Raw genomic sequence first — 518,614 nt, forward strand, 5'->3', positions numbered from 1 at the left:
CAGTTGTTACCTGTGGCGGGGGGCGGGGCAGTTGTTACCTCAGGCGCGGGGCAGGGGGGGCGTTGTTACCTGAGGGGCGTGGCGGGGGGCGGGTCAGTTGTTAGCTCAGGCGCGGGGGGCGGGGCGGAGGGGGCGTTGTTAGCTCAGGCGCGTGGCGGGTTCCGTGTGTCAGCCACGCGTGGGCCCGGCGGGAGCAGGGGATGGGCCGGGCCCGGCGGGAGCAGGGGGACCCCTGCCTCAGGGCCGGCCGGCTGTTCTCGGGAAGGGCCCCGCGGCACGGGCAGGGGCTGTGCCTGGGGCTCCTCCCCGGGGCACGGACAGCTCTTAAAGGGGGTCGGGCGGCCCCGGGCCGGGCGCGCTCACTCTGCCCGCGCCCATGGCCGCGCTCCGCTGGCGGCTGCTGCTGCTGCTGGCCGCCCCGCTGGGGGAGCCGCGGACGCCCCCGGCGCTGCCCTGCCCGGCGCGCTGCGAGCCGGCGCGCTGCCCCCTGCCGGAGCCCGAGCCCTGCCTGGCCGCCGGCGGGTTGCTCCAGCCCGACCGCTGCGGCTGCTGCTGGCGGTGCGCTCCCGGCGAGGGGCGGCCCTGCGCCGCCGGCGGGCTCTGCGCGCACGGGCTGCGCTGCCAGCGGCCTGCGGGGGGCCGGGGCCAGGACCGGGGGGGCACCTGCCTCTGCGCCGAGTCCCCCCTGCCGGTGTGCGGCAGCGACGGCCGCACCTACCGCAGCCTCTGCCAGCTGCGGGCCGAGAACCGGCGGGGGCGGCTGCGGAAGGCGCCCCCGGCCATTGCCGTGCAGCGGGGCGGCTGCGGGGATCCAGGTAAGCGAGGTGCTGAGCCGGGCTCCCCGCCCCACGCAGCTCCCCACAGATACTTTCCGCCCCCCTCGACCCCATCCCCGTGCCGAAGGGCGGCTGCTGGGAGCTGGGGCAGGAAGACGCCAACTCCGGCCAGCTGCCCAAAGCAATCGGCTTCCTTCTCCCCATACCTGGCCTGGTACCTTACCAGCTAACCCGCCCCCTACCCCGCAACCAGCCCAGGACCTGCCGCCGAACCACCCCCGTAGCCATCTACCCACCCGCCGACCCTGCTCCCTAGCCTGGCTCTCTGTTGCCAGCTGACTTCTCTCCCCCTTTCCCTTCCTTTCTCTCCTGCACGCCCTGGCTACTAGTTTCCTTCTCTCTCCTTTCCTCCCCCTAGTTATCACTCTCTTCCAGTCTCCCACTTCTCCGCTGTGAGATCATGTTTCTTTCTCCTTTCCTTTTAGGCTTCCTTCACGGTGAGGCAGGGATCACGGAGCTAGTTTTTGAATGAATGAATGGATGGATGGATGAGGTTTCACAGCTGGTGTTAAAGTGTCATTTCGCCCTAAAGTTCTGACTGGCCAGGTCCAGAGTAAAGGATCCAGCCAGGTCAGAGGCTTGAGTTTATCAGTATGGGGTTTTGAGCCCCTCAGTGGGGTTGGCCAGAGGCTGCCTTTGTTTCTTAGGGCTAGTCTATATTTGGATACTTAAAGAAACAGCTATTCTGGAAGAAGTGTGCCCACATGGGCTCTTATAGTTAAATAATTGTTCCAGAATAGCTATGTCAGTAAAGTTCCAAGTGTAGACAAGCCTTTACGTTGAACTGTGTGAAGGACTGCCCATTTAACCTGTAAGTGCAGGGTTTGTTAAAAGCCGAACATGGTGCTGATTAAACTAGCGGGATGGAAAACAGTTTCCTGCCTCTTCGGCAGTTAGCTCTTGTATGGTAAATAAGGAAAGCCAGTTTTAACTGAACAGTTTGGGGTCTAGTCTCTCCTCAGCCCCATTTTGCTAAGTAAACGAAGACGAAGTCATGCTTAAAAAAAGAACTTGCAGTCTGATTTGTAATTCGGTTTGAAAATGAGCAGATAGAGCTTTATATAGTGGGAGTTTGAGAAGCACTTCAGTGGCTGTGCTTTTTACTGTAATGATCTGCATGTGTAGTGGAAAATGATAAACAGGGATTAAAACCTTTGCCCCTAGGCTCCTTCTATCCTGACAGCCTGAGGTACAAGTTTAATTTTATTGCTGATGTTGTGGAGAAGATTGCTCCAGCTGTTGTCCATCTTGAGCTCTTTCGCAGGTAGGGATGCCTGATTAAGGCTGTTGATTTTAAACTGTTTTATAATGAATGTGCTGGTAGAGGTGTCTGGGAGCACTTGTTTCACAGAGGTTTGGCAAAATGGTATAGAAGCAGTGGAGAAGTAGCTCATTCATGAACATTTTAATAAATAGATCACTGTGTGGAGGAAGAAGTCTCTAAAATTGTCTTCCTCTGGATGTGTCTGAGATTGGCACCTGGCATTCCCATCAGGATTAATTACAGTTAGGCATGTAAACACCATTTACATTGAGAAGGGAGTAGACTGTTCTGGGCTGCTGCTGTGGCCAGTAAAACAACCCTATAGAAACTTAGAAATGTCACCCGGGAGGCTCCAAATGAACGCTCAGAGGGCCTGACGCTTGTAAGCAATGCCATTTTGTTTGCCATGGAGTAATAGGGACGCTCGTGTCAAATCTGGCCCAAAAGTTAGGTTTTGTATAAACAAACATTTGCAAAACCTAAGACTAATATACATGTTTCTGTGACTTTAAAAAACAAAACGATGCCCCTGCAGCGTCTCCAGTCCAAATGTTGGGTCAGGGCGTGTGAACCAGAAAGTAATATTGATAAGAAATGGACTTTTAAAAAGTGCTGTTGACTAGTTTCATCGACCAAGGCGAGGGTGATGGAAAAACTACAAAGAAATAGCATAACAGGTGAAAAATACATATGATTTTAAAACTTTTTCCATTTTAGTAATCTGATGTAACACAGAATTTTTGCTCCCCCAGGATCCTGGCTGAACAAGGGCCATTCGGGCAACTTGTGCTGTAGCTTTTAAGACATTCTCAGTCCGGTTCCTTCAGGGAGGGGGGTTAAGAGGAAGTTTAACATTATGCTAGTATTGTGAGGTTTATAATCAGAAAGACTCCTCTTCAGGGAGCAATTTGGTACATATTCAGACTTGCAGCAACAACATAACTGTTTCATTGCACAGGGTGCCCTACTCAAGCCAAGACGTTCTTGTGTCCAGTGGCTCCGGATTCATAGTGTCAGAGGAAGGACTGATTGTCACCAATGCACACGTCCTCACCAATAAGCAGAAAATCAAAGTGGAGCTCAAGAGCGGGGAGCAGTACGAAGCTAAAATCAAAGATGTCGACCACAAGTTGGACATAGCCCTGATCAAAATATATCCTGACGTGAGTATGACTGAGTTTGCTAGAGAGGATCTTCAGATAAGGAAGCAGAAAATAAACTGAGATTTAAACTCAAAGCTGGTACATTTATGCGGTAGGTAGGTAGTGGTCTTTCCTCCATAAGGCTTAGTGGGGCAGGCTGCTGTGATGGTGGTTTGGGGGGGACAGCATAGCTAAAACCTTTTTGGGCCAGGGTTTAAGAGCTGCCGCACTGCACAGAGGTTGGTCTTGCCCAGTCAGTGTACATGACCTATATTTCTGTCTACAAGCGACCCTCACTTAGTAGCAGCAAGAAGATATTGTTGATTTTTTTTTTTCAAATAACTTTTAGTTATGCTAATAAAGGAATTAGTTCTATTCTAAATACATATTTAATAAAAACCATAACACTCCAAACCTTCCACCTTCTTAGAGTAAACTGTCTCTTTTGCTGCCCAGTTCATATCTCTGTGCGAGGTGTGTGGCTGTAAGGGATTTTGGGTCTCCCTGTGGCAATTAGTTGGGAATGATCTGGGTGTTCTTTAATTAATTAATAAATAAATAAATAGAAACTACCTTCTTTGTAAAGCCACAGGAGGAAAGTAACTAAATATAATAGAAGATTCAGCTTCCAAAGAGGGAAGGTAAATATACCCACAGAAATTGTTCTTGTTATTTTCATAAGAGAATCATTTTTGGCGCTGTATTTAAAAATTCCTGAACCCTAGTGGTTGGCTGCTTTGTCAATAAAAGACCCATACTGTGACACTGATTTTTTTTTTTTTTTTTTTTTTTTTAAGATGAACTTCCCATTGAATTGAAAGGAAAGTCTACTTAAAAATGAGTGCAGTAGTATGGTCATGGCATATCACACTGAAATACTGGTGTAAAGCGAAGAAGAGAGGTGATGCATGCAGGGCAGAGGTTCTTTCCAAACTGTGAAAGGAAAAGAATGGCTAATGTTTCCGATTGGGGCATGGGCGGCAGTAAACAGCTCTTGTTGTGTATTTTAAATATTAAAGAGAAGTTGAGTGTCAGATGCCACGAACTTTATTCCATCATATGACAAGACAAGCCACAATGTGACCAAGTGAGGAATCTGTCACTCTCACTATGGAGGATTAGGAAATTCTGTCAGAGACTTCCCACTAACAAAATATGTGAGGCGGGGGTTTGATGGAAGAAGTTGCTGTGTTGAAATGGGGCAAACGGTTATTTAAAAAAAAAATTATCCACAGAATGTCTCTTTATACATCAAAACCTACATTTGTACTCACAAACTGAGTAGATGTGCATCTGATCCATGCTGTCATACTGGTGCACGTGCAATGTGTATTTCCATGTTGTTAGCGAAAAGGCTAGTGTTTGGCTGAAATTTTTCTCTTGACATCCTGGTATCTAATCACTATTTGCTGCCTCCTATACTCTCCTGTGCCAGGAGCAATTAGCCCTTGGATAACATGTCCTCAAGGATTCAAAGTATGTGCTGATCTGAATGGACCCAGCCGTATGAAGACATCTTCTTCTTCACTTCAGCATTCAGTGATTAAACCCAGGAATCCTAAATTTCAGATTGTGTAATAATACTTGAGCACCTGCTCTGCTGCCTACAGAATAGCTCCCTCTCCTAGAGTCTGCCTAAGGAAACAGGGTTTAGCAGTAGGTGATTGACATCATGGTTCTGCCTCCTCCTTTCCAGGTTGCCCTCCCTGGGCTACTGCTGGGAAGATCCTCTGACCTGCGGCCTGGGGAGTTTGTAGTGGCGCTGGGCAGCCCCTTCTCTTTACAAAACACAGTAACAACAGGAATCGTCAGCAGCACTCAGAGAGGCGGCAAGGAGCTTGGCCTCAAGGACTCTGATATGGAGTACATTCAAACAGATGCCATCATCAATGTACGTGCTGAGTCTAGAGACTTCCCCTAGGAGAGGGGGGGACTGTAGGCCTGTCTACAGCAGCACAGGTTTCTTCCATTAGATTTAACTGGGATTCCTGAGAGAATGTTGCACAAAAAGTACCCAAACTTCTCAGTGTGTGAACCACACTATACATAACAGAGATGGTCTCAGGAATGCCTCTCCCATTTGCATTCACCGCACATCTGTGTGGCACCCACAATGATGGCTTATGAGGGAGAGTAACATAAGGGAAGCAATGAATGTGCTTTAGTTTCTCTCACTGCAGTTAAGGGGCTGGAAATAGAGGAATCCCAGCCACCCCACTGCTGTAATACACCCAGACTCCATTACAGCTATAAATGTGTCTTGGAGCCATATTCTTTTCCTCTTACTGTGGGGTGGCTCATGAGTGACGGAGAGTTAGATGCAGCCATCTCTGTGCAGCAAGGTTTGACCAAATCTCTCCCATAGCCTGTTAGTTCTGTGAGATATTTTCAGCAATAAATGGCCTTTACCTGCACAGTGACCTTGCTAAAGGGTCTGAGGCCTTCAGTCCTGGTTCCCCATTGATAAGGACTGGCAAGGACACCCAGGGCTTTTGGCCTGACCATCCCTGTGTGCAGCTGCAAAGGGGGAGTTGTTTCTTGGAAAAAGGGAAGGCTCATAAACTATTCTGCACCCTTATACATTGGGTTTTTTGTCACTGATGCTTAGTACTCCCTTTCATTACCCACCAGCAAATTATGGGCCTTGGGGTTATTTCAATACAAAGATGCCTTCCTCAGACTCCAGCAAATTTTGTCAGGGAGGGGTGGTCTCAGTGTAACTGTAATGTCCTCCAATTATATTCTCTTGCAGTATGGAAATTCAGGTGGGCCCTTGGTGAACTTGGTAAGTTTCCCTCTTCACTGCCAGTCTTTGCCTATTTCTTAAGTTTCTCTCAATTTCCTTTTAATGTATTGACAAGCATCCTGTGTGGGCTTTATTTTCTTTATTGTAGCTGCTGATAGAATAAAGGTATTTAAATGATGGCATCATCATGTGAAGTTAAGCCCTGTGTCTTTAATCCTGTGAAGACTAAATTCTCTTTTCACTTACAGTTAGACCTGGTGTAACATTTTTTTAATGGAAAGTTTGGACAAAAACAAAAAGCTATTACTTTTCATCAAAATGTTCCACAGAAATTTCTGAATTTTAACTGTAAAATTGGAAACCAAAATAATAATTGGAAAGATTTTTCTACAGAAAACAGACTCTTCTGTGAAAAACCTTTGTTTCATTGAAAACCAACTTTCTGTTGAAAAACAGTTTCATCCGAAAAACTTTCCCACCAGCTCTGCCTACGATGTCATAAATCAGGAATAGCTCCAGTGAATCCAGTGGGATTACATGGTAAGCGAGAAGAGAATCAGGTCTTATCTTTCCCCCACACATGCACTTGAATTTAAATTCTCCTTAGATTCTAAATGTATTTAGTGTTTTGTTTTACAATCTAACACACATGGTGTGTCTGTTTCATCCTGGAATTAAATGACCTGAACTGAGTTGCTGCTGCTCCAAACATTGGGAAAACCCTTATCTTAATCTGGGAATGCTTTTGAAAATGTAGCTACCTATCTCAGACATTATTCTATCCTGGGGATACTGTCTGCATCTAAACTCCGGGAGCACCTGTGACAGCAGAAGGACAGAAGAGTGTGAGAAAGTAAAATTCCAGTACTGTGGCTCAATCATTCCATTTTTATTTTAACAAGCTTTCCAGAGGGATAGCCTGGGGATGCCCGATGTCCGTATTTATACTACAGAGCAGACACTGTACAATAAAGCCAGACTTGCTAAAGAGCCCAGTACCCGGCAGTGACCATTGTGACAGCTATGGCCATGTGCTGAGCTGTGTAGAAAATCTGGCCCTGAATGTACTTAATCCATAGAATCATAGAAGATGAGGGTTGGAAGGGACTTTAGGAGGTCATCTAGTCCCGCCCCTGCTCAAAGCAGGACCAACCCCAACTAAACCATCCCAGCCAGCTGATAGACTGCACCCTCTGAAGCATGGCTGCCTCTGCGGGGTGTGTTACTTACAAACTTTCCACTTCAGATACTGCCAGTTTCTTGGTTTGTACAAGCAATGGGCAGGATGCTGCTGGGGCTGCCAGGAGCTGAGCACCCACAATTCCCATTAATTTGACTAAGAGTAGAACTTGTCTGCCATGCTGCAGGATGAGGCTTGCTAAAAAGGCAGAAAGAATGGCTCTCCGGTAACTGGCAGGTTGAAGACATGGAAAGGTTTAACACTGCACTGTACTATTACTGCTGGCATGTGGATTGCAAGTGGTAGATTCCAGCTAGGCTGCATCAAACACTTTGCTGGGAATCTGGTCTCTGCTTATACCATTCTGAACTTGCTAATACCATGGCTTCCACTTGCCCTAACAAGCTCTACTCAGACCTCCCAAAGCCCAGTGTTTAGGTGTGCTGGGATACTCCGCAGATCTAAGTCTCTCCTCACTTCATTGTCAAGCAGGAGTCTTTACAATTATAAATGTGTATTCACCAATTGGAATTAAAGGGTGGGGGAGATTTAGTTACTCTTCCCTTGTACTATAGCATTTGTATTACTGTATGTAGTGTTAACAAACGCAGCAGTGTAGATAGCCTTACCCTGGTCCCTTTACATGTCCCTATGGTCATATGATCAACTAATTTTCCAAATCCCCTCTGGCCAGGACTGGGTCAGTTTTGCTGTGGAAGTGCTTTCCACCTCAGTAACAAGGTACATTGTTGGCTGTTCTTCCAAACCTTGCACCAAAAGTGTCCTTGGAAGAGGTGTTGTGTAAGCCAGCTCTGGTTACTCTTGCTACATTCTCTATAACAGAATGGTGAAGTTGTAGGAATAAATACACTGAAGGTAACGGCTGGCATCTCCTTCGCAATCCCCTCTGACCGAATCCGTCAGTTCCTAGAAGAATCTCACGAACGGCAGGTGAAAGGTAGGAGCATTGTGTTCAGCAGATGAGACCTTTTGTGATGCTGTTTAATCTCTTATCCATACTTTTCCTCTGGCGTGGGTGTGGAGGGGAGGTATGGCTGTGAGACAACTACAATGAATGCCTTGAAATACTCTAACCTGGGAAGATGTCTCCCATGTCCTGCGCACCGACTAAAAATACCATTTTCGTATTCATCAGTCGTCATCTCCAACATTACTAGTCATAATGACAGAGCATTATCTTACCAGCTTGCCAGTTAGTTCTGATTAACTAACCTTTGTGTGGAAGTGATTGGAATGTGGCTTTGTTAGATATGAAATTTCTCTGTAGCATATTATGGGGTGAACCCATATCATGCGATAAGATGTTAAGAATGCAGCCCTGGTGGGGACTTGCATCCAAACATGTTTCCTGTGCTCCAGCAGTTGTTAGAGCAACAGTTTCCAGCTGTCCCAGACAGGCAGTTGTGCCATTGGCATGGTGGTGTTGGACCTGCAGCTGAGGTGCACTCACTGTCTGATGGGAGTTGTGGTTTCTTGTTGGTACCGAGATTCCCCTGGGCATGGAGACCTTGGAATAAATGCACACAGGTCACAGTTCGCTCTCCTAAAACAAACCTGTGAAGTTATGTTGCGAGTCTAGTTGCATGGGGTGGAATGACAGGCCAGCCCAAGGGTCAGGATAGCCTGCTGCGTGCCACTGGGAAAGCTGAGCTTCTAGCTCAGCCTGGCACTTGACACAATATATTGAGGGGCACAGGAGTTTGGGTACCTCCCTTCTCAGCAGCCTGAGAGCACTGATCGACAACACATTGTGCCCTAGGGGGTGGGGGCAGGAAGGAAACCCCTCTCTTCACAGTCTGTGTTCAGCATTGGCAGTGGTAGTGAGGAGTCAGGTGCATTGGGGAATAAAGGAGGGGGCTAAATGAGGACTCTCTTTGGAGAGACTGGTGTGCAGGAGGTCTGTGGAAAATGGGGATAAAGGCAAAATTGCAACCCCCTCCTGCCTGGTGGATGCACTCTGTGCTGTAGTGAGGTATCCTGCTCTTTTGGTGGCTGGTGTTTAACCTGGCCCTCATTCTAGTAGATCTTGGTATCTTTGCATGCTGTATTCTGCATGTTCCTCTCAAAGATGTTAGTTTAGAAGTCACCAAGCCACTCCCTCTGCATCTCTGTCCCATCCTCGAGGAGTTTCCATCTCATGTAACATAGGAAGTGCATCCTCATTGCTGGTTCTAGGGTTTATATTTTTTATTAGCTCATTGACTGATCTGTATGAATAAAACTTTTCACCAGATGTCTGCATCACAGCGGGAACTGCTAGAGACCTCCTTCCGTCAGTCCATCCAAAGGTGGAGAGTGGCAGGCTTCACTTGTAAAGAGCTGTCAGAATCCCACCCCCTGCTTCCCACCCCTGTAAACTGCCTCTACTACTGTGCATTTCTTGTGACCTACACAGTCATGCATGTCCAGTCACAGCCCTACTCCCGCAGCCCCGTCAGGGTGAGGTTTGCTGTTGAAGGGTCTGATCCAAAGCCCGTTGAAGTCAGTGGAAGAACATAGCTGTTCTGCATTCTGACTTCACTGGGCCCATAGTTCCATCTTCTGATGTAAACATTTTAGTAAGCTTAAACTGTACCATAAATGTGGCAATTTCTAGTCAACATTATCATCCTAAAAGTTACTCATAAAATGACAAAATAGCATTTGAAATTGGAGCTGTTTTGTCAGCTCCTAAAAAACCCTTTTCCCCTTAGACATTCCAAGCAAATTCCTGATGTTTCTGGTTCTGCTGTGTCTTATTTGATGTCATGAATGTTGACTCTGTCCTCCTAGGGATGATTCGGCCCAAGAAGAAATACATGGGATTCCGAATGCTTCCCCTCACTTTTAAGTAAGCTTTGTTTTCTGCACTCACGTCCAGCTTTCATGTCGTCTCTCACACGATGGGTGGAGCTGGGGTGTGACTCCCAGCTCAAGGAGACGTACCGGCACTAGCTGTGATTGAGCCAACACGATAAAAATAGAATGGAGCTTTGGTGACACAAGCAGCAGGATTGGCTAACTGCCCTGAACCTGTGCCTTGCATTTTGGACAGCTGCATACTCGTGGCAGCTGGCCCCTCCCACTCCCCATGCCACCACAACTGGACACTATGTTTAGCGTGCTAGCTTGATCAAAAGTAGTGCAAGTATATCACCCTGCTCCCCCTCACCCTAGCTCAAAGTATAGACAGCCTCTCACTGTAAGGACAGAGAGCTCAAGACAGTCTAGCAGGGAATCCATAAGTAGTTTTAGCCAAAAACTCTCTTCTTGGAGCTGTAGAGAGATTCTCTTACATGTACAGAACTTCCACTAACAGCGTGGAATTGTGCCGTTCATGCTCCAGGCATCTCCAAGTACTCAACAAAGTAAGATCGTTAACCATAGGGCAGGCTGGGGGCAAGCTGACATGTCATCATCTACTATGATAAAATAGAGAGATTTGCTTTTATTTTTATGTATATGCATTGATGATGACCCACACCCCTTGTCACTTAGTTGGCAAGCTCTTTGGAGCGGGGATTGTCCTTGCATACATCTGTACAGTGCCAAGGATGAGGCCATGATTTAGATTGGAGCCTCTGAGTTCTACAGCAGTATAAATAATAATAATGGATATTATGCGGGTGATTAGGGATGCCAGAGGAATACCAAGGGTCCTAAAGAACTTAAAAATGTCAGCAGGAAATAGCATGAGATTCAGTTTAGAAAATTGCAAACCTACATCAGAGGGGAAAGTGGCACCAAATAATAAAGTTTCCTGGTTGTTATTAAAACACCTTTTTAAAACAGTATGTTTTAAAGAGCTTAAAAAAAGCTGCTTAGAGCATGAGTCCAGTTGTTACTGTAAATATTTGCGTCTAGAACTTTGCGTTGAAATTTGCTCCCAATGAACCATAACATAAATTAATTATGCTTTTGAAAAATAGGGCCGAATGTTGACCACCTTTTTTGCAGGAGGGATTTTTTTAAGTGTCTGCATTTCTGGACATACTGGAATGTTTGTGCATTTGTAGATATGCAGCTTTTAAGATGTGTGGGGTCTTCTAGTCCTGACACCAAGACAGAGTGGTACTGATCCATTTCTGAATTTGTAATATTAAGAAAGATACTGTTTTTGCTAGGCCTCCTGCAAGGAATTAGGCAGTTATGGGCCCATGAGGCATTTCACATGAAGAATTTTACCATCATGATTTCTTTTTCAGTCTCATCCGTGAACTGAAAATCCATGATAAAGATTTCCCAGATCTGAACTCTGGAGTCTATGTTTTTGAAGTGATTCAAGGAACTGCTGCTGCAAGGTAAGAACCTCAAAATGAAGGCTGCACCATCTGCCTCTTCACTGGCATTGCAGAGAGCTCTTAAGTGTTCCTGTTGCAGTGTTCATGCAGGAGCTCTATGTAACTTCCTTTAATGCTATAATCTCTGCATGGAGGCTGATATCTTGCTCCCTCACAGAGTCCACACCAGGATGGCTTTCTCTGAACAGTCATCGCAACAAGCACAACATCAGTTCAAGTTGGAATCCAATTCCCCCCGACCCCCGGTGTTCTAAAAATACATAGAGCATCTCCAGATGTGAAAGACCCAATGATTTTGGAATGTTTGGGATGAAAGGGCCTGTTGTGCTATCTGTACATGGGCAAAAACTGACTGTTGTCAAGGGGAGACCTGCCTGAGTAGAGGATTGTGCCTTAAGTCAGGCCAGAATTTATCAAATGTGTTGTGTTCTTGTATTTTTACTAGAAGTACTGAGACTTGTGTAACAACCTATGAAGATGGTAACTTTTAGTGTTCTTTGGTAGAAGGGTTGATGACTTTATAGTTTAATTCTTCATAACTGTCTTCATCCTCGTAGCCTCCTACAGACTGATTCTCTTTGCCCTAAGAGTTGTTTCCATGACAACCGTTCTCCCTCTTCTCTTGCATGCAGAAGTGGATGACTATGTTGCAGTTTCACAGTGATAATTTGTGTGTAATTCTAATAACTAGATTATCTGAACTAATTCAGAGCAATGGACTGACAAATTGCCCTTGTTGAATTTTGAAGTCGTTAGTCATGTTTGCCCTAGCTGCATTCAACATCTATTTTGAGGTGTAACTATACACAGACAGCACTTGCCTTTTACACAGATTTCAGCAGTATGACAGGCAGCAAATGACTGGATTCTGGACCTTACGCCCTACTTTATCATCTGATCACAAGTCTCTGGTTTCTTTGTCGTAGCTCTGGCATGAGAGATGGCGATGTGATTATCAGCATTAATGGGAAAACAGTCACCTCGACGGAGGATGTAAGTGAAGCTGTTAAAAACAGTGATGTTCTTTCAATTGTGGTTCGTCGAGGAAATGAAGATGTGATCTTGAATGTAATTCCAGACGAAATCGATTGAAGGCTGACTTCCATCAGAAATATTTTTATTAAACTAACTCAGACCTGCACTGTGTCTTAAGATAAAGCTTATGCTGTGTATGTTTTTTTTCCTAGTATAATGTAGGGAAAAATCCATCACAGGTGGTCCCGAAAGCAATATTTAGACATTCTTAGGATTTTTTTAATTCTAAGAGAAATCAAACTGACATTTTCCCAGTGTATTTTATGTCACACTTTTGAAAGTGACTATTGAAGTACTTGATAGAAAAAGAATTAATGCATCATCTGATTTATTTTTCCCTTTCCATATTTAAAGGAATTTAAAGCTAGTCAAAACATACTGGTTGTAGCCCAGAATGCGGACAAAGCACCTTCAATAGTATTTCAAATTTGGATAATAGAAGTAATGTGCAGCTCTCCTGTTACTGACAACATGGGGCCTAGTCAAATTTTGATTGAAGTCAAAGGGACTTGAGTTAATTTGAATTCTTTTACTGAAAGCTAGCTATCATTTGTTCTATATTTGCTTTTATGTAACGTTTTATAGATATAAAAAACTGACTTTAGAAAAATAGCATTTTCTAGTTAAGTTTTCTACATGTATAGTGTAAACAGCTAAACTCTTAGCTAATGATACTTGTTTCTAAAGCTTTACCATTGAGAAGAGATTTTTAGGTGCTTTAAATTGTGAGTACTCAGACACCTTGAACAGCCTGATTTTCAGAAAGTGCTGAGCACACCCTCCCTGAAAGTCAGGTCCCTTCACTATAGACAAAAACAGAGGGAATCCAGCATTAATAATCACTCTTGAAAATTGTCACTGTGATCACTTGGAAGAGTATTAAGAAAAATGTTTAACTCCAAGGTGGGAATAGAAGACTTAAAATGTCAGTTGCTCAGCAATGTAAATTCATAATGGTGGACTACTTGCTGTAAAGTTAGATGTGGGAATGCTGTGCGGAGACTAGAACAGTGGTTCCTGTAGTATTAAAATGCCTATTTACATACTCGTTAATGCTGCCTCATGTCTGCCTCACTCCTTTTTGTGGTCTTCGTTTCTGCTGTGGTGTCCTTCACCATCCCATGCCTTCCAGTTACTCCTCCACCAGTTTTACCCTCCTCCCCCTTCCTCCTTAAAGGTACATTTGCAACTGTGGTATATTTCTGTGTTACACTGCTATGAAACTAACAGACTGCATGCTTTTAACTAAGCAGACAGGTTGCTAGAGATACTGCTGTTTAGAACAGAGTTACAGGTGCAGAAGATGTCTTACAAATAGCCTGAACAGAACCCTGAAGTTTGCCATTAAGTGTACTGACCCTAGTGTATTCCTCCCTGTCCAGCAATCCTGGAAAATGAGTGGAAGTCTACTGCTGTCTTCAGAGAATGCCTACTTGCCCAGAAAACCCTTCCCCTAGAAATCGGTGCCAAAACTTCCTGTTGCCAGTGCAGTTGGTGAATCTGAGCTAGTCAAAACTTACAAGTCAGTGCTGATAATTGTGCAGTGGATTTCTATATCTTATCTTAGTAGTTCCACTTCACCCTCAACTTGTTTAGCATAAAAGTAAAAAATATAGCAACTCATACATACACCAATGACCTAAATTCCTCCCTTTAATTCCAGTAACTTTAATAATTGTCACTTTCAATCCAGCTAAAAACTACATAGACATGTAGGTGTACTTTGCAAAGCCAGAATATATTTATACAAAATTAAAAAAAAAAATGCAGAAAAGCAGGCTGTTTTGCTTCTACAGAACCAATGCAGAAATCTGTCTCCAGTTGTCCAGGGACACATGCCACATTCACTTTTTGTGGTATCAGTTCTCAGATAGACTTTGTTCTGCTCAGTAAGTGGTGCACCAGTTGCTGCCATCACTAGGCATCAGCCCTCCAGTGATAAGGAGAATAAGGTCAACAAACCACCAGATCCCAAGTCCTCCAAGAGTTAGTAGTTTTCCCACTGCTGTCCCCGTATGGCCCAGACAGAATCGATCCACTCCAAAACAACCGAGGAAGAAGGAGTAGAGCAAAGTGGTTATAAAGTAGTGTCCAGTATACCTACAGTAAAAGAAGAATGAATTAAAACCTCAAATACAGTTTTGCTTGAGGAAAAGACACACTCATAACCTTGAGTCTTTGCTGTATCACCTGGCACATATTTTACAGTGTAGCTCCCTCTAATGGACTTTAGAGAAGTTACATATTAAAACCTTTATGACAATATGGACCAAAAAACAATGCAATCCCATAAAGCAGTTCCCACTGTGGCCTGAGGCAGGCACCAAATCCATTAAGTAAAGGAAGGATAAAAATACATACAAAGTTACAGCAACCCAGCTCAGAACTGGAGCAGCAAATTACAATGACATCTTAGCTACCTGCTCAATCTTTCAAAATGTAAATATTCCTGGAGGAAATAAATCTTACTTTATACACGGTTTATTCCCTCGTAGAAAAGTCCGAGGTTTTGCACACTCAATACCCTCTAGGGCTTTGCACTGCACTGGAGTGTGGTCTACATCACTGTAGGCTTGGCCTCCAAACTGTGAGAGGGAAACAAATCACACACAGAGCTGATAAATTATTTACTTGGCAGAAGGAAAAGGACAGTTAAAAGGAGAGCAGGGCCCTCCCATTTTAAAAGGACAGTTATCACCAAGTAAAAGGGAGTGGGCCTTCCAGTACTAAGTGTTTAATATTTATTGTTGGTTCTGTATATACCTACAGTCTTGTATATTATTTTCAAGCCTCACTGGTGTTTGTGACTCCTCCAAATTTACTATGATCCATAAGTTTCATAAACATACACTCTATGCTCCTCACCACACATTATTATGTCTCTATGAATTCTTGGTCAGTGGACATATTTCAATGTGCCCTACTGGTCAATAGTCCACAACAGTTCTTAACTTGTGCCAGGGCTAGCTGTGTCAGTTTTTAAAGTACAAAAATTGCTTGAGCCCTGGCACCTCTTTCATTACAAATTAAGCACTGGTCCACAATACATCACCTTTTACATCAGCTAGTTGAACAATCTTAAGCACTTCAATCCTATTGCTTACTCCAGGGGAAACACAGCAGACTGCTGTGGAGGGATGAGAAAGAACACTGTAGTTTTCACCCTCACAAAACTGGTTGTCGGTTAGAAAAGTGAACCCTGCACCTTTACCTCTTCCCTACGAGGCCATGATCAGGAAGAGCAAGGGCTTTGGAAACCTTTTCCTTTCACTTCCTGAATATTGCTTCTGCCAGGAGAGGGGCAATTCCACAATGCAGAAACTTCTACAGGTGCAGGAGAAACACATCCCCAAAATCCCCTGGCTGCAGAGCTACTGCAGAGGTTCTTGGGGGAAGTACTCTATTCCCTTATGCTGGTATACCACATAGCATTCTTGGTGTGCAATTATAACAAGCCACCCCCTGCTTCTAAGGAGAAGTCCCACACAAGTAAAGGGTCCATGGATATCCAAGACAACCCCTGTTGTGAATACCCTTTGAAAAGTTACAAAACCATCTTTTTTCCAGCCCACCTTAACACACCCGTAACCTAATTCTCGCTGTGCAGTAGTATTTCCAGCATGGTCTACTGGATCCTCACATTCGATGAACTCCTCTGGCCTGTGAACAAAACCCATCACATTCACAGTTAAATTGGGGTGCGGGTGGAATACATTAACATCAGGGAAAACACCATGTTGCGCTCCCCATGCCATCATGACTCTTGTTATCTTCCCCTTTGCTCACGTGCCATTGCTAGCCTCATTGTCACCCGTTCGTGTTCCCTTCCTGTATACGCCCCATCTCCTGTACCACAGCTGTCACAGCCTGTCACCTGGCTTTCCTGCAGACAGCCCTCTGTCAGCCCCCGGTGAAGGGCCCTTTCTGTTGGCCACTATGCAGCTGTCTCTTTGCCCAATATAAACCTGGTCTTAGCACCAGCTCCTCGCGTGGCCCTGTCCCCTGTGTCCTCTCCCTGCTGCACCACTCCATCACTTCCCCAGCCCCCCTCACCCTCCCATTACCCCCAGCCTCTCTGCCTCACACCCCATCACTTCCCCAGCCCCCCTCACCTTCCCATTCTCCCCCACCACTCCCACATCACTCCCAGCCTCTCTGCATCCCAGCCCCCCGGTGCCCCCAGCCTCTCCCGCTCACAGGTAGGCGCAGAGCACGAGCGGCGCCTGCGGGTCTCCGTAGTCACAGGCCGGAGCCGGGGCCGGGCTGCCCGCGGACTGGGCGGTCTCGGTCTCCCCGCGGTCCCCGGTCGCGTTGTGCTGGTGGCTCCGGGACACGCCCTGCAGCAGGAGCAGGTTCCCCAGCAGCAGCGCCGCTTGCCCGCACAGCAGCACGTAACTCACCGGCCACCCGACCCCCGGCACCATGGTGCGCTGCGCTGCGGTGCGGTGCCCCCAGGCGTCCCCACCCGGCCTGCGCTGCTAGGACCCACCGCCCCCTAGCCGGCTAGGCCGCATCGGAGCGAGCGCAACCTACCTTCTCCGTCCCAACCAATGAGAGCGTGACTATTTCCGGGGAGGCGGGACAAACAGCCCAATTCACCAATAGAGCCGCACAATTCCGGCCAATCCGCGACAGGCCAGGAGCAAGATGGGTTGGCCGGCGGAGCTACCGCAGGCGTTAACAGGATTGGCTCCTACCCTGGCCTTGGCGCCCAATGGGTGAAGAGGGAGCCGGGAGAGACCACAGGGCAGAATGGGGTGGTAGCTGCTTTAGCTGCTGAGTGTAGACTGGGCAGTGACTCCCCCCCCCATCTTCCATCCACACACACAGCAGCCTGGGCCATTGCTTAGGGTTTGAGACGGGAGGCTCCTGCTCTAAGACCAGTAACCAGGCTGTTACCTGCCGTAGTCAAGCATTAAAGGGACAGGAGCAACTTGAGAGCCAGTCAAAGTGTGGGTTAAAAGTAGATTCAGATCCTAAACCCGCCTGTAGGAAGCCCTGCCGAGGGTCGTGGCTTTACCAGGCACGCATATGGTACTATGGGGATAGCAATATGCATACATTGAGAGGTAACTGAGAGCTTGAGTCTCCACTCCATTCAAGACTGATGTAATGTGTACGTGGAAAAAAGTGGACCATAAAAGCTCATCCAGTGATTTTCTCTCTCCTGTCACGGTGTGAAAGGCCATACAAAAAGGAAGGGAGAGGATGCAGGGGAAACAGTGAAAGTAATTGTTCATTAGGTGCTGTCAATTCCACAAAGTAAACAAGTGAAAAAGTAACACACACCCCTCCAAAATCCATCTAATCCACTTTGGTTAGAGCGATAATCAGTGAAATAACAAACAACAGTAAATGATAACATACCTTCAGACACAGGTCTGATCTTTCTGCGTGCCGTGTCCCCTCGTTTAATTAACTCCTCCCCCCCCCCCCAATCATATTCTGCCCATTTTACAGACAGCACAGCGCGGACAAGCAAGTTTTCTGGGCACCTGGGTGCCGGCCCCGTACCCCTGGCTGAAGCTCTCTGACTGGCCCCAGCTCCCTGAAATGTCCCTGGGTGCCTGCCCCGCACCCCTGGCTCTCCTGAGTCCCCTTACCCCAGCTCCTTGCGTCCGATCCCCTGACGCTCTGCTCGTGCGCCTTCCGGGCCGGCAGGCCCTGGGCTGTCAGTCAGTCTGTCACGTGTCCTAGCTCCACCCCCCCCAGGGGGGCGGTGGCGCCGGCTCCGCCCCCGGGGGCGGGGCTTCCATTGGCTGACCAGGCGGAGGCTGAGCCGCGCAGGCTCGGACGCGCGCGCCGGTGCCTCAGAGCGGCCCGCTGCCCTCAGTTCGGCCAGCCGCCGCCCGCCTCGCGTCGAGCTGGAGCCACGGGAGCCGGGGACGGGGATGGCCTGGGCCCGGGCGGCGGGGAGCTGCCTCTTCCTCCTGCTCCTCGCGGGGCCGGGCCTGCCGGCGGAGCGGCCGGGTGAGTGCGGCTCCCGGGAAGGACCCACCGTGGGTCCCAGCCCCAGTCCGGGGGGGTCCCAGCCCCCAGCCTGTGGAAGGGGCAGTGCTGAGGGTCCGGGGGGGTCCCAGCCCCCAGCCTGTGGAAGGGGCAGTGCTGAGGGTCCGGGGGGGTCCCGGGTCCGGGGGTCCCAGCCCCCAGCCTGTGGAAGGGGCAGTGCTGAGGGGCAGGGGGTCCCGGGTCCTAGCCCCCAGCCTGTGTAGGGAGCCGTGCTGGGGGGCAGGAGGTCCTAGCTCTCGTACCCCAAACTGCAGGTAGGGGAAGTGCCCTGTACAGGACCCCCCAGAGCCCCTGGGCCCCAGATCCTCGTGCAAGGGGCAGTGCCGTGTGACGGGAGGGTGCCCCCACCTTTCCAGCCCGTAATGGAGGTCCCGGGTGCAGGGCGTGCCCGGCATGCAGGTCCCTGCAGCCTTCGGTGTGGGCCCTCCGGGAAGCCGTGCCGCACGCCCAGAGAGCTCTGGGCATAAACGTGGGGGCCCGAGGAGCCTGGACAAAGGGGAGATAGCCAGCAAGACGGTCGAGCTGTGATGCCTGGTTTTAAGTTTGGCCTTTTGGTTTTCCACTTTGAAGATGGCCCTTGTTTTTTAACCGAGTTTGAATGAGTTTCCAGGATCTCATTTCTGTGAAGCATGTACTCAGCTACGGTTTCAGACTGTGGAAACGGGTCTCTTTCAAGGCAGATCCGGCAAAGATCTTTCTCGTCTTTGTGTTTTGCCCATGCCAATCTGGAGTGTTGGAAGATCTACCTCATGATCTTCTGGATTGTAGCGTTTTCTGGCTGCTGAGGGCATGCTGGATTTTACCTCTTCAGTAGGAAAAAGAGTCTCTCTTCTCAAAAGAGAATGTTTTTAGTATTTTCAGTCCCTGTTAATTAAATTGGTGGCAGTTTTTGCCCTTTGAGCATCATACTGAAGAAGAGACTTTTTATTGAGTTCTGATTGATGTTTTAATGTGTTACATAGATGTCACTGTTTTACTGTGTATGTTTTTCTTATTTTGTAGTCACATGATGTCTTTTATGATCTAATAAAATTGAACTGAATTGATATAGTCACACTCCCCAGCCTGGAGGTGCTTTGGGCAGGCAGACTTCAGGCAAAGGGGAGATCTCAGTGAGAGGTGCTCCCCTCTTCAGGGAAGCCCAGACCTCTAAAACCTCAGCTGGGGGAGCACTCTATCAGAACACCCCAATCCCAGAGTAGGCATCCCCAAATCTCTGGCTAGGGGAGCATCCCCGAACCCTATGTAGACACCTAAAACTTTGGTCAAGGGGGAGCTTTCTGGGATAGAAGCACCCCTACCATGGGGACTCTGGGGGCACAACTGCTCAGAAACCCTGAGCAAGGGGAGCACTTTCTATGGGGATGCCCTCTTCTCCCCTCCCTGCATCCCTGAAAGTCTCACATAAGGGGATATACACAATGCAGCAGCCCCCAAATCAGACTCACTCTTGCAACCCATTGGGCTCCCAGACTGCCAATCTCAAAATCCTCTGGCAGGATTCAGTTAGAGATGTCTTTCCAGACTCAGGCTGGCTGTGGCTGTGCAGATTTCCCGTTACATCTAAACTCCCCTCTCTCTGGGTAGGGAGCTGGTGTTCTGTTCTGACATCCCCTGTTCAGTGTGCTCCTATTATGCTGATTCTCATGTTGGGCACATGCTATGGGCTGAAATGTCTGAAGTCTGTCATCTGTTGTCTCCCTCTCATGGAAGGGCATTACCCTGCCCTGCCCTTTCTCTTAGATCCCTCAATTTATCATCTGTGGAGTGCTTCCTAGCTAGAGCTTCCTGGCATGTGTATTGAGGGGTGTTATCTGAAGCTGTGACACTGATGCTGTATACAGAGAAATCACATTTTAATTAATGATTTGTATTATCATAGTGCCTAGGATCCCTAGTCATGGACTAGGATCCCATTGTATTAGGCGCTGTAGAAACATAAAATAAAAAGATGGCTCCTGCCCGGAGTAGAGATACTTCTACAATATAAGACAATAGACAGAATATGGATACAGATAGATGGGGATGTCCAGGAAACAGTGAGACAGTATTAGTCAGCTTGATAGGCAGTGGGCTCAGCATACTGGCAACCTAACTAGTCAAGTTTTTGTAGGCATCCCAGCAAAGGAGTTTTCAGATGGATAATGAGTTAGTTTTGCAGATATTTATAAACACCTCATTCAAGCATGAGTGGCAGCATGGCAGAAAGCACAGAGATGGGCATGATCCCCTTTTGGGTGAGTGAGATAGGAAGATGGCTTAAAGGCAGAAAGAAGAGGCAGTTCAAACGTAAAAGCCCTAAATGTTGAGGTGTTCTTTCAGGCTATAGCAAGGTGGGGAACAGAAGGATGCTGTGAGGTGGAGAGGGGTTTGGAGTTGTAGGCTAATGGGAAGAAGGAGACTTCAATGGTAGAGATGTAGAGGCAATGGCTCAGACGTGGAGAATTTTGAACAGACTGGGCAGCACCAGTAAAAGAGCAACCAGGAACAGTATTAAATGATGTGTCTTTTGGGTTTTAGATATTTGTTTCTAATGTTAGAATTGTCAGTTCTTGTTGTGAGGGCTAACAACTCAGTTCCTGCCTGCAGTTGTGGAAGATCCTGTCAAACACAGAAGTTTTTCTAGCAAGGATTTTTGTGAACACTATTTATCTTCTAAGAGTTCAGTTCAATTAGTCGTCATCTAGGTGTCAACAGAAGAAAATAGCAGCTTTCCTGTGGCTCAGACTTAATTATAAATAAGAAGGGAGGAAACATTGAAGACTTCAGGGGAAATTGGAAGCCAGGAGCTACTTATTTTATTACACCAAGTCATTATGAGTGGTTTCTTCATCCTGGAATGTAACTATTTTGAACACACCCCAATAAATAGGCATAGGAGACGGAAGTCAGAGCGTCACTCGGAAACTAATAAGTTACTGAGGAAATCATTATCACAAAAAATGTATATTAGTAAATGACATCAGTTATGTATGTTGGAGATTATTTTCCCTCTTGTACCCCTGTAAAGATCAAGCATTTGCTCTTATGTGGTATTAAAATGATCTAACATTGCCTGGGAAAGAGCTATGCCTCGTGCTTACTAGAGTTTTTGGCTTTCAGTGTTTAGGGTTTTTTCCCTGATATTTGGTGTCTTATACCAATTATGACTTTCTAACAACATATTTTATCAATTTAAAAAGTTATTTTTAAAGCACATTTCAACATTTATGGTCTGAATTTTCCTGGCAATTGCAATCTTCAGTTCTGAGAATTCTCTTATTTAACATGTGGAAGCTGCTGAGCCACCTTAGAGAGCTTCCTCTGTCTCAGCAACATATTTGGGGACAGAACCGAGCAGAAAAGTCAGGGGATGGGAAGTTTTCCCCTGTAGTGGAGTAAAAGGAGGAAGAAGAAACTTAAAAATTTCTAAAATTGGTTCTTTCCGTGCTTATTTAAAAAAAAAAACAAAAAAAACTGAAAATTACTTGATGGTAACGTGATACTGGAAAAACGTAACTTCTGGCTTTACCTGAGCTTAATGGGATCTTGAGTGATGTGATTAATGTTCTAGAGGGGTAGCCATGTTAGTCTGTATACAGCAAAAACAACGAGAGTCTTATAGCACCTTAAAGACTAACAAATTTCTGCGGGCATAAGCTTTCGTGGGCTGCAACCCACTTCGTCAGATGCATGTGTAACGTTAAATATCTTGGTGTATACTCTCTCATGGTTCAACTTGTACAAAGTCTAGTTTGTTGTGGTAACGAGAAGTGGCCACTGTACTTAAGTTGTTTTAGAGATACTGGTATGATGGGGGTAGGGGGAGATGAAAGTCTTAAGGTTAGATGAACTTGGAGAGTGATTGGCAAAGGGGTCAGACTCCAGACAGTGACATATCTGGTATTGGTATGTTATGAAAACCAGGAAGAAAACTTGGACTGTAGACGTTTCCTTATGGATGTTTCTCAGTTATCATAAACTACAAGAATTGCAATGTAGTTTTGGAGATAAATTATTACAGGGAATAGAAATATTTCCATCCCCTCTTGTTTGTTAGATTTTAAAGCTAGTAATCTTCTGGTGAGGTCATTGATTCCATTGTTATGTGTCAGTAAAATCTGTTGCACTTAAAATCCTTTGTAGCTCCCATCCCCATCTTTCCAAGGGGAGTGGCTATTGGCTTAAGCACAGACACCGAGGTTTTTTGGCTGATCATAAACCCACATGTGCTACCTTATTTTATAGAGTAAATGCATTAGAAGCATTTGCTTCCACAACTGATATAATGGATTCTCCTTAAACAATTCAGTTGTCCAACTGTCCTTATCAGGAAGCATCTGCATCATGTTGCTGGGGTGCCTGTATAAATCCTGTATATAACAACAATATTCTCTAAGGATGGAGATTCTATCTAGCATAGGTTTTTAAGGCCCGGCTTGGCAAAGCCTTGGCTGGGATGGCTTAGTTGTGGTTGGCCCTGCTTTGAGCAGGGGGTTGGACTAGATACCTACTGAGGTCCCTTCCAACCCTCATCTTCTATGATTCTGTGAATCTCTCCTGAAAGAGTTTACGTCTTCATTCTGTGTCGCATGCATTCAGTTTAACTAGTTAAATCGATTACTATTTTATGGGAGTTCTTAAAATGCATACTGTGCTGTAAAAGCTTTTAACATGTAAAAGCTTTGACTGGCATATGCTGTGATTAGAGCACGTTGCTGAGTTCTGTAGGACTTGCTGGCTGGGTTTGCTGCTGCTGCACCATATGGAGGGGAAAAGTAGCTTTTAGGAGTCTCTCTCATATAATTTAGGGAGGCAGTGTGGCCTAGTGGATAGACCACTAGACTTAGATTTGGGAGACTTGGGTTCCATTCCCAGTTCTGCTACGGTGTTACCTTGGGCAAATTCCTTCCCCTCTCTGAGCTTCATTTTCCCCATATGTCATAATGGGGATAATGATGCTAACTCCTCTGTAAAGCACTTTGAAACCTGATGTAAGGTGTTGTTTGTATTTTAAAAGACTATCAGATTGTGAATGAGCTTCTAATTTGAGGCAGTCTGGCTAACTTAGTTTATTACTCTCCACTTCTCAGATGGGCACCGTATTTTGTGGCAGTGCGTATTTGTAAGGCATTTTGTGACTGGCAGTTTTTATACGTGTGCTCCCCTGCACTTGTCAGAAGCACCCTTTTTAGGAGGGGGTTGAGTTCTTTAAATATATGCTGCTGTCTTGGGAGTATGGTACTTTCCACAAACAATAGGCTGCTTGTCTTCCTCTAGTCAGGTCATTGAATGGTCAGTATAAGCTTCTTAGTTTGTCCCGCTCTGATGCATGAGGTTGGATAGTATCCTGTGCTTGTATGAAGAAGGTATGATACCTGATATTTCAGTATGCTTTCAGTTGTTGATGCTTGCTTTTTGGATCAGTATAAAACTAGTGTCTTAGATAGAAAGCCAGATAACAGAGTCAGTGTGCTTCCAGATTTATCATAGCTACTCCTATGGCTCCCATTACTGTAGTATCTGAGCACCTAACAATGTGTCTGTCCTCACAACACCCTCGTAAGGCAGGGCAGTGCTGTTGTCCTAATGCTGCAGATAGATAACAGAGGCACAGAGTGGCTCGGTGACTTGCACTAGGTTACCCACAGAGTGTGTGCTAGAGCAAGGAATTGAATCTGGGTCTCTCATATCCCAAACTAGCATCTTAATCATTGGCCCATAATCCTTCCAAGGAGAAATTGTCTCAGTGCTCTGGCATGGTCTGTTCGTTTTAGTTTCTTAGTGACATGCTTAGTGGCATCATTTGCTTTTTCTTTTCTAGGTTTCCAGCAGATCTCTCACCTGTCTTCCTATGAAATTATACATCCACAGAGGTTAACAAGAGAGCGGCGAGTGGCCTCCAATTCCTCCTCACTACAGGTACTTGGAAGTGTTTAAAATCAGTCTCTGCTTCTGAATCAACTCCATCTACAGCGGCCCTAAACTCAGTCAGGCTATCTTCTCTACCCCCCCACCCCACCCCACCCCCACCCCCGGCGCGCGCCCACAACATAAGCAAGACCTGCTGGCTTTCAGTTGATGGTGGTTAGTGCATCATTGACCCATCAAGCCAGGTAACTTCCCCACGGTAGGACAGAGTCTGTGCACTTTAAGGCAGTCAAGGCTTAAACTGACTGTCATCTTGTCAGGATTAACAGGATTTCTGTGACCAGGGCATGATGCTGTTAGCACAGATGCCTTGCAGTTGACTGTAGTGGTAAGCCAGTGCTCATGCTGTGATAATTAATGTAGTCGCCAGTCAGTTCAAACTGTCCCCTTAAATAAACTCATCCCAACCTACTGTGTCCCATTGGGCTAGTACTGGGCAGTGGAGAGAATAGGACCAGTGCATAAAGGCTGAAGGATGCAGTAATAAAAACAGCATTGTCCTTCCCCAGCTGAAGAGATGACATGAAAAATACTAAGCTTCTTTCCAGGGGACTTAGGAACATGTTGTTAATGGAATAATTAAATGCAGAAAGCTAGTTTTGAAATAACTTTCTAAGTGTGAGTTAAAACCACGTGGGAGAAGGTGCTGGGATTTGAGGCTGGAGCGTAATGTGATGTTTTGGGATCACCCCTATTTTGTTTATGCCTGCAGTCTGAAATCAGCAAAATGTTTAAGAATGGGAGTTTCTTTATTAGCTCAGTCTCTTGGGTTTTGTAGGTGTAGAAATGACCAAGACAGGTAGTAATTTGCCTAATGGGTGTGTGGGAATTGTACAAGTATGTGAATTGAGAATGAATGTGCATAGTGAGGGCCTTAAGTAAACCCTCATGGCTGAGTTATACCAATATAAGGCTTTCCTTAGTGGCAGGGTGGATGGAGGTGACAGTAGTGGTTTGAGTGGAGTATTTGGGCATATGGGTGCTGTTTGCTCCAGGGTTTTGGATGATGGTGGAGAGAACATTTTTGTTACTACAATGTGTAAGTGTTCTCTTTTCTGTGCTCAGGACAAGGTGTCATATTTCATTCATGTAGAGGGGAGGAAACACCTCATTCACCTAGAAAAGAACAAGTAAGTGACTCATCTTTCATTCTGGCTTCTGGTAAATCTGTCCTGGGATGATTCACTGTCTATCAATGGCATTAGATTTATAAATTGACAGGTATCATGCTGTTTCCAGTCCTGGCGGTGATGTGTCAGAAGTTTAAACCCATACAGGAAAACAGTTGAAAGTGGACTAACCCTCCCTCCCTCAGACCCCCAGCAATAGGGTACCAACTAAACATTTTTCTGAGCTGTCCTGATAATATGGTGATCAGCCTCAAGTACAGGAAGTGACTATCGCCCAAAAGGGATCTGGGCAGGGATTAAAAGGACACCATCTCACTTAAAACAAACAGGCAAACAAACAAAACACTTTTTTTTAGCTGCTGGCTTGTGACTTCTACAGTTTTATTTTTAAATTCTCTCCCTTGTTGCTGTGGTAAAGATACCCACAAATGAGGAAACTGGCTATGCACACAGTGCTATAATGTCCAGAGTGTAAACACACAGAAAATAGAGAGATCTTTCTCTAGTCCTTGTATAGTGATTTTAAGGGTTACTTGTAACAACAATAGGTTAAAATCCATCAGAAGTGGGGGTTTTTAAATTAATGTTCTTCATAATCATCATGTTGTAATAATAAACAAGAGAGACGATGTCAAACTTACTAGGCTCTGCGATCTGTAGCTGTCATTCATCAGGTCTCTGGTCCTCAAAAACATGAAATTTGGCTTCTCTGCTTTCTGCTGGTTGGCCATCACTGAATCAGAACTGGGTCACCCTTTTTTAAATAGGAGCCTTTCCCAATGTGCTTTCCTCAATCTGCCTCTGACTGCTGCAGTCTTCTACTCCCTTGCCTTCCAGCTTGAGAGCATTTAGCTCCATTTTGATGTTTTCTCTTGCCTTTTTGTGTTTCATTTCTGAGGAGGTGGTAGATGCTTGCATTAAACATCCTGGCCCAGTACCTGGAGTTTTGCATAGTATAGTTATGTAGAGGAATCAGTCCTCTGAATAATTCCTCAGTTGTTCATGGGTTTTTTTAATCAGTTTCCTTATTTCAATGCAGATTTTTCAGTACTGCTAATATTGATCAGGATCTGTTTTCTTGTTGCATCAACATTTTTGTGGCATTTTCTTTTTTTCCCTTTTTCAGAGAATTTTTACCCAAAGATTTCACAGTATATACCTACAGTGAGGAAGGGAAGTTGCAGTCTGAAAATCTAGACATGCAGGTGGGTTTCCTTTCTTTTGTATCCTTATTGAAGCAGGGTGATTAGAACGCCATACACCTGCATTATTAAAGAGTAATGTATTAAGAAATTGACTAGAGCATCTTCTAAAGGGCTAGGTTCTAATCTGCAATGCACAACACATTTCACTTCTTGTCTGTGAAGATGCCTTGGGATCTAAGATGGAAATTTGTCCCTTGGCACCTAACACTAGAGAAATCCCACTTTTCTGTGGTGGGCGGAAGGGTGTGCACTCATGGTTTTTTGGTTTTGTTTTTAACTGGGTTTTTCCTGTTTGTGTGGGTGAGTGTTTTAAAATCTTAATTTTTTTAATTGAAAAAGGAAATACTTTTCTTGATTAGCCATTGAATGTCTTCTTTCTGTTTGTCCTTGTTATACCGGTGTTTGTGCATTGTAAGTGCAAGAGCAATGTAATGTTTCTATTATTTGCTGAACCCCTTGAAGGGCATTGGTCCTGTACTTGACTGACTGTCAGATACTACTCTTTATGGCACTTGGTGAAGCAGTATAAGGACAGACAGAGAACAGAATGACTTTCATAGACAGTATCCTTCTTACCCATGCTCCTCCCCCTCACTGCTTGGATCATAAAATGTCTGTGATCGTATAGCACTAGTGCTCCATGGGTTATAGTCAGAACTACTTCACTAGGAAAAATGTGTACAGCTCTTCTCCCCATATGAGCAAGCTGCTGCTGCTGTGACTGCTTCCACACACCCCATTTCTTCACCAGGTGGCCATGAGACGTTAAATTTTCACAGACTGATTAACTGGTTTCATGGAACAAACACAAATGGTGCCTCATGTCAAAACATATATATGGGCATTTTACTCCCCCTCCGCCACTCACTCGCCAACATTGCTCTTTAAAATAAGTCTGCTCTGTTATTTCTGTGTGGGGTGTGATACACAGTGTCTCTTGCTTTCAAATGGAGCGGTTAAGGGTTTGGTTTTTTCCTTGCCTTTCTATGAAAAGGCAGGTACTTGAATCAGAGGAGGAACACAGTTTCTGCTTGATAGTGAGGCTTTAGTTCAGGCAGAGGCCATGACAAGCTTTGTTGCTCTGAGGGATTATTACATGCTTTAAGAACTTTGTAAGGCACGAGGCCAAAGAACAAATGGTTTCAGCTGCCTGACAAGTACAATGGTCTCCAAAAATAAGTTGACTAGAGAACCTTAGAGCTCCTGCTGTAATGCAGGGACTATTCTGCATGGCACAGAATGAAATGTATTTGCTTTGTGATTGCCCCCTAGGCCAATTTACAAAACAGGGTCAGGTGGAGTACAGAGCATGTTGGGCATGCTCCTGTATGGGTTTCTGTGACGGGTGTGTGATGTAAATATTGTTGGGTATTTAGCAGGCTGTGAAACCACATGTTTCGCTCCCAGGGGATGGAATTGCTGCACTAGACTGGATTGTTGTGGGTCTTGTGCTGAGATCCTATTGGACGTCAAGCTCGAGTGGATAATGGCTTTCATCTGGCATTGTTCTATTTTCCCAATGATGTCTCTTCAGGGCTGGTCAGGGGTGTACTTAGGCAGCAACGATTGTCTGTCCACTGGCAACAATAGCAGATGTGACCACCTCTCTGGCTAGAGCGAGGTAGCACACAAGCCAAAGGGCATATCATCCAAAATCCATTCCTGGAAGGCTGAATGCTTCACTGGCTCAGCCCAACAGGGCTGAGTTTACAATATTTATTGGGGCTGGGGTGGGGAGGTGACAACAAACAACTTGATAGTTGGACAGCTCAGCTTCAAGTCCAGAGACAGTTTGCAGATGGTGTTTTGGAGCCCGGTGGCTGAATATTAGAACAGCTGTTAGGAGAGTAGACGTCAGTGTAGACATATCTATAAAATCTTCAAATGCTACAGCAGCACAGCTGTGCCACTGCAGTTGCACCCCTGAAGCTACTGAGGCTAACGGGAGGGATTCTCCTGTCTGTGTAGGTAATCCACCCCCCTTAGATGTGGTATCTAAGTTGACAGAAGAATTCTCCCATCAACCTTGCACTGTCTACACAGGAACCTAGGTTGGCTTAACTATGCCACTTAGGGGTGTGGGTTTTTCACACTGTGGGTGATGTAGTTATGCTGACCTAACTTTCTAGTCTAGACCAGGCCTAAGAGTATATTTGCTACTGGGCAGGTAAGGGAGCTAATTGGGTGGTGTAGAATTTAGGCCTGTTGTGCATTAGAAAACTAGGTTGGCATAACGATGTCACTTGGGTGTGAAAAATCCACACCCAATGAGTGTTGTATTTAAGCCAACCTAGGCCCTGTGTAGACAGCACTAGGTGAATGGAAGAATTCTTCCGTCAACCTAACTGCCACCTTTTGGGGAGGTGGATTACCTGTGCTGACAGAATTGTATGTAGTGTTTTACGTGTAGATATACCCTTAGACAATTCAGCAGTGCTGAATTGCTGGTCCTCTTGGGCTGTGAAATGGACCTGCATTTATGGTACAAGGAGATTGGCTTTCATGGTGTTTAATAATAATAACACAAGAGTCCTCGAACATCTGGTATTTTAATGAATAACTCCCACATGTTTATCTGTGTGGAGGATGAACATCTGTATGGTATTCTCCTGTGCATGTGTTTCTTTAGCCTGGGGAAGGAGATACCATCCTGCCATTAGTGCAGTAAGGTGAACAATAGCAGCAGCAGCAGTAGTAGTCTGTTGCATTGTATATGTATAGAAATAATGAATAATAAATTTCTTTTTTCCCCTTAGGATCACTGCCATTACCAGGGATATGTGAATGGGATACCAGATTCCATTGTTGCTGTCAGCACTTGCTTTGGACTCAGGTAACAGAACTCTTCTTGTGTATATAGTTATCATAACTGTACATTGTTATAATCCGATTCTCTGGAACCGAATCCCACTCTCCTGTTGACTTACTTAGTTTTGAACCACACATTAATCATCTGTTGGTGCTGGGCTGCATGAGTGTTATGTTTAATACCATCATGTTTTTGTAGTCCTTTGTTGATGCAAAACTCACAAATATTTTGATTAAGACAAAATTATTTGATGGGTGTGACTACCATTTGTCCTCAAATTCCAGTTCAGAATTCCTCCACACCCCGCACAACAACTGACTTCACTGTTCAGCCATTAGTGAATCTGACAGAAATAGTTGCATCTGTTTAGTATTTTTACAATCGTGTATAGAAGGTTAATTTAAAGGATCATTTTTGCATTGGATACAATTATTCTCTACTGTTAGGGAGTTTTTAAATAAAATTTTGATCAGCAGTTTCACTGAGACTTCACACATAAAAGTGTTTTATGATCACCTTTAATTTGAAAAATCTTTGATCTGAGGTAATTTCAGCACCCTTTAGAATTACCTTGATTTGTCTATTGTTGACATTCATATCACTGTTCTTTATTGCTTTCCTGTCGCAGAAATGTAAATGGCAACATTAACTGAACTGAAATATTTGTTTTCAGTGTCTGTGATTAAGGGCCTGATGCTGCAGACTCTTATGAGTATGCTTAACATGACACGCATGGGTTGCATGGTGGTAATGTGTGTTAATCCAATTGTTAGGGGATTGCTGCAAGTGGAAAACATCACGTATGGAATTGAGCCAATGGATTCCTCCTCTGATCTCAAACACATCATATATCGAATGGAGAATGTGAAGAAGGAGTCCATGATGTGTGGAGTTAACAACACAGAGACTGAAAGAGAACACACAGAGGATGAGCATCCTTCCACCATGACTCAGTTCCTGCGAGTGAGTAGGCTAGTGTCCTCTCTACACTGCAGTGTGGAATTGCTTTTATGACTGTTCAGCTAATAACATGGAAATGGTGTATCAGGGCTTAACACAGTTAAGGATTCTGACTCAGGCATTTTTCTACCTGCTGTAAAAACTCCGTGGGTATATCATATTTGAACAAAATGGTTACACTTCCCTCGACATTGCATTAGTACAAACACAGTTGCAAGGTTGCTGATGTGTGTTAACAGTACTGCATGAGGAGATGATGAAGGCAGGAATGTTGCCCTCAGGATGGCGGCTCATCAGCAGGATTCTGGGTCAGGAGCCAGCACGCCACACACCTTGCTGAAACTGGGACTGTTGCACCATTCTCAGAACCATCAAAGTAACAGAGTTTGTTTGGGTTTCATTCAAAGTTTAAATTTAAACTAGAAAGATGGGAGCAGTAAAATGTGTGAGGTATGTGAAAAACCCATGCATGGCTATCCTCTTTACAGCATTTGTTAGCAGCTGCTTACATTTGATATTTATCACAGCTACTACTTCATCTACAGGGAGGTACACGTTGCCTTTCTAAAGAAACATGAATGGGAATTAAGAAAATAAATCCCTTACTTTCGAAATGTAGAAGTTTTTAGTAATTATTTGGCCAGTTTTTAGTTAAAAACACATGCAGAGGAATTATTACTTTGCATAGCTTTTTAATATTTGGCTTTTTCTTTTGGGTGTGTTTCTTATACTCATAAAGCACGTGTTTTACTGAGTGAAATATGAGCATGGATTAGGATGAGCTCACTTGTTTATACAGTTGAACTTGGTAAACTTGTAGTTAACTACAAAGAAAATGTGTGGGATTGTTGTTTTTTGTTTTTGTTTCCTGTTTGCAGAGGAAAAGAGCTATACTTCCCCAGACAAGATATGTGGAGCTGTTCATAGTTGTGGACAAAGAAAGGGTAGGATTTATATATTCATTTTTCTTTATCTCTTGCTTATGGTGGAGGGAGATGTAACTTAAACAGCCTCTGCCCTCAATAACTGTGAACCTTTTAAGGCAGGGTAGTAGTGTTCCTTTCTGTACTAAAACATTCCTTCAGCCCTCATTATTACAAACGGGTTTATTAAAAGCCAGTACGAGGCATTGCCTAGAAAATGCAGATATGTGCAATGAGTTACAACCATAGAAAATTAGGATATTTTAATAAAATTTCAGAGGGTCAGTGCTTTACATTCAAGGATTCTAACGGTCAAAGGAGAATACTTCCCTTCCTGTTCTGTCTCTTGTGACCTGTCTGTGCCAAGGGTAGACCACCTGAAAATGCCAAGATCAGGGCAGGCTGCAAAAGGAGAGCAGATTCTTCCAGCACTGGTGGGTGACACTCAAGTCAGACTTTCCAACCAACCACAAACAGTGCTTCTGATTCCCCACACTGATTATCAAGAAGCTAACCCAAAAATATACACAGCCCCCTTTACTGCATTTCAGTCTCTGGCTCCGAATTGGCCACTAGGTCCAGTAAAGAGATCAGTTATTTAAAACTCTATGCTCTTTACCAAAGAGGTTCTCCTGACCCCAAAGGGTCAGCCACATCACCAGATGAATATAAGTTTGGATCTTACCCAAAATACCACGCTGCCAGCCAATCCTTTAGTAACTAAAACTAAAGGTTTATTGTAAAAGGAAAGAAACGAACTATAAGAGAAATGTTAAAGGATTAAAACAATCACATACATACAAATGATTTGAAAGTCCATGTGTGTGTGTGTGTGTGTGTGTATATATATATATATATATATATATATATATATATATATATATATCAGGTTTCCAGTAGAATTGTGGTGGTTGCAGGCTTGTATAGTCCCTCTGGCATACATCCAGTACCTGGATGGGTCTCAGTTCTTTGAATCACAGTTTCAGTTGTAGATGAGTTGATCCAGAGGTAGGCTGAAGACTGAAGACAAAATGGATGTGGTGTAGCTGCCTTTTATGTCCCTTGGCCTTTTCCATGCTGCTTGTGGAAATTTACAGGAATAAGATGGAGTCCAGAGTCACATGAGTAAGTCCAGGTGACTAATCAGGTGTATCCCTGGCTTCTTCCCCTGGGCCCATTGTACCTTTTGAATTCCCTTAATGGACCATCAAGCGGGCTAGTGCTGCAGCCATTCTGTCTGGCGTGTCACCCAGAAACACAGCACAAGTTGAAATACAGATACATCAAACGTACCCATAACTTCCAACATAAATATGACACATGCACACAAACAATATCATCATACTTAGCAAATTATAACCTTTCTAATGGTACCTGACATGGCATATCTCATATGAATTATTGTAATTTTGACATTGATGTTAAATAGTATCATAAATGGTCCCACTAATCCAACCAGCATCACACCTCTCTTGAACAGATGATGATCTGACTGCATCTATAAAAGTACTGTGTACTAGTTTGGCCTCTTCTATTGCTTTTATTCTGGCGGCAGTTCCAGGCCGTATCTTCCAAGCGTCAGAGTTGGAGCCTGGCAATAATACTTAAAAGATTTTGTTGTTCCTCCTGTGTCTTATAATCATATTGATCACATCTCATTTCTATTAACAAACTTCTTTGTCTTGCAGTATGAGTTGTTGGGTAAGAATGAAACTGCTGTGAGAGAAGAGATGGTGCATCTAGCAAATTACCTGGATAGTGTAAGTTGAAGCTATGCTGTGTGTAAATTGGCAAGAATATTGAATGTTGTAGCCTTGCAACCTCAGGGCTTAAGTTTATAAACTTACCACCTTGGTCCGTTATCTTGTCAGAATCCCGCTAAGCAGGGCCAGTAAATGGATGAAGAAGGGAAATCCAATGTCCTATTGGAAGTGATGTTGATGGTTCAATGGGAAGCACTCCTCCCTTGGAGTTACCGTTGAACCAACATCTCACTGTGGAGCTAGAAGTTGCTGTAAGGTGGTGGTAGTATTTATTGACCAGGGAGTGGGGTGGAGCTCCCATCACTGCAAATCTTTTAAATCAAGATTTTGTTTTATAAAAGATATTCTCGAGTTCAACCATAATGATTAGATTTGAAGCAGGAATTAATTCAGGGAAGTCATGTGATCTGTGTTATGCAGGTGGGGGTCAGACTAGATGATCAGTTGTCTCTTCTGGCCTGATAAACGATGAATCTGTTATGCTCTGTTTTAATTTGACTTTAGTTTGCTGGGGACACTATTGGTTTGTATTCAGGATTCTTTCTATTTGTCTATCTTGGGTTTTTCTATAGCACCTATCACTATGATATATAGGCACTAGTCCTTTAGCCCACTAAAGTTTAATAGCAGGACATATAAAATTTGGGAAGCTGACATCTTTACTGCTTAGGAAAACAAAAATTAGATTTTTGGCTTGTGTGATTTATATATAATTTTTTTATCCTTCTGGCATGCTCCTATCTGGCCACTCTGTTTCACTCTGCATTTCCCTTTTCTTTGCCTTTCCAGATGTACATTATGCTGAATATTCGCATTGTGCTGGTTGGCTTGGAGATCTGGAAGTACAAAAACTTGATTAGCACAGATGGAAGTGCTGGTGATGTGCTGGGGAACTTTGTACAGTGGCGAGAGAAGAATCTTGTCACGCGTCGACGACACGACAGTGCCCAATTTGTTCTGTAAGTGCTAGGAATCTTTTTCCCTGTCGAGAAATGATTTTAGGAAAGGGCTTTGCTAGTAGAGTCTCCTTATTACTTAAATCATAAAGGTTCCATTCAATGAAGATTCCAGGGTAATGGCTCTGTTTCTGGGTGCTCTGGTAGTAATCTGCGTCACATGCTATTTATTGTAGCAGTGTGAATATTCAGAGCCAACTTGTTGCATCTTTAAGAAGCTCCCTTTGCCATCCCCAGAAAGCAAACCTCTAGTTCCTGACAAATGGAGATATTACTAAAATTAGAACAATTTTTGGGTTGTTCCTAAAATGATGCTGCTTAATATCTCTTATTATAAAACTCTCAACTGTGGGTGACTTCACGGATAAACTTTTGTCACATCATTTATTGGATAGACTTGTAGATTTAGGGCTTTTCCCTCGAAGGCCATAACTATTTCAGCTACAGTGTGTTGAATGTTATGGTTTAATGGACCACAAGCTGTTTCTGTAATCAATATCCAGAAGCTGGCTGCTTGATTTGAACCTCACTGTGTAGGATTAGCTTGTCTTTGTCCAGATCACCAGCACATTCGCATCATTGCACTATTAGCACCGCTTTCTTAAGCTGGAGTTTGTTTAATATTTGGAAGCCACGTGTGGGACATTCTTGTTGCTCAAGTACTCTGTAGCGTATTGTGGGCTTGGTGACTTACAATGTGTCATAAGACAGCTTGGCAGGTAGCTCCTTCCAGCAAATGTATTTAAAAAAAAAAAAAGACATTCCCCCCCGCACCCCAACCCACACTTCATAAATGTTTGATATTAAATCTTATCTTCACTGTACGTCTAGCCTGTTATGCAACCTGCTGTACTAGTACACTCAAGCTTTCTGTAAGAACATCAGACACAAAATTTAAAGACTTAAAAGGGAAGCAGGGAAAAGAGAAGTTAGTGGAATAAAAAAGCAGCCACCTGCAATACAAACTTTAAGAAAAAAGAGGTTGGTATGTGACTTAGGCTTTTATTTTGGGGTGAGGATTGACTCTCTCTGAACTATATGGTCCCTGTCTTAAAAAACAAACCACTGTCTAAGTAAAAGCATGATATTAATGCCAGCACATACTTTCTTAGCACTGTACTTCCTTTTGGATTCTGCTTGCAAAGCAGAAGTAGTGTCGCCGCTGCTTTTGTGTGGCACAGAGATGCACTGAAATGTTGCACAGCTGGTCATTATATTTTAGGCTGTCGTGCCTCCGGCACAGTTAAGTTGACTCATTAATTTTTTCTTTCTAATGCGCTCTAGGAAGAAGGGGTTTGGTGGAACTGCAGGAATGGCCTATGTTGGAACAGTATGCTCCACAAGCCATGCAGGAGGGATTAATGTGGTAGGATATCTTTCATACCTCTTTCCATTTAACTTTAATGTGAAGTCTGTATCTTTTAAAATCAAAGACAGTATTAAGGATCCAACTTAACCCCTCAAAGCAAGAAAATTCTTAATAGCTGCTGCTTTCTGTCTCCTGTCTCTCTCCTCTTTTGTGTATATACTGCAGCTCAGAGTCCCAGATTTGGTCATGTTCAAAGGCCCTAGGTGCTGTCAATACCGTTCCTCCACAGGCGGCATTGAGTATCTCTCTTTTCTGAGAGGCACTGAGTTGAAGTCAATGGGAGCTATGGATTGCTGTGGTGATTGGACCTACAAATTTACCCTCATTGGGAGCTCAACTATGAAAAGTGAAAGTTCAGAAAATGTCACAAGAACTTGTACTAGCAAATGTTGATGGGGGGAAAAAGGTGAAAAAAAGAGACACACTGAATTAGTCCAAACAAAAAGGTCTTCTGATATAATTCAAGGACTGTGCTAAGATCATGTCTGGTAAACCAGAACCGTATGAGACCCGAAATCAATTAGCCAAAATTGGTGTGTTGGAAACCAGACCTAATTGGTGGGGGCCTTTTTTTTAAATAATTAGAGAGAGATTGAGAGGCATCTAGGGAAATCTGGCTAGCACAGTGCTGGCTGACAGAAAGATGAGCAAAGGGGAAGGAATGAGCTTTGCCATCCCCACCGTATCCTGGGATCCCAGACCTCCTCCTTCCCAATCCTGAAAGATGTCGTGGCCAGACTGGGCCAGAGAGAGGTAACCAGATAATTTGGCCACCTCCAGTAGCTCTGGTTGAATCCCTACCACCACCTGGGATGTGAGAATTTGTCATTGACCCCTCCCCTCTGTGTGTTCTTTTCCGTTCCCACCTTATGTCTTTTCTTTTCTATCTCTTTCCTTTTGTCTTCTGTTTAAGTCTGGCCAAGGCTATGTTTTGCAATACTGCTGTAAACATGTAACCAGAAAGAGGCAGCTAAAAGCAGTGCCCAGACAGCTTAATGCTGGTACAAATTTGCCAGGTCTCAGAGTGACTAATAAAATGGAGTGCTGGGCCTGTGTTTTTTCCAGCAGTAAAGTTGCAAGTGAAAGTCAACACTAAAGACAAAAACTGCATTTTCTATCTGTTGTTGTTCTTTTCTCTCCCTTTGTTGTGTGTGTGTGTCTTGTTTTGCCTCCTAGGAAATGGGATCAGACTTTAACAGCAGCAGCAAAAATGACCGCTCCAACCCATGTCAACGAACTTCTCCTCTTTTCTCTCAAAAAGGACAGTTATTACCATCTTAAATACTATCTAAAAGGCTGTCAAACAAGGGTTTTTTTTCTCTTTCTAAAAACTATCCAGCTTAGGGAGGAGAAAAAAAAGAATGGTATAAAAGTGAACACCTTATTTAATACTTTACATTTCAAGTGCTTTAACTGTTTTTCCTTCCTTTCTGTATCTTTAATGAAAGGTGTGTGCCATGGTCCTGAGCAGACTGAGGTCTCTGTGTACCAAACTCTGAACCTTGTTTAACGCTGTTTTAATGTTGGACAGTGAATGGGTTATGTTAACACCTTTGACTCTTTGGACCCATATATTCCATCTAAATTAATACAACAGAGTCCTTCTCTAGAAATCTCCCCCCAAGTGTATGCATGATCTTTGGGTTCACAAAGGGCACTCCCAAATCAGCAGGCGAGGATTTAGACAGACAACTATCCTGTTGTGTGAAACAGCCAAGTGACTTCAGTATCACTGCTGTGCAATGGAGAGATTCACAGCACCATGACTGGGAGAAACTACAGGGATATGCAACTGGGGCTGTTCAAACACTCCACAGGCAGCGGCAGCAGATTTGAATAAGGAGTCAATTAACAGAACTCCAGCACCCAAATCATCACTGTGCAGTCTCACTTCCTTGGAATAGTTACTGAAGACTTGCACCAGAGATACTCCAATTGCAGCTTGCATGGATATGGAAGAAGGTGTGGATTGGTCTGGGGATGAAGAAAGGACACTTGTTTAGTTCCTGGGCTAGTACTGCAGTGGCTGATGATCTGTCTAATTCTGCGTGGGTGGGTTTGATGCCACTGGTGTAAACAAAAATGCCCAGTGCTCTGGAACATGAGCTGTGCACTTGTGTAGATGCGGTGGCAGATGGATACCACATGTTTTTAGTCTAGCTGGTGTCACGCCTGGATTTATGGAACAGCCTCGCAGCTGCAGTAGTATTCAGTTCCTCCATTGTTGCTCCTGTACAATTAATCGCTGTGATCTCTGGATTCACATAGCTTCTCTGCTAACTAGAGTGTCCCTTAGTGCCAAGTGTGATTTGAGGTTTTTGTTGTGTGGATACCTGGCCAGTGGGAATTGAACTGGGATCTCCCAATTTATTTCAGTAGGCAATTAAATTAGCCATAGTTGTCTTTGAAACTGTTGACTTGGAGCAGAAACTCTCAAACATTCCCATAATGTGCACCATATTTAACAGTGAAGGTCTCATGGGCCGCTCCCCTCATCCATGATCACATGACATGTCTGGCAATGGTGTATATGGAAAAGTAATAGTAAGAAATTATTTGACATAGTTTAGCTTCTGTAATGTTGTTTTGCAGCTAGAAACAGAAAGGAGACACCATGTGACAAGCAAGTAGGTGCTCCACAGGCCACCAGTGGTTCTGGACCAGAGTTGGAGAACTATTAACCTAGAGATGCAAGGCTATATATCCTATTACCAATCTACTGATCAATTCAGTACTCATACAAGCTGGAAAGCATAAACCGTCTAGGTTACCTGACTCTGAAGATCACGTTAACACAGTGACTAAACCTAGCGCTAAGTTTCTGAAGGGGCTAGGGGAACATTGGCTTCTTCCTAGGACAGACACTATAGTATTTAACTTTTTTTTTTTTTTTTTTTTGGTCTTGTGTAGTTTGGACAAATCAGTGTACAGATGTTTGCATCAATTATTGCTCATGAGCTGGGTCATAACCTGGGAATGAACCATGATGATGAAAGAGTTTGTGACTGTGGAGCAGACAACTGTATTATGAACTCTGGAGCATCGTAAGTAACGTTTTTATGCCACACTGACAGGTATGTCCATAGATGGTGAACAAAGCAACAATCTTTGTTTGTATTTAGCATTTATGTGACACTGTTAATATTCAAAGCATTCTTACAAACAGCTAATTAATTTTTGCAACATGCTCAGGAGGAAGGCAAATATTAGGGCTTATCTACATGTGAAATTAATGTGGAATAGAATAGGGTGTCCACTTAAACCGAACTAAGCTTAACTGCACAAAGGCACTTTCAGTGCAGAATAAGAAATGTCCACCAGGGTCTAGTGTGGAATAGCTATTGCACTTTAAATCCACAACCTAGCTCAGTGGTTCCCAATGTTTTTGGCTCGAGGATCACAGATATAATTTTTAGAGCCCTGAAGGGCCACCAGTCTCCACCAGCAGGCCACCTCCACACTGCAGGCAGCCGGAAGGAATTCAGCAAGGAGGCTGCCTCCTCACTGATCTCCCATCTCCCTGGCTACAGCAGGGAAACCGTCCATGTCCTGTAGCCCTGTGCACTCCACCTGGGTCACTAGGCTGTGGCTCCCTTCTGCAAGTAGGGGGATGGAAGATCAGTGCTCCCCTCCCTCTAGCTCCAGTAGGGACCCCAGCACCTAGGGACCCAGGCCGAGTGCTTTGCCGTGCTCCCTGCTACAGCGGGGGGAGGGGAGCGCTGATCTCCTGTCCCCTTGGCTGCAGCAAGGAGGCTGCACCAGTCTTTTAGACCTCCGGCAACGCGCTCCGCATGTGTCCTTAGGCAGTGGCTCTCTTCTGCAGCCAGCAGAAAGGGAGCCGTGGGCTACTTTGAAAATCTCTGTGGGCCACAGGTTGGGAACCACTGCCCTAGCTTATTTTCACTAGCTTGCTATGTAGAGAACCCTATATTGTCCTGGTTTTTTGGGAACTGAAAGGTTGCATGACTTAATTCAGGGGTCTGTGGCTCCCAGTCCTTTGTTTAGATTACACCTATTCCCTTGTATTATTTTTCTGATTGCGGCCCTGTTTGTTTTTTGTCATCAGAAGGTTATATAGTTAAACTCCTGGTGCTATTTAAATATTTAATTAAGGGGTGGCCAATTTTCTTTTAAGTAAAGATTTTTGCTTTACAAATGTAACAGAAAATGTGTTCTCATTCCGCATTCAGAGGTATTTTATTATATTGTCCTTGTCTTTCTCTAGCAGTTGGCTCTAATTTTTGCTAGACTGATTCTTTGTTGCACAAAAATGCTGGTCCAGAGGAGCTCATAAGTAGACGTGGTGTAAGGAACTAATTATATTTTCTGTTGCAGAGGGTCCAGAAACTTCAGCAGCTGTAGTGCAGAAGACTTTGAGAAGTTAACTCTCAACAAAGGCGGAAGCTGTCTGCTCAATGTTCCCAATCCTGATGAAACTTACAGCATCCCCTATTGTGGCAACAAGTTGGTGGATGCTGGGGAGGAGTGTGACTGTGGTTCACCAAAGGTCAGTACAAGTGACAGTCGCTCACGTGACTCTTTGTTAAATGCAGTCTGTCTGCATTTCCACATTGGTGAAGATATGATTCTTTCTCCTTCACTGAATTGCTCTTCATGTTTCAATTGACAGGAATGTGAAAGCGATCCTTGCTGTGAATCAAATACTTGTAAACTCCGAGCCGGGGCTGAATGTGCTTATGGTGACTGCTGTAAAAAATGTCGGGTAAGAGACCCCGGGATAGTGTTGGAAGAATCTCATGTCTTAGAACATTCTCCTCTGATTCTGAGGAAAAAGGAGTGCAGGGCTTGATTAGTGGGTCCAGGAGGGAAGTGGTATGTGCTGAGCTGGGAAGGTTTTTTCATGTTTACAGCACAAAAGGGTGACTTCAGCGGGTGCATGTTCCGTCTGTTAGGCCTTTTTTGGATTTATGTACAGAATGTATGTGATGTATGGCTTTTTTACATCTTCTCTTGTGCTTTCTTTTTTTCTCCTCTTCCAGTTCCTCCCAGGAGGCAGTGAGTGCCGGGCAAGTACCAATGAATGTGACCTCCCAGAGTACTGCAATGGGACCTCCCAGTTCTGTCAGCAGGATGTCACTCTTCAGAATGGGTACCCATGCCAGAACAATGAAGCCTATTGTTACAATGGAGTTTGCCAGTACTATGATGCACAGTGTCAGGCTATCTTCGGCTCAAGTAAGGATGATGATGATTGTAATGTTTCAGAGGGCCGTGGCTGAAAGAGAAATCATCCAATTTGTTCAACGAATATGGATTTTTAGGTTTTTTAGACTATAAGAAAAGACCAGCTGGCAAAGGATTGGCAGATGATTTTAAACCGTTTCTGGTATTTATGACGAATTAACCTTTATTGTCCCATAAAATTCATTTCTGAGTTATGGACTCAAGTACTACTAATTTCCTTGCTATGATACACTCACGTTGTCAGATTCTATTTATAGGGCTAAATATATTCCTCAAGACTTAATGTCCAGCTAATAATAATTCTTTCTAAGTGACTGTATTTTCTGTCAGTCCTGTTAGCTTGGAACCTGTCTGGACTAAGAGTTTTACCCCTTTTGTATATTTTGGTCAAGCTTTTCAATTAGTCATGCTGCAGACAAACTCGTGGTGCGACATGGGTTCTGGGGCTAGAGAGAAGTATGTGCACAGTGTGAGATACTTCTGTAACTCTCTGTTAGCTGACCTAGTTCCCCCTCTGTGTTTGCAGGAGCAAAGGCTGCCCCTAACATTTGTTTTGCTGAAGTGAATTCCAAAGGTGACAGGTTTGGCAACTGTGGTTACCATGGCCATGATTACAAAAAATGCTCCAGCTGGTGAGTTGAGTTTAACATGGCAGGGAATGCATAGCAGGTATTAAGAAAGTCTCTAAAAATCCACATTCAGATGCTTTAGAATTAGTCAGCTATCAAATCTTTATACATAGCACAACTTTGTAATAGAGATTTGTCACAGACATACACTGCCCCTCACTGATGCTGTGTGTCATTCAGAAACCAAAATAAAGTGGCTTAGAAAAGTTCTTTTAAAGCCTTAAAAGAATTAGGGTTTGAATTAGCGTTTGAATTAGGGTTATTGGAGCTTAGGTTACAAATACATAAAAGTACAAAAAATCTACATTGCTTCATAATTCTGTTACAATATTAGTCTATCTAAATGGGCGTGAATGTGCAAACAATTCTTGCTGTAAAGTTTAATGTATAAAAAGAGGCATCTTGGACATAAAGAGCCTGCATTTTATTGTTCTTTTTTTTTTTTTGTCCTGCCCTAAGCACTATGCACAATGACGTTATGTAGACATGCTCTTTAGCTGATTATTTTTTCTATTAGCTACATAGAGATGCGTTGCACGAATGTGTTTAAGATTTGGGTTACTATGAGAGAGTTTGTTCTAATTCTTTATTGATTTATTCTTAGCCGAAAGATAAGGTGTGTGTACACGCTGAAGAGAGTTGTGCAGGGTTGTATTTGCTTTTGTTTGAGGATCACAAAATGTTGCCACCAGCAGGGATAAATCCATGTCCTCATTATAGTTTTAGACAGATGCCCAGCTCACGCTTGTTTTGCACTTCATTTCAGTGTGATGTTAGTTTTTGGGAGTGTATCTTATCTGATCTTTAGTAATCCTCCAGTAGGAAATGAAGGCCAGAAGAAAGCCAAGTGTACGTTGATCCTTTCCCCGATATGAATTAAACACCAGAACCATAACAATCCTTAAATTATACTGTTGTTGTAGGAATGCCATGTGTGGGAAGCTGCAGTGTGAAAATGTGAAAACCATGCCTATTTTTGGGATTCCACCTGCATTTATTCAAACCCCCCTCAGAGACAGCACATGTTGGGGTGTGGATTTCAAGCTAGGGTCAGATGTTCCAGATCCTGGAATGGTGAATGAAGGCACAAAATGTGATACTGGAAAAGTAAGCAGTAACCAATTAATAACTTCAAAATATTCCTGGGATAAAACCCAGATGAGTTGTTGGGGGGGGAGGTGTGTGTGTGTGTGTGTGTGTTTAAAGCTCCACTTTTACATATTAATTCACCTTAATGTTGGTGCATGCAATGTAATGTAATGCAAAACTTTAACAGTTATTTACTTCCCCATCTCCTCCTTCCCCCCACACTAAATGAGTAGCACGCTTCCTAGAAATGAACTATGTGAATAAATTCTTCTAAAGGGAAGTTGTTTATGGAAGGAAAAAAAAGCAAGTGTTAAGTTCAGTTAAGACTATGATCTCTGGAAATCAGTGATCAAGAAGAACTAGCTTTACAAAAACTGCCTTTCAGGCAACTTGTGGAAATTCAGGTCAGTGTCTATACACTGTAATTATCAAGTTGTCTGAAAAGGAGACTCAGCTAGTTTCTGCTATACTTTAGCATGGGGGTTGCACCTAACTTTTCCCCCGCAATGGTCTGAGACCTTGCTATCCATACATTTGTACCATGGATGATTCTCATACTACTGGTGTGTATTAAGACCTTGTGTGAAGGGTTTAAGATGAAAATGCAGCTCGCTTGCAACACACTTTATGAATTCCTTATTACAGCAAACAAGTTGATATCAGAGTTAAAGTTTCCGGGGTGGAAAAGGGTGTGCATTCTCTAAGTGGTGTGAGACTTGCGATGGTAGTAGTGCAGGCAGTGAACTCATATGCTGAGCAAGAGTCCAGGGTGAAACAGATGTTGGAGAACAGGGGAAGGGAGGAAGGGTAGAGGTGGTAAAAATAGTCCAAAACTATCTTATTGAGACTTGTGTCTTTTTACCTCTCTAGATCTGTAGGCACTTCCAGTGTGTAAGTGTCTCTGTTCTGAACTATGACTGTGATGTGGAGAAAAAATGTCACGGACATGGGGTAAGTCAGGCAGAAACTTGCCTTTCTGTTCTGATCCAGCATTCTCTGAGTGTTTTTCTTGGGTACTTCTCGTACTTCTCAGGCAATATTGTTTTCTAGGGATGCTCTTCAGAAAGAGAACTCAGATTCGTAGGTTTTTAAGGTCTGAACAGACCACTCTATCATCTAGTCTGACTTTGTTTTACAGAATTTCACTTACCGACCCCTGTATTGAGCCCGGTAACTTGTGTTTAATAATTAGCTGTTTGTGAGTGCTCCAAAGCCTTTATTGATCTCTACCTAAAGAGTGTAACTAACAGAAACCTGGTTCATTTAGAAACACCTGCTTTTTGTTTGAAAGCCCTAAAGAATGGGCTTCATTATGAGAAGTTGCTTTTGTGTGCAGTTAACATGAAAGTCACCTTGAGGTTCCATCTTCACTGGCTATTAAATCATGTGAGTTGAACAGGTTTTAAAAACTGTTTGAGTATAATGTTTTGCCTGGCTAGTGTAACCCAAGCATTACTGTTACAAAAATGTTTTTTTTTTTTAAATACAACTGTTTATAGGTTGCCTAGTCAGAAATGGTTTTGTTTAAAATAAAATTTTAAGATTATTTATATTTGGCAAATAATCCAATTAATAACCCAATTAAATACAGGCAAACCAGTGTTTAAACATATCTCAAACCCAGTCTGGCTAGCATAGTTGGATTATTATTGTGGATGGACCCTGAAGGAAAATAAGATGCGCATTTTTAACAATGAAGTAATTAACCATTGGAACAACTTCCTAAGGGATGTAGTGGATTTTCCAGCATGTGAAGTCTTTTAGAAAGATGCTCAATCTTGATTTTAAAAAGTGTTCTCGCTCACTGACAAGTTATTGGGCTGAATGCAAGAATTAATGGGTGAAATTCTTTGGCCTATGTTATGTATGAGATCAAACTAGATGATCACAGAAGTCCCATTTGGCCTTAAAATCTATGAAAACCTCAGAGACTACTTGTTACACCTTAGATACACTTCCTGAACAAAGATAAATGTATGTGTTAAAACAAATATTATTATGAACTTTTAAACAGTTTCTAGAAATGCCTGCCACTCTCTCACTAGGTCTGTAACTATAAACCTTGTGATATGACACAGAAATGGAAGCTGCCTTTGTATTGATAAAGCATTGCCCTTCCTGCTGAAAGTGCAGTTGTGCGGTTCAGAATAGGCATCGGAATGCAGAACTGATGAGAATGGATGGGGAATCAGGGCCTTTCACACTGTTAGAAGAGAAGTTCTACCACTCTGGTTTACTATAACAGTGGCTAAAGCATCCGAAGGGCATAGGTTGTTTTTTAAATTTTTTTACAATTAAAACTCCTCCTCTTTTTCATACATTCCAACTGTTTCTGCCTTCCGAATCCTCTATTTAGTCAGACTCAAGATGGTGGCTTCCTGACTGACTCTTATGTTTAAAGTGACTTAAAGTTGTAGATATTTAATCTTTGTGATGAGATTTAACAATTACACTCTCTTACTATGTTGCAATTTACTTAACAGTTTTTGTTTTCCCCACCCCCCCCGTTCTAGTTTCGTTTGTTTTTTTTATTTCTTCCCCACGCTGGACTAATAGAAATGTTGGCTTGTCAGCAAACAGTCCTAGTGCTTCACAAATGTATAGCAAAGCAATAATCTGTGTTTATAACTTGGCCAATTATCTCACAGCCTTCCTTTTGCTACAGTGTCATGTGCTGCTGGAATGACAATCTTGGAGCGGGTGGTTTAAGGGGAGTGGGAGCATTTCACAACCTACTGCCGCACCAAGGTCAGCTTTCAGTCCAGTACAACTGCTCTGGTTTTAAGACCATGTTGAGTAGGTTGTGGGGAAAAACTCTAGATGCTGTGTACAGAAATGAAGTATTAGTTCTTCAAGTGATGGTCCCTATGTGTATTCCACTGTGGGGCACAAAAGCACTCTGCACCTGAGACCAAACATGTCTTGCTAGCAGTGTGCGTTGGTCCGTGTCTGTGCCTCCTTGTGCTCCAAATCAAGGGCATTAGGGGGTGCCCTCCAGGTTCTTTCTACTACTCATGGCCTGGGACTAAACTCCTTAGAGTCCGCAGTTTCCCTAACATTCCTGCTAAAATGTTAGCTTCCATTTTGTAAATAGTTTTTCTTCGATAGCTAGTTTTAGTGTTTAGTAGTTAGCTAGTGTTTTGGAGTCCAGGGTTTTTTTCTCCATCCTCATCACCCCCCTCCCACCCATAACATTTGCGGTTCTTCGCTTTCCTAAGATCACAGGCTTCAAATCCAGTGTGGTCTGCCTCTGGATCTTCCCAGGAGTGAGCGTCATGATTCCTGTTGATATTGCCTTGGAGAATCCCAATAAATTGCCATTCATTTCCATTTCAAACTTGGCAATCCCACAAGTTTTGGCTTCGTAGGCACCCAATGGAGTGGTTGACGAGCTCTCAATCTGGTTGTCAGACGACCAGTTTTTCCTCACCTTGATAATAACTGGCTGCTCACAGGCCAGTCATGTCAGGAAGGGCGATTGTCAGTCCTCTCCCTGTGCAGCTTCTCGCGAACCTTCCAACTTCTAGTAAACCTAGAAAAGTCCATTTTAGTTCTAGCACCAGGTATAGAATTTATCAACACAACTCTGAGTTCAATTTCAGCCGTAGCCTACCTACCTGAGGACAGATTCCACATCATGTGAAATCAGCATTTCAGCACTGTTCAGTTTAGTACTACATCACTGGCCCTGAGTAGGTCCAGACGCAGGACCTACCATCCCAACCAAGCATCCCTTTATCTCACAGCCTGGTATTTGGATGGATAATGAACTTAGAGAGTCTGTTCCAAGGAGGTACAATCCATCCTCAGTGATAGCAGAAAACTCTCTATGAGATGATGCTATGCAGTTAAATGGAGGAGATTATTTGTGTGGTGTGAACTTCATCACATACTCCAGAGGATTTGGACATCCCTACCATCTCAGACTACCTTCTTTCCCTGAAAAAGTCAGGCCTATCTCTCTTCTGCATGTGCATGTGGCTGTGACTAAAGCCCTTCTATCAGCTGGTGACAGCTATTTGGTCTTTGCCCACCCTATGAAAGGCCTGACTGGAATCTTTCCCTGGTACAGACACCAACACTAGCTTGGGGCCTCAACCTTGTTTTGTCAACACTCATGAATCGTCCCTGTGAACCATTGGCCTCCTACTCCCTTCACCAGTCTATGAAGGTGTCCTTTCTGACTACAATCACCACTGCCAGAATGGGTGAGCTCAGGGCCCTAATGGCGGACCTTCTCCATATGGTGTTGCCCAGAGGGCAAGGTCTCCTTGAGGATACAGCCCAAGTTCATTCCAAGTGTTCCCTTTGAATTCCCCTTTAACCAATTCATAAATACAGCTTCCTGTCTTCTACCCAGAACCTCACGCCACCAAAGAAGACAGGAAGCTCCATTCTCTGGACCTCTGTCAAGCTTTAGCTTTCCACCTGCAAAGGACGAAACCCTTCCAGAAATCTCCAAGATCTTGTTTCCATTGCTGAGCAAATGAAAGGAGAAGCAACTTCCTCACAGACTTTTTCCAAATGGATTTCTGGTTGCATGTGTCTTTCCTATGATCTTGCAGGGACTATCTCCTCCGAGCCTGAGGGCTCACTTGACCAAAGTCCCATCTGCTTCCATGGCTTCCTGAAGGGTGTTCCACTCCTGGAGATCCATAGAGCGGCAACATGGGGCTCTGTGCACACCTTTACTAGACATTACACCCTGGTACAAGCCTCATCTGCAGACAGCTCCTTCAGTAGAGCAGTCCTGCACTTGATGATGCAGCACAGTTCCTCACACCCTCTTTGCTGAATATTGCTTGGAAGATACCTACAGTGGAATACCTATAGGGATCATCACTTGGGAAGAAAGTTTATTTACCTTAGTGTAATAGGAGTTCTTTGTGTGGTCCTTGTGGGTATTTCACTACCCGCCCTCCTTCTCCTCTGCTTCGGATCCTTTCCTAGAGTGATTTGCAATAGAGAAGGAAATGGAAAGGTGGACAGTCCGTGCCTCCTCATATGCCCTCTGTTTGGAGCACGAGGACGCACAGGGTGCAGGGGCAGATCAGTGAATACTGCTACCAAGAATTTTCCAGTCTGACACATGAAGCCCATGTGGATCCCACAGTGCAATACATGTAGTGACCCCGGATCTCAAAAAACTCCAATTTCGGTACAGTGAGTATCCTTTCTTTTTGATGCAGTAGCTGTTTTTCAGTCAGTCGTTGCCGTTTCTTTTGGAACCTTCTGTTTCAGAAGTTGGGCTGTAGCCTTTGAAGACACCTTGCAACATTTCTCTGTCGCCTCCTCCAGTTGGTGGGTCAGTCTTATGCGGCGCTGCAGTCGCAATGACAGTAATATGTGGGGTTTGTTTTGTTTTCAATTTAAAGGTGTGCAATACCAACAAGAACTGTCACTGTGACTCAGGCTGGGCCCCTCCCTACTGTGACACAAAAGGATACGGAGGAAGCATGGACAGTGGACCTCCTTATAATGGCAAGTAGTGATGTGGTGACTTCAGGGCGGCATGCATGCCCTTCTTGCTGTTGGTGCTATGTGGACAGAGTGTGCAAATACAGGGCCCAGTTGTCTGGAATGCTGGCTGTCCTGAGAAATGAGATTGGCTGACGTGCTTGTGGCTGAATCTGCAGTGAGTTTTATTTTCAAGCACAAGAAGTCAGACTTTGGGTCTCATCGTGCTAGAGACTTCTGCCCTCTGGAATGTTGGAAACCTTGCAATTTTCCAGCTGTTTTTTAGGTGACTTCTGTCACCTGGGTCAAAATCTTTCAAGAACAGATATGTCCACACTGGAAATGGGGACCCATTCCAGTTTTGAATCCTAGAACTAAAATTTGTAAGGAGGGGCAGATTTGAATCTGTCGATTCCAGTCTATACCTTCAAAACGTGAAGGCCTGTTTCTAGAAATAATGGTAGATGGAAATAGCTGTTTTATTTACATGACTGTGCATCCACAGTCTGAGTTAAACACTCATAAAACTTGGGTGTTTTTTTAGTGTTTTCTTCCTTGCAGGCATTTACACCTGTAATGCAGATGTGTGACTTATGTCTGGTGAAGGGGATTAAGGTACCATGCATGGCATATTACCAGATTACCATTTAACTAGCATTTATTATGAGTGCAGACTGTTGTACTAAACACGGATATAAAGCAGTCCGTGCCCCAAAGATCTTATGGTATAGAAGAGGAGGCACAAATCAAAGAAACTGGGAGACAGAGGTTGGTGTCAATTTAGTACGTTTTTTTGGTTGTTTTGTGAACTCTCCTGGAGAAGGTGTTAGACATGGATTAGTGTCTGGAGCTGGCAGAAAAAGTGTGTCGTCTTAGGAGGGATATGGATGATGAGAGATGAGAGACTGGTGCGCACTGGGGCTGGGAGGGTATTCCATGTGTAAAAGAGACTGTGGGGAAAGGAATTGAAGGGAGCTGTGAAGCTTGCTTGCATGAGTGGGCAAGGGGAAGGCGATATGAAACAGGATACAAGTTGTAGCCTGGGGCAGAGTGGTACGGTGCCTTCAAGGCAAGGAGAGACTTGATATGGTAAGCACTAGGGAGCCAGCAGAGAGAGAGATGAGGACACAGGAGTGACATGGTTTGCAGTGGATGAGGAGGATAATGTTGACAGCTCTCCTCTATGAAGTAATAGGGGTCTAGGGCAAACCAGCTGTAGTTAACTGAGTTGAAAAATCACTCTCTAGAATCTGAAAAAGTGTCTGAACCATCAGGAGAGAAGGGAAGGGGCATAATGCCTCTGTGCAGGGGGATGGACTAATGACCTCTTTGAGATCCCTTTCAGCCCTATATTTCTATGATCCTATGACTTTTCATACATATGTTATGGAGAAAGATGCCTCAAGCCTTGGGAACGGTCTGGATGAGTGGAGAAGGAGAGGGTGACTTTAAGACTGTGAACCTGAGCTAAGGGAGGATGGTGGTGGTGCCTTCAATCAAGAAGGGAGGATGTGAAGAGGATTGCGGGGTCGGGGAAGGAGCTCTGCTTTGGCCCCGTTTTACTTGAGCTGGTGACAGGCCTTTCAGGATGATGCATCGGAAGGCGTCTGTTGTTACTATATTACTGTGCTACAGGGATATTGGAGAACATGTGCTCTACTCTTCTTGGACATGCACCCTGCAGTTATACTCAACATTAGCTTTTCTTTTACACAGAATGGAGGAGAATTGTAGAATCAGTCCTATCAAAACTGAGCACCATTGCAAAGCTTTGTATTGGTTGTACTGTGAAAATTCATTCTGTCTGCTTTTCTTTCTCTTCCCTCTTCCCACCAGACAAAGACACCTCCTTAAGAGATGGGTTGCTGGTATTCTTTTTCCTGGTCCTTCCGCTCCTTGTAGCTGCTCTTCTGGCATTTGCAAAGAGAAATAAGCTGATGCAATGCTTCAGGAGAACGATATCACGCTGTCATCGGTAAGTAGATTTTCTACACCCATCCTGTGACCCGTCCGTGCCTAGGGCAGCCACCTGAAAATGCCAAGGTCAGGGCAGGCTGCAAAAGTAGAGCAGATTTTCCTAACACTGATGGGTGACACTGAAGTCAGACTTCCCAACCAGCCACAAACAATACTTCTGATTCCCCACAGTGGTTATCAAGAAGTTAAAATAAAAATATACACAGCCCCCTTTACTGCATTTCAGTCTCTGGCTCCCAATCGGCCACTAGGTCCAGTAAAGAGATCAGTTATTTAAAACTCTCTGCTCTTTACCAGAAAGGTTTCTCCTGACCCCAAAGGGTCAGCCACAGTACCAGATCAATATAAATTTGGATCTTATCCAAAATACCCCACTGCCAGCCAATTCTTTAGTAACTAAAACTAAAGGTTTATTATAAAAGGAAAGAAACAAACCATAAGAAAAATGTTAAATGATTAAAGCAAACAGACATATACAATTGATTTGAAAATTCATATATATTAGGCATCTAATAGAATTGTGAAGTTTGCAGGCTTGTATAGTCCCTCTGGTGTTGTACATCCAGTACCTGGATGGGTCTCAGTCCTTTGTTTCACAGTTTAAATTCAGTTGTAGATGAGTTAATCCAGAGGTAGATGAAGACTGAAGACAGAAGACAAAATGGATGTGGTGCAGCTGCCTTTTATGTCCTTTGGCCTTTTCCAGGCTGCTTGTGGAAATTTACAGGAATAAGATGGAGTCCAGGGTAACATGAGTAAGTCCTGGTGACTCATCAGGTATATCCCTTGGCCCCATTGTACCTGTGAGTTTCCTTAATGGGCCATTAAGCAGGCTAGTGCGGCAGCCATCCTGTCTGGGGTATCGCCCAGAAACACAGCACAAGTTGAAATACAGATACAAACATATTCATAACTTCCATTACACTCATAACAGGTGAACATAAATATCATCATCTTACTTAGCACATTATAGCCTTTCTGATGGTACCTGACATGGCATATCTCCCATGAATTATTATGATTTTGACATATTGATGTTAAATAATATCATAAATGTCCCCCCCAATCCAGCCAGCATCACACACCCCTTTTGCTGATACATCATAAATTGACTATGGACTCTTTCATCTACAGAAGATGATCCCAAAGAATCGAGTATCAGCAGTCCTGAGATGTAGAGCTGAGCATGTTTATCCCATGCATTTGCAGTATGTAGGCAGGTGATCAGACATCAGTGGACTTCAGGCCATTCGTTTTGGTGTCATTTTATGTTGTCTCTGTTTTCTGGGCACATTCTTTGGGACAAAGTGTCATTATTTATATATTCGTAGGAGGAGAAAGGCTCACAAGATGTCTGGACATATGGCACCTGTAAAGAGTGATGCACATTTTACTAATGAATTTAGGGGTAAAATAATAGTTCTTAACCACTCACTCAAATCCAGCCAGTATGTATCTATAAGAATTGTCATAACATGTTGCCAAAGTTTTTTATGATTCTACTGAATTTTATAGTAAGATGCTTGACCGATCAATGTGGTCAATACAAATCTAATTCCAGATCACATACAAGCGTGCCAAATCCTCCTCCTCACACAGAGACAGACCCAGGAAACTTCCCGCAGAACATGCCTTATACTTCAAGGAGTGTACCCATGGTAGGCGAGATCTGCTTTTTCTCACTTCAGTCTTGTAGAGCAATTATTGTACCTTTTGAAAGTAACAAACTGGGTGGAGGGTTGAATATTAAATGGCTAATAAGAGTGAGAATTACTCCAAAACTATTACTACTTATTTTTGGTTGGTGGGTTTTTAGTATTTTTAAAAATGAAAATCTAGTTTCTCATCTCTTCCCCTTTCCCCCTTGTGTAATATACATCTGTAAGACATACTAATGACTACACTTGCTGTAGGACATAAAATTTTACAGTAATAGCCTATAAATTATATATATGCTATGGATGGTGAATCTTTCTTACTTGTCTATACTCCTTATGGTGCCATCTAAAGAACCAATAATATTAATGAGGAAAATAGTCTCTGAAGCCCAAAAGTTTTCAAAAAAGAAAATACGCTATACTTGGAATTACTTATATATTATTGATGTTGCAAAGCTGTAGTAAAAATACCAGCTTGGAAGTCCAACTGAGACCTTGCAGTCTTATTACATTTTAAAATCTGTATATAAAACGTGCTTTAAGACATAGATGGTACATCTTGTCTAGATTTTTCAATTGACCTGTAATGTACTCCTAAACCTAATCCTGCCAGATTATTAAAGGTGAGACTGCAAAATCTTAAATTAAAATAGAGTAGTGTTTTTCCCTTTTTGTTACATACCACATCAGACTGTTGCTAGGAAATTAGATTATTTTAATCAGGAGGCTTTTTATTTTAAACAAAGTAGAAGGTTTTTTGGTGGGTGGCAAGTACTAGAGTTAGAGGATTTAGTTTTATCCATTAAACATTTTTCAAGCAGCAACCTTCTAATGCACATCAGGATTTGCCATTTTGTAATACCAATAGGTAGGCCAACTACATAACGAATGTAGTAACTTACCATCTTTAGTAAAAAGGGTTGTTGCCAGTGAGGAAAGGGATTATTTTCTTAACTTCTTACTAGTTAAACATAAGGGAGGGAGAATGGGACTCCGATGGTTTATGTTGCTTAAACTGTCTTTTGATAGCTAACTGCCAGTGTAGTCTCTGAACCATAAGCAGCTTAGAAAGTTCTCAGGTCCTGCTTGTATGATGATTTTTTATTAATTTTTTTTCTTTCTGAATAGCTGATGGTTTTTATTGTTCATTTCCTCATAGGATATGCCAGCAAACAGATTCCCTGTGCCATCTTATGCAGATCATCATCATCATCAACTAGCTTATCATCAGCCTTACAATTATCCTCAGCCACACCAGGAGCAGCAGAAGTATAAGATACCCTCAAGGTCTGTAATGACAATTTTGCTATAAGGGAAAATTTTTTATAATACATACCAGTGCAAATGTAAAGTTGAGAACTTGAGCACACAATTTGGGGAAACTCATAGCTTGTCATTCTGACTCTAATGCTGCCTTTGTGTTTATATATGTACGGGTTTTTCTCATATCTCACATCATGTATACACCAAATAATAAAGCTACACATGTGAATGAAAGGTCCATAGTAAAAGAAAAGGGGTGCAATGAAATTTATAAAACATGTATGTTCTCTGATGACACGTCTCACATTCTTAATGGTAGGTACATTATTATAAAAAGTGTTGGGTGCTTTCTATCAACTTTGAGCATCCAGTGTTATCTTCGTATTTAGTTTCACTCTAAAACATAAAAAATACAGATAAAACTTTTTTGGCACAAAAAAGCCTGACATCTTTGTCCTCCTTACAGGCCACCTCCTCCACAACAGAAAAATGTACCTCATGGACATTATTTTCCTTCTCGACCTGCACCTTTGCCTCCCATGTAGTTTTTTTGTTTCTCTTTTACCCTCTCACAAGCTGACCTGTTCACTGAAGCCAAGCTGAAATTCTGCTTATCCTTCTTGCAACAAATGGCCCATGATCACCCAGAAACCTTTCTTCTGCAGCACTGGATAAGGAAAAGGAGATGGAAAATCAAGGAATGTAAGATATTAAACAAAAATACCTCTATGAAAGCCACAGGAACTGAATACATCAAGTCTGTTCTTGGGCTCTGTGTGTGAGTATTGTGGCTTTGCAAACTGAAGTTGGGCTATCCAGTTGGAAGTGGATCCGTCTGCAGTAAAATAATCTTTAAAGTACAGCATTTGGGAGTTCTTACGATGAGACATACTCATGAAATATTCCGTGTGATTTATTGTCTTTTTTAAATATATATAATGAAGAGTAAAAAAAACTGTTATCTATGCAGGTGTTAAAAATGGAACTGAAAATTAGGCCAATTGATTTAACAAAAATACCGTTTACATGTTCTTGTTTTGCCTGGATTAGAAACCATTATTCCTGTATACATAGCTAAGGGCACAAGTGAAATAAGATGTTAGTATACTTTGAGAGGAAGATATAATATCCTGTAAACACGTTTGTGCATATGTTTTTATTGGTGTGTTTAATATAAACACGCTTTTTAAACAACAAAGAAAATCTTAACTTCATGCTGACTGACACTGAGCTATAGACAATAAAAGACTTTAGGGAGGTTAATTTAAATGTTTTAAAATAGACAATTTTAAGTAGTTAAACCAGAAACCTCTACTAATTTAACACGAATACGTTAAATGGGCTATTAAAATAAAGGTACGAAAAATTGTAGCCTTTTCTTGGTTTAGGAAAGGAGTACTCTTGAGTTTTAATTTAATTATATGCAGTATGACAGCAAGAGACTTATTGCAAAATATTAGGAGGAATTGTGTTTTGTTTATCTAGGCCTTTTGAGAATTTTATGAGCACTTTAAACCCTACGTTCCACTGACCCGAATGTACATAATTTTTTCTTACTTTTCAAACTTTAATTGTAGTGTCAGTCAGGATGTTGACACTGGCTAAAGCATGTTATTTTTAAAATTCAATTTAAATCTATCTGAAAAAAGATGCTCTTTGATGTCAGTTGAGGTGTGTCAGCTGAGATGAAGGGATGTTCCATTTGGATTATGTTGACACAGCATGGTAGGTGCATGACTGCCACGATGGTGTGTCTGTTACACAAATTACAGAAGATGAAACAATTACTGTTAAAAATAATGGTAAGCTTTCTCATTTTGTCCTAGCCACTTAGCACAAACTTATTTTGTAAATGTCCCCATATTTGCCAAAAGTCCGTGTGTGTGTGTGTGTATATATATATATATAAATATATATAAAGTTTGCATTTGTAGTAGTAAAATACTTGAACTACTGTGGTTTCCCATAAACTTAAATAATGCAATTTAAATACTATTAAAATATGTATAACTTCACAAATATATCAGAAGATGGATTATCACTTGCTTGTTTCTCCTACTTTTTTAGGGGTTGCCTAAAGCTATTCAGCCTCTCTCAATAAGGCACACTTCTTTCAAGGTCTTTTGTAGGCGGTTCGTGACATGAATGACTGACTCAGAGTAGGGGGTGAGTGGAATCTAAATGGCGAAAATATCTTCAGCCAAAGGCCTGCTTAATTTTATTTAAACTTGTGAATGTGTATGCTAAAATTGTGCTAAATTGTGTGCCTTTAATATGAATAGAGTTTTCACCTTCCAGTGTACCTATTAGCAATATTATGTACAGACTAGGGCAATAATGCAATAAAAGTCAGTCTGAGATCACTATTTCTATGGAACTAAAGTAGTTGATGGTGAATACTGAAGATGACTACTGATTTTATTTTTATGTAGAACACTTAGCCCTATTGTCTAAATATTATTTGAACAATCAGAACCTCTGAGTGTTTTCTGTTTTGTCTAAATCTTTGCACTCCAGCCAATTGTGTCCCGGCTTACTTTGTCTCTAAGAGAGAAAACGCTAACGCCACTTTTCTAAGGGTTGGGATGTAATAAAGGGGCTGCTCTTGACTCTGTTTTGTTTGTTTTTTAAATAAGTAATAATTAAAGATGCCACTTTTGTAAAATCTCTGCCTGGCCTTGTTGTGCCTCTCTCCGGGCTGTGCACGGAGCGCTGCCCAGGGCGCTGGGGTGGAGGTGCAGGGGCGGTGCTGGGTGGCCAGATGTTGTGATGTTCTAGGGACAGGCTGGATGTGTGGGAGTTTGTCTTGGTATGCAGGTGCCTGTTACCCTTCACCCCATCCCCATGGCCACGTGCTGGACGCCCTGGGCAGGTCACCCGGGCTTGCCTGGGCAGAGGGCCTCTGGGCGCTTCCCTGAGCCAAGAGAGCAGATTTCCCAAGGGCCCTGCGGCGCGCGCCAGGCTCGCCTATACGCGCGTGTTGGATGCGCGGATAGGAGCAGCCGCCGCATGGACCCGCCCGCGAGTCTCGCTCCGCAGCGCCCCCTGCCGGCACCAGCCCGCCCTTGCAGGGCCCAGCCCCCGCGCGCTGGCGGTGGGTTCGCTGCCTCGCGCTCCCGTCACCCTCCACGGGCCCATCCCCTCCCCCCTGCTGGGCCGTTACCCGCCGCCGTGCGCGCGCGGACTGGAGCCGCCCGCCCGCGAGCCGCGGCAGCATGGGGCAGGGGCTGCGCCTGGCGCTGCTGGCCGGCCTCTTGGCCGGGCTCGGTGCGTGACGGCCCGCGGGCCAGGGAGACCCTGGTCACCCCCGCATTGACACCCCCCCGTGCCACGCAGCTGGGACCCCCCCCGTCACTCCCAGCCAGGGGAAATGCCCCCGCGTAACTCCCCACAGGAGAGACCCCCCCCCAGCCAGGAAACACCCCGACCCCCCCCCCCCATCCATTTCATTGACCCCTCTCCACAGCCACCCGCCACGGGACCCTCTCAGCCCGGGAGAGATCCCCACCCCCTCTATTGCTAAGGATGGGTCTCTGTTCAGCCACCTGCTGCCTTTACCCCTTCCCTCCCCAATTAACACCCCCCCACACCCCCCTCCGAGGGTGAGTTGGGTGCAGAGCTGGAGCAGAGAGGGAGGGAGGACTGGCCTCAGTGGAGACTTAACCAGGCTAGGAGTTGGCTGTTGCATTTGGAAATGGAGAGGAAGCCCGTGAGCGAGGAGGCAGGATGTGAAGGGATTCTGATGGTGTAAATCTTACCGCACCCTGCATCTTCTGAAATGGCCACCTGTGTCTGCTTTTCCCACAACTCTCTGGCCATGTTCCCAGCCATCCTGGATGACCGCTGACCTGTCTGTAAAGCTGCTGTCTTCTGATGCAGCATCTATACGAAATCAACTTAACTAATGATAACTGAAGTGAGGGGCAGTGGAGGCTAGATAACTGTTTACTGATTTGTACATGCATATTTTGAAAGCAAATGTATTTACATGTTGGATATATTTGAATGTATCCCTTCCTCATCCATAGTGTATCTTCCTAGGCCTTGATCCCACAAAGACTTAACACACATCCTTAATTTTAATTAAAGTTAAACATGCATGTAAATCTTTGCAGGATGATAAATTCCTTCGTGCAGGAACCTGTTTGTTTCTCTGTGCTTGGTGCAGTGGAGCTTTGATTCTTATTCAAGTGTGATTGTAATATCATTATTACATACAAATAATTAACATATTTTTCCCTTCTAGATTCTCAAATATTTTTGCATATCACAGATCCACAGAAGATATCCTCAAATGTAACTGGAGATCTGGTACTTGTACATAAGGAATAAAATGGTTCCCTATATATAATTATATATTAAATGATATAATAAATATGTATAGATGGCGGTACAATGAGAATTTGTTAAAACCCTTTAATTGCTACAATCCTTGTAGCACATTTGTGCTATAGTATGTAAGGTGTTGCAGTGAAAAATCGTACAGTCCCTCGTTGGGCCAATGAATCTTTGAGAAGGGAGGTATTTGTGGCAAAGTGCTTTGGCACTCAAACCAGTAAAAGTAGGACTACAGATGTTTGATTTAGCAATCCAGTTATTTTATCAATAATAAAAGCATGTGTAAACTCAAAATTACAAATGAAAGGGCAAGTTATTTATTAATAAACAAATTTACAATTTAAGATCCCACTCTTGCAAAGACTTAAACGTGTGTAACTTTTTGCACATGAGTAGTAGGCATGGGTCTGATCTAAAACCTATTGAAGTCAATGGGAGTCTCTTCACTTACTTGCTTTAGATCAGGCTTCACATGTGTAACTATTGGCAGGATTGAGGGCTACAGAAGGTTTGAAAATAGTTTTTTCTTCAAGTTTGTTTTTGTTCAAGTTTGTGGGTTTCTTTGTCTTCCCTGCGATGAGTGACTACATGACAGACATTATACCTGCTGGTCAGAGCAGAAGACAGGGTAGAATGCCCAGATTCTATTTCTGGCTCTAAACTGTCTCATTGTATTGTCTATTTTGGGACAATTCATGTTAGCTTTGTGCTTCAGTTTGTCTATTTGAATTTTTATAAAGTGTTATGAGATCCTGGGATGAAAGGTTCTATTGATATACAAAAGTTTATTTGTATTAAATAACAACAGAGAGTGGCAATGGAAACTTATATTTGCATACATGTCTTGGAGATTAAGGAATCATGTTTGACTTTAACAATCTTCAGTAATTCTCCCCCAAATTAACAAAAGTCCCAAAAGATTCAAGTGTCAACTTGTTCCACAAAAGTAAGAAGTAGCATCTGATTCTAAACCGATTAATTCCTTTGTGAGACTTCTGAATGATGCTTTTCTGAATTATGTGAAATGTGTTATTTCTACTTCCATCCTATTTATCCGCTAGATTAATGACATGTGCCGGAGTTATAGGTTCCAGCTGTCTGTAATGCTTTTTAGCAAATTCTCTGGCCAGTTGAGACTATAACTTTTCAGATCCTATTTTATTCACTGCAACTTCCTTCAACAGATCACTATCACTGGCATTTTTTTGCTTTTGCACATCTGAATATCTTGAGATGGAATTGGCTATTGGATTGTTTCTCCTGTGTGTTTTGCATGAAACATAGAAACACATCTTGAACACATGGAATACAGTATATGACAGTTAAGGATTGAGTGGTGGATCAGCATTTTTAGGCTGAATCATTTCAGACTGAATCATTTCACAGAGTATTGGAAGGATACAAGACAGTTGTTTTGGTAGCTGTCAGAACTGCACTGATCACCAGGTTTATGTCTGTCCATTTACCATTAAGAAATATTTGTGGTGGATTTTTAATTTGTTAATGTTTAATAGATGCAGAATTACTGTGCTTTTCAAAATGCTGTGTTACTGAATTCTTTTTTTCCTGTCATTCTGGATGGTTTAGCACATTTTGTCTTATGTCATTACAATAGAAAGGATGCCATATACTCTTCACCTGAAGCAACAGTAAGTGCTTGAATTCGTTTCTCACCCTTTGGCTGGTATCCGTTATAAGCCAGTCATGTGGCTCAAAAAAGGTTCTAGTAAGGCCTCTCAAATATTGGATAATTTGTCTTCTACTTCCCCCTTTTTCCCCAATCATTGGTTGTAATTTTCTGTCTGTAACAGTCCCAGGTTGACATTTTTCTTTTTTGTTGCTGTAGCTTTAGTTATTCCTAGTATTTTGCAATGACAATAGGAGAATCTAAGAGTCTCTAATAAGAAGTATTTTCATAGATCTGTGTATTTTTGCATTTCAAGACTTAAGCAGGAGATTGAGAAAAAGCAAAAGAACTTGGAATCCTCAGAAGGGTTTGTAGCTGTGTGACCTGAGGCCACTCGACTAGCAATTTTCCAGTCTGAAAGAAGCCATAAAACATTAAATTGTAACCTATGAAACAGAACTAAAGAATGGGGAAAGTTATTGTAGCATGTTGAAATCAGTGTGAGTACTCTTTAAATTTGCAGGTATGTGTAATCTTTATTTTTTAATTCAAACATTTTTTCTTTTTTTTATAGACTATTTTTACCTGATGATTTCAGAGTTTATACTTACAGCAAAGGGGGATCTGTTTATTCTGATTTTCCACGTATTAGGGTAAGATTTAATTACTTTTGCTTCTTAGCTTTTTCAGAACAGAGTTGCTTGCTGGTAGAAATACTTTCTGGGGATTTTACATTTTTAAGTATCAGAATATCTTTCCCTATCTTTACTTACTTATTGTTGACATTCTACTAATCCTGTCATGAGATTCTTCAAGGAAACATTCTCCAGTGAAAATTAACAATAAGATTAATTATTTCAAGTTTCTTTTGGTTTGCTAATTAACAACTCTTTCAAGAAAGCAACTAGTTAGACCCAAATTTGCTTACAGTAGTTCACTTGTAAGAATGGACACTGAAAGAGCAAACATATCATTTTTGCTTAAACTCAAAGGGGATGGCCAGGACAGGAAAATTGTGAATTTTGTACATCCTGGACATCACTTTAAATAATGTTTAATTTAGATCCTCCATCACAAAATGTCCCCCATAGATTCCCTACTCCAGGATTTAGCTGAGGCTGCTGTTTCCTTAGAGCAGATGCTACCTTCTGAAAAGTAATGTTCCCTAAGCTTTTCTCCTAATGTAACCCATTGCCTAACTCTATTTGGATTTCTTCATACAAGCTAATGTGCTTTTTCTGAAGACAATAGGAGTTGAGGAAGTGCAGCATCTTTCAGGATGGGGCCCTTAATTTCTCCCCTAAGACTGCTTTATTGTGGTCTCCAGGGCAGATCTGTGAAAGGATCCCAAGAGATAGAAAAGTGGGTCACTAGTTACTCTCCCACTGGGTCATCTCCACCTAGTTGCACACCCTTTCTTTAATTTTTGAAGTGTTTAATCTTTTTCCTTTCTCTTCAAGACTCTTTTGTTTACTGGATTGGCCTCTCTCCAAAGCTTCTTATTCTCCTTCCCTTTCTGTTCTTTCATTACTGCTCTTTTCCTGGCTTTTCTCCTTGCCTCGTGATTTCATCCTCTTTCCTCTGTTTTCTCTTTTAATCACTATCCATTTCCTCTGCCTCACCCAGGGAAAAGGTTGCCTCAGATGCACGTGGTAACCCCCTTTTAACTTAATGTAGGTAGTGTATGATGTTTGGCTGTTCCTTCTGCAAAGTATAAGAGAACTGTGAAGAGTTCCAACAGTCATAGGGCCTTTGCTATGAATACCACTTAGGAATTAGTGCTCAGCTTTTGTCTGAGGGCAGGAAAAGAGAGCCAAGCATTGCTTAGCAGTACAGCAGACATAGGTTGTACTGTACATATGTTGTAGGAGAATCTCAGAGTAAGGGCAAGCCAGGCTTGACCCTTTGTAGCAACCCTGCCTTTGTGATGGCATTGATCTTGAGAAACCAACTTTCCAAATTTGGAAGTCTACCTGGGAGCATAGAGCTTAGTATCTCTAAGGAATTATCTTGAAACTATCACTGCCTTCTCCCTTCTAGGCCATTTTATATCTCTCTGATACAAGTATGTACATGTCAAAGTGGGGGCGAGGATGCGATCATAAGGGCATATCTAGTCTTTACCACCACAGAAACAGTATCTCTGTGCATTGGTATTGGCATTTGTGGAAGAGATCAGGTGTGTGGACATTAGGGGGCTGCACAGGACATGGCTGGGTCCTCTGTCACTGAACTCTTCTACATGTGAGCCCCCTATGCATCAGTGTTGAAAGGTGGCGAGGAGGCAAGAGTGAGTATGAACATGCTGGGGAGTGGTCTGGGGAGTCTGCAGCACAGATCTTCCCAACTCTTCTCCTGTCCTACAGTGAAAACATGTAAAGGCCTTGCATAGACTACTTTATCCATTAGGATGAAGTATCCTGTGCAGAACAGCTGTGGAACCACTCTGCAGCCTTGGGGAAACGTTCCTCTTATACTCCCTCACTCATCTCTCCAGCTCCCTGCCTAGTTACTGTGGCAGGCATTGACCTCAAGTTTTGAGCCATAATACTGAGATGTGTTTCACCTCAACATTTCTATTTTGAGATGCCTTCAAGTTCCATGTAAATGTCAGTGGAAGCTCCAAAATGTATGGAAAAGTGGAGATGACCTGGTTGGAGAACTATACTTACTGATAAGTAAGCTATTCATTTTCCTTTGATTTAAAAAAAAAAAAAAAATGTAGGATGATTGCTACTACCAAGGATATGTTGCAGGTTTCCCCAGTTCACTCGTGACACTCAGCACCTGCTCTGGGCTCAGGTAAAGAAATTATATTTTATTACAATAGTAATTAATTATAATACCACCTCTAGTAAAATTCAATATCCCAGATACTACTGTGTAGTAACAGTTGGAAAACACGGACTTTTTAATGATGCCCACTGTACTGAATGTCTAACATACAACGGTCTCAAGCTGATGTCAGATTAATTGAGATCATTTTATAACTTTATGTAACCTGCACACAATTGCTTTTCAGAGGGCTATTGCAGTTTGAGAATGCCAGCTATGGAATTGAACCCTTGGATTCTTCACCTGGGTTTGAGCACATCATTTATCAGATAAAGAATGAAAACACAGAGAGTCCACTTTTTGCAAACAATTTCACTGATATAGGGAGAGAAAATGTGACAGGAAAGGTGTCTTACAAGCTGCATACAGATATTGAAGTGAGTGCTGCTTTTTATCTTAATAGTAGAGATTATGTTATCTGTATGCAAAAATACTTCATTAAGTAATTTTGTCTAACCTGAAATCTAGGGCACAGGAAATTCACTATGATGGTCTTGAATCTGGATTTAATTAATATGTCCATGATATGCAGAAACTGAGCAACTCATCTGTGTTATGAATAAAAATATACCATGGCATTTGGGAGCCATGTCTTTGGTAGAAAACAATGATATTAGGAATAAGTTACTCTTAAAGAAATATGATCCATTGCCTGAACATGATGCTCTGTGTCACCATTGTACCTACAGACACAATGTTACCAATGCTATCCTATATTCAGGGGAATATTTCTATCTCAGCAGGGGAAAGCGTTAACCACACATGCACAGCTAATACCTCATGTGTTTGAATGAGGATAACTCCTGTAAATCTTCCCCATGGAGTCTTACTGTCAGCATTTAAACTGCAGGTCTAATTTCTATTTGCAAATGTAGACAGTCCTTCCTCATTTTTGGCTCCCTACTTCTACTTTAGCCATTCCTTCTTGATGCCCTTCCACCATGGCCTGATTAGAAGAAGGATTTTCAACTCTGGCTTTCTAGAGAGGAAAATCCCTCTCCTAGGACTTCATGTGTAGATCCTGTTTGCTGGGCCAAAGAAGGTATTGAGGACCATAGAGACAACAGACAAGATGTTGCTGGTGCCAGTGTCTGAGGGTGGAGACTGACTGGAGGGACATTTAACTATCTCACCAGAGAACTGTTGGCCTTTCAAAGGACAAAAATAAGACCCAAGTGGCATAGGAGGCATGAAGTTCTCCAGAGTTGTTTGGGACTTAAAGCCTGCATCCCCCAGAAGCTTCCATTGGACAAGGGGAGACCAATTCATAGGGTGGAGTGGGAGGGAAATATTTTTTGACTGAGACTAAAATTTCACATTGGAATGTTCGATTTGTCACTTTTAAGGAATCTGGATAGTGATGGCATTTGGCCGGTTTGGATAGCTATGCATTTTCCTTCTATGGCTCAAGGTTTTGCTAATAGTGAAGAATGAGTGTCATTATCAAAGGGTTCTCAGCTGTGTAGTCAGTTTTCTTGTTTTCTATTCATCTCTAGTTTCTTAATGTTGTGGTTCAGAAATTAAGACCAAATTATCCTGAAGATTTTAGAATCTTTTGTTGTTGTTTGTATTATCAAATCATTTAGTCTTACAAATAAAGTACTATAGGTTTATAAACTTATGATTGTTTTCAGAACTATGTAAGTCTTTTCATGAAAGAATGATGGTGTTTTTGAGCAGCACAGCTATGCATAGGTATAAATCTAATGTTTAATAATGTACCTCATATTCACAGTGTTAATAAGGGATACAAAAGGTGAAATACTGAAGTAATTACTAAATGTTGAAGGGTTTTTTTTCAGTCAATGTCAGATGTCGCTAAAACTCCCAGATATCTGGAAATGTATGTCATTCTGGACAAGGCTTTGGTAAGTCTGTATCAGTCAAATTTGCTTTATTTCATATATTTCCATTAGTTTTTAAAATGTCATAAAAATGTATTATTTTAAGACTGCACTTCTAAAGGTGTGGAGTGTATTAATCAATTATCATACATCTATAGTATATGTATATAATAGCTATTTTGTCCAAGGATCAATGCATATTTTATTTATGGAATTGGAAGGAAACTGAAAATTAAAATATTTAGACACATTTAAATGCTTAGCCTTTGAGGCTCATGTCAACATTCTACTGCTTCATCTGGGAAATGACATGTTCGAAGAAATGTTGTACTGTAATGATTTTTAGCGGTTACTTAAAGAATTGTGTTATTTTCCAGTACAACTATATGGGTTCAGACAAGGATGTTATAACACAGAAAATAGTCCAGCTTCTTGGCTTTGTCAACAGTGTAAGTTACTACCTTTTTTGTTTCATATTAAAATGAAATTTGGATGTTTTACTTTGATGTTATTAAAGGTCAAAGATTTTCTAGATTTTCTCTTGGGAATTGTTTAGTCTTGATTTCAACTCTTGGCGCTCAGATTTTTGGCTCATGACAGGCAGGAGAAATTCATAACAATTAGAGAAAAAAACATTTAATTGCTTCACCTCAAGCTTGTGATTGTATTTCTTTGATGCCTTGTCTAGACTCGGTAAAAAGATGGCTTTTTTTTTTAAACTCGTTGCCTAAGACAGATATGTTACCTAACATGTTTAAATTCAGTGCTTTTTAAAAACAGATTATTTCACCTAGAGTGGGCAGGTTTAACATCTTTCACAATGTCAGCTGATCATAATCAATCCTAGATTCCATCCACCAACTCTGATGCTTTCAGCCATCTGACAATGTAGGAACTCTGCAGCATATCATCCCTTGTTTTTGACCGTTTGTCTCACTCAGAAAAGTGAAAATTTGTCTCTGTCTGTCTACATGGGGAAGTTATACCAGTGTAACCCCCCCATGTGGACACTCTTATTCTGGTGTAAGAGTTCCTTTTTCTAGTTTAGTTTACAAGCAGTTTAAGCTAATCTGAAAAAAGCCATTCTTATTCCAGGATATGAGTGTCCACACAGGGGTATTACACTGTTAACTGTAGAAGTATAATTATAGCGCTATAACTGGAAAAATTTCCCGTGTAGGCAAGCCACAATTGATTTATTCCTCTCTTAGCATTTGTTTTGATTCTTGATTCTTTTGTTTTTGCTTTCTAATTTGTATTTTACTTTTTTAGAATTGTTTGTCTAGCTTTCTTATCTTTTTTCTGTTTGCCATAAATAATTTTGATTCTAGGTTTCTACTTTTCTCCAGAGATACAAACAATAGCATCCCCACTCTGTTGCAGAGCCCTGATATTTCTAAACCTGTTGACACCGGCAAGGGTTTCTCCTTAGTGCTTCCAACTTTCTCTTCCTTATGTCTCATGAAGGAGGAGGAGCTTTGAACAGATTGTTGTATTGCTGCATCTCTAGGCTCATTAAACAGTTGCCAATCAGAAAGGACTTTTTTTTCTGTCAAAAAATGTCTATTCTCATTCAGCCCATTGTACTTAAACATTTTTAAAATGAAAAAAAATTGTTTCTCTCAGAACTTAGTGTTGTGGGCATGCCCAGGGTCAGGGCTTATAGCCCTTCCTCTTAAAACCACTGTGTTTGGTCTGCTGTTTTGTTTGCATTTTTCTCTGCCCAGGCCCCTTTTAGTTTTACAGATATTGGAGAGAAGTACCCCAGCAGCCAAATGCTGTTGTGTGATATCCATTTTTGCTAAGTTGGGCCTTTAGGTTATTGTTTATAACATTAAAATACTTCTGTGCATAAAACATATTTGAATATCTGTTTCTTCTGTTGTATTTTCAGATGTTTATCCCCCTAAATATGACAATTGTGCTGTCTTCCTTGGAGTTTTGGACAGATGATAATAAAATTCATACAACAGGGGAAGTCGATGAGATATTGCGAAGATTTTTACAATGGAAGAAATCTTACCTTGTTTTACGGCCACATGACATGGCATTTTTATTTGTGTAAGAAGAACATTTCTCTATTATTAAAAAGGCACACTGGAAATCTTTTAGACTGTCCTAGCATGGACCATCACGGTTCCACATGACCAACAAACATCTCTTGTAAAAATAAAAGGACAGACACTATGAATTATTATAAATATAATTATAGATATACTGTGTTTACAAAATATTTTCAAACTTCTCAGAGTGTTTATTTTGTAAACAGAAAGTAAAAGTTAAACTATAACAATCAATATTTTAAACACTGCTACCAAGAACATAGTTATGTTCAAGAGTCTGTTTTTGTGTTTCAGTTACAGGGACCACCCTAATTATGTAGGGGCAACATTTGCAGGAAGGATGTGTCTCAGAAATTATGCTGGGGGAGTGGCTCTGGTATAGTATTATTAGATCTACATTACCAGCGAACATTGTAACACTAGCTTCAGAAGGGGCAGTGGTGCTCAGCATTTGTGACAAACAGAACATTTGTATTTATGTATGCCTGAAATATGCATTTGAATGCTAGACTTGGCTAGAAAAATTTGGCCTAAAGTGCATAAGTATATCTTGGTGTAGGAGTTTGAATTTTAGGGCTTTACTTGCTCTATTGTCTCTTCTTAGCCCTGTAAAGTAATTTAGAGCTTTACTTGCAAGGTGCTGAGTACTCTGGCACTGATCCATGAAAGCACTTAAGCATACTTAAGTATACATCTGTAAGCATGCATCTGTAAGCATGCGAGTAGTCCCATTCATTTGGGACTGTTCATGAATTAAGGTTAAATATTTTGCTACATCAAGGCTAGAATTTAGCATCTTGCAGGATTGAATCTTAAGAATAGTTACCATTTGGTATACAGTATTCATTTCTTTTACATATGGCATGTCAAGTTTTGGACTGTTTTTCACATCCTGGAGATCCTCCTTGCTTTCATTCAAGTTTTTCAGCATGTAAGTCAGCGTGCACTTTGGCCTTGTATTGAAGACAACCATCCTGAGGTACTTTACATAAAAGTACAGAAAATGGTATAAAATACGACATGACTACATTGGGCAGGAAACAAAGATTTAGAATTTTATCATTGTTTTTGTTTCCTCAACTGAGTTACTTTGATAACAGTTTTAATTTCTTTCTCTTACTTAGTATCAAAGGGAGGTAACACTGGAGACATTTTCAGTCATCATTGCACAGCTGCTGGGGCTTAGTCTGGGAATAGAATATGATGATTCTAGGGACTGTCAGTGTTCTGGATCCATCTGTATTATGAACACCAAAGCAGTGTAAGATTTTTTTGTTTATATGCCTCACATAACATTGCATTATTATTATTATTTAGAACTTTTCCTGTGGTATATAAATTCTATCATTAGAAATGACCATAGATTAGGATTTAAATGGCTGTGTGAGGTGCTGAGTGCCTCCTGTGAAGTGTGAGCACCTTTAAATTAGCCTGATGTCAATGGAAGTTTAGGATGCTAGTTCTGTATGCCACAAATTAACTAATTTATAAAGAACAGATCTGAAAATAATCTTTCACATCTGTATGCAAATATATGTCATTCATGTTTGTATTGCAAGGTTCATAGTAGGCTTTGATTTTTGTTACATTTTCCTTGTATTAATGAGAGGAGAATGGAACAGAATTCCCTGTTGGTTTATTCAGATTTTTTGTAATTTTTGGTTTAATTTGTTTTCTGTTTGTGTGATGCTCCATGGAAAGGGTTAATTTTCAAAGTCTTGCCATGACCATTACAGTTACTGACAGTCATGTGCTTAAAATCCTTTAGACCTTTGAAAGTGTGGTGGGAAGAGTCTAAAATCTGTTAGAGCAAAATCTGCTCCTAACAATAAGAGAGCAACCTAAGTGAAATCTGTGGGGTTGCATCAATGTAATAATGCAAAATTTGGCCCATGGCATTTACCGGCATTACTTTGCTCTTGTCCCAGGATAGTGCTTTTAATTTTTTTGATAAAACATACAGGATTATATGACTAAGCCTCAAATTGTATTTTCAATAACATTTTACCAGATAACATTATTTACATACAGTCAATTCAGATCAAATCAAGTCAAGCTAAAAATGAGGTATATGGTAGAGCCCCAGGAACCTTCTGAAAGTGTTCACAAACCAAAAAATTAACCAGTGGCTCAGAGGATTGCCAATAGATCATTTAATCCTGCTGTAAATCAGTCAAATCCAGCCAAGGGCCCTAATTCTGTAGAAACTGATGCATATGACTAACTCAGTGAGACTTTTCACACACTTAAGTATTTTCAGTATTGGAACCTAGGTCAGTTGTGACCAATAATCATTACTAGCTAGTGGCAATTAATTAATTTATGTGAAATGAGTTCATAGATTTTAAAAGGGATTATATTATACTCATCTGTTCTGGTGTTTTGCATAACACAGGCCATAGAACCTCACTTAGTAATTTTTTCATCGACTCAATAATTTCTGTTTGAGCTATAGCATATCTTTTCTAGTTTCTAATGGACAGATGTTCGTGACACAAAAACCATAATCAGAATCTAGCTCTACAATAAATTGTTCAACTTCAGTTTATTTTTCTCAGGTACAGGAAGATTTGATCTGTGTATTGGATAAAATGGCGCAGGATATTGTAACACTTTATAATGTATTGAATGTTTTATGTATACACGATGTAAAGGAAAATAAGGCCATTATAAATAATCCAGAAATGTGATTTTGTTAATCTTTCACATAAAGTTTTATTTTATAAGAAAATAAATTTCTAATAAAGGAATATTAAGATCTTTCTCAATAATAAAACAAAAGTATGATATTGCAATTACTATTTTCTGCCAATTTTTATTATTAAGACATTATTTGAATGCAGTTTTACAAAATGAACTGAAAGACCCTCAGCTGAATACTTTGGAAAGTAGAATTAATTATACTAAGTACTCCAAGATCTTTAAATATCTTAAGTTGATATAATTTTTCATTTATAATTTATTTTTTAGACGTTCCAGTGGGGCTAAAGCCTTTAGCAGCTGCAGCATTAGAGACTTCAAAAGTTTTATTAAACATAGGGGAGGAGACTGCCTTTCTAATAGACCCTACCTGAATCTGTCCTCCAAGAAGGATTCAGTCTGTGGCAACCATATTGTGGAAAGAGGAGAGCAGTGTGACTGTGGCCCAGCTCAGGTTAGTCCTAAACGCCAGAAATCCTAAGTAATATAAAATTCCACTGTTCTCAGTTTAGAAGAATGGTTCCTTGAGAGTCAGTACCCAACTGAAATTTGGGAAAATAATTGAAGATCTTACATACATTTATAAATAATTTCCATGTTGGTATTGACCTTGTTGTAGCTTTACAGTCATTTTTTTGGGAATCTTTCAAGTTTTTCTTAAGGAATGAGAATCTCGGACAGAAAGACTCTTTAGAGAAGGAAAAGTTTAGAATAGCTAATGATTCTATGGTTTATTTTTCAGGAATGTTCAAAAGGTAAATGCTGCACCAACAAATGTAGACTTCAACCAAGAGCAACGTGTGTTGCTGGTTTATGTTGCCATAACTGTAAGGTAAGGTGTATAGTCAGGATTATCAGAAGTTTAACACAGTTTCTAAATTTTGGATAAACACTGATCACTCCTTAGTTAAAGGTGAAAACTAGCTTTCCATTTGTGTGCACCCATACCCACACTTTCTGAAAGCTGTCCTTCCTACTTGACATTTTCAGGAGTGGTCTTTGGCCAAAGAGAGCATTTTAATAAACGTTTTTAATTTGAATCAGAACACTTTTCTGATACGGATGTTAGCGGGAAAATATTATTTTGAAAATTCTTCTATTTATTTTTAGTAAAAAAAAAATGTCTTGGCCTAGAAACTTTCTGGTGAAGTTTAGCAACTTTGTCAAAGCTCAGAAAATCCACAGGTTTGGTAGAATTTAAGTGCCACAGTGGGCTCCACTGGAGCTCCTGAGTACTGCATGGGCTGGCCTCATGATATGCTATAAACCAGTCAGAGCCAGGATTACAACACAAGTCTTCTAAATCAGTCTCCTGCATGAATCACTCCATAATCCTGCATTCTTTGAAAATGTGAAGTGCTATGTGAATGTTTTTACAACTTAAAGCTTAAGTGAACTGTGCTGCATAAGGGAGAACAAAAATCTACCTTTATCTTAGTTATACAGCTTTCTGCATTGGTGCTAGGCTCTGCAAAAAACCCCATAATTGATGACAATCTCTGCCCCATAAAGTTTACAAACTAAATAGATAACACAGACAAAGATTGGGAGAGGGAAGCATTATTATCACCATGTTACAACTGTGGAAACAAAGCACAGAAAGATTAAGTAACTTGCCCAGGATCGCATACTCTGCTTGTGGTAGAGATGATAATTGAACCTATCTCTCCTGAATTCCAGTGCCTTAATTATAGTCTGTCCTTCTACTCAGTTCCCTTACTTCACCCACATAAGGTTTCCCCTTAGCACTAGGGTTTGATTATCTCTTCCTTTCTTTGACGTTCAGATTGGTATATGTCTCACCTCTGCTCCTTCTAGTAGGACAAGTTCCCCAGGCAGGGTCAACAGGACTACTCACGTGTAAAATTAAGCATGTGCATAATTTTGCAGGATTAGGGCTTTAAAATGAAATATTTCTGAGATTAAGGATCATACCTTTACATTTCATCCAAAAGCTGACACCACTAACAGTATGATATCTCCTAGCAGCATGGTGGGACATTTTTTCTGTACTGCCTTAGGGCAAGAGTGCCACTAAATCACCAGGACCACTCTGACAGAGAATTTGGGGGTCTGTCAATTTGTTTCGTGGCAAGGTGAAAATGATTTAAAAGACTGACTGAGAGTGACTGAAAAGGTGACTGAGAGTCATACACATAGTTCATAAGAACTTCACAAAGAATTCCCACATTCAGCACAGTGGGTGACAACCACATTAAGCTGCACATATGTGGTGGTCTTATTTTCTTATTCACTGTAAGTATCTTTCCTTGTACTTTGTATAAATGCAGTTATTTAAACATTATAGACCATAATCTGTGTATACCATGCACAGTCAATTTATTCCTACTTTTTTCTAGTTTAAGGCAAAGAATGAAAAATGTAGACCCATGGCTGATAGTCAATGTGATCTCAGTGAGTACTGCAATGGGTCATCTGCACTCTGTCCAGCTGATCTTTATGTCCAGAATGGGCACAGATGCGAACACAATACTGGCTATTGTTACAAAGGACATTGCCAGTCTGCTGATATAGAGTGTGAGAGGATCTATGGAAAAGGTAATGGGGACAATTATGTTCTTCTTTGTTCTAAAATTCAGTTCCACTAAATGCTATAATAATAATAATAATAAATAGTTATATAGTCCCTTCATCAATAGATTCAAAATGCTTTACAGCAGTGAGCAAGCATCTTTTTTCCTTTTTATTGATGGAGGGAAAATGAGGCACAGAGTGGCAAAATTACTGGTCTAAAGTAACCCAGTGATATTGAACATTTATACAAAGGCATGGAACTTATCCAGGAGTTCAGATTTTATAGAAATAAAGTAAAAATGAAGTTGGGATTGTAAATTAAAATTCATTTGTCAGATGTGTCTGCTCTTTTGTTAACTAAATAGCAGAATAGAAAAACAATTCTGGACAGATCTCACTGTTTTCTGTGGAGTAGATTTATTTAAATCATTATTCAAATCAGATATTAGGCAATCTTGATTTAAATAATCAAATTTAATCTTGTTTTGCATTTGTATTTTTTCATTATTTTCCTAGAGAAGGGTTGCTTCTCACTGATTGGTAACCATTACAACATGTTGAATTGCAACTAAATATAGCCTTTACACTGAAGTTTGGTACTACCTGTTGCTAACCAGGAGGATACGCTATATCTATACTTTTATTTAAGCAGTTATGAAGCTTAATATACATTTATTCAGATTCTTCTTTTTTGCTTTTTTGTTGTTACAAAATATTGAATGATTCATTTCATTTTTTAAATAAATGGTGATTTTTTTTATTTCTGATTTGTATCAAGCTCTATTTGGATGAAAATCGGAATTTGATTAAAACTGCACAAAATCAACATTTACAATTTTTTAAAATTAGTTAAATAAATTATCCTAAATGTACTGGATACATAAGAACATTTGTCAAAACATGTTTTAAATGCAAAACTAACTGATTTATTAAACAAAGAAAATATTTTAGTGAATTGAACTGATTTGTTTCCGGTCACCATTTCCTTTGGGATTTTAGAACTAGTAGATCTTATCCTCTCACACCTAGTTTTTATTCTTAGTTTGAAAGAGGAGAACAAGCTTTCCTGCTTTTTCATCTCCCAATTGGTTTCTCAACTTTGAATGAACTAGTTATTGAACTGAACTAGTTGAATAAACTCAAATGAATAAATTATTCTCTTTGCACTTGAAGAAGAGGCTACTGCTGTCAAAAGCTGGTTTAATACTTCAACAAAATCTTTTTTCCAGGTGCTTAGTCAGTGACTTCCACCAGTTGAGTGGTTTGACTTTCTTTAAAACTTCGGCAGCAAATGTATTGCTTGATGATATTTAATTTAATTATATATTAATTTATATTAATTTAAATGCTTAATTTAATTAAAATGATTAGCAGATGATAGCAATTGTAAAAAGATAGGTTGTTACAATTTCAAATTTAATTTTCAAGTAAGTTTATTTTTACAAAGAAAAATGTATTTAATTTAAATAAAAAATACAATTTGAACAAAATGAGAGCTGATTTTTTTTTTTTTAAATACAGATTTTTATTCTTCCTGGTTTTCTCTAATCCACATATAGCACCTAGGTACTGCAATGATAGGCACTTTTTAGAAGTGCTGATAGATTAATAAATGATTTTCTGTTTCTTTTAATTATACTCAATCTTATCTCAAAACTTTTACAGGTTCTAAAAATGCTCCTGTTGCATGTTATGAAGAAATCAATAGTCAAACGGATAGGTTTGGACACTGTGGGAATGAGCCGAAGAAAGGATTTAAAACCTGTAGTTGGATGTATGTTTTAAAGAAATGAAAATAACTTTACTGAAAAAGCGTATTTAATTTTTGCTTTCCTTTACGGTATGGTGCAAATGTTTACTGTCTGTTCAGTAGTAAGGTTGCTTTAATTTCTTCATAAAGTTTCCTTTTAGTCTTAGATGTTCTATATTCATTATCCTTAGCCATTCCCAAAGAATGTGCAGTTGTTGAGCATCTAGACTTTGAGCCTGCAGCATGGAATGCAAGTATTAACAGAAGCTGTGCTTGGACCCAAGTAAGGTCATGGACTAGGTGTAGTGCTCCACACTAGACAGAATAGGTCTCAGATGCCTCGCACACCTGCTTCCTCTTCCATCTGAAGAACACATGGTACATAAAGGTTTAACTGTGGGCAGTGGATGAACAGAACTGAAAAAACATGACTTTGAATGTAATCCTTAGCATGTCCATGAACCACATAGCTATGTATGCCTCTCTGTCACCTCATTTCCATTCGCAGGCGAGAGTAATCTGGTGGATGTGCATCAGTGCTCCCCTTATTTCAAAGATCAGAGTCTTCTGCCCTCCTGCTCATGATCTTTATCTTGATCTTATATGTTCAACACCCCACTCGTGTTCTGCAGTTTAATTTCTCTAATGTTTTGAGCAATCAGATGTCTCTTGTATAATTTTATTTTCCTCGGCTATTGAATTTTATAGGGATGTCAAATGTGGAAAGTTAGTTTGTACATATCCAAGTCGCATTCCATTCACTAAAGAAAAAGCTGCTATCATATATGCACAAGTGCGAGAGCATCTATGTATATCTTTAGATTATATGAAGCCACCCACAGAGAACGACCCTCTATTGGTTAAAGAAGGCACAAAGTGTGGGCCTGATAAGGTAAGGAAATATTTTATAAAGCATCTAAAATTTCAGTATGTGAATTTGTAAACTTGATTAAGTTTTTGAAATATTTACACATTGGCAACATAGTTCAAGGTTTTTCATTACTGATGTTTCATTCACTTACTCACTTAACACCAGAGGTAAATTTTCATTGGGGAGTGACTGTGTGAGATTATTGAAGACCTTTAGCATTAGTCATATGACTAAATCCCTGTGCCTTGCTTTAATTCACTATGGTTTTTTTAACCATGTTAGAGAATGATTTTATTATTACTTAGTCATCATTATTATTTGTATTGCAGTAGTGTAATCTGTCTTAAAAGGATTAGAGAGTAGCAAATGCTGTTTTTAAAAGAGTCTGGGGTGGATCCAGGAAATTACAGACCAGTAAACTTTACATCTGTATAAGGTAAATTGGCTGAAATTATAATTAAGAACAGAATAGTAAAATATCTGGAAGATCGTGAGAGGATAGACTAACACTGTTTCTGCAAAGGAAAATCATGTCTCACCAATCTGTTAGAATTCTTTGAATGTGTCAGTCAAGTAGTGGATAAAGGAGAACTAACTGATATAATTTATTTAGACTTTGAAAAGGTCTTTGACAAACTCCTCCCCAAGAGGCTACTAAAGAAAATAAATAGTTATGAGGTTTGAGACAAAGTGTTATTATGGATCAGAAGTTTGACTATGGCCAGGTCTACATTTGGAAGGCTTTGCTAGTATAGTTGTACTGGTATACTAAACTAGTAGAACGCTCCTAGTGTAGAAACTGCTTATACCAGCAAAAGTCTGCTTTTTCTGGCATAGCTTATTCCAACCCTCCCGAGCAAAATAGGCTTTAGTGGCAAAAGTAAACTGGCACAATTTTGCCAATAAAACTGCATCTACAGTAGGGGCTTTTGCTGGCACAGGTATGTAAGTCACAAATCACTCTCCTGAACAATAGAGCTATGCCAAAAAACATGTAGTGTAGATCTGGCCTAAGAGACAGGAACCAAAAAGCAGTTTTCATCATAGCAAAGGTTAACAGTGAGATGCCTCTTAGTTCTGTATTAGGTTCAGTGTTGTTTAATATATTTATTAATGATATGGGTGAGCAGTGAAGTAATAAATTTGCATCTGACACGAAGTGATTTAGGGTAGTCAGGACCAGAGAAGACTGAGAAGAACTTCAGAAAGACATAACCAAGCTATGTGAGTGGGCAACATGATGGCAAATAAAGTTCAGTGTTGGCAAATGCAAAATAAATCATATTGGCAGGGGAAATTTGTACTTCTGATACTTTGCTGGGTTCTAAATTAACTGTATCAGCTCAGGAAGGGACCTTGGCATCATTGTGGACAACTAATTGAAGACTTCTGCTTAATGTGCGGCTGCAGTCAAAAAAATAAACAAGATGTTAGGATGTATAAAGAACAGGATGGAAAATATTATAAAGCCATTATATGGACTGATGGTACACCTTTATTTAGAATATTATGTGAAGTACTAGTCACCCTATCTCAAAAAGGATATTACAGAATTAGAGGGATTTCAGAGAGGGATGACGAGAGTAATTAGAGACAAGAAAAATCTCTCATATGAAGAGAGATTGAAAAGATTAGAATTGTTTACTTTAAAAAGGAAATTAATAAGGGGACACGATAAAAGAATAGAAAATATTGAATGGTCTAGAGAAGGTAGAAATTGCCCACAGTCCAGAACAAGGAGTGGTGCAGAGCTATGCCCAGGGGAATCTCAGAATCCGAATACTTCAAGCTCACCGAGTGCACATGGGAGCTGCCTGCTACTGTACTCCTTTATGGGGTGCAGCATATTCTTGCCCTGTGCACTGGTCTCTCCACAGATCAGTGCAGAGGTGATATGAGGCCATGGTCCTGCTTTCTCTCCATTTTGGGGTGGATTGTACCCCTGTGTTGCAAGGAAGAGGCGGTCCCTGAACTCTGACTCCCTCCCCCAACCTGGCATTGCAGGCAACTGCAGTTGTGGGTGGCCCATACTTGAGCTGCACAACAGAACAAGAAAAGCTCCTTGCTTTCTTTCCTCACACGTCTCATGTACCCCTTTAAGGGCAAGGCAAAAAGTGGCTGTTAGCAATGGACTCAGCAGCCAATAGGATATAAACTACATCAGAGAGGGGGGAAAGAACACCAGTTACAGAAGTAAGTATGTGTAGTTCTCAGCTTGGGAAAACATATATATTGACCATTCAAAATGCTTTTGCCTTGTTTTTAAAAATATAAACACGTATTTGTAGATGTGGTTATTAACAGTATCTTTTCTTTCATTGCAGTTTTTCCTGAGCATCCCTTCCTAATCTGCAACTCCTATAGAATGCAGGCAGCAACAGTGAAATTGTCTTCACTTTGCATTGCCAGTTACCTTTTGGCAAGCATTAGAGTATTTCCATAAAGCTGTAATATTTATGGCCCTTCAATCCTAAGCTTGTTTTCGGAGCATGCAGCCAGTATACTGAGTGCTAAGATTGTCAGACTCATTTGAATTGGAATTTTATGCTGTTGGTTTGTTTGTTTGTTTAGGTTTGTATAAACCACACATGCCATTTTTATGCAGTGCTAGGATATGATTGTAATCCACAAGTAAAATGCAATGGACATGGAGTAAGTAACAATAATCTTATTTTGGTGTTACTGCTTCTATTAATATTGTTCAGGAAGAAGGTGTCTACTTTATAAAATTCCATTTTGAAGTGTCTGTGGATTGGATGAAAAAACCCTTTTGAGCTGACACTTGGGGGTCCAAAGTCATTATGCCACTGCCAGTTATTTAGGGGAATAATTAAATAAAATAATTTACACCATTTTTCTGTCTTAAAACCAGCAACAAAATTAGAATGTGAGAAAGAGATTGTTATGAACAAATAACTATGAAATGATGAATTGCTTGGGCAGATCAGGGAAAAAAATCAAATAAGGATCAAGATCTGTATGTTTAAACAGGAGGGAGCTGCACATGACCAAATTAGAGTAAATTTATAAAAATTTTAACATGGCCGCAGACAGTGGGTGGAACCATGCTGGTGTAGTGGATTGAGGACAGGAGGGAAAATTAGGAAGTCCTTGAGTTCTAATTTCAGTTTTGCCATTAACTTGCTGTTGACCTTGGGCAAGTCACTCCACGTCTCTGGTGCAAGGAACAATTCAAAATAAAGTACAGCATACTTGCCTCAGAGGGAGTTTGTGCTTTATACTTATACAGCTTTTTGAGGGGGTTAGATGTTATGTCTTATTGTCAGCTCATTATCTGGTGTATTTTCAGAAGTGTCAGACTATCCAGTAATATTTGGGGCCTCACCCTATCTCACTAAAGTCAATGCAAAACCCACATTGACATCAGTTGGAGCAGGATTGGTCCTTGGTCTAGCTAGAACAGGGAGATTGTCAAGAAAAGTGTTATCTTAGAGCACTGGTTTTCAACTTGGGGTCTGGGGACCCTTGGGGAGCCGCAGACTAAGGATACATCCACACTGATGGCGGCAAAGTCACCGCTGTCAGATTGACGTATCTGGATTGATTGAGAGATCAGTGAAGACCCGCTCAGTTGATCCAAAAGTCGACGCTATTAATCCACCCCCTCAAGTGGCATAGCGCTGCGTCGATGGGAATGTGGTTCCCGTCGGTGCAGTGCAGTGAAGATGATGTGCAGAAGAGAAGCACAGCAGTTGACGGGAGTTACACAAGCTCTCTGCGTAGTTTGCATAACTCCTGTCGACTGCTGCCGAATTGCCCAAGCCTGAGATCGCCCAAGCTTGGTGTAGACCAAGCCTAAGATTTCCAAAGGGGTCTGTGGCTCCATTTGAAATTTTGTAGGGGTCCGCAAATGAAAAAATGTTGAAAACCATTGTCTTATGAGGTACCTAACAGTACTCCTCATCTCTGAGGAAAACTGAGTAATTTTGCTATATTCCCCTGTGTTTTCAGGTATGCAACAATAAGAAACATTGTCATTGTGATCCTGGTTGGAAACCTCCAGATTGCAAAACCAAAGGCTCTCCAGTGGGGGGAAGTATTGACAGTGGGCTTCGATTTTTGGACTCTGGTTAGTAATACAAGCAAATCTGGTAAAGCAAATGAGTCTCACTGACTTGAATTTAGAGACTCTTCTCTAACTGAAAAATAGTGGTGATCCGATACTCTAGTAGTGGGCATCTTAGATAAGCATATCGTAATAATATCCAGAAAATCACACCACTTAGTGATAGGGTAGCTAAGAGGAAAACTTGTAAACTGAAAATTCTATATTTTTCTGAAAAGAGAACATTTTTAATACAGGAAGTGAGGAATTTGGTTTATTGTTTTGTGCTGTGTGGTTACTGAGTTAGAGTGTCCAAATAGGTTGTTAGTTTTTTTTATAAATACAAATAAATAAATACTACTACTAGACTTCATTTGATTAATTACATAGCATCAGATTCTGGTCTCAGTTAATAATAAGAATAGTGTCTGTGTCAAGAAAATGCTAAAGTATTGTATTATCTTATAAACAGACATGCAGCCTCTGTTGACAGATAGATGGTGCACTGGGCTAATACATCAGGCTTTGAACCACATCTAAACAAACTACCAGTTTCTCTAATTCAAGACATTTGAGGAGGAGACTACATGGAAAAGCTTTCATAATCCCTGCCTGCACTCTTCACTTTAGTTAGCACTATCAGTTTCTCTTTTTCTTCATTGTTAAAATTGGTTCCTAAGTATTTAAAATACAAATATTCACTTAGTTTTGAAAAGTTAATTTAAGAAAAACAATCCATGACTTTAACTTCAAAACTGTTATGTCTAAGGAAAGTAAGAAGAAATACATCGGGGAATACAATCATGTAGAATTAAAACTTGCAGCAAAAACTGAACCAGTTTGTGCCTCAAAAGCTGGGTAAAAAAATTTCAATGTTTGTAAGGAAGGCCTGCAATATCCAACTTTACTGGGTTATCTCCCATTTTACAGATTTTCTTTGATTTTTTTTTTTTTTTTTTTTTTTTTGTTAACCATTGTCAACGGGCTCAACCCTGTACAATGTACATGAATAAAGATAATCTCTACATCAGAGAGCTTTCAGTCTAGGAGGAGAAACTGGTGCTGCTGTGATTCCAAAACTTTTACCAAAAATGATTATTGAATTCTACCCAAACCACAACATTATTATAATGACAGTATTTTTCTAAACCCTATATTCGCAAATAGGGAGTCAAAATTTCACAAGCTCCAATGTCAAAGGTGACCTGCAAAAGTAAAAAAATAAAAAAAAATAAATAAAAAGGGGTGGTGGGTGGGGGGTTGTGCCTTTTATTCTACTTTATGATGTATAAAGAAGGCATGGAATTGTATGTTTGTGTATGGTGGGTCTTTGTTTTGGTTTTTTCCTTTCAATTCATTATGCCAAAAAATCAGATTTTGCCTGCCTTGTTTTTCCTAGAACTCTATTGATGACCAAATAACTAGTAAACTTGACATCACCGATGCCAGGGAAGTGAAATATGACTAACTGATTAGAAGTGATTTTATTCAAACTATTTAAAACTTTACTTCAAACACCGAACAAACGTTTTTGTTAGTGATTCAACATCCTCCTGAGCTCCTAAATCCATTGCTCCAGGTCTTCCAAGTGAAACTCCAGCAAACACAAGGGAGAGGGACAGAAGACTTTATATTCCTGATAAATCATGATTAAACAAAAAAAAGCAAGGGAAACATATTTCAGGCCTTTTGAAAGATGAGCTACTTTCTTGAGTTGGGAATTAGGTCATGTGTCCCTTTTGGGAGAGCAGTATTGCAATCTCTAGTCAGTTGATCCACCGCAGAACCCTTTTAATAGGGTAGTAACTGCATATTAATCTTCTGACAGCAAGAATGTGCCTATGCAATGTCATGAACAAGAAAGGAAGATGACTGAAATTCCTCTGCACATCCACACTTGTGCACCTTACTTTGATGGAGTTTGCAATCAGGCTTACAGTGGATGACTGAAACTAAGGGATGATTGAGTCTGTCAACTTTCAGTAAATTCAGTCCTGAATGCTAGGTCCTGAAGATGGTTGTGTGTGGTCCAATAATTTTACTGCTTTAAATGTTTATGCCATAGACTGGAAGTGCAGAGGAAATATACTCAGAGAATTTAATTCCAGTAAGTAACCCTCATTTATTATTAAGCCATGACTATAAATGAGATTCAGGAAATGAGTAAACTTGTACACAAAGTTATTGCAAATTTCATTTTTTAATCAAATAAAAATATTTCATTTTAGAAAGGATTATATGCTTTTATAATCTCAAACAACCCTCTCTTTTCTCTTAAGACAACCACAGACTGCTGGGAGTTGAGCAGTTTGGACTTGTAAAATCTGTTGTGTTTTTCCTTTCTAGATATGGTTTTAGAAAGAGCTTCTCAAGACACTTTGAAGAATTGGGTGCTGCTCAGTTTCTGTCTTTTTCTGCCTGTCCTTGTTGGTTCTATCATCATGATTGTAAAATGGAATGAATTGAGTAGATTCTGCTCAAAGGAGGACTCACAAGCTGATGAGTAAATAATTTTGTTCACCTAATGAACTAATTCCAAGCCTTCATTTACAGGTCTGGGACCCCTCCCTAGGCAATGGTGGAAGTGATGAGTTCATGAGCAAGATCATATGAATAGATGGTTGAGTGGACAGTCAATGGGGTGCATTGGGAACTGTATACTTTTAAACTGCTGAGATGGTTTCATGAGCATACATAAATGGAGCTAGGCAGTAATGGACATACTATGTTAAAATATGCTGTTGCAGTAGAAAGGACAGTAACAGATAAAATTGATTTCAGAAAGTCAGACTTGTAGCTGTGAAAAGGAGTTAAAAGAAAATTGGTTTGAATTCAGTAATACCTGGGAAAATCATAATAGAAAAGGGAAAAATTCAATATTTAAGATACAACTGTGGCTACAAATCCTAGTGAAAACTAAAAAAGCTTGAAAGGCAAGCCTAAGTGGAAATGTGAAGAGCAGTGAGAGAGACAAACTAAGGGTATTTAGATTGTATGAAGAAAGAGAGAGATCTGCAAATTAGTTTTAGAAAGATGGAGCCAAACTGTGAATCAGAATCTACTATAATGAGCCCTTATGTCTGTGCCCCGTCTCCAGTCCCATGTAAATAGGCTTGGAAGGATTAGATTTTCATTGGTGTCGGTAGATGTCAGTTTCACTATACACACAATTTTACAACAACAAATTTCCATCCATAATAATCACAATTTGCAGATAGTCAAAGTAAGGAAAATGATGACTGAGAACTTATTAGAGTTTGATATAAGGGTATTTGCGTTGGATATTTTGACCTGTGATGTTGACAATTCATTTTAACAGTCATAAACCTTTAATTTTTTGAATCTCAATGTCTACTGTCATTAAATAATTATTGTCTGACCCACCATAACTTTCCACAGTTTGAAAATGTAAATGAATACCGATTGAAAAAATGCTTAATGTTGCACAACTGTGTAAATTTTTATCGATAAAAATGAACATTGATATTATCCATCAGAGTTATAAACAAATAACAGTTAATTTCTGCCAAGGCTACATGTAAATTGCGGGCACAGGGATTTGCACCAATGGACCCTGATGCAGGACAAGGACCATAATAAATACTTTTCTACAGAAATGGCACTTCAAACATTTTTCTGTCCTGCAGGAAAATGTTATATTTTACAGGAACTCTGTATTCTTCAATAGAATTCACCTTTAATAGCAAGAAATTCTCTTCTGAATTGCTGGAATTTTAAAGGTTGAGATCTTGAATACACATTAGTTTTGAGACTATGCGAAAAGTTTAATTCATTTTAAATAAACTTCTCTCTCATTTAAAAAAATCTAAATCTAGATCAGAAGACTTGAGCCTGTCGGACAATCACAGGTAAGTTTCAAATACGTAATGCGTGTGCGCACACATGCTCACTTTACCATTTATATTTTATTTATTATTTGTATTAAATTAGTGCTGCAAGGCCCCAATCAGGATCAGGTCCTATTGTGTTAGGCACTGTTCAGTAAAGAGGATAAAGACAGACTGTTAAAGCAGATCAGAAGTTCTGTAGTTTCAATACATATAGGATTAATTTTCAAAATGTTATCTACTCATTATACAGTAGGATTACAGCCATCTACCAAGATAGGCAACAACTGCTGACTACAATGGTACCCCTGGCTAACTAATTTTGTGCATGAAACAATCCACTGCTGCTCTAAACTGATAAAAAAGCCGCCCAGAGTCTTCATCATTCTACATCATTTGCAAATTTAAAGTATCTGGTGCCTGAACTTTTGTATAGATTCCTTAAATCATGGGTATGCAGCAAAATTATGGTCATTGGGTTTTTCTAAACATCTGTTGTGTAATATCCATAATTATATTTATATTGGTGAAAAATATAAACCCCATAATACTATGTTATAGTTGCATAGTTTTTCCAAAATAACCAGTTGCATGCAAGTCCATTTTGTTAAAGCTAATGTTGCTTCTAGTGCCAAACTATACACATTAAGAAACGCATAAACATAACCAACAAATATAAATCCCCTTTGAAGAGTCTGGTCTGGTGGTTCTGTTGAATGAATTGTTGCTGTGTGCAGTGATACCTCTGTTTCCTTCCCCTCCCTTTTCTTTCACAGTATAGAGCTAACAGCAACAGCCAGCAAGACTGAAGACTGAAATGGACCAGGCAATACACAGAAGCTAGGCAGAGAAGGCGGAGACTAGCTTATAGCTGCTCTGATGTGTTTTATAAACCGTTGTGCTTCTGGTGAATAAAATGTAGCTTGTCCATAAAGTGCAGCGTGGTTAGTGCCTTCGGCTAGCTCCAGGAGAGCTCTCCTCCCCACAGGCGCTGCACACAGGATGGAGAGAATCTGACAGATTTCATAACTGCGAGACCTGCGTGAGTTAGCGCTTGGCGTCCCAGCACAGACACCGCGACGCATGCTGCCTGCCCGCGCTGCGGCTGGCGGTGGTCCCGGAACACCTGGCCGGCCCGGCTCGAGGCTGGCTCGGGGGCGGGGCTCGGGCTCGCGCTGCGATCGGGCTCGAGGCCGCAAGCGGCCGTTTCACCGCCAGAACCTGACAGTTCCCGGCTCCAACCGCCGCAGCCTGCGGCCGACCCGCACCATGATGGGACCCGTCCTGACGCTGCTCCTGGCTCGCCTCCTCCCCGCGCTGGGTGAGACCCCCAACGCTGCCCCTCCCCCCCCGTCGGTGCCCCCCTCCCCGGGACAGCCCCCCCTCCGTCACTGCCCCCCCTACCTAGGAGAGCCCCCTTCTCCCCCCAGGAAGACCCCTCTTGTCAGTGCCCCCTAGTGTGAGTGGATAACAAGTATGAACAGTGGGGACGGGTGGGGGTAATAGGCACCTATATAAGACAGCCTGAATATCAGGACGGTTCCTATACAATTGGAACACCCGGTCACCCTACTGCCTCCCTCCCCCCCAGGAAAGAGCCTTCCTTGTCACTGCCCCCAGCAGCTCCTCTCTCCGGGGAGACATGCTCACCAGTGAGAGACCCCTCTATGCTGCCACTGCCTCCCCATCCCATTACTGCCCCCTGGGAGAGATCCCCCCATAACTCACTGCTCTCTAGAGAGACTCCCCACGTCATTGCCCCCTGCCAGGAAGACACCCTCATCACTGACCCCTTGGGAGAGACGCTCCTATGCTTCTGACACTTCCCTCACTGCCTCCCATGTCACTGCTCCTCCCCCTCCGAGGAGAGAGGCTCCCTGCCATGCCAGTGCTCGCCTATTCCTGGGGAAAGAGACCTCCCCTATGTCATTGCCCTGTCCTTCCAGGGAGAGATCCCCCATTTCATTATATGGTTTTCAGACAACTGCCCCCCTTCCCTTCTCCAGAGATAGATGTACCCCATGTCATTCCGTGTGGGTGGATGGGGCGAGAGCTCTCCTGCTGTCACTGGCCCCCTGGATTCCTGGAGACAGACATCTCCATGTCACTTCATCCCTCCAGAGACATCAACTCTGTCTCCATGTCACTGGGAGAGGCCTGATGGAGAGCCAGGCCTGCGGGGTAAATTAAACAGGGAGTTGAGTCCTGTGAGTATCAGGACCCTGGCAGATTTTGCTCTCTCACCCAGCGTTCACCATTGTGTGTGTCAGGAAAGATCTTTTGTGTTGCATATCTCCAAGCACTGTAGAGCAACAGGCTCTGGGGGAGGTGGTGATGTAGAACTGGGGATAGCGAGGTGGCATGATAGGCCAAGGGCCTGCAGAAAGGTGGAGAGAGCTAGAAATCAGGTCATTGATAAAGCAGTTTCACATTGGTACACACACATTCAAGGATGGGAGGAAAGACATTTAGCTCTGTTTCTAGGCTAAAGTGAAGAGGAAAGTTTTAAGCTTACATTTGAAGAAGAAACTTGATTGGCTCAGAGGAAGAATGTGCACGGTAAAGAGGCAGGACAAACAAAAGAGCCTAAAACCTTCCCTCAGTTTGGTGAATGAAGGGAACAGAAAGAAAGCCAAGATTAGGGGAGTAGTGTGCATTTATAGAGGGAATGAGGTGGATATGGAAACAGTGCAGATTGAGAGTCAGTCAAGCATGCTAAACACCAGGAGGACAGTTTTATATTGAATTCGGAAATGGAGAGGAAGCTACAGTTGGTGATTGAAATGGAAGGCTGGATAGGAAGGAATAGCTGGGAAGTTAGTGAAGGGTGATGTATGATAGGGATGATGATAAATATAGCTAGTGAAGATTTTTTCTTCTCTAGGTTCTCAACGAACATTTCTGCAAATCATGGTTCCATGGTCAATACCATCAAATCAAAATGGAAATCTGGTACCACTGCTTATAATTCAGACATTTAATTATTAAAAAATTGTGAACTAGAATATAATAATTTTGCTTAGCTGAAGGTACAACGGGAAATTCTTCCATGCCACACTCTTGTGGCTTTTATAATTTCTGTGTACTATCATGAAATACAGTACAGTCAACCATCTTGACATACTGAGCTAGATGTGGCAAAGTGATTCAGCATTTAAACTTTTAGACTTAAAGGGGAGCTGCAAAGCTCTTGAAACATTTTTTAAAAAGTTTAAGAGTCCAAAATCTTAGTGATATGGACTTGAAATTTACTGCCAGTTTTAGTCTTGTCAAATGCAAGGTAATGCCCAATGAAGGAATAATTTAAACTATTGGCATGTATTGCAGTGTTTTAAATTGATGTAATGTCTGAAGAGAAAGACCCCTCCATCGTTCATTGTAAACACCTCACTGAAATCATTTATTTATAGTGCAGCACCAGTCAAAAAAGCAAATAAAATGTATATAAATAATGGGATAGAAATAATACTGAAAACATTATGCCATTACACAGATTGATAGCACACTCTCACCTGGAATGTTCTGCTCATTTCTAGACACCGTTTCATTGAAAAATGTTACAGAAATAGAAGAGGTCTAGAGTTGGGCAACAAAACAATTTGATGTAAGGGAAAATTTCTGTCTGAGGAGAGATTAGGAGAGTTCATTTGAGAAAGAAAATGAACAAGCGGGGACATGATGACAATATTCAAAATAAGAGCAAGAACAATTAAATCGTCAATGGAAATGAATGGCAACATATTTGTGACTGCTAAAAGGAAATACTTTTTTACACCACCCATAAGTAATGTGTGGAACTCCGTGCCACAACATATCAAGGACAAGAGCTTAGTAGAGTTCAAAAAAAGGATTAGACGTTTATATATTATATTAGACTATAATTAGTATAGCCACACTTTTATTGAATAACAATTTTTTATAAGGGATATAAACCCTCCTTATTCAGGCTAGAATCCTAACACTAACAAAAGGGGGTTAGGAATACATTTACTTTATGAGCAGATTATTCCATAATGGTCCATTATACTTCTTGCATCTGCCTTTTGACATATTTGGTACTGGCTATTGTGGAAATAGATAATAGACCAGACTACAACTGGTTGAACCATTATGACAATTCCTATGTAAATAATCTGCACATAATGTTACTTGTCATTTAAAGTCTAATAATTTTATTGATGATTGTATTTAATTATTTAAAAATATGATAGCTGTACATCATGATATTATGAATCTTGGTACGTTTGTGCTCACCTACACAGTCGTCATAATTATTCGGCTCCCATGAAAATAACTCTCAATACTGTATCACTTTATATAGAAATTATATTGCCCCATAAAATATTCCTGCAAATTATGTGGTGTGCCCTGATATTTGACTTTGTCCTCTGTGGTAATTGGAACAGAATTTCACATTGTTTATTGATTGTAACTATATATTTTGAATTGTTAATTGTTTTATCTTTTAATATTTTCTCCTCCTCCTTAGCTGTGGTTGCTAATAGACCAGGATCTTTTGAAAGGAACATATGATTCCACTTACAGAAATAAAAGATTATATCACTCTGTATGGCACAAAGCTTTGGGAGGGTACCACACAATGTGTTTTGGTAGCTGTCAAGAGGAGCCAACCCTGGTCTGGCATATTTTAATCTCAATTTGCCCATTTCCCTTTAAGAAACACTTGCAGTGTACTTCATCGAGAATTTTAATTTATAATCATGTTTAGTAGATGCAGAATTATTGAGCTATTTAAAATACTGTGTTAGTAAATCTCTTTTTCTCTGTCATTCTGGATGCTTTAGGACCAGTTGACCTATGTTATTACAATAGAAGGGATGCCATATACCCTTCACCTGAAGCAACAGTAAGTGATTGACTTTGTTCCTCACCCTTTGTCTGGGTATCTGTGTGATCTGTTATAATAAATGTTTCTAATAAACCCTGTCAGGTGTTGGTTGACTTGTTTTTAACTTCCCCTTGTTTTCCATCTTTGATTATTATTTTTTGTCTGTAAGAATCCAGACTTACACTTTTCTATCTTGTTGCTTTAGCCTGTTATTCTTAGGGCTTGTCTTCACTTACCTCAGAGATTTGACGGCAGTCGACTGGAGTTACACAAGCTACACAAAAAACTTGCGTAACTCCATCGACTTCTCTGCTTCTGTTCTGCATGCCATCTTCACTGCATTGTGCCGACAGGAGCTGTGTTCCAGTTGATGCAGCGCTATGCCACTTGAGAAGGTGATCTTAATATGTCGATTTCTGGATCAACTGAGCGGGTCTTCACTGACCGCTCACTCGATCCGGAAAAGTTGATCTGATGTCGGCGAATTTGCTGCTGTCAGTGAAGACATAGCCTTAGTATTATGTACCAACAATAGATCAATCTAAGATCCTTCAGGAGGACGTACTCTCACGGATCCATGTATTATTCAGTTTCAAGACTTTAGCAGAAGGTTGAGAAGCTGACTGGCAAACAGCAAAAGAACTTGGAATCCTCAGAAGGGTTTGTAACTATGTACCTTGAAGGCTGATCATTACTGTCAGCACATCTAACTCAGCAATTTTCCAGTCTGAAACAAACCATAAAATATTAAATTATGACTCAGGAAACTGAACTAAAGGGTGAAAAAAATCATTGCAGCATGATGAAATAAGTGTGAGTGTTCTTTACATTTTCAGGAATGTAAAATATTTTGGAATTTGAACTTTTTTCTTTTCTTTTTTAAAAATAGAGTATTTTTACCCAGTAATTTCAGGGTGTATACTTACAGCCAAGAGGGGTCTGTTCATTCTGATTTCCCTCATATTAAGGTAAGATTTATGTACTTATTTGTCTTGCAGGTTTAGCTTTTTCAAAATAGAATTGCTGTTAGAAAGACTCTGGGGATTTACTTATATTTTTAAGTATTAAAATGACTCTCCTGTTGGAATGTACTTTTCTTATTTATTGCTGACATTTCACTGGTCCTGGCATGAACTTCTTCACTGAAAGATACAAATATCCATTAAAATTACTAAGAGTAAAAATGACTATTTTCAAATTTAGAACTGTATTATATTAACAGCCTTATCAAGAAAGCATCTGTGGTTAAAGGCACCATAACAGAGTTTTAGGATGGGATTTTCTAAAGCTGTTAGTGTTGACCTAACTTTGCTCCCATTAAAGTTAGTTGGAGTGGAGTTATGTCAAAGCTGTATGTTTTTGAAACTCATAAAATTAACCCCATAATTGTGATGATTTCAATTGTATGTAAAATAAAAAAAAAAATAGAAGTAAAATAAATATGGGTTTCATACAATCCTGAGCATTTCATTGTAGATAATATTAGCTAATTGTTCATAAACTGTTCTCCCCAGATCTCCAAAGCAGGATTCAATCTGGAGTTAATGGGAATGGCAGATACTAGTTTCAGAAGAGTGATACACCCAAAGCTTTTCTCTTAATATTATCAACAGTCTAACAGCACCTTCTCAAAGTACATGAACATAGTCTTGGAGTATTGGAGAGGAAGGATAGTCCAATGATTAGGGCACTAGCCTAGGACTTGGCAGATCCAGTTTCAAGTCCTGCCTCACCACAGACTTTGTGTGGTCTCGCACAGGTTACTTAGCCTCTCTGTGCCTCAGTTCTCCACCTGTAAAATGAAGATAAAAGAACTTCCTTACCTCACATGAGTGTTGTGAAGATAAATCCATCGAGGTGCTCAGATACCTTACCTAGAATAAATAGTAATCTCCAAAGAGTGCAATTCTGTTAGAAGGTTTACAAAAACAGAGAAAAGTGGTCCATTTGGAGTTTTCCAGTTCACTCATTTCTACTCATGTATAACGACTGCGGTCCCCTTCTCTCCATATATTTTGAATCCTTCTATTGGGAGCATGTCCTTTAAAATTAGTGACAACACCACCTAAATAATTATGGATGTGCTCTGGCTCAGCATTTCAATTCTGAAATGATTTCCAGCTCTTGGGTGGTGAACTCCCCTTACTGATAAGTAAGCCATTAATTTTTCTTTAATTATATTTTCTAGCGTGATTGTTTCTACAAAGGATATATTGCTGGTTTTCCGGATTCAGTTGTGACACTCAGCACCTGTTCTGGACTTAGGTAATGGCATCATCTTTATTTAAATACAGAAATTAAATAATTCAGAAGTTTTTTTGCACTTACAGTATCTATTGCCTTTCAGACCGACTATGGTTTCATTCATTTGTTTATAGCTTCACATAATTTTGAATTTTTCAGAGGGATTTTGCAGTTAAAGAATGTCAGCTATGGAATTGAACCTTTAGACTCTATACCTGGATTTCAACACCTAGTTTATCAAACCTGGAATGAAAATTTAGAGAATCGGCTTTTTGTAGAAAATGATTCTGTTATATGGAGTGAAGGGATGACACGAAAGCTGGATACAGGAATAAAAGTGAGTGCTGGTTGGTTTGTTTGCTTTGATGAGAAAATGTTTAATATATTAGTATCTGCTCTATTTTAAAATTACTATACTAAGTATTCTGAGCCAATTTTTTTTCTCAGTTACACTTGTACATCCTCACTGAAGTTTGTGGGATTGCGTGGGTGTTACTGAGGGCAAAATTTGTCCCTTTGTATTTAATCTGAAAGATAGGGCAAAGCCACTACACTGTGGTAATTTTGTCTGATACTTAGACACTGGGCAGCTCAGCTGTGGTAAGAACAATCGTTGACCTCTTCTGAGCAGATGTTGTGATAACACACTTTACCTCTCTGGGCCCTGGGTTGAGGAACAAGGCTGCTACATGGCAAGTAGAAGCATTACTTTACTAGGAAAGAATGTAGCAGGCAAGCAGTGATTCTTGGATGCATGTGGGAATGTGATCCAGTGCATTGAGCTGTTTGAGAGAGCATGATGTCCTATGTTACCATAGATATAATAGTAATAAAGAGGTCATTCCCAGGTAGATGGGGAGGGCTTTAGGCGCACAAGCCCAATAACAACAGTGGGGACAGTATAGCTGAGGCCTCACATATTGGGCTCAGAGTTACACCCCAAAATCTCCATGGATCCTCACTCTAATATTCAGCACCAGACAGCTCTGGGCACCTGAAAAGTAGTTGTTCAATATTTAAATTGAGTCTAATTTACACACATAGTACCTATGTAGACTGTCTCCCTTTGCTATTTTTGGATCTCTGCCTCCCACTTTCACTACTGAACATCAATGCCACTACACAACTGGCTACGTTAGGAGAAAGGTTTTTAGCCATGTCCTCTACAGAGACCAATATAGCTTTGGCACATCAGACTTTACGTGCTGATCCAATAGGTCAAATTGGTAACTAAGGTGAGAAATTAAGTGGTGCTGCTGTCAGTGACTTGACAGTTCAGTGTGCATGGCAGGACACTTAACTATCCCACCAGAGAATTGTGGCAGCATTCAAAGCACAAAGTAGGGCCTAGGCCAGCTGGGATGTGTGGATTCCGTACAGATGTTTAGTGTTTAAGGCCTTGACCTCACATAGTTTTTCCATTGGGCAGGGGAGACCAGTTCAAATAATCTTTGACTCAACAAATTTGGCACCAAAATGTTAAGATTTTTCACTTTTCTAGAATCTGGAATGTGATGGAGCTTAGCTGGTGTGAACCAGCTCTACATGTTGCTTCCACAGCTTTGGTTCAGAGGTTTTGCTAATAGTGAAGAGTGAATGTTGTTATCAAAGGGATTCTCAACTGTGAAAGCACTTATTAATTAAATTTTTTCATTATTATTCTCCTTTTAAAAATTCCTGGTAACTAAATGAAGTCCAATTTTCTTGGTGATTTTAGAATCTTATAGATTTCTTAATTTGTGACTTCTCAGAAATCTAGGGCTATTTCCATAGATCAATTTAATTGTTTCTGAATTGCACTAATTAAGCATGGACACTAGCAGTATCTTGTTTTGTGACTTCTGCTCTCTGTGTTTTTTTCACACTGCTAGTAATGAGCACAAGAGGTATAATGTAGAAGTAATTCCTTAATATACTCTTTTCCTTAAGTCAAAACAAAGTTCCATGAGGTACTCCAGATATCTGGAAATGCATGTGATTTTGGACAAGGCTCTGGTAAGTCTAAACTAATTAATCATTTATATTTTCTTATAGTTTTCTTTTAATTTTTATTGCAAAAGCTGATTCCAGCTCTAGAAACTTCTCCTGTGTCTTTACAGCATATAGTAGCACCATGCACACTTTACAAAATTTAGAAGTGGCTTCTCCCTTACCCCCAATGATGTCTTAACCCTTTTGATTAATCCTATGGCAGATTAAAAAACTGATGCATATTTATGACTGTCTAGGGTTAATATCCCAAGGTTGACCCCTTGAGGTGAGAGCAGGCACCTTACTTAATTCCTACATTGTTCTCTGGCAGCTCCAGCCCCATGTTCTGATTCTGGGGTATGGGTGCAGACTTCCAGCTGTGCCTTTTATTGAGTCCACCCCCTTTCAGAGGACATAAAACAATCCAAACAAAAGGAAAATACTTCCCTGCCCCACTTCCTTGTGCAAGGGAGAGGAAAGCAGTCGCTCACGCTCTGCAGGCAGTCTCAGTTCCCACTCCTCAGTGTGAGTAAAGGTCGGGACTTAATCCTGGAGGGATTTCAACAAAGAAAGTCAGTCCAATCTGTCTCCTTTCTTAGAGGGCTTAGGTAGATGGCATTTGCAAGCTATTGGTCAGTTAGTATCGTAGGGCCTCCAGTCTGGGAGCTGGAGCTAGAGCCAGGGCCTGCTTGCTTCTAAGTGTACTGCAACTGCTCTGAGTTCCTCTCTTTTAAGGGCTTGTCTCCAGGCTTGACAAGCCTTACAGGTGCAGAAGGATTGTGACCACAGGAGTTCCTTAACTCTTGCCTGGCTGCTGGCCGGGGGCTGTGTGTGTCATCTGCCCTACCACAATGCCACAATATTTTTATCCCCAGCAACAAACATTTAATGTAGCCCTCATCAATCTATCAGAATTCTTGAGTGAGTCAGAAAGCATGTGATCATGGGTGATCTAGTTGTTATAGTGTACTCGGACTTTCAGAAAGCCTTTGACAAGGTCCCTCACAAAAGGCTCTTAAACAAAATAGGCTGTCATGGGATAAGAGGGAGGGTCCTCTGATGGATCAGTAATTGGTTAAAAGATAGGAAACAGTGGGTAGGAATGAATGGTCAGTTTTCACAGTGGAGAGAGGTAAACAGTGTGGTCCCCCAAGAATCTGTGCTGGTAACAGTGCTGTTCAGCATAGTCATAAATGATCTGGAAAAGGGGGTAAACCACGAGGTGGCAAAGTTTGCAGATGATACAAAATTATTAAAGCTAGTTAAGTCCAAAGCTGACTGTGAAGACTTGCAAATGAATCTCACAAAACTAGGGTGCTGGGCAGCAAAATGGCAGAAGAAATTCAATGTTGATAAATACAAAGTAATGCACATTAGAAGACATCATCCTAACTACACATACAAAATGATGGCATCTAACTATGTTAGCTGTTACCACTGAAGAAAGAGATCTTGGAGTCATTGTTGATAGTTTTCTGATAATGTCTGTTCGATGTGCAGCAGCAGACAAAAAAGCTAACAGAATGTTAGGAACCATAGAAAAGGGATAGAAAATATCATAATGCCACCATATAAATCCATGGTACGCCCACATCTTGAATATTGTGTGCAGTTCTGGTCACCCTGTCTCAAAAAAGATATATTAGAATTGGAAAAAGTACAGAGAAAGGCAACAAAGATTATTAGGGGTATGGAACAGTTTCCATATGAGGAGAAAGTGAGAACGGCCATACTGGGTCAGACTAATGGTCCATCTGGCCCAGTATCCTGTCAGCAACCATACACCCTGCAAGAAGGCCAATCCAGGAACCTATCCCTGCAACAAACCCCATTGCCAGCTCTGCCCACACATCGACTCTAGTGACAGCATCACTGGTCCTAACCACATCAATCACACCATGAGGGGCTCATTCACCTGCACATCTACTAATGTTATATATGCCATCATGTGCCAGGAATGCCCCTCTGCCATGTACATTGGCCAAACTGGACTGTCACTATGCAAAAGGATAAATTGACGCAAATCAGACATAAAAAATAACATCCATAACCTGTCAGAGAACACTTCAATCTCCCAGGACGTTCTGTCACTGACTTGAAAGTTGCTATTCTATTACAAAAAAAACTTCAAAAACCGATTTCAAAGAGAAACTGCTGAGCTTGAAATCATCTGCAAACTTGACACAATCAAACTGGGTCTGAACAGGGACTTGGAATAGTTATCTCATTACAAGAAGTAATTGCCTCTGATCACGCATTCTCACCTCCTACTCAATGGTTGTGATTAGGCCTCAAGTATTCTACTGAATGGACCTTGCTTTCATCCTCCTCCCCCCATTGTTGTTACTTCCCTTACATATGTGTATATATGCCTATTTGCTTTCTATTCCTCACATCTGATGAAGTGGGTTACAGCCCACAAAAGCTTATACCTGCAGAAAATAAATTTGTTAGTCTTTAAAGTGCTACAGAACTCTCGTTGTCTTCTGACAGTGGCCAATGCCAGATGCTTCAGAGGGAATGAACAAAACAGGTAGTCATCAAGTGATCCATCCTGTCAGCCATTCCCAGCCTCTGGCAAACAGCAATACCCACCTATCCTGGCTAATAGCCATTGATAGACCTATCCTCAATTAAGGAGGCTAGACTGGGACTCTTCAGCTTGGAAAAGAGACTACTGAGGGGAGATATGTTAGCGGTCTATAAAATCATGACTGGTGTGGAGAAAATAAATAAGGAAGTGTTATTTACCCCTTCACATAACAGAAGAACCAGGTGTCACCCAATAAAATTAATAGGAAGCCTGTTTAAAACAAACATTTGGAAGTACTTCACACAATGCAATAAATCTAGGGAATTCATTGTGAGGGGATGTTGTGCGGGCCAAAAGTATAACCGGTTCAATAAAGAATTAGATACATTCCTGGAGAATAGATCCATCAGTAGCATTAGCCAAAGTGGTCAGTGATGCAACCCCTTGCTCTGGGTGTTCCTAAATCTCTAACTGCCAGAAGTGGGGACTGGAAAATGGGGGAAGGATCACTTGATAAATTGCCCTGATCTGTTCATTTCCTCTGAAGCATCTGGCACTGCCCACTGTCAAATTACAGAATACTGGGCTAGATGGACCATTGGTCTGACTCAGTATGGTCATTCTTATGTTCTTATAATGGCTGCTATGTCCATTCCATCAAATGATCTAGGAGAAGGTAGGCTATATTATGACATGAAGGAAGAAAGACAGCTGAAGTCTCTCTGAGGCGTGGGTGATAATATTTTAAGGAAGGGACCACAATCTGGAAATGGCACAAATAGAAAGAACTCATTTGGACACTACATCAGTTCCTCAGAGAAATGTTATGTTCAAAGAAATGTTGCACTGCTGTGATGTATTGTTGTAATCTAAAAAGTTGTGTTATTTTTCAGTATGACTATATGGGTTCAGACAAGGTTGTTGTAACAGAGAAAATAGTCCAGCTTATTGGCTTTGTCAATAGTGTAAGTTACTGCCTTTTTCTGTTCAATATTCATATGGGAAATGTGGATGTTTTGATTTATTTTGCTGGTAGATGTAGTCTAGCAGTTGGGGGGGAGGGGGCTGGGATCAGGACTCCTGGGTTCTATTCTTGATTCTGCCACTGACCTGCTGTGTGACTTTGCTATGTCGCCTCACATTTCTATGTCCTTTTCTTCTGTCAATTGGATTCTGTCAATACTTAACTGTTCTACATCACAGGAGTTATGTCAGATTTGGATGAAAGATGCAGTAGGAGCAGAAAATATTATAACCACATGAAGTCCAGATACTTTATAGATATTATTCTCTGTTGGTGATTATTTAAGATCAGTTTTCACCCTCAGGATAGTCAGTCTGCAGCAGTTGGATTAAAAACCATTTTATCTACCTCATCACCAGGGTTAGATCATTTATCTCTGAGTGACATCAGTCACCTCCGGTGCTTTTAGCCATCTGAAAATAAAGGGACTTGCAGTGTTCCCCCTTTAGAACTTTTTTATTGTAACTCTACTCTGACCACCAAAACAGTGGGCACTTGTTATTGTTGTTATGACATCTGTGAATCTTTTTCTGTCTTAAATTTCCTCAGGTTATCTTTGATTGTGTTTACAGTATTGGTAGAATGATGATCCTCAATCTTGGCACCAGGATCCCCCAAATGTGCAATTTTCCAAACTTGGCTTTTAACTTGGGTTAGCAGTGCAGTTGAAAGTATATAGGCTGACTTGGGGTTGAACTCAGGCTTCTAACCTGAGTTAAAAGCTGAGTTGCTGTGTTTGCACAGATATTTTAACCTGAGTTAGTTAATCTGAGTTAAGAATGCACCTGGGGTTTTTTGCCATGTAGATGTAAGATTAGTTATTTTAAAATAACTTGGTCATAAAAATAACTTTATGCAGCATTGTTGTAACCTTGTTGGTCCCGGGATATTAGAGGGACATGGTGGGTGAGGTAATATCCTTTACTGAACCAACTCCTGGTGGTGAGCAAGACAAGCTTTTGAGCTCTCACAGAGCTCTGTGTAAGCTCATCTCTCTTACCAGCAGAAGTTGGTCCCATAAATGATATCACCTTACCCACCATGTCTCTAATAGAAAGAACTGACAGTTATGATGCACTAACTGAGAATTTATTTTGATTGATTGGGTTGAAAAGGACTGATATGGGCTAAGATGTTGGATCTTAGGATCTTTAACATAGCTTACAACTTTTTATTATGGGGACATCTGTGACTCTACACTGTGTGACAATCCAACCTATGCTTTGCAACATTGGTCCTTTATGATCATTGCTGATAGATCTTACAATACTACAGTACATATAATGTAATTGAACTTTTATTTCCTCTGTTACATTTTCAGATGTTTACTCCTCTTAATATGACAATCGTACTGTCTTCATTAGAGTTCTGGGCAGATAGTAACAAAATTCCTACAACAGGGGAAGCTGATGAGTTATTACGAAGGTTTTTACAGTGGAAAAATATCCATCTTATTCTACGGCCACATGACATAGCGTATTTATTTGTGTAAGAAGAACATAACTTTATTATTAAAGAAGATGCACTAGAAATCTTTTAGACTGTCATTGCTTTTAGAAAGAATATATTTATGATCAAGAGTCTATTTTTGTGCTTTAGTTACAGAGACCAACCAAATTATGTAGGGGCATCTTTTGCAGGAAAGCTGTGTCTGAGAAACTATTCTGGAGGGGTTGCTCTGGTATGATATAATAGAATCTGCTTATGTGTACAATTAACATACTGTATCAGTTACTTACAGTTCTGACCTTTGCTTGTATGGGCAAGTCTTGCACCCACCTCTACAACTAAGAAGAATCCCCTGGCAACAGAATCAGTGCAGCTCTGCTGTGCACAGGAAGGCAGAATTTAGCAGAGCCATGCAGAAGTTAAACACCATTAGAAGAGGAGCCCTGTTCCACATACTGTGGAGTAACATGCAGGGGATGATGACATAGGAATGGGGCCACAGGATCTCCTGGTCTGGGAGTCTGCTGGTCATCTGCTCTGGGCAGGGGCTTCTAAATGGCATCACAGATTATTTGAGCCATTGCCACTCCACAGCATTAGATGAACAGATTCTTGTCCCTGCACTTCTGTTCTCCACTCATCCTGTCTACTTAGACTAGGCACTGCACAGATGATTCAGCCTCCAGTCCAGTGAATAAGTACATTAATGAGTGTCTGAATTCAGGATTACACATGTTCTTTGTAACTTCCTTCTAGTCCTTGAAGGGGACAGAGCAGTTGCCTGACAATGCAGTATGCATTCCATTCATATGCTTTGTCTAATACAAATATATTTGTGTATTTTAGACAGGGCAGGAGACAGAAAGATTTAGATTTTTATTACAGTTTGTTTCCACAATTGAATGAACTTTTAGTGCTTTCTTTTTTATTATGTTAGTATCAAAGAACAATAACACTGGAGACATTTTCAGTCATCATTGCACAGCTGCTGGGGGTTAGTCTGGGCATAGCATATGGTGATTCTAGGGACTGTCAGTGTTCAAGATCCACCTGCATAATGCACACCAAAGCAATGTAAGTGTTTTTTAATTATTATGTATTTATTTACCTCACATAGCATTGTATTATTTATTATATTTAGAACCATTTTTAATATGCATATAAGTTTTATCATTCTAAATAATGCCTCATTAGGATGTACGTGGACTTTTGTACCTATATATCAGTGAGTGAGTGAGAGAGAGGACTGTGATCTATGGATGGATATCTGTATAGCTACAGATCACAGTCCTACTCTTCAGTGGTATGTTTGCATATAACCAGCTATACCAACACAAATGTCATCAGCTGGCAATGTCTGCAGAGGAGCCAAGAGACTGACTGACTTTCTCATCCCAGAGATGGTCCCACAAGGTTTAAAGCAGATTAGTGACATAGTGCAGAAAAGTTTGCACTGTTGCTGCTTGTCATGTGCATAAACAGAGTAATTTAGTCTTGGGCTGCCTGTCAATCAGGTACTTGCCATGAGCACTACGTTGACTTAAAAATCTAAAATAAATAAATAGTACTTTCAGAGACCAGCAGTTACAGGACATATTTCTCTTTTCATTCAGAAAGTACAAAATCTCTCTCCCACCCTCATCTTTTAAGCCCTGTTTCTTTGTCTAAGCATTTGCTGGTAACAGTATGACTGACTGTTAATTTCTATGTTCCCACTGAGCTACAATCTTGAAATTAAATACATTAATTCATTTTGGGCCACTGAATACAGGAAAAATCCTAACGTGGACCTTCAGAAATTATCAATCTTTATTATCAAATTTCACATGTTCAGTCACTCTTAGTTTAAAGCAAGTTTTAAGCTTACCAGTTTATGCCATATACAGGTATTTACTTACTATGAGCCCAATAATGCAAACTCTTATACATGTAAGTAATTTTACTCACATTATTACTTCCATTAAGTAACATTACTCAAGGACCTAAATGTTTGTAATATTAGTATATATTATAATCTGTCATTAAAATATAATGTAATGAGTTCCATCTTCTTGTGAGATGCTATTTTGTCAGAGATGAAAAGAGGAGGGAAAGGGGGGATAATTGTACCATCCCCATAAGCTTAGGGCTCCCACAAAATGTGTATCACTGGAGTGTATGGAACTGGAGTGAAAGGGGAGCGGGAGCCCCAGCAAACATGATATGCTGGGGCTCCAAATTTCTCTCGGTGGGCTTGTATGTTGTGATATACTAAATTCAGTATAAACTGCTGATAACAGGAAAGAAAAAAACTGATATTTATTTCATAGATCTCCAAATAGTTATCAATCTTAACAATTTACAGAAATTATATTTATTCCTTCATTGAGGCAGATATGCTGAGTATGAGGCCTCCAGTTTGAAGAAATTATGGTAATTTGAGGTTGCCAGTTCAGTTTAATTTATTTTAGCCAAGAAGAATGTTGAAGGAGGCAAGTGAATTAAGTTGCCAAGTTAATTGCCACATTCACCCACAAGGCAGATAATTGTCATATATAAAAAAACATATCCTTAGTTTTGAAACCAAAGTCATTTTTGCTTTATTGGAGCATTTCAGTGGCATGAAAGAATATATGTTTTAGAAAGCACGGAGAATATTTTAACAGTGACATTGTACTTTATGTTTTAGACATTCCAGTGGTACAAAGGCCTTTAGCAGCTGCAGTATAGGAGACTTTCAGAGTTTCATTGCAAATGGAGAAGGAGAATGCCTTTTGAACAGACCGTATTTGAATGCATCCTATAGGGCTCCTGTCTGTGGCAACAAAATAGTGGAGGAGGGAGAGGACTGTGACTGTGGCACAAAAAAGGTTAGGAAATAAATCCCTGAAATTTAATATGATTAAATAATTCACAGTTCCACATCTTGAGACTGAAGAGAACATTAAAAAAAAAAAAAAAAGAAACCTTTTGAGTCCAAGAGGTGCTCGCAAGACCTCTCAAAGAAGGGCCAGCTGGAGCCCATTAGAAAAACCATTCAACATTTGAATGCTACAGAAGTGTTTGTTCTCAACCTCATAGTCAGGGTTGTTTTCTGAAATGGGCTTTAAAATAGGACATAAATGTCTGTTTTTCTCTACATGTAGATAGATGTTTAGTGTGAAATTTCCCTTTGAATTTCAAATGTAGCTTTATTTGATTTCTTTTAGTAAATTTATAATAGGAAGCATTTGAAATTGGACTGTCGTTGAAATTTGTCTATAGCATTCTGACTTTCTAGTTGTCGATTGATACCTTAAAAATCAATAGATAAACTTGAAGAAAACTCCTGCAACAGGTAGTTCAAAAAATAACATCGTGTTAACAGTTATTTGCTTTAACTGACAGTTTATTCACAAAAAGGTAGCTGACAGATAAAACCTCCATCAGAAACTACACTTTTATGCCATATTTTATCCCATAACACAGTATGTTATATGTGCAGCTCCTGATGGATAAAAGCTTTTTTGGCAACTATACGGTTCCGTGGCACAACTCCAGGAACCCTCCCACAAGCATACCCCTCTTCACTCAGCTGTCTCCTCTCTGAAATGTTAAGGCAAATGTCAATCTCAATGTTATCTACAAGGTACTGTGCACTCTAGGTCCAGTCCAGGGAAGCACTTAAGCATGTGCTTAACTTTAAACATATAAAAAAGTCAATGAGACTACTCATGTAATTGAAGTTAAACACTTGCTTAAGTACTTCGCTGGCTCAGATCACGGAGCTCAGCACCTTGCAGGATCAAGCCCCATAAAAGCTGTAGGAAATGAACATACAAAAAAATTTCATTGTGAAAACAGTTAAGAATGCTACATTCCTGCTTTCCATTGTGCCCTCACCAATCTACTCCCTCCTAACAAAACATTCGTCCATCCCAAGCACACACCCTCATACTACCACAACTAGTATACACCAGAGACCATCTACCACAATGTTATCTGCCCCTTCTAAGGATGACAGCCTTCCACTACCTACAATATTAATCTGCTCCTCCGAACACAAAAATATACATTACACATTCACAACTAATAGCATTGGGATGGGGAAATTTGGTAAAAGGATGTGCACAAAAGAAGAGGTTGAGGTGGCAGAGTTAAGGATGTGGTCCATGATCTGTGGTTTATGGCACATACATCTGTGGTGTATGTGGTAAAGATTAAAATATGTGTCTGTGGGTAGAAGAGTAGAGGATATGCGCTGTAAGGTGACTTGACTTTTAATTGCCTTGCTTTTGTGGTTTTGTGTTAGGTATATTATGTGTGTGTAGCATCCTAACTGTTTTTATGTACTAATAGTATTTGGTTTGATATGGGTAGGTCAGCAAATGTTCTCCAGTACTAAAATTTTAAAACTGTGCACTAACTTACTGCTTATTTTAGAGAGAGGAGCCTCTGAAGTTAAGGTTGAAGCTACTACACCATTCTATTGTAAGCCCCTCCTAACTTCACCAAAACTAAACGAATTTAGCTGGACTTGCTCAGTAAACTGGATGCAAGCAAACAATATGTGTTTTAATATTGCCGGATTTAAACATATACATCAAGGAAAAAAGAATGTAAGCCATATTTATAGTATGGGAAACTCTGTCCTGAGAAGCAGTGACTCTGAAAATGATTTGGGGGCCTGTTGGATAATTAGCTGAACATGAACTCCCAGTGCAATGCTGTGGCCGAAAGGGCTAATGCAAAAATACTTGAATGCATAAATAGGAATCTCGAGTAGGAGTTGAGAGTTTATTTTACCTTTGTATTTGGCACTGGTATGACCACTATTGGAATACTGTATCCAGTTATGGTGTCCATAACTCAAGAAGGATGTAGATAATTGGAGAGGTTTCAGAGAAGAGCCAAGAGAATGATTAAAGGATTAGAAAACCTGCCTTATAATGATAGTCTCAAGGAGCTCCATCTATTTAGTTTAACAAAGAGAAGGTTAAGGGGTTATTTGATCTCAGCCTATAAAGTACCCACATGGATAATAAATATTTAATAATGGGCTTTTCAAGCTGGCAGATAAGGGTCTGGATCCAATGGCTGTAAGTTGGAGCCAGATAAATTCAGATTGGAAATAAGGCATGTATTTTGAACAATTAGGATAATTAACCATTCGAATAATTTACCAAAAGTGGTGGTGGATTCTCTTATCGCTGACCATTTTAAAATCAAGATTGGATGTTTTTCTAAAAGGTTTGCTCTAGTTCAAACAGGAAATATTTTGGCAATTTCTGTAGCCTATGTTATGCAGGAAGCGTTGTAATAATTGGGCCTACAAATTCAAACTTACCTTGATTGCAAACTCAATTGTGAGAAGTGAAAGTTCATAAAATGTAATAATACACTATAACAACACATATTGTTGGAAAAATGATAAAATGGAGACAGAATGACTAAATTAATGCAGACAAAAAAGGCTATTGAAGGACTGCCAAGATCATGTCTGATAAACAAGAGACATGTGAGACTGGAAAGTAATGAACAAAAGTTGGAGTGTCAGACATTAGGCCTAATTGGTGGGCAGAATAAAGAGAAGATCACTCCCTTTTGGGGTCCCTCAAAGAAGAGACTTCAGTTGGAGAATCAAGCTATTTGACAACTAATGCTGGCTGGCAGATGGGAGAACTGGAAGGCACAAGCTTCACCATTAGAGGTGCTGCCCCCGCCTTTTCCTGGGACCCCAGACTCTACTGTAACACTGTTGGGCCTTCACTGTCCTGATTCTGAGTGATGATCTCTCTGGTCCAGCCTCATCAGAGGGACCCAGATGACATCACCAGCTTCGGCTAAATCACAGTCACCATTTGGGATATGAGACTTTGTTTCTCCCCAGCCCCTTGTGTGTCCTTTTTTCCAACCACCTTTTCCCCCTCCCCTCCCAATTCCCCTGGCTTCTTGTATAATAAGAGTCTGGTTTAGCTGCCCAAGAATGTTTATTTTGCAATACTGATGAAAGCTGTGACGAAAGAGACAATGAAAAGCAATGCCCTAAATAGCCAGACACTGGTGCAAGTTTGCCAGGCATTGGAGTGGCTAATAAGACCATGTGCTGTGTCTGTGTTGCTTCAATAGTGAGGTTGCAAGTAAGAGTCAACTGCAAAGACAGACACTGCATGTTCTTTCTTTGCTGTTTTTTTCCTCTCCTCTTTTGTGAGCATTTGTCTTGTTTAACAACAGCTTCAGACCATTTTAATTAATTTTTTTGTCTTTACCCCAACAAGTACAATTACTGACAGCACATATGGAATGCCTCTAGCCACTCCAAGTCTGCCTGTAAGAGGCTCCAGGTTTCTGACCTATATAGCAATACAAGTAGTCCATAGATTTGATAAATCCTGAACTTTGTCTGGGCACAATGACATTTTTGCATCCATAAGTGAGATGTGGATTTCATATAGAAGGTGGCAAGATCTATTTGTTAAAGAACGTCTGCTTTGCTACGACCGTTTGAACTCTGCTTGCAGTCAAGATTGATGAACTCATCACCACTTTCCATGTTGCATGCTGTTCAGTGCAGGGATTAAAATATCCCTATGGCCTCAGTGCAGACATTAAAATGTCCACATCAACAGCATGCAACTACTGGTACTTCCAGAGGCCTTCTGCCAAAGCTTAGTTACCTCAGACAACTAGGTCTTTGGCATTATTCAGTAAGCAACAAGCTGAGGCTTTGGAAACTTCCTCCAAACTGCCGTCTTTAGAATGGCTTTTGAAATGCCCTCCGTCAGAAAGGGACTTTTAATTAATTTCTTTCCTTGGAAAAAAGGAGATTTCAGTTTCCAGGGCCACCAAACTGGTATCTTTTGCCAAGACTAAAATGTGGTATATTATATTCTATAATCTATAATGTTCCTATTGTTTGTTTTCAGGAATGTAGATGGAATAGCTGTTGCCAACACACCTGTAAATTTAGACGAGACATCAAATGTGTCAGTGGAGATTGTTGTTGGGCATGTAGGGTAAGCTATAAATTCTGAGTAATCCGAACCTAACACATTTTCTAACTATAACCCACATATCTAACAAACATGCTTAACTTCAAGTATGTGAATAATACAGCTCATTACTTAGAAGTATTTAGGATTGAGGCAATTATGCATACTATAATTTATTGCTTGTTAATGTATAGGAAGAACCAGAGAGCAAGTAATATATACTGTTGACATATCAAACTACCTAAAATATTGTCAAAATGATATTGATCATTCAAGGCAATATTGTAAATGAGACTTGACTAAAGCAATTGTATAAACACATACATACTACTGTGTCCGAGCAGCACCAATAAGACGCACGTGCCATAGGATTTAAGCAGAAGCCAATGACTCAAATGACCAAAAAGGGATCTGGTCTTTATTTTGTTCCATGGGATCAGCTTTTTGTTTTTCAAGTCATCAAAGCAAAAACTTGTTTTTTAAAACAAAAAGCTGGAAGGTTTAGCTTTCCTATATTTAAAAAAAAGTGTTTCTAGGTTTTTGGTTTTTCTGTTATGTTGAAAAATCAGTGTAAATATTAAGTATTTTGATTTAGATAAATTCTGTAATTAGAGATGACTGGAAAAATGTCAATGAAACCATTTTCTGTCAGAGAATGCAATTCTGTCAAAATCTTAATGCTTTGATTTTGCCTAAATTTAAAGAGAAAATAAGGGGAAAGAATTCTGACAATATAACTTCAATTCTTTGTCTTCAATTTTTTTACTTGATATTCTATAATATTAAAATTAAAAATGGTGAAATCAAAATGAAACATTTAGATCAACTTCAAATGATCCCCACCCCTGCAATTTTCTTTCAGAGAGAATTTTGAAATGTAGGAGTGTTGTTCCTAATTAGAAGACAGGTATCACAATCTGGAAATCCTTTGCAAATTTCCATCCTCCACACGGCTCTAGTTATAACTGTTCTATATATTATGCACAGACCCTCTATTTCTGCTTCTTTCTACTAGTTCGTGCGAAATGGTACATTATGTAGAAGCACTAGTGAAGACGAGTGTGATCTAATAGAGTACTGCAATGGTTCCTCAGCACACTGCACACCTGACTTCTGGGTCATGGATGGGCACCCATGCAACCATAATACAGCCTATTGTTACAAAGGAGTGTGCCGTACTGCTGATAAACAGTGTAAAAAACTCTTTGGTAAAGGTAAAGGTGACAGTTATTCTTTTCAAAATCTAATTCTAGTGAATGTTATCAGGTTTTCACCTGTGGTTCTCAAAGTACCTTATGAAGGTGGATAACTATTATTTGTCATAGATGGCATAACTAAGCACAGATACTTGAGACAGTTTGTGGAGACACTGTAGTCTGCTGGATAAGACTTGGGTCTGTGGCATTAAAGATTGGGTTTTGTTCACAGCTCAGCAATAAACTTCCTAGGTAACTTTGAGTATTTCCCTTAATCTCCTTATGCCGCAGTAACCGCATGGGTAAAATATGGATAATTATATTATATATTTTTGGTGGTGCTGTGAAGCCTCCCGACATAAAATACATTTATGTAATGCACAGATTTATTAAGAGCAGTCAGTGTAAAAAGTGGGATTAGAACTCATGACTACCTGAGTCCCAGCAGCCTGCATAGTCCCCTAAATCCAGAAGATGTTTTGGTTGGGGGGAGTGGAGAGGAGATAATGACATGGTATTTTGGTGGGAAGAGTTTTTGTTTTTTTTAACCATATTTTGGGCTTGCTAAAATCATCTGTGAAGTTGCTTTGGCTGATTTGGCACAATTAGAAGGCCTGTGTAATTCACTGTGAAGCTAATTTCGCTTCAGAAACGTGCTGTGCATGCTCCAGGTTAGCCTGTAGATTAGAATTTAGCAACATTTCCTTCTATGCATGTGACTGAACAGGATTTCTAATGGCCAGAACTCTGTTATCTTATACCCACGTTTTCTGAAGATTAGAAAAATGCACACGGCACATTAAGGCTATTATGGAAAGTGTTTTGCAACCATAACACTAGCAGTTGCAGTAACCATTATGATATTAGTAAGTCTAATGAGATGGTCTGCTGGATCTTTGCCATCCTTGTCCAGGCTGGTCTGGTTCAGAAAATGCTGCCAACCTGCAGCTACAAGGCCCCCTACTCCATCAGGGACAGGTTATTTACTCCTGATGTATGGAAAAAGAGCTGCTTCATGCTGACTGTGGTGATACTCTGATTTCCTGGAGGGCTCCAATTGTTATCTCCTTGGCCCTAACTAGAACACATCACAGGTTCCACATGTGGACCTCCATATCTTCTGTTTACTAGTAAAGCTCCATTCCTATTTCCTTAACTCCAGAAACACCTACACAAGTTCTAGACACATTTCCAATAGCTGTCAACCACTCTCACTACTACATATGACACACATACCTTCTTATGTGGCTGCTATGGTAGAGCACTGGACTAGCTTTAGAGGTTTTGCTGATCTAGGTATATAGCCAAACAGATACCTCTACCAGTCAATAGTCAACCAAATAAACAATTACTGGACATTTTCTACCACTCATTTTTGCTGCTCCAGGCAACTGCCTTTTCTGCCTGTAGTTTAGAGTCAGCCTTTACAGAGCATTTTGGACTAGTGGAAAGGAGAAGGTTGCACACTTGTTCTAGGAGGCCATAACTGAATAGCTGTGAAGGAAGCCCGAGTTTGGCTTGAACCCACCTTGCGTCTACAACCTGCTAAGTAGACTGCACAATGCACCTGCAGGCATTGCAGAGAACAATTCTGCACTGGCATGTAATAGATGTTCTAACAAAGCATTTCCCACCTGACTGCTATAAGTCTGTGACAATTCTAATCAATGTTATGTATTTGCAGCTTCAAAAAGTGGCTCTCTCGCTTGTTATGAAGAAATTAATAGTCAAAAGGATAGGATGGGACACTGCGGCTCCACTCGGGCGGGTTACCAGACTTGCGCATGGAAGTATGTTTTGAGAAATAGAAATGTCTTCCTATAGGAGGAGTAGTACAAGATGGAGCATGACGTCTTGGCTGATTGTGTAGAAAGTAACTTGGATTTTAAAAATTTTTAGCTAGTTTGTTTCTGAGCTCTGCTGTTGCTTCCGTACACCAGAGTTCAAAAACAAAGTGGTTAAAAAATAAAAGTAAGTTTACTGTGTTAGTGTTTGGTAATGGTCTTTAAATTGCCTACTTTCCTTTGGCATATTGGTACTGGACTGTGACATGCTGGAATGCGGGTATATTTCATTTGACAAATTAGGTAGCAGTGAAATTACTGGATGATATTACTATAATCAGAGAAATCCTGATACAAGTATCTTGATCAAAATGTTCTCTACTGACTTCTTACCCAACCAGCATACCATCATATGGAGCTGTCCAGAATAATTAGGCAGGGTGGAGGAATTTGCCTGCAGCTTGATTGCCTGTTGACATTCCACCACTACTGCCCAGAAAGAGCATGCAGTAACCTGCTTTCCCACTGGCAGAATACCAGTATGCTGATTTAGGCTTCTTGGCCCAGCTCCTCAAAGGTATTTAGGTACCTAATGGCCATTGTTTTCAGTGCCTACATACCTTTGAGGATCTGTATCGGCTTCTACACTGAGAGACATTATTGAATTGAAAACCATGAAATCTTTTAAGTATATGTAAGCAGCTGCTGGCCTATTTCCCCAGCTCAGGAAGAACTCACTGCCATGCCCAAGTCTCTTTTGGGACACATCCTTATTCTTCAACAGAAAACTCAGGCAAAGTGTCAAAACAAAACAGTTTCTCTGCCCACCATGGGCTACAGCTCCCAGAGGCTCTTTCCCCACTTGGTTCTCTCAATACTGAAAGGAGGACTCAACACTCACTTCAATCCCAACTGCTTCAGGATCTACTGTAGGAGCCTCTCTCCCACCTGCAGCTCCTCTTCAACTGAGTCATGTGCTGGTTTTATAATCACTTGCTCCCTTCCAGCAGGGTCTGATAATTGAACAGGGTTAGCCAGCCCCAGGCTCCTTGGCCCTTAATGGGGCAGGCAATCCTGTTGCACGGTATACTTCTGTTTCATCACTCTCCCTGACCTAATCTGTCTGTCCACAGGGTGTATACCTAGGTATACCTAGAATCTCATCTGACAAAGGCTAAGCAGATGGAGAACTAAGATGACTGCTTATTATGCAAAATGTCCTTGTTTTGCTGTTAGCTCCTCCTCCCTGTTTGCGTCAGCAGAAATCGAGATTGTGATTCCTTTAGGGCAGATATTATCTTTTAAACTTGTTTGTACAATAGGTTTCTGATTCCCAAATACAAAATAGTAAATAATAACAATCCCATTGATTATCACCCCACCATGGTTGAGAAATTCCTGTTTTGTCTAGATTTTCTTCACTTGCCAGCCATTTCCGTTCACCTATTTTTGTCTTTAAGATAAATGATTTGGTATACAAACATTTGTAGTCTATATACTTTAAACTTTACATTTCCTCTTGCCCTACAGAAATTAAAATTGAAGAGAAACCCATTAATTTAAAATTGGAATGTTTTTATTATTAAGTACTTTTAAAATCTGCTTCTGAATTAATTTTGATGGGATCTGAGGGGTGCAATTTATTTTAATGTAAAAATTATATACCCAATATCTAATACTGTGGGCAAATAAAATAAACAAACAAATTAATCAGACAACTGGCTGCATTAAAAAAAAAATCATAAATTGACCATTAACTCAATACCATGATAAAAGGCAAGGAAGTGAAAAACGTCATTTCTAACCCATGACCCAAAGAGGCCTTGCAAATGTAACCATTTTATTGAAGATGGAAGCCTGAGTAGATTGATGGACTTTGCAGCATGCCCTGAAGACTAGCAAACTCAGGCTTCAGTGGACCAGCACAGGAAACAAATTCCAGAGTGGTGGTCCCTCTACTAAGAACAGCTTGGTCCAATCCAATGATACATAAATTGAGACTTCTGGCACCAAAATGACAGCTGGTATTGTGTGGGAAGAAGTGTTCTCTCAGGTGTCCCCCTGGTTCTGCCACAGTAATGGGATGTTTTGGGAAGGTGCTTCACGTGGAGGAGGAGTCTAGACACTAATTTTTTAAAAACTATTTTTACTGTTCTTGGAATAATTCACAAGTGCAACAGTCTGTTTGTCTGTGTTTTATATATATCATAGCAGTACTTCTTTAAGTAATACATGGAGAACGCAAATTTAATAATGGGCTCTTCAGTCTAGCACACAAAGGTGTAACATGGTCCAATGGCTGGACGTTGAAACTAGATGAATTCTGATTGGAAATATGGCACACATTTTTAACAGTAAGGATAATTAATCATTGGAACAACTTACCAAGGCTTGAGGTTGATTCTCCATCACTGGTGACTTTTAATAAAGATTAGATGTATTTCTAAAAGCTATACTCTAGATCAGGGGTGGCCAACCCGCGGCTCGCAAGCCGCATGCAGCTCTTTACGCCAACAAATGCAGGCTAGGGAGAAGAGGGGGAGTGAAATTGATGAACTGCCTGAGGGCAAGGTAACTGTGGCTCTTTGTCTCTCACTGGTTGGCTACCCCTGCTCTAGATCAAGCAGGAGTTAGTTAGGGGAAGCCCTATGGCCTGTATTATACAGGAGGGCAAACTAGATGATCACAGTGGTCCCATCTGGCTTTATAATCTATGAATCTCCTGGATGTGATAAAATGGTACATATTTTCCCCAAGGTAATTCCCAAGTGCACCCTAACACTTGTTACTTATATACTGCAGTTTTGTTCATGTAGTTGTAACTTTCCTATATTGCGTGATGTAGAGCTCTAAATATTCAGTACTGATGTAAGGGGTATGTTTCGAACCAGATGCCCAAAAATGGAGGCACCCAAATCAGGGGTCACTTTTGAAAATGTGGATGTGGATATCTTTATAGTTAGCTTGGCTAAGCACTCAGTAAGGCAGAACATTCATGTCTAAGGGCCAAATTAAGTCCTGGAGTAAATGGAGCCCACATGAACGAGGTCTGAATTAGGCACTACTGATATTTGAAGAGCGTAAATTCCAAAGAAACATAATGATTATGACTAAGGGGAACTTTAGGCTGCATATCAGTATTAAATTTCTGGCAATAAAGCCTGTTAGATTGTGGAATAATTTCCCAAGGGGAAGTAATGTAAACTCCATTGATTTGTTTATTTTGGTTTGATAAAACACTAGATTTGAATTGTAAGGAACGATCTTGCTGTGATGTAAGACTAAAAGACCTATAATGTTTTTCATCTCTAATTATTATAAGTGATATTGGTTTAATTCTTTTTTTAACAACTTATTCTTTTATGGGTTAGTTCATCTGGCATGGCTCAGTTGCACTACATGAAGAAACGGAGAGTGGAAGGACAAAAGAGGCTTTAAGACAGCCACCTTTACACTTCCCCAATCCTGTGGCAAGCCCAGTCCCCAGCAGTCCCTGGGTTACTCTAACTAGCTTCTCCTGGCCTTAAGGTACAATTCTGACAGCCTTTCTGGGTTGTTGGGATATGCCGGCCAATCTCTTCTCTTGACTAGGCCCCCTATGCCTGGAGTTAGGGATCGCCTTTAAGCCCTGGGACCAGATATGCTGGGTGTAAACCTGTTTTGCACCAAGGGATCAGCACAAAGCAAACCTAAGGGATCCCAAAATTGGGCCTTCTGTACAGAGTAACGTTATCCCTTCTCACAGAAATTGCGGAATGCTTGAATATCTAATATTTTGAACTGTCAAATGCCAAATATATAATTTTAATTTTCTTCTAATGTGTTTGTAGGGATCTCCAATGTGGGAAGTTAGTTTGTGAATATCCAAGTAATAAACCATTCATTAAGGAAAAGGCTGCTGTCATTTATGCTAGGGTGCAGAATTCCTTATGTATAACTTTAGATTATATGAAGGGGCCTCAAGTGAAAGATCCAATGTTGGTGAATGATGGTACTGTCTGTGGTAAGCAAAAGGTAACAAATCTTTTTTTAAACTTTTTGCAATGTAAATGTTTTCCATGTAAACATACATTTTTTAGAACTTGTTATTAATGTTTGGAGCAATGATGAGCTGCACTGTCTTATTGAGTTATAAGATCAACTACTTTTTCTCCTGATTTACTCCAAACTAGCCAAGAACTGCTTCCAAATATTTTGGGGGGAAAACAGGATTTGGTAAACAACTTCCTGCTCTTTCATCAGCCTGAAAAGGACCCTCAAATCTAGAGAATTTTTTTCTGTGCTTTCTGTTGACCTGGAACTGTATGTATGTTTGGCTTTTAGATTTGTATGAACCAGAAATGTGTAGATGCAGCTGTCCTGAAATATAAGTGTGACATAAAGCAAAAATGCAATGACCGTGGAGTAAGTAACAGCAACATTATTATTATAATGATACTGTTTGTATTAATAATGATTTGGATTTGCAAATATTTTCCTTATAAATTCCCAACTGAAAAAGCAATTTTTGGCTGACACTTAGCATGCAAAGTCTTTGTGCTATGGCTGATTGGTTTGTTTTGATTTTTCCTGATACTTAGAGCCATGTTCTTGGTTTTCTTTATAGGTAATAGTTTGTGATACTTTACATTTGATGTGTTTTCTGAAACAGATTGTTGATTAGTTAAGAACTGAGAATTTTGTTCTTAAGAAGAGAGATCTGGAAGTGAAAGTTGTTTCCTAAAAGCAGGTGTAATGGGATTTCCAATATTTTGAGAATTCCAACCACAAAGTATAAAAGGTAATTAAACAGGATTTCCACCCTCTTATTTCAGGTATGCAACAACAGAGGAAATTGTCACTGTAGGTCTGGCTGGTTGCCACCAGATTGCAAAACTTCATCAAAAGGATATGGAGGGAGTATTGACAGCACTTTCAAAAGTGGTTAGTTACCTTGGCAAATCTATACCTTATGTTGTTTTTTTCCCAGAACAACATTTAAGAGCATAAGAATGGCCATACTGGGTCAGACCAATCACCCAGGTAGCCCAGTTATCCTGTCATCCAACAGTGGCTGGTGCCAGGTGCTTCAGAGGGAGTGAACAGAATAGGGCAATTTATCTAGTGATCCATCCCTTGTCGTCCAGTGAGTCCCAGCGTCTGATAATCAGAAGTTTATGGACACCCAGAACATGGGGTTGCATCACTGACCATCTTGGCTAATAGCCATTGATGGACCTATCCTCCAGAAACATATCTAATTTTTTTTTGAACCCAATTATATGAGTTCCCCAGGTTGGATGTACATTGTGTGAAGAAGTACTTCCTTATATTTGTTTTAAACCTGGTGCTTATTAATTTCATTGGGTGACCCCAGGTCGTGTGTTATATGAAGGGGTGAATAACACTTCCTTCTTCAATTTCTCCACACCATTCATGATTTTATAGACTCTGTCTTATCCCTCGTAGACATCTCTTTTCTAAGCTGAACAATCCCAATCTTTTTAATCTCTCCTCATGTGGAAGCTGTTCCATACCCTGAATAATTTTTATTGCCTTTCTCTGTACTTTTCCTTCACTGAAAAAGAAAACAAAATCTGAAATGTATACCATGGACCAGTTAAGAGTTTGAGTCATAAGGGGAAATATATAAATTGAGATTCTTAAATGTGAAAAGGAATTGAAAAGTTTAATGCCATTCTTTCTTTTTTATTATATTAATTTAATAGTAGTTAACAGCATTTTAATAACAGCAAATTGCTACTCTATTGTATTGTATTATCTTGTTTACATATAGTCAACTGGCTGTTATATAGTAACAATGTAGACTCTAAGGCTTTTAAAATGACAGAGCTGATTTAAAATCTAACCTATGTTACATGTTAAGTGATTTTATTGATGACAGCTGTGCCAATACATTTCAGTCCTGAAATGGAACAATGTGTTGTTCTGGTCCTGAACCACTTTTGAATATCAACTGGCAATTGTACCATGTTTTGAATATTGGTTCCAATAATTCCTTATGAAATTATCTCACTTGTTCAAAGCAGCTTTTTTTCAAGTGTGACAATTTTGGAAATCCCATGGTTACAGGTTTCAGGTGTGTCTGCTTTTTTCACATTTTTATTCCATTCCTTTCTATCATTAACAGGTAGATAAAGGATAATATCTCCTCTGGTTGGAGACCCCACTTCTCAGTTCATAAAGATTTGTGATATTTCTTTTCTTCCTAGATACAATCATTGACAGACTTCACTGGGACACCTTGAAGAACTGGCTTCTGCTAAGTTTCTGTCTCTTTCTGCCTGTTCTTGTTTGTTCTATCATCATGATTATAAAACGAAATGAATTGAATAGATGCTTCACTAAGGAAGAATCAAAAGCTGATGAGTAAGTTTATTTTGTTCACCTGTCTAATTTTAACCATTCTTTTAGGGATCTGGAATCTTCCCAGGCAGTGGGAAAGGTGGTGAGTTCATGAGCAAGACCATACGAGTGGAATAGTTGTAGTGCTGCAATATGCTCACTTGTTGTGATACCTCCTCATGGCCAACCCCTGGGGCACTCTGCTTGTGACCGGCTGCCAGCTAGACATGGAGCCATTGATCTCTACCCGTTGAGCCCAATGATCTAGCCATCTCTTTATCCATTTTATAGTCCATTCATCCAACCCATACTTCTTTAACTTACTGATAAGAATACTGTGGGAGACTGTATCTGAAGCTTTGCTAAAGTCAAGGCATTTCACGTCCACCATTTTCCCCACATCCACAGAGCCAGTCACCTCTTCATAGAAAGCAATCAGGTTGGTCAGGCATGACTTGCCCTTGGTGAATCCATGCTGACTGTGCCTGATCACCTTTCTCTTTTCCAAGTGCCTTAAAATGGATTCCTTGAGGGACCTGCTCCATGATTTTTCCAGGGATTGAGGTGAGGCTGACCAGTCTGTAGTTCCCTGTATCCTCTTTCTTCCCTTTCTTGAAAACGGGCACTATATTTGCCTTTTTCCAATCATCGGGGACCTTCCACAATTGCCGCGAGCTTTCAAAGTTAATAGCCAATGACTCTGAAATCACATCAGCCAACTCCCTCAGCACCCTCGGATGCATTGCACCTGGCCCCATGGACTTGTGTATGTCCAATCTTTCTAAATAGTCCTGGATCTGTTCCTTCAGCACTGAGGGACGATCACCTCCTGCCCATTCTGTGCCACCCAGTGCAGTAGTCTGGGAGCTGGCCTTGTCTGTGAAGACAGAGGCAAAAAAGGCATTGAGTACCTCAGCTTTCTCCACATCCTCTGTCACTAGGTTGCCTCCCTCATTCTGTAAGGGGCCCACACTTTCCCTAATCTTCCTCTTGTTGGTCACATACCTATAGAAACCCTTCTTGTTCCTCTTCACATCCCTTGCTAGCTGCAACTCCAATTGCGCTTTGGCCTTCCTGATTTCATTCCTGCATGCTCGAGCAGTATTTTTATAATCCTCTCTAGTCATCTGACCAAGCTTCCACTTCTTGTAAACTTCTTTTTTGTGTTTAATCTCACCAAAGACTTCATTGTTAAGCCAAGCTGGGCGCCTACCACATTTGCTATTCTTTCTGCACATCGGGATGGTTTGTCCCTGTGCCCTCAATAAAGTTTCTTTAAAATACAGCCAGCTCTCTTCGATTTTTTTCCCTTCATATTAGCCTCCCAGTGGATCCTGCCCATCAGCTCCCAGAGGGGGTCAAAGTTTGCTTTTCTGAAGTCCATGGTCCGTATCCTGCTGTTCTCCTTTCTTCTTTTTGTCAGGATCCTGAACTTGACCATCTCATGGTCACTGCTGCCCAGGTTGCCACCAACTTTTACTTCCCCTACCAAATCTTCCCTCTTTGTGAGCAGCAGGTCAAGAGGAGCACGGCCCCTAGTTGGTTGCTCCAGCACTTGCACCAGGAAGTTGTTCGCAACACTCTCCAAAAACTTCCTGGATTGTCTGTGCTCTGCTGTATAAAACCAGCAAAAAAAAATGTAGGAACAAGTGAAAGAAGGAAAGCTTACATGTGCTTGCTACAAATAGTAGTAATATATATGGATTAGAATTGTGTTTTCAGGAAGTATGATGTAACCAGAATGATAACCAGAGACTTGGTTAAACCAAAGCATTCTGTTGGGAGATGAAATTCATAGTAAATAAAGTTTACTGAAGGGACTTTACAGATGGACATGCTGTACAACCCTGCTAAATGGAAGCTCAGTTATATTCTTGAGATTTTCAAAGTTGGATGGGATACTTTTACTTTACTACATTCCAGGGCCAACCCCCCATTTATTTTAGTGTCTCCGCATCCATTAGGATCAATAGATTTATTCTTGATTGGTGTTTTGATTACATAGCCCTGGCCAGTTGGATTGAAAACAAAGATAAAAATGGATGATCCTTGGTTGTTCTCTAGATTTCTTGGTGAAGTTAGATGGGAGAGCAGCAAGTGTTTCTACAGATAATCCAGACCTTGTAAAACCAATGCTGTTGTGAAGAAGGGTTATCTTTTATTCACTGATGCACACCCCCCCTTCCCCACCCAGTCCTGCAATGGGTCAAACCTCACATTAACTTCAGTGATAGAGGATCCAGGCCTATATAATTAATGCCACCACTTCTTATTCAAAATGACTCTTTATCTCAAAGAGGCTTATTTCTTTTCCCAACTGGGAAAATAATCATGAGAAAACTAAGGAAGGATGCATATTTACAGAGTTGGGACAGGATTGTTTCTTTGCATGAGGCCTAATGCTGCAAACACTAATATACATTAGTAACAAAACTAACATAAGTATTCCAATTGACATCAGTGGAATTATTTGGAACATTACTCTTACACACAATATTTGCAAGATTGGGACTATAATGCATTAATAGCAAACAAGTTCAGAGGCTATCCTGAATCTCTACGAGTTGAACCAGATAAATAAGGTAGTAGTAGTCCTTTCAAGATGGAATCAATCGTAATTTCATCAGGTGGTAAATTCTGATGAGTTTCTATACAAAGGACTGTAACAGAAAAATACTGGATTTCAGAAAATAAAACTCTCAGAGAATGCAAAAGGAGTTAAAGAAAATTGTTTGAATTCAATAATAACTGGGAAAAGCACATTGGGAAAGTAAAAATGATACTCAAGATACAAATGAAGAGACTACATGTTCCAATAAAAAATGAAACAGCGTGAAAGGCAACCAAAACCCACAAGACTAAATGGGAAGGTAAAAAGAAGCATGGAAGAAATGTCAGGACATTTTAGCACTGTAGAAAAAGAGAGGGTGATCCACTTGTAAAAGAGAGAGACAAACTACCTGGGTAAAAGTAATCGTCACAATAAATAATTATATGCTGTAGAGCTATGAGACTAATGTGTATGATATGCTTAATTTTAAATACTCATAGAACTCTATTTTATCATCTAAATCTAGATTAGAAAACATGGATCAGTCAGAAAGTCCAAGGTAAATTTCACATCTGTCAGTGCGCAGAGCATGTATCTAATTTTCTTTTATTTAGAAAATGCTTAGTATTTACTTGCCAAAATCTGCATTTATTTGATAGTTACAATGTGACTTTGAAGCACATTTGAACGTTTCATTCCCAACTAGGTTTTAAAGTATAGTTTGAAAGAAAAACAATATGAGTCTCAAATTTCATGCACTGATACCTTGGGTAGCTCAAATCATGTTCTTTAAATTTACCAACTGTAATTAAGAAAGCAAAATTTCTTCCCCACATTATTTAGAGAAGTGGCAGTCTCTGTAAATATTGCCTCTACCATATTATAGTATGGTGTTGTTGGGCCAGATTTTTTAAGGTGCTTAGGTGCCTAAAGATGCAGCTGGCACCTTGTGGGATTTTCAAAAGTGCCTAGGCTTCCACAAATACCTTTAAAAATCTGGCACATCTCTTTTATATATATATATATATAAAAAATATAAAATATAAAATATAAAATAAAATATTAAATAATATATACAAAGGACATGATAATATATATTATTTATCTTGAGCTTTGTGAAGAAAAGCCTCTCAGTACTCTCTGGAGAGAAGCATCAAAAGCTGTGTGAAATTGCGTAACTATTGGGAGAAGTATCAGTAGTTGTGTGGAGATTAGCAGTCAAGGTACCACACTCATGGGAGTTTAAAAAATGCCTAGATAGCTAGGTAATTCATTAGTATATGCTGCCAGTGGAGCTTCTCCAGCTCCTGGAATTCTTATGACACATGGCCCACAAGCAGCAAGTCTCTGAGCGGTTAATTCTAATTGAAGCAGGGTATGGATCCTCTTATATTTGCACATTCAGAGGGGAGGGACTAAAGCTTGGTCTACACACACACAAATGGCACCAATTTTAGTATACTAAATTTATTTAGTTAATTTGGTGCAAATCCTTGTGTGGGCAGTCTTAAATCAGTTTGCAACAACAGGTGGCTCAGGAGGCAGACATGTTTGGGGGGAACATTCAGCAATGGAAATGAGTTGGACAAATAGGAATGCAGAGCAGGGTGAATGTGTGGGGGAATGAACGAACAGGCGTGTAAGAGGTCGAATATTCATGCTGAATCATTAACATCTTGACCTTTTTAAAGTAATACATTGGGCTGAAAAAGTTGGACACCACTGTTTTAACTGGCTAGAAGTCTCATACTTTTCCCCCTTCAAGACTGGAGCAAGGTGTTCACAGTATTCTCAAACCCTGTCAGTCTGGGGGTTATTGTCTCCATACCTATCATTAAACTAATAATCTATCCTGTTTCTTGAATTTTTTTATGAAGATATTTACCAAACTGTTTCAAAATTAATCTGATCATCAGTATTGGTCATCTGTAGCTGTATTTTAGTCCTGAACTGTATCCTGTTCCAAGTGAACCACCGTGTATCTTTTTTATTCAGCCATAATAAGCCCGTTTGTTATCCGTCAGAGGGCAGACTCAAGCCCACTTCCATCATAATGTATCTTTCACTACTACCAGTCTTGCCTCAAACTCCAAACTATATTTGCTCCATTAATTACAACAGCAAATATTCCCAGCTAAATAATTTGCTTAGGTTGCTATGTTTTATTTATTCTTGTTGATTCTGTTAACAGCAATGTGTTTTTCCTTTATTCTGTCTGCCACAGTGTATAGCTGAAAATTATAAAAGCAGTCAATTTAAATCAGATGGCGAAGTACTTCCAGCATGGAACCTCTGAAAGGACAGTGCAACATAAGCAGCTTTTGATTTGGAGTTGCTTTTTTAATTATTCAGGTTAACTATTTCCCTCCCTCCATAAAGATTTACAGTGAGCTTTTTTATGGGAAAAAAGTAATTGTACTGTAAAGCAAAGACTGAACTTAAATTTGTTATATATGTACTTTTCCCTGTACATAGCCATTAAACATATTTAATGATTTATATCTAGTGTTATAAATTAATTCCAGCCATAGGGCTTGAAAATTGCACTTTCCTATTTGCTAGTGATGAGTTTGAAGCTTTTGGTGGTACATGTCCTCCCTGCCGCCTTGCTCTTGTCACTGGGCAGATGAGCGGGTGGGGAATCTGATCGTGGTGGCGAGGGATAATGAGACGCTGGCCAGAATCCGCTCCCCAGCTGCAGAAGCAAGTGATGGCGACGTGGGCCACCCCTGCCAACCGGGTTGTCGCAACAGTGCTGAGCAACCGGGCTCTGTGGGGCAAGTGGTAAGGGGCAGAGCAAGCGGTGGCTGTAGTGCTGCGTGAGCGAGGCCAACTCCACGTGTGCTTTACACCCACCAGCAGGACGCAGGGGGACATGGGCACGGCCGTTCTGGAGCAGCCGAAGGTGCTTTGCAAACCACATGCTGCCAATTGCAGCCAGCTCTGGGGCGGGGGAAGGAGACACGGGGAGAACCCCTCTCAAAGGGTATGTCTGACCTATAGTGCCCCCTTCTGGCTAAATCTGCCTCAGGTTCCCCTTCACTCAGGCTCCCGTAGAAAGCGCACACAGTTCAGATATTCAAAGCATGCCCTTTGCTGGGGTCCAGTGTATTAAAAGTCCTGCACAAAATCTTTCAAAATAGAACTCAATCCCAGGGCCAAACTGGGCAGCCCCTCCATGCAGAACATCTGCCTTCCTTCCACCATCTCGGGCCTGGAGTCTGGTGTCTTCTCCAGGATCTCCAGGGACCTTTTTATTCCCTGCAGTGTCTGCAGACATCTGCCCCCTCTCCTGCAGCTGTCTCCCCCTTAATAAGACCCAGGTGCCTTCCTTAAGCCTGGTTGGGCAGCAGGGAATCAGTCTAGGTGCAGTCTTTTCTTGCAGGGCCAGTCACCCTGTGAGAAACACCTTCTGCCACCGCAAACCCTGACAGGCCATGTGAGCAGGGGTTGGGGAGCTCAGGAAGGGCCCTCCCCCAGCCTGGCGAAGCCATTAGCCCCTTGAAAGGAGAAGTGCAGTCCCTGTAATCCTGCCCCTGTAATCCTGCCTGCAGGAAGCAGAGTCTCCGGATGCTGGTCGAGAAGATCATGCTGATCCGGGAGAAGCTGAAGGAGAAGCTGCGGATCCTGGGCACTCCGGGCAGCTGGGAGCACCTCACGGCCCAGGCAGGGACGCGCAGCTTCATGGGGCTGTTCCGTAAGTACACGTCCTGTCCCTCCTCTGGGCCGCGCCTGGAGAATCTGCATCCTGGGCGACAGCATGAAGCTTGCAAACACACCCCCGGCTCCTCCACTCCCTGCTGTGGCAGAGAGCGAGGGCCCTGGGGGAGGCTGAGCAGCAGACTGGCCTTGCTCCTGATGGGTCACTGGTAATGCAAGGAGGCTCTGGAGAGGGGAGCGACTGGGGGCTTTATCCAGCAGAATGCAGAGCAGGTGCTGAGGGAATAGACCCTGGCTTTTCTTTCACTGCCCAGAGACGAATGCCCGTGATCTCACTGCAGACCCCTTCCCTTATAGGGCTGACCCTGAGAGCCGCAGACCTCCCTCCGCTCCCAGTAACTGCAGCGGGGGCCGGGAGAGCTCAGCGCCTCTCAGGACTGGCTCCCCTGTGTGCATGTCTTCAGTGGCGCTGCTCAGTCGGGCATCACAAGCTGGCCCTTCTATTTCGAGTGATTGCTCATGTCCATTCCAATATAGGTAGGGTTGGCTCAGGTGCCCCCTGGAGCCCCACGCTCATGCCATGGTATGTGAGGTGCCGCCGACCCTAGGGCCACTCAGTCCCTTCTTTCTGCCAACTCTGGCAGCGGGGATGGGGAGGGGGTGTGTGGAATGGACATGAGCAACACATCTAGAAGTACAGCAGTTACTGGTAAGCAATAGCTGTTTGCACGGACAGGGCAGTTGGAGGGCGGCTGTTCGTTAGCATGGACCGGGCAGTTGGAAGGGGGCAGTTTGCATGGATGGGGCCTGTGAAGGGTGGTAGTTTGCACGGATGGGGCAGTTGGAGGGGGGCTGTTTGCATGAGGCACGTGAAGGGTGGCAGTTGGAGGGTAGCTGTTTGCACGGACGGGGCACGTGAAGGGTGGCTGTTTGCACGGATGGGGCAGTTGGGAGGGGGCTGTTTGCACGGATGGGGCAGTTGGAGGGTGGCAGCTTGCACGGATGGGGCAGTTGGAGGGGGCTGTTTGCAGATGGAGCGTGGTTGTTTGCACGGATGGGGCAGGTGGAGCTGATCGAATGGGACAGTTGTTCTGAGGCTACGCTTGCTGTGGCAGTCGTGCCCAGAGGCCAGGCGCTGTGCTGTCCCAGGTGAGCAGCCTGTGCCAGTGCGGGGCAGCTGGGCAGTGCTGGTTTGAACTGGGACTGCCAGGGGCTAGGGTCCAGCTCTGTCCCCCAAATCCCGAGTGGCCCCGCCCCTTTCCCCGCTCGCCCCTCCCACTCCCCCAGGGGAGCTCTGCCCCGCCCCCGCTACTCCCACCCCCGCCCCTTTGCTCCGCTCTCGCGAGATTTGCCGCGAGCGCTTGCGCCCGGCTGGCCCCGCGCGCCCGGCCGTTGAGTCCCCTCAGTCAGAGCGAGGCTCGCTCGCTCGGTCGGTCAGTCAGCCAGCCAGCGGGCGGTGCCGGGATGTCGCAGCTCACCGTGCTGCACCGGGCCCTGCTCGGCCTCGACAAGTTCCTGGGGCGGGCCGAGATCAGCCTGGCCGCGCTGCAGGAGGAGGGCGGCCGCCGCGCCACCCGGTGAGTCTCGGGCGGGCGGGCTGTGAGCCGGGCTCTGCGGGACTGGCGGGGCGGGGCGGGGTGTCCGGGTGCTGGGGCGGGGGGCGCCGAGCCCCGGGGCGGGGTGGGAGCCGGTGGTGCTGAACGTGTGTGTGTGTCTCGGTGTGTCTGTGTGTGGGGGGGGGCGGGAGTGAGGGTGTGTCTCTGTGTGTGTGTGTGTGTCTGTGTCTCTGTGTGTGTGTGTGTGTGTGTCTCTGTGTGTGTGTGTGTGTGGGGGGGGGGGGTGATATTTTTCTGACTCTGGGTCCTGCAGAATCAAACTGGGATTCCTTCTTGTCCATGTTCACCAGCGGAGAAGATGCTGCAGGTCAGATCATGCCATTAGTTAAACACCTCACTGCAAAACAAAGAGTGCTGTACATTAATGTTTGCAATATCATTTGCTTTCCTCGCGAGCGGACACAGGGTCTTTGTGTCCCTTTTCGTTTGAGTGCCCAACACAGTTTGGATCCTATGGGCTGGATCATACAGACATATTTGCAGGAGGGGAAATGGGAGGATGAACTCTGGAGTTCACAGTGGGAGTGAAGATTAAATAAGCTGATGTTTGTGAAATGCTTTGAAGATGACAGTGCATTTTAGGTTATATATGCTTATTACGTTATATGTGCTCTATGAAAGGTGGCGTGTTGTTCTGATTTTAGTGTCTTTGGTTTTATACACTCTGTTAAAGCCTCAGTGCTTCAAAGAAGTTATTGGCGTCCGCGTTTGCAAGCTCTATTAAGAACTATGCACTGACTTCTTGGAAGAGGTTTTAGTGGGTCAAGTGTATTAAAGATGAGCTAAAAGGTGTGTTTATTGCCACAGTTGTAGTAAAATGAGAACTTATTTACATGTGACTAATATTTGGGTCACAACCAAAAATTCTGGTCAAATGAGTTTGATATCTTCACTTGCCACTCTTGTACCCTTCTGCTACTGGGATGGAAATGTCATTAGAAATAAGCCAACTTCAAGATGACTGTGACCATTATCTTTTATGTGTTTCATAGTAGTGAAAATAAAACACTCGGATGTAAAAATATGAACTTGCATTTCAACGTCTAGAGCAGGAAAGCACAACTTTGACAAAAATGCAGGCAATGGGAACCTATTTTATCAGACATTGGCTTATTTTTAAACTGTACCAGCTACACCTGTTCTTGCTGATTTCAGCATGGAGGGATGGTTTTCTCCTCTTATGGAAAATATAGTAATCTTAAATATATTTTTAATTTTTTTTGGATTTATAAACACATATATACAGAATCTTTGAAAACCCTAACAGTAATTAAACTTATAATAACTATACCTGCCCATCGGCATTAAAAACCAATGTGCAAAATTCAATGAATGAGTCATTTAAGATCAGTTTGTTCAAATGTAGTTTTCCTAGGGGGATGACTTGTTATGCTATAATTTTGAGAATACTACTTGTTTTGATTTGTCTTGACGTATGATGGCTGAACTAATGACAATCTGTGTATGGTAATTCAAATAAAGAGGTTTTTTAAGGATTGTATCTACATTCCTTTTGAGGAGAAAATCATTGACAAGGTCATCTAGGTAGATAATCTTTAAGACTTAAAAAAAAAATTAAAACTTAGAATCTTGATAGTCTTTACCATAGTTCCTGTGAAAAATATTTCAGTACAGGCAAACTTAAGTTCTCTGGTGCTCTTGTACATGTGTTTGAGTCAAAAAAGCGGGTTCACAGAAGCTGTGTTGGTTACCTCTAGTAAAGCCTGACTACAGTACTTGTGTTAGAAGAATCCTTTTCCTTTGGAAAGATGAAACAGTCTTGTTGATTCAGTGTTGGGGGTCAGTCTTTTTTCTGGCCATCTCTGGAGGAGACTAAGAATGACTAAACTGTCAAATCCAATGTACATGGTTTTGCCTTTTTTCTGTTGTGGAGGCAGTAATGGCTTGGAGTAGGATATGGATTAGAAGGAAGATTTCAATGTTTACGTCAAACAGCTTTGCGATAGATACACTTGAGGTTTTTGTGTAAAAGAAACAGTAACAGTTCAAGCTGAGAACAATGAAGTTACTCAAGAATACTTAATGTGTTTGTAAAGCCTCTTGTTTAGGTGAAGAATGAAAGTACTGTACAATGCAAGTCACAAACACTCTTGTTCTTAATAAATACATGCCCTTAAAAGACATAATCTCCTGGAAAAGTAGCTAATTAACTGAAGTATTAGTTTCTGTTAAGAGTGGAATGGAAATTGTATGAAGTTAAACACTTTTCCTGCTAGCTTTGTACAACTAGATCAACATTGCTTTCTCGAATTTGCCATTTTAATGTAAATGTTCTTGGCTGCCATGAAGTGAGTAAGATTATGGTTTCTACTGTGAAACTATTCTTAAACTGGAATAAGTGTGTGTGACTAATATACACTCAAACCATGTTATAAGCTAATGCTTTTCAGTGGCTGTTTTCCTCTTTTACCTCACCTGGGTAGATCAGCTAAGTGATCTCATGAGGTCCTGTTGGGCCTTTACCTTCGCAAAAGTTATAGATTTGGCAGCATTTGCTTCTTGTAAATTGATAGTGCCCATATAAAGTCTCCTCCTAAAGGACTGACAACCATGAGTGCAGAGTTTGATATGGACCTATTTTTCTGCCAGGTCTAATTTTTTTTTTTAAAAGAACTAGCTCTGGGCTGAAATCAGGCATACAGGATCGTTGGCATTAGCTCTCAAACACAAAGGTTGAATGAAAAATGTGCCTGTTTTTTGAAATGCATTGGAAAAGATGCCACATGGCAGATATTTATAGCCTGTTACAGGAAACATGTCAAGTTTTTAAAATTTATTATTTTGGACTTCCAAGCATCCCTCAAGGTTCAGTATGCAGAAAATTTACCCTGTTAGATAGTGGTCTGTAGGATTCCTCCATGTTTGCTTTTGAACAAAGATCTGAAGAAAATTAAGGAAAAACCTAGTCATGTGTCTTGGAAAACTTTTTTTTCAATAACTGTTTTCATAGCTTCTTTCCTAAGTTGAAACTTCCTTGTCGTGGGGCTGTTGGCTGCTGGATTTATTTTAAATTTTTTGAAGAGACTATAATGAAATAAACTTCAAATGAAAATAGTGGGTTTTCTTCTAACACTTCCACTTAGTTACAATGTGCAAAATACATACAATCTTGGCACCGACTGCTGGCATGATTATTGTTCACTAATTAAATCTGTGAGGAAGGTGCCTACAGTTTGTTGCCAAATATTGCAGAGATGGAGTTGCTGACAGTAAATAACTATTACTTGCGCAACAACTTTTCTTAGAAATGATGGCTGTACTTAAGTTGTTAACTGCATTCCTTGAATATTTAAAGCTTTGTTTGACCTTCTTCCATGAAACCTTTCAAATGGGACCATTTTATTAAAAGGGCTATGCAAAATTTACAGGATAAGCTTACTGATGTACATTTGAACCAGAAAATATATAAAATTCCTTAAACACACTTTTACATCACAAAAATGGCCAGTGGGTTTTTACAGTTAAATGCAAATCATATTGATTCTTTATTGTTTAAGACTCGATGAATGGAACTTATTCAACTGGCATCCTTTGATACTCCAATGAGAACAGTCAGCATTTCCAATGTAGGTTTCATCTTTAGGGATTTTATAGCTTAGTTGTCAGTCAGGGTAGACTAACATTTGGAAGACAATTGCTTTAGTAGAAAACTCGAGTTCAGGTTTTCTCACCTCTTTGTCTTGAATGCGTGTCTTCAAAGAGGGCTTTTTATATATCAAAGTGGAAACCCATTTTAGGGTCAGCTGTCAACTAATTCTGAAACAAACTGCTGGACCCATGATTTCTGTTCACCCCCAACATGTGGCAGTGCAAAACCAGGCAGTGAGGCGTTTCATGCCTTTCATTCCTGTTGTGATTAAATAGTTCTACTTGTTTGCTTTAACTTAGTAGTTAAGCTCTGAGGGTCAACCCCAGCTCCTTTCAGAACAGCTTTTCCTATCAGTTCTGTGGGGTCAGGAGATCTACAGCTCCTAGTGATTGGCAAGAAACTATGCAGTGGTACGCGATGTCAGTAAATACCTACTCTTTGTACCAAGGAGATTGAAATGTCAGCAAGTAGTACACCTTGCCTGGTCATTGTACAAGTTTAATAAACTAACATAAAAAGCTGTCAGTGTTTAAAACTCGATTATTTTGAATGCTTTGTCTGTTTCTGAAATAAGTGTTCAGAATATAAGTGTAGTGCAAATGGCAGAAGTCCTGTCTCTAAAGAATGTGGGGTTTTTTGGTACTTTGATTCTGAATTAATATTGTATTAACAGACTAGGGTAAATAGAAACATCTAACAATGATGAGGTGCTTGATTCTGAAGAGGAAATTATGGGAGTTTTCCCTCTGTTTAGAAGCTTCTATATTTGAACAGTAATGAAATAGTTAATGAACAGAGAGAATTGGAATGAAAGGTACGGGGTGTGTAGAGAATGCCTTCACTGAACTATTTCAGGTATTAGTGTGTAACTCATCGGTATAGACGACGAGAGTTCTCTGGCATTTTAAAGACTAACAAATTTGGCAATTGGTTCATGGTTCTACTTTTTGTCGGTTTCCCTTTTGATTTTCAGGTAATTGAAAAGTTCTTGATGGAATTTTCTTTCTCTGTTTCCTTTGCGTTGGGTACTTTGCAGTTGCGCTTTTAACATCGTTGCTTGAGAAACTGCCTGCTCTCGTGAACTCCTTTATCCCTTAGATGTTCTTCCCATGGGACCTTACCTACCAGTTCTCTGAGTTTGTTTAAAGTCTTCTCTTTTGAAGTCCATTTTCCTTCTTGTTCTGCTGCTCACTACTTCCCTTCCTTAGAATCATGACATCTATCATTTCTTGGTCACTTTCACCTAACTGCCTTCTACGGTCAGATTCACAACCAATTCCTCCCAGTTGGTCAGAATCGAGTCTAAAAGGGCTGACCCCCTGGTAACTTCCTTCACTTTGTGAAACAACAAATTGCTCCCAAAACATTCCAAAAATTAATCTGGACATTTTGTGTTTTGTATATATTCTTGATGTATAATGTAGCACCTCCTCCCTTATTACCCTGCCTGTCCTTCCTGAAGAAGCTGTACCCCTCTATACCCGTATTCCAGTCCTGAGCTTTCTCCCACCAAGTGTCTGATGCCAGTTAAATCGTGATACATGAAGAAAATTATTTTGTAGTGGGGATGCCAAGGATATGCCCTTATCTCTGTACACAGTAAGCTCTCTGATCCTTGTGCTAATCATGAAGTAGTTTCCCAGCTAGGGAGTCTGTTTTCTCCTTTTTTCCTCTACCATATTTTTATGTGGCTTGGATTATTGTTTACTAAATACATCTAAGTGACGAACATCATTCTGCCTTTTTGGATCTCTTATAGGTTCTCCCGTGCTGGAAACTCTATTAAATAGAAAACAAACACCCTGTAATTGGTTTAAACTACTTTTGCTTACCCAGAGTGTTTTCAAGGGTTGTCTAAAATTTTGTCTTGCTTTTGCAGGTGGTATACGCTTCACTCCAAACCAGGAAAGAAGGAAAAAGAGAGAGGCGAGATTGAAGTGGATATTCAATTCATGAGGAGCAATATGACAGCCAGCATGTTTGATTTATCCATGAAAGACAAGTCCCGGTCTCTATTTGGCAAGCTGAAAGGCAAACTCAAAGGAAAGCGGGCCAGTGGGCTGCCTGACACAGCATCAGCCATCATTCCCACCATAACTCACTCACCAGCTGATAGTGAAGAAGAATCGTTTGAGAAAGAAAAGAAGAAAAAATCCAAGATCAAAACCCTCTTTTCCAAACCTGGTTTGCAGAAAACCTCCCTCTCCCAGTCCATGTCCGTTTTACCTGCTTTTCAGCCTGTCACTGAAAAAGTTAGGCTTAAACCTGGTGATTTTCAATCAAAGTGGGGGGATGATGAAGATGAGTCCCTTTCTACAAATTCAGAAAGTGAGTATTCCCTCTAGCAATAGTGATATACTTTTAGTATCTTAAATCTTTGTTGAAAAGATTGATTGATTGATTGATTTGTTACGGTAGATCTATGTATTGACAGAATATTAGCAAAGATTTCACCCACTTTTCTTACGAAAAAGAATGTGACAAAGTATTAGAAGATGTTGGCTAAAGTAAGCATTAAAGCACTATTGGCAGAACATTTTTAGGTGGGTGATTCGATGCAATATTCTTTTATTGTATAGGTTTTGTTTAAAATTATAAAACAGTAGAGCTGGTTGGCAATTTTCTGATGAAATGCTCTGCCTGATTTGGAGTGGGTTCTTGAACCAGGGTGTCTCACGTCCTAGGTGAGTGCCCTAACTACCAGGCTATTGGCTAGTCTGCTGCTATGGGTGCATGTCTCTTTTTGCACCACAGAAGAACCTTGTTTTTGTGCTGATGCAGCATGAAGCCAAATATCAAGCCTTTAATTTTTTGTGAAATGGAATTCTTGTTTTCTGGCCAATGCTACAAAACAGGACTATGGTAATGGTATATTCACAGTTCCATTGAAGACATTTAAGAATTGTTTGTCCAAGACCATTCTTTGTATTGCTGGAGCGGTTTTCTATGAAATGGGATACTGCTTCTTTGTGATCTACCACTTACTGTATGATTGTCACAGAAAATTGCCCCCTTGAGCACATGATTCCCCCCCACACACACATTCCCCAAAAAACCTGTACAGGGTGTTACTCCTGCTTTAGAGAACAGATTTTTTTGTATCTCTAAACACAATTTTCCCATTGTCATACATAATCAGTCTCTCTCTCAACACTTAGACTGTAATATTGACTGTTCTAAGGAAATATGTTTTCATAGCTCTAATGTCTCACCATTTTTATTTTTATTTATTTATTTATTTATTTATTTTTGCAGAGGCCTTTGGAAACCAAGCTGAAGATAACTCACTTCATGCTCCTGGAGTCATGGCTCATAAGAGAACCGCAAGTGCAGACAACAAGCAACTCAACCAAATAACCTCCAGCAACGCCAAGAAAGAAGGGCTCTCCTTATTCAGTGGCCTTAAATTCAGAAATGATCCCACATCCCGATCCAATGTTTGTATCAATGGCAGTCATGTTTATATGAAGAAAGGAGAAACAAAAAGGGAAACCATGTCAAAGGACAACACTCCTCCTTCTTCCCCTCAAACATTCAGGAAAAATCAGCTCTCCGAATCAGGCAAAAACTTATCTTCCAAATCCACTATGGAACATGAAAAGACAGGAAGAATGTCTCCTAGCAGCGGTTTATCTGGGTCTCCCTCACTGGAGACTTTTAAATCTATGACTGTACCATCATACAAACTGCTTAGTAGTGGAGATTTACTGGAAAACAGTGCTCCTCTGAGTTTAGAAACCGCAAAAGAAGAAACTAAAGAGGACAAAAAAACAGAACAAGAAGTCTGCTTTGTAGTCGCTAGTCACAGGAAGAAAGGAAATAGTGAAAAACTATGTAGAAAACATGTCTGACAGGACTTCGAAGGAGAGCGAAGCCAAACTCTTGAAGAAAAGAAGGAAGAAGAGGCAAAACCTGCTGAAGGTCCCTATGGATTTGAAACAAGAAAGTATTTCTGAAAACAGCAACAGGGCAGATGTCCGCAGAAACAAGAAATCACATAACCCTTTGGACGAAGAGCTCATGGAAGAACAGAAAGCAGAAAAGTCTGCAGCCTCCGCAAGGACAATCCAAAGCAAAGCTGTCAAGCCCAGGTTAGTCTTGTTTTATTTCAGTTTCAAATTCTGATATAAAGCACAGCAGACATACTGTAAGGCTAGACCACTTCCTGCCACAAGGTAATATTTTTATCTCTCTTGTGGGGGAGTCATTTGTGATTCACTCACTGGATGAACATTTAACCAGTTACACACGTATTATGTTTCTTGGTATAAATATCAACTTCGATTTCCATTTTTAATCAATTTAACTTCATATCACAAGTGAGGATGCAATAATGTATTTTAGTGCATGTATCTTTTCAGATAGTGTGGAGTTATTTATTCCATGTTGCTCTGTTAACCCAAACAAAAACGAATAATATTCCCCTACCTGACTGTCGAAGTTTGGAAGCATGCTGAAGGGCTGAAATATCATTTCTAACCAAGCCTACTTCTTGCTGTGGCCTGCGGAATGACAAATCTTGGAACACACCTGCTTTTGGCATCCTTCACAGTTTCATGAAATAGATTTCTGTGGTCCTGTGTGAGACTTCCTCCCTCACTCCTTGAGAAGTTCCCACTGGGAGATCATTGGATGAGACGACAATTTGGTGCCGTAACTCAGATCCTCAAGCACTGGTATTGTCCGGAAGGGACCGCGGATCGCTCCCTGCTGAACCCCAGGCACCACTCAAAAAGGTAAGAGACCTTTTAAATCTCTATTTGGGGTTTCGGAGGAGGGCTTGCCCGTAGGCTTCCTAGTTGAGAAACAGCCAAGCAAGATTCAAACTTTAAGGATTGAGGTAAGCTTTAAAACTGTCTGTCTGTTTTTGGTCTGGTAAAAGCGCGCTAATAGGGAGAGTCTGAGAACTGACTGTCTAACCTGCAGCCTTGGTCAAAAGCAGCAGGCCTGTGGCAAGTTGCAGGAAGCTTTGCACCCAGCAGCACATTAAGGAGTGCAAAGATGAATGAGTGAGCCCTGAATGCTTGTGTTTGATAAAATGAGCCGTTGACCAGGTCTTGGACTAAGGCAAGTTCCAGCCGCCCCGATTCCTCCGCGAGCCTTGTTGGCGATTACCGGTGTGAGTCGACAGCAAGGGGGGCTTGCCCGAACCCAGTGACCCAACGGACAGGCGGAGTGTTTGCAGCCACAAGGTTCTCTCTTCCTCTTCTCTGGATTATGAACCTCCTTAAATCTGTTGTCCAGAGACACCTTAGCCTCGCTCAATGTATGGGCCTAGGACTCCTGTGACTTTGGAGGACCCCCCCCTTTGTGTCTTGTCTCCTTCCCAACCCCCTCCCGCTAAATAAGCGTTCCGTTATCGGATTCATTCACCTCGGCAGTATTGCGGGCTGAATTGAATCGGTGCGGACCCCTCAGTAAGCCATTCCTGCGTCTTGTGTGAGTGAAAATGGGAACAGGACAGTCTAAGCAAGTGCCAGTCCCTTTTAAAGGAACCCCAGCTGGTTATATGTATGCACATTATTCTCCCAAGACTTGCAAGTTTCTGAGTAAATGGCACTTTATCACTAGAGATGATCCCAGCAAACAATTCCCTGAGGTAGGAACATTTGATCTAGACAAAATAATGCATTTGAGAGGTGCATTGGAGTCACTTGAATCCAAAGTATCCCAGATACTGGGATACATTTTTAACTGGTATGATGAAGCTTCAAAAAGACACACTAAGTCACAAACTCGGAGTCTTAAGGACTCCCAAGAAAAATTGAAAGTTCAAATAAAGGAACTAAAAGACCTAATGTAAACCTGGCCAGGCTTGTCCACCTAGCGCTCCCCATGTTCCTTTGTATTAAGAAAGAAATGGCCAAAAATATAGTAGATTCTTGTAGTGCTTTTTCTCCACCCCCACTGCCATATGAGCTAAGCAACCCCGGGGCACCCCCACCACTACAATGTTTAGTCCAGGTAGAAACTTCGCCTGGCAGTTTCGAAGGAAAGGCTTTGGATCAGACTTTAAACACCATAAGCCCAAAAGGTCCAGCCTAGCACAGACTAAGGTAGCTATATTAAAAATATTGTATTTGGTGGCTCAAGTTGTACAATTACAATACGCCACCTTAAGAATGCAGCTCAGTGGCTGATAAATACAGTAAAAAAATGAAGGGTTTACTATCACAAAGCTATGTTGCCAGTAAAATGTTCAAGCTATGGCAGCAAAGAATGATATAATAAAGCTAAAATATGTTTGTTTGAATGCAAAAGTGAGCAATTAAAAAAAAGGAAAGTTAAAGGTAGCTTTTGTAAAAAATAATGCCATAAGAGTTAAGGACAATTAAACAGTTAACAGTTGTGGAATTGTTGAAGGGTAATGTTATGAAAATGGTATAAAAGTAATAGTGTTAAAATAATTTGGTTTAATAATGTTTAATAAAGTAAATATATGTATAATTTGGCACAGTCACATTGTGTGGAAACCTAATGGTTAAACAAATTGCACAAAGGGGTCAGGTAGTGGCTACTACCATGTTTTTGTCCCTAGGAGCCTTTACAGCTAATTTGAAGGAAAATGGGCCCTTTTCCCAAAGGAATGGTCTGTGAATAATCCTGACTGAAATCATTTAGTTTAAATCATTAACTGAAAAAAGAGGTTTCCATCTGAACTTAACTGCCTCCAAATACATAAAAGGGAATGTAATTTGTGTACAGCTGAGTGCAAATAATTAGAGCAGTGCAAAAAAAAAAAAAAAAAGGTGTTTGCAAATATTTTATATAAATCTGTATGGTTTTAAGGACCTAAACCAACAGTCTTGGTTTGTAAAAACCCTGTTTGTAGGTTTCAGATGAATTGATTTGGTTAGCATTTAGCCCTTTGGGTACTTCCATGATTTATGAAATTCAATATCTTTTAAAAGACAAAGGTATATGGAAAAATCAGCCAAACACAGAGAAATAGGAAGATAATTCCTCTGTTTGCTTGTAATCAGCAAGATGATTTGTAAAAGAAAAAGATATTTTAAGCAATAATTTGCCACTCCCTCACCCCCCCCCTCAAAGGGGGTAGAAAAGTGTTCTTTTTATCTTTCAGAAGTACGGGAAAAGCTGGTGCCCAGCAAAACAGCTTAAAAACAAAACCATGGATCTACTGTTGCAACAAAGGTTGTGTTTTGTGTTGTTCTGTTACTAACATTGTTATGTATGGTATTGGTTTTAAAAAAAAATAATCGGGAGGTACTGCATGAAGCAGAAAAAAATCAAGAAGCACTGTAACTGTATTTACAAAAACATCCTCTATCAGGTAGAAGAAAGGAAAAAGAAAGGGTAATCAAGATCAATAAATTTGGAAGGAAAAGGGGTCCTGAAAATAGATGTTTTTGTAATATTATAGTGATTAGGGGGATGTAATTTTGAATTTCAAGTTCCTGAACTTAGATAGATATAACCAATTAAAAGTGATGTATGCTTTTTATTCTGCTGTAAAACCTGTACTACTTGAAATGAATTTAACTGTTTTACAAAAGTGTTTGTACATCCTAATTTGTAGAAGTAGCTGCTCTGCCAAACAGGAAGGGCGCAGAGTCGTGATTATTGTGCCTCAGAATGTCAAAATAGGTAATTGCAAAAATTGCCCACCAGCAATCTATGGAGGTAAAATTATGGAAGGGAGCAAAAGTAACCCAGTTCCTGCAGCAAACCAAGCAAGATGCTGGAAAAAAGGACTATTCAAATTTCACATTCTAATGGGGAAATGATTAAAATTGCTAAAGCAGGGGAAAAAAAAAACAAAACAAACAGCTTAGTGCATGTTATGGTATGATGTTTTTACTGGATGGTCCCCCACCTCTACAGGGATGTCTGTTATATTACATGCATGGTTAATTGTTTTGGTGTTAACTTGTATTTGTTTAATTAGTATGTGTGCCATGTGGTGTTGGATAAAAAGAATGCATGCTAAGTTAGGGCCACAAGGCCCCATTCCAATGTCAGTTAGCTAGCTTTTATAAGGAAATTCGTTATATATGTCATGAGCTTCGTTTTGATGGGAAAGCATATCCTTCACTGGCACAGGCGGAAGCCTTAGCTGTCATTTGTTTTTGTCAGCTTCCGGGATATGGAATTCAATTAATAAGATATGAGTATTACACCCATTGAACGAAATAACATGTGTTACGCCAAACAACTGTAAGGATGCAGAATTCATATCCAACGAAATAGGAATATTTGAGTTAGTTCAAGTAGGCTTGCAAGTACAAACAGAATCTCGATTGTGGACATCTAGGGAAATTGAGGGATTAATAGTGTTATGTGAAGGTGGATGGTGGCTTAGCAATAATGGCACAAACATCACTGGCACCTTCCTGCCTCCAGGAACATATCAGCTAAACAGAACCAAATGTAGAAATTTTACAGGCATTTTTGACAAAGAAGGCTAGAGATGGCGTGGGCTTGATCAGTTTAGGTATAAAACAAGCAAAGTTATTCAATATGTAGATAGCTTTGGTATATGGAGCAAGGAACATCACATACACGTTAGGGTCTCCACAAGAGGGGCTGAAACATATGCAGCAGTAATAGAAACAGGAAGAATATTTGGGAAGTTTGCAACACTCACAACATACCAGTTCTTAAAAACTGAGGAAAAGTTAGCAGAACTTTACAAAAACATCTCAGCCTTATAAAACAAAAAGGCTAAAAATCAGGCATGGGAAAATTTCAAGAAACGTTTGAATGGGATGCATCAAGGCGCAGCTGGAACCGCTAACTGGATTGTGGATCAAGCACACAGAGCTCTTGAAACAATAATGGAACCGTTTTGGCTCATAGTAATAACAGCTACCATAGGGGGCATGGTAGTTCTCGCAGTGTTATTGATCTTAAGCTACTGTCACTTAGCAAGGAATCAATATCAACCCCTGAAAAATGAGGACTGGTAATGATAATGTTGAATTTGAATGTCATTGTTGCTTTAGTAATCTATATGTAATTTATACTGAACCATGTTTCTCAGATTCTGAACAAGAGTTTTATTGTTAAATCTAAGATTTAAGTTGTTGTGCAGTATAAGCCATCACGTACACTAATTCAAGGATTTGATTGCTTTGTTCCAACAACTGCATTACAGAAGTTGAAATATGATTACCAAATCTCTTTCTGGAGTGCAAGTTGCCTTATTCTAAAAAAAAGTCAATGCCTTTAAAACATGCTGTAAAATTGGATGGCATTTAAATCTGCAGGAAGATGTGATGGTGTCTGCCCTATTGAAGTGTCCACATCTCATTTTGGGAAGGGAAGCGCAAAGCCTGCATAAACCTAGTGGTAAAGACTTTCAAAGCAGTGCTCTGAGCAGGCTCTTACGGCTGCTTGAATACAGCAAAAATCAGGCAAAGATCTAATTGCCATTCTACTACGTGATTAAAGAACGGTCGCACATTTTAGACTGAAATGGGAGCTGTTTTGTTTCATAGCTGTTATATTCCTGATTTGAAGGTTCTTCTTCAAACTGGGGGGCACACAACTCTACACGGTTTACTCTGTATCCTGTATAAACACCTAGGCACCTGTTTCCCTCGTGGTACACGTGCTTAGTTTGTTTTTATGGCTATGCACAGCAAGTCATGTGACGAATTTTCTATTTACCGCTTTAAATCATAGATTTTTTTTAAACGTGCCGTATTTGGGAAACTAGGACCTACAGTATGGAACGACTGTCTAAGGTGATGCATATGAAACATCTAAATTGTGTTTGTTTATAGGCGTATAAAATAAAAGGCGGATGTGACCTGGTTCTCTTAGTGAAGGAGCATTCAGATGGTGGTTTTAAAAGATGTGATAAGGCTTGTGGTGGCGAATGTTAGAAGAGGTTTTATTTTGAATGTAATCAGAAGACGTTGTGCTGCTATTTTGCAAGACGATCCGATACCTCTGTCTCTTGCCTTAATCTGCTGTAACTGTGCGGTTTGCCATTTATATCTGATAGCAAACAGCGAGACGCTAGCAAACAATCATTTTCGCAGGCCTACTTTAAATCATTCTTTGTGTGGATAGGAATCTTCAGTGAAATTCAGCACTCTGATGGAAAGTTGTGGTTGGATTCAACATTCATTTACATCCACATTTAATGTTGGGGCTGATTTGTGGCACGCTCTTGAAAAATCTTAACATCTGTGTGCTCAAAGCTCTCAAATTGGGCTCTTGAAGGCAGAGGGGGGGTCAGCGATACAACATCGAAGTACTTTGAATAATTTGTTTGAACGTCTAGCGTGTGTTGTGAAGGGGAAAAAACCCAAAACCAAACCAAACTCTACCCCTTTATCAGGGTGAAAGGATCCATTTAATCTCTTCTGAAGTTGAGTGATAATTTAATGTATAGTTTAGGAGGGGACAGCTTGTTATCGTATTCCTGACGTTAGAGCACTTTAATGAGAGGTGAGACTAGTTGAATTTCCTATTAGCCTTTAATAGTCTATGGCCTCACGTTTAATATTTTGACAAAACACTGGAGACCACTATAAACTTCTCTGATCCTGTATTTTTGCAATGAAGCGTAATGTAATGTATTTACATACAAGAAATCAATGTTTACTGGAAATGTATCTAAATAGATCTGCTGTTCTGTGCATGTGTTACTGTATGGACCGATGGGTGATTACAGAAGCAGAGGGCAGGTAGGTTTTGCCTATCGTACGGCTTTCGGTCAAGGGAAGCCATAAATAAAAGGTTTAAGGTTGGTAAAGTTCCTTTCTAGAACTTCAGATGCACAGGAGCAATGAGTGTCTGAGCAGACGACTTCATTTTACTGCCCCCAGATCCCACGAATGGCTTATGCTGAATGTTTTTAGCAGGGTCTGTAAATCTTGTCTCTTTTTTTAATTTGCATGAAACTAGCTACGTTCCCCTGAAAATGACTGACCGCTTGTTGTGCCTTGAGGTAGCGAGGGAGACGAAACATTAATTTCAGCTGCCTCTGTGCTCCTTGATGGCTCTAGGGGGAGGAATTGTTGCCTGTACATCATAACATAAATTTGCCTTCAGGACTTGATTTCATAGCTTGCGACAGGTTTCTAGTTGTATGAGAACTGTGAGCTCTCTCTTCTTTAGTGCCTTTGAGCAGCAGCTAAACAGTCTGTATTTGAAACTGGCGCTATTGTAACGGTTGTGGACTTGCTTTTATACTCGGAACTAATCTAAAGGACGGCGGGGATGGATTTTTCACGTGCCTCACTTTAAAGGGCTGCACTTGGCCTCTGGCAGACTTGCAGCAGCTGAGCCGAGAGACGCGATCTCCGCGGTGATGGAGGGGCCTGTTACACGGAAAATGGAGCTTTAGCCTTTCGCCAGGAACCTTCCCCTCCCTCCAGTACGGTGTGATGCGTAGGTGGAGAAACGGAGGCAGAGCTGCCGTGATCTAGGCCGAGCGCTATACTCTACGGAGCCAGGGCTGGAAGCCAAGAGTTCAATAGCGGCCAGGCTCGTCCGTGGCTGCCTACCAGGAGCTGGAGTTTATAGCCCTAGTCTAGGGGCGGGAGGAGGCTCAGCCGGGAACGCGCCGCCTTCCCCCGTCTCGACCGTGGGGTTAAGTCCTGTCTCGGTGCCTGGCTCCGCGAAGACCCCACCGAGCAGGGCGCGGAACGGATTTGCCGGGGCGCTGCCTCCACTCGGAAATTTTGCCGGGTTTTACTTCCGGACCAAAAAGGGCGGGGCGTGGGGGAGGGTGCGGTCGCTCATTGGATGCTGCCGGCCATAATACCGGAAGCGGCCTCGCGCAGGGAGCGGCGGCTGCTGCTGCATCCGGAGCAAGGGAAGGAGGGAGCGGCGGCCAGTCCCGGAGCCGCGCGGGCGGCAGGCCGGGGGCGCGGTAGGTGAACGGCTCTTAGGGCGCTGCTAGGCCGGGGCTGCGGTTGGGGGGGGGGTGCAGGGGGGGGGCCGGTGCTGCAGCAGCAGCTCGTGCCTGGCGAGCCTGAGGCCAAGGTGCGCTCCCCGGCGCCGCGAGCTTAGTCTCCGTTTTCAACCCTGATGCTAGGTTCCCGGGACGGCTGGCCGGGTGCAGACAACCACGGAACATTTCTAAGGTAAGTTTCGCTGTCCCCACACTGTGTGTCGTCCCCCCCCCAATGGTCTCTCTTCTGTTTGTTTGTTTCTGTCTTTCCACCTCTGTCTGTTTCTTTCTTGTGTTTGTCTCTGTTTCCCCCTTTGTGTGTCTCTGTTCCTGTCTGTTTCCCCTTCTGGTGTCTCTGTTTCCTTCCCCTCTGTGTGTTTGTGTTTCTCTTCTGGTGTCTGTGTCTCTGTGTGTTTGTCTCCCTGTCTCTGTGGCCCCCTCTGTGTGTTTCTCTTTTGGTGTGTGTTTCTCTCCCTGTTTCTCCGGTGTTTGTGTCTCTGTTTCTCTTCTGGTGTCTCTGTCGTCTCCCTCCCCTCTGTCTCTCTGGTGTCTCCCTCCCCCTCTGTGTGTTTCTCTTCTGGTGTCGGTGTCTCCCCCTCTGTCTCTCTGTGTGTTTGTGTCGGTGTCTCCCTCCCCCTCTGTGTGTTTCTCTTCTGGTGTTTGTGTTTCTTTCCCTGTTTCTCCGGTGTTTGTGTCTCTGTTTCTCTTCTGTCGTCTCCCTCCCCCTCTGTGTGTTTCTCTTCTGGTGTCTCCCCCTCCCCCTCTGTGTGTTTCTCTTCTGGTGTTTGTGTTTCTTTCCCTGTTTCTCCGGTGTTTGTGTCTCTGTTTCTCTTCTGGTGTCTCCCTCCCCCTCTGTGTGTTTCTCTTCTGGTGTTTGTGTTTCTTTCCCTGTTTCTCCGGTGTTTGTGTCTCTGTTTCTCTTCTGGTGTCTCCCTCCCCCTCTGTGTGTTTCTCTTCTGGTGTCGGTGTCTCCCCCTCTGTGTGTTTGTGTCGGTGTCTCCCTCCCCCTCTGTGTGTTTCTCTTCTGGTGTCGGTGTCTCCCTCTCTGTCTCTCTGTGTGTTTGTGTCTCTGTCTCCCTCTCTTTTGGTGTCTCTGGTGTTTGTGTCTCCCTCCCCTCTGTGTGTTTCTCTTTTGGTGTCTGTGTCTCCCTTCCCTCTGTGTGTTTCTCTTTTGGTGTCTGTGTCTCCCTCCCCTCTGTGTGTTTGTGTTTCTCTTCTGGTGTCTGTGTCTCCCTTCCCTCTGTGTGTTTGTGTTTCTCTTCTCTCTGTGTGTTTCTCTTCTGGTGTCTCTGTGTCTCCCTCCCCTCTGTGTGTGTGTGTTTCTCTTCTGGTGTCTCTCCCCTCTGTGTGCATGTGTGTTTCTCTTCTGGTGTCGGTGTCTCCGTCTCCCTCCCCTCTGTGTGTTTCTCTTCTGGTGTTGGTGTCTCCCTCCCCTCTGTGTGTTTCTCTTCTGGTGTTGGTGTCTCTGTCTCCCTTCCCTCTGTGTGTTTGTGTTTCTCGTCTGGTGTCTGTGTCTCCCTCCCCTCTGTGTGTTTGTGTTTCTCGTCTGGTGTCTCTGTCTCCCTCCCCTCTGTGTGTTTCTCTTCTGGTATCTGTGTCTCCCTCCCGTCTGTGTGTCTCTGGTGTCTGTGTCTCCCTCCCTCTGTGTGTTTCTCTTTTGGTGTCTGTGTCTCCCTCCCCTCTGTGTGTTTGTGTTTCTGTCTCCCTCCCCTCTGTGTGTTTCTCGTCTGGTGTCTCTGTCTCCCTCCCCTCTGTGTGTTTCTCGTCTGGTGTTGGTGTCTCTGTCTCCCTCCCCTCTGTGTGTTTCTCGTCTGGTGTTGGTGTCTCCCTCCCTCTGTGTGTCTCTGGTGTCGGTGTCTCCCTCCCCTCTGTGTGTTTCTCTTCTGGTGTTGGTGTCTGTGTCTCCCTCCCCTCTGTGTGTTTGTGTTTCTCTTCTGGTGTTGGTGTCTGTGTCTCCCTCCCCTCTGTGTGTTTCTCTTCTGGTGTCTCTGTCTCCCTCCCCTCTGTGTGTTTCTCGTCTGGTGTTGGTGTCTCTGTCTCCCTCCCCTCTGGTGTCTCTGTCTCCCTCCCCTCTGTGTGTTTCTCGTCTGGTGTTGGTGTCTCTGTCTCCCTCCCCTCTGTGTGTTTCTCTTCTGGTGTCTGTGTCTCCCTTCCCTCTGTGTGTCTCTGGTGTCGGTGTCTCCCTCCCCTCTGTGTGTTTCTCTTCTGGTGTTGGTGTCTGTGTCTCCCTCCCCTCTGTGTGTTTGTGTTTCTCTTCTGGTGTTGGTGTCTGTGTCTCCCTCCCCTCTGTGTGTTTCTCTTCTGGTGTTGGTGTCTGTGTCTCCCTCCCCTCTGTGTGTTTCTCTTCTGGTGTTGGTGTTTGTGTCTCCCTCCCCTCTGTGTGTTTCTCTTCTGGTGTCTGTGTCTCCCTCCCCTCTGTGTGTTTCTCTTCTGGTGTCTCTGTCTCCCTCCCCTCTGTGTGTGTGTGTGTTTCTCTTCTGGTGTTGGTGTTTGTGTCTCCCTCCCTCTGTGTGTTTCTCTTCTGGTGTCTCTGTCTCCCTCCCCTCTGTGTGTGTGTGTGTTTCTCTTCTGGTGTTGGTGTTTGTGTCTCCCTCCCCTCTGTGTGTTTCTCTTCTGGTGTCTCTGTCTCCCTCCCCTCTGTGTGTTTCTCTTCTGGTGTCTGTGTCTCCCTCCCTCTGTGTGTTTCTCTTCTGGTGTCTGTGTCTCTGTCTCCCTCCCCTCTGTGTGTTTCCCTTCTGGTGTCTGTGTCTCCCTTCCCTCTGTGTGTTTCTCTTCTGGTGTCGGTGTCTCTGTCTCCCTCCCCTCTGTGTGTTTCCCTTCTGGTGTCTGTGTCTCCCTCCCTCTGTGTGTTTCTCTTCTGGTGTCGGTGTCTCTGTCTCCCTCCCCTCTGTGTGTGTGTCTCCCTTCCCTCTGTGTGTCTGGTGTCTCTGTCTCCCTCCCCTCTGTGTGTCTCTGGTGTTTCTGTCTCCCTCCCGTCTGTGTGTTTCTCTTTTGGTGTCTGTGTCTCCCTTCCCTCTGTGTGTCTCTGGTGTCGGTGTCTCCCTCCCCTCTGTGTGTTTGTGTTTCTCTTCTGGTGTTGGTGTCTGTGTCTCCCTCCCTCTGTGTGTGTGTTTCTCTTCTGGTGTTGGTGTCTGTGTCTCCCTCCCTCTGTGTGTTTCTCTTCTGGTGTCTCTGTCTCCCTCCCCTCTGTGTGTTTCTCGTCTGGTGTTGGTGTCTCTGTCTCCCTCCCCTCTGTGTGTTTCTCTTCTGGTGTCTGTGTCTCCCTTCCCTCTGTGTGTCTCTGGTGTCGGTGTCTCCCTCCCTCTGTGTGTTTCTCTTCTGGTGTTGGTGTCTGTGTCTCCCTCCCCTCTGTGTGTTTGTGTTTCTCTTCTGGTGTTGGTGTCTGTGTCTCCCTCCCTCTGTGTGTTTCTCTTCTGGTGTTGGTGTTTGTGTCTCCCTCCCCTCTGGTGTCTCTGTCTCCCACCCCTCTGTGTGTTTCTCGTCTGGTGTTGGTGTCTCTGTCTCCCTCCCCTCTGTGTGTTTCTCTTCTGGTGTCTGTGTCTCCCTCCCTCTGTGTGTCTCTGGTGTGTGTCTCCCTCCCCTCTGTGTGTTTCTCGTCTGGTGTTGGTGTCTGTGTCTCCCTCCCCTCTGTGTGTTTGTGTTTCTCTTCTGGTGTTGGTGTCTGTGTCTCCCTCCCCTCTGTGTGTTTCTCTTCTGGTGTCTGTGTCTCCCTCCCCTCTGTGTGTCTCTGGTGTCGGTGTCTCCCTCCCTCTGTGTGTTTCTCTTCTGGTGTTGGTGTCTGTGTCTCCCTCCCCTCTGTGTGTTTGTGTTTCTCTTCTGGTGTTGGTGTCTGTGTCTCCCTCCCTCTGTGTGTTTCTCTTCTGGTGTTGGTGTTTGTGTCTCCCTCCCCTCTGTGTGTTTCTCTTCTGGTGTCTGTGTCTCCCTCCCCTCTGTGTGTGTGTGTGTTTCTCTTCTGGTGTTGGTGTCTCTGTCTCCCTCCCCTCTGTGTTTCTCTTCTGGTGTCTGTGTCTCCCTCCCCTCTGTGTGTTTCTCTTCTGGTGTCTGTGTCTCCCTCCCCTCTGTGTGTTTCTCTTCTGGTGTCTGTGTCTCTGTCTCCCTCCCCTCTGTGTGTTTCCCTTCTGGTGTCTGTGTCTCCCTTCCCTCTGTGTGTTTCTCTTCTGGTGTCGGTGTCTCTGTCTCCCTCCCCTCTGTGTGTTTGTGTCTCCCTTCCCTCTGTGTGTTTCTCTTCTGGTGTCTCTGTCTCCCTCCCCTCTGTGTGTCTCTGGTGTTTCTGTCTCCCTCCCGTCTGTGTGTTTCTCTTTTGGTGTCTGTGTCTCCCTCCCCTCTGTGTGTTTCTCGTCTGGTGTTGGTGTCGGTGTCTCCCTCCCCTCTGTGTGTTTCTCTTCTGGTGTCTGTGTCTCTGTCTCCCTCCCCTCTGTGTGTGTGTGTGTTTCTCTTCTGGTGTCTCTGTCTCCCTCCCCTCTGTGTGTTTGTGTCTCCCTCCCCTCTGTGTGTTTCTCTCTTCTGGTGTCGGTGTCTCTGTCTCCCTCCCGTCTGTGTGTCTCTGGTGTCTGTGTCTCCCTCCCCTCTGTGTGTTTCTCTTTTGGTGTCTGTGTCTCCCTCCCCTCTGTGTGTTTGTGTTTCTGTCTCCCTCCCCTCTGTGTGTTTCTCGTCTGGTGTCTCTGTCTCCCTCCCCTCTGTGTGTTTCTCGTCTGGTGTTGGTGTCTCTGTCTCCCTCCCTCTGGTGTCTCTGTCTCCCTCCCTCTGTGTGTTTCTCGTCTGGTGTTGGTGTCTCTGTCTCCCTCCCCTCTGTGTGTTTCTCTTCTGGTGTCTGTGTCTCCCTCCCTCTGTGTGTCTCTGGTGTCGTGTGTCTCCCTCCCCTCTGTGTGTTTCTCTTCTGGTGTTGGTGTCTGTGTCTCCCTCCCCTCTGTGTTTCTGTCTCCCTCCCCTCTGTGTGTTTCTCGTCTGGTGTTGGTGTCTCTGTCTCCCTCCCCTCTGGTGTCTCTGTCTCCCTCCCCTCTGTGTGTTTCTCGTCTGGTGTTGGTGTCTCTGTCTCCCTCCCCTCTGTGTGTTTCTCTTGTGGTGTTGGTGTCTGTGTCTCCCTCCCTCTGTGTGTTTGTGTTTCTCTGTGTGTGTGTCTGTGTCTCCCTCCCTCTGTGTGTTTCTCTTCTGGTGTCTGTGTCTCCCTCCCCTCTGTGTGTCTCTGGTGTGTGTCTCCCTCCCCTCTGTGTGTTTCTCTTCTGGTGTTGGTGTCTGTGTCTCCCTCCCTCTGTGTGTTTGTGTTTCTCTTCTGGTGTTGGTGTCTGTGTCTCCCTCCCCTCTGTGTGTTTCTCTTCTGGTGTTGGTGTCTGTGTCTCCCTCCCCTCTGTGTGTGTCTGTGTCTCCCTCCCCTCTGTGTGTGTGTGTGTTTCTCTTCTGGTGTTGGTGTCTCTGTCTCCCTCCCCTCTGTGTTTCTCTTCTGGTGTCTGTGTCTCCCTCCCCTCTGTGTGTTTCTCTTCTGGTGTCTGTGTCTCCCTCCCCTCTGTGTGTTTCTCTTCTGGTGTCTGTGTCTCTGTCTCCCTCCCCTCTGTGTGTTTCCCTTCTGGTGTCTCTCCCCTCCCTCTGTGTGTTTCTCTTCTGGTGTCGGTGTCTCTGTCTCCCTCCCTCTGTGTGTTTGTGTCTCCTTCCCTCTGTGTGTCTGGTGTCTCTGTCTCCCTCCCCTCTGTGTGTGTGTTTCTGTCTCCCTCCCGTCTGTGTGTTTCTCTTTTGGTGTCTGTGTCTCCCTCCCCTCTGTGTGTTTCTCGTCTGGTGTTGGTGTCGGTGTCTCCCTCCCCTCTGTGTGTTTCTCTTCTGGTGTGTGTCTCTGTCTCCCTCCCCTCTGTGTGTGTGTGTGTTTCTCTTCTGGTGTCTCTGTCTCCCTCCCCTCTGTGTGTTTGTGTCTCCCTCCCTCTGTGTGTTCTCTCTTCTGGTGTCGGTGTCTCTGTCTCCCTCCCGTCTGTGTGTCTCTGGTGTCTGTGTCTCCCTCCCCTCTGTGTGTTTCTCTTTTGGTGTCTGTGTCTCCCTCCCCTCTGTGTGTTCTGGTGTCTCTGTCTCCCTCCCCTCTGTGTGTTTCTCTCTGTGTCTCTGTCTCCCTCCCCTCTGTGTGTCTGGTGTTGGTGTCTCTGTCTCCCTCCCTCTGTGTGTTTCTCTTGTGTGTGTGTCTCCCTCTCTGTGTGTCTCTGGTGTCGGTGTCTCCCTCCTCTGTGTGTTTCTCTTCTGGTGTTGGTGTCTGTGTCTCCCTCCCCTCTGTGTGTCCCTCCCTCTGTGTGTTTCTCGTCTGTGTCTCTGTCTGGTGTCTCTGTCTCCCTCCCCTCTGTGTGTCTGGTGTGGTGTCTCTGTCTCCCTCCCCTCTGTGTGTTTCTCTTCTGGTGTCTGTGTCTGTGTGTCTTGTGTCTCCCTCCCCTCTGTGTGTTTCTCTTCTGGTGTTGGTGTCTGTGTCTCCCTCCCCTCTGTGTGTGTGTTTCTCTTCTGGTGTTGGTGTCTGTGTCTCCCTCCCCCTCTGTGTGTTTCTCTCTGGTGTCTCTGTCTCCCTCCCCTCTGTGTGTTTGTGTCTGTGTGTTGGTGTCTCTGTCTCCCTCTCCCTCTGTGTGTTTCTCGTCTGGTGTTGGTGTCTCCTCCCTCCCCTCTGTGTGTGTCCCTCCCCTCTGTGTGTTCTGGTGTCTGTGTCTTCCCCTCTGTGTGTCTCTGGTGTCGGTGTCTCCCTCCCTCTGTGTGTGGTGTTGGTGTTGTGTCTCCCTCCCCTCTGTGTGTCTCTGGTGTGTGTCTCCCTCTCTCTTCTGGTGTTGGTGTCTGTGTCTCCCTCCCCTCTGTGTGTGTGTTTCTCTTCTGGTGTTGGTGTGTCTCTCCCCTCTGTGTGTTTCTCTTCTGGTCTCTGTCTCCCTCCCTCTGTGTGTGTGTGTCTGGTGTCTCTGTCTCCCTCCCCTCTGTGTGTCTGTGTGTGTTCTGTGTGTTGGTGTCTCTGTCTCCCTCCCCTCTGTGTGTTTCTCTTCTCTGTGTGTGTGTGTGTGTGTTTCTCTTCTGGTGTTGGTGTCTCTGTCTCCCTCCCTCTGTGTGTGTGTTTCTCTTCTGGTGTCTCTGTCTCCCTCCCCTCTGTGTGTGTGTCTGTGTCTCCCTCCCCTGTGTGTGTTTCTCTTCTGGTGTGTGTCTCCCTCCCTCTGTGTGTGTTTCTCTGGTTCTGTCTCCCTTCCCTCTGTGTGTTTGTGTCTGTGTCTCCCTCTCCCTCTGTGTGTTGTGTGTTTCTCTTTTGGTTCTGGTGTTGTGTGTCTCTGTCTCCCCCTCTGTGTGTTTCTCTTCTGTGTGTGTCTGTGTCTCCCTGTGTGTGTGTGTTTCTCTCTGTGTGTTTCTCTCCCTCTGGTCCCTCCCCTCTGTGTCTGTGTGTCTCTGTCTCCCTCCCCTCTGTGTGTGTGTTGTGTCTCTGTCTCCCTCCCTCTGTGTGTGTGTGTGTTCCTCTCTGTGTGTGTGTGTCTGGTGTCTCCCTCCCTCTCTGTGTGTGTTGTCTCTCTCTGTGTGTGTGTGTTGGTGTCTCCCTCCCCCTCCCTCTGTGTGTGTGTGTCTCTCTCTCTGTGTTGGTGTCTCTGTCTCCCTCCCTCTGTGTGTGTGTGTGTTTCTCTCTGGTGTTGGTTCTGGTGTCTCCCTCCCCCTCTGTGTGTTTCTCTTCTGGTGTCTGTGTCTCCCTTCCCTCTGTGTGTTTCTCTTCTGGTGTCTGTGTCTCTGTCTCCCTCCCCTCTGTGTGTTTCCCTTCTGGTGTCTGTGTCTCCCTTCCCTCTGTGTGTTTCTCTTCTGGTGTCGGTGTCTCTGTCTCCCTCCCTCTGTGTGTTTGTGTCTCCCTTCCCTCTGTGTGTGTTTCTCTTCTGGTGTCTCTGTCTCCCTCCCTCTGTGTGTCTCTGGTGTTTCTGTCTCCCTCCCGTCTGTGTGTTTCTCTTTTGGTGTCTGTGTCTCCCTCCCCTCTGTGTGTTTCTCGTCTGGTGTTGGTGTCGGTGTCTCCCTCCCTCTGTGTGTTTCTCTTCTGGTGTCTGTGTCTCTGTCTCCCTCCCCTCTGTGTGTGTGTGTGTGTTTCTCTTCTGGTGTCTCTGTCTCCCTCCCCTCTGTGTGTTTGTGTCTCCCTCCCTCTGTGTGTTTCTCTCTTCTGGTGTCGGTGTCTCTGTCTCCCTCCCTCTGTGTGTCTCTGGTGTCTGTGTCTCCCTCCCCTCTGTGTGTTTCTCTTTTGGTGTCTGTGTCTCCCTCCCCTCTGTGTGTGTGTGTGTTTCTCTTCTGGTGTTGGTGTCTGTGTCTCCCTCCCCTCTGTGTGTCTGTGTCTCCCTCCCCTCTGTGTTTCTCTTCTGGTGTTGGTGTCTCTGTCTCCCTCCCCTCTGTGTGTCTGTGTCTCCCTCCCCTCTGTGTTTCTCTTCTGGTGTCTGTGTCTCCCTCCCCTCTGTGTGTTTCTCTTCTGGTGTCGGTGTCTCAGTCTCCCTCCCCTCTGTGTGTTTCTCTTCTGGTGTCTGTGTCTCCCTTCCCTCTGTGTGTTTCTCTTCTGGTGTCGGTGTCTCTGTCTCCCTCCCCTCTGTGTGTTTGTGTCTCCCTTCCCTCTGTGTGTTTCTCTTCTGGTGTCTCTGTCTCCCTCCCCTCTGTGTGTCTCTCTTCTGGTGTCGGTGTCTCTGTCTCCCTCCCTCTGTGTGTCTCTGGTGTTTCTGTCTCCCTCCCCTCTGTGTGTTTCTCTTCTGGTGTCTGTGTCTCCCTCCCGTCTGTGTGTCTCTCTTCTGGTGTCTGTGTCTCTGTCTCCCTCCCTCTGTGTGTTTCTCTTCTGGTGTCGGTGTCTCTGTCTCCCTCCCCTCTGTGTGTCTCTGGTGTTTCTGTCTCCCTCCCGTCTGTGTGTCTCTCTTCTGGTGTCTGTGTCTCCCTCCCGTCTGTGTGTTTCTCTTCTGGTGTTGGTGTCTCTGTCTCCCTCCCCTCTGTGTGTTTGTGTCTCCCGTCACTCTGTGTGTGGCTCTTCTGGTGTCTCTGTCTCCCTCCCCTCTGTGTGTCTCTCTTCTGGTGTCGGTGTCTCTGTCTCCCTCCCCTCTGTGTGTCTCTGGTGTTTCTGTCTCCCTCCCCTCTGTGTGTTTCTCTTCTGGTGTCTGTGTCTCCCTCCCGTCTGTGTGTCTCTCTTCTGGTGTCTGTGTCTCTGTCTCCCTCCCCTCTGTGTGTTTCTCTTCTGGTGTCGGTGTCTCTGTCTCCCTCCCCTCTGTGTGTCTCTGGTGTTTCTGTCTCCCTCCCGTCTGTGTGTCTCTCTTCTGGTGTCTGTGTCTCCCTCCCGTCTGTGTGTTTCTCTTCTGGTGTTGGTGTCTCTGTCTCCCTCCCCTCTGTGTGTTTGTGTCTCCCTCCCCTCTGTGTGTCTCTGGTGTCGGTGTCTCCCTCCCCTCTGTGTGTTTCTCTTCTGGTGTTGGTGTCTCCCTCCCCTTTGTGTGTGTTTCTCTTCTGGTGTTGGTGTCTCCCTCCCCTCTGTGTGTTTCTCTTCTGGTGTGTTTGTGTCTCCCTCCCCTCTGTGTGTTTCTCTTCTGGTGTTGGTGTCTCCCTCCCCTTTGTGTGTGTTTCTCTTCTGGTGTTGGTGTTTGTGTCTCCCTCCCCTCTGTGTGTTTCTCTTCTGGTGTCTGTGTCTCCCTCCCCTCTGTGTGTTTGTGTTTCTCTTCTGGTGTTGGTGTCTCTGTCTCCCTCCCCTCTGTGTGTGTGTGTGTTTCTCTTCTGGTGTTGGTGTCTCTGTCTCCCTCCCCTCTGTGTGTTTGTGTGTTTCTCTTCTGGTGTTGGTGTCTCTGTCTCCCTCCCCTCTGGGTGTTGGTGTCTCCCTTCCCTCTGTGTGTTTCTCTTCTGGTATCTGTGTGTTTCTCTTCTGGTGTGTTTGTGTCTCTGTCTCCCTCCCCTCTGTGTGTTTGTGTTTCTCTTCTGGTGTTGGTGTCTCTGTCTCCCTCCCCTCTGTGTGTTTGTGTCTCCCTTCCCTCTGTGTGTTTCTCTTCTGGTATCTGTGTGTTTCTCTTCTGGTGTGTTTGTGTCTCTGTCTCCCTCCCCTCTGTGTGTGTGTGTGTTCCTCTTCTGGTGTCGGTGTCTCCCTCCCCTCTGTGTGTTTCTCTTCTGGTGTTGGTGTCTCCCTCCCCTCTGTGTGTTTGTGTGTTCCTCTTTTGGTGTCTCTGTCTCCCTCCCCTCTGTGTGTTTGGGTTCCTCTTCTGGTGTCTCCCTCCCCCTCTGTGTGTTTCTCTTTTGGTGTCTCTGTTTCCCTCCCCTCTGTGTGTTTCTCTGGTGTTGTCTATGTCTTCCCCTCTGTGTGTTTCCTCTTCGGTGTTTGTGTTTCCCTTCTGGTGTCTCGGGTGTGTGTGTCTCTGTTTCCTTCCCCTCTGTGTGTTTGGGTTTCTCTTCTGGTGTCTCTGTTTCCTTCCCCTCTGTGTGTTTCTTTCCCTGTCTCTCTGGTGTTTGTGTCTCTGTTTCCCCCCCCCCCCAGGGTCTGTGTTTCTCTTCTGGTGTGTGTGTTTCTCTCCCTGTCTCCCCCTCTGTGTGTCTGTGTCTCTCTAGTGTTTCTCTTCTGGTGTGTCTGTCTCCCCCTCTGTGTGTTTGTGTTTCTCTCTAGTGTTCTTGTCTCTCTTCCCTCCCCAACCACACTGTGTGTTAGACGAGAAAGGGAGAGAAACACACACAGGAGGGGGGGAAGAGACAGTTTGTTTCTTGCTCTGTTTGCGCCCCACTCTGATGCACTGACATTTGTGCATCTCAGTTATAAAGTAGGGGACACACAGAAGAGAAGACAGGGGGGTGACAGAGTGGGGGACAACAGAAGGAGCAGAAGAGATGAGTAGGGGACAGAGAGAAGCAAGACTGGGGGGGACGCAGATGGGAAGACAGCATAGGAAACAGAGGGAGAGAAGAGATGGAGGTAAACTGTCTTCTCTTCTGCGTCCCTCACTCTGAGTGGGGGAAGGAGGAGAAGATGGGGGACACACAGAAGACAGAGAGGGAGGAGAATAGACAGGGGGGATGGAAGGAAGATAGAGTAGGGCACAGAGAGAAGAAAGTGGGGGATGCAGAAGGGAAGACAAGAAAGAGGGAGGTAAACAGGGATGCAGAGAGTACACAGAGTGGGAGACGGAGAAGAGATAGAGGGAGGTAAACAGAGTGGGGGACACAGAAGAGAGGAGAACAGACGGGGGGACGGAAGGAGGAGTAGGGGACAGAGAAGACAAGACAGAGTGGGGGACACAGAAGGGAAGACAGAGTGGCGATGAAACAGAGAGGTAAACAGAGTGGGGGACACAGAAGGGAAGACGGGGGGGGGATGAAGAGGAGGAGAAGAAACAGGGAGGTAAACAGAGTGGGGGACGCAGGGGGGAGATTGGGGGACCGAGAGAGGAGAAGACACAGAGTGGGGGGGGAGAGGTAAATGGGGATGCAGAGAAGAAGAAAAAGTGGGGGACACAGAAGAGAGAGGGAGACAGAAGGAGGTAAACAGAGGCAGGGGGACAGAAGGAAGATAGAGTAGGGCACAGAGAGAAGAGAAGAAACAGAGAAGAGATGGAGGTAAACAGAGTGGGGGACGCAGGCAAACGGGGACACAGAAGAGAAGAAACAGGGAGGTAAACAGAGTGGGGGACACAGGAAGATTGGGGGACAGAGAGAGAGGTAAACAGAGTGGGGGACGCAGAAGGAAGAGAAGACGAAATGGAGGTAAACAGAGTGGGGGACACAGAAGAGAAGACACAGAGGAGAAGAAACGGAGGTAAACAGTGGGGGACACAAGAAGAGAGAGTGGGAGACAGAAGGAGGAGAAGAAACAGAGAGAGAGAAGAGATGGAGGTAAACAGAGTGGGGGGATAGAAGGAGGGAGGTAAACGGGGATGCAGAGAAGAAGAACCAGGGAGGTAAACAGAGTGGGGGACGCAGAGAGGAGAAGAGATAGAGGGAGGTAAACAGAGTGGGGGACACAGAAGAGAAAACAGAGTGGGAGACAAAACAGAGGGAGGTAAACAGAAGAGAGGACATTGGGGCGACAGAGGAAGGGACGCAGAAGAGAAGAGAGAGTGGGGGACAGAAGGAGGAGAAGAGATAGATGGAGGTAAACAGAGTGGGGGACACAGAGGGAGGGAGGTAAACGGATGCAGAGAAGAAGAGAGAGTGGGGGACAAAGAGGAGAAGACAGAGTGGGGGATGGAAGGAAGATAGAGGAGAAGGAAGAGTGGGGGACGCGGAAAGGATGCAGAAGAGAAGACAGAGGGGGGGACACAGAGGAGAAGAAACAGGTAAACAGGGGGGGACACGGGGAGATTGGGGGACAGAGGTAAACAGTGGGGGACGCAGAAGAGGACAGTGGGGTGACAGGAAGGGATGCAGAAGAGAAGAGAGGGGGACACAGGAGAAGAAAGGGAGGTAAACAGAGTGGGGGACACAGAAGAGAAGAGACAGAGTGGGGGACAGAGGCAGGAGAACGGACAGAAGATAGAGTAGGGCACAGAGAGAAGAGAAGAAAGAGTGGGGGACGCAGAAGGGAAGACACGGAGTGGGAGACAGAAGGAGGAGAAGAGATGGAGGTAAACAGAGGGAGGGACGCAGAAGAGAAGACAGAGGGGGGGACACAGAGGAGAAGAAACGGAGGTAAACAGAGTGGGGGACATGGGGAGATTGGGGGACAGAGAGAGAGAGGAGAAGAGATAGAGGGAGGTAAACAGAGTGGGGGACACAGAAGAGAAGACAGGGGGGGAACAGAGGGAGGGAGGTAAATGGGGATGCAGAGAAGAAGAGAGTGGGGGACAGAAGAGAGGATGAAGAGAGAAGAGAAGAGACAGAGTGGGGGACAGAAGGAGGAGAAGAAATGGAGAGAAGGGATAGAGGGAGGTAAACAGAGTGGGAGACAGAGAGGGAGAAGATGGGACAGAGTAGGGGATGCGGAAGAGAAGAAACGGAGAGAAAAGATAGGGTGGGGGGTCAGTAACAAAGAAAGCTGGGGTAGAGAGGCGGCAATGGGGGGAAGTGTCACCTAGTAAGAGCTGGGACTCAGCCAGGAAGGAATGGGGGATTTGACAAAGCAGAGGGGAGGGTCACTTATTAAGAGCTGGGGGGGACTCAACTATGGAGAGAGGCAGCAAGAAGAGGGGAGCTGGAAGAGCACTTTCCCAGGGAAGCAGCCCATGAAGAAAATCAGGATAGACCATTGTGCAAGGCACAACTGAGATGGGACAGCCCAGGCAACAAAGAAAGTGACATGGCCTGCGGCTGCACAGTCTGAGGGGCTGTGGAGCAATGGGGCTCAGGGACAGGCCATGATGAAAACAGCGTTTGGGGTGAGGAGCCATGAACAGTCTGAGGGATAGCCCACACAGTGAAGACATAATGACAGCCTAGGGCAGCAGAACAAAGACATGGGGGCACTGCTGCTGCATGGGACCAGGCACAGAAAACAGCTGGACAGCCAACCAAGAAAGTGGGAGTGGCAATGGATGACCAGGGCCTGGCAGAACAGACCAGAGAACAAAAAGAGTCAGAGAGGGGGGGACAAAGGGCAATGTAAAACACAGCATAGGATGGCCCAGGGAGGATGCTGGGCAATGAAGAACACTCAGGGATAGTGAACAAAGCAAAGGGTGGGGGTGTGATGGCAATGGAGAGCAAGTCAGGCAACATGCGAATGCGGGGCAAAACACGGGGGGGCAAGGATGGGCAACAAAAGAGAAGTTGGGGTGGGGAGGGCGCAACAAAGACATGGCTGGTCCAAGCACAGGCAAGCAAGAGTTGGGGGCAACGGAGAGAACTCAGCAGGACGGCCCAGGGACAGGTGACAAATAGTTGGAGGCAACGGGTGCCAAAGAGGGGGACTGCCCATGGGGAGGATAGCTCAGGGACAGGTAAAAGGGTGGGGCAACAAAGAAGAACATGGGGAGGGGGGGTAGCCAACAAAGAAAAACAGGCAGGGGATGAAGACCATGCATTCCCACAGTGAGGACACCTACTGGATACTTACATCTGGATGCTTGCACTCACCTGTCAGAGGATCCCCAAGCACGCATGCTAATGGAAACTTCGTGTTTTGAAAAGACAGGATATGCCTGCAATTGTATACGTGGCTCAGTGTGTGTTGCCACACAGAGCGGTGGGGATACGTTGGTACTGTCCTCTAGAGCCGGGTGTACACCCTTCCAACCCATATTACCAAGGCAGTGTCAATACTTCAAGATGTATATACACATCATGGAAGAGTTTAAGCTGTTTGTTGGAGCAGACTGGAATGGAAATCCTAGCACCTTGCAGTTTGCGCTATGCTGCTTTGCAACATGTTATTTGAAGTGCACTGTCAGACACACGGTGTGCTATGTTACACCCCCACGCTGTTGCTAACATAGCACAGGCGCTTGTGCTGTATGTACATCCATGTGCAGTCATTTTCGTGAGATTATACCTGTAGCCTTAACTAAGCTGTCATCTTTGTGTGGTGAAGCCATTTTCAATTGTGATTGTCTGTCTCGCCAAAAAATTCATTTCTTTACTGCTGCTGTCCTGTTCAGATGCCCACTACAGCACTTGTCATGGACTATCTTTTTAGAGCCTACAGAAGAAGCGCAATGGTACTGTGAGCTCTCTCAGTTCTATGGAAGAGAAAGGCTCTCTCAGAACCAGCAACCTCAGCATTGTTAATGTCATCACCACCAGCGCCTGCACTTACATCTGTTAGAAGCATGAAACTAAAATACATAGTGCTGATTTCAATACTCAAAGTATCAGAGAACTTCGCCCATCACTACATAAATGCTTAGTACAGTGATATAAGCAACCCTTTTCAAAGGCCATAAGCCGAGAGTGGATTTTTTTTTGCCTTAATCATACTGACTGTCATGAGCAGGTGCTCACACCTCCCCCACAGAGGCCATGCACCCTGCCTTGCAGTCAGAAGTAATTCACAGCCAGCGTGGAAAACAACTTTATTAGTTCTCAGGAACACTGCGTAGACTAGACTTTATTAGCAGATGAAACCAAGTTACAGCAACAACAGCAGGGGAAGTTCCAGAGCCCCATTCTTGGGCTTTGCCCCCCAGGAATCCCTCACGGGGTCTGACTCTTCCAGCCAGCCCACCCCATATGTGCTTTTCCCCCCTTCCCTTGCCTTTGTCCATTTCCCCTAGACAAGGAAATCACCAGACCATTCCCTCTGCAACACCTTCCAAGGGGATAGGCTCCAGCCATTGTCTGTGCACAGGTAGCTAAAAGCAGCCATGTCTGCCCTCTAGGTGTTGCATTGTGATCTTTGTCCAAGACTTCTCTTCTGATGCATCCTTCGGGGCAGCAGTTCTACAAGCAGCTATACTCATCTGCATCCTTGCTCCCTCCTCCTCCTCAGGTACTGCCAGCCAGTCACCCACAGCGGAACACATATTGGAAACTTATTTATCTTACTGTACCAGGAGTTCTTCTAGATGCATAGTTCCTTTCTTTTATGAGTGCTGGTCCCCAAGTTTCCTTTGAGGAAATTTCCATCAAAAACATCAGAGTAGAGACACTGGTTATGTCCCAGTAAGTGGCCTCCAGAAGTATCCCATGATGCTAATCTTAACCACTCTAGCCATCTTTTTGAACTCCGCTGCTCTGCAGCCACCCACCTCTCCCCCTTTCAAGTCCTGGGAAGTTTTGAAAATTTGTATTCCACTTCCTGCTTGGTCAGGCGTGGAGAGTTTGCATCTCATCTTCCCCGCTGACCATGGTGGCTCCACACACCAAATGCTCTGCTTAGAGCACACCAGAGCTACTGGACTTGATCAGCATTTGAGGAGAGTCTGCCATGCAGTCGCAGCTTTGCTTAAGCCAAAGGAACTTTGATACCTACAGCCAGATTTCTCAGGCCATGGCAGGGAAGGGCTATGTGTGGGACATGCTGCAGTGCCAAATGAAAATCAAAGTTGCTCCAGCAGAGCTGCCAGGGAGGCAAACTGTTGCTCTGGTGTGGAGCCAATGAGCTGCTGCTTCCACAAAAAGAGCTGGAAGGCAAGGGTCTGGAGGGTCCCCAGCCTGTCTGGCCCCCAGCTGTACTGAGGCAGAGCCACAGTGACCTATGCTTTCCACGCTCTCCCAGGAGAGCCCCTCCCAGTCAGCCCCTCCCACCTCACTTCCACAGTTTACAAGCACTTACCTGTTCTCATACACTGCTTCACCCCCCAGCACTTTCCTACCACAACCACCCAGGGACTGGGCTTGCACTCTGGTCCCTTGGAGTGCGGGGGCTGCCAGGCAGGGAGCGTGTGCTTCACTGCTCTCAGAGCTGCTTGGCCCAGTAGCCCTCAGCTCCAGTGTGCGGGACCCACACCCCACAAAGACCAGGCACAAGCTGGGCTCCTGTGCCTTTGGTGAGTGGGTCTCGGGACCCCTCTGCCATCCACTCGCACCTCTTGTGGGAGAGGGCTAAGTGGACGCGGGGACTGGGACAGTCACAGAACAGATGCCCTCCCTGAAGGCAGGAGTTATGTGCCATCCGTGGTTTTAAACAGTCCTTGTTTCTTCACCTTTCACCTGGACCAAGTTTTTAGAAGGAAAAGCCCCAACCTTAACAGTCCTTTTTGAGGAAAAGACTGTCATCATCTTTTAATACCATGTGGAAGAAGTTAGTTGTGATGGGCAAGAGCTGTTTAGTACAGATTCCATTTCCTAAAAAGAAACCACTGAGAGCTCATGTGCAATGCTGCCTGGGTTGCCGGAATATTTATAATGTTATTTAGTATCAGTATTGCAAAATTACAATAATTTGTACAGGATTGCACATAAACGTATTTAGCAAATCAATCTTTCCAATGGTTATTTGCATCTAACATCTGTGTATCTGAAGTTAGATAAGACTGTCCATCTGGATTTCAAATATGTTTGCACCTAGAGTAATTGTTTGTATCCAGTCTAACTTATTTGTGAATGAACAATGTCCCATCAAAGGATACTTAGCTTTCATAATGGGTATAAAAGGAGTTAGTTCCCACCTGGTGAGCCTGCTTGTGGACCATTTAGCCACGGAAAATGGAATGGCTTCGCTGGCTCACCATTCTGCAGTTTGGAGGGGAAGGGACGGGGGGGAAGAAGAGGAGAGAAAAAAGAGAGAACAAAGCATGCAAGAACAGATGACTTACTCATGTGACCCTGAACTTCATCACGTTTCTGTACTTTTCCATGAACAGCATGGCATCCATGTTGTCTTCAGTCTTCATTCCTACCTCTGTTTCACAGCTTCAGTTGCAGATGAGTTGATCCAAAGGACTGAGACCCATCCAGCTACCGGATGTACACCAGAGGGACTGTATAAGAAAACCTGATAGATACATACAAATGATTTGAAAGTCCATATCTGACTGTTTTAATCAGATAACACCTCACCTTGTTTCTTTCCTTTAGTATGTAAAGCTAACGATTTATTACAAAAGGATTGGCTGGCAGCTTGGTAAGATTCAAACTCATATTGATCTGGTACAGTGGCTGACCGTTTGGGGGCAGGAGAACTTTAAAGAGCAGAGAGTTTTAATAATTTCTCTTTACTGGACCTAGTGGCTGATTGGGAGACAGACTGAAATACTGGGAAGCAGGAAGCAACTTCTGCTGCAGTGGCCAGGAATTACAGTGGGAGAGGCCAGCGTGTCTCCTGGTGGGGGGAGGTGGGAGGCTGGCTCCTGCCCACCATACGGAAAGGAAATGGCCCATCACCAAGAGAGCGGTCCCTGATGTGAGCTGCTGGACAAGGGCAGGTATCACTCTGCAGTGCATGGAGGACTGGGCCCCAGAGAGGAATCCAGAGAAGGAAGCTAGGGAAGAACTAGTGGGAGTGCAGGAACTTCTCATCACTTGGGAAGAAACACCCAGAATAGAGTGGCTGATTCAGGGTCTCCGCACCCAGATACTCTGCCTGGTGCTGAGATTTTGAGCTGGAGTTGTGTGGCTGGCTTTCCGGAAGGCAGTAGACATGATTGTCCCCTCAGGTATAAAAGAGGAGGTGAGAGAGTGCCCAAACACCTGTCTCAAGTTTTCAGGACGCTAACCGTGATGTGCTGGTGAAAGTGTATTCTGCTTCGTTAGGATCCAGTTTCCACTGCAGAAAGAGGTGACTGTGTGCATTTGAATCAGCTTGCTGGCAGGAGGAAGGGGAGGTGGACTCACTCAGTTGACTAGAGAGCGCTCTCCGATCAACTGAACGGGTCTACACACACCCCGCTCAAAAATCAATGCCACAAAAATCAATGCCGCTGCCACAGTGGCAGTGCAGACATAGCCTAAGTCTGCAACAGAGCTGCTTTTCAAAGCCTTACATGAAAGGACCTGTTCACACAGGCAGAAGTGAGGAAAGCTTGGCAAGACATCTGCTACTCAAGAAAGCATTTAAATAGGATTCATGACTCAGACCAAATCTGATTGGGTAGCACGCACCTTCCAGGTGCTGCCGCCAATTGCAGGGTGGCTCAGATACTTGGCAGTAACTCAGCAAAAGCACCTGCATCGTAGGCATGCAGGTGCTGGAGGTGCCATCCTAGTAAATAAAAGCAGGGTCCAGGAATTCTGCTCTTCTTAATTCCCCCCTCTCTCTCACACACACACACATTTCCTGCCCAATCTTTTATATTGTGTTGCTGCATCCTATTTAAGAGTTGCCATATCCCATTTCAGAAACAAGTGCTCTTCGGAGATGGTGACTTAACAGACTTTGGTCTGTAAAGTTTGATAAACTCATCCTTCAGGAGGACAGGCACAAAGACAAAACAGTATGTTTGTGTAGTTAAATTAATTTATCGCATGAGACACACAAAAGGGACCCATTTCCCAACAAATTGGCTTGGTCCCAGTCACATGGCATTTGTTCCTTAGGTCAGGGTTAATTTGCATCTAAAGACACACACTTGGTATAAGATGGATTCAGCTCTTTGACTTCCCAAACCTCATTCACGAAGAAGCACTAAGGGGAAGCAGTGATACTATTTTAATTTGCTGTCGACAGAACAGAAAACAGAACAAGCCATCAGGTGATTCTGACTGGGGAACAAGAAAATTCCCCATAGAATACAGCCAGTTTAAACAGAGAGCAGGTAAGTAAATGAAAGGATAGGGCAATGTCTACTCCTAATGTAATGATACTTTCCCCATTGCTTAGAGGCTGACTGGCACGCAGATAAGCAGCTAGATCATAGGCATGGAACAGAAAGATAAATGTGAGAGTTTACAGAACCTGGAGGAGTTTCATGTTTCAGAAGAATGCGGGTTTATTCTCCCAGACCCACTGGTAAGCATTTTAGTGGCAAGTTAAAATTTTACCCAGCACGTCTGCTTGGTCTGCTAAACCAATATACACTTACTGCTGCTTACTAATTCTGTCTATCTTGGGGCTGTCAATTAATCAGTTAACTCAAGCAATTAACTCGATTTAAAAAACTGCAGTTTTAAATTGCACTGTTGATAATAGATACCAAGTTCAATTTATTATAAATATTTTAAAATATATTGATTGCAATTACCACACAATACAAAGTGCACAGGGCTCTTTTTTTTTTAATTTTATTTTATTTATTTATTTTTATAAAAACAGGGCAAATGTTTGTAAATAAAAGTACTTGTATGTCCTCTGAAATGGTGGCCGAAGCACAAAGGGGCATACAAATGTTTAGCATATGGCACATAATTACCTTGCAACAGTGGCTACAACAGTGCCATGCAGACGCCTGTTCTCACTTTCAGGTGACATTGTAAGTAAAAAGCAGGCAACATTATCTCCCATAAATGCAAACAAACTTGTTTGTCTCAGTGATTGGCTGAACAAGAAGTAGGACAGAGCGGACTTGTAGGCTCTAAAGTTTTATATTGTTTTGAGTGCAGTTATGTAACAAAAACCCCTACATTTGTAAGTTGCACTTTCACAATAGAGATTGCACTACAGAACTTTATGAGGTGAACTGAAAAATACTATTTCTTTGGTTTATATTATTTTTATTACAAATATTTGCACTGTAGAAAGTTAAAGTGAGCACTGTGCATTTTGTATTCTGTGTTGTAATTGAAATAAATCTGAAAATGTAGAAAACATCAAAAAATATTTAAATAATGGTATTCCATTATTGGTTAACAGTGAGATTAATCTTTTTAATAATTTGACAGCCCTAGTATATATGTATATATATATTAGCATTTACATATCTACACTAATAAACTGGTATATAAAAATAGCAAATTATTGTAAGGAATCGTGTGTGTATATATTGGCAACTATAAACGAGCACCTAACATTTTATAAGAGCAATTATTGTGTAATTGCTATTTGTAATATATATTTGCTCTTCTATATTTTATCTATGCAATAATCTTCCAGAAAAATCGCTTTCTGTGTCACACTGAAACTTAAAATGTCTGTTGAGTCACTGTGCAGCTACAAGCATGGCTGTGAGCTTTTTGTTCAAGATATCACCATGTTGAATGATCAATGGGTTTTGCAGTCTGTTACTGCCCAATGTTTAAATCATTAGCACTTTCAACATTACGATTTGCATCTATGGGTATACAACTATGGTAAGGCATGAATCTGTGTCATGCCAAGAATCCTCAACCATTGTGGTATCAGAAGTAACAAAAAATCATCCCATTTACTCTTCAGCTAATTTTCATACAGCAATTGTGTTATTTGTACAAGGGATACTATGCTGACAGTGGATTTCTCAGTCCAGCTGCCAAATCTATGCAACACGTATCTCAAATGCACGGAGCCCCTCACCACAGCACACGCCCCTTATTCACCATCCATGCAACAACCCAGGCACATACAATAACCCCGGAACGTCACTCTGAATCCTAGAATGTCTGTCTGTTGAGTCAGTGTGACATGATGGAAGCAGTCACAAGCATGGTTGAGCACTCTCTCTTAAGAATATCACCGGGTTCAGTCATCACTGGCATTCACCATCTGTTAGCAAGTTTATACCTTAAACCAGTCGCTGGAAGTCTGTCCTGTCATTGAATGTGATTTGGGAAGTTAGGTGTGTACTAAAAAAAGTCAAATAATGGTTGAGAACGTAAACCAATTGCAAGTGTGTTGCTGTTAGCATCTAGGTTTTAAAGAGACTTGATGGATCAACTATTCATGAAAAACTCTATTCATTTAGTGTAGCAGGCACCTAGATCATTTATTTTCAAAAGCGCCATTCACTTTTAATGAGACCTAAGGGCAACATTTTCAGAAATGTCTAATCATTTCATGTTTTCTTAGTTTCAGAGAGTTTAAGGCCAGATGGGACCAAAGAGATCTAATCTGACTTCCTGTATAACACAGACCATTAATTTTTACCCACATAGCCCAATGTTAACCACAAAAATTTAAAGCATTTCAGTGATCAGGAGACTCATCTGACTAACAGTGGCAAAAAGCATGATCTCTTCAGGGGCCCTGAGGCTGGATGCCACCCTATTGAACAGGGTTATCAATATAAGGAGGCAAATGAAAGGCAGGGGCTGACCGAGCCCAGGGTTCACAGTCCCCCACTGTGCCCCAATCTGCAGGCGGATCCAACCCTTCTGGCCAAATTTCTCCTTGTTAGGAGCAGAGTTTATCCCAACATGGTGCATCCCCCCAGGCTCTCCTCTGTTTCACTGCCTTCTGCCTTCACTGCCACTGCCTTCACAGCCTTCTGCTGTTATTTAACATACTTGTTTACCCTAGATCCTACCCAGTGTGCTTGCGGTGCCGTACTGTACGATCTCAGAGCTTCTTAACCACCCATCCTAGTCTATGCAGATTGTGTTTTGGCAAACTGGAAGAAGGGAGACCCTCATGGGTACACAGAGCAGAGAGCCCCGGGACAACTTGTGTCAGACATCACAGCACTTTGCATACAATAGCAACATTCTACACTAAACTTGTAGGTCATGCCAGATCTGATTACTTAGCTGCACAAAATAACGTATTAGAGTGAATCCAATCAGTGTGATCAGACAGGTGCTGTCCGGACACTTTCACCTACTGGAACCAATTAACTGACCCCAGCATCCTGTCTAGTGCAAATCTCCTCATAGGACATTTCAGCTACTGAGCACTTAGGACGCTTGGGGTTACACAGAGCTCTGGCAGGGGCAGGATGAAACCCTGAGCAGGGGCTGCTCTCTTCCCACAGCTGAGCCCCCCTCGGTGATTGGGAGCTGAACACACCATGGTCTCTGCAGCCCCAGTTAGGATTCTCTCATGGAGGGACACAACCTAGCCAGCCACCCCCGTCTAACCCAGAAAACCTGTGTCTTTGCCACACAACAGCCCTGGACTGTCTTAACGTAGCAGTGAGGAGGACAGATTTTAAAGCTGCTTTTTTTTTTTGGTGGGTCTTCCTTTCATTGCTCTTCTGCCCTGGATGGACTGGAGACCCCTGAATATTGAGTAAGTAAGATCTTGTTTATCTTGGAGAATGACAGGATCACTGTGCTACTGTGACACAAGAGCTCTGTCTACCCTTTGAGCTGGGGGTGCAATTCCCACTCGAGTCATTCCCAGCACACTAAACAGTGTGTAGCCACCACACCTGCGGTGGGAGGGGCTAGCCACCCCAAGTACATTACTAACGTCTTGGACAGGTCTGTACTTAGGTGCACCCTCCTTCTCCTCCACACACACCCCCACCACCCCGCCACCATGGCTACATTTGGTTTTTAGCATGCTAGCACTGGCTCTCTCTCCACGAGCTGGAAATCCCACCTCCAGCAGGAAGTGTATGCAAAAGTACCAGCTTAGTATAAACTAGCCTGCAGAATTAGCCTGCATACATATTTGGAGTTCACACATGCACACCCCTTTACACAAGTGAATTCAGAGCCATTTCTATATATTAGCCTCAATGTGTTTTGAGGCCTAATTAAGATTTCTACATGCACTTCATCTGAAGAGCTCGTTGTGTAACTTGGTGCACACAAAAGCCATTGCACGTTTCCCTTTGGATTCCACACTTACTTCTGCTTAATGTTATTTTTACATTGTATCAGATCTTCAGAAACTATATCCAAGGCAAACTATGCAAATCGTTATAGCAGGGGAGTCATTTTGCTGACCTAGCCTTGGGGAATGTATCTTTTCTCCTTTAGGAACCTCGACATCCCGTTTTCATTCCCCGGAGGGGACAGCAGCAAAGGTTTCTTCCTAGTGTCTCTTCTTGTTGAAGCAGCAGCTGCAGGTGGAATCAAGGTAGAGTCCTAATGGAACAGCTGAGTGAGCTTGCTCGTTTACAACAGGACTGAAGTGCTGCTTAAAACATCAATGACGACATTTACTTCACAAGAACGCCGTGTTCTGCCCAGTAGATTCCATGGCAACTTAACATGATCAAATGCCCCTGGGACATGACAGCCAAGTCCAAGTGTAGATTTTTCCAGCAGCCATTGAAACCTTGTGTTGTAGAAGAATTTTGCATCCTTCACCCAGCATAGACTGAAATCAGTTCTCTTTATTTGCCCACAGACAGAATTCCCCCCTCCCCCCCCCCCAAATCATAAATAAGAGCAAGTTGGTCTGAAACCTCAGTCTGCAGCTAGCTGTGTTATTTTTCACCCTTCCCTGATGCTGCTGGCCACTGGAGTAGCTTGAGCCTCTCCGCAGTGTCCCAGCTGCAGAGCTGGCGCGAAGGGGCTTGGACACCATCTCTTTAAGAGGATGGCACTATTTACGGCCACCACTGTAAGTCAGTCCCTGCCAAGGAGGCACCTGAGCTAAGAGCAGAGATTCATTGCCCACCAATGCTGGTGAGGACATGCAGTAGCTTCTCTTTTCCTGTTTTTGGAACTAGTTGGAAGGACAATTCCTTGATGCCAGAAGGGCTGGTGTATGAGGGGGTGTGGGACAGCCCCAGGCAGTTCTCCGGCGGCAGTGCAGCAGAGCTCTACATTACAGTGCTTTGATGTACTGCTAGGAATCCAGGACAGCCCAGCACAGGGTAAGTGGAAATATCAGTGGTACAAAACCAGTGGTTGGAAGCTGCAATTATTCTGGGACTAGTACATAAGCTTTCATCAAGAGATTAAGATTCTGCAACTACTAGACTATTATTTAGCAGGTTAGTCCAGAAGACTCCTGCCAGAGTGTGGGGTCAGGGACATGGACACACCTACACCCCCCCCCTCCTGGCCCAGATAACTCAGATAGGTAGAATTTTACTAGAGCCCATTCCTTCCCTAGCTTTCAGAGGAAAACAGTACTTCAGCAATAGTGTAGTCACTTCCCAAGGCAGGCGATGGGGTAACAGGTTAGAGCAGGGCATTGGAATTAGGAATGTGAGTGTCAGTCATCCCTGTGGCCAAGGATTTACATTAGGTTTGGTAACTCACTCATCAGAAGAGCGATATTTGCACTCTTCCACTTCACAGCGAATGCAGAGCAAGGCTGTGCTGGGTAATCACCACTGCTGTTTTGGCCCAGCACATTCTTTGGGAAACGCACTGCCCCTCACTGAACTCATGCTCTTGCCTTGCTGTTGCAGGCTTCTTAGCAGAGTATCTCAGTTGCATGAGGGATTACATGCCAGCAGCTCACAGGGCCTTCATCCAGACCATAGCTTCTGGCCCCTCCCTCCGCCACTTGGTCCTGGCAACAGGAGACGCAGACTATCTTTTGCTACAGCACAGGAAATGACAAGGACCCTAATGCAATTTCATTTAAAAAAAAGACATGGGTCTTCTCTGATGGGTTTAATTGAAATTAAACGAATAGGGCTTGATAGGTATCACTCTAAAACTCCACAGAATTTAACAGAGCAGGGGAGGGGGAGATTTTTTAATAAGTTTCTCCAGTCAGTCTATAACTTATTAAATATTCCATAGGAGCATCTAGAACACACCAACACACACCCCTTCACAGAGACTAAGAACTTTTCTGTATGATTTTTCCATAAGGGGATGTTGATTAAAGGTTGCTGATAAGGCTGTATGTGGAGCAAACTCTAATCTAAACCATGTTTACTCAGACCCACTGGCCATTGGACAGTGAGGATTCTACACCCAGGACAAAGGTATGATACCTCTGGGTTCCTGGGAAAATGCTTCAAAATAAGCACACTTGTTATATGCTGATTAAGCTAAGTTTCCTATGGCCAGACCTGCACCCAGGCAGACAGCCTGAACCTTCTCTCCCCCAGACTGAGTTCAGCTGTCTAATGGAGAGTAATCATGAAAACGAGGCGAAACCACTGCTTTTTACTTTAACAAGATTTCATCTCTGTGAAGATTATGGCTTCCTTCTTCCAAATCCTCTGGTAGGGACACTCAGACATTCATGTCAGGGGAAATGCAACACCTTCAAACGGGTTTGTGGGCAATTTTATTATTTTATCAATAATTTGTATGATTTATTTATACACAACTGAATCCATTTAATTGCATTTTTTGCTTAAATATTTAACAGAGGACAAGATTCTAATTCTTAAAAAGCAACAAAAGTGGCAGGGACAAGCAGCAAGGAGAGGGGAAATGAAGCCTTCAACAGACACTAAAAATTGTCATGTATTTATAGATTTTCCAGTGAGTGAGTAAAGAGGGAGAGTTTTAGAATACAGACTTGCAGATTTTTTTTTTTTTTAGGATTAAAAGTAACAGCACAATTACTAACAGCACTCCTTGAGCAGAAGGTTGCAGGGATGCATATAAATTGAAGATTATGCAAGTAAAATGTTGAGTAAACACATGAAACAGACAGGGAAGTTAAACACAAGCTAGTGGATATTAAACTAAACTACACATTTGTTTAAAATCACAGAGCCAGTAGTTAAGTGTTAAGAAATGGCCCACTCCTACAAAATCCTACATCCTTAAAGCCGTTGATGTGTGTATTCTGTATTCACAGTCACTGAGCTGGTAACGGACATTGCAGTCCCTTCCAAAATGGCAAGGGACCATGTGCTGCAGATACTGAAGTGCCAGAACAGCAGGACTGATTGCCTTCTGCATGCACTGAGATATTGGAAAAGATGGGGACAAACTGGAGAGAAAAGCAACAGAAATTATAAAAAGTTTAGAAAAATCTGACGTATGAGGAAAACGTTAAACTAGGCATGTTTAGTTTTGGGAAAAGGTGGCAGCAGCGGGAAAACAGTCTTCAATTGTGTTAAGGGCTGTTATACAGAGGATGGGGACCAAATGTTCTTCATGGCTGCCAAAGAAAGGATGAGAAGTAGTGGGCTTAAACTGCAGCAGGAGAGATGTAGGTTAGATATTAGAAATAGCCAAACTACTAGGGTAGTTAAGATCTTGGATAGGCCTCCCAAGGGAGATTGTAGAATCCCCGTTATTTCAGAACTGGTTAGACAAACACCTGTCAGTGATGGTTTAGGTTTACTTGGTCATGCCTCAGGCCAGGTGACTTCAAGGTCCCTTCCAACTTCGAGGTTTCTATGAACACCCACACTCCTTTGCACTCACTCAGATGAGCTGTGTACTGTAACCAAAGAGAGTTCTTGTGGGATCCATAGTGATGCAGTTTAGTTGGATCCAGAGTCAGATTACCACTGTGTTGCCAACTCATGATTTTGTCACAATTCTCACAAAATTCAGTATTGTTCCTAAAATCCCAGGATCACAGTTGTGGCTAGCTACACCTCTCCCCTTCCTGCTCTGAGTACACCCCCTCACGTGTCAGCCTCATGCCTCTCTCCCACTCTTAGAGGCGGCCCTGGGTGAGATGCTTAGCGTACCAACCTTGCTTACCCCGCAGATCTGACTGGGTTTGATGCATGCAGTTGTTCCCCGTGGGAGTCTGTGCCCAGTGGTGATGACAAACAGCCTTCTGAAAAGCACAGTGTTCATTTTGCAGCCAGAACAATGCGTTTAGAGAAGATTAAAAAAAAAGTTCTAAGTTTATACCAGACTATTGTACCAAAAGGCTTACTATCCCCTGATGGTAACTGAAACAGGCCTAACTTCTTCAGGCACATCAAACAGGTTCTATGTATCAGTCTGGTTTCCCCCCCCCCCCCAAAACCACCACTCCCCTTCTCAGAGGGAGGGAATTCCCTTTTTAAAAACTGCCACAGGCCTTCTGATCTACTGGTTTCCAGGCTTTGGTCCTGCTCATCAAAGCCAGTTTGTAAGATGCCTGGAGCCAGGATGCACAATCTCCAAAGTTAAGAGTTTTTGAGAAACAATGGCCAAACTATTAAGTGTTTATCAAGGGATGGCATATCTTGAGCCATTCTGTTTCCTTACAGCCCTTAAACTAAGCCAACATAGGGATTAGTACTATCCCAACACCTAAGTCAACATACAGTGTTCACCAATTGTTACAGAGCAGCTCCACTTTCCTCACTTGCTGCTCCTGGAGACAGACATGTTACAAGAATCTCACCTGTCCTTAAAAAAACAGAAGTTTTGCAGAGCAGTCTGAACACGTGACCCCTAAAAGCTTACAAAAATAAAACCAGAGGCCAAAGAAGAAGAACCCTCCAATGTTTTAAGAAATGTCATGGTTTAGTTAACTGGGGCTCGATTCAGCTTTTGAATGCTTGGGGTTGTCAATAATGTGTTTGGCTGGGTTACGTTCAGTGCCTCAGCTAACAGCTCCCAGCACAGGAATTGCTGGGTGCTTGGGTCTGTCCTTTGTCTACATCTCATGGAGAAGGACTTTTCTAGAGCCACAGCTACTGTGTGCTGCTATGGTAATACAATCCTAATAATTAGGTGTGTAATCACTAACTCTACTGGGGAAGGGGCTGCATGTGTTAGTTTAGAAAATGCTCAGCAACACCAATTCACTTCAAGCCAGACCTCCTGCCCCATCTGCTCATTGCAGGCCTCTAAACATCACAAGAGCACTTTCAGCTGCAGCTCATTTTCTCCCTGAGTGAGCAAACTGCCACTACACAGAAAAGAAAATGTAAAAGTTTCACACCCATCCCACAGTAAGACATCCTGAATGCCTCCTGCACTGTGATGGCTGGACAGACATGCCAGAGAGGTTAGATTTGGCAGGGAGCACAGCTGTGCCCAGGAGTAGTTTTCAGAAACTGGCCAATCTCAGCTCAGTAGTGCAGCCAGATCGCTACCCAATTCTTCCTGCAAGTCTCTTTGCTATTCCAGAACAAAGCCTTGCTCCAAGGAGCGAGAAACTCAAATTTGTGCTACAAAGAAAGTCTCAGTACTAATTTCTTTAATGGAGATAGAAGGGACCGACCTTTGGGAACTCTAAAACAGACCTATACTTCCCCCAGTGGCACCATGGGGCACACACCCTTCCCTGCCCCTGCCCCCTCACAAACATGCTAGGAACCTCACAATGCATTCCTTGCTTTGCATCTGCGTGTTTTCAATGCCAGCAACCATCTTTGAAAGAAGGGGGAAAGTCAGTTTAAACTGAGTCAGCTAGTCCCATGCTGCCTGCACAGAAAAGAGAAATACCTCAGAATCTGGGGAAAGCAGAAATAATGGGAGCGACATTCAATGTCAGGGAACAAGCCTGTCCTCTCCTCACCTTGCCTGCCATCATCACAGGCAAAGGGTGAGAGAACAAGCGGTGTAGTTCACATCCATTTAATCACCCTCTGACAAATAGCATTTTTCAAAAGCAGAAAAAACTCCATTAAACTTTTGTCCCATTTAGATCCCAAACAATTAGGCACTTTTACATTGATCTCAGATAAAATATAAAAGCCACGTGTTCCTGAAAGGAATTTTTCCACAAAGAATATCAGTGAATACAAAATACAGTGGAAGAATCAGGTTCCTCCACGCGAAAAGCAGCTTTATATAGTTTCCCCCCCAAAATAGGATACACACGCACACCCTACCTCACTGCTCTTTTTGAGCACTACAGCATTTTAAAAAAAATGGAGGACACACTAGTCCGATATTGCATGGGGAGGCACTGTGCAAGTGTCCAAAACAATTTCTCAGATACACCTCCATCCCCATTACACTCCCCAAACACTTCCATCATTCCAGTCACTCCTAACCTGCAGTCCCACCTGCTATTCCAGGCATGCACCCTGATCTCTGCTGATGCCCCTCATTCCAGCCCTCTAGCATCCATCATTACTCCAATCATGGACTTGTCCATCAAATTAGGGGTCAGTGAGGAGATACAGCCAATGACTTTTTACTGTATGAGCCTGTGCTAGTTCCTAACAGACTTGCTTGATGATTTAAGGCCTTTTGTCTTTAGAGAGAACTCCCTGCTCCCTATGGGCCTTGGATGGAGATTGCCAACAACCTGCCACACCTGATTGAGAGTCATCAGCTCCGCTCACAAGTTTACAAGGTGCCTATTTAATCCTCTGCTTGAATTCTAGGTTCTTGGGGATTAACCTCAAACTAACATGGAGGCCACTGCATATGCAGAACTGGAGCCTGATCTTCCCCAAATGTTCGTGTAGCTTCATTTGAACAGATCCTCATGGATAGGCATTAAAAAACCAAAAGGGAGAAAAGAAAAAGTAACAAAGCAGCTTCTCCTGTACAGTGTGTAAAACTAGAGAATTCCTTCAGGTATCACTCAAGGGAAAGCACCAAAGTGGGCCAGATCTCAGTCATTTCAGCTAGAAAGTAAATCGGGTTTGGAGTTATTCATAATTTGAAACTATTCCAGATTCTGGCATATAGAACTTTGCTACAGCACCTTTAATCCCAAAAGTAGCTCAGTGATATTTTTTAAGACCAGATGTGATCAGGAGGAACACATTTCTGCAAAGCTTCTCTAAAGACCAGGGGTTTATACCAGAAAGATGCACTACAAATGAAACAGTTCCATCAGTGCAATAAAATCTATTATAAGGCAAAGAGGGAGAAGGCTGATCGGAAGAGAGAAACTGTGTGCGCTGAAGATGGCAGGCAGATTTCACAGATAGAGCACAGGGCTGGGCATCTGGGTACCTGAATCCCATTCTGTCCCAAAACAAGTCAAAGCCTGAGCTCAATGGCAACATTACTTTGCTTCTGGGCCTCAGTTTATGGGAGGAGAACCTCTCCCAAGGGCATTGGCAGCTGGCCAAACACACGGAGATCCTTGCTGGTGTTAACTTTTACTGCTACAAAATGCCTTATTCACAAGTTTCTTCTGACAGATGCCCCAGCTGAGTAGTCAGCATCTCAAAGGGCACCGAGAGCTGCACTTGGCCCACCTAGCACTTAGCTTCATCACGATGGGGTTCGTCTGGCAGGAAGGCGAAAAGGAGACCGTCAAGGTAAAAGCTGCACCAAAACGGGTTATTTGATCTTTGAGGCCAAGAAGAATTTGTTCTTTTCCTATAAAGGTGCCAGAATAGGCAGAGGGACTAAAATGGCACCCTTTTGGTAAAATACTCTGTACCTGCAGAGGGCTGGAGAGTCAATGCCAATCTGGGAAATCTAGACTGTTGGCAGATACAAAGATGCGAGCTTGCCTGACGTTAGGCTGCATCACTAGCAAAGAGCAGACTGACGGTTTGTCCACAACAGAGAAAAAGGTCTCTTCTTACCCTGGGTTAAATAGCATTAAAGACATGGCAAAAAATCGGCTCAACTCAGATTGAACCTTGAGTTCAACCCCCAGTTTCCCTGGAGGCTTAAACTTTAAGCCAAGTTTCTGTGTTTCCATTGCTACTTAAACCAGAAGTTAACACTTTTTGCAGTGTAGACGTACTCCTGGTATTTGAGTGTGCCTAAACAGCCCGGCTCCTGGCAGATAAGGAGCCTGCTGCATTTAATATTTCAACTGGCTCATTTTCAGAAGAAAATGAGCACAAGTTTGTGTCTTCCAGCTTCTGCCACGAAACCTTGCTGTTCCCTACTGGGAGATCTCAAAGGTGCTGGGGCTGCCTCCTATCCTGGTCCATGCAGATTTTGTGCTAGCGAACTGGAAGAAAAAGAATCTTAATGGGTAAATGTAAGAAGAATGAAATCTATGTCTGGACAGACAAATAGAGTTGAAATTGAATGCGACCACTAAACAAGGCAACACAAGTGACACCACTGGTCAATCTAGAAGGAAGGTTTGAGACCATTTTTGTCCATTTAGTTTAACAGATATTTTGATAATCCTTTAAAATATTCATGGTCCTACTCGGTTCTCAGCCTGGCTGGAATGAAAGATAAATATTCCTTAGCAGGATCTTCTCAGGTTTGGAGGGAGAGTTCAGTTCTTTGTAAGTGGAGGGTCTGTGCATGTTGTGACGAAGTCCCACAGGAACAGTGCCCTGGAACCACTTGAGTCGAAACCAGCCAGGACTCTAGTGCTTGGAGTCTGCACCCCACCCGCCTCGGGTCTCCCCACACCTTCTGAATCTGGTCTCAGAGCATTCAGCCCCCCCCCCCCCCCCCGCCTGAGCTCCCCAAGAGTCCTGCTGGACAGGGCTCTGGGGAGCTCCTACATGCTCCCTAAAGGGGCTGTGCACCCCGCCTTGCAGTCAGGAGCAATTCACAGCCAGCGAGGAAATCAAAGGTTTATTAGTTCTCATGAGCACAGCACCGAGAGACTTAGATAGCAGATTAAGAAGTTACAGCAGCAACCAACTAGGGAGGCTTAGAGCCCATTCTCAGGCCCTGCTCCCCAGCCCCCTTACGCGGGACTGGCTCTTACAGCCAGCCACCCTACCACCCCTGAGCCCGTCCCCTTGCCCTTCCCCAGTCCTTTGTCTCCTTCCAGAGAAGGTGTCTACCCCCTCCTCTCTGCCTACCACAACCTGTTACAGCCTTTTGCAGCTGGTTCACCCAGGGCAGGGGGTCCTGGCCATTGTTTGTGTATGTATGGCTCAGGAAGGCCCATCCGCCTTCTAGTGGCCTTTGCAATGATCACAGACCCGAGTCCCATCACCAAAATACATGAGTAACGTATGGGGGAAAACAGGCACGCGCACACACAGCACTCAGAAAACCAAGAGTATCTCCACTTCCTCTCACACGTGCACACGGAAAAACAGGTGTCAACTCCACATTACTGTTGACATCAGTGTTAGGACGAAATCTCATTCTGAAGCAAGGACACATTTTTATTGCTGGTAATAGATTCCATTTCTAAATTGATTTGTTATTCCCGTTTCCTTTTCTTGCACATTCGCTGCCAATACCTGAAACTCCTATAGACCTTTGGAAATTGAGTAAGTATTTCATATGCTTTTTTTTTTTTTTTTTTTTTTTGAACTGTATTAATTGAATTCAAACAAAGCTATTTATGCCAACGTCTCAGGGCTCTTTTTAGTTTAAGTCTGTCTCCTGCTACATAAATGCAACAAAACAGCTCAGTCTTTGGCAGAGGAATTCCATTGCAACCATAGCAGCAGTTGGGTGGCTGATATGACCCACAGACTTCTGTAAGCCAGCCTACAGCTCTGATCTTTCACAGGTTGGTATGGACTGTGAAGACAAAGGGCTCAGCACACTGAGTGCATGTGGGGTGCGGAGCTCTTGAATATCTGACTCTACTTGTCCCAGTATGCCTTGCCCCATTTTTCCCTGCGTGCCTAGCAGCGGGACCTACAGGCCATCTGCAATTCACACGGGATGCGGGGGCTGCTATCTGCAGGACAGATGTTTTCTATTCTGAATGCTCAAAAGCTTGAAAAATTCAGGTTGGTTCTCAGTGTGTGGCACCTTCTCCCAAATCCTGATGTGGTGGCTGGGGAAGGAGATGAGGAGGAGGAAGGTGTTTTATATCCTTACACTGCTACTTTACCCAGCAGCAACATTTGTGTATACTAAATCCTGAGCAAAACACTTGTGCTGCAGGTTCTGGCTAGAACCTTGCTGAATGCACATTTAGGAGCAGCAAAGTCGAGAGAGCATGAAGGGCTAGTTACACAAATTCTAGGAATGAGACTGTTTTAATCTCCACATGTTCTGTGATTTCAAAATCATCCTTAAAGGAATCTGGACATCATCTTTTCACTGCCTGGAGGAGACAGTTTGAGAGGATTCATTCTAGTTACCTTCCTTGTTGAGAAGGCAGCAGCGCCTGGGGTTAAGGTATGATACAATTCACACAGCGCCATCCTGGGCAGACAAACATATCCCTCTTAATGCTTTATGACTCCAGATGCAATTCACTCTGATCTGCAGACACAGGTTAAGAGTAACAAGGTCAAAAGAGTGGACTATTGTTGAAAGAGTCTATTGAAAAAAAGGTGGTGATCCCGACCACAATCAACTCCGAGTCATATTGGTTAGCAATTGAGGATACAATAAAAATGAAGGGTCAGATGTTCCCCAGCCTGGCCCAGATCTGTAGTGCCCCAGACTGACAAGTGGCTGTTCAGCTGGAAGAGGAGGGAGTGGAAGACATAGGCCTCTTAACAGTCTTGGCAAAGAACTGAATAGGATACGTAGCGTGGCCATCCCTAGCAGGATACTTGCACTGCTACTGCCCACGCTCCCCCTGTGCTGTTGAATACAGAGAATGTCAGCAGCACAGCCATGGCAACCAATGCCTGCCACTAGCAGTGAAGTCACTTAATGTCTAGAAACAGGATTGAAACATTATTGTGCAATCCTGTACTGGGGGCACCGATGGGCCCAAAACCATGACCTTTTGGTTTGGGATCCCGTCCCAACAACTGCCAGTGTTTCAGAACAATCTCTACCCCATACCATGACGGCAGTTTGGTTAGGTTTCTAGGTAAGGTGAGAAAGCCCTGCAAGGTGAGCTCATAAGCCAAGAAGATAAATAGTCAGCCATTAGTTCGTATCACCTGTGAACAGAGTCTGGAGACTCATGTGGAAAACGGGGGGCAGTGTGCCCAGCAGCGCATCTAGGGCACACAAACCCAAGTGTCTCCAGCACTTCATGGCTCTTCCACTTCTCTTGCAGGCCGTTGTTCAGGCTGTTAATGCCATCATGCAGCCTGAAAAGGAAGCCCTGCATGAGGCCCTGCAAGAGCTGGTCATGGCCATTAAAGAGATGACTGATGCTTTGAAAAAGATGCACGGTAATAATAATACTTAGATGGAGCATTATGTCTTTAGATCACTGCACAAACATTAATTCATTTGGATGCATGAGTGGAAATATTTGCAATCAGAGTATAAAGATTCTAGACATGGATAGGGCTGCAGGTATCATGGCTTGGAGAAAAATCAAATGCAAGACAAATATTCCCAGGACAATGTGTGGTGCGTGCGCATGCACATGTCCCCCCCTCAGCAAGTCCATAGAAATCAAGTGAGCCTTATGAGAGAGGGAACCAGGGCAGCAACACCGAAAAGCCCTTGCTCCCCAGAGAAAGGAAGTTCAGCAGCCTGTGACTGCTCAACTGCTCTCTGATTCCAGAGCAGTTGTGACCAGCCTTGCTTAGCTGGAGTGAAGGGTTAGCCTGGTGTCTGTCCTCAGGTGTGGAAATAAGCATTCACTGCTCAGGAATTCCCTAACAACGTAGATGTGGAGAAGTTGGAGAGAGTCCAGCGAAGGGCAACAAAAATGATGAGGGGGCTGGAGCACAAGACTCATGAGGAGAGGCTATGGGAACTAGGCTTGTTTAGTCTGCAAAAGAGAAGAATGAGGGCGGATTTGATAGCAGCCTTCAACTACCTGAAAGGGGGTTCTAAGGAGGATGGAGCTAGGCTGTTCTCAGTGGTAGTAAATGACAGAACAAGGAGCAATGGTCTCAAATTGCAGCGGGGGAGGTCTCGGCTGGATATTAGGAAAAAGATGTTCACTAGGAGAGTGGTGAAGCACTGGAATGGGTTACCTAGGGAGGGGATGGAATCTCCATCTTTAGAGGTTTTTAAGCTGCGGCTTGACAAAGCCCTGTGTAGGATGATTTATCAGAGGTTAGTCTGGCTTTGAGCAGGGGGTTGGACTAGATACCTCCTGAGGTCCCTTCCAACCCTGATTGTCTATGATTCTAACTGATGTTACCTTGACGTGCTGAGGTGGGGAGAGCACGTTCCCTGCATGAAGCACGTCTGAAATATGCTCAGGCAGCCATGGTGATAGACTGCACAACTAAATGGTCTATGAGGGGAAACCTGCCCAGGGGAGCAATTCCAGCTCTGAGCCGGTGGGGGCCAAGTCGAGGGATGGTACTGAGATGTTAGAGGGAGGCAGAGCCAGCATCACAGCACTCAAGGAAGAATCCATAGAGCAATCTGAGCTGCTGAGGGCTTGGCCAGAGACAGCTTAATTCTGCTGCACCAGCCAGACAGGTGTTGCAGTAGCTCATAGTACCTGGAGTTCCATAATTCCAGCACAAGCTCATGGGAACTTTAAAGGGGCTAGGTCACATTTCAGAGGTGAGTGTGGCAGCCTCCTCCTGCAAGTTGTTTGTTTTTCTAAAGATTCAGGTCATGTCTCAGCTCAGACAGAGGGAAGTGATGGGAGAGAGGGCAGCTGATGCAGATGTAACTAGTGTCTTTTTCCTGGAGCAACATTGTTAACTGATTTCTTTCCTAGATTATGTGGATCCAGCAATATTTTATGGTGTGATCCGGATCTTTCTGTCTGGGTAAGTACGAGGTGCAACTGCTGCTCCCTCAAGGCCCCCCTTGCCCACACCTCTTGGGGGAGGCGACCAAGCTCGGGACGGAGCTGGAGAGGTTTAGCCTCCCCAAACCTATTGTAACTATTGCCCATGGCAATTTCCAAGGGTAGCAAGGAGGCTGTTGGAGGAAGGAGCCTTAACCTAGGTACATTGGGTGCCATGGGCTCTCGTGTGGCAGGGGATAGCTTCGGGCAATAGGAAGTTACCTCCCTGTGCATAGGCACAAGGAAAAAGAGCCCTCTCCTATGGAAAGGAAGGTTTTGTTTGCTTCATACCATGCGTTTGGCTGGTCCAGCGTGGATAAAGACCAAGACGTCAAGGCGAGCCTGGATCAGTAAGAGATCACAGCCCAATGGCTCGTCCAAATTTCTCTTCTGCCTTACATGTCACTCTGTCCCTGCCTTTCAGGATACCAGCCCTCCCTCCCAGATGTTCTCTGCACCATAGCTAGTTAGTATCCATCATATGGAAATGGATCACTAAAAGTTCTTGACCCAGCTTGCAACCCTGGAGATGGGTGATTTTTGTTGGATGCACAGTCATTTGTATTCCTGTACTGCCCGAGAGTTGTAGCATGGACCAGAGCCCCATTGTGCCGGGTGCTGTTCAAACAAAATGTTCCTTGCCCCAAAGAGATTACAACCTGAGTACTTTTGACTCTCTTCCTAACCTTGTGTTATATAGGCCATCACTAGGACGGACCATCAGTAGGTCTCTTCTGCTAAATGCTGTTTTCCATGGAATCACAAATAAATTATCTTGCCCCTATTTCAACAGGATGCCACTCATTCGCAAACAAAACCACCCCATCACAACTTGGGTATGCAAAGCAGAAAAATGATTTCAGGAATAACTGAAGTCTTGTTCAGAATGTGTTTGTCATGCCAGAGCCTCACTTGGAGAGCTCAGGGGTTCTTTTGGGGGGTTTCTAATTTTAAATTTTGTAACTGATTTCAGTGTTCGAGTGTAAAGGCCTTTCAAGGCATTTTAAATTTTTTTCAGTTTTCCATCTAAGCTGACCATGTCTTGAATTGAAGAGTGTCAGCCTGCGACACCAGTGTGCCTTTTTAACTCTTCAGTTATAAACTTCACAGTACTTGATGTTACTATAAATACATTTCTGGGAGAGCTAAAAGTAACTGAAAGTTTGATAAAACTATTTTCTTTGTTAGATTTGTACAACAGCTGCTCCTATCAGTTAATGTAGGAAGGGGGAGCAGTCCCAGAAGTTTAATTGAAACCCCCAAAATTGTATATATTTAGCTTTTTATACTACTGAAAAGTGGGATTCTTCAGAATGCCAGGAGATCGTTTCATGGCAGGGCAGTGTTATTTCCAGAATCCGGATCCCCTCCCCCCCTTTCCCATTCATTCAGAGCTTTTAACCAGTTGCCCTTTGTATCTTTTACTATTTCCCCCTTGAAGTCTAGTCTAACAGGCATGGCATTTAATATTTAATGCTGAGGTAGAGTCGTTTAGGAAATGTTAGCTCATAGCAAAGTTCTAAGTTCTGCACTGTAAGTTAAAAGGAGAATTTGGAGAGATACCAGGGAGAGAGGTTGGTTTGAAAGCCATGGACTGGATTGATCACTATTATGCAGCAGTCCGGTGGGCTGCTACAATGAGCCAGGAAAGATAATGAAGGCTGCATTTTAGGACCACTGCAGTGTTATTTCAGAGTAACAGCCATAGAAGTAATGAGAATTGAGTGCCCAGTCCTTGCATGTTACCTTGAGCACTTGCAATTACACTGTCTGTTGCTGACGTTCGAAAGGTGCACACAGTCGTACCTTCCCCCCTAAAGAATTATGAAGGATGGAATTAAAATCCCAGAAGCCAAGAGTTTCTCTTGCGAAAAATGTTTTAACACCATACTGGTTACTGTCAAAATAGAAACCCTTCCCCCTGCACACTGGCTCTGAGCAAGTTTTATGCTGTATTCCATGCAGCCAAGAAAATCTGAGCTACCCTCCTTCTGCTTCATGCCATCGTTAACAAAGGGCTTAAAATAGGCATTGCTGATCTCTTGAGCGTTTCCAACATCTGGTTACTGAAGGTTTTAAACGATGGTGTATGAACAAGTGCACAGCATGAGCATCATTAGACACGCACACAATGCTCTTCTACCCAGAACACATTTCCTGCAGCACTTAACCCTATAGGTATGACACTGGTCTGAATGGTGTACAAAGATTATGCAGCTGTCTTTGATAGGTGATGGTACTGGGGATGAGCTATTTCAACAGATGAGGATTCTTGACCTGGGATGGATGGGTTATATTTTAATCTTTAAAAAAAAACAAAAAACAAAAAACCCCACCAGTAACTGTGCTGTTGCTTTGTTATTCATACTCACAGTAGTTGCTTGCTTATGACTTTACAGAAAAATAGCAGGTCCCTGTCCTGAGAAGCTGTAGTCTCGTTATACTTGCCATGGTACAAGATGACAATAAAGACTGGATGAGGAAGGGGAGTATTGGAGGATGAGGCACGAGAGGAGCTTGTTGTTACGTGCACATCTTATGTTTAGTTTCTCCAAGTGTAAGATGATAATGTTTGAGGACTTGATTTGAAATGAGGGTTAGCAACAAGGAGATGTCCGAATCATGCCTAGGAAGATTTACTCAGGCAAGCCTGTGTAGGGTCAGTATTTTGAAGTCTCTTCCTTTTTAAATCAAAAACAATGTTCTTAGCTCCTCGCAGAACCATTTCTTACTGCCTTGCATTCTCATTAAGGTGGAAAGATAACCCAGCAATGCCAGGAGGGCTGATATATGAAGGCATTTCTGATGAGCCAGTGTCATATTCAGGAGGGAGCGCAGCACAGAGCACAGCACTTCATGCCTTTGACGAGTTATTAGCAATTCGTCATAGCAAGGAAAGCAGTAAGTTAAACACCACTTGACTTATGTTTAAATAAGCAGCTGTGCCTCTGCGTGAGGTATAGTTACCAAATGAGAAAGCCATGTGTAAATGTGACTGCCACAAAATCCACACGCTTCTGAGTCAGCTGGGAAGAAGTTCCCTTCAATACATTGTGGGAGGATGTGTATTAAACCCAGGTTCTGGCAGCCCTCGCAGCTCCATTATCAAATCCCAAAGGGATACATTACTTAATAAAATAATTCAAGCCAAACAAATCTGTTTAGGTTATATATGGACAGAATGGGCAGGGAGTGCAAGAGTTCAGTTGCTGCCAGTAACATCAACTCATACACATGTACACACTTTATAATTAGCCCAACTAGGAACTGAAATGATTACATGTGGGCTAGGAGAGTTCCATGACTTTTGGGTTTAAATATGTAATCTTAGTGGTGCACTGAACTAGAGCAGGTTCCTTTTCACATTTTATTTAGCCCTATTCTATTTTAAGGAGATAAGGGGCAGGGGAGGTAAAGCTGCCCGTACATGTAGTTAAAGAAGAAAGGGCTTGATGCATGAGCTGATGTCCCTGCCTCATGGAGATAAATAGGATGTACAGGAATGAGCAGCATGAGGGATGGAAAGGTAATTGACATGTGTTGGAGGTTTGTGCTGCTTGCATTTCAGTGAGATGTGAACACTGTCCCAGCAGCAGCTCCTGAACCTCAGCAGATGGGCTAGGAAATGCAAAGTGGGTATAATTCACCCTGTGCAGATAGCCACTACAAGGCCAAAGCACCACTTACTGGAGTGTAAGTCCTCCTTTGAGAGCAGCGCTGCAGCAGCCTTGGACTGAGTTTCACCTACTTGGATTAGTTTTCCAGCTCTGTTACCAAATCAGTGGGACAATGGCCTCCATTTCCCTCGGTGCAGAAAGGGATACTGAGGCTTTCCAACCTTCGCATGCTGCACAGTGCTTTACAATCGGAGCAGAGTTTGATTAGCATTTTCTAAAAATTTTAGCAGATTTGAGATTAACATGCTCAGTGATTTTTAATTTGCTTATAACTGGACTGTAAACAGGGCCTCTTACAAATATGCTCATGCTGAAGACTGCAATTAGTTTTTAAAGGCGCTTAAAGGTTTTTAGTTCACTTTATTTCCCCTCCCCCCCTTAAATAGATATATCTTGAATGAACATTCACTTTCCAGTCTGTGTGTTAGTGTTTTAGTTTTAAGCAATGCTCAGTAAGCTACTCTCTCTCCAGATTTAGTACATGCACTCGGTTTATTCGCAATCTATTTCTTGGTAGAAGAGCAAATATTACTCACTGGTGGAGCCCTACCAGATTCACCATCCATGGTCATCTACTTCACAGTCCTAGGATTTGAGAATTGGTCCATTCCACGATTTCAGATGTTTTCAGCTGAAATTTCATGGTGTAACTGGGAATCCTGACCCAAGATGTAGTTTGGGGGGGAGAGGGGGGAATCACAAGCCTATTGTAGGGGGGACGGCAGGGTTGCCACCCTCACTTCTGGGGCTCTGAAGGCAGCAGGGAGCGGAGTCTCCCCCTGCTGCAGGAAGCTCCTGAGTCAGGCAGCAGCCCTGGTGATTCCTGCAGCCACAAAAGGCTTCTGATCTCCCCACTAGCTGCTAGTCCCAACCAGGCTGGGGTGCTCTCCACATCTTGGAGGAGATCAGATTTCATGGGGAAGAGCCAATTTCATGGTCCGAGACAGTTTTTCACAGCCATGTAACTGGATAGGGCCCTACTCGGAGATATTTAGCCACATCAGTTTGTGGTGAGAGACCATTTTGCATTAAGTCTCTAGCGTGCTGAGATTTGAGTAGAGTTGTAACAGGGTCAGTGATGGATGCTGTAAAGTGCCATTGATTAAGAACCTCCAAAACCCGCCCCCCAAAAGTTGCCTCCTATTGCCCTCTTAGGCTATAGAGCAAGTCACCATCACTACTACTGTCGAGGGGCAGACAGAGACTCAGGCACTACATTCCCTACCAAGATTTGTGGCTATAGGATGCAATGCATGGGAGTTCTGGCTGCAGCTGGGGATGTGCGTTTGTTTTTTATTCTTGGGATTTATAGGCAAATCTGACTTAGGTCACAAATGCTAAAATACTAGATGGGTTTCAGTGTAGTCCCTTATTGATCCATGTCACAATTCTACATAGCTGGTGTTCTCTGCTCCAACATGTTAGCAAGCACTTGGCAGGTCAGGGTTGAGAAACACTGGCAGAATAATGTTGGGAAACCTGCTTCAGACAGATGCTCTACACTCTAGAGCTAACTACAGTGGGTTAGAGGTTAGGCAGGTCCCAATACTAAGATATGGCCAACTCCCTGGGAGATGTCAAGATTAGCTTTAAACATGATTAATTTTCCCCCACCCAGTCTCTCAATATTTGATTAAAAGTGATTCACCTCTTCCTTGGTTTGTCTTTTGCAGCTGCATTTCTACACAGGATGAGGTACTACATGCCACCCCACCACAGGGCCTTCATAGAAGAAATCCAGTCTGCCGCTTCAGTGAAGCAACACGTACTGGCCTCTGGAAATGAAATGCTACGTATAGCTTACAACCAATGCGTATCTGCACTGGTAGACTTGAGAACCTACCACATTGCCATAGTCACCAAGTATATCACCACAGCAGCAGCTAATGCTAAAGCCAGGAAGGGAAAGTCAAATTATCAGGTCGGCATCCTTCAGATTAACCCACCTTCCTCCTTAGAAGAGAGGGGAACTGGTGGCTCAGGTATCCTGAGCTTCTTGAAGAGTGTCAGGGACACAACAAGAGAAGGGATAATACATGTTTAAATGTGGTCATGACAAATCAGTTGTCACTAGGAATGAAAAGAGTGCAAGTATAAGACCAAAAGAGCTTTCTGTTTAGTATCTGTCTGTAGCACATATGCCAGAATTTGGCTGGGATCACCCTAGTTGAAAGGCCCATGAACACAAATGACATTCATTGTTGGGAATAAGCGAATGCCAGGATGATTCACTAAAAGAAAATCATTGCACATCAGACACATGGGGTCCATCTACACAGGGATAAGACACGTGGCATGGCATGCCTGGGTCAGCTGGCTTGGGCCAGCCACAGATTTTTTTTATCCCTGTGTAGACATATCCTTTGCTTCATCTTAATTCAGACTGAAACTGCAGAACTTCCTTGGGGATCAGCAGCCTGGAGGGTCCCCTGGTAAGGAGTCCCTTCCATGATGAACACATTGTGACATGAGTCACAGGTGACCAGAGGCAGCTGCTGCTGGTGGGGGCTACCTGGTTAAAGAGAGGGAGACACTGGCTGTGAGAGCTGTTGTCTGAGACTCAGAAATCCGGGACTCTTATTTAGGAGCTGGAATATAGTTTAAGGGATCAAGTATTAGGCACCCAGTTCTGAGAAATGTGGTCAATATTCCAAAACAACATTAATCTTAAATGTTCTCTCTGACTGTTTAGTACTAGCAGGTACTTGAGCAGCTTGAAAACTTTCCTACTGCCTCTCTGGTGTGGAGCTCTCATGCTGCCAGCAACATTACTTTCAACCCCATGGCTCAGCAGGATTTTCAACAATACCAACTATAATAATAAAAACAGACCCATGTCCTAGTTTGCTGGGGAAAGCCAATCCAGATTGAGAGGCTCAGAAGAATAAAGGGGACCATCTCTGGCTTTAAACTTTATAAATCTAAAATTCCTCAAGATTTTTTTTTTTTTTTTGTAGAATAGATAAGTGTTACAAGACTGTGTTAAAGAGAACTGAATATCAAGGTTTATAAGTAGCCTAAGGTATGGAGCAAATGTGGTACCCATTAAAAGGTGCGGAAAGAAGCATTTATCGGTAGTTCAATATTCAAGGTACAATCACCCCTTGGAGCCTATTTGGGTGTAGTTGTGGTAAGCACACATCCTACTGATGCTTTTGGTGCACTCTGTTGGAAGCAGATGGCACTGGCATCCTGCTTCTTCTCTGCTCCTGCACTGGAATTAAAGCTCAGTTGCATTAAACTGCCTTATAAAAAAGTTTAATATTTTCCTTCAGGCTAACTTATTAACGGTTACTGTAAATAGATCCAACTGCACTATCGGCTGGCCAGGGACATCACTGCATCACCTGTCACTCCAGCATTCATTCAGATAGAGAGTTTAGTGTTTTAGTTATCCCTTCTCTGCCCACAATGCCAAGCTCAGTGCCCCTCTTTTCCTCCTCCCACTGCCTCTTTTGTGCCACCATCCACGTACAGAGCAATTTCCCCCATCTCCCTGTCTCCTCATCCAAATCCCTCCTGAACACTCACTTCTTGCGCCAGATAGCAAGCATTAACCCATGCCAGTCAAATGCTGCCTTTCCCCCCCACACACACACCATCTATACTCTGGATGGAGAAGAGACTGTCAAATTGAACCCCCTCCTTTAGGTCTTCTAGTGCATTTATCTGTGTTTGTTTTTTGGGCCATAAATCCCTGGGGTCAAGGACCACAACTACAGACTGAGCAGAGTGTCTGTACTTAAATATCACTGTCGATGTGTTCCTACAGCTTCTGGATGTCAGGGTGAGGGGCATGTCACAATAAGATCATGTTTAGAGCTCACATGGTAGGACTTGTCTGGAAGACAGACAGCCAGGAAAAAAAAATTGTTGGACAGACAGGTCAATAATCTGGCCTCATGTATCCACAGCTTGGAAAACTGCAAATCCAGGACCTGATCTTTTTATGGATGGTCACTGAGTCAAACTCGCATACAAACCTCACAAAAGGATTAAAAAGCAGCCAAACGGGGTTCCACTTGGGGACTGGTGATTTTACTTCACCAATAAGTGCCTTCCTAGTAAGTGCCGTACACTTCTGTCTCCATTTAGTCTCTTTAGGTTCCAAATGGAATAACTCCCCTAGGACTTGATTCTCTGGTGCCTGGCCCCATGGGCGCACAGTCATTTCAGCCAGTGCAAGGTGGGTGTTAAAAAGCTGCCATTTTACAGTCAGTTTGCACAAGAAACAGCAGTGGAGAATCCAGCCCCTGATGTTTCCTGATGCTGACAGGAACATTGGATCTACAGGATAGTTTTTCGGACGCAAAAACTAAATCAGAATACATTTGTGACAAATCATTGAAGGGGTGGGAAGAAAGTCACTGCAATTGACACATTAGAAGATTTCAAAACAAGAGATTTCCCACTTTATAGATGGTTGTCATTGCTACAATAATCTGCATATAAACTGTACTGAGGCAGCAATGGTTGTTAAGAGAAAGATGAGACCTTTTTGAAAAGCTCTTAATCTCTGGTTGTCAGGGAGATTTCCAGTAATTTAAAAAAAAAAAAAAAAAAAACACACTAAAATTTTATTAAAGTTTTATGAGCAGTTCTATGCCTGCACAAGGGAACTCTTTAAAGTACAAGCAGTATGCAAGAAGGGATTGGCAGAGAATTTCCATGAAAATTCAATGTCTGTTGCGGGTCTGGTCTCTGCTTCTCAGGATTTGCTATACATGCTGCTAAAAGGCCCCCATTGTAGATATACACAACTAGAACATTTAAAAAGGGATGGAAATATTTTCTACTCCATGCAGAGATGCCTGCTTTATCTTTTCTGGTGTTGTCTAGACTTGGGGGCATGCACACAGGATTTAGGAGAAATTGGCAAAAAGTGGAGCAATTTAATGTAGCTGGCTGTATTGAGGGAATTCCCCCCGCCTCACCTTCAGGAGATTTAGTTTCTCATTTTGTTGTTGAAACTCTTAGGACACATACTATCAAGGTCTCTAATATTCTGCACAGATGTGCAATTTACAGGACTTTCAGAAGACGGCCATTACAGTACAGCAGTGTTCATTGTACACCAATTACAACTAATAAGGAAATCTGGTGTAACTGTTAAAGTGATTCTTCTAATTTAGCACCTGCTTTCAAGTGACATTAACAAAGGCTCATCATAGACAAATGAGATGGAAGAGTCCTATCAGATTATCAGGTCCCAGTGGAGGATTGTTTCCTGCAGTACATAGCCTAGTAGTGTTTTGTTCAGGATAGAGGAGTCTGTTTACCAGGAAATAGATGTGATACCTGACTTACAGCTTTTGAAGGAATGTAATCAGTTTTCCTAAGTAAACTACTCACAACTAGCTACTTAAAATATAAAAAGCAGATATCAAACTGTCAATAGCTACGTTAGGGATTTTTAAAGAATTACCTTAATCTTAATTCAAAACAGTAGGTAATTCAGTCAGTCTTGCATATAGGCCACTTCAAAATGGCAGTTAACTTAAAAATAAAAAGAGTAAATTAATGGAAGGGTACTTCGCTGTTCCAAGTTGCAAATCTGATGCAGTGATAACTGTGGCACTTCCTGCTACCCCAGGCCTCCTGGGGCTGGCTGCGCAAACAGAACTTTGCAGCCTTTTTATTCGTCACCAGATGGCAGCAGTAGCTTGTTTTTCTTATTAAGGGTGAAAAGCCACTGGAGTCCAAACTGCAAATGGGTTTCAATGTACAGGGCTCATTCATGGCATACATTTAAAAAAGGAAAAGAAACTATGCATTTATTTTATATAATATAAATAAATACAAAGAAAATTCCTAGGTCTGGAAGAGAGGCTGATCATGGGAGCAGGATCGTCCAGGCTTGTGTTCCAATTAATTAGGGAACTCTCTAACCAAATGAGAGCATTCTTCCATGGCAAACACCAGGTCAAGTCAGATCTTTGAGACTGGACCCTGTACTTGAGCTGGTACCAGCAGCAATCCAGTCTGAAAACAGGTTTCCTTATTGCTCTGCATTTTATTACATGCTGCTCTACAAAATGAACAATGTTAAACAGTGAATTACTGTAAATAGAGGTAAATAGAGGTTACATCTGCAACTGGGCCAGTTACTCTCAGCCTTAGTCTGCTTACAAACGCTAATTATTCAGTCACTAGAATTATGCTCAAGTCTTTCAAAACTGTCCTGAGAGAGGCACCAGTGGATGATGACAGAGAAAAGAAATGAGCAGATCATGTGGGAAGAAGGTTGAACAAATCAACTAGTTGTCAGGGAGTCTGGTATTAGTTTTAAAAGGGTCCATTAAGCACGTGAATGCACTTACACCCTCCCCCCAGCCAGCACTGCACTGATTAAATAAGCAGTAAGATCTTAGCAGGATAACCATAAAACCCCAAGTTATTCTTGTCACACAGTGGTAAGGATGGAGCTCAGCATATGTGTCACTTCACTAGTACGGAGTTCTCCCTCCTTATTCTATCTACTGCATCTCCCCTGGGGCCTTCCCATCAGACATTCTGTACCAGCTCAGATGCCAAGCTCCTATTGTCACTGACAGTCACAGCATAAATGCATGTACCTGCTGTCTTTTGGCTTGAAGACTTGCACGGCAGCAAAAAGGAGGGGATTTCACAGCTGAGTTTAAGACTGTTCCCCTGTTATAAGGGAACTTTTAGGCAGGAAAGAGACCCCTTGCAGGCTTGCTCCCTGCATGGAGTTCAATTATACCCTAGAATATTTCTCCTTCCCCTTAAAAAGGTCTCCTATACCCCTGGCAGAGGTCTGAGAATTCCAGCCCCCTTCCACCACCAAAGCCCTGGGAATCATCACTATCAGCCACCCGCTGGTTTAGGACTCAACTGATCCGCTGAAAGGTGGTCACAGCCCAAATAGGACAGTAGAATGTCCATCTGGGGCACACTGGGCTGCCTTCTGTAAACTCCTCTTTGCACTCGCTGACCTTACAGTAGCCTCTGATAAGAGTAATTCAGTGGAACATTTTCTGTGCAAAGAATTTCTGCCTGGGTTTCTTTATTGTGCCAGATGGTAACAGGTTTGATTTGCAGAGCCACTGAGTACCCTACAAACCGCACTGAAAACCCATAGCAGCAGTGGGTTTTGGGTGACCAGCACCTTTAGAAAAAAATTCAGGCCACAAGTGTTCCTGTTTTATTTGCCCAGCCTTTGCTGGCCTTGCCACCCAAGACATGCTTCACCCCCCCGTCAACTTCTCCATGTCAAAACAGCTCTGGCAGGGCTACTTCTGCAATACAAGTACAGAGTCAAGTTCCTCTGAAAATGAGGCTTTATTCCCATAAGGGCAACCAAAAGCTCAGTACAAGTCATCTTGAATTATTCACACTCCTTGGTAACTTATTTTGTGCCCTTTTTTTCCTTAAAACTGCAGCTTAGGAAAATATGTCATCAGTAAACAGCCTATATAGTTTCTTGTCAGCCAAACCTCATTCAACTAGATATCAGGCTGAGAATAGCCCCTGCATGTTTTATGTAGGAAATATTTCATACTGATAATTGTCTTGGTCTATTAGATTTCAGTCCCTTTTGGGAAACAGAATGAACAATAACCCCAAAACAAAAAACCCATTCCAGTTAAATGAAAAATAAAAGAATTCTAAGGGTACTCATGCAGATTGGCACTGCAAGCAAGATGTATGGTGCTGTCAGACTCATCCACATGTACTGCAAAATATTGGAACAAACAGCTGATTAACAGCAACAGTGTGAGGAAAAAATAGAAGTTCGGAATAGAAGAGAGCATTTTGGTGATGTTCAGTGTGTTGACAACAGCTCCAAAGTGCCTTATGGTCTTTAATGTATTTATCCTCACACACCCGTGAGGTCAGGCAGTGCTAATATCCCCATTGTACAGATAGGAAACTGAGGCACAGAGAGGACACATGGCTTGCCTAGGATCACACAGGAAAGCAGAGGCAGGGCAGGGAATTAGTCTGGGACTCAGGAGACGTAGATTTTACACTAACCATTGACTGGATAATCCTTCCTCTCTAGACTAGTAAAGATCAGATACATCCTGAGATGGGGATACCCATTCCTCCTGCCCCCCCAAAAGCACCAGGCATTTCTCCACCAGCTCACCACAAGGCAAACTGCAGTACATCCGGCACTGACTCTTTGTAAAGGCTTCCTTCTGCCTCAGGAGCCTTTGAATTTAAGCAATGCTGGCAGCAGCTCTAACTCAAACTCAAAGTGCTTTCTCAGACAACAAGGCAGATAGCTCTGTGATTACAGCTTCCAGAGACGGGAACCAAAACTCTGCCAAAAGAGAATTACAGAAAGTTTAAAGAGTATTTTAGGAAGTATTTTTCCAGTTAAGAAAGGGAGGAGGATAGATCGGTGTACTGGGAAAGTCTCTGGAGCTTGCAGGAGAGGAGAAGGCAGCTAGAGAAGCTTGAAAAGACAAGAAAACTATAGCCGTTTATTCAAAGTGCCTGAAGTTTGTTTTGCTTTGCTTTTAAAAAGGTGGGCACGGGAAGAAATGGACCTGATCCAAACCAGCCAGTTAGATTTTGCCAAGCCAACCTCACAACTTCTTGTTGCAATTATTGCTTCTGAGCTAAGATGTGTGTGCACACATACAGAGTTTACCTTGTAACGTTACTTTACTGTGGAGAAGGCCTAAAATCCCCCCCCGAAATCTCCACATGCTTTTGCTAGGTACGGAAGCCAAGCCAAGAGGTTTCTGAATTCTGCCCTTGTTTACCTAGTACATAGAAGAGATACTTATTCAGCTACACACAAATTAAACATCTGATTTAGACCCTCAAAGAGGCTCTCATACGCAGAGATTTTGATAGGCTCCTCAAACAAGGAAGATTTGACAGACCTCACCTGGCTTTCTTTCATGGCATTTTGGGACACCTACATCACTAGAGCTTTGATTCATTTTTATCTTTTATTCAAACCACTGATCTCTCATTGATCACAAGATCCAAAAATCACAAGGCCTCAGGTACGCTGTGACTGAAGATACACACAGTGGTAAATAATTTAGGGGACCTATACCTAAAAATGCCATGAAACAAAATATTTTAAAAACAGCAAGACACTAGGCTTTATCTATGGTGCATTAGCAATTTTGCTAGCTACCATAAACTCTTTCATTTAGGTCTACTGTAAATGATGACACACAAAAAGCATGTAAAAACTAGTCTCGTCCACACAATGCATGGGGCCTTTTAAATATTGCATACTGTCACAAAGGACCAATATTTCACATGAAGGACTCTGGGCCCAGCAGTCCCCTCCCACACATAGCATGTATTCAGCTCTTATACCTTGCACTAACCAGAAAGCAAGATGTACAGGTGTGACAGACAGAGGGATTGCTCTCTTCTTTGTGGCATTCCACCTGGCCATCAGGGGTATGGGTAGCTATCACAGTTACTACCTAACAGGGCTTCTGACATGTAGTCAGCCAGCTTCATCTCTGTATTTGTTATGTCAGCCAGCTCCTCACAATCCTTTCAACTTCTTTTCTATCATACTCTGCCTAGTATAGGGATAGGAAACTTCACAGCAAGCGATAACTCTGAACCCCATTCTTCCTACTAACTGGAGGCTGAAGACTAGCAGAATTTCAACTGTGAAGCAAATGAATGACAAGAAAGTGTGTCACACTTACATTTTAAAGCAGCTGAGGCACCACATCAGCACCTCTGGTATCCAGTGACACACAGCTTGGTGGCCAGGAGCAGCAGCACCACGACTGTTATGCTAGGTAGTATTTTGCCGGTGTATTGTAGTGCCTAGCTCTGGATTTATTGTCCTTTTGGCACACCAAAGGAGTGGAGCAACTCTTTGTTTACTTAAGATGGGCTAGGATTCCTGCCTGAGGACAAAGACTATATAACCATCTTTGTGTCATCCCTGGTAGAGGATGACATCAAGAGTGCAGAAAGTGGAATAGAACATTAACTCCAATTGCTGCATAAAACTTCCATACACGTGAATTCAGTTTGAAACAAACTTCACTGGAAGTCAAGCCAGGAGCAGTCACAAAGGGGCTGCCTTGGGAGACAACTTTGCTGACAGGCTGGTGAAAAAACCCAATAGCACCAGAGTTAAGAACTCTTTCTCATAGAGAGTCATCCAGTTCAATCCTTTCCAGCCTGAAATGCCCCTCCATGCAATATATTTCCACAGCTGCAATATACCACATTCTGTTGCTGTTTTAAAGGGGTTTGTTGTATTGAGAATTCCAATCAGCCCGAGCTGTTTAGAACCTTTCCCTGTTTGTCTTTACCGCAGCCAGTGCAGTGATGAAGTTTATTCAAATACCACAGCATCTCCAAGTTTACTTTCTAATGCAGTGCAGATGTGAAGGTAGCAGTCCCTGCCTAGACCCAGCATATATTCAACACCAGGGAATGTGAGACACCCAGCTGTCAAGAGATTAGGATAATTAAAAGCGCTGCTGCCCAGGTGGCCATTTGTAGGAACGTGCCCCAAATTTCACTGAATGCATTTTATTCCAAGGGACGCTTACACACATACCCCTTCAATAAAGTGGTTCCCCCACTTTATCCAAAACAGAGAACACCAGAAATACAAGAAGGAGGTAAGGATGTTATAGAAAAAGCACCTTTTACCAGCTAGTAAAACGCTTGGAAACTGATTTCATTCCCACCAGTTGCCTGCTTCCCCAGAAGAATCCCACATGGCAGCATACAGAACAGCCACATTCATTAAAGCCCTTTGCTCCTTAGCACTTTAGTGCATCATTTGAGACTGTGGTGCAAAGAGTACTAGGAAGGCTATTCTTCACAGAATGGCCTTGCCCCTATGTAATGGGCGGTGGTTCAGAGAATAAAGAAAAGGAGATATCCCATAACTACACTGCACCAGCCAGCAGTGCTGCAAAGTTTGCCAACCTGTCCAGGAATCAAAGCACCATGGCTCTGGTCATTTGGAGACAAACATATGCCAAGCTGCCCCAGAACATTCCTTCCCAGCATTGTGATAGGAGGCGAGCACTTTTGCTTTAAAATTAATGTGCACAACACTCCAGTAGTATACAACATGTCTATATTAATGTAAGTTTGACTCAGCAGAGGAGCAGCTTTGTCTAAACGTTATCTAGAGTGAAACTGAAGGCATCTCCCCAGCCAGCAGCCACAACCAGAAGCAGCATTACATTAGCAACAAACCCAACAACACTATCCTCCACCCTCCCTTGCTCCCACCATATTGTCAAGCTCAGATTCAAACATAGGGCCTGATCCTGCAAAAATGTATGCCTAGCCACCCCTTAACTTCCATTTGCAAGTTTTTTCAGGATCTGAGCCATCTCACATTCACACAGCAGCCCCCACACTGAGATTCTGGGGCAGCACTGAATAGCAGTTTTGGAGGGGGATGGGGGTACATACATTGATCATGCCTTTCTACAGAGGGCTTTTTGTACCTCAGTGATTTATTGTGTTTATGCAGTTCAACCCCTTGATTTGCATGAGTGGGGACTCTCTCTGTGAAGCCAGGCCATCCTGTATGTTGTAAATAAGGATTTATAACACCAGCATACACATAAGAGCAAACATAGGTCCCCACACTGCAACAAGCACCACACAGGTAGACTCCCCATATCCCATAGGATTCCCCATTGACTTCAACAGGGCCCCCGTCCCCAGGCCCAGCAGTCTGCACAGAGTCCATTGCAGGGGCAGGGCTCAGCTCATTAACCTGGGGTAACAAACATTTCCCAGTAGAGAAAGCCCCCTCGTTGCCCCCCCAGCAGCAGGCTGATCTATGCAGGCAGTAAACCACAGATACTCATAGATGAAAACAGTTCTTACCAGCCATTTCCTCCCACAAGGTCAGAGTCCTTAGAGAAGCCTTTGTTCCATCCAGACAGCAGACAGCCTGGGATCCAACAGGTAATTCTTGAAGGGGAAAGTATAGAGGTATCAGGCCAATGAGCCCCAGGAAGAAAGAGCCCTTTCTCCAGCAGCTAAAATCAACCCTAGCACCCCTTTAACTCTGTTGAGCACCCATAACAATACAGTTGTAGTCACCTTTCCCAGGAAGCTAAACCCACAAGTAACAACACCATGAATCCTGTGATTTCACCACAGCCTCGCTCCCAGCAAGCAGGAATGTAGTATACTCACTGCCCCCTAATCAGCTAATGCTGACCAGCTGTGGCACTCTCACGGGTGGAAGCTCTTCTGCTCTACTAGCTGTGATGTGCAGGAAGAGGTTCCCCAGAGCAGCTGGGTAGGATTGTGTCACCACACAGAGAAGCAGGGTTCCCTAACCCTCCTCTGGACACTAAACCTTTCCTGTCAGAGAAGCTTATCCCAGAAATACAGTGAATCTAAGGATCAAAGAGTTTGCTTTTGGGATACACCAGATGTAAGGTACTTAGAGAAAGAAAGAAAACAATCCTAGTGGTGGATACTCCTTAGCTGCTCTAATAGGCCTTCATATACCGCCAGGCCCTCTTTCAAATGACACTAGTGCAACACTCCGCTCTGTCTCAATGCACAAAGCATACTTCCCAGGAATAGAATACTACCCTTTACAGTGGGGTGCCCCAGTATTGTTTGCCAAGTGGTCCTGCAGCCCCCTCTTGAATTTGATGGGCAAGTTTTGTTAAACCAAATTAGTAGATTTTCCACATCCTCACCTCAAGTGCTCCCAGAACACAGAGTTTGGTAGCCTAAGGCCCAATCCTCCAATGTGCTGGTATGAGGCTTGAGGGAAGGAGAATTTGCAGGGGTTCCCCAGTTAGAATGTTGGGGGCAGATTGGCTAATGGCAAGGATTGAACTGGTGAACTCCTGAGCTTTTTAAAAAAAAAAAAAAAAAAGCCTGAGCTAAAGGGTAAAGGCTTGTAACATGCTTCTGCGGGCTGGGACTCAAAGTGCACACTGCCCAATGGGTTACATGAACACAGCCTCGTGGCAGTCGCCACCTCACGACAGGCAGGCGGGCTGTAGCTGGAAAGCTGGGTTCAGTTTCCTGATCTGTCAGATCCTCTGAGTGACCTTCAGATGGAAAGCTCCTTAGGTCAGGTCTACACTGCCACTTATTTCAGTATAACTTACATCTCAAAAGGGTGTGAATAAGCCACCCCCCAAGTGACGTAAGTTACACTGACCCAAGCACTGGTGTGGACAGTGCTGTGCCAACGGGAAAGCGTCTCCTGATGACATAGCTACTGCCTTTCACGGAGCTGGGTTCATTATGCTGATGGGACAGCTCTGACCTGTTGGCATAGAGCAGGGGTGGCCAAATTTACTGACCCTCTGAGCTCCATAAGATAATCTTCAGAAGTTCGAGAGCCACAAGACATGCACAACCTTTAAGTATTTCCTGAAGACCCCCATGTTCCCCCCCCCCCCATTCTCTGCCTATTAGACTGGGGACTAGGTGGGGGGAACTCTGAGCTTTTGCCCTGTGGCGGGAATGTTGGGGTTAGGAGCTTCTGCCTTGCAGGAAGGGGACCCACATGTGGCTCACAAGCCGCGGTTTGCCCAGCCAGACATACAGCATCTTCACCAGATGGGCTTAAATTGCAGCATGGGTGGTTTAGGTTGGACATTAGGAAAATCTTCCTGACTGTCAGGGTAGTTAAGCACTGGAACAAATTGCCTAGGGACATTGTGGAATCTCTGTCCTTGGAGGTTGTTAAGAACAGTTTAGACAAACATCTGTCAGGAATGGTCTAGCTATTACTTAGTCCTGCCTTGAGCGCAGGAGACTGGACTAAATGACCTCTCAAGGTCACTTCCAGTCCTATACTTCTATGATTCTATGAATTAAAGGACATGATCAGGCCAAAAAGTGTTAATTACAGCATGTGAGTAGTGATGGAGGGATGCAAGAATTACTAAGTGCCTAACATGGAAGGGGAAGAAAGACTGACTGAACAAGCTGTCTCTGCACATATGATTAATATAAGGATTTTTCAGCAAGGAGTCATTGACGTTAGCATGGCCCAGTGACTCCTCAGATTTAAAGGTTCCTGACGCAGTAGCAGATGAACAGCTGTCTCTTTCGTTCAGTTCCTTCAGCTGTGCACTGGGGATGTAGCTTTGGAGAGAGAGAAGCATCACAAAAGAGTAGCTTCCAGCTGACCTGCTGTGAAGGGCCATTCCAGGTAGAAGGTGGATTGCACAGCACCAGAACTGTCATTACAGCTGGCAGAGAGGATTCGTTCTCTTCTGTCTGTTCTTGTTCTTGGTTACAAGTGGGATCTGAGGCACATGCTGTACAGCAATTTGTATTGTTGCACCTTCCTGAGCATCAAGAGAAGATTTCAAGGAACATTGATTCATATGCTGAATCATCAGTGCAATGGAAATGAGGGGAAAAAAAGTGACACACTTGCATTCCTGCTAGATAAAAGAATCTAAACAACTTCAGCACCCACAGACTGCAGAGGTTGGGCAATCCCATCACTCAATGGAGGAGTCCCATTATGGCCAAATACAGCAAAGAGGTTTTCACCTCCATTTTGTTGTTTTGTAACATTACAATCCCGCTTCATGTTAAACTCACCATTATTGTATCTTCTCCCAGCTGCAAGGGTCACTGGGAACTTGCACATCAGATCCATGTGCTGAGGACTAGGAAGAATGGTTTAGTGGACAGAACACTGGGCTGAGACCAGTTCCTAGTGCAGATGCAGATTCCCTGTGTGACCTTGGGTAAATCGCTTAATCTACCTTGTGCCTTAGTTCCCCAGCTGTAAAACGGGGATAATTCCTCCCTATCCTACCTATTAATGACTGAGGTCTGAAATACTTTGGTGCTGAGGATCATACACATTTTCCCAGTTACATAGAACCCTTGCTTTGCTTCGGGTGCAGTTTGCACTAGTTACTCTACGGTGTACTTACGGTTTGCTTCTAACTATTGACTCTTAGTGGGGAGAAATACCTGTTCTAGTCAGTGTTTTTTGGAGTGTGTATGCAACACGTATGACGATGCAGTAAGAGTGCTGCAGAGTTGTTAAGGCAGAGCGACAACACACGTGCAGAAGTACGGCTGCTGGAGGGGGAGTGAGCACAGTAATAATCTTACTAGATTGAAAATATGAGATGCCAAGAGAACCAAATGCTGTGAAGTTAAAATGACAGGCTGGCCTGTGCCAAAAAAACATTTTGCATAGTTCTGCCTCTTGTGTATGGCCTGTACCGGGGAACAATTGCACCTGTTTAAAAGTGATTTATCAGATGGAAAGCAGTATCCAGAAGGATCTTTGGAGAAGGGTTATATTGCAGTCAGTGATGGGAATACATTTCAAATAATACATCGTTGCTGCTTTGTCACTGTTAAAGCTGTGGGGGGAAAAGGGAACTAGAGACTGAAATTTAGTGAGGAGTTGGTATAAAAATTACTTCATGCAAGGAAAGAAGTGATTTGGAAAAACAGTTGGAGCTAGAAATCAGCAAGTGAAGGTCTATGTTCTCCTTTTAGCAAGTGCAGCCAATTACCCCCCAAGATGATGTAAGTTGCTTGGTATCTTTGTAACCTGCATTTCACAATGCCCTGCACTAAACTCTCAGCTAACAATATGAATGACGTAGTTGGCAGTGACAATACATTCTGCTGGCAGCTAATGTTTTATAGAATTCTGAGGCACAGCAGGAGTTACTTTCCCACATGTGCAGAGATGGATTTAACACATGAACAGAAAATAGGATTATGTTTGCAACTTCATTGCTGGAAAATGAATAACCTGATGGAAGGAAGATATTTTGTTCCCTGTATTTTCTCCTCAAATGACCAGGTTGCCTTTAAATAAACTATAAGAATCATGGTTAGAAACATGGTTGCATGTTCTGGGAATGGCCAGTTCTTTTGGGGTGGAGGGAGGGAAGGGAGGTTGTAAAGATTCTTTTATCAGTAGAAGTTAAAACCATTAACATATTCTATTTTTGCCAGAATGAAAATAGTTCAAGTTAGGAATCATTGGTTGATTATGATGTAAATCAGAGTAATTCCTGTATATTTCCTGAAGGTTTCCTGTTGTTCTTGCGTACAGTAAATACAGAATATATTTAGAAGCAGAGCCTAGTGTGAGACACTCTTTTAATGCAGATGATCGCTGAGTGGCTCTCTTTTTAAATAATCAGTCTGACATTGGTACTCTTGGGAACCGCAGTATAAATTATCTCATAGAGTCTACATGTCTGCCTGAAATAGCCCCACATTATCTAGTGACTGTTGGTTTGGAATTACTAACTTTCCAAAGAGGCATTAAAGCTGCTGCATATCTGGAGCTTCCTCAAAATGGCAGAATTTGGCAGATGATGATTAAAACTCTGGCTCCTGACAGAAAAGGACATTCCAAGTGTTTAGAAGATAATTTCCAGTCATCCACCCACTTTCCCTTAATTAAACGGAGTTATGTACCACAGAATCCACACGTGGTTCTACACTGACCGCTGCAGGAGAAGTGCTTGTGAGCTCCAACAGGATGCATCCCCCATCTACTCCTCCCCAGTGGCAGGAGAGGCTGACAGGTGGAATTAAGAAATGTTGTATCAGCAAGGAAGGCGGAAAACACCTATTCATGATTGACTGCACCTTCCTTAAGGCAAGGAATGATCAGTAGTGCCACTGGCTCTCTCCATTTCCAAACTCTTTGTTCACCAAGAGTTGATTGTTATTCACTTGCATTTTGCATATATAAACTCTCTATAAGAGTAGACAAGGAACAGAATGGTAATAGCTAAATAACGCCTTCAGAAGCACAAATAATGGCAGCTTTCACAAGACTGACGTCAGCAACTGATCAAATTTACTGGCAGTGGGATAGAAAGCATATTTATGCCAGACACACTGGGCTGTCCTCATACCAGTCTCCAGTTCGCATTCCTCACCTCTGTCTTATTACTCAGCTCTCACATTTATTAGTCTCTAAATTACTAGCTGCATTTAGCTGTGGTAACAGATTAACCTTTCGTTAAGCAGGGTGAATAAACAGGTCCTGGAAGCAGTAATTTACCTTGATGCTTACTCTGCCAGCACTTGCCAAAGCAAGATTCTCTCTCTATGCTTCTGTAGCGTGCCCTTCCCTGTCATCTCTGAGGGGGCTGTGTTTTAGGGAGATCAGAGACTTTTGTCTGGGTCTGTTCCTAAAAAGCGCTTGCTTGCAGCCTTTCTTTTAGAGAACTCTGTACTCAGATGAAGCCTCCACCTGACTGCAACCAGTAATATGAAAGAGCCCAGTGAACCAGGGATCTCATCAAAAAGCCTCTAACTCCAGATTACAACCAACTCACTATTAACTAGTCCAGAGAGATTTTGAGCAGATGGCAACTGTCATATATTTGGGAAGCATCACAGGCAGTGCTGGAGGATGCTAAAAACATGTAGACACTCATATAGCAGCAACTGCCCACGTTTCAGGCCCTCCAGCAGCCTCTGTAGAAACATTATGACATCAAGCTTGCTATGAAGCCGTGGATCTAGAACCACCGTTATACCAACTCTGTTGTGTAGCAGTGAAATGTGGGTGCAGAGGAAGGCTGAATAGCAGTAGACTGATGTTTTAGATTCTTGTCATCTTCGTCAGAAGCTCCATGTTAAGTGGTAGGACGAGATCAGGAATGAGGATATTCATAGCTGAATCCAGCAATTGCTTCCATTAGCACTGGTTCAGATCCAGCAACTTTCTTGGTACAGATAAATTAGGATAGAAAACAATTAATTGGAAACTGTGTTTGCCAAGGAATGCCCCTACATGTCTGGCAATCGCATGAGCATCAAAAGCCTTGGAGATGCACTAAGATCACCAATGTCTGAACATTCAGCCAGACCGTCTGAAAGGCCTGGTTAGAGATCGATCTGAGTGGCGCTTGAGCTGCCTGGCTGCTGTGTCCCTTTGGGATTTTCCTTGATTATGATAATGATCACAATTGTTTTCTTTTTTTAAAGAAACTCTAAATGCCCAAGGCATTCAGTTTCCGAATGTTTAAGATATGACTCACCAATTAAAAATTAAAAAGAGAGCAGTTTATCTTTGGTTGTTTTTTAGGTAATATTTTAAAGAAGAGGGATTGTTAAATAAAAGCAGCTGGTGTTTACTGTTAAAACTTCATTCTCAAAGAAGCTCTTTTTGAAAAATTGATCATAGCAGGATATTTCTCTGGTAGAAGAAACTGATAAAAATTTAATTTATATTTTTAATCAATCTTTGATTACACTTCACCTTGTCTCTGTATCTACACTCTGAAGCATGGAAAATATACTGATTTTGTTTCTTATTTTGGATTTTTGTTGGCTTGGAATTAATATGAATATTCATTTTCCTACCGGTGGAAAACAGCACAGTCTTGCCAACTCTCAGGATTTTATCATGAGATTCACAATATTTGCTGTTTTACTGAAAACTCCAGCTTCTGAAGACAAGTGAGATTTTTGTGAGAATCTCAGCTTTCATTTAAAAAAAAAAAAAAAAAAAAAAATTCTAGCCCCCATGGTTGCTTGAAAATTTAACCAAGGATCCTAAAGGCTCAAAAACAAAATAAAAAGAACATAAAATTATTATTATTTGTAAATCTCTTGATTTCTGAGGGCCTGACTCATGATTTTTCAACATTTGGGTTGACAATACTGGTAGTAGGGCCAATGCTTTGTAATAGGGCTGCGATATCAGTAATAATAATAGAAATGTAGGCCTGGAAGGGACCTCGAGAAGTCATCAAGACCAGCCCCCGGCTCTGAGGCAGGACCAAGTAAACCTAGACCATCCCTGATGGGTGTTTGTCCAACCTGTTCTTAAAAACCTTCAATGATGGGGATTCCACAGCCTCCCTTGGAAGCCTATTCCAGAGCTTAACTAGTTGGAAAGATTTTCTTAATATCTAACCTAAATGGTTCTTACTGTAGATTAAGCCCATTACTTCTTGTCCTATCTTCAGAGACCATGTAGAACAATAGATTCTCATCCTCTGTATAACAGCCCTGAACATATTTGAAGATGGTCCCCCCCATAGCCTTCATTTCTCAAGACTAAATGTGCCCAGTTTTTTAACCTTTCCTCAATGGTTAGGTTTTCTAAATCTTTTATAATTTTTGTTGCTCTCCTCTGGACTCTCTCCAATTTATCCACATCTTTCCTAAAGAGCAGCTCCCAGACCTGGATACAGTACTCCAGCAGAGGCCTCACCAATGCCAAGTAGAACGGGACAGTTACCTCCTGTGTCTTATATACAAGACTCCTCTTAATTCACCCCAGAATGATATTAGCCTTTTTCGCAGCTGCATCAGATTCAATTTGAGATTCGCTATAACCCACAAATCCTATTCAGCAGTACTACCACCTAGCAAGTTATTCCCCATTTTGTGTAGTTGTGTGTTTAATTTTTCCTTCCTAAGTGTTCTGCACTTCTCTTTTATTGAATTTCATCTTGTTGAATTCAGACCAATTCTCCCATTTGTCAAGATGGTTCAGAATTTTAATCCTGTCCTCCAAAGTGCTTACATCCCCTCCCAGCTTTGTGTCATATATAAATTTTATAAGTGTGCTCACCACTCCATTATCAAAATCATAAATGAAAAGACTGAATAGTCTGGATCCCGGACTGACCCCTGCAGGGCCCCAATAGATACCACCTCCCACTTTTGACAACGAACCATTGATAATTCCTCTGAGTAAGGTCTCCCAACCAGTTGTGCACTCACCTTATAGCAATTTCATCATACTCTGGCCCAGCCCTTATTTGCTCTTCTCCACCATTCCTCCACCCCAGTATGCCCCTTTTCCTGAGACAGGGGCCAAAGGGATTCAAGTAGTGGTTCTATGTCAGCTCAGCATCATCTACATTAGGGGAATCCACAGCTGCTGCCTTAAGGCAGCTTTCAGTGCAAAGGGATCTAGCCCTCTGAGTCACAATTCCCTGCAGGAGCTACTCCTGGGGCAGCCCAGCTATGCCCTGCCCTATATTCTGGGGGCTGAGCCTGAAGGCTCAATCTCGCTCACACTAAGTGACAACAAGCACCTCAGCCTCCAAAGCCCTGATCTTGGACATGGGAGATCACAGAATGAGTTATACAAGCCGAATTTTCAATTTTGTAGGGTTAAATACAAACTTGTCTGTTCATTAGACAAAAAAATTACGATAACTAGAATGCCACTGTTTTAAAGGCATGATAGAATCAAGGCTGCAGCTAACTATTTATTCTGCTGGAACAGAGAGAATCTGAATTAGATATCAGCCTTCAATTAATATGTAAAGCAGCAGGATGTCTAATAATTTCACCATGAATATCATGAGGCGCATTACAGAAATCACATATTTTCCAAAGAATCCCTTAAATCCACTAGAAAAGAATTATTATTTTCTTATTCACAAGGAAAGAAGTATTTCAATAAATTATATAAACAACAACAACAATTATTGAAAAACAGCATTTCAGGAGTTCTCTATAGTTGCCTGCTACATGTCCTCCAGATAGGAACCAAACATAATTACTGTTCTAAGTAGAAACAAGAGCTCTAAAGGTATGTTTGACACTGCTCACTGCAAAAACATCTCACAAGAAAATTCATGTGTCTGCCTGGCAGCTTGCTTCTGATGTCTTACTTCCTATGCATCAGCTTTGTTCTTCATTTCTATGGCAGACATTTCCCTGAGCCTGCCTGGCACCAGTCTGCATACATAATATTGTGTATCTTCAACAGTTTTATGAAATTAATACCAATAGCCACATCACTGCAAACACCTGCAGAAGAGTGATAGAAGGTGCTGAATAATTGTGCATGCAATAAAAATATAAAAGAAGGGTCCTGCATGCATGTACCATAGCTGTTACCCTGGCAAAGGAGCAATGCTGCATGACAACAGGAGGGCTCATTATAGATACAGCTGGGAGACAGTTAATGATTTGTTTGGCACAGTTTATGCTATTTCCAGAGTTTGGTAACTTATTTATCTGTCCAGTGCAGCAAAGTATATTTAATGTTTTACAGTGAAAAATATTTTAAACATTACCCAAAATGTTTCCTACCATGAGACAGCATCTTACATCTGAACTGGAGATGTGCAGTTCAGGAGTTGGGAATTCGCGTCTCCTCCCCCGCATGTCCCCATTCACTCCTTGGTGAATATTTGCAGTGTAGTTGTAGCTGTGTTGGTCCCAGGATATGAGAGAGAAAAGATGGGTGAGGTAATATCTTTTACTGGACCAACTTCTCTTGGTGAAAGAGACAAGCTTTTGAGCTTGCACAGAGCTTTTCTTCAGGTCTGCATTCTTCATGTGCCAGACCTGAAGAACTCTGTGCAAGCTCAAAAGCTTGTCTCTTTCATCAATAGTAGTAGTTCAATCAAAGAATTACCTCACCTACTTTGACTCTCTGGTGACTAGCAACTGACAATTAAACATGACGCTCTTCTCTTTCATGGGGAACCCCCCGCCTCCAAAACCAAACCAAACCAAGAACCAGCAACATTAATATCCACATGATGAAAGGGGTGCATAACCAATGGAAACTCTTTCATGGACCTATTCAACAGCAAGAGGAACAAATTAATCCCATGTGATAATAATGCCAAAGGATAATAGTGCTGCAATACGTATCCAGGCAAAACCCATTTGATTCAGCAGGATGTTGGCTGAATAAGAGCTGCGGCACTGGACGTAGGGCATATCCAACACATTTATTTAAGACCCGTTTATCATATACAGATATGGAAGTGTTATATGTCTAAATGGCATCCCCTCCCTCCTCCTGAGATAAGAGCTCTGGCAAGCTAGAACCAGCATAAAGTACACAGGCTGAATTGTTATCTAAATACATTTCTCTGATGACTACCACCTCTTTTCTGTTAATGAATTGTTCATAAAACAATCCTACTTTCTTTGTATTGTATTTTTTACATGTAATTTAATAAAAAAGAAACATTTATATGTAAACTTCTCTGGAGCAGGGCCCGTCTTTTTGTTCTGTGTTTATACAGTTTTAGTACAATGGATTCCTGGTCCACGTTCATAGGTGCTATCACAATACAAATTATAAAAAACAATATAAATGTTCACTGAATAATTTGGATGGAATAATTTTTAGATTGTTTTTCACAAAACTTTCACTTCAGATATTCCCTATCCATTATTTGTGGAGTGTAGCCAGTCACATAGTGAGGTTTCTGCTCCTTTGCTGGACAAATAAGACTTAAAATATGAGAATAAGGAATATGGATTGGCAAGGAACAAACAGTGCTAAAGAAATAATAAATAAATATCCAGCAGCAAATCCTGATGTTCACACGTGAGCAGCCTCGTTCTGTGCATTCGCCATTCCCCACACATCTTAGTGAACAGACTCCATTTGTGTGAGTGTTCAGAAAGACCGAATAACCCAGGGTGTGAGCACAATCAAACCAAATCAATAGTGAGAGTTCAAATAAATGGTCATGAACATTGCATCTGCAGAGTTTGACCAGTTCTCATTCAGATGATCAAACAAAAGAAATAGGACCTTTTCTAATGCATTAGCAGCCTGATGTAGAGACCATAGGACACTGAGCCATTGCAGACTATTGGGTAAGTAATACATATAGACATAATTAAAGAAAACTTCTGTGACCAAATGTAAGTACATTGAGCTCAAGGCAGGGGAATCTGGGTGAAGTTCTATGGTCTGTGTTATACAGGTCAGACCAGATGATCTAACGGCCCCTTCTGGCCTTGAAATCTGTTAAACCATGTGTCTCTGAAAGTAATTAAAACACACATTAAGATTAAAGTAATTGTGCATATATTTGATGTGACTTTAAACTGGTGGCTGTCCTGGCAGCTGCTATCTTTCCTAGCAGCTCTTCAACATGCTTTGAAAGCTTTTTTCTTTTTTCTATTACTGTTAAAAAGAAAAAAATGGGAAGACAGATGCAACAGCATTATGGACTAACCATAGTGTCTAGGGTATAGTGTTCAAGCAACATTGTCACAACTCTCCGCTATTGTCAACACGTGCAAAGCAAGAAGTGGAAGTGAGTTTTGACCACAGATTATCTGTCAGTCAACTGGCATTATCTCTCTCCCTATCTACTCATAAAGCACCCATCACTGTGGTAGCTAAGCATTTTTAATTTATCCTAGCTGCCATAATTAATGGTAGGCAGTGTCTAGGATTGTAGGGAAGCAATGATCAGTGGAACATAGAGCAGCATGTTGGCTGAGCACAAATGACCTCTTCTGACTGATGGCTGAAGTGTTGCAGGATAAGGTAGCAAACTGTGGGATCTTTACATCTGTCCCCTGCCATTGCTCTGTCCTTGTGGGGGTGGGGGTGAGGGAAGTGGCACCTGTCAATACTCTCTAGTGATCCCCACTGGCCCATATAACAAATACTGAGACTCCTTAGGTAGCTATGCCCAACCTCATCTGCTGGAGCAATAGTTCTTGAAATGTGGGGATTTAGGGCATGGAGCATAAGGGTGCGGGAATCGGAGGTCTTCCAGAGTGGAGGAAGTAATATGATGAGCCCAAATTAAACCCACAAAAGCAGCACAATCCAGCTCTACTCTGTGTTGACACTGTTCAGTCTTGTTATTGAAGGGCTTATCAGAGAGTGGGTAGTTTTACATGCCTCCATGTGCTCCAGTGGCTAGATGTACTGGCAGGTGTGAAGAGTGACTTTTTGCGGGGGGATATGAATGTAGTGTGTAATGAAATTTGAGGGGACAGGAACAATACTTGCCTCACAGCAGGGCTGTAAGGATTATATAATATTTGTAAACCATGTTGAAATTATAAAGCCCTGTATGAGCACGAACTATTATTCTCGTCACAGAAGAAATGGCAGCAAGTGTTCCATAATCAGACCTGAGTGTGTGTTGCTGCTTTCTTACACTTTCCTTTGGCTGCGCAAAAATAGTGCACAGAGAACTATACAAAGGGCACAACTGCTTAAATCTGCTCCCAGCAAACAGCTTAATACTATATTTCTAAAAAGTATGACAGATTTATTTTTCAGATGGATGAACAACCTCTCTCTTGCAAATGAGTCTTTTTTATTTGGCAAAAGTTTCTGAATGTGTTCTCCTCTGAGCATACCAACCAAAGGCTGTGTGTGTAATTTTAAGTGATATTATCTTACGTGAACAAATGGTTTACATTTTGTAAAGTCTGTTCCTCACATAAGTAAAGGAAAACTTCCATCTCATCACAGAAATACAGACAACTTTTGGTCTCATTTTTACAAACAAGGAAATTTGGCAGTTTAACTGTTAAATCTGACTATAATTATTCTGTGTTGAGATTGCGCTGATGTCATTGCTGTAACTTGATCCTTCCAGCTTTTGCTCTGGATGCCTTTAAATAGCAGTTCTGTGAACATGTTTTGTACTGATCTCTTTGATTAGTCCTAGAAGGCAATTACCAATACATCTGATATAGATGAAAGCAAAGAGAAGCAATCAAATTTCAACCATGTCTACATCCTTAAGAGTGAGCCCATCTGTCCATGGCTATCGGTTTGACACAGCCTTGCGAAAGAAAGCAGTGGCCAATATCTTTGAAAGCACAGACCAAGAATCTCTTCAGAAGCTCTTCAAAAACTCTGGAGACAAGAAAGCAGAGGAAAGAGCCAAGATCATCCTTGACACTGATCAGGACTTTGAGGAGAAAACAAGAGCATTAATGGCACTAAAGCAGAGGACAAAAGACAAACTTTTCCAGTTTCTGAAACTTGGGAAATATTCCATTAAAGTTCATTGAACTGTCGAAGGAAAAGGAGATGGAAGAGAAGCTATATTTAAAGAACAAGACTGAGTTTGTGAAATATTAACAAATGTGATATTCTCCACAACCATGCAAATTTCTGACAAGTCAAGTGAACCTGAAAAACTGGTCATAAGCATTCAATCCAATTTTACATACAGCAAAAAGCTTCCATGAGTGACTGCAAACTCTCCAAACGCGAAAGAACTGGTGTCAGGAACAAGAGAACCAGAACAGTCTATGCGTGAGTGAAAGATACTGGCATGTTTGGCAAGAAACATACCCAGAGTACCCAAGGCACAGAACGAGAAGATAATGACACAAGCACACAATCAGATTAAATGTTTTCAGTAAATTGGGGTGAAAGCAGAATAGAACGTTTTCTTCTACTTGTTTACTGAAGTCATCCTTTTTTAAACTCATTTACTGAATGTTTAAAAGATTTCTAAGCCTCACTGTTGTCTACTGGGATGGAGGGTTGTAATGATTGATCAGCTATTGATCATTTATTTTGCATTTGTTAAAATGCATTAAAAATGCACCACATAGGTGTAACAAGTTCAATCTTCAGGGAGTGCATTTGCTTTAGAAACACTATGCAATTGTATCTCTTTTCTCATTGTTATGTGGTATACTTATATCATGAATTATTTGCACAAAAGCAAAAATAATGAAGTTCCTTCCCTGAACTGAATTTACTGTGAAAGTCTCTTTTAAGATATTTCATTCACTTTTCATTGATACTAATATGCCATAATTACAGATCTTACTTGTAGATAGTGTGTTAGATATTAGAAATATTCCATGATAATATTTTGACAATACTATGATTATATCAACTATAATTTATTGCATATGGTGAGCTACAAACCTAATAAATTATAACGATGCTATCACTTCTTTCGTCTACAATGCTTTTTTCTAAAAGAGGAGTGGTTTTGTATATTCTTGGTTTTTTACCTTTTAAATATATCATTGTTGGGGGGGGGTTCAAAATATGAGATCTCTTTCTTTAACTGCTAGTAAACCCATTTGGAAGCAGATTCTTAAAACTCCTTGGGGTAAAATCCAGGCCCCACTGAAGTCAATGAGAGTTTTGCAATTAACTTTACTCGGGCTGGGATTTCCCTCCTTGTTACTAAACTGATTTTGGTGCATAAAGGAAGTTGCTCTGATAGAGCTTAAATGGAAATCATCTGACTCTTAACTGCTGATTCTTTTAGGCTGAATTGCTAATGGTTAATATTAAATCAATGAGTATATTTTGCATTTTCTCCCTTAAGCCTCCAATATAAATTATTTAAAAAACCAATAGTTGCAAACAAAAATAAACAATCTGGTTCCCTCCAGGCTCCCGTCTCTCCTGGAAATGAGAGAAAATTTATGGATAATCCTGCCCCACTGAAATCAATGGAGTTTTTATAATTGATTTCAACAGTGGCAGAATCAGGCATTCACAATTTCTGTAGCTGTTTATATTGTACTTCTCACCATGGCGCTTATGCGCAATGTCATTAAACACAGCTACAGAATAGTTATACGTGTCTTCTAATAACCTGCCAGCTGAAAAAAAGAAGTTCCCATGACCCTGTTTATTCTACTGTAAAGTTGAAATGATTCAGAGGAGTAATAGGCCAGCTGCTGCTTTCTTACAGTGAAAAAATACAAACTGGCTATAAATCAGGTAGGCTAGAAATATCCCCTTTAAATTACTTACCAGAGTAGGTAATTGTATTTATTTATAGATTTATAAAGCACATCCAGACATTGCCCAGGAGCCAAGAAGTTTAAAAATGAAATACCATAATACACTGATCAATACCAGTTCTAAGTAAATTCCCCCTAGATAATACAGGCACATCCCAAAAATCCCACAGCAAAAGCCTGAGACATTATTTGAGTCCACAGCATTATTAGACCGTAGCTTGAGGGTCAAAAGACTTGGATTCTGTCAGACCAAGGGGAAGTGAATTCCAGAGCTCAATGCTCCTCCACTTGGGCCCTTGAGCACCAATGTTCACATCTAGGGAACACTAGCAAAAGCCAACTGCATGTAGTGTGGCTTCTTTCTGCAGCAGTTTGGGCTGCTCTATCACTGATCCCCACATTGCCCTGGCCAGAGGCCAAGCTGGAAAGAATTGGGGTGCAGGAGTGAATACTGGAATGACCAGAGTCCAAAGAGCTGGTAAAAAAATGCCAACTAGGCAATTTACCTTTCAAAAAGTCTATTTCATCAAAATCTAAATGTTTCACCAGACCCTGCAGATTCTGACAATGTTTTATGGAAAAGTTTTGAAATGATTTTGAAAAAGTTGAAAAGTTTTGAAACATTTCTTGTTTTATTTTGATATCATAGAAATTTTTCTTTTTGACTTGTTTTGTTTCACTTCATTTTACTCTGATATTATTAATTTTATAGTATTTTAATGTTTCAACATAATCTCCATGGAAGGTTTTGAAAAGGTTGTTTTGATGTTTCTGAATCAAAATGTTTCAGCATTTCAGTTCTGTGAAATATTTCAAGATTTTGACTTTTTCTCCAGATTCAGGACAAAGACAAACATGGAAATATCTGAACTCCGCACAGGATGGAAATTCCATTTTCTGACCCGCTATAAGTTTCCAAGGGCTGGCTGCACCTCTGTATTAAAAGATACAAGTGAGCAAGCTGCTCCACCATTTTATACAAATTAGTTGCAGCTCTCAAGATCCTAGCCCAGAGTCTTTGGCAGAGGTATCTGCCCTTACTATAAGCTGCTAAATGCAGACCTGCAAAAACTGGTTTTGGCTCCCTTCACCTATCTGAACTCACTTTTGAACTGGAAACATCAGGATTTGTGGACTTGGGAAGAACACCTGTGGCATGAGGCCAGGCAATATGTTCTGGTTGGAATAATATGAGAGAACAACATAATATATAAATATAGATCTTGATCCTGCATTCAGTTCCACGCAGGCAGACCCTGTGCCTGTTCAGAGCCCCCTTAAGGGATTCTGCATTGGCACAATCCTTTATCCCATAGCACAGTGGCACCGTACAAATAGCTGATGTGATGTGTAGCTCCAAGAACTTTCCAAATGCTGGGCCTGATCTGAAGCCCATTGAAATTACTGGAAGGACTTCCACTGACTTCAGTGAGCTTTGGACCAGGCCTTTTATGAGTGGATGCAGTCACTTCAAATCCCTCACTTAAACGTTAACAGACATCTGTGGTGTGATGACTTCAGGCAAGCCACTCAGGAGATTTGTGTTGCAGAGTTTTTTCCATGTAAATTACACAAGAAATGGGCTTGTGTGGGAGACAGAAATGCTCTAAGAATAAAATCCCAAGGGGATGATGATAATCACGGAAGTCCGTATTCCTTTGCTTAGTATTATATACTGAGAATGGAGAGGCTTTCTCGGAAAGAATTCAGAAACAGCCAGTACCAACTCATCTATGTGCTCGCCTCCTTTCCTTAACTGAAATCAACTGCTGTCACTTCCCCTAATATGGTTAAGCTTCCCACGGTCCATCTCTGATCTTCACCAATTCTCCCCCTATATTCTTGGTTATTAGGTTTTATAAACAGTTTGCATTTCCCATGTAAAATAAATTTGTTGCTCTCAATCCAGTCACTCATTCCCACATTCCCAAACCATCACTGCTTAAGACAGTCTGCTGAGCTTTGTGTATGGGCTCAAGGATAGAGTAGCAGTGGGTGCATCTGGTCAGGAATGAAATGCACTGCTAGTGCTTTGGAAACAGAGCCAGTGGCAGAACTGGATTGGCGAGTATGACTCAGGTGTGCAGATATGTGTATTTTATAGTCTGTCATTTGTTGAGCTGTCCATGTCATACTTATTTAAGAATTATATTGTTGCCTGTTACCAAAGCACCTCCATGCCTCACATCTATAATAATAATCTGTCATAAATCAACAGCGTATCGCAGAGTCCTGTTGGGAAATGCAAGTTTGCTCCTGTAGAGATAGTACATATGAATCCACTATTCAGAGTAATGGCCATGCACTTCCTGTCAGGGATAATGGGTACGGTAGTCTCCTTCTACAGCTCCTTCCTACAGCTATCTTCTGTGCTATAGAATATTATGGCAATCTTCTATGCGACACATCATCCATAATCTTTTCCCACCCAATTCTAACCAGCACACAGGAGAAGCTAGATGTGGTGGCCTGCCAACTCCACCCCTTGTAGAACAGGAATCTGAAAGAAGCCATAACAGTGGCAAACTGGCAGCAACACCAATTATGCAATATGATAAGATCCTGTGATTTAACAATTTATAGTCTCCCTTATCTAATTACATTTAAATCATTAGCCCAAATAGGTTCTATGAAAAGTACAGACTGTGTTAAAAAAAGTCACTTGTTTATTCATTTTCTGTGGCTATAATCTGCATTTCTGCATCTCATTTCCTGCAGTCTTGATCTTCACTCCATTTCAGCTATGCATATATTTGATGCATGGTAAAGCAGCTCATGTTTCTGTCATTGCTACTCTTCTCACCAGTGTGTTAGGCTAGCTCTCATGATACAATTGCTGGTAAAGTGTTTACACGTGACACGGTCTGTAACACAAGTTTCATCAAGCTCAGTAAAATACTCTCTCTCTGTAAGGCTGATGTTGCTCCCTTGCTTTCCTTGCTGCCGTTGGAAATACCACCCAGGACACCTATGCAATTCAGTGCTCATGATGGCCCTTCTACAAGAATGAGTCCTGCTAGCGGAAGGGGATGCTCTTTCTGAGGTTTGCACTATGCCACATATATATAATTCACACAGAATAGGCATATCAGGGCAGGTCATCCGCATTGTGCTGGGCCCTTCCTGAGCATTTTTTGGTGCAGACTCTGTGTCTGTCAGAGTAAACATGCTGCAGTCATCAGACAGTGCAGAAACGCAGCTGCAAAGTACAGCATCTATTGTCAGGTCTCCCCTTGCAACAAAAAGAGGAAAAGGCCTGTTCAAGATATTTCCTGCCTTCAGGAGTCATGTATTTCCATTAATTCTTTTCACTGAGTCAAACTGGCTACACTAGATATCCCTGTGTCTGTGTCCTAGAGTCCTCGGGAACATGCGTCTCACCAGCTAATTTTAAACTGCTCCACAAGTGTGACACAGTAAAGACAACTATGACAAAATGATTCTGTGCATGTATTCTATCAATCTCAATAAGTAATACTAGACAACAGCAAGGAAACAGACTCTTGAGGTTCACAGTAAATGAAATAAAAAATATAGGTACTTCCATGGCTGGAAGAAAATCTGTTAAAAGAGGTTTAAAAAAAAAGACCATATTTTATTCAATATCTAACTAAAAGCATCACTATGTGCAACATCCAGTCTGCCAAACTCAGAACATCTTGAGGAGAGAGAAAGGAATATTCAGAATAACTGGGTGCAATTTATAAGGAGCCCAAAGGAGACAATCCTGAGGACGACAGTAGTAGCATAATCACAGAGGAGCATCTCAGTCCTTCCTCATCGCTAATCAACGAGTTCCCAGCATCATCAGGTTTCCATTAGAAATATCGTTCTTATTGCCTGTCCATACCAGAAGATGTCATTTAGAATATGTAAATATTCTTAGGTTCCACCTGTTCTTGTGTAGAGAAGAGGCTTTGAGACATTACCAAATGGCAGGATTCAAGGTCCTGTGGCTTTTTAGCCTCTGGTGAAAGGTGCACTAGGTTTTGCAAATAGAGCATGAACCACAGCTGATTATGATTGTCATGTCAGTGTTTGCTTTACTTCTAAAAGGCCAGGCTGCTTGGATCAGTAACAGCATTTACTGACACAATGTCCCTCACACAACACTGGGGAATGAGACAGATTAAAGATTCACCTGCAGCTGGATGTAACTGTCAGTCTTGTCAATTTTACTCAAAAGTTCAAAGAACAAACTTTTTCTCATAAGCAATGGATGTGCAGAATTCAGCAGCATAAATGTACCAGAGAAAGCTATGTTGCCTACCTCTGTCAAAAGCAGGCTTGGCACCTTCCAGCAATAAATAGCTGAACACTGAATACACTCTAGCCCAAGGGCCAAGGCAGCAGCAGTTATGTAGGTAACAATGCGGCTCTCAGCATGGTGGTATCCAAGGGCCTGGGTGTACTGTATATTATAAACCTGTCATTATGGAAACAGGAGGCTTTTGCTTCCTGCCTTACAAACCGGAGCTGCAAAAGCTATGGAAAGAATGTCAGGACCCCAGGCCAAAATTACAGTGAGAGCACAGGACGTCTGCTGGTTCTTGACAAGCAGCTCACAAAAGAACAAGAAAAGAAACAGCTGTGACAAACATCTGCTGTTTGGGAACTATGTATTATATAGGTCTTTCCAACCTGGGCATCAAAAATAGGTACTGAGCAGCAGAGAGAGCTTCTTCTGCATAGGGTTCTGAAATGGGTCAAGAGTGATCCATTGGCTAATAGGGTGATGGGTTCAAAGCCTGCATGTTGGCCCCAATTCAGCACAAGTACCAGCCTTAGGACAAGCAGTGAGCCTGTGAAAAGAGCTCCAGAGGGAATCGCCTCTCCACCATGCAACTTGTAAGGAACCTAGAGCTGTGATTGTGATAGAGACAAAACCAACCTTACCATCAACTGGAGGCTCTAAGCAGTGGTTTGTGGCCACACTGAATCATCACATTATTGAGGTAAATTAAGACACCGAAAGGAATTAAGAACGTAACTAAATACGGTGACACCCAGGCACACTCCCTGGAGCACACTCACCAAGATACTTCTTTTTGCCATTTTCATCAGGGAAACCTACAATTTTTGGTGAAAATGTTAAAAAATATCACCCTGGATGAACTCACCAAGAGTTCACAAAACAAAAGCTGTTAATTTTCAACTAGCAAATTCAAAGAAAGAATGGAAAATTGTTTGCTTATTTACAAAACTACTAAATGCAATTTTCTCTGATTTTGTTGGTGCTGAGAATATTGTTGTTGAGCTTTAGCTAGACTAAATTAGCTCCTGTCTGCCTTTCACTTGGAGAAGTAGTAATAATGAAATCACAATCTAGCCAGGATAATTACCTCTCTTGTGGTCTGAAATAATATTTTATTACAAAACACTTTTCCCTCTCAGATAACACACTTCTTATATGATTTTGGTGTTCAATAAACATGTGTATGCCACAACATAGTTTGTGGGGAAGAACTGTTGGGGATAGCAGTGCCAGTTCACTTTTTCTTTGCTTTATTGAACAACATAAAATCCCTGTCTAACAATAAGCTGTTTAAAATCAACAAATATCAGGGTAATGGGATATTTTCAAAGCATTTCAGTGAATAATGTACTTACAAATCATGGAATACTTAGCAAATAAGTGAAGAAAAGGCCAACATTACTAATGTTACCACCTACAGAATCGCAAGACTATTTATTACGCACAAAAAAATATGTTAAAAAATACCAAGGTTGTAATGTCAAACACTTAAAAGTTAGGAAATGCCAGAATTAAGAAAACCTAATTCAACCCTTTGTGCATATGCATTATAATACACTCTTTAGTTATATGAACACATACTCATTTTTCCACAAGACCTGTACCCCATTCAGTGCCCAGTGCTCTGGGGAATAATCAGGGCTGTGTAATGAAGGAGACTGTTGTGTGTAGGTGCCCTGATTCACCTGGTATAAGCTGCCACCCATTGCAGCCTACACCTACTATACAAGTCAAGACTCAAGTAACCAAGCAACAATGTGGACTCTGAACCCTACAGCCACGTAATTAACAAACACAAAGCCCTGCTTACTCCCTAGAACAGAAAGGTTTCCGAATGGCCAAATATGGATCTGGAACCCTGAGCGGGCGCAGTTCAAATGAGTCATAACTCTGACCAGTTCTTTTATCACTAATCATCATGGAAACAATGTAACAGCCTCAGGGTTCATAATTCTTGATGCTGGCCTCTTCTTCAACACTGTTTATACGACAAACAACTGTGCTTACATTGCTAAGCTCTACCTATTTCCTGCTCTACTCCCACTGAAAGCAGAACAAACTCTGGCCAGTCTGAGTCTGTATCAATCTTTTTACATGTCCTGAAAGATTGAGGACAACATTCCATTGCCCTCCCAAGCCTAAAGATTCCATCTCCATGTCTCAAGGGCAGAAGGCCCCTTCCTCGTTTATCAGCTCCTCCTTTCCAGAGAGAACATGTTCCCTTATGGTAGCAAAAATTCATGCAAATGGGAAGGAAGTTAAATCTCTAGGACTGATCCTGTTCAGGACTGGGGAGAATATCTGGTGAGAGTTTAGTGCAACTGAAAGGTCAGTCTGTCTAAATCTCAGTCACGAATGGCCTTTCTTTCATCATAGTGCCAGAAAAGAATCTGATTTCCCATGGCAGTGGAGCTAGAGATCCTTTATGCCCAATATTAAATGGCTTGCTAGAGTGCTGGCTGCACCATTCCACTCAATCTGGATCAAATAAGAAAAAATTTGAGGTTTTCTTTTTGTTGAAGTCTCTCTGCAACAGCATACCTGCTGGACAGAGTCCCCTGAGGGAGCGTATGCAGTAATAAAACATGCCATCAGTGTCTGCTCACCTGTATTCAGAACTAGTTCACAGATGACATCATTTTCTGGGTATTGGGAAGCGGGAGGCTACTATCTACATCCATCCATCCAATCTGTCTTCTTAAGGCACTTGTCACTGAGGTATCTAAGTGCCAGTGTCAGGTTGTATTCTAGTTTCCCTGGTTCATTGATATTCTAATCTTATTGTTGCTCTCAGATATTGCAGGATGCTGTATACCTTCCACTTACTGGGATATTTTTACTTTCTGGGGAAGAAGGATGGTGATGATGAGGAAGATTAATTAATTGTAATTGCTTTTCCAACCAAAGCTGGAAAATAGACTGGCAGGTTTTAAGCATCAGGAAAGGCCCAAAAAATCCATACAAAAATCTGACAAGATTTGTTCCTACCATTTTTACAGTGCCCTTTCGTTATAAATCTTTACACACTTGATTGCAGGGCTTATAGTTCTCTCTGTCATAAGTAAATAAATTAGGTGTAATTTAATATTTGATTAAGATTTACAATTCTGTTCTGTACAGCTTCTCAGGCGAGTGCTCTGTAATTGAGCTAAGTGAACAGCGCCATTAATTCTTTTCACAATATGAAATGCTTGTACTCACTAAATGTAAGTAGGCAGTTCTAAGTCAGGTGCAGAATAGGAGAGTTGTTTAAAGAAACAGTGCCCTCTCCTCTTTCTCCTCCTCCAACCCTCTTATCTCTGATCTTCTTTTCTTTATCATGATAGCAAAGGAGGCGGGAAAGCACCCTTCCTCTCTTTTATAGGAACACTACGTATCAATAACTAATCTTTGCCTCAAATTAATACATATGTGCGTGCTTACATGTAGTTACACACACACACACACACACACACACACACACACACACACACACACACACACACACCATTCACTTCTAGTGGAAATGGCAGTCCAAAGAATGAGCATACTAAGAAAGCCCAAATTATTGTGTTATGAAATAAAAGTCATAGATAAAGTTTGAGACCTTATTAGATAACTAGGGGATATCTAGAGGACTTTCCAGTATCATATGTCACAACCTTTTCCTCCAAATAGCCTATGCCACTATTCAAATGCAGTAAATTCTTTCATGTGATGTAACGGTCCCCAGGTATAGTGCTGGGTGAAATATATGCAGTGAATCGTTTACTCGCTGATTTTAGCCTCTCCTTCTGTTTGCAAATTATACACAACAGACTTTGATTTGTACTAATTTGATTGTTATACAAAATAAATTGATGAATGGCTTTGTGTGAAGACATTTTAGACCAGAGGCTACTCTCAAACTACTCGCCACAACTATTGTGTAAAATATTTTCTGTTCACAATCCCCTATTTGTGCTGTGCAATTCATTACTTAAGTCAGATGGTATTATTTTCTGCTCCTTGATTAGATGGCACTTAAATCTTTCAAAATAGCCCCCCAAAACTCATGTTGTGAATTCTTGCATGAGTTCATATTTTGAACAATTGCGTTTGACACTATCTCTGTGAACACTGCTGGACACAAAAATTGCTGAAAAACCAATATCCATGGAAAGCAAATAAAACAATTCACAAATAATACAGAAGTGAATTCCAGATTTTTGCTTGTTTGCTAATATTTTTTGCAGTATTTATCCAGCTCAACCTGGAAGTCTGCTGATCTCATTCCTTATTTTGGTACCGCTGGCTCTTGAAGGAAAGGAAGGGTAAAGCCTCTTTAGTCTTACAGCTAGACAAGTTACCTTGAAGAATACTTCCAGAGGGGTAGAAGGGTAGAAGAAGACAAAGACATCAGATCTGAGCCCTGTGCCTCTAGACTTAGTCTGGAGCATTCTCCCTCCCCTCCCTCCCTACCCCCACCACACCTATAGCAGAGTCACTCTGATAACAGGAGTGTATAATAGCAAAGTCCCTGTGCCTCAGCTAAAGAGCAGGAGAGAGCAGTTTAAACCAGTCTGTCACACCCAGGCTGTTAAGAAATACATGGAAATACTAAGGCACTGCTGTGTTTTCTCATGGAGTTGCTGGTCTTTGACAAATGTGGCCAAAGCTTTTTCTAACGCAATACCGGAACTTGCATGACTAACAAGAAGTGGTGGGGACATTTATCAGAAAAGTCAGATTTAAACTAACTGGATGAGCTTTCTTTGAAGATAACATCCCTGCTCTTTGCCAACAGAGGTTTGACTAAAGAGATTAAGTTATCTTTAGCAGTAGAAAACATGCTTAGTTACCAAGTTGCTCTTAACATGGTCCTGTTCTTATTCACCTCTTACTCAGGCAAACTCACAGTGACTTGAGTGGGAGTTTTACCTGAGTGGCTGGATAAGAGTGCTGAATAATACGCTAACTGAGATAACAGGTGGCCACCCTCATTTTATATATTATATATATATGCTCATGGTTTATTTGAACACACACACACACACACACACACACACACACACACACACACCCCCCACAGAAAAGTGGTCTATGGCAGCACTACACAGCAATCCACTAAGACCAAGCTGAGGTTTTCAAAGCCAGCCAGAGGATTTAGAGAGCTAGTTTCCACTAATTTCAATGGGAGATAGGTGCCTAATGCCCCTAGAGGGTTTTGAAACTCTCAAGCCAGGTATGGGCATACAAAAACATTTCAGTTTTTCCTCCCCAGCTGACATTTAAAATAGGAAAGCCAAAAACAAGTTCAGAGATTTAATTTTAGCCATTTTAGAAAGCAGGAGTTAAGTAATTTTGATTAAATCATGCAACATTATTCTCAATAAAAAACATTGCTGACACATCACCACCTGGCAAATTGTATATCATGAAAGGAGACCTATCCTATAAACCCCACTCGGAGTACTACAGCTCCAAGGTATGTTTTTGCACAGAATTTGCTAGACATATGCAATTTGTATTGATATGAGGGGTCCGGAGATCCCTTATGTCAAACATTGAGCATAATGTGATTCTAGGATGACAGACCCTAAAACGTGCCTGACTTTGTATTTCCTATAATTGACCTCACTTGTTGACTGCCTCTGCTCTAGAGAGATCATTACGCAATTCTTCTAACTTTCCTTGGTTCCCAATACAACTTTATTTACTCAGTGTGTCTGAAACAAAAACAAAAACAAAACAAAAACAAAAAACTTCCTTCCATGGAAAGCATGTTCCCAGCACAGCCCATACAACCCACAAAATGCAGAAAATGCTGTAAGAGTCCCATACAGTTTGCCTTCAGGGATAGCTTTGCCATTAAAAGGGAACCACCTTGGGATAACTTAAAATAAGCCTCTTCTCTGTGCTCAGTATACTGCCTCTATGAATTATTGCAGGAAAGGCTTAAAAATAATATTTTAACAAAAGATCAACATGCTGAGTTGTAGAACGTCTGCTGTTTATAAGCAATGGCGCCAAGATGTGCCGTCTGTTGTTTCAGATTCATTTGTACAGTCATTACAGCAATTCAGCTAAACTGCGGACAATCTGCTCCTCATATCTGTTTTGGGGTAGCTAGAAATAGTTATGAAATACTCGGTGTGTGTGCGTATGTGCATGTGTATGTGTGTGCAGTGGCCAGCACAATGGGATGCCAATTCCTGATTTGGGCTTTTAGGCATTACTGCTATATACATAAATAATAATAATATTAATAAATGTCATAAATATGTAAGTAACAATCAGAAACGAAGGGGTCCCTCCTAATTTTAGTAATATATTTAAAGTACAAATAGGCCTGAGCTAAAGCTCTAGAGCTGAACTGTTGTCCATCAGAATCTCAACCCAGATCCATCAGAATCTCAACCCAGATCCATATCTTAGTTTCTATAAAGGGATCAACCTAAACTAGGGATTAGAACAACCCAAATTTAGAGGTGTTTGAAATCTGGATCTGGATTTTCTGTCTCAGACCTAATCCTAGCCTTAACCTAATTTCCAATAATAAATATGAACTTGCCCTAGGGCCAACACCTGACTACCAGACAATAAGGCCATAACAAGAAATAGGAAAACACAAAAAATACTGTGTTCCTGTCCGGAAGAGCTTGAACCTATTAACTTAATCAGAAACACCATTTAGTTCAGTGAACAGATTTTTAATTCTCCACAGAAATGCAAAAGGATCCCACATGTCCACGTGAGCCTGTGCACCTGGAATTGGAACACACAAGCATGCTGGCATTTTCTCTTCTGGGAGATTATGTTGAATTCAGCTCCCCCTTGAGTTAATTTTCCTGCACAAACTCTCTTGGCCCCGGGTCATCTCCTTCTACTCCACAGGAGCCATGCTATCAATGAGTTCCCTTGGCTCTAGTTGCCCTTGACACTTCCACAGGGGATCCCCTCTCAGGAAAGATAACATCCTGAGGCTGCGTTATCCTCTAACCTCAATGTGGACTGGGATTCTTGGAATGTTCTCTGTGGGCTCTGGAGCAGAGGGATTGGTGGGGGAGAGATTTCAGGCATAGTGTCCCCTCAGTGCAGAGATCTTGAGGGGATGAGCTAGGACTTGGAAAATCAGAAAACCCATTTCATCTATGTTTATGTAGTTCAATGGGGCCCCAAACCCTGAATGCAGCTTCTGGCTGCTCTGCTCTCACAATACAAATAAATAATAAAGACCCATCTTGCGCAGCTCTGCAGCGGTGAGTCAGAGTCTGCAGCAAGGGGAACTGCATCTTGCTCCATCTCTCATCAGCGGTGAGTCACAATGTAATCGTTCCCCATGCATAAAACCCTCTCTCAATATTTAATTGTACTCCTGTGCGTTGTATACTGCATAAATTGTATCTTTACTTCCCTATGCTAGTAGGGCTTCCAAATCACTTGGACCTCGTGTATTCATTGCTTTGCATTGCCTGTTTGTTTGAGGTAATAGAGTTAAATTCAGGTGCTTTGTTTAATACTAAAGGCAATAAACATTCTCTGTTTATTTAAGAATCAATTAATTTCCTTATTACTCTTCTTCTTCTGTGACTATGCCTGGCAATATTACTGGTTTCAGCAACTTGTACCAGTGTTGTGAAATTCTCATCAGAATCTAGGTCTGGCAGTATGTGCTGGAGAATGGGTTTGGGCAAAACCAATTAATAATATCAACATTGCCTTTTAAACTATTTTGAAAAAATTGAGACCTATATAAAGCACACAGTGCAAGCTTATATAATGTATGTGTATGGAACAGTGTGGCAAGGCAGATTTCACTTAATTAAAAGAGGTTTCCTTTAAACAATTTTATTTTCTAACAAAACCACCTATTTGAAGAAGCTAAAAACAACCTGTGTTTTAAAATCTGCAGCACCATCACCCTCTAGTGGTTGAAGTAACAATAGAGTGATAGTAATCAACACTACATCTATAAAGAACTGTTACTGTAAGATAACCTAGTACTCATGTCACCAGACTAAAGTCATAGTTATAAATACTGTAGTTTGGCATCTGAGCTTAAGACATTACAATACTTCTTGTCAGAAATAATGTAAAAGTTAATTGAATGTTCATCCCCAATTACTGCAGTAATCTTCAAATCAACAACTTGATACCGTCTCAGATATTCTGTGAACTACTGTTGAAGGGAGAGTTAGCCTTAAGAGGAAAGATATGTAGAAGAGAGATATCTTAAGTTTTATTTGTTACTCTTAGGAGAGGGTTTATTTTGGAATTGTACTTGTCTGCTGTTGTGGTTTTGTTGCCATAGTGAAATTTATGGTTCTGAATAATAATAGTAAAAAAACCAACCCCCCTCAAAGCCCTTTACATTAAAAGCATATTTTTAAAAATTAGTTCCCAGTTAAGATGCCACACTGATGACGTGACATCTGTCAGCACAGTTTAGAGACTAAGACAGACTAGTCTGATTCCCAGCAAGGCAGTCAGGCTCACAAGTGACAAAACCAAACCCAAGGCCAAATCCAGAAATGCTGTGCCAAGCAGTGTTATTTATGCATCCGCAAGTCGGTGTCCAAAGAGTCTAAGTGAGTGTGAGCAATTCCAAGTTACATGTGTAATTGGCAGGCTGAGATGCTGGACTGAAGAAGGTATAATTTATAGCACAGAGTGACCTGGTTATAACTTACACATTCTCACGTGCTTCCATGGAATCATAGAAGATGAGGGTTGGAAGGGACCTCAGGAGGTCATCTAGTCCAACCCCCTGCTCAAAGCCCCAGCTAAATCAGCTTCCATCAGCTGCCTTTCCTGCTATCTTCCCAGGCCTGGGTGATCCAGCCTTAGCCTCCTTCCTGAGACAAAGGGAGCGAATGAGGTGAATAGTTAGAGGAAGGGACTGGGAGTCAGGACACCCGGCTGGTTTCCACGGCTCACTTTGCCAGTCTGTAAAAGGGACACTGCAGGGTGTGCTGTGGAGGATGTCTGAAAGATACTGTGAGATCCTGAGAAGAAAGGTGCTAAATAGACTCATTATTATTTGGAAAATAATTTGCCTTTGGAGATTATTTAAAATATTTTCAGTTCATTAAAAACTGCTGCTGCTGAGTCCTTCAGCCTCACGGAGCTGGCTAGACCCAGCAACGAGTGAATGACAATCCCTTTACTGCAAAAACAACGAGAGTCCTGGAGCACTTTAACACATTTCTGCAGGCATTTCTGTTAGTGCAGAAATGTGTTAGTCTTTAAAGTGCTCCAGGACTCTCGTTGTTTTTGCTGTATACAGACACACGGCCACCCCTCTGGAACAATCCCTTTACTACTCACAGGCCAGACCATCGGTGTTATCCATTCCGAGGAACTAAGACGCCTCGTTATTTCTATCCCGTTTACACTTCTGTCTGCCTCTTGCCTCAAACGTGCGCTGCTCTTCCGGCCTCTGGGAGACTCATCTCCCAGCAAGTCGGAGCCCTTCCAGGCCAGCTCATTGCTGACTCTGCTAGGGCAAACCCCAGCACGTGAGGGGATGGGAGGCTCTAGGAGACATCGCAGAGCAACGACCCCTCGGGGGGGGGAGTGCCTTGTGCACCCTTCTTGCTACCAAATGCTGTAAGGCCGTGGCCACTTACTTCTCTTCAGCTGGGCAGTGCGCACAGGCCGGAGGCCGCTGCAGACTCACTCCTGCCGACTGTCCTGCAGACTGGAGCGGGACGTCCCTGCAAAGGCCGATCGCGCTGGAGGGGACGTGGGGCAGGCAGGCTCCCTGGAGCTGCGCAGGGAGCCAGGTGCGAGGCAGTCAGTGCACTGGCCACCCCGGGTTCCTGTGGGGCCAAGGAAAGCACTGAGAGTTCAGGAGACAGTGGGGTTTGACCCGCTTTTCAGCTACGCATCTCCCAGGCCCTTCCAGTCCGTTTTGTCCATTCACACTGGCCCGGCGGGAGGGACTGTGTGCTGGGGGCTCAGACAGGGGCACGGGTCAGGCTGAGGTAAATCCACCACGGCCTTGCTCTGGCTGGGCTGTGAAAGGGGCTGCAGCCCAGAGCAGCCTCCTGTGTGGGGAGTCATCGGCTCCGTCGTTCTCCCCTCTTACGACAGCCCCAGGCAATTCCCCGGCTGCGCTGGTGCAGGGGAGGCCAGTCCCCGGGCGCCCTGTGCGCTCTGAGGTAAAATCCTGAGGTAAAATTCTGAGGTAAAATCCTGAGGTAAAATTCCGAGGGGGACATTCCGTCCCTCCCCCGCCCGTGCACATGCACACTGCTGCAGGGCCAGTCCAACTGACACACTGGAGCCAGCAATGGTTCCTCCCACCCACTGTTCCTGTGCAGGTGGGCCCTGCTAATCGCCACTCAAACCCACCTGCTCACCCCCTGCCGGTGCTGGCTAAACCCCTGCCCCGGAGGGAAGGCATGCACTGCTGGATTTCCGTCCAGGGACCAGCCTGGGACAGGTGTTGTTGGCTGAGAAGTTTCCCCCTTTGAGCTCCCAAGAACCGTTTCACCCTGTTGCTGGTTAGGCATTCATACTACGAGTCATGGAGTGGCACATAAGTAGATAGAACCCGGAAGAAAGGGCTGGGAGAATGCAAGACAGACAGAAAGACACCTGTTAGTTGGAAACATGGGAAACGGACATGAAGTAAGGTCTGCAACATTAACAATTATAAGCCAAGATATTTACAGAACCCTTCCTGAGCACATTTGGGTGGTAGTCTATATTGCACTTACTGTCCAATTCCATCAGATGTGACCATGAAAATAAACAAAGCCTGATATATTGCAGGCTTCCCAATGATTTTTCCCCAATCCTGCAAACACTGAAGCATTTGCACAACTTTGTTTACATGTGCAGTCCTATTGCACTTCTGCCTGGTTCTACCTGTCAATTCTGTGGGACTGCCTCTGTGAGTAAAGCTATGCATATGTTTAAGTGCTGCAGAATCAGAGCATTTATTTTCATTAGTGATCATTGCTTCACTTCAGTGACTCAATGACTGCGCAACATGTTTCTTATTTCCAAAGTTGTGCTATGGCAACAGAGAGGAATAAAAGCCATTTTTGGATGGTGTTTCACATAGTGGCCCTCACTGCTGTAACTAAAGCACGCTGTAACTTGAGAAGGAAACTGTGAATGCACAATGGATAAAACAAGAGCGTTTGATGGATTGTACTGCAGGGTTGTACAACCACTAGCTGAGCCTGGCTGGTATTACCTGTACAGCTGATGACCTTAGGGTTCTGCAGTCTAACATCTGTCTTGGAATTACATGCTTTAAAATCAAGTATGTTTTGTAAAGCAGTTGGCAGGACTGCTGAGATTTGAGTGCAGACACCTCCTCTGTGCCGTGTGTGTTGATCTGAGGCCTCTGACATTGGCATAATCCCAATCAAGCAGGCAGAATTCAGTGCAAGAAGCTAACCAAGGATCCTGAGATCTGACTGACTGTCACAAGAAGAAAATATAAATATATGTAGCTAACTGAGAACCTGCTATTCATAAACATAATGCTCTAAACTTTAAAGACAATTTCTCATCCAAAGTACTTTGCAAAAGCCAGTAGAAGAAAATGCTTGTAGGGTTGCTCTAGGTGCGACTTCCTCATGGTATAATCCCTCTACCCGTGACGTCAAAGTCAGTTTTGCCTATCTAGCAGGCAAGAAAGCTCAGGGCTTCAAAATGGCACACGAGTGTTTTGCCCACTAATATTTTGATTGACAGGTGCGCCATCTGCACTTTTGAATTCTAGAAGCCAGCAAACCTTCTCCAGTAGTGTGAATGTTTGGGGTTGGATAGGATGATTCCCCCCAAAAGAAGGGGAAACTTGACTAGGCCCATGTAACCTTCAGGGACTCTACACATGTAAAGCCTGCAGAATCAGCCAAAATGCTCCAACAGCAAAAGTTTCAGAGTTACACCCCGCTCCCTACCCCCTGCCCCCAGTGTCTGAGCAGAGATTTAAGTTAACAGGCTTTAATAAAAAGGAAATAAAAAGACAGATGTTTTTAAAGCAACAGCAAGACCCTGTCTAACTGGAATGGGTTACCTAGGGAGGTGGTGGAATCTCCATCCTTAGAGGTTTTTAAAATGCAGCTTGATAAAGCCCTGGCTGGGATGATCTAGTTGGGATTGGTCCTGCTTTGAGCAAGGAGTTGGACTAGCTGACCTCCTGAGGTCCCTTCCAACATTAATCTTCTATGATTCTATATGATTCTATGACCCTGCTCGTGGTATAACAAAACCCAGCCCCCTGTCCTGCCGCCACCACCACTAAGATTCATGGAGTAGCCTCCTGTCTGCAAACCTGAGTTCTTCCCGTTTGGCTTAGCAGCTCCTCCAAGTCACCCATTAACCCTGCCTCATTACCCAACCCTTTCTATCTATGTGGGTGCAGGACCAACAGTGACAGTTCCCCATTGAATATTTTCAAGGACCCTCTCACATGCCTTCCCTGTGTAAAAAGGCTGAAAGGGTGTGTGTGTGGGAAGGCAGCCTGGTACATGTCACTCCCCCCCCCCCCCCAAACACACACACACACACACACACACACACACACACACACACACACACACACACACACACACACACACACACACACACACACACACCATACTCCCTTCCTGTCCCTATACAGGGCTGTTTTTCTGGCTCTGATGCACTGGATGTTGTAATGAAACAGAGTTCCTAGTCTCTCCTCAGGTATAAATAGAATAGCTCAGAAAATGTATAGAGCGCCTTTAGCAAAATTTGGCTTGAGCTTTTGAATAGATTATCACCTGATTTCACTGGGTCCTCAGTGAACCATCAACTGCATCACAAACCCCTCCAGCAAAGTCAGAGCAGGCAGATGCTCAGTGAAGCTTAGAGGAAGGGAACATGGCCTAGGAAGGTGCAGAGAAGTGAGCAGGAACTAGACTTGTCTCTCCCCACATAAAGTCTTTAATAAAATGTTTCAAGGAGTTGCCTTTTTAGCTGCTGCTGCAGGGACACAAAACAGGGCTTTAAAAATATGATCAGCCTCAAATACCAGTTTATTGTGTGAAGGCCTGATCCAAAGCTCAGTGAAGTCCATGAAAAGACTCTCGCTGACTCCAATGGATTTTAGATCAGGCCCTAAAAGTGGAACAGTTGAAGAAAGCTTCATCACTGAGTGTTGATGATGGGTGTTGGAAACTCAGAGGGCTCCTGGTCCATAATTACTGTCTCTTAATTTTGAAGTCTGAATCTTTCCCATAATCTGCCTGGCAAGAAATTACCCTTCCCAGATGGCCATACATCACAAATAATGTCTAGAAAAAAAAAAAGTTAGAAAGCACAGGTGCTTTTAGGAAGCCTGAAAATGGTGTCACCAGTTTCAGTGCTAACCATCATGCCAAACATCTAATTGCCTTGACTACTCCTCAGAGTAAATATGTGTTGTTGAAATATTAGAAAAAAACAAGCACAAATGGGAAACAATTCACAGCCAAAGAGAATTTGCTTAAAAATTCAAACAAATCTTCACAACAATTTTTCATGTGTGGAATAGTTTCCCAGCTCCAGGTGTGATCCAACCGCTTCCAGAGAGGGAGTAGAGTCCACTAGAGACTGGGAACTCACTCCAATTCTCCCTTGCGTGTCCATCACCCTCCTCTGACTCAGAGTGGTCTAGCAGATGTCTCATGATGCTCTTATTTAGGCAGGGCTGACTCCGGGCTGAGGGGAGGGAGAATTGTGGGATTTTGGTTCCCGGGAAGTTCCAGGCAACTCTTTTCTGAGCTTGCTTAGCAGCTTCCTGTCTTCTGAGTTTTCCACACTGGAATTGTAAACAGGAAGGTATGGAGCCAGCTGGGGACGAGACGTTCGTCTCCTCTCAGGTTTCCCTCCCAGAAATATTTTCATTCCAGCTAAAACTGACAAATAACAAGCTTTTTTAATAGTAGAATTTGGGAGGAAGGGCAACTCCTGCTTCTGACATGGAGATTAAAGTGGAGTGTCCTTGGTCCTGCCTCTCTTGCTGAAGTCAATTTACAAAGGTCCTTCCACCCTTCCTTCCTGTCTCCTGCCCCTCCTAGCAAAGGGCGTGTATGTGTTTCAGGATGAGGGTCAAATTGCCACTTCCTCATTGATATAAGTGTACAAGCTGCTCACTTCACCCCATCCTGGCGTTCCACAGGGATCACGGTTTAAGAGAACGGAAATGCATTGGACATGCCAAAATATAGAAAGCTGGCTCCTTAAGAGAAGGGTGAGTGAAAGCCCCGTGGGACACCTACGCCCTGGCGTCTTCATGCACAATTCCAGGGGCTTCAGCAGAGCACTGCCCGGTTACACTAGGGCTGACGTTAGCCCCATTCATTGTGCAGCCTCTCCAACAATAGAACTGCAAGCCTGTTCGTTAACGCTTGAAAAGGGGTAACACAAGCAGCTCTGTCCCGTATTCTCAATATGGCCACAGGGCACACAGTGCAGCTGAGGTGTGTGTGCGCACGTGCACACATGCGCAGAAAAGTGGCCCTTGCACTCCCCATCCCCAAGCTGGCTGGCTGCTGTGCCACTACCCTGGCAAACACCACAGCAACCTGAAAACAACAGTAATTTATGCAGCCTGTGAATGTACTCAAGGGGCTGATACAGCAGCCAGGAGTTAAGCAGGCATAGAAAAGCCACAGCCAGACCTCCTATCCTGGGGCAGCAGAGAGGGGAGTGGCATAGGAGCTGCTATACCAGTTTTGGAACTAAGTTCCCCCCAGACTGAAGTGGTCCGGCTGTGCCATACTTAGGGCCTAAATCTGCCAGCAGTGCAGTGCAAAGCAGAAGTGGAATAACAGAAATTGTTGCACTAGCACGACATTTGCTGACCATAAACCTGCTTGTATGTTACACCCCTTTCTCTGACCCTTTGTCTGTCTTGTCTATTTAGGACTGAAAGCTCTTTGGGGCAGGGACTAAGCACTGGTCTATGTTGGTTCAGTGCAGCACAATGGGAACCTGCTTTCAGTTGACCCCAGGCATCACCATAATAAGCACAAGATATAATAAAAATAAATGATAATATAGGCACTATCTCTGACATGAGCTTTCCCCCCCCCAAAAGCTATTAAAAACTTTTGCTTAGAAAGAAATGCCTGTTTCTCTTTAGTATCACCTATCTGGCAAGATGTGCGAGTTACCCCAGTTTATCTACTTACAGCAAATGCGATCTTGGTTTGTCAAACCTAGTACATTTCCAGGTAGAAGAAAACAAGCTGCCCCAATTATGCTTTGCCATTTGTCTGACATTTTCATTATCCCTGACGCAGTACCCATTGAATATTGTCTTGTACTAAAAGCCATTTCTGTCCAATTAAGTTAGAAGGAAGTAGTGGAGAACTAAACGCTCCACAGCTAATCCTGCCACCTGGAAAATCAGCAGAGAAATATAATTTTATAGACTTTCAAATTAAATCAGATTCTGTGTTCTCTGCTGATGAGTTAATCCAATACTGAATGGAATATTTCCACTCAACCATGACAATTCATGGACGTGTTCGATTCATGGCAAAGCACTTCCAGCTCACAGAGATGCTGCTTTTAATTGTATTCCTTAGCGATTTCTTTCAATTTTACAGTCTGCCTCAACAGTTATCCATTAAGAAGCCATCAGCAGGAAGTAGTCTTTAATTGGGGGACACAGTTCAGACCAGGAGGATTGTGGCAATGGAGCATGCATGTGTGCTTCCACTTGTGGGCATTTTCACTGGATTTTCAATCTTATGTGCACAGAAGTATGCTGAGTTTGAAGTTCAAAGGTTGGTTCTGCAATGGGATCCATGTGGGTGGGTCCCTGTTCTTATGTGGCATCGAGCAGATGTCAGTGGGCTCTGCACAAGTGCAGGGCTCAGTCTGCATGGATCCGATTGCAGAATCATGGCCTAGCAGTGAATCTAAACACCTGGGTCAGATTCACTAGATCCTGTGTCTCCCTCCCGCCAGCTGAGAGTGTGGGGGCCTGTCATAGGGAGAGAGAAGGGTGAGGAGAATAGCAGGGAGATGCTGTTGCCACATGGGCTCAAGATTGAGCAGTCCCAAAGTTGCTCTAACCAGTCCCAGGGACCACAGCTGGGGCAGAGATTCATGGAGCTGTAACCAACTTCCTGACCGCTCTCTTTCTCTGCTGCACTAGCAGAGATCTGGCCCTCAATGCATATAAAGATGATCTACAAAGGGGGAAAGGATGGGCTTCAATAGCTCTAATAGTTATATTGAAGTGACTGAGCTCACAATAAACATAGCCTGAGAAATCCTCCAGCAAAAACGAGGTTAAAAATAAGCAGGAAAAAAGTGTTACAAATTCTTTGAGGCCCTTTAGCTGTATTATGAAGAGGTGGAAAAAGGGCAGAAACCCCATTTCTAAAAAGTCCTTTGCAAATCACCTTTATCTGATTACAAACGTAGCAAAGTTAATATGGATTCATCTCTAAATTAGAGTATTGGACCATACCTTTACCAGTGCTCACCTGATGCAAATGGCTAGCATCTCTAACACTGCCTCACTAACCCATCTCCTACACCTAACACGAGATTTTCAGAAGAGTTGAGCATGCTGAGTGCATGTTTGAAAATGCGCCCATAGTATCAGAATGGAAACGGCTCAGCTCTTTTGAAAACCTGACTGGAAGTGGAGCTGAACTATTGAGAGACCTTGGGTTTGTGCTTACTACAAAGCTAGACTAGCTGGGATCTGTACCCCACTAGAAATATACTCTTTGCAGACCTTCTTTGTACATCATAAAGAAGCAAGAAAGAGCAAAAGCCCACAATTTCCCCTTTGCAAGTCACATTTAAACTACACACAGACCGGTACTGATGATGCCATCATTACCTAGTTAAATACGTGAGTGAGGATGTTGTGACACTGGTAAGGTAAGTGCAGTTCTGGCCAAAGCCTGTGTGTCAACTGAGAACTGACAAACTCACAGCTGGAAGCCAGGCCAATTCACTTGTGTAGTAGTATAGATCAAAGTCATTTTTAAATGTATAAAAATATTTGGTGCTTAAACTTCATGAAAACTAATGGGGTGCTGCATGCAATTGTTTTTATTTGTCTGTATCCTGTTCTAATGTGTTAGCAAACATTTACATTGGATAAACGCCTGTAACTAAATAACCCATCAAACAAGAAAGAAGCCTTGTACAGTGCAAATGAAGAACGTTAGCAGGAAAGTGCTAATTCTTGCACACTGGAAGGCAAGTGGTCATTGTGTGTTATGATCAGAAATCAAAGACTGTCTAAATGAACTCCTCTCTCTCCATCAATCAAAGGAAGAGCCCACAGGGGTAGTGACCCCATCGGTTTGTTTTCTGTGAGAAGAAGCTGTAAGTATGGACACAAGTTAAAATTCTTCATATCTGGACTGTTTGGATTCTAACAGGGCACAGTAACTGAACGAGAAGACGGAAATCCCCCGAGTTACTCTGGGTAGCCCTCGAAGTCTTTTGGGAAACTGGCAGATTACAACACCACTGCTGCTACCTTTTGAAAGTACAGGGGACTGTCGGTGACTCCATTACAAGACTATTGTAGTACTTTGGGAGTTCACATTTGATATTGGATTGGTGAAATCTAATTATAGAACACACCACCAGTTTGGGGCATCTGCCCCACTTCTGACAGTCTGCGGTGAGGTATGCTCTGACAGTCATGTGCCACTCCAGTCCGCACAACAATTGATGTTCTATCCAGTTTCTTGGGTGACCTCCCAAAGTTTACCTTAATAATTATGGAATGGAAGAATCTGTCTTTAAGACTGTAGCCTCTGTATAAAAATACTAAAGTTTGCTGAGGAGTTTAAGCTAGGATTACTCCGATTTACTTGAGAATCTATTTAAATCCCACATGTAATAAGTTCAAGGGTCATGAAACACTGAGTATTTTCCAGTATATCACAATTACAGAAACACCTGCACTAAATGAGATTGTGATAAACTACTGTGAAAATAGCAAAGGGTTCAATAATCCTCAAAATGTATCAGCCCTTCTCTGCGGGGTGCTCTAGTGATTGCTCATTACTGGGCTGTTCTATGCTACCTGCAAGATCCACTTCTTTCTTTCCTACTCATTTCTGCACTGATATTTAACACATGGCAATAGCTACTGCACACGTTCATTGGCAGAATTCTAATAGCACACAGAAGTCAAAGAAAAAAGGAATGCAAGAGAACAGGATAAAAGATGAGCTCTGCATCTAGAATCACTGCACCCGGAGAGTGTATCTATGTGAGGAGCAAGGATTATGGATCCAGGTTATACCTCCCCATGACATCGTTAGAGGACTGACAGATAAACAAAACTGCACATCTGTAGTGACCTCTGAGCCCTGGGGAGGTGCAGTTTATTTACACACAGTGGCCTGTGTTTTCAAAAGTGACTGATGATTTCAGGTGCCTCAGTTGTTGGATGCTCACCTGGAGACACCTCAAAGGGGCCTTATTTGGGGAGGGAAGTGCTCAACTCTTCCTCACAATAAAACCCTTTCAAGGTGGAACGCTTTAGAAAATTTAGGCCCGTATGTGAGGAAACAGCAGATATCTGATCCCGTTAATCTACGGCACAAAATCAGGGTCTGAAGCCAAAGTATAAGGGAAATAGGTTTTCTTCTTTTGTTGGCCCCCCAGAGAGCAGAAGGGTTATGGGGCTCAGGGCTCCCTCTGAGACCCTCCTTATTCCAGGGCATTGCTCACATTCCTCCTGCTTGAGCTTGCAGAGCCTGTAGTAGAAGTAGCAGGTGGCTTCCTAGTTCTGCCTTCCTAGTTCTGCCAGCCTGGCAGCTTTTTCTGCTTGGGGCAGAATTTTGACCCCATCCTGCTGGCTGTTCCACTGCCAGGTCCATCCCTCCTTTACAAGTATCTTTAGGTAGCAGGAACACAGTATAGATGTACGCCTACATTTAAGGAGAGAATTGTCGCCTTGCAAAGACAAAATTGCACCAGCAGTAACAACCATTACTGTGATAGAAAAGAATTCCTCGCTTTAGGTGGAAACGAAAGGATAAATATTAATGGAATAGTTTATTCTGAGGAGCTTTCCTTGTAACAAGAGAAAACGTCCTTACCCTAACATGGCCTTTACGGTTTGGATTTTTATTTTCTTTTGCTAGGTTACAGTATTTTTTAGCACATAAGCAAATAAATATCCATTAGGCTGCAAAAGGCAGCAGAGCCAGGGATTGTGTTTTCCTACCAGAGAAAATGTTTTCTTGCAACTTTTGTTCACATTCTTTGCAGATTTTGAGTTTCTGGTATAATAGAGAACATGCTAAAACCAAGTTCAAAGTCTCATCCACCTCTGAATTACACATCTTCTTAGGTCAGTTTATTCAATGGCTGAGGAATTGTCTTTTAGCTATGCATGTGTGGACCAATGCTGTCATCTAGTGGCCATTTACATTTTTCCTATAAATGTCTCATGGCATTTGCCAGGCATTTTTTCTCATTTAAAGGGGCTTTTCATGTCAAATTAGAAGATCAATTGCTTTTCAAGTGAAAAGGGAGGAAGAGTGAATTTTTCTTCTTGGAAGTATCAGCCTCTAAGTGCTTATATACTACAGGATGAAACATATCTGAATGGACTTCTTATCCAGCAAAACCCCAACATTGTCCCACCTGTTGGCTGATATCCTGAACCACTGCAGATTCTAAGGGTCTGTGATGCTACATTGAAATAGTAACCCTCTGTGTCCCACATCTTCCTGATTAGTTGAAGGAATTCTGCCTATTAAGGTGAGATTAATTTCTGCAAATGGAATTTGTCAAGTCACACTGCATGTGTCAATGAAGACATACAAATACCATTTCAGGGGACATATGCTGCTGTTCCACAGAATTAATGACTCATTACGATATCTAATCTATAGCAAAGGATGGAGAGAAAGCAGAAGATAATTTATGCCAAACGTCACAGCTGTAACACCGTGAAGGGAAACAGTCAGTGGGAGAGCAGCCATATGTCAGATTAATCATGACAGACAGGGAAGGAAAATCTGAAAGGTGCTCCTTCAACCGGAACTTAGCTCTGTTCCAAATGCAGGAGAAATGGTCTGCACGGCCATTCCTTTTATAAACACAATGGATGTTTGAAACAAGGGGAAGAATTTTCATTCTTCTCTGGGCAGCTGGTGACAGATTATCTGTGGAATCTCCCCAGACCCCGTATAAACTCAATCTCACAGAAATGTTTAATTGATCATATTGAGGCTCTTTGGACTGCTCAAGGTCCTCTGCTGGTAGCCATCTTACCTGTAAGCGCCTGGGCTGCAGAGTTTTAATTTGCTTCTCCTGAGGACACTCAGGTGAATTTTAAAAGGCAATTTTCAGGGACTCACAGGAGACTGCAGAGTTCGATCTGCTTCCATGGCCCTGTGTGTAATTACTGGTTAGGAAAGAGGAAGCGGTACTAAAAGGCAAGGATGCAAAGAGACTCAAAAGAATGTAGAGATATTATTCAAAACCAGAGCCCTATAGGCACCTATGCTGAGATTTGGAGGCTTGACTGGGGCAGGAGGCAGGTGTCATTTGGCACTCGGGGTGGGGGGCTCCTTCTTGCAGTAACTACTTTGGGTAGAGCCCTTCTGCACATGTATGTACAGTAACAGGGATGGAGAATAATAGCCAAGCAAACTGCAGTTCCTGTGCCCAGTGCTGCTCCTTAAAAGCCCCCGGCATATATATGATGGTGGTGATGGATCATTGCCGCAGTAATATGCGGCTCTCTTAAACCTGGGGCTCCACATCACCCCAAAGGCAATGTGATCTAATAACACAATCTAGCTCTTAATTTGCAACAGCCACTTGCAAACCCTGAGAGCCACTTTCATTGTTTCCCTTTCCTCTTCTCTTGTGTCAGCAGCAGCAAGCTGCCATTCTCTCATAGCCCAGCATGTTGGTTTGTGAGTCATTGTGGAGGCTGGGATTGTTATTTTCATTTTTTAAGGACTGTGTATTTTCAATTCCACTGAAGTCCCCATATCTTGGGATAGGCAGGCTCTTTTATTTTTAAGTAATAAATAAATATAAGCGTCAGTTTTACCAGAGGAACACAGGCATTGCCAGCCTAGTGCAGACCGGGCCTGTCTAGCCTGTCCTCTCTTAGCTAGGCCCTGGTGTATCAGAGGAAGGTGCAAGGAGTCCCATAATGGACAGTTACAAAATAACCTGCCCATTAGGAGAATTGTCTTCCTGTCCCCCATCAGCTAGTGATTGATTATACACTAAAGCAGGAAGGTTTATATCCCTGCCACCTTTTTAATCCATCCTTATGTAAATGTGGCTCTTCCCACTGTCCATATAAATGTCCAACCCTGTTATGAATCCTAGTGCAGAAAGCAGGAATGTGTGTTATTATTCACTGAGTAGTGCTGTGGAAGACCTTGAAGAGGGAGCCTACCTTAGGAGAGTCACAAGCTGCGAGAACTCTGCTGAGTGAATAGCACAGCTCCTGTTCTGTTATGGATGAGGCAAAAATAGCCATGCACCCAGGGGTTCCAGACATGTACTTGCACTGAAACTAGGAACTTTTCAAAACACTTTCAGTTCCCAATTCAAGGAAGGTCAAGTAATAAATATTGCAAAAATGCTTATTCTGTCCTATCCCCAGTGAGTGAGCAAACACACAAACAGTGATGGCTTTTTCCTGTATCCACACTTATGAAGGGGTCACATTTCTGCCATAGATGAGAAGTAGAATCACAACAGGTTCTTTATTTCCCTTGCAATTGCCTTGTTTATTCTGGGAGGTGATTTCTCTGCACCAAAACTGCACCATCTGTTAATGATCCTAATTATAAAGCTACCTCATCAAGGGTGGTTATAAAGCCCTTGAAGCGGTTTGTTTATCTCCTTTTCTAAATGTACCTTATCTAAGGATGCGACCTTCAGCTCCTCTAGTGGCAAAGAATTAATTCAGGATCCTGGCAATATCAACCCCATCTGTCTCTGACGTCTCACCCTTGTGTTTTAACAACCTGAGTGACTTCTTGGCTTCTGCTACATCAAAATAATTTCTTGTGTGTCATCTGCTTTTCGTGCTGTTTTACCTTATGTGCTACCTTAGCCTAATCATTTTTAATACTCCTTCAGTTTGTGACTCTAGTACTTTTCACCATCACTGTCTTCTGGTATTTTGTTTTTCCAAGAAATTGAGTAATTTAATTACCCTAATCCCAAGACTCCAGTTAAAATATGGGGTGTGCAGTCTGGTGAAAGGACTCTCAGTTTAAAGCAGTCAGTCAAACACAGTTTTAATCTTTGTGACTGAAATGGTTTCATGGAAAGGAAAGCAGGATTTGGATGTGTCTTTACAGTCTGAAAATGCCAAGAAACCCTCTACAGCTTTCTAAAGCATGCTTTTCTTACACGCCGGATGCTGAAAAACTGCAGAATAAGCTAGATTTCAGATAACTCTGATAGTGAATAGCCCTCACAACTCAGGCGAAGGGCAATAACACAGAGTGCTAAGAGTCCTAGTTTCAGAGTGATGGCTTAAACCTGTGTTCCACTGGCCCAGAAAGACCAATGCTAGATTCAGTATATCATTAACTTATTGCTTGTGCAGATGGAAAATAGTGATGCAGAGCAGAATCCCTGTTTTCCCTTGATGAACTGCAGACTGATTTGTTGGATTGATATTCCATCTATCTAGACTAGAATAGGCGGACTGCGGGCCAAATCTGGACCGCCAGATGCTTTTGAATGTACCGCAAAATCTTTTTTTTACTTATTATCATTATTGTTATTATTTTTGTATTATTTTCTCCGGAGTCTGGACCTTGACTATACCTTGACCAAGGAATTTGGACCTTGACAAAAATAATTGATTACCCCTAATCTAGACACTTACTCATCCCTTTGATATCTTAATGCCAAAAAGGAACAGGTGCAGTGCAGTGGATTTCAGTGCCTGGAAACACTGGGTAAATAAATGTCACAGTGGGTCCATTTATATACCACACCAATTGCTTAGAACTGGAATAAATTGGTACCTTTCAGCATAAGTCCCTGCCAGTGTGTCTGTCTACACACTAATGGCTGTTTCCCAGCTCAACTGCTGGTGTATGAAAGTCAGCCTTACAGGATACTGGATCAAATGGACTGTCGGTCTTGGCCCAGTATGGCCATTCTTATGATCTTATGACTTGGGAACAGAACCTAGATCTCTTGACTCACAGCCTAGTGTCTGCCCCCACTCCCACAGACCATGCAGCCTCATGACACTTTTGGCTGGGGTAACTGTTTAACTGCTGGGCAGCATATTATCCCCAAACTCTCTTGTTTTGCTCTACCAGTGGTTCAGTTGCAGAAAGTCATTCCCGTGCACAGTCGCTGATGCACATCAGGCAGATGCAATAACAACTGCCCATCCCTTTCGCTTAGATCCCACTCAGTACAATCCTTTCCACTCTCTGTGTCCACACAGGCATTCTTGTATCTCCCCCAGAAGCACCATAAAGACAATATCAACAACAGGAATCCAAGGAAGCCAGAAAGATGAAAATACTCCTGAGAGCAGATGGTCAGCAAATCCAATGGAAAAGAAAGAGACACTTCAACACCTCAGAATCATCATCTAGGAGGCGCCAAAACCAGATTAACCTTATTGAAATATCTGGCACATTCGCAGACTCAGTTTCCAAGTGGGGAATGACAGGAGACACAGCAGCAGCGAGGGTGCCAGGATATACTTAGAGGAATATAAAGGGCCGCTGCACATTGGATGTAGGTCTCTGAACAGAGAACCCTCTTGAAATCTTACTGTAAATTGAACCTTTCCTTTCTCAATGGCTTATGACTGCTCTGTTTTTTTGATACTGCATATAATGGAGCCTACTGTATAGAGATAAATTGCATTGTTCTGGAATTCTCCATGGCCTGGTAGCAGCAATAACGCATGCTATACTGACAGGAGCACTGTTTCTTTAATGACCATTTATTGCTGTGTGAGGAGTGAATCAGGCAGCAACGGAAAATGCTCAACAAAACTCACTGTATAAGATCTGTGTGAGACAATGCAGTTAATTACTGTACAAGTACACTGTACACTTTCAATCTCAACTCCCAAATCCCCTGCGATTACAGGCACTGAAAGCATTTTTAGACTGCTTGGGGATGTACTGGTTCGATAGTCTGCGGCAGGCTTTACAAACCAGCTTGGCACATCTGAAAGTTCCTGGGAGAAATGAGAAGACTCACATCAAAGAGGAGGAACCAGCTGCTGTGTGAATCCACAGAGCTGTCTCCATGGAATAGGTTCTTCCAGGAATGTGATACCATCAGCATCCAAATTACACATGGACCTAAGACTAGGGTTGCGTTCATCTCTAATTAAAATGCACGTTTTTGTCTTCTACCACCAGATCCTTAGTAAAATAAAAATAAGGTAAAGAGCAGCCTTATACACAAAAGATCATGACCGGGTCCCCAGTGCCTCCCTCTGGGTGATTCTCTCTGATTTACATTTTCCCAGTTTTACTTGGACTTTGGTATTTCCTGTAATGCAAATGGCAGGAAATGTTTTCACCCAAAGAATAAAATGTGAGCCAGGATTTTTTAAAGAGTATTGCCTAGCGTTACGGTGCAATTCGTAGTTAGGTTCCTAAATAGGCCTTTTCTACACTGGGAACAATGGTGCAGTTTTACAAAGAGACAGCTAACTCTTAGCAAAGGCAGGACAAGTTGCAATTGTACCCTAAGGTTTGCCCTGGCTAGCTAAATCAAGGTGAAACTATAACTTGCCCAGTCCACACTAGGATCTTACAATGTGTTAGCGTCTTCCTAGTGTAAACAGATCCTTTGTGGCCTTATTTTAAAAAGAGCTAATTGCCCATACCTATTAGATTCCTAATGAAGTCAAAGGGAGATGCCAAGTGCTTGGACTTTAATTTTATAAACTCTTTTCTGCCATCAGATTGAAACAATAAACTGCAGATATCTATCCATGGCAAATGATACCACCCCATCCACCTTCCACACATGAGTTCAAAGGCTGAAAAAACTGGATATGCTGCTAAAAGACTTAAAGTGTGAAAAGGAACTATCATACTCAAAGCATCCAGCATTACATTATTGTACTTCACCCAGGAGATAAACTGTATAACTGATCGGTCGTTCATCATACATAATTAAGGATCTCTCATAAAATATTTACAAACAGCTGGATACTGAAAAGGAGAGTGAAGGTGCCTTGCTATCTGAAGGCTAGCAGCAGCAGAGTGTAGGGCGCAAACACAAAATAAATATACAGAACTGGATCATGCGTCCAAACACAGTGTATGGAACCCTTGTTATTTGTTATAATAATAACCTCTCTGTTATGCACCCTCCCCTTGTCTCAGCAAATGCAGAAGCCACTGGCTTTGAGGGTAGAATGTGGTCCAAAGAATTCCTCGTTCTGGAATGAACAGGACTGACTGTGTAGTTCTCAACCCAATTTAATTTCCCACAAACAAAAGGTAATATCTTTTATTGGACCAACTTCTGTTGGTGAGAGAGACAATCATTAGTTCTGTGTGGTTCATAAGCTTGTCTCTCTCACCAACAGAAGTTGGTCCAATAAAAGATATGACCCCATCTACCCTGTCTCTCTAGTATCTGGGACCGACATGGTAACAATGACACAATTTCCCACAGTCTGTCATTATTGGCTATTGGAGTTGAATTGCTAAGGTTCCTGATGATTACACACTGGTGAACTGACTCACATTAAATCAAAATGTTATTCCAGGTTTGATGGTCACAGCCTGTCTGTCTGCCTGCCTGCCTGCCTGCCTGTCATCCATCAGGAACAATGATATTCCTACTTCTGTGAAATATTGAATACTGTTATTAGAAAAAGCAGAATAAGAAGGGAAATTGTATTGCCTGTGAAAGGGGGTGGCCATGAAGTCAGTTTCTGTTCTTCTGTTTTAGCCATGGCAAGTATTAAAGTCAATTGAGACAAATGCAATAATTTGAGACATAGAACAGAGTAGGGTGAGAGTGTCTATTTATGGGAAACAACTCTGAGGAAATGGGTTCAGAGTCACCTGCTTTTGCTGATCAATTTTATTTTCTGCTGAAACCCATGGCAGTTTCCTACTAGAGCAAACAGGAATTCTGTTGATGCTACAGAAAATGAAGTTCTGCACAGCAGTCAATTGAAAATAATAGATATCAATTATACAGCTGGAACTGCTGACTTGATCAGATTTTATAATTCTTTAGGTGTCTGTTTAATAAACCCATTGGGAGAAGTGTTGTATCTTTTACAGCAAGATGTTCCAATGTTTTATTTTCTATGAAGAAACAAGTGGCAGTTACACACAGCGCTGTCTAGAGTCTGCCATAGACTCCTGAAGAATTCAGAAGTGATGGGAGACGGACATGAGCTATTTGTTCTCTAGTCAAGAGACCAGCTTGCCCATAATGGGACGTAGTTGCTACTGAAAACCAGATTTATTCCTTTCACTCCATTTCAATCCTGTTTATGAGTTTAGGGAATAGACTTGCAATGAGTGATGTAGCGAGAGCACCGCTGTAGGGAGATACAAGACCAGGCGAGTTTGGGCAACACAACCAATTCATCACCATTTAGTTTTTGCTGTTCTTTTTGCTGTGTCAAGATGACATGTTCCCAGGTGCCACTACTCTTCTAAGGGATCCTCAATCTTAATAAAAACCCACTGGGGACAACAGCCACCTGCAACATGATACGTTAGCCAGGAGTCAGACAGGACAAACTCGGCCAAGTAGCACACAGCCCGTACTTGGCTGTCCCCTGGAAACAGCTACAGCATTGGTGACCCCTTAGTGGTGTGAATTACCTCTTTACCCTTTCTAGTTTTGGAGAGGTCTGGGTGTTAGACTTCTGCAAATAAGCCAGCTTTCATAGAATTCTCCTTGATGAAACACTACCAGGGAACTGGAAGATGCTTATACATGCTGCTCCTTCATTTCCTACAATGCTGTAGCTCAGCTTGAGCGTGGTTACTACCTTCTCTGTTTGCGGAGAGCTGCCTTATTTCCATTAGAGGGTGTCTGAAGACAGCTCTAATTCAGGCCGACAGGCTTTGTGGCTTGTTGCCGGAATCGTGGGATGAAATTCTACGGCCTGCATTGTGCAGGCCAGACTCGCTCAGTGTTTCTCCATCTTTTCAGAGTGGTGATCCCTTATTTGAAGTAAAAAATTGTCATGTCTCCCTTACTCTTATAAAAGTAAGAGTAAAAATATATTGATGATAACAATAAGCCTGTATAATTTATTTCTATGTGTGTTTCAAGAGGTTGACAGAGAATACTTGACCGTGAATGGTGAAGGTATGGGAGCAAGATTTTCTTTGCTTTAGTCTTTTCAGCACTTCATAGCTCCCGACTGCCTTTCATAGTCCCCGGGAGATCACAACCCACCAGTTGAGAAACATGGGACTAGATAATCATAACAGTCCCTTCTGTCCTTATTAATGATATTCATGGTGAAAGTGGGCCCTGTGCTGATACCCTTAGTATATACATCTTGTACTGGTTGCAAAGGGTTGAATTTTACCCTATTCCCCCACTCTGCTTCCCTTCTAAGAGCAGTTCATTATTTGCAAAGGGATGACAACAGAAGCATTCATTTAAAGTGCAGTGAAAAATGGGGCTGAGCACAGAAAGTGATCTATTTATTGTCCGTTCTTTGCAATGTTTTATTTGTATTGCATTTTCATTTATTGATGTCATCATCTTGTGCTCTGAAATTAGGAATGAAGCTCTCTCACGTGGCATCTTCCCCATGGTAAATCTAATTAAATAGCCATTAAAGTGCATGTTAGCTCTATTATATCAAGGTGACCTGGCACTCCTGCTAAATGTTAATAACAGCATTCCCTGCAAACTGGCATTCAATGGGGAACATGCACTAGTAGTTTTATTGATGTAGCCTTTAAATTAATATAGTTATTAAAGTGCTTTGTGTATTACAGAATACTGAATAGTATAATTCTCTGGTAGCCAAAGTGTTTCATATGTTTCTTCAGTGCTCCCCACAAAGGATGACATCTGTCACACACACACACCCAGCACATTTCATATTCATGAAATATGAAGAACACCCATCATTGTGGAGGAAGCATTTGCATGTGCATTTTCCCCCCGAACCTCTACAAAAGTGTGGCCTTCTGAAAAGTGCTAAAATGCAGTGAATACTGGGAGGAAGATCAGGCTGTTCCCAGGGACACTGCACGCCATAAAGGGCCTCATCCAAAGCCCACTGAAGCCATCAGGAATCTTTCTATCTATGTCAGTGGGCTTTGGATCAGGCCCATAGCATATCACAGCTCTTTCACATGCCCCCTCATCTTCAGTAAGAGTAGAGTTCACCAGTAATGAGCCCAATCCTTCTTCCACTGAAGTCAGCAGGCATAGACCTAGGCCTACGGTAGGAAAGGGACACTGCATATTCATGGATAAAACAAGAGGCAGGGACAGTGTGAGAGAGCAGAGGGCTTGCTGGCTAACCATAGGAAATGAGCTAAAGCCATTTCAATGCGGAAGATACTTTGCCTTGCAGATACCAAACAGGCCTGGGCCCAGTGCATGAAAGTATAATCCTGTCCAATTATTCAGTGCCTGGACAGCACCAGATAAGGCAATTCTCCAGCATACATTGCACCTGTAGAAAGTCTAAACAAATCAGACCTTGTAACCCACACACACACCATCACTGGTTTTCTTGCCAAGGGACACTGGGCAACATTTTTAAAACTCTGGGACCAAAACCCACTTACAGTTACTCTGGTGCAAACCTGGAATAACTCCATTGTCTTTACTGAATTTATACCAGTATAAATGAGAGCAGAATTTGACACCAAATGTCAATCAATCACTCGCTATGTCACGAACAGCTCATGTTCACATTGGGAAAACTACCCTGACCCCCTGCAACAGTTCCCTTCAGACTACAAGGACTACACACCCCCACACACAGCAAAGCCAGCTGACAGCTAAAACTGAAGCATCTCTGTGATGAGGAAGTAAATTGTCAGATGTAGGTTAACGATAGCAAAATGCTAATGATCAGAACAACAGCTGAGAGCAGTGCCCATCTATTATTGCATTTTTCAGCCACACTCCCTAGGAAATATCATGATGTTAAATGAAATCTGAACCCTGTGCTTCCTCCAAGTCAGGGAGATTTGCATCCCCAAAGCTATTCTCTTTTGGTTGTTGCCTGACGTTTGACTTGGGAGTTCACAAATCATTTAACTACTGTAGCTGTTTTAACTTGTCAAGTAACTATGCCATATACGGTGTAATTTCCTGGGAAACGTGAGAGCTTCCTAGGAGTTGGCAGTAGCAGCAAATGAGGCTTTCAACTTCGGAAAAGATCTGGTATTGTCCAGGAAGGTGAAATGCAACTAGGGCTGGACAGAAAACAGGAATTCCATATTGTGAAAAATGTAGGTTTTGGGTTTTTTTAAATTTATTTGAGAGAGAGAGAGAGAGAGAGAGAGAGAGAGAGAGAGAGAGGGGCACCCCCTCACGCCCTAGACTAGCCAATAGCCCAGAGATTAGGACAATCACCTAGGATGTGAGACCCCCCTATCTTCAAGTCACTACTACGCACAGATTTAATCCTGCGTTTTCATATCCAAGTGAGTGCTTTACCCACTGGGCTACTGGCTCTTCTCTTTCTGTATCTCTCACCAGAGATTCCATCCTGAACCTGAGAAACGTTCTCAATGAAAATTAAATCAAAACTATTTTTCTTCAAAAGCGTTGTCAAAATCTTTTCGATGCATTCCAGCTGCAATGTGTTTATCGCAGTGCTTTAAAATAGAAGGCTGATTTAACGGGCTGTGCATGAACAGAATTCTGTTCCTGTCAGAAACGCACTTATTTTGGCCCTGATTCCCATTTACACTAAAGCCCCTTTGCACCTCTCTAGTGGTGTAAGGGACCTTTAAAATGAGCTTAATTTACTTACAGGCCCCTTTACACTGCTGAAGTGAGTGACAGCCAGGACCATCCACACACGGGAAGATTCCCCCACCCCCCTTAAATCTACAAAGTCACCATCTTATCCTCCCTATGCCCTACATTGACTGGGCTATGGAATGGATGTGGTTCATAGACTACATCCCACAGAAAGAGGGAAGCAGTTGAACGCCAGAGAGGAGTTGGCACATCACTCCCATAACAGAACGCACCCTGTGACAGGGGCCGAACATTTCAGGAGTCTTGTGGAGCTGCAGAGGAGAAAGCTCCCCAGAGAGGGATCAGTGCAGGTACAAGTAGCTACATATGTGGAAAATGTCAGCACCTCTTCCTTTTCATTTGTTTCAGTGGAAGCTGTCTGGATGGTTGGGCTGAATAACTCCATTCTGCAGGAAGCAAAATCCCCCATCTACAGGCTAACAGCAAAGGAATTAATTTACAACCATTTTCACCCAGTTAGTAGCATCAGACTGACATATGAAAAGGCCAGGAAGCTCAGCAAGAGGATAATTACTGGTTCCAAAACCTCCTCAGCCAACCTGATGTTTCATGCTTGCAGCTGATCATAGCAAGGGTGGTGATCGGTTGTTGTACATGCACTTTAATGAAAACAATGACTCAGGCCTGATTCACTGCCGTCCTGCACTTTGTGCAGTTGTTCACACTCTGATAACAGTGGGTGGAAAAACACCAGCAGCCCTGAATTCTCCTCTTACACAAGTGGCAGCATTTTATATCCATTCAGCACATGGGTCCCAGTTCAGGAAAGCACTTACGCATATGCTGGAAATCTGGGATTTAAGTGTGTGCTTAAGTATTTTCTGGATTGGGGTCTTATTTTGCACCACACAGGACGGTAATCAGGCCTCTTCATGTAATTGTAACCTTTTAAAATTAGTATGCCATATGAATCCTGCAGGTGGCACCATTCCTGGATAGAAGTGCTCTACCATCAGTATCTCCTCTGGAAATAAAAGTATAGAAATCTTTAGATTAAATGACTTCTGGTGATGGCGCGATAGGGGCAATTATAATTTACTCTTATTGCTTCTTTGAAGAGGAGAGATTTGTCTGCATAATTAGGCAAACAATCTTCCATGCTGACAACTCCAGAGACAGGCAAATCCGTTAGAATAACGCTAACGGCTGGAATGTGGTATTAATGAATGAGGCTAGGTTTAGTGTTACCAGCAACATTTGATAATAGATAGAAAATGCCCTATAATGTGCTTTACAGGGGATATTCTTCATCTGAGATGCAAGTTCTCGGAGCCAGGAGCTCAGCTTTGCTACCTCTTGAATGTACATGCACTTAGGTAGAATCTGTAACACCCACTTTCCATGGTTTAAGAAGACATCTAGCAGGTGTCCATTTCTATTCCTCCTAGCCACCCCTGCCGCCCACCATTTCCTGTACAAAAGGGAGAACATTTGACCACACAGGTTGCTTACTAATGAATTCTTTCACATTCTCTTGGAGCATTCACGGCATGCAGCATTGGCAGCTTGCCTGGTGCGACGTGAGAATGACTGATCCCAACCAGTACAGTCTTTGGCCCTTGGAGGGAGTCTTGTTCAGAGATACTCTTTGACACCCTGTGCTTTGGCCTCCACTTCTGTGTTTCCAGGTTTAGCTAGCCAGAGTTCACATGCACTGCTTCAAGCACAGTGAGAGTGGGCCAATACAGAGCAGACCTTATTGTGAGAACATCTGTGAACTGGTGTGTTCACTGGGCTACAGCTGAAGCCTATTGTGTCAGGCTTTGAAGGACGGTGATTTTAGAACGTTCCCCTCGCTTCCCTTTTAGATTTTGTTGGATAGGTTATAAAGGACTGTGCAGCCCAGACGGGAGAGCCCTGGGCTGGGGATATTTTGATTTACAAGCAGTGCAATAACTGCTACTTTGTGCTGGATCCCCTGCCTATAGGGATACATGCTGCGGGCACATACAGTGCTGGCCCTGCTGAGATACTCAGGACTGACAAACCTGAAAGAATGAGAACAAAAAGTTCTCCTGTAGCAGGAGCTAGAATAAAAGACAGGATGGCTGTGTTCATTTGGCCTTAGCCCCCTTTACAAAGAGCGTGGACAAAAATGTCATCTCTCGATTCAGTTTTCAGGATCTGTACACCTAATACATTGCATCTGAGGACTCCAGTAAGGAATTCCTTTTCCTTTACAAGGTTCCATGTGCTGGTTAGAGTGTAAACTCCTTGCGGCAGGGACCATGCCTTCCTTTGTGTTATTACAGTGCTGAGCACACTGTTAAAGCTTGAAGAAGTAATAAGTACTAAAAATTGTGTGCCTTGATGTCACAATAAGCATTTCCTAACCAATTTTCCTCCTTTCTGGTGCAGCTTTGCACTTCTTGAATGCCCTTCCCAATGGCACTAAGTCTTTATTCTCCCTCTGGAGGACTACATCTGCAATCCAGCGTTATCTGAATCGGAGTTAAGACTTCTGTTTGGTGAGCAAAATGTTAATGTTCCCTTTCAATTGGAGCATTGCGTGTCTATTGCACTGTGGCATTACCCAGGCAATTTGTCAGGTTGTACTCATTTTATGATATGTTTTTTTCTTTATTTGTTAGTTTAGATTTCTTTTTAATGGATCCTTTTGTAATAATCCTTCTGCTGTTGAGATACATCTCTACTGAGTGCAGAAGCCACAAGAAAACCAATTAAGTAACATCCGAGGTCTTAGAGCTCCCATTTATTACCATTAGAGAAATATATTAACCTGTGAATAACTTTTCTTTTAAGAATCATTGTACGAAGTGTGCAGTTGGCCATTTTAACATATGATGAAGGGTTGTATATAAATTCATTCAAGCAGCAAGTCAAAGAAGAGAGGCAGGCCATGAAAATTAGATATGCACAACCTGGCTAGCTGACAGCTAAGACTGGGAGATGTCAGAGGTCTTACAAAACACTGTATTTGATGCATAGAAGTAGTAAGGAAGAAGAAGAATTGTTTAGAGTGGTCCAGGAGTATACAACTGCTGCAGGAGTATTTGGTGTGCAGTGTGCTGCAAGGGCACTGTTCTCCTCCACTGTAGCAAGAGCAATGGAAGAAGAATGTGATAAATAGAGCTCTTGGGATGACTGCTGCCCGTCTAGGGAGCTTGCCTGAAAGCTGGATTTGATAATATTATGTTTGGTCTTTCAATTCAGAGCATAAAACTTTCCCAGCCACTCCTCTGGGCCTATTCAGCTGTTCTCCAACTGCCCTAATCAAACCGCTTTGTCAGATCAACTATAGATCTTCTGAGAAACGAAAAAAAAAAAGAGGGGATTGGTGCTGAGAGGGGCATAAGTAATCTAAATGAGCAGTTATATTTAGGGTCCTGCTAGATTTCACTTGGGATAATGAATTAAATGAAGTAGAAAGCACGGCATGAACTGGAAATCTGCTGCAGGGACTCATGCAATCTCTATTGAAATAACGAAGCTGTTAAATTTGTGCTGCATGGACAGTGTGGTCAAAGGGTGCAGGTATGAACTAGCCCCCCCACACCCTCCTCCAAACACACACACACACACACACACACACACACACACACACACACACACACACACACACACACACACACACACACACACACACACACACACACACACACCTGCCAGGCCACGGATTGCCAGCATTTCCCTTGTCCTCCCTCTGGTGCATTCTTGGCTTAAATGCACACAGCATGTTCAGTCTGAGCTACTTCCCGGTCACAGAGTGAGATCTCCATGGCCCTTTGCTTGTGCAACGTGGCATTTGCCATTTCTGAGACAGATTTGTTTTGAAGAGCAAACTGAGTTGTAAATCTATTTGTGGCACCGCGGTGGAACCCAGAGCTGAAGAAGGCAGGGCAAGAGTCTAAAGAGAAAAGACCAGCACAGCTGAACACAGCTGTAGCTGCCATGCTACTTTGTGAAGTTTTACATTCAGGAAACATCCATTCCCTCCTGGGTATCGGTGCCCAGACCAACTTCCCAATCACGTTGTAACAAAAGGATTTAAGGCAGATGGAGTGAGCACACAGCGGATTCGTGCAGAATTTACTGCGGTCTCTATGCTTGCAGGGACGTGCGGTCACAGATCAAGGTAAAGAAGGCTGGTGCTGGAGATTAGGACAATGGTTTTCTTAGTCTTCTGACAAGTACTTCCAAGGTTAGGGGCAGCATGGGACTGACAACATGGGGCACTTCTGTTGTGTTAGTGAACCTCCTCTGCAACCTGATAAGCATGTCTGCTGCCAGTGCCAACCAAATGCCTTTAATTAACATAAATATCATAAAAGGCAGGTGAAAATTGTAATTCACTGAATCTTTCTCAACTGCAGAGAGCAGTCTAGCCTCTCTGTAAATGTGATTACAGCTACTACACTACCAAAGATAACTAGAGGACATGCCATTAGCTTTACAATGAGTACAGTATGTATTTTGCTTTCAGTCCTATTTATTTTAATTTCACAGCAGAGCAAATTAAATTTACGATATTCAACAAGTGTCACAAGCTGGGTTAAAATTCAATTAAGCAGAGAAAAGGGTAGGGAAGACTGTAAGCAGGAAAAAATTGACCTCTATCATATATCAATACTGTCTGGGGCCCCCTTTCCTCACTCTGCATTAACTGATTCCATCAATTCTGCTGCAGAGCAGAGCAGGAGTTCTCTAGAAGCATCTTAAAAACATGCCTCTTTGCTGACTGGGGGCAGGACTGTGTGATGTGTACAGGGAGCAGTCTTCCTAGTAGCCCTGGCATTAATTTCCCCACAGAAGAATATTTGCCGAGCATCAGTTTTAAAACAACAGAGTGAGATAACAAAAAGATGTAAATTTTAGCCCATGAAATACAACTACAACATGACGATAATGAATATGCAGGGGAATCAGTGCAAAAGGCTACACTTGTTAGACACCCTCCTGCCTCAACAGAATGCTACAAAACACCTGCAAACCCTGCGTGAAATTCATCCCTATGCTGAGAGGGGCCAGCACCAGAGTTACGTCCCATTTAAAGTCAGAGTGACACCTATGTGGGGCAGAGGCCTAATGCTAGTCCCTCTGCACAGGGTTGTTAGAAATCTAGTCCAGAGAAATGAAGACTAAATAGTCCATGCACAGAGTTTGTTCAAATTCTCCCATGAGAATTAGCAAGGTGATTCCAGGCTGGTGCTGGGATCCCAGTCTTGCAATCCAAACGTTCCCTGATGAGCTTGGACAGATTTGAGACAAAAAGGACCAGTCCACTAGAGTCTTTTATAGATCCATGCAGGCTGACAATATTTTCTTGAAAGCAGGTGCTTCCTTCAAGAATTAATAGGTGATCACTTGGGACTCTGAAGTATTATCTCCTATGCACACCCGTAACTAGTTACATTAGCACAAGGTAATTGGCCATTTACAGGTATTTACTACTTAAACGTCAAAGAGAAATACAAACAATAGTATTGTTCCATTCAAAGTTCCATCTAAATGTTCATATGTTCCTTTTGAACTCTTAATCAATAGAACAGTGATAGACAGGAAAGAAGTTTATCTACACTGCTAACCTCTAACAAGAGCTATATAGATATCAAATAACTACCAACAACACACTTGCATATCAAAACTCTAGTCTACTTATGAGGAATGACCCTCACTACCAATGTATTTTCCTATCATATATCTTTAAAGGTCAGATTGGGGCCATGCGATTTGTAAAGTTGCTTGGCTTTTTCAGGCCTAGCATCACACTCAGTATGGCCGTTCTCATGTTCAGGTCTAGACAGTCATTGGCAATCAGGAGACACGTCTGTCCAAAGGAAGTGCAGGATCTAGCATTCTGTCTTACACAGAACAATCAACTCTCCAAATTCAATTAACAAAAAATCAAAGCTTGTCTCACATGGATGATACTACTTTTTATCTGTATGGTTTCTTTAAAACTTAAATCTGATCTCCAGTCTCCAAGACAGTGAAAGGGCCATAAGATCTATTCTTCTGCAGTGGATTTTTCTGCTCATCCATGCAGGTTATTTTATTTGACAAGGCGCTTGTTTTAATGGGAATGGATGTCACATCTCATAGTTATTCTACCTTTGAGTTGGTTGCCTAGAAGTCCGTTATTTTTCCCTTAGCTTTTTTTCTTTTCTTTCAAGATTAAAACCTAGCAGACAGCTATTTGGAATTAGGCAGCCCCTGTTTTGATAGGCAATGAAAACCTGGCCAAGTCTGAGCGATGAATCAAACAGGTCTGGATACTGTGGAACATGTAGGGGTAGATGTTCACCTTCATTAGCATCTCTGTTGCTTCTGCACTGCTTAAAAACAAACCGAAACCCACCACTACCTAATGTGCAAGAGATGCATTGCTCCCCAGAGCAATTGTGCATTATGGATACACAGTGAGCCTCACATCCTTCATAAGCAGAGGTTCTCATCAGGTAGATGGCAAGTTCAAAGCTAGCCTGGCATTTTTATTCCCTCATGATTTTTTTTGTGAGTTCCTTTTATGTTTCTTGCTCCCATACTAATTGTAAATGCAGTAACTGAGGGTATCCCAACATTTTTGGGGCTCCAGATAGATTTGATTACTCAGTCGCCATTTGAAGTTTCAGGAGGAAGGACGTTTCAGTGGGAGGGTTTCACTGACGGAAACTTGGCTTGATTCGGTACTGTAGATTGCAGTTTTGGCCCATTACTGATAGCATCTTCTAAAGTACAAAAAAAGATTACCCGCTGAGGTTTTTCTAAGGACAGCTAAATGCCAGGCAGTGAGAAGTCAGGCAGCGGCATCTGCCGCTGGCTGGTATTTAAAGCTCAAGACACTCATTTATCACTAATGCTACCTTTTACTGCCCTGTCATTTCCAAGTTGGTGGCATTCCACTAAAGTATGTAAGGCAGAAAATTAGGAACAGTTTTCCTCAGCCACTGAAAACAAGAGAGTTAGTGCAGCTAATTTGCCAAACTGGGAAATGATCCTTCACTTGAATGTGGTTTGTGATATGGAAATAAAGTATTCCCATTTTATTAGCTCTTTGTGGCTGAGCCTCATCTCAGCCAGAGATTTAACCGGGTCTTTATAATCTCCTCTAATCCTGGTGGAATAAATAACCTGTCAACTGTAGTTGGCATTTTTCAGTTTCAGAGCACCCAAGTGTACAGGCAATGAAGGTAGCAGGGCTCAATGTGAGGAGTTTAGCAGCATGAAATTTCTGATGGTGGAAGGAATTTTTCAAAGCATGTTATTAATATGGGCCTTCTACTGAAAATATCAGTTGCTTATTGGTGCACCTGGGACGTTTTTGGGAATGGGAAAGCGAAATAGATCAGAGTGACAAGCTTGTTGGTCCATGGGTGGTGGTCATGTTCCTGCCACCACTTAGTAACTCTACATCCTACTCATGATTCAGGAGCTCTAAGATCCGCAGCATTTACTGCACAAAAACTGGAGTTTAAGCTCTGTCCCCGACCCATTAGCACATGCTCATACTTAATCCTGTGCCCTGATTTCTGTGATAGAGGATGGCAAACTCCAAGGACATCTACAACTCACAACTAGGAAGAAAAAACTGGTTTCCTGAGAAAGCCTGAGAAACATTGAATTTTTTGCAGGACAAGCTCTGTAAGAGACAGCATAACAAATGAGAGTTGTCGGTCTAGTGCAAGTTGCCCTTGACCACACAGAAGAGAGGTTGCTGGCAAGCAACCACATACGAAACAGCCAGTTTTGCCAGCTGCAGAATAACATCCGGCTGGCAAGCCGTGCACTTTAGAGGCAGCTAATCCTTTGCTCATCTAAAAAGAGACATTCTATGAAGCCTGGGAAGGGCCTGGTATGTGTGTGATAAGAGAGAGGAGTGGGAAGAGGCAGTCACTCATTTCTATACAGCCCCAGCCCATCCCCATCCAGTCCCTTGGGCTCAGATGCAGACAACAAGGAATAAAGGCCTGGATAATAATACCATGAATAGACTGACTGAGTACAAGTGACCAGTGAAAGCTGAAGATGTTTCCCAGTGGACAGAGCTAAAGTAATTTGCAATTCCCGTTCCTGGCAGAAAGGCTGGGCTGTGTAATGCAGAAGCTGGTGGGATAGCATGTGGCAGTGAGCAGCTGACTAGATAATACAAGTTCTTCCTGGAAACAATTTAACTATTTTTCCCCAAACAATTACAAAAATATGCATATATATTGCCTCCCTCCATTAAAACATTTGTAAATTTAAGTGAGGCATATATTCACTATAATAAAATCAAAGCTACATGGGGCAAGTAAGTCTGTCACCGTGGAAGGATGGTCCAGTGCTGTTGAAGTAATGACTGGGTATTTTAAACATTTTTTCTTCCCTAGGAAAGCGTCAGGCTCTTCCAAAGCATTTATATGAAATGATCATTGTTCCAAATGTAATTACACTAGACTCAGTGTATAAACACATTCACCATTTTTAAAGGCTATCCGTTGTATTCTGTTTGACTCTAATGTGACAGCATCTCCCTGAGTTTCATTCCTACAGATCCTCTGTCCTTCAATCATCTGTCCCTAGGGGTTCTGGCTGCTGCTCCTGCTGGGTGTTCTTTGCCTCATCAAACTGCTCTTGGTTGTCAGGGAGATTTCACTACAAAACAAGCCCCACAAAGCTGTTTACAGAGCTAGGAAGCAATGGGAACTGAGTTCAGTCTAAGGAGACTGCGGCGGAGGACCGGTTATTTGCTGAGAACGTATGCGTCATGATGAGCACAAGCCTTGGTAAGAGGGATTAATAATGATAGGACAGAGGGGAGGATACATCAAAGGTAGCACTATGTTGAAAAATGGGAGCGAGTTCCAAGAAGAGCTCTAATACGGATCTGTAAGATGGAAGGGCAGTCAGGAGAGTCCAGCAGGAGGGGGATAAATACTTGATAAACATTCCAGGGAACATCTGAAAAGGATGGACACTAAGTCTCCCCAGAACACGGCACACAAGATGGGGGATAACTCCCACACAAGTGAGCACAGCCCTCTGGAGGGAAGGGGGCAGCTTTACAGAAGAACTCAGCACGTGAGACACTCAGCTCTTCTGAAAACAACACCAGAACATCATCGTAACCACAGTACCAGAGGCAGCAAAGTACCATGGATAGGAAACTCGACAAACTCTGGAGAATTGGGTTCTAGTCCCAGCTCCTCTACTGCTGACCTAAGGCACGTCACTTCCTCTCTGTTCCCCTCCCAGCTCCTGTCTATTTAGCGTGTAAGTTCTTTGGGGCAGGGACTGTCTCTCACTGTGTCTCTCTGCAGCACCCAGCGCAATGAGGCTCTAATCTTTGGCCACGCCTATCATATAGACGCCACCAACACAAACCTCAGCCTGACCTTTGTCCCCGAGTCTGGCTGCTCCTACATTTTCCTGCATCCACATCTCTTGTAACGCTGGAATTCAGAAGCTGCAGCTGCCACAATGAGCAGCAGTTATACAGGGTTCTAGCTCCTGCCAACGGGTGGATGACTAGAGGAGCCCTGCAGGCCCTGCTATCCTGACACAGACACACAGATGTGGCGGAAAGAGGTTCTGAGCCCCTGGTGGGCTCAGCTCCTTCTCCTCTAACCCATTTGCAACATGGATGTCTCATAACAGGAGGTGGCTGGTTCTGCGGCCAGACACATTAAAGGACTTAGGGAAATATCTCCATTCAGACACGTAAGTGCTGAGCTCATTTGGCAACAAGGAAGCTGAAGTCACTGAGACAGCTGCTTTCAAATTCCAAACTTATCTGGTCCTCAGTGCTGCAAGCTGGAGAGCCTGACACAAACGAATTCAAATGAACACAGAGTCCCATCCGAAAGAGGTGTTCCAGGTCTTCCTGGCTGTGGCTCTCCCACTGACAGCAGAGCCCTAAAATTCCTACCGGCCGGTTACCCTCTTCCTGCACCAGCCCATTCCTAATGCTAGATTGTTAAGGTGCAACACACAGTGCTCTGACAAATGCAAAGTGTATGCCCACTGGCTGTTTCAAATCCACCCAGGCCAGGACATGAAGAGATTAGTGGTCTGTCCCAGAGGCAGGGAATTAAATGTGTCTTGTCCAACACCACCCACCAGAAGTATCAAGCCTGGAGGGATGTTTTGTTCTATATACTGTGCCTATCCCTGTGGTATCTGATCCTCCAGCTGCAGTCAATAATAAAGAGGGAATGGGCTGCAGAGGACTAGAGGGGGAGATGGGAGTTAGAATACTCAGGGCTAGAGGTCAGACGGCTAACAGCGTTCTCCGACAGAGACACTCCACCCACCTCCTCTGCTGGGACTGTGTGGGCGTGAGCACACGTGTGAATGAGAGAAGGAGACATACACACTCATCTGGGACTCTGGTGATCGGATATTTGTCCAGTTATTGAGCATTTCACTTCAACAGCATGATTGCAATGTCCACGCTGAAGCAAAGACGGATTTGCCAATTAGGGTTTTTTTAGATCTCCTAGTTCTCAGCAGAGAGCATTTGTGGGCTAATCCTCCTCTACATGTTGCCTCTACTTACATAACAGCACATGCAATGAGCTGTGGCTGTTTAATTCTTTGGTAGCAGTGATAATCAAAATGTGTCACTTCTGGCAATCATTCTTAAGCTCTTTAAGGCTGATCTCTCTTATGTAAATGCAGCAGCACTGACCTTAGCAAAAAATGAATCATAAATTCAGGGTTCTGGCCCAGTAAAAGAGATTAGTGCAGCCAAAAGACAACTGCCACAGAAAGTCATAAGCAAAATCTGTAGCCTTACAAGGATAGTTATTTCCTTTCATCTGGGAAGGACATAAACCTGAATTTATTAGAACAATTCTCTTGAGACGCAGCTCAGTGCAGCTCTATCATCTGCCTATCACGTCCTGCCCGACACCTAGATTGAGAGCTCTCTGGGGCAGGGACTGTCTGCTTTCAGATTTGTCTGTTCAGCACACAGCACAGTGGGGGTTCTGATCCTTCACTGGCATTCCTGGGTGCTACTATAATATAAAACAGCAATGGTCAAAGGAGGTGGGAGTTCACCTGCAGTGGATGTTCTTAACCATTTGGCCAATGATCTGCTATTTACTTGGCCATTTATACTAAGAATAATTCAGCAATCACCTAAATGTGGGATTCACCTAAATGAGTAATTATTGGGAAGTGTCATGGGCAGTAGGCATTGCTGAGAGTATAAAGATCAAGCCCAAACCAGAACAAGCACCAATGTGCTTTGTTGAAAAATTAAGAAGGTCTGATGTGTTATACAATATACAAATTAATTTAGAGGAATGGCTCATTTATCAGTTTATATTCTGATCAAGTACTAACCAATAATGCTGAGACCGTTTAATGAATGCATGTGAATGTGTGTCTACTGTATAATCTGTTTCAGTGGGCTAACATAACTACCATACTCTCCTCTAGTCTCTTAATAAGCAGCTTTCACATAACTCATTTGTATAAGAACAAAACACAAAGCAGGTTATTAATACTTTTTCTCCCCTCACATATGCTTTGGGCATTTACTGAGTATAAACTTGACTAAATAGGTTCTTATCCAGGAATTTAAAATGGAGTAGAGCAAAAAATACACAGAAACCAGCACCTGTGCTATTTTGCTGTATTAAAAACATCAATTCCACATAAAAATTGAAATACTGAGGTTGCAGATGCACACTTAAAACGGAATGATTTCTCAGTTCACATGCTGTGGGAATGCCTGCCATGTACTGATCATCCTGAGCAATGGGATATTCATTTTAGGGTGAAATTCACCAGTGTTGTGGGCTAGCAAGAGGAGCAAGTACCACCAGAAGCCCAGCTCCTGAAACTGACTGCATGAGGATGCTCACTGAAGGCCCCCATTAGAAGCTGATGAAAAAACAACAGTTACACCCACCTACAGTTCAATAGAGCCTTCAAGTGGATGGGGGCACAGTAATCATTCCACTGTCCTCCCTTTGTTTGTCTCTCCACCACAGCAGGGGCCCATCTCAGCTTCTCTCCAGTTACAAAATAGACAGTGTTTCATAACACGAAAGTTTTGCTTCTTCCAGGTTTCCACTGAGTGGCTCCTTCCAGCAGGGTTTCAAGGAGGCAAGTGGTGGGACCGGAGCCAGAGTTTCCAGTATCTGCTTGTAGATGTGGTTTGGGAGCCCTCTTAAAAATGTTATGTGAGTGTTGGCAAGATTGGAACCTGAATAAAATTAATATGCATAAATATAACTTTATAGGTGTAACTGTATTGTAAGTAGAAGTACTAAGTATCTGTCCTTTTTGTCATGTCTGAATAGTGACTCGCACAATCATGGCCTGATTCTTGTCGGGAGCTTCTAAGCACTACGAGAATACAGACATCAAGTAATACCACCGTATGTTCATTTTTGCAGGATCGGCATTTGGTGCGCAGTAGTTTCTGAACACCTAATCTCTGCAAACAGCTCACTGCAACTCTGAGCATTCATCTCTCTGTTCTCTTTTATGTATTAGGAAAATATGACCTAGTAAAAAGTGAGTTAGTACTTGCTGGTACCTTTTTGCTTTGACTGTCACACAAGAATTGGGAAATTCACTCAAGAGAAAACACCAGTTACAATAGACCATTTTATTTGCTTTAGCTATGAAATGATCATCTTTCCGGGATTAGACATAATATGATAACACTCAAAATAATTTTTTTTATCCCAGTCTGGCATTTTCTTTATGTATTTGAGATTCTTTCCTAATTAAAATACCGATGAAAGCCCCAGTGGTGGTGTCACCTGCTTCTGTGGGGAATGTAATGATGCTGTGGAGGACAATAATGCTGGCACCACTTATTTTTAACTAATCCTTTTCCTGTTTAGGAGAGGAAAATACAATGAGATGCTATGACGACTATATACATTTTCCTGAACAGGAACATAAAAGACCAGGAGCCCACAATAAGATACTATTTATTATGGGGAATGACACGGGGAACTATGCAAGATGATGGATGAATATGAACCTTTTCTATTATCATTTCACAGAATGGGCTCTGGCTCACTATTTGAGGTTTTGTGTTTCTCCCTCGGCTCCTCGGCGAAGAAAAAAAAGGAAAGCTATAGAAAAAAAAATTGTTCAATTTTTTGCTCTTTTTGATGTCAGCTTTTCTGTTTAATGCATTAAAATGTTATATGCTCTAGGGAAGGATTAATCAATTTTCCCATTTGATTTTTTTATTTTCAGGCTATTTTCTTTGTGTAGTTGGTGTATTTTCTTCATATTCAAGGCATTGTTGTTCCGAGGTGATTTCTGTGTTTGGCCCTTGAAGGAGTAGAAATTGGTTACTAAAGGTGATACACTGAGCTGGCATTGGCAATGTGTGTCAAAACAATATCTGAATGTCAATAATATTGGTTAAAATTACAAAATGTCTCTCGTTTTAGCAATGGGACCATGATTCTGACATCGGCTAGCTGGACAGGTAAAGTTCCCTATTAACTTTTAAGTGCTCTTCATAACTCAGAGGGAAGTGGCACTTCAGAATAGAAGCAGGTTGTCTGTGATTTTAAACTGTACACAGTTTATTTAAATACTATGAACTTGTTAAATGACAACATTTTCTAATAGACGTTATTAAAAACTCATGAAAGAAAATACTGAGTTCTGGAAAGATAAAAATCATACCCTGGAAATTAAGAATGATTTAAAATTCTAATATGTTCTTCTCCTTTAGTAAGATGGCAATTGTTCCAAGTTGTATTTCCTTATTGTTCTTTTCTGGTAGTTGAATTGCCAAATCATGCCTTGTGAACATTTTAATAAGTTTGTTAACAAAGTAAACTTTATTAGCTCAGTGCAGCTTTGCCTTCCTTCTGCATCATCATGCTGCAGATTGCACAAAATCAGCATTCCCACTAGAGAGTATATGTGGTAGCGTTAGCCTCAGGCAAAAGGTTTGAGACCCTCGCTGGAAGCAGTTATACTGTATGTGTGCTTTTAAAAGTCTTAAGATCCTATGGCTGCAGTAACTGTTGCAAATAACTAAACCTTTTCATAACTCCGTGGACTGAGAGAGGCTTGTTCAAGTAAGGGACTGACATTTAGCTTTAAGCAAAAATGGAACTTTGGAAGGTTGTTCCTTCTGTATAATTAGTGAAGACAGTTCAGTGCAGTGAGGGGGTGCACAGCTCAGTCTATCTTTATAGGATCATAGGAAGAAGCTCAGTCAGGTACTGTATCTGCCAGACAGAGTCCAGACCAGAGAGGATTTAACATGTTGGTGCAGTTTCCCCCTTTCCTAGTCCCACTGCAATAAGAGCTGGGTGACCTTTCTAGTGAATAGCTTACTTGCTGACAAATGCAGTTTGGGGTTAACTGAAACTGTTCACCAATTCAGATCCAATTTGGTGAATAAGGCTGGCCAAAAAAGGGGAAAATTTTCCAGAAGAATAGAAGAGTTTCATTTAGACATTTCACTTCTGGCTAGTCTAGGTGGCTCCCTGCTCAACTGGCCAGCTTGCTTAGGCGTTAACTCTCCCCCAGCATCGTACGCCTGCACAGTGCCCAGATCGATGCTAAAAATCACACAGGGCAGCAGGCTGCCTAGTGGAGCAATGCCTACATACCTCTGAGGATCCGGTCCCTGCTGTTGATAGGGGACAATGTGCAAGGTAGAGGGTTAATGGCAGCACAGTATAAGAACAGATCACAACGTGCAATGCAGATGGGGGCAGGGGATGTCATCAGGGTGGCAGCAGGAGAACGGAAATAGGAAGCCCAAATGTGGTAAGGAGGGGGTGATGGGAGAGAGAACAGGGTGAATGTTGAGCTCAATAACTGGAAATAAAGACAAACTTAACTTTGCTCATCTGCATGGCAGCCTGTGATACCCAAACGGGCAAGAATCCTTCACATTACTAAACTGCAGGCTGTGCTAGAGCTGCTCATGAAGCCGGAGGCTTCCGTCTACAGTTCCAACTTCCACTGGTAAGGAACATAAGCATCTCCATCAGTCCATTAACTGGCAGCCAGGCAACTGCATTACTTCTTCCTAGGACACATTTTATCAGGGTTGCAGGGTTTGAAATGATGGCATAGGACACTAAAGCCTGACATCCTCCAAGATCTTACAAGAGGCAGCAGCAACTAGAAAATGTCACCTGAGTATGACTGTGGCTATTCTCATTATGCTGTGTTGTTTCTAGGATTAGGTGCCTGCCTCATGTTAACTATACATTTCCATCTGATCCTCAGACACCATGCTATAGTATTAGTCTTGCATAAAATACTAGCTATCGAAATGAAATGATGGCTGGGGCAGTAACATGACTCTATCAAATGAAGACAATTCTCAGGCCAGCCACACAATGAATACTTTTACAGAATTTCTAATTAACTTTGTCTAAACATATTCGAATTTGAGTAGTCAGTGTCATGAATACAGATCACATCAAAATCAGGTATTCCTCAAGTGCAATCCCTCTAAACACTGTAACTGGACATCACTAGGAACACATGTTCTGATCCAGAAAGGACAATCTGTCACAACTGGAAGTCTCTACCTGACATCCCCTGTGCTGAATCTAGTCTTATCCCTCCTGTATTCTACCTGTGCCATGTCCATAATTCTGACATCTCTCCTGAGCTGAACTCCTTTGCAAGCAGGCATGAGAAGGAAGGAGAGTGAGGAGGCGGCAGGGGAGGAATGTGTTCCTATGAAAATGATCATGTCTGAATATCAATTAAAAGGAGAGAAAAAGTTTTGTCACTAATAAAAGAGCTGAAGCTTCCAGCTTCAAATCCCCTGTAATTATCCAGCCAAATTATGAGCAATTTTCATGTACTTCATTTAGAAGGAATGTGGGGTACTTTTCCCAACTTAGCATATATTGTGATTAACCACTTTATCTCCCCTGCATGGGACACCACTTGGTTACATGTGTGGGGCCAAATATCACCAAACTGAAACAACCCTTTATCACCTTCTGTTTATAACGTATGAACTTGTATACCACAAACACGAGGCAAGAATACTTTTCCATCCATGGCTGGCACTGTCTCCTTTTGAGCAGCACCACCTGGAGAGAATCTTGGCTAAAAGTTGTATGTAATGTATATCGAGGTGATGTGTCCAACTTTTAGGAAAGTCTGGTCAGACTGTGGTACATATCTGAGACAAGCCTTATACCAGGCAGAAGGAGAGGAGGCCCATTTTGAGAAGACAAAACCTGTTTTCTGAGAGAGTCAAAAGTAACCACGGATTCTCCAGGCATAATATCTAGTTAGCTTCTCTTGAATGACTTAAATATTTCTCTTTGCTGTAACCAAGCATTTGTATAGTATTATAAGGTTTTCTAGGTATCCGAGTAATGTTTTATAGACAGACATCAATCACTCCAAAGAAAGGTTGCAGCTGAATTTCCTGATCTGAACACCTGAGCCTTGTGAATCGTGATCTCTTATTGGTTTGGATAAATATGAATCAGATCCTGTAAACATTGAACCTGTGAATACCAAGTGCTAGATTTTCCAAGAGTTGATAAGGAACATCTTGGTTCTTGCCATTTCTGCAGCTGTGGGTGCACCCAGAATTTCTCAATGCAGAACAATGCTTGCAAGTACAGTCTCATTTTTCAAACTGAGCTTCATCTCTGAATCAGCGTTAGACCCAAGGGCCTTGTGGACTGCCCATGTAGTATGTTGCGTGGCATCTCTGGAGCACGTGCAGTGCTTTTGTGCCCATATTTTTCTCTGAAATTCCTTAACTTGTGCTGTGCAGGAACTTGTTGCAAAAAACAAGTCTAAATATTTAACCCAGAATGCCCTTTGCAGGAAATGGAAGAAAGCACTGAGCTGGAGGGATAATCACTGATGAAGGAACTTCCCTGGAAGTTATGGGCTGAAGTCCTAAATGGAATGGACCATTTACTTCCAAAAAATACCCAATCCAGAGATAATTATGTGAAGAAAAGCCTGATCTTGTGTGTGTTGTAATGTGACCTATGACATCTTTCTTTTTTCCTATAAATTTGTGACAACATTTTAAAATCTGTGACAACTCAACAACGTTCCCCATTTTTGGGGGATGAGAAAGAGCCAGCCCAACTGATAACAGGAGAACAACATAACATGATGGATGGATCATTAATGCACGCAGACACCCCCACACACCCCCACTGATTTTGGCTTCAGACACCTCAAGTTGCTTCGGAGGTGCAGAAGCCGGGACGCCATCAGTAATACTGATGCCCAACCCATAGAAAAGAACCAGAGTGTTCTAAATCCAGGATATAGTGTGCGATAATGAATGTGTTCAGACTTCAGAAAAGCCTTCTAGGTGAGGCAGAATATGGATTCCAACATGAGGAGGAAAAGAAGAAAGATGGTGTGTTTCATACTATTGATCCTATCTATTAGCAATAGATGGTCACTTTTTCCCTCCTGCCAACTGCTTTCCATTTCCCACTGAAAGAAGGAAGTGAGGTTTCTATAGAAAAGGACAGGCAGAATCGTAAAGGGCTTATTCCAAGGGAAACACAAATGTATCTAACATAGGAATTTAAGATGGGACCCAACTCCAAGAGAGAGCTAGTAGAAAAGGCGCCCACCTCGCTTAGGAATGATCTCCAAGAGCACAGTGCGTGAAGATCACAACAAAGACTGAGCAGGCATGAAGACCTGTCCTGCCCCACCAATAGGAGGGTTATAGAGAAGGAGGTGCATACTGGAGCCTGGTGTCCTGGTGATGCGTATTAAAGTGAATAAGGGCAATGTCCTGAGCGTACCTGTTTGCAGGTGGCAAGGAAGAGGTGATACCTGCCCAGACTGATGGGGCTTAGTTCAGTCTAAGGAAAAGCTGAGAGTTCAGGCTGCCTCAGTCTGGAAATGATTTGGCCCAAACATCCCTAAAACTAAAAATCTCCTGTAACTACTATTAAAAGCATTTAGAAAGGATTGGGGAAAAGCACCAGAAAGCACCCTGTCCCCGCATAAATCACAAAGAAACAAAAGACATGCTGAGTAAAGAGACTGGCTTGAATGTCTCCTCTTTCAGAAATAGCTTTGCTTGTAGAGAACCGATCAGGGGCCGACAGGCAATAGACACGTCCCTTTAACCAGTGGTAACTCTTCTCTGGGTTGCAGTGACATAATGAGCAGGCAGGGCACTCACCTTGGCATCACCAATGGATCCCAACTTGCTCATTCTGCACATTCACATGAGCTCCAAGCACAGCATTACATTAGAAGGCCTAATTGTGTTGGGACTACATATGGTTATTGGTGGAGGGAGCCCAATGGCCCTGGAATGTGATGTTACCAGTAATATCAAGCAACCTAGTACTTAAGTACTTTCTAAATTATAATTAATTATAATGAATCTACAATTAATATGAGTGAGCAGAGAGCTGGCTCAGGGGAAGGTAATTTCCAGGGTCTCACAGCTCTAATTGAAATTCTTTACGTTATTTTGAAAACAATACATCAGCCTATTTAAAGAATAATCCCTAAAAGCCACTTCTTTTCCAGTACCTTTAGCCATTGGCATAGAGAAGGAGTCCTTAGCATAAGTGACTATAATGCACTTATCTTTATAAGCCTCAATGCTAAACACAAGCGAGGAAGCAATTCCATGCTCTAGAACAGCGAGCCTCTATTGTTCTTATAACCTATTAGTATGCAAACAGTGCCGATTAATACTGCTAAAAGCCTTTATTCATTGATTTGAGCTCCCAGTGAAATGAAATTAGAAACTCCATTTTAGAAAGGTGAGAGACCATGCATGCGGCTGGCCTGCCTACTGTACTGGAGGAGACAAGGTGAACAAAGGAAATGTTTACTTGGGCAGAAAACAAAGTGACAAAACATGACAGGTTGAATATCCAGCATATAAATGGATTGCAGATATTGATCAAATGATTCTGTTGGCTGTTATTCTACTTGTAATATTAATACAATGAAACATCCAAAGCCTTATTCCTTCATTCAAATAAATATAGATTTTATCTGCCAACAGAGAAAGCTACTATGTTGGACAAACTAGTTTGTATTGTGTTTAGTGCAGAGATTACCCCAATAGTGTCCTCTTCCATTTGCGTTTTCATGCAACTAATGCCCCAGCTTTGCTGTGCTGCTGGAGGTGATGTAAAATCAATGCCTAGGTCCTTTGTGCTCATCAAAGCGCTCCTGTGAAGGAGTGTTAACCTGCATGACCTTGCTCACTCAGGCTGCATTGTCATGTTGTACCTATGTGATATTCCCCTTGCTATTTTAATTGGGGGTGCAGCATTCTTCTCTTTCTCTCGTAAATGCCTTGGTAGCATTACAGAGCACTATGAAACAGCTGCACGTACTGTGGAAAGGGGAGGCTGCCTTTCACTAGCAGAAGTGATCCTACAAACTGTCTTGGCTTGGTGCTCACACCGAGCTCAGCTGCAGTTCCAGGGGCTGCGGCCATGCAGGATTTGTGAAGTGCTCTAAGATTCATACCGATGGAAGTGCCTATACAACTCCATATACGTCACTCACAAGGTGAAATCCTGGCTCCATTGATGTCAGTGGGATTTTTTTTTTTTTTTTTAATACACATTAACTTCAACAGGGCCAGGATTTCACCTACAGTGGATACACAGGACTGCAGATACAGGGCGTAACTCTGCACATGTTGAGAGAAGTATATCACACACATATTGGATCTGCAGCAGTGTGTATCTCTGCATAAAAGATGCTGAGAGCATTGTTTCCCGTAGATAAGAAACACATGTATTACATTAATTCTGTTCACCCCTCCTCCCCCCAGCGCTCCAAGATTTGCTCTTGTCATTTGTTCAGAGCATAAAAACTGAACGTTGGAATTATAATGGACTCCAGATTAAAAAACAGGCAATTTGTGAACTGAGGTGAATTTTTTTTTTTTGTAATATTACAAAGTTACAGTTCGCACACCACAATTTAATTGCATTTGCCCTCCAGCCTCCCAATTAAAAATAATGCAGAAAGCAGCACTTCCAGGATGGCAATGAGAGGGAGCAAATTCACAAGAAAAGGCAAAATAATGTGTTTGGAGAATGAGAATCATTATTGCCAAAAAACTGAGATGCCAAAAATGAGGAGGGAAGGAGCATTATTGACCGTTGTATTCAGGCACAGAAAATGAGTCATTTGAACCTTGCTAAACTAAGGTTAAGTAATATCCAGGGGAAGAAAAATAAGCCTGTAAACTGTTGAAGAGTTAGTCCGTTCAGAGCCACAGGTAAAACAACCAATTGGAAATTGGTTTAGCCGCCAGGAATATTGAAAAAGAAAGTTATGATATTTTTCAGGACGTTTACTATAAAATGATAAAGTGCAGCAAACAAAGGAAACATTCAGAGGGATCTCTCAATCCAGCTGCTACTTGCCACTGAGACTCCTGTGACTCACATTCACTATAATTTGCAATGCAGATTTCATTGTGCATCAGCTGAGAAGTGGTCATCAAAAAGAACTTCCACAATATCAGACCACACAGCACCCCAAACATCATGGAGACACACACACAGTGTGTGAGCACTGATTTTATAAGGTATTCTTTACTGACTTGTTGTAGAATACAGAAAGGAAAGGGGGTGAATAATGCAAGTGTGGTACCATGTAAAGTTCTGTGAATGTTCAAGGTGAACATTGAGCAAGACAAACCACCTTGAGATAGGTAATTCTGTTGCTCTACTTACCTGTTTGTATCTTATCTACCTAGCGCATCCACTTGTATTTATCTTGTCCACCTACCTATTCTGTAGGAATTATGTCTACCTGTCTATTTACCCGTCTACATTTCCAGCTCACCAGTCACCATAGTACGTAGATGCCAACATACAACAATTACATTAGGAACGTTTTGTCTGAGAACAATTTCCTCTGCTCCTCCTTTTATTTTTAAGATCATGATGGAGGAAGATATGGAGGGGGGGAAGGGCCCACCTTGAAGTCTCCTTCATTGGGTGAACCCCCTAGAAAGAAGTGTGTTTAACATCACACTATAAGAGTCCATTTCAATCTGTAGAGATAGGGAGAACCTCATCCACGGACCCTTCACGGCAAATGGTCTATGCCTGTCTCCTATTATTTATGATGTCTGTGTAGGACCATAGCATTTGTGGAGCGGACAGAAGTGTTCCTGAGGGCTAGGACCTTGAAATGCATCCAGAACAGAACAGATAGCTAATGTAGAATGCAGAGCACTTCCATGCTAAGCTTTCATCCCTCTGCCCGAGGCAGATGAGCTATAGCATGTTGGACTAAATGAAGCTTTCACATGGCCTGTAGAATCAGCCTCAGGCAAAGGGGGTTGCATACAACCAAAAGGCAGACAGACACAGCGGTTGTATGCACCCAGCAAAGAAGAAAGCAGGAGAGAAAAGCAGCAGAAAATGATATCCAAGCTGTGAGTATGTTAACTCTTCTGCTCTACCTCTGTCCCTGACAAATTTGCAAATTGGAAATGTTAACAGCAACATTAGAGTGAAAGTGCTCAGCAGAATTCAATTGCCCTTAGGGCAGGAAATGAAGGAATGTGCTAACCTTGTAATCCTGATATGTATGCCTGGGATGACAGGTGTGATTTTCCACGTGCATGTGAATGTGCTCATGCCCTCTTAGCTTATAACAATGTCCCTTTGCTCCTACATGAAATGGAGGAGATGTTGGAGAAACCAAGATCTTTGAAGCCAGTGGACCTGAATGTTAACTACTAGTCAGTCAGACTCCACTTACTACAGTTCTGGAATATTTTATGAATTCTGATTGTATCTTTAGATACATTATACAGCTTTTTCCATGAGGACTATCAATAGAAGGTATTTCCTTAAGACCACCAGAGGAAAAGAATCCCTATTCTTGCCTATATGAATAAAGCGTCTCACTCCAAGCCAAAGATCTTGCAGAGAAAGTGAAATCACTGAGCACAAACTCAGAATAATCTCTCTAATATAAATGGCCTTCTAATCTCACACCTTCCATGCAACATTCTGGATCTAATCTGGCTGCCACTAAAGTTCTTTACACCACTAAATATTTTCATAGATAAAAAGATAATCCACAGGGTCCTTCACATCTGCAGGTGCTGGGTTTCTCTTTGCTCACCTGGTCTGAACAATTTAAGCACGTGAATGTTTATCATTTCACTATGCTCTCAAATGAACGTGCACAGAAAAATTATGAGACAAAAAACACCCTTTCACTCCATATCCGACCCTTTCCGTCCCCATCCTCAAAGGAAATGTGCACAACACCTTCAAAAGAGGAGCCTGGGAGCTAGAATTCTTGGTTCTGCTAGACACCAGAAACCACGGACCCACTAGAGACACTGGGTTTCATGTCTCGTTACAACAATCCGTAACCTGCAAATGCTCCTTTGTCCCATGACTGCAGTAGTATTAATTGCTCACCTCATTTTGAATGGTTTTTTTGCAACGTCAACTCCTTGTGCTTAACCATCTGTTCCACCTGTATTTAGCTATGACACTCTCATTATCTGTCCTGGAACTAAAGAGGAGCTCTTTGGAGCTCAAAAAGATTGTTTTTTTCACCACCAGAAGTAGGTCCAAAAAACAAAAAAAAAACATTACTGCCTCTCCCACATGGCCCTTTGCAAAGAGGCTGTTCCTTAGATTGATGCTCTCTCACAGCAAGTATAGGAGGCAGTGTAAATAGGTAGTCGTTCAGAGGCAGAAAGTCAGCCTCTTTCACCAAGCTATTTTGGTGTTTTTGTCAACCTTGATTTGACCCTCAAAATTTTTCTAAGACTCCCCCGCAACTGCTGTTCAATTACTCTTTTATTGTTTATTGATCCAGCCCTAGGTCTGACATTATTTAGATGTTTCTCAGCCTTTAGGGATCCCACTCCAGGTTCAATTCATGCTTTTTTCCTCAAGACCATATTGAATTTTTGTTGTCTGTTTTAAGAAGAGCAGGGACCTCTCTCCCCCCAGCCATTTTGACCATTAGCTGCAGATATTTTAACTACTTATTAAAGCCAATGTGTTGGACATTTTCACCTATCATTTTGAAGAGAGATGTCAAATAATTGCTTAGTATCACTGCTATGTTTTTGCTATTTGCCTCTAATGTCTTGGTTTTAGTCTTGAGAGTAGGTATTTTCTCTCGTACGCTACCTTTCCTTACAGGGGAAAAAAAGCAAAACCAAAATTACAGCCCTTTGTGCTTAGAGGAGTTGAGTTTTTGATAAAGCCATTTATAAAACTTGCCTGAGTCATTCACCACAGAATTCTTCATTAATCTTAGAAGATTAGAGTTGGAAGGGACCTTAGGAGGTCATCTAGTCCAACTCCCTGCTCAAAGCAGGACCAACCCCAACTAAACCATCCTCACCAGGGCTTTATCAAGCCACACCTCAAAAACCTCTAAGGATGGAGTTTCTAACAGTAATTGCTTCCTTATGTCAGCATTTCTTAGACATTCTCAAAATATGTTAGCTAACTTTTCCTTTTCTCCCATTTGTTACTAGTGATCAGAGTTGTGGGGCTAGGAGCCAGGACTCCGGACTTTGCCAATGGTTCACAGTGTTACCTTTGGCAAGTCATTAATCCTTTTCATGCCTCAATAGATCCTTCTGCAAGGCAGGAATATAATGTTTATTAGCTTCATTAGGAGGGGTTGTCTGGATTGTGGAGAGGAAAGGACATGCCAGCCAGGGTAAATTTATGGCAGAAAATAAAAGAAGGTGCGGGGAAATAGTGAAATGAACTTTTAGTATGTTCACAAGTTCCATGTGTTGCTGTGAAGGCAAGGTCTGTCTTCAGCGTGAGCGGGATGGGGACTGTTTATCATTGTGTCATAACCTTGTAACCTCTGGAATGTACCATCAGGTGAAGTGGCAACTGAACGTGTGTGTGACATACAGATGGCCTGACCGCTCCAAATTTTACTTTCATCTCCTTCTCTCCTTTGCTTGATTTCTTGACTTCCTTCTCATCCCTTTGGCCTTTTTCTATTATACCCTCTTGTAGCTACAGATTTAAAGCACCGAATCCAGTCTCTGACGGTGCTCAGATCTAGGACTGGCAGTGAGGGGCCCGTATTAATATTCGGGGTAGGTAGCTTAAACAGAAAACACTGCTCTCAGCTAGTTCTCCTGGAACTTTTAAGAAGAGAAGAATGTTACAGTTCTTTGGGGTTTCCTGGAGTTGTTGCTGAAGAGCAGTGAGCTGAGTAGAGTTTTCAGTCCCAGCACCAGTGAGATCTAATTCCTAGTCAACTGGAGAAAGAGGGGGAAGAAGAATAACATGGTCTGTCTGGCGGTCCCAGCATTTTCCTCTCTCCCTTCACTGTGGTCTGCTTGTGATCCAGTGGTGGAAAATGGCTTGAATGAAACAAGAAAGTGTCACGCACTCCTGTTGAAAGCTCCCAGAGCAGAAGTGAGAGAATACACAGCGTTCAGAGTACTTGAAAAGCTGCTGTCTGATCTAGCGTCTTTTCCAGTAAAGTGTGGTTAATTAACATAAGAGGCTGAATTAGTTAATGGTTGTAAGACGCTTCAAGAGCCCAAGATGAAAGTGCAATGTGCTATTATATTTCAAAAGAAATAGTTTATTGCAATTAACTATCCACATTGCCTCCCCCACTCCCAGCCTCCTGCTGGTATAATGATCAGTTTATCACCAGGGAGAGAGAAATGAAAGCACTGGGGCAAAGGAGAATGCGTCGTCTCAGGAACCTGGACACTTACTTTCTCCAAACGGTCGAATGACATTGGCACAGGTCTGTAATCCAATGCAGGTGAGCCAGGAAACCTTTCCACGTAAGGATTTTGGAAGCTTGACGCAAAGGTGGAAGTCTGGTAGGGGCTGGTCGGTTTAAAGGCAATTACTCTAGCGCACCCCAAACAAACAATCACAGTTATCAATAAATCCTGGATACCCGATTCACTTCGCTAACAGTGCTCTGTCCCTACATCCTTTGCGTCTCCCAACCCAGGCTGTGCTTAGCAACAAACCCCAGCTGGTAGCCTTGAAATAAGATGTCTGGAGTTTCTGGACCTCTTATTGCTCACATCAAGAAGGCTATGTATGATCACAGCTGATAGCCACCTGCACTCTGAGTAAATCCAGCTGCATGCATCCAAGCCTGAGAAAGCAGCCAGCACCACCACCTCCACCCACACCTGACTGTGTCCCATCCGATGGAGATGCCTCACAGGTAAAGCAGCAAGTCTGTGCTTACGCTCCCCAGTTTCTAGTATTCCTGCTTGTGGATCTGTTTCTGCTTTTTACATGCCCCCGAGGACTGGAACTCTTGTCCTCACGCTTCTCCTGTTTTTAAACGCACCTGTCACCATCCCTCTGTGCTAATCTGACTTCACCTCTACTACAGTCCTCACCCTGCTTCCATCTCTTCTCGTGTTAGTTAGGGCGGACCCCTGCCCAGGCCGAGTACTTCCCCCATCTGCCTCAGTCCTCACTTAGGGCACAAACCAGGGCACAAACCCGGCTCCATCCTCCCTGTCTATCCCTGGCTGCTCTTTGCATGGTATCTACGCTGTTAAGTCCACTGAATCATCAGGATTTGCACTCCAGTAACTCAGATTTTAGTTGGGGGGTGAAACAGGGAGGGGGACGCTTCCATTAATATGTGCTTAAACCACAGGGAGCTTCTTAAGACAAACTAACTCAGTTTCTAGTTGTGACATGGAGCATTTGTTAAAACACACGTGTTTCCTTTACCCCTGACTTCCCACTCAGTGGGGGCAGCTGTAGTATTAGCAGCCATATGGTATTAGTTTCAGACCACTTATCTGTAAAGGATGTACCAGACCCGATAAGAGAACTACAAAAGGCAGCAGCTTTCTGCACAGCAGGATAAACAAATTTGGAAGTATAAATGGGGGGATGGGAAGCATTAGTTTTAATGGGGCAGAGCCCAAACCATGCTGCAAAAACCTAATTTCGCTGTGTAGACGAGATTTTAGTCACAGCAGGTTTTTAAACTTCGATGCTTAATAACCAATAAGCAGTAATCTAGCTTTCCGGGAGTCCCTAGTTCAGTTTAAATTAAATAAAACAACCAATAGCTTTCACTTCATGAAGATAATCAAATTATGTATTTTTTCTAGTTTCATATCGCATTGGAGGCACTGCTTAAAATGTAAAAAAATACTGATAGAAATCCATGGGGTTTGTTTTTTTTAACCCCCCCCCCCCCCCCCCCACACACACACACGCTAAGAAAAGCTTAACTGAAGCAAAAGTCACTGTAGAGCAGTGTAGTACAGTGTGTTAGCAAACTAGATCCATTTCGGAAGGAAAACAAATGAGATAATTTAGCAAACATTAAAGAGATTGCAACAAAGCACTTCTAATTGCAAATAAGAGGCCAGAAGGAGAAACCGGCATGAGGGAGCTTGTTACAAATTGGACATTTTAAACCATATGCAGATTTTCCATTTAAAATAGGTCTTTTCCTGGAAAATATTTGGGGTGGATATTCAGGACCCAAAGTGTCTCATCATGTGTTTGCTTTTCAGGAGCATTTATACAAGTATAGTCATGACAGGGCACTCAGGTTCTCCACGGCATACAGCAATGAAGGAACAAACTAAACTATATTTTTATAATACCTATATCTCATAGCACTTTACAAAGGATCCGTATCATCATCCCCAACTGACATATGGGAAACTGAGGCACAGAATTGGCTAGAGGTCACCCAGCAGGCCCATGGCAGAACCAGCTTGTCAGAGTTCCAGTCCAGTGTTCTTATCCGCTAGGCCACAGCGCCTCCCATAAACAGACCTTGCACATTACATTTCTGTACATTAAACACGCATTATTGAACACATCCGCACAAGCTGTTCACAACCCCGACATCTCACTCTGCTGCAAAAAGCTCATATTTAGCAAAAGAATGAAATGAAAATCCCCACAAGAATGTTTGCTTGGTCCTGATCTCCACTCAAATAAACCCATCTCCTGCCCCACTTCAAAGTCCTGCTATGGGCCTCCTCCCGGAAGTGCCGATATTCAGAAGTCCACCTTCTTTCCTACACCCTCCCAGGCACTCGGTCCTGCCCACCAGAGGGGTCTGCTCCCCAGAGGTGGGGTGTCAGGGGACATAGGTCTTGCTCACAGAACTGGAGGGAATTGGGGACCAGCAGATGGAGAGCTCCTACTAAACAGAAGGAAAAAGGGGGAGCCTGCGATGAGCCCAAGCCAGAACTGCAGTAGATGGAGACCTGAGCTTCTTTCCTAGGGACTCTCATTATCCCTGCAGAGTGCTCTAGCGGCATGAAGCAGCTCATGCTTCCAAAGCACAGTGCATCAGAGCAGAAGCAGCAGCTGTGCTCTTGACATGTTAGCCTCTCCCTGCAGGGGCTGCAGGTGTGACAGCAGCCTGGCTGAATCAGTCGGAGTCACCTGCCTTCAGCCGCACTTCACTCCGTGTGTCCTCCTGTACTGGTCATGGTCTATATTCCATTGCTGTCACTCTGTAACTCCTCCACGGTACCCGAGCCTGCTGGGCCTATGGAGGGACCGGTGTCCTCCCTCCAGGAATGCTGAGGTACAATGGGGTGGTGGCAACAAAATGTCAGTGGTAGTCTGATTTTCCAAAGCACTGAGCCCCCATAATTCCCACTGAGGCCAGTAAGAAGTGCAGGTGAGCAGCAGTTCTGATCATCAGACCATAGTCTGGCCCTAGTTCACCTGCATTTTTGGATGCAATCCAGAAATTGTAGAGAGTGTGCATTTTTTGAACCCATGCACATTACATACCAATGAGGCACAGACGCTCTCTGCTCCCCGTGACACATGAGAATCAACCCAGGGAGCTGTACAAACAATATTTGCAGACAGAGAGACGCTACCTAGTGAGATTTCATCTTTCTGCAAAAGGAAAATGAGGGAAAAAATAAAGCGCGTTTGGGCCAGTGTAGTTGTGTGTATTTGCATAAGGAGGGTTCTTTAGTGAAAACTAAGTTTGATTTGTGAACACTAAGGTAGTGTATCACACTGGGAGAAAGCACGTGTGTATGTGCTTACATGCATCAACAGAGAATATTTAATTTGAGTTTTCCCACAAAGCAACACTTCAGGAACACAGCTGTAAGGGACCAGAAAAAAAACACCATCTGCCTTCTGTGACCAATCACAGCTATGCTCTACAGCCTGGATTTCAGATTTTGAATTTGTGTAGCAAGCCACAGACTAAACCAAGTGTGCAAAAAATGCTGCTGAGTAATTCTGAATAAAAAAATGAAGGCTCACAGGCTGCATGGAGGGAGACACTGCACAGATCGAAAGAATGGGAATTCCTGACTACCTGTTGCGCATCATTCACTCAGCTCTAGTCACGGCCAATACATTTATGTCCACCTGCATACCCTTGGTGTCTCCTCCCTCCGCTCTCCAGGGAGCTGCTGGCTCCCTCTCTCTATCCCCCTTATTTTGAAGATCCCTGGGGCAGATGAACCCATCCCCAGTTCTGCCAGCATGTGCAGATCAGGGGATGTGCTGAACCCCAGCACCACCTGGTTCAAGTCATTTATGTTTAGGTCACTCGCTGCTTCCAGCCTTAAAAGCATGTGGCTGCATCACCTTGAAAGTAATTACTTAAACCTGGGAGTCCCCACTTAAAGAATTGTTTGCAGCACGAACTGCATCAAGTGTAGAATGATTGCTGGTCTCGGAAGAGGAGTAGTGCTGGCTCATTAACGAGCCCCTGGAATGATTGCTGGTCTCCGAAGGAAGTGGCGTAGTGCCGCTCATTAACGAGCCTCTGGAGCCACGATTCCAGCTCATTCAGAGGGAATCCAAGGCCTTTGCTGGCATGTAAACTTGGTTTTGATAACAATTATCCCTCCCCTCCAGCAGACCTCACAATAGTTATTGGGGCTGCTGACCCACTGTACTGGTGGGGGTCCCTCCAGAAGAGTCTAAGCTGAGCACTAGGTGAAATGACAAAATCATTGTAATAAGAAAGTAGGCTAATCAGATGGGAGAGAGAGTCCTTATCGGAGTCACGTGAGCACCCCGGCTGTCTGTAGCAGGATTAAACACACCTTACGCTCATTATTTTCACAACCAAATCATAAACCCTGAAAGTCTGTTAGGCAAGGTCAGGCTTTGGCAGAGGCCACGGACGTTAGTGCTCTCCTAGGAGGACGTTGTTTAGGGCGCAGGTGAAAGCCCAAAAGACTCCCATGGACTTTGCCCACATTCTGATCGGAGTGCCCCTATATGGTACCAAACCTCAGCTAGAGGTTGGGCAGCCCAGAGCCTTCACTTTTAGCTGTGCTAGATGCTGCGACTGCACTTGTGAAAAGAATGGTTGTTTGCATGTTGTTGCCTTAACTGTGAGCTTAAAAATCGCCCTATATAATTACTACATCATGTATAAGCTCCAGGGACCTGGTTCTTTGAGACCTGTCTCACATATGCAGAGGTGATAACAATACCTTGAATTTCAAGGCTCCCAGAGTCTTAAAAAGCTTAGTAAATGGATTTGCCAACTACACTGCATATGAGGGTATATAAAAGCTACAGGTTCCTCACCCACTGCTGAAATGCAGCCACTTCTGGTACAGTATGCAACACGCAAGGAAGAACAGAAAATAAAGAACCATATTGTGTCTAATTGAAACCGCAGGGGGAATTACCTGGGTTATAACTTGGCCAGGAGAATCACAGAAATGTAAGTCTGGAAGAGATCTTGAGAAATCAAGTCCAGCCCTCTAGGGTAAACTCCCTATTTTTCTGTGCTAAGAGCATGGGCTCTGTAGTGACCAAAGGCAAGTAAGATCTTCATTTTCCATGTCATCTCAAACAACAGCACCTCCAGCAGCACAGATCTCCCTCGCATCAGGACAGGGCACTGGGCTCAGCACTGATAGAGAGAGAAGAGTACCACACATGGACTACGACATGTGGATCAAATATTCAAAGAAGCCGGACTTTAGGAGCCCAGGCCCTATTTCCAAAAGTGACTTCGGTGCCTAGGAGCTTTTTTGAAGTTTCCACCCATGTGCCTCACATGACATCAGCATATTGAACTGAAATGAGCTAAACCAAACTGAGAAAACATCTCTGGAAAACAAAAGGATTGTGTTTTCCACTGTGCAGCTACAAGTATGGATGTGCTATTGGGAACAATAAAATGATTTTAAAAAGCAGTCTGGAGGTCTGAGACACCTCCCCCGTCGAACAATTCACTATGGAGACTCAAAGATAGTCAGTCTCTTCCTAACAGAGGTCAATAGAACTGAATTTATCACAGACAAGCATTTTCAAAATTAGCAGCACTTAACAGTATTGTTTAATCACTGGGATTTCATAGTGCTGCATTCCCAGCAGCTTCTTTCCCATTCACAGCCACACACAAGCCAGTGATTTCATCTACTGCTCTGTCTCCCTTACCAAGTAATTTTGATGAGTGATTATATTGGCAAGGTTTATACTGGCAAGGTTTTATGACTCCAGGGTACTGGATGTGACCAGTGTTCTCTGTGAGTGACAAGAGCTCCAGTGCTTTAGCTTATTGATAGTAGGCAGGAGTCTGCTGTGTCTGGGAACTGGGAGATCAGCAAACACTGTAATCAAACAGTTCAGAGAGTGAACAGGGATGCTGCTAATGAGCAACGGGCCCAAGGCTCAGGGGGTCCCAAAGACACCCTACACCTGCGAGGCAACAGTCTCAGCTAGCTTATTTTGAAATAACTATTATCTGGCATGTTTTCTTGAGCTTCCCCACTCCCAGGCTTTGCTGTTCTCATGCAAATATTTCCTGCTCTAGACTACACACGCCAATTTATATCTGGCATGCAAGCTGAGCAGGACAGCTCTTGCTCCAGGCTACTGGGAGCTGGCAGAGCTTGAGGACACAAGCATCACCCCAAAGCACATTGTGGAAATACTATTTCCCCTGAATCCAAAAAGTGGAAGACCAGGAGTCAGCTTTGTTCCTAGGAGGCCAATCACCTGGACTCAGTAACAGACTCTCTCTGCAGGAAGGCTATAGAGACAAGGTATTGGGCTCAGTTCCTTCTACTGTCCAAACGGCTGAACCAAGCCCTACCTAATGGCATGTCTCCAGCCTTGAAGTGATGCAGAATCTAGCACCTATGCACGTCAGAAGCATAATTAGAGTTTCATCTTAGGCTAATGAGCTCTAGGGACTAGCGTGGGACCTCAAGAGCTCATTTCCTCTGTGAGCACAGATGGATAGGAGTCCAGTCCTCCTCTCGGGCAATATGCTAGCCCCCCGCACCTGGCCGACGAAGTACCATCTTCATCTCAGATAACTCAGAGCAGCACTTCTGTTGAGTGACCAGGAGACGTTTTGCACCAGGCTTACCAAACAGAGGTGTTAATGGTTCCTAGCAGGGTTAGTTTGGTGACATTGTAACATGCAATTTGCCTGCCCAACCAAAGATAAACAAGAGCTTCTTTTCTCATCAGACAGAGATCTTGTTAAGTCACGCATGCGCTGTAACAAACAGATATTGCAGCATATAAAGCTTACATTTTAAGGTGACCATGCAGGAGAAGATTTGCCGAATTCACTTGCATTTTTCTTTTTTTTCTTACAAACCCTCCGCATTAACGATCACCATGGTGCCAATGCAGTTGCAACTGGCTAGAAGGTGCCTGATACTAATCCCTTGGACTGAGCCCCAGTATTGAAGGGGAGGGTTCAGGCCCCAGCTCTCAAATGTGCTTTCTTGTGCGGAGAAGTTCCGGCCTGGCCACACGAAAGGGTCAGGGAAAGGTGTTTCTGGCTGGCAGGGCTTTCAGTTCTACAAGGGGATTGTGGGAGGGAATGGCTTAGCAGAGACAGCCACATCACATACTGAAAACACACTGAACTTCACCTCAGCACCCATTGGATAATGGGACCCCCCCCCCACTCCTTGTTAAATACAGAAATAACTGAGGGCCAGACCACCTGCCCCCCTGCAGGCCCACACATTGAAAGACCCTCAGTTCAGGGAATGTCTGAGGGTCCCCCTTAATACCAGACAGACTCTGTCCCTGCCAGTGCAGCCTCGTGTGACATCCCACCAGCAGGGGTGGAACAGCGCACTCTGCAAAACAGCGCCCGTCAGATACCAGGCACAACCTCGGCCAGCTTCGCCTGAGGACCGGTCACTGGGCGGGGACAAACTCAAACAGTAGGACTGTGGTTTAATGCTGGACGAGGGGACTGCGTCAGTTCAGCCATCACAGCAGCACTGCCCTCCCTGCTGGTGATGTTTAGGATCCCTGATGGGCTATGAGTGCAGACAGGGGGAGCTGGAGATGGCCAGCACCCCTCCAGCTCTGCAGCCGTGAGTCAAAAGAGAATTCAGTTTCAGCCTGTTCTAACCTTTCAGCATAGTCTCCTTCTCCCCTGCCCTGGTGTCGTGGGGGCTGCAGGGACTAGGGAACTAGCGGGTGGGAGGAGAGGGTGTTCTAGAACAATAGCCAGTGCGGGCATCTGCCTGGCCAAGGGACAGGCTTCGGAGCCTTTACCAGGGGGAGAAAGATGTTCACACATGTGCGTATCGAACTCCACCCCCTTGCTGGACCATGTCCTACATGCAGAGACCCTCACAGAACTCTTCGATCCTCCTTGCTGTTCTCTCAGAGGGGATGAGCTGGGCTTTATTTAATTAAATGGTCCAAGTACCAAACCACAAGTCTAGGTCTGGTCTCGCACCTGAAGCCGAGATATCGACCCAATGCAAAACCTGGCCCTTTGTCACCACAGCAAGCCCCAGGGCTCCATAGCTCAGGGCCATTTATGGACAAACTGATGAGACTTCTAGCCATTGTGGCGTCATCATTAAATGTTGCAGCAGCTGCACAAGCGCGAGAGGGGTTAAGGGTCTCTCAGCGTTTCCATTATAACCTGAGGGTACAATATGTAACTTTGTCATAAAAACTGGCTCCCTGCTGAGACTTCACAGCCAGGCAAGATTTAAAAAAACAAAACAAAACACATTTTCAAAATGAAAATGCACTGCTGGCCAAGCTGTGTCTAAACCACAGGCATACCGGGAACTCTGACATGCGCCATTTGCCCTTTGCTGAATACCCCATCTAGACCCACAAATGCCTTCACAGGCACCTTCCCTACACCCTCAGCTCAGTGGTAGACTGCATGGACAACAGTGAAGACTGTTGGGTGTTTTCTGCAGCTTCACTGCTCTGAGCGCTGCACCTTTTCTGCTCATGCCCGCTTTCCCACAGGCGCACAAGAAGTGCAACCCCATCACTCCTTTTCCCATCACTTCTTTTTCCATATGGCCTTCACTCCAGGGTCCTATTCAAAACGGACCCTTTCTTAAACCCTCCATGGATTTGCTGCATTGAACCCCATGGAATTTGACTCTCTTCTCTACCCTCACTACTCCTTCACATATGCAAACCTGGGGCTAGGTGTGCTGGAAAGAAAAGAAAAGAAATAGCCATTAACATTTTCACTAAATGGAGATTCTGGTTGCTGCCTTCTAAAATGCCCTGGACATTCATTTCTGATTGTAGATCATTAATATTTACATCAATAATAATGGGAAAAGGGATACTGATTGGGTCAGAAAATAGTCAGAGTTACTATATCAATTATGAATCACTGTATTTTTTCCCCTCAAGTAAAGTACAATACGAGGGCAAAGAGGAAAAGGCAGGTTCTATGTAGAGCTGCCATAAACCACTTGCCAGCTCCAGTGGGGGACCTGGGGACCAAGACAGCGCCCTGGCCTTTGGGTGGTATGACCAAGGAGCACCCCTCCAGAACTTTGTCTCGTGGATGGATAGGAAGCATATACCCTCTACCCAGCCACGCTGAAACAGTGCCTCACCCATCTCCACAGCTGCTCTGTTTGTAGATGGCATTGATGACACAGTGGGTCACAAGCTGCTGCCAGGCTGATGGCTCCTCAATCACACTGAATATGCATATCATGTCCCCCTTTAGTGGCTGGGCCCCAGGGAGGAGAAGAGCCTAGTTCTGTTGTCAGCTACAGGAGTTAATCCTTTAGCACATCGGGTGGTGGCCTGTGCTTTTGGTGCTGAAGTGCCAGACTGCATCCCTAGTAATGACCCATAATGTGGGTCTGTTAGACACCATCCAGCACTTGCATTTTGTGCACCTCTGTGCACCTTGGTGAGAGCCAACGCTGATGAGATCCAGAGTGCAACGCACATGTGGCTGGCAGGCGGTAGTTACAGGCAGATGTTCAGGCTACGACCTGCACGCTGGAAGGCTGTTCGTGAGTGGCCCAGGCGGGAGCTACTTCAGCAAGGGATTGTGAAGCACCCAGGGTTGCAGGGCAGGGGTGACACAGCTGCCCATTAGTTTGGATTGTACCCGGGTGTGTCACAAATGGACGTGGTATAAAAACCTCAACAGAACAGAGCAGAATACAATCACCCTTCTGATACAACTGACAGAACCAAATATGAAATCACATATAGTAAAAATCTTAAATGAATCAACCTTACCACAGAACCTCTATGAATAGAAATTCCATGCTTTGAATAATGAGAGTATAGCAGTAAGAATATACTACCAACCACCTGACCAGGTGATGACTGAATTGCTCAGGGAGATTAGAGAGGCTACAAAAAACAAACGACACCAGAAAAAACCAATAATGGGTGGATTTCAGCTACCCCCATGTTGACTGGGAACATGTCCCCTCAGAACGGGATTGAGGTAAAATTTCTACAAACCATTAATACGGCTTCTTGGAGGAACTAGTCCTGGAACCCACAAGAAGAGAGGCAATTCTTGATTTAGTCTTAAGTGGTGCACAGGATCCGGTACAAGAGATGAATACAACTAAACTGCTTAGTAATAGCGACCATAATGTAATTAAATTTAACATCCTTGGCAGAGATGAGGAGAAATACCAAAAAATCCACCATAGTAGCATTTAACTTTAAAAAGGAAAACTACACAAAAATGAGGTTAATTGAAACAAATAAAACCCAGGGCCTCACACCCAAACTGTACTCTAACTAGTGCAGGTCAAAATTTTTCCATTGTAGTGGTATTTGATGGAAGATGGACTTTAATTATTTGGAAATTTTGTGAAATCTTTCAATTCCCCCCCCCCAAATTTTGGTATTTTCATCGGAAAAAAAGAGAATCCCAAACTTTTCAGTTTTCTGTGCTTGAGGCTTTTTGTCCACAAACCAAGCAGCTCTAGTTTTAACAGGACACATTCCCCTCTCTTTGCACTGCTTCTGCAGAGAAAGCATTTAATTAGCATTCAAGAGAAGAAATCCCTTGATGGTGCCTTGTAGCAAAGCAGCTGTTTTTATCCATGATTACATATGGTTCTGTAGCGTTGAGGATTACAAGCTTGTATGTTACTCATCTGACATTGAATAGTGATGCATCTTCAGGATCAGTGAACTGAAAACTGAACTTCTCTCATAACCTGGTGGAAGCATAATACAAGCTGCATCTGATACCACTAGGATTGAATGTCACCTGTAAAAACCTGTGGGGCAAATATGTACAAGATTGTATGACAGTATGTCAAGAATGGGTGAGTACAGGTTTGCCTCATGAAGGGAGAAGGCTACTTTTACTTCTTCCATGTGTGAAAGACACAATGTGGACGGCACAAAGTGTTTGCATGCATGTGACCGGTAGCGGAAGCAGAAAAACATACAAACCAGTTTCAGGCAGGTGTGTATCCTGCCTGGCTTAGTCACGCCTCCATTACTGCTTGCTATGGTGGCTACACTACTATTTATTTTTGCATTGGCTCTCATCAAGTGAGTACAAGTGTGTGTACACAAGCAGGGGAAATCATACCCTTAGCTTGCAGTGTAAAATTAGCGTGTGTGTGTGTGTAAAAATAATTCCCTATCAGTGCTAAGGAGCTGTCTTAACAATGATAATCCTAAAAGTTTCATAGCATATTTTATGCTCAGCATGTGTTTGCCAAAGCAATTTTTGAATTGCTTATAATTTTATCTCCAGATTTACTAATATCTTACTCTCATTAAAGTCTCCTCTGAACCTGCAAAGTGCAACCTTTTTGCACTACATTCTTATGTACTTTAAAAAGTGTAAGGTGTTTCTGAATTAGCAGGAAAGTATGAGTGAAATATTCTCAGACTATCCAAAAAAAAAAAAAAAAAAAAAAAAAAAATCCCTCTTCTGCTGAGACCAAGTATAGAAAGTTTTAGTTCAAACTTTTGAGAAAGTTACAGAGTTAGGAATGAGTGAAAACAGAGGGCTGTAATGGAAGTTGAGTGGCAGCCTTGACAACAGTTTCCTCATTTCTCCTTGAGTGTTAAAAATCCTGTGAAATGACTGACTTTTGGGACAGTGTGTCCTTGCCATACACCAGCTGGATTTCATGCTGAGGTTGTAACTGTTAAATTGCAAAGATAAACACATTTCATAAGATATATCTCTGCTTCTGTCCCGATTACTAGCACCTCAGCCACTGAAGCTGTGTCAAGCACTGTGATAGCAGGAGGGGTATGTTAACTTGAACAGGCAAAGAACACAGGTCAAATTATTAATAGTATTCTTCTTCTATCCACCTAAATAAATGTTAGTTCATTAAAATGGCAAGAGGAACCCAGTGAGAAAGCCTGAATACTAAATCCTCCGCAAGGTGAAAAGGTCCGAATGGAAATGCTGTTGCCAGGAACGGGTTGTTCTGGAGCCTGTGTGCTGGTGCTTTCCATTACTAATGGATGGAAAACGATGGTGTTGTGGGCCAAGAATTAATGAACATTGTTTACTTAACTTATTTCCCTTCTGTATCAGCCGTTTGTTTTGTTTTGATAGAAACATTACATCTGGTGCTTTTTTTAAAAAAAAAACAAAAAACAAGAAGTTGTATATTTATTTGGTGGGAAGGAAGCCAACCTCCTCAGAAGGGCTGTAAATTGTGAAAGCGAAATAAGGACCTGTGATGGTTAATTGTAGGAGTATATTGTCCTCTGTACAGCGCGTTTATGATATTGTTTGACATCAGTATGTTAAAATCATAATAATTCGTGTAAGATATGCCATGTCAGGTACTGTTAGAAAGGATGTAACGTGCAAAGTAAGATGATGAGGTTTATGTTCCTGTGTTATATGTGTAATGGAAGTTATGGATATGTTTGATATATCAGTATTTCAAATTGTGCTGTCTGAGTAATGCCTCAGACAGGATGGCTGCAGAACAATAGCCTGCTTAATGGCCCAATAAGAGATTCACAGATACAAGGGGCTCAGGGGGAGAAGCCAGGGATATACTTGATGAGTCACCAGGACTTGCTCATGTGACTCTGGACTCCATTTTGGTTCCCGTAAAATTCCACAAGCAGCATGGCAAGGGCCAGAGGATATATAAGGCAGAAGCCTTGGAATCCATTTGGTCTTCAGTTGGGTTCAGCTTCAGCCACCTACCTACCTACCTCTGGATCAAGTCATCTGCAACTGAAGCTGTGAAACAAAGGACTGAGACCCATCCAGATACTGGATGTGTACCAGAGGGACTATACAAGCCAGCAACTCCACAATTCTTCTAGAAACCTGATGTATATGGACTTTCAAATCATGTGTATGTATCTGATTGCTCTAATCTTTTAACATTTCTCTTATGGTTTCTTTCTTTCTTTTTACAATAAACCTTCAGATTTAGTTACTAAAGGATTGGCTGGCAGCGTGGTATTTTGGGTAAGATCCAAACTCATATTGATCTAGTACTGTGGCTGACCCTTTGGGGTCAGGAGGGACCTTTTTGGTAAAGAGCATAGAGTTTAAATAACTGGTCTCTTTACTGGACCTAGTGGCTGATTGGGAGCCGGAGACTGAAATGCGGTAAAGGGGGCTGTGTGTATTTGTATACAGGCTTCTTGATAACCAGTGTGGGGAATCGGAAGCACTGTTTGTGGCTGGTTGGGAAGTCTGGCTTCAGTGCCACCCACCAGTGCTGGGAGAATCTGCTCTCCTTTTACAGCTTGCCCTGACCTTGGCATTTTCAGGTGGCTACCCTAGGCATGGAAGGGTCACACATGGTATGGGCTACATGTAACTGAAAAAACCCCAGGAAGTCAGATTTCAAAACTGTCCACATTTAAAAGCAATAGCAATGTTAGAAATACTTGCATTACAAATTGTGCCTACACAAGCAAGCTACGCTCAGAAGGGAAGTTACTGGGCTGTGCATTGTCACATACAGAATACAGCCACCACATACCATATGACGAGTCTGAACACTGACTGCAAGGTGTACTACGCACATCCGCGTAATGCAGCATCAAGTCAAGTTTACACCGTGGGGTTTTTTTCTTTTTTTTTTTGTTTTGTGGGTTTTTTTTTTTTTTTTGGTGTGGTTAAATGCAAAGCAATATATTTATTTATAGTTTTAGTAACTTCTAAAAGCTCCCAGATTTCAAATATAAAAGTTATATATCACTGGTTAGGCTATTGAAAAAAACAACTCTAACACATTATTTATGAGTAGAAGGGGGAACAGTTTGTTTAAATTCCTCAGAGCGACTTTTCTACTGGACCAAGCATTAGACTAAAAGGGAAGGCACATTGGTTCCAGAGCTATTAATAAGCAGCTGGGCCTTTGTAAGGCCCAATCTGTTCTTGGCCTTTCAGTAGAAGAGAACCACAGACATGAATAATGCCCAGCTGGTCTCTCTCTAACCACTGGGGTCAGGCTAGGATGTTGGATTTTTGGAAACATGCTGGGTTGAGTCACTCCAGAGATCCAGCAGCAGGTTGCATTACCCAGTGTCAGTCTCATGAGGAATCTGACTGTGCCTAACTTCTGGGGAGCTTGGGTGGGGGGAGAAATCACTTTGTGGGGGCTGCTCCCAGTTTTCATGAACAGAAAGGCACTCAGTCCTAAACACAGCAGAACTGTATTGATCCCAGTGGTTCTCCAAGGTTTAGAAGCCCACCCTGAAGAGCAATGCTCAGTGTGTGACATGCCTGTCGCCTTCTTCCAGGGAAGAGATATCCAGACATTTTGCAGCATGCTCTCTGTTTTGGCACCACAGTAAGGACACTGTATTACATTATAGAACTGGGATTTATGAGCCCAGAGTGGTTGAGGAAAGTCTATCAATCTCAAGTAAAGTGGGAAATAAGACAAATCCTGTGAGTGATGGCTTCTGACCCACTTGGCTTGTTAGTTCACTGGCCTAGTAGATAAATCAAGGAAATGGAAGTCATGGGGACCTCTTGTTATAATTCCAGCTCTGCCACTGCGTGATCTGAATCAGGTCAATTCACTGCTCTATGCCTCAGTTTCCCCAGCTATCGAACGGGGATATGACACTGCACTCCTTCACTCGCATGTTGGGAGGTCTTAATTTATTCATATTTGTAAAACACTGAAATCCTCAAAATGGAAAGTGCTATAACAGTGCAAAGTAATCTCATTATTGTCCTCATCCTAGGATTTGTATTGCATGTGTACCTCCTACAGCTGTCTGAGTCTAGAAATGCCTCAGGGGTCAACTCTCTAGCTTTATCTCACTTTAAATGTTGTGAGCAATTATCTAACTGTCAGCTGGTACATCATATCCTTTGAGCTCTAGAGTTCACTGTGACAAGTCCAGTAGCTGAGTCCTAAGCAAGAAGTGGAGGGGAAAAGCCAAAGCTCGGTTATTTGAAGCATGAAGCCAGCAAGTCTTTAGTCATGATAGCATGATGTCTTTGTGACTTTGCCTTCTGTGCTGTTTTCAGGGCGTGCCAGCACTTACTGTTTAGGCCACCGTATGGCAACAGTGACTAATGTGTCGGACAACGTGCACCGAGGACTAGATTTAAGGAAGAGCTGATCTGTGATTTCCAAGAGATTGACTCTTTCTCTGAGGAAATGAATTAATAGTTTGGTTTCGGGAACTCTCAGGGTCACACCAGTCATGATGGACTGTTTCACAGACTTTGCTGATTAATGCTGTCCTGCTCTTCAACTGGGTTTCACTGTCCAGTGGGCAGCGCCAGCTGAAAAACAATCCTTCAGCCCTGCCCTGATAGATCAAATATTGATGGCATCTCTCGTATGAACTGCCCTCTGTTATACTTTTAACCCCAGTTCCTACCAGTAATTTATATGGAAGGACTGGGGGGTTAACTTCAGTGGGGTATTTATAGTATAAGCCACAGGAGCCTTATGCAATACACCTCAACAGATTCCACCCGAGGGCCCTCAACCTATCTCTAGCTCTGCACAGATCCACTGCTGTGCCAAGGAGGCACACAGCTCATTGTATGACAACTGCATGTATGACATACAATGCATGTATGACAACTGGGCAATTCAGAGGTATCGTCTCAGCTGGGCATGGGCCAGGCCTCTCCGACTGTGCACTGCAGAATGAGCTTCAAGCACAGATCTGAGCAGTCTGTGCCTCTAATTACCTTCAACTAGAGACCAGAAAATCAGGGTGCAAATGCCACTGGCAAGAGAGACACCCAGTGACTGCTTACTCCAAGACGCACAGCACTGCCCCAGAGCACCACACACATTGTTGGCTGCACATTTTGCATCTCACACACACAGGTAGCTATGGATCAGTACAGATCGCACAGCAGGCCACAATCCTATCCTAGTTTTGCACAGGTATGCCTCTCTGCACACAAGCTACTCATCTTTTACACCTTAGAAATGTGAAATAAAGAAGGAGAAAGTTACACAAGTGCTTGTAAACCATTACATTTTCTACATCCATCAGTGCAAATACTAACTTACTTGACTGGCATAAGTGTTTGTTATTGCATAACTAGAAAAGAGAACTAAAGCTATTTGGCTGTCAGCACCAGAACTGTGACCCCAGCGGTGCTGTCACTTAAGAGTGAGAGAAAGATGGGGGAGGATGCCTTTTTTTAAGCTAGATTTTCACCTTTCCTGCTCTTCACGATGGAAATGCTTGCATACAAGGCCTGAAATAATACGATACCAGTTAAAAAGACACACACCAAGAGGGAGATTTTCAAGGGTACAAGGGTCCTGACTGCCCTTCATAATGGCTCCTACACCAATACCCTCTCGAAGCTCCCAGTATGAGGGCATGGCCAGAACTTGGGGGTGGAAAGGGGGGTGACTATGGGTCCTTATGCTTAGGTGATCCCTGGTTGTCATATTGGATCATTGAGGCTGCTGGCAGGTTCGGGGCTGGTCTGATTTACGCAGAGGGATCAGCCCAACACACAGCCTCCTTGGATCGAAGGAGTGCAAATGAATGGAGTGCAAATGAATGGTTGTCCTTAGCAGAAGAATGTCAACGTGTGACGGTTGTCCATAGCGAAGGCCTTATATGGGGATTTGAACACCTGTAAAAGTTGCTGCATGTTACTATAGAAATTGCTCCTATTCCAGGACAACAGCCTACCATGGCTATCAGCTAAAGGGCTGCTCCTTTAGCTCAAGTAGAAAAGGATTGCTTTTAAGATGCTGGGTTCTGATCCCATGGGGGGAAATTGGCATTGCACGACATACATGATTATTGCAGGTTATCTTGTAGGTGTGTGGTCTTGTGTTGAAGGGTTGGAATGCAGCTTCGTAATATTGTCTTCAACGTTACTGCTGGACATGGCAATGTAATAATGGGCAGGCTGCCAAACTTCTCAATTTTGTAGAAAATTGGCTAAAGTAATCACCTATAACAAACTTGTCGGGGGTTTTTGCTTAGAAGACTGTATTAATCACCTTCAGCCATGAGGAACAGATAAAATATTGTCCCAACTAAAAGATTGAAAGGGTTGTTTGAAATACTGTCATATCTTCTGATGAAATAAGGGCTTTTTGCAAGAATCCTGTGTGTACTCACAAAACCTCACTGTTAAGTATTCAATTTAAACCTCACCCAGTTACTTACATTTTCTATGCTAACAACTATGATTATATAAATGCATTTTTGCTCCTGGAGCAAAATATCCATCCTATGCCTTTGCTCTGTGTTATTACTGCAGCCACCTTCTTTATATGGAATATTCCTGGGGTTAGGTTTGTATACAGAAGGCAGATTCAGGAGCTGCAGACTGTGATTTAAGAGGTTCTTATGGAACGGATGTGATTGAAAGCCCATAATTCACCACACTGGGGGTCTCTGCTCATGGAGCTGGGAGCAGTTCTTTTTTTAAAAAAGTGTTGTCACTTAGTATTTGTGTATTAGATACATGAATGATGCCTGCCCTGGCTTTCAGCTCACCCCCTGCTGCAGGCAACATGCACAGCATGTGAGGTTTAGGGGTAAAAAATGAACAGTGACCTCCCTTACATTCTTAGCCAGCTTGCTCTTCCCCAGTGGATATGGGGTAACACTGACCAGTGGCTACTTGTTTCCAGTGCAGTACCTGGGATCTTGTTGGGAAGCTTGGCTGCTCCTTCACCAGTTCTCCCTTCTCCTTGGCTGATCACTCCTGATGGGAACAGCCCTGCCTGCTTTGTTCACAGCATGGAATTAAGCAAAGAGAAACACCTTTGCGCCAACTCCATACGTGCTTTATTAACTATGTTCTTTGATCCCAGGTTAGGAGAGCATGTTTAAAGTTTAGTTACACATGTTTAAAGAGCAGAGCAGGTTTAGAGCTGGGCCAGTAACACTGGAAGTAGTGATGTGCTCCACCTCCTCTGAGCCCTTGCTAGCCCCAGGACTCCACTTTTCCTGTCACTCCTTTTCTACCAGAAAAATATAATAGCACACAGAAGCATAACAATGGTGCTGGCACTAACTTGCTCTCCCCCTGACACCCAATTTCTGTATTCCCTCCTTTCATCTCTTCATCTGGCTCCATCTAGTTTTCCTGCTGAGCAATGCAGTCCAGAAGGTTATATAGTTAGAGGGAATACCAGCCAGGATATAGCAGCACTTCCTCCCAGGCTTTCATGAAGGCATTTCATGGCCTTCGGCCTGATTGCAGGACTGGGACCAGGGAACTCCATCACCCTACTCCCAGATTTTATTCTGTCTGTTGCTTTGGCTAGCACATCATTTATGATTTCAGAGGTTATGGTAATAAACTACAGTAGCCATGGCAAAGTACATAAAGCCATTCAATCAGCTTTGTGTGCAAGCCGCCTTGCTGGCAGTATTAAAGCACACTAAACCTCTTGGGGTAGAAAGTTCTCACAGGAGAGAACAAAAATAAAGCCAACCTTCTTAAACCCCAATCACATTTTAGACCTGAAGGTTCTAACACTATTAGTCTGGACATTAGAATAGGCCAAATAGAGACAGTCATCAACACAAACACCACAAAAGCACAATATCCTTTAGTGAGGAAAGTTACGGTCTATGCACTGGACTGGGAGCCAGGATCTCTGTATAAAAATACTTACACAGCCTCCTTCACTGTAATATAGGAATGCCTCACCAACATTAGTGAATTTATTCTTCCCTATTGAGGTGGGAAAGTGCAATTATTCCCCTTTTACAGAAGAGGAAATTGAGGAAGTCTATGGCAGGGATGACAATTGAACCCAGCTTTCCTGAGTCCCAGAGTCCACTGCCTTAACCCCAAGACCATCCTTCCCAAGAACTAATCCCTTACCCCAAGCTACAAAGGCAGTGAGAGCTAAGATATTTAACTTTGTATAGAATTTGCAAGGATGCCTAAGGAACCGAAATCTCATTAAAATTCCCCCATCAAAAAAGCAGGGCTAAAAATACTAGCATATCTCACAAGGGGTTTATGAAGTGAATGTTTGGGAGAGACAATCAGTGCTAAGTATTTTTATGCAGGGCCCATCTCTGGGCCTTTCCTGAACCCACATTTGTCGAAGTCCTGGCCAAATACCCTTTGATACAGGCACACCAGTACGCAGCACACATATGCACAGCACTCTGCAAACATGTCAGGTTCTGAGCCTCATATCAAATGCCACTGTTCAGTTTTGATAAAACATGCTTTCTGACACACACCTTAAGCATTCAATCCTAATCAGAGATTATAGAAGCTAGTTGAGTAGGCCTTATCTACACTGAGGGGAAACTTTCAAATACCAGCAACCAGAAGAGTGAACTGTGCCATTCTATATTGCTGTTCACTGTTGCCACCTTCAATTATTGTGGTGGAGTCAGGTGCAGCAAGTTGCTACTTCCAGCAGGTCAGACTAGGACTTCAGACATTTGAGAGTCATAAAATACCATCGAAAATGTAACACTTAATAGCTGCTTAGACATATCCCAACAGTCATAAATCATGTCTCATTTTGCACTTCAGTTGTCCCAGGCTCAAAACCAAGGGAAAAAAAAGAAAAGATGAATGCATGCATTATTCATTTTATGAGTGATCCAGAGGTGAATAAAATGACGGCAATAGACACCAGTAGGTCTTGTAAAAGAGATGCAATTCCTGCTATTTCTTAGTTATGTAACAAATTTCTTTTCTTTTTCTTCCTGCACTAGCTGCATAAATATAATAACCAGCTCATCAACACCAGCTTCTGACAGTGTCTCACTGCCATTAATATGCAAATTAGAGGCCCACACATTGATTAAAAACATATTAGACAAAGGCTATTGGCAAAGATTTATAAGCTTGTTACGAAGCTTGATTAGCAAGCAGTGGACTGTGTATAAAGAGTATGTTTAAACTGTTTCCCTTCAAGTACCTGCACTGATCGGTATGACAAGCCCAGCCTCTGCTATTGAGGGACATGAGCTTCTGCTACCAAATATACTAAACTAAAATAAGCAAAGCCAGTAGGTATTTATTTTCAAATAAAATGCTTTCCAACTTTGCTACTTAAGCCCCCTTCCCCGGGTCCAAAAAACCCCAAAAAAACTTGTCCATGTTCCCCATCACTACCAGAGGAGAAGGAAAACCTAGGATTTTAAGAGCTAACAATTATAAGACAAGTGAAAGTCATTCTTATAAAGGCAGGTGTGTCCTAGAGAAAATAGTTCTGTTGCACCTCAGCTTTCAGATGAGCCTCAGCTAGGGATGCATCCCCAGTTTCTAGGTGCTGGGCACACAAGCTAAAGGAAATAGAGCCAGTGCTGGAATGGTTTTCAATATTTAATTACAGCATCCTTTTGCCAAGAGGCTGGTGTGCCAGTGACTAGAAAATATTTAGGGGCACAAGGCATCTCATAAATCAAAAAAAGAAACATCTCTGAGGCAGGACAACTAGATTCCATAGTCACCAATATCAAGAGCAGTGGAGAAGCCTCGTAACAGGAGTATACATAGATCTTGTGACACACTCACCATCCTGAAGCACCTCCTTGTAGCAAGACTCAGCATGCTACATGTCTGCCTCCTCTCATCTTCAGGGCTGCTGTGGTCCAGGGATCAGGCCCTCTGGGCCAGGGGTTATCACGGTCCCATGCAATGCTGGTCACCAACACAACACAACACCTGCCATCCCTCCTGAGCTGCTCTTCAAACCCTCTCTTCTTTCAGAAAAATTAAAACCCTCCATGAAACCAAACAATTTAAGCTTTTTCTGCTTGCCCTGGGCTTGACCTTTTAATCCCTCTGAGCTACCCAGCTCCCTGTTCTCCTTCTAGAACACCAGCCCACAGGTCTGCCTCTCCAAGGCTTACCCCTACATCAGTCTCCCCCAGAGTTCTTTCTTCTTCTCCCCCCAAAGACAGGGAATCCCAGACCCCTTCTCCCACAAATGTTCACAGCCAAGGTAGCCTATCAGTGCTACTTGCACCATGTCCTTAGCAGAGGCCCAGGCTAAAAGCAGCACCTAAGTGGAGTGGCCCCTTGGCAAGCTCCTCAATTAGCATGCTGAGCAATGTAAGATTGGATTCTGGTCCATCAAGGAGATCAGCTGCATCAAATGATGCTTTTGTGGAGCACTGACACCACCCAGGGCTGCTATACAGTGCAGGGGCAATGGGAACTGCTGTACTGAAAGCATTTTATTGAGTTCCTGAGCCCTGGTACAGTAATAAATGAGAATGAGACTCGAAATGCAGCGCATTCCTCATTCTTAACTGTGCTGCAGTGCCTCAAGGGCTAGCTCTCTGCAGCTAGACCAACACACTGGGGAAAGGTAAACCTACTGTGCTAGTGTAAATGGCTCCATCATCATCTCTGCTCTGACATTCCGTCATTTGAAGAAGGTAATTAGAGTAGAAAATTTACCCTGCAGCCTTGAAATTGAGCTTATTACAGTAATACAAATGGTGGACACACTGCAACATTAATGGACATTTGTTTTGTCTCTTGAGATAAACATTTACCAGCCAACCTGTATATTGTCTTTATCTAACAACACAACACACCTGGATCTTCCAAGTGAAATCTTATGGTGGTATGAGAGGACTTTCAGCTGGACATAGAGGCACAGTTGCATTTTCTGAGCCGTCATCAGCTGATTCGGGACAAACCCAGAGAACTGCAGAAGACTGTTAGTTATAGCCAGAAGAGGAGACAAAAATAGAGTTTGTATACATAATTTGGAGATTATAGAATGTGGTTTTTAAAGGTCAGGAGTTGATAATTAAGTTGATGCAACTGGAAATTTTTACAAAGATAGCAGTGCCTGAAATAGTTAATAAAGAGAGATAAATCATAAGAATGCCACCATAATGTATCTAGGAGCAGAATTGCTTTGTACATTGTTGTCAAAGTTTTATCTTCTTAGCAGCAAGAAGCCAGTTGATAAGAATATGTATTATATCTGCTGTATTATAACCTAGTTTTAAAACACTGCAAAACCACAGCAGTGTTTTGCCTTTCTGGAGCTTTCCCTAGGGTAGCTGTGCAAATGTCTAAAGAGCTGTGCTAGTACATCCCACAAAGTTCTTTTACAGAGCTTCACTAAATGACTAAGGTTTAATCTTTTATAATTAGACTTCTAGGCAGCTACTGGTGCCAGTGATGTTCCAATTTAGATTCAGATCTTCAGTGCCTGCCTACATGGCAAGAGCCAAACAAAACGACATGAAGTTATTGAGATCTATCATCTTTGCAGTCTGTCACACAGAACTTTAAGCTGGAAAAAAGCTTGACCTTAAAAGAGACAAAATTTGCTTACATAATCTATGGATGTTCCACATGAAAAATGCAAAGTATATTTTTTAATGAGGCAAATAAATATCTTCACCCTTCAGTCTAATGTAACCTTCGGGGATGCAACTGTTTTATTGCATTCCATTTCAAAAGGGCACTAATGTACCAATACACGGCGTTTAACCTGGTGTCGGGCAGAGATCCACTTGACTCCAAAAGCACAAACACACCAGAGAGTGCACAGCCTGGAAGGAAGTTCTGTAGGGATCAGTGAGTTTCCACTAGGAGATTTGTCTTTTTATGCCTCTCTTTGAAGGCCTAATAAACTCAGCAAAAGCAAGAGATTAGAAGGATTTGGAGACAAAGCCTGATGGACTGGCCCAGGATAATACAGGCAACTGAAAGGCAAATATTGTGCTGCTCTAGTTACTTCACTTTGAAACAGAGGACAAAGCTGGGGAATGGGCCAGGACATTTCCATCTCATTTCACAAACCTCTTGTTTTCCAGTGCCTGACTATGTGTAGCACAGTAGCCTGGCCTGATGCACCAGTCGCTATACAATCCTCCCCCTAATCTCAGAGCCTGACTGTAGTTTACACAAAGACCACTTCACACCACTCTGGCAGTGCAAAGGGGCGACTTACACCCAGTGTAAGGCAGCCAGAATGTAAAATGGCTTTAGTGTGCATGAGAATCAAGCCTTATGGCTTTTGGCCATGCTCTTTGAGCCAAGTTACTGGTCCACTCCATGCACATTAGTGCTTCGAGGGAGAAGGGTGAAAAGTTGGCTCTGGGAATGGCTATAAACCACTAATCTCACTGCAGCAGAAGGAGCTGTCTACACAGCTGCCTGGATTGAGAGTCACTCTCTGAAAACACCAAACATAGAAACTACAATGGTTGTAATGTGGTTCTTTAGAAAAAAAAATGGTGTTGTAATTACTTTATTGTGATTAGCTGTCAAAGATCACCAGCACCTAGGCCCCCAAATTATTGAGGATGTATTTTTCTGCATGGCAAATTGCCTGTGTAGCAAGCTGCATGGAAGTTGGAGGGAGAAGCATAGGCTGGAGGTGGAAAAAGTTTGGAGGAGGCACAGCGAAGTCAGTCTATGTGCACATGGGTAGAATATGGCCCAGGACCTCTTTGTGCCAACTGGCAGAGGGCACAGGAGGCATGAGAGTTATAGGGATACCCTGGGTCTGGGATCTACATCCTCATTTGCCAAAGAATGTCATGTAAGGTCTCTCATGAAAGCCTGCATCACACTGGTCATCATAATCATTGCAAGATGTATGTACAGATAACGTGAGAAGTCAGCGTTAAACAGGTCACCGAAAGGTGATCCACATGTTCCAGTCAGGCAGGGGCAGAGATGCTATTTCTCATAGGCTGCTCATGTGCAAATTGCGTACTGTGTGATTCACAATGGGCGCCCATTTACAGTCACTGCAAAATACCAATCAATGGAATGCAGGGGCTGCAGGGAAAAAAAACCCCAAACACAGCAGGGATTATCCTGTTTAGGAAAAAGGCAGTGAACTTTTGCAGCTATATCTGGGATGATGAACCCCCCTAATCCTTGCTCAAGGGGAGATAAGTTGCCAGCAACCTTGGGCTCACAAAACTGGCTTCAAGACTGAGCTTGAGAAGTTTAGGGAGGGGATGGTATGATGAGACTGCTCATAAGGGCCCGTAGCTAACCCATGACTGCTAGCAGCAAATATCCCCAACGGCCAGCGATGAGACAGCGGCTGGGGAGGGCTCTGAATGGCTACAGCAAAGTCTTCCCCAGGCTTTGGCTGTTGGGTCTTGACGAAATGCTCAGGATCCAACTGACTGCTATATTGGGGGTTCAGCAGGAATTTTCCCCCAAGTCAGATTGGCAGAGACGTTGGTGTTTTTGCCTCTCTGTAGCATGTGGCATGGGTCCCTTGCAGGTTTAAACTAGAGTAAATGGTGGATTCTCGGTAACTTGAAGTCTTTAAATCATGATTTGAGGACTTCAATAACTCAGCCAGAGTTTATGGGTGTGTTACAGAGGTGGGTGGGCAAATTCTACGGCATGCAATGTGCACAAGTTCAGACTAGATGATGATGATGGTCCCGTCTGGCCTTAAAGTCTATAATGGATTAACCCCAAGACTTAGAAACTTGGGGCAAGGACTGTCTTTGTGTCTTTATACGGTGCCTGGGGCAAGGTAGTCCAAGTGCTACTGTAATACAAAAACTAATGATAACCTGTGTCTCATATACAATTTAACTTGGATACACATGTATATACCTAGCAGATTACTAGAGTTACATAGAAAATACTATTTAAAACCTGTAATGTGAAATCAGCATCAGTTAGTAAGGAGGTCAAACAACTGAAAAAAATTGACTTCTTCATGACAACACACTGTTATGCAGGAAGGAGGCTAGTTTGTGACTTAGATATTGAGGTTTTCACACAAGGTGGAGAGCACTGTTTTCGTACACTGAGACTGAGACTTTTACAATTACTACTCTTACTTCAACACCCAGGAGAAAGAGTCATCTAAGAGATACTTCTGTAAAATCATATTTTCCTCCACTAGAAATTTCCCCAGCTAATATAACAAAAGTGATGAAAGAAAAATCACTTCCAGAAACCCTGTATTTAAGAAGTACTTGTAACTTATTTCGTCTGCCCATTTCAAAGGCAGTATACATTCTGCAGTTATAGAACAGTGTTTTTCAGGCAAAGAACCTGAACCCCCCTCACCCTCCGCCACCAAGGTAGCGGCTGTGTGTGAGGGGTGATGATGATGTTCCCAGCAGCAATTAAGAGTTATTTGAGCAAAGCTATAGTGCTCTCTGTCAATCTTTGATTTCTCTCACCTCAGGCCACGTGAGAGAAAGGACTTTTTAAAGCACTCATGCTAATTATAAACAAGCAAGACAGTCTCTTTCTCCATCTCCTTCATGGCTTAATTAAGCCTTTTAACAAAACTAAATACATGCCAAATGTAAAGGGTGAGATTTTCAAAGTGGACAAGGGCATTTAGAGACACAACTCAATAACATTTTAAAGTGAATTGTGTCTACAGCCCCTAATTAGTTTTGAATATCGCAACTAAAATGTCTGTGATTTGAAGGGGATGGTCCCCCTGAACTTTCAATTTCTATTTTTATTTACCAAGTCATGAATCTAACAAGTACTGACTCTTTTTATTTTTTCCTATTCACCAAGCCAGTTATTCCAACTATTAATTGAGGTAACCTTAGTAAATCTGTTTAAATGCTAAAGTAAAAATAGTGGTAAATCCCAACAAAAATATTTGAGTTTTTCCATTAAGTAAAGCATTTTGTCCCTACATTTCATTTGAGTTATGCCAAAGACAGGTATAATTCAGATAGCAGCCTGACTTCTTAGCCTGGAAGGGATCTATTTAGTTTTCACTGCTGGGAGGAGAAACTCTGTAGGATTCTACAAAGCAGCATCTATTACTGATCTAAATCTTCATTTAGGAGATAATCATCTCACTTCTCTCCTACCGTACTGAAAAAAAATTCTCATGTAAAATGAAACTGGTGAGTTTTGACTTAATGTTTTTGCAAGATAAAGAAAACATTTTCACTACTACAAATTTGCTTGTTTTCATCATAAGAGCAAAGCAGGTGACAATACAGTGGGGCATTTGCAATTCTGGGTGAGATAATCCAAAAGCCAAAGGTATCATAAAATATTAATGGCAAGAGATAAAGCCAAAGTGCTCCTCCTCCATATAGTCACTTTTCTGAAGAGCACGAAGGAGAAGCTGCAACAGAAGTCACTATGTGCCCTGTGCTTGGCTGTGGTTAGATCTTAGACTCTAAAGAGAAAGCAGAAGCTAAAACCAGCTTCCTAGTTATAAAAAAGCCTATCTTAGCAGTAGATTAAGACTTTTTTCCCCTTTGTAGCTCAGCAGGAGCCCCAGACCGCAGGGATCCATGCCTTGCTTCAGCCCTTCATGACTAGATTAATAGATTCCAAGGCCAAAAAATATCATTGTGATCGGTATTTGGGAATAGGATTGCTTCTAGTGATGGCATCATGGATATAAGCACCTGCTTGACCTTGAGCAACAAAAAGGCATTCATTTCAGCAAAGCAAGTTAGTAGTCTCTAGTAGCATTACTACTTACTATCTGCTGCCTCATGACTTAATAATGACCAGTTGTTGAGCCTGAAAGTCTTACATTTGTTGAGAATAAAGTTTAGTAACATGGTTTATAATGAAACTGACTTGATTTCACTTATCCATTATCCACTAACGGCTTGGCCACTGTAAAAAAACACTGTGTATTACTTTCCCTTGGAGAGAGGTATAAATCAAAGGTAGTGAGCAGCACCTAATGCATCCATTGCTGCGTGTTTTGGTTGATAAGTGCACTACCACATTACAAATAAATAAAATTAATACTAGCATTTCAGTGCTACTAAAAAATAAATGAAGTAAGCCTCTGAACTGCAGTTTTTCAGATAATTACCTAAATTTAAATGTAAAATGCTTCAAAAGAACACAGTGCTTCCCAGCACCTAAGTGCCAAGAGCAATAACATTTTTGTTTATTTTATTAAATTGCAGCCAGGAGGACACAGATTAATGACCTGTACATGAGTTGTTTGCCTCGCAATCACACACAAATCTTCAAGGAGTTGCGGTGGTCTGTGGATTCAATTAAAAGCATCTCTGATCGTGTGGTAGGCTAATTTCCAGTAGCTACAGGCCAGTGTCCCTGCCATGTCCAGTTTCTCCTGGTAAAGGAATTGATGAATCCATATGAATCACAGTTCACTTTGAAGGTGTGAAGCAGCCTTTGGTTGAGTGTGAACAAAAGGAAATGTCAAAGCCTATTTCAGAAGAAGGCACAAAGCAAGGACAGAGCTGCAGCCCAAGGAGAATCGCATTATTGCACATATATAAAACAACCAGGAACATGCCTCTACAAAGAAGGTTTATATTTACACTGGAATTCATAGGATCCAAAAGTTCTCAGAACTTTTAAATGCAGTTAGGTTTTATAGCTCATATAATCCATGTTTGTTCTACATTGTCTCCAACGTCCTCTTAGAACTTGTTAACATTTAGTTCAGTTCCTAAATATGGGTCGGGTAATTAACTTGGCCTCCCTCTGCTGGCTGACTTCGCAGCAGAAAAATTATAAACACTGTAGGATATGGCATTGCCCATGGCTCCAGTTGTTTTCATTATCAATCCACCACCAAGTCAGTGAGAAATAAATTGATGAACAACCAATGTCTACAAAGTAGCACCTGTCAGGGACTCTGGATATACGACTTTTGTCTCTGGAATTCAGATTTATTTTTGAGCTGAAAGCCCTTCCCTCCAACCCCTGTTGTGTTTGATCCCTGTCAGTGACACCAGTTCAGCATGTGCCCTCCGCCAATGGGGCTCAGGACAGAGGCAAGATGTAGGCAGCAATTAGTGAATGAACATTACACATCCCTCGAAGGGATTCCACACCAGAACACCAAAGGGTTTAAAAATAGAGGCTCCTGAACAGGTTGTTGAACTCCTTTGCTTTTGAAGCATAAATATTATGGCAATGAAGAGGGGATTACGTGGTATAGGAAAACTATTTAGGCCCAAGAGCCATTGCTGGTGGCTGGGTTGTGCTGGGCAGATACATGGGAGAAATGGGGGTGAGGTGTGCTCCCCGCATGAGCTCAATAACCCTCCATCAAATCTACTTGCTCCCAAGACCGTAAGCCCCAGTTCAGCAAAACATTAAAGTTTGTGCTTAAGTCCTTCTCTGCTTGGCACAGCGTGTGCTTAAGTGTCTGCTTTCAATGGGGCGCAGGCCCGTGCTGTGCTTTCCTGAATAGGGATGGTCCGCCGAATCTGGCCTGAATAGCAGTGTACACCTCTCACACAGCATTGGGCTGCACACACAAGCACTGGATGATCTGCATAGCAGTGATTCCGATGTCCCAGTCCTCACCCCCCTTCGGCATGTATGGAGAAGGGGCCAGGACTTGTGCCATGGTGTCAAGTTCCCCAGTGCAATGTCAATATGTGACCTTCTCACAGAAAGGCAGGAACTGGGGTCAAATTCAGCAAGTCTAACTGAGTCTAACTCAAAGGAGAGACTTAGTTGGCCAAATGTACACCTATCTGTCCTTCCCACCCCTCATCTCCTTACACCTGCTTCTCACTCCTCAGTACATGGACTGCATCAACAGAGCCCCTTACACATCAGCGGGGGGAGTTAAGTAGGTCTAAGGGGAGCATAAGGGAGTCCAGCTTTCACATCTTGAACTTCACTCTTAGTGAGGCCCCCTTTTCTTTATTTTCAGAATTTTCCCCTATGCAGTCATTTACTTCCTACAGAGACACTAGTGCAGTGGGTAAAATACCCACAGTTCATGCAGTTTGATACACAGAACATCAATTTATCTAATCACATTGTGCCACTAGCATGGCATAGGTGGTGGTCGTGTTCCTTCCACGGCCTTGAAACATTCCAAACAGGCAATTTGCTTCACAGGAACATCATGTGGCTAGACTAATGTCTTTTTTAGGTTAGCATTCAGCAAAGTTGATAGTGGGAGCAGCTTTCCGTCTAGCGTCTAGGAATCAAACTTGAATGGCAGGACAAGGATTTTATTCTTTAATTTTAACTTTCATTGTTCAGTGAACTCTGTGGCCTTTTTCTGAAGACAAAGAGGAAAGGAAAAGATTCATCCATTATGCATACCCTGTGATTCATTATTTTCCTTTATACGTTGACACAAATCATGCTGAAGAAGGTGAAGAAATCATATTTATTTCTGGTTGAAGACTGATTACATCACAATCATGGATAATTTAATAGAGTAATTTTATATTTTCAGAAGAAATTTAAGAATAAATATGAAAAAAATAAAATATTTCATTTCCATTGTCTTTTGAGGATGGGTGATGTTTAGATGCTGTTTCTTACAGTATATTTATCATACTTTAGACTGTGTGCTGAATATATTATCTTGAAAGAGTAAAAAAATCCATCCAAATATTTTAACTCACCACCAAATAAAAAAAAAATCCATGTATTTGTCCAAAGTGAAGGTTTAGTTATACGTTAATTAATGAATCCACATAGGAAATGCTCATTGTCCAAGAAAGCATCCTTTCTATTGGTTAATAGACTCTTCTTTGCAGAAGAAATCTTGATGTTTTTTCCTTCTTTTGACTAATGAATCACTATTGATTCTTCAGGCTGTAATACAAAAAGGAAGCAGAGATAAGTTTCTTTCTAGTTTTTGTTTTTGCTCGTTGCTACTGCTGTACAAAATTCTCTCTGTGCACCTGTTTCCATCATCTACTCACGTAACGTTTATTACATCCTATGTACCTGACTGCTTATTCAATTCCATACCATCTTGTAATTGTTCCTAGGAGACAAAGGTATAACAAGCTCCAGTGGCTAGAAGTTGAAGCCAGACAAATTTGAACTAGAAGGCAAACATTATTAACAGTGAGGGCGATTAACCATTGGAACAACTTACCAAAGGGGTGTCAGATTCTGCATCACTGGAAATTTTTACATCAAGATTGGATGTTTTTCTAAGACAGATGTAGCAGAACTTATTTCAGAGAAGTCCTCTGGCCTGTGCTATGCAAGAAGTCAGACTAGATGATCACAACGGTTTCTTTCAGCCTTAATATCTCTCAGTGTATCAAACCAACACTGTAGTATCTGAGCCTCTCACAAGTGGCTTTATCCTCACAACACTCTCCGGAAATAAGTAAGTATTAGCATCCTCATTTTATAGCTGGGGAATTGAGGTATAGAGCAATTAGGATCTTTGCTCATAGACATGGAGAAAGTCTATTTCAGAGTCTGGAGTTGAACTCACATCTGCATCCCAAACCAGTGTCTTCATTGCAGGACCACCCTTCTTTTTAGATACTGATTTCACTTATTTCGTAGGGTTAAACACAGTTGCCTTCCTTTAAGTCCTCAGTATAAACCTAGAGTTTTTGCGTACTAAGCAAAATATTTTTGACAACTGAGAAAATTTCCATGAAGCAAAATAATTATGATCTAATATTTATATTTTGTGAGATGGGCTAAGATTTACTGTTTAAGTTGAAGTAATTTCTCTGTACACCAAACACCAAGAAAAAACAAATAAGAACGCAAAATGCACAAGCCATTTAGTGGTTTTCAAATTATGATCAACGCAACAGAGGATATCAGAGACATCTTTATCTTCACTTATATTAAAAGGGAATGGAGAGATTTTAATCTCAATGAGGGGAAAAATTACACACTCACTTTTTATAGGCAGTGTAATTATTCAGATTCTCTCTAGAAGCAGCAACGTACTGACAAATTAGAATGCCTTTGAATCCCATTTACCTTTATAATTATTCATCTGCTATACTTGTTATTGCTCTCAATTTCTCTGTATTTTAGTCAGCGTCCTGCACAATACCAAAATCACGTGGAAAATTTCATTGCTGTTAATAAATATTGCAGCCATCAAGATAAACATTTGTAATTTGAAACAGATGTGCTGTGTAGCTCAGGTATTTAAAGAAATTTCCTGAAATGTAATGGAAGTCTAGCCTTAGAGAGAGTGTGATCATTCCTGCAGGATAAATTTAATTTATTCTATAGCTTTCTTAGGATGGAAGCTACTTGTAGAACAGAATACAAACAAATACAGCATAATCAAATATGAGCCTTCTAAAATGCAAGCACATAAAAACAAATGATGGGGTTGAATTTAGCAATTTTATTTGCAAAAAATGCATTTAAAGGGGGGTTGATGGTACTTTTTAAAAACAGCGAGGGATGACATGAGAAGGTTTCCCCTTGGTGGTGCTGCAGATCCCCACCATAACAAAGCAAGTACACTATTGCCTGCCAGCTTCAGAGGCAATGGTGGGATCCCAAAATGGTGGGTACTTTGTAAGTGCAGAGAGTAGTAAATGTGAGGTTCAAGGAACGGGATCAAATGAAGCCAGTGCCTGGAACTTGTAGAACTTGGAAAACCGGCAGGGCCAATTTAAAGACAATCTGCCACTTACTTGGCTGATTCTGGAAAAGTCCACATGCAATGGACCTGCCAAACATCTTATCTTTTTAAGTTTTAATTTTATGTTTGAGGCTAATACTTAATGGGTTTGAGGCATTATCACAGGCAAAAGTTCAATTCCAACGAACTTTGGAAATAAAATAAAAACTGTCATGCTCAAAGCTGCCAAAGCACATATTCCAAAAAGTCAGCATTGGACCACACTATGGTTAACAGAAAAGGTGGATGAGCTGGCAAAAAAATGATGCAGAATGACAGCAATGACTTGAAGACTGAAGAACCTAGGAGAGAGTACAAAGAACTAAGCAGGCAGACCTGAAGGCAGACTAGACAAGACAAGAGTGAATGCATCAGGGCAAAGTGCGAGGAACTTGAGAATCACAGAAAGAGTAATACAAAAGGTATGTTCACAATGGTCAGACTTCTTACTAGACAGTTTGCCTTGTGATCAAGCATAATAAAAGATCATGATGGCAGAGTCCTCACTGAAAGTGATAACTACTCTCGGAGAGATTACTGTGCCAATCTGTATGCCTCATCAGAGTCATTTACAATACGGACAACAGAAAGGCGTGCATGGAGCCAGAGTCATCAATCATGAAGGGAACTGATGTGTACTCTTATGAAAATGAAGCCTAGGAAAGCACCTGGGGTAGATAACATTCCAGTAGAAGAGTTTTGTCACAATGTCTATTGTCAATAATGAAGAGCAAGGCCAGCACAGGACTGTATTCCAATTCCAGAGGACACTCACAATCACACACCATGCCATGCCTCATGTTTTACACACACCATTCTGTTAGCTTTTTATTTATTTTGCGGTAGTGGAGGTGTAGAAAGAACACATTTATTTCGGGAAGGCAAGTCAGACAATGACTCAATCACCTTGGCACTGTTCACAAATCCCTAATTAAAGGTTTAGTTCTCCTCCCCCACTGCAGATGTTCCAGAGTCCAACCACATTTCAAAACATTTGTGTGTTTGCATGTGTGTTTGTGCGCATAGATACACAAAAACTATTAATCTAAGCTGTAAATTCACAAGGTAAATTTTTAAAAAGTAGCTCATGCTCATCAGCCCTGCACATTAATGTGTAACTCTCGTCAAACTTGCAAGAAAGACGACATGACCACTGAAATGAACACGTTCTGCAGCGTTGCAGATTTTTACTGTTTATCTAAGAAGCCATCTTCTGTATCTGAGTCTAACCCCTTAAATCCTGAGGTTCATTACAGATTCTCAAGTGGATTTGTATTTTCTTCATTTTTATATATAAAACTTAAAATATTTATTATTTTGGAAAAAACCTCTTAGACGTAAATCTGCTTTGCGTATTCACTGGCCAGTGGAAAAATCAGCTGACAATGCTAGCTGATTCTTCTGCATCTCTTATTAAATGCTGAAATATCAGCCAAGTCAGTTTCAGCAATTCTTTTTCCCTGCCATTTCCTCCCATTTTTGGTCAACCAAGTTCAGCAGACAGGCACCCAGGATTCAGATCTGACTTTGAAACTCCTGTGGAAGAAAGGGGATAGGTGGGTAGGTGAACAGTCAGTTAGATGGGCTTTGAGTCCCAGCTTTGGGGACTGAGTTCCAGTACCATCACCTTTGATGCTGAGAAATGAAGAAAGGTCAGAATAACGTGGCCCGCTAAGCAGCAGCTCAAGGGTTGCTATGCAGTGAGTTATTTAAAGCATAATTCAGGGATAGATTGGCTGTGTGTTATCCTCTTGAACACTTTCAGACGCTGTAATATAAGTTTACTGTTTGGTTCACTCTTGTTTTATATGGCTTTTGTCTTACAGCAGCTCTCCAGAAGCCTAATCACCTGAGTAATTTTGGGGTGTGATCATCTTTCCATGCCCAACCTGTCCCAAGAGGGCACATCTTTCCTTTATAAAACATTTTTGAAAGTGCGCCGGTGTCATAGAGTGTTTTTGTTGCCTTGGAAACAGCGGTTCACTAGCAAACCATTTGTGTTGCAAGGACAGTGGGAAAGTATCACTAAACAAAGACAACAAGAATGTTTAAAGGGGTGTAGCCGCAGTAGTCATCGCTCACAAAAGTGTCATGCCTCAACTCCAAAATGAGTTGTGCAGGGAGGGTTTTTATAAAAATCTGTTTGACATTTCTATCAGAAAAAGTGTGTTTATTGTTAAAAGCATGGATGTGTCTTCAGTCACTGTAGTTCCCTGTCTGAGAAATGGTTTAGAACAACATTTACCAGTGCTGTTCACTTATACCAAAGATCTTGTAAGTAATACATCTTCATCTGCACTGATTTTATAGCCATGGACGTGATCTGTATGGGTTACCTGTTTGGGTTACCTGTTTGTTATTTTTTTGAAATATTTACTCAATAAAAAACTTTAGACCTGAGTAATGCCTGAACTTTCTAAAATCTTTTACCCCTTATTGCTGTAGTGCCCAATCTCCACACTTATCTGAGCCCCAGAGAAATGCTTGCTTCAGTTCAGTTGCTCGCTTGCTATAATAGAAGGGACTCCTAATTGAAGCAACCCGCCAGATTGATTCCAGGTCCCGCTTAACTTGGTGCGGGACTGGAGGAATGGGAGGAAAAGGTAACTGTTGAGAACTCCTTATCGTAGCACTGACTCTATGCTGGCCTGGCAGTCTAGCTTAGAACATACCCTTCTGGAGCATCAGTGACCATCAGCACCATCTAAAGGAGGATACAAGTCCCCAGGATTTCTGAAAATGAGCGAGTAAGATCTGTTCCAGACCAGTTATAAAACTGAAGTTTTTATTTTGTGTAAATCCAAACTGCCAGCCTTATGATGTCTAAAACATCTGCACTTCGCTATAGAAGATGAAGAATTCTATATTCATCTACTGAGTCACTTAGCCTCAAAGAAAATGGTATAAGAATGAACAATGAATAGAGGAAATAGAATAATCAAAGCTATTTCCCATAGAAATTAGTCAGATGAACATCTCTAATTGGCATTCTATTATTACATTTGTAACATACTTTCCTATGAATTTAATAGTAGGTTTCCTCTCTTATTAAATGCCCATGTGGAACTCTGAGATGTTAGCAGATTTAAATAATTATGAGTAAGTGATATCATACTATATTTAGAAGGAGCAATATGAATATTAATTTATGAAACAGCAGCAGGTCCCTTAAAAAAAAAAACTGTCCAAGTCTTGGAGGCCTGTGAGTGATATTCTGATCTCCACGCAGGCTTCCTCACTTTTTGTCAAGATCAAAGTGAAATGGGCTCTCTGCTCAATAATTCATGCTTTTTCATAGCTCTAGAAAGCTTTGGGAGTATTTGAAAATTCCACTGGTCTTGACACTAAAAGAGCATAATGCTACTTGTCTCGCTGGTGCCCAGATGTGATAATGAGCCATTCAAAGCCTTCTAGCCTCAAACTGCTAACTAATCTCCTCCTGACAGGGATTTAAAGGTCCCAAGTGTCCGTCCTCTGTGGGGGATGTGGTAGGAACTGTAGGTAGCAGCCATCTTCTCTTACACCTTACTCTGATGTGCTGTATAATATTTTCCTCCATTCTGATGTCTTTTTAGCAGATGGAGCAAGAGCCCCCCTTCCTGGTTTTGCCAGTATGTTTTAGCTGCTCTTGTGAACAAACGAAGCCCATGAGCTTGAATAACTCTGAGAAGTACTTTGCTCAAACAATAATCATTTTGCCCACAAAGTAGAGATTTTCCTACTTCTCCGAACTCTATTCCATCCTTTTGTTCAATTTTGTTGTCTCTAGTTGAGGACATAAAAGGATCAGGAAGAGTTACCAGCTAGTGAGTTTGCAGCTGAACATTGCAGATTCTTTACCCAGATCTTACACGCTAACCAAGGAAATTTCAGGGCTCTGCAATGGAAACATTGTGCTTTAGGGTCTTGTACAGTTCAAGAGGCCAGGTGACAGATTCTTTCTCCCTCTCGAATTTTCATCAGAACAGGTTGGGAGGAAGAATTCAAAAAACGACACCGGGACATAGAGGGAATCATCTTTCTACGAGGATTAATCCTCTAAGATTTGAAGATGATACCTTGCTAATTGCAGATGCCTGAAATTGGTGATCACAGAGCTGAATAAAGTATGAGGAATGGATACAAAATAAAAAATGTGAGGATACATACCTAACTGTGCAGCAGGCAACCTACCTGATGTTGCGAGAATGAAATGCAGCTTCTTCGGCACATCTCTACTTACCATCCAATTTGTTTCAAATTATATCTATGGGCTATTCTGATATGAAAATGATTTTGCTTTGCTATCTGAACAATAAAAAATCTACTGAAAACAACCTCTGCCCCTGGAATTAGTGCAAGGTGACAGCTTCAGGGTGGGAAGGTGATAAAGCTCTTCTAGACTTTCCCCATGTAGGGGAGACTCAGGAAGGCTGACAGGGGAGGGTAAAATGACAGCTCTCTGTATCAGAGAGAAGGGGCTAATCCCAGCAGAAGGCTACAGCTGCTGTTCTTCTGGGTTTCTGCTGGTAAAGACAGGCAGCTCTGAATTCTGGCAGATAGCGCTCTGCCTCACTAGGTGTTATACAGCTCCTGTCCGTGTAATACCCGAGTGCCATACAAACCCTAAGCCTCGCAATGCCATTGTGGGGAAGGGACATATCATTCAACTTTACAGGTGGAGAGCTGAAGCGCAATACTCTATGCAACTCCCCCACGGTCACACAAGGGGTCTATGACAGACCCTGGAACGGAACAGAGATCTCCTGAATCCCCATCACTTTAGCCATGACACCATCCATCCTTGATTATTAAGAGGTCCTATGGGGAAGTGCTAAATCAGCTTACTGCTTTGCAGTGACCTCTGGTTCCACACTGCCTGCTTTTTTGAGCTTCATTGGCCACTAGAGGAAACAAAGCGTAGGAATAAATGGTCAATTTTCAGAATGCAGAGGGCTAAACAGCACAGTCCCCTAGATATCTGTTCAACATATTCATAAATGATCTGGAAAAGGGGTAAACAGGGAAATGGCAAAGTTTGCGGATGATACAAAACTACTCAAGATAGTTAAGTTCAAAACAGACTGAAGAGTTACAGAGAGCTCTCACTAAACTGCATGATTGGGCAACAAAATGGCAGATGCAATTCAATGTTGATAAATGCAAAGGAATGCACACTGAAAATATAATACCAACTATACATACAAAATGAAGGGGATATAAATTAGCTGTTACCAGTCAAGAAAAAGCTCATTGTGGATAATTCTCTGAAAACATCTGCTCGATGTGCAGCAGCAGCAGCAGCCAAAAACGCTAACACAATGCTAGGAACCATTAGGAAAGGAATAGATAATAAAACAGAAATGATCACTATGCCGCTCTATAAATCCATGGTACCCACACCTTGAATACTGCGTGCAGGTCTGGTCACCCCATCTCAAAAAAGGTATATTAAAATTGGAAAAGATAGGGAGAAAGGCAACAAAAATGATTAAGGGTATGGAACAGCTTACAGATGAGGAGACATTAAAGACTGGGACTCTTCAGCTTGGAAAAGAGATGGCTGAGGGGGGATATGATAGAGGTCTATAAAATCATGAAAGGTGTGGAGAAAAAGTGCTCTTTATTTCTTCACATAACACAAGAAAACCAAGGGTCACCAAATGAAATTAATAGGCAGCAGGTTAAAAACAAACAAAGAAGTATTTCTTCACACAACGCACAGTCAACCAGTGGAACTCGTTGCCAGGGGATTTTGAGAAGGCCAAAAGTGTAACTGGGTTCAAAAGAGAATTAGATAAGTTTCCTCCTGAAAATGTCTGTTCCTCTTAAGACACCTAAAATAGCTCAGTAACTAACTTCATGTCTGGGCAATATTGAATACTTTAGCCTGGAATAGTTCCCAAAGCTCAAAGTGCATTAAGAAAGATTAGTTCATTAATCTACTCTTTGGTACTACGTACCTTTATAATTTTATTTTAATAATTTGTACTAATTAGCAGAGCAGATCTCCTTCAAGTCATGGAAAGCTGGCTAATAGGTCATTGCTTTACATCACAGAATAAACATTTTCACTTGGAAACATCTATTCTCATTACAGTTTCAATGTCCTTCCTGTAGTTAGTACATGAGAGAAGCTCCAAACTCAATGCCTTTAAGTTTGACTGGTTGAGACATCTGTACAAGGATTGGAAGTTGTTGGTATGTCAGCTTGTTGGCTCATTGCTGTCCCTTTGCTCTTCACATAATTTAGAAAAAGATGTATCTTTCAGGTTGAAGGAATGGATGAACAGGCAAGCTGGTCTCACACTGTTCCCTGGTTTGCCTCAAACACAGCATATTTCAGTGTTTAAAGAGAGAATGTTTCAACAGGGTTCTGTGACTGAGTCCAGAGCCCCAACTTCAGCCCTACTCTCATGCAATGGCTTTTGGTTTAGTTTTGAAAAACTTCTTCCCGAACCCACACAAGGCTCTCAATTCTCACACTAGGTATTTCCTTTCTTCTTTTAAAGAAAGTCATAAAATCGACTCAATAGCTGTCTTTGTTTTCTGGCAGGTTCCGTATTTTTGTCATGCAGCCTGCCATCCCCCATGCATTATCTCTGTACTCTGTGTCCTATGAATATTAAGAAACCTGTCTGGGATTAAGAACTTCTCTTTGCATTATTTATTGTTTTTACTTTTGGCCTTTTTCCCCCACCTAGCCAAAGACACAGATACTGTTTAATAAAGCAGTGAGCATATATTTATTCAGAAGGATACTACATACTGTCAAAGTCACTTAAAGTGGACTAATCTATGTCCAATATTTATTATAAATTAAAGCATAGACTGCACATGGCAAAATGCAGACCAGGGTAAATTATGAGACGTGAAAGATATGAGCATAAAACACTTAAACTGTGCTGTAAATGTATATAGCACTTTAGAGAAGAGATAAGAAACATTCCCTGCCCAAGGAGCTTACAATCTAAACAAGATGAGATAACAATAAGGCAAGTGATAGGCTAACAGCTCAGGAGAGGGGTGGTCTGATGGATACAAATGAAGCAAGGAGGGGTTTTCTACAGAGGTGTGACTTAAGGTGGGTTTTGAAGGGAGAAATGGAAGTTGTTTAGTAGATGAGCTCAATGGGAGTATTCCATTCCTTTTCATTGTTATTATATTCTAACCTCCAAACAACCATCATTACACAAATTTCTCCAACCCAACTTACCTGGCAGGACTATCACACTCCTCTGAGCCAGAAAAGATGTACAAAATGAGTTCAAGTGTCCGGCATCAAAATGTAGCCAGTTTACTAGAAACCAGAATGAGCTGAAAGCAGATTTACACCTGCATGCAGCCATGAGGATGCATCAGGTTACCATACGTCTGGTTAGCCAGAGCAGAGCCAACCTCCACTAATCAAATCTTAGTGAAAGCTGATATTGAAGTAGAAAGCACAACATGAGATTCGTTTACTGTCATGTGTATGTTTTCAGCTAATTTCATTCCTTGTATGAATTTTCTTACATCTCTGCACATAAGTTTTGGCTGAGCTGAGAAGCATAAGTGCCAAATATATCACGAGACAGGCCTCTTCCCACAGTATTTGTGACCCAGCTGAAAACTGGACATGCTCAAAACTTGTGAGAAAGCTTGTTTTCATCAGACTTCCAGGCAAAAGAGAGTTATCTACATTGCTTCTCCACAATAAAGCTCTAGACTGACAGATAAACAAAGAACAAACATTGCATTTCAGGTTCAAAGAATACAGTCAGACTGATCTGTATTCAGCTCTGCCTCTCTCTATAGGTACTTACCAATATCTTTGTGTCTATGTTTGCAAATCCCTATGGGATCCTTGGATGAAAGGCATTATGGGAGTGCATAGTGTTTTTTCTTGTATCTATATCTACTATCACCCACTGACACCAGACAGACAGATAGAAGCTAACAGGAAAAGTACTCACTTGGTCTGATGTTTGGAGCCCTTCAGATGAGCGTGATACTGTTCTATTGAGTTTAGAGTGACATTACAGATGTTACAAGTGTAACTACGCTTCAGACCTGTGAACAAAACCCAACATGGTTAGTTGCATTATGTTATCAACAACACAAAGTAGCAGTTATTAGGAACAAGTTATGAATTCTGTCCTAAAGTGGGAACTACAGCAAACAATCTGACAGAGAAGACAGACCTGTTGGAGAAGTGGCCTGACTTGCTTAAGAATAATCTCTTTTGTACGTTCAAACACGGAAAGAGCTCTCTTGTCCTGCCAACAACCAACCATCCAGGAAGCCAGAAAAAAGATAAAACCCAAGAAGTATTGCATATGTGATCAGCTTAACTAAGGATTTATTCCCCAGTTTATTCCAGCTGCAAAATTTGCTATTCTTCTTTCACTGTCAGTACTACGTGCACATTGCCCTAGACAGCCATCACTATTCTATAGATGGTTTGATCCTCATCTTTATATAAATGGCTCTAGCTGGCTTGATCTTTTAATTGCTAAATGTTTCCTAATGCAAATGAAGCCAGGGAGAACATGGAACAGAGGGAGAAAAGAATCCATTTCCTTTCAGACTGTGTGATAAATTCCTGCTGGTGCTATTGCCTACCATGGGTTGAATCAAAATGGCAGCTGGATAACATAAGCTAGTCAGAAATTCACCCTAAAGAGAAGCTGATTAAAACTAAGAAGGATGGTTTTAAAAAATCCAGCGTAATTCTCATTAATTAGAATACATTCAAGTCATACATTTCTCGTACAATTTCCAGTTTCTTCTGAACAAGACAATTCCCTCCCTACCTACTTACGTTCTTATATAATGCCCAGCATCCTGCAATACAAACATCAGTGGGTCTGAGCAGTAAGGAGATCATCCCCGCAGCCCAGGGACTAGAGTGGTCTGCGTAAGTACCAGGCTCCTGGCAGTTTATTACTATTATCATCATCAGACTAGGTGTCTCTCCCCACCCATGATTTTTTCCACAAAAGTCACTATATGTGAACCAGTGGGTCTGAGAAGTTCTGCCTCTCTCTCTCTCTCTCTCATTGTGTTTGGTAGTTTGCACAGTTCAGTGTGATTCCTCATTATTGTAGTGATAGGGCAGACTGTTCAGAAGAGTTTAATACCCACAATCAGGGACAGATGATCTGAAGGGATCAGCTGTCATGTAACAGACCAGATTTGCAGGTGTGTGTTGACTGCTGAGCCCCTTTGGAAATCGGCCCCAAATTTAGGGTGCTGAGCACTTGCATATTGGATCCATGTTGCAGGGTGGCCTATCAAAAACTGGGAGCTCTGAGCTAAGATGCCTGACACATTTACAGATGGTTGTAATACCTGTCTAGGGCTCTTCTGATGGTGTTCTACTTTTCCACACAAAGCAGTTCCTGACTTGCTAACTTTAGCTTTCCTGTCCATTGTTACAATAACAAATAGTAACTGCTATTTAAACAGGTGCTACTCTGCCTGCTGGCCAACTGAATACCACTGAACAAAAAATAACATCTCAATGGGCTAACCAGTGTACATATTTTCATGCAGCATGTATTTAAAAAAAATAACTACCTGATGTCTCTTGCTTTCCATTGTATTGTTTATTCAATTGCCACAGTTAAATGAGGTTTCTTAAGTAAATGTTTAGCATTTTATCTTGATGTAAACTATAGGGGACATAATCTGCAAGTGCAGCAGCTCAGTTAGACGAACAAGTAAATGCCAGAGGAGATAATGCAGCTGAGCGTGTCACTATGTACACAATGCCGCTTCACTGGACAAACCACTCATCTTTTCAAAATACAAGCACTCATTATGGTCTGTATTTCCTCTTATAATGCAGTTGTTCATCTACAGGGAAAGTGCTTGGTTTAAACTGCACTGCTTTCCTAATTCATATTTTTGCCTCCAGGCTCAGACTGCGGGGCAGTGAACAGGCAATTAAACAGACGCCTACACATTTACAAAATCAGGAGATGCACAAAGATTTACTAACAAAATTTCAAAGAGAATATCTCTGCATCTTCATGTGAAAGTATCTGAACTACAGAACTAACTAAAATCCAGGAAAGCAACATGTGGCCTGGCTGTTCAAAACTGGGCTAACTTGCAATTTGGGCTTATAAAATTTCTCTGAGTGAGGTCTCTCAGACGCTCAGGATAGATAAAATGAATTTACGTATTCAAAGAGTATATGCATAAGCATTATGATGCGAACTGCAATACAAAGAGGAGCAAGGCAATAAAGGATGTGCTGGACAGTTACACTTTACTGCAACTTATTTCTGAAGACATGTCTGATTGTATTTTACCTTAGTTGACAGGTCATTTACCAACACAAACCAGCAGGTTCAAAAGGTGGAGGCTGATCTCTGACCACCATAAAAGGTTACTTTATTATGTAAAACTTTAAATAGCTGTAAGGTTAATATAGACATTTAATCCTGTAACAGCATCTTGATATTGTGAGTGGCAAGGCTACTGTGGATTCCCTTCCAATATCATCCTTTCCAATCCATATTGTTCCAAGAGGTCTTCTAAACTTCATAGGCTCAAATGGTCCATGAGTAACATGTAAGCTTTCAGAGCTGTTTAAGGAAATAGATGAGTAGGAATAAAGCTTTAAAACCAGAGTCATCCTGGGATCTCCAAAAAGATACAGAGGAACCAGGAACCAAAGCTTTGCACTGCAAGTGAATTTTTTTTGTTTGTTTTGGCCTGGAAAACGCCGTTGCCCAGAAATAAAGACTACCCCTGCCCTGGAACATTGAAGATCTAGAAGACAGCCTGGACCAGTAAATTGAGAGGTGCTGATAAAATACACTTTCCTCAGATAGCATGCTGCCCATTGTATTTCCAGAGTGGCCTACATTTTTTATTTCTAACAGTCTGAGAAAAAACTGCTTTTTATTCCAAACCCCATGTATTCAGACTTAGTGTCTTTGTGTGCTCCTCCCTCCTCTGGAGAAAATATTAGGCTGCTTAGTGCATGACAGATCAAGTAGCTATTACATACTAATGTTCTTATTTTGTCTTGTTGGACAGGTTTTCATCCCAAACATTCTTTAATGATTTTCTACAACCATGGAATAAAGTGTTATTGCTGGAGAAGTTTCCTCAGATCTGCAGAAGGTTACTGACAATGTGGATCTCAATTCATTTTTGGTGTTGTTCTGTTTTCATAAACGAGTGATCTGGGTCAGGAAATGGAGGATTAGCTTGGCTCAATTTTTTTCATGACAGAAATCAAAAGGTTCTGTTATAGAATAAAAAACAACAATAGCTCTTTGCACTTATGTAATACCCTTCACTTCACAGACATTATTTATGCCTCATAATACCCCTTGTTATACCTGTTTTACACATGGATAAGCTGAGACACAAAGGGGTTATGTGGCTTGCCAGAGGACACATCGCTGCTGAAACCAGGATGAGAACCCAGGAGTCTGAACTTCCAATTCCGTGCTCTAACTACTAAACTACTTCTCCTTGCAGCAGAATGAGGAAGCGCTCACAGCTTGTTATTAAAGGGGGGAACATCCCCACGGATGAAATTGGGCACCTTTTATGGTCTCTCTTCATTGATATCCCTTGCAGGCAATGTTATCCTTTGAAAGTGATAATGCACATGAATAGGCAGTAGCTTGTAAGAGTGGCAATTCAGTTGCAACTGTTCACATAGACTGGGATCGCAAACAAAAAGACTTGGATAAATTGCAATCCAAGTTTTGTTTAAAGGCTTACTGAAGACTGCCCCTGAGGACAGGCCATTTGAGGATTCAAGGAAGATACCATCTGAAGCTTCATGTTGCTACAGTAACAAATGAAATCACACAAGGCATCGGTATTTACATGTCTGAATATTGGAAATACCTGAAGTTAGAAGCCAATAATAAAAGCATCCTGGGTCCATCCTTAAGGAAGCTTGCATACAAGCTGAGAGCTCTGCTGTTTTGCCCCATCAGTCAAGGTTTCACAGTGGCCGTTGCTGGAATGGTTTAGGTACAGCTGCAGGCAGAGCCAGCAAAAGAACATGACACAGACCCAGGTCTAAAGAGAAGGGAGTGGGGAGGAGGCAGGATCCCTTGCTGCACGGCCACAGCAGTGCTGCTGCCACAGAATGCTGCAAGTCATGGACTTGCCCCTCTGCATGGAAGTCAGAGTGGGACTATGTGCACAGCTCAGGACAGACAGCAGAGGCTCAGGAGAGGAGAAGGGCAGGATGAATGGCAGCCCTTTACATCAGCCTAATTGGCTATGCCCTGGCCAGGCCCCCTCTGCTCTCACTCACTATAAAAGGGCAGATGAGCAGCCAGATTCCTTCACTATCTCTTAGATCTGGCTACTGTCCACCCCCGCAGCCAGAAGGAAGGCTGGAGGCAGGAGCGCAGTAGGGAGAGATTCATGCCCCTACCAGTAACGCTGACCACTGCCCAGCAGCAGGAAAGAATTTCTCACCATGCTGGCCTGCAGTGCGGAGGTGCTTTTCCCTTAAAGCCTGGGACTGCTCTGAATAGTTACTGTGTAATAACAGCACATTCTTACTCAACAGATCTGCCCCTCTGCACAGAGTCCAGTCTGCCGCCAGTGTCCAGTCAACAGAGCTAAGAGACTGAGCTGGATCCAGTTCCCTCATGTGCATCACCAACAATATTGTTTCCTACGTAGCAAGCAGTTACAACCTATACAAAGCTGCTGAAGGGAACTGGGCCATTCAGGTGTTGCTGTAAAGGAATCACACACAGGAGTGCTTTCAAGAAAGTGTTCTTTACTTTATGTACCAGTCAGTTGGCATTGGTCAAGGTTACAACCCTGTTACATGGCAGGGGTCAGTATCCCAGACTCTAGTGGCTACTCTTACACTCACTGAGACTGTACTGTGGCTTACTGAGTCCTTATTACTGATGTAGGAAAAGAGAAAGACCCAACTTGCTTTCAGCTGCTACACTGTTTGCAGGGCTAAAAAGAAAAAAAAATTGGTTCGTATGAAAGGAGCAAATCTGGCATGGAAACAATATAATTCTTAGCATGCCTGTGTCCCCAAACCTAGGATGAAGGTTCCTTTCTGTTTAAAAAGTACACACAGCTCCATTCTTCTCCTTGGAAAAACAGTGCACAGATTTCAAAAAAGAATTACAGAAAATCACTTCTGTGATTCATTTAACATGTTTTCATTAAAAAGGCAGAGAGGAACTGAATGTTATGTTAAATATTTATATTCCCTGTGGACATCCTGGCAAAGGAGATGGTAATCTCAAGGCTCTTTTTCCTATAAGTAAAACTACATAAAACAAAATACAAATACAGATACTTGTGCTTACAATTTTCCTATTTGTTGCCTCCTTTATTATTCTGTGTGTAACAAGAGGGGCTTTTTCTATGATTAATCTTTGTCTCGCCTTTAAAAAAATGCATTTTAACTATCTAATACCCCTGGTATCTCAAATTGTATCATCATTGACATTATACACACACCGGCATTCAGTAAACTGCTATCGTTACAGTAATTTCCATTCTATTCTTTGAACAAAATGAAATAGCCAAGTTCAGAAGGGTTCTGTAGTTGGATTTCTGCTTTGCAGTGATTCGCTTGTGTGAAGGTCTGAATAGAACATTTTAAGCTTAATGGAAGAGCTCTGTTTAGAAATGCTTGAGTTGTGGAATTTTTAGCTATGGACTGCTGAACTTTGTAAGAGTGGTTTTAATGTACCATGTAATGGGCTCTCTTGACTTTCTACAGTATTTTACCCCCTCACAGAGAAATATTCAAGAACATCAGAATGGCCATAGCGGGTCAGACCAATGCTCCATCTAGTCCAGGATCCTATCTTCCAACTGTGGCCAATGCCAGGCGCTTCATAGGGAATGAACAGAACGGGTAATCAAGTGATCCACCCCGTCGCCCATTCCCAGATTCTGCAAACAGAGGCTAGGGACATTCAGAGTGTGATATGCACTTCAAATATTTACAACTATTAAAAATAAAAAAAACTTCCAGTAATTCAGTTAGAATATGTAATATATGGCATCCTTATATTTGATCTACTTATGCCCAATTATACAGGGCTTTTTCTCCACTCTACAGCGAGCCCCATAAAATCACCAGTTCTAACAATTTTTTTTGTCTATTACATGTTCAGAAAAGTTTTCTGATTATCTCTAGTATTTATTATTTTATTTATATAGCTTCTAACCACTGTAGTATCTAGGCATGATGTTGGCAGACATATGACTGAGTATTATTTTGGATTAGCAACCGAGAAGTATTAGGAATGAGAACTGAAATATCCCAAAAGTTAATGGAATTTTCTGAACATATGGCTATTTCTTAAGGGAGTCTAAACTTGGTCATATAATTATGGACTACTTCTTGCCCCACTAATTTTGATTTTGGCAAATAGATGAAATGGCTGTTGTTACATACCAACAAAACATTTTAAATTTATTTTGCTTTTTAACTCAAAAAAGGGTCAGTTTTCACTTGGAAATGGGTCAAATTTTGAGCAAAAATAGTCACAAAACAGGGCTATCATCTTGCAAAATAGGACCATTTTTGAATACAATACAAACTCAAAAGTCAAGTATTTGAATCATCTCTAATTTCAACATTGGCATGACATGTTGGGTATGAATTTGGCACAGTTGGCTTTGAGTTTTATTCAGGATATTAAAAACAGACTGGGAATGAAAAATCCCCCTCAGGCTCAGATTGAATGAGTGCTGAGAAATACAGATATTGTTGCTGCCAAGTGGACAACACATCAAGGTACAGGATTTTTCTGATTCAACTTTCTATCCTGAACTTCAACTTCAGAAACTAAAAATTGCTGCCATGTGTAATAATTTAGACTTAATGTTTTGCTATTTTCCTCAAGTAGATTTTCTACTCTTATTTCAGTCTATATAAAATTGATCAATCACATGTTAAGATCATCTTTACGGAATATTTGAAGGATATTTCATTTGAAGTTCATGGTACTTTTAAAAAACACTCAGCTGACACTGCCAAACCAACTATATGATATAGAAAGTAAAAGGATTCTGCAACCGTTCTAAATGCAAGAGGATAGTCCTGAGACTGGAGCAGAACAGAAACTGCAAATGGATGTTCCAATTTCTCAGCGTTTGCTCCCAGTGTAATAGCAAAGACCAAGTAATGTTCTGCATTTATAGTTCAACACTCCCTCCAGCGCTATTAGTATCTATTTCCCTACATCACTGCAAAAGGAGGCAAAGAGACCAACACACTTCTGTCACAGTGATGGGGAAAAAATAAGACTGAATAATCCCTGGTGACACCAAATGCTCTTCAGATCTTGTTGCAAATGGAGGTTTAAATGAAACCATGTTTTAAACTTTTAGTCAGATCAGGACTGCAGTGATAGGAAGATGGCCACACTTTAAATTAAAGTAATAAGGTTTTAATACCCAGTTGCTAGTGTAACAGCATACACTAACCATCTTACTGAATCTTAATTACTTGTGTAGGTGGAAGCATTGCCAGCAATTATAGTTCTTAACTGGGGACACAGAAAGCTTTTTTCCCAGAAGTCCTGTGTCAAAGTTAGAGAATATGATTAATAGCAGAATCCTGTCCTACACATCAGTCAACCAGCATGCAGAAGTTTCTAAAGTCCTAAGGCACTCTTAATTTACTTAGCATCATCTCATCCTATACTGTTTACAGGATCCTGGGATTGGCAGGAGGGATGTCATGTTTTCCTCCTGCTAGAACATTTGATTGTAGAAAGAGTATATTGATTTATATAATGCTGATAGGCGTGTATATATATGCATACATATTTTAGATTTACTGCTATATAAGCAAACCCAAACATTTGCTTTGTGAAAAAATAACTGGAATGACATACTAAAAATGGCATTGGTCAAATTTCATAATAAGCATTCTCCTTTTGCTCATGCTCTTAGTGTCAGAGCCTTTCACTTTCAGTTTATAAATGTCTCTCCCCCATCACTCATGAAGCAGCACACTCATACCATGAGACAGAATCCTGATGGTGTATGTGTACACAATACAAACCACAGGCCTACTTTCGTCTCCCACTGAAGAAAATGGTAAAACTCTCACTGCCTTCACTGGAAGCAAGATCACTGCAGAGTCTTTAATAGTTCTGAGATAAATCTGCTGTCAGCATGACAACATTAATCTTTTTGGCCAAGCATAACTTGATCCATCTGTTTCCTTATTGCTACAACTCAGTGACCATTTATTTAAAAAACAGCATGCCACCATTTGACAATGTATATTACCTATATCCATCTCAGTGTTAAAACTGATGAAACAGAGAGAATGGCAATTGAAACAAACAAATCTTTCTCAAAAGCATCCTTCTAGAATATTTAAAGGGGTTAAAACAATAAGGAATTCCATTTGCTATGACTATTAAAAAAGCTTCTTCTACATAAGGATATAGGAAATCATGATTTGGATGCTAAAAGGTAGAAGAGTCAAGCTTGCCTTCTATTGCTGTCTGATTAAAAATGTAAATGCATAAAGAAGGAACCCGTTCACTGAACTGGAAGCCCCTTGGTCATTGGTAATTTAAATGACAAAAGGAACTTGCTAGCTTTTGCAGTGCTAACAAATCAGAGCGTTCCCAGCCTACGTAACTGAATTAGTCTGGGGCAAGTTCAGCAACTGTGTATCTCTCTGTCCTCAAGACTGGATGAAATGACAGTTTCAAGGACATAAAAGCATACAGTTGTATCCAAAGATCCAGATTTATTTTCTGGAGTCTCAGAACATTTAGTAAAAGTCACTATAAGAGTGCTGAGTCAGGCAGTATTTGAAGTAATGTGACTAGCAAACAACTCAAAGGAACACCTACAGGATCTCCATAAAACATTCTTAAAACTACAATACCCACCTGGAGAGGTGAAGAAACAAATTGACAGAGTCAGACGGCTACCCAGAAGTCACCTACTACAGGACAGACCCAACAAAGAAAACAACAGAACAGCACTGGCCATCACCTACAGCCCCCAGCTAAAATCTCTCCAACACATCATTAAGGATCTACAGCCTATCCTAGCAGATGATCCCTCACTCAAGCGGTGGGAGGCAGACCTATCCTTGCTTACAGACAGCCCCCCACCCTGCATACACCATACAAGAAGAACACTAACCCAGGAACCTATCCCTGCAACAAACCCCATTGCCAACTCTGCCCACACATCGACTCTCGTGACACCATCACTGGTCCTAACCACTTCAGCACTTAAACTACAGTTGCATATTAGATATCACAGTTGTGCAGTCTGCAACTCCATTCTATGGCTGCCCTGAGTGGAACGCTGTAGCCTACGTTGCACTCCCCTGATCTCAGAGCCTGGGAGAGCTACAGGGTATGTATATGCTGAACTTCCTAAATCAAGACTCCCTCTTATATTTACTAGAGCTGAGCTGGTCTCTTCTCTAGCACACAATTTACAGGTGTGGAAGAGGCAAATACTAGAACTACATAGGATTTTATTATACCAACAGATCATTTTAGCACCAGATAATCTCTGGCAAAAATAAAAGCCCAACAAATAAACATGACACATCTAAAACAGGAAATATTGCTTAAATGGTCACTTTGGTCAAGAAAACAATGCCAGTGGACAGGGAAGGCAAGGTTACCCCATCACTGGGATCCTGCTAGGATGTCACAGACAGTCAGATGTGTTAAATGCCAAACTTTACAGAGCAATGCTCCATCGCACAGGGCAGCACCATGCTGAATGTGCTGATCAGGTAACACTTAGTACTACATAGCCTGTACTGGCTAAAATGCTAGCAACTATTTCCATAATGCTGGAATTTTATTTTATTTTTTTTAAATTAAGCCAATGTATTTACTATAAATGGCAAGCTCTAATACGAAGTGAGACTGATGTAAAGGTTCTCCTTTGTTCTTAAATGTCCTTTAGAGGCCTCATCATGTCTTGCTTTTCACCAGATACCTTAAGAGATATTGTTAGTGGTCATAGTATCCTGGATAAATACTTGTGTGTTCTCTATTACTCCATTCTGCCACCCCTCCTGAGGAAGCAGACAGTGGACCAGAATGCAAACTCTACTTCTCCACCTATGCTTAGGTTTGAGGTGCTTACATTCCTAGCAGTGTGATTTCTTGGGTAATCCCTCATTTGTTAATCTTTCATAATGACAAGTTTATTGTGCAGAAATATTCACTATATAACAACTCATTAAAAAAACCCTTAATCTCAAACTTAATCCAGCCAAGAATTTTGCCACGCGCAGATAGTCTGCAGCCATATTGTGCATTTAGCAGCTCCTGTGTATGCATCAAATGATTCCAAGATCCATTACTCTGTGTGATTTAGTGTGTTCATTGTATGCATATAACAGTTTAATTTAAGACGTTCATTCGGTGCGGTTGTCTTGAGCTGCAATTACCTTTGTGCAATGCAGCCACCATTTTTACATATAAAAATTCAGTGTATGTGATGTCACATAACTCACCCTCCTGTAAAAGCCTCTCAAATATGTGCAGATGATATAGGCAGTCATGCTGGAAAGGGTACTGCTTGATTTATTCTGCAATCTAGTTCCATGAAGATGAATCTCACATTTGTTTTAAAATTTGTTCCTCTACCTGCCAACCCTCCAGCTGAGTTGAAGTTCCACACTTTGAAGTGTTTTGGAAGGTCACCCTGGACTGCAATATGTTACGTCTGTTCTTGAAGTAACGAGCAAGACTTCCTGTGAACCTGATGAATACATATTCAAGTTGTTTGTGCACATAAATCCAGCTATTCCCTGTGATTATCAGGTGCTCCTGAACAATGTTGAAAATCAGATCAATGCCAGGAGAGTGCTGTTTATGTAAAGCTGAGGAGAAATATTGTTTCTTTGGAAGGAAGAGGAAGGGTTGCAATCAGCTTATTGATTGTGACTGAAAACTGATTCCATTGCACAGCAGGGGTAGTGCTCAACTTCAAACATACTAGCAATCAGATGCTCTTATGTAAAGTCAAAGGAAAGATACTTCACCATCAAACTTGCTAAGCCAGTAGATGGAACTACATGTTGGAACCCAAAGGGTGAAATTCACCCCTCTGGAGTAGGCCAGCACAGAATTTATGCACCATTTAAGTTGCCTTAAGGTTCTGGTGAATTCAATTGTACATCCATAACTTGTTCCAGATTCTATCATGACCATTCTTGAGTCTCTTCACTTTCCATCAGCTACCGAGAAATAATAATTAATGGAGAGCCAGGCTCTAGAGGAGGAATATCAGCTACTTGCTGTCATCTTGAAAACAAGACAAATTCATGAAAGTGTGCCAAGGTACAGCATAAAAACAGCTAATTAAATCAGAACAGGCAGAATTGTGTCTGTTCCAACAAATGGGCGTGTACAAGCTCCACTGTTTTATAAATTGGAGCTATATTATATTTTCCTACTGCATCTTGCAAACGTTAGTACTTGTGTTGCACATTACACCTGTTTCCTTACACAATATGGCAGAAATGAAGTCAGAGAGAATGTCCACCTAGCTACCGGGATAGTTCAGAATCCTAAAAATGCACACAGACTCTCTAACTGGGTCAATACTAAAAGATCCTCCACTAGCCTTATTGAGATAATCTCACTAAGTGCACATGAATGTATCTTCATTAATAATAATATTCCAAGAATCTGATGTATAAAATCCAGTGGAAACTGTTTACACAGACAGCACTGACCCGAATACTGAAAGTGTGTTTCATATCAGTCATTTGTACATTCCTTATTAAGGCCCAATAAAAATTTTACTCTGGATTTTGCCAGTCACTAAGGAATCCAATGATAAAGCCCTTGTGGATAAAGTCGTGAGTCAGACATTGCTTGAAGAAAATTCTACTTTTCTCTCTCCAAAGCAATACACTTGAGCCTGATTTTAAAACAAACTGAGGATTTTGTTCTTTTACATCAATTTTAATTTCATGCCATTCATAAAAAGCTTGTAGCCAAATCCATATGAGGAAGCCTTTGATTAGCAAAACAGCAATTTATCATCAACAGATCCATCACTGCTGAGTGAGCGTTGAGGCCAGATCCTCCTCTTAGCCAGGTGATGTGCACTGGCTGTGTAGCTCAAAAATGGATACTAGTCAACACCTGTGTGCACTAGAATGGATTCTTTGCTGCTGGTATTTGAGATTGAAATCAGGAATCACATATTCAAATTAACATGAGGCACCGTGCTGGATTTCAACAAAATGCTAAACTGTTGTTAAGCGAGGGAAAGGCTTACAAGGAATGATAAGGATCAAAAAGATCAATGCAACCAGCTTGGAAACAACACGCTTTTCCCAATCAACTAGACACAGTGGGCCAAATCCCTAGCAGGCACAGATTAACTCCACTGATACAGTGTACCAATAATGACATTGGTACAGACAAATCAATGGAGCTAGCCCAGTTTACGTCAGCTGAGGATGGGGCTCAGTGCTAGATTATTAGCTTCAACATAGTTGCATCTTTTGTCTGTTCCCAAGGCACTTCTAGCCAGTAAGAACACAGCAATTTACAGGGATTCCATTATAGACTGCTGATCAATATATGCTGGCTAGCATATTATACAGATCATGTTAATAAAATGTATTCTCTGCATCATATGCACATTGGTATGCATTATGCACAAATACTATAGCCGTTCGATAGCATAAGAGAACAGGATTATAGTAAAGGTACAGGCCAATTTAGGCTAAGTATCCCATAGCACTTTGCATTAACTGAAGCAAACTTTGGCTTAAGTAGAATGGAAAGTTGTCAGGATCAGGACATTCGGTTATTTTATCATAACAATAGGCAAAGAGTTACTCTCACAGGACAGTACTGGAATGTCCCAAAGGAAGAGGACAAGACATAGGATTGTTCTACCCTGGTACAGGCCTACAAAGTGCTTTCACACTTCTGGTACCTGAAATACAGGTGTTCAGAATAAAGAGATGAAGGGTACACCATGGTACCAGGAAAACAAGGTAGAAAGCAGATTAGCTAAACTCCTGGGTCAGACGACATACCCTGTTTTTTTTTTTTTTTAACCTGTAAACAGTATAAAAAAAGATGTCTTTAGGGTTGTAACTGTGGGAACACACCTTCTGTGTAACATGAATGTAACAATGCTGCATGAGACAGCTTCCCAGAGACTGGTACCATAGAGAACTTTTCTTGTACTACATTTTTATTGGTTTAAAGCAATAAACCTGACTGATATTGATTATTTGGTCTTTTGAATATGTTTCATAAGGAACCAAAGTGTGATTGCATACACAGATTATTAACCCTTTCTTTGCTTCACTAGAAAGTAACATTGCAAAGCATCACCCATGGCGTACATCAGCAGCAGCTCTTTTTGTGGCAGCGTCCATGAAGCTAAAGGAGAGTGATACAATTCCCGCAGGGGCAGAGAGGCTGCAAAACCTCTGAACTGAAATCCAATATTTTCAAGGTGACTTTCACATTAAAAGTATTAAATGTGGAATAACAAATATGACAAAGAAATAAAATTAGCTCTGGATAATCTAAAAAATTGAACTAGCTTTAAACACAAAATAAAGGGCAACAGTTAGCGTGGGAACTGCAGGGCACAAGATCAAAATTAATGATATTCTGGCTGACTCGTGCTTATAAACACTGCCAGCCTAAAAGGGCGACTTTATAAGACACAGGTCTTCTAATCAGCCGAGGTCTGGACAAAGTGACTTAAAGTCCAGTATTAGCATGGAAAGCCTTTTTGCCATTCAAACAAAGATGTGTTCACATCAATCACAGCAGCTCAAATTTGGGGTTTTTCTGCTAGTCACCAAAGGCTTTGCGTAAATAATTCTGAGATTGTGACACAAACCGACAGTGGCTGGGAAATCGCAGTCAAGGCTGACCTGAACCCTTTGACTTTTACTCTAAAAAGCTTGGTCTAAAAAGGATAGTTTGAATACCAACACTAAACAAAAATGTTTTGTTTTGCTTCAAGTTTTTTCATTGAAAAAAATCTAAGTTTTCCACAAAAGAATTGTCAGGAAATTGTTTTGTTCAAAGTTTTTTATGGAATAAAAGTTAGATTTTTCAGCCAGCTCTACTTAGGGGTCACATATCAAGTGCAGGTTTAAATTATTACAGACATATGTCTGATTGAACATGGAAGGTATCATTAACAGTGTCACAACTTCAGTGTTAGCTGCCTTCAGACACCAGCTGAGTTTTATGCTTAGGCTTATTCAGAAAGTGAAGAGCTAAATTTCAAAAGAGTTCAGCACGTATCAGGTGTATGATGGATATCTGGCTCCCATTTTGGTGCCTAAATGGAAGCTGAGATCTTTTGAAACTCTTGCTTTAAATATGCCATGAGCCACCAGGTATCAGTTTGCTAAGGCCGTAGCGTAACATTATCAGTGATATGGCTATTTATTTGACCTGGATATCTGGACATTTTGTTACAAGACAACCCAATGAAAACTGGAACTCTAATGCACAAATATTCCCACAAAGTACAAGTGCACTGATGATAGTGACGTGTGACGAAGGAGGATGCTTGTCTCTGAACCTAAAATCTACCAAGATGTGCAAACCTCAAAATACCAAAACACATGCTACCTGTTTTCAAAACTGTTGGCCTTTCCTGCCCTGAAAGCCAGAGAGCATGGGTGATCAAGGCAGTTACAATCGATGGGATGTGGAGGACCCTTTGGAAACCCCTTAGGCAAGTAAACCCAGTCTGAAAGTGGTTTTTGTTTCAATTATATAGGTGAGGAATAGTGAGTTAGAATTAGGAATCACTTAAAGATTAATGCTCCTTCTGCACTTGTGTTTTCCTTTGCACTATCATACACATAAGAGTTCCCTTCCATGAAACCTGACGTGTATTCATGTAAAATTGAATATGTCTACATGCTGCAAATAAAATATTAATAAATTAAGTCATTAATGTCATTCTGCATAAAGTGCATTAAAACACATTCCACAGGAACACTTGCTAATTTCTTTTGCACTAAGAGAAAGTGACAGCAGAGAACCAAAGTACGTATATTGGATATAACAAAATCCTGGGCACAATAAATCCAACTCTGCCAGAATTTTTCAAGCTGTATCTGCATCTAATCACTATCAATTTTTGTTGCAGTGGGAATATAGAAGAGTTTTTTGATGATGATATTCCTGCATAGCCATCTCCATTCCAAAGTCTAGAGACCAACCAACACCAAAGATCACTATATTTTATTCCAGGAAACTACTGTTCTATTTGCCTTTTGGAGGCAGTATCTCATCATGTCTTCCTGCACCTCTGCATTCCTCCTCCTTGGGGGAACTGAATGGTCTCTGGCAGAAGGCTCATATTTCAAGGTGCTAACTATAGAATTCCATTTTCCCAGCACAAGACATTCAAGACTGTCTGAATCTAGGTCCCCATTTTTCTATAAAAAACATGGTTTTTACTGCTTGGCAGTCAGAGTAATCCAAAGGAAAGGCCAGAACAGACTGGTGCCCAGAAAGCACATGGAGAACTGTACTGGTTCGGTTCTGATTCTTATAGGCTATGGCTTCTGGAAGGGTTAGCAGCTAGGAATTCAGCCTGAACTTTTGAAGACTTGAACTGAGAAGTTCTCATTCCCAGCAGCCTAAACCTCTTGGTGCACTGGTGTTAGAGCATATTGGCACAGCGTTCACATTCTTGGATGTTCTTCTAGGACACTGGACCCTACCGAGCAGTCTCCTAAATTGTGGTTGGGACTTGTATGTAGCTTTCACAAGCTCTCACCTAAAGCTTTACTTGCAGACATCAAGGGCAGGGTTAAATAACGTCCTAAACATGGTCATTTGGAAACAACTGTTACTGTGCAGCCCATTACCTCAAAGGTGAAATAAATAAGGAACTGCTAATGGTGGGCTGGAGAGACAGTTCTGCCTGATTTTATGCTTCATAGAAATCTCATTTTCTTTTTTAGTATCTAGGTCTGGTTTCGTATCAAGTTATTCAAGAGAGACATTAGTGAGATGTGTAGGCAGCTAATTTGCCATTGTACAGAAGTACATAGATGTTAACATTATAAATAGTGACCAGATAAAGTCTTTATGTTAAATTCTCAGCTCACTTTCTCCATTCAAAGGTATATATAGGACAAAGGAAAAGTCACACGACTCAGTGAAACATAGACCTTTCAAAGACTGGAGCAACTTTCAAAGTGAAAGGATTTTGCTATATAGTTTCAGCTCAGTGCTGGCAATAAGCAGAATCCATCATTAAAACCCCCATAAAAACCCTTCCAAAGACCTGTTAGTCTCTCTGCATGGCCTGTGCCCATGCAGAAACCACCTACTTTACAGGAAGAACAGGTGAGATCAGTGAGAAAAAATGCCAAATGAGAAACAAAACTGGTGAAACGTGACCTGACAGAACAAAAGGCAAATTTGCTTTATGCTTGGCGCAGTTTGGGGATGTTTAAAACTGCAAAACTGGAACTCAATGTACTTAATGATGCCGCTTCCGTTCACTATTGTTGAATAGTCACATATGTTGGGTAAGAAGATTCCAAACATTACACTCTTGTTATAATATTTGGGAACTTCTATCCTTTATGGTTCCACTAAGTGCCAGCTATCTCCATTGCAGTTCAATCAGTGGCATCACTGAGCAAGATTTGCATGCCAGTCTGATTACACTGATTGTGCCTTAGCACATAACAGGAAAGACCACAAGAAGATTGTCATTACCTACCACAAGGTGAAGTCTTGGCACCACATATCACTTGAAGTCCACATATCACTTCTCAATTCTCAATTTAACATCGTCATGTGGATCCTTACTGACACAGCAAAACCAATGCCACAACCATGGCTTCCCAAACCGGCACTTATCCATCCATGTCAAATTCATCATGACAAGACTTTTTCAGGTGTCCCATCGTATTTGTGGGAATAAGGCCTTCCAGTACATGAAGGACTAAATAACATACTGACGCAAATCTAGAAAAGCCTTTTTCGTTTGCAGCACAAGAGCTCAAAGATCAAGCGCAAGAAAGGTGGAAGAATGCCAACATGCCAAATAAACCTCATCAAGGACTCAGCTGAAGAAACCAGGGACTTTTCACTCCTACAGAAAATATGGTCCTCTTCAAATCATATCGGCACATCATATGGTAGAAGCGCTTACTTTCTCTATAAATGGGGACTGAGACAAAATCCTATTTGTGACTGCAGAAACAGACTTTAAACTGTGGAACACCTCATCAGTGTCCCAAACGATCAGATCATGGACGTATCTCTGCCATCCACTCTGTGTCACCTGAAGCAATCGATTGAATCGCCAACCTAGACTTGAACAACTATATTGCTGTTTTTAAAGCCATATGAAAAAAGGAAAACTAGTAGTAATATCAGCTGTGAGTGAAAAGACAGAATCTTTACGGGAGGAAAAGTGCTTTTAGTTTTTCTCTTCCATGGTGTGTTCTCTTATTCATCCCATGGAATGGGACCCCACTCACTCTCCTACCTGTCGAAGATAGGAGCAATCATTAACTGTGCTAAGACTCCACACCAAGATTCAGGGAGGCACTTGCTGCACCATACAGGTAATTAGAGTGACAAATCTTCTGTCAAGTTTACAGAAAGATAATCCACTGACAGATAAATTCCTTATAGACTAAGCAAAACTGGTATGATATTTCACATATGGTTAAACATAACCAGGGCTGTAAACATCACTCAAATGCAGCAAATCATTAGGGGAAAAACAAAAATTCACGTTCTCGTATTGCTCATGGAAAGAACATTACATAGCTTTGAAGCTTGTCACCAGGTAGAAAAAGCTGCCAGATGACAGCATTATCTTTTTTGGACCTGCTGACTACCAGAGCTGAAAATTATGGAGAAATCAAGTTGGCAGGTCAGACCCCGGTGTGAAACACTTTAGGCAGACTCTGCTGGGCTGAATTCTCATCTGAGACATGCAGACGTGTTGCTGAATAACTTGAAAAGCTTCTTCTGCTCAAGTCAAGCACCTGATTTCCAGGGCTGTGCAGTCATGATCCCACATACCTCGCATTAGAGCCAAGCACAGAGAATGGAGAAGTAATGCCATAAGGAGGCTTTTTTATTTGTTTTATTCCTTCTGAAAAGAAAATAAGACTTCAAAGTTTCAGAACAAATACATAGCAAAAAAGTTGATGCTTTACTTTCTATAAATCTCATTTGTCCAGAGATATAGCTCCACACTTATTTATCCAAATACAGATTCATATTTAGCAATACATGTTTTATTATAACCATTATCAGAAAATCAAGATTGCTGGAATTTTGTGCTTCAAGCTACACTGCTCGCTCCAATACTATAAAATGCATCAAACATTAGGTTCCCAGTGTAGTCAAAACACAATTAATATTTAAAACATGATGTTGCAAGCCACCTGGGATGACTTGAAAAGGAAACAAGTTTGCCATCCAGTGAATACTGAGGAAGCATAACCTACAGGGAATAGAGAGCATGTGAGAGTACAGTCTGCACAGCTTGTTGACAAAATACAAAAATAGTATAAGAATGAACTGGGTAATTTTGCACTGATTAAAGCGATGTCCAAATATAAGAATTCACTTTGCTGGTGTGGTAGATTGTCAGCTGGTATCTATGAATTACCACTGCTCTTTTATGGAAAGAATGCACGGCTTTGTAGCTGCTAAAATAAAGCTATTTTCTCAGACTTCCTTCAGCATTTCGGAAATCTCACTGCATCTTGGTAATTATAAAAGTTACAATACCAAGAACTGCCTTCATCTCTTTTCCTGTCTAATAAAAGATACTGTTAGCCTCCCAGCTAACAAATCGGAAAACATTACAGTCACCCTTTAAGAAAAGACCAATTTCTGGCTACAGTATTATTCTGAGAGTTGGGGCATATTTTGTAGAGCGAACAGTCTCAAATCCCTTCCATTTGCATCAAGACATGGCATTAATGCTGATGCTGAATTTGCATTTCTGAAGAAGGAGCCTGATAAAATGAACGTGGCCAATAAACCAAACACAGAACTATTTAGAAGCCGAAGTAAATGACATATATCCCTAAAACCCAGTGAAAAATTCTGCACTTTGTTTTTTGGGAAGTAGGACATGAATCTTTAGTTTAGGCAGGACAATAGGAGGTTTCAATCAAGGCAAACAAAGAGCCTTGGAGAGTTGAGTATGACAAACGAAGCACAGAGTAAGTAAGCTGAACCGGATGCAGCTTTTCCTTATTAGATGCAGACCTGCAGACACAGGGTGGCAGCGCTGCTGGAGCACTCTTTGGAGGATCTGTCTGATGGGAGTTAGCCACAGATACTGTACTAGGTTGGCACCCTCAAGTATCTAAATGGAATAGATCACTTGGCTTAACTTCCCCATGCCTAGGGGTAATTGGGTGTCCATGAGGCTCTCACTTCCTACAGGCAGGAGCTGAAGAATGAGAGCTGGTTATATACCTGCAATCTAGGTTTAGAGCCATCCTTCTGCCTCCAGATGTTTCCCTGAATTTCTTAAACAGGGACTTTATCCTGGGATTAAGGCTACATCACCACTGAGACTGCCACCCACCTGTGTGGACAATTAGCAGCTAAGAAATCCTCATGAGCAACAACAGTGGGGATTTGTCTCCAACAGGCTCAGACCATCATTCACCACCATTCTTTCCCCATCTTAATGTGCAGACACCTGAGGACAGTGCTGGACCACACAGCAGTACAATGCAGTGTTTGCTGAGCCATTGATCCACATACAGGTGTTCTACTGATTTTGCCACTGCCTATACCAACCATTGCTGCTCTGACAAGTTATTCCCTGCAATGCTGTGATGAATGCACTGAGTTGTTATTCAGTCAATGAAATTCCTGCAAAGGATGGGTGATTTTATGCCCAATAATTATTAGTTATACATACAAGGATCTCAGCAGTAACATCTTTCATTTCAGTGCATAAACTGAGCACTGCAGGGGTCATGAAGGAGTCCTTTGTCACAAGTACAGCAACCCAGCTGGTCAAGTGAATTAGGGAGAGTGACAGATTTCCATCTCCTTCTGAAGCATAAAGGGTTGGCCACTACCACAGGCAAAATACTAGACTTGACTGGTCAGTGATCTGATCCACTGTGAAAAGTCCTACATTCCAATGATTTTACAGCACTGGGGATGTCTGCAGAAGATAATGGGATTACAATCAAGAATGGGACATTTTCTATCCACACATACATAATACATGCATGTGTGCATACAGCAATTATTTTCATGTTCTAGAGAGACAGGTCTGAGAAGGTAATGTATAGACATTCTCTTCTTTTGAAAGATGACTTTGTTAAGGCAACACTAGTGGAGAAAACATGTTATGAGAGGATTCTGACTCTTTCAGCAACAAAGGATTAATTTAGTTTATTAGGGTGGTTGCTGATGGCTTCACTGCTAGCCGTATCTGGTAGACCTGGTAGGGAATTATTTGTTACGATGTTTTTTTCACCAGAAATGATGATTTACTTATGGGAAAGTGTTGGTTTTGATGAATTTCCTGTTCTGAAATGTTTTTTTAAATAAAACATTTGAAATTGTTGAAACATCCCATTTCAACATTTTCAGAATGAAAAAATCCAATTTTTCAGGTCAAAAATACTTTGTTTAGAAATTTAAGTTAATTTTAATTTATAGTAAACTTCAAAAGCTAAATCTAAACAAAATGTTTTGAAGTTACTGTTTTGAGTGACCCAATCTAAAGGGTTTTTTTTTATTTTCAGTTTATGAAAATTTGAGATTGACCTTTTGTCCCAAATCAGACAGGAAACATTTAAAATTTTGAAAATTCTTGTAATATGAGAAAGCAGTTTCCTGACCATCTCTAATCTCTGCAGTACTATGTGAATATTGGGGATAGCAAGGTCCAATGTGGGTGCTAGAGGATAGCAGATTTTAATTAGTCAAATTTCCTTCATGGACTTCACAAGAGAAAAACATTTTGCCTTGCTTTTATTTCAAGTTCACATTTGTGCTATGGGCAAAATGTCCAACACTAGCAGCAAAGCATCCTCCCTTCCTCTCTCACAGATGTCCGCGTGCATGTGTGTACACACTTGTTTGTTTTCCCTCTCTCCTATAAATTGCAGTGTCCATTAATGCACGATTTACTGATACTAGATTATCTGCATATCCAAACTATGTAGCACATTTTCAAAAATGCAGTACAGACCGGTAGGTACCTTAAACTCCTCCATTTCTAACTCTCCGAGACAAAAACTAAATTAATAAACCATTCCACAATTGATTTATTTACTGCTGCCAGCATCCCCAGCCACACTTGAGTTCAGCACAGTTCAAGGTAGTAAGCACTTCCATATTACCATCCCAGTTTATTCTTCACGGTGTACGTTCAAGCAGGGGGCAGCGAGTCAGTCGATGAATCACATTTATGGTATTGTGAGCCACACTTGCTCACCCTATGTAGCACACTAAGAATCTGCGTAAGCATTAGAGGTGTTATTTGAAGCTCAGAAATGCATAATCTACAGTACATCTATTAGTTATTGAAGAGAAATAGTAATTTCCTTCAAAAAGAACAAAACTGAAAATATGGAATGTCCGGCTGCCAAACCAAACCCCCTGCACTGCTTTGAAAATCTCAACCTGTACCTCTTCTTTTGTCTATTTCAATTAATTATTCCTGTATGCACATAATGGACCATGTTATATCAAAATGGAAAACTGTGCCTTCAGAGGAGTCCCGTAGTTTCCCCTTTTTAGGAATTCTGGAATTTTAATGATATAGTCTCCTCAGTATTTGATACTGGGCCAGATCCTCCGTTGCTGTAAATTGGCATAGCTCTATTAAATGAAGCTTCACTGATTTACACCAATAGGGAATCTGAGCCAAACTCTCATGCACGTTATGCCGAGTATTTATCAGACACAGGACAGTGAAAGGAGGATCAGAGACACTTGTTGTCTTTCATGAGCGGTTACTGTTAAACCCTGAGTGTGTCACTACCAAGCAAGTATTACCAGGTGAAGTTCTCACCTGTGACCGGTGGAAAGGTAAGACTCAAGGTCAATGCTCAGTGCCAGTAGCTTTACACGGGCTGCTGAGCAAGTCACTTCCAGTTACCAAATAAGAGACAGCCCTTTTATCTTTTATTTAAAATGCAGGCTACCCAAAAGCCAAAGAATTTAGAGATCAAGTCATTAAGGTGTGTATTTCTGTAAGAGCTGAAGTGCTGATAGTTCACATTGAGGCAGTGAGGAACTTTTGCTCTCTAAGCAAAACATTCAACATAAAACAGACAGGTTGTGACGTGTCTCCATTGGTGCCCTGACATGGTCTGATGCTGCCCATGCTGTTTAAGCAAGTGGATCAGGAGGCAAAGGGTCAAGGACGGTCCTTTAGCTGATCAGAGACAGTTGCCTAGCAATACCTTCACTGAGCAGGTATGAAACCTCCATAAGACAGTCATAGTAAATACTTTATATTTTTTAGTGCCTTTCACACAGGGATGTCACAGCACTTCACAGCAACTAATTACACCCTGACCCATGTATCAAAATTGGTATTAGGCTCATTTTACAAACGCATAAATGGAGGTACAGGACGTCCATTGCTCAAGGCAGTGGCAGAAATGGCAATAGACCCTTGGAGTTCCAACTCCCAGCCCCGCCATGCTAGGAACTAGACTATCATTCTCTCTGTAACATGGCTCATGGATGAGTGATCTTGAATCACAACATATGCTGATCTATAAGGTCCTCTTTCTTTGAAAGAGACACACAAGATATGCTAAAGGACCTACTTTTCAATGATGCTGCTATGATTGCAGAGTGTTATCCCAGAGAAAGGTGTACAGGCTGTCACCCTCTTTGCCTTATTAACCACAAAAACAAGAAAAAGGGAGCCTCCTTAAAATCTACATTAAGTAATGTATTTATAAAACCCTTGTTATTGTATTTTTAATATAGTCTCAGAGGTTGTGGTTTTAAAGGTGTAACTAATCCTGGGAGAAGGGCTGAGCTAATGTTTTAAAATTTTGTAATTTTAAAAGTTAGCATTCATCTTACTGAGCTGTGCTGATTTTAAAACACATATTTACCTTATATTTATTGTATTGTGTACTATGGCCTAAGGCACAGACCCTACATGAATAAACTATCCCATAAAAAGGAACGTTGTGAAGAACTGCATATGAGCAGCGTGAGCTAAACACTGTATAATTTTCTTCTATAACAAGACTGGAATCTGCTAACTGCTAAGAGAAATGACTAAGGTGAAGAAAGAGAGAGACAGACTTGGCTGGAAACATATTAACTTACAAAGGCTGAATCTTCTCTCTCAAGGCACAGATGCTTTATGTTCAAGACAGGTTCTTACCTCTCAACTCTCCTAGATCCAATGTCTTCCCTAGTTGTTCTAATAAGTCGGCCCTGGCTGCATTCTTTTTGTGCTTTTTGCCATCATAATGTTGCTGTGCCATCATGGGGTTATTGAACCAGGCTGCACAGAGCTGGCAGTACCTGTCTGAGTCTCTTCTTTGGTGAGGTGAAGATACCACAGGAGAACAATCTGCATGAGGCTGCTTTAGTGAACTCAGACTGGTTTCTGTAAAAGAAAACAATCAGACATGGAGTTCTTAGCCCAACCGCTATTGTTCGAACCTTAAAAAGACCCCACATTAGAAATGAAGAAGAATTAGCAGCAGTTATCACCTTCCATTGCAAATACTGCTGCTCTACATATTTTGAATAATATGGCATACAAATCTACCATCTTCCTTAAAACAGAAGTGTATATGCATTAGGTAGCATGAAACTATTTCTCAATTATTTGCATTACACCAACTCAGGAAGCAAAGCTTCTTTTGGTTGTAGTTACATGGCTTATCATGAAACTTTACCTGTTAAAGTTCTCTTGTTAAAACAGCTACTTATATAAAAATCCAGTGGTGAAGAATAATCAAAAACTGTAATCAAAGTGCGTAACCTTTTGAACGGACATTACATGTATAAATCCAACTATTTCTCGGGGTAGGAAAACTGTTAGATTTATAATCATCTGAACATTCTTGTTTTCAGTTTGTTTGGTCTTAGAAAAGAATAGAAAAAAAAAGAAGAATTTTAAAATGCCACAGATAAAGGCAATATACAGAAGCCAGTTCCCTCTCTCAAATATCTTAAAACACTATTAATACGTGCCATCAATATGTAAACCTTCTCCTTCAGCCCCTCAGTCCTCTTCAGAGTCACCATAAAAGTCTAGCTATCTACTTTTGAAAATGTGATCCTGATCCAAAAGGTTTCAAAAGAAAAATGGATCATTAGTCATAAAGAAATACAGGAGCAGCCTGCATTTGATGCAGTCTCTATCCTGAGTATAGTACAGCTGATAAAATAAAAAATAATTTATAATAAAAAGGTAAAAATTGTGATAATATTGGGATACCAGAATATACAATTCTTAGTAATTAATTGGCACATGTAGCTCATATATTCCTTTTAATGTTGTTTTCCATGTTTAGATTTTAAATAAAATGTCTAATATCAAAATAAAATCTTAAAACTATGCTCTCAGGAAATATGCTTCTTGGGATAAGAGTAGGAAAATGTGCACTCTAAAATTCAGTTTGAGTGCTCTTCTTCTGATCAAAAGGTTGCACTGCTATTCTAGCTCAACTTTAATGAGATTGCATCTATAGGGACTGACAAAGTGATGAAACAACTTCATTATTTGATTCTGTGAAGCTCCTCAGTGAGCAAAATAACGATATATTTAGATGCATAATTATGACCTGAACCCGCCGATCTCCCCCATGATTCAAGAGTGTTAATACAAGTTACAAATCTTCAGCTGACCTGTATGTGAAAGGATCTCTATCAGCTTTCCTTTAAAGGAAACTAAATCTTGCTTCTAATGTTACTAACAACCTTATCAATTTTCATAGTTTTATACATGTCTATTGTTTTTGATGGCAATGGCAAAGGTATTGGATCTTCATAGTCTCAATTATAGTTGATTTTGAAACACATTTCTCCCACTTTCTAAGTCCTGACCGGGGAACCACTTAGGAAGAGAAAAAATGTCTAGGCTGATACCTCTATGGCGTGTCACTAGTGCCAGCACATATGAGTATTAACAAAATGAGCTCCTTTGGGTATTAGTTAACAAAATTATCATCTAGCTGACTCTTCTGTGGAGACATTTATTCTCCTCTTTGGATCGGCTAATGGACTTTCCACTTAACTCCGGGTGAATTGATTTCACTCCACAAAGTGACAGTGTTGTCTATTCACTGTATTGCCATTGGTTCACTGGTACAGGTACAAACAAAATAAAGAGTAGTTCTGCTAAATAAACCGGTCTTCCATTCCCACATCCATTGCTTGCCTTAGCCTGTTAGCTCCTTGGGGCAAAGTCTGTATCCTGGTACATTGGAGCCCGAATCTTGACTGCAGCCTTTGGGTGCTTCTCCAGTACAAACAATAAATAGGAACATTAGCTACTCTTACTATCCATGAGCTAATAGAGCTTATGGGTTTTATGTTATGTTGCTATTGTTCCATTCTGCCACTAGGATTTTAGCTGTTTTCAGCTACGAATCTCCCAGGCTCTTCCAGTCCGTTTTGTCCGTTCACACTGGCCCGGCGGGAGGGACTGTGTGCTGGGGGCTCAGACGGGCACGGGTTAGGCTGAGGTAAATCCACCATGGCCTTGCTCTGGCTGGGCTGTGAAAGGGGCTGCAGCCCAGAGCAGCCTCCTGTGTGGGGAGCTGTCGGCTCCGTCGTTCTCCCCTGTTCTGCCCAGTGCCACTTGCTGGGCACGACAGCCCCAGGCAAATCCCCGACTGCGCTGGTGCGGGGGAGGCCAGGCCCCGGGCGCTCTGCGCGCTCCGAGGTAAAATCCTGAGGTAAAATTCCGAGGTAAAATCCTGGGCTGGGCAGCCTGCAGCTCAAGCAGCATGGCAGGGAGCCTGCCTCCCTCTTCCCTTTCCCACCCATAAAAAGGAGCGCTGTCTCCTGTGACAAACCAACCCTTTCAGTCACAGGAAGTGCCCCAGTCTGCGGATGCCTCATGCTAAGCGCAGCTCCTCCCACAGCAAAGCAAGGTGACAGCACAGCCGCTGCACAGTCCCATTCCAAGGTGACACACCTGAGAGCCATTAGCCACTTCCGGGCCCACTCGCCAGGCCAGCACCCTGAGAGAAACGAGACCCACTTCTCTCCCCCACGTGTTCTCCAGCAGCCCCAAGTCAGGTCTCCTTTCAGGGACCCACTCCCCGTGACACAGTAAATGTCCATCCAGGGCCACAGCCGAAAGGGAGCACCCAGGCCGCCTACCTGGGAGTCCTACCTCTGCTCCTTGGCTCCTCCCTCCTCCTCAACCCCTCTTGCTTCTGGGCCCAGCTTGCACGGACTGAGCTGGTTCTTTCCCTGATTCCTGGGGACCTCCTCACTTCCTGAAACTTGGCAGGGGTCCCCAGCTCTAGCCAGTCCTCCCAACAGCTTTCCACCGAAAACCTCACTGGCAGCTCAGTTATTGATCTCCTTCCGCGTTTTCCCCCTCCGGCAACGCACTGCTGCTCCATCTGTCTCTCCCTGTTCTCAGACAACTCTCAGCCACCCCTTCCTGCAGCTCCTTCTCTCCTTTATATGGCCCGGCTGCCTTCTCTTAAACCGGTTTGGAAGGCAGCTAATCAGCTACAACTGCACTAAACCCTCTCACCCTGTAACAGGGACAGCCCCTCTCCACAGCCCGCACAGGTAAGCTGACGGGCCAGTCTGCCAGCTCCTTCCTCCACTACACCCCTAAGCTGACAATAAGTCCCTCACCATTCCTGTGCTCTCCAGGCACGTGGTTTGGGTGGGAACGGGCAGAAAGACCCCAGTATCCATGTCTCACAACCTCAAAAGTCTTCACCTTCCTGTGGCTTGGCTAAGACTACATAAGATAATAGTCTCTCTCTCTCTCTCACACATCTCCCCACCGGGTTACAACAACAGTCATGGAACAAAGCCTTTGGACATGACACCCCAAGTGTCCCTCTTTGACCACATCCCATCACATGCAGCTCTTATTTGTATCTTTATTAACAGTGAGATAAACTGGAAAGCTGCTAGAGACTGATCTCCATTTCCTGGTCCCTGTCCCATGGGTTACTAAGGTCGCACCCTCCATCTGATGGCAGGGGTCAGGGTCCACTCACTCCAGTAACTACTCTCCTGTCCAGCAGCAGAGGGGCTAACAAACACATGTAACTCCACTTTATGACTCTCACTCAGAGGTGACGTTTAGCTCCTTCTGGCAGCTCTTCCTAGGGGTGAGCTTTTTGCTTGTTACCAGGAGCCTCACACCCTGGTCTCCAATTCTGAGAGGGCAGAATTCTTTGTGCAAATGTTAATAATTCCCAGCTTTGTAAATGCAATCATGTAGTTAAATGTTTAACAACTAACATTTATTTGCATCCAAATTAACTGTGGGTACAAAAGTTTTGTTGTACCTTTTCCTTATATACCTGGCATAGAGTGGGCACAATATGCCCCCACCGTCCCCCAAGCCTTTCTGGAGGCCAGCCATACTATACACACTGGATTGTTCTGTATATTTCTTGCTAATTCTGTATACAGTGCTGAGATGATTCCAGCTCAGGTCCCAGACATTTTGGTGCTTTCTCCCACAGAAATATAGTAACTAGCTCTTTCCTTTGAGCCTCACACGAAGTTTTTATTATGCAAATAAAAGATAAAACTACTTCTCCAAAAGAACTCATATGCAGCAGCCAGTGTGCAGGAAAGGCCAGATGGCATTTTCCTCATAAAATCACTTGTTTCTCAACAAATAAAAGCAATTTGCCTGTAACTTCAGTGCCTTGCATTCCAAAAGGACAAATAAATCCTTATAGACACTGAACACAATCCAGATAAATTGCAGAAAAACAGTATGTGATCATTGCATACACAACTGCATTGTAATGCATACACACAAAAGGGCAGAGTTAAGGCTGCCAAGTGAAGCAAACAACAACAAAAATATCAGGAAATGAGTTGCTTAGCGTGCTTAAGCTTCCTTTAATGCAGTATTTTTAATGGAATTATAACTAAATCAAGTGTGGCTTTCCTTGTGTATTATTGCCAATACTAATAGTTAACCAGCTAACAAGCCTCCCCTACTCTTAATAATCAGCGTCAACAACTGTCCAGTGCTTTAAACACGTATAACCTTAAGTAAGTGCTAAGTATTGTTAGCTTAGGAATAGGCAGAGTCCTCAGCCACTTTGCCTAAGGACTGGCTATATACAGTTAGTAGTTTGCAGCGGGTAGGTTAACTTATCACACTGGCCCTGTCTGCAGGGAGGCAAGTACAATTGGGAGCATCTGCTGCTCCCTCCAATTCCCTGGGACTCCTCCTTATTGCATTGTGCAAAGTTCAGATAAAAATCACTCCCTGCACTTGCTCTGTCTACTTGCTGCATGCAGACACTATATATTTTATTAGAACCCTGACTATTCATATGATGTCCCAATCAAAGGAGAATGGACTAAATGACATACAAGGAATTGAGTTCGAGCGGACAGCAAAGTAAGGGGTCCATTCAGTTTTACACCACTTGGCTATCCCACGCTCTCCCGCGTACTAGGTGGTGCGTGAACTTCTCAAAGATTCCAAGGCTGTGTGGCTGTCAATAGCGGTGTCTGGGTGATTATTCCAATCAATCAGACTTTGGAAATGTGTTTCATGGTTTCTCCCCTCTATTCCCATGCACACTGTATTGTGAGAGTTAGTGATGGACTACTTTAAAAAACAGGAATGCAAGAATAGAACCTGCATTTCCTTGAGCTATAGAAGTTATCCTCTGCAGTGTTACAAGACTACATCTTTCCATTCCTGGCTTTATTTTTGACTGCTGGGATTATCTGCAATGACTGTAGAGGCGTTTGTGCATCTGGCACCTTATAAATAGTGATTATGTGTCAAGATCCAGGAATTATAGTTATGCGGTATATTGAACATGCTGCTTGCCTGGGCCCCAGCTATAAAGTTAAATATGTTGGCTCTTTTGGTCAGCTTTGTCCTTGTTTATAAGTTAGCTGCTGCCTTGGAGGGAGACTGGGGTGGTCTAGGTTCACATAGTGATGGTGGTGTCCTCAGGATTTATATCTGCTGCACAATAAAGAATTATGACTGGAGCAGACCCTTTGCTGCTGTGTTGGCTAAATGAGAGAGTGAACTCTAGATTATACATCACAGCTTGTCTCACATCCACTCATCCTTCACTGATTAGCAGTTCATGCCAATCAAAACATAATTCATGGGGAGAGGTCATTAGCCGTGGTGCTGGAACAATTTTTATAGTGGAGGTGCTGGGAGCCCATTGAACCAAACTGTAAACCCTGGATATGATGGAAACCACTTCAAGCTGATGCACCACTAGGGCCAGCACCTAATATTAGTGGAACCTGACTTCGGGCCTTTGTCTTTTCCAGTAAGTTATCTTAGTAATTCTGGCTAAAGCAGCAATCATGCTCCTTCCAGCCCCCAGACGCTCTCTCCTACCAAAGCCCATAATCCCCCAGGTAAAAGTCCAGTGTGGAACGTTCTACTCATTCCATGAGCTATTGGCTGCAGCAGAAGTATAAGGAACAGATGTGAAGCCCCATGGATTTCCCTCTGTCCTGCACTTTTGACAGCGCTTTGTATCTGTGTGAAGGGAGCATACTGAGCTTCCAAACCAGCATTCCACCCTCACACTAGTGGTAGTGTTTTACACTATTCTGTGCTCATTTTGCACAGGTGTTCATGACTTACCGGGTACACAGTAGTGAAGCATTAGTCCTCTTAGTGATGCATTGGTAATGCAAAATATATTGTTGTGCAGTTGCATCCCTTTGACTAGATTACAACGACTGCTAGGCCTAAACTATTGCTGTATTCAATGGACAATTAATGAAAAGCATCCAGTATCTACTGGAATTCATGATCTTCCCAAACAGAAATAAATGAACGTTGACTTCACTCCAAATGGGAATTTATCTTTTTGACATACAGTACCCTCTAGCCAGAAACAGGACAAAATCTCATCCCCTCGGCAGCAACATGAAAATAATTAACCCTGGCAAAGCTTTCGGTTTTTTAAAAACCTGTTCTGCCATATCTAAAAGTCGAATGTACAAACTACAGATTTGACTCTGGTTCTACTGTTGCAAGATGTTAAGTAGCTTATAACATCTGCCTTTCATTCTTTTGGGGGGGGTGCGTTGGGGGAGGGGGTTGAGGAAGTCTTACTTTTGCTGCATGAGGCAACATTTACAGGTAAAAACTTCAGCATACTGGTGATGGACTACTGTGACTTATTTCTTGTGTACAAAGCTTTCTATTCATAGGACTACTTACAAAGGCACTGAACTTTACTCTATCCGAGAGGAGCTCAGCATAACAATACGAAGAAATTATCTACTCTGCTGCACTATTACAAAAGGGAACTGTAGAAATATAGTTTCCCCTCAGAAAAGAAGAAATTCCACAGATAAGGCTGACAGAACTTGTCTTCACCAAAGCGCTACAGCAGTGTGACACTGAAACGCTTTAGTGGAGATGCTACTATGCTGACGGGAGAGCTTCTCTTGCCAGCAGAGTTAATCCACCCACCCCCCCGAAAGGCAGAAGCAATGTCAACAGGACACGCATTCCCATTGACATAGCGCTGTCTACATGGGGAGGTGCGAGGGTTAGGTCGGCATAACTACATGACTCAAGAGTATGGATTTTTCACATCCCTGACCAACATAGTTTTACTGATATAGATCTGTAGTGTCCATCTGGCCTGATTGTAGACTGGATTTATAGTCACAACCAAATTCTAACGTTCCAGCACTTTCTACAGATCTGAGAAGGAAAACCTGAATCAGGCACCAATGGAGTGAAATGCCAAGGAAATTCTATTCACTGTGTCTCATGATGGGAGTCGTGTGCAGATTATCGCACCTCCAAAAATATGGGTGTCTTTGACATTTGACTAGCCAGTATAATTTCTTACCAACAATGGCAACGCGAGGTCTTATACTGCACATTAACTATCAGCTGTGGAACCACTGCTCCTGAGACATGGCACTTCCTCAAATGATGATTCATTATCAACCAACCTAATCTCCTGCTCCTGATATGCCATCTTCCACCTTCCTGAAATGAAGCACTTGGATAAATGACAGTAGCAGCTATTATTTTACACACAATTCTCTGTTTTATAATTTGCTCTGATGACTGATGTAAGTGGACAAAAGATGCTATAAATGACCAGAGAAATTTATCAATAGCATTGGAGATACAAAGCCTCTGAGGGCGCCAGCATCACACAGCAAAAGGAATGGGAAAGGATAAAAAATATTTCACCACAGTGATGAGACATCACTTTTTCCAGTAAAGAAAAAGCTTAGTCAAACCACTCCTCAACTGTCTAACTGCTCCAGTTGGGAAACTATAAACTTAAAGATCAGCATTTTGTAACTTTGAGATGACAAGATAAAGAAGTACAATATTTCTGAAAGAAATTGAAAACCAACCCAAATTTTCTGTGGTACGGTGTACACAGGAAAACCAGAGCATCACATAACAGTTAGCCCTCAAATCCAGGAGGCAATATCAGTTTGTGCACAGAGACAGAGAATACATTGAAATATATATCTGCAAAATGTATCTGCATTATTGCCATGATCAGAGAAGAAGACTGCTGTGTAATGAATAATTGTTATTTAAAGCTATCAAGAAAAGCATCTAGATTACCTGATAGGAGTACCAGGATAATCCTTCTTTGGTAATAAAGCTGCTATAGCAGAGAGTATTATGTATGTAAGAGGGATGCATTGCTTCAACTATATAGGGCATATATTAGTCAAAGTTTAGGATTTATGTCACTCCACACTGATTCAGAAGATCCAGAAGAGCTCAAATAAGTTTGGGAGCTAGCATGAAAATTTGTGAAAGTATTAAACTCCTCAGCTGTATTAGAGAGCAGTGAAGAAAACAAGATGGGCACTAACACTAGCTTGTTTATATGGAAAGTAATCACACTCACATGTACATCAGATTCACAATGTACGACAGTGTAATGATGGCCAATTACTTGAACAAAAAAGTCCACAGGGAAAAAACAAAAAACAAGATTGGAGGTGGAAGTGAGTGTCGAAATATAATAGGTGACACTCTTCTCTCCCTGAGTCAGGACTGACCCAAAAGTCAGAGGGGATGTCAAAACAGAGCTTCTGATCACCTGTGCTCATTAAAGCTCCCAAGATACTTTTTGTAAGACCAGGGGTATTTGCTTTGGTGTTCCGGCCAGTGTTCAGGTAGGGTGACAAGGAACAGAACTTTGGTAGGAGAGCTGGTTGAAAATGTTCAGATTTTGGTGACAGTACACATTTTTTCAACTCTAGTTTTACTGGAAAATTTCTGTTGTTTTTCAACCAGCTCTAGAATTATATACCTGTAACTTTCCAATGAAGTTTCAGCTGCACACATTCTTCATTTTCTCTTCTAAACTTCTTGTTTTTGTTACTGAAGGATTTAAATAGCAGCTACCTTCCAATCCAGAGGTGGCTCCAAGTCTATGGTGAATGAAGTTATTTATGGCTAGCCAGATGTAATGTATAAATTCTTGAGTCTCTCAAGCATATCAACAGTGTTGATTAAATGCTCATTATAGACATTTACATAGAATGGCCCTATCAGTAGAACTACAAGTAAGATACTTAATCTCAGCCCAAGTGAAAAATGTTTTGGGAGGTTTCATAAATTTTTGGAGCATTTCTTTATTAGGGGGCTATGAACAGTTTACATGTTTGCGGAGATTTGGTATTCTAACTTTTTTTGTCCTATAAATTAAAAAAGAATTTCATGCTAAAAGTTCAGACTCTCAGTACTCCTGACTCCCAGCATGAGCAAGTGCATAAAATACATCTACATATTAAAACAAACATCGGTCTCATGGCTGAAGGGGAGAATTTTAACTGCACGGTCTCTTTTAACCTCTCCATTTATATGCCCTCTAAAGAGCTTGTGACTTTTAACTTGAGATAGTTCTGTTCAGCACACTTTTTTGATTTTGCATGTTTATGTTCATCCCAGGATGAAATGTCACAGTGAGATGAAACTGAAGCAGAAGCAACTGACACATACAAACAAGTACTCTTACTGGTCTGAAGAGGTTGAAGTCTCTAGAAGATGATATTCTTTCTGAGTGATTACAACAACTGAAGAGCTCATTACACATGGAGATGTTCAGCAAGTAGTGCAGGTGGATTACAGACTCCGATCCACTTGATTCAGATTAACAAAATTAAATAGAAAAAGTGAAATCAGGGCTCTTTAGAAGTGCTGCCGGAGAAGGGTTGTGGGCTAATGTTTTCTTTTTATGTAGGACAGATGCAGCACGGACAATATCACTGCAAACTTCCACTATACAGCCTTCTAGGGTTGAGAAGGGACGTCAGTCTCCAATGTCCATTCAAGCCTTTGACTAGTTAGTGCCAATTAATGTACTGCGTGTGGGTTTCGGGTTTTTATATGAACATATGGATCATTAGGAACAGAAGAGATATCATGATTAGGCAGTTGGTGAGCTGAGACCACAGCCTATCATGCTGAGCAATATTGTCGCATTGTTTCCTTGTACTCCATCTGTCTCTAGGTTGTCGCTTGTCTTATACTTCAGTTGGAAGTTCTTTGGGGCAGGGACTGTCTTTTTGTTCTGTGTTCATGCAGCACCTAGCACAATTGGGTCCTGGGCCATGACAATGGCTCCTAGGGGCTACTGCAATTCAAATAATAAATAATAAATAATTTCACACTGGCCAGAAAACAGCTTATGGATTTGAACAGCTGACTTATATGTGAAGCGCCCCACCTGGCTCAGAGAACAGGGATATTCCTTAAATCATTTGAGGCTTGATCCAAAGCTCACTGAGTTCAATGGGCTTTGTATCAAGCCCTTCAGGCTTTCCATCCTGCAGAACAAACTAGTGGAAGCTTGGAAAGTTCAAACATTTTCCTTACAAAGGAGTTGGGTCTTTTAAAAGAAATTCTAAACAGTCTAATATACATATATAAACAAAGTCCCCGTCTTAGAGTTTACCACAATCCTAGCCCAGCTTTGTCCTGAAGACAAAAGCCTGATACTGGCCTTCCAAGCAAGAAAGCAACTTTAAACTGAGTCATTACGCCATCTCATATTGTTAAGGGTGGGTTAGAAGCTGTGGGCACCATGGCACCCAAAACCTGGGCAGAAACTAATAAGATGGTAAATAACTTCCATGCTCAGTTTGAGCTCCCATGTTCAGGTCCCAAACCACTCAGGGTAAAATTTTCAAAAGCACGTAAGTCACTTAGGAGTCTAAGTCCTATTGAAAATGAATTAGTCTCTAGAGTCACTTAGGTGCTTTTGACATTTTTACCCATGGTGTCTTCCTGACAGAAAGCCATGCCAGCTGGTCACCAAATGCCCACTGGGTCTACTACATTTCTGTACTTTAAATGATGACCTGTCATGATTCCCTTCAGGAAGATATTCTTTCGTTAGAACAATGAGTAAGCCACCGTTTAAAGTGATTCCCTGCTACTCCCCCAGGTAAAGGAACTAACAATTCTTAAGGGCAACAAAGAGAAGAATAAAAGACAAGTGATATTTTATTTATCATCTACAGTCTGTAAAGTAAGAAAAACTTTATTTAATTATACCTAGGATTTACACACAACTCATTAGACGGGGATATAAAATGCATAGCTAAAGTTAAATTATTTTCTAAGGAACTGCCACTGGTAGTAACTATGAAATACACTGTACCTATCTGTAGGATTACAGCCCAATTTCAATGCCTGTTTAGCGCACAGAAAACTTTGATCCAGTATCCACTGTCTGAACTGAATTGCAGTGGAAGTTCAGTCTCATAGAATTTTAGAAGTTTGAAAGGATTTTATGGCTAGAAAACAAGATGGCTAAATTATTTGATTCCAACATTTGACTTTTTAAAATGTGAAAGTCAATGGACTTGATTTATTGGAATCACTGCAGAGAATGGCATGAATACCACCTAGGCAAAAATCAAGCAGCCAATGATCCAAAATGTTTTGAAATCTAGATTTTCCTCTCAGGTGAGAAGATTGTATTCTGCCCTGTGCAATAACTGTAAGGGGCTATTAAATGTATTGTCAAATAATTTCTTATAATGAAAGAGAGTCTTGATGTTAGTTACACATGCTGGGAGAAAACACTCTTCCAATGTGCAAAAGATTTTCAGGAACATGGAAGCAGAGATAAGATTCTAAGGCAAGAGCCAACACTGACTGATACACTACTAATCTATGTGAACTACGCAGGCAGTAATGAGCATCAGCAATTTTTTTTAAAGGTTGTTATGACAGCAAGAAAAATGAATAGCTGCTTCTGTTGATCTTCATTAGTTAGCTATCCATTTATTTCTGAATTAGCAGAGCCATTAGAGGCTGCCATGCCCACCAATCCTGCTTTTGCGCAGGGAAGAGTCATCAAACCAAATGGACAGAATGTTCTGCTTTTTAACATCGCCTCATATTCTTTGTCTCTAGACTTACCTGTAGCCTTTAGCGCTGGCTGTTCACCTAGCAACAGTTTTAACCTTTTGGCATGGATTTTGCCTTGGTAATGTGATTCAGCCACCACTGCCGAGGTGAAGGACATGTTACATAGCGTGCAGCATTTGTTCTTATCCACCGAGTCATCGTCACTGCCCTGGATGGAGACAAAAGAAACAGAGGTGTCACCTAAAACCAGACAGATCTTTGCAGAGAAAGGAAAGAGAGAAATCAAGTTCTGCAATGTCATTGCAAAGCCACAGATGTACTGGCATCTGGGCTACAAGTCACTTGCTTTTGTACAGGAGGTTCCCAGGCTTGCATAGCATTTCCACTATTTTTTCTAGAGGTGCTAATTGCTGTATTTTTATTTTTACAGATTACCAAAATTTTCATGAAATTGGGTGTCCTCTAAAATTGAGAAAAAACAGATTCTGGGGGACACCATAACATTTAAGATAAATGGGTGTGTCAGAAAAGCAGAAGACTTTCTAAGGTTGGATGATCTATTTTCTAATGGATGGAGAGTTATTCTGCTACACATGCACAGGATTACAGCAGCCCTCGGGTCCCAAGAGCAGCCCAGGACCACAGGCTGCATGAAATATGAGAGCTTTGGAAATGTGCTAGAGAATCTTTCGCTTATATACTGTGAGAATTAAGCATTTAACAGTTCCCAAACATCTCTCCCTATTCATCTTGTTTCTTATTCAGGCACTGATCAACAGGATCTCTGAATGCCTTTTTTAATTGTCCTATTGTTCTTAGCCGGCTGCATTTTAAGCCTCCACAAGGAAATATGTCCTGCAGGACATTATTGCGACATCGCTTTTCAGGTGCAGCATTCACCTACTCCTGATATTTCTATTTCTATTTCTCTCTCTCCCTCACACACACATACACACCCCACCCCTCTTCAGTATATTTAAAGAGAGACAATAGGTTTAACTGAAGGGAGCAGAGCTATGTGAGATGAGGATAGGGAATAATTGCCCAACTCAACTGATGAATGGGTGGGGAAAAAAGTTCCCAAACAACTCAAAGGCTAAACTTTGCTTGCACAACCAATTTGGCAAACTCTGAAGAACAGCCAAACACTTTCATAGATATTGGGCTCATTGTCAACAGTTTACAAACAGGACTAAAGGGCTGCATTTGTAACAAGTATTACTCATAATGAATATTTGAGTCAGCACCATCAGAAAAAGTGGTGAGTGAATTGAGAGCTGTACATGGTTGGCCAGATTTTCAGAAGAGCTCAGCATGCTGGCTTGGCTGTTTATTGAAGTGCCCAAATAGGATCAGAGTTTTTTTTCAAATCTAGCCCTATTTGGAGCGAGAACTTTCCAATAACTAGGGAATCCGTGTCTTACTTTTGTTTATCACACTTGGAATCAATAGAAAACCATTGTTTAAACCGTACTTCTCTTCCAGCTACCCTGTGTTCCTGAGAGTATGTATCCACAGCTGTTCACAGTGAAGTCATAACAAAACAGGGTGCTCAGAATCAAACCATATGCAAACGTGTATTCTTTCACACCATGAATCATTAGGTAATGCTGCCAAACCAGTAATATGTTAGGGGAGGTGTGCCAAGCTCTCCAGACACCTTATGGGCTTAGGTTGCTGTTGCATTAAGTGTTATTTTCATTCCCTGTGATTATGCAGAACTGAATAGATATTTTGACAAAAACTAATGGTTGCTATCTAGATCTCTGAGGTGTTGAGAACCAAAACTAGAACAATTCAAACACATGGAGCAGGAGAGACATATAAATAAGGCTGCTTGACAATAAAAGCTCAGAACAAGGCATGAAATATACTAAAACCACTTAGTATTCTTAAAGAAAACAGCATTGCTTAACTATAATGCAATCTTTTTATTTATTTAAAATGAAGACTATCTGATTAGAACTAGAGACTTACAGCTTTTAGATCGCTTCTGGAGGCAACTTGACCGATTGCCCTCTAGAATATGCGGTTTTTCAAATGTGTGTGTTTTCTCCGCTTAGCAGTGTCTGTGCATTTACTGTATAGGCTCATTCACTCAGCAAGCTGGTCAGGCTTGGCCCCCAACCCACAGTAAAAATCCCTCTAGCAATGAGCCATCTGGAGACAACATTGTGCACTGTTTTAACCTACTGTTCCTCCAGCGGATGGTATGTAGTCACTATTGACAAGACACTTATGATCTGCAGTGAAACAGTCTGGATTTAGCAATTGCTGTTGTTGGATGGGTTCATTAAAAAAGAGGAAGTTTTCAATCTCTGTCCTTTTATTACACAACTCCCAATATTGCAGCATAGTCAAGGTGTTAACCAAGGTCCCACTGCCTTTTCCCCTTTCAAACCTACTCTAATATTGCCAAAGAAAAGCCTAACATAGCATTAGCATTTCATTTGGATGCATCCCCACTCTTCTCATATGCCAAAACAAGGGGCAGCCAGTCCCAACAACTAAACTCTCTGCTTCCCTTATGCTCTAGAGTGTAATCACGATAGAGCTAAATGAAAGTGTTTATTATTATTATCCACAAATTTTATACATATAATGTGAAATTCACACCGGTGCAGAGAGTCGGAGCACAACCTAAATACCATGCTAAGTTCCACTTCAGTTTCTGGGCTGAATGAGATTTGACTGGTGTATCAGCCTTGTGCTGGTCATCTACATAGGGGTTGGGTGATTTTTACCTAGAGTGCTCCCTTATATACCGAAAAAGCCATCAGTGGCTGCAAGTGCTGACTACTCTGGGGGAAGGGGAGTTTTTCAAAGGTACAGGGGGCAGTTAGAAACCAACTGAAAAAAAAAGTCAGTGGGAATTGCATACCTAGTTGTCCTTTGTGACTTTGAAAAATATCCTCCTTACATACTGCCTAAGGAATACAGAGCCCACATTTGTTAACTGCGTCAAGCCACTGCACTAAATAATTTTAATGGGAGGTTAAATTAAGGAAAAGAAAAATGTAGGCTGAATATCTGGAAACATTTCTATGGGAGTTGCAGATAAGTCTTCCAGTGAAAGTGGCGGTAGTCCAATGGATTCTGACATTTAATGTTATCATGAACCCTCCTGCAGGAGGATATATTATAGCAACTTTAGCCAAATAAGAGTTTTCCATCTCCACTATATATGATGCTATGCTGCTCCAAGGTATGCAGTGCTGGCACAGCTTTAACAGAAGACTGAGCCTGAATGAAGAGTTCAATAACCTTAGCGTTATTTTTAAGTTGTGATGTTACCACTAGGTGTAGTTCTCTTGCCTGGCAGAAATATTTACTGCTACCAGAACACCACAATGACCCATTAATAGTATTGTTAAAGGCATGACAGTGTGCAGGGTTTATTAATTAAACTAAATAGGGACCAAAGTGCTTTTCAAAAGGGTTTAATCTGAGAATTCACCATTTCAGTCCCACCCTCCATGCCCTTTAACACAACACATCTTGTTAGCACTAGCTTCTAGCTCCCCCCTTGTCAAGCAAAGCATTACCAAAATATAAATCAGCCATTTTTAAGAACTGTGCAGTCCTTTTCTATCCAGACCTGTTGGCATTATGCACTGATTAAATTCAGATGATTAATTCATCCTTGCAATATCTTTGCCACACAGTGCGGGTAACTTTGCAAGAATATTTGAGTGTGTGCTGTAGGGAAACTTGGGATGTTGGAAACCAAATGCAAATGACTGATTTCCATCTACAGTAGCTAAGACAGCAGCATGTGCATTTTGTCACAACCAGCTACAACAGCAAAAAAGCAGGTCAATTTTCAACACTAGAAATCTCACTGTTCACCAAAAAACATGTGGATTAGGTAAGAGGAGCTACAGCAGCAGGGACAGCAAAGTTTGTGCAGCTAACCCAAGTCCACCTCAGGTTCATTTTCATCACAAAGAGCCACTGGAGAAAATACCAATTTTCATTCCTGATTTTTTTCTTAGTTAATCAGAATCAGTTTTAGACCCAAGGGGAAAATCCCACAGAAGCATATTTTCTACTCTGAGTGCAATTCACACTTCTGTTAAATGAGATTCAAGGTATTTTACATGTCTTCATAGAGGAATTATTGAAAGTCAAGCACGCAGTGAAAAATGCTCATTGGCCATCAGTGGCTGCAATACATAAAGAGCCAGCATCTGAGCTCGCCTGACAACCGTATATACTGAAGTGTTTATGAATTTGAGTCTCTCTCTCTCTCACTGTGCATGTGTGTTTGTCTTATGCTTTGATTTGTTTGCAGTGTTATCGTAGCCACATTCATCCCAGGATATCAGACACACAAGGTAGGTGAGGCAATGTCTTTTATTGGACCAACTTCTGTTAGTGACAGAGACAAGCTTTAGAGCCACACAGAGCTTCTGGTTTGGAAAAGATGCTCAGTGTCACAGCTAAAAATGAGGTGAAAAGACAGATCAAAACCGGTGGTTTAGTGGGATACAGATTGTTGTAATAAGCCATAAATCCAGTGTCTCTCAAAACCATGATTTTTAGTGTCTAGCAAAGTTATGAATTTAAGTTTCCAGACTCCTCTTTTGATGGTTTTCGTAGGTTTCCTTTGAGGATGGGGACTGAGAGATAAGATATGGCATGTACATTTTGTGAAAAGTGTTTGCTCATGGGTTATATGGTGTCCAATAAAGAGAGTAGCTCATCCACCTTGTCTGTGCTTCAATGACATTGTTTCATTTCAACCTACTTTCATGGATGGCGTGCAGTTAAAAAAAGCCTCAAATAAACCTTAGACACTTACTTACACTGTATTCTTTTTCTTTCTCCATTGATTCTCAGATCACTCAAACTACTCCTCTTTTTTACTGGCCACTAAAGTTTCTGGTTGAGTGTTTCAAAGCCTACTGGGGAATTCAGTCACACAGCTCCCATTAATTTCAAATGGGAGTTGCATAGCTAAATCCCTCGTTGGCTTTGAAAGTCTCAACATCTATGCATAATGCAAACACACCTTCCCCGTTAATTCCCTCTAGTCATTTTTTCTTATGTTTATAATGCTAATAAGCACCAGCAGTAGGGGAAATGTTTCGACTAAAGCATTATTAATTAAATATACAAGTCTGCAGCACTTTGTCAGTTAGCAGTGCCTTCCTTATGTCCTCAATTACGGTAAATTCCCTGCACAGAAGTGTTCAGATGCTCAGAGCCTTGTTCTAACCCTGAGGGGTTTTTATTCCTCGTCACTTTGTCGGAAGATAGTTCTATGTGTAAACAGAAGGACTATAGGGACCTGAGCCAGGTTCCTTTGGTCATTGGTTGAGTGACATGAAGCTGATAGGATTGTGTAGTCAACTGGTAAAATAATATTCCTTGTATGTCAAGATGACCTGGACAAATGCTATTAATACGCCAGCCTGGGGGAATTGCAACATTCCAATGGACTGCCATGCCAGAGGCTGGGTTTAGGAAGGAATGCAGGCCAGGGGAGTTTAGATGCTTTGCAGAGGTGATGTCCTACTAGGGAAAGGCAATCCGCAGTTCCAGGATGTATGCCTCACATCAGCAGGTGTGAACACTGCACCCTCTATCCCCTGCACCTGTTGGCTGGCTCGCAGTTTGTCACTGCCATTTTTCAGGAGATCGTCTTCTTCTGAGAATGAAGGCACAGCATCTGCCAACACTACAATCTGGGGACGTGGTATGGAAATACACATCTGTATCTTAAGTCCCGTCTACATCGACAGTTGCAGTGCTTTAAACTAAGGTGTGAATTTAAACCAATTTTGTTAAACAGGGACAAAGCTCTGTGTGGACACTGATTTCAGTTTATGTGTTTATTGCAGTTTAGCTTAAGTCATTTAGAAACAAATTTAAGCTAAACTACTTTTAAACCCAAATAATTATCCACACAAGGGGTGGAACCAATTAACTAAAATCAGTTTATTTAACTGGTACAAGTTTCACGCAGATAAGGCCTTGTATAATTTTTCCTCCCTTCAGTTATTCCTCCCATTTCTCTTCACAGCCTCAGTTGATAAATCTTGAAATGTGGATTTCACAGCCTTGGATGGAGACACCTATTTGCTCCCAAGCTTTTCCTAACAGGAGGTTGCTGAGTTTGTAATTTTAGAATTGTCCCTCTGCAGGAATTCCCCATGCTGCAGGAGTTGGAGGGGACAAATAAGGCTCCTTGGGCCCTGCCATTTATCCTTTCATCTGAAGCTCTCAGGCGTAAGTCTCCTTAGTGATACTCTGTGAGGAGAGGGAGGGGGAGAGAAGACAGAGACAGAAACTGTACCTGGGCTCCAACCCAGCCTTCCAACCTAACTGCTAACTCTACCTGTGAGAGGATGAATCCACAGCTCCAGCCTGAAGCTGACAACTACCATCACCTACCTATCTTTAAAATAGGAGCTTATTTTCCCCTCTATGTTTCATTAAAGCATTTTCCCACAAACAAAGCAGCAGTTTTGTAAGTCAGCTGAGAATGATTGCTTGCCATCCAGTTAATATTTTCATCATCATTTAAGAAAAAGATTCTAGAAGGAAAGAGAGTTTTCTAACATGCAATCAACCCCTATTCCTCCTTCATGTTCAAGTAAATAGAAGTAGAGATAGAGAGTCTCTGGGGTTTTGGGTTTTTCCAAGATCACCTAAGTAACTTAAGGGCACAGGTCCAACTGAAAGTCAATAGGACTTATTATTATTAGTTATATAATCATAGTATCTAGAAGCCCCAGGCTCTTGAGATGGGCAAAGAGAGCAGCTGTGACAGTCAAGTAAGCAGAGCATTGCCAGGAAACTGAAGTTGATACATTCAAAGGCCATAAGGGAGAGGGGAATAAGGGTTACAGGACACACTGGAATGGAAATTGCTGACTGCCCGTTTCTTTCTTCCTCCCTCATTTCCTTTGACTAGTTACTCTCCTCCATGAATCTCTCTCTAGCTGCCTCTCTAACACAGTGCTTCTCTTTGCTGTCATTTGTTCTCTCCCAGATGTTTTTTCCCCTTGGGTAAGAAAGTTGTGCATAAATATCATCTAAATGTATGGAACTTGAAACGACTCCAATCCAAACTTCCAGTGGTACAATTAGAGAACTTTCACCATCACAATTAAAGAACAGTTTTTACTATCCCAGACTCAAAGGGAATTAGACTGAAAGTGCAATCATCCACACAGTCATTATCCTTTCAGTCGTTTCCACTGCAGTTCACCAGCCAAAGTAAATGTCTTTCAGGAAGTTCGGTCTGTCCCTGAATGAACACTGGATTTTTGTCATGAGGATACCTATTTCTTTTTGTCTTTTCTAAAAACATTAGTAAAAGAACTAAAAATTCAATTACTGTTGCTGATGCATATAATATTTTCTGTATTGTTTATGGAAAGTTATTTTCACTAATTTAGCATTTCAGCTAACCCAACTGTTACCCCTGGGTATGTGATTATCTGAGGCTGTTACAGGAGTAAAATGCCTTAGCACAGGGTCACAGATTTACAAAGCAGCACAGAATAAGGCTCTGGAACATACTCACGTTCTCTGATCGGAGTTTCTTGGCTGGGCAGCCTCCATCTATGGGGTGTAGCATGTAGTAAAGTCGCACTTTGCTCGCATGTTTCCGACTCTGAAGGAGGAGTGAAAAGTGGTGAGGCAATAATCAAAACATTCCTACTGGACAGTAGAGAGTATCACAACTTGAATGAGACTTAGGGTCCCCCCTTCATACATATCAATCATAGGAGGAGAGAGAGAGGAACCCTTCATGAGTAACTTCTACATTTCGAGATCATTTCACAGGGCTTTCACCATGGTTGAGGAACTCAGTTTAATCCTGGGAATATCGTAAAGCCACCAGATATAGAGGTAAACAGTACAATTTCACCTTGAGTCCGCCATTCAGTCCTGGCTGCCCCAGCTCCATGAAGAAAGAGCAGAAATGGAAAAGTTTCAGAGAATGGCAACACGAATTATTTGAGGCACAGAAAGATTTCCATCCCAGGAGAGATTTAATAACAAAGGATTAGATGTGTATATGAGCAACTGGAACATCCACACTTGCTATACTTAAGATAGGATAAAAATGTATAAGGGAAATAAAACCTAATGCGCCAGGAAATAAGTCAACCAATAAATGCTCAGGGTCAGGGCAAAACTTCCCCTATGGGCAAATCATCAGATAATTGTGCATTATGGAGCTCTTATGTCTTCCTGTGCAGCACCTACAGACAGCATACTGGACTAGACAGACGTTGGTCTGAGCTGTCTTAGGAATTCTGACTCTCCATCTTTCCTTCCTTTTTTAGCGGTCGTTTCTGATAAATCTTGCCCATGCTGTGAGAATTTGGGAGGTTGATCGTTCCTGGAACTAAGCTCCACCGGCAGGGAAAGAGCCCAAGTTAGTTGCATCATTGTTATAAAAACAAAAACCAACCTCCCAAACCAACATACTTCTTCAAAGTGCTCATGCACTCTCTTGTTTGATAACAGCCCCCATCCTCTCATGAAGCAGGAATAAAAGATTTGTGGACTTAAAGACAGACCCCAGTTGCCCACAGGCCCAAGTTCCATGTGAGTCACTAATTGCTCCACAACAGTGCGTGGTGTTCTATTACACTTACACTTCCCAATTTAGCAACTGGAGGGCTGTTTTCCCCTCCCCCAAGAATATTTAGGACAATTGTTTTGCTTGCTGAAGTAACTTTCCCAAAGAATCTAGCTAGCCAAAAATAAATAAGTATGCGCATAAAACACCCAGCAGACACAGCAAAGTCAACAGACTAGTCCTTGAACCTGGCACTTGCCATGCTGAGGCCTCAGTGAGTACAGGTTGCTGCGCCCTGTTTTAAGAAATACATTTCAGCATTAAAAAATGGCTATAAGCAATTTAAAATCCTGTTCAGGCCATACACAATCTGTGCTTCACGCTCTCAGGCAGGAAGGTAGTCAGAGGACAGAAATACAACAACTGAGAAATCAGGAAGCGTGGTGGAGGATGAAGGACTTACTGGACTGATTGACCTGAAATGAGCAATGCAGTATGCACGAAAGCTAATCCGTGCCAGAGGCACTTGGAAACCGGCATGCTGACCAGCTAAGACGCAGGCTGGAGGTGACATGGAAGTACCATGAACTATCATGGTGCCTAAATACTCTGCTAAAGGGAACATTACAAAGGTTAGATGGTTGGCGAGAGCGAGAGAATAGTGATTAGTCACTTGGGCTGCACACACCTCCGCTAATTGTCTTAGGGTGGCTCAGGAACAGAGAGTAGCATCGACACATTCTGCCATATACACAATATAAATAAATACACCCTTTGATGGCAAGCACTCAGCACTCTAAATATTCCAGTTTTTAATTGCCAAGAATAAACAACATTTAGAAACAGGCTGAGAGCAGTTAAACTCCGGACATGGTTATTTCAGGAGTTTCAGTTACAAGCAAAGTACCACTGAGGCACAAAGAAAAAGAAAACGGGAAATCATTTCTTTACATTGCAGCGAGGCTCAGTTTTATGCTATGTCTTGCCATAATAATTTTGCATTTTAAGCAAAGTCATTACTTTGATTCAAAACACATTGGTTTCATGCTTCTAGGAGTAGCCAGTGCCAAATCCCCCTCCTGTTTAATTAAACCCCTTGCCCCTGAGTGCTTCCAATTCTGCTAGAGACCAGACTCCTTACCACATTTATTTTTATGTCTGACTGACAGAGCCCCCAGGCTTTCAAAGGGAAAGGCTCTACAGCAAGGATGTGGAAGAGTCTTCTAATTTGTGACAGACACTTTCTTGAAAGCTTTAGTAAATGTCCTACATCATCAAGTTCTTCTTGCGAAATCATACATCAAATATACGTCTCCTTGAAATCAAGTGTTAACCCAGAGCAAGGAACATAGGTCCACCCCAGCAGGATCTGCTGACCAGGCACCTAGCATTCTCAAATTATTCACACTGCAGGAAAGTTTCCAAAGAGCTTATTTTTGTGCAGAGGGACAGAAAAAGGTTGGGGGTGCCTGGGTGGGATAATTCTTTTTCTAGGCTCAACAGCTTGTAGGAGGGAGCTGGTAAATGCAAGTTCCATACTGTGTTCTGGACAGCTGAAAAGGGAAAATGAGATGTACTCCTCATATTAGTAAACCCTGTGATTTTTAAAATATAAAGAGGGATTGAAAGCTTCTACAGCAAGAACCCTATGGTGGTGCATGCAAGCTTTTAAGGGCATCACTTAATCAGACTCAGAGTCCTTGTCTTCCAATAGATCTAAGGTAAGAAATCTGCAGCTAACGAATACACGCATACTAAGTCCAGACATGCACAGGAGCTATTATTATGCAAACAAGTTTGCTCTGAATCTCCATCTTTGAGTGCCCTGCAGAACAACTGCAGCACTATATTATCATTTCAGATCACAGATTTGCAGTTTTAAAAAATTAAATTACCGTTAAAGTGTGGTGGAACAGTTTTTCCATGGTGCGAACATGGAGCAAAATTTGTATGTGTAAATCCAACTGTGCATTTTAAGCAAGATCATGCAATAAATTAAAACAAACAAATAAAAAGATGGAACAAATCAGTGAAGATAAATATCCTTGCCCCACTCATCATCTTATATAGTTTGAGAAAATAGATTTTCTCTGACAGATCTCACATCTCTCTAAAACCAGTAGATTGATAGTACAGGCTTTTGGATTTTCCTCTAAGAGATTAGGTAATTAAGAAATGACTAAGTAAATCCATGTGAATTTTAAAAGATTGATCTGTGCAAGTCAGTCTCATATTTCACTGGTCCCACTAAGTTTCTTCCTGGAAAGCATAGCAACAGCATATAAACTTCGCTTTGTGTTTCACTCACTAGAGATGTGCAAAGCTGGAAACCTGGGGCCTGATCCAAAGCCCAGTAAAGTCAATGCAACAGTTCTCATTGATTTAAATGGGCTTTGGATCAGGCATTTTGATGCAGTACATAGCACTTAATGGGCCTTGTTCTCAGTTACACTGTGGGGCGCAGGTGCTTTATACTGCACTGACAGTGTAAAAGGGGACTGTGACTGAATGCCACTGTAGCGTGTACCCACTGTAAGACCCCTTTACATTGGCAGAGTGCTGCAAAGCAACCTTAGAACATAAGAGAATCATCAGTCCCAGGGTTATGGTGCTCTGAAGATATTAAGTAAATAATCAACAAATTCTCACATCTCCCCTGTCAGGAGTAGAATCTCCCCATTTCACAGATCGGGAAGGGAGGCACGAACCAGTTAATGACCTGACACAGTGAAGCCTGAAGTCACTGGGGCAGACAGAACTCTGCTCCTTATGGTGTCCGACCTTAAGGGGGTTGGCCAGTGTCACACAGCAGGGATGTGATGCAGCCAGGCAATTCCTTTGGTTAAAGCCTGAGACTGCACACTAGGAGTTCTCTGTCCCAGCTTTACCACACGCTCCCCAGGCGACCCTGGGAACTCCCAGCCACTCTGTGCCTCAGTTCCCCAGCTGTAAATGGGGACATTGATTCTTACCAACCTCACCTGGGTGCTGTGAGGTTTGATCCCTCCTTAGGAACACAGGAATTGCCAGCCTGGATCAGACCCCAAATCCATCATCTTCTCTCTGACAGCGGCCAGCACCAAAGGCTTGAGAGGAAGGTGCAAGAACCCACCAGTGGTAGATATGGGAAAATCTGCCTCCAGGGAAATCTCATCAGAACCCATGATACAGACTCATTTAAGCCCTGATCTGTTATATCCATTGTAAAACTTATTATTTAGAACACTTTATGATCATCGCATGGAAAGAGCTGTGAATGCAAAGATTATTACTACAACAATATGGCTTTTCTTTTTCGGTCTGTTTAGTTCCACACTTCATGCAGTCTAGCTACATGTAGCTATGCTCTTTGCCATCTGGCTGAGTTTATATGCAGTACAGAAAGATAATTTTTAAAAAGATTAAAAGACAAGATTTTAGTAAATCATTTTAATTGTTTTCTGCATGACACAAAGCGCCGTGCAATAAGTGATCTCAAATCATTAAAGGGCAACCAAAGCTCCATCTATCTGTAAAAACTCACGTTTATTTGTTATCTGGTTAGATTTATACATGCTGGAAAAGTGAGAGTATATGCTGTAGGCAGAACTGCAAAATCTATAGCAATAAAGATCCCCCACATAACCGAACTACAGCTCTTATTATCCGGTAGAGCTTTGCTGCCTGTCTAGATCTCAGGACCTACCCCAAACCTTTGCATGTATTGAGTAAGACTCATTTACTGTAAGGGGTAGGAGACAGTGGAGCATATTTGTCAACCCACTTTATCTCTGGTATTTTCTGCACTTTAACCTCTCAAGACCAATGTGATCATTCACAACATCCTGCTTGCAAACAGTCCTGCTGGTTATCTTTCCTCTTCAAGCTGCAGACTTGAAATCTGCAGCTTGGAGGTGTTGGAAAGGGTAAGTGTTAAGAGAGGTGGTGATATGATGCTGGCTAATTGCAGAGCGTGGTGCAGCAGAGAAACTAAGAACTTAAAATGCCACTGAATCAAACTTGGGGGCCCAGTTGGAAAGCTTCTATCCCTTTACTGAGTTTCAGAGAACAAAGGGGCAGAAAAACATTCAGCTACTACAGCAGTGAGTACTGTATATGCTAATAAATCCATACAAAGTGTCCCATTCTCTCCTCACTGCATGCTTTGAGTCAATTCTATTTACTAAGATGCACTGGGAGAGTCCTCCAAACTAAATGAGAACAAAGGTAGGTTGGTATAACTGTGCATCTGCTGGCAGTTTACAACCAAATTCTTATAGATGTTGGGGGAAAGGAACCTAAATCAGAAACATTTACCTGAATTTGGAGGTTTGGATAAAATGGGGCCCAGGCCTGGATCCCTGATTTTGCCCCTCCCTTTACCTGTAATAGTTCCTGAAAAATAAAAAGCCCTGATTTACAGTTCAAAGACAAAATAGGCACATCTATAAGACTACCAGCTGTGGAACAAGAATCCTCATCCTGAAGAAATCTGCTCATTCTTCTGCTGTAGCGCCAAAAGTTATTCTCAGTGTGCACTGTGTCTGAGTACCTCTTTAGTGGTTTTACCAAATGCTATGCATTGGACATTTTTATTTATAGTCTCTGTACTAAAGGAACAGTTTTCAAATGGGGGGAAAAAGCCTCAGTTTAATAAAATGCAGTTGAAAGACAACTTTCCCCAGTGAAAAGAGCTCAACTGCATCTGAGGAAGTGAGCTGAAGCCCACGAAAGCTTATGCCTGCTGAAATTAAATTTGTTAGTCTTTAAAGTGCTACAGAACTCGTTGTTTTTGCTGTATACAGACTAACACGGCTACCCCTTAGGAAAGTTGCTGTTTTCCTTCTGCAACTGCAGAGTTCTGCTATGTAAGAGCTCAGGTACTATGGTGATGAGGGCCATAGAAACAAGTACATTAGATTAGATTGGACCTGTCCCAATAGATAAACATTATCTATCTACTTACCTAGAATTTCTTTTAATACAGCAAAGGGTGATATAGAAGCAACACAGTAGTGGTTATTGAACTTAGCACAAAAAGGACAAACAGGAGCCAAACTTGCAGCATAAAACCAGACTCATTGTAAATCACAGTTCTGCGGCGTTATCACAGTTCTGCAACAGGCTTTTATTTTGAGACAGTGCAGCAATCAGAGGTGAGATTATACAACATATTCTCTGTTGGAATAGCAGCAGCAGGCAGGTCCCAGGAAATTAAAGGCAATGACAGTTTCAGGCAGAATAGCTCTGCTTGTTCAGATAGGAAACGTTTATTTTATTACTGACACTGGGAGGAACTATTTTGCTATTCATTGATGGAAGTTCGATACATCGATTGATCTTAGAGTTTTATGCTAATCAGAATGCTACAAGCCAGTAACAGGAATGTGATCTGTTGCTACTTTACTCCATTGATTTAAGCTGACCTGACAGTATGAAATATCTCCCAACTCCTGCAAGGGATTTCTTGAACAGCAGAACTGGGCACAGCATTAGTGGTAAAATTAGAGGTAAAATAATGAATGTTCATCTTACCCCTACATGAGAGTCCTCTGTAGATACATTCAAGGATCACATTTACCTCTCTGGGCCACAGCATCAAAGATATTAGTTTGACAAGATCTATTTTCCATAAATCCATGTTGACTGGCATAAGTTATATTACCCTCCTTCAATTGTTTATTAATTGAGTCCCTATCGACAATTCCATTATGTTGTTTTGGATCTGTCAGACTGATATGCTTATAATTACCCAGGTTCTCCAGTTTAGCCGTATTAAATATTGGCACAATTTAGGCACAAGAAGAGCCTAGGAACTGTGCAATGTATTCTTGAGCACTATTTCCTGGCCACTCCTCTATCAGCTAACTATTTATGTATCTACACTGACAGCACACTCTTGGAACAGGGAGCAGAGCCCAAGGTGCTAAGAGGGGCTGTGCTTTTCAAACCGAGGGGCAAACTGGAGAGATCTCAAAAACTAATAGGGAGTTTGAAATTGGGTAAATTATGAATTAGGAAATAGGTAAAGTTTGAGGGGTTTTCATTCTTTGTATAGGTGGCAACGGGACATCTGGGCAATTGGATACCTGGCAATGGGGCAATTGTGGCAAGAGGTTTTCATTCTTTGTATAGGTGGCAATGATCTGCCGTGATCTCTCTGGCCTATCTGTGCAACAATGATGCCTATTTTAAAATTCTTCTGGGGTTGGGGGCGAGGTGGGGTTGGGGAGCGGTTTGGTTTTCGTCTCTCCTATTTTAAGCTATTTCTCCTTAAAGGTTCCAATTTCTGATCCTAACTCTGCTTTCCTTTCACTAGTGTAAATCAGAATTAGAGCAACTGCAGGCAAAGGAATTACACCAGTGTCCAGAGCTGGGAGAGGGAAACGGGACTCTCAGGATTTCATGCTGTACTTGTTCCCCTGTAGGACAGCCTCCATGTTTAGAATATCAATGCTATGGTCCAAACCCTGGTCCCAGTCAAGCCAGAGGCAAAACGCTCACTGGCATTAAAAGGGAGTAGCTGTGACCCATGGTAATCTGTGCACTGATTTACAGGTTGCAAAAACTGGAACCCCAAGCTATGAACTTGGTCTCAGGAGGCACAAATTCCAACATGAAATCTTTAACCTCAGTATTGCCTGTGTTGATTTTGACTGTAGTCAAAGTATCACCCCACCAACTGAACAGATCCTGCAAAGTGGGGAATGTTTTACTCTCTAACTCCATGTTGTATTAGCAGAGAGGCTGAGCATTCTGACTGGTTCTATATGTTATTTCTCACACAGGAGAATGAGAAGATAGATATTTCAGACTCTGTTCGCAGCTACACTTACTGATGGGTGTCTGGGGGCAGCCCAGAGGAGTTTTGGCCCGGAGACTGACTATACTGAAAGACCTCTACCTCCTTCATATCTTTTGGTCTCTTGTTCCAGGCAAATCTTGCATATGGGTTGATATAAAAATGAGTTTGCTCTTCTCATTTGATCTCTCCTCTCTAGTGCTCATCAAAAGCTGCCACATTGACAGACCCTGCAGACTGAAGTTTTCTGTCTAGCCACAGAACAGGTCAGGTGCACAAGCTTCCCTATGCACCTGCTGATAATGTACTTCATCCCATGCATGCAGGGAATACTCCTAGCAGGGAGAGGAGAGATCAGTGCCTGGGGGCCATTTTACACCTTGGCTGCAAATTTCTGCAAGATGTGACAGAGAGAAAGTGCAGGGACACATGCTATTTGCTCCTTGTCAGATACAATGCTACATCACAATCCCTACTCACTCTCCATGTGTGTAATGGCAGGCCAACACAGGGAGCATGAAGATACGGTGGGCACATGAAGGGGAAAGAGTGCAAGCAAAGCTGCATCTGCAGACATTTCATATTGCTAACTGTCATCTTGAGGGACATTTTACTTTCACTTGTACAACCATATACATCTTCCTACCTGTTCCTTTTAAATGCAAAGCTCACTGCAATATCACAAACGGAAGTATTTTGAGCAGATCTAACCGGTGCTTCTCAGCCCAGAGTCAGTTAACAGCATGACTATAGACTCTCAAGGTGTGTATTAACTAATCTACTGAAACTGGAATTGCAATAGCAATACTAAACTGGAGACCAGAATCAGAAGAGTTAATGCTATTACAGTGTGTCCTCTATTTTTTTTAATATCACTCACACACACACACACACACACACACACACACACACACACACACACACACACACAAAACATTGGCAATGGTGTTGTTGGCTTTATTTTAGTATCATGTATTTGAAACAAATTGCTTTGAAAGTATGTCAGTGGGACATATTTCTGAGAATTTCAGGGGGTTCCCAGCACACAGAGTGTGGGTGGATTTTGTCAGAATGCATGAAGTCTGCTAAACCATCTTTACCCCTGAATACCTGGAATCTAAATCAAAAGTGAAAGTTGCAAGCTTAAAAAATGTTAGTGAAAACACCAATGAAGACTTTGAAAAGAAATGGATGTCCTCTCATGCCTCACTAGGTCAGCCTTGTCTAACTGATTTATTATCTTAATCACGATCACTATTATTTCAGAAGCAATATACATTTATTGCTGGTAACAAGGCCAGTATCCCTACTGACTTTCAATTACTGTTAATGTCAGAGGAACATGAACTTCAGGGTCTCCTCCTTGGTATATTTCTCCAATTTTCTGAAAGAAGCTCTGTAGCTTAAACTATTTTCATCCAGAAGCGTCACGTTGTTTGAAGGGAGCCCTGGAATGAAGTCAAACTTAGATTGGGCGTTATCTATTCTGCTATTGCTGCTACTTCTCCTCAAGAATAGATTTTGCCACTGGGAGTGCATTAAAAATTATGTGTCCAGTAGTGTTGACAACAATGTGGTAACAAGTAGCTTCGCAAAGAGACTAATCTAAATTGATTTTATAAAAAGCAAGGTGATCGAGTAGTTAATGCTACCCTGGTGACACTGCTTACTGTATGGAGAAAGTGGAAAAAAGGTAGTAGTAACAATCTCATCATAAAATATCTGCCAGCATGTTTCTTCATTACAACATACAAGGTCATATCTACCTAGACAAATTTTACCTTCCGCTGTTAAACTGTACTTGGAGAAGTGGGGTGTTTTATTGAGGTAGCTGAGCATTACATGTAAATAAACCCTGCACATGACCACGCACACATTCTCATGCACATCAGTTTATTTCTCCTTCCTGTTCCTTGTAACATTAACAGACAAAAAGTTTAAAATATTCAGAAATGTTGAATTTCCCCTCCCACGCTCAGTCCTTGCTGCCAGGACCTGCACCACTGGGACACAGAGGTAGAAGGGGCAATGCATTAGCTATGGCTCTGCCACTGAAAATTACTTATAGTTAGCATAGCACAGCTGCTCAGGGGCCTACAGTCCCTTGAGATGACAAGAAGGTTTGTGAATATACAATATCTGTATGACAGTCATTACAGATTATGCTGCAGTCTATATTTCTCACTCAACTGTGCCCACGCTGCTCCACAGCTGGGTCAGGAATTTGTCCCTCACATTGTGCAGTGTTTCAAGATGACTGTTTTAGTCCCATACATTTTCCAAATCTCTGCTGTGTTGCCATATATTCTCTTCTTAGCAATGGAAGCTAAAGATTCATTTGTAGCCTTTAGCAATAGGCATGCCTAGCGCTACAACAGTAGCAAAAACATAGTCACTGAAAACCTGCTTTTGGGACAGATGTGCCCGGTTATGTGTCAAAGGAAAATTTGCGCACAGAGAAAAATCAGAAGCACGAAGCATTTAATGGATGACTTCCCTGCTATGGATTGAGAGTCAAGGAACAGGCATTAGGTGAGAGAAAAATGATTTTGCAGGTATATCTTCTAGCCTGTAGCACCATATAGAAGCTCTTTTCAAATGCTGAAGGAATATTCTGACACCTTAGGTCCCAGTGTTGCATTTATTGAATAGTATGTGCACTCTTCCTCCACATGAATATTTCAGATACAGGATTGCTTTTCCAGGCAAAACTCATTTTGATCTTTAAGGCATTACTTATACTGAGAGTAAACAATGCTCATTATTCCTTCAGATACACGACATCTGGCACAAAAATTCCCTATTTTTGGACAACCTGAGCAGCAGCAGATTAACATCAAGACCAGACAAACTATCCGTGGAAAAAGATTACTGAGGAGGCTGTCAATACTGTTCACCAGAATCACTTGTCTAGGACATGACAAGAGATTTCAAAGAGCCTTCAGTTCCTGGAGACCAAGCCAAAGGACATAGAACTTTATTTCTTTTAGTTTACTCAACACTAGAAATGTAATTATTTTGTCTGCCCTTTCCCCACATTTTGGTCTCCGTAGCAAACATTTGATTATTCATTGTACCTTGTTTATGAAGGGAGCCAACAACACCAAATTCCAGCTGCACCTTCCTCAGCTTCTCTTTTAAAAGCCCAACGTATTTATTTTAGATCAAAAATAAAATATTGTTCAGTCATCTGAAGCCCTAAAGTTTACACTGAAGAAAAGTATTATAGCAGCTTCAAAAGCCAATGTGGAAATGAATATGCAGCTCCAGGCAAAATGTGAAGGCAACTACATATTCAGTAATTTTACTGCAGGATTTTCAAGGAGAAACTTGAAAATAAATGTAAATGTCTTTCTAATGACTGCAAACCCTTCTGTATGGCGCTGAAAACTCACCAGGATTTACTGAGAAAGCCGATGTTTACAGTGTAAATCCCCAAAGGAACTGCTGCAGGTCTCTGCATGGAGATGGCTGGAAGAACAGCTACATATGGATGGGAGCTGTGAGAACGAGCAGGTATCTGAGAGCAAATGGGCTCGTTGCTGAGGAGGGAAGGTGAGACATAAAACAGAGGGGAGGGGGGAAGGAGCCTGCTCTATAAATATGGATTTTAAATGACATTGGAGGAGAAAACGTCAAGAGATTCTGAGGCTCATTCAGGTAAACCAGAGTTCATCTGCATTTATCCAAAACTCTTCGGTCTAGAAATGGGGCTGGCAATCACATGAGGAGAATCTTTCTTGGAAATTAGTAGTGCAGCATGTTGTTACCTAGCAGTGAATTTATCAGGCATCCAGATTTGAATACTTCATTCCAGTGGCACAAACGGTCACCATAACAGAAAATGAAAGAGAACAGATTTCCGATAGATACCGTAATGGGAAGAGTTCATATAAAAAAGTGTCCCCAGAAGGATCTTGTGACTACAATTTTAGTACTCAAATGCCTGGTCTTCCTCAGTGTTGGTAACCAGTACTCAGATCACTCATTACCACTTATCTCCATTTGTGAACTGTTACCTCTAACACAGCATCCTGTGCAGCTCAATACCACAATGTGAACGGACCTTGTTAGCATATTTTCTGCATTTGCATAGATGCACCTTCATCTCAAGCAAATGCCCCAACTCCTGTTACGAAAGTGCGTGCTCTCCAAGCTGCATCCTGAATTAAAAGCAGTATTAGAGAAAGAGGATGCTATATGAGGAGGTATTTGTAGATTCTAATGCAGATGAGAGCGGAGGTACAATGGTCGTATATCTGAGACACAGAGAAGCAGAGGGGAAAGAATTGTAACAAAGACAAAACTAGGGCACATTTTTGTTGCATGTCTAGTTGGAAGTGAAGATATGCTGCAAACATTCTGATTCTTTTGACATTTTTCCCACTAAACATGCCCTTGGAAATAATACTGCTTAGTATCTGCAGAATTGTCAACAAATTGTTTTTTATTCCCTGGCAAAATAATGCTAAAAAAAGAGAGAAAGAAAGAATTATTGCTGATGTCTCAGAGATGGAGAAGAGAGATTAAATGAAACTGACTGCTCCTGTTTGACAAGTTTAAAACCTCCTCTTTTCATATGCCTTCACCCCATTTATTCACAGAGAAATTTCTAATTTTATATGCAGAGTGGAGCTGAGATTTCGCTCCATGGTCTAGCAGTGCAGAGTTTATTCCCATTGTACTAATATCAGAGCTCAAGAATAGATGGTAGATTGAAGGTGCGTGTCTCCCTCTCTACACATAATCTGTATCTTTGCATGTACGAGGCTTCTCAAAATAAATTGTCATGTGTTAGTGGCTATAAGCCAAACCATTAGATGCGTCGATATATCTTGTGTGTGAGATATATGCAGAATTACATGCCCAGATCCTGATCTTGCACTATTGAAGATACTGGCTGTCATCCCATTGATTTCAATTGGAGAAGGATCAAGCCCCCAAATATCAGGAGCTGTGACTTCATCCTTCCATGCTTCCAAGTGGTGGGTGTGTTGTTGTTCTGATTAAGGCACAGACAGCTTGTGAAATGAACAATTGGACATTACATAACATAGCAATGAGAGCCAGCTGTAACAGGCAGCCTGACCCCCCTCTGTTCTACCCTCCCCTGCAATTCAGAATGCCATCTTCCAAAATAAACCCCCACCTTTGGCTGCTGTAGTCACGCCCATGCTGCACTGCATTGCACCAGCAGCTGCTCGGAGCCTCGAAAAAATAAAGGACAAAGCTACACAAGTCCACTCTATTTGCTGGTGCTTTAGGAAGACCTGGTGGCACAGAGAGCCAGAGTCTGTCAGGGTCCCTAATCCTGTTACAGATCTAGAGGAGCCTGCAGGCTGCCAGTAACCCAGCACAGCTCCCCAACGAACCAGACGGAGCTTTGGCCTAAATCTCATTCCCGCATATTGGGGCAAGAATGGCTAGGCATGGAGGCCAAGCAGAGAAGGTTCTAAACAGCCTTGTTTCAGCTAGTTGGTCAGGGAGCCTGTTCATATAAGTCCTGTCACAAAGACAGACAAATGAAAATGTAGTCTGGGCACAGAAAATTCATTGTGGTGTCCATTTAAGGCCCTTTCTGGGTAATTTCCACTGAAAAAACTGATCTTAGTGCACCCCTCAAAAAACCACTGCAAATATTCACTCCATTGAACATTAGGATGTGTGCTAGGGCAGTGTTCACATACCTGGCTGTTACCATTTGTTTATGCTGCAGTCAGGCCCAAGAAATCCCAGTAAGAATCAGGGCCCCAATGTGCCAGGGGCTGTCCAAACCTCTGGGAAGATTTGATCCCCTCCCAGAGTTGATTATACTCTAAGAAACCCCTGTGTTTATTTACTCTGGACAGAACTGTCATTTTATTTAAAATGATGCAAGCTTCGGTGATATCAGCAAAGTTTTGCTTTGAGTTTTGTGTTCACGAAAAGTCATTAAAACCCATGCACAAGAGCCCCCAGCTTCAAACTCCTTGCACAAATCACTCCCTCCCCTGAGAGAGGTTTAGTGTTCTAGTTTGGGAAAGACTGATCCCATTTCATACCTCACTCCTGTAAGGGATTACTAAAAGCACAGAGTGCAGTCCCCTTGTGATTAATACTCTGCAGCCTGTCCTTTAGTGCTATTGCATTCACCTGCCATTTGTCCTCACAAAACTCCCAAACAGTAGACCAAACTAGCAGAGTCCAGTTTTCATTTCTGACTTCTGGCTGCCATATACCTGAGTGGCACCAAGTCCACCTCACACTGAATTGTTTACACCTCTTTCCTGCAGAACTCTAAACAGCATCCCTATACCTCAGAGTGTACGCTCTGGTATCTGATGTCACGGTGGAATATATACTGTATTATTTTCCTCTTAATAGTATTACACAATGGGATATCCTTCTGCAATTCCCTCTCCTGTTTAATGGGAAATTTATTTAATTTAGTTTTGATGATGTGTAGTGTTGTTAATTGCTGTTCTAACACATCTCTAATGATATATCCTTTCTAATTGTTTATAGCTTGCCTACCTCTTAAGTGCTTAATAAATTCAAATACTAATCTATTCTCTGCAAAATTAGAAATTTCTTCTCAGCAATGGATAGCACAGCACATTTAATATGAAAATCTGAGTTCAAATTGCTGAACTCTTAATTGATCTCACTAACTACATTCTTTTTTAAAGCTAGTTTCTCAATAGTCTTCAAATTGCAGAACTGACTTTGCAAGTTTAGACAGCAGCAAGAAGAGATGCAGCAGGCAATGTTACAATGGCATTATTTAAACATTGGATACACAATTAGAGAACAATAGAACCAGCAATAAAAAATGTAAACAGGGTTGTTCTGCATTTACATTTTTGATTGCATTGTCCCATTTTAACTACTGCTCGGCCAGTTACAAAATCAGCTGCAAATATTTCTTCTTTTTATACATTTCCTTTCTGTAATGGATTGTTCAAGAACTGTATACAGGATAAGTTTTATCCATGAAGTATTAATGTAACAAAGCTGAGCAGAACTAACGTCCCCATACATTATAGCAGCATCACCAAACATTCCTAAGTGCCAAAGAAAAAACTTAGAAAATCAAGTCCAGCCCATATATTGAGTGGCTGTGACTCAGGGATACTGCTTTTAGTGTCCTCTGAGCACGAGAATAGTCTTTAGATTTCTGTATCAACATCCAATGCTAGCCCAAACAGTGATTCGACCATAACAAAGAAGAATTCTGCAGTTTCCAGCAATATATTATAGCCATTGCAAAACTTCATTCTCAAATGTAGGCTCTGAGTAGCAAAGAAGTTCTTACCTCATAATGTGCCACCCGCTGAGATTCTGATATTAGCTGAGCACTGCACACTTTGCAATAGCTTTCAGTGAATAATTCCTGGTCAATATCAGACGACTTCATCTGCTTACAATGATACAAACAGACAAAAGAACAGAATGAATGATTATTTTCAGTGCTAGCACATACCAGGGACAAGACAGAATAGTTTCACAATGGTCCATGAACAGTGGAGCAAACCAACATTCTGAGAAAGTTGGATGCGCTCCAAAATTTCATTACAAGCGAATGAAACTCTAGCATCTCACATTCTGTAAGTACAGAGAACATCAGCAACCCCAGCTACAGATCATTGTATGCTCAGATAAACGGTGAGCTGTGCATCTAGTAAGGGTTGCTGCTAATCTATTTATTTTTATTCTTGGATGATTTGGAACCATCAAGTTATGCGCACAACTAGCCCATGCAAATGTCTGTTCTTACTGCTGATACTCCTCCCTCCCTCCTCTGCCTTCCTACCTCTGTTACATTGACTTGCCTTGTCTTTCTTACATTGGATTATAAGTCAACTTCAGGACAGGAACCATGATGCCCTGTAATATAAACGGGCCCCAATAGGGACTGGGGTTTGGTTTCCACTAGAATATAATTAATAATAAAATAATAAATAAAATAATAATAATAATAATAATAATAATAAAAAAAGGACTCAAAGGAAACAGCAGAAAGCAAACAAAATGTTCTCCACCTGTAAAAGAAACGCCAGGCTGAAATTTTCCTTTTTAATAAGCATAATTCACTATTGCTATTATTTATGGATTTCCACAGTGAAAAGCCAGACACAGAATTAAGGATTAAAGAAGCGCGCACCACAAAACTTGCTCTTCCATGGCACTGCTGGCTGCAGTGTATGGTGACATGTTTCAGTCTTAGGAAGACAAGTGCTGTGAAAACATCTCTTACACACACCCCAGGCACACCAACACCGGAGGCATGTGTTCCAGACCTATGGATCACTACTTAGGTCTGATGGATTATTTAGAGTGATTCAAAGTGTCTTTCACTTGTGGTGTAAGCAGGACTTGAATGTGTCTCCCTCAAGACAAGTATATTGACCCACTGCACCTCCCATTTTACATACATGGATGTTTACTGTGTGTCATCATGCCTCTCCCCTCCAGAGCGCCTCCTAATGTCCAGGTACAATGTTACAGGGATTTTCTCAGCAACGCAGCCCCTGCAATTCCCCTAATGCCACAGAAGTCTGCTGACGTATATGGCACAGCACTCCGGTCAGCAGCCCAGCTTTCTCCCGTCAGTATCAGTCTGCTGGTATGGAGGCAGCTTTTATACTTCTCCCAACATTTTCCCAATTGGTTGTGTAAGAGAGGAGCCTTGCCTCACCTTCTCTGCAAGGTTTTTTTGCCCTTAAAGTTCCAGATTTCTTCCCCAATCACCATTCATTCCCAGGACCCTTAAGTCTCCATATGTATCTATGGGACCCTTCCAAACCCTTAAAAGGCTAAGCCAGGTACTGGGGCAGGCTAACCATTAGGCACTGCTGCCCTCAATGGCAGACTACCTCATCACACCGCTGTTATACTATTTAAGTGAATGAATAAAGATTGTAAACTGTTTTCCGTCTTTATTATCCTCCAAACATAAATACTGATGTGCACATAACTATTTGTAACATATAGTATTCATATCTGTAACATGCTTATAACACCTGCTAGTTTATAAAAGGAGTCAAATAACCATTTGTTAACATGTAACTCCATTATAATAATTTGATGGACACTTCAAACTGCCTGAAGGTGTTCCACAGCTGGGTGTTTTGCTGTATTTCAGAAGTTAGACACCAACGGAAACAGCCACTGTGATTTACTAGGGTTTGCTGTTCTCAGGCAGCTATTTAAATATTTTTGTACGCCAAGCAATTTCCTATAATTGAACTAGATTCCTATAAGGAATCTCTAAATCCACTGCACACTCCTTCCCTATTATGCAAGTGACTGCAGAAATCACGCATTATGAAAGATATCCCAGGTACGAGTCAGGAAGAGCCAGGCTTGTAGGAAGGGGAGCTTGTCCAGGCAGCTGTGCTGCAGAACTAGTTTAGAAGCAGGATATAAAGTCTGTGTCCTGACCAAGATCCATTTTCTATTTGTACATCAGCCATAACGACCTCTGTGCAGTCACAGGTGGTAAATACAGATTATTTATTCTTTATTTTAACACTGACCTATCTGAATTAGGTGATTGTGATGGAAAACAAATAATGTGGAAAATAAAAGGCTACAGAACAGTGTAAGCAGAAAAGTTACCATGCGCAGAAAGCTCAGTTTCTTCTATCTAGGTACTGGGATTTGAGGATGTGCTCACTCCCTTTTGCTACCTGCTCTAGGTTTAGCCTCCATTTGTATTCTCTGGTAAATGATGTTTTGGGAGACTATTCCCAATACTCCAGCAGGCATTTCAGGTATCCAACAAAGTTTTCATTGTGAAATCCTACCAAGTTCAGACTAAAAATGCAAGAAAATATTCGCATTTAAATCTAACAGATTGATGCAAAGCTAAATTTAAGGATCTCAAGTAGCTAAGAATCTTAATTCTACTTTGCTTGCATGTGGTATGTACTCTAACACCATAAGAACCCTGCAATAGCTAATCACTGCAGGGTATCTGAGGTGGAGGAGCAGTGTTAGTTCATCCCTTTACATCATGAAAGCAGATCTTAAGTCTATTCTTCTGATGCATGTGCACAACCCCAGTTCTTGAATGGGAATCACACAGGTTTATCCATAAAGGAAGAGAACCTAACGTTTTCCATATATGCAGTAGCTCTCTCTGTATTGACTCTGCAGGCCTGAGACCTGAAGAGGTGCAAGTACAATGGTTACAGGTCAATATCAGCATTTAGCTACATTTCACATGCTATTGGATTATGTCCATGTGCAGTAACATCTCAGTAGATGGGTCCACTTATGCTGTCAATATGGAAACAGAATGTTACAGATTATGAGCATTATGGAAAGATTCATGTGTGGTCCTCTTCAAATTATTGACACGGCCACATCACATAATGTGTACTAAAATACATTAGGGATGTAGCTGAAGGCCATGCACACCCAAAGCATTCACAATGTGTTATGTGTTTTTGTAGCATGTTTGATACCAATGGAAACGAACTGAAAATGTGCATTTCCTAGACAGGAACCACTTCATGAGAGACACAGGTGCTACCTCTTCTGGAGTGAAATATGGCAACGGTTTAACATCACACAGGGACACTATGTTAACAGGTTGGGGCAGGAAAGGCTCAGTCCTATGACACCCCAAGGACTGCCGGGCCCAAAATAAAAAATAACCTCTCTAATTAAAATGCCACAAGGGATATAAGTAATTACATTTTGCCTCTCTCTGTCAGACTGCCCGAGTTAGCACTCCTACTCTGGACAGGCATGCCATGGGAGCCTTACTGACCTTGGGTGCACGAAGGACAGGACCTTGAGCAATGCAGCACTGCGGAGCATTCCCGCGTGGGCACTGACTCAGAGGCACGATTGCCACCCTCTGAAGCATGCACACCTGCAAAGCCCTGGATTTTCCCTGGAGAGCTCCCCTCCACACATTGACTCAGCCCAGCCTTGCTCAGCCTGCAAGAGCTACTGACTGCCAGCTGGATGTGGTTCAGGTGCAGACACTAAATCGGGGTGGGGGGGGGGGAGTATTACGAGGGGCTTAATATGTCTTCCTGATTAGCCCCAGTTCATTAATGAATGATCAATAACTGAAAATCTGTCATACTGATACCACCTCTCACTCGTAGGGTGACCAGACAGCAAGTCTGAAAAATCAGGAAGGAGGTGGGGAGGTAATAGGCATCTATATAAGATAAGTCCCAAATATCGGGCTGTCTCTATAAAACCAGGATATCTGGTCACCCTACTCGCTCAGGCAGCAAGCCCCTGCAACTTTCCCTTGCAGGTACACATGCATTTGGTACATTTTCCAGCCGTGTTCCAATTGCTCTCAGGACCGGCCTTCCCCCACATGCCTGGTGAATGTTTTATCTAAATAATTCTTGTCCTGGCTTCCCCTCCTGCAGGAGTCACAGCGCACTCTGCCCACGCCTGCCTGATTCCAGCCTCTCAGCAGGTAGCTTCTAATGACTTGCCCACTCTCAGCTTCCAACAGAAGGGCAGAGGGATGCCAAATTGCTCTGACCTCTTTCAGTAGTGTGGATGGGGCCTGCCACAGTCTCTCTCACTAGCATTATTCTCATTAAGTTACCATCAGAGGTGTGGGGCTATTATCTTTACCCTTTCAGGCCTAGATGTTTAAGCTGAGGCTCTAATGCTGTGAAGCAGGTGGCTGCAGATGTGCAAAAACACTATCCTCAGTGTGGGCTCCTCTCTGGGAGGGGTCCACAGCTACTCTGAGCCCGGCCAGGCAGCGCCAGGCTCAGACTCTCCAAGACCGGTTGCTGAGTTTGCACAATGCCCGACTGACTCAGAGACAACCCAGTGCCTTAATCACACCAAGGGGGCTCATGGCCTGCCTTTGCATTTTAAAGGGCTTTATTGCTTTTTAATAGAGAGACAATAACAAGAAGGCAGATAAGTGAGGGACAGAGATTAGAGGGTAGAGGAGAATAAATGGAACCAAAGCCTCCTTCATGCTATTTCTTGATGTCTTTGCATTAGACTGAAGTATACAGAGGACTCAGTCATACGTAAAGCCAGTGCAATTAAAAAAAATTAGGAAGCTTTTGGTAACAATAACTGTTTAGGGTGAAATTTATTACAAAGCATCTCACAAAAAAATAGAGTCATCTCGTCAAAGGGGTTTTATATTTTAGGATATTTTCTACCACCATTAAAAGAAGATTTCCATATAAACATTGCATTACCTGCACCCATTTATATAAGTCATCCTCACAAAACCACCCACTATAAAGCCAGACAGATTGAGGACACATTTAAATTCAAGTATCAAACACTGACAAGGAGCAAACAAAGCCCTTTACCCATCCCATTTAAATCCTGCACACAAAAAAAAGGTCAATAGCTAAAGTGTGCCTAGACCAATAGCTACAGACATAGCATCACTTCATTTCTGTTGTGCTTTGCTGAATGGCAGCAGAAAAACATTCATATTCAGCTGGCTTCCTCCTCAGCAACAAACTATGGCAGAAATGCAAACTTCACTTGGTGCTAAATCAGTATTTTGATAGAGCTTTCCTTTGCACATTATAGCACACAAGACACCCACTTCCCTCTTCAGTACCAGCATGCAGACCCAAGCAGACGGGAGTTAGAATATGAGATGGAGAACAATCAGATTATCCAGGATGTGACACTCCTGGACAAAAGAACTAAATCTATTGCTCCTGAAATGTCAGTAAGTATTTCCCCAAGCCTGGGTGAATGCTGTCCTTTTCTGGGCTCTGAATCATGCCAGAGAAACTCCCTGCCAAGACTGCCTCCTCGTTCTGAATGGGCTGAGAACACCTCCCAAGCTGTCTCCCCAGCGGCAGCTCAAATATTTCTGCCTCCAGCGGACACAAGGTGACAGAGTAACTCAGTGGCAAGGAGGTCCCCCCCTTTTTAAAACTTTTTTGGACTGCAAACATACATCTGGGATGAGTTTAACTTGAAAGACTAGTGTGACAGTGGCTCTTATTCCACCTGAACCAGACCACTCACCCACCTCTAAGCAAGAACGTGGCTCCTGTCTGGCATCAAGGCCACAAAGTGTCACTCAACCTGTCCTGCAGATTCCCCTTTACAAACCCAAGCAGACTGGCAAGGTTCTGTAACCAGTGCATGCTTCACTTTGGCGTACAAGGAGTGGGATTCCAGTTAAGATGGTGCTATTGGCAGATGCTGTGCTGGGCACGCATATAAAATCATAGATTAGAGGGATGCATGGTCAGGAAGATACGCAATCACTACTCCAAGCTGGATTCTCTTCCATGCACATGTACACCACCCGATTCTCCTTTCACTTACACCTGCGTGAATCAAGAATAACTTCACTGACCAAGAGCATTTATTTCTGCTCAAGTGAATCAGGTTTTAGTATTTCACCGGTTGATAACAAAAGCAATAGAATGACATGTCAGCCAGCCCTGGTAGCTCCCTGTGGAGGGCCCCCCATGAATCCCAAGACACTTCTGCCATCTGACAGCTTCTCATTCTGAATCATTTGTCCAGATGGGAAGCTAAATAGAGAAATACAGAAACTCTGCTGCTAAACAAAACTTTGGTCTTCAATGAAAATTAGACTCAGGTTCTCCTCTTCCTTCCCTGCTATATGCACAATGAAATTAAATAATATTTTCTGTTGTTAGATTAAACCTAAAGCCAAACTGGTGATGGACACTGGAGGTAACAATTGCAAACAGCTGGGGAGGCTGAGCCAGTCAATTGTTCTGGGTTACTGTGTTTTCAGTTCCTATAGGAGAACACTGAGTTCTATGATAAAAGCCCAGATCAGTGGTACATGATGTAAGGGGCAGCATAAACAGTAACATTTAAAAAGTTCTGGTTTTCCACCTAATGCATCCTGGAAGTAATACTGACTGAGCACCAGCCACACTTTAATACAACTTAAGATAATAGGATCATTGAAAGGTTTGATGGGCAGTGAATTGTTTACTGGGAACCTAGTGCAGATCCTTATTCAAATATAAGCACTTGGTCTTGCTTATTTTTGTTTCTAGGCAAATCTCACATATCAGTCCCATTACAGAGCAGGCTGCAGCACAGCTAGTCACAAAATGGATTTTCTCATCCCACATTTTTTACAAAATCAAATTTCAAATACAATGTTGAGTCAAAGTGTTTTATAAAGTAAATTTTGAAATAAATCAAACTGTTCATTCCAAAAATATCAAAAGGTCTCGTTTTGGCATTTTTGAATTTTTGTGCCTCCCCCTTTTTTCCCCAAACAGAATTTCATCAAATCAATCTCTCTCTCTCTCTCTCTCTCTCTCTCTCATTGAAATAGCATGTTCTAAGAGGAAACGGTTTTGACAAAAGTTCTCTCAGCAGTTCTTGTCTGCAGGGCCAACAGGTTAAAACTGAAGAGACCACTACTAGCCTGAACTGAAGCCTAAAAAGATGGATCTATTATACAGAATAGCACAACTCCAGTCTCAAGGAACACACTGGCAAAGGCACTTATTCAGGTTTCCAGTCACTAAGACATTTTCTACAGCACCTGAGTCAGTGCTGCTGTATGCAACACAGAAGCACCATTTTTCTCAAGGACTCCAGGCTGTTCCTGAAGTTCTGCAGGCGTGTGGGGTTGCCCTCTTCTAGGAGCTTTACTCCCACCATGCCTTTCTGAGAGCTGGCTCTTTGCATTTGGTGGATACAAGCAGCTGCAGCCCTAATGTGGCCATTTTACATTTGGCTGCATCTCCCTTCCTTTACTTTTGTTTTGTTTCCCCCTTAGTTTTCCCTAAGGACAATGACATGTTCTCTCAGAACAGAATCTCAGGGGCAAGCGGTAGGTCCAGGGCACTGGGCTCATCTGAAGGGAAGAAAGTTGCCATATTTTTAATGACGGCTTCCTCTTCCAAAAGCTAGAGCAGCCATAATCTAGCCTGTCCTGTTGGGAGGGGACATTCCCAGTGCTTTACAGAAGGTGTTCAACACACACAGCTTGGTGACTGAGCTATTAGGAAGCAGGCAGCCCATGCAGCACTGTGGCACTTCTGGAGCTGATGGGCCCCAGGGATTACAGTGTCTGTGTCGGGAAGGAGGGGAAAAAGATATCTAGACAGGGCATTGATTCAGAGCCTCCTTCTCAGGCGCTCCTTGTTTTGGACCTGCCCCTGCTGTAGGTCTCTGGAGCGTGGAGGCAGAAGCGCTGCCTGCTCTCCACCCTGGTTCCTGACTGTTTGCTGCAGGGCTATGACGCCTCATGGGGTAGTTATGCTCTGGAATAGGCTTCAAAGGGAGGTGATGGAATCCGCATCACTGGAGAGGTTTAAGAACAGGTTGGACAGACCCCTGTCAGGGACGGTCTAGGTTCACTTGGGCCTGCCATAGCACTGAGGGCTGGACTTGATGACTTCAAGGTCCCTTCCAGCCCTACATTTCTATAATTCTATTCGACCCTAATCCAAATGCCTTTTCTGCCCATGGAGAAAAGCAGGTTCTGGCTTTCTCCCATACAGTTTTTCCACAGGTACACTCTGCTTTATTCATTTGGTGGGTCAAACGTAAGCAGTGTATTTATTAACTTCCTCCACCTACAAGTGTCAAAGGGAGTTCAAAAGCAATTGGACACTTCTAATCACTTAATTCCACTTCCGCTCTCTGCCTGGAAGAATCTAAAGGTGTGTCTACATAAGGATAAAAGTCAGCGGCTGGCTGGGGCCTAGTGGGGCTCAGGCTCCGGGGCTGAAAATAGGTCACTGTGTAGCCTTTCTGGCTCGGGCTCCAGTCCGAACACTGGGAGGAGGGCGTGTCCCAGAGCTCGGGCTCCAGTCCAAATGTCTACACAGCGATTTTTAGTCCTGCAGGCCGAGTCAGCTGACCTGGGCCAGCCACAGCCCTGTTGGCTCTTTTACCCCTGTGTAGACATACCCTAACTACTAAGCCCAGAACTGGTTAGTCCTTGGCTCATCTTCAGTAACTAACCTGAATTTTTTAAGATACATGACTGCAGAATTGTTTTAGGAAGGTAGCTCAGAACCTACTGTCAAGAAGCATGCAAAAAGTAACCTGGACATTCTCTCTTCCACCACTCCCAGCAAGCAGTCAGCCTCTTAGAAAATACTGGTGCAAAACATTTGTACTGTAGGTAGTTGATAAGAAACACAGAAGCTGAGATGCAGAGGGATTTGATTTCTGAACCTTCTTAAAGTGTTTTCTGCTAGGGACCTGAAGAATGAATTCACAGCCACTGTCTGCCAGCTGGACTCAAACCATTCAGCTGAGTGCAAGCACTTAGAGAGCTCTGCAAGTTCTAAATATTTCAAACTCTTGGTTCTTTCCCAGTCTCCACAGCAAACAATGGTCATTTTCTCTGCTGCTGTTTCAGAGGTTTATTATTTATTGAAGATTTCCTTTTCTGAGTCTCCCCTTTCCTAACCAGTATTCTCTCTTCTCGAGGATGCTGAACTGACATGCATAGTGAATTGTGTCATAAAAGACTATTTTAAATCTCTTGTGTCATGTGGCTATGATTCTTCCCACCCAGCTTCAGCAACTATACACCTCCAGAAACTGTTTTCATGCACATTCTCTTATTTCACAGTTCACGTTTGGGGTTTCATGGTTTCAGTTATTTCTACATTTTGGCAGACAACAACCAGCTAAAAACAGTTAACATATGTGATGGGGTTTTAAAAATACACCCAAACTTTAGTACAACCATCATGCTTTTAGAGACAGTCAGTTTGTGGCCTTGCTATTTCAGAAGGTTACTTCCACACACTGTTTAATAATGCCCACAAAGGTACGTCTGAATGTACTTAGAACAATGCCCCAGGAGAAAAGTACTAAGTGAAACTGGAAATGGAAGATCTAAATGTTTGAGATCAAAGCTGAGTCCCTTAGCAACTGTTGTCCAAATCCTAGAACACACTCCACAGGTACAAGCATAAAAGCTACCGTAAACATCAAAGAAAGAGAATGCCCCTGTGATGTGAGACTGCAGACCAGCTAACTGTTCCTGCACAACTGTTTTGCCACCTAGATGAAGAGATGAAAATTATAGACCAGTGGGATAGCAGGGGGAGACCTGTGTGAAATGTCTAAACACACACAAATCAGCAGCAAAGTGTTTCAGCCTGAAAGATGAAAATGTATTTTAAAATCACGAGACCATAACAATGACAGATCTACTTTACTAGGCTCATGCAGAGACAGTCACACACACGCACATGCTCTGTCTTGCATTTGGTATATTGTGAGTGATGTGTACCGTACAGTACATGTGGTTTATAACTTGACTGTAACATTACACTCCAAAAATGGAGATTTCTGGCAGAGGAAGACAAGTACATACATTTATTTATTTTATTGTGATGTGTAGGACACATTAAAAAAAACCTCTGTCCAAGGTTCTAAATGCTTCTTTTCATATCTATACAAAACAGTTACACACAAACCAAGAATAAAGCCAGCAGCCTCTCACCCCCCCCAAAACCAGAAAACTAGCACCCAAAAGTAAAATTCATGTCCAGACAGTGCCCTGCCCTGTACCAAGAACCCACCTGCACCAGTCCTTTGGGTGGGACTCTAAAAACAGCAGGGGTTCCTTCTTCATAGCTCACTGTCTAGGGGGGAGCGGACGCCTCAGGGGATTGACAGCAGCATAGTGGGATTTAGGTCATCTGTGTAAATCCAGCCCCGGTAGTGACTGAGTCCAGCTTGTGGATGATCATCTCCATGAGGGGCTGGCTTAGACCCCAGTCTATGGAGAATTGGATGGTAGCAGTTCCAAACTTGCAGAGCTTTGCCATTACAGAAACCGCTTGACCACAGGGTGCTGACTTGTCAGAAACACAATCTGCAATACGTTCACCAATGGGCACTGCATGCGTTCCTTCTTCTCAGCAACTCAGAGCAGGCTCAGAATGCACTAGAACTGCAGAGCATAGCATGTAACCTACTATTTGTCTGGAAGGCTAATGCTTCCAGCGCTCAGTGGTAAAAACATTCTTACTGCCAGTTTTGGAAATTGTGCATTCCTATCACAGCACTACTGCCTTAGACGCTGGCAGGGCAGGACACAGGACGCCTGCAACCCTTATTGCTGCACAAAGGAAACAGGCCAAGAAAGTCATCATTGCAATATTTTATTTTGTATGGTTTGAATCAGCTGTGACACAATGCAGCCCAACCTGGGCCAAGGGTGTTAGGGAAATCCAGAAAAATTGGTCACCTTGAGGCTCTGGCAGACGTGGCTTCTCATGCAGAAAGATTTCTGCTGCTTTGAGCATCTCCATGCTGCAGCCCAGCAGGTTTTAGTCAGCCACGCCGGCTGGCCGCCCTGCAGAGTTTCTTTGCTGTTGCTGAGCTGTGACTGTAGTAATGGCTTTTTTTTTTTTTTAATTATTCTATTTGCATGTACAGTGCCCAAAAGTGTGCTAGGCGCCTCACAGTACAACTAAGGCAGCACAGTGCCTGCCTCAAAGAGCTTTCAGTCTAGCAGCACAGCAAAGCAGAAAGCAGAACAGGTGGGCAGAGGGAAGGGGACTGATGTGGAGTCACAGTAACAGTCACTTGATATCTAGGGCACCACGGGGCTGAATGACTTATCAGTTTTGATAAAAGCATCTAAATAAAATGTAAAAGTCATCCACTAATAGAACCGTCGGGGTTGCTTGTAGACCTCAAAGAGCAGCAGGCCTCGAGGAGGTTGTGAATGAGGGGAGGTGAGGGCATTCCCCTGCTGGGGAGGGCATTCCTGAAAACCCTTCCCTTTGCAGGCAAGTAAAGGTTCAATCAGTCTCAGGCCAGGCAGGAATCACCCCAGTATGTCTCAGCACTGCACAGCTAGTCAGGTGAACTTCCCCTGAAGCATCTGCCACTAGCCACAGCCAGGATGCTGGCCTCAATGGACCAGCGATGTGATTCACTGTGGCTAATCCCACCTCCCTGCTCACTCCTGAAGTGCTGCATTGCAGACGGCATCCTAGCTGAGGAGCTCAGTCAGACTCACATTCAGAGCCAGTAAATGCTGCTTAGAGCAGGGAGGATTTCCTCACTCTGCTTGCAACCTAAGGATGCCTCTCTCCTCTCCTCCACACCTCCAGAGCTGGGTAGTCTCCCTCTGCCAGTCTTTGCCTCTCATTTCCTCAGCTGCTCTGCCGTTCAGATTGGGGTTTATCCATCCCCTTCCCCCAAATTTTCCCTCTCCTTGAATTGTCACGTTCTCTTCAGAGTCAATTTGTGTAATTGCTGTTTTCAGCTTTCACTGCATTTTGACACGCTGTGGAATTCTGAAAGTCAGAGTGAGATTGCGTGGCACAAGCAGGGCGCAGGCGGGATTCTGCGCATCTTCTGCACACAGCTGAGCTGCATGTGTCAAAGCACATCAGAAAGACTGAGACATGAATGCAGCAGAGTGGGAGGGGACAGAGTTTCAATATTTACAATGGGCTTGTACTGAATTTCCAAAAACATCGAACCCTAGACAACCTGACTAACACAAGCAGCCAAACTACTCCTTTGCATGAAGCCACTACTACACGCTTATCAACACCCAGAAGGGGATTGGGATAGTTACACAGATATTGAAAATCTCCAGTCATAATTAACAATGACAGTTTTTCAAGGCATATTACATTTCCTGCTTCAGGGTTTAAGCTAGCCTCTAGCTAAATGAGATAAGGACTGGGGTGGGAGGGAGAAAAGAATTCTCACAGCTGCTACTGCAGGGTTCTCCCATCCTTCCTCGGAAGCATGTGGTACTGGCCATCATCACAGACAGGATACCCTGCTAGAAGGACCACAGATCTGATCCAATCTGACAATTCCTGTGCTTTGTGGGGAGCAGAGACCAAGTGTTCCCCTCCTGTAACTCCTCTGCCTTTGGTGGAGTCACAGGTGGGATGGGTTTGGCTCGTGGTGCATGAAGAGTGACTAAGAGCATATCTCACATAGCACAGGACTAGTCAATGAGCTGGCTGGCCCAATTCTGCAAAATCCCCAAAGAAATTACTCCCCCTGAATTCCAGTGATACTAATAAATGGGGATTTAAGATAATAGCCAAACGCCCCGTCTGACCTTTTCCCTAGTTTTACAAAGGGAGAGTTAAAAATAAAAACCAAGGAAGTTACGATTGGTGTATGTAAAATAAAATGCACAGTATGCCTGAGCCAAAGAGGATCTGGAGCCTCTCTCTGTACATTATGCCTTTCAGGCAGAACAGGAATGAAACCAACATCTCATGGAGTGTGTGTGTGTGGAAATATCCCCAAAATAGCAATATGTGATGCAGCATAGCAAAAAGTTGACGTAACAAGTGCATGACTGAGAGTCTTAAGGTTATGTATGAATGGTAGTAAAACCTGATCAGTGCCTCTTTTACTCACTGCCCCCATATAATATAGGAACAAAAGGGTCAGGTGATAAAATTAGAGGCAGGCAAATTTAGAACATATAAAAAGGAAAGAACTGTTCACACAGAGCAGATTGCCAGGCTGCGACATTCATTTCCATGCAAGGTCATTGGAGTTAAAATACTATAGCTAACAGAGAATCCAGTTCTTTTTAAAGTGGCACAATCATTTTATTCACAAATTATAATTATATATAAAGATAGCACCAAAGTGTATCCAACTAACTGATATATTTATTTAGTATATCTAGTATGTCAAATCTTAACTGCAAAGTTGTGATAACTAATACAAATATATTTTGAACAGTGGTGTAAGAATGTTATGGCTATTGTACTGAAGTTACTGTAGTCACAGCATTAAGGATAATCAGATTTCATGTTTTGGGATAAACTAATCCCTGCAGCGTACAGGAAGGAATCCCAGGCACCTACCCCAGGGCAAGCTCTGTCTTCCTTGCAAGCAGTGGGTATTGCCCACAGCCAGAAGCAAGATACCAGACTTGAATGATCTGTTGGGGTATGGCAAATCACTCCACTGAATTTAATAGCATATTGTCGCTCCACAGACAGAAGCTTACCTACAGTTACCACCGTTCTTTCTCAGCATGACTTTTCAGGATTTCCATTAGGAAGGCCAATGTTTGGCTACGAGTGGTATATCACGCACAGTTCTATCGCACCCAAAAGGAAGGGTGGAACATCCCACAATCACAATGCTTTGTGAAGTGAACCAAACAGCTGGCAGTCCCGCATCTTGCCCAATCACAGTCACTGCCATTGGTACAGCACTGGGTCTCAGACCACACACATGCAGAGCTGCTGGCATCGCAGCATGGCTGCTAACCGCATGTTCAGCAACGCACAGCCACTCTCGCTGAGGTACCTGTGACTACAAATAGATCTGTTCTAAGCGACTTTGTGCCACTGCCCATTCGCAGCTAATCTCTCTGACTGGACTTGTTTTACATTGGTCAGTGGTACCAGGAGGGATGGGCCCCATGCACTACAGCTGTCACCCCTTTTTCATGACTGTGAATGCTTCTCCTGTCAGTCAGCGAGAAGCACTTGTCTCAGAGGAGTTTCGGCCACCAAGCACCGATACACAAACTGCAGAGGAATGCAACTAACACTGGCAAAAACATGTGATAGAGGCGTGTGTTTCACTTGGCATCTCACCACGTGATGAATATTGTTGGTTTTGTCATTAACAATGGATTTGGGGAGGCAACCAACAACTACATCTATCAAGAAGACCCCCCCATGGAAATGCCAAGATTAAAAGAGGAGGAGGGATGGTTAATTGCACCTCTATGCAGAGAAAGTCCAAGTTCTGTGCACTACACTTAAGTCCCCCTTGAGCCAGCAAACTGGGACTGATGCCTCAGCCTCATGATGGTCTGCACAGGACCTGCACAGGAATGGGTTTTCACAGCGGGTTCATCAAACACGTGAACCAAAAATCTGTGGCCACCCATGTTCAATCCCCAGGAAAATGATCAATCACCTTTTCCCCCCATTGCTAGGGTGTATTTGCAATACAAGAGCCCCTCCACTCTCCAAGTTGGGTGTTTTGTAATATGACCTAGCTAATGGAGTCCAACTTGCACATGCAGCTAACCAGAGAGGATACAATGATAAAGTGGACCTTGGCTACAAGGACAGATTTACAAGCTCACCGGGAGCACAGGAGAGGAAGCAACACATCAGTATTGAACACACTTACAGGACTTCTCGGGGTTCTGACATGGCTCTGAATGCCTTCACGTGTCTATTGGCCGGACAGGAAAGAAGGACGCTTATGACCTAGAGGAGCAAAACTAAAACCTCTATCAAGGCCGCGACAGATGGTGTGCTCTGGTTAGGTTTTGGTTTGACCTAGTTAAATGGCAGAGGATAGGAACACGGATATACCGGTACATTTAAAATGCTGGGAGAGATGGGACTGATTGGTATAAGGAACTGTTTGCAAATTCCAACACAGCTCTGCCCTGCAGTAACGCATTCCACTTGTAATGAAACCTGGCAAAACCCTCACCCCTTGGGAAGGCCAGCTGATCACTCTAGTAATAAAGCCATGGTAGAAAGCCCTTGCCCCTTATTTCCCCCACTCCTCCCTTTCTCTCCTTCTCACTTGCATCTTTTGTGCCACCTTCTTTATTATGAGCAGCCTCCCGCTTCTTGTGCCCCAAAGGCCAGATTTGAGGCAGCTCCCCTTGTGAGCCCTAGGGACAGATTTTCAAAACAATTCAGCATCCAACATGCACCAACGAAACCTGGCTATGTGCATCCACCTTTCCCTTCTGCAACTCTCTCCCAAAGGACACAGTGCAGGCCAGTGTGAAGCACCGGTACCCGCAGGGAAAGGCACATCACGGTTCTGAAGGGACCAAACCAACGTTCTCCGCATGCGGCGAATGTGCTCTTTCAGCATGAAGGTGCTTTGTAGTTCAGCTACAGCCAAACTACACTTGTCATGTGACATGGCAGTTGCTATGGGAACAGTGGTTTCTCATGAATAGAGGCATAAATAGTCTTGTAAAAGCCTCCCTGGATTTTGAGTTCCTTGCTGCCAGGCTGCAGTAATCTGAACAGCGTCCTTTCCCTGCTGTCTGGCACTCTCCCTTTGTAGCTACCCAGGCCCCTGGAACCTCGAATGTCCCAGGTGGGTCACACATGACTGGCTCTCACTGCTGCACAGCAGGTGTTCAAAGGAAACAGCTGTAAATATTTCGTGCGTGCGCATTTTGATGCGATTACCATCAGGACAATATGTTTATTTTTGGAGAAACAGGACCTGTGTTTTCCTGTGGGTCCCTAACAACATATACAATGTCGGAAGTGAGTCAAGCTGAATTCTGTGCCTACCATTAAAACACAGCTCATAGCCTCTAGTACTTTACATAATCAGAGCTTGTCGTCCCCAGTCAGCATCAGACAGACACCCAAGAGGCAAAGCCATGGTAGGTGGCAATGAGCTTAGCTGAAGAATCCTCTGGAGAACAACTGGGACTCAGTGTTTGGGAGATTATTTTAATATTGATTCCTTGATAAAACGCCTCCCATGTAGGCCTAGCTGGATAAATCAAATGGATCTCCTTGGGAAAAACAGCCTCAGCACCTGGTCACTTTGGCAGACTGACATACAACTGAGAGACAATCCCTGTTTATTTTAGTATTTTAGCTGGCTTATGGTGACTGCTAAAAACTCCATCACAAGCCTAGTGAAGGGACTTGAGTGCAAGCAGGGACTGTGGGAAAGGTTCTGGCTACAAGAAGTTTGGAACGGTGCTGAGAGAGTGGCTGGCTTTTCCCTCTCCTCACTGGAGGGAATGGATATTTGATTTAGAAGGTACTCTCCATATCCCACGGCTGGCAGTAGGTAGGAGAGCGGAGGGCTTGTCTACACAGATGAGATACATGTACACAATACACTCAGAATTTATCTATGGATTCACGGACACCAGACTGATACTTTACTTTATATGGATCACCTGCTGCAGTCAGAAGGGTCACTAACTAAACTTCTGATTTGCCCATCATTAGACGCCTTCCAGGGAGGAGAGAGCCTGTATCCATGATGCTTTTTTCTAGGAGGGGTTATCGTCCTGCTTTAAGCAAAGTGCAGAGAATTCCATTCTCTATGCTTGATAATGAACACTGGATTTGCTTAAGGGTTCTTTTCATTATTATACCTCTTTTGTCAGAATCTATTTTACCTCATTCTGATTATGGTAAATCCCAAAGAGTCAGCAGCTTAATTAGTGATACAGATCAAAGGGAAAGCTGAGTCTGTGGCTGCTTTATTTCTTTGTTGTTGTTGCCTGTAATGAGTCACTCTGAAGGACGCTATAGTCTACGTGAGTGGAGTCTATTACAAACCCTACAGGTAAGGGCCAGCTCAGTCCTTGTGCAGATGAGAGCTGTATCCCACCCCACCACACAAACAGCAGCGTTTGCCACATGCAGGTATCTAATCCCCCACCTTTATTTATTTCACATTTGTATTACAGGCAGACCCAGAGGTCTCAGCCAGTTTGGGGCCCATCGTGGTAAGTGCTGTACAAACTTATAGTAAATGGAAATCTCTGTCCCAAAGATCTTACATTCTAAAAGACAAGACAAAGCAGGGGAATGAGATGCCAGCAGGCTGGGGGTGCTGGGATGAGGGAGAACATCACAAAGACAGTCTGTTTTTGCGTAGACTAGTTGCATGTGTAATTCAGAGCCAGTCAGCAACAATCACAGTGATCTTCCCCCAAATACTCCACCTTGCATCCCTGAGGCGCTCTAGCCACCAAAGTCACCAACAGCCAGACACGGAGGACACGTAAGTCGACTACCCCCTTAACCGTAAGTGACATCACTAGCCTAGGATGCAACAGCACGTGGATACCAGTACTACATGTAAAGCCTGCTATGGCTATCATCTAGTGTCCCCTTGTGCGAAAGGGGTGGGCTTAACCATAGACCGATCCAACTTTGTACCAAGCAAAGCTAAAAGGGTGAACATCTGACTTGTGGTAGTATTTTAAAAACCAGTCCCGCCATACCCTGGCTGCCCCATACAAATGCATAGTGATGTTTCTTTAATCATTCCAGACATGGAGTGTTAGCTCAGCAGCTGGCATAAACTGGCCAAGCGCCATTCCAGGCAACGCCAACAGGATTATTGATACCAAATGAACATCTGCCCCCCTCCCTCCAGCATTTAGTGGGGATGACGAGTTTTATTTCCTCCTCAAGAAAGGCTGGGGTGGCATTACACAACACAGCCCTTTCTAATGCTGCTCTGTAACCAACAAAATACATCAGCCAAGGGGATCCAAAATACCGAGTCACATCACGATCCGCCATTTGTTCTAATGAGAATGGGCTCTCATTGTTTCTGCTCTTCATGATTCACATTCACAGAAGACATATTTATACACGAGAATAGTGAGATTTAACCCAGTTCCATCAAGGATGATAAACGAGCACAACCAGGAAACGCTCAAAATGAAAAGCTCCCTCAAGCCTTTATTTCTTAAGCACGAATGCATTATCCATGACATGCATGGCCCTGTCAGGAGAGAGTGTCAAATAGCCACCGAGTGTCACACAGGCCTTGTGCTGCCACCCTGCCCCAAGTGAATTCTGGCCCCACTTCCTCTTGATAAACTAGGGAGTCATTCTCCCTTGGTCTTGGCTGTTTAGACTGGAAGTTCCAGTTTGTGCAGCACCCAGCACACTGGGTCTCTGATGTCCATGGTGTGGGGGAGTGTCCCTACTGTTACTGGAATACAAACAGACTCGCAAGGCCTTGCTGTAGAATTAGAGTCAAACTTTTTCTTCCACAAATAGAGACAAAAAGGTCAGATCCTGCTTGTTCTGTTCAGACAATCAACAATCAACCCAATCAGCCTGGGTACATTAGGAAGCAGGACCTGGCCCGCAGTGTGAACCAGGTCAGAGAGAGACAGCTGGGAAGCTCCCTCTCCTCCTACCCTGCCGAGCAGATCGCTCCCTTTTGTCCCTTTTCATGAGGATCAGAACGATTCAGCTCCCACTTCTTTACTGTGAGACGGTTTGAGACACTGGCTGAAAGTTTTGTGGGGCTCTGGCCCCCTACCTCAGCTATTCAGAGCAGTACAGGATTGCTTCCCAGCCTTCACTAAACGGCAGAATCCTTAGAGGTTAGAGCTGAGATTTTCATAGCTGGCTAAAGGATTTAGACCAAGAATCCTGTTACCACTATGGCTGTGTGTCTAAATCCCCTAGTCAGCTCTGAGTATCTCAGTCTTTGTTCTTTTAACATAATTCCATGGTGCTGACTCCACACAGTCTAAAAGGAGTCAGGAGATTTCATGAAACTTCTATTATCGTGTAATCTGTATATTAGTCTCATCAGCAACAGCAAACAAGGAGCTTTCCCTCAAACAAAGCATAAGGCGCTTACATCCCAGCATCTCCGCCTTTCCCTTGATTATTGCTCTTTAAGATCGCTTTTTTTTAATTGCCTGTTTTTTCTGTCAGAGAAGCAGTAGTTGTCTAACGTGTTTAGAATAGGGGAGGAGTCAGAGACAAGGCTCCTGGGTTCCATTCCACTGCTGACAGACTGATGGGTGCACTTTAACAAGACACTTGGCTTTCCATACGTCTTTCCCCTCGGATAACACCACCACTCTTCCCCCTACCAGTGGATGGGTCGTGAGGTCTAGTTCATTCATTCTTATCGCGTTATTTGAGTTCCTCAGGCAAAAGGTGTTACCCAAGTGCAAAGTATTATATGTTCATCAGTAAGTTGTAAAATGCCCAGCGTCATGCCCGCACCATGCTGAGTGCTAACTGCGCCCCTTGGCAGTTCTCTTTAGGCAAACAGCCAGAGAAGAAAGGGACTCAATTTAAAGCAACACCGAATGGAAGATTAGTAAAGTAACCTCGTAATTTCAAAGGCTTTGTAGTTAATTGAAAATCCTTGGTTTCTGTTACAGGAAGAGAGGTGTTACAAGAGCGCCTGAGAGGTCTCATATACAGGTAACTAGTTAAAGTGCCAGTAGCCAGTGCTCGAGATTATGTAGTATGGTTTCTGCCTAGGTTTTGCACTGCAAGACCAATAAAACTGGTCAGCATTTTGCACAGCTTCATGCAACTCCCAAAAGCCTCATCCAGATTCTGGAGTCCTCACTGCCAGTGAGTTTGCCAGTGGCACCATGCAACAGTGGTTTGTGGAGGAGGGGAAGTGTCCAGGAAGGCCAGTAAATCTGCAGCAAATGGGGCCCCTCAGAGAGCAGTTTCTGAGACTGTTAAAGGCTTTAAATATCAGCCAAGTGGTTAAAATTGCAATACAAATATCTGAAGATTAAAATAAGAAAACAAGAGAAATCGCAAATACTGTGTGCAGTATTGTTCACTCTGCCTCAAAAAGATACTGCAGAAAGTGGAAGGCAGCAAGAACGATTAGGGGCATGGAAAAACTCTCATATGAAGAGAGATTGAAAAGATTGGGGTTGTTTACCTCAAAGGAGATAAGTAAGTGGGGACATGAATGATAAAATGAAGTTGAAAGAATGAATGGGACAGAGAAAGGAGATTGGGATAGTCTTTTCTCCCTGTCTCAGAAAAGAAGAACAAGGGACAAGTCAGTGAAATTAAGAGGTAGCAAATTCAAAACTGATAAAAGGACATTTTTGTTTTACCCGAACATTTTTTACATTGTCACAAATGTTGGAATTCACTGACATATGACTTAATTGAAGCCAAGAACCACAAGATTTGAAGAGGGACTGGATATTTATATAGAAAAACACAAATATGCAGAGTTAGAATCATTGATGCTAACCTAAAATTTAGGAATGAGATAAAACCAGGTGTTTCTGTTGGGGCTATCACTGATGCAGAGCAGGTTAATGCATGTCTGCATACTGCAGGTACCTTGCATCTTCCTGTGATATAGCTGATGCTAGCCAGAGAGAGAGGATACTGGAATAGATGGATCTGATGCTGTATGGCAATTCCTATGTTGTATTTCAAGGTGTTCCCCCCCCCTCACAATTTTTCCAGTTTACAAACAGCACACAAGGATCCTTCCATTCCTACTACTTAGCTGATCCACCGACATTGCGTCTCCCTTTTGTCTTCTCACAGTGCAGAAATACGCAAAACTCCTGAAAATCAGTCAGACCTCAGAAAACATTGCATATTGCTCATCATACCAAGCTGCTTCAAAAAACCCCCCAAGTTTGTTTTGTTTACTAAGTGCAGTCTGTTCACATGTGCCTGGTATATTTCAAATGATAGAAGGTTTGTAGCAGTCTATAAAGCAGGATTTTAATTGGTTGATTAATTTACTGCTTCAAAAGCAGTGGGTGTTGGTTTCCGTTCTATTTCGGGGGTTTCTGACAAGCTGCTCTGGGCGTAGAATATGCACTGTTCATAGCTTTTCCCTTTTCTTTCACTGTAACACTGCAGAGCTGTGAATGCTGGGAGCTGAGGGAAGATCACTGGTTTTTGTCTATTGCATTTTTCAGGGTGTTTTTAAATCTATGTTGTCTTTCCCCCATCAACTCGCAAGCACCCAGCATTCTTGGGGGCCAGATCAAACTCCTGCAATAACTTACGGCTTTTGGGGAGCAGCACCTTCTGCCAGTTGCTGCCACCAGAGCTCCCAACTCACAAGGGAATTGCAGCCCGGAACACCTAACTGCCCTTCAATAATAGAGGCATTTTTAAAAGCAAACAGACACATGACACCTCACCAGCTTCAGGTCAAGTACTGATATAAACCAGAATGGTTCATTCACACTCTGCATCCACGAATCATTCCACCAATAAATGGTTATTGGCAAAAAGCAGCTCCTGACTTAACTACACTTGATGCCCTGTTTCCCGATTAACAAGTTAGACTAATCTCTCTGCGCTTTGGAAAGAGGTTTTTTTGTTTGTTTGTTTTTTAAATCTCTCTCCCTCCTTTTAAATCAGGTTCTTTAAAACCCTTTTTGAAGCCTTGTGTGTGAATTTCCAGACCTGCTTTCCTTCGGTTTACTGGTGTAATGGATTAAAACGAGTCCTTTGAAGTGTCGGCATTGTGAACGGCTTGGAGACTGGCTCGGCTCTGTACTTTGTCAAGTACTGGAGGGAGAATAATAAATGCCATTTGCCTCCTGATTTCCCTGTCATCTATTCTTCTTCCTGCAGACGTACAGGCATAATAAAGTTGGAATCAATAAGTACATGTCGCAGGTTTGAAATGCAGGCCCCTCTCCTCTTCTACATGAAGAGACTGCCTTATAGATTTGCTGTGAGGGCTGCCTCAGGGCTTCCATGTATCCTGTAGATGTACACATGCCCTACAGCCATCCTATCTGGTGCATGTCTCCTGCACCATTGTATCACTTTGGTAGCAAGGCCCAGCTTGAGACAAAAAGCCTTACCATTTGGTTGTGTCTCTGTTCCCGTCATACGACATCAGCTGTCTGCGTCTCCTGCTCTGTACATGCTGCACAGCACCTTTAAAAGCAGCACGAGACATATACTGTGCCAGGGACACACTCACAGAGGAGCTGGGGCATCAGGTTTTGACAAGCAAACTGCTTGTGCTTCAAAGCTCAGGGTTATCCTCATAACACAATGCATTTCCCCAGCACGCTTGGGGCACCAGTGACGGGTCATTCTCTCTTTTAAAGTAGCCGTCTCTATGGTCTCTAGTGGTTGCTATTCCATACTCACTGTGCCACTCAGTCCCTAGGTTTTTATACTATGGTGTTAGTACTGGATTGAGTTTCCTGGACCCTCCATGTCACACAACCATCTTTGTAAATACAGATCCTGCAGTGCACTGGGTGAGCAGCCCCCCGCCCATTCAGGGACTGGAGCAAAAACGCTGTCTCTGGTTGTCGTGTAGGCTTAGTGCTGCACCGTACACACGAATTCACATGCACTCTGCACGGAAAGCAGAACAGCCAAACCAGGCTGAGCCTGCTGCTTCTGCTGCCAGTGCATTCAGCTTCTAAAAAGAGGTTAATGTTGCACAACAAGCAAGTGTTAATATCAAGAATATTCATCTATCTGGAAAAATGAGAACATTACAGTAAAAACAACAAAATTAAACATCAGTAAGATTAGGGAGAGATTAGGCATTGCTCTTATGGGAGCATTTCAGAACCCGAGGTCTTTCTCAAAATTTGCTCATTCTCAGCAACTTTATTTCCTTCTAATTAATAAATGTGTAAATAAACCGTGTGGTTCCTAGAAGGGAGATGGCTCCCCAGTCCTCTCAGTCAGTGTTCAATAACACAGAAGGGCAGAGCCTGGCAGTAGGTAGAAGTGCGTACACCTTCGACTCTGCCCTTGGCTACATTAGCACACCGGCAAAACTTTTGTTGCTCAGGGGTGCGAAAAAAATCACACCCCTGAGCGGCATAAGTTTTACCAGCATAAGCACTTTGCGGACAGCTCTGTCAGTGAGAGATGCTCTCCTGCTGACAGCTACCGGCGCTCATTTAGTTGGTTTTATTATATCGGTGGGAAAGCTCTCTCCCGTCAACGAAACGTGGCTACACAAACACTCTTACAGCAGCACAGCTGTAGACTAGCCCTCAGAAATCCAACTGTCAGCAGCGCGAACAGCAAAGGCTGTGAAAATAGAAATTATTGCATGAGCGTCTGTTACAAGGTGACTGGAGGGGGAAGGCTAACATGGAAGAGCTTAACAAAGAGAAGGTTAAGGGTCAACTTGATCACAGTCTATAAATACCCACATGGGGAACAATAATCAACAACAAATTCTTCGATCTAGCAAAGAAAGGTAATACAACCCACTAGCTGGAAGTTGAAGGTAGACAAATTCAGACTGGAAAGAAGGCATACATTTTTAAAGGTGAGGGTAATTAACCATGGGAATGAATTGCCAAAGGCTGTGGTGGATTCTCCATCACTGGACATTTTTAAATCAAGACTGGATGTTTTTCTAAAAAGATCTGCTCTAGGGATTGTTTGAGGGAAGCTCTTTGGCCTGTGCTATAAAGGAGCTCACACTAGATCAGTGTCCCTTCCGGCCTTGGAACCAATGAGTTGGGATGAGCAGATCCAGGCAGGAGGCAAAGAATTAACAGAAGCAGAGATGAACATGGGGCTGGATGTTTTGCAACTCAGCAACATCTGCTGGTCCCTAACAGATTCTCAGACAGAGGCTGCAGGGCACCTTTCTGGTATCACATGGGGAGACAGCATGAGCTCCCATGTTAGGGGCAGCAGGTTTAACCCATGACAAGCACACTTGGTCTGGATTATCTAAGGATACAGGTGGTGCAAGGTGGCACCACTGCAGGAGAGGGCAGGGGCATTGCCTTCTGCTGGGGCAAGACAGCTCTGAACATGAACCATATGGTTCCAAGGGAGTCCCCCTCAGTAGTGGTTGTCTAGGGGACACCCTGAATCAGCATAATTCCAGAGTCCTTGCAACCCCCACCTGCCTTCTGGGGGCCCTGGCAGGCTCCAGGCCTCCCAACGGCACAGAGTTACAGGGACTGGGCTAGTGACTTTCCTCTCCTGTTTGCTTACTGAGGTCGCTGATAGAGAGCCCAACCCCCTGAATAGAAGCAGTTCTAGGTGCTAAGCACTGGCAACGTGAGCTCACCACCCTCCTTCCTCTTGGCTAAGTTGCCACGCGAGTTCTCGTGAGAACCATGCCTTAACCAGGGGCTCCCCTTGCAGAAGCTGGAGTGCTGTGGATCCAGAGGCAGGTTCCCATATAGCACCTGCTGTTTCTGCTCCCCTCCCTCTCGGGCCTTTGCAGTATTCGTGTTCACCAGCACAGCGTGCTGACACATCACCAGCTGGCCTTTGGCTGCCTGGCCACCGCTGCTGCTGAGTGCCCACATGCTGGGAACACAGCCATCATGGTGTCAGACTCCTGGGTACAACGTTACGCTTGCTACTTCCAACTCTATGCCTGTCTGAAAGATGCAAAGGCCATCTTGCCCCTACCAAGTGGCTCAGACTAGAAGTAACGAGTCCCCTTCCAGGCAGGAGCAGTCAGAGTTCATGTTAAGTAAATACAGTGGTGTACCCAGTCACACACTCGGTTGTGACAGCCAAGCAATTCTCAATGCTATGACACAGTCAGGCGTTCTAACCTCAGGAAACTCATTTCCTGATTTAAAGTCTTCATGTTAGGCCTTGATTCAGGAAATCATCCCTATTCAGGAAAGCATTTAAGCAGGCGCTTCACTTTAAGCATGTGCTTAATTCCCCTTGACTTCAATATATATGTGTGTGTGTATGTATATGTGTATATATATATATATATATATTATACACACATATATATGCTTGAAGTGAAGCACCTGCTCAAGTGCTTTCCTGGTGTGTGACCATAATGCAGAAACACAATAAAAAGACATCTACGAAGGGTAAGGGGTGAAGGTCCAGTAGGTCTCGGGAACAAGTACTTCCTCCCATTTTATACCAGAGTCCCTTTTACTAAACCAGTGCTAGACTGGCTCAGGATCTTTTCAGGTAGGTTCCGGTCCCAAAAGTCTATTTCCGAAGTGCTGCATGGCACAGCTGCCCTTGGCCACCGGAGCAGTCTCCACATTGAGAATAACTGCAGACAAAATAACATTGTGCAATCCAGTGAGAACATGCAGAGTGCTCTCCACCCTCAATGTCATTTCTGATATGTGACCTGCTGGGCCGATGCATTTTGTTACTGTACGATGTCTGGAAATACTGGTTCAAGGCCTCCTAAAGTCCTCTCTCCCCATGAACTAGCCCCAGCGTGCAGCCCTTTGAATAGGACAGTCTTATTTGGAGCCTTCAAAAGCTGTCTGTATCCTGCTGAGCTTGCCTGGGCGGCACTGAAAAGCCCTAGAGAAAACTTCAGTGAAGGGGACAAAGACACAAAAGTTACATGAAGCCAAAGCCAAAGCATCTCCTGAGCTGCACCAAGGCACTGCCCAGAAGTCCTGGGCATGAGGCCAATAAGCAAAGCCGGGTCCTCTTAAACTTCCCTTAGCTGTTGATAAAAGATAAAAAGATGCGAGAACGCCAGCCTTCTGATTGATATGCTGCAGCCCCTCTTTTTAATAATCCAGATGTCCGTTAATGTGCACATCCATAGCACCTGTCAGCTAAGGGGGTCTTCATACTTGGCAAATGCTCGTTTAATTAAGCCTCCATCTCCCTCCCCTGGTGAGGTAGGCACCATGTGTAGAACTATAAAAGACAAGGAGGTTAGGACCAAAAAAATAAATAAATAAAACCTTCAAATCTGGCTACTTGGACAGGCCTAAATCCGTCACTAGGCACGCCGATAAGTGGGCTGATTTTCACAGGTGCTGAGCACTCGTGACACCTCTGGAGCCAGTCTATTTAGAGCCTGCAACAGGGTTTCCACTCACCACCAGCGTACTTCCTTGGGTCTAGGTTTGGGAAAGTCACACTCAACACCTGCTGACCCCTTCTGCTGTCTGCTCACTCTGAAATGGTCTCTTCTGGTAACTTGCTGGCCCAGCCCTTCCCCTGCTGGCCTTCACTCTCAATTAACCCTGGCCCTCCTCTCAGTGACTCTAGGTGCCTATGTGCCTACTTGGGCCCTTGTTAATCCTAAGTATCATAGTTTTGGTAGCTAGCTTTGGGCTCCCAGGTCTGCCATCATGGTAGACAGCCAAAAAAGAACCCAGGAGCCCCCATTTCCCCACATCTCATCTAACTCCCAGACACCACACACTGATCTCTCTAATCTTCAAAAGAGCTCCTGGCCAGTTGCAATGAAATACCCAGCCTTCCTAGAGCCCGAACCAGAGGATATTTCAGAATGGAAACAAAATCTAATTAGACATTCATAGAATACAAAAGACTCCAGTTTGCTTGTAACTGACGAATAAACCTTAACAAAAATTACATCTTTCATCCTCTACATTTGACCATTGAACTTCGGTGTTCTTTTGGTGGGAGGGAGGTTAGTTTAAAAATCAGCCAAACCCCAGCAGGAAGGGATGACAAGTTCACAGCAGGTTCCCTAAGATATTGGTAGCTGGTACAGAGAAATCAGCTGGCCATTAGTCTTTCCAGGTAAGTCTCTGGGGACAGCAGGCAGGATGGAAATTGTTCAGCATTACACAATGCTGTAAAACCATCCTGAGGGAGAACATGGGTGGCAAAAATCAGCAGAATTCATCTGGCTGGGCCAATTCCCTTACTAGCTGGAAGTAGCAAGTTACACCTGATCCAGCAAATATCAATAAAACTCCTCTGTTTATAGACGACTCAGCTCCTTTTTCAGATGGGCTAATCAACAAAGCACAATCAACTACAAATAACCAGAAGTTATCTGGACTAGTTCTCTCTTCCCTTCGGGCAGAGAAGTGCCGGGAAGCACAGCACGCTATAGGCAGAACGCTTGTGAGACTGTATCTGCAAGACTGCGTTGCATCTGGACACTTTGTTGACCCGGAGACCAGGGAGTTCAGAGAAGGCCAGAAATGACCATGGGGTGGGATGGTTTGATTTGAAGAAATATTAAGGAGACAAACATGTCTATAGCTCAGCAAAGTGACCACTGAGTTGGAGGAAGGTGTGTGCAGAGGTGCAGTGTAAATATCATAGGGAGGATTGAAAGGTGACTAAGACTGATCACATGAAACAGAGGAGGAAAATACTAGTCTGATACCAAGACAAGCTCCCTGATTGTAAGAAAGAGAGCGCTCAGAGCACAGGGATGTCTCCCCAGGGAAGCGGTGCAAGCCCTGCTTCCTGGGACACCAAGCACCCAGGAGAGAGCACTAGCACGTGCACGGCAGGACTGCTGCAGCAAGGGGGAGATGGGCTAGATTTCCATCTCGGCTTTCTGTGATCCTGCACTGCTACTTACTATTTTGAACAATGATTTATTGTTTTTACTCTTTCCAACAGAATGAGAGAGAGACCCATTTTTCACTTTCAGGAGTGCCTCTCTTCCCGCTCCCCCAGTCTCTTCCTAGAATAAATGAGTCATTGTCCGCAAACCTTTTTCAAAACATCTCTTCAAAATTCTGCATCAAATCACAAGCATTTCTAGGCCATGATCCAGCACAGGAGACCTGGGAGCAGAAGCCCAAGGATGCTGTCGATCTGCTACCTGAAAACAGAGAGCCTTAAGCCAGGAAACCCTTTGCCTGATGCAAAGCTTCTACCCGACTGTACCTTGTCTAGCACCTCGGTGTAGTGCCCACCAGGTGGGGAGAGGAGGCCTGTGAGCCCCTCTCACCACAGCTCATTGTGTGCTTTGAAGCCCTGTTTGTGTCTGGAATTGTATTTCAGGGCTGGCTGTTTTGTTTTGCAGACAGATAACACGTGTTCACGGAAGAGTCAGCTGCACAGTCACACACAAAGGGCAAACTGCAGATTTTTAACTAGCACAGCTCAGCTTTACAAAACATGCTCCTACCTGACAACACACACCATGTCACTCCAGCATCCGAGGAGAGTGGAACCGGCCTGTGGGTATCTTTAGGGTGAGGTTGAGAACACATTTACACCTCAGGTATGACTGGCCACAGAGCAGCTATGGTATTTTCATTCAGTGGATATAGATCCCAACAATTCTGATATCTCATCAGATCAGTTATTTCATTCAGCCTGAACCACTGATAACCCAGCTTGTACTACCCAAAGGATTTGGCTTTTGTTTCATACTGTCTCACCTGGAGATTAATAAGGTGACATGTGTGGTCAGCCCCCAATGAGATGTGAATTCAGCTCACTCCCACTAGCATGACAACCTGTAAAGACCTGGAGTTGTTTTCACAACACTGGTCTTTGCAACCAGAGCTGCTTCATGGAAAGGTGGCTCCAATCTTTAGAGGAATGACAATATCTAGAAATGAGCCGTCACGTTAGCGAACCAGGGTCAGTTGGAAAAAGTTTTCCAGACTTGCCTGCAATTGAGAGAACCAAGTTATTTTCCGCACAGGTACCAGTATTGGCTCTCAAGCCTCATGGCTCTCGGAACTTCACTTCCTGTGGTGTTTGGGTGAACCTGGAGGAGTCCACCCAGTGACAGCCTCCCCAGCTTGTAGGCTGGTCTGAGGCCTTTGAAACCTTTGGCCCCCTTTTAACAAATGGAATGCAATGCTTAATAATACCAGCGAGAAGTACAGTATTTTAAGGGCTGACAAGGAGAAGCAGGGTGGGTAATACCAACTGACTATGTATTCTGATTCCCTGCTACACCTCCTGCAGGTCAGTCCAATGGCTGACTCCTTGCCCCATTTGCATACATGCATCCCAGCATCTCTCCATGCAACAGACACTATGGCACTTGCACACACGCAGGGATGGCATTGAGGTAACATGCTTAACGGCAACATAAACAAACCGGGTTCTTGATCCCGAGAAGTTTATGAAACCACCTTGTGCTCCCTTCACTCAAGCAAACAAACAAACAAACATTCTGCTATTAGACAGCTCTGATTTCCCAATAAACTAACTCCAAGCTATACACATTCAAACAACAAGCAAAACAAGGAAGGATGCAGGCAGTACCTTTCTGTTGCTGGCTGGGCTGGCACTGGCAGATAACAGAGCTGTTCCAGTGCTGCTGCTGAGATAGAAGCGCTCTGGAGTTACGATTACAGCTTTCCCCACTCTGCGACCAGATCTTTCAGCAGCCTAGATCCACTGTGCTGGAAATGCACTTAGTAATTATCTGCAAGAGACCAGGCTCCACCCCCAACAGCTCTGATTGGTCCTCTGGCCCAGTGTAAGTCTGCACTGGTTTCAGGTCAGTCAATCTCACTCACTATTTAGCATCTACTATTATCCAGAGCCTCAAAAGAACTGAATTCTGTGTCCCATGGATGAGCTCAAGTCTTGATGGCTGTTTACCATATGCATTACAGTAGCAGTGAAGTTTGCGGGGTGGCTCAGAAAATAGCAGGGTGGCTTTATGGATTATACACAAAACTCAGTCACAGGCTGTGTTATAATAATGCTGTCTGTCTCACCCCTTCCTCCTCTCAAAATCTATGACATTGCATGGTGCTTTCTATTCCCCAGCAATAATTTGGCATGCCGCACAAAGCCTCCTAACTTTGGCCATCACCACCTCTAGTCCAGGTACATACTTCAGTTGTGCACTCATGGTGTAAAACGTGGCAACCCTACCCCCACTAGATCGGACATCAGTCATATTGCAGCCTTTTATACTCAGCCGTTCTTCCAATATATGGCACACAGTCTGTAAATATAAATCCTGTGGAAAATTGAGTGTTGGGGTACTTATTAAAATTTTCAGAAGTTAGGGGGTACTTGCTACTTAAAAGGTTGAGAAACACTCATCTAGTTTACAGGATTTAGGGGCTGGAGGAGTTATATGCTGTTTGGATGAATTCAGTCACTCATTTTAAAAGTGATATTTCTGAATTGAATACAATATTGTAGTCAGTAATATCAGATATCGCCTTCTTGTGATCCCTGTTGTAACCATGGTTACTACATAACTTAAGAAGTTAGTGTTTTGGTTTATTTTACTGTTTATGCAGCTCTTTCCACTACAGTTTGATAGGTTTTTATTAAACACCAACTGGTGTCCTGCAGGGCATGTGGGAGGAAGAGACAGAGATGTGACAAGGAACAAGGTATTGATTAAAAATAAGAAATAATGAAAAGGAATGCCTAGGGACCTCGGAGGAAGAGGGGGATGCATTTAGAGTTCCTCCTGTCAGGAGAGAGAATTGGAGTTATTACACACTCTGGCAAAATGCCTTTGTTAGCAACAACCCTGGAACAGCTATTTGGTGGATGAAAGATCTTTTCAGAAGCCCTCACCCAGCCGTGTTGTCATAGCAGGGCAGTAACATGGAAGAGTCCCATTAACACAGATGCTTAAAAACTCCAACCGTTGTTTTTCAAGAAAGGAGTGATACGAGTCAGTGCAACCAAACACACACTTTTACCAGATGAGGAAGAGTAGAAATGTCCCAGGTGCAGGACAAGAAAATGGGTAACAGCACGACAGCTAAGAGGCCATTGCACCAGGGTGTTGATGCCAGGCCTGGTACTGCTTTGTGGGGAGTTAAGTGGGTAGCTGAAGGTGAGATGAGAGGCCAGGATGTTCCTAGGCCTTGACAGGTGAGAGTTACTGCTGCCTGTGATAGATTTTATAGAAACTACCAGAAGAAAAATCAGTTCATGCGGGTTATTCTCTCTCTCTTCTCCATCACCCCTGCTGTGGGGATCTCCTGCTTCCCTTCCCATAAAGAGGGAAGGTGGGCTACGAGAGCTCTGCTAAAAGTGTTCATTGCTGATAAAGCCAATAAATGAATGTACCTCAGAATATTTAGCAGCGTTGTCAGTTTTCAAACTGGACTGCACAAAATCCTTTACTTCTCCCTCTCGCTGCCAGGTAAAGCTGCAGCTGCTTCATTTCCTGCCCACCTAAAGCAGTTGAGTAATCAAGGCTAATCTACATCTTTCACCTCCACCTGCATTCTGGCAAACAGGTACATCAGCTTACATGGTCCTTTGGCTAGAGCAGGACAGAAATGTTGTCTATCGGGCAATCTCTTGTTGCCAACAATGTGTTACGGAAGTAGGTGCGTAACAGCAAATTGCTGACTGGTAAACTGGGTTTGAAGCTTTCCAAGGATTCACGGCTGAGATGTGATTGACAGTCATGATAACGTCGAAGCACTGAAGTCTCTTAAAGAAAAAACAAATCTGTGAACTTCAAGTTTATTTAGTATAATTTTTTTTTATTAAATATGGCCTCACTAACAAACCAAGACCTTGGCCAGGACAAGAGCAGCTGTCTGTCCTGTCTCCAGCCCTGCTTGTTTTCACACCAGGATCCTCAGCAGATGCCTTTTTTTTTTTTTTTTTGGGGGGGGGGGGGAGTAGGGAAGGGGGGAGGTGCTGAAATCTTTTAAAAAGCACACCCTCTCCCCCCAGTACTGGAGTAGGGGGAACTGTCTGAAGTAGATAAAAAACTGCTGGCAATCTGCTTGACAGCTGTTTTACAAACTATTTGAACTGTTATGCTGCGTGATCCAGCTTGGCTCTTAAAAAAAATCTTAGGGAGAATTTAAGCCATGCATTTAAGCCTCTAAAATTGACACAAGCACCTTAGAACTGCCTCCCAAGGCCTCGATACTTAAGTGCTGAGGACAGATCAGACAAAATATTTAGTGATGTAGCTGCCATCCAAAAAGGGGTGGTGGCAGGGGAGAAGTGAAAGCACTTCCCAACTTTTAACTATCCAGGATTACATAACTCACAACAATAGAGGTCTTCAGCTCTCGTATTTTCCTCCTGCAATGGGAGCATCTGGGCAAGACATTTTATAAACAACTTACAAATTAATAAATCTTTTAAACTCTTTCAAGGTGTTTTATTTGCTCTTTCCTAATAGTTATTTATAGCCTCCCTTAACATCAGGCCAAAAAAAGAATGTTATTTTCATTACATGTCAAAAACCAACCAAGATGATGGATAGAAGGTCCAGTTTCATTTCCATACGGCAGCATAGCAGACTTTCCACAGGCTGCTTCAGTAAAATATTTATGATCCTCCCCTTCACTGCCTGCCATAGAAATCTGGAACAATGCTTAAAACATCACAGGCAAAGGATGGAGAAGTGATGTTCCTTTCGTAGCAACACACCAAGGTCCTGCCAATGGACTACTGAGATTTGGCATGCTGACACCACTGCAGGCCTGTCTGACTGGCACAGGCCTTTCTAAGCCATCTGTCACCATGGGTCCAATGGTTCTAAGAAGCAAACAGCTGGAGGTAGCGTAGTAGCACTGCATTGTCCATCTCCATGATCTGTTTCTTCCTCCCTGACTCCCATGGTGGAGAGGATGGTGTTACTCACCACCCGGTTGAAGATGTGCCTTAAGTTGTCAGGCTTTGGGCTTAGTCTCAGCTTGAAGGGTTTCTTTTCTTCCACTCTGAAATCTCTGCCTCTGCTCCCCATGAGAGTATTCCTCTGCACCGTCCTGGATGCTGCATCCTGTGCCATACAGCCCAGAAGGAGCCTGGATGCAGAAGCAGGAGGACTCAATTCATAATGGAGGCAGCAGGGAGCTGGTGGAGGTCCTGGTGGACTGTGCTGCCCGCACATGGGCTAGAGAGAAGTCAGGTCCCAGGAGAAAGCATCAGAAGCCAGGGAGTTCCCAAGGGACTGTAGGATCTGCTCTGACCTTTTAAACAGCAGTCAGTTCAGGTAGCAATGGATTTACCTGGATGTTTAATTAACTGTCACGTTTTTTAACTTCACTTTATCGTGGCTTCAGCACAGCCACAGCCTGTAACAACAAAGAGGTGCCAAGCTAAAACAAACACTTGGGTTCAGGATTTCAAATCCCCTTGGCACATGGGAGTGGTTTGAGCCAGGGTTTTGGCTCAGCCTGATGCAGAGACGGAACCAGCTGTGAAGCCAAGATGTTGAGCCTCTCCAGAATTCCTGATGGTGGGATCAGGGGATTTGGTTCAGGACTACCTCTATCTCCAGGCTGTTAAAATGGCAGCTCCCTGGTTAATTGCTAATCCTGATTTCTTATTACATTTAAGACTTTAAATTTTTCCTTTTAAATGATTTACCTTCCCTGTAATTGGCTTTTATATTGCACTGGGGTTTTCTTTTAAAGATTAATTCACCAGTAGCAGCAGCAGCAGACACACACAGCTCAGCAAAACAGATCTTCCTGTTCCAAGGTGAAGACAGACAAGTCACAGAGCAGGGGCTGCAGGAGGAAAGCTCAGCTAATCATACGTCAGGAGTTCTTATGCTGAAAGTTTTCGGAAAAGTTCTTCAACTCAATTAGCATTTAAATAGTTGGCATGCTTTGTCACACAAAGCAGTTGTAGCATTGTAATCAGGGGACTGCAGCAGCCAGGCTACCCTGGCACACTAGAAATGTCAGCCTATTTTATTTGACACTGCGTTGTGCTTTTGGTATTTAGTAACATTTGGAAAGTGCTGAGGATTTGGTTTGTCTTCCCAGAGGGGCTTCCCCCAATGAGGCAGAGGTCACTCGCCTGCCTTCACTTGTCAAAACGACTGAAGCAGAAAGGGCTTTTCATTGAACTTTGCCCAGGACTAGAGTTCAGACACTTGGGACAGACCCCTGCACTGGTGCAACGGAGCCCTTTGCTCCGCAGAGATTGGCCCTCTCTCTTGGAGAGGGATAGGCAAGTGTCTGAGGTGTCCCCGGCCTCTGACACCCCCTCTAAAAATCTGATGTGCAACTCCCACTGCAAAGGAAGTAGCAGAGAAATGGCCTTTGGTTCTTTGGGAACTGGGGGAAAAGAGGCTTTTAAGAGGAGGGAATGGTTAGGTTTTATAAAATGCCCTGAGAAACCTAAGAGCTTCCCATCACATGACAAGGGGCCTCATCACCCCAGGCAGGTGCAGGGCCAGCACATCCCAGGCATACGGCAACTGAGCGAGGGGAAGCAGAACTTGTACCAATATGTTGATTAGTTTTTTCACCCCATGGGGCTTGTTTGCATGTCCAAAGCCATTTAATCAGATGCCATAGAGCCCTGGCCAAAGCTGTCAGAGGTTCCTGACACAATGAGGTGTATGGAGCATTCTAGGAGCTGCACAAACACACCCCCATGCCCAGGAGTCACTCTGCCTGCAAACTCCATGGCAACACACCTGATGCTGTTGCTGAAGACACTGCCCAAAGGATTCATCCTCCAAAGATTGCTCTCCAGAACTGGGTCATTCTCCCACCCCACAGATTCACTGGAGAACAAACACCTGCTTCGCGCCTGTGCCAAACCCTCAGTTGGTAGGACTTTACATCTGGGCTCTGGATGATCAGCGCTGCCGTGGTGGCCCCTGCCTCAGTAAGGCTTTGCAGATTGGCACCAGAACCCGCAAGCAGCGGGGCTGGAACAATGTATCTAGTGGGTAGTGTGGAGAGACACTGAACCCAACTGTAAGCCCTGGATATGATGGAAACCCCTTCAAGCCGGGTGTGCAGCAACAGCCCCTGCATGCCCAGGTCCAGCACCTAGGACTCCATGTAGATCCAGCAGTGAGGAAGGCGTCAATGCAGCTTGCAGAGCAGCAGCACGTTATGGCACAATCCTTGGGTCACCCTGCTTAGGGGATGTACTAGGAGACGGGAGGACAACAGCAGCTTCTTCTGGAATGTCTTGTCTAGGCCCAGGTAGTGAAAATTATAACCATGGAGGGAAGACGACTGCATCCAGACCAGAGAGAGGAATGAGTGCAATGGTCGTGCTGGAGCAGCGATAAGTCCAGCATTATCCCCAGGCCAGGAACCATCTGAATTACTGGAGGGGCAAATGTGCTCAATTACTGTTATCTATTTATATTGTGGTAGCGTCTACAGATTCCGGTCAGGGCTCAGGACCCCCGAGTGCGGGGCACTCTACACGCATATAACAAGGCAAAGAGCGTATGCTCTGATCTGGGGGGCCTTTCCCTTGCTAGCATCATTTCATCCCTTCCTGGGCTCAGTCACAGCCAGGCTTGTCCGTGCACTGAGACAGCTGGCAGCCTAGATTAGATGTGTGTCAGTGCACCGCTGTTCCAGCCACATCAGGATGTATCCTAAAGGCTGTACATAAATGCTGTCTCCACCCTGACCCCAGGATACTTAGACTCAGCTATTGCCCATCAGGAGGTTAATGCCATTTCCAGAATGTCTCAGGTGGCTCAGCTGATCTCCCACATGGCCATATGGTAAAGTTTCATTTAAGAAATTGTTACAGTGAAGCCTGGAAAACGCAGTTTGTTTAGACGAATACAAAATTTCTGGCGGGGCTGAAAAGAAGTCCGGCTGGCAGCATCGAGAACCACAGTTTGTGCATCACCAGGCAAGAACCTGCTGAATTATTTAATCTTATTACATTAGCAGTTTCGTTAAGCAACACCAGCCCAATTGGTCCTCAGAGCAATAGCACAGAACTCCTAGGGATATCTTTCTATGATGCACCAGAAAACGCTGCTCTTTCTCAGCCAGCCTCAACAACTCTTTCTTTGCAACTACACACTTCACTGGGAACATTATCCCAAACTGTACACTGTAGGTTCCTCTTGAAAAATTGATATGGGTGATAAATATTTCCTCACCTCGTCATTGTGCTGCTTTGGAAAGTTCAATCCCTCCCACCCCTCACCTCCCCAAAAAAAGCATGCACGCTCACTGTTACTGTAAAAAATAACCGCTGTGGAGGGGGGCAACTGACCGGTTGGCACCAGCCTGAGTCTGGCACAGAGAAGGGAACCAAACACTATTGCAGGTATGAGATGTCTCAGAAGGATTCAGAAACCTGCTAGACCAGGGCCGCAGAACACCAGAGCTTTAGCCCAGCTGTGGAAAGCATCTCTTGCTTTAACAACATCCTCAGCACAGCACACCCTTATACATGCTTATTTCATTAAACTTTGCCACCTAGACTGAGGCCTTGCTTGTCTCTGCCTCACTCGAGAAAGAGAAGCTTTGTTCAACAGTGTGACAGAGAGGAGTCATTCACCGAGTACAGTCTGAGAAGGAAGAAGCTGCAGCACGAAGAATCTAAAGTAACTAGTAGGGAAAATTTTGTACAGTGCAAGAAGAGTTCTGCAATGGAGCCGTGACATCAGTCAGAAACAGCTGCAGTGATGGGCATATCAGACCCTAATCTATCTGCACTGTGATAGGGACAGATTCTACTGCTTAAGAGAGGCAGTTTTTCCCAGTGGTATAAATCTAAACATCCTAAGGATATAAACCCTGTGTCCGCACTGGGGGAATAGGACAGTTGCAAAAAGAAATAGCAGGAGTTGAAGCAATATCAGTCTTTTAAAGAGAGCTGAGCAAATAAGTAATTTATGCAATGCATTCTGGTCCTTCCTGAACATCTGCCTCTGTTGCAGAACCTGCAAGAAACTTGTTCCAGAACAAATTCTCAGCATAAAGTTCTCATATGTTCTCAACATAAAGTGAGAGGATCACCACACTACCATCAATATCCTCATGGAGGCCAACATCTTTAATGTTGAGGTTCTGATTATTCAGCACCAGCTGAGGTGGAGCAGGCACTTTGTGCTTATGTCTGATGCATGCCTACCAAAACAATTGCTGTATGCCCAACTCACCAAAAGGAGAAAGGAAACAGGGAGGCCAAAAAGAAATGTTTTAAAGACACCCTCAAGACAAAGAATTGAGATTAGGCATTGACATCACACACTGGGAGACAGTCATCCAAGACAGGGCAAACTGGCGAAGACTTGTCAGAGAAGGAACGGCCACTTTTGAGGAAAAATCTCCTTGACTTGGTCACAGAAAAAGAAAAGGACAGACAACTTATGTCGGAAGGCAGCACTGGACCGCGATTGCTACACCACCTGCAACATCTGACAATCAGTCTATGGCTCAAGAATCGGACTTCGTGATCACCAAAGGACACACAGGAAGAGGTTATCCTTGACTACAAGGGATCGAGGATGACAATGTACATATTCTACCATTCCTCTGGTGTACCTGTTGCTCTGTTTTCCCTGCCTGCTTTCTATTTATTCACTAATTTGTCTTTAGACAGGGAGCTCTGTGGGGCAGGAAATGTGTTGTTTCCTCTGGGAAGTGCCTAGTGCAGTGAGAGTAAAATAGACTATAGTCCCTTTCACTGCTGGCTGGGTGTCCGTGACCAGGCTGTGAATTTCTCAGATGGACTCAGAATTCTACGGTGAATTAAGTGCCAGGTGTCCTATGTGACTATTACTGGTGGAGCAGTCACTCTCCATGCTGTGTTTGTTGGTTGTGAGTGGCTAGATCAGTGACATGCCAATGTGCCCGTCTCCCCCTCTGTATGATGGAGGTAATGCTGCTTACCAACTTCCATCAGGTGCTCGGGATCTGAAGATGAAACACTCCATAAAAGTCCCATTACTGATTGAATGAGCAAGTGGCCACACACTCAAAGCTGGGTTCCTGGTACATGTGGCTTGTGTTTTCTGGAGACACCAGCCACCACAAGTTGCTGGACTAGAGGCAGGAAGCGCTGGGTGAAATCCATTGTCCTACGTTAGACAGGTCCAAGGATTACAATGGTCCCCAACTTTAAAGGTATATGGATCAGCACCACCAGAACTCAGCCTCTTGAATTTTCCCTGGGAGTGTGAACAGTAAGGGGAACAACTGAGCTCACCCAAAGTGAAGTCACTTCACGTTTCAAATGACTATTTTTAAGTGGGGAGGAGGCATTAGCACTACTCCCCCGGCTGTAGCTACAAATCAAGGCACTGCTCGGAAGAGGATGCGGCAGGGAAGAGAGGGGAAGCTGCTGACTAAACCCAGGGGGAGATCCTCTGCCTTTGACCCCAGCGCCTGCATTCATGTTGCGGTACTGCCTAAAAGCTCCATTTAGGGATCAGGACCCAATTGTGTTGGGCGCTGCACAGACCCAGAGAAAAAGCAGAGACTCTGGCCCAAAAGAGATCTTGGTCTGATTATGACAAGATGCAACAGATACATCCAAAGACAAACAGGGAGAGGCAAGACAAGGTGACAAGGAAGACAGCTGCATGAATGAGTAGACTCAGCACTCACAGTTGTGTTTCTGTCTATGGTACAATTGCAAGTAGTATCTCAACCCAAGGCAAAAAGTGACTTTTTTGTGGATTCTGTACTGTGGCCATAGCAGATAGTGTGGAAGATGCTAAATAAAACGAACTGCCTTCCACAAGGCAACATGCTATTTGTCAGCCTTGCTATAAATTACATGAAGTTTATAGTAACACTGAGCGAGGATTAATGGCTTTGCTAATTATATTACTATCAGTTGGCTACCACGAGGACTGTTATTGCTCAACTATCTAAGCTCATTCATCTGGCATGCTGCTGAATTGCAATGTGCAGTATATTAGAAGTGCATCATTTTACAGTTTCAAGGAACTTCAAGTCTGCAAGTGTGGTAAGAAAAACAAAGTGTGCTTATTAACATCAAATGGGTAAAGCCCGGAATTCTTATTTATTCCAACATTGCCTGAAAGGAATCCTATCAATTCCAAGGGACATCTCCTGGAACAGCATTTCCAGATAAATATCAGCTATGATTTGCATTGAGTCAGGCTCAATTTATTTCTCCTTCTGCGCTCATGAAAGCCCAGTTACATATCAGCTTGCCACATAGTTCTGTTAAATTGGCTTGCCTTGTTTGCTAGGTATGTGTTTGCTTTGACCTACAAGTCATTTGTTTCAATTTGTTGGAGTAATGAGAGGAAGCATTTTTCACATTTTTGCACTGACTGATCTGCAATGAGGTCGAGTCTCACATCTTCATTCACCAACTGCATTCTGTTAGCTTGTTGGGATCCTTCTTACACGCATGCGCTGTAGAACCTAATTGTTCTTTGTCAAATGTCTACATCTCTTTTCCGTATGACTTAATAGTGCACAAAAGACTTTCTGTAGCAGAGACTCATTTTAAAAATGCTATTAGCAGGGATGTAGCACTGACGAAGCTAACTGGTAACATCCCAACTGCCTTTTGCATTTTCAATGTTGCTGTTTATGACAAGCACAAATCAGACGCAATTTCAGAGGAAAGGAAAGTATAGTTAGTATTTTGATGCCAAAATAATTCTCCATTTAATGAAGGGCCTATGGCTATGGCAACAATTGATTTGTACTGAGAAGATGGCAGCTGTATCATTTACCTGGGAAACTTACTGCAACACTTGAGTTGCAAAGGAATGTTTTGTTCAACGACTGGCTGCAGTGCAAACTTGAGTCTGCAGTTTATCCAGTTATGCACAGAGAGACAGACAATGTAACTTCCTTATACTGTCCTGGGTGCATTCCCAATCTTGATGTCCAAGAATGAATCTCTCTCTCTGGTCTATTGCACTAAGCAGTACTGGTTAGACTTGCTGGAGTTGCAGAATAATTTGTCTCAGGCAAAAACTTTACTCTTTTTCTGGTTTCAGTGCAAAAGCAAATGGAACAATTAACAGAAATTGGAGATGGAAGGGACCGCAGAGGTCGTACGTGGTCCACCCCTAGGGGGTCCGATACGAGATTGCTCCCTGCAGCACATTTAGTGCTTTGGCTGGTTTAGTTGTAGGTCTCTCAAGTGATCGAGATTCCACCACTTCTGAGGAAGATTGCTAAGCAAGATTATAGCTCTTGCTGTCAGGGACATGGGAATTGCTGTGGCTCAGAATCAGATGAGTCCACCTAGTTCAGTATCTAGCCCCCAGCTACAACGCGAATGAGGTGTAAAACACTCATAATTGACAGTATACAATGACATACTTATGAGGAAAGTCTCTTCCTAGCCCCAGGCAATTAGTGGTTGGATTCTGTCCTGGTTTTCTTTCTATTCTGCCTGCCTAACAGTTCCCTTTCTTCATGTCATCCCTTCGCTTCATGTCCCTCCCTACATAATTCCTCTGAACCCCTCATTTCTACTTCTCAAACGCTTGGTTTTAAAAGTTTTACTTATGCCATGAAAACTACAGATCTTGGAAGAAGACACCAGAAATAAGTCTCAACTTCACATGCTGTGCAAACAGGAGACAGACACCGCAGGCCATTTTAGACTTTATAGCTGAACACAGTAGGACCCTTGGCTTCAGATGCTTGGCAACAGCAGCTACTGCCAAGTGTCTGGTTATTTTAGCCAAAAGGCCTTACAGTCCCAGGCCTCCTTCTGTACCTGTCCCCTCCAGGGACATTCTAGCCAAGCTGAGATGGGCCCCTCTCTGGATAATAGGAACAGCTACAGTTCCCTTAAAATAGGCTGGACACAGTTGGGAAGAGATGCCTCATCCTTCAGGCGACAAGGACGTTAGAAAGAAAATCCTTGGAGTAGGCTCCTCCCCCCCCCATTGCCCACTTCAGGATTTCTTGAACCTTCCACTGATGCATCTAGTACTAGCCATGGTCAAGAGCCAGGTTCCTGGCCTAGATGGCCCCTGATTTGACTCCATATAGCAGTTACAACCACCAGGCCCTTATATAGCACGCCAGTCGATCTCAAAGTGCTTCCCAAAGGAGGTCTGCATTGTTACCCCCACTTTACAGATGGAGAAACAGACATGAGGGGGGAAGCAGAACAGAATAGAGAGAACCCAAGCCTTCTGAGTACCAGTCTAGTGCACTAGCCTCGCTGCCTCGCCTACGTTCCCCTTGTAAAGTGTAACTTACATTTCGGCTCCATTGAAACCCTTGACTTTTCCCAGTGCCTCAGAAGCTGTCATAGCTATTTGTGAGTGAACAAATGGCCCCAGGAAAATTTAATTCAAGCTGCATGACTCCCCTTCAGTGGCACTGCCCAGCAGTACACAGCTACGGTCCCAGGTTCTTGTGTAGCCCATGGAAGTGAGACACTGGCAGACAGACTTTCCCCAGCTGCCCCACAGTGAGTAAACATGAGGAAACAACTCTCATTTGGTTTCCAGCATTTCTCATTTTGATGTTTAACTCAGTATCTTTATAGTGCCCCTTGCAACCGAAAATGAGCAAAGGGAAGAGCAGATCAGACAGGCAGGCAGAAACGTTCCTGAACGGAATGTGTTTCTGTTTTCCATGAGGCGTCAGCAGCTCTTTAAAGTCTCCTCATTATCTTCCATGTTAGATGAAAAGTCATATTTCAAAGGCACTTCAACTTTGAAAAACAAAATGCAGGTTCTGTACTAAGCCACCTGCAAAGTATAGCAACATGACCCAGATGAGAAGGAAACTGAGAAGGATGGTGTTTTGGGAACGAGGCTTGTTCATTAAGATACCTAAAAACCATGACGGATCACAGGAAATTTACTACCTTCCTAATTATACTATTCACTTCAGCATTATGATGCCCTGAATCAGGTTGCTAAATTAGATAGTCAGCAAGCAATACTTAGCGAATGTGGGTATGATAACCTGTTTTCTGCAAAAGATCACATTAACTCATTTATATCAGACAGGAAACAGTGCACTGGAGTGAACTGATAATCAAGATCCCCGCCCATCTCGGGAGCTGGCCTTCCACACAGCTTCTTAATTAGATCGTCCTATATTTCATTAGAGTGTTGCTTTCCCCCCAACTAGCTCTTGCTCAGGCTGCCCCCTGGGCCTGAGAAGGACATTGCTGCTCTGCTAAGAGCCTCAGAAAAGCTGGTTTTGAATTAAGATACCAAGTGCCCTGCCACCAGCCCCAGTTATGTATCTGTATAATTCTCTGTAATGCACAGGAGTCTGAACTGACAAGGGTCCTCCCCCATAGTCAGACACAGAACTCTGGGCACAAACACATTGAGACAACTTTATCCTTAAAGGCCTGACTGTGAGAGCAGCTAGGAGAATATGGACCATCATGAGGAGCCTAGAAAGAGCCACTTTCAGCTTCTGTGGCATAAAAATAATTCGTAAACAGCTTATTCCTTCATGCGAGGCACCTTTCACTTCAACAGCAAGGTCACGTCAGCATGTCAGGTTCAGAGAATGACAAGGCTTCAATTCCAGCTGCTGCTTTGACTCAGTTGTGGCTTTTAGCCACGCAGATCAGAGTGTTACCATCAGACAAGGAAGTGGCACAAATAGCCCTTTACCTGAATCACACTAGTTATACTGCCAGTGCTCTTGGGATGCTGGTGAAATACCTGGCTCTGACAGGAGCCCATGCCCAGCCCTTCTCTGTATGCTGAGGGGCCCTTGGAGATTCACACATTCAGCAATAACTGTTGAGGATATTTGAGGAAATTGCCTAGTTAGGCATCAAAACCCCAGGCCAATCCAGAGCTCCTGTCAAAACTAGTTTTCATAAAACTGTTGAGCATTCCTGCAGTGGCTCAAAAGCATGAGTACCAACCTCAAGGCAACTGTTAGGAACTGGGCACAAACCCCACATTGGTTGTGAGATCTGTATTTAGGATTTCACCAGCCAATTATTGAGTGTAAACTCCTCAGGCACGTAACAGCCTTAGCATGGAGTCAGACAGTGCCCCAGGTATGCCACAGAGGCAAGCTTAACTTTGCAACAGACAAGGACAAATGCAAAGTACTCCACTTAGGAAGGAGTATCATCATCACTTTATATGCAACCAATCCTTGTTTTACTATCACTGAAGGATCTGATTGACTGACAGTGAGGTCTCCATTTACAATGTAATTTGCATTCACAGACACAAAGCACAAATTAACTGACTTAGTTTTTAAGATACTAAACAAAAATGCAAAGCTTTTGTTTTTGTTCCTCCTTAATTAGTTTATTAATCTGCAAATTATGAATCAGAAAAAGTCATCTCATCTCCATGCCTCATAGCCCAGAGACTTATCAATTCCTGAATTTTCTGCGGAGCAACTTTTACCTTTTCATCTTTTAAAAAAGAACTCTAAAAACAGCAAGCAATTAGTGAAACAAATAATGAAGCAGCTTGCATGCTCCAGATTGGTTACACAATGAAGACATTCCCCTGTAATTTGACTGAAATGGAAGCTTTAGAGCGCTGCACCTAACACTAAATAGGAAATGTGAGCAAATCAGATGGCATATTCTCAGGAAAGCAATGAGCACTCAGCCCAAACCATTTTACACTTTACTATCTAGAAACACAAAAACTGCTTCTAGTCTGCTGACTTGTTTCAAACAATCTGATATTTAACACAATTAAATCTTACAAATTCAGTCAAGAGAGATGGTTGTAAAAAGGACCCTGAGTTGAGGAAAGAGCAATTTTAGAAGCTTCCAGACCTCAGGTACTCACTCAAACACTCTGCCAGGTGATCAGGACATTTCCACTGGCTTAGTTTGGAAAGCTTTAACCCTCATGGGTTTGGATTAAACAGGTCCTCGGTTACAATTATTAATAATGTCTTTAAAATAAAAGCACAAGCCAAGCCTGGGACTTTGTGCAATATGACCCTTGTTCCTGAACTAGTAACAAAACAATCAATATCAATTACAGTGCATTTGTCAAGGACCATTATTCTGGAAAACCATTTTCTAGCACACTGACTGCACATGTCCTCAACTAAAGATGGTTTTTGTGCAAAACACACCACCCAGTGGTGCAAGTTGGTAACGCAGGAACATTTTCAAAGGACCCGATTTCCATCACTGCTCAGCTCCCGCTGTGGCACTTGGGATCAGGTTTTCAGAAGGCCACAGCACCCAATTTTATAACTTACAGGTATTTAATGTGAACATCAGTTATGTTGGTCTAAGGCTAGAAGTAGGAGACAGGAGTCCAACTGCTAGGTTCTAGTCTCAGGTCTGCCACGGGCTCAGTGTGGGGCCTTGGCCCAGCCATTTAACCCTTGTGTCTTTAAGATTAAACCTCGCAATGTCCCTGAGCCAAGTCAGAATTAGCTGACACTAAAGCACAGCTGCCAGTGCTCACAATTCAGTTTAGCTCAGGAGATCCTTAGCTGCTCACTGTCATTCACATCGCTCCATGGGTGGACAGGGGACTTTTCAAACAGGTAGGAAGACACGGTCCCTGCTCCACTGCTCTTGCACGTAATGGGCCATTTTATTCCCACCGACATTCACAAATTTGCCCTTGCTGAGTTTCTAATGCATCTTCCCTCTGGGATGGGTGGGCTTCCCATGGATGTGGCTGGGGTTTCAGCCCTCAAAACCAGAGAATCCCTTGAGATCTTGGGAGAAACAGAATCTGGGACTCCACACTGGCTCCCAATGCCCCTTGCTTCCCTCTGCATCGTTGGCAAGAGGATTCCTGCAGAGTCAAACATGGGACCCACACAGACAGTGAGGAGATCAGAGTGCAAAGAGCACAGGACCCTCCCCAGGATGCGCAATTCATTAACAAAATAGCATCCTGTCAGCTCGTTCCCCGACAACACAGCAGGTGCATCTCTGCCATGCAAGTGGATGGAGCCGAGAAGGGAGGGACCCCTCACGAGGCGGGAGAGTGAAGCAATCTATCAACCAGGAAGAAAGGCCCAGTAGGTTAGTTCAACAACTGCACTGTGGTTAGTTTATGTAGCTCCACTGGCTTTTTCCAATGCCTTTTCCCAGGGATAGGTGCACTGCTGGAGTAGCTGTTCCTATTCATGCACAAAGTAAGATGATCTGCATAGAATTGGTCTTGAGTCCCAACCTAAAGCTAAACCTAGGAGCAGATTAAGTTTTTATGCCGCTCTGGAAGGCACAAAAGTGCTTTTTTAGGACTGATCTGAAGAAACTAAAATCTGCAGGCAAACAATGACTTGTTCATAATTCATCTGCCGCAGACTGCCCTGCTCTTAATTCAGTTTTGTAATAGCAGAAGATTTGGCTTCTGGACTGCCATTTAATACTTGTATAAAAGTGATACCAGGATCCCGCCATTAAGTCAGTTTTACTGTGATTAGCAGCTAATAATACATACACTGTTTTCTCCCTTAAAGAGTGGGACCTTCAGGTTCCCAAATGAACTGCGTTCAAAGGGAAATTGTTCTCTCTCAAGAAACAGAAGTCTCATTTAGCTGGTGAAAGTCATTTCTTTTGCTGGCTTTATGAATAGGAGATGCCCGTATCCTTTCCCGAAATGTCTTGATGGCCATTAAACATGCAGAGCAGGAGCTGAATAGCCATTAGGAAGTTGTTCAGGAGAAGGCTGAATTGGGGAGGTTGCTTATAGACAAAGAAAACCCAAGTACTGCCTCAGCTTAGAGGAGAGGGGCTCTGGAAATATCCAGTAGCTTTCAAGCAGCTAAGCAAGGTTCTGAGGCTCCAGAGTTTATGAAAGTTATGCCAGTTGTACTAGTCTAAATGTCATATTATGTCAGTTACCAACCTGCATATTGTCACCATTGTGAGCAGAGCTGAGGGAGCTCTGGGAACACGGTTTGTGAATATTCATTCACCTAAAAAAGCCAGTTCCCCCAGAGTCAGGCCCTCTCGCATTTGCCTCCACTGAACATTCACAAGCTCAGGTCTGACTAATGTGAAAGCACATTTCTAACTCAAACATGGGAATATCTGCAGCAAGTGAATGCAAAATTTTACAAGCAAGTATACCATAGGAAAATCCACATGGCAAGGTCTGATGATGAGTTACGTCAGCAATACGAGCCAATCTGAAACAAAAGCACCTAACTCACCAACAGAGTGGGAATTTCCACCAGGAACCACGTGCAAATGATCCACAGACCAAGAATTATTCACTGAAAACCTTCATAAATCATTTTGGAGGTCAGATCTGTTAGGGAATTTCACATTCTGCCCATGAACAAAACAGCGGTGAAATTCACTCAGACAATTTGTTCTGGATTATTCACTCAGCTCTGGTTGTGAGACCCAAATTATAGGGAGCTTCCTCTGCTCCTCTGGGGAAAAAGGGGTGGGGTGCCCTTTCCCCCAGCTAAAGGGAGGAAGACAAGCTTTTCAGGGGCATATTTATAAACAATTTGTTCAGCTGTTTGTATAACTACAACTGGTGCTTACATGTCACCTGAGGTCTACATCCAAGAGAACAGTGCTCTTCCCTCTCCCAGCCAAACACACACAGAGGGGGCAGTCCCTAGCCCAAAGGGTTCTAATCTAAGCAGACTGGCCAGACATAGGGGAGAGAGAAGGAGTGCTGTTCTCCAAATGTTGCACAGAGAGAACTGAGGCAGACATTAAGTGCTGGCAGAAGTGGAATACAGCCTCCCCAGGCCAGTACTTCAGTGACAAGACCATTTTTCTCTCTGAAGGTCGGTCTCTGGTCCACACCACAGGGCAGTGATGACAGCGTAAGGTATTGACACAGAACCTCGCAGTTAAGGACACTGGAAGAACAGGGCATTATGGACACACATACCTATGTCTAGGCCTAGGTCTCCCACTAGGGAGGCCCGGTATGGAACACGGGCTGACTGGCACAGCCAAAAAGGGCAACACCTTCTCTGCTAGGAGACTGCATCAACTGCTTGTCCTAGGTCTGCTCTATACATTACTTGGCCCGAATTGCATGGTCCATTTGTAAATGTGCCTCTTAGCCCAGCCGTGAAGCATGGATTTCAGCTTGGTGCCTCAGTTTAAAGCTGATAAATAGGAGCCTGTGCAGGGTATGTTAGATTTGGTTACTAATGATACTCATTCCCGTTAAGAAAAATTTTAGATATCTTGGTGTTCATATTTCAACTGAGATTTCTCTCTCCGAGAACAATGCACGGTTCTAGCAGGCTCCACTCCCAGCCAAGGCAGCTAATTCTCAGCAACTTTTTTTCTTAACTCTTTTCTGGCTCCCAACTTTGACTCATTGTCTATTGTTGCACGTTTGTCAAGCATAACAAGGAGAGCTGTGTGGATGCTATCCTGTGCGAGTGAATTCCATTAGGCAGTGACCTTTCAGAACTCGTCTCAGCCCCTGCACTGCTGCTCATCTGCACAAGGAATGCAAGCGAAAGAGAAATGAGAGGATGGTTCTTTGCCTCTTTTCCAGAGTCTCACTATAGAGCCTGTCTCACTGGAAAGGTAGGTGTCAGACAGCCACACAGCTCACAGCTGAAACCTTCAAGAGTGGAACTTGCAGAAAAATCTAGTTCAGTACTTGAGCTAAAATGGCAGAGTCCCTTGACAGATGCCCTGGCTAGTTTGATGATTCCAACTCCCCACACCGTCTCCAGTGCACCTGATCCAACCTGTGTAAGCAACCTGAGATCACTGCATGACACACGCTCCTTGCCTAAAGCCTGGATTCTTCTCTGTGAAAGCAATATTAGAAACACACCAGGGAGGGCAGTGCTGCTCGGTGTTTAGGACCCCCACAGGATCAGGCCCAACTATTCAGGGTACAGGGAAAGCTTCTCTTAAAGGACCCAGGCAAATACATTCATTCATCGCTGCCCCAACCAGCTCAAACCTATCACAATCAGTTCAGATACCTGGTACCTTTCCGGAATGATGACAGTGTTTATAACTAAGAAATGCCATATATTTTCAGTTAAATTACATTGAAAAACTGAATTTTTTCAAAACCAGAAATAGAATTTGTTTTCAGTTCTTTTTTGCTTTTGTTTTTCCCGTCTCTATCCCCCTCTCCACCTCCCCCCACCCCATTTTGTTCACTGAGAAAGAGAAAAGGGGACAGGGAGGGGGTAAAAACTGAAAGCCAAAAATGTTTTGGTTCTCTTTTTTCCATTGGGGGAAAAAAAAGGAAAGTTTCAATCCAATTAAGAAGTTTTCCAAGAAGTGTTTGGGTGGAAAAGCTATTCTTTGTTCGAAAGACATTCTGACCACACGCCCAGCTCTTGTGACAGTCAGTGTAATTACTGGTTTGTGGCAGCACCCAAAAGCCCCCATCTGGGATTGAGTTCCCACTTTGCTATCTATTGTGTGATCACATAACAGAAAGGCACCTCCTGCTCCAAAGCTTTTACAGTCTAAGTTTAAAACAAAAGAGGAGTCCAAACAGACAGATGGGGACGCACAGGAAACATTAAGCTGGCTACAATCCTGGCGATGACTCTCACCATTGTCAAACATTTGTCATCATAACCACACAGGCATAATGGTTTGGCACTTTTGAAACTCATAAGATGCAGTTCCTGTACTTTGGCTCTACTGGGAACTGGATCATAACCTCATTGCATCAACTCCCCCCTACTGCCTCCTCAACCACAGATTGGGAGCTAGCAAAGTTCCTGTCACCTGCACATAGCTCCAGGAGGAACTTGAAGACATCTGGAAATTTGCTGATTGCCCCAGCTATCTTTTAATATTAGACACAAATGTCAGAGCTAATGACAACTATTAGCTCAGCCTCTTGTTCCTGCGCTGCACCCAACGTCACGTCAAACTGGCAGGAAAAGATTTAGAACAAGCATTTCCTCAAAACTTTGAAGCTTTGAACATTTTGGACCATTTTACAAACAGGTTGCAAAACAAAATGTTTTCTTCAAGAATTGTCAAAATTTTCACAAAGACAAAAAAATTGAAAGTTTTTGCCCAGCTTTAGTATTCGATTCCTTTGAAATCCAAAGTGTTTGAGTCATGATGCAAGACAGCACCATGATAATATTCTGACAAGGAGAGAGTGGGACTGGAGCACGTCAGAGCCACTGGGCCCCATTTTCAGCTGCTGTAAATTGGTGTAACTCCATTGTCATCAGTGGACATCCCACCATCTGCACCCACTGAACATTTCACCCAGCGTGAGCTCTCCCAGTGCCAGCAATATCCTCTGTGCTCCAGCCATGCCTGCTGGGGACCCTCACCACAATTACGTTCAACATTGGATTCAAGAACACGCTCCCCAGTTTTAGAACAAGCTGTCTGTTTCCTGAGGCCATTGGGGGGGGGGGGGAGGGGGTTAGTATAATTATTACAGATTTTAATTATTACAGATTTTCCTTGCACATGCTGGCGCCTTTGTGCTTCTTAGAATGTTTGTCACTGCTGGTAAAGGGCTGACTCCAATCAAAAGGTTTGTTCTCCCAGGTCACAGTGTTGGGCTGATCCTGGCAGGTGTGGATCACCCTCACACCCCCTTGCACTTCAATGCCAATTGGCCTCAGGCTGGGTTTCACAGAGTGGTTTCAATGGACTGGAGGAGGAGTGGACCCTGGCATGGTACCCATGGGAACAGTGTACCTCTGGGTTTGTTTGGGGAAGAGGTTTCTTTGCTCCTGGAGATGTTCTTCCGGGTTCCAAGCCATAATGGCAAGACAAATACTATCAATCCTAGCTCAGGAAAGGGTCTTGTGCTGCGCACCGATCCCACACACAGCAAGAGACGGTCCCTACCCCAGAGAGCTTACAGTAACTAGACAGAGGGAACAGAGGCAAGCAAAGAGCATGGGCCCAGCTTTCACGAGAGTGCAGCACCAACCTTCTTTTGAAAGGTCTGGCCCCCTGTGACTTGCCCAGCAACACACAACCACCTACAGCTCCTGGGTCAGAGTCCTTAGCCCATAGGCAGGCAGGACTGTTTAGGGGTTAACGGCACAGCCAGACACGATATCAAAGGGGACCTTCAGGAAGGGTGGGGTGTTTTCCTCTCAGTAGCTGGCAAATGCTGCATTTCCACAAGGACTCTGCAGAGGAAACTCATGCAGGGATCATGCATGTTTGGCAGGGCTCAGAGGTTGTATATAGCCTCACTGCTATGGACTTTCCCCCTCGGGTCACGAAAAGTGAGAGTCGCTTCCTCTCAAACTCTGAACAAGTCAGCAAATTAGATTCCCAGCCCTGGCTAATGGCAGGCAGGCGAGACTCTTGTCAGACCCCACTGTCACAGCCAGAGTCTCAGCCCATGAAGGATTGGGCTGGCTACCCACGGAGGAACAACATTGGCCTTGGGCTGATTCCAAAGTGTTCTTTGGCTACAGAAGACTAAGGAAAACATTGCAGTCGCCCAACCTAAAAATACCTTTCCAGATTTTATGGACAGACTATTTCAGTCAGAGAAAATAAAGCTCTAGCAGATCCTCCTCCTGCAGCAAGGCAGCCATGCTGTAATCTGACTGCTGACTTTGGCATGTGGGAAGGTGACAGCTCATCAGAGAGGGATTTGTCTCCCACATTTGCAAAGAGCGGTTGTGAAATGTGTCCAGAGCACTCAACAGTCAACCCCCAGTAAAGGATGTTCCCAAACCCACGGCCTCTCCCTTGAAAAGGTGTTCATTTTCTCCTCCCAGCTGCATCTCCATTTCTTTCTGCCAAGGTATTTCAGGACTGCGGGAGAGGAAGGCAGGGAAGTTAAGCTGTGTCTATCAAGTTCTCTTCCCTCTGCAGGGTAGTGCAGTGCACCAGCATCTGAGGCAGAGATTCCCAACTCCAAACTAAGCGCCCAGTCCTACGAGGAGAGTCATGTGGACAGGCCCCTGCATCCATGGAAAGCCCCATTGAATACAAGGAGGCAGGGGTCCATCGGCACCATGCTCTTAGCCCTACAGCCTGTGCCTGCTCTCGCTGCAGGCAGCCAGAGTCCTACACCCAGCACTTCAGCAGGACTGGGCCCTGACTTTAAAACCTCTGACAACTCTTGAAATAAACAGCTCCCTATGGAGCTGTGCGTGGTAGCCCTGGAGGAAGGATTCTCAGCAATGCCAAGGGGCAACGTCACCTGAGAAATTCTTTCCACCTACTGGGAAAGGGCAGCTGCAGTTTGCTCTCGCAGATCAGAGGAGAGTGGATTTTGTATGGTTTTCCCCACTGGTGAGAATCCTTTCGGCTCAGCTCTAGCTAACAGCAGGTTTGGCTTACACTTTACCCTCCATCTCCCCAGACCCCCCGCGAGGAGGAGCCAGGGGGATCTGTCTAGTCTACAGTAAGCAGTTTTGCAAACAGGGAATTATAGACAAACAGTAAGATTTAAACAGTCAGGGAAATTGTAACAGAAGATAAGCGCCAAGACATTCCAGGCCAAGTAATTTGTGTTTTCCTAAGGGCACCGTCTGTATCGGCCAACTTTTAACGTCCTGTCTAATTCAAACAGGGCTCTTATCATCTATGATAGATGATGTTGGAGGGCTGGGATTTCAGCAAAGTCATTTTCACTTAAGACAACTAAATATTTCCCTATTCCCCTCCCCTCTGATTTGTGCTTATCAGAATTCTACATATTTATGGGCCCCAACCTGGACGGCCTAATGGAACTGAACATGGGCATTACAAGATGCTAATAGAGTGCAAATGAATGATGTCACACGGTTTAGATTACATGGTATTGCTATTTATAGCGCAAGTCTATGCTACCTTTATTAGTGATAAACCACAGGAGTTCAATTATTTCAACAATCCCTATTTTTCAGCCAGTAAGAAGGATCCAGGAAAAATGTTTCCCTGTCTTTAAATGATTGCAAAAAGCTGGCTGTAAACATAGTGTTTGAAGTCCAAATAATATGAAACTGAATGTAACCTGTTGTCATAAATTGTTAGCCTTGCCCCACCTTTGGTGAGGTGCTGGCTGGCTGGCAGCTTGTAGAGTACTGTAGTTGGGCAGCATAACTAAACTAATTCTCTACAAGGAGGGGGAAGAGAGAGAGACTGCAGCCATCTAGTACTTGAAAAGAACAAACACAGACAAATCACAGAGCTTTTATTAAGCCTCTTATTTGTATATCATGGCAGCATTAAGTGCAATTAGAGGCTATATAATCAGTGAGAACAAAGAAATATGTAGTCTTTGATACCATAATATTCTAACTGTAAGAAACTTAAAATGTTTTCAAAAAAATACTTCAGCATAATTTTATAAACCCTTAACATGTGAGTGCGGCTGGGTTTAGAAAATCCCATGAACATAGAGTTAATTGCCCATATATGTTTGCACATTCCAGCAGAGTGTGCTTTTTCCAAAGTGCCAATTCCAACGCATTCCACCCTGTGCAATTTCCTCTTGTATTCACAGTGCGTGTGCTCTCGCTCTCTCACACACACATACACACACAGTTAAGTACTAGTATTGGTGAGCCTTGGAAAATGATTGAGACATCAGCTGCCTACCCACATGTTAACTGGATATTCAAGTGCAAATGGGGCTTTTCTGAATTCACCCTGCCAGGGAGAGTGCATTGATGTGCAAATCACAGACAGCACAGAGACAGGACTGCAGCAGCAGCAGCTCAGATCTGTACAAATGGCTAATTCACAGTCCATTTTCTGAACAAGAAGCCCTTGCCACAAGGGGAGAGTGGAGGGTTTATTGCTTATTACTGAAAATGGGGCTTGTTACATAGGGTGAGATTCAGCCCTGAGCAGAGGGGACCTATCGCCTTCATCAGCACCTCAGCCTCACACTGGCTCCTCTGCACAGGGAGCGTTCTACCCGCTGTGAATCCCTCGTTACTGCATTGTGAGCAGTGAAATCACCTCCATGCACAGCTACCAGGCTTCTCCACACTTGGACTGAGCTGTTCGGGGCAGGGGCCGTGAGTGGGGCTGCTTTAGTCAACACTTACCTGTGCTCTGCTCTTAGTTACACTGGTATAAATCCAGTCTGACTGCAGTGGAGTTCCTCCAGATTGACACCAGCATAGGTGGCAGCAAGGTTTGTCAGTCAGCCAGAGCTGGTGTTCTGCTGACAGCTCAGATTGACCCCTTCTGCCATGAAGTATGTTAGAGACATGGCAGGTTAGGTCGTAACTTCTACTGGGCTCCTTTGCTGGCTCAGGCTATCACCTCCACCCACCCACAGTCCAACAGACAGCCCCAAAGAATAACACGAAACAGCCTCAACTGAGTCTTTTCCTTTGTACTCTTCTGCCTCTTCCCAGCTCCTTCACTTCCTGGTATCTTCTTAGCTAATTAAACTTTAAACATTCTTGCCACCTGAGGCTTAGCTCCTAACAGCCAACCCAGCCTGAGTCTCTAGCTCTAAGTTGTGGTGGCAGCATTCTCCTGTCTACTGGCCGCCGCCTCTGGCTGCCCTTGCTATGATCAGTTTTCCCACTCCAGCCTAAGGAGAACTAGCCAGGCTCCCCCTGTCTGTGGGCTCTGCTTGTTTTATATTACCTGCTCAGCTTCCTTCCCAGCTGGGAGCGATAGCCAAAGCTGGCTGCCCTGAGGAGCTGCTCACTACTCATCGGAGCTAGTCCCGCTCCCCTCCTAAAGGGACCATGCCCCTTGCACTCACATGATGTTCCCCTGCCCAGTAAGCATAGCTCCAGGGGTAGAGAAGGTTGGGTGCCATATCCCATATGTCTGGGGGCAGTCAAGTTGCTGTGTTTCACACCACAGCTTCCATTAAGAAGTCTGCATTCCCTGGAATTTGTTGTAAGCCACTTTGCTCCTCGTAGGTGAAACCTTGCCCTAATATACAGTATTTAATGTTTCCTCCACCATCAGGGATCTGCTGAGAGCAACCCAGTGCACGCTAATTGCTTTGGTATGTGGGAAGCAGAAAAATAGCCAGGCTCTGCATTGAATTAAACAATTATTTTATTCTTCTTGGAACCTCCCTCCTGCCTGAGCACCTTCACAATAGCCTAATCCTCTCTGCAGTGATGTGCTAAGGAGCCTTAGCCACTTGTCAGCTGTCCTGCAGTGACTCAGGAGCACGAGTGCCAACCTCAGGGCAGACTTACCAGGGCACAAATCCCAAGTTGGCAGTGAGTTCTATACTTAGATTTCACCAACCAGTTATCGAATGTAGACTCCTCAGGCACTATAACTGCCTAACCATGGAGTCACAGACAGTTCCCTTGGTACTCGGATCTGTCTCGCCACTCAGGGGAGCCTACCTTTGTGACTGACGGTCCCTTACACCAAGGATCACAGCAACGCAGGTCACTCCCAGTCCCAAAGGGCTAGTCAATTGCACTTTAGATTTCACACCAAAGTCAACGCCTGTATCCAATCCTATAATAAACAATATAAAGATTTATTATATAGGAAAAGGAAAAGAGAGTTATTTACAAGGTTAAAGCAGGTAAACAAAGATACACAAATGAGTTCTAATCTTTAGTTTCAAAAGGTAACAGAAGCAAACTCTATATGTCCTTTAGGACTAAGCCAGGCTAACTACTGGGGATCTTTTGCTTATGCCAAGTAATCCTTGCCCCTCGGAGTCCAAGAAGCATAATGATACAGTTCCTTCTGGTTAGGGGTTTTTATTTCCTTCCCCACTTCTGCTTTGAGCTGCAAACTCAGCTGATGGGAAGAATTCACTTATATCACTCATCTTCCTGGGTGAGGGAGAGTAACCAGCAAGTCTTTTGTCCTCTTTAATATGCCACACTAGTCCGTCTGGTGTTGATGAGCAGGACTAACACCTTCTGTGGGAGAGCATTGTTCCACTGTAGTTAATGTCTCTCTCCTGGCTGGTGATTTAGGCTCACAGTGCATTTGCTCCAATATTACCTTGCACTATGGGGTACTGATGTTATAAGTGAGATTAATGCAGGCAGCCACTTACACTCATTCCATAAAGTCTAAATACTAAACAAATTCTTATCATTCTAATTCCGAACTAAGCAATCCTAGCACACAGATGAGCCAGACTTGGCCCATCTATGGATTTGTCAGTGTTCAACTGAGGCACGGGGACCTTGGCGTGAGCTGGCACCTGGTCTGCCAGCATTACATATGTCCTGTGTGTGATATCTGGTGTTCCTCAAACAGAGCTGTACCCCTCTTCCTTGGGGCCTGATCCAAAGCCCAGCAGGCTTGGGGCAGGGCCTTGGAACAGGAGTACCAGCTGTGAGGTGGCAGCGTGGACCCTCGTGAGCCTGGTGCATCACTCTGACTTCTTTGCATGTTGAATTGCTTCTTCCTTTGCCTTTCCTTTTCACTCAGATGGTTAAACCAGCACTGTCCAAAGCCTCTGCCCATAGAGAGCTGCGAAGCAGGCAGTGGGGTACTCTAGCCACCACAGCCACCCTTCTCATCCTGAAGCTACAAGCTGAGGACAAGGCTGTATCTGCCCATTTGTGCCACACAGCAGTAGCACTGAATGGTGAAACTCTGCTTGGCAGAAGTCTCCCTGCAGCTCAGAATTCTGTAATCAAAGTAAAATCATGGTAGTGGGTTTTATGAACGAGTCTTGTGGTGAGATCACAGGGGACATACAATGGATTATATTTGTGATCTGCTGGATTCAGAGGATATGGGTTTAAATAATCTTTGTTACAAATGGCCCTGTCTGTATCAAGTATATAGTACTAGAAGACACTAGGCACGTTCCCCGTTGGCTTTAGGGGATGTATCAGAGCCATTGCCTGCCTGCTTATACTAGGGAGAATTTGACTTGTTGGATCCCCTCTTCCCAACCATTTTGGAATTGGCTAATGAGTATAATACATTATGCTCCCAATGCCCCTTCCATCTGAGCATCTCCAAGCACAGGCACCATGGCAGTGGCTTTCAGGAGCCCTTTTTGCTCATCAGTAACTTTGGTCGACAGTGAAGCTACCGAGGCTGCAGTGTCAGCTTAGCATTTCCAGCCCAGTGTTGCAAAGCTAAGGGAGTAACTCTCTTTAGGAATAGTGGGAGGGAGAAGTGTAGCTATTTCCATTTCACGCAGGTTGTCACATTTTGCTTATTGAAGGGACAGTTCAGGGGTGACTTGAATCCAGTGCATAAACATCTCCATGAGGAGAAGGTTTCTGACAGCAGATGGCTCTTTAGTTTAGCTGACAAAGGTAGAAGGAAATCCACTGGCTGGAAGTTGAAACCTGAAATGTGGCATAGATTTTTAAATTAGGGTAATTAGCCATTGAAATAATTTACTTAGGGATGTAATGGACTCTCCATTTCTTGATACCTTCAAATCACCACTGGATGTGTCTCTAAACAGATGCTGTAGCTCAGCTGTGAGTAATGGGTTTGGTGCAGAAATCACCGGGTGAAGTTCTAGGGTCTAGTGTTATGCAGGAAGTCAGACTAGATGATCAGAATGGTCCCTCTAGGGCTCTCTGAACCACCTTCCAATGTAACATGGAGGTAAAGCATCAAGACACTTACCCCTTCTTCTGACATCAACCCAGAGCTCACAAATCATTCCAGACAGCCACCCAATTGAGCACAGATTGTGTCAATTTCACAAGGCGCGCATCTACTGTCTAGCATGTTGAGTGGCTGCAGATCCCATGCAGTGATCATCTGTAGGGAGGGCAAGAGAAGCCCTTTAGAAAAAGAACTGCTGCTGAATAAGAAACATTTCAGCTGGAATCATCTCTCCAAATTAATTCTTTAGGAAATACATTCTATTCTATAAAGCATAAATGCCAAACATATTCATTTACGACTGCACCCAGTTACTTAAAGAGCGGGGTGTGCGCATGTGCAAAATGCTCTGGTGCAATCAGAAAGTGAAAAACAAAACCACATCCCATCGCAGGAGGTCACGGGACACAGAGCCAGAGACACAGCCAGTCATTTTTTGTCAGAATCCGATTTCCCTAGGCAGTGTCTCAGCTCCACTGACGTTCAGTCCTGAAATGGGCCCATTGTTTCAATCCTCTTTCTAATGAAAAATTCTTGGCATAAGCTATCCCATGCTCTCACATGCATCTTCTAATTCTAACTAAAAATGTCTGAGCCAAGGCCAAAATTATTCAGAAATAACCTCTTGTGCATGGCGTGAGTCCTGCACATACATTGCAGTGCGCTAGCAATCCATCTTCCCCAGCAAGAGAACTGTTTTGTCACTGGCTGGAGCTGCAGAGAGAGACAAAAAAAGAATTAAACAGATTTAGAATTAGAAGGAAGAAGGTCTATCAAATTAACCACAGAATCATGACTGAGGCTCCATGCTACAGAAATGCATGGGCCAGTTTACTGTAAAAGAACAAATGATGGTGCAGTAGATCAAGCTGAAGGGCAAAGACATCACGGCCATCCCTGCTGCCAGATCATACTCCATGTCTCCAGCCAGCTCGGAATGGGGCCAGACAAGAGCGCTGGTTGCCAGTTGTCAGTGAGGCTGCAATTTGGGAAGGACACTATTGAATCTGGCTCTGTGCCTGAGCTGAACACGGCCTCATAACTCAGATGTTTGGCTTTTCATTCACATTACGGGTTGGATCTTGAAACCATCTGGTTTCCCTGAGCTTGGATCCAGCTTTCACTTGGAGAGCGGGGGGCTTTTCAGCCATGGCCCCTTGGCACAGGTTGGGCCAGCTGCTTCACTCACTGCTCCATGCAACCCCACTGCTAAATAAAACTCAAGTCTGAACATAACAATATACTGTCTCTGACAGCAGATAGGGAGCCCACTGGGGAAAATCTTTAGCAAAAGAGACAGAAGAAAGGGCATCCAGGTAGGTGGCTTATGATGGAGGGGATGGATAGGAAGCCAGTGAAGTTGGCCCAGAGTAAGGCGTAGTGTAAAATCAATGAAGAGATGGTGCTGTAATGACATAGGCTGGATTCCTGGAGCAAGACATGGCTCCATGGACTCTGGAAAGACTCTGTTGTTAGATGTGCATCTGCTACCTGGCGCTAAACCTCAGCTGGGACTGCACTAAAGTGGAACAAACTCTCCAGATACATATCACTAAAAACGACAGTTGGCTCTTCAGGATAGTTGCTACATAGCCTTAAAGATGGCCATGCTGCTGTGTAACATTCCCTGCCTGCATGTTGGAGAGGCTGGGCAAGAAATCGCCTCCGATCAGAGCTGTAGGAAGAAGCCCCATTCAGTGTGAGCCATCAGGGCCTTCGGACCACAGTTCCCTTCTTGTAATGTTTGTTTTAACCTGTCAGTGTGTTTTCTCCTTCTCAAATAAACGAGGTCTGGATTCACTCACCACAATGCTCTGAGTGTTCTTGATCTGAGGATTTTTCAGGGAATGGAAACAGCTTCACCGAATTGATCAGCTGATTCCTCCATTTAGTCTCCTTCAGATGGTTTTGTTTCATTTCAGATATGTTATTAGCTGGCATGTTAGTGTAAATATACATGATAAAAGGAGCTAGCACAACACAGCAGCTCTTCTACACTGTGTATTCAGCACTTAGAAGCCTCCCAGTGTAGGGTGAGTGGGCAGCGTGTGACTAAGATTTATTGCAAGTGTGTATTTTTCATTCAAAGTTAGAGTAAAGTTTCCACCTTGTAAATCAAAGATCCAGTACCCCCTTGATGCAAACGACAGATCCCTAGTATTGCCCATCAGAAGCCAGTGGCACCAGTACCAAACCCACAGACTGGCAATGTCCCGGCATTCGGAAATAGTCCCCTCTTGGGGCCCCCAGTTCATCACTAAACATTGAAGAGAGTGAGGCCTACGTTCCCTCTGGTCACAAGCAGAGGGTGTAATAGCACAGAGCACAGGGAAGGAGTTTTGAACCAACGTGCAGGGAGCCCGTTAACATCAGCCAGAATCACCCAGCCATAACCCCTCTGTCAGAAGGAGAGCAGAGACAAGGTGGGTGAGGGGATACCTTTTGTTGGACCAACTTCTGTTGGTGAGAGAGACAAGCTTTCCAGCTCAGACAGAACTCTTCTCCAGGTCTGCTCCAATGAAGAGCAGATGCCTTCTCTGAAATCTATGGAAATCAACTGAGTGACATGGAGTTTGAGCTTCTGCAGCTTTTAAAGTTCTTCAGTAGGAACAGAAGAAATCCTTCTGAAGGGAGAGGTTTCCATTCACTGGACCAAATGCAGACCTCATGCAAGCGGGTGCAATGCAGCAGACAGTATTGGAGTTATACATGCTGGCCCCAGCTGAGAATTGGACCCGTTCCTTGTATTTCCATTGCCACTATCCATTCCACTGTGTTTTACACCAGACAGCTAAGGGGGTTGGAGATATGGAGCCTGCAATGTGGGAGCTTCATGTCAGAGAGCTCAAAGGGGCAGTACAGAAAGGCCCCCACCGGTTCCAGCCATGATCACTGACTCACCTGCACACTTATTGTGACCGCATGCTCTTGTGCAAGCATGGAACCATCTCTGAGTGAGGGAGTGTCATCCATCCCCTGGAGCGGGTCTCACAGGGAGCACGTGCACTGCCCATTGGGAACATAGCCGCGAACGCCACATGCTGGTTCCCAAAGCTCAGCGAGGCTTGTGAGACTCACCCCAGATACAGCTCTCCTCCAGGAAGGAAGAGCCGGCCAAGGACCAATCAGTAACGGGAGGCGAGTGACCAGGGAGGGATGACAGCAAAGGTGCTGAAAAGAGCTTGAAACGCAAGTTAACAAAACCCAGCATCCTAAAGCGGGCAATGGGGCCAGTCTGAAGCACGTGGATGGGGACTGGAGCTGGCAGCAACATTGTTCAGTTGTGAGTAGATTCTTGGGAAGTGAGTCTTTGTTTTCGAATGCAGCCCCGTGCACTGACCATCAACAGGAGCATAGTTTGGCTTGTTAACAATCACCTCCCTGAGAAGCTGGAACCCTGGCAACATGTGACTCCACGGATAGCGCTTCTTTCCTGCACAGGCAACTCCTTCGAGGAGGCACTGGTTTTAAAGTCCCATTTATTCCTTCTCTCTGCACTCCAGGGCTCTGGATGCTGGAAATCACAAGCCAGAGACAGCCCCTCTCTTCAAGGGTCATGCTGTGGTGGGTGGCAGAGAAGCAATAATGTCTGTTGGACACTGTGGGGACTGAATGCCTCCTGATTAAGGCTCTCAGTCCCTCAATAACAGGCAGTGCTTTGACTGCAAAGGCAGGGGAGGTATTGCCTGGTGACTGTGCTGAAAGCTGGTGGCCAGCGAAATGTCTGATAAAAGTGCAGGGTAACAGAGAAGTGTTAGGCTCAGACTCTAGAGTATCTCCTTTAACAGGAAGGCAACCAAGTAACTGCACATCTCTGGGAGCTCCCCTTCCATGTCATTTCCAAGCAGTGGTCTGTGGAGGAGAGTTTAGTGGCATGCAGCTAAAACCCTGGGCAACCCTGTAAAACCTTCCATGGGGTATTGTTAGGCTGTTATTAAATAAACCCCAACCCCCACCTCTGTATTTAAAGAGACACGGGGGATCATTTCCGCAGCCATTCCTTGCATAGTAGCCACATAGAATCATAGGGACCTCATATGGACCAATTGTAGGACTGGAAGGGACCTCGAGAGGTCTTCTAATCCAGGCCCCTGCACTCAAGGCAGGACCAAGTATTATCTAAACCATCCCTGCCAGGTGTTTGTCTATCCAGTTCTTAAGAACCTCCAATGCTGAAGATTCCACAACCTCCCTAGGCAATTTATTCCAGTGCTTAAATCCATTGCTTCTTGTCCTGTCCTCGGAGATTAACCAGAAAAATTTACCTCCCTCCTCTTTGTAGCAACCTTTTATGTATTTGAAATCTGTTATCACGTACCCCCTCAGTCTTCTCTTCTCCAGACTCCAAACTCCAGGCACAATTTTCTTCCCTCACAGGTCATGTTTTCTAGACCTTGAATCATTTTTGTTGCTTTCCCCTAGACTTCCTCTAATTTGTCCATCTCTTTCCTAAATGCTGTATTGTGCATGCCACATTAGTTTTCCCATGGCTGTGGAAACAGGAAGGCTGAAGTCAGAGCTGCAGGTCTAGCGCCAGCACCTTATGTGCTTGCCATTCGGTGAGTGAGCGAGTGGCACTGGCTCTCTGTCATGTAGAGAACTTTGCTCTTGCAGCCGATGCTCTGCTGTAACTGTGGCAGGGAAATGAAGGAAACGGGGGCATCGATCCCCTGAGGCTGAGCTCTCGGGAAAGGGGGTGTTTAAGAGGAGTGAACTAGCCACTGTCAAGGGCTTATCAAGAGGCACCAGAGAGATTGTCCCAGGAAGAAGAGAGTGGAGGAGAATCAGCAGGAACGGAGCCATAATAATGCATGCATCAAACAAGCTGCACAGCCACAGCAGCTCCCCTGCTTCCTCCCGTGAGGTAAGTTCCTCGCTGCCTCAGCTCACAGCCCTGGAAGATGGAGAGTGGCTTTTTCAGCGCGGTTCTTAGCAGGGGATTCCTGGCTTCTCTCTCGGCTGCCCGTTCCCTTCCTTCACCATGAGATGGCACCAATATTCCACCACTGCTGATGAGGATATGGCTATGGGGGCAGACAAAGTCTGCAGGGGAAAGTACAGTCCCGCTTTACTCTGAATGCTTCTGTGTACACGCTGTTGATGAAAGAAAGGTCTGGAGCCCTTCTCCCCTGCTGCTACCAGCCCACCAGGCACCTGGGATGCAGTTCAATGGAATTAACATCCCTCCTGCACGCAGCAAGGAGCCACAGCCCCAGCTCTCAGTTTCAACCATTCTCAGGCTCATTTTCTTTGGCCCCTGTTGTCCTGTTGCGATGAGATGCTGCAAAGCATGTGCGGGACCCACAAGCTGTGCCTTTACAGCTCCCGCCAACGTGCTCAAAGAGGACAATGTGCAGGCACGGCACACCATGCTGATCAACGGGGTGTGGGAGTGCAGGGCACGGGCCTTGAGCATCGCTGGCAGCAACAGGAACAGCAGCTGAGGCATCTTCTGGCGAACATCAGCAGTTGTGGCAGAGCTGCCGTGTCCCCATTTGCAAGGACACCAGGTCTATGTTAGCATGAGCACCATGGCTCATTGCTGAGAGTCCTTCATGCAGGAGCTTCCTACATCATAGTTCTCACATAATAAGCCAGCCTGGTGTGCCTTCCCCACTGAAGTGTCCCGGGATCCGGAACTACACACAAGGCCAGCTGGGAGCATGGGGATTTGGAGGGGTGCAGTAAGATCAGAGCACAGTGATGTGAAAGCAGCACACACTTTATTTGTGCCTAAAATAACAACCTTTCCCCAGCCAGACAGGGAAGCTGGAGTGACCGGTCAGAGATCTGAATTGTTTGGAAGGACACTGCTGCACTGCAATAACTGCCAAGTGCCTGGTGAGTGAATGGAACCATAATGCAGCATAGGTTTAGGTTTGAAAAACTAGGGAGACCCTTATTGCAAGAGAATGATTTAGACTCCCAAGCAATGCAGAGCGGGTTGTCTTGGGCAACAAACACACCTTTCCCCCTGCAGAGAGGACAAGCGTCATACAGGACCCCAGACTATTAACTGGAACTGAGAGCACTCAACCCAAAGATTTCTGTAATGCACTATTGGCAGGTGGCCTCAACTGGGTTTGTACGCCCAACCAGCAGTGGCTACTCTGCCTGCCTGCTCCTTATGTGCTAACCATGCAGCTGCTGGAGGCACTTTCCATGACACCTCACACTATTCCAAGGGCACAGGGTGCACATGCCATTGGTCCTTCCCGTGGCCATGCCTCCTTTTATCTTTGGCATCCCACACCTTTTGTTTCTCTGCACCTGACCTCCATGTCTGCGTAGTCTGGTGGCTCGAGCCTGGCCCTTACGTATGCTGCACAGACTCACTCTTGGGTGAACCCCGACTCTCACTGTGCTCAGCTTCTCCGTCTGCGAAACAAGAGACGATGATACTACTCCCCGGCTCCTTTGCATAGCACTTTGAGACCTAAGTGCCGAGCATCACTGTCACCCTCATGTGCCGCCCACACAGCTCTCTGCGTGTTGCCACGCTGGCTCCCCTGCATGTGCCGGACTTCTTACAGCCCCAGTCGCAATGCGTCTCTTCTCATGCACACACTAGCCATGCCGTTGACAGGCCCTTTGTGTCCAGAGCAAGGAAGAAAGTGGCAGAAGCCCGGCTCTTGCAAATATCAGTAACACAGTTACTGAAAGTCTTGATGGCCTGGAAAATAAGCAGAAACAAGTAGGGACTCACTGGCAGAATGGACTGGTTTCGAAATGCATTAAGCAGCATGACCTGCCTCTGACATGCAGGCTCAGCGCTCTGCAGGAAGGGTGCCTGTTCCATTACCAGCTGCCTGTTCATAGTCTGGACCCAGCCACTGCTGTGCACTGATGCTGACCCGATTCTCCACGTGGAACATTACTGTACTCCGAAGAGCAGCTGGCTAATGCCGGGACTTCCTTCCAAAGCACACCTTTGGAAGAGGGTGCTTCCAGACACTGTGCCAGCCTCATGGTTGGTAACCTGGGCTGTTGGCACAGCTAGCAAACACATCAGCTCGAGGTAGCACGTGCGTTAAAGAGATGTACCTAAATCACATGCTTTTCAGGCAAACCCAGAGGTTTGGAGATTTTCACCCCAAGCCCTAAGAATCCCAGGACAGCGACTCCCAAAGCAAAAATGCCAGAGCACCAGAAAGGAAAGGCAGGCAAGCTGTCTACAGGTTGAGATGCTGACCTTCGAATGCTGTACTGTCTGCAGCATCGCGACAGAGCAGGAGCCGCTGCCAAATATCACTAGGCAGAAATAGATTAAATTAGCTCAATGGGAGGTTCAGCATGAACAAATCAGACAGCTGCATTTGCATCCACCACAAGACTCGGTAAAGCCAGAAAAATCTTTTGGGAAGAGGGAAAGAATTGCACGGGCTGGGAATCCTTTCTGAGGCAAAGCCCTGGGTCCAGGAGGACCTTTTCTCCTTCATGCTTTACAAATGTTACATGGCTCTCCCTTCTAGCCTGGGGTAGGCCTGCCCAGACCCAGAAGGGACGGATACAAGTCTGAGACACAAACAGGTTCTGGCATGCGTCTCAGGGAGGGACAGCAAGCAGCCTGGCAATTCTATCACTTCCTCCAGTTGGTCTGGGGGAATGCTCTCGTCTCTAGTTCTGCTGCTGTGGTCAGATGCTCAGGGACTTCCTCTAGCCCCGCTGAGCCGCACTGCCAGCTCACTGGAAGCAGCAGAAGGCTGAGATTTTGTTCCTCAGCCCACCGAGAGGAACAGTCCAGGGGCTTTGCCAGAAAGAAGAGAAAAAGATCACTGGGATGTACTTGTTTTGTGGTTCTTCTCGTGCCCATAACAAACGGGGGCAGACTGTGGAGATGCACTGTGTGCCCGGGGTGACATTCTTTGCCCTTGGTCAAAAGAAATTAGCTAGGACTGTATATACGGTGCCTTTATTGCCTTAGGTTGTGGTCTTCAAATCATACGCTTGTGCATTTGTTGCTGTTAGAGACCTGAGCTCTCCATAGAACATTGCCCTAGTTTAACAAAGCCCTAGTTCCCTAATAAATGGAAGAGCTCTTAGTATGTCTGAGTTGTGAGCACTCTTGGGTAAGAGCCTGTAGCGCACATTCCTGCAGCGTGGCTTGGGGGGCCCTGGCATGGTTTGCGGAGCACTGCATAAGGGAACAGAATTACCAGTCACTGTCTAATGATTCCACTGCAATCCCGACTGAAATTACCAAAGAAAAAGAAGATCAATAGGTACCAGTTAGGTTTGTTTCTTTCTGCTATTTAACTCGGTTATGGAAAGCTGGCTGACTGGCTGAAATTCTTTAAGAAATAGCATTAAAAAGTGTATTGAAAACAGCTCACTGATGTTGAACAGAAGTAATTATGCCCAGCAAATCACAAATCAATGATATGTAGAAGTTGGACATATTATATACAAGGAGCTTGTGACTCCTACATCTTATGCTGTCCTCTTAGTCCATGAGGATTTATGGCTCTAATTCCCATTACATCACAAAAAAACATATTCCTTTGGGAGCTGGTAGTGAGGGAGTGTTGTCAGTGTTACTGCTAGAAAGAACCTCCACTAGCTTATTATCATTGTGCATGATAAGCTGCAGTTTAAGAAGGTTAAAGGAGCACAATGAAGAACAGGATTTTTATCAGTTTTCTTTCCACACCAGGCTGTTATACTTTGCCAATGGGATCCAACCCCAAGGGCTTTTTGCAGAGCACAGACAACTGTCACAGTGTGGACTGATAAAGTCAGTTGTGAAACCACTCCATGCAGCCATCACGGAGCAATGGGAGAGCGCTTCCCTATGCAAACAAGCTAGCGCCGCTTGAGCTCATGCAGTAACAATAACAGTGTAGCCGTGATGGCACAGGCGGAGGCTTGGGCTAGCCACCCAAGTCCAATCCTGCCCAACCCGCTGGATGCATTCTCGATGGCTAGCCTGAGATACCGCCTGTGCTGCTCTGGCCCTATGGCGATCTGCAGCATGCTAGCCTGAGCGGAGCTAGTGGGTGTAGGCCAGTCCATGCTTGGAAGCATGCTCCTAGCTGCTGGGGGAGTATCCTGAATAGCCCCAGAGCAGAGCTGGAGAATGCCCGAGCCATCAACTCCCATCTCCCCTTCCTCGGGCTGTCAATCAAGGGCGACAAGGAGTGTGAATGCTCTCAGTGTGTCCTCTCGTTCAGGTTTCCCTGCGGAAGGGTATGTTGCCTGTCTTGTGCATGTCACAGGCCTGGCCAGAGCGAGGCCAGCTAGATTGGCCACCAGCTCCCAGGCGGGAGCAGCTTCTCGTGTGCGTGTTGATACGGGAAGGAGTGGCTTCATGAAGACCAGCTGGCGGGAAGGCAGTTTTATGGCCTCAGACTTTGTTTCCGTGGAGAGAGGAAAGGCTATGAAGACCACACATGCTCTGAGCAACATTTCACTCCCAGAGGTTTTACAGGCAGCTTCCACCATAAATCTCTCCCTCAAAAACCACCCTCATCTTAATAAATAAATGCCACTTAAGGGCCGCCGAATCTTCCTTTCCTCAGCGTGGTGTAGACTTCCCCACGCTCAGGTTGTAAATATCCATTCTGGGAAGGCAGCAAACCCCCCTTCCTCCACCCTTTGTTTTCCTTTCTCCTTTGCTCACTAATGGAAGAGTGTGACTGTGCTGAGTAACAGTAGCACTTCCTAGGTATGCAGCAAGCAGGGGTTCTGCAGAGGCACCAGGCACGGGGCAAGCCCTGCTCCCATTCAAGTCAATAGGATTTTTACTAATCACCTCAGTGGCAAAAGGACTAGAAGAATGGGCCCAATCCTCAAAGCTCTCAGCACCATGAGGGAGAAAGAATTGTGCGTGCAATTTCTCCAGTGCCCCTTATGTCTTTGAGTGAGAGACTCCTTAGGGGTCAGATCCAACCGCTTGTGTCCATCATCGCCTCACTGAATATCCTCCAGCCCTTTCTCTACCCCTCTTGGTTACTTCAGGGCTCCCCTGGGGCTGACCAGCAAGTCTGTGACAGGGATCAGCTCCTTGTCAGAGTCTGGGACTGTGTGTCAGATTTGCAGCCACCAACCTCTTTGGTGTCTCTCTGCCCTCACTTCTGACTGCTGCAGCTCATGCCTTCTCTTAGCTCCTGCTTCCTCTCCTAGTGACAGCGAGGAAGGAGGATGTAACGTACATGATGTGGTTAGCTTAGCTCTGAGTTGCCCCTTAAGGCACCATGACTGGCAGCACTTTCTTGCCCCCACACCGATGCCGAAAAATTCTGAGGGACGAAGACATACCTTGGCCCGCTGCTAGGGGAAGCGCTGGACCCGCTGAGGTGGAGAAAGCGCTCTGCCACAATATGCTAACCTCCAGCCACAGTTGGTACCATCCACTGGACTGCTGGTGGCATCAAGCCAGGTGGTTTGGCAGAGACAACACTGAAGGAGAAAAAAAAAAACACAACCTGATGGAAAAATGTCCCCTTCAGTCCTCTTGTTGAATTAAACCACATGTATATGTTCAAAATATAGCAGAAAGGAACAACTCTCCGGCACATGTTCAAAACCAGAGTCTTATTTCAGAGATTTCAAAAATTAGTGGCTGAATGCTGAAACAATATAGCCCTTAGACAAGAGCATTTGGAAGTGATTAACGAGCATGAACTCATACATTCAAAATAAAAGTTGTTAACAGCGTGAGGTACTGTCAGTGACAAAATTGGAGTGAGTAAACAAATTGGTCAGCTGGGCAGGGAGAGAGCACGCTGGGAGAGATAAGGTGCATGAAGAATGACACGGGGACTCATGTAACCTTCAGAGCAGGAGAAATCCCCACACCCCGGGCCTTATCACAGTTCCCAGAAGACCTCCTTCCCCACTGCACACAGAGTAAAGGTCCTGGCTGGGGACGGGCGGGGCGGTATCCACAGTGGGCATGGATCTTAGAGACTGTGTGTGTAGTTCTAATGCTCATTCCAGTACGAAACCTTTCCTGGGTTACAGTCAGGGCCAGCAAGTGCAAGATGCTGTTACCATTAACTACATCATAAAAAAAACCCAGAGACACAAAACACTATAAGAAATCATCAGCCACAGCGACAAGCTGTTTTGACACCAGTCTTACCACTTTGCCCCCACACATGCATACACAGACCAGTCAAGATTATCACTGACTGGCACCCATGCAGCCTTAACTCTTCCCCTATTACAAACCACTTGATAGCTGCAAAGTGCAAATGGAGATTTATGATGATCTTTGTTTAGCATGACCTTTCTGTGCAACACCCTGTGCTCTGAGGGAGGGGTGTGTGAGACTTGAAACACTGTGTTGAGAAAAAAGTGAACTCAGGAATATGAGATGACATGTTGATAATTAAATACAGCTAATTTGAGACTATTCACCAAATGGAGTCTATCTTCTAGTTTCCAAATTCTCACTAAAGATTCTTCTCCTACTTTAAATCTGTGAATTATCCAATAGATTGCTGCCTTCAGCCAAAAGGGGCAGAAAACAATGTATTTATAAGGGAAGGTCTGGATTTAACTATGGAGTCACTATCATGCCCTCATAGTACAAGCTTATTTCCCAGAGCCTGCCAAGCCCTTTCCCCCCACCCACTGCCAATGTGTTATAAAAACTCCAGGGCTCAGCAGGGGGACCCCTTGGGGCTTCTGGGGTGGCAGACCTCTGGCTGATTTTAAGCCCTGGCTGAAGGGGATGCTAGAAGAAACTTTGGACTTCTCTTGGGTCCTGTGCTCCTCCACATGAACCTCCAGGTGCCTCATGAATTCTGGCTGGCTGTAAGAAGCAGAGTGGTGCTTTGGCAGATTGGTGCAGGCCAGATATAGAAGCAGAGGCCTGGCAGGTCTCCTCATGTGTATAAAAAAAAAAAAGGACATATGAACTCATTCTAGCGCTGAATCCTGCAAGAGATGAGTCCATGGGAGTTACCTACGTTATGGGTGGGGAAAGCAGGTCCCTGGCAATCACAATCCACAGCAGCAGGTTAGGGGTTGTTTAACCCTCGCTTTGGCCATGTGGGGTTGGAGTTAACAGGGAATTTTTGCCTTCTCCTTCCACTGTTTTCATGACTTTACATGATACTAAACAATGAAGATCTGCCCTACCTTGACTTGATTGGCACCCAACCAACACTCCCAGTTATTCGGACCCACTGTAAGGAGCATGTTTACCGGGGAGCCTCCTGCAGGACAAGCCCATTTGGAAAGGGGTCTCCTAACCCAGACATGAGATTCCACAGCAACCCAGGGCAGCGGGAGCCATCTTTGTTCCCCAGAGCTCTGATGAAAAGTGCATCACAGTCTGTTGCCCTCTGGATCAGCTGAGGCTGGTGTGAGTGAAGCAACCATTTAAAATGCATGGGCTCAATTTTACATTGTGGTTTTGAAGGTGGGCTCCCAAGTAATGAGTGAGAGCACTTCTGTAACTGCACAGGCGTTGTCAGCTCTCTAAGGCAGGGACTGTCACAGTGAGGGTTTTACCTCAGTTGAGGTCATACAAATGGTAACGAGAGGCCTAGGTGCTGGAATGAGCACCCCTTGGCTTGAAGGGGTTTCCATCATATCCAGTGTTTACAGTTTGGTTCAATGGCTCTCTGCACCCCCACTATACAAATTGTTCCAGCCCCTCGATGAAATGCTACAACCCACAAAGGAAAGCTGAGGTTGAGTACTTATGGAAACTAATTGCTTATTAATAATCAGCGGGCAAGCCCATGAAAATGACTTTGAATTTCCATCACTCCACACATCTGGTCTGGCAGTTTCCCAGCACATTCATGTGTGTGAAAGCTAATGAACTGGCTTTGGATGGGGTTTGCATGAACCTCTCAATGCAGCATGTGGGGGGATTTCCTGGCTCCAGCATTGCTATCTGATAATGCCCCATCCCTGCACAGAGACAAAACCCATTCAGTTTTCCTAGCAAAGCCTGCCTGCTCAGAGTCTCTGCTCAGACTGAAATGAAATCTGGCTTTTGTCTCCAAGTGGTGTGAGAAGTTATTTCCCCCCGTCACTCCACAGAGCTGCATCAGGCCAGGCAGGAATTGGCCAAACAGCTGAGGCTGCCTGTTGGGAACTCTCTTTCCATGCTTTTCGGAGGCTTCCCACTAATCCCAGCCAGACAGGAGAACTTTACGCGCTTCATCTCTCCTTTGTCATGATCAAAGATAATGGGAAACAAAGATTCTAAGTCACCCTGGAAATGTGTTTCTTATAAAAGTCTCTCCTGTAATCACCAGCCTCAGAAACCTATTGCAGGCTGGGCTGGGACTAGGAGTCCTCAGGCAGCAGCATGTGCTGGGGTATTAAATTATTTCACAGTGGCTCTCCCTCACCCTCTCTCTGGCCCCAGATCCCAGGCCTGGGCTAAGTGCTTCCTGCCTTCTTGCACCTCTGGGATTTTTCTCTCTTTGGGATTCAGGGTGCGTCATTTCTCCAGTGATGAGCTGCAGGAAGAACATTGTGGCAGCTGACCAGCGTCACCAGTGAGTGCCAAGTGTATGCCTCCACCTACTTCTGTTCTCATTCCCTCCTGCTGCTCCTCTAACTGCCTGCTCCCTCTGCACCCATCTCCCATCCTCTTCTTCTGCCTTTCCCCATGCAGCTCAGCTCCCTGTTCTTGGCCCCCTCCCGCCTCCTTTCATTCACATCTCACCTCTTCCAGCCAGCCCACCAGAGTTAACCCACTTATGCAGGAGATGCTCTCACAGACCCAGAATGCTGCTGTGTGACTGAATCGCTTGGGCTGTTGTGGATGCTCTGAAGGTTGCCTGTCTAGGCAGATCTCTCTATGGTGCTCTGCAATTTGGCTGCCTGTTTCAGCAGGACTCGGAGCGGCAGAGAGCTGGGCAATTAGGCCAGGACTTTTGCCCCTCTAATTCTCTGTTCCTCTCTCCAGTATGTTTGGGGTGTGGGAGGGGATTGTCTGCCATTCACTGCAGCATTGGTGGTGGTGCTAGCATTAGCTGAGGGCTCAGAGCAGGTTTTAACCCCTGAGGGTGGACTGGGTGCTCTGGCAAAGCAATGATATCCATCCATTCACTCACTCACCCACCCACCCACCTGCTGCTATATGCACCTTGAAATCCCAGGTTTTCCAGGAGAGAGTGGGCCCCCATTTCTAGAACTTCCTTACTGAATCTCAGAGCCAATTTCTCAGCCTGACATTGTCCTCTGATCCGACTCCCTGCAGCTGTGCAGCCTTTGCACCAGCAGAAGGGGCCTGCTGGATCTCTTCCCCTTCCTCCCTCTGTCTGAGTCAGGCAGTGAAGAAGCTTCTCCACCGGCCCTCGCTGTAGTGAGTTTCATCTTCTCTTGGAGAAGCCAGATTCTTGTTTCCCCTCCCCTGAATGGAAACTCGCTAGGAGCAGATCCAAGGAGCCCCTTAAAAAGAGACTGCATTTAGGTGCAAGTACAGCACAACACAGCTAGCTGTCTGCTGGTGACAGCAGCACAGATGAGCTCTGTAGTCAGGGAGCAACAGTTGCCCACAGAGTGGCCAGCATTTCAGAGCTTTTAAAAGAAGGTGAATTCTCTGCAGTGCTGTAGTTTGCAGCAAGGGAAGCTGAGTGGCTTTTTATAACCAATCCCATAAGAAGGGCCTACACAACCCATTTGCTCTCTGACCTTTTGTTTGAGATACGGAAAAATGTGGCCTAACATGCTGCCTAATGTCCCTGCTTTTAGCCAAGATGCAGTTTGTATTATCCTGGGCTGGTGACCTCTGCATGCTACAGCATACACCTTCCACATAGTGAATCCATCCCCAGATACCCAAGAGGAGGGGCTTATAATCAATAAAACTTAGCTAACAGTCAGAAACCGGAGTGCCCGAACTGCAAATACTTGCTTTGCAGCACAATTGCAGGACCAGTGCTCAGAGTTACTACGCAACTTTACCTGTGTTTATGAACGTGGTTCCAGATGTCTGACGTTAGCCTTTTATGTGGCTTCCAAAGAATATCCATCTCCTGTAGATGTGAAACAAGGGAGGCATTATTTTGAATGGCCTAATACTGCATTCCCGTCAATCTGTTTGTAAGCACGGCGGACTTGGTCTCTGTAGCTCTCATAGTCAACCCCGCAGGGAGATGTAGTCACTCAGCCATTGCCTGCGTATGGGCCAATCCAACACATCTTGACTTTCCCTTCAGGCTAGAACTGAAGAGTGCCCTCCCCCAAGAACACTATTTTTAGGACTGGTCCCAGTATCCATTTTGTAGAAGGAGGCTCCAAAATGTGGAAACAAATGTTGAGCTTTGCCATGATGTGGAAATCTCGAGAGCCACCTGACTCTAATAAGTACCCTCAAGAACCAATGGGCAAGGGCCTGACAGGCAACAGAAATTCCTTCCTTTATCTAAGGAATAGAAACAGACGTGCAGAGAATTTTCTGGGAAAGAGGCTAGGATAGTGTTGCTGGCCTCCACCAGCATTAGACAGGCAGTCCCCACCGAACACATTTCTGCTACCACAGCCCTGTGGCCCCTCGCTCGAAAGTACATTCTCTTGGTTATAATTGATTTGTGGAAGGCAATCAGATACTATAGATACTCTTCACCATAGAGGAACCTAGATAAATGAGGAACAGAGGGAAAGACAGACCAGAGTCAAACAGCAGCAGATCTAAACATGCACTTTGAAGCAGTCTGCTAATCATTCTTCTGAGCAAACCAGAGACACCGGAACAGATTTAATTCCTGGTAAAATTTCCACGGGCTTGCCCCATGCATGCACTTGGCTCCTGAGTTTACTGCACATCGCACACTGATCCCCCCCATCTATAGCTACGGCAAGACTGATATCTCCACATCTACCAAAGAGACTGGCTCTCTGGGGCCTGGCCCATGATTTCCTTCAACAACCAGCATCCATCTCCGCACCACATTTACAGTAAGAGTCGTGTCCCATTATCACGGCCATACACAGGTGACTTTGAACCACATGCAGGCCGAGAAACAATCACCCCCAGCCTGTAGCAGGAGCAGCTGAGAATCCACCACTTGTGAAGGAGAAAGACGGCTGTGCAGTTCTAGAGCCCAACCAATCTTTCGCTTGGAGGAGAGCTTTTTTGAAGCCCAGAGTATATGGCCCATTACTCTGCACGAATAGCTTTCTCAACTGAGAGGCAGTGACTGCAGCTCTGTCGCCACACTGAAACACTGCTGAGCATGGATTATGATTATTAAACTCGTTTCTTTAAATGAGCTTGACCATGTTCTGAGTCTCTTAACCACAGCTGAGAATACAGCAACCTCTTGGGGTGTTGACAAATCAGCTGAAGGAGATTAGGATTCGGTGCACTGACAGAGCAAACTCGCGAGGCAGCCTGCCCTGCAGCCAGCCAGGAACGGCCTTCAAGGAGCAGGAGGAAATCTGGCGGGACAGGGAGGAAGCATATGCAGCCTTTCCCTCAGCCTGGCTCAAGAGCTCCCTCCACCGCCTAGAAAGGGAGAAAGAGACTAACCAGGAGAGTGAGCTCCCCCTCAGGCCACTGGGTGACACCTGGAGGAGGGTGCCATAGCCCCCCATGCCTCCTCAAAGGGGAGGAATACAGCTGGGCGTGTCACTGAATTTTGCGTTCTTAAAATCTGGAGAAAAGTCATTTTGAGTCAACCTGAAACCAAAGTGTTCCAGAAATCTGGCGAATTGAAGTTAGGGAAAAACAAAACCTAATTTTGGATCCAAAATAATGTACTGTCTGCAGTTCAGGCATTTTAACCCTCTGGGATTTTTAATAAAAAGAAAACGAAATTTGGAACCAACGGGCGAGATTCACATAGCTCAGGAGGACGACATGGGGATTCCCCTCTGCCCGATAGCCCAGTGGTGAGGACTCTCAGCTGGGATGGGGGAGGCCTACGTCTGAGTTCTATTCTGGAGCAGGAGCTTGAACCCAGTTCTCCCACTCCCAGTGGATGCCCTGGCCACCAGGCTATTGGCTAAGTGCCTGTTGAAGCTGTTCCACTTGGTACCTGCTTGAGCCATGGGGCCTGAGAAAGAGTGACTCTATACCCTGGTAGTGGGTGAGTGGGTCTCAGCATCCTCGTCACACAACCCCCCCATTGCAAGTAGCGAAGGCCAGCCAGCAGAGAGGTCATGGTCTGAAAGCAGCATGGAGACAGATCTCCTCTGCCAAGAGACATGGATCCCAGAACAGAAGGATGGAGGGGATAGGAATCTTGCATTGCTGCTGCCTGTTCACAGGGGGCAGGGGTGAGCTGTCCATCTGGCACCTTTCTCCGGCATTAACTCCAATTCTTAATCACTGAGGGGGAAATCAAAGACAAAAGCCACGTCTCTCAAAACGTTTCTCAGCCTGGTTTTAAAACCACACTTGTTTCTTGAAGGCCAGCCCAGTTCTGGCCACTTTGGCACATTCTGCCAGGCACCACTCGGCCCTTTAGTTCACTCCTACATGCTCCAGGCTGAGGAATCAGCAGTTTGGAACAGTTCTCAAGCCAGCTTCTCCACTTTGCCTCTTGACACGTTGGGCATCGACCCTCTACCAGGGAGTGGGGCGTTGAAGGATGTCGTACAAACCCAGAATGACAGAAAACATTTCCAACGCCATAGCTGCTGCTCTCGGATAGAAAAGCCACAGGACCCACTACCCGGAGAGCATAGGACATTCTCTTTTGATATTAATCTCAGAGTTTATTCCTTAATTTTGTAAAAAAAAAGACTAATTATTTCAAATGAAATATATTCCTCTGTATGACATGAGGAATTATGAATTGATAACTGTTTCCTATCATTTTATACAATCTGCCACACCAATCCTTCAACTCAGTCACCGATAATTGCAAACAGATGTATTTTCTTGCTGACATGTTAAAAAGAAGCAGAAAGGCCCAGTGCTATCTTCCATCATCAATTTGCACTAAAGCAGAGAACAGATTTTCAGAGAACAGAACTGCTGGAGGAGCAGGAAGATTAAATTCCTATGGAACCAGGCATGTAAACTTTACAACAAAACAAGGCAGTTTGGGAAAACAATGAACTCTGAAAAAGTCCTTAATCCCAAACTAACCAAAAGCTTTTGTGAAGGAAAATTAATTTGCTGAAATTAATATGGCCGGGGCCTGTGGAAAACTTTGGAGCTGAGGTAATGCACTGGGAAGGTTAGCTTATCTAGCTGACATCTTTTTAGCATTAGCGCTCTCTCTCTCTCTGCATGCATTGTATAAGCACTATTGGCTTTCAGATGTCTATATTAGCATGTGTAAAAAGCAGGACAAGTCTCCCTCCGCATGAACAAGAGATGTGCAGGAGGTGGATCAGCTCCTACCCCCAGGGAGCCTGCCATGCCCAGCAGTGGCCTCTCACCCTGTGTAACTGAGGGATTGTCAAAAGCCACTGGGTCCCACTCTAACAAAGCCTGCTAAAGAACCTTCCAACTAGCAGGAAGTGCAGAGCAGTTGGGCCATTCAGAGTCAGCCACCCATCAAAAATAAGCAGCAGAACCCATTCTCCCCCCAGCCACCCAGGGATTAGGCATTGTTAGCAGTTTATTGTGACAGAACTGGTCCATGTAACAGACATGGTGAATTGTCCTTGTGAACCTTTGTTGCTAGAATCCCCAGTGCATTTACCATCTCCCCTAAGAAAGACATCTGGGCTTCTGCTGACCTACCCCCCACACCTCACTCCATTTGGGTGGTGTGTGATCCACATTTCACTACCCTTCAAACCAGCTACAGACTTGGGACCCCTCATGGCGTCTAGCCTGCCTATCCTAGAGAAGTGGCCCCTTCAGAACTTGGTGCATTGCCAGACATCCAAACAGTACCAGCTCTACACTGAAGCACATTTGCTTGGAGTGTCAAATCAGTTCACATCAGGTCCTCTTGCTCCGATCACCTTTTGAGGTGTTCCACAACCAACAGATATTGAGTGGGGCAGGACTTCTTTTTAACTTAACATTAAACAACAAAGGACATTTCTCCACAAATACAGCACTGAATTAACAGACTAAAGCTCTAGTTTAAGCTAGCCACAAGAAATTAAAAACCAAGGCGGAAATTCTTCTCTGCGTTGCCTTAGAGTTGTTGTGCTCAAAACAGTATCCGATCAGATGTGGGAGCCATAATACTCAGCAAACTCAGGACACGCTGCCGTTTGCCTGGGCCAGTTCCTACCTCTGAGCCCCCTGTGCTGCTTCCCTGCAGACTGTGCTTAACACAACCTCTCCTCTGGTTGCCAGACTCCAGCTTAGCTTCTCCCTAGGCCTCCCCAGCTCCCCCTGCCAACCCCTCAGGCTGTCTTTCTGTATCTCGCCCCTTCTCCAGGGCCCACCATGGGGCTTCATTCCATCCCTGTGGCTTCAGACTGCCTCCCCAAAGAGCAGGGACTGCCCATCTCTTCTCTCCTGGTCTCCCCTGCAGCTTTCACCCTCTCCTCAGCGAGTTCTCATCACAAATCAAGCTTGAGACACCCTCCAAGTGCAGCAAGGTGAGCTAATGAAGCGCTCAGACTCTTGTTAATCCTTATTTCACCTGCGTGGGTGGACAGCCCTTCACAGAAGGTCTGGAAGCACAGGCTGGAGCCAGGCAGGTGCTGTGCCAGCTCGCCATCCACACCTCTGCTAATACCGCTCTGTGCTGTCATATAGTGTCATCCACACAGTCTGGCCAATCCATCTCACTCCTACCATGCTGCAGCCCCTCCAGTTGCTAGGCAACATGGCCCAGGGACATTAGAGGGTTGCACACTGATCACTAAACAGACTCCCAGGAGTCAGTGCTCCAGGCTGCACTACTGCTGGCTTTTCAGCCCTGGCCCAAAAGGCCCCCTCAGCTCCACTCATAGGCAATGGCTCTGGTAGCCCGACAGTGGGGCAGCAATGCAGCTCACCCACAGGCAGTCCCATGCCGATCCATGCCATCCTGCCCTCCAAAGGCAGTCACCATCATGGCTCAGTCACAAGCACCAAGGACCCTTAGCTACCATACTTGCCGCTGGATCCTTAGTGACAGCTGCCCTGATGCCACTGCTCTAGTCATCGCATAGGGGCCTCTCACCTCTCTGGGGACATACCGTGCCCAGCGTAGAAACGAGGGTGGGCTTCTGGGATGAGGGGAGACAGGAAGCAACAGGGAGTTGGAGCCAAATGCCAGCTTTGCCAAGGGCACCTGTAGACCAAGGCTAATGCTCTCCTTTCTGAGTGCCATGCCTGAGCAAACAGGGCCAGGCCCCCTGGCCAGAACAAGGACCCTGTAGCAGGCAGAGGAGTCACTGGGGATCAGCCAATCACACACACGCTCCCAGCTCAACCTGGCCTGGAGAGTTTCAGCAAAGTGACTCTGAGCTGTTAATCCAAGGCTGATGTGACCATTACTGTGTCCCTCCTGACTGACCAGGGGAACTCCTAAGCCCATGTGGCTGGAGATAACTGCTCTGCAGCAGGCTACGTTCCCAGCTCTCGGAAGGGCTTTCAGACAGAACATAAAGCCTTGGCTATTCTGCAGCAGCCCGGGAATGATCAATAGAAGTGGAACTGACAGGGTGTTTAGCAAACATTAAACCTAGGAAGGCCTTTCAGGATTATTAAATAAACATCTAGGGTGAGTGAGAGGTGAGGATATGAAATAGCAAAGCACTTGTAAACACTCTGGGCCGGGCGGTTAGGGGCTGTACTAATGGAAAGGGGCAGCAGGGCATTTAATAATTAAATAAGGATCATCACTAATTACATCTCCAATCGCTGGCAAGTATTAATACAGGGGGAATGACTCTTATAAACATTTAACTGGATATTAACTTTGTATTAAGTTCATTTAACAAGACATTTTAAACATGTCCTCTCAGCCTTGCTGGAACTGCAGCGCACTGGCTCTTTAAACTAAGAATCATGGGGAGGCCTCTTCACGGCCTGTCTCATCCAGACCTCCTGAAGCAGGGAGCACAACTGTTAACCCTGCAGTTGGTGCTAACAGTTATGCAGTTGGCTCTGTAAGAGGAGGGACTGCAAGAGCCAGCTAGTCTAACCCCTGCCAAGATGCAAGATTTCTAGCCCCCTTCTGAGATGCATGATTCACATCAAAGCGAGCAGCACAGCGGTGCTCGGAAGGGTAGGAGCCAATTCAAGCTGCAGCAGGAAGTATATTGTCTTTGAATGGAGAGATCAGGCCACAGAATTCTCTCAATGGCCATTTGTTCAAAGCCCCTGTAAGCAAAATAGGCCAAATCAGCATGAGGGCCGCACACGGCAAGCTCGCAGTGCTGGAGAAGTAGCTGGAACGTCACGCTTTCCAGGTGGCTGGGGATGGGTCTGAATTATTTGCTGCAGATATTGGCAGGGCATCACCCACTGGTTGGTTCTTTCAGTGCTGGCAGCACTAGCACTGCTGTCACCACCATCAAACATGAGGCTCAGTAACTTTCAAGGAGCATAGCCTGCTGGGTGCACACTGAATGCTGAGATCTTGAGAAAAATCTAGCAGATCTAAGGCTTAAAAGGGAAAATCTCGCTGCCTGAGGCCGCTTGCCATCAGGGACAGACTGTGGCATTTTGTTGCCTAATGATTAGCATATTTAGCCTCTAAGAGATCTCTCTTCCAGGTTAAAACTTCCATTATCTCCCTTCCAGTCACTAAAGCACCAAGAACACATAGAAAACTGACAGCTGACCCCAGCTCATCCCCCCTCATCAGCATGCATCTAGAGCATCTTTCCTCTCCTATTGGCAGACTGAAAAAATGTTACAGCCAGTCCACTATGAAATGAGCAGCTTCATTAAACCCCACTCAATCCCCAGGCAGAGCACTGGGGAGCTTTAGACTACACCATTCTGAAGCACCTTTTGGTTTATCCTGAGATCCTGCTGCTGCTGCTTCATGAGAAGATGCAGTGTCCTCATGACAGAGCTTTCATTCAGAAGTTCATGGAATCACTCAGTACCATTATTGACTCTACATACTTGCCCAGAATTACCTTTGATGCAGAATGAATTGCCCAGAAATCTTTTTACTTATAAAATAAATCCAGTCTTGTCTATAAACCTGTCCCTACTGGTGCAGTGTGTATCACATCAGACACCCTGTCTAAGCCAATGAGAATAATTTCTAATGACCCCCTAAAGCCCCCAAAGGCCATGGAATTCATCCCAGCTTCTAACCTGAACAAAAGCTTTGTCTAATTTCTGTTATGGCCGAGCTAAGCCCCCATTTAAACCACGCACAATTTCATGTTGAAATAGTTAGAACTTCCAAAGTCCTCTCCAAATCAAAGTTATTTTCATACTTCTTGTACAGTGATTAAAAAGAACATTTGGTCTTTGTGTGCTAACCCACCCTTGAAAATGGCCATGTGAAGACATCACATGTGTATTTGGTTATACATATTATAGTTCATAACTTGCTTTGATTTAGTGCAATTATGAATATCAGACACAAGATACTGTGGTGTACTTTCCAAAGTATTTCAGAAGAAAGATACCCCCACCATTGTCATGACTTCCTAGGTAGCAGCAAAGTGGCAAGCAGATGAGGTATTCACTTCCCATCATCCTACTGGGGCAATTACTTATTGATAAACTACACTGGAACTCCTAGTAAATTAACCTCACCGCCACATTAATAACCCAAGAGTTCGGTGAGAGTCAGGTTGAGATAATGAACTGTGAAAGAAATGGCTTGCTCACAACATAATGTCACCCTAGTTGAACCAAGAAGATGGAAAAGGAGAAGGCATTAATCTTAGTAACCATAAAAGAGTTACCACGCACATTCCAGATTCCTGAAGGGGAATTAGGATCAGGAAAGAGAAAAGTAGACAAGAAAGTCTGCTAGCAAAGCACAGATCTCAATATAGAGTCATAGGTTCCAAGGCAAGAAGGCACCATTGTAATCATCTAGCTTGACCTCCTGTATAACTCAGTCCACAGAACATCCCCAGAATAATTCCTAGAGCATATAACCAAGAATCCAGACTATTCCATGATGAAGAGAGTGTTACAGTGAGATAGATAAAAGGTGCCACTGCAGTATCTATTCTATGGCCTGTGACTCTGACATGTGCAGTACGCAGGAGGTCAGAAAAAATAATTGTAATTCTGGCCTTCCTGGTCCACTCCAGCATTACAAAAGTTCAGCTCTGCAAAGCATGACACGGGCCTGGCATGGAGCAGCACTGCGCCCCAATATCTAGAGGGTGACAAGAGCTTTGTTTCAGGAAATAAGTGTCCATTTGGTTTTCATTGTTTACAACTCCATTAATATTTCCTAAAGTGGCCGCTGCACAGTCAGCAAACTAGAGGAGCCCAGAGCAGAAAGCTGTGTCTTCCTGGCTACCACATCTCTGTTACTCATTAGGGTAGACTCCTCTTTTCAGCACTTCCTGGATACCTTGCTGAGCTCGGGGATTTCAAAATAGGACCTCATTCAGCAATTGAGCAAGTTTAGAACACTCTGAACAGCATGTGACTTTTCTGTTAGGTCACTAGGTCAGTTGCATTATAGCAGTTTTTACAAGATCAAGAAATCACTGTTCATTTAATCACTTCACATCTACAAACGTCCCATGGCACTAGATGCATTAAAATCAGTGGAAGTGGTGCAGTGCTGTCCCGTCCTGTCCTGTGGAAATTCATCAGCTGACGCCAGTGCTCAGTTCAGATGTATGGGGAATCAGATCAGAGTGTGCTTATGTGTTATTTGAAATCACCTGACTGGTGTGAGTCTGTCTCTGCCAGCTCTTTCCTTCCCTTTAGGTTATATGCACCGTCTTTCTTCACTGTTATTCAAACAGAAAGTTTTTTATCATGTCTGATGATTTGAGAACATCTCTCTGCCCTGCTCCCTGGACATTTGAGTCAAACGCTCTCCATTCCCCTAAGAAGAATGGAGATATTCCCTGCTATTCACACCTGTGACAGAGCCAGAGCACAGGAAGATTCATGAGCTATCACAGGGGCAGCATTTGAACCACTGCCGTGGAGACTCATGAGTGATGAGGACTCTAATGTAGATGCCATTTCTCTAACCAAATGCAGATGGGCACATCTCAGCCCTTAGTTCAGCACTCAGGCAGAGCCTGGGAGGCCAGGTGAAAGTTGTCAGTGCTGAGGAGGCCTCAGTTTTTAATCCCGTTGCATACAAAGCAGGTCTGAAGACACAGAAGAGTAATCTACCCTTCCACCCACTGTAACAGCACTGCTCAGAGGGAGCTGACACTGGAGCACCCGTTCTGTTGCAGGGCTCAGACACATCAGTCCAGATGTTGCTGGAACCAAGGTTTCTCTGGATTTTAAGGAAAAATGTTCACAGTACACAGATTGTAGAGCTGGTAACATCTAGAAAAGAAAGCTTCCTCCTTGCTGAATTACCTTCTTCCTTCTCTTCTCATCCAAGGCAGAATCATAGGCTCTGCTGCGCTTCCCCACACCCTATGCTTCGGTGCACTCCTGACTTTTTCTTCCTGACACTGCTGTGATTTCCGCTGGTGACAGGCCCCCTGAGAGTAGGGGCAAGGACTACAGCTCTGTAATAGCTCCTTGTCCTGCAAAATATTTGCTGAGTTCCCCAGCAGCTGTCTGTCCTGGTCGTGTCCCAAAAAGATCCAGTGGCTGGCTGGCAGGCTGGTGTTCTGCACCCACTAGAAGAAACCTTCCCCTTGATTAGTCTGCTCTTTCCGGTCCCCATATTTCCCAGCAAGGGTCAAGGCAGAATGCAAATTGCCAGCGATGTGGAAAATTAATTGGGGGATGGAAGCTGACTTTTGTCTAGCGTGAAAGGAAATTTTATTTGTTTATAACTCAACTACAAACTGAATGCCAGAAATTCAATTAACAGATGATACGTAACAGAAGGAATACTGAAGGAAACAAAAAAGAAACATTATTGGGGAGGATCAACTGAGTCAAAGTGATGGTGCTTTATTATATGCAATAATTCATATCTAGAAGATCAAAATGTCAGGCAGTTAGCAAGCTTGAAAGGCCTCTCTTCCCATAATTTAGTTGCTACAACCCTCTCATAAATCAACATTGGCTTCCCAGTCAGGACAGTGCAAACTGTCTCTGCTCCAGCTCAGTGGAGCTGCTGAGGAATGTGAAGAGGATATAAAGCCTGAAGCTGAGTTTTCCTTTAAAAAGGTGGTGGCCTGACCTTTAAAATGGGAGCAGACTTCAGCATGTGGTGATGAGTGCTGTGCGGCACGGGATCTAGAGCTCCACCAGTGCTTCTCTCTGCAGGGCTCAATTTCAGCATCTGCTGGGACTCTGTTTACTAAAGGCTGAAGGTCAACAGTGCACAGAATGGAAATCAAGTCACATTCACAGTGCCCCAGAGACTTGCCCAACACCTGAGATTATGCCATCAGAAGGCATTACAGCTCCTGGCTTGCACTGTCTGGCTACACACCACCATGTCTCTTGATTGCCTCATGCTCATAGAAATTAAGTAGTTGATGGTGTTTCTCTTTAAAATGCCCAGTCTCAACCCTTCTGTGTCACAGCTAACCTGTCAGTCATCCCACAGCAAGGCTTGCAAAGGAATGAGACCTCTCACCATCTCCACCAGGCAAGCTGGTTTGCAGAAACTAGCTCCAATGCCTGCTGGAGCATCTGAAAGTCAGCCAGTTTCCTCTCTGTACTAGTCTCCCAACAGAATAAATTTAAACTGAGCATATGTGCAGACATAACATTTTACATCTATTTTAACTATTAGGATTTAAACCTGAGATTACAATTAAAATGTAAAAATATGTATGAGAGTTACTTGTGTTCAGATCTCCCAGCTGCTTCCAGATTAGGAGAGCCCTACAGATTTTCTGATTTAACAATTTCTTATGCTTTCAAATGTCAGTGTCTCTATTTGTTTGACTCCCTACATGACCTGATATCTCCATGTAACTTTTTCTCACAGCATATTTTCCCCATTGTTTACATTCATTCGAAGTTTCACGTTTCAGTAACTTTTTCTTTCAAGAGAATATAAGGGAAATATACCCACTCCCTGTCAATATGGTCTCACTCTGGATATTTTATCCAATAACCTGGAAACACTCTCTAATTTGGTACCCCACATTTCTGACCAGATGCCACCGAAAACCTCCGATGAAAAGAACTGATCAACAAATTTTGAGTTTCAAAACTTTCAGTGAAAAAGGGGCACATTCTTTGAGAAATCATTCCCTTTTCTCAAACAGCTCTGCAATTATACGTGATGTTTACTGATACTCCACACCCTTATTTGGTAACTCCTGCTTTAAGTAGTGGCTTCAGAAGATCTAAGACTGAAAAACTTAGTTGCAGAGCATGAGATAAACTATTAAAATCCCAAAATTTAAGCTATCCCAGATGCCAGCTCTTAATTGTCCTTTGAGCAGAGATAAGATAAAACTTCAAAGCCCCTCAAAGCAATAGACCAGGAATCCTGACCCCTAGTTTTAAATTTGCCATAATTTTGATATAGTGTCAGTTCCAGCTCTCTCTTATTTCACTGGGATTTCAAAAGGATTGTACATCTGATGCACTCCACCTGTGAGCCATCACCATCTGCAGCGCTTTCAGATCAATTGACCATTTCTCTTTAGTGATGGGAAAATAATTAGTTTAATCAAAATGGCCTCAGAGTAGAAGCCTCGATTGACGGGGTGGAGGATGTGGGAACATCTTTACTGGAAGTTTGCCTGCTTTCGTTACGGCTAACAAAACACGGACACTTATTAACGCTAGGAAATTCACAGTCATAGAATTTTCCCCAGTGACACTGTTTGCTGCCAAAAGGCCTAGTTGCTTTCTGAGAGAATTCAGTGTCACTGGGAAGAATGCGTAGGCATGAGTGACATCATTGTGGTAACCAAAATTGAAATGCGCGAGTATTTCGAGGTACTCAAAATAAAACCACAGTGAGGAATCTCTGCAAAAAAATGAAGGTGTTTTAATAGGAATCTTGGGGCTCCTGTTAACAGCTCCAAATATCAAGCTTTGCAGTGTGTTAATCCTTTGGCACCCACAACACAAATGAGATTTAACAGACTTGTGGCAAAGTAACTCACTAGTCAGGGTGCCCCCTCGCGCTAGGCACGGCATTGGAGGGTCTTTCTCCACTATAATTCTGCTTCTACCTTTCCCCGCTTATCGGCATCTTCCCCCCCCATCTGGGAATGCTCCTATTCCTGCCATGGAATGCTGGCTACGGAGGAGCGTCTGCAAAGCCATTGCCAGCATCTCCAGCAGTCACTGGGCTGCCTTCCAACCAGTCCTTCTGTTCCCCTCAGGACTGCTCGTGGGGCTGGCAGTCCCTCAGACACTGGCCTCCAGGTAGGAGCCCCCCAGCTCTCCTCTATGGAGCTGGACTTGCAGCTTGGGCTAGCAGCAGGGCCTCAGTCCACTGCTCCCTCAGTTGGCTCCGTTTGCTTAATTAGTGCCTGGGTTCAGAGGGGTTCCCAGTCTTCCTGCTAGTGGGAAGAGGTCCGTTCACCTCGCAGGGCAGGGCCCTTCTGAACTGGGTCTCCCCCTTTCAAGGCTCTTCCTCCAAGATTGGCATGCCTTGCAGGTGTGACGGGGCAGAGCCGCCTGAGCCCCCAGCTGCTCTGTAGTGCCTGCTCTCCCAGGGCAGGGTTTGTATACACCCTCCCAAAGCTCACTTACAATATTTTTCAGTCAAAAAAAATTAAAGTAGATTTAAATTCTTAAAGCAAGAAATATGAGCTGTTTAATGGTATAACCAAAAAAATTACTATTCAACTGCTTGGAACTGCCATTTTAATTTGTCATTCTTATTTAAAAAGTTAAGCTATAAAAGGCACCTTTTGTTTTTGCAATATGCATCAAAGTACATGTTTAACCTCCCTCATCCCTGTGTGCCAAGCACCTACACACTAAGCACGCTTTGGAAGCAATGACCTGATGCTATTTTGGGGGCACTTCTCCCCAGAATGTGATAGGTTCAAGATATCCAGGAACATTAAGCAAAGTTTCTTTATTGAAGGCTACTGTGGACCATCACTTCATTTTTCTGTTCTGTACTCTGTACTCTGTATGAGTTGAAACATGTGATGTGTCTGATGTGACAGGAGCTTTAATGAGAATACCCAGCTCTTACATAGCACACTTCATGAGTAGAGCTCAAAGTGCTTCCAAAGGAGGGCAATATCATTATCCTCCTTTCACATATGGGGAAACTGAGGCACAGAGAAGGGCAGTGATTTTCCCACGGTCACTCAGCAAGCCAGTGGCCAATCTGAGACTAGAGCCCAGATCTCCTGAGTCCCAGTCCAGTGTTCTATCCACTTCAAATGCATAGGTACTTAGAGGGGAGTTGGTATCGGTCTGGACTAGAGATGGTTGGAAAAAGGAAACCTATGTTTGCAAAACTTTTCAAAATTGCAAAGGTGTTTTCATTTTGAAGGACTCAAACATACCCATTTTTTCAGTGTTTCTATATTTGTTGTATTTTTTCCACTTTCTTTTTCAAAAATATTTCAAAAACATTATTGTATGTATTGATTCATTTTGCCCAAACCCTGGTTTTTGGTAAATGGAAGCATTATAATAGTGTTTTTGATAAAAGTTGGAGGGAGGGGATTTTTTTTTTTAGAAAGGCAAGACATTTTTGGTAAAAAAAGAAAAACGATGACAATGTCAATAACTCTTCTCTCTCTCACACACACACGTACACACGTTTTAGGAAAGTCCATTTTTTCAGTGAAAGATCTTTTCATCCAAAACATTTTGGCCAGCTCTAATGAGCCCCATGAGGTGTTCACCACATGATACATCAGATATTCCATTCAATTAACTGAAATGCTCCTCAGAGGTCGCGCTATTAACCGAACGGTGCTAGATGCACTTACTACGCAGTCAATGACCCAGCAGGACTCTCCCTGGCAAGCCTGATTTCCCTCCCTCCCCCTTGTCTCCGTGGCACTCTGGGTCCCTCACCTTTCAGCAGCAAGTGCTCAGGGCGCAGTGCTGAGCCAAAGCTTACCATGTGACAGCGGCTGGGTTTAAACAACACACACTGTGGTGAGAAAACGAACCTAAGAGGTGAAGGGAGCCAGAGGCTGGGCAGCACTGGGAAGCATAAAGCAGCACCAGCTGGGGAGTGAATGTGAAAGAGGCTCATCTGGGAGCATGTGCATGAGAGAAGCCTGTGTGAAGATTTTATTTAACAAGGATTTTCCTTTATGCTTGACCTTACATTACGTTTCCACCATACGACTTCCAAATACCAATTTCAGTGGGTATTTTGGGTGCATGAGGAATGCAGCATCAGGACTTAAATATGTAACACCCCCACACCCTCACCACAAGGACATTCTAAGAGTATTTCTGGAAGTTTGGCAGAATGTGTAAATACACAACAGGTTCCACTGCTGATTATTCCCAAGCACCTGACTTAATCCATCCTACCGAAGTGACCATGTGAAAAGGCACCAGACCAGGATTAGAAAACAACATCTCTTTATAAAAAATGGGAGTGGGGAAAATCACATTGTAATTGATTAATTCAGCAATTTTAGTTAAGTGAATATTGATACATGGATGGAAAAACAGAGAAAGCATATGCAAGAATAAGGAACAGATACTGGGCTTGCTATTAAACATAAGTCATAACATCAAAACAGCTGGGTAAAATAATGTAACATGAATAAAACACTGAAGTAAAAAAAAAGAAATGTCAAACATTTTCACAGTATCCTAAGCTTTTAGACACATCTCAGTAGAAAGTAGAAGCTGATCCTAGTTCTAGAGACGAGTTACGCTTCTCAGAGAGGGCCTGAGCCAAAACCCAGTGACATTAGAGGAGACACTGGGAGACTTCAATGGACTTCGAGTCAGGCCTGGAGCCTCTGTGATGTGGGCTAACATGATGTTTAAGTGGTGCGTATGGCCTTGTGCAGATTCCCTGCACTAGGCTGTTTCACCTTTACTGCATGAAAGATAGGTACTGCCAATCCATTAGGATAAATCAGTTCCTTAATGGATATAATTAAAAGAGCTATTCAATTAAAGTATGTGAAACTAAATATATCAACAGCTATTAGATGCTGATTCCTGAAAAAGAGACAAGAACTAGGTTCTGACTTTTGAGAGAATGAAACTTACTGAACCTTTTCTACAAAGGCATCTTCCTCTGAAAATTCAAATGCATTTTCCCTGTCAGATTAGGAATCATTTAAAATAAAGGACATACCATATGACTGCTACTCTGAAAAGGAATTCAAGAAGTACCTATTAGAACTATGCAATGAAGTACATTACAAAAACCAGACACTATTTTCTTATTAAATTATCAATGCATTACTGAGGATTTTCCTTTGGTGCCAAGTCTAACATTTTCAGCTCATGTCTCTCAGTGTGAATTCTTGGTTTACCTGGCATGTTTATTGTTATGATTAGATGGAGACTCCATAATGTTATCTATCAAACTGGCGTTATAGCAACTATTGCAGCTAAATTCCTGTGACACACAAAAACTCTCTCACCATCTGTGGCTTAGTTTGGCAGGACTAGGTAAAAGCCTGTTATTGTTCCAACAATACCGAAATTTTTAGGATGTGCTTTCAGGTCATATTTCTTTTCCAGGATATCGGCTGTGTAAGCCTTCACAATGGTGGCTGCAATATCTCTTTTAGTTTTTTTAAAGGTGTAATGATGTTCATAGAAGTAGAAAAATCAGGCCATCTTCAGGAACAACAAGAAAGCCTTGTGCTCATTTCACAGCCCATAGAAGGTAGCTCTTTTCAGTTCCAATTCTTACTAACTTTTCAAATTTCACTTCCTCTTTCAAAATCTCTATTTATACACACAAAAAAATCCCCTCCCAACCTGCCACAGTTCGCCTATGTTAACTCTCTAAACAGTTACATTAAGACAAAATTTAAAGATACTTTAACTCCACAAAGAATGTGATACATCGGACTCAATTTCTCGGGTGCTGTTAATTTTATCAAAAACTGCACATGCATAAAACAGAACTAAGAAGTCTTGATGATCAATCAAATCTAAAACCTAGATCCATAAAATTTCAGAATCACTGACAGTTCACCAAGCAGTTTGGCTAAGGGAAGTAAAATTACTATCCAGCTACATAAAAATGTCCAAAAAACCTTGTCTGAAATGTTACACACAAATCTGACAAAAGGATCTAGCTCATCCTCTTTTCAAAGGACTAGAATACAAGATCAGAGAGCTGGTGAACTAACCGATACAGTACCTAGCAACATACAATTATGCTATGCTTTAAGTAGGTAACTACACTAACATATTGCTTTTCCACAAAGCTTTTGATAGCTTTGCTCAGTCCTCCTGTCCCATGCAGAGCAATACCGTCTCAGTAACCAGGACACACAGTCACTCTGACTAAGTGCAGAACCCTTACTTGGTGCTAATCAACCATATATGTTCTGGAATTAGATACTTCTTTAGGCCCTGGTCCTGCAAAATGGCACAAATGTCTGCTGGGGCAGGTCCTTACTGTGTAACTGAGCTAGATTTTACCAGGTAATTAACATTCCATACAGAATAGTTAGAGCGGGAGATAAAGAAATGCAAAGAATGCATTATCTTTCTAAACTTGCTTCCGATAACACTGAAAAAAGTGAGGTACTGCCCAGTTCTGTGGCCCCAATTGTCTCAGAACTTGGACTTTTTGGCTGAAGATCCACTTTGTAGAAATCAGTCTAATTCTGAGAAGTGCAGGGGGGTGAATGTGTTTTTAAATCTACATGAATTGAATTTCTATTTGAGCTGATGGTTCCTGCTGAAATATCTGAATGTTGTTTAAAACAGTCAGCTTCTGCCCATCAAGAGGCATAAGGTACATTCCTATGGATGAGCCAGTGATGAGAGAAGGCCAATAAAACCACAGGGACCAGCAAGAAAATTCCCATCTCATTAAAACCCTTCAGCATCACCCCTTCTCTGATGCAAAACTAATCTCTTTTCTGTCCCTGCTGCTCTGCCAATGGAAAGAATCCTTGTGTGGACTTGGCAGGCTTTCCCCAATGTCCCACAGTGCTTTGCAGACAGCTTAAGTGTATGTTGTTTTAAAATAACCTCATCTCCTGTTCTATGGCTTGTATTCCCTATGGAGCCTACATTTTCCTTAATGTTCCACTTCGTGATGGCTCCAGGTTTGTCACTGCTCCCCCATACCCTCGTCAATCTATGGCATTCAAGTCTGCCGAATTTAAAAAGGCAACTAATGATAAAATACTTTATCTAGAATTAGTTTTGCATCAAAGACGACACTGCAAATCTGGTCTCAGATTACAAGGTGGTATTTTCTGCAGCATTCATGTCCTAATTCCATCACTCCATTAGCTTTAAAAAGCCTTTCCCCACACATAGTACTTCATGGAATTGGCCTACAGTAAGAACTGCAGAAAGTATCCTGTGTAGGGAATAAACGCCCCCTGAGCTAAAGAGAAATCAGTTTACCAAGAGGCTAGGGTAGATCTAGGCCCCAAAGCATTATTTCACTTTAAACCAATTCAACGGGCTTACCTAGTATCCCTCCCCCCACCCTCTTCGCTCTCTTTACCTGACAAATTCCTTATTTAAATAGATTTGCATATCATTACAGCAACAGGTTACTTCAGACATTGCAGGTGTAAATAGTTTGTGACCTCAGTGACAGGTCTGTGTAAATGTGTTGCACTTTCAAACATTTGCTTACAAGGAAATACTGATACTCGGGGTGGAGCTTAAAAGGAAGCTCTAAAAAATACAAAGAAACAAAACTGACTCAGGTACAACATCCATTACTACAGAAGGAGCAACATCTGAACCGCTGAGTCCGAGGCTGTGCAAGTTCTTGGCCAGCAGGAGTCCCTCTAGCCACCTGATCATTTGAAGAGAGACTGAAATGTTGGACACTCCAGAGTTTTCATTTTCTTCATGAACTTTTTGAACTCTTTGTTTTTCTTATCCCACTTGTGAATAGCCATCAGCAGGTACTGGGTCTTCACTTTGCGTCCCATGATCAGGAACTGGTTGCTGAGGTTGTCCAGCTGGTGGCAAGGGCAGTCTGCTCCATTCTTTAGATACAGTACTAGCTTCTTGAGGTCTTTTCTCTTGATTGTTCCCAATTTCAATGGCTTCTTCTTCTTTGGAACAATCTTTTTGTCCCCGTTCTCCTTTTTCACTTCTTTTATTTTCATCTTGAAAGCTGGAAAACAAAAGAGAGAAAACAACTCCTGAGTCCTGAGCACCGTTTGCCTAAATGAAACAGAAGCACTGCAATGCTCCTTCCAAAGCAGAAGTGGACAGAGACAGTGCCAGCCACTGCACGACTGGGCTGGGTGTGCTGGGAGCACTACTGAACAAGAACGTCTCATTGTTTCCTTGTGCTCCCCCATCTAACTGTCCATATCTGGCTATGGTCTTTTGTTTTATCCTTAGATTGGAAGCTCTCTGGGACAGAAAGGGGGTCCTGGTCCACAACTGCAGCTCCTAGGTGCAAATAAAGAAAACTAGCTCATTGCTTAACCTGTTATCTGTAAAGACGATGCAGCAGTTACCTCCCTGATGGGTTTGTAGCTATGTAAGGACACCAGGAAGTCAAATGAACCAGCACTGCAAAATGTCAGGGCTTCTCTGCAGATATCCATTCTTTGAGACCCCATGCCTTTTCCATCAGCTGTCCCTGCTATTCTTGCATCCTAAGCAACCACCAAGAGGGATAGGTAGGTGAGGAGCTAGTGAAGTTGGGATTTTCATGTCCCTGTTTGAAGCCAAAGAGCAAAGCAAGCTATTTTTTAAAACCATGCTGCATGCTTTTTATTTGAAAGAGAGATGTGTTTAGCTGGCACTGCGTACACTTTGCTGGCAAAATGTTAGCTGAATAAACAAAGCTATTTCCCTGCTTTACAAGCACAAAGAGAGATTCCTGAAAGGGCCAATTAAAAGGTCGACTCAGCTTTTCAAATATAGTTTTTTAGTTGCTCCTGGCTCTGAGGTGTCTGTGAAACAAGTTTCCAAACACAGTGAATTTCTGCAGTTGAGCAATGAAGGCCCCTTGGAAATAAGCATGTCTAATGGGGACCTGACGTGGAGGAACGAACCACGCAGCTCCAACAAAAGTGCATGGAACTTTCAACAGTGCAGCCACCTTTCCGTAAGACAAGGAGAGCTAATCCGATCTGACTTCAATGGAAAATATTTCCCTCTTTGGGATCAGTGCTTTTCTGAGCTAATCGCAACCTGAATAAAAAATTAATGTTCCTTTTCCGCAACCATGCAGAAGAATTTAGTTTACATGGGAGAAAATGATGAAAATGTGTTGCACATTAAAGTATCACTTCAGTGCATTTGGCTCTGTCTCTTTTTATTTTTGGGGGAAAGCACATCTGGCCAAAAATTACTAACATCTTTCCATCATTTGGGGGTTTACTTTAGGGCTACAGATAAATAGGGCTTGAATAGTTGATTAATTGTCTTGCGCCCCTTTCCTTTTGCTTCTTAAATGTCTCTGCAGAAGCAGAGGCTGTAGCAGCCTTTGGTTCTAGAAGGGAGGAAGGGAAGGCTCCCTGCAACATCGCTCTGTGGGAGTCGACTCAGCTGGACCCCACTGCTTTTGTTCTGTACATGCTGAGCTCTGGAAAGCAGCTCTATTTACCATTCCAGACACCAGTGGAGGAAGGAGATGGTGATGACAATCCTGAAAAGGCAGTGGAATCTGCAATTTACCCCAATGCTCCTAGCCACTGCATTGGCAGCAGGAATAATGGTATTTATCTGCTTGTGTGCCAAAAATATCCATCCCACTTGCCAAGAGTCCTGCTGTGTTATACTATTACCATGCAAGAGTGTAATAGAGCTGGAAACCTAAGTTACATTTTCATTCCATTTGTTTTCTGAATTCAGGATGTTTAAGGAGCTAAAGAAATTAACCCAGATCAATTTTCAACAGGTCTGGAAAATACAATTTTTACTCCACTGTAAGCTCTGAGACACAAAGTGGGCTGCAATCGTTTTCATTATGAATCCCAGTTTCTTTAGCGATTCAGAATTTCAACTCCACTCTAAGCACTGAAAATGGCTATGCAGGAGGAAGGATCCAGGAAACCTGTATAATCCCAGAGATAATGAATATGGAGGGACTCTTTGGAAATGCCCTGTTTACAAACTGACTTAGTTATATCATGGCTAGTTTATATCCTTGTTGCCAAAGCCCTTAGAAAGGAAACTCTGCAACAGTTAGTAGGGGATGGTTCTGCTCCAGATATCACAATGCACAGGAGAGAAACAGTGTAATGGAACTGCCATGTCTGGGAAGCTTCCTGTTTCCAACAGCTCTGACCTCCTTCACTGTTCAATGTAGCCAATGGTTATGGAATACTGGTCGAGGCTAGGGGAGATATGTAACCTGCTCAGACAAACCAGAAATCCAGGGTGTGGCTAAGACACTGCAAAATCCTTCACCCATGTGCAGCGATGTGTCCAATAAACAGAACTGGGATCAGAAAACAGGAAGATGAGAAGAACAAGAAGGTGGTTGACCAGGGACAAAAATTATTTCAATTTAGCAGATCTGCTGTTCACAGCCAAAGGTATTTTCCTGGTCATTCATTTTGATAGCAACACATAGAACTTGCAGTAGTGTCATGTTAACATATTGTCAAGCCTGGCTAGTCAGCTGCTCCTAGGTTATAGACTGAATGGATATATGTGAAAAAAATGGCATAAAAGCAGCATTTTCTCTCTCCCCTTTGATGGTGACCTGGATTCTTGCAATTCTTGGAGTGACTCAGTCATTTAATGTCAGATGTATTTGCTGGTTGTCGGCCGCCTGGGCACTACAGGTGTGTTCTGCAAAGAGTGGGACCTGACCAACTCCACAGCTTTTGCATGAGTATTGTGAGGGCAAGGAGGAACCCTTTGCTAAGGGCTTGATTCATTCCAAGCTGTCTGATGCTGCAGGGTTAACGCAGGTATTTAGAGCAGGGCCCCTGCTGTCATGCTTTTATTAACAATAAATGCTGTGGCAGTGGAGACCACTGTGTGAATGGTCACTGGGGAACCCTGGCTGGCACATACTGCTTCTACTCCAATAAACACCTTCACTCCCAGCACCAGGCAAGGAGGAGGAGGAGAAGGATTTAAATAAGTGACTGGCTGAATCTTGGCTCCAGGTTCTAACTGAGCTGCCAAAACAAAGAGCTTCCTTCCCTTGGAGCCGTAGCCCTCCAGCTCCTCCAGCACTAAACTAAATTCAGCTTGAGATGGTCTGGACAACCTAATGCCAGATGGGAGTCAGGGCGACTGGGGATGGAGGAGCTGAAATTGATTCCAAGTCCCCAGGAAGCTCTTGCTCACACTGCCTCGGTTTTCCGCCGTCTCAGGCAGGCAGGCACTGACCCCGAGAGAGCTAAGCATAAGGGGCTCTTTATATAACTATAGCACGTGCAGCCATTCCCAGCCCAGGAGCTGGCCTGCCTGCCTGTGGCCTGCAAAGAGAGCATGGATGGAGTGGGGGCTGCTCCAGCCCGAGCTCTGCATCTGGGCAAACTGCACTAAGCTGCAGCTACCCCACCACTGACCAAGTGCAAGCATGATCGACATTGCAAAGCATTTGAGGTAGTGCTCCTGCTCCTCTCCCTCCAATCAGTGACACACCAATCCTGGAGTTTTAGTAGTCAGCGTATGGGAAGGGCTGCTCTGGAACAGAAACCAGCTGTGGCACTGGGCTACCATGGCAGGGCTGCGGCAGGTCACTTGGTAGGAAGAGAGCAGAGACAAGTAGAAGGTTCAAGACCCAGTGAGAAAGGCTCCGGTCTCCCTGTAACATCACAGCAAGCCAAACAGAGGCAGCTCTCACCCCAGCTGGAGACTTTCCTTTGGGAGAAGATGGCAATTTGCTCACAGAGGATTCCTGGTGCAGTGCTGTTCCAGAGCAGCACAGTGTCAGCTCTCATTTAGGAATCAAAACCCAAATGTGCAGGTAGTGCCATGCAGCTGAACTGCTTGTCTTCCCCTTTCAAAGCACACCAGCCCCTCTGTGTAAAGAGGGCCCTGCAGGACTAGCTGCCAGTCAAAAATCCCCAGCTGCTGCCACAGAACCCCCATCACGATCAGGCCAGAGCTGAACCATTAACAGCACATTTCCAAATCCCTTTTTGCAAGTTACGTCGGGTCCGGTTTCCAGAGGTGTACGGAGCACCCCCAAATCCAGCTGGCTCTTGGGAGCTGCAGGTGCTCAGAACTTTAACAACATCACGGCCCTGCAGAATGGACATTTTATTGTTCCTGATATTATGTGTTATCTGCACTGCAGTGGCGCCAATAGATCTGGGCTCCATTGAGCTGGGCGCTGCACAGATACAGGGCTTGTCTACACTGCCCCACAGCTCAGATTACGGAGGCGTGAACAGCACTGTGCACCAAAGAGCTGTGCTGTAAGTCCCCCGATGTGTGGACACTGTGGGCTCCGACTAAAAGGTTCCTAGTGTAGTCTGCACTAATGCAAACAAGAATCTATAAGTTCAGGCCCACAGCATTCCCATGCAGCAGCTACAGCACAGCACTTCGGTGCACTCTGCTATTCGCATCACTGTAATCTGGACTGTGGGGCAGAGGTGACGAAGCCTTATTAAGAAACTGTCCCTGCCTCCAAATGCTCACTGTCTACATAGACAAGCCAGAGATTTTACAGATGGGGAACCGAGGCACAGAGAGGCCAACGGACGTGCCCAAATCAGTTAGCAGAGCTGAACTACACTCACCTGATGCCCAGCCCAGTGCAGTAACTACACGACTATCCTTTCGCTGTTGCTTGTATAACTGTATAAATATACACAAACAGCCAGTCAAAGCCTGTTTATCTAAAGCCCTTCAACCCCACACTCCCCCTTATGTGAATCTCAATTATGTTCTCTCACTTAATTCACCATTAATGGCTGTGATGGCCTCAAAACTAAATAAAGTCACATACAGGAATACACATTAAAGGACCATGTGCCACATTCTGTACGATGGCATTGTTACTACGCAATATCTGCCTCAGCAACTGGAGAGTAAATATAAAAGCCTAACTCTCTGGTGCAACAATAAACTCTTGGGCAGAGAGAATTATTCTTCATCACTCACTACCAATTCTCTGTCACCTGAAGTCTTTAATTCAAGATCAAATGTCTCTCTGAAAGAGATGCCCCAGCTCATCCAGAAACTACAGGCATGGGTAAAATTCTTTGGTCTGTGTTATGCAGAAGGCCAAACTAGATGATCAGAACAGACCCTTCTGGTTTTTAAATCTATAACTCCATCCATTTTAAGTACTCAGGCCACTCACACAGACTGAGGGATGGCTTTGCTCTTTTGTTGTCTTTGGTGGTCAGACTGAAGAGCGTTTTCCATCTCTCCTCCCCCCCCACACGTTATATACAGGGTCAGCAAGTGCATGCCATGTCAAAGAGCCTGGCCAGTGGTCTTTACTTCACATATAAGAGTAAACAAGTAAGAGTAAGAAAATAATAAAAGAGTAAATGCCTTGTTAATATTTTACTCCATTTTGTAACTGAATAGGAGAGATTAGAGCTATTTTGCTGACCAGTCCCCTCCTCAAACCAGCATTATAGCAGACTAGCAGGTCTTGCAGAGTTAAGATAGCATCCTTATTTCCAAAGTGCCATTGTGTAAGCAAGATCAAGAGGGCATTTATGTATCAACAGGCATTGATGGGAATGGTCACACCAGTATTATTAAATTAAGTCACCATAAAGAATGTTCCTCCAAATCCTTCCCACCATCACTACATTCATCCCATCCTCACACATGGGGATGAGCCTCCTAGGCTGGTTATTAACCCTGATAGCAGAGAAATGAGGAAAGGATGTTTGTAAATGGAATGCTGGTTTAATGTTTCATTTCCTTTACAGCTGAGCATGAAACCAGTTTTCAAAGCAGATAAGCAGTGCGTGCATGTTCACACACACACACACACACACACACACTGTTCCACGCATGAATGCTCATGTTAGCTGAGATTAGTTAATGAGGAGGGAGGTGTTAACTTCCAGTAGTGACATGCCATCCGTGGGACACAACACTGCCAACTGGCTGCCCCCAATGAAACTATCCTTCAGCACCGTCGGACAGCTGAGCACACCGCATCTGCCACACGCAGCAACAAACTCAGAGCTACAGGGAATCGTCAGATTTAGTGTCCAGAACACAGCAAAGCTTATTCCACATCCCAGGAGCCCTTCCCTTGTGCTGTTGTAGCAGTAGACACCAGCCACTTTCAGGACTATACACAAGCCAACGAAAGCTACATAAGGTCAGGCCATTATTATCAGCTCTTGTATGCAGCATCACACTGCTGTTGAGACACTATGTGAGCTGCAATATAAGAACATGAGACTAGCCATACCAGGTCAGACCAGTGGTCCATTTAGCCCAGTATCCTATCTTCCAACAATGACCGGTGCCAGATGAAACACGTATATATAGATGCTTGCAGTGTAGTTGTAGCCACATTGATTCCAGGATATTAGAGAGCCAAGGAGGGTGAGATAATATATTTTATTGGATGAACTTCTGTTAGTGAGTGTTAGTTTTCTGGGTAATTTCCTACAAGTCACCTGTTCTGTGTGGCATTCCAGCTATAAAACCTACTCCATGCTTTGGCCCCAACACAACACGGAACCTAAGCAGTTGTGTAACCTTAAGCATATGAGTAGTGTCACTGAAGTCAATGGGACTTCTCCCACAGCAAAAACTGGGGATATATTATAACATAAGAACGGCCACACTGGGTCAGACGAATGGTCCATCTAGCCCAGTATCCTGTTTTCCAACCGTGGCCAATGCCTGGTGCTTCAGAAGGAATGAACAGAATAGGCAATCATCAAGTGATCCATCCCCTGTCGTCCACTGCCATGTTTAAGTCCCTTGCTGAAGTGGAGTATTGGTTTGCATGGGGACAAGAAGTGATTGTGTTCCTGTGAACAGCCCTGTTCGTTGGGTTAGGATTTAATTTCATAACAGATGCAGTGATGAAACACGCCCATCCTGTGCGCACTGCTGCAGATGTCACTTACTGGTGAGTAATGAAAGTTTACTTCTGTGAGCGCAAGTTTCCAACCAGCCACTTCAAAGCCTCTTCCCAGAATGCCCCAAATTTAAGCTTTATTCAGGCTGAGAATCATCTGGGCAGAATATGAGGCCAGATTATAAGAAATACTTTTAATCTCAGACCTCAACATATTTCAACCATATTGTTTTTACCACAACAAATTCTAACCCAGGGTGATAACTCGCAGGCTGCACCAGCTGACCTGCCCCTCCCCAGACGAAGTCTCCCTAAACAGACTCAAGCCACAACAGTGTAACCAGCATAGGTGGCAACACGAAATCCAGCCCCACACAGGGTCTGTCCACACAGTACTTTGGAGCGAATGGGAGCAAGCTGCCCAGCCCCAGCTGACAGGACTCACCCTAGCACTTTAAAAATAGCTGTATAGACAGCTCTTTGCAGTTAGACCAGCCCAACCTGAGTGCAGATGGGCTCAAAGCAGTGGTGCCACATGGAGCCAGCACCAGACTGTTATTGGCTGAGCAGCCTCCGTGCAGGCCCTGCTTTTCCCAGTGCAGCATGTCTACATTAGGGGTTTGCCGTGGGCCACATTTCCCCACCCTTCATCCTGCCCCCATGGGCCCCTTGCCCTGCCCTGGCATTCCCCTCATTGTCCCTTGACGTCTCCATCTGGGCCCCTCACCTGGCTCCGACGTCCCTATCTGTGCCCCTTGCCCCACTGTGCTTCCAGCTTTGCTTTCTGCTTTTTCCTTTAATTTTTTGTCTCACTTCCTGAAGCACGAGGAGCATGTTTGAGAGGGACAAACCAATGGCTCTAGGAGCTCAGCCGTGACACCACCATGAACCTGGGTCCCCAGGAGCACTGGGTCAGAGTATTCTTCTGTGAAAACAACATGCATGCAGCCCTGTTATACTGAAGCCAGGAATTTGGCCTTGACTACAAAGGGCCTGTATCAGATTGTAGCATAGTTCTGCTATCGCTAATGCAGATAGAGTAGTAAGCATTGAAGATATAAAAGTGTCTTTTCTGATTTCCGCTCACATGAAACAGGATCTACGAAAATGTTTGTTCACTCAGAATGAAATTAGTCTTGGCAGCGACAGCTCCAGAAAGAGCAAAGGCCCCAGAAGTTGGTTGGGCTCCAGTCTGGGAGAGTGCAAGACGTTTTTCATCGCTCCTGCAATTCTTTATCAATAGTCTTCAAGGCTCAGGCTGTCAAGCCCCATCTCCCAAATGGGGAAGGAGGAAACTCAGCCTCTCGAGCAAACAAGATGCTTTGCCTTGCTGCTTCCTGAGAGCCGAGATAAACCTGACCTCACATTCCCATAGCCCAGGAACTGCCAAACTCCCTTTCCCAGAAAATTCTCAGTAAACCTGCAGAGATTTCATCAGCGCTTTCAAGCACCATGTTGTAATAAGAGTGGCTGTGCCCAAATGCCCTCTGTGGGGTGGAATGGCTGGTCCGCTCATGAGACACTCAGCCTGTGCTGGCTGGCTACCCAGCCCTGTACACATCCCCCACATCTATCTATCTATCTGTGGTACTTATCTGGCCCCATTCCTAAAGTGCTTACCTTTACCACACCTCCAGCCCAGAAAGTCCAGTGCTGCTGTGTCTAGCCATGCTGCTGCTGCTTGTTCTCCATAAGTCTGGCTAAACAGCCACATTCTTGTTCCCAGGCCCAGAATCAGGAGCTGTCATGGCCCTGACTGGGGTATCACAAACAGCGCTTGGTCAAAATCTTTCATTAAAATTTCAAAATTTTAAAACAAAAACTGGAAAATTACTGATGACATTTTTATGAACACTTTTTCCTATTTTTCACCCTTCTAGTGCTGATGAAAACTCCAAATACAAATAAATAAATAAATAAATAAGATACAGGAAAATCAGGTTTTCTTTCTTTCTTTCTGATTTTTTTCTTTTTTTGTTTGGTCCCAGTTTTAATTCTCTGACGCTCTGACTGAGCCTGCTGCCACAACGTGACAGATGGCACTTACCATCCCGGGCTGGCTCCACTGGTCATGAAAATTCAAACTTTGTCACTTCCATGAGGGATAACTCTTGTGACCTGTGACAAAACTGGCAGCGTGGGCACAGGCGAGAAACCCTCCCCTGAATATAACTTCAAGAAGGCTGAAGGGAAACTCGGAGACAAATTAACCTGCCCCTTGTGCTCCTTCGCCCTTGGACTGGGCTGAAAGCTATTGGGCTTTGTCATAACAAGCAACATGGGTCTAAAGGAACTGTACTCCTGGAAAGCTCTGGTACAGGACAACACACAGGGCTTAGTAGCTCAGTAAGGCAGGTAACTACTCGAGGTCTGCTCTAGCTCTAATGCTGACAGCATTGCAAGTGCACAGGTGAAAAAAGAGATTTGCTAATCACAGGTATGTTCTGCTAAAGCCAAGTCTACACTAGCTACTGTCACAAAAGACACAGAGTCAGCTCCCAGCCACAAGCCACCAATCTACAGAAGAGCCAAATATACCGTGGCTTATTCTGACCCCGCAGCTAAACTATCAGCCCTGTGGCATTACATGCATCTGCAGTCCCTGCCATTGTCCAGTGTACCGAGTCTGACACTGGGGAAAACCCTCCTCCAGCTGCTGCACGTGCTGGCAGGGCCCCATTCCAGCACCACTAGGGGGTGGGGGAAAGAGAGAATGGAAAAACTCTGCTTCTCCTTCAGCCTAACTGCTCCTTCCTTTAAAAATCACTCAAAACAAGGAAAGCTGCCAGAAGACACATTAAGACTGTAAGAGAAGAAGGCTGCAGGCAAGGAGCTGTCAGTCAAGGGGAAAAATAAATAAAGTGTATTGATTTTACTCCAGTCGCCATTGCAATCAGAGCCTCATGTTCAGCAGGGTCCCCTCCCGCCCAGAGAAAAGGCAAGAACAATAAATAAAATCACCAAGAGAAACATCTAGGAATGAATCCCAGGAGGCTCCTGGATCGGCCCGGTCCGAGTGTGGAGTGAGAAACGAAATCTGGCCACATACAGGGGAACACGATTCCCGGGAGGAGCTGTGGGAGGCACAGGAGGGCATCCTTGCATTTCACCCTCTATGTGTCAATGCCATCGACATGTCGGAGGCCCACTGAAACCTAAGCAGCAGTTAACCCGCAGGCATCCAACACAATCATTCCTGGAGCTGATCCGTAGCACTATTAGACAGTAAATAATCTCGTGCAAGTCTCCACTGCCTTCCAGCTCACGGCATGCCCAAGCACTTTACAAATACGACAGGCACAGTAATCCTGCACTGAGCAGGTGCAGCCCATAGCAGTCGTTTCTCCCGACGCTGAAACGCAGCCAACCCCAGGGTGGGATGTGGCAACAAGCTACCACAAACCACCAGGTTAGCAAGGGAAGTGAAAGAGCCCTGTATCCTGGACCCACAGCAGGCATTGAAGGGAGGCTGCTGGCACAGCATGAGCTGAAATTTAACCGTGACTCCGGAGGTTAAAGACACCTGCTCCTGGATGTGGCTCTCACTCCCAAAGTTCGGTGTTTTGCCCATTGGGGGATGAGAAGCACTGAAGGGGAAGTTGATTTATTGGGTAGAGATTTATTTTATTGGTTTATTATTAGATTTTATCTCCCAGCTCAATGTCCATGCCCAGCCCTGGAGCAATGACCTGCACTGCTGAGTCCTTTCAGGCTGGGTCCAATCCCATTCACCCAGGCACCTCTCCAGTAAGATACCCCTTCAACTGGTTGCTCTAAGGGGTTTGTGACATTCTCAGGGCATAAAATGACTGAGCTCAGAGCTGGTCTCTCCATCCCCTGGAATGAGGAAAGCTGCCAGGCGGCAGGGCTAGCAGCAGCAAGAATATTTGGGTGCACGGGCAGGAGCCCTCGCCAGGTGATGGCAATAAAAAGGGCTGAGGTGCTCTGAGTCTGATCTTTCAGCAGCAGGATGCACTCTTTGGTTGGTGGTTTTTCAGCATTACAGGAGATATGCATCCCATTCTATGATTCCTTCTTGTCCCCAGTTTTGTACCCGGGCCCCGTTCTGCTGGGACAGCCACTCAGTTCCCAGTGTGGTGCAAATCACTGCTCCATTTCTGACTCCCATGCTGCTGCTCTCAGAGCCTGCATGCCATGCAACTTCCCTTTGAGAACCCACCTCTGCCCTCCCATCCCTTCCAGGAATGGCCCCACTCTGCTGACCTTCTGCTGAGCATGCTACAAACACAGAGAGTCTCCTTCCTGGAGAGCTTACAGTTTAATAAAAGCAGAGGCTTTCCAAGTCCCAAAGTCACATGGTGCCCTCAGGTTGTCTGTGTGTCAACCCCACTAACTTCAGTGTGACAGAGCAGCATTTGTCTTGCTCTCCATTTCGAATCAATGGCCACCGCTTTGTGTGAGATGGTGCCATGTAGTGTTTTCAGTCGTTCACACCCTCAGTGCTCTTTGCCATCATCCTCACAGCTCCATTCTGCAGATGGGTAAACTGAGGCAGAGTGTCTGTGCCAGAGCTGGGACTAGGTCCCACCAGAAACTTCCTCTAAAGCTGCACAAAGAAATGCTGAACAAGACAGTAACTTTTATAGGTGTCTTTAACACTGGGAAGCACATTCTCAAGCCTTGTGACCAGCCCGTGAGCAATCATCCGTAAGCCACCCCTTCGTGGGCTACTGAGCCTGTGGATGTTACACATGGCTCTCAGAGATCCCAAACAGAGGGTTCACTCCACGGCAGATACAGCAGTGCCAGCCCCAGCTCTGCCAACTTTCTTCCAAAAACACAGGCCTATGACCAGGTTCAGTGCTTGAGCCATGAACATCTAACTGTAGCTGCACCTACGTGATATCTGTGTGTGAAAGTGCATCTGTGAGGGCAGGAATCTGCTGACCTGGGGCTGTGTCAATCTACCATACTCCAGTACCTGAGTTGCCTGGCCTGCTCCTCCTGCTGCTCAGGAAGAAGGGAATAAATCACAAGGAAACATCTGTTAAGGAACCCAGGAGCTTGTGAGAAGAGACTGGGAGTCCAGGAAGAGCACCCTGGGTTAGAGACTCATCCAATCCCTGCTAGGAATGAACTAGCAGGGGCTGGGTGAGTCTCTCTAATCCAGCAGGGTGGGGGGCTGCCAACCCCACCCCGCTCAGATGGCTCGGGAGTGAACATCAGCTCCGTTCCCTGAGAAGTGGCTAGTCAGGGAATGGCTCTCTGGCTTTGCTTCAGGCGAGTCATGCTGTTCCCCTTTGGAAACAGGGGATTAGTGTGAATTTTGCACATCTGAGAGGAAGGCTTTAAGGTAAAGAGTATTGCAGGATTAGTCTCTTAGCATACAGCTTTTTTGTGGTTCCTTCTGTGTGGTTCCTGAAAGTCTGGGAAATAATTTAGGATTCCCAGCTTTTGGCTGGTGCATTCTGCCTAACATGCCGAGTGTGTGTTAATTTAGGAGGAAGAGTGGCGGCGACAGTGGGGGGTGGAAACGCAGGCAGCCAAATTCCACTTTCATTCTCCCATGCAGCCACTGTGATTTAATTGGATTCAGGGGTGTGAACTGAGCAGAGTTTGGACCATTAGAAACAGTCACTTATGCCAAATTTGGAAAACCACGCACATGCCCGCACACCATTCTGAACTGAGCTCCTCTGCAAAAAGCAATGTCTGGTTTCCCCAGAATGATTTCCATCACATCAAAGCACACTGGTCCTGTGGCAAATCAACAATTTTAATGCCTGCATTGCAATGTTTATGAACCACTGACTTTGACTCACAGGCCATTGCGTGCTCAGTACCTGCCTACTCAGCTGGCAGCTCTGGATCTCCAGGCCTGCTCAACTCCTGGGAACAGGCCCTCTGAGTGCAGTGCAGCACAGCACACACCAACCAGCTCCTTGCAGGGTCCTGGAAGTGAATATCCAGGTAATGGCAGCCTCTGCCTTTGCTCTTGGTTACACAATGATAGGGTCCGACTCTCCTTCCCGCAATGGGAAAGCCAGGACAGTACTATCCCAGCCACAAACATCTGTAACACATCAGTGTTCACGTGACACCTGTTCCCAGAGCTGGCATTCCTTTCCAGGCTCAGATGGAACATTAGCAGCTGTTCCCAAACACAGAACACCCCATTGCCATGCTATCATCCTGCTAAACTGCCACCATGTGAAGGTTAAAAACGTCCCTTTGTCCTTAACACAATTGCTGCGGTTAGGACCACATGCCCTTCTTAGCAGGTGGTAAGGGGGAAAGTGCATTGCAAGGTGCAGTGACTGCTGTTGGGGCACTGATCCCATGGGCCACTTCAAACAACCTGAATCTTTACCTGGTGTCTTTCAAAGCTGTGTGTGGCTGTATAACAAAAATGTTATCATTTTACATAGAAACTGTGAGCTGGCCGGGACAGGGCAGGGCACTGCATAGGTTGCTTGTACAAGGTTTGTAACAATGGGGCTGTGATGTCTGATATGGGTTTTTAGATGCTATCATAATAATAATAATAATAATAATAATAAAAATCATCATCATAGGTTTTAAGAAAACCATGTCTCACATTTGTTTAAAGGGCTGGAAGAATCATTCAAGGCTCCATCTCTTACCAATAGCTTTTCCCAAGCCTTAGGGTGTTAACTCCAATGTCCTGACTCTGGAAATTACTATCTGTATCACGAAGATTCCTCCAGTGGCTTCAAATGGATACAGCGTTTTTCACTCCATGTCCTAAATATCTGCATACTGTGGCCGTGGGCCGTTAAATAGTTGCTACTTCCCACCCCAAACATGACTGCATTTCAACAGTGGGTGAGATGATGCTTAAGTCTAGTCTGTAACTTGCCATTGGGATGTAGACAAAGCTTTAGAAATGGAAGCTATGATTATAAGAATGAATGGGAAAAGGCAGTAGAGAGCAGAGAGGTGTGATGGACCCAGTGACAGCTGCCCTTTATAGCAAGCTTTAGTTTAAACATTTATTGTATGTGTCTGGCTTTGATAGAGAATCTTCAACCTGCCAGTTACCAGTGTTTACCTTGGTGGAAATTCACGAGAAATCTTAGTCTGAACAGCTTGGAGTTTATTTTAGTGCCAGATAAACAGTTCTCCTTGACAAATCACCCATGTGACAGTATCCCTCAAAGACTAAACAAAGATCTCAAGAAAAATCCACAGCCCTTTGAGGAACTTTCCAAAAGCTAATGCATCCTTAATTAGTTGCTCTTAACAGGTTGGGGCAGACTCCCAGGGCAGGATCTGAAATGTGCTGACAGTCCTCCTGCCCCTTTCTTCTCTGTTAAAGCAACAGGTAAGATTTACTGTTTCTAAATGGTGCTGCTTGCCAAGTGCACTGAAGGTGTTAGATAAATACCAGGAACATCTGTGGGGAGAGACGAAATGGACTTACACAGTTCGAGGGATGGGGAGGAACAGAATCAAGAACATCAGAGCTATTCACTGAAAAAATGACTTGTGCTCCTAAGACTTTCTCTGGAGATGAATGGGGAAACCTCTATGAACAGCTAAGAAGGTGCTTTACACATGGTAGGACTAAAAAGAAGGATTGGATAGATGGATAAAGACATTATAGATAGAAGTGATGGTGCTACTGGGCTCTAGACACTTCTGAACATTCCCAGCTCCACCTATAGCCTTCATCCTCTGGAGGGGCAACTGGTAACAGGATAATGTGCTGTTTTAAACTGGGCAGCTAAAGCAGGAGCCATCAGCTTCTAAGGTGCTTCCTTCTGGTGCCATGGGAAGTGTTGAAATCAATTGCCTGCTGCAAATCAGAATCCTGCCTTTGTGTCACCTTCACTTGCCTGGCAAATCTTTATTGACATAAACAAGACTTTTGTCAAAGTAGAAAGTGGCAACCCAGAAAGCCTGGCTGGGTGGTCTGCTAGCCCATTGACCCGCCACTACCAGCTCCCTAGCATTACAAGTCAATGACTTAAACAAAAGACATTTGTTGGTCAAGACAAAGACAAGCCGTGGAAATGGATGGCAGGATGGATAAAGACGACAGGTGGATTAGCTTCACCTGCTGCTGATCCTCTTTCATGCAAGGGTGACCAGAGTGGAGCCAGAGTTCTGCTGCCTAGACCTCCCTGCCACATGTACAAGGGAGCAAGACACGTGATGGCATGAAATCATGGCAGGTGTTCACAGAATTCCATCTGCCCCTGGTATAAATGGAACACGCTGCCTGCCACCACATGTGCAGGCCCCTTGAACTAACCAAGCAGTTAGTACATCAGGGTTATTCCCACGCTCCTGACTGGGCACACGTAGAAGCAGCATTATTAACCCACCTCAGGCCTTCCGCCTAATGGAGAGAGGAAAACAGCAGCAGGTGCTGCATCACTAATCACAGAGGTGGGAAAAGAGAGTCTGTGTCCAGAAAGGAACTAGGTCACAACAGGATATCAAAGACATGGCCACCTTCCCATTGTCACTTAGATTCACCAGCCACCAGGCAGGAGCAGGAAACTCACCCACAACAGACACCAGCCAAGTGCTGATCATCTTATTTTAGACTTTTCCAGAATAGGGAGAGCATTTTGTTTTCAAACAGAAGAAAAGATCTGAAAGGAAAGAGGCATTGGGAAAAGAGAGGAGTGGGGTGAACTTCAGAACTTGCAACAGCTTCAGCACTTGTTCAAAAATACAGATATACCTCAGAGTCATGCTGGTTTGGGAAACAAAGAATGACTTCCAAGTTGTTTGGAATGGCTGAAAAAACGATCCAATCCAGGTTTGGGAGAGAAAAATAAATCAATGACAACATGAAGAAATGTACTAGTATCTGGTGGATGCATTCAGGCTGTTATGATGTAACAGAGCGCCTGTGTGATGTCATTGCTAAAACAACTTTCCTGTAGATTACATTTGCAACCAATATACACTGACCCTATGCCCCTTTCCTGTATCTGGAACTAACAAAGAAGTTAGAAGTATAAAGCAGTTGACATGTATGTTTGGTGGTGCAATAATGATTGTTTTATTCATTTAAATATTTGGTTCATTGCTTTGGTTTTGCATTTTTCTTCAAAAATTAATGGAAAACATTATTTTTTTTAAATGTCCAGACTTAGCACATGTATTTCCATAATAGTCCAGTCTATGAAAAGTTCAGGCCAAATAAAATGAGTGCCAGGACCTATATTATCCTGCAGCTATGGGTTTACAGATCTAGTTATTGAACTCCAAACGCTCAGGGACCATGAGAACATCAGGAATTCAAGATCAGTCAAATCACAGTAAAACTTCAGGGTCTTACATTGATCTGAAGATGCTAAAACTCTGGTTCTGATCATACAAATTTTTAAAAATCATATTTCTATTGATGTGCATATGCAGGCATTGCCAATGGGCAATGGACTCTAGGTAGATTTTAACAGTGTTGGCAAATCTCACTAACCCCAGGTTTCTAGATCTACATTGTTTGAGAGGGACTCCCCCCACCACTCCCAAGTGATTCATATATTTTATGCCCCAGAATAATTTATGAGTAGAGCCAATAGGAATATTTTGTTGGGGAATGAGCCCTCGGGTTAGACACCCGCAGTTGGCCCGTGCTCATGGGGTTCAGGGAAAGCAGCTGTTTAACTGCAGTGTAGACTTCAGCGGAAGCCTGAGCTCTGGAATCATTCCGCCTCGCAGAGTCCTAGAGCCTGGGCTCCAGCCCACGCCCGAATGTGTTCATTGCAATTAAACAGCTCCTTAGCCCAAGCTCTGTGTGGCCGAGTCAGCTGGCCCAGCACAGACCAGCCATGGGTGTCTAACTGCCATGTAGATGTACCCTCTGAGACTAAATGCCTATTTAGGTTAAGTAAATTGGGCAGCAGCCGCGCTACAGCCATTCTGGACTGAAGTGTTATTTAATGCAAATCATACAGAAATGCACCTTTCAAACACACCCTCCCAAATCCAGTTGTACCAGTGGGTTCCTCTGCTGGGGGTACAGCCCTTGGGAATGAAAGCCTGTCTAGAGAAAACGCCTAGCAGGGGAAAATTCCCCTCTAAACAAAGCCGTTGCTAGCTCTGTCTCCCTGTGAGTCCCGTCCCCACACATGAGCTATACCCTCCTACGACTCTGCCCCAATGGGGCCCACCACAATCCCTTACAAAAATGGCTGTAGCTGCTCTCTGGGTTGCTCTGGCTCATGGGTGGCTATTCGTCCCAGCGTATCCAGACAACCAACCCTTTGTTGGGCCACGTTTGGTCCAGCAGCAGCGCTGTGGGGAACCTGCCAGGAATGCCCAGGGCCTGCCATCCACAAGCGTGAGGGAGAAAGTGGGACAGAGAGCAAAGCAGGGGAGCCTGGGCTTGGCAGAGATTTCAGTTTAGTCAGAGAGATGGGAAGCAGTTCAGTCTGTTCTAAATTTAGCCCAAATGCTTCATCTCCCTACAAACACTATAAAACCTGAAAGGAGGTTGCCCCTGTGGCCAGGCAAGTCGTCTGGCCCAGAGAATTGTCTCCAAAGGAATATTTCCGCCCCATGGACTCTGTTGCAACAGTTTCTCAATAATCAGACTGCCATATGGATGATTTAATGTCCTGGGCTGCTCCACTAAAGGCCTGAATTCTTCTGGTTTGGCTTCTCTCGTGTGTTGTGTAACAGTCCCAGCACTTGGGAAGAATATTCAGAACAAGACACTGATGACAAGCGTGTGGTTAAATGTTTATTTCCCTTCCCAGTGTCTGCCCACCATGGAGATACCATAACGGTTCATTCCTCACATTCAAGTATCTGTGGATGTTATGTGGATTGCAGGGACTTTCAGCAACAATGAGAAACAGTTGTTCTGAGTCTGCCAATTCCACTTCAGAGGAACAGCTCTTCCTCCTATGTTGATATGGTTTTATTTTTGGTCTGAGTGAAGTAGGTTTCTAGATGCTACACTGTCCCATTAAGTGCACACACTGTTGCCTTGAGACAGTGCATATAGCCGTCCCTTGTACTCAGACATGAAGTGCACGTTTGTGTGGGTAGAAGCCTCTGCTCCATTTTCATCTCAATCTCGGTTTATTAGCTGCTGCTTGCAAGTTTCTTTGCTGACTCACTACCCACATTTCCTGGTGAAGAGGCATGGGGCACAGGAGGTGTGGACACCTCCTTTCTTCTGGCAAAACCATAGGTAGGTCTAATAAATTATCAGGGTGTTTGCTTGGGTCACAAGTGGAGTCTCCAACTCTTAAGGCCAAGGTGCCAGGAAAATCAAGTTAACCATTGAGCTCCTAACAATCTTTACAGCAAGTGACCCCAAATCCCCTTCTCTCCCTGCAACTGACGCAGATGCTCAGTGGGGTCTCCTCACTTGCTGCGCAGTGCAGCATTCATGGGGTGAGGATGCATTATCCAGGAGGGGCTGCCCCATTTCTGCACAGCGGACCCATGCTGGAGGCAAGGCCATGAAATGCTCCAAGTGGGGTCCACTGGGTGAAGAGTGGGGCTTGTCAGCCCCTGGTAGTGGGGAGGATGCTGACCTGCAATAGCCTGGGTCCCCTCCCGGAGAGGCCTTCGATCCGTCTGCCCAGGAGAAGTAACCTTGGGGAGACCCAGGCTTGCAGAGAGGGGAAGGGAGCAATTAGTCCTGGCCTCTGCTTAGGTGAGACAGCCCCTGGAACTGCATGTAACTGCTGGGGGTGGAGGATGCTGCAGAAATAAATGTGTTGTTTTAGATGAATAAGCACAGGGCCCTCTGTGCAGGATAGAGAATGGCAAAGCACCACAGGGGAATCTGAGTTCTCCCCCTTTGCCCAGCTCTTTATGCTAAAACGGGAGTAAGTGAGTTTCCCCTCTTCATAATCACAGCCCCAAAACAGGGCTGCACTAGGAGTCGTCATGGGTATGGGGATCCATGAGCCAGGAGTGCACCCTTCCACTTCCCACTGCGCCACCTTACCAGCAGCGTCCCTGTGTGGCTCAGCCTGAGTCACTCAGAAACTCAAGGGCTCAGAAACTGTGAACGCCTGAGATTTGCATCCCTCCCTGTGTGCCCTCACATTAGCCTCCTGATCTCTCCGCTCCCCTCTCAGCCTCCCACGGCACAACAGTGACATCTAGGGGCACATTCACTGACTAGACTAGAAAAACTTGCCACCAACGTGCCTGAGGGAGCCCTGACTGGGGACACTGCAGCTGCCTGAGCCTGGTGGGCATGCATCCCTGGAGCCTATTCCCCACTGCCCTGCTACGGGAGTCGCCATACCCACCACTACGTGAGGGTACGTTCCAGGTCAGGACCACTTGGCACTGGGGTAAATGAGGACGTGGAGCACAGGACACATGCAGGGTCAGGCTCTGCTCCTGGATGCAGTTGCGGTCTTCTGCATAGCTCAGAGGAAGCAATCTAGACTCTGCTCCATGCTGCTCCAGCAGCAAATACACTTTGTGAGCAATGCACTTCCCAGGCTGATAACCAGCCTGAGCTGAACAGCAGTGGCAGCCCTTGTGAAACTTCCAGATGAGCACCTGCTGGCTCAGTGGGGTGGATCCAAACTTGTTTTTAAAGCATACACCAGAAATAAAAGGCAAAGCACAGTGGCTCTTCAGCAGCCAAGCAGTGCTCTGCACATGCTAGGAAGGAGCTGCTCTTCCTTCACCAAAATTACTGCACCATGGCACTCCCTAACCAAGACAGGAACCTGCCATCAGCCAGCAGAGCAGCCTAGGGAGAGGGGGCTGTGGACATGGGACACCGCACGACATCACGTTTCTCCTCCCTTGTGTACATTTGAAACTGAAAAGGCCAGAATGTTTTCTTACCGAATTCACTGGCACACAGGTGTTCAATGATGGCATCCGACTTCATCTCGTTGTCACAAGGAGGACACACAGCTGTTCCTAGCAAGAGAGGAGACAAAGTATCAGTACAGAACACACTCAAATCTGGTTAGTGGTCAGACCAGTTCCCATCCATCCTATGACGTGCTGGACCAGTGGCCTAGCCTGGTTGAGGAGTTGGAGGCCTGGGAAATATTTTCCTGCCTTAAGTCCATGGGAAGGCCTAAAGAAGCTGCTTGTAGATGGATGAGGAGCCTGGCTTGGTGCGAAGATAAAGGAACATGTGTTAACATTCTGTAAGGGCTGGTCTACACGTAAACCACTATAGCAGAAACACTCCTTATGCTTCTCCTGTCAGCGTAGGGAATCCACCTTCCCAAGAAGTGGTAGCTAGGTCAACTACGTCGTTCATGGGTGTGGATTTTTCACATCCCTGAGCGACATAGTTAAACCGACCTAATTTTCTAGTATTTTCTTGACAATAGAGCTGAAGGCTAAAGGTGTAGGCTGCAGGCAGGGAGTGAGTGCTGCAAGACACTGCTCTGTGAACGGGCCAAAACTACCACCCTTGTGATTAAACCAAAAGGGCATACGGATGTAATTCAAGAAGCATGGTGAAATCATGCCTGGTAAAAACAGAAGATATAGAACTGGAAATTTATTAATTTATTCCATCTAAATTAACACAACATTTCTGGCAGCCCAATGTGAGACTTATAGGGTTACACAAATTTGTACAATTTTTTTTATTGAGTTAGAGGTTTGTTTAGATTCAAAGGATAGAGGCTTTTATCTGTTATTGGTCATATTGCATTTGTCCTACATTCCAAAGGCTTTGAGGAGAAATTTCTCAGTGTGATTCAATTCAATCTCCTCCCCTCCAAGCAAACAAACTCCCTTCACCACTAGCCACAATGTGTGTGTAGGAGGGGGGGCTGTGTATCACACAAGATCTCTAAGAATCGGGAAGGTTTTAGCGCCATTTCACCCGCCGTGATGGCCCTGGAGGCCAGAGGGACAGTCTCTCCCCACTGAGCATGTGTCAGGAATTCCCACATGCAGAAGGGCTTTTTTATTTAAGAAGTATTGAAGTGAATCATGGAATAAATCATTTCTCCTTTTACACCACACTGTCCCTCCTGGTTATAAACTGACTCTGGGTTGCAATGGTGCTTTTCTGCCCCTTCCCACCCTCAAAATCCCACAGCTTTGCTATTGAGACACTTGTCGCTGCTCCTGCTCCTAAAGGTCTGACTGTACTTGGACGTCTCTGCTACAACAGGGGCACAAGGAAATTGCCTGACACCCCCTCCAGGGCTGGGCTAACAGCAATACGTTGCACACAACAAATACATGCACAGAACTGCAGCCTGGCTTTGAGCACCATGAGGCACCTTGAGGCTGGGCAAGGTGGGGAGCAAATAGGGGAAGGCAGCTGCCAAACTGGAAAGGCCAGCACTGGCAGGGAGAGGCAATTCTGGGGCCAGATCTGAAGCTGATGTGAAGTGCTCCAACGCTTCCAGTTAATGGAGGAAAGGGGCATTGTCACACATGACAGGGAGCTCACCACAGCCCCAACAGGGGACCTTGGCTCAGCCGAGTAAAATCCTGAACTAACACTGCAGAACTCCTCTGTCACGGTGGACTGGTGTGTGCAGAGCATGCACGGCATGAACTACAGCAGGAATTCCCACAGCAGCAGAGGGGGGAATACACATCTACATATTTAGAGGGGGCATGTGGTTTGACAGCCCTAAGGATGGAGTTTATCCCCAGAACAAGTACAGCCTGGGCAGCAGCAAGGCAGGCTTCCCTCCCATTCCTCACTCTAAGCCTTAGCTTAGTACTGGATTGCAGCAGGGGGCTATTAGGAGAGGATAGGCCAGCCCAAGTCATTTTACTAAGATTCACCTATGAAGAGATTACATTGTGCCCAAAGTCAGGCACTGAACTACAATCCTGTTTCCAGGCCCCTGCATCGAGCTCTCTGTAGACGTGGCTGAGACCACCCAGAAGCACAGATTTATGCTACTGAAGGATAAATTTATTGAAAAGGGAGACATTGCTTCTATTCTTGTTCCAGCAAACTTGAGGGTTATTTCTCACAGGAGAGAAAGATGCTCAGTGAATATAAGGCAGTGACACATCTGCTTGATACAATGTACAGTGAGAATAATTAACTATTGGAACAACTTACTGAGGGTTGTGGTGGATTCTCCATAAGTGACAAGGTTTAAATCAAGATGGGATGTTTTTCTAAAAGATCTGCTCTAGGAATTATTTGTGGGCAGTTCTCCGGCCTGTAGTATACAGGAGGTCAGACTAGATGATCACAGTGGTCCCTTCTGGAGTTGGAATCTGTGAATCTCTGAGGGGATGGCTTTCCCCCTGGCTCTTAAGGGCAGCAGGATGGGCAAACCTCCTCAGCGACCTTCAAGATTATTGAATAAAGAAACTGACAGATCCCATGTTAAGTGAGGTGTAAGAAGAAGGATGGTTTTGTGACTGAGGACTCAGGAGGACTCAGGAGAAACTGACAGATCCCATGTTAAGTGAGGTGTAAGAAGAAGGATGGTTTTGTGACTGAGGACTCAGGAGACCTAGATTCTATTCCCAGCTTCACCAGTGACCTGAGCAACTCATTTCCCAGCTCTGTGCCTCAGTTTCCCCATCTGTAAAATGGGGCTAATGATACTGATTTCCTTTGTAAAGTGCTTTGAGACCTGTTGACGGTAAGTGTGAGGCATAAATAATAGCAGCAGTGTCCCGGAACCCTTCCTAAAACTACTGCTGGTTGAGAGAGAATGCAGGGTGCTTTCCACTCATTCAGGGGCTCCAGGAGTTACTTGGCAGTGTGCCCACACAAGTGTGGAACTGCTGAGGTCCAGTCTGACATGGGAAAGCCCAGAGAGTAGCTGTTGTTCTCTCTGGCTAGAAGGGCAGGTGTTGTGGGGAGCCATCAGGCTTGGAAGGATTAGATTTATCAGTGAGTGTCACTAAACATTGATTTCACTGCACATGGACACACTAACCACAAATGTTTCCATCGATACTAATCGAACTTCACAGATAGGCACAGTAAGGAAAATGCTGCTTGAGAACTTAACCAGAATTTGATTTAAGGCTATTTACTTGGCACATTTTGACATATGATGTTGATAATTTATATTTTAATGGTTATAAAGCTTTTTGAATCTCAACATTTGCTGTCAATAAATAATTATTGTCTGACACCCCCACAGAATGTCCCACAACTGTGAACATTTAAATGATAAAAAATGTTCAAAATAAACATTGATATTATCCATTAATTTTTTTTTTTTAATCGAATTCTGTCAAGCCTATTTATGAGCTAAATGCTGATCTCATCTTCCCCACAGGGGTTTATCACAGTGTCACACTAGCCACGTGGTTCTTCCTAGGAAAACGTTGCCATCTAAAGGCAAAGCAGCACCCAGCACGCCTCCTGGGAATCAAAGGCTTTGAGGAACATCCCTTTCATCTTCCCGTCTGAGATGCGATTCGTAGATCTGCATGAGCTTCCCTGCGTGGCAGGATGCAGAGCAAGGACTAGGAGATCCCAATGCTGCAAGGCATGACAGAGAGCAGCCAAATCAAGATTAAACACACACACACCTTTCTGCCTGCCTGTGGCTGTCCCATGCTTCCCAGCCCTGACTCCACCAGTGCTAAGACAAAGAGCCCCAGTGGTGTTTCCTAATGAGAGAGAAGAGAAAGCACAGCTCTTTCTCGAGTCCACACTTGGGGGCTGAATCTCCTCACGCTGTGCACATCCGTCTCCTAGTCAGGGTAATGGAAATGACTCTCTCATATCCAGGGGAGAAGATCGACACACCTCGTCTACAGCAACCCAGCTTGAGTTCATCTGCCAGCATTTCAGGACCCTAGTGAGAGGGCAGAGGCAGCAGCCTGAGAGGTGCAGGCTGAGGCACAGGATGTGCTGTCATATGGTTACCAACTGATATTGCAACCCCCAGAGAAATGCACATGGGGGCCAGCAACAAGTGTATCTCCTCATCACAGAGATAAGAGCAGCCAGAGATCCGAGTCCCACTGGCCCCCGTGTGAGCCTGGATAAGTCGTCACCAGCTCCCCTCGGGTTAGTAACAGTTACCTGACTGGAAGGTATGGCCTGGGGATTTACATGTGAGTGTTAACAGCACTTTGAGATCCTCAGCTGCAAGGGGGGAGAAAGGCAATGGAGATTTCTGTACTGACCATACATAGTCAGAAGCTGGTGCTTGTCTGGCTCCCAGGAATGGCTCATGTGGACACTATGGGGCAAGGCAGATTCCCTGACTGCGCCCCCACAATTCCTGTGGGACTCAGGTGAAACAACTTGTTATCTGGACCAATTTCAGGGTAAGCAGGATTCCCATGAGCTGTGTCTCTTAACCCCAGGGTGCCATATGAAGGAAGCATGCACTTCAAGGGCAAAGGGGACTGGAGTCCTCGCTGGGAGCTCGTGAGAGCTGTGAGACTTTGAACAGTGCTGCCCATGACTGTTTTTAGTGACAGGAATGAGCCTTCCCCTGAAGCCTATCGACTGGCCCCACTGTCACTGCACTGGGCCCAAAGGGGACCCAGAATGGACTGGAGAGCAACACAACACCCAACTCTGACGTCTACACTGACACTGCACCAACAGTGACTCCACGCCGCTCGGGGGAAGGAGGAGAGGGAAGTGGTGTTACTAAATCAGCATAGAGAGGCACTTGTATCAGTGGGAGCCAAATTTAAGCGAAGACACTTCCACAACAATGTTGATGTAAGGCAGCTTACATCAACCTAACTATGCAGTATAGACCAGGCCTAAAATAACACTCTGGATCAGCAGGGAAAGGGATGCTAGCCTGGGTTCCCAAGCTACACAGGGAAGCTCACACCACCACAGGCCCAGTAATCATGGGGGTTGACAAAGGCTTGCTTGGGTATCTTCTAGCTGGTAACAGGTGTGATGGAGCCGAAACATTAGTTCTTGCATTTGACGGCATTTCTGAACATAGCTTCAGCCTGTTCCCACCCTAGTTTTTCCCTGCTGACCATTTTCTAACACATGGCTTTCATGCAGCCTTACTCCAGGGCAGGAAGAGGAATGTGTAATGCAATATTAATCTGTGACTCCCCTGATGCATCCTGTGTAGGTCTGCAGGCTTTACCACCTCGTACTTAAGGAGAAAGGAATTCAGCAGGTCAGCTCTTTGAGAGGCGGAATCAAATTCCAGGGCTAAGGTGTTAATGGGGAAAAATACTGAAAGAGTTCGTTTTTATTAATGGGGGGGGAGCAGTGCAGGGCTCTGACCTTATTTAAGTCAACAGGAAACAAGTCCCAGCACCTGAAATCTAAGGGGGCTCCAGTTTAGTTTGGATTTTTCTTTTCTTTGGGAAAAAAAAAAACTACACCCAGGAGCAGAGGAGCCCACCAGCACGGTGGCAGGGAAGATCAGGGGTGAGCTGCTACACTGCAGCTCCAGGTCATCAAGGTGCTCCGTTATCAGCCCATGTGGGAGGCTGAGTGCTTTCAGAGGGAACTCTGCAACTTGCTCTGCCATCAGTATTTGCAGGAGTGTTAGGTGCAAGGGGCTTGCAGAGGCTCAGCACCCTGCAGGATCAGGACCCTGCATTTATTGATTGTCAGTCCAAGGTCCAACTCTCTGCTGAAAGTTTGGGTAGGAGACGCTGGCCAGGGAGGGGTCTCTGAGTTGCTGTAGATTAGAGAGGTGGTTGTGATTAACTTGCAAGTTCCAGTTTGTTTATAATAGAAGGGGGCAAACAAATCATAGTAAATAATGGATCTGAGAAATGGAGCCTCTCTCTCTCTGTTTGCAAGTTATCCTCAAAGACTGTGGGCCAGCCCTACATGCTGTAAATCTGCTCTGCTGATGTCAGTGCAGCTATATCAAGTATACCAGAGCAGGATAGAGCCCGCTGATTGTTGCAAATTGATCTCTAGCTCAAGCTCTTTGATTGTCTACTGCAATGGCATGGTCAAAAAACAGTCGCTATTTGTTATCCCTGGTGTGTGATGATTGGCCAGCTCTGGCACATGGCAGTTTTTGCTCCAGATATACAACTGCAACTTTACAAGCAGGAGCCATGAAAGTGAAGGGGATTTGAAGATGGCTTCATGAACTAACCCAGCATGAACTTTCGCATGAACACACTTTTGCACAAGAGTTCAAAGACTCTTGCTTTCTGGGAACCTTCATGCAAAATAAACAAAACGTGAACGTTCACAGAACAGTAGTAAATGTTGTGAATTGCATTTAGCAGATGCATGGGTATAGCTGAAGACTTTGGTACTTTCTTTGCACAACTTGCCCAACCCTGATTACTAATTTGTGCTTTTAAGTGAACCATGAATGGACCCTGAAGCTTTTGTGATAGGCATGTTTCTCAAGTGCTGATCAAAGAGGGCCTTGTTTACACTGCGGTGCTACAGTGACACTGTTATGGCGCTACAGTTTCCTGTACTGATGGAAGGGGCTTTTCCATCACTGGATGTAATCCACCTCTTCAAGACGCAGTAGCTAGGTTAACAGATTAATTCTTCCATCAACCTAGCCACTTCTAGGATCAACCTACCCACAACACGCAGGGGTGTGAACATTCTTCACTCTCCTGCCTGCTGTAGCTATGTTGACCTAACTTTTACATGTAGACCAGGCCTACATCCTTTCTGCAATCCCCATAAAGGAAAGATTCACATGCTTGAAACCTGAGTTGGCATCATTAATTGTAATGAAGTCACTTTAAGATTACTGTGAATAGCATAATGATACCTAAACACTGTGTTGACGACCATGTTAGAAATGTTTAGAGAGGGACAGAAACAGTTCTCTTCAGCACTGCACAGGAGAGGCAGCTGAGCTTTAAATCCAATGCTTATCAGAAAACATATTTGGACATTATTAAACTATACGGGGAAGCTGAGCAGAATCTAGTTGTTCGGAAAGAATCTTTTCTAGCCTTTAAAACAACACTGATTTTAAAAAAAGAAATTGGGAGGTGTTTAGTCTGGGCTGACCCAAAGTTGTGGGAATCTGGTAATGATGGTGGTTACTGTGGAAAACAATCCTGCACATGGGGAAAGCACTTTACTGGGAATTTCAAGGAGGCATAGAACAAATCCTCCTAAGTTCCCAGAAGATGTGAGAGCAGCTCTGAGGTGCTATAGCCTTTCAAGACAATGATTTCATAGCCTTCCTTGAAAATAAAGGACTTTTTAAAGTGATAAAGTTGGGACAAAACCCAGAAAATCAAAGACTGTGCTCCACAAATCCCTGCTGTTCCCCCATGCCCTGCCCCTCACACTCACACCCTAAGGTGGGATTCTGAGCATATCTTGGAACTCACTTGCGCTGGCCAGCTTGCCTCGTTTTTGGGTGAGTTCCCTATGGGGATGTGATAGCAGACTGAGCTCCCCCCCGCCCATGATTTACTGGCCATGGCTGGACCTTGCAGTGCATTTCATACCCAAATGCTGCTGTACAGACAGATTGTGCTGGCACAGCCACACCATGAGACTCCTGGGAGATGGAGTCTCCCCCCACACTCCTTGTCACATTGCCACCTAGTCAAGTTTGTAACCCAAACATACACAGTATAACTCTGCCCTTTTCCACTTAGTGTTAAGCTGAGGGGTCAGCAGTTTTAATTCATGGCAGGAGGGATGTGCTGGGCAATCTAGCTCCCTGCTCTCCAAGGAGCCAACCTCCCTCCTGGCAATGAAGCTGCTGGTGATGGGAAACACTGGGGAAGCCTCAGCACTGGGATGGGGATGGAGAAGTGGGTCAGTCCCTTCCCTGCTGAATGAAAGCACCAGAGCTCTTAGTCTTTGCCCAAGCTGCAGCCCCCTTGCTGGTGGGGCCTGGGATCCTAGCTGTAAACAGATAGGGAGAAAGAACCATTCACCCACCCGCTCTATTCAGCACTAAGAGTTAATCGAGCTGTATGTCTCTCTCTACAAGTACTCCATACTCTAATTTTTACAGACACTCCAAGGATGTTACTGCTTGATTGCAGATTGTGTTCATTTCCTGCCCTACAGAGTGGAAATTAAATGATAATTGGAGGATTCTGTGCAGTAGTTTCTGGTGGGGAAAGTAGCATAATATTATATAACTAGCAGAGAAAGGAGAAACCCAGGCGGGTTGGGGCAAGGGCTCTCACTCAGCACAGAGCAGAACACAAAATGCTTTGTTTGCCAAAGGTAACTGCACTTAAGCAGCTATAGCAAACGGCAAATTTATCTTCAGATGAACCCCACACATAGGGTATAAATCACTGGAATTATTTAGCACTGCACTATTCCCCTGGCTGGTAAGAACTCCCTCCCAAAGCAGCTCAGGAAAACCAAGTGAGCCTGTCCCTTCCAAATGAAGCTGGAGACACCAGAAGGAGAACCACAACCCCTTTTTAAATACTTTTGTCTTCACTTGTTTATATTTTCTTTCCTGCCATCTTTTGAAATACTTTTAGGATCCAGAACTGTTGAGCTAAACACCAGTTTGTGTATTTGTTTTTAAAAGTATTAAGCAACAAACCAAAGGTCAGAATAACCCAGTCCAGGCAAGCCATGTAGTATCAAATAGACCTGCTGTCCACTAGAAGGAAACAACAAGCAATTTGCATCTGCTATGTCCAAACAACCTGGTAGTCTGTTTAACTTAGAATAAAAATGTTGATCAAAAAAGTTGCCTGGTACAAAACTCCAGACCCAAGTTTATAGCCCTTACCTGAAACGAACATGATCTGTTTTTCTAAAATACATGTAACCTGCTGCACTGAGGCTGCTTTGTGGAATGACTGAGGCCATCCAGCCTCAAACATCAGGAAAACAGCTGCTAGGAATACAACATGTTCCTGACTGGTTTATTGTCACTGGCTCCTCAGGTGAGGGTAGGTTCATCCCACTTTTAGAAGTGTGGCCTGTGTTGTTGCTATAAAACGTTGTCTCAAGACTTAGGCATGCAAGGGAAGGTCTGTTAGATCACAGGTAGCAGTAGTCCCCTTCTCATCACTGGAAATATTGGTAAACAGGTCCCGATACCAAAACTAGGCTCCAGCCTAAGAGAATCAGAACCACAACGAAGGAGCCCAGCCCTGAGGACACTGTTTACAGGCTGATCTTGCTAGCGCTGAGCAGTGGAATAAAGATTCGGAACTTCAGCAGAATGCTTGCTCCAGAGAAGGGGCACTCAGGGTGAAGAGTTGCTAGCAAACTGGTAGTTGGGGCATGTTCTAAAGGGATCGTCCCCCCTCTGTGGCAGGAGGAGTGGCCGCTACCTTGCAGCAGAGTTCAGGTGACTCTTGCTATCGCTTCTGTGGGGAATTCTTCTTTGGACTAGAACTGCATATCTCTCAGGCCAGCCTCTGCTCTCCTAGGAGGGTAGGGAAATCAGGGGACTGTCTTCAAGGTTCAAACTGACAGGGCCAGAGCTGGGGAGACTTACCTTGGGGCTTGGAAGCCTCTGTGGCGTTGGGAGTGGTCATCGCAATGCAGACATCGTCCTGAGGGAACTGGTCGCACTTGAGCATTTCTGGCCAGTAGAAGCCAAAGAACTGCATGACGGGCTCGCAGGAGTCACGCACAGCCTCGCAGAGCCAGCGGCAGGGATAGATGGGCCGATCCAGGCAGACGGGGGCAAACAGGGAGCAGAGGAAGACCTGGGTGCCAATGTGGCAGTTCTTGTTGAGCAAGGGCACCCAGCTGCTGGCCTGCTGCTTGACCTCGGCCATGGTCTCGTGATCCAGCAGGTTGGGCAGGACCATTTTGTCATAGCCCACACTGTGGCAGAGACGCAAGTCTGCTGGGATGGCCACGCACTGTGGGGGTTTGGTGTAAAATCGCCCACTTTGGTACGAGCCGATGTCAGACTGGAAACTCACATAGTCATATTCATTTGCATTACTGCAAGCAAAAAGTCCAGCTGCCAGGGCCAAAAGAGCCCCAGCTACGTTCCAGCGGGGACCTCCTGAACTCCACACTCTAGCCATTCTTTGCGTTGAATGAAATCAAGTTCCAGGAGCTTTCTACTTCCCTTCCCCGTCTGGTATGGAGGTCGGCAAAGAAAATCTCACAATGCAAGGCAGAGATCTGCCCTCCTTCGTTTGCCTGGGAGTGTGATAGAGTGAAGGAAGCAGCCTCTCTCGCCACTGACTGTGCCTGGAGCACCTAGTCGGAAGGCAGCAGGACTGAGAATGGCCAGAGCTCTTGTTGGAGAGAGTTTCTGAGCCTCACACACCAGCCAATCAGCACAGAGCTGCCCCTAGTGCATTCATTTACAAGTGTCAGTCACAGACTCAATTAGCCAATCATCTCTCTACCAGAGGCTCGTTTTGGTATAAGCTAAATACAGGTCAACTCCCCTTCAAACAAAAAACAAAGCTGCACAACATCATTAACTGCATCTTCCCTGCAGAAAACAGCAAACTTCACGGATGCCAGCTAATCGAAAGCACTCATGTTTTACCTTCAGAGTCAAAGTCACACATGCTGACTCACAAATGAACCAAATCTTATTTCCCTAAAGCTCCGGGCAGGCGAGTGAAATGCCTGTGAGGCTTTCCGAGTGCTGTGAAATCTGCAGATCACAAGCCCTGTAACTTTTTGCTCCTTACAAAGTCTGCTTTGCTGCCAAGGGTGAAGATATGGCAGTTCTGCATTTAGTATTGTCCATAAAAGCACAGCAGCCCTGAGAACATTCCACTTGTTCTTGCAGTTTGAAACCAGCACTGAGTTTCCTGATGTCTTCCCCAAATTATCACTATTGTGTAGGACACAGAGCATTAGACAGACAAACATTAAAAACACGTTAGCTCATTGGGGCTACTTGTGTAAATATGACGAGCCTGTCACTCAAACACACATTTGAGTCTGATTTGTTACCTACATTAATAGCCCTGCTCAGCAATTCTCTGGGGCTGTATAGCTTCAGAGCACTTTGCCAGGATTAGCTAAACGAGCCCCAACACCTTGTGGCGCAAAGAAGTGTTATTCCCCTTCTCCTGATGGATGAAAACAACTCTCCCATCAGGATGGAAAACACTTGGAGAAAGCTGATTGCTAGAAGGTTTCAAAAGGCTTCAGTCATGGAGGGAAAAGGGGAAATGCCTTCATGGGAAGCTATATACTCGGTCCAGCTGGGTTCACATCCCCGGGCTTGGGCTTTGAGGAATAAAGAATTCCAAACATTTTCTATTTCTCAGCGATTTCCTTTGTCCCCTGACAATAGCTGCATGTGCTAGGTTTGCCTTGTTTCTGTGCAGGAGGGGATAATTCAGAAATAGTTTTATATTTGCTAGCCAGCTCTAGAGAAATCCAGAGTCAGAATTTGAAAGACTGGTAAGATGTGTTATTTTGTATGTGACTCTTTATACTGAGCCTATCAAACTGTGCTACAGTGAGACAGAGTCACTTAGGGGCAGATTTTTTAAATCAATGGGAGTTAGGCATCTATGCACATTAGGCACCTAATCGGCATCTTTAGGCACCTAAATACCTTTACAAATTTGGCCCTTACTGTACAAAGCCATGAGCCCTATGATATCAGGGACTAACGGGTCTCCTAGAAACTCTCAGCTCCTCTGCAAACAGCATTTCCAAAGCTGCAAAATGTTTCTGGGAACCTGGTCTGGATTCTGCAAACCTTACTTCCCGATGGCTGGATTCCAAGGAAAACTATGGTATTTGCAAAAAAGCGAGGTTATTTCTTAAAGAGGTACTACTCATAATGAAATTCAGCTGGGGTTGCATGAGAGCAGCTGTGTGACAGCAGAGACGCAGCTTCTCTGAACCTCAGCAGAACTTTCCCCTTTCCTTACAAAAAGGGACACAGTGGGGGGAAAAAAAGTAATGTTGGTAGCCAGCAGATTAACTCTTCAGCTGTCACTAATTGTCACATCCCAGCAGCCTCCGGACTGCCTCTCCAATTCCCCCGAATGTCAGTAAAGCAGTCCTTCTTAAGCTGTAGCAATTGAAGTGCTCATTCTTAGGACTATTAGAATAATTGCCCAGTTCAGAGTTTCTCGCGCCTTCCCTAGTAGTACCTGGCACTGGCCATTCCTGGAGACTAAGCTGGATGGATCTCTGAGCTGGGCCAGGATGGCAGTTCATGGACCCGAGGTCATACACAAAGGCAGCACTGCTCAGGTTGCTCCTGTTCTGTTTCTTTCTCTGGAGTTGGCTCAGTCTTTCATCCCAAACCCAGCTCTGACTTGTTTAAATAACTAAATAAATCACACGTCTGAGAGGCGTTACCCCAAAGAGAAATGGAAAACCCTTGGAAAGCCCCTGCACTGTCTGGATTCCTATCGCCACTGTGGATATATCGACAGGAAATGCAGCTCCTGTATCTGAGGCTAAACTCGGGTAAGATGGTGGTGGTGGTAAGGGAGAGGCGAGAAGTTTTAAGAACTAGCTGCCACCGCACTAGCATCCTTTGTACAAGGCATCTGTGCCTACTGGATCCTTCTGGACTCCTCAGTGCTCTTGGCTACCCACCTAGCTATGGATGCAAGAAGCTTCCTGCAGCCCCCATAGCTGTTCCCACTTGTCTGTCACAATACGGGACACAGGGAGCCACACTTCCATGACCACATCGTACCTAGCAAGAGAAACAGTGACACAACCAATTCCGCTAGCCCAGAACGTGGCAGCATCCTGGTACACTGTTCCCAGGGTCAGAACCAAGGCTCCAGTCCTAATCTTGAATGGTCTTGAGGGAACAGACCCAAACTCTTCTTGAGATCACCTCTCTCTCGGTTCCCCTGTGACTCTGACCTTCCCACCACAGTAACATTCATCAGGAAACACAGAACTGTCAGCCCTCAGGGAGACGTGTTAGAGAGACAGAGAGAGTTTGACTGGCTGCTGCTCCATGCCTATGGAACTCACTGCCACAAGAAATCAAGATGACTATGAACCTTGCCTCCATCAGAAGCCAGTGGTGGGGGGAGTGCAGGGAAACAGGGTCTGTGAGGGACAAAATTATTATTTGTACAGTGCTGTAGCCCTTTATGAAAGTTCCTTGGGGCAGGGCCCTGCCTGTTGATATGGGATGGATGTGGTAACAACAAAGGGCAAGATGCCAAGATGGGAGCAGAGTGCCATGGGTGATCAATGGTCTGAAAGGAAGAGAGAAAGAGATGGAGACACGTGGCATGGGACGTGGAAAGCTGCCACACGATGGAGCAGCCTGGGTAGGGGAAGTGAAGACAGAAACTGAGCATTTTACATCCTTGGTTTTTACATCTCATGCACACAATTCATTGCAGGCCCTTTATGCTGCTTTAAGCTTACAAGTGTTGGTCTCAGAGAGAATGAAAAGAAACACCTGGTATCTCTCATTTAACCTAGAGAAAGCCTGGAGAGTGCAGTCATATTTCATATCACTTTAATAAGTAGAACCAGCTGTAAGAATGGGCATGTGTGCCCCAGGAATAATCTCCCCTGTATCTGGCAGATCCCATCCCCTACTAGCCGGTGATAATGGGAGTTAAACACATCTCTGTGGGAATGACACTTTCTTGAGCCATTCTGTGGGATTGGCACCTCCTTTTGTTTTCCAAGGTCTTGTTGGTTTTGTGATAATCATTAGGACTAAGATAGTGGCTGTATTGTTTAGGGGACAAAGGAGGAAGCCTATGTATCCTGGGTGCCAGTAGCTCAGCATTCCTATCTTCAGACTCCTCCAGCCTCAGATTCTAGTAAGAGGCCTATTTTTCCCTGGTGACACTAACCACATGGGAAGTAGTTAAGACACCCTCACAACCATTCCCTGAGTGTCTCCAAGACAGTAACAAGAATCCTGGGCCCTGCTGTTCTGAGGTGGGTGCAATAATGGCACATGAACTGACATTGCCTGCCTGTGTTCTGAAATCACTGCCCCAGCTCCTGTGGCTGGGTGCAAAGCTGATTCCGAGTACCATTTACCTGTGATTTACTCCTTGGTGTCTCCTGGACTACCTCAGGCCTGGCCCAACTTCTAGCACAGGTGAACTAGTGAGCCAGCTACTGGGCCAGCAGTGACCTCCAGCCCTGAGTAGGCATTTGCTGCCTACCGTCTAAGGGCTCACACTATGTACTCCAGCAGCACCATCTCCCTGCCATGCTCGCAGTGAAGCTGAGCACAGCCTAGAGAGTCATGGGGTTGTATAGAAACTCCTCAGCCTGCAAAAACTGAGCTGAAAAAGTTTCTGAACTCCTCCACATATGCCCGATCATCCTGTGGCATTGGGAGAAAATTCCTCCTGTCATAGGGACCTGGCCACAGGACCACAGGGGGGAGGCAAAGAGGGGTCCATATCTTTCATGCCCACATGGAGCTCCTGGTACACCCCACCAGTCCCTTTTGCTGCAGCACAGGAGGGACAGCAGGTGTGGATGGTACTGCACAAGCAACTGATGACCAAGCCAGGAGTTTGGACTGTATAGCTAAACTTTGTCCTAAATCCTCCCTTCGCTTGGTTAAGGACTCTGAATTCTGGCGGACAGCTCCAGCGGAGCCAGGTACAAGCATCGGCACTCCATTTCCACACAGCCTGGGAGAGAGGGAGAATCCAATCTTGCACAGAGACCATTTGATCGTGAGCAGCAGTGGGCAGGCATCGGGGCTCAACCTCCACTGCTCCTGCCTTTCCTCAGCCCATGCCCCACCCAGTGTATTGGTTTTGTGCCCCCCTTGCAATGGGGTGCTGGATTTAATTATCTTTACTACATATTATTTTTATTGTGTATTATTCTTTACAGCCAGAGCCCCAACAAAGCCAGGGGGACATTGGCCTTTTTGTTTCAAAGGGGCTTTGCATATGAAAAATAATATCAAGTGATAGATGGTTGGCATGCAGTATGGCACACTGGAAGAGGAAGGCACCACACAGAGAGAAGGCAAATGCAACTGCGCATGTGCCATGGAAAGAGGGCACTCCAGGGGCAGCAGTCTGACCTCGCAGTTTTACCATTTACTGCACAGAGAGGATACATTGAATTGAGCTCAATGCACTTTTAAAGGTAGGAATGATGTACCTTAACACTGCAGACTTAGAGCTTCCAGTGCATGACCATGGTGTGTATACCTTATGAGAGAAGACCTGCAGCTTGTTATATCACTGCTAACAAAGAGGCAGATCATGAGACCCAACCCCTGATTAAAATAACATTGAGGATCTGTGTGAGGAGGGAATTCAGCATTCGGGACTGATCTACAGAAAAGTTTTGAAGGGACAAATACAGAATGAATGATCCCTCCTGCAGCGCTTTGGTACAAAGTATTACAAGAAAGTGCTGGCACAGCCATGTCAATACGTACACCAGGCTTTCTAATGGAACTGAATAACCTGGCCTTCTCTGCTTCCCTTGGGCGAGGTTTTTGTCCTTCTTTAAAATAAACCTTCAGGTTCTCAAAGCAGTGAGCTCAAAGCAGTGGATGAAAGCCATGGTAGGGCACTAGCCAGCTGGGTATATGAGTGCAGAAGGACTTAGCTCTGTCAGGGTCACTCATCACTCAGACCCACCCATTGTGATTTGTGCAGATTTGCCTCTGCATCCAGTATAGCTCAGACAATGAGCCTCTTAAGCCATCTGCCCTTGCTCCATAGGAAGGGTGCAAGTGATCCTTCTGTTTACAAGGGACAGGTTATTCCTGGCATGCATCCTCTATTGTATCATCAGAGATACGGTAGCAGTTGGCAGAAGAGAAAGAAATGAAGCCATGAGTTGGGTAAATACTATATGTAAGGTGTCCATGACTTACCGCTATGTTCATGTCTGGGTCTAAGGAGAATGACTCCTTTTGAAGAGATACAGCCAGAGAATCAGCAAACATCTTCCATCCCTACCTTGTGTGTGTCTGTCACTGAGTGTCAGCACAGCACTTTGGGCTCCTCAAAGAAAAGAGGCTATGAATTAAAATAATTATTTTCAATCAGGTGGCAGTCAGACTCCACTGTGAGTCGTGCTGGGAGCACGGTGCTGCAGGGAAAGCTAGATGGGCACTGTCAATAAATCCCAGCACCCAGGAAGCACAGACCCAGGAGCATGCTATTTTGTAACATTAGATCCCTTCGCGCTGTGCTGCCCATGCACCTAGATGTCTGTGCTGGAGTGTCTGAAGGACTTCTAAAAGCATACAAAGCTCCTGTTACTGCTGCTGCCTTTTGCTTAAGCAGCTTGTGCCATTTAAAACAGGAACTACACCTCATTGAGAAGTAAATGCAAGAAGCTCTGCAGCCTGAAAGCATGAAAGAGCCACTTTCACTTGAGGCCTAAGAGAAAAGAGAAGCTAGTTAGCACCACTAATGAAGAGGAGAATTTAGCAGTAAACAAGAGAAATCCTCATCATAATGTGCCACTGGCTGCATGAAAGAGGCATAAAGAAAAGCAACTGGATGGAGTGAGACCTTTCCTGCTGGTTGGGGCTAAGGAAATGGCAGTGAAGCACCAATCTAGGTTTGCAACAAATAATGGAAATAGGAATTTTCATCTTGTGGGAAATCCTAACATTCAAAATTTGTTTTCATCCCAAATCTGGACAAAAAGTCAAAATCTTAAAATATTTCAATTCAGAAACATTGAAATGTTTCATTCTAATAATGCTGAAATATTAATATAGTATATCAAAACAAACTGAAACAATAATGTTAAAAAAACAAATCCCAATTCTTTCCTAGTACTGCCTGCCAGAACTCAGCTTTTATAGCCTTTCTGATTGAAGCTGTCACTTGCTGCTAGACAGATCTTATTGAAATTAAATACATTTGCATCAGCAGCATGGATAGCTCTTTCTCTTAAGGTCTAATGCAAAGTCTTTACAGTCTTTGGACTCTTATCAAGTTTAATATCTGCATTTCCAGGTGTCATACCCCTCATCAGAACTTTGGAGTAAATCAGAAACCAAAATATGTTGTACTTGTCCATCAAACTATTTTTTTTTTTTCTGACTCTGGTCTAGACCACTAAATTGTTTAATACACAGTACAAAGCCCCATAAACAACAGTTCTGCCTGAGAAGAACTACTTTCCCTAGGAACTCCTTCCAAGTTAGGCATTAACTTCTCCTGTATGAAGCCTACCCAGCCATTTCAGTTCATAAATATGTAGCCAGCTGTTTCTTAAATTACCACATAATCTCTAATATCATTTAACTTTGTTTTACTGCCATTTGTTGCTGGCTTTCCTACAGGAGCATGATGTATCCTCACTGCATAATGAAATGTTTTGCAACATCCATAATTTCAATGATCTACAGTCCTCAGCTTGTTTGTTTCTTGAAAAGCTCTGTCCAATTCACCACCTTTATTTCTGCTTGTGTGTGGTTCATCAGTTACCTTGTACAGCTGAATGCAAGCTCTCTCTAAATTATCACTGCCATCCATGCCATGCAGTATTCAAGCCTCCCCTCACTCCTGTCTGTCACACCTGCTTCAGGGACAGAGGAATGGCCTTTCAGGAGAGTCACAGCCAAAGCCACAGTGAAATCAGCACAACAGCCCGGCCGATGTCAAAAGGGGCCCATTTAAATTCAAACTGCAGCTCAATCTGAAAGCCAGCCTAAACCAGGCAATGATATGGGAGAGGCAGCAAATAACATCCATCTGGGTCTGTCCTCATCACTTCAGCTTTGGAAAAATCTTTATCAATTTGTCCTGCCATCCCCAGTATCTATCTACATTTCTATGTCCCCATACCGTGCCTACCATTGCAGTGTCTGGCCTACTGCTAGGATGAATTAGTGGCAAACTAGTAAAGTGAGCAAGCCAAAGCTCTGAGAAATGAATAGCATGCTACATGCCAACTCCACTGGGAATTCTTTCCAGCATTACATGACCATATTGTTCACCCTGACGAGATCTGAGGACCAGAGAAAGAGGGAAGAGTCTCCTGCTAGAGTGTAAATGTGAAGCCTAGTTCTAACAACTGGCTTCCATGGACACATATTAAAAACCTGGGAATTTGCTGCACGGACTGCTGGAATTTGTGAAGTCTGTTGTTAATTAATAAGGCAAACCCGGAATGCAAATGGGCCTGCAGAAATGAGGGGTCTCTGAAACAACCATGAGATCCTGAGCTCTTCCTGCTGAAATTTTATATATAGTGATCCCTCATGGCCAGTTTCCTTTCCACGCTCCCTAGGTGCAGGTTCCCTCCCCAGGCTCAAAGGCCATATCCTTGTACCCTTCCCCTACTTTTGGGTATGGGGCCCACAGCACTCAGCTGTGAGTTGTGCATCTCTGGTCTCCCAGGACCATGTCCCGCTCCTCAGGCATGTGGCCTGCATGGACAGGTGCACAAGCATAATGTCCATCTCCCCCCCACCAAGGGCCTGGGACTATCCTGACTCATGAGAATGCTGGTTCTGGACTTGGAGCCTTCCTCCCCATCCTTGCTGAGCTGACCCTTCTCATGCATTGCAAGTGACGGTCGCGTTTGCTGCCCATGGGCTTGCCAGGGGCACACCTCAAGGCAGCCCTGATTTCCCCAGCTCCTGCCCACTAGGAATGCTCCAATGGAAGCCCAGCTTGAGTGGCATAACAGAACAGATCACCCACCAAGCCTATCAGTCCCAGGCTCTTTAAGAACAAAGGCCACTAACTGAGCTGGGCTTTGCCAAATGAATGGCTTTAGGGCATAAGCAGCAAACTGGAGCCCCTAGATGGAGTCCATCCAGGGCTGCCGATGCGGCAATGTAATGAGCGCTATTGCCAAATCAACCCAGTGCCCATTATTGCATTTCTGGCTTTGTTGGCATGGAGGAGTCCCGGCTTTGTATGCTTTGGTATTTCCCCCAGCTTCCCACCGCTGCACTAGCACTGTCTCAGGTCCACCAGAGGCAGCAAGGACTGGAGTACTAGACTGGCCATTGTCTAGCTCTTAGCTGAGCAAAGGGAGATGACATGACACTCCAACCGCCAGCAGTTGCTCTGCACTGAGGCTTACACCACTGCTGCTGCCATTGGGGACCACTCTATGCTAGTATAGCTGTGGGGAGTTTGAAGAAAAATGCTTGAGTAGACAAGGTCCAAATCCCCACCCTTCCCCCCATGAGTTATATGAATTAGACTGTGCCACTCCTCATGAAGATGCACAACTCTCACAACACAGCCATACACTGGGACAGGCCATCTGAAATCCAAGAGGGAATATTTGCTTTAGATTAGATACCCCTGTATCTGGGCTGGATTGCTGGGCAGGATGTTAGTTTTGCTTGGTTTGTTTTTGTTTTTACTCAGCAGATGGCTCAAAGGTTTAAGTCAGGTAGATAATCAGGAATGTTCCCTGCAATGCACTGGAAATCTGCTGGTGGAGTCTTTGCAGCCCTAGGGACCTGTTTACAGGCTCAGCTCAGTGTCCACCGCAGGGTAGGATAATTATACCTACAGCTAAAACACAGCTAGGATGGATATCGAGGCAATTCCATGAGATGATGGCTACCCAATCAACATCTCCCGTTAGCGGGGAATTAGCACCATTACATTACATAACTGTCCACAATCAATATAGGATGTACTGGCTGAAACAGTATTATAAAGAACAAAGACAGTACATGGTTGCACCTTGCTAAAATTCTCATTATCTGCCCTTAATCCCAGAAGGGAATTGATGGCAAATATTTACAGGGGCTTATAAATATTTATCCTGCAACAGCTTTCTGTATTACAACACATTCTTCTCCATGAGGCCAACCTATACCCTGGCCCAGTTGGGGGTTGCTGAGCATGGCTGTTGGATATATAAAGTCCTTATGAATAGCATACAGCAAGCACTGGAGTTCAATAAAATAGCGAGCAGCTCAGCTGCTTGCAGGAAACGCGCCACATGTCAGTTCTTACCCAACAAAAGAAAAATGTGGCTCAGCAGCACAGGTGTGCAGAGACTTTGGTGTGGGTGCAAACTTCTGCTCTGTTGCCACAGTAACCAAGAGGCAGTGTTGTGAGCCACTAAAGAGCCATAAATCACACTCAAGGCCTAACATGATGGGGGCCTCAACCTGACTCACAACATTTAACAGCAACTGCCACCATGGTAACTTAACACGCATGGGCCCTTGGCTGGTTTGGATGAAGAATCTGAAAAAGTGAATGGTCCAGCCCCACTATGTTAGAAAGGGCCCTGGGATCTGCATTTCCAAGAGGCATTGTCTTCCTCAGGCTTCTTGCCCTGAAGTCAGGACTTGGTTAAAGAATTTTGGGACCCTTTGCACTGTGGCTATTAGGCCCCCCCACCTTCCTGGGGGGAGCTGAAGGACTTCCCCTTTACTAAGTTCTTCTTAGCTTTCCCTACACCCTAACCCTCCATCTATACGGAAGAACAGAACTAACTTGTCGCAGTTGTCCAGAATGGAAGATGGGAGGCCAGCCATGCTCTAGGCCCCTCTGGACACTCTGTTGTCCTGTGCCAGGTCACGGCATGTTTGGCACAGTGTGACATTGTTTCTACTTCCCAGAATGAAGATATCTCAGCCATGACGTGAGCAACATGTTCATTTCCATTAGTTTTCTCATGCAAACTTGACTCGTTCAACATTGAGAAGGTCTTCCAGCTGCTTAGAGAGGGGTTGATTGTTTGTTTGGGTGCCAGATGTTTGTGTCTGCTCTTTAATGCTTTTCTGAACAATACATCTATTTATTGTTATTTGCTTAATGAGTTGCAAAAGTATAAACAGTTTGTGGTTTGGAGGTTGTGTCACAATCTCCAAGGAGCAACGGAGATGGGAGTTTTGAACTACTTTCTAACATGAATAAACAAACTGCGTGGAACAGCTCCATTGTGTATGTTCTAGGTTGCTATTTTCTTAACCCTGTCTCATTAAGATGGATGGAGTTTCTGCTTATTAGTAATTTGGCAAGTTCCTCTTTGTATACACTCTGCACTTCTCACTAATGATGCTTTGCTTCAGTGGTTAACAAAAGAGAGACTTCCAACGCAGTCAGTGAAAACAAAGCCATCCACTTCAGGGCACTCGAATGGAAACTCAATGTTCTGAAGATGCCATTTGTGGAAGACAAGAAACTGCAGGGAATCCGGAGAAGGAGATGCTGCTGATCATAAAACCTTTTTCTGGCATTCAAATAATTTTGACCTAAGGACATTTGTTCTTTGATTTACATGCAAAATTGCAAAACTGACAGAGCCTAAAGTAAAGGGATTCAAAGTCTTTACACTGCTGTTGCTAAAATGTGTCTGATGGAGATGACATTGCTACTGCCTGGATTTACAGCTGGCCATTAAAGTATGTTTACAAGCCTTTAGTGCAGTATACACATCTGGTAAATCATTGATTGAACAAATAGCTCCTGGTGTCATACTCCCTCTGTCAGCTTTTTCCACTACTAGGTTACCCAGCATGGAATCATCTATACAAGAATCCTATTGCTTCCGAGTCCGCCAAACCCCACATGCACATGTATGTGTGCATGCACACAAAGAGAGGTGCACACACACTAAACTAGACTGTCATGGGAGCTAGCTATTTTTATATATACATAATTTATGCAGATCATTACGATGTCTGGTCAGCCTATGCTAACAAATAGAGGGAAAGTGCTGGGGACTGCACGGGATTGGCAGAGGGCAATGAGTGATGGAGGGGTTTGTTCTACATAGACTCAGCCCCATGCATGGCCATTCCGAGAGAACTTTAGAAACATCCTTGTAATGTACAGGTTGGGAGGAAGGGCCCAGCCACTAGTTAGCAATCTGGATCCACAGTGACAGTATGTGCACTGCACTTAGTTTCCATTTCATGAGCTGACTTCCCAGCTGGCTTCACACATGAATGTTTCAAGACATGACTAGACAGTGCTTTGTCCCTCAAGAAACCCTCTAGATAAAGCCCTGCTCTCAGATGCGGAGTTACTAAGGGCAAGGAATACATGTAAATGGTCCACAGCAGAAATCCTGTTGCTGAAGGACACACATGCAAGCTGAGACCTTCAGGAGCTGAAAAGACAGCCAACAGAGGGTCCACAAAGGGAGGTGAAATGCCTCTCCTGGCTGTGGCCACAGAACTGACCCTAGGCAGCAACAAACGGTAATGGAACCTGTCAGACCCATACTGCTCCTCTGCCATGCTTCGTCAGGCCCAGCATGCCGGGCCACAATGCCACACATTCAGACCCAGTGGTCAGAGGCCCCAGGAGTTGGGGCCCTCTGTAAGTGCACCACGTGCACATTGGTTAGTCTGGGCCTGGGTTTAAGGTCAGGGCAGCATCAGATCATTCTTCTAAACAGAGAAGCCCGGTCATTAACAGATAGAGCACATACATAAGATGCAGTCTCTGGCACTGACTCACACCAAACCTCCCCACAGCCACACTGGGATGAGAGTGAAACAAGGGGGTCTACGAACCCCTACTGTGGACAGATCCATTAAGGCTCATTGTATTCCCATGACAGCATCTGGCCAGCTGTGCAGTGATCTGTGGCCAAACCCCAGCTCTGCTGCCCATGGGACTGGGCAAAGGCCAAAGGGTAAAGGGCAAGGCCCAGAAACAAAAAGGAAGCCAGATCAGCTCATTCATGGCAAATCTTTTCAGGAGCTCTTGGATGGCTGGACAGATAGATATTGGAGAGCAGGAGCCATCAGTTGTGTGTGTGTGTGTCTCCCTCATGCACACATGCACTGACTAAAATTCACAAACTGCCAGACTGCTTTACAATGGATGCTGTCAAACCTACTGTATTCATTAAGGCTTTTAGGGTATGTTTGCACTGCAATTAGACACCCAGGGCTGGCTCGTGACAGCTGACTCAGGCTCCTGTGGCTCGGGCTAAGAGGCTGTTTAATTGTGGCGTAGATGTTCAGGCTTGGGCTGCAGCCTAAAATCTGGGAATCTCCCTCCACCCCGGGTCCTAGAACCTGGGCTCCAGCCTGACTCTGAACATCTACCTTACAATTAAACAGACCCTTAGCATGAGTCCTGCGAGCCCAAGTCAGCTGCTACAGGCCAGCCCCAGGGTTTAATTGCAGTGTAGATGCCATCCTCCAAGGTATGAGTATGACAAAGAAGGAGATATTCAGCAGGTGTATCAGCAGTAGGGACACTAATATAAGCACCTAGACACAGACAGAATCTGTCCATGTACTTCATATTCTCAAGAAGAAACATATTTCCATTTGGAGCCAAGAAGATACATGTACAAATGCTACAGGTCACTCAGAGGAATTTTAAAGTCTGTAACAATTGGTTAATGTCATTTTTTACAACAGACTATGTCTTACAAAGAGTATTCCCTCCCCCCAAATCCTGGCCACATCTAGCCATGCAAAGCTAAATCCCTTTCCATCTAAAATACACTGCATCCAGCAATTTGGACACCTGGCCCTGCAGTGACCTCCCACATGACCTGGGGCCTTTGTTCTTTCTAGATACCTACAGATGTATTTCTAGGCACCAAAGCACATGAATTAAAGTTGCAGCACTTGCTTGGTTAGAACCATCTTTTCTGATCCTTCCTTAGTCTGAGTTTGTGAGGAAAAAGGAAACCTACAAGCCAATGAGTTGCTGCCTCTATTCAGGGAAAGCATGAATAAAAAGGTATGTTTGCATTGTGTTCTACAAAAAGAAAGACCTGGACTCATCAAAAACTCCTGCATGTTGCTGCATCAGCCATGCCTTAGTATCCCTGCAAATAAACATCTTTTATCATAAGTCAAAAGTATTCCTTCTAAAAAAAAGCAATCATTTTCCATTCTGTCTTTTATTCAGCAATAGCACCTTTCTGCAAAGGCCAGGACAAGTTATCAGGCAACTATTCTGAACTTTTGCAGATTCTCCTATGCACTTGTTGAAATTATATACAGGGTAAGCATAGCTGCTACAAACAATTTTTAAAAGGAAAAAATGCAGCCAGAGTTAATTGTTGGCAATAACCTCTTAAAATAGCATGTCATTAGCTACAGTGCCAACAGCTTATGAGTGTTGGTATGATTTGTGGGATCCTGTGGGGTCTTGTGGGATTTTCTGGGGTTCCTATAAAACTAATGCAGAAAAGATACACAGCCCCTGAGTATTGGAGAGAAGAATGCATTTCACTTCATGTTATTAGCACAGAAAGTTCGCCTTTTGGATTTGTCTACACTGCCGTAAAACACCCACAGCTGGCCCAGGTCAGCTGACTCGGGCTCCCAGGGCTATAAAACTGTAGCATAGCCATTCAGGCTAGGGCTGGAGCCCAGGCTCTCGGGCCCCGCAGGGGAATGCCATTGGGAATCGTTCCACTGATTTCCAAGGGCGCCTGTAACAGGGTTCACTCCTCACCACTGGCGTGCCTCCTTGTGGCTCAGCTAGGGACTAGCTTGCCACCAGTCAGACGGCCTCCCTGCAGTCACTCAGCCCGTTGTCTCAATCTCCCCCTCAAGGACACAAGGCTCAGTCTTCATGGCTCAGTCCTGCGGCCAGGTAACTACAGCCCTTCCCTTCCAGGGGCTGGTAAAGACTCTCTTGACATGCTGTCCCTTCGCCATTTCAGGCAGTCCTCTGTTCTAAGTCCAAGGCTGTGCTGCTTCCCCACTGGCTGGAATGGGAACCCAGGCCTGCCTTCTACTCCTGGTCCAGCCCAGGGACCCTATACGCCACAGCTAGGGTCTATTTTACTCCCAGACCTGGTTGCTACTTCTGTAGGCTCTGCCCTACCTCCTCCTTCCATCCTCTGGGTTATCACCCATCTGAGCTTCCTCGACTCCCCAGAGCGCCTTCCCTCTTTGGCTTCTTGCCAGACCCTGTCATCTCTACCAAACCTCCCTCCTGTCAGGGAGCAACTGCAGACTACTTCTTGTATAGCCCCCTTCTGGGCTCAGCTAAGCCTGGTCCTGCCTAGCTGACCTTCATCCTTAATTGAGCATTCTTGAACCCTGGCTCCCCTCCAAGTGCAGCCTATGCAGTTAATTGGCCTATCAGGAATGGTGTGGGGGTAAACACTCCATCACAGAGCCATATGGCCCCAATTCAGAAAAACACCTTTTAAGCACCTAAAACATGTATGTAACTTTAACATGTGCTTAAATCCTACCGAGTTCAATGGAATTTCAGAGCATGGTTAATGTTAAGCACATGCTTATGGGCTTCCCTGAATCAGGGCCTATTAATTGCCTGCAGGGTGAAGAATGGTGAAGCCTCTCTGGCTGCGTCCCAAAGCTGATGTGCCACATACCATGTTGTACCGTGGAGCGGCTCTCTGAATAGATCGGGGATACAAGCTCCTTTGGCTGGAAAGACAATGAGTTTAGTCTGCAGATAGCTTGCCATTCCCCACAACCACTGCCCGAGCCGGCTTTAGAGAGACTTGGCAGATGTTACCTTGAGTCTGATTTCCTGTGGCACAAAGGTTCCCAAGTTGCTGAGTTCTTGAGTTCTTTTCCTTTTTACACAGACAATTATATAGAAAGATTTTAAGAGGGTTTTTTAGAAAGTTCTCTTCCTCGTCCCCTTTTGCCCCTCAGTAGCACAGTACATTTAAATCATTTGCAGAAGGGAACTGGTTAATGCAGCTAGCAGAGCCTAGAGCTCTGCCTCAGCTCATTCCTGTGCACAATGCAGATTCTACTTTCCTTCCCCTTCCCCTGAAACACATGCCCAAGATCCAACTACATAAATTTTTTCGAACCTAATTCATTTTCAAGATTGATGGAGAAAATCCATAACAAATATTTATGACTTCGCAATAAATAACCCTTTACAGAAGTTACAAAGAGTTCTGGTGAGTTTCAAGGTAACTTTCAGCAAGTTCCAAAGGTCAGGTCAGATTGGGATACTAAGTCTATAGTATTTGAGCCCTCCGCTCATCTGTTTTGAATTATTGGTATTACTCAGTTTAACAGTGTTCTCAATGGAGTAGCTGTGCTGGATTTCCATGGCCATATTTTATTTCTATGGAGGGAGAGAGGCTTCGATCATTATTATTTGTTCTCTGTTGCAGCCAGTGAAAAAAAACAGCCTCAGTAAATTTGGGTGCAGCTCTGTTTGTAATCACAGGCAGAAGCCATCCAACTTGAGAAGGAGGGGGTTACTGTCCAGGCAATTATCAAGTTAGGGAGCACCCAGGTCTAAGCCTGTGAGGTGGGGTGACGACTAGTTAGATTTCTTATTCTGTGAGGCAGGTAAGCTTCATAAACTGCTAGTGCCAGCTCTGAGCAGGCCTGGCTTCAACAGGAGCACTGGTGCTGTGAGAGGGGCAGTTTGCATCAACAATTCGCTGTCCCTGCAGAAAGACTTTGGTTAATTTCAGAATATTTTCAATCATGTTACTCAGCGTTCAGCTCTGGTCTCCCCTCACCTCCATCTCTGGCCACAGACATTAGTGCTGACCCTCCTAAATCATCTCCAAGCTGTTGAGGCTCTAGTTCCTCAAATTTTCTTTGCCTTAGCACTGCAAGAGATACACACACACGTGTTCATTGGGTGCTGTTGGCATACAGCACCCTGGCAAATGATCTCTACTAGGGTTGTGCCAATGTCCAAAAGCCTTGGAATTTTGGAATGGGGTGTTTCACAAATTCAGGAATGGGCTCACTAAGATGCATACCTTTTTCTAGTGCATATGGGCCCACTCCCAAACACAAATGGTTTTGGCAACAAAAACAGGCAGCAATTTGTACTTGTGAGTCCAAAAGGTACTATAGCTACATCAGGGACATAGCATACAAAGCACACTGTGGGGAGTCAGAAATCCCTCAAAACAAAATGGGTACAATTGTCAGGACAGGTTCCATGAAATAAACAGCATTCGGCCCTGGGTTAACCCCGCTGCAGCTGAGATACTTCGGTGAGGAGGCTGCACTGCATAAGGACCTTGATAGACAGAGAGAAGGGGATGGAGTTACAGCAATGCTGATTTCAGCCTAGTGTGGCTTTCTGGCAGCTCGCCTAATATTTATTGTTGTGCACCAACAGTGCTAAATAGAGAGGACAGTCCCTGCCCCAAGGAGATTGCAGCCAACATGAGACTGTGCTTCTCTGACACTCACATCCCATAACTTTTGTAAGCCCGGCTTCCACAACTAGCTTGTTTGTCTCATCCACTATTACACTGTATGCTTTGGGGCAGGGACTGTCATTTTCTACATGCCTGTACAGCACCTAGCACAATGGGCCTAGAACTGGTAGAGGCCTCTAGGCCATACCACAATATAAATATTACATAATAATACCATCACCCTTTTCTGAGTGTTGCAATATTTCATCTGACACCCAACATGTGGCTCCCAATTCACAACCCTAGCTTTTTAAAAATTTCTTTGTTACAATATTGTAAGTTATTTGTGGCCTATGCAAACACTGATGCATGTTTGTGGAATAGTGTTCCATCAGGGTTAGTGCACATCACTGATACTGCAAACCTTTTATTCCAAATTCACTGCAGCTTTGCACAACTCTACTGAAGTCCAGATTTCCCCCCAAACACATACCCAAAAATCTTTATTTCTGTCTGTAAAGCTCCTCTTCATTGAACAATCCTGTAATTCCAGCTGCACAATGTCTCAGCCTCCATTGCCAACAGCTGTCCCAGTTTTCCCTATGGCCCATAGTCAGTCAGTCTGTCTCTCTCATATCTCCCCCAGGTCATCACCTTTTCTACTGACACTAGATTGTATTTCCACCCCCTTCCTGGTATTTTCCTCTCCTGATTTGCTTCCCATAGTGGGGGCTGAAGGACAAGAACTTCATTGTTACCTCATTTTTCTATTTTCTTTCTCCCTTGCCAGTCCCCAAAGTGTACCATACCAACTGCTCCCTTCCACTGACACAAAATTTCGCTCAGGTGATTTACTGTGAACAGAGATTATTTTAGACTCTTCAAGAGAGAAGCTGGTTTCGTCAGGGAAGATGGTTTCCTGGAACACTCTATATTTTGAAGTGAGAGGGTGATGCTTGCTGGACTCAGTCAGTTAACCCAGGATGTTAGAGGCATTTCCTATTGAGGCTGAAGTTCTGTTACATCCAAGAGACTTTTCCAGAGCTGCAAAGGTGGTATCAGGACCAGTGATCCCATTCCACCCGCCTCGAGCCAATTCTGCAGTGATCTGCCATGAGTGCAGGAGACTGGACTAGATGACCTCTTGAGGTCCCTTCCAGCCCTATGATTCTATGAAAGGTCAGCTGCAGACTGGAAGAGGATGGATCTGTTCTAGGAATTATTTGGGGGAAGTTCTCTGGCCTGTTTACACAGGAGGTCAGACTAAATGATCACAATGGTCCCTTCTGATCCCGGAACCTATGAATCAATGGACAGACCTTTACTCTGCCACCATTTTATGGTACTCTGGGGCCTGCCATTGATACTTTTGGGCAGAGGGTCCAGGTAGAGATGACCTATTGTCTGCTACCATTTGGGCTTTGCACAGGCTGACTCATCCCTAGCCAACTTTGCTTGCATTTGGGCACATTCTGCATTTTATTTTTTGAGTCATGTCTGTGTAATGAACGTCCTTAAATCCACACTAGGACAGCTCCCAGAGAAAGCATGTAAACATCTATCAAAGGTGTTTTTTCAGCTTCTCTGTCATGGACACTGCTGTCAGGATCACCTCAGACACACCCTGTCATCTTTCCACCCGTCTGTTTGTGTCATGCAACAGAGGAGGCACTGGGCAGAAATCTTGCCCTCATTTTAGGTTACAATATGCAGCTAACAGAGAGTGAGTTTGCAAACTTGTTGTCATGGATAAACTCCGCCAGCTGTTTTCTGAAAGGCCAGGGACAGAGAGAGCAAGCAGAGTCCTTCCCTTCTCTATATTCTTTGGCTCTTAATCATTTGAACGGAAAGTTTAAAAAAATGAGCCAGTGTCACACTCTGGTCCCCAGGGACTGGGCTCCATTCAGAGTTTTCAGAAAATAGGGTCAGACATGTCTTCTGACCTCTGACCTATCGTTTCCCTCCTCACCATAATTATCTAATACAGCGCTCTCCCTGCCAAGTACAATGAAACAATTTGTCACTTCAATAGTCTGTCAGTCAACACTAAGGCCTTTTCAACAGGCCAACACATGTTTTTTGAGAGCTTGTCAGCAAGGGCTGTCTAGCCAGACACATAACCATGGAAAATGGAACCTTTGTTAATGCTGGTTCTTAGAAAAGTAAATCCATTCACTTTCTTTTTTCAGGCCTTCAGTTTGGAATTTGCACAAGAAGCTGAATTGCTCCTGATCCCTAAATGATTGGTCCGAGGATTTGCATGAGGAAGCAGAAATTAATTATTCTTTTCTTTTCTTTTTATTTTCTGTAATTGTGTGTTTAGAAATAAGATTACATTCTACAGCAGCACGAGGGGCTGGGGGGAGAGTGGAATTGCTTTGCATTTATTTAGCTCCTTAGAGTTAAGATCACCTAATAATTTCAAGCATTTCCTAAGATTCTCTCCTCTTTTTCTGCTTTAATGGCTAAACAAAGATTGTGCTGCTTCCTTGGGAACTTTCCTGGCAGCTGAGCAGGGCAGAAGGAGGCCAAGGTTTTATTTCTCTTGTGAAATGTTCTCTTTGCTCCTCTAGGCTGGCAGCATCAGGGGCAGGGAAGGTCTGTGCAACCCTACCTATAAAATGGGTCACAAAGCTAATAGGCTTGGGAGCCGGTCACAGCAGCTGCAAATTCCAGTGCTTGGCTGGGGTGGAGCATGCTGCTTGTAGTAGGTTAAAGGGCAGGAAGATGCTCCCCACTCCAACTTCAAGACAGCCAAACACAGATTCTCACCTACCGCCTCTTTATTTCAAGACTACCTGTCTACACCCAGAGCCATGTCCCTTTTATAGCAAATGCTTCCTCCAGCCAAGCACATGCACTGCAATGAATGTTTCCATAGGGTACATGGGAGTACCCTGCCTTGTGGCACAGCGTTAAGAACATAAGAACGGTCACAGAATGGGTCAGACCAATGGTCCATCTAGCCAGTATCCTGTCTTCTGACAGCGGCCAGTGCCGGATATTTCAGAAGGCGTGAACAGAATGGGGCAATTTATGGAGTGATCCAGCCCGTCATCCAGTCCCAGCTTCTGGCAGTCAAGGATTTAAGGAGACCCAGAGGAGGGGGTCCATCCCTGACCACCTTGGCCAATAGCCACTGATGGACATATCCTGCAGGAAATTATCTCATTCTTTTTTTAACCCAATTATACTTTTCGTCTTCGCAACATCCCCTGGCAATATGTTCAACAGGTTGACCGTACGTTGTGTGAAGAAGTACTAGTATTAATTAGTTAATTATTATTAGTATTAAACTTTCAGCCTATTAATTTCATTGGGTGAGCCCTAATTCTTGTGTTGTGTGAAAAGGTAAATAACACTTTTTCTCCACACCATTCATGATTTTATAGACCTCTATCACAGCCCCTCTTAGTTGTCTCTTTTCTAAGATGAACAGTGCCAATCTTTTTAATCCCTCCTGATCTTTGCCAGGCGTGGGTCTGAGTTTTCCATATGGCCATGCACCATAGATGAGAAACCTCACTTTAGCATCATTACTAGCTGGGTGTACATGGTGCTTTACAGACATACAGGAAGGCACGGTCTCAGAGAGCTTGTTGCAATGTAAACTCCACAGACACTGTGTGAGCCTCTGGCTGGCTCAGCTAAGGGTATTATACACATAAACAGAGCTGGGGAAGTATGCAGTATTTCTGCCAGTTGAGAAGGCCACAGGGATCAAGCTCTGTCTGCCCTTTGTGCATCCATACAAGCCAGGTCCGGTCTATATGAATGTTCATGGAGAGTAGCTTTCAGGCCTGTTGCTGGGACTCAGTTAATCAAGAAGTCCAGGACCTCCATGGTAGCATTCTCTGAAATGCTACCAGTTCCATGCGCAGGGCCAGTTAGACAGGCAGAACTGCAAGGTCTCAATGCATGGATGAGACGATGGTGTAGCGAGGAGGGGTTTAGATTTATGAGGAACTGGGGAACCTTTTGGGAAAGGGGGAGCCTATACAGGAAGGGTGGGCTCCACCTAAACCAAAATGGAACCGGATTGCTGGTATGTAAAATTAAAAAGGTCGTGCAGCAATTTTTAAACTAAGGGCTGAGGAAAAGCTGGCAGGTGCAGAGGAGCACATGGTTCAGACAGACACATCCCATAGGAGAGGATCTATTAATGGAGATTCTCTATATCCTAGTAAGGAGGAGAATACGGAAGAGGATAAAATATGGGTAGGATCTGATGAGATACATTCAAATGAAAAAGAGTCTCATTTAATTACATCACAATGACAGACAGCTAAAATGTGACAATTTTTAAGTGCTTATATACAAAGCTAGAAGTCTAAATACTAAGATAAGTGAACTTGAGTACCTCATATTAAATGAGGCTACTGATATAATATGCATCATAGAAACTTGGTGGAATGAGATACAGTAATGCCAGGGCACAAAATATATTGGAAGGCAGAATAGGTCATACTGGTAGGGAGTGGCACTATATGTGAAAGAAAACATAGAGTCAAATGAAGTAAAAATCTTAAATGAACCAAACTGTACCACAGAATCTCTATGGATAGTAATTTCATGCTTGAATAATAAGAATATAACATTAGGGATATACTACCGACCACCTGACCAGGATGGCAATAGTGACTGTGAAATACTCAGTGAGATCAGAGAGGCTATAAAAATAAAAAACTCATTAATAATGGGGAATTTCAACTATCCCCATATTGACTGGTACATGTTACCTCAGTAGGGGATGCAGAGATAAAGTTTCTTGACACTTTAAATTACTGTTTCTTGGAGCAGCTAGTCTTGGAACCCTCCAAAGGAGAGGCGATTCTTATGTTTTTAAGAAATGGACTCGGGGTACATTCAGCTTCAGCTCCAAGTGCTGCAGCATGGGCCCATCTTGGATAGTAATTAACATGCTGTAGCCACAGTTACACACACATCACAGGCACTCTTCCTCGTACCACAGCCCCTCACTACACTGTATCCTAGAAAGCAGTGACACCATAGAGATCTAGGGGTCATGGTAGTGAATCAGCAGAACTTGACCTCTGGGTGTAATGCAGTGGGTAAGAAAGCTGATGTGATCCTGAGATATATAAGCAGGGGATATCGAGGTAGAGCTGACATTACCCTTGCAGCATTGGTGAGACCATAACTAAAACACTGGGTCAAGTTCTGGTGATTACATTTCCAAAAGGATGTGGATAATCTGGAAAAGGTTCAGAAAAGGTTTACAAGACTGATACAAGGTCTAGAAAGCCTGCCTTATAGGGAGCGCCTAAAAGGAGCTCAATCTATTTAATTTATTCAGGTGAAGGTGAAGGGGTGACTGGATCACAGACTATAAGTATCTACATGGAGAGAAGCTTTCTCATAGCAAAGGGCTCTTTGATCTAGCAGAAAAAGGCATAACAAGTTCCAGTGGCTGAAAGCTGAACCCAGACATTTTCAGCCTGGAAATAAGTTACAAATTTTTAACAATGAGGGTAACTAAACATTGGGACAATTTACCTAGGGATGTGATGATTCTCTATCACCTGAAGCCTTTAAAACAAGATAGGATGCCTGTCTAAATTATAGACTCTAGCACAGAAAGAATCTATGGGCTGGATGCCAGCACCACAGGTTGAAATACTATGGCCTGTGCTGTGCAAAAGGTCAGACAAGATGACCATAATAGTGCCTTTTGGCCTTAAACTCTAGGAATCAGTAAACGAAGGCACTGAGGGGTGAAGTGATTTACCTAGAGCAAGCAAGGGAAGCCAGGAATCCTAACTTTCAATGTCCTGCTCCATGTACTACACTGCACAGCCTCCTTGTATGTGTTCACCAAAGGGGAACCTGCCATGGCATATCCACATTGGATCCCACCCACCTGTGTGGGATCTAACATGCACAACCCATGATTTCTTTTAACAACAAAGTGGCTGCAGAATTGGCCCTTCTGACTCCATCTGAAAAATCCTAGCAAAGCAATGGAGTTCCCCTCTGCAGAGTTCCTGCGTTTCTAACTCTCCGCTTTGTGGTTGTAGTCCACTAACCTTCAAGGGTGTTTGCTTTCCCTAGTTGTTCCTGCTGCTTCATTTTGGCCAGAGAGTCTGGAGGAAGCGAGAACAAGAAGTGCAACTTTAAAGATACAAACAACCTGACCCCCTTGGCTACCACAGACGGACTGGTTTATTGGTGCACCAGGAATACCCACCTGAAGAGTTGATGGAGTGTCTGGCTAGCAAAGCAACTCTGTGGTCCCTCCTGCAGTTCACACACCCCAGGTTAGAGACCAGGGTCCATCACTGGCCAAGCCTCCCTGAGAAACCTAAATCTAAGGAAGATGGTGTAAGCACGTACATCAGTGCTCAGGTGGGGGAGCTGCCAGCATGATTCAAGCCATGACATCAAACCCTCAGCCTCATCCTTCTGAGGGGGACAGGAGGTTAGAAAAATAACACTCCACCAAAGCCCTGACATCCCCTCCAGAGGGAATCAACAGGCTAGGAAAATCAAACCCAGCTTCTGTTTCAGCTCCAAGAGCAGAAAGCAGCTTGACCTGCTGACCCCCCACATTCAGAAGGCAGGATTACAGCAGGGAATGCTTTCCAGAACAGTCTCCTCCACACTTGTGCTCTTCTAGCAGACAGGGGTGAGAGGCAGGAGTTACAGATCCAGCTGGTATATGGGAGGTCTCCCTAATTTCTCAGTGTGAAGGAAAATGCTATTGTGGAATTATAGATGAGCCCAAGACTTTTAAAGGGCTCTCTGCTCTAATGGGGCTGAGGAGGCAGATATTGGCATACTCTGGCAGTTCATGAAGACCTGCTTTACTCTGCCATAGTTTGTCAGTGACCATGCCACTGATCAGACCTGTAATGCTATGGTGATTTCAGAAAGGCTCAACTATGGTCAACAACTAGCAAGCCAAGAGCTAAGAGGGTAACAGTAATAACACCTAGCATTTGGCTAACCCTTCATCTCTAAAGAACTTCCCAGACATGAGATATAGTCGGAGAAGACGTTCTTTGTCTACTAGAGACAAATACCGATTGCAGCCTCCCCGACATAACCAGCACAGCCATCTGTCGAGGGGGAGGAACCCCACTGGGCCAGCCTCTATTCCATCCTGGTTCCACCCCCCTCCCCTCCCACCAGGGATATCAGTTGGCGGCGTCTTCATGGAGCTATGAGCACAGGTGTGTACCTGACACACCCTTCTCCCTGAAATGCCCCATCTGGCTGGGTTGCGCTACAGAGAGGGAGGAGAGACAGCTAGCTAGACCATTGAAATTTAGATCAATGCAATACTGTGAGCTGGAAGGCTTGTACTGATGGCAACCAGGGCCACGTAAATTACAAGAGACCCACAGATTGGAAGAATCTCTGCCATGCATAGTAAACCTCTAAACCTCAGGCCTTGTCTATGTAAATTTGCCTCCACCAATGTCATTTCGCTATAGCGCACTTCAAGAGTAGCCAGCCACTGACGTATCTGCACTATGCAACCTCTAGGGTAGACAAGGCAAACCACTATTTGCCCCAGTGCACCTTACTCTTGCTTGAAACTGGTGTAAATTGCAGTTTGCCTTATCTACCCTGAGGGATTGACACAAGTGCAGATACATCAGTGGCTGGCTGCTGCTTGCTGGAATCCCAGCAAATTCTCATTGTACACAAGGTTCCAGTTCCCAAGGAGAGAGTCCTTCTTGAGAGGGTTGTTTAATTCCCTCAGCTGCATTTCAGATTGCAGTGTGAACTGAGAATACTACTTCTCATCCTGTCACCCAGAGGTGTGGGGAGAGTTAGCAAATGATTGAGAAGGGCACCAACAATGAATGCTAAGTGTTATTATTATTATTACCATTATTGTTGTTGTTATGTAACACTAGTTTGTTTTCCACATGTCTGCAGTGTATTTGCTGGAGGCAGATGTGACTGACATAACAAATGTAACAGATATTACAGTGCACAGGACTGCAATAAAAGGAATACGCGCTGTAAAGATCAAAACATGGCTTAAGCAAACAAATGGCAGGGGGCAGCTGTCTAAAGAGCAACTGGGTCTGCTTCATACTAGCAGCCAAATATCAAAACTATAAGCATCTACTGAATCAATGCATGGGATCCTTTGAGGAAGAGTTTCCACATACACTAGAGGAATGTAAGGGGAGAGCTTTTAAAATTGAAAAACTTGTTGTATGTTGTGCTGTCACTTCATATTTTTGGGAGATGAGCCAAAATTCTCAGAGGCAGGTTTGTACTCGACAAAGACAGAAGCAGCCAAAACATTGTTCTTTGGAAGCTTCCTAATAAAGTAAGCGTGCTTTTCACAGTGACTTGAGGCCAGATCCTCCGCGGGTGAACATCGATGAATGTACAGCAGTTGAGATGCTGCCCATTGAAGTTTTTGCTCTCTTGCACCTGTATGTATGTAGCTGGCTCTATTTATGACATTTTGTGCACCAGTGGACAAGCAAAACACAAGTATTAGCATTACCATTTCCAATTAAATAGAGTAATACAAACTGACTTTAAAATGTTAATTTTTTGGTGCTATTTAGAGCTTCATTACATTAAAAGTAACAAACTGAAATTCTTACTTTCTCTGCTGATGTCTCTGTGGAAACAGAGTCCTGAAACGTTGAGGGCTGATGCGTATCTCCATTTTCAGATGTTCACCCTTTTCCGCATTCTTTGGAAACCTCTATTTCTTTTTTTGGCTAGAAATTGATTATTTAGTTTTAAATCACTGAAGAAGTGCTAGATGGCCCCTGCTCCACTACAAACTGACTGAGTGAAAATGTCTCCATATCTAGCTTTCCTGAGCACGACTATCCAAACCTAATTCAAACCATACAGGGAGCCCTGACTTAGGCTCTTTCAAGCTTATAAAACGAAACAAATTGGCTTTGCAAGCATATCTCACAATCTAAGCTACGCCTGTAAAGTCGATTTGTCCTCTTGGATCTACGCTGTGTTAGGTGACTTGAACGAGTCTTTGTTCTAAAGTTTCTCCATCTCCTTCATTAGACCAGTGTATTGGCAGTTGGTTATGTTGAACTAGAAAACTCTCAGTTATGCTGACATCCAGAACTTGGTGGAGCTCCAGCGGCTTGACTTATGGCTGCAAGTATCAGCAGGACCCAAAGCCAAAATGTGTAGAACTCCCCTCCCGCAAGGCCGGCCCTTCTCAAGCAACTTAAAGGAACAGCCCTTGGATGTAAATACAACATGTATGCAAGACTCTGTAGGAAGCATTTGGGAATACTTAGGTATTTTCAAAGAGGCAAGGAGGATATATTGCTGGCTGTGCCCACCCCCATCTTCTCACTGTCATGAATCACTACATCCAGGGACCTTGAATCTAAGCAGATCAGCAGCTCCTGGGAAACAGCAAAATGACTGATCTTGATCGTTACCAAGGACTGAATCCCAGCGCCCCTACAGCTAAGAGCATAGGCATGTGCAACTTGAGCTAAAGCAGTGAGTATCTCAGCTAGCAACTGTCGGAGAGCCTTATTTTCTATGGCTCAGACATAGTGTGGGACACAGAATACCCCCTGAACAGTGGGTTATGCGATTGTCTGTGGCTATTGAGGGAAACTGACCAATTTACTGAAGCTCTGCCAAGGCACTTCAAAAAGCCATGGAGAAGTCTACCCGGGGCAAGGGATAAAATAAACACATGATGGAGATATAAGCATTAGACCCTGTGGACACCTATGCTTCTGTCTGTTCACATAAAGGATGCCAAACCAATCCCAGAACAGAATTCAGAAAGCATGAAAATTGAAAATAGGGTTAGAAGAAAGAGTTAGAAGTCAGTCTGGGGCTCTATGAGGCCTCTTACAGTTCTTGGGGCAGGATTCAAAGAGCAAGTTGAAGACATGTAGAATGAAGTGGTGAGAGCAGAGCATCCTGAAATGCTCACAACACAACCCAGATTCAGGGGGAAACTTTCCTGGTGCCATTTGTTACACATTCAAACTCAAAGTTATTTTACTGTAAGATCCCTTCCCATTTCCAGGGACCAAGGATCCAGTTATGAGCAAACCAGGTTGACACCCAAATCACTGCAAGGCTCAAAGTCAATTAAAACATCCCCACAAACCCCTGTGATGCAAACCCACCAATATTTGCCATGGCAGCTCTGGAAGACTAGTTTATGCCATTGGCTGAACAATGTCCCGCCAAAGGATCTTTGCCTTTGGGAGCAGGCTCAATAACAGAGGCAGCTGAGCTGGCTCTGAAGGTCTAGCATGGTGCTTTGGAAGGCAGTTTTAAGCTTCACAGCTTGATTTCAAACCAGCTTTAGAATGTTTGCCCTGGTTATCGCCCTCCCGCAAGCCTCTCTCTTTCCTGTGCAGATACTGGTGTCTCTCCATTTACGTTTACAGTTAGGCCCTATCCAGTGTTTCCCCAGACAATACTCTCTTTGGGGTTCCTCTGAAGCTGATTAGGCTTTACCCAGCAAATTGACACCTGGGGGTTAAAGCAAAGAAAAACAACCCTCCGTGAAAAAAAAAAAAGTGGCTGCAAGCAGCAGTGACATTTGGTATTTCTCAAAGGCAGGATCTGCAGCCTTTAGATCACAGCTGGTTTGACTTACAAATAACAAACACAATCCTGTTCCTTGCGCTTGTCTTTTCTTTGTAAACACTGAGTGGGATACCCACTGGTACAGGTTCAAATTACCTTCTCAGTCTAGTTCCAAGGGGCAGTTTCTTCTAGAAAGTTACAGAGGGCTGGGGAGGCTCTCCTTGCCACAGAGTCCTACAGAAATTCACTACAAGAAATGGGAAAGAGGTGGAGGATCTCACCAAAGAGAGGGAGGAGAGGAAGGTCTCTTCTTGCTCTCGACTTCCTGCAGGGTCAGCAGTTCAGATAAAAGGCCACTTGTGGGCATAGGTGCCGGAACAATTTTTATAGTGAGGGTGCTGAAAGCCATTGAACAAAACTATAAACCCTGTATATAATGGAAACCACTTCAAACCCAGGAGTGCTGCCGCACCCCCAGCACCCCTAGTTCTAGCACTTATGCTTATGAGATAGCCCTTCCGAAAGTCACACTCTGAACTTCACCCTTGCACTCAAACAGCTTTTAAAAAATTCTTCGAAACAATTTATAATCCTGGTTCTTCCTTTGGCTTCAAGGCCCTGCCTTGTGGAGGAGTACCTGGCATATGCCAAATTGCTGTACCTGTCCATGCCACTCTAATGAGCAAACAATACAGGGGAATCTGTGAGGATGCTGCACTATCTGCATGACAGACACTAAAGCAGAGTCTGTTCCCTCTTCATTCATTCCTAATATTGAAACAATTGTTTGTTTTATGTTATCATTTCCTTAGACGTACACGAGCATCCAAAAAAGTCAACACAACAAACTGTGTCCATATGTAAATTATTCCTCAATACAATAATGTATAATTTACAAAATATTCACCAGAATAAAAAATCTCTGTGCTGTTATATGTGACTTTCCCTGCACCCATTCCTTTCTGCTTCTGAATGTGATCTGGAGCAGACTCTCTGTCTCTCTCTGCCTTTTAAAATTACAGCTTTAAGGAAATGCAGTGTTTTTTGCTCATAATGTTGAGCAGCCAAGCAGGACTGTCAGGCTCCTGTGAGGTCGTGTATGCTTCTGAGCAGTGGGCTGCATCCTAGTGCGATGCTGGCTGGCTTGGTGCACAGAATGGAAGTGCAGCTCAGTATCTTTAACAGAGTAATTTATTGCCCTTCTTTACAATTCCATGCATACATGCTATATAATTTTAACAGGCTTATTCCTATTTACCATCTTTGAATAGGAATAAGCCTGTTAAAATTATGAACTACTTATGTATTGAATCATAACATGCTGTAATGCAATAAGTAGGTCTTCAGAAATCGACCTATTATGGGATTTACTTTTGCATGCAGTGAAACAAACCCTCCATGTTAAAGAACGCAGCAAACCAGAAGGATTCCCAACAGTTAACATGTTTGTTGTCTTTTCCGTTCCAACAATATAACAGCAAGCGTATTAAAAGGAATGTCTACTAAGGTCCCCTTGTCTCCTTTTCTGACTTACTCAGGCTTTGGACTGAACCATGGAAAAACATATTCTAACAAATTATTTCTGTGAGGTCTACATTTCAAAATGCTGCTGTCTCCACCTCAGACTGGGAGATGTAGGTTTGGACCTGCCTGGGGTAAACTAGGCAGCATGATTCATTTCTACTGGTCAAGTTAGGGATGGTGTTTTATTTTTTAACTTGTGCTTTTAGTGCCTTACCAAAAGTCCACTGAAATTAATAGAAGTCTTGCCATTAGCCCCTGACAGAAAACAAAACAAAACAAAAAAAGAAAAGAAAAGGCTTCTAGTTCGGTAAAAAGGAACATATTTGTTTTTAATTCTGTTCATTATCTCATTCATCCTGAGAGCTGACAGGATATTGGACTGAAATACTGTCATATTTGCATAATTATAACTCTACCAAATCATCTTCTATGTAGCGGCAATTATACTCCACTGCAAGAGCCTCAGAGTTTACTACAAAGGCCAACAGGATCTTAGACACCCTGAAAACATACTTTTTATGTTTTTATAAACTCTAGTGAAATTGTAATTGGATTAAACTTTGCATTCAAAAGCACATTCCTTGAGAATATTTTATATGCACATAAAACATCTGAGAAAATGTTAACATTATGATCTTAACTGTTTGCACATTGGAACCAGTTAAAGGTTAGGAAAATGCAGTCCATCTGGTATAGTATTTTAAACAGATTATTTTCTGAGCACATTTCCTTCAGGATCTGGACAGTCAGCTATGTATGCGTCCTGCTGTGATGGATCTCTTGGGTAACACAGGCTGAGACATTAATGTCATTACTAACAGCAATTATTATTAGAATTTGTTCGTGTATTACTCCAGTGCACTAGGGACTCAGGCGAAACCCAGGGGGCAACACTCTGCACAAAAGAGGAACAAAAACACAGTCCCTTTTCCAAAGAGCTCACAACATAGGCTTGTGACAGAGGATAGGGTTGGGAAGATGAGCTAACAATAAAATGAGCCAGGATGTTGCAGACCAAGTAGCAACTGAGGCCTGTCACCTGCACAGCAAGAATTCTTTTCTTTTCTCATCATGATATGTCATCCCGAGCAGTATCCACGATCGTTTGGTCTGGTGACAGAGTTAACTGTGGAGAGCAGGGCAAGATGGTCTCCCAGCCTCAGGTGCACAATATGCAATAGCTGGTAAGAGGCAATGGTAACACTGAAGCCCTCAACTTCAGTCTTCCTCTAAGCCTCTCCATGTGACTCTAGGTTTCCTATGGTCTGTAAAGGGCTTGTTTGTTCAAGCAAACCCATTAGGTGTTTATTAGCCTTCATTATGGAGTGCTAGAGGGCTAATTAGTTCAGGCTGTTCCTGCAGGGGGTTGGAGGAGGAAGCAATAGCCCACACAACTGATTTTCAGGTTCCCTGGGCAACCTCACTGCTTAGCCTGCTTTCTTGTTTTATCTGTTAGCTAAGCAAATTAGAACTGTCATTATCACATTTACAAACTGCTTAGCACAGGGAGAGGATACCTGGGAGAGGGGGCCGGAGGGTGCACACAGGTTCTCTACAGGGCTGCACTGGGAAAGTTTCCACACCATGGTGCTAGTGCAATGAAAAGATACACCCCAACAGTTCTCCCACCTGCCCCCACCTCCCACCAGAATGAATCTATAAACAGGCAGCCAACCAGGGGCCATTCAGCAGCCTTGGAAGAGAAACATTTGCTAACAGTCAGATGTTGTTTTTGAGCTGATAGGCCTGGAACCTGCCTATCAAAGAGAAGCCTGTCTCCCGGAGCTGTAGCCCCTTGGATACAAGAGAGAGAGGACAGATGTCATGCTGCTCTCTGTCCTAGCCTTGGACTTTTGGAGCTCCCTAGAATAGATCTGCAACAGACCAACTTTGTCAGCCTTCCTGGTGTGCTGCAAGACCCCTCTTCTCTCCATGGCTCATCATGAGGAAACAGGGCTAGAAGAGGAACTCCAGGGGGGTTGTGTGGGAGGTCAGTGAAGACCAGTTATATTGCTGTTGTTGCTGTGTGTTGAAGTTGATCCAAGGGAAGTGACAGGTCTGTGTATTTAGTATATCGTTTAAAACATTGCCTGCGGTGCCTAGACCAATGGGTGAAAGATCTTTTATTATATTCTGTATATAGTTAAGTAAATCAATAAATCTCATTAACCCTTTCACTGCTGCATTATGCTTCAGCTTGTGGGTGCTAGTGGATGAGCCACAGATTTAAGGCTGGAAGGGACCATTTTATGATCATCTAGTTTGACCTCCTGCATAACACAGACCACAGATTTCCACCAGGATTCCTGCATCAAGCTCATAACTGCTGGTGGCGCTAAAGCATGTCTTTCAGACAGACATGGAGTCTTGATTTAAAAACTTCAAGTGATGGAGAATCACCATATCCCCAAGCGAGCTGTTCCAATGAGACCTCGGCCAGTCACGCTGACCAGTATTGTCTCATTGTTTCTTTGTACTCTCACTGGCCAGTCTGTATTCATCTATTGTCTCTTACCCGATACTGTACTTAGATTGTAAGCTGTCTGGGACAGAAGCCATCTTTTTCTCCTGTATTTCTACAGCACTTAGCACAATGGGGGTCCTGGTCCATCACTACAGCTCCTAGGTGCTACAGTAATACAAATAAATAATAATAATAACTCTCACTGTTAGCTATTATTTCTAGTCCGAATTTTTCTAGCTTCAGTTTCCAGCCACTGGATCTTCTTATGTCATTTTCGCTGAATTCAAGAATCCTCTATTATCAGAAATCTTCTCTGCTTTATAGACACTTGGAGAGCATAAGAACAGGTCTCCTGTGGCCTCATCAATGCCAAATAAATAAATAAATAATATATTGATTATTGCAGGTTGCCCCAACATGTGTTTTTAACTAGGTACAACAGCACTCAAGCTTTTTCCAGTCCCCAGTTAAACATTAAAAGATGAACCCGTGATACTAGTCAAAGGAAATAAAATACCTCAACACTGATTTACTAGGAATATGTGTCTGTATTTTTCTCTCATTTAAAGAGACTGTAATCCAAATTGTCCACCTTGGGGTGTTCTGCACCATCCTCTGAAGCAGCTGGTGTTAGCCACTGTTGAAGACAGGAGACTGGACTGTGGATGCCCTGGGTGTGAGCTGGAGTGGCAATTCCTGTATCCCTTAGGAATCTCAGCAATGGTTATACTCCCAAAGTGAAGGCCTAGCATGAGATGGCAGGAAAGGCAGTGTCCCAGAGAATTCTCTGGCTACTTTTACAAAGATTGGTATTTAGTCACTTCTTGCCTCCTCTCCATTCTCTGCAATGCCCCCAAGGGAGTTGGGAAGGAAAAGGCTCCCCCTGCCAGTTTTCTCTGTTTACCTGTGGGAAGCCCTGACATTTTGCTGCTTTCAGTGGTGCTGAAACCAACAGGCTGACTTTGTCCCAAGCCCTTTGTCATTCCTGTTTGTGCACCAGTCTCATTGACGAGGTCAGCAGCAGCGGGTCTGCTCAGAAATTAGAGTTTGTTAGGTGACTTGTGCTCCTTCTGCAGGGTCCGTGGTAAAATGGCGAATGATGGTCCCATTGCACAAGGACAGTGAGGGTTTTTCTCTCTTGCTGACAGTGTAGAATCATATTTAGAATCTAGAGAACTTTCCCTGTTAACAAAGGCAGCAGAATGATCCAGGGCTGACTGGACTGTGGAGACTGATCTTCCCTCCTATCCCTTAGAGGTGGTCCCTCTGGGTCAGGATTGAGTCACTTTGGTGGGGCAGTACCTGTGGGAAGCTTGTCCGGCTGCAGCTCAAGCTGTACCTGTTCTGGGCTGAACAGAACAATCTGGTCTCCAGCTTTTTCACTAACACTAAATTCATCTCAGCCACAAAAGGTCCCTGAATCATTTCAATGTGATGTGAATATAACAGCCCAGTTATAAATCTTTGGCTGTCTAACAGGAATGCCAACAAACAGCTTATTAGAGTGCCACTGGCAGCTACCCCTACAATGTAGTGTTAACATGCTGTCCTTCACCCTCCACCCCCACCCCACATGAGCCCTTGCACCCAGACACCACAGTAATGGGCGCCTTATAGTGTGTATTGCAATAGCAATAACAAAGAATCTCTCTCAGGCAGAAACTGTCTTTTCTTTGCGGCTTTGTTTTAATAAATCGTGTGCCTTTTGATGGCTTGCGATCCTACTTCTCGTACTCCAAGCTTGCCGTCCTTGGGACTGTGAATCAAGTAAATCCCTGAGTTAGGTGATGCAACATGACATGTCTTGCTAGGAATAGCCACCCCAGCAGTAATGCGCATGTTACATGCAAAAAGATGCTGCTACTGCCAAGAACCTAGGATTCATGAAGACATGAGAAATCCAGAGGCTCATTCTCCATCCCATTCAAGCTCCATTCAGCCCAGGGATGGGGAAAGCTGACTTCACTCCTCACCATATTGCGGGGCTGCCTAGCCCCCGAAATAAATAAAAGCAGTCTGGGATCCACGAATAAAAAGGACAAATAGGCCAGGGTTAAACATGAAGAGGAAAAGGCCTTTTAAAAATTATCTTCTGCTACTTCCTTTCCAACGCACATGTATGCATGCACACACGCACATGCATATCATGTCTGCTATCTGTAAATTGTCTCAATTATAAACAGCTCAGGTGATTTATTTGCTTGCAAAACACCAAGCACACTTCTGGGTGCTATCAAAGCTCTCATTAAAAAATATTTGTTTTGTTTTTCACTGTGATATGATATGCAGACATAACCAGCTTTATAGGGAAGAGAGGTGGAAAATTAGTGGAACAATGCAACAACAATCTGTCGCACCAAACTCTATTTGGCAATTGGATAAACAATAATGATTACTCTGGCCACTTGATAATTCTAGCTCCATCTAATTGTGAAAAAACAGTGATTTCCACTTAAAAGACACTCTGTGTGATCTTTACGGTGGTGATTCTGATGTGAAGCTGTAACTTCTCCAAAAGAGTCCCCGGCCACAGCTACATGAGGGGCTTTGAAGACGGACTCCCTGGAGAGCTGGTCATTGTGCATTAGCATTTTATAATTACTGTACAGAAAGGTCTGTTTCCCTTAGAACTTTGCCGTAAAATCCCACTTCCACTGCCTCCTTTGTGTGATACTTCATGTGCCTCAGAGAACTGGCTGACTAACAGGAAGAAAATAACTTTATCTTGTCCTATGTTCCAGCTAGCCAGAACTTGGATCCACACATTGATGGGTCTGTGCTCAGTCTTCCTCTACTTGGAGACACTTAGTAGGGGGTCTCCAAGTCCTGGGACCACCCAGAAAAATTCCCTGTAGCAGGCTGAGCCACACCTTTCTAATTATGCAGCTATAAGGCACCCAGCTAGCTAGCATTTAGGTGCCAAGTTCCCCTGATATTTCCAGCACAAACATCTGATTTTTTATTTTATTTTATTTACCAGCTCCTGGGAGCACTTGCTGTATTACTGCTCAATTCATCATCAAAAAAGGAAAAGTTCTCCAAAGCCAGTGTTTAGTAACCCTACTAGAATGTTCTATCCCTCTGTCATGGCTCTGGCAATGGTCTCTCAGCTGTACTGAATTGATCAGAAACTACCCAAACAAAAGCAATATCTTCACCAAACTGCAAATGTGACAAACAAACAATGGACAACGCCTTAGAACAATGTTTCTAGGCACACAAGCAGGAGGAGGCCAAGGGGAACTTGAAAGTTTTCACAGAACACATGTAATAGTTTAAGGTCTCAGACATACAGGAACAAAGTCTCCGCTGGTGTAGATGCATGGAGTGCAAATGAAATCAATGGAGGTGTGTATATATCTATCTATCTACTTTATATTTACAATGAAAATAAATAGCAGCCTTGCCAACCCATTCCTCATTAAAATAGTTCCTCAGCCTTGAGCAGATATTGAAAGAAACAGTAGATGAAAGTAACAAAAGGAAACTTCCCTGCTCAGGGTGATCTCCCAGAGGGAGCTTGCTCAAATTTGAGACACTATCTTTTATAAAATTTGTTTTGTGACCTTTGTGTGTTTTTTCTGTAACAGCCCCTTGCTGCTTCCTTTGCAGTCCCTGGGAAAACATTTATGTTAATGGGAGAAGACCCATTAGCCTCAGTTGTAACATATTAGGCACCTAAGAGGCATAAACAGCTGTTTCCTTGCATCTGTTTCTTTGCCGCCGCCTCCTTCTCTTGATGGAGCATCACAAGAGCTAGACAGCAGCAGAGAAAGATTCTCCTAGTATCATCACCTACAGAGCCTCCATAGACTTTGCCCAGTGTGGGAACCATGGGATAGTTATACGCAGGAGTAATCTTGAAGATATAATGGAACCAAATAGAGGAAGGTTTAGGTGGAGTTGCCAGGCCTTCTCCATCATCCGCATCTCCAATTGTGAGACTGAGGCCTTAGGCTAGTGCCTGGTTGGATGCTGTCCCCCTGGAAGGGAGACACTACAGGAGTATGAGTGATCAATTGGTCAGACTTACAAACACTTTACCTTGCAGCATCCAGGGTTCGTTCATTAACGATCTGAGGGTTCATGCCCAGGCTTTTCCTCTGGAAAAGTCCTCATAGAAGCAAATACCTATACTCCAGTCATGACTACTATTCCACCATGTTTCTGTTATCCCTATAATATTTTATTTCACTTCCTGCACCAGTAGCTCTAGTTCCTTCATTTTGTTACCCAGGGTCCTCGCATTGGTGTACAAACATCTTAATTTTTGCTGTTTGGCTTCACTCACATTCCTCACACGATTCGCCACAATCTTCTACCGCCAGTATCACCTTTTAGACTGGTATCTACACCACCCTTCCTCTTCATGTCCATTCTCCTACCCACTGCTATATCCTTTCCTATTTAATATTCCTCCCTCTCAATGTTAAAATCAGGCATGGGAGATCATCAACAGGAGTAGTACAGGATTATCTCCCCTAGCCCCAGGCCTCCCATCAATACACCTCATCATTGCTGTGAAGGGAGAGTAATTTGCTCCGCCTGTCACTCCTTAGTGCCTTACTCTGTCTATTCTGAGAACACTGGGGGGGGCCACTCCAGCCCAAAGTTTTGTCTGTGGCTAACGTTAGATGGGGTGGGTTCTGAGTTACTACACAGAATTCTTTCTGGGTGTCTGGCTGGTGAGTCTTGCCCACATGCTCAGAGTTTAACTGACTGCCATGTTTGGAGTCGGGAAGGAATTTTCTCCCAGGGCAGATTGGCATAGGCCCTGGGGGGTTTTCGCCTTCCTCTGTAGCATGGGGTACAGGTCACTTGCTGGTGGATTCTCTGTACCTTGAAGTCTTTAAATCATTATTTGAGGACTTCAATAACTCAGTCTTAGGTGATGGGTCCACTACAGGAGTGGGTGGAAGACATTCTGTGGCCTGCGTTGTGCAGGAGGTCAGACTAGATGATCATAATGGTCCCTTCTGATCTTATAATCTGTGAGTCTATGCTGTACTTGATGTAGGGCTAACCAGGACCACTGCTCTCCAGGGCTATCAATCCAGCATCTCTCTCTCACCCGGAATCCCCTTCAGAACACGTATACGTCATAATATTATATGTGAAATAGAACCCATTTCCTTAGTCTGAGAAGGGGTTGTTTATGGTCTCCCAAGGAAACAAATAATGAGTAATGCAGTCGCATGTGAGATCATAAATTCTGATTTTTTTTAAACCTAACTTTTGCTAGTAATTTGTGCATAACTATCTGTGTCCAACATGGCTCTGATCCTCTCCGATCATTTGTATGAACATGGCTGCTGGATTCGATGAGCTGTTGGTTTATTACCTCCATAAAGCAAGTACGCAGTTGATTTGATGAGCTGACAATCTCACCCTTAGCCATAAAAATGCAGAAAAGTATGTTCAGCAGAGGAATAAAGTCTAATCCCTCAGTTAGATACTGTCTCTTTTTCTTAACATGCCTGAGGTGGGCAGGCCCATGAAACAATACACAATCTCAATAAGTAAGGCCAGGTTACCCAGCCACGAGGATTTTCTGTCCAACGACATGAATTAGACACCACATTTTACAACCAACATCTGGAATTCAAATGCCCTTGAAATAGATAGCATCTGGATTGAATTCTCCTTCTATTTTTTACAGGGCCTTCTTATTTAATAAATAATAATGGTTTATTACTTCACTGTAAAATTTCATAATCCTTTTCTCAGCAAGAATGAAAATGATTTTGAGGAAAAAAATAGAAAGTGTTTTAACAAAATGATGCCAGGAACTGACAGAAAAGGAGAATTTCCTTAATGAAAAGATGGGTTGAATCACTTTTGCATTTTATGGCACTTAGGCTTGGTCATTTACATTTGCAGATGTGCCAAACAAGTGCACCAACAATTTGTAAAAAAAAGCCCAAAAACTAATCTTATATCGAAAAGTAGTACACACTTCTTTAATCTAAGCCTGTTCAGATATGGGACCTACACAGGCTTTCTCACACACACACACATATGCACCGAAAGTTACTGACATGTAACTTTTGAAGTCTTATGTGATTTTATTTAGTATGTGATTTTTAATAAATTCAAATTTGTAATTTTGATGAAAGAGTAACTAGAGATTTGCAAAACAGTCCCAAATTAATTTGGACAGTAACAATTTTGATGGTAATAATACTTAAACTGTATTAACTATTAAAAGAATAATTCTTTTCTCCCATGTTTTTGTCTACCTTGTCTATTTGGATTTTAAGATCTTTGGAGAATGGCTCATCTTCTACCATGTAAAGCACACAGCACAATGGGCCCCCGATCTCAGATGGGGTCTCTAGGCATTAGAGGAATAATGATGATGATGATCATAGAATCATAGAAGATTAGGGTTGGAAGGGACCTCAGGAGGTATCCAGTCCAACCCCCTGCTCAAAGCAAGACCAACCCCAGCTAAATCCTCCCAGCCAGGGCTTTGCAAGCCAGGCCTTGATGATGATGATGATGATGCGCTTGTTGGTTCATGAAGAGTGTGAACATTAACTGGACCTCTGTACTCTTCTTCTTATTTGCAGGGTACATCCCAGCTAGACACTCAGCCCAGTGGGCTGTAGCCAGAGATGAGCAGAAGTGAGTCAGACTGTAGGCTGGAGAAGCCCTATAAGGTTTGCAGGCTATCTGTACCCCCACAAGTTCATCCTTTCAGGGATCTCCATTCATCCATCTGCTTGCAAAAGAACAAAGTTTATGGGGAAAAAACACACGTTTTGCAAACTGTGAAAAATTCAACTTCAACAAAATATGAAAAAAAGTATTTCCACCAGCAAATGTCAGTCTAAAATCCTGAATGAATTCCTGACCAGTGAAATGACTTGGGATGAGCTGCTTTCCTGGGTCTTCAACAGATAAATATATCACCGTATCCTCCTCTCCCCTCCCATAACTTTGCAATTCCAAATGAGCAGGAGGAATTTCATTTCCATTAACACGCAGTAAGTCCAGTTCTGATCTGAACTGTAGACTGTTTTCAGATAATGGCAGTCAAGGAGCCAAAGAGGTTCACCTTCATGGAGGTAACAGCCACAAAACTACTCCAGGAGAGTTTCTGAAAAACTCTTGTGAGCCCCTTCCCAACCAAGCCCAGGTCTGCACCTTGTCTGCTGCACAGGAGGCAAAGAAGCCCCGCATTTCCATGATTCGTTGATGGTGATCTAAATAGTCTCATGCATCTCTATCTTTCTGACCTCATGGCGACTGGACTGCTACTGTTGTAAAGTTCTTTACAGCTTAAACTACGATGCCTCTCCTTTCTGCCGTACTAATGATTCCACACAAACTTAACTAAGTCATAGATTTTTAAGGCCAGAAGATTGTCTAGTCTGACCTTCTGCCTAACGAGGACCATAAAATGTCATCCAGTGATTCCAGCAGAGCAGGGAGTGATTCTTACCTGTAATGTAGGTGAACACTATCAAGCACTATTGCGTAACTTCTGGTTAACCTAGAGCATATCTTTTAGACAGACATCCAATCTGTTTCTCTTTGAGACCAGCTGGGCAAGTATTCTGTTCAGTTCCATGGGCTTTGGCATAGACACAATACTCTCCAAGCTGCACAAAGCATTATGCTGCCATGATCACACCAGGGGGTGCTCCTTGAAATAAATAAGAGAAGGGACCTGAACCAAAACACCAGATCCAAAGACCTTGCAAGATGGAGAAGTCTGGGTTTGAGTTAATCCTTCGAGGCTTCCCAGTGTGACCTGTTTGCTATAAATCATCTTTGAGACTGTAAGCTCTTGAGGGCAAGGATTCTCTTCAATTCATGCCTTGAACAGCATAGCACACAGTGTCAACACTAAACAAATAATGAAACTGAACAGCTCAAAATGTTTTTCTTCTCCTGACCTGGAAGTCCAGAGTAATCCCAGACCAGCCCTATTAGTGGCTGGGTAGCCAGCCAGACAGCTAACTTTCTTCATTTTGATTTATTTAATACAAAAGCTGTATGAGAAAGCAGCATGTAATTGATACAGTACCTCATTCTGCACTGAGCCTTCTAATGCTGAGAAGGAAAGAGGCAGTGGGTATGGGAAAGGACACCTATAATTAAGCAGGGGGCTTCTAAGTTATCAATTGTTCAGTAGAGCTTCAGACAAAAGGCACTGAAACATGAATCTGAAAGGAATGTCTCCAAGTCCCAACATGACTAGCAGTTTATAATGAGTTGTAATAAATTGCTCTTTTATTAAAGCCTCAGAGCTGGAGCAAGAGAGGTGTCAGGATTTATTAAAGGAAAATTAAAAGTACAGTGATTCCTCCAGATAAAAGCATTTTCCTGCTTTCTCTAACTTTATTCCAATTATTTTTTAATAATAATACAATATCCTACACATGGCCGCAAGAAGAGGGATAAAAGTTAGTCAACAGATATTGTGGCAACCAATACAAAATTTATAGGTATCTCAAACTTTCCAAAGGATAAAACAGTCACACTGACTTTAAAGATATATCTACACTACAATGTAAGTCCAGCTTAGTGGGAATTTTGTCAGCAGATGCTGGGTTAGAGAACGCAGGTTTTAGCATCTACATTGATTGTCAACCCTACATTAAGAATGTTCTAGCTGGGGCTCTGGTATCTTCACTACAGCATGCAGAACTGATCCCAGACTCCATAACGACCTCCTGAATTGTGGCTGCTCTAGTTCTTTGCCCATGGTGCAGAGTGGGAAATGTGACCATCTACCCCGCATGTTACAGGAAATTTAAACAGCCCATCAACAAATCCTGCTCAGCAGCCATTTTGATCCGAGCATCGCCAACAACCAGACAAATGCAGTGCAACAGTTATGCAGGGGATGACAGCTAGGGAGGTGTAGTTGCCATTGGGGGAAGCAGGAAAACAATAATAATAAAATATAACCACCAGTGATTTTTTCACTAAATAATGGTTTCCAGTAATTCTCTTAATAAGCATTTCATTAATAAGCTAATTTCCTAACCTTAGACTAGTATCTTCAGATGCCTTTTGATTTCACAACTTCCTCGGGAGAAAAAGAACCGCAGGAAAAGCAAAGACAAAAGGCCAGCTGGGTTCTGACTAATGAACCATGGAACTAAGACTGCAGATTATACAGGAAGGGTCTATCCAAAAATGCTCAATATTGGCTCACACTAGGTCTCCCCCTTCTTCCAGGAGGAAGAGGGTGTCATTCCAAGAGCCCTGACATTGTCTGGTGGCCTCTAGTGACCCAGTCTTGTGGTTTCCCAGTAGCTTTTGATTTGCCATCTCTAATTTCTATGATGCTTCAGTAATACTTCTTAATAGAGGAAAACTTTACAGGAGAGCTGAATTCTCCTTATGTGATAGTGAAGGAAGCAAAATGAGCAAAGAAACCCATCTCCAATGAGAAATGGATAAGAAAGCCCAGCTCCTGTGTCAGTGATGCCATCTAAAATGATTTCATAGATGGCTACAATAAAGCTACATATTAAAACAAAGTTATAACCATCACTGGTTTGAACTGTTGTGTCAATATGAGCATTGAGTAGAACGGACTAGTGATTCCTGGCCAATGTTAGTGCAGAGAGATGCCTAGGGGACACCGTGAGTTAGTCGTACAACAGGACATGAAGGTCATGTCCACATTAGGTCACCAGTGAAATGAATTTAATGACCTCAACTAAACCCATAAAGAAGGCTTCTTTCTATATAATCACACAAACATTCACAATTCGCAGTCACAGCTCAGGAAGGCTGGGCCTGGGGGTTGAATCTCTATAGATGCTTATGCAGTCTATGCGGTCAGTATCTTATTTCCAGAATCTTATTTCAGAGTGAAAACTCATATTAGCTCCAGGTTATTGTTTAGGAATAATACTGGATAATTAACAACCTAAACTACTTGGTCCATATGCACCTGCCATATCTTTCCCCTTATTTTTTTCTTTCTAGATTTCTTCTAATTGTCATTATCTGATCAACTTTCCTCAAATTAGTAAGGCAGGTGCCAGGATTCATTAACAATGAGAGTTCTTTGGCTCTTTGTCTAAATGGTAACCAGTCTTAGTGCAGAGGATGTCAGCTTTCTTCCTCTGGGGTACATTGCACTCCATCTGTGACATACGCTGCCTGAATCAGTCTGGGAGCCAGAAAGGTCAAGTCCTACCACAGCTATTTCTAAGTCCACAGTTGAAGAGGCAGCCGAATGTGTCACCACCTCATTCTTCAAGCGTTCAGTAAATGAATGAAAAGATTCTGCATTATTTTTCTCAGCAGGCAAATTACAGAACTATTCCATGCCATGGAGGGGGAGAGGAAGTGATGGGATGTTCTGTGTCTCTATTAGCACAAGGTTCTACAGGGTTTCTTTGTAAATACTTTTTTAATTAACATGAACATGCATTAAATAAGTGACCAACTGGTCTTGCAAAATTCTTCAGTCCCATTATCTCTCAGGTGTGACTTAAAAACTGTTTGTTGATGAGTAAGGCTACAGGCTTGCAGCACTCTGAGGGGCTGCTGTGTTTTAACCCCACATCTACTACTTAACATAGAAAGCTCTGAAATTTTCAACTCTTTACATCATTCTCCTGTTTTCCTGGTCTTTTAATCTACTGAAAGGGCAGTGCCCTCTCTCAGAGGTTTTGTGGAGGCCACATGTACACTTGTTATACTAAACTAAACAGAAGCATTCCACCTCCCGGGAAGACTCACTCACTCTTGTCTTACATTTTTGTTTAGTTAAAATGTTTCTAAATAATGTCATTAAATCCAGATCCCATTTAGCTTTAGCATATGGATTTTTCCACTATATAAACAGCTTTCAAACTAAACTATCTCTGTGCAAATGTAATTTCCTGTTACCCAGAACATATCCATGCTGGGCTCCCGGTGGTTCTGGAAAATGTACTCTGCTCTTTCAACCCTGTCTCTTCAGCTCTGAATCAGCTTGGTAATGTGACACCTGTGCATACAAAGTGAAAATACCCTGTAGGACCCTCCGAAGTTCCATATGGATGGGGAACATTTTAATTCTCCTCTGACTGACATTTCAAGGATCTCCTAGCTAGCTTCAAAGAATCTTGCATTTAATTTTAACTACAGTCATTGTATGTCAGAAGATAACCATCAATATCTGGCATTGTATAATAATGATTATTAATAATACCTTCCAACTCAAAGGATCCCATGATTTTACACAATAGGTACATTATACTGGGATCACAACCACTACTCCCAGCAGCAAGATGCAGCTACCTGTGGGGCAGAACAGCAAAGGTATTTAATACCAATTGCTTCAAACAGCAATTCCAAGAGGGAGTGAAGCAGAAAACTGTACCATAGGAAACTCCAGGGAGAATTTACAAAGACAGGAGGTAATTACCCAAACTGGGTAATTAAGGGTTGGGGACATTGGGGTTAACATGCCTTCTTGCAGAAGTCCCATGGGTCAACAGTCCAGTTTTGCATCTCCTCTCAAAGACTGCCCAGCAGCAGCATGCCCCCTGACACCATGTGGTGCAGCCAGTCAATACTCACTTAGAGGGGAAGAGTGCCACCTACTGACTATCCAGGGAAGCCTAATTTTAATACATTAAAAAGGTAAACTGACGAGACTTGTATGTAACAGTAAGCACATCTCAGGATCAGTCACTGCTGTATCCTTCATCTTCCTATGCCCTGCCTTTTGTTTATTCTCAATGCTCGCTGTGTTTAGGCTAATTTAGACTATATGTTCCTTTGACAAGGACCTGTCATTTTTTAATTGCCTGTAAAGCTGTGTGCATGCCAGTGGCACTGCATAAGATGAATTATTTATTTACGTATGTACTATACATCCAGATGAGTGTAAGGGTACAAACAGTGGTGGATAGTCCTATGGGCACATGACAGAGAGTGTGGAATATCAAAGAAAGTTCTTTCAATAGTTACCTTGCCTATTGGAGGGGAGTGCAGTAGCTGATATGTAAGAAGTG

General features: G+C 43.5%; 10 protein-coding genes and 2 long non-coding RNA genes across 21 annotated transcripts; 8 read left to right on the top strand and 4 right to left on the bottom strand.

Moving 5' to 3' along the window:
- Window positions 1-239: 239 nt before the first annotated feature.
- On the top strand, window positions 240-12,627 carry HTRA4 (HtrA serine peptidase 4). Of its 2 annotated transcripts, none has more exons than XM_067545111.1 (9): window positions 240-815; window positions 2,001-2,100; window positions 3,059-3,263; window positions 4,939-5,133; window positions 5,995-6,027; window positions 8,012-8,126; window positions 9,962-10,019; window positions 11,374-11,469; window positions 12,396-12,627. In XM_067545111.1, the coding sequence occupies exons 1-9, from the start codon at window positions 377-379 to the stop codon at window positions 12,559-12,561; spliced, it is 1,407 nt and encodes a 468-aa protein (XP_067401212.1). In that variant the 5' UTR covers window positions 240-376; the 3' UTR covers window positions 12,562-12,627. The 2 variants fall into 2 exon arrangements, with proteins under 2 accessions (XP_067401212.1, XP_067401219.1); XM_067545118.1 differs by having other exon boundaries at window positions 12,302-12,436.
- Window positions 12,628-14,156: 1,529 nt separating this feature from the next.
- Window positions 14,157-17,876, bottom strand: TM2D2 (TM2 domain containing 2). The gene is made up of 4 exons (XM_067545132.1): window positions 16,702-17,876; window positions 16,077-16,164; window positions 14,974-15,089; window positions 14,157-14,604 (listed from the first exon to the last, which is right to left on the bottom strand). Exons 1-4 carry the CDS (start codon window positions 16,926-16,928, stop codon window positions 14,391-14,393), a joined length of 645 nt encoding a protein of 214 aa, XP_067401233.1. The 5' UTR covers window positions 16,929-17,876; the 3' UTR covers window positions 14,157-14,390.
- Window positions 17,877-18,319: 443 nt separating this feature from the next.
- Window positions 18,320-54,402, top strand: ADAM9 (ADAM metallopeptidase domain 9). The gene is made up of 22 exons (XM_067545146.1): window positions 18,320-18,474; window positions 24,317-24,414; window positions 25,489-25,553; window positions 26,680-26,758; window positions 29,515-29,591; window positions 30,341-30,530; window positions 31,406-31,471; window positions 33,139-33,210; window positions 34,003-34,172; window positions 35,454-35,535; window positions 38,449-38,582; window positions 39,874-40,045; window positions 40,169-40,261; window positions 40,539-40,734; window positions 41,270-41,375; window positions 42,296-42,479; window positions 43,332-43,412; window positions 47,837-47,942; window positions 49,755-49,893; window positions 51,457-51,553; window positions 52,713-52,840; window positions 53,283-54,402. The coding sequence occupies exons 1-22, from the start codon at window positions 18,396-18,398 to the stop codon at window positions 53,359-53,361; spliced, it is 2,493 nt and encodes an 830-aa protein (XP_067401247.1). The 5' UTR covers window positions 18,320-18,395; the 3' UTR covers window positions 53,362-54,402.
- A 2,798-nt stretch (window positions 54,403-57,200) lies between these two features.
- On the top strand, window positions 57,201-82,220 carry LOC137151282 (disintegrin and metalloproteinase domain-containing protein 32-like). The gene is made up of 20 exons (XM_067545656.1): window positions 57,201-57,206; window positions 58,742-58,803; window positions 59,356-59,434; window positions 61,507-61,583; window positions 61,804-61,993; window positions 63,419-63,484; window positions 63,838-63,909; window positions 65,355-65,521; window positions 65,818-65,899; window positions 66,648-66,784; window positions 68,494-68,677; window positions 68,966-69,055; window positions 70,584-70,782; window positions 72,424-72,532; window positions 73,217-73,400; window positions 75,951-76,031; window positions 77,352-77,469; window positions 79,792-79,948; window positions 81,282-81,314; window positions 82,070-82,220. The coding sequence occupies exons 1-20, from the start codon at window positions 57,201-57,203 to the stop codon at window positions 82,107-82,109; spliced, it is 2,133 nt and encodes a 710-aa protein (XP_067401757.1). The 3' UTR covers window positions 82,110-82,220.
- A 345-nt stretch (window positions 82,221-82,565) lies between these two features.
- Window positions 82,566-116,925, top strand: LOC137150998 (disintegrin and metalloproteinase domain-containing protein 32-like). The gene is made up of 21 exons (XM_067545158.1): window positions 82,566-82,614; window positions 84,178-84,245; window positions 86,099-86,160; window positions 87,032-87,110; window positions 88,331-88,407; window positions 88,546-88,723; window positions 90,316-90,381; window positions 93,784-93,855; window positions 95,236-95,402; window positions 95,514-95,595; window positions 96,301-96,437; window positions 98,032-98,212; window positions 102,248-102,337; window positions 103,329-103,527; window positions 105,194-105,299; window positions 109,124-109,307; window positions 109,617-109,697; window positions 110,108-110,216; window positions 111,506-111,662; window positions 114,716-114,748; window positions 116,414-116,925. The coding sequence occupies exons 1-21, from the start codon at window positions 82,566-82,568 to the stop codon at window positions 116,418-116,420; spliced, it is 2,184 nt and encodes a 727-aa protein (XP_067401259.1). The 3' UTR covers window positions 116,421-116,925.
- A 2,369-nt stretch (window positions 116,926-119,294) lies between these two features.
- On the top strand, window positions 119,295-132,425 carry LOC137151025 (rab11 family-interacting protein 1-like). The gene is made up of 4 exons (XM_067545220.1): window positions 119,295-119,426; window positions 124,955-125,403; window positions 126,331-127,166; window positions 127,437-132,425. The coding sequence occupies exons 1-3, from the start codon at window positions 119,314-119,316 to the stop codon at window positions 126,924-126,926; spliced, it is 1,158 nt and encodes a 385-aa protein (XP_067401321.1). The 5' UTR covers window positions 119,295-119,313; the 3' UTR covers window positions 126,927-127,166; window positions 127,437-132,425.
- Window positions 132,426-152,392: 19,967 nt separating this feature from the next.
- On the top strand, window positions 152,393-177,243 carry IDO2 (indoleamine 2,3-dioxygenase 2). Of its 5 annotated transcripts, none has more exons than XM_067545188.1 (10): window positions 152,393-154,163; window positions 164,046-164,141; window positions 164,944-165,063; window positions 165,619-165,737; window positions 166,939-166,953; window positions 167,719-167,818; window positions 168,660-168,777; window positions 170,241-170,292; window positions 173,065-173,213; window positions 175,663-177,243. In XM_067545188.1, exons 1-10 carry the CDS (start codon window positions 154,074-154,076, stop codon window positions 176,031-176,033), a joined length of 1,230 nt encoding a protein of 409 aa, XP_067401289.1. In that variant the 5' UTR covers window positions 152,393-154,073; the 3' UTR covers window positions 176,034-177,243. The 5 variants fall into 5 exon arrangements, with proteins under 5 accessions (XP_067401289.1, XP_067401308.1, XP_067401300.1 ...); XM_067545207.1 differs by lacking the exon at window positions 152,393-154,163 and adding an exon at window positions 158,712-158,835; XM_067545199.1 differs by lacking the exon at window positions 152,393-154,163 and adding an exon at window positions 159,758-159,906.
- On the bottom strand, window positions 157,958-280,091 carry LOC137151034 (uncharacterized). 2 transcript variants are annotated; one of them, XR_010919143.1, is made up of 3 exons: window positions 279,678-280,091; window positions 185,819-185,905; window positions 157,958-158,073 (listed from the first exon to the last, which is right to left on the bottom strand). It is a non-coding gene; the product is annotated as an uncharacterized lncRNA (long non-coding RNA). The 2 variants fall into 2 exon arrangements; XR_010919142.1 differs by lacking the exon at window positions 157,958-158,073 and adding an exon at window positions 179,743-180,017.
- TCIM (transcriptional and immune response regulator) lies at window positions 198,339-199,585 on the top strand. Its single transcript, XM_067544754.1, has one exon. The coding sequence runs from the start codon at window positions 198,377-198,379 to the stop codon at window positions 198,695-198,697; it is 321 nt and encodes a 106-aa protein (XP_067400855.1). The 5' UTR covers window positions 198,339-198,376; the 3' UTR covers window positions 198,698-199,585.
- Window positions 280,092-286,035: 5,944 nt separating the features above from the next.
- Window positions 286,036-409,463, bottom strand: ZMAT4 (zinc finger matrin-type 4). Of its 4 annotated transcripts, none has more exons than XM_067545272.1 (7): window positions 408,976-409,463; window positions 356,602-356,703; window positions 341,519-341,608; window positions 334,033-334,189; window positions 321,814-322,041; window positions 298,407-298,503; window positions 286,036-288,665 (listed from the first exon to the last, which is right to left on the bottom strand). In XM_067545272.1, the coding sequence occupies exons 2-7, from the start codon at window positions 356,701-356,703 to the stop codon at window positions 288,650-288,652; spliced, it is 690 nt and encodes a 229-aa protein (XP_067401373.1). In that variant the 5' UTR covers window positions 408,976-409,463; the 3' UTR covers window positions 286,036-288,649. The 4 variants fall into 4 exon arrangements, with proteins under 4 accessions (XP_067401373.1, XP_067401364.1, XP_067401344.1 ...); XM_067545263.1 differs by having other exon boundaries at window positions 356,602-356,706; XM_067545243.1 differs by lacking the exon at window positions 408,976-409,463 and adding an exon at window positions 385,676-385,797.
- Window positions 409,464-441,481: 32,018 nt separating this feature from the next.
- On the bottom strand, window positions 441,482-475,806 carry SFRP1 (secreted frizzled related protein 1). Its single transcript, XM_067545288.1, has 3 exons — window positions 474,654-475,806; window positions 465,160-465,237; window positions 441,482-445,563 (listed from the first exon to the last, which is right to left on the bottom strand). Exons 1-3 carry the CDS (start codon window positions 475,195-475,197, stop codon window positions 445,241-445,243), a joined length of 945 nt encoding a protein of 314 aa, XP_067401389.1. The 5' UTR covers window positions 475,198-475,806; the 3' UTR covers window positions 441,482-445,240.
- Window positions 475,807-489,413: 13,607 nt separating this feature from the next.
- Window positions 489,414-490,496, top strand: LOC137150753 (uncharacterized). Its single transcript, XR_010919057.1, has 2 exons — window positions 489,414-489,600; window positions 490,297-490,496. It is a non-coding gene; the product is annotated as an uncharacterized lncRNA (long non-coding RNA).
- Window positions 490,497-518,614: the final 28,118 nt, after the last annotated feature.

The sequence above is a fragment of the Emydura macquarii genome, unplaced genomic scaffold (assembly GCF_026122565.2).
Source record: "Emydura macquarii macquarii isolate MOO-44397 ecotype Brisbane River unplaced genomic scaffold, CSIRO-AGI_Emac_v2 contig_201, whole genome shotgun sequence".
NCBI classification, from domain to species: domain Eukaryota; kingdom Metazoa; phylum Chordata; order Testudines; family Chelidae; genus Emydura; species Emydura macquarii.

Excerpts from the sequence above, each read along its gene's own strand:
- ADAM9 (XM_067545146.1), top strand. The coding sequence starts at position 18,396 with ATGGCCTGGGCCCGGGCGGCGGGGAGCTGCCTCTTCCTCCTGCTCCTC. Across the intron at positions 18,475-24,316 it reads CCTGCCGGCGGAGCGGCCGG|GTTTCCAGCAGATCTCTCAC; the intron begins GTGAGTGCGGCT and ends TTTCTTTTCTAG. Across the intron at positions 40,735-41,269 it reads TCAGGCTATCTTCGGCTCAA|GAGCAAAGGCTGCCCCTAAC; the intron begins GTAAGGATGATG and ends CTGTGTTTGCAG.
- TCIM (XM_067544754.1), top strand. The coding sequence starts at position 198,377 with ATGAAAGCAAAGAGAAGCAATCAAATTTCAACCATGTCTACATCCTTA.
- LOC137151025 (XM_067545220.1), top strand. The coding sequence starts at position 119,314 with ATGTCGCAGCTCACCGTGCTGCACCGGGCCCTGCTCGGCCTCGACAAG. Across the intron at positions 119,427-124,954 it reads GGCGGCCGCCGCGCCACCCG|GTGGTATACGCTTCACTCCA; the intron begins GTGAGTCTCGGG and ends TTGCTTTTGCAG. Across the intron at positions 125,404-126,330 it reads CCTTTCTACAAATTCAGAAA|AGGCCTTTGGAAACCAAGCT; the intron begins GTGAGTATTCCC and ends TTATTTTTGCAG.
- HTRA4 (XM_067545111.1), top strand. The coding sequence starts at position 377 with ATGGCCGCGCTCCGCTGGCGGCTGCTGCTGCTGCTGGCCGCCCCGCTG. Across the intron at positions 816-2,000 it reads GGGCGGCTGCGGGGATCCAG|GCTCCTTCTATCCTGACAGC; the intron begins GTAAGCGAGGTG and ends CTTTGCCCCTAG. Across the intron at positions 6,028-8,011 it reads GTGGGCCCTTGGTGAACTTG|AATGGTGAAGTTGTAGGAAT; the intron begins GTAAGTTTCCCT and ends TCTCTATAACAG.
- IDO2 (XM_067545169.1), top strand. The coding sequence starts at position 159,934 with ATGCTTCAAAATAAGCACACTTGTTATATGCTGATTAAGCTAAGTTTC. Across the intron at positions 168,778-170,240 it reads TGCTTTGAAAAAGATGCACG|ATTATGTGGATCCAGCAATA; the intron begins GTAATAATAATA and ends TTTCTTTCCTAG. Across the intron at positions 173,214-175,662 it reads TCGTCATAGCAAGGAAAGCA|CTGCATTTCTACACAGGATG; the intron begins GTAAGTTAAACA and ends TGTCTTTTGCAG.
- ZMAT4 (XM_067545272.1), bottom strand. The coding sequence starts at position 356,703 with ATGAAGTCGTCTGATATTGACCAGGAATTATTCACTGAAAGCTATTGC. Across the intron at positions 341,609-356,601 it reads AGCGGGTGGCACATTATGAG|AGTCGGAAACATGCGAGCAA; the intron begins GTAAGAACTTCT and ends CTCCTCCTTCAG. Across the intron at positions 298,504-321,813 it reads GGATCTAGGAGAGTTGAGAG|GTCTGAAGCGTAGTTACACT; the intron begins GTAAGAACCTGT and ends TTTTGTTCACAG.
- TM2D2 (XM_067545132.1), bottom strand. The coding sequence starts at position 16,928 with ATGGTGCCGGGGGTCGGGTGGCCGGTGAGTTACGTGCTGCTGTGCGGG. Across the intron at positions 16,165-16,701 it reads CTCGTGCTCTGCGCCTACCT|GCCAGAGGAGTTCATCGAAT; the intron begins GTGAGCGGGAGA and ends TTTTGTTCACAG. Across the intron at positions 15,090-16,076 it reads TAGGTTACGGGTGTGTTAAG|TTTGGAGGCCAAGCCTACAG; the intron begins GTGGGCTGGAAA and ends TCCCTCTCACAG.
- SFRP1 (XM_067545288.1), bottom strand. The coding sequence starts at position 475,197 with ATGGCTAGAGTGTGGAGTTCAGGAGGTCCCCGCTGGAACGTAGCTGGG. Across the intron at positions 465,238-474,653 it reads AGAGGCTTCCAAGCCCCAAG|GAACAGCTGTGTGTCCTCCT; the intron begins GTAAGTCTCCCC and ends CTCTCTTGCTAG. Across the intron at positions 445,564-465,159 it reads CCTGTGTGCCAGTGAATTCG|CTTTCAAGATGAAAATAAAA; the intron begins GTAAGAAAACAT and ends TTTGTTTTCCAG.
- LOC137151282 (XM_067545656.1), top strand. Across the intron at positions 59,435-61,506 it reads CTGATTTTCCACGTATTAGG|GATGATTGCTACTACCAAGG; the intron begins GTAAGATTTAAT and ends AAAAAAATGTAG. Across the intron at positions 77,470-79,791 it reads GCTTCGATTTTTGGACTCTG|ATATGGTTTTAGAAAGAGCT; the intron begins GTTAGTAATACA and ends TTTCCTTTCTAG.
- LOC137150998 (XM_067545158.1), top strand. The coding sequence starts at position 82,566 with ATGGGACCCGTCCTGACGCTGCTCCTGGCTCGCCTCCTCCCCGCGCTG. Across the intron at positions 93,856-95,235 it reads TTATTGGCTTTGTCAATAGT|ATGTTTACTCCTCTTAATAT; the intron begins GTAAGTTACTGC and ends TTACATTTTCAG. Across the intron at positions 98,213-102,247 it reads GTGACTGTGGCACAAAAAAG|GAATGTAGATGGAATAGCTG; the intron begins GTTAGGAAATAA and ends GTTTGTTTTCAG.